We start from the raw sequence: 478,962 nt of genomic DNA, 5'->3' as shown, positions 1-478,962 counted from the left end.
ATATAAGGTATAATAGTAATTCCACGTGTACGAGTCCGTAACTAATAATTAATTCGAAGGAATAGATGAGATCCAGGTTATAAAAATATTAATTGATTTATTATCACGAACGAAAAATGTGGTTCTTCTTTGAACGAAAGGAAAAAGGAAGTCTCGATAAAAATAACAAAAAGGAATAAATAGGGGTTGGTCACTGAACGCCACAAGAGTTCCCCCCTAAAATTACGGAGTAATAAGTACAATAATTACAATTAACACATATTATTATATTGAGCAAATTTAACCCTACGACCAGATCTTGTTGTGATCGTTGGAACCTTATTTTGATCTTTGGTATTGGATTCTGTTCTTCTGGGTATCGATGGTTTCGTTCTTTTATACTTTTTAGTAGATGAATTGTTGAATATGGATGGATCTGGAGCATATTTTGCTGGCTTAAGTCTTTCTATGGATACTACGTCTTGTTTTCCAGATAAATATTCAACTCTGAACGTATGACTATTTCTGGATATGACTTTCGCTGGACCGGTGTAAGGGGCTTCTAAGGGACCTTTGACACGATCTACACGAATCCATACATATTCGGTAGTTAGAATATCTTTTGGAACATATGATAACTTTGAGGAATGACCACCTGATAAATAAAATCAAATTATTAAAATATATTTGTTATATTACCTCTGATATATTGAATGTCCTGGACGAATTACGGTAATTAATGACAAATAACGTTGTTGACGATCTGACTTGGCTAATTTTTGGCTTTTAAATGCTGATTCAAGAGGTTTATGGTCAGTAAAAATTGTCACATTTTGACCTTCAATTAAGTACTTGAAATGTAATACAGATAAATAGGCTCCTAATAACTCGCGATCGAAGGTTGAATATTTAAGTTGAGCTTGACTTATCTTCTTAGAGAAAAATCCAATGGGAGATGGCTTGTCATCTACAATTTGATGAAGAACGGCTCCCACTGCATGATTTGAAGCGTCTGTAATTAAATGAAATATATTACACTTTGGGTTTAGAAAAGGTAAACAACAAATATTATCCAAAGTGTTTTTCATATCCTCAAACGATGATATTTCTTTCTGAGTCCAAACTAAATCCATTTTAACATCTGATAAACGTATTAATTCTGTTAAAGGTAAAACTAAATTAGCAAAATTGGGTATAAGATGCCTATAAAATCCAATCATTCCTAAGAATCGCCTCAATTCTGAAGGGGATACTGGTTTCTTGAATGCTTTGATAACTGACAACTTATTTTTACATGGTATAATTCCATCTGGAGTTATTGTGACTCCAAGAAAATCAATATTTTCTTTTAAAAATTCACATTTATCTTCCGAAACACGCAGTTTAAATTGATTTAAAGTCTTGAGGACAGTTTCTACATGTTGTAAATGTTCTTCTTTAGTTGTACTAAATATCAAAATATCATCTAAATAAGTGAATGTAAATGTGAATTTGCCCAAAATTTTATTCATAAATCTTTGAAACGAAGATCCTGCATTTCTCAAACCAAAAGGCATATAATTAAATTCATACAAACCAAAAGGAGTTGTAATAGCCGTTTTGAGTTTATCTTCTTCATTGACAGGAATATTGTAATAGGCTTGACAAAGGTCGATTTTACTGAATATTTTTGAGCCATGAAGACGAGTAGCAATATCATTCATATGAGGAAGTGGATATTTATCAGGAATTGTTTTAGCATTTAAAGCTCGGTAATCTCCGACCATTCTCCACTCTCCTGGTTGTTTCTTCTTCACAAAATGTAAAGGTGTTGCCCAAGACGAACTAGAGGGTCGAATAATTCCAGCTTCAAGAAGAGAGTTTAATTTCTCCTGACAAATCCTTGTCTTTTCAGGAGAAAGACGACGAAATTTGAATGTACATGAAGGAGAACTTCCAGTATCTATCCGATGATGTACGTCCGGAGGAATATCGATCGGGGCGTTATTAGGACGAGATACTGTTAAATAAGGATATTTCATAAAAATATTTTTAATACAAGACTCAGATGTTTCAAACGTTTGATTGATAGCAAATATGCCATTCTTTGATAAGAGAATACCTGCAGTTAAGTTACCAGTTTTAGGGTCGGACAAAGTTCCATTTTTGCAGTCAATCACAAATTCGTAATGGTGAAGAAAATCAATTCCTATTATAGGATTAGTTACATCAGCTACAACAAAAGTCCATGGATAATTCCTGCGTAATGTTTTAATTCCAATTACACAAGTTAACTCTCCAAATACTTGAATTATTTTTCCATTAGCCGCGACAAGCTTTACAGGTGACGGATTGAGAGAAGTAATCAAAACTTTTGAAATTGGTAATAGTGATATTGTAGCCCCTGTATCGATTAAAATTTCCACCTTTACCAAATTATTGATTTGAGCTGCGACTTTGATAAAGGGCAAGGAGTTCGCCGCTAAACTCACTTGCCTTTCCTGTTTTCCGAACGAATAGGAGAAGAAGGGCGTGATGAAGGCTCTATATTTAAATTCGATCTTGATTTTGGAAATATGCACCATTTCTTACAAGAGCGTGCAGCATGTCCATAAAAGAGATGTGCTCTACATACTTTAGGACGTTGATCTGGATAATATGGAGTCAGAGTCAAAGATTTGAATTCTCGATTATGATCTCTATCTGAAGTAGGTGATGAGTGTGAAATCACCCGGTTAACTGATTTAATATTAATCATTTCATGCAATTGATCAGCCAATTTGCCTAACTGTTCCAAAGAATCTTCAGATCTTGAGACCAAAACAGGCAAAATTTCTGGATGAGCGGCGTTTAAAAATTTATGCTTTACCATATCTTCAGGAATAGAAATCTTCTGAGCTGTTTCGCTTAGAGATTTAAGATATTCTGACGGTTTTCCAATCATCATCGTGCTTCCAATTAATTCGTCGAAAAGTTGACTTTTAGACTTTTCAAAAATGTCAAGAATTTCGGTTTTCAACTTGTCATAGGAGTTGGATGTTCTTGTTTCTTTCCCGACTTTTCGTGCCACGCTGTGAGGGAGTCCTGTTATTGCGTATAAAAATTTTGTCGAGTCAACAGTGATATTATTTAATATAAATTGAGATTCCAAGATGTCGAAAAAAAAAGAAGGATCCTCGATACTAAAATCGGGAGTCCTGATAGCGACTTTAGAAATTGAATTATCTCCACGCTTTTCCTCTGTTACTTCCTTCATAATAATATAATTTTTACAACCTGTTTTCCGCTGCCACCAATATGGATTTTTGAGTATATAAGGTATAATAGTAATTCCACGTGTACGAGTCCGTAACTAATAATTAATTCGAAGGAATAGATGAGATCCAGGTTATAAAAATATTAATTGATTTATTATCACGAACGAAAAATGTGGTTCTTCTTTGAACGAAAGGAAAAAGGAAGTCTCGATAAAAATAACAAAAAGGAATAAATAGGGGTTGGTCACTGAACGCAATGACTTTTTGACCCTGAATTTGACGTAATTAACCAATTTTATATCAATTTTGAGCTCTGAACGACATTTTCAATATACGAAATTGGAAAAGGATTTTTTTATAGATATTTCGCTTCGAAATATAGATTAAATTTATAAACGTCGACAAGCAGATAAATAGCAAAAAGAAACTATTAGGTGTGTTATGTTCTTCTTTTGACTTGGATTATTCTGAGGTATGCAATTTTTGTAGGTATATGTTACGCTTGTATTCACTTTTTGCTCTACAAAAGTCCCATGACTAGTCATTTTTTATTGAATATATGTGCTAAGTGCACTTAATTTACAAATATGCCTATTAGTTGCAATTATTATTTAACTGTTTTGTCTTCTGTTTCATTAGAGTATGTTTAGGCGGTAATAGGATAACTGGCCGAAAATATTTTTTCCGAAGGACAATTTTCTCAAGGATATATATAATATATAAGGTAAATTAATTAGTGGTTGTTGTCTTTTGCAGAGACGGAGAGTTATTAGCACTCGTTATTGGAATTGCTGTTGGGTTATCTAGTTTAGTTTAAGTACTACAATGGTAAAGATTCGAACCAAAGACTACTATTTTATGTTTACATAATTATGATTGGTGGACATAATAAATAAATAAAATATTTTTCCGCAAAAGAACACTCATTTATTTACTTATGAAGCGTTGTTCATGGATTTAGTGGAGTAGGATTTCATAGTTCTAATTTGACTTTTTGCCTGATACTCGAACAAAAATCGAGCTAAATACTCAATGACAAACGATACTGACGATTGGGAAGATTCTATAGGGTAATGAGGTATAGTTCTACCTTTGCCGTTGCTCCATCAAAAAGAGTCGATGAAAAATAGCTATTTATCATTTTGAATTGAATTAAAATATACCTTTATTAAGGTAGGGCAGCAAAACGTTGACTGTTAATTAATGTTTATTTGCTCAAGATCTAGTGATTTTTTTTCTGTTTCTGTCGTTATTTTACATAAGCAAACTACACTAATCATTTAGTCATTTCATAATTATGAGCGAAGTTTTTGTTAAGTTTGGAGGAGAACATAAAGGAGGATCCCACTTAGTCGATTAATTGTCTCGCCAACTACTTCGTTATGGCTCCTAGGACCATCATGGGAGCTATGAAGCACAACTTGGGAGTATTTACTTTCACAAGGAACCCATGCCACCTTTTGACAGAGGGCATGAAAGCCAGGAGGCTTGAGAAGTGCAAGAAAGTCCTCACATTGATCAAGGCAAAAGGGTCGTCAATTGTGAATTTTTTTTTGGATAAGAAGGAGTATAAATACGTAACAGTTCCAAGACTTGAGTTTTGTTCCTTACTGTAAATTGTTGCAATTCTTGAGAATTGTAGGCTTCTTCAGTAACTCAGTGCTATACGGATACCGGAGTATTGATGCATTTATAACGGTACTATACTAATACTAGACCTGATAATTCCCAAATTTCTGGCCTATACCACCCTTCCCGAAAAAAATAATGTATTTTATTTATAAAAAAAAAGAATAAAGATATTGTTATCTTAAAAATGTCCTAAATTTCATAGCAAGTGCTTCACATCTTGTGGGAGAAATAATAAAGTCAAGAATCAAATTAAGTTTATTCAAACAATTTTTAAGAGCCTCAGGTATGTGTAAAGACAGATGTTGGTATAACTTCCTCCAAAACAAATATCCTATATAGGAAAAATAAAGAAAATAATTGTTGCTAAAATAAGATATGTAATACTTGAACATAAAAAAATCTTAAACAAAAATCAAGAAAAGTATAAAATCTTATTATAAATCCAGCCAAATAATTTATAGTCATATTTGCGTCACTTATACTCTTTGTAAAAAAATTTGAGGATGACATACACAAGATTTGTAACTATTGTTGGAAACCTTTACTTGATTGAAGAGACTTTTATTGGTCTAGATATTGTTCTTCAAATAAAATATGTCAACTTGTCATTTATTTAATTTAACTTCTTTAAGAGCTCCTCCAAAGAGTAAATAAGAGTAATTAGTAGACATAAACTGACAACGATTCTTACAAAAAATAGAAATGTTATCCACACTCAATTTTGCAAAAAATAGTAACTAGCTATTAATTTCATTTAATTTTTGCAGGATTTGATGTCAAATAAATATTACAACATATAAAAAACGATTCTTTTAATCCCATGTGATAACAGAACATTAAAATGATGATTTATATATTTGTAAAGAACTTGATTCATTGATTATATGTTTAAATATAAGACTAATTGCTGATAGATCCATGACATGCGTTGCTTTCACAAAAGGTAAAACAAAATAGAACGTAAATTTATATATTTTATGAAGAACTAGCGGAGTTATTAATCGTCGACGAACAAACAAATTTTGCTCCAATAATATGGAAGATAACAACCCAAAAAATCCTTCCGTTTTCATGAGCACATTCATACGTAACGACTCACTCAATACTTAGACATTCTCTCCTCAAGAAAAAGAAATAATAATAACAGATTGGGAAATATTTTTGAATATAATTTGGTGAAACAGAGAATACTTCAACAAGCTAAACCTCATCTAAAATCACATTCATTTTTTTTAAATTTCATAAAAAGTACTTCTTGCTTTTTTTTCTTTTTTCAGTATAAGTGGAACTAAACGCCTGCGAGATTTCATTCATTTTGTAGAGGGATCCCCTCTTATTATTTTCCTTTTTTTTTAATATACTGTATTGGTATATGAATATTGATGGATAATAGGCACAGGGCCGTACGTCAGTATTGCGCTTCGTCCGCTTCAGCAAACCAAAAAAAACAACCTTACTCAACCGTCCACCAATCATATTGGGAAATTTGAGTTCAAAACATGGAAAAACAGTTCCTCGTTGAAAGTTCATTCTAACAACAAAAACACAAACTGTCGATGGAAAAGTGGATCAATTTCCTCACATCAAAGAGAAAAAATACCTCGGTTCTCGGCCATGTTCAGTCTCAACATGCTGAGGAAGTCGTGAAGTGCCGAACTTATTTGAGGTATCTTTTCCAAACTGTTGGGTTCCTCGCAATGCAAGGATTGGCTTTTAGGGGCGATTCCGAAACAAGAGAAAAGTTGACGGAATCTAATGAAAACAATCGAGGAAACTTCTTGGAGCTTTTGTCCCTGCGTTCACAAGACAATCATATTCTCAAAGATAAACTGGAGGCTGAAGTCAAAAAATTTGGTTCAGCTGGGGCAGGTTTTGCCAAATGGACTTCACCTGACATCCAAAATGAGCTGATAGAGATTATAGCATCCAAAGTGACGGAAAATATAATTGAAGATGTCAAGACTTGTGCCGGTGATGATGACTTCTGGTTCTCTGTGATTGTTGATGAGACATCAGATATGTCAAACACGGAGCAGTTCAGTCTGTCACTGGGATATCTGACGAGTGAAGGCATCAAGAAAGAGAGCTTCCTCAAGTTTGTAAAAGTTACCCAGACTGACGGAAAATATTTGTTTGAGAAGCTTCACGAGGCTGTCAAAGATCTCAGCCTTAACCCCGCCCGCACTGTCTGCCTGGCCGCGGACGGTGCCTCCAACATATCCGGCATCAAGAAGGGTCTTGCCACCAGGTGGAAGGAAGCAGCACCACTGTGTGTCTACATCCACTGCTACGCCCATGTCCTCAATCTTGTAGTCAAGGATCTTCTCTCAGATATAACCCTGTTGAGGAATACAATGGGGACAGTACAAATTTTATACAACTTCATTGAAGAGTCACCAAAGAGGTCAGCAATCTACAAGTCGGTGAAGATAACAAGTAAAGATGAGGAGCATGCCAAGGTGATGACCCTGAAGAACCAGTCTGCTACCCGCTGGAGTCTCCACTACGATGCTGTACACGCTGTATCTCTGGGATGGTCAAAATCATGAAGACCCTCATAATAATGAGAAAAATAAAGATACATTGTCGAGTTCAACATCAACTTCTCTGCTCAACAGCATCTTTAGTCACGAATTTCTTTTCGGCATTGAACTGTTGTAGACACTCCTCAGACGCACATCTAGCTTGTCAGATGAACTTCAAGGCAGAAAGGTTGACGTAACAAAGGCCCGGAAACACGTCAACCTAGTGATTAGGACTCTTGAAGATCTTAAGAATGAGAAAATCTTTGAATCAATCTGGAAACTTGCTGAGTTAAAGTCGTCTGAGATGAAATCAGCATTTGACCAGGAGGACTCAATTGATTTGGAATTCAAGGAGGCGAAGATTCCAAGGAGAATAAAGTGGAAAGGAACAACTGAATCCTACTTCCGTGAAACACATTTCGATTTTGCAATCAATAAGATTGTATTAGAGCTTGAGAGCAGATTTGCCACCGACGATACAAACATCACAATGGATGCACTACAGACTTGAACTCGAGCAGCTCCAGTCAGACCATGCAATCTGCCAGCAATTCAAGGTTAATATTATAATGTTTCATTTTGCATTATATGTTTAAAATTTATGTTTCTCTAGGCAGATATTGACACAGAAGACATGGTTTCGTCACAAATTGCTGCGGAGTTAATAAGCTCGGGAGTGTTCCGCCTGATGCCGGAGCTATACAAGGTGATCGTTATCCTGGCATCAATGCCCATCAGCAGCTGTGAGGCAGAGCGGTCATTCTCCTGTCTCAGAAGGCTCAAGAACCACATGAGGACCACCATGGACCAGGAGAGGCTCTCCTCCCTCACCTCTTGAATGGACAGGGTGATGGTGGACAAGGTGCTCCATGAAGACATGGACAGTTTGATTTACACCTTTGCGTCAAGGAAAGAGAGGAAATACTTCTTCTTCTAATCATGATAAAGAACACATGCATTTTTTTCTTCATTTTTTTCAAACACATCACCACGTATACATGCGAGTTAAGAACATCAAGACTTGTGAACATAATTTATTTTCTGTCGATGTAACCGTTTCATGGTATATTATAATCTCGTTCATTATCTTCATCCGTTATTATTTTAAAAATATTTAAGGAGGTTTAAATTGTTTGACTTAATTGTATAGTTCAAAAAATTTCTCTCATTCTTGCACCGTGCATTTTATATTCCATTATACTCCTTCCTTTATGAATAGGTCGGCATTGACTTTCCGTCTAGAGTTTTTCCTTTTCATTTTATTTTTCCCAATGTTTGCCTGAAGAAAATAATGGTCAGACAGTTCATTGGACGATATTCTTGCAAGATTTAATCTATGTTGTAGCATTTGCCCTGTTTAAATATCCCACGTTCACCACTGAAAATCAACCGTTCACCCTTGTAAAGCGGACCGAAAAATCTTCCTGACATACGGCACTGAATAGGCATGTTGAAAAGAGAAACCGAAAATCAAAATGGTAACATTGACAATTTGAAAAAAGTTATGAAGGAGATCAGCTACAATCAGCTGTGAAAAGGGAAAAGGAATAAATTGCAACAATGTCGATCCCCAATTCTACTTTGTGTCTCACAATGACTTACAAATTTAACTCCGTAGAAAATCTTCAAGGTTACTCTCCGTCTTTTATGGGCATATACGAACAATTAAACAGCTTTCGAAAATAATTGGATCTATTAAGGAAAGGAAGTTCACAACTAGGAAATTAAATAGTAATGACAACATCTAAGGGAAAAAAGTTCATTAATCAGATTACCAATTCCAATGAAAAAGTACCCGCTAAAAAATTCACACGATTTACATAACTATAAATAAATCAGAGAGCATTATATACAGGCAATCCGATGACGTCTATTCATACATTCATAAATTATTTTTTTATTTACTCTTTAGTTTAATCAATGTTACTTTTTAAAGACTTTTTCATGACAATTTGCAAGATGTTGCAAAAAAAAAAAAAAGAACAGACATTTCACTCAACTCAGTCAAATTGAATCAACTCACTGAATACTCACATTGTATTTGATGGTCAGATAATGAAATGCCCTCATTTCCTTACTTGAGCATCCTTTTAGATTGAGGGAAATAAGAGTTGATGTTATTTTAAATACCCAGGAGTGCAACTTTGATTTATGAATAAAGATTACATATATTTAGATATAGCTTGAAATCAATGTAATGTTAAAAAAAGAGAAATCTAATGGATATCAAATCGTCGCGTGTACTAATAAAAGTACTTTTTTATTTTATTTTCAACATTAAAAAAAACATTAAATGAAGTGCATATAACCATAAAGTAATGTAGGGTGCGGCAACATAACTTATTTTTTATAATTTGAGGCAATCAGGTTGTACAAGTAGTAGTGGATGGGCGTGGTTGCATTTGATACAAAAAATTCTAAAGTTTTCTCGTAAATAAAGTCAGTCACTTTCAAGCGTTGGAGTAGTGAGGAACGTGGATTTGCCTTCGAAAATAAATAAAGCCAAAAATGATTTGACGACAATAATTTTATAAAATTAAACTAATTGCAATTTTGCTCCTTAGGTTTTATTGGTACAATCTGTAAAGTTAAGTGAATTTATTCCATTGCTTATATACAAAAAACATTTTTTTTCTTTTTTCAATTAATCTTCATAATTTGAAATTTGCAGAACCCTTTGAACTCAATAAATTCCGCAGATAATAATGTAAAAAGCTAAAATGGTGTTGAATTATCAACTTACAATGTTTCTATTTATAAACAATTCTATTGATACTAATACAAATATATTCTATACAAAGGTACATTCTAATATGTAAATATAAGCTTTGCTTTTTTGTGTCATATTACGGACCTTTTTTTTTTTCTTCATATATTATATTTTTTACAAGCAGTTATCACATACAAATAAAGTATATATGAAAAGATTTTTTTTCAATTTATTTGGTCCATAAAATTCATACAAAAAATGCAATACTAGAGGCATACAAGTTAATGAGACTTTTGTTTTGTTTTTGACTTGATGAGTGCCTCTATCCTTGTTTCCAATTTTGAAATAGCTCAGTGCAAATGAGATTCTAGATCAATCAGAAGATTTTGCGATTTGATTTGGATCTCAACCATGCTCGAAAACATTGATTTGCACAGGTACATGGATGGAAATGCAACCAGTAGTGTGAGCACCATCACAGCAACGTAAAGATACGAACCATGCATTGCATATTGGCTAAGAATGCCTTCGGATGTTCTCCGCAAAAACCACATTTGCTGCAAAGTCATAAAAGAGATGGTATTCTCCTGCTTCCTTCGGGAAGTTGTCAATACAAAAGCTCAAGGGATCCACCTTGAACTCCATCATTGCGTTGTCGCTTTTGAAGTCCGGAAAATAATTCTGAAAATCATCCAGCAGCTTATTCACGTTGATGATGGCTCCTTTCTTGAGAACGCCGCTTACGACACCAGCAGTCTCCCTGATTTCCACCAATATTGGAATAACTGTTCCACTGCGGCTAGTCTCCAACTTTCCTCGATTTTTCCAACATTCACAAATCTTAATCCTTAACATACAATATCACCACAACACACACACTAAATAAAATAATTATATAGACGGTTGAGTAATGACTCAATAAATGAAGCTCTCTTACCCAAATGTTGCAACAAGAAGCTACGTAACAGGAGTGAGTTTGCAGGGAGTCGCCATTGCAATTTCAAACCCAACAGTGCTGTGACTTTTACCATAACATGACATATAATACCTGACATATTGATTGTTTTATAAATGTTATTAAAACAATTTGTAGATGGTTGTGATTTGAAATTTGGTTGAAAATTTGGAAAAATTGGTTGAAGTAGAAATTTGTGAAATTTTGAAGCAGTGGTTCTTTTGTCCCAGCAGTCATTCCCCACTCGACAACTCTGCTATGATCCCACCACTGGGAAATTCTACACAGGTTAAGAATCACTACTCTAAAACCTTTCATTGAAAAGTAATTTAAATAGAAACAAGAAAAACGAAAAAATTACTAAGCTTTAAAATATCAAAGTTTGGTGTATGGACAATGAGGAATCTCACTTATCTCATATGGTTCTGGAAAACTACGTACAACAAAACTTTGAATGTTTATTATCACTATGGTACAAAAGTAAAACTTTCCTGATTTATAAAACTTGTTGGATTACTAAAGAAAATGGAAATTATGTTACATCATCATATATTTTTAGGAGATAGCAATCAAAGAAAATAATAAAAATAAAAGACATGTGGAGGCGTTTCAGTATTTATACGGGAAAAAAATCAAATCTTTAGTATGAGAATTTTAACAAATATTTATAAACATATAATTTAAGCACATGGTTAAATTCAGAATATTGGTAATTTCATAATAAACCCTTCAAATAAGGATGGTATTATATTCTACTATCTCAGAGTTTGAAAGTCCGGAAAAAAAAAATCTTATACTACCAGTTCAACTCAAGATTCAAGCCTTAGTTCACATGTCCATGTCCTTTAATTATATATTTTTATCGAGTCCAGTTTTTGATTTATTTAGATTTTATTTAAGTCTATAATTAGAATATAGAGCCTACAGTGTTAAGTATTTTCTTGAGTTGAGTATAAATTAAATTTTAACTCAAGTTGAGCAGAGCGGCATTGCTATCTAGTCCATGTTAAGCCTCAGTATTTGATAATGAAATCAAATTGATTGTTCCAAATATGGACACAAGTCCAAGTCAAATCACAATTTTCCACTTCAATCCCCCCCTATTTTTGGAATTTTAGAATATAATTAGGTAAGTTTTAACCATTATACTAATTATTATCAACCTGCTTTGAAGATTCATGTGAAAAGCGCAGTGGTTATTAAAGTTCCTATTTAATTCTTGAATGTTCTTTGATTTATTAATACATTGAAATATTGCGAGGGGGAACTGGAAATGTGCAACAATATTATTGTCTAGTTATATCTGATAATAATGAACAAAAAAAAACAATAAACAAGTTTTGTTTTATGCCATGTCTCTATGTGTTAAAATATCAAAACAAAAACAAGATTTATTAGAAAAGTGCAGTGTTTGTTAAAGAACCTTGTGAATTTTTGAATGTTCTTTATTTTATTGAGATATTGAAATATTGTGGGGGATTTCTAATAATGCACTTCAATCTTATTGTCATGTTATATCTGAGTGATGAATAAAAACTAAAATCAATGAGTTTTGTTTTAATTCCATGTCTCTAAATGTAAAAATATCGGAGCACCAACGAATATAGCAATGTGTTTGACATTGCCTCCCCTCCTGTTTCAATTTTAAAATACTGCAGAGACCGTTGGCATCTCCATCTGCACTGCTTATAACATTGAAAAGTACATGACAGCTCAATACAGCAAAGAAGAACTAAAATTTATGCATCAACGATATGCCTGACTTCTGGTCTGCCTGCATGTGATCCTCCCAGCCCGGACCTCAATCTTTGCTGTTTAGAGCGTCTTAGAGAAAATTGTCTGCTGCACCTCTCATACCAATTTGAATTGACTCCGAGCAGCCATCATGGCAGTATGGTGGACCATAAACTCATCGAATCTATTCGCCGGCGTGTTGAGGCTGAATTGCTTGTGAAAGAAGATATTGAATAAAAAATATAGCCAAAAATAGTAATTAAACATATCACAAACTCTTTTTGATTTCTCCTTTCTTTCTTCTTCAGATAAAAATCACGTTTTTCGTAATTTATTCATGCTGCTAAAAGTTTTGGATCTCCACTCTATTAAACAAGGGTGACCATAGGTTTTAAACTTTTTATATTTAAATTGAGTGATAGATTGATCGTAGAGAAAAACACTCTAACAAATTATTGTAGAAAATTTAGAAAAAATTATTCAAAATAACTACCTCCTTTATCGACTACTTCCCTTAAAAAAATGAGTCAAATGCTTTACATGCTGCACGCACCATTGATTTAAGAAGTTTCATCAATTTTATCTGAATTGAGAAATGGAAGTCTTCCAAATTTAAATATTGACGAGTTTTTACCTTCAACTCCAGATAACCCTAAACAAAGTAGTCGAGAGGGTTAAAACCTGGACTCGAAGGGGCCGCATAGATTTGTCCCAAAAAAGGATTATTTGCTTAAAGGCACTCTTGGCATTGAACTCTAGTATGTGTTGGAGCTCCATCTAGCTGAAAGGGCACCTTAATCATTTTAGATCAATTGTTTTTAAACCACGGAAGCACCACAGGCTCAAAAAAATGTAGTACTCGTCTTCCTATGGAGGCCCTCCGGAATAAAAAGCAAAGGAAGCTTAACTCCTTTACTTAAAATCCCTGCCCCATCCAAAAAAAGATCAATTATTAACCCTTTTTGGAATTGTTTTTTGCTCTAAGTATACATCTTTTGATGATGAGGACAAGATTCGGTCGTTTTGACCGTTCAATTTTGATCCAGGTCCCATTTCTTCTCATACGAAAGGACAATATTTCCTCTCCACGTGCAAAGTTCTCCGTTTCGTCCGTCCATCTTCTGTGAGATTCTGACCGTAACGAAACTTCAGAAAAACTTTCCTAGGTCCTTATGGATGAATCGATTCATCGAAGTCCTTGGCATGTTGATCTCCTTAGCCATTTATGCCATAGATCTGTTGGTGTTTCTGTATATTTTTATATAACTTTCCAGACGTTATTCGGGTTCCGAGGGAACATTGGGCGCCCACTTCTTGGTTTATCATCAACGTTTCCAGTATTTTAATCTTTTTAACGTTATATTTAACAGAACTGAGACTGATTGAAGGTCTCAAAATCTGATAAATTTGAATGGATGATTTGCCCGTACGATGAAGACTCTCTAATGCTTTTCTTAGATGATGCATCTTGACTAATAAAAATATTTTAAATGGCCCTTTTGTAATATCAGAAGAGAGGGATTAAACTCCAGAGTCCAGGATGAAATTCCTTCCCCAAGAAAGCCTTCAAAGGTGTTAAAATGCCATAATATGTTACCATCTGTATTTTTTTTTTATAAATCGAGATCCATATAAAATTTGAAGAGACTATAACAGTGAAAACCAATTATCCACTCTAAGCAAATAAAATATCAATGGGAGGTACATTAATCTGAATTAATAAATATAGTAAAAAAGCATTATACACGTTATGTTTCTTTTCCTTATTCTTTCTCCTTTCACCTTGACTTTGATCTCGTGCATAAATATAGGATATAGTTAAAATAAATTTATACAATACCATATTCCAAAAAGGCATTAGATGTCGAATATGTAAAATTAATTATACTTATTGTCATAAATATTATTTTCTATATTTATGATGCTCCAATTAACAAATAGCGAGTCATTTTTCATAGGAATTAACTGTTTTTGGAAAAGTTAGTCAATAAAACTGTGATTAAGTGCTTTTATCAAAAATATATAATTATGAAACTTTTATATTTTTATATCCTTTCAATATCCATTTTAGAAAAAGAAAAGAAATGGATAGTTAATAGTACACAAAGAGATTAAACTTGATGATTATGATTCATGGTCGAGTCTTATTAAATAATTTTTTTATGTTCAACTAAATAGTTTGATGGAGTATATATAATATATTAGTAAATTTATTTTTGAAAAAATTTAATATTTTTTAATTAATTTTTTGTGAATAGCTATGGATTTTTAAATTGTTCTCCAAAAAAAAATAATTTTTTTTTTTTTTTTCGAAAGTAATTCATACTTCTGTGTTTCTTAATCATATAATATATTGTACATATTGGTATAGGGAGATATACGTTTGAAATATGTTTTGCACTTTAGTTTTGATAAAATTTGCCAAGTTATAGATTTATATATTGAGGAAACCACCTATAAAATCGGAAAAAGTGTGAATATATCAGGAAATGAAGAGAAAAGTGTTAACCATTAGGTATCTAATTATTTATTGTAATTAACCATACTTTTGTATATACGTTGGATGTTTATTAGGATGCATCTTGATACCCATTCTCTCAAATCCCAAGTGCTTGTGCAAAATATGAGCAAAATTGGATGTGGTCTATAAGAGCCATAAATCACTTATATATTTTATTGAGCCATTTAATACATTCAAAATCTCAACTTTCTTGTTTTTCCCTCAAAATTAGTCATATTTAGTATCAAATTAAAGCCCTTGACGCGAATAATGTAAATTATACAAAATATGTAAAAAAACTACAAAAATTTTACTAAACTTCAATAACAACGTCTTACAATTTTATATTTGGGAGTAGTTTGTAAAATCCTGATGAAGCTCAAAAAGGAAAAGAATAACTACCCAAACAAAAAATTATTTCACTATCTAATTGTATTATAATTTACTTCCTAGTATTTTTCGATAACCCCTTTTATCTGTATATTTTCAATTGTTGCGATGGAATTTACAAAAACTAGATATGCAGGTGCTATCTTTGGTTTAGGAAATACTGTTAAGATTTAAGGTTGAAAATTTAAGCTTTTAGTTATTTACAATAACTTCTTAATTGAATATCTACTAAACTTATCAAACAAATGCGATTGATAATGCTTAAGACTTTATTTTATTTTTTTTGTAAATTTACAAAAAAAACTAAATGAATATGAGATAAAAAATGTATTCAATATACATACAATTATGTACTTAAATACAAAAAAACAATTTTTCTTGTTTGTGTTGTTAACGATTGTTGGATACGTACAATTAATCATCATTATAACTATAAATCGATATTAACAAAATGAGGTAAATAATGAGAGATGATAATCTAAATAGCTTTTTGTTTTTGTACGCAATTAAGGTTAGGAAGTACTTTTTGTGTTCATTGTACGATACAGTTTTTTAAAAAAAAGTCAGTATTCATCGTGTCTTTTTTATATTTTAATTTTTAATTTTTTTTTTGTCGTTAAATTATAACTTATAATGTACAAGGTAGTCCAGATAAATTGGAAAAATCTTTAAAGAATTATAAGTAGACTTCAGATTTGTGAGTGATCACTCAAACAATTCCTCACTTTGCCCATTTTTATTTGTGTGAAATATGCTCATTTTTCTAAACTGGTATTAGATAAATAGAGAAAGTTTGGATTTAGTTTGGATTTCACCAAAACCTTCCAATATTCTTTGATGATATTTTTTGAGGGAGATAAATCCACGTGCTAAATTTTTCTTTCATTAAGATCCCTTTAGAGATATGTATAAGACCCAATCAGGGTTATGAGGGAGCCAGATTATGACAAACGCCAATTAGAGGAAAGGGAAATTTTGCCAAAAATTTACTGTTGAATCTTGCAGCAAGGTAGAAATACTTTTGCGGCAAATTGTGACATCCTGATCCTACCCAGGCCTCATGCTCGACCCTCCCCCAGAGATACTAATTGCATGGGTTCAGGGTCGGGCTATTTGCAGCCCAAAAATCCTGTCTCTAAATGTGAGGACATTTTGTAGACAAAATATCCTTCTTTTTTTTTTGGCCTTTTAGGGTGGTGTAGTGTCTTGTTGGAAGGTTTAATTTCTTCCTTGGAGTACTCCATCCATCCAAGGAATGTAAATAAAAAGTCCAAAACCAGTACGATGGCAAAGTTGGATCCGCACAAGGTCGCCCAGGCCTACAAAAGCTTCTGGTGCCGTGTGGCCGAAGTTATCACCAAATGCAGATCTTGTTATAAATAATTGAATGTCATAAAATCTAGCTTTCAAATAATAATAAAAAAATGGTTCCATCCCATATATGTCATTCGTTATAAGCCTTTAAAGATTTTCCATTTATCTAGACCGCCCTGTAGATCAAGTTATTTCTCATTTATTCAGCAAATATATTAGTTTTTCTTGATTATAAATTATTTGAGTTTTTGTAGATCAAGGTTTTATGGAAGGTAAATAGCTTGAATTGTATTAAAATATACCATGGATGTTGAAATTTGAAAAAAAAGAAACAAAACATGGAAGAAGAAGAATTTATACAAAGGAGCTACAAAGGCACATAAAAAATTAGATTTCTTATAAAATCACAAAGGATTCATCAATTTCTTTAATTTTCCCTTTTTACTATGAAACTTAAATTATAAGCCTCTAGCTTAAGTCTACTCAAATATATTTTTTTTAGAAAAACAACTTTCATATTAAATTAGAAGCCATTGTAAATACCTAAATGTTCCATCTTTATATTTTGCTTCCAAATAACCCAGTGAAAAAAACACATTTATATTGAACAATAGATTTCAATATTTAAATTTATCACTTTAACCACAATTCCAAATATAATACCACAAATAACATCACATTTTAAGTGTTTTTTTATGCAAAAAATTGGAAAACGGATGTTAAAGTGGATATTTTCTTTGGGTAGTAAATGTTTAAATAATTCAATTTATCATTTTGACCGCATTTTGAACGATACCTTATGATACCACATTTTAAGCTTTTTTTTATGCAAAAATTAGAAAATTGATATTAAAGTGTATATTTTGTTTATATACCGCAAAAAAAATGTTAAAATAATTAAATCTATCATTTTGATAGCATTTGGAACTCTAATACCACATTCTAAGCTTTTTTGAATGAAAAAAAAAAAAAAAAATTAATATTAAAGAGAATATTTTTGTAGGATAATGCAGAGATACAAAGTTAAAAAATGGTCCAATTGTTCACCAGTGCAAATAGTACATTAATTTTGAATGTATTTTTAGGAAATTTTCATTTATATGGTCATAATAACATTTATCATTGGGATATTTAAACACCCTAGAAAAGTACTCACTCTGGGATTTGAAGGAAATTTATCAGAGAACCTTAATTAATATACATTTAAAATTATACAATACGGCCATCCTATTTTTTAACTTATTTGATCTAATGAATATGTATTGTTTTTCTTTATTTTTGCACTTTATCTGAGTGAAATGCAACTCAATGCTACTACCACCAACATAAAGTCAAAAAAATTAAAATTAAAAACCCTTAAAATTTATTCATCTCTATTATGCAAATTTTGAGAGGTTAAACGTATTTTTTTTACAATTTTCCTATGAGCAATGTTGTGGAACAAATAATTAACAGGCATTTGCTAAGAAAATCATTGTCCTAGTCACCACCATGAGCACACAATACGAGAAGAGGATTGAGATGCATGGAGATATTGTAAATTGTTTTTCTCGAGGCCCCAGTCTGCTCCCGATGGCATTTTGGGACAATTCTGAGCGGAGTAACCCTGCTATCCTAATCCTCTTCTCGTCCTGGTTGCTCATGTTGGTGACTAGGACAATGTTTTTTCTTAGCAATCGCAAGCTAATTTTGTGTTTTACAACATTGTTCATAAAAAAATTGTAAAAAATGACTATATAAAAATATAAAAAAATTAAGACAGCTTGAGAAAATAGAATAACATTATTCAGGTTGCAAAGAACAACATCAAAACTTCGACAGCAAAAATTGCTTGGCATTTTAACCCTAAATATTTGTACTCCTCTTTTCTTTTCTTTTTAATATGACGTGCTGAGCCAGATAGTACTTTAGTGTCTATGACGCTCTCTGTCTGAGATTGAGCGACAAACGTTCGTTAATTAACATATAATTTTTTTTTCACGAACTCCCCTCTTCCTTGCATTTTTAATATGAACCCATAAATGTTAAAAATAAGGTATCATCAGATAATCAAAAAAATAGATGAACAGAAAAACCTTGGTATATTCATATATACATATTTGTAACTATATACATTTTCATGTAAATAGTGCATGCATTCAAATACATAAAAATTATCAAGCATGAATGCTTACATATTAATTTACAAAATAAACGTTGTATTTGAGATAAATGATATCTGTAGAAGGGACCGGGATAGATGTAATATGGATTTTTCTCCAACATCGAATAATCTACATATACAAAATTAGCATTACAGCCGTATAATATTATGGGGATTCACGATTTTTTTGGTCTACTTTTCATTGGAATATTCAATAAAACTGTTTTTGTTGATTTTTTGAAAGAAAAATATTCTGATGTTTCTGTAATTTGTTTTACAAAATTCAGGGACACTAAGATGATGCCTAAAACAATTCATGTGTTAGCGATACTTAACGATTCGTTATGACTAGATTTTACGCATCGCGCCCTTCACCAAGGGTATCATTACCAAAAAGCATAATGACGACAGCAAGAGCTTTGAGATTAAGCCAAGAAGTGGTGGGCATAGTAAAAAAATGACACCAGACCTTCTTGACTTTTTCCTTCTCAGAGGGCCTCAATGTAGCGCAGACGTGTACCTGGAGATAAGGGAGACATCATATTTCATTAATTGAAAGCAAACTACATCAAGGGCAATACAACTTGGTGAATTTCTGGCCCATATGGTCCTTGTCCTCAACAAATTGCAACTCCTTTACGATAGAACCTCAGACGTCATTAAAAGACTTATTAAAAACAAGATGTACAATATTTTTACAGATATATCGAATACTTAAAGATATAAAAGCACCATTATTACTTATAGCATCATATAGTACGGTACAAAGAGGCCTAAAAATATCTAACTTAGACAAAAAAATAGCATTTTTGCCAAACTAAAATATCCTGTATCACAAAAAGATAGCCTAAAATGCATCAAAAATCCCAATGTCAGTTTTTTGATTGTCCCTCGCAGAAAGGATCTTTGTGGAGGAGGAAAAAATACTCGAACAAGAATTTATTGAGGTTACAAATTGAATTCAAAAGTAAATTCCTAAAATAGCCTTCATATGTTAGAATTTAAGATCAATAATTCAACAAACCTCTACGTGAAAAAATTATATCGAAAAATATAGCACAAAAATTAATTTATCTGCAAGTAAGAGATAATTTTTATTCATGAAAGTTACACTTTGTGTCAAAAACTATAAGATAGAATGGATCTCATTGACACCAAATGAACTGCCGCACAAAACTAAAAGCAATTACTCTGGGTCCCACAAAGTATGACATAGCCCAGAGGTCGGCAACCCCAGCCTGTGGGTCATATTGGCCACGAGTGAATTTTGACCGGCCTGTCATCTTATCATGGACAATCATAGGCATACTAATCCAAAATGACAGTTGAGACCCTTCAGAAATTTCCTACGTTGCATCTGGAGAGTGCAGATAATAGAAGTCAAATATAGATTAAGTGGTAGGGGTCCATTGATCTTAATCGTCTTATAAATCTCCTATTCTTCAATGTGGTTAATAAGGGGGGGGGGGGGGGGGAAGAAAAAAGCAGTTAAAACTTTTAATCTGGTCATTATTTGTTCCCTCGAGTCTTACCTGAGCGATCATAAGCTATGATAACCGCAGAAACCATTTAGAGAGTTGGGCCAGACTTTTAGATTACTTTTGCTAGAAAATAACATTTACACCCAGAAAATCAATTATATATTCAATAACATGGTTTTCCACAAAGAATCTGATACCACAGCTGTTCGGCCTATGCCTTGACACTACATAACTGTTTGGCCCCTACTCACCAAAAGATTTCCGACCCATGATATATCCCATTCGGACATCCTTTCAATCTATTGTTTATCCATCAGTTCAAAGATTGAAAGTGACAAATTCGGAAGGTTTTCGCGGATATTCTCAGAATTTGAAAATTTTGTGGATGACTGGCATTCAAGCTGCATTGAGTTGTTAGCATTGACATCCGTCGATAGAGCTTGCGATGAGGTAACATCTTATCTTAAGAATGCAGAGGGTGTGATGTTTTTTGTTTCTTTTTCATACTGTTCATCAAATAAATTATACTACATATTATAGGATAATATATTTTTTCATGTGACTTATGTTATACTTCAGATATCAGATATTTTTTTTAATAATATTACACTGTCTTTTTGAATTAAAAGTTAGTTCTTAGTTTGTTAATTAATTATATATTGCATAATTTATCTCAAACTTTTAAAATACATATTATTTTATGAGATACATTTCAAAGCGAGTCATTTTGACTCTTGAGACGACAGATGTACACAAAAAGTATTTTAAATGTACCTGGCACCACTACATTCGTGCATATGTTTATAGACAACACAGCAAAAATAAAGAATTAAACATACGAAAAATAAATAATTAAATCGTGAAATGAATAATCTTAATAATTATTAGACATTTTTACTTTGTACTACTTGATTTGGTGCTTAACAGAAAGACACATACTTAAAAGTGCAAATGGAGGTTTTTTTTAAATTGATTCCCGTATAAAGTACAAATGAGAGTGTATCCTTGCATTTTAAATAGATTCTTATCTCCTTTATTTCTAGTACCTGAGCATATACAAATATATACATAAAAGGGTGTTCTGAAAAGTTTCCGATCCAAAAAAAGACACAAGATATTTTTATCTGAATTCTTTAATACTGTAACTCTCATTGTGACTTTCAAAAAATATGTAATTACAGCTTGATATTCAAGTTTGTCCATTTTAAAAAAAGCACTCACATAAACGACGGTTACTTAACAACTGCCCGTCCAAAAGGTCTGAAATTTTGGTGAGTAACTGTCAACAGATATGAGATAGATGAGACCAGCTTTTATTTATGAGTACTGCTGTTATCACATTGAGGTCAGAAACTTTTCAGAGCAGCTTTGTATATTATAATACGTTTAGTATTCTATGAAAAAGTAAACAGATCTTCCGAACTAGCCTTTCGTAGTCTGTTCCTCTATGGGCACCTTTGCCCTTCGATCATTTATTCAAAGAGTTGACCATGGATATCCAAGGATTGAGATGATTTTTACAATTTGGACAAGACCGAATCCCTATGAATGAAGTTCATTGTGTATATACATAAGAAACGAACATGATATTGAATTGTACATAATACGTTGAAAACAGCTATTCTCTATAACTCTTGATTAAAAATCTTCAGAGGTAGGAACCGAACCTTGGATGATTATGAAGCTTTATAAGTGGTTTTATAATATCGGATGAATAATTTATAAGTCGAAGGAACTTGAAAATATCAAATAAATGACTAATATCTTATTATAACACTGACAATACTTGTAAATTGACCTACTTTATACCTATTATTGATTTGTTCTACTAATATAACTTGAAGCCTTAAGCCCATTTGCATTTTCTCTATTGCCATATTTTTCATTGTACTACTATTCTAGTGCATAGTTATTTGAATTAAAAAAGATGTTTTAAACTGTAAAAAAAAGTAAATCCTTTTGAAAGAAACATTCATATACAAAGGATTTTTTTATATTAAAATGAAAGTATCTGAATTTTAAACATTTAAATGCCGTATATATTCACTTAGGAATAAGTGTAAATCTTTATTTTTAATAGACTCATCTTTAGATCGCTAGGTGTAACAAAGAGGTCTTGGAATGAAGGATTATGATTTCATTTAACGTTTATTAGAATTTAAGGGGAATTAATCTTCCATATCAACCAATCACTTGGTATAAAACATAAACAGACTTATAACAATAAACATTGGAACATAAAATCAAAAAACTTTTTTTTTGAAAATAAAATTACAGAAGAAAAATTATATAAAAATATCCAGCCAAAAAATTGGATGTTTATCCATATTTATACAAAGGAATTGTTTTATTTTTTAATTAAATTTATAGCCAGTTTTAAAATATTCAAACATGTTAGTAGAAATAATAACATTTTTAATTCTTGTAGGTTTACTAATTCAATTTTGTTTCTGTTAATAATTTAACTCTCAACAAATGAATTTATAATCCAAATAACAATTCTCGGCCATAAAACTACCGCCTCAGCCGGTAAAAAATTCTTTTAAGTGTGACTATTAAACAATATTCATATGGGATTCGATTGATCAATTATGAGCCCCTAACAATCTTATCAAATATCAATTCAACAAAAGTTAAATTTTGATATGCAATCTTTGATAAAACAGGGGCACCGCTAATCATTAATTGATTAAAAATAAGGTGGACAATATTTTTAACTGATTAAAAATTCTACCCAAGAATCAAATTATAATGATAATAAGCGCTTAGGAAAATAAAAAAACACTGTTCAGTTTTCCAACAACAAAATAACTCGCAAAATCGCATGCTAAAAATGCTTAGGATTTAAAACCAATTTTAAACATACGCTCGTTCCAAAATCTAATCAAAAGTATCATTCATTATTTATGTTAATAGAATGTGCTTCTATTTCCTTTTCTATTAACTACGAGATTTCACTACACACGCTTTTTGTTAAACAATAGTCATCAACTCTTATATTACTGAATGCTCCATTAAAATCTGAACCTTATTAAATTTTAAACTTTGACAAGATACAACACTGCCATACATTTTATTCTATTTTTAAGATTCAAAGCTGTTGTAAGCTCTTTGTGTTGAAGATAAAGATACATTATATGAATTCATTTAGAAAACCAATGTTGAAAAATTCTAAAATTATTTTAAATGTATGTTTATGATTATAACTCAAGTTATCATTGTTTAAAGTTACACATGTCTACTTTTTATTCAGTGGTTCAACGCTTTAAGACGAATATATCCCAAAGTTTAAAAGTATATCATTGTATATCTGAAAATGTGAGCTTTAATTTTTCTAAGAACCTTTCCCAAAAAATCCTCTATATCTTTGTCAATTTGAGATAAGGCCGCCACAATATTTCAAGGATAAAACTAATTTTTGAATGGATGTCATAAGAAGAGGCCATATATTTAGACTGCCCTAGCTGGAAGGGATAGAAAGAAAGAGAGAAAAGGAAAGAGAGGGAAAGAAAGTGGTAGAAAGAAAAATGAGGTGCTAGCAGTTTGAAATGTTAAAATAAGGTATATTGTGTGAGTAGGATCCCGAATTCGAGATCGATGTTCATCAATGAAGAAGTCTGGATGTGCGGTATGGAATTCTTTGTGATCTGTCCTTGGCCCCATGTAATTTATTTGGTGAGGGTCTGCTCCAAGGACTCCGTCGAAAGTTCATCTATTGGAATCCCTTACTCACTACGGGTCTACAACGAGTCATCTTGTTTCTATGGAGTTTGAAATAAAGATAAATAAGTTCATGGATCTATGAAATAAAGACATAATGAATGAATGTCTTAGATGAGGGATGATCATAGTCCTGAAGAAAATTTAATTTTTCCTTTGAATCTTCATTCTATGATTTGTTCCAAATGACTTTGACTATCTGGATGCATCACCACTTATCATTGTTTCAGATATTGATGAATATATGTTGACCTATAACAAATGTGATAATTGTGGATCATTTTGTAAGGTTCAATAGAGCCTTTATGGAGAAAAAAAAACTTTAGCATCGCTAAACAAGGCATTTCTAACTGGTACAAACTGAGGAATTTCTTGCATCACTTTGCCTCCTTTTCTTTCATATTTGAAAAATGACCAATAAATGTTATAAGAAAAATTTGTTGACTATTTATCAATAATTTATCCCGAAATTTTGTACAATGAGATCTCTAAATTTTCATGAGTTATACAAGTTTAATATGAAGTCAATTATTTTTACAGTATTTAGGGTCTACCTTGTGTATTGAACATAAACTTATAGGCCCTAAATATAACATAGTGATAGATAGAACTTGACAATTTTTGTTGCTTGTCTTCTAATCGGATACAGACATTTTATTGATAACTTAAACGATGACAGATTCAATAAAGTAATACATAAGAGGTGATAACGTATTACACAATATCGTTGTAGCGGGGTAGCTCAATGGACAACGTTTTTGGGACAAATTATTCACTTAAACTTAATAGATTCGAATAACAGACTCTCCTAGACAATGAAATATGCCTTAATCTTATGAATATGAACATAAGGATATAATCAGTTCAACTCCACCTGACCAATTAAAGGAATTTAAAAAAATATTTTTATGATAGTTGTTTGCAAAGTAATTTTATTAAAGTAATATATTATTAGCTAAGTGTTACAACCCAACACTACTGGTATGCAAATTTGGACAATCTAGTACATGAGGAAATGATTGAATGTTGGCAAGAATTTATTGGTTGTAACCTTCATTAAAATTTTGTGCGGGGTTATGTTGAACTATATCGATAGTCTGACCGATATCATAATTGCATCTTATCACTTGTATTTATCGTTTTCATTAAAAAAAAGTTGTACTTCTTGGTATTTATAATAACATCAACTCTTTCTTCCTTCAATCTAAAAAGATGTTCATAAGATGCTCAAAGATTTCCTCATGTACTAGATTGTCCAAATTTGCATACCAGTAGTGTTGGGTTGTAACACTTAGCTAATAATATATTACTGTAATAAAATTACTTTGCAAATAACTATCATAAAAATATTTTTATAAGTTCCTTTAATTGGTCAAGTAGAGTTGAACTGATGAAGTATAAGTAATCATTATATTATTGCAAGTTTCGTTAGATCAGCTACAACCAGCTGTAAAAAGAGGGGGGGAGGGAGAAGGATTTGTACAAATACATGTTTAACAACTACTCCGACGTTGATCCTCAATTCTACTCTGAGTCAAGCAAAGGCTTACAATCATAATTCTGTAACAAATCCACATGGTTAATCTCTGTCTTCTATGAGCACATCCAAACGTTCAATCCGATTTTGTAAATAGCTAGTATGTCGTAGGAAGGGAATTAATAGAGTTGAGAAGTTTGTAATAAAATAAGTGTGCGATGAGAGGGTGAAAGCGAATCATATGGTACACATGAATTAAGACCCTTGTTAATTACTGCCTTTTATATGATTTTGGTTGGAGAAAATGAATTACTAGTATCTAGAGAGGAACCTTTTACATTTACATTACTAAAACAATTTACACCAAAGATAGTCGAGAATAATTACTTCAGAGGGAGAAGTTAACATCACGACGATCTATTTAATAACGAGCCAAAAAGAAGAAAGAGCACACGCAACAACTGTTTTTTTTTTTTACTTTTTTAATTATTAGAGGTAGTCATTATCATTAAAAAAACTAAAAATAAAAATGAAATAATAATGGTAGGTGCTCAGAAAAAAATAATTCACTCACCAGGTTGCCAAGTTACAAAAAAAAATGCGAGCTACAAAATGCAACCGATTGGCATCACTTTGTAAAGGATAGAAATGTGCACTGTTATATTGCATATCAATTTCAATTTCTTTTATATATATGCATCCTTTGTAAGGAAGGAAACAATAAAGAAATTAAATTATAGGATTTACATGCAATACATAATATGCAATCAATCTAAAAATCCATATCCGTTATTAATTCAACTTACTTATCATTCTTAATGGGGCTAGTAGGGAAATACATTGAAGAAACGGGAAAATTATTGGTGCATATGATTAAAGCATTAGATAAATTAAATGAGCCTTTATACTTTCCTTTCAGAATTGAAAAAAAAAAAACAGTACTCAACAATCTGATATCATTTTTTTGTATGCTATAATATAATCATACATCTGCTTATTTTATATTAGTTTATTGAACAACCAAATTGGCTTTCAGTTCTGAGACATAAATTATTTACTGTGCAAAAAAATGCTGCATTGGAGAATTTTTAATACTAATATGTTCACTTAAAAATGTGTTTTTATTAATGTGTGCAACAATTTATGTGACAGTCATGAGTATTTAATTTCCACAAGGGAATGAAAAAACTATTTCGATATAGCATGACTCCTCAATTATTTTATGATAGTAGTTATTAGATATAACATGTACCTATCAACAATGGAAACGTTACATGGATACATGAAATTATTTAAAAATGGTATCCATGTCGCTATTGAACTAACATAAAAATATCAACATTCAGGCCGCTAGTAATAAGAGGCAAAAGTAGACAATTTGATACTTAACAGATTGATCTATATTTCAAATACATGTTCATTTCTTGGGGAAACAAATTTTAAAAAATTTCATTTATTTTTTTGTAAAATAACCACGCGTGTCATAATATAAAATAAATATGGTAGCCCTGATTCTAGAGAGACAGCATATCAACTGTCAATGTTTGAGTTTTTGGAGAGAAGAGGGGAGAAGGATCATCAATCTGCAACGAGAGAAGAATCATTGCTAATTCGAAGACCCGTATATCTTGGATCAGTAAATGGATTGATAATCTGCGAAAGCTACATCTTTAAAACAATCTATGAATATCTTTTAATCATCTCCATTTGAAGTCATCAGGATCATTGATTCAAATCGAAATAAGAGTCAATGAGTTTATGAACTCCCTTCCGCATCGTAGTCTTTGTCTAATTTAATTTGTCAAAGTGGCATATTAAGGCCTCATTATTTTCAATTCAAACCCTCTTTTATATTACCTAATTTTTCCTTTTAAGACGAGATATCTCGTATAAAACCCAATAAAGAAATATAAGTACTTCTTTTCCGACTTGACTTGGAAAAAAGAAAGAGATAAAATTAAGTACCAATTTATTGGACTTGTATTGGTTCTTAATATCGACACTTAAGATTTGTATCGTCCAGTCTCTCTTATTGACCCTTGAATAAGTCCAAAATTTTAAAGCACCCTCTACAGCACATAATTTTAACTAATATTATAGCAAAGTATCTCAGTTTACCATTTAATTTAGATTAATAAACTTAAAGTATTTTTAAAACAAGTGAATATTTCGTTTCTATTCTGTATTTAGGCATAATTTGAGCCTAAACTAGACTTACTAAGTTTTTTAACCGTAGTACCCGGCATGGCCTGGAGCTATAACGTGTCAACGAAAAGAAAAACTTTGTTTCAGAAATATAGAATATAATTCTTCAACAAATCCTCAATGTTATCACTTTATTGTTCATGTGCACACTCACACGTAATTACTCAATACAAAGATGATATCTCCTCAAGATTAAAATAATATTTATAACAGCTGTAGAATGAGTTTTTTAAATATTATTTCATGAGTCATGATGTACTTTAGCTCAATAATAAATTTAATCTACAGACACAATCATTTTTTTTAAATTATATAAAAATTAATTATTTTTCTTCTTTTTTAATATAAGATTTCATTTATTTTTTATTTTACACTTCAAAATGGCCCCCATTGACCGCAACCATGGCCTCCACCCTAGGTCTGAGGCTAGAACATACCCTGGTCACATACTCATTCGACATGTTAGCCCACACATCTTCAACAAAGGCCTTTAGAACTTCAACAATTGCATGATGGTTATGGCGAGCCTTTCTCTCCACACTAACCTAGATCCCATAGTCCAAAGGCGAACAATCTGGAGAAAAAGGCGGCAACTTTGACCAAGACCAAAAATCGTCCAAATTCATCTCAAACTACTTTATAGTTTTAGCAGCCTTATGGGTTGGTCCTGAATCTTCTTGACAAACATAACCTCCCAGAGGATAGGTTTGGTCCAGCCAAGGCTTTACGACCTCGTTTATGACCTTCAGATACTCCTCTGTGTTGATTTTGAGAACCTTTTTGGGACCAGTATGGCGACATTACCTTGCCATCCGATCCCACAACACCCAACATCATGACCCCGGCCGGGTGCTTTATCCTATTGATAGGGGGAACCTCTTTAGGACTTGTGGGCAAATAACAATTATTTTGTGCATATCTGGCCTGTTCAACAGTCCAAAACTTGTCATCACTCAAGATGAGCAGAGTGTTAGAATTTTTATTTATCCATTCAGATGTATTTTGCCTTTGGTCACTTTCATTGCCATGATGCCCTTTGTAATGAGCTCTTGATGTCTTCTCTTGTAGATCATGAGCCCTAGGTCCCTTCCTGCAACAATTGCAGTCGTCTTGGACAACCCTGTGGCCTTTCCTAAGTTAGTCATTGATATTTCAGGAATCTCATGGATTCTGGCCTTGATCTTGGCCAACTTAAGTTCTCTCTATTTCCGGACTTGACTATAGCCTTGACTTTATGAATAAAAGTTCTGGAGCACTTCTTCTTGTCCATGATCCTTCAGATTTACAAATTGGCTCCTAGAAGGGCTTCAACTCTTTCCCTCTTTACCTCCATATCCCTAGACTGAAGCTAGATATCAATAAAATTATATAAAAAATCATGTTCTTTCCAGTTCTAAAAGTTGAATTTAAGAATGACCAAACTTTTTTTTTTAAATAATAAAAATATAAAAACTTGATTTCTCTGACTATTTGAACTTAAATGGAGCTTGTGATCATGTTTTAGACAAAAACAGGGACAAATATTCAGCTAAATTCTTGCTTTCTAATATATTAAAGTAACATTACAATTGTAAACTTCATAGAGGAGTACTTCTTAGCCAAAGGCTTAACTAAGACAAAAAAGTAGACCGACTTTGGGCAGGAGTTCCTCATAAACAAACAATTCTACATAAACTTCAAGATCATATTCTAAAAGCTACTTTTATTTTCAGTTAAAAACTTACAAACGTTGAACTTGTAATTCTTATGGTTCTTGCACAAGACGCACATATCCCTCAAGTATACATTTGTACACAATTTGCTCGACTCGCACTGTAGATGCAACCCACCTGAGAGATTTTGTTAATATCTTTCAGGTTGTTATTTCATAGATTAAATATGCCTTTATGTCATACAAAAATCCAAACATATATACATACAGATATACTTTTGCTTTTTTTATATGGATAAAAGATTGATTTGTGGTGACGTCACTGGTAGATTTATGTAATTACGTCATTTATTAAAGATTGTGTGGTGGCGTCCAATTCGGACGCATTCTTAAATCTAAAAAACGGGATGGGATGTAACTTCAAAATTTTATGACCAATATACCCCTAGAACTTTTAATCTCTAATAGTTTCCATATATATCTATATACTTTTTATTATTTTCATGTTCTTTTAAATTTTTATTGATGAGAAATAACTTTATAAATAAGCTTAGAGTAGGGATTTACAAGAAATAATAGATTAATATTTTATTTAGTTTTTGGTAGTAGATGACTTCTTTCTAGAGGTTAACTCAAATGGTTAGAGCAGGTGTGGGAGGTATAAAATGAATTGAGTAAGTTTTTTGGTTAAGGAGAAGTCGGGGAACTCCACATATATTTTTTTATATATAAGATGTAATTAAAAGAAAGAGTTAAAAGCTGCCTTGGGATCCGGACGAATGACTTAATGCCCAGATCTGGATATGCGAGGAATGTTGGTTGTTGAGTTGTCATCAATCTTGACCTTCAGGGTGGCTTTGAAGTCTTCTGTGTAGATTAAGTTCTCACATTCACTTTCTGGAAACTGGTCGTCCCTTTAACTACATTGTCAGCATGCTGAATTTGTGATTCCCTTAATGGCAGCCCTCCAAAAATAGTCAAGGGGTTTCAAGTCGGAGGATGTTAGAGGCCACATTTCCTTGGGCCAGAAATCAGCAAATTTTTGGGTGCAGCACATCATCTGGACGCCAACAATCTTGGTATATTGGATATTGATGATGGTCCTCACATTGATTCTGACGATGGCAGTTATGGCTTTTTGGGCTATATGTGCAACAAGCATGTCGGATACATGCTGCATTTTAACCTTCTGTTCATTTTTTGGTGGCTGATTCAAAACAAAAAACGCATCAAAACAAAAGCGTATTTATGATGCAATCAAATTATCAAAAAAAATAACGCAACATATTTGTCGAAAAATGCATCAAAATACGAATAAATAGACCGGAAAATTTTGCTGATGCAGCCTATACAAAAATAAAATCATGTAGAAATATCATATAATCATCCTATGAAAATAATATATAAACTATATTTTCTTGTCAACTGTCTATTGAACTTCTATTATTCCCCTAAATAAAGTTATGAACGTTGATTGATTGAACTGAAATTCAATTTGCTTAAACTGTAAGTAATTTTCTAATAGTATTTTTGTATTAGTAGAACCAAAATTTGAAATAATTCCCCAGATACCAAAGGTTCTGACTTGGGGTATTTTTTTTCCACCTCTTAGATGAAAGGTTGTGAGATATGATAAAATATCTCTTAGCAACAAACGACATATAAATATAAATTTGAATTACTCATATTTACTCATATATTAATATTCATCTTTTTTTTTGGTATTATAAAATAATTTTGTTAATATTTTTATATATAATGTAAATTGTCCATATTCATATTTGAAAGGCCCTACTTCAAAGAATATTTCAACACTTGTGAATACAGATTTACAAACAAAGGATATATTTAATAAATATGTAGGTTGACATATATTTGTATATTTCTGTCAGAATATATATTTTGTTATTAAAGACACAAGAGTTTTTTTCCATATTTAAATACAGTTTTTCCAGCATATAGGCAGTTTACCACGTTTATCATGCGTCCAAGCGGTTGGGCAGCAAAACGTGGACTGTGAATTAATGCTAATTATCTCATTAATATAGGAAGGTTTAGTAATTATTTTGAAACTCTGGTTTCAGATATTCTCTGTGTACAAACAAATAAAAATAAACATTTCCTCATCATGAGTCAGTAAAAAGCCAAAAGGCATCACATCTAAGATCTCCTAGATGCTGATGTAGAGGGGGCAAGGATTATGAACATTGTGAAGTGCTCCAGTAGCCTCGTTTTGAATGTGGCCAAGATGAAAAATGATAGAAAAGACCTCTTTAGAAGAGCAGAAAGTGGAAGGTACAATTTAAAGTGGGAAACAGAGTTTTTGTCCAGCTCGGAGAAGAAAATCAAGGAGTTTGCCACCAAATCGATGAATTGCCTCGCCAACAACTTCTCCATGGTAGCTAGGATTATCAGAAGAGCCGTGAAGTGTGACTTGGGAATGTCCTTATACACGAGATCCCACGCAATCTTCTGACGGAGTTCATGAAGACCACGTTTACTTGATCTTAATATGTTGTAAACCACTGTTAGAGTTGAATAATAGGTGTAGTAAAGAAAATCCATTATTTTTAAATAACTTTTTTCTCACATTACTATTTATCTCCTTGGCAATCAAAACATTCCTTACATGACGGTCGGAATTGACAATTTTCATTATTATATACACATTTTTGACAATTGGCCTTCCAGAGCGTATTGCATCTTTGACATCAAAATTACTGGAACGCAATCGACGAACCCGAAATTGTGTACGATGGACTGTTAAGGTCTTAAGACCATCAACACTTTTTATATTTTCAGCCACTAACAGGACTTTTCGGCTAAATGGAATGAAAACCGTACAATATGGCTCATTTACTCTTTGCTGGTGTCCAACTTTGACGCAAACTCAAACAATACTCAGTCAAACAGACACAAAATTGTCTATCTACTGTGTTTAGTATGAAATATTATCCTTCTAACGTGATTACTTGTAAACTTACCTCACTTATACAGCATTAGATACACATTCCTAACCCCAACCTTTGTGAAAATAATAGATTTATTTTTACTACACATATTATTTGTTCTAAAAGTAACAAACTTAATTAAAATCTAACAATCATGGAATCAATAGAATGGCGTAGCTCAATAGATAACGCGCTTTGGAGAAATTATTCTATTGAACTCTATGTGTGTAGGTTCGAGCCTGGTCGTTCCTAGAGAAGGAAATATACTTAATTTATAATATTTACAAATAAGATTCCTTGGTTAAATTGAGTAAATGTTGACTTCTATTTAATCAGTGGAACTCCATCTAACCAATAAAAAAAATATTTAAAAAAACATCACATTTGTGAAACATAGCAATGTTTTTTAACATACAATATAATTCATCATTTGTTCGCTCAATATTTTTGAAACTAAAATGAATAAATTAAGCAATGATTACAATTTTTTATCCATATAATATTATATTAAAAATAATTAATCGTGAGTATGGCCACCACAAGGAACAATAACATACTTTCAGAGGATGGCAGAATTTGCAGCAAGTGCTTTTTTTTCTAGATCCCTGACATGACATCCCACTGCTCATTAATAGAGTCCTTTAAAACCTTAATATTTAGGTGTTGGATTATGCAGGGCCTGGGACACTACTTGCTACCAAATATTATAATCCAGGGGATGCAGATCTGGTGATTAGGGGAATTCCACTCAAGCAGTGGAGCTGAACTGTTGTTGTTAGGAGTTATACTTTTTGTACATGTAGAGAAACACTCCCATCCTCTAGAGACACTCCTGATTTCATTATGTGTTCATTAAAATTTAGGTTTTTTGCCATGTGGTTTTGTTTTCTGTTATTTTTATATTTATGTTTATTGAAAAGTTTAATTTAATGAAATTATTTTTTTTTGTTCCGATTGTTGATCTATTGGAGTCGAATATATCTACTGTTAAATGTGTAATAGATAATCTTTTTGGAAATAATATATAGATTGCCTACCTTAGAGTTGAATTCATATCTTTTTTCACCTTCTATCATATTTTTAGAAAAATTTGATAGGGGTTGTTTAAACACAAGTAATTCCAGTTTTACCTCAACAGTGTATAATTTGATGAAATATCATATAAATGCATATATTTGTAAAATTATGACTTCAAAAACTCCAAATCTATCTCTTTCTTTTATTTGAAATGAATGATTCATGAGATATGGAATCATTTATTTGTGAAAATTTTGTAAAAACTCTGGCACACTCCAAATTTCAAATAGGCATACCTTAATAGCCGGATGTTTTATTTCAAAAAATTACCTATTTCCGAAAAATATGAGTAAGCAAAAAAAGTTTTATTTTGGATATTTTTTATATTACCGGATTTTGGGATCATAATATATACAGGAGGTCCCCGCATAAAGTGGTTTCAAATCCGCGGTTTTTGCATAACGTGCTGTTTAAAATTATTCTGCCTCCCCGTATATTACCCTTATATTGCATATTTATTTTATATTATGATAATAAATTATAAAAACTATATATTGAGGTAAGAAATAATTTTTTTATTTGTTGATGATTTGGTGCATACTATGCCTATATATTCATATATAATAAGTGTATAATTTTGTATAAGGGGGAAAGGGGGCCTTTAGGTATTTGATATTTTACCTAGACTTTAAACTTTTGGTTATAACTTATTATACAAGCTTGAATAATTAAATTTATAAGTATTGATATGAACGGATTAGAAATCAATTAAATATCTGATTGAGTGATTAAACTTTAAAATTATTTTTCATGTATCTTATCTAGCATTAGTTTTAAATAATTTTTGATGAATAAAATATTTTCACTCACCTAAACATACTAAAAAAAAAGGCAAAGGAACATACTAAAAAGTGAACTTTAAAAAATAATTTCTCCCATTTTACGGGCTTATGTACGAAAAATATCCGTGTACAACGCACATTTATCTTGCTCCAAAAACTCAAATAAGCTGTAGTTTGTCATTTGATCTTAAATTTGACCTCGTAGATAAAATTGAATTTTGGTTCAATTGGATCCATTTTTTAGTCTGGACATCACTTATAAGAAGTTTGAATATTGAAAAGGTAAAATGTTTAGTTCAGGGATATTTCGACTGTTTTAATTTCAAAATATGAACTTCTAAAAATAAAACCCTCCATACTTCATTAAGTGTTTTTATATTTATGATTTAACAACAGTTTTTGTGGATATTGTACTCCAACAGTGAAATTTTCGCATATTGTGTCAAAAAAAAACTTTGTTACTTTATTTTTACGACACTTATTAATAATAAAAATATTCACATTTTCTTAATCATTTTAATAAAATAAGAGATTAGTTTACATAAATTTGACGATAGAAACTTTTAAAGGATACCTAATGATCCAATTTCTTTCTAAAATATACAAACGTCAAACATAAACAAAAAGCACTTACATTTATTGTATTTATGTACAAACTTTAATTTGTTGACATAGTCGTTAGTACTTAAGTAAAGAAATGATTAACGATCATTGCACTTCATTTGACGATCAATTTAAAAATAGAGGCTTCATCATTTATAATCGATTATAAAACTCTTTATATATATAAACAAATATAAAGAGTTGATACATTAATACTATGAGAAATGACGACCTTATAACCAATGGGCTTTATATCAAATCGGCGTTTAAGTGCGCCAGCGATTTTATTATGATACAATTGACAACAAAGGAACTATTTGTGTTTCTTTTGGAATCTTTTCCAAAAGCTGCAATGATATAGAAAATAAATTAATTAATATTGAAGCTCAAAACGATGAATATTTAAATAGTTACTCACCTTAAAAAACAAGTCCATGATTGTTTGATTTTAATTAAGTTTGTTACTTTTACAACAAATAATATGTGTAGTAAAAATAAATCTATTATTTTCACAAAGGTTGGGGTTAGGAATGTGTATCTAATGCTGTATAAGTGAGGTAAGTTTACAAGTGATCACGTTAGAAGGATAATATTTCTTACTAAACACAGTAGATAGACAATTTTTTGTTTGTTTGACTGAGTATTGTTTGAGTGTGCGTCAAAGTTGGACACCAGCAAAGAGTAAATGAGCCATATCGTACGGTTTTTATTCCATTTAGCCGAAAAGTCCTGTTAGTGGCTGAAAATATAAAAAGTGTTGATGGTCTTAAGACCTTAACAGTCCATCGTACACAATTTCGGGTTCGTCGATTGCGTTCCAGTAATTTTGATGTCAAAGATGCAATACGCTCTGGAAGGCCAATTGTCAAAAATGTGTATATAATAATGAAAATTGTCAATTCCGACCGTCATGTAAGGAATGTTTTGATTGCCAAGGAGATAAACAGTAATGTGAGAAAAAAGTTATTTAAAAATAATGGATTTTCTTTACTACACCTATTATTCAACTCTAACAGTGGTTTACAACATATTAAGATCAAGTAAACGTGGTCTTCATGAACTCCGTCAGAAGATTGCGTGGGATCTCGTGTATAAGGACATTCCCAAGTCACACTTCACAGCTCTTCTGATAATCCTAGCTACCATGGAGAAGTTGTTGGCGAGGCAATTCATCGATTTGGTGGGATACTCCTTGATTTTCTTCTCCGAGCTAGACAAAAACTCTGTTTCCCACTTTAAATTGTACCTTGCAAAAATATAGTTGCCTGATTCCATCTCCAATTTGATTTGGTGGTTGTACGTGAATTTTTTTCTTGAGACCCAAGATGCATTCATATGAGTATTTAGTCTTTGTCCATTTTTAAAGCCATTTGATGAAGTTTCATCCCATTTGTTTTTTTCAAAATTTGTTGATTTTATTAAATATACATAGGGATGTGCATTTTTGTAGGGTGCAAAGAAATGGCGGAAGTGAGATTTATAGTCCTACTTAATTAAAACCCATGTGGACATCCTGCGATATAATCGTGGAAGTATCAAATGTATTACTGCTATAGAGAGGAGAAACTTCCACATTTAAAATCGACTTATCTGTATAATTTAGCATTGCACTTTTCTACAACTGAGAACGAACAAAAAGGGAACAAATATTAAATAAAGTTGATACTGACGGGATAAAATATGGCCTGGAGGATGATTGGTAAATTAAATGTGTTGATCAAATCATAATATATAGCTTTTGTGTGCAAAAGAAAGAATTGTTTTGAATTTAATGCACTACGTACGTATATTTGCGACTAAATTGACCTATTTATAATATTATTTTTTTCTTTGCACTGTATTAAAACTATTATTATTTTGATAAACCTAATAAATTTTAATCAGATTTTAATGGCAATTTATTTTTGGATTTATTTATGTACATAAATGATTTGCAAAATAACAAAAAAAAACATTTAAAATTGCATTAGTGCATATAAAAATATGGTTAAAGTTATATTTAAGTGTATTATTTCTTACTATGCATTTTCAAATTATATATACCAAAAGTTAGATGGAATTAATCATTCAGAGAGAGATGATAACACAACAACGTTGGATTAAAGAATGAACAATTTTATTTTATAGTTTTTTAGGGAGTATTAGTATAAGTCCCTACTAGACTCAAAGTAGAATTGATGATCGAAAACGAAGTAACTTCTTCCTATGTACTTGTTTGATAGGGAGTAGAACCTGTGTATATGTGTGATAATATCAAGGAATAATAATGCAAAAGAATAAAAAGGACGTACAAAAGTTGATCTTTATTTTTTAGCTATTTTTGCTTTATATAGAAGAAAAAGATATTTTTGTTACCATACATTTTACTAATTTTTCTCAAAAATTTCACAAAAACAGGATATGATATTATTGCTTAGAATCTTTAGTATAATTTAAATGTATATTTAACAAAGGTTAATGCAACGGTGAATCCGATATAGCCTCTCAAAGATGACGAAAGATGAAATTGTATTATTGGAAAGAAGTCATATTGATGTTTGTAGGATTAGGTTATTAACCGGCTATCTGAAATAAAGGGCTTACTTTATATTATTGTTGAATTCTTTAATGCCATCATTCTGTTGATTAGTAATATTAATATTATAATGAGTTCCCTATTTTTCTTTCAATTGTTAGATATATATCAAAGATCCGAACTTCAGAACATGGAAATGTAATATTTTACGATGTGGATGTGGAAGAAGGACAAGGAAATAAAAGGTTCCTCGAACAGAGTTTTTTTTTGTTTTCTGTGACCTTTGGATACTTGTGGAAATAAAACTCCTTGTTTTAATTGGCTTAGCCTCAAAGACGATTCTTATCGGCGACTTCAATGCTTAGATATGTCTTCTATTTCTCCATTGAGTGTTGAAGCCTATTTTTGAAGACGTTTTGCTGCCCTGAATAAGGAAGATCAAAAGATTAAATTCCAAATTAGTGGACGAAGAATTTGTCTGACAACTTTTTCTTTCCTTTTGGCTATGGTAAGATATACATTTCAGAGACTATATACTTATTATTTAAAGAATAGGTTCAAACATAAGCATCATAAATTGACTGTAAATCCATATAATGACCAGTACAATCAAAATATAATTAAAAGGAGAGAAGGTATAAAACATTTTATGGATAACCTCATGGTATTTTTTATTCAGAAGAATTGTATCTCATTATGATCTCAAAGGCATACGTTTTCTGTATATTTCTGTAATAAATATAAACAATCATGTTTGTATCAAGGATAAGATCAATATTGCAGTAGACAAACTTTCATTCGTTATTGGAAGTCTGTGTCTCCCGAGTTGAGTATAATGGGAAGGTGCAGCGATGTTTGTCATATTTGTTATGACCATTCTAAGGAATTGGCCTTGTTGTTCAGATAATCTATACAAACCAACCTTTTGGTTGATTGGGCATTGATTATCAATGAAAGTATTAAAGAGCACTTTTACCATCTCCAAACTGAAAGTACAGATTTCAATTCAAGGGTTGAATACGTAAAAAATCTGTTACACTATTAACAATTGACTTTTTTGGGGCTAAATCAATTCCTTATACGTCAATACAATTGGGAAAAACTTATTTTATATCTCTATATAAAGAATCTTTTTGCTACTGAGAATGAAGGACCAATATATATGTATATTTGATTAAGCTGAACAGGTACATTTTTATTTCTAACGTTCTCAGTTTTTATAATCTATTCTAAAATTTATAGGAAACATGTAAGAAAGGGTCAATTGTATAGATTTTTAATCCAATTCTGCTTCTTAAAATTCAATGTGATAATTGCAGTTATGAAAGTTGATATAAGCCTTTAATTTTTTCCACTTTTCAAATTGGATTTTCCTTACCCGAGGCCAGAATCAAAGTTACATTACATTGGCGTTTGTACCATACATAATTATTTGTGGTGCATTGGAGGAAATTTATATTCACTTTCTTGCTGAAAATTATTCAAAGTTTTGACAGGACACCAGCTTCGGTGTTATTAAAACTATTATTATGATCAACATAAAATTGAATGTGTGGAAGATTTAGTGAAAGTAGTCGAAAATACATCTACTAAATTTAGTTTGATATCTTCTAAAAAGAGCGGATGCCAGCTATTTCTGTGGTATAATTGGAAGAAATTTTTAGATAATTATTTCGTTATCCTCAAACGCATAAAAACTTATCATACATTTACCTACACATCGACTTTTCCTGGAGTTGTACATATTAAAAAATGGCCCAATAGAAGACAAACTATTCCTATAAATTTATTAAAACCTGGAATTATGTACTCTGATTTGCCATCATCTATTCCTGAATAATATATTTTGGGAAAAATAAATTATTGGAAGAAAGAATAGAATATACGATTTTGTGTTTCCATCCACTTCTCACCATAACAATTTTGATCCTCCATCAAATTCTTCTTCTACACTATCTTTGAATTTAAGCGAAGATATTTTCTCAATTTTATCTTTACCAACGAATTATTTTCCGTTGTTTCTATGTAATCTACTTATTTTATATTATAAGGCACATCATGTAATTATGATAGCACAAATACAGATTTATATACATCTTTTGATCCGGATTGAGAACATCTAGAGGATTCCGAAAATGATGTGTTTAAATCACGAGGAATAAAAAAGAACTGACTATCTTCTGATGAATCTAATTTGCACCATAAATATTCTAAAAAGATCAAAAAATGTGGATATTGCTTACGTTGCATAAAAAAAACATTACAAAAAACGTGCAAGAAATTTATTTGTACAAAATACAAGTCATAATTTATATAAGGAATTAGAAAATTACTCTTGTTTGATGGTTTTTTATTGCCTATCTCATGCATGCATAATAATTAGTTATGAATAAGAACCCATTATAAAAGAATATGTTTTTATGTATGTTATATAATTAATTATTGCTGTTAATAATTTATCTATATTGAGATGTAAATAAATAATGGTATTGTGTATTTTAGTCTAAATCAATTGAGCTATATAGCTAAAAAGTTGGAAAAAATTGAAATTACAATCCTTATTTCTTACATTCAATTCCATAATACTTTAATTTTGTAAATCGAAACCCAATATGACCACTATTTACTGTTAAAATAAAGCCTAAATATTTAATTAACTAATTGATTATAATAAAATAATTATTTTTTTCAAGCAAACAGTTAAATCAATTTAATAAAGGAATATAATAGTGTATAACAATAGTACATCTTAGTCTGTCAGATAGATATCTTTTTCATTTCTGTTGTTCTTTTTTTTTTTTTACTTTTTTGAATTTTTTTATAATGGATAGTTTTCCCATCAAGAAGTATTGTAAAATAAAAACATGAAATTGTTTCTCATCCAAAGTTTTGGAAAAAAAAGAAGTGTCACACATTGCACAATAACTATCAAAATAAGGAAAAAATTGTCATGATATTTTGGCATCTGCCTTTTGAAGGTTGCTATTTTACAATGCTCATTGATGGGAAAAGATACTGTTCCAGCTAAGCAATTACTTGAAAAGTGTTGTGGGGACTCTGGTCCATAAATGATAATACTAATCATTCAAAAATCCCAATATTAAACGATAAAAAAAAAACACCATATTTTCTTTGTTAAGCCCGGGACTTTCCCGCCCATGTTATGTATAATCTAAGGATGAAAATTGTATAATACATATATCTGCAAATCTAATAAATGAATGCTTTCATAACACATAAGCTAACCCTTCCATGAATATATATATAACGACTTATAATTTATGGGAGATACATGAGTTTGAATGCACTTTGGATATACAAAAGTAATAGAGAAAGTTGTTATTTAATATTAGCAAATGGTCGGATTGTCATGAAATTTTGACAGCTGCATGTTGAAGGTTGTTACTAACTGAAAATTAGGCGAATTAAAAATAATAGCGCCTATAAGTGTGAAACCCAGGACTTTTCAGCCCATGTGTTACTAAAAAACCAACATGAATTCCTAGTATGCCTATTCAATTGTACAATGTACAAGTTATTTCGAAACGTAAATTTGTGTAGTTGAAATAATTGGAGGACATATTCGAAAACTGTTTTTATTTGTAAAAATTGAAGAAATAGTAAGTTGGGGGAAAAGTGATTTCATATTTTTCGCTTTATTTCAATGTTTTATAAGGAGTGTTACAACCATCTAACTTAAGCCAATGATGCCCTGTTTTGTTCGATAACTTGTTGTCAACGAGAATCCAACTTCATTATGCCATTTTCGTAGAATCCCTTGTCCTTATTGGAAAAAAATGTGACAACCAATTTTCACAGGCCTTTATTGAGGACAAATTTGTTCACCCAACCGCATTAACCATACACAAGAACAGATATTAGTCAATTGGTACCAGTTCCGGAATGTAAGGTAGATGCATAAGAACTTCCCGTTCGAGTTTCTGGTGCCAAAGTCTGCTCCCAGGTGTTGTCTTGATGATGTCTTGTTGTGTCCTAATCACCAATGCTGACCGCTTCTGCTCGATTACAAGCTTCAAACGGCCGAGTTGTTTACAGTAGAGGGTAGAATTGAGCGGGGGCGGGGGGAATGTCTCAAACCACTGTTTTGTAATACTAAGTGAAAGATGATGGGCCTCGTATACATCGCCAATTTTCTTGGTAGCTTTTGACGAGTTTTACCTTTTCAGATAATAAAAATATAATTTATTTATTTCAGTCCTCCATACTTAACGCACAATAATTCACGACTGAACCAGCCAAGTGCAATTCTGTCCAGAAGCGTTTGTTGTATACACTCACACCCTTGCAGCACCTTATTGTATGATCCAATATATCCAATAATGAACAAGATATACTTTGTTAAATAAAGGGGCGGGAAATACAAAATTAGTTTTCCCCAACCTAATATAATGTCCAAATAATGTTTAAAGATTGACACTTTCTCGAAATTTTCAAAATAAAATTAAAAAAATATTTTTTATTCTTAAAAATGGGCAATATGACAATTATAGTCTGAAAGTACGGAAGATAAAAATAGAAGTTGGTATGATTGACTTTGAACACTTATTTGGCTAAAAACCAAATAATTTCGGTCCTATTTTTTTTTTAATATCCCATAAATAAATGTTTCCTGCGACCTAAAATTTGATAGAATTAGCAGAAAAGAAATCCTTAAAAAAATTACGTTTGTTTTTAAATCAAAAAAAATTTATTCACCAAGTCAAAAATCCCTTCATTTATTGGAACAGAGACAATTTCATAAAAGCCAAATAAGTCATCCATATAAGTGCTATTTATCTCGGAAGTTCTCTAAGTTTCATTCTGATCAGACCAAATTCCTGGGTTCTTGAGAGCAAGTTTGTTTTTATCGCTTATAAGTTGATTTTTTTCATAAAACTAGATCGGTTCCCCGTGTTTCAAAGTTAAGTTTGTTTGTTTTTCAAATTATAGGTTATCGATTCAAAAATGCACAAAAAAAAAAAAATTATTGGACAACGGAAAAAGGGAGAACGTATATTGAATACGAATTAAAAAAGGGAATTAGGAAGATGATCAGCAGGATTGTCTTTGTGTATATCTTCATTATGGAATTATTCTTTTGTCTATTGACAAGTTTCACCCAATTCTGGAGTTATTCAAATTAATAAATTTTATTAATAAAATAAGTCGAAATAAAATATATAAATACAACTATAATATAATATTATAGTTGTACTAGGACGTATTTATTTACACATTATCCAGAGCGTGTCTTATTTTTGTTCGATTTTATTTGAAATGAAAATACAGGTAGCATTATATAATACATATACCATTTACATGCATTCATTACTATATTATATATCAATAGATGAATCAATGGAACAACAAGTAGTCAATTGCTTTAATGCATTATAGAAGGAGAAACGAATAATAATTAAGAGATTAATGCGAATAGAATTCAAGCCAAGTATGTAAAAATAGTTCATTACTGACATATGCATGTATAAGCCTTTGGAATCATATTTCACACTTTGTTCATGATAACCATAGTGAGTTTTATGTTTGCAATATTGGTAGAGTTGTTAATTCTAAGTATTTTCTAGCGTGTGTTATTTTTCTGTAGTTGATAGCCTGAGCAGTGTTTTATTTTTATTTTCCAAGGCTTTTATTATTATTCTTTCATTCTTTAGGAGACATGAGTGGCATTATTTAACATAGTTCCTTCAGTTAACTATGGACTATGCTACTAATGTTATTTTATTTTTAGATGTTCTTTGTCTGTTTTTATCTTTATTTTGGATTTTTCATGTGTACTGTTAAGTTTCATATTTTGATGAAGCCTTTCTTTTTTTTTTTGCTTGTTTCTTAGAATTAAAAATCTGTTTTTATCTGTAGTCCAGTCGAATGAATTTAACATTATACTTATGTAACATGTACTATGAAACTGTTATTATCTGATTGACTTTGATAATATATTTTCAATTCTTCTATTCAATTAACAATAAGGCAAATACATCAAATATATTTTTATTGATTGTACATTTGATTATAAATAATTGCTTGTCATTCGATTAGTATTGTATTGCAAATCATAATAATTGAATCACATGATACATGTTTATGTATATGTACAAGTTGTGATTTTGTACAAGTTACAACCCAAAAATGAGGTAAATAAATTTTATATGAAGGATTTACAGAACTAGTGATGAGGAAAATACAATAATTGAATATTCCATGGATGATCAATATATTAATGGTGGTATTTTGACTATTTGAATACAAATCATTAAAATATAAGTACTCTCTGGAACATTAGAAAGTTAAAATGTCTACAGTTATATTACATATAAATCAGGGATATCCTTAGAGAGTGGGCTGAAAGGGATGTACTCCTCCCCCCTCACACCCAGTTTAAGGAATTTTTGCTTTAAAAAAGCAAAAAATTGAATATTTGATTTTTAAATTTAATATTTGAAATTTAATTTAGTTTTCTTCCACAAAATTTAATTTTTTTTTCTGAAAAGCTATGGAATTTTAAATTTTTTTCCAAAAAGTTAGTTTCTTAAAGAATAGCTGTGAATTTTTGAAATTTTTCTCAATTGTCAATTAATAGCTGGTAATTAGAATGGCCAATGTTGTGATTAGATCACTCATTTGTAGACGAAGAAATTGTAACATGTACAATTTGTTTGTACAGAACATATTTAAAATATTTTTTAGAATCTTCATTCATGTTTTCAGATACACAAAAATATATTTATAACTTCTCACATCTAATTATAATCTTAACATATATGTATATATGTGAGACATCTTTAACTTCCTTTCAATTAGCATGATTCCATTTTGAGTTGTTGAATAATATGATCTCATATATGTTACTATGCGTTATTCATTAATTCAAATGTCGAAAGAAATGTAAACCTACATATATGAAATAAACATATGTATGATATTCTTCAATTCTTTGTCGTTTCTTAAGCAATTGCATATGTCGCTCATCAACACACAAGCAAGGTAGAACACTTTTTCTTAAAATGAAGACTAGATTATATACATATTTACTCGTTGACGAATAATCCTCTATTTCTATCAACAAGTATTTCTTATTAACCCTTTGGAACCCTGCTAATTGCATATAAAGTAGCCAAAATTGATCGTCACAATAAATAAATAAAAAGATAAATTGATGATTTTATTTGAAAGGGCAAAATTAGGGCCAAAATATGCAGGGTTCGACTGTCACGCTAGCCTGTGGATAGTAAAAACCAGTCCGGCTAGGGCCTGCTGGCCTTTATCTAGCCCAATGGTATACGTGAAGTCGTTCCTTAATCATGTAATACTAGAAACCTGTAAGCGAAGGCTCAAGCACACTCTCTACAAATGGAGTATAAGAACTGAGAAATGACTGGAATGATATAATATAAGTTTTATTAAGCCATTGGTCATACTTCATGATAAAACACCAAATTATAATATTCAAATAGTCGGTTGTACACCTATACTTTAAAAAAAGCCTGTGATGCGCTTGATATTGGAATTAAATAATTTTATTAAAACTGTGATTTATGAATATCACAGATATGATTTTTGTATATACGTAAAAAATTTAACTATTTAAACCTAATAAAGACTTTTTTTTCCATAAAAATATGAAAAATTTACCTTTTGGGCATATGTAATGGCATTGTTGTAATTTCTCATTTATACTGTCCCATATGTAGCGAGACTGTTTGAGTATTAGCTTACAGGTTTCTAGTATTATATGACTTAAATACTGCATTCACAAATAGTTTTTTTTATTCATTCTGACCCTTACCGTCCGTCCAAAGGGAAAGGAAACATTCAAAAAAGCATATGGTAGCTATTTTTCAGTATTTTCATGTTGCCAACTGTTAATTATTACTTAAAGAATAGTGATCAATTATTATATACATTAAATTAATAATCGAACCAATATCTTAGAATAAAATGAAACAAATTCTAAACGAACCCCCTTGATTGATATAAATTAATATAAAAATCCAAATTTCATGTAATAACTTTTTTGAGTTCATAATATGAAGAGTCAGCTGCTCTAAATCATACAAGATAAGTTATGAAAATTAACAAAAACAGCTGAAAGGAAAATATATTAATTGTTTGTTTATTTCAAAAAGCGAACCGTGACAAATTTCGTAATATTTCGCTTCTTGTGCAGTTTTGATATCTTTTTTTAATATAGCTGACATTTCTACGCTCGTCATATTACAAGCTCCGTTTTTATTTTTACTTTTTATTAAATATAAATTTTGTTTCAACAAAAATATATTTATTTCTTTTTTTATACCCACAACTTACCTCATTTTATAATAAAAGTACCTTCATTGTAGTCTTGTACTAGTCTTAAATTATCCAATATTTGTGGTTCTCTTGCCTATTTAACTTTTTGCAGAGGTAGTAATAATAAAAATTTACTTCCCCTATTGACTAACTTTAACGTCCGTCGTGCCCTGAATATAAGACTCTTAAATCAATTAAAGATTCAAAAAATAACTAAAATTATTGGATATCCTATCTCATTCCACAAATTTGAATACAAAGTCTTTAATTCAATTATATTAACTATGATAGTGAAGTCATAATTGGTGGATCAAATATTTCAAGTGCCCTCTATATTGTTAATATACCTGTCTATTATAGCTACAATTTAAATGCTATGGTCAATTATGAAGGCGTCAACTTCTTTTCCACATCATCAGTCATCACTTTATATTTTTTATCTCTTGAGTAAAAATACATTTAAATCTGGATAAAGTTAAATGGATTAGATAAGAGCAAAACTCAGATAAGATCATTTTTTACATAAAATATTTTTATAGGTCATCAACGACTTTGTATTAGAGCAATATTAAAAAGAGTAAATATTAATTTTATCAAATATAGATTCGAAAAATGTCTATAAAGATAGAAAATTCATCGAATTCACATGTATATCGAGTATACGTCTGACATATTCAATTTCTGCTTTATACTGGCCATGCATGACAACTAAAAACATGGACTCTATATGTTTTCTGTTGGGTGAGATTTTCTATAATTTTTTCTCAAATATATTCTCAATGAGTGAGTTTGTAATTTAGATAAAATTATACAAAATGAGGATAAAATATATATTTATTTAGCAAAGTCTATCTGCGTTTATATGTCTATGTACTAAGTAAAGTCCCCTTTGAGTGTAGATACTTGATCTAAGAAATAATTTATGGATGGGATTTGTGTAAGAGTGCAAGTAAAAAGCGGGAGCAAGTCATTTGAAATTACCAAATTAAGATCATTAGTAATATCAGCTGCCTGTTATATGATTTTAAGGGGAGAAAATGAATAACGGCTATTAGGAAGAAAACCTTTTATATTTAAAATATCATTACCGAATTATTATAATCAAATTCATATATTTTTATTTTATTATGCATTTTTAAACCAATTTACACCAAATATAGGAGAGAATTCTTCATTTAGAAGGAGATTTTAACACATCCATAACTTACAAAATATGGAAGAAGAAGGAGAAAAAGCATAAAAATCCACCTTTTGCCTTTTTTTAATGGGTAAACTTAGTTTTTCTTTACAGAGATTTCTTCTATAGTCATATTAAAAGAAAAGAAAAAATGAAGTATATATGTATAGAGTACTTTAGACTCTCAAGACTATAGTACTCTCTGACTCAGTACGTCATATTAAAAAAATTATCAAGTTGTTATAATAATTAATTTAATCTTGAGTCAACTTAAGTATTGAGTAACTACATATGATTGTGGCCTATTCTTCCCATAATAGTTGATAATTGTGTTTAGTAGGGGGACATACAATCACAATAAAGAAAAGTGCAAGGAAAATATGGAACACCATTCAAAGGAAAGTACTCTTGGGAATGACTCATACATTTCGATCGGCACAAACCACAGCAATGGAGACAGTTTTGGGTGTTGTTTCCACTGGACGAAATCAAGATAGAGAACGAAGCATTTCTTCCGTGATACCTGGTAATCTTCCAAAACGTCGTGGGAGTCGGCTCCACAGTGATAAAATACTTAAACAAGTCGGAACAGATCAACCAAATGACATACAAAGTCGAAGTGTATCAAGCTCGGAAGAGAAAGATTGTACAAACCTACACTGGACATCAAAGTCCAGTGCTCTTTTTTAGGTGGCCTTTTTTCAGCCCACCTAAGCAAGTGGAAGGACATAAGCTCCACGTGCAATGTATGTATGGAAGAATTGCAAAGTGCAGACTATCATATCAATAAATCCCCAGCCCTATATTACAAGAGACATCAAACCATGAATGAGGAAAACGAAGACAAGCATATTTCAAAATTTTATGAAATGTAAAAAAATAATTGAACAAAATTTTAATCTAAAATATATTTTAGAATCTGTTCGTTGCCTTATATTTGTACAATTTTATTTTATGGATTATTTCATAATTGTTCACAGCTTAAAATGAGCTAACTATAATTAAATCATAAAACTAGTTATAATGCCACGATGTAGCTCAATGGACAATTCCCTGTGGAGGGATTATTTTTTTAACTCAATGTGCGTAGGTTCATAGGTCCCGTAGAGTAAATATAAGACTATAATGTTTACTTATACTTAATCAATGCAACTCCATTGGTTCAAAAAACAGGAACATTTTTGAAAAAAAAGATTATAGTAAAAGAAGCAGAAACAGTTGGAAAAAAAAACACAGTATATTTTTGCGTCACCTTAGTGACAACAGAATAAACACTGTTGTCAGCTGTCCATGTTTATTTCTTTTTTCCTAATCGTTCTGAATATTGATTGGTTGTATAAGAATTCGCTCCTTCTAAACTGTTAACAGTTCTCAAAAACTCTTAAAAAATTAATTCATAGTTTGGTATAATTGGCAAGTTACGAACTGATTTTGAGCCTTTTTTCTTCTCCTTTTCAAAGAAAAGGGTTATGATACAATAAAATTAACGTCGTGTGAGATGCAATTGTTTATGTAGATATGTATCCAAGCACTGATCAATATAAATAGTAAATATCATTTTTTCAAATAGGATTAATCAATACTATAACCTTATTAAGATATGTATAAGTTGAAGAACCTGAACACGTTTCCGATTTGAGATCTTTTCAAATAACAAAAGTTTACTTAAATGGCCTAATCTACGTCACTTGTACGTCAAAAATTTGACTGTATATGTATTTGATACAGGGATTCAAATAATATTTGTTTGGTAAATTGATATATTTTGTGTCTACATAGTTATGTTCGAACTCATCAGTGATAAAACAATATTTCAACAAATGTATTCTGACTTTTTTAAGACACATCATTCCAGTTAATGACATTTCATTAACAAAAGTAAAATTTTGTTATTTTGAGTACCTTTTTAAGGTAATTCCAAATAAGCACATATTATAAGGCAATGTTGGAGCATTTAATATTAAAAGTTGTGAAAAGTTTAATTTTTCCTTAAAAAATAACATGTTATTATTATTGTATGAATTTCTTTATATTTTTATTATTTGTTATTTTAATGAGTGCAATGAACTTTTAAGTCGACTGCCTCAGTGCTCGTTCAAAGAAATACAATGTGTTTTCTTCAAAATATACATCATATGAGATGAAGTATGAAATTAATTATAATTGCATGGATTTAATAATGAACAATTTCTAAATAAATAAATCAGTCATGCCTAGAACATATCCATCCTTACTGTATCTCACATTTATGTTTGAAAAAAAAAGGAAAAAAGTTTTCAAATCATTTATTAATTGGTCAACTTTAACTAATCAACGGTATTCAGCACACTGATAAGTAAAAAATCAACATCTGACAAAGAAATACATAGATGTTGTTGATGATAAAAAAAGAATAATATCCACCGGTATGTAAAAAAAAACCTGAAGGTCGCCCCAAAGTCACTTCAAAGAAAATATACTGGGTTCGGATGCAAAACGTGTACTGTTAATAAATGCTAATTATGTAGTTAAAGTAGAGAGGTTTTGTGATTTTCCCCTGAATATTCCAAATCTCCTATCCTTTCTGCATAAGTAAACAAAAATAAACATTTATCAAATCTTTCATCATGAGTGAGCAAGAAGCAAAAAGGCAGAGGATCTCAGACCTTCTGGATGCCGAAATTAAGGTGGCAGAGATTATGGACATTGTGAAGTACTCCAGGAGCCTCATTTTCAAGGTGGCCAAGTTGAAAAAGGATGGAAAAGACCTCTCCAGGAAAGACCGAAGTGTGAGACACAACTTGAAAAGGGATTCAGAGTTTCTGGGAGACCTGAAGAAAAAGATCAAGGAGGACCCCACAAATTCCATGAATGGTCTGTCTAACGAGTTTGATGTAGACAAGGTGACAATCACTACAAAAGAAGACTGCCAGATCATATGCCCGCATGCTCTTTTAATTCTATACATATGTTGTTTGGGATTAACCTCCCAATTGGAAGAATGCTTTGGAGGAAAAGAAGATTAGCTGTCATGGAGTTTTATTAAATTAGCTGCGAGCAGCCTTGAAATGAAGTAAATAAACAAAAATCCCACTCCGTATCTCATAATTATTCTAAGTCCAACAAGGACTAACACTTATTCCCTCCGTCATTCACGAGCAAATACATTCGTGGCTTCTTTCATTACAATATTGTCATAGATCTATGGTCAGAGATGTCACGGGTCACAAAAATGAAAAGCAAACAAGCGAAAACTACAAGCTTACTGTTCGCACATCATTATCTTTCTATTACCTCGCAACCTTTCCTCCAAAAAGAAAGCTACAAAATGATTTGGTATTCTTACCAACTATGAAATTGATATCAAATAATTGTTCACCGCTTATTATGAGAGAACTCAACTTATCCATGCTCTGAATCCTATTAAGGGGGGGGGGGAAGTAGAAAATTCGACAGCTGACAACAAAATACACAATACAAAGATAAGGTTCAACAATCATCAATCTTTCAACTTCTCTTTTTTTCTTTTCCTTTCTCATAAAATATTCTTTTTGTTGATAAATAAGAATACTTTTTAACCTATTTGACTTCAAAAAATAAAGGAAATTGTATGTACAGTTATGAATTCTCACGTGATGTTGTTAGCTTTGTATATTTTGATGTACATAATCGATATTATTTAAGGCAAGTTTATCTGTATTTGTATGTATTCTATCTGTAAGTCATTTATGAGTGTAGATACTTGATTTTGGAAATAACAATACAATGGAGCGGTGACGTCATATCTATAAAAAAGACTGTAATACATAAAATATGTCCCGCCGGTATGTAAAAATAAAAGAAACCGAAAATTAACTTTGTGTAACTAACAATTTGAAGAATATTTTGGGGAAGAGCAACGTATCTGTCATAACGTTTTATTACATCACCCACTAGAACATATAGGCTGAAATGACTCTGATGTCGATTCTTAATTCTACTCCGAATCCAACAGGGACTCACTCTTATAACTCCCGATGAGCAAACAATCATTCTTACTATACGTCATTCATGACCACACACACACTAGTGATATATAATTAGATGTTCTGTCTATTGTCTCTGTGTATAGAGTTGTGTAAAAATAGTATGTATGTAAAAATGAATGAAACCTCGCAGGCGTCTAATTATATTAAAAAATAGGAAGTACATTTAATCAAATTTAAAAATAAGAATGTAACTTTAGTTAAGTTTTAACTATTAGCTAAAGTACTACCAGGTTTTTCACATCATATTAAAAAAAATGAGTACTATTTCATTCTTGAGGAGAGAACATCTATCACCTACGTATCGAGTAAGAAACGAGTGAGTCTGCTCTTGAAGAACGTAGAGTAAAACTGATGATTTCGGAGAGTTATCTTACATGTTATTAAAACAAAGTTGATCTGTTCGTCGACATATAACAATCTGTGCAATGACTGGTACTCCACCTGGTAATACATAATGGTTGATATGAGTTATAGTAAAAACAATGAATAACTCACAACTTTATTACAGGAATATAGCATGTACTTAGGGGTCGTCCCTTCCCCATTGGAATTATTCCTGTCTATGTGACCTTACTATATTTTTTTTATTAATCTTGTGTATTTTCACTAATTCCGTTTCTCACGCCACCCCCCCCTCCACTCAATCTCCTTTATTATCTTAAGCCGTTTTATGCATATATACTTTTATATTTGTATTTACCTATACATCTCCTGGCAGTATGACGATGTAAATAAAACATCATACATAGGCTAAGTCTCCTCCACTCAATTCATTCTCTTTCTCTCGGTCACGTACCAACAATTTACTTCCTCTCACGGCTACTCTTAGCCGATATAATAATAAGTTACATTAACTAAGCTCCTCTCATCCCAAATATTCTTAAAATTGGCAAGGTAACGACTTTCATTTATGGCTTCTTTTATTTTTACATAACGGAAGAACGTATTTTATAGATAGAGATGGCTTTTTTGTAATACCGCTAGGAAAAGGTAAAAGTGAGACATACGGTATACCTAAATCAAGACTTTTGTTAATATCAGCTGCCTATTTTAGGATTTTGGAGGGAGAAAAAAAATTACTGCTCTAATGAGGAGAACTTTCTACATTTAAAATAGATTTAGTGCAGGGAAAATATTATAACTATATTTAAATTCATTAAGTATGTTAAAAACGTAGAGGCCCCACTACAAAAAAATTACTATTCGATTAAGTAGCTCTTTTTTATTATTATTTTTCAAAATGGTTTACTATTGCATATATTGTATATGTTTTATATTTTTCGACTTCCGAGTCTCTCTGGTTTATCTGAAGAATATTTGAATATATCTGAGGTAAACAATTGTCTTTTATCAATTAAGTGGCCAAATTTTATCATACTAAATTGAATTGCAATAGTCTTAATGTCAATTCCAAGATAAATTACTTTGTATTAAGGGGTATACATCGTTATGTTTTTTATGAAAATGTTTTGAAATTTGATGGGTCATTTAGTGTTCAAATATAATGAGTAAAAATACTGATAAAAGGTTTTAATTTTTTGCCAAGAAATATTGCTATTGATTTTTTACTAATAAACCTACACATATATTTATTTTAATATGTATTTTTATATCAATTGATACCAAAGATGGACAAAAGTTTTTCTTGTAGAGGGAGATGTTGACACTTATTCAATAATGCACAAAAAAAGAAGAAAGACCACATGCAACAACCGTTTTTCCTTTTCTAATTTATATACATAGTTATTTCTTAATAAACACCCCTTCCATATTTATAGAGTGCATTAGTGCTGGATCGAACAAATAAACAATGAAGAAATCTTAAATTTCCGGATATGGATCCTAATGTTTTTGTAAGAAAATATTATTCTTACTTTAAAAATGGGATATTGAAAATATCAACTTTGTTAATTATGTGGATGAATATTCTACAAATTATTAAAAAAAAACATATAATATTTACAAATACGAATAATTATATGGAACAGCTAATATACGAATACTAATGTGAGTATTTGAAACATTGCGAATATGTGTTGAATACGCAAAAAAAAAAATATTTTGTTGCTTAAAAATCGTCAAGCATCGTCGAGTTGTAATACATAATTACACTTGATATTTTTTATGTTTTTAACATTTACCTCAGAGAGCCTCCATAATAAGTAGTTTCAAGAAGGGAATATCACTCATCAGTACTCGTATGCATAATAGAGCGGTTTGGTTTTCAACTTTTTGTCGAATTTCGTTTATGTGTAGAAAATTTATCTTACGGTATAAAAACGACATATGCAAAAACGCATTGTCCTACGTGGTCATAATTAGGGTAAACATCTCGATCAATTCAAAAAATGAAAATACTTACTCAATATAGATACTAAGAGGGCATTTTTAATTATTTTGCATTAAGTCATTTTGATGTATATTTATTTAAGCTATAAAAAGTGTACAGTATGATAAATGTATCCGTTGATATGTGTAATATAATTTAAATTAATTCAAAAAAGTGATAAAGTCCTTAGGAGCGGGGGTTTTTATTTTAACTGAACCTGATAACAATCGGTTATTGGGTAACACTGATCATAAAAAATACTGAGACGTCATGACGTGAAAATTATTTTTAAAGAAGAGGGTATAAGTATTATTTATATTATCAGTTTTGTTCCAAGAATAATGAAAAGATCAAAGGGATTCGCTGGTTAAGAAAATGCCTCACACACTGAAATTGATTATATCAATGATATCAAAATTCGATTTAAAGTTCAAATACCGTAATATCAAATTGACGGAGCTTGTATATAATATGTTGTTGTAAAAATTTAAACAAATATCATTCATATTAATAACTTGTTGAAGAGTTTGTCAGTGGTTTAATATAGTAGTTGGCTCTTTAAAAATTCCTCTTTGGGTTTTTTATTGACGTAAAAAACTTGCATTGCGTTTTTCTCTGTTTTATCTTTTTTTTTTTAACGTCCAACCTTCTTTTATGTTATTGCCACACATATATGTATATTTGATAAAAGAAATGATAGTGCAGTGGAAATTATGAAATATTTCAGGTGTGTGCATATAACAGGAGCAGTGTTTCGGTTTTATTTTATTATGGGTCGCTTATATATATCATAAAATAAAATTAATGTGAATAGATATTCAGATTTGAATATAAATGAATAAAAACTGGTATGTTAAAATGAATTTTGTTCGTTATTATTTGTGAGCACTCCTTTAGACTAAAGTACTCACCAGTAAAAATGGGATGTGTGTAAAGAAAAATTAAATATAGCGATAAGAAAAGTACACCGGTTGAATGTGTGCTATTTCTTCTTTTAGTCCACTATTTAATCAGTCGTGGTCCGTGGGTGTGTTAATATCTCCCTCCAAATGTAGCCTATCTATAGTGTAAATTGTTTTAAAAATCAATAATAGAATTAAAATACATACATATATATTTTAAATATAATTATTGTATTTGACCTGCACTAATGTTATTTTAAATGTACCATTTTTAATGCAATAGCACCAAATTCTAAGTAATTACAATGAAACAAAATATACAATATCTCGAATATTGTAGCATTTATAAAAAATGTCAACAATAAAGTTAAATGGGTGTTGCATCAGGCATATTTCTGAACCAAAGTATTAGTTATTTGTATATATTTCGTTAGTTTAAACCTTGTAAATGGGGAAAATATTAATTTGCAATTGTTTGATGAAAAAAGTTAAGCTTAACTTCCCTGTAGGAGTAATTCATTTTTACACCCAAAATCATATACCATACAGCTGTGACCTACAAGGGTCTTAATTCAGTAATACCGTATGTCTCGCTCCTGCCCTCTGCTCTTGCTCTTACACAAATTCAATCTCTACTCATCAGGCATCACTAATTTTTTTTTTTTTTTCAAACTCTTATTATTATTCTTAATATATTTAGGAGATATTACGTCATATGAACTTATATTTGTATTATTGTAATTAGTAGTTACCAAGGTTAATAGAAATACAAGGTTATACCATAATGCGTGTACGACTAATGTTTGACTTCCATCACGCATTTCAATATTGGCGTCAAAGTGTATGAGTGGTTGCGTGTTTTATCTCTTGCCCCGCAGTCGGCACGATACATCAAATTGAAAATTTTAGGAATAGTGACGTCATAGACTATGATTGGCTTCGTGTTTTGTCAAATTTTGTCTATTTTTCAAAGTAGTTGGACAATATATTAAATTGAAAATTCTGGCAATCCTGATTACAGCTTGGACTAACCTTGTGATTCTATTAACCTTGGTAGTTAAAACTTACTTGGGAAAGTTATTATTTATATTGTGCAAGCAAAATTTGTCCTATAGATCAGGGATTCTAAACCTTTTTTCAATGATGTAAAGCTTGTAAAATATTTATTCAACCCAATACGCCCTAAGCAACATAATGTATTTTTAGCTTCAGTGACAGGGTCGTCCGCAGAATTATATTTTGAGCTTTGTTTTTTTATCTTTGTTTTAAAGAAATCCAAAAATTAAAATTTATAGAGAAAAAAATTCTATTTTTTTTTTTCAAAAATCCTGAGTTAGTGACAAAAAAAAATTGTGAAAAAACTTTAAAAATCTATAGCTACTTTCAAAAAATCAAATTTTTGGATGAAAAATTTACTTATACAATTTTCTGAAAAAAAAATTTAATCATAAAATTTTTTTTGAAATATTCAATTTTTGGAGAAAAATTTTAAAATCCATAGCTTTTCACGGAAAATTAAATTAAATTTGAAATATTTGAATTTTTTTTATCAAAAAAAATCAAATATTAAATTTTCTATTAAAAAACAAAAATTTCTTAGTTCCGGAAACTACAGCCCTCCAGATTAACCCCCTGCGGACTCCTCTGAGTTATGTACCACTATTATTATTATTCTTTCATTATTATTTCAAAATCTCAAGTACCCCTTGGAGTGCCTCCAAGTACACCAAAGGGGTACGCGTACCCCCATTTGAGAACCAATCTTTTATATTACGCCTAATAACACCAGGCAATGCAGGGCACTACCGATTGTAATAAATAAATTAATGCAAGAAAACTTCAAACTCAAAAACCCATTCTAACTTATATTGGTATTTTTGTCTTTCTCAGTGGCTGGATGTTTGGTGATGTCAACCATTTGTTGAATTACAACATTTATATCATTTAATCATAAAACTGATTAAAATAAGGGTTGTAACGATGCATCAGAATTGGTATCGACAAAAATATGTATTTTATGAAGTATCAGAATTGGATATCAGCTCAACACTGCCGATTCCACCGATACTTATTTATATACAGTATCAAGTAAGAAAATAGTATAGGTTAAGTTAGTTTAATTAACTTTTATACATATTAATTTAAAATTATTTACAACTAATTATATAATAGTAATTATGATTGATATTTATCTATTTTCTTGCCTAAACCTAATCAGTAGAAATTTAAACATTTAAAAAAACTGTTTATGCAATTCCTTTATACGTAATAAAGAAACATTATCGGAATTGTCCATAAATATGGTCTCGGAGTCTGAATCGGTATTGGATTACATTTTGGCATCGGTACATTCCTAATAAAAATATATGAAAAAGTACTTGTCTTTTTTTTTTAAATTCATATAGATAATGTTATATGATTTTTCATCTCTGCTTTAAAAATGTCCCCGATATTCATTAAAAAAATCTGGTAATCTTACCTCGCTGACACAAAAATACCCAGAGTATTTTGCAGTCAACTATCGTTTCACATGATACATCAAGGGCGTATATATTTTTTCTTTTTTTGTAGGAGTGGGCGGGAGAAAAGACTATGGTTTTTTGAATTTTTTTGAAAAAAAATGTAAGAGTGAAATATTTTTGGAAAAATTATCAAAATTTAAATTAATACACCTTTTCCAACAAAATTCAAAGCTATTTCAAAAAAAAATATTTATATTTTAAATTTGCTGGAAAAATTATCATATTTTAAAATTTTTTTCAAAAAATTTACTATTTGAAATTAAATTTTTGTATTTTATTTTAAATTGCACAAAATTACAAAATCACTAGCAATTCTTAAAAAAAAAAAACTTTATGAAAAAAATTTAAATATAATATTTTGGAAAAAAAATTTAAGTATAAAATTTTGGAAAAAAATTTCAAATATTAAATTTTTTGTAAAAAATTTCAAATATTAATTTTTTTGTAGAAAATTTTAAAAACCCGAAGCTATTCACAGAAAATTTAATTTTTTCGAAAAAAAATTGAAAAATTTAATTTAATTTAAAATATTATTATTTGTTTTTAAATAATACTCAATTTATTCAGCATTTTCCTTACTCTTAATGTAATCTTAATTCTTATCCATTTTGTTGTGTGTATGCCTTCACGTGGCCGTCCGCAGGGGGGAGGGCTTGATTTTTCGTTAGATGTCTAATAATTTATTTTCCATGATTTAGGGGATTACAGCCCCCACCCCTCCCTAAGGACGCCACTGCTTTAAGATGTACGACAACATCAACGATGACGTCACATGAAAACAATCTATAATTTGATTCATTAATTAATACAACGCCTACATTCTACCTACTCCTTCAAAGATGAGATTCCAGAAAAATCATAAATAAATGTATTGTAACTATTAGGTATAGAGCTACATAATATAAGGAATAAGAAGAAGTCACACATCAAAAATAAGTTTTCTGTATTACCCCTTCCTATCACTAACGTAAATAATAATCACCGCACTCTCCAGGCGTGCCCGACAAGAGTACTAAATTTTATAATATTTCCCTCAGTGTCTCCCAGCCTTCCCTACAACTTTTTAGACATAAGTTCTACAACATATATTAAGTATATTTACAGTTCTCACTAGTGCAAATCATTTGAATAGCCTTATTCATACATCATGTCCCGAGTTCCTATGACATTAAGAGATGTCTTTTGGCAAGACCCCTTCTTTGAATCCACATGGTCCGACTTCGACAAAATCCGTGAAAACATGATGAAGGAGTCCAATGACTTTTGGAAGGAAGTACCCGAAATGAATACCTTGCAAGCAATTCCTCCTAAACGGAACTGGATGCTCTCTCGTCAATTAAGCAAGGATGGAAATGCCCCAGAATCAATTGAGAAGGTATTTCAGAAATCTGCAAATGCTTCCCGTGATGACACTACTATTCAAGTTCGTGATGATGATAAGAAGTTTGAAATCTCCCTGGATACTCATCTCTATCGTCCTGATGAGCTTAAGGTCAATGTCGAAGAGAATAGAATTCTCTGTGTGGAAGGGAAGCATGAAGTGAAGGAAGATGGAAAGTTTATCTCTTCTCAGTTTTCGAGAAAGTATACCTTACCTGAGGATTGTATCATTGAGGAAGTTGGTTCTAATCTCTCCTCTGATGGTATCCTCATGATCACTGCTCCCAAAAAGCAAAAAGCTATTGAGAAAAAATAGATTATTTATTCTGTTTTATACCTTTGTATCCGTTTCTCTTTTTTGTACTAACCATAAGTATTTAATACCGTAAAATATTTCCAAGCCAAAATATGTATAAACTTATCTATAAATATAATATTATAAAAAAATACAAAACAATCTTGCATCTTCATTTTTACTAAAAAAAGTATTTTTAAATATACTTCTTTATTATTAAAAAACAGCTTATTTGAAGCATTATGGAAACATTCCAAGTCGAGTGTTGGTAGTATGGGATTTGAAGCATAGTATTTTTTCTTTCAACTAGTTAAAAGATATGAAATATAGTAATAGGCTAAAAGTTTTAAATTTGTATCTGTTCATATTTATGTTTACCATTTAATTTGACGAAAACTGGAAGTCAAATAACCCTAAAAATATTAGCGAAATATCAATATTTAGAACAAAAAAATTAAAATTTATTGCGAATATGTGTTTTGTATTTTTATTTTTTTTTAATCACTGAACATCATGGATCCCTCCTAATGTCCAAAATATGGTGAAGTGCTGGCCCCTAAGGGAGTTTAAACTCCACCTCCGTCGCATTTCTAATCATCAAGATTCCATTCTAATATTCTATAATACTTACAGAATCACAGGTTGCACCCAACACCCCCACGTTTCAAAGCATCAAGGACCCCTTCTATGTGCTATAATACACTCCGTCCCATGGGTTGTGCAGGTTCACCACTGGGCCCCGAAACCGATTTAATTTATTTGCCAGCGCCTTACAGAGCATCAAGGCGCTGGCAGGAGTGTATTTTGGGATATTATAAGGGATCCTTGATGCTTAAGGAAGAAATGGCGAAATTATTTCTGAATTGGGCCTAGCAGGTCAAACTTTATATTTTGGTGGTGTTTCTCTCCTAAAGGGAAATGAGGAATTCATCACATCAAAGAGAGTATAGAACATCTCCAAGAAATCTTGGGTGAGAACCATCTTCATTTAGGGCACTCTAAATGGGTCGTGTAAGTGGTCTTCCAGCACAAAAATGAACAAAAACATACAGCCGAGTCAAGAAAGGAGTATCTTAAGAAGAAGTATTTTATGTTCATGGAGTAGTCTCCGGACCTCAATCGCATATAAGATCTTTATCAGTGAGCAAACTTACAAAATTGGCAAAGGATCAAATACTCCACCGAAGCGTTTTGTGAGCAAAACAATAAATATTTATCCATTTTGAGTGTGCATCCACACGAAGCCGGAGTTTCGTTTCACGTAAAACGATATTTTTGAAAACGTCTTCTAGAATGGATGAATCACACAATCTTGTCCTTTTATGGATAAAATAACTTGTGCTAACTACTCGTACTGGTTATAACTTGTATATGAAAATTGTACAATTTAAAACTTAAGTATACAAATTTAGAAGATAAGTTAACTTTTACAAGCCGAATTGCAATCATATTCCCTTTTCTAAAAATAGAATTCCCATTCTCATCAAGATTCGTAACCGGTTTTGATTAATCATATTTATTTTTTGGGTAGATGAAAAACTTTTTGAGTATAATATTTCTATAATACCATTCATTGTAGGATTGCTTGACTATGACGTCACCATTATATAATGTTGCCAGGTCAAACTTGCAACTACATTCTAGCGTGGTTAATGTTCATCCTTGGTTGTTTAAAAGACTTTAAACATAAATAAATAAAAGCATTATTGAAGCCTGCAAAAATTTATTATTTTAGATTTAACATGTAATGTGTAGCTAAGTGTCGGTCCTTATTTATGTGATCCAGTCAAGTCTAAAATTAGTCTAAGATAGATGTAATATGTAAAGGATTTTTCAGTTGGAACACTTCAAAAAAAAAAAAAAAAATCCGATAGGGGAAAAAAACGATGCCATATTTCTTTTCTTCCTTTGACATTTAGAAACTTAATTTGTATTTATTTCGTCATGGAGTGATATACTCTTGATCATCGATTTCAAATTATCCAAATTTATTTTAAAAACTAACACTTCCATACTGATTTTTATCGTAAAACCACCATTGAAGTGATGAAACTCATTTTTGCTGAATGGCTTAGTTAATAAGCAAATATGCGTTGGTCAGGCAGCAAGCAATCTACAGGTACGTCACGAGACATCATTGCATCCCGAAAAAAATACTGTTTGGTATGGATTTCACGCAGGAGGGATCATTGGGCCATATTTTTGGTTGATGATGATATTCGTCACATTACTGTAAATGGAAATCACTATTGCACCATGAGTACTAATTTGAATGCGTTATTTCAAGAAATGGACCCGTTGATTGGCCGCCTCAATTTTACGATTTAACGCCTTTAGTTTATTTTATTTGGAGTCATGTGAAGTCATTGGTCTACACCAAGATTAATAGAAACACAAGGTTATACCATAGCGCGTATAAGAATGATGTTTTACTTCCACCACGCTTTTAATATTGACGTCATAGTAGATGAGTGGTTGCGTGTTGGGTAAAAATCTGTTTTTCATCCCGAGTAGTCGGTATGATATATAAAATTGAAAATTATAGCAATATTGACGTCATAGACCATGAGTGGATGTGTTTTTTGTCAACAGTTTCCTATCTTGCCCAGCAATCGGTGCAATACATCAGATTGAAAATTTTAGCAAGCCCGATTACATGATGGTCTAACCTTGTATTTCTATAAACCTTGGTCTACAATAATAAGCCAGCGACGTTAGTAGAGCTCAGAGAAAGTATCAAACCCAAAATTGCTGCAATATTGGTCAATTTATTAAAAAAATTAGTGGAAAATAGATTCAGCGACTTGACTTCTGTAGACGTGCTTGTGATGGTCATACTAGAAAAATCAATTTTCATACATAAATGTCTATGTTTATAATTTGTACTGAAAAAATAAATTTGGCAAAATTATTATCCGTATGTGTTAATAATAAAAAAAAGTTGAAGCGTTCTTAATGAAACTTAAAAAGTCTTAAGAACATTGCACATATCTTGCAGAATATTTAAAAGGAACATATTACTCCGATATATAATTTATTATATTATATAACAGAATAATTAACACCACAAAAACAATCTTCATTTACGTCACGTGGAATCAATTTTGCCTTCTTTCAGGACAGACTAGAGGTAGTGAAATGGACTGGATGGAACCTTGATTGTGGTCCTAAATAAGGTGCAGCACAATAGTATTTATAAATAATAGGGCAGGAGGCAATTAAAAAAGGTGTTGTGAGAGTCTGTAACTTGTTGTATAAAAAAAAAGCCCGTGTTCCGAAAAATTTTAACAGTACTGATATTATTTTTTATCAAAATATATTATTATTCAGATAGTTGTATTATTTTGCCAAAAGATGGTGTCAATATTTTTAGCTTTTTTTATAAACAAATATAAGTAAACAGCGCTCCTGCACCATTGGTGTATCCATCCAGTACATCATAAGATGATACTTTTAATGAATAAAGTTGTCAAACAAACTTTATTAAGTTTTTTTTAAATATCATTTATTTGTTTGCTTCCCTCTCTGATGATGATAATGATAAAAACTAGTGATGTACCGCGAGCTGAATTTTGCTGCTCGAGTATTTTTGAAGTTATAAAAAAACCACATGAGGAATTACGGGGTATGCTCGTTATTAACTTGAATACTCTTAACTCCCTTGAATACTCATTACTCTCATGGGTATTAAACTTACAATTTTTGCCTAAATGATAATTTTTGAGTGTTAAAGACAAGAGTTCAATAATTTAGGGAGACTACAGGCCCTCTAGTCCACCCCCTGCAGACGCCCTGGCACTACCGAATACTTTTTGCATGTTAACAAATTTGCCAGTCAAAAATCATAATTTATGTATAGGATTATTGAAACTATGTCATTTATAAATTGCTTTTCCACTCTCTAATTATTAATTATAAGATTCACATTTTAATATTCTCAAAAAAAATCAACGAGTTACGAGTAAATACTCGCATTTTAGACAGACGACCCGAGTTTTTGTGGTTTTTTTTTTTTTTTTGTTTACTTCATAAAACTCGAGTACCAATTTACGAGTTTTGCTCGAGACACATCACTAAAAAAAACACTAGTTCTATCTTGATAATGAGAGCATACACTTTTTCTCTTAAAAAACAAAGGTAAATATTTATGACTTGGAAAAAAAGAGGGGAATGCTTGCCTTACATATAATAATATGAATAATAGAAATTACATAGACTGACTTTGTGTATGTATTTGTTGGAAGGTAAATATCATCTCTGCTCCAGCGTTTTTTTAAACTCTCACTCGAATAGGTAGTACTTTCTGAAATTATTATTGAACGTATTTGTATGTATATTTTGCTTAAGGAGTAGTACATATTGCTTTCAGGCACATGTGACATAACATGTATATAGTATATACTTAGGTAAATATGTAACATAACAGTTGTGCGGATTAGAGGAAGAAATAAGTTGAGGCATTATATGCGAATTAGTGTTGGGTTTCTGTCTGACAATCATAGACCGGTCTCAGACCATTATTTTTTTATTGGACGGAACTAACTCGGTCCTTAAAATAAGTTTAGTATGGAACAGCCGTAGCGGAATGTATTTGAAGTGAGGGGTTAAATTATATAATGGTGACGTCATGAGAGGTGCCATGGGCGTGATGATTTTTTATTATTGTAAATGTTAATCAAATAAATAGCTAGACAAAATTTCAACGAATCATCTGATTTAGAAATGGCAAATTAATAAATTGGTTAATTTGTATGACAATAACAGGGGCGTGTACAGGAGGTTGGCTAGAGAGGCTGCCCCTCCCTTTAAATAAAGGATTTAGATTCCCCCTCCCAAATAAAATCCTACGGAATACCCTGGATAACGATACAAACATCACAAAAGTGGGGAGTCAATGACCTTTATCTAATGTGGATCGTTATCAAAAAAAAAATCGTCTGGATCGGTCTCATTTAAAATTCGGTATGGGTTGGTCTGATTTAATAATCGGTCAACACTGGGATTCCATACAATCCTAAAGGAAAAATTAAAGAGGAATACGGGGTAGATGTAACTTACAGTACTGGATGATAGCTACCTTAAGTCAACATAAAACGTATTTTAAAATTGACTTTTTAATTACACGTGTTTGGAACATATTGAACGCTTTTCGATATAAAGGTGGAAGCTTTCTTATAGGGTTCAAAACTTTTATTCAACAGAGTATAACTTTATAGAGGAGGTTTGACGACAAAAGGTCAAGGAACTGTTTTGTTATTTATGTTTTTCTTTTCTTTTAATAACACCCACGACATGATATATTTACTGTCTGTAATATAATATTACTTGCTAAGGATTACCCGGCATTGCTGGGCCTAAGGGGGAAGAGGGAAATCACATTGAAAACGGTCAAATTAATTAAGATTATTAAAAAAATATTCAAACGATACTTCTATATACTACAGATACTAATAATTAGAATATAAATATTTGTTGTTGTCGAAGAAAATCCTGATAATTCTAATTCTTATTCTCTTGGATTCTTGACACTATATCAATCCAGTTAAGTAAGGTATATAGCAACTCCCTCCCCCAAAAAAAAAAAAAAAAAAATTATCTTATTATTGCCTCTTCTAACCTTAACCAACATTTATGCATCTAAAAAATGGTCTAGATGGGAAGTTCATTTTTTATTTACTTAAAAAAAATAGCATTTATAAAAATCTTAAAGATATACAAACCTACAAATATTTTTTTCTAACTTGCAAAAACAAAAAGTTATGAAGAATAATGTTGTCAAAAAAATGACATCCAATAACTGGTTCATGTTTGCAAATATTATAAAAATTATGTAATAAAATGTTCCAGAAATTGAAAATACTCCATTGTAAATATTGAGTCGTCATTTTTTGCGCAAAAAGCATCGTCTTGTGGAATTTTTGCTTAAAACACTGAAAATCGACGTTTGATGAAAAATGGAAAAAAAAGAGAGAAAAAATTGAAAAATTATTTAGATGTTTTAGTTAAACATCAATTTTTATTTGTCAAATTTATATGAAAACGAATTTCCCGACAATTTTCTACAAAATATATTCCATTTACTAATTCCATATTCCATAGAAAGTTCATTTTTTGGCACCTGAAATACACAAAATACCAATTTTCACAGATTTCTTTTTTTAGCCCATAATAAATTTAGAAAACGTAGTCATTTGTATAACTTTTTTCGAAACGCCAATCACTTATAGATAAATAACTCAGCCCCTTATCTAGTCTCCTTGAGCTGGATTTTTTTTTTGGGGTATAGCATAAGTCACCAAAAATCGACACCCCCGTCTAAGCACGTCTGAGCTCAAAAGAGGGACCCATGCAAAATATCAGCCTCCTAGGTTCAATGGTGGGGGAACGTATAAAGGACATCTACCCCCCCACACACACAAACAGACAATCTCTCTTTTATATATATACAGATACCGGGTGTGCGTCACGCAGATAGGTAAGTTTGTCTTTTTATAAAATATATATCCCATCTACTGTCTATAATATAATATTCTAATACGTGATAACTGATAGTATGTCCGCGGATTAGCAAGTATACTTAGCATGTCTATAATAAAATAATACGGCTATAACATAATATTTGGAACAATTTTATAAAATCAACACAACCTCGAATCTTTTTAAGTGTATCGTTATTCACATGGTAATACTATTTTATTATTTCTAATGTAGTTACTATGTATTTCAACAGTGGATCACTTAACATCTGGATAAATTATTCGCTTTTAAAATCACACAACCTCTATACTTAATTTTTTTATGTTTTGATTCCATAAGTTATATATAAATAATATTCTTTTGTCCTCAATTAATTATAGATAAATATTATTTTACACAGAAAGTGATTAATCTTCCAAGACATAAAATATGCCTTCAAATTGTGTCATTCCTTGTTGCTACACTAGTAAAACTCTATAATGATTGAAAGCTCAATGATAATGAAATAAGTACTTTTATGCACGAAGTTCCAACATCAAATATGGAAATTCTTAATAAATGGAAATCAGATAAACCAATAAATTATATGTATGTTAAAAAATACTATATTTTTAGTGATATTTGATGAGTGTTTATATACATGGTAAATCTGTTGATAGCTCTAAATAGTTGTTTATCTCTTTATTTTAAACATGAAGATTTTGAAACAGAAACTAAATGAAAAAATGGGGAACAAAAAGGACGTATCTTAAGAAAAAGTCTCGTACCATCTATATTATTAAAAACAGAAGTGACAATTTAACAAAGAACTAGTATAATGTCATTGGCTGAGTTGAGGTGCTACAGAAAAGTGATGAAATAGAATTAAGGGTGCAAATGTTTTTAAGAGAAGATGATATTTCAAATTTGTGGGAGCTCGAACAAAAATTAGATATCAATTGTGTAGCTTTTTTGAAGACTATGAAGGACGTTACCGAAATATGCAATTATTAGAAGAAACAAATTCAATCAACCCATTTCTGATCTAGCTCAATTAATTTCCTTTAAAAATATCATGTATTTCCGAGCAATACATGATAAGTTTTTCAAATGAAAAAAATAATTATAGAACTGAACAAGAAATAAATTCATTTGTTACTTATAGGTGAATTACTCTATGTGGAGTGATCAATGTAATCATAAACTATTCGAATTAAAGATTAATAGCATTCATATCTAAATATAATGTAATAAATAAATATCCAGGAGTCAAAGTTGAACTTGGTATCACAATCAATTATCAGAATCAATCTGAAATGAAATAAATATCAACCCAACTTCAATATGTGCCGTGTCTTCAGTTTGCGTAGTGGCAATAATAACGATTTGTTGCATTAAAATAGGCAAAACATGGAATAATTTATGTTTAAAATGCTGAATAATCCACACTTAGGTTCTGTATCCATAATATGAGTCTAAAATTCATGAGGTTAAAGGTAAATATTCAAGCAGATATCGTATATATATATATGTACTGGGGAGTAAGATGCATCCTTGATAATAAACTCTTAAAAAATGAACCACAAACATATACTCATCTTTGAAATCAAATCAAGAACACTATTTTCTACACTTTAATGAATTAGAAAAGAGAGATCAAATCCAAATGCAAGAGGTGAGACAGGAATTACTTAATGTCAAGTCATAATAGATGAAAACAGGTTCATCAAGAGACACTCTTCTCCAATAAAAGAGAAATATGTTGATCTACGAAGAAACTGACAATCTAATAATTATTTTATGGATATTCTTCCAAAAAATGTATTTATTTGATGTGTTTTAATAAGAGGTCCTTCGTCCATGTTCACTAATAATTAAATGGTATGCAATTAAATGTTAGATCCTAAAGGAATAAAGGAAATATTGTATTAAATAATAGCTCTTTCCTCGACAGAATTGAATCATACTTGATCATTGCTTTTGAAGGACTCTTTCTAGTCTCACCCCCAAATAATGAAATTTTCTCACAAAATATTTACCCAGACAATCCAGAAAAAAAACAGAAAAAATTTCAAAAATCCATAGTTACTTACAGAAAATCAAAATTGTAATTTTTTTTCAAAAATCCAGATCTATTTACAAACAATTAAATTTTTTGGAAAAAAATATACATAAATTTCGAAAAATAATTTGAATATAATTTTTTTTTCCTCTGCTGTATAATTTGCCAGAATAACGAACATTTTTTTTTTGTTAAAATCAAAAATTCCTTTATTTTTTTTTTTTTTTTTTGGGGGAGCTGCAGCCTCTCCGGACGTTATATGACATTAAATGTGCGGCATACATCATATTTGAACAACTTATCAGGGTTCAGGGTTTGAAAACAATTAAATTTCGAGCTACTGTCTGAAATTGTGTTCTATTGATATACCGAACTAATGTTCGAACTCGATCTAAAAAAAAAAATTAACTAAGACCAAAGCAAAAAAAAAAAAAAATTATGTATTGTACCGAACAACAACGCTATACAATATTTAACATACAATTGTATCTACATTTGTGAGAGTAGGAACGAGCAACGGCTTGCGGTATTAAATGTGTATGTACCTAAAAGCAATTCCTGCTTAAAAAGAAGAAGCTTTTAGATATTTGGAGCAAACATATAGGAAAAAAATACGTCATCATTAAAAAAAAAGTTGTTTATTATGCAAAATGTATGTTAAAACTTGTATTTTGATAAGTAAGTGAAATATTAAAAAAGCCCTTCTATATTCTGAAAATATACGTGTATATGTGACACGTCAACAAGGAAAAAGTATTAAACAGATATCAAGAATATGATATATTTCTAATTGATTATTTTCTTTCATATTTATAAACATTTCATACGACTTGTTTCAGTCTAGTATTACATTATTATTGGAATGAATTTTCGTTTCCTTATCAGTTGTCATTATAATTCAATTCCTGAGTAGTGAATATCCCTTCCTAAATAGATTCAATTATATTCAAAACTTTTTGAATTGAACATTCCTGTGGCTCATAAAAGACGGAGCGTAACCCTGAGGATTTGTTGTAGAGTTATAGTTGTAAGTCTTTGTTGGACTCAAATTAAAATTGGGGAACGACATCGAAGTAATTCTCGCGGATATCTTTGTTTATTTCCATATCACCTTCCTCCCTTGTCACAGCTGATTGAAACTGATCTCCTCCAAGAAAAATCTGAAATTGTCAGGGATACCCCCTGTTGATTTTCTGTTTATGTACAATTTTTATTTTCTAAAGCTGTTCTCGATATACTTTCATTCTTGAGAAGAGAGGATATACGTATAAACGATCAAGTGTAACCACGAATGGGTTCACTCATGAATGACGGAGAGAACGCTGAGTATTTATATGTGTAAGTCTTTGTATAACTCGGAGTATAATTGAGTATCAACATTGTAGTGACTGATGCCTATAACATTGAAAGATAGGGAGTGGGGTTTATGTATATTTCCTTCCTCTCATAGATGCTTGCAGCTGTGACAGCTAAGATGCTCTCCTTCAAAACATTTTTCAAATTGTCAAGTGACCAAGTTAATTTTCGTTTGTCTTTTAAAACTAGAGTAGGGTTGCCCGGCGTTACACGGGACATTAAGAAATTAAAATTAATTATTAACTCTTCTACGTGATATATAACAAAAAGTAAATGCCGTCAAATATTAAGAATTATTCTAATATTGGTTTTATGAGCTTCAGTATACAAATATATAGGCATTCTTCTTTCAACAATAAGGAAGTAGTTGCTTTATTCTGGGTCAGACCCCGAACTTGTAATCTCGCATACGCTTTCCCAAGCATCAAAGAAACCTCCTATTATCCCAAAATACAACCCGGTTCTGAGGTTGTACAGTGAAGTATTGGGCCAAAATGCAGTTTAAACTACACCGGTTCCGTGTTTCTATGCTCCAATTAAGATCATCTAATATGCTGTAATACACCACCGCCCACGTATATGAGATGCTGGTCTCTGAGGCAGGTTAAATTTTTAGTACACCACTTCCCTGAGTATCAAAGAGCCCTTATAATATACAAATTACTCACCATCCCCTAGATCGTACACACAAAGTGCTAAAAAAGTGCTATTTATAGGTTGACATAGCCTTGGAGGCAAAAAAAAAATGTTATCAGAAACGATATTGGATCCTTAAGAACCTTCATAAAAATTCATGCAATTGTTCGGCCGTGACGATAGGGCAAACTTACACACACATAGACATTCACATTTAGTACTCAACATGATAATGGATAGTATTACTTTCATCTATTTCGAGAATACCCTCTCCCCATGTTGTTTCTGTCACGGGTAGAAGGTAAGATTAGTAGTCATTTATTTGAAAAGTGTAAAAACTGTTAATTTTGTCAACAAATTTCAATTATTCTGCTCGTCTTCATTCTTCGGTGTTCTTTTCATCACATGTCGTCTCGTCCTCGATAAAATACATTTTATACATTAGCAAATTATAAGAGTTACATTGGATAGGGTAAACGTATCACAACGTCCTATTAAATTTAATCACGCCATCAGTCATTTTAATTAACAACTATTAATTGATGCTATTATGAGTTACAATCTCGTTTACAAGTGAAAAAAAAATATATATAACTCCCATTTAAAACATTCGTAGGATTATAAGTAGAGTTGTAAAATATATGACCATAGAGGACCCCGTGACTTCTTGTAGTTGCAACATGAAACGTGTTTTCTTCATATATTCCAATGATGTTATCATTATACTTTTATTCTTGAGGAGACGGCATCTATGTATTAAGTAGCTACGTTTGAATGTGCTCTTGAAAGACGGAGAGTAACACCGTAGATTTGATGAAGAGTTTTAACTTATACAAATAAAGCAAAGTTTTTCGGGCTGTCTTATTGATTGTCTAAAAATTAGTGATGGGAAGATTAAAAAAAAAACACACAACTCAATGGCGATTCCGATTCTTTAATATTTGAAATAGTAGTTAAAATACAGTTTTGCTATAAATTTCTAAGAATTACAGTGGATAAAATAAAATAAAGTGATTCCTCTACCCAGCAAACTTTTCCCAAGGCGAGTAATCCAATGGCAAACTTTGGAAAGTAAAGCTATCCCAGATAGTGTCCGGTAAAATGATTGTGCTAAAAAGGTTGTGGTAATATCATTGCGTGGTAATATCGTTGTGTACAGGGAGCGGGGATCAGATTGCCACCTATTTTAAACCTTGATAACTTGAAGACGACATTATCAAATAAAAACCGGTTACCAAATAGGAAAGCTATTCTCGTCAGCTGACGATACGTAGTTCAGTTAGCAGCATGCCGTCATCATATGAGGAGATAAAGAGCTATAAGTGTAACGAGGAGCTTTCGAGGTCCGCCGTAGTCATGGCATTGGTTAATAATGGAGGTGAAATCTCCAATTCAACGATTGCTTCAACCTTAGGAGTGAATTGAGCGTATCCGTATGAAACTAGAGGACACCTGGGATGTTGATGCCACCTTGAAGAGGGCACCCAAGGAGGAGGGCGCCGACAGGAAGGTCAGGGACACCGACTTTGTCGACAAGGTGAAAAAGATGTTTGAGGATGACCCTACCAGGTCCATGAAGGTCATGGCGAGGGATCTGGGCTTCCATAAGAAAACAATAAGGGACTCAGTATCTGAGGTGCAGGAGCTACAAGATACAGGTGGGCCAGATCTTGACCTAAAAGGCAAAGGACAACAGGCTGATGAAGTCAACAAAATTGCTCAACGAGCTCAAACACCCAAAGCAGCCCGGGATGCTGTGGTTTTTTTCTGATGAAAAGAATTTCTGTCAAGATCAGAAGGTCAACAAGCAGAACAACATGTGGATAGCCACCTGCACAAGCCATGTGAGGAAGGTAATGAAGACCAAGTTCCATGCAACGGGCATGGTGTTCGGGGTGGTCAGCAGTGAAGGTCATGTTATGCCTCCCCACATGTTTGAAACGGGTCTAAAGGTCAATACAGAGGTCTACCTGGATGTTATGGAGAAGGTGGTTCTGCCCTGGATCCAAAGGGTGCCCGGAGACAGGCCCTGGGCGTGGCAACACGACTCAGCACCCTGACATGTGTCCAAAATCTCCATGCAGTGGTTAACTGAGAACTGTTATGACGTCGTAATCAAGGATTTGTGGCCTCCTATGTCTCCCGACCTTAATCCTTTGGACTATTTTGTCTGGGGCTATGTCGAGAGACATACCAACAGACATCCCCATAGCACCAAGGCCAGCCTGATGGACTCAATCAAGGAGATATTCGGCAACATAGACAATGAGATGGTCAGAAGAGCCTGCGGCCGGTTCAGAGGCCGTATTTAGGCCGTTATTGATGCCAACAGTGATTATATCGAATGAATGGCTACTCTATACCTATTTGCTCGGCATAGTTTTGATTTTCAATAAAAAAGTTAAAAAATGTATATTTTGTGTTGTTTTTAGTAGAAAAATATTTTGCCGACAATTTGATCCCCGCTCCCTCTACATTATCATTGTGAGAGAAAAGCATTGTGGGTAATATCATTGTGAAGCAGCATGGTTGTGAGTAATTTCATTGCAAGACAATATCATCGAGTGCAATTTTGTTGTAATTTATATTATATTCGGACGATAAAACTATTGAAAAATGAAGAAACGTACCAGGATGGAACCCTTTTAATCTATAAATATAATACACCCTGGCCCAAAGGGTTGTAACTTTGAAGTGATGGACCCAAAGCATTTTAAACTCCACCACCACTGAGTTTCTAAGCACCAAGGAACCCTTCTAATAGGATTTAATACACACTGGACCAAAGGTTGTATAAGTGAACTGCTGAGCCCCGAGGCAAGTTGAATTTACCCATCGCCACTTCCCTGAGCATCAAGACAACCCTTTTACCCGCAGGATTATATTTTGGGGGCTTAATTTTGTCTAGAAATTATTCTAACTTGGAACATATTATTAGGAAAAATTATAAATTTAGTGCATACCATATGACGAATAAGGAAAGATACTGTACTCCTCCATCGCCAGAGTCTAGGCGTGGATTTGAAACCCCAGCCAACCTTAGAGTTACAAACCTAGGAGAATCAATTTTATCGTTTGATTCTGGATCAATGGATGAAAATTAAATAATTATTTATTCAACTAAAAAGAGCATTTAGATACCCTCATTGATTTATGAATGTAACTTTTAAAGTTAGTCCAATAGTTTTTTATAAATGAATTATTTACGGTAGACGCTCTTGTCACGGATACAGTAATTCCATGTGTATATGCACTTATTTCAAACAAAAGCCGTGAGACACACAGTAGATTTTAGGATGGATTAATGAGGAACACATATGGAGTTACATTTAATCCCATCAGTGTATTAGCTGATTTTGAACTAAATACTATATCTACAACTAAGGATGTTTTCCTTTTATCAAAAGTTGGAGGATGTTTTTTTAATTGGTGTCATTCGTTGTGAAGGCAAGTTCAAAAGTCAAATTTATATTGAAAACGAGGATATACTAACTAAATAAAGAGTTTTATTACATTACCTTTCCTACCTTCCGATAGAATTATAAATACTTTTGAGATCCTCACAGAAACATTTCGTGAGGATCTCAAAGTCATTGCCGATTGTTTTGTAGATAATTAAATCGGTGGATATATGGGAAGAACAAGAAGAGAGCCAAATTATCAACCAGCTTCTTGGAAAATATAATTAAAAGAAGGTTTATCTTGAACAAATACCCCCTTAAAGTCTTCACATATGGGTTTCAGTCTTCAATGCAGAGACAGAATCCTTCACTATGGAAGCTTCTCCCAACTATCATTAAGAAGAATTGTTTATTCGAAGTTGCCTTCCAACAAATTATATCAGGATCAGTTCCTTTGCCCCCAAAAATATAAAAAGATAAATGATGCACTAAATAATTTAATTCAAAATAAAAATAATATGCATACTCTTGATTTTTTAGGTGGATGAACGATAAATATAGAAATAAACGTATAATTTGAATATTGAATTTGCTTTAACTTATTTTAATATAATGCATAGGTATAATGCCACAAAAGTAGATGGTAAATATCCCGAGTCGTCGCCTACACAATTGGGGGGGGGCACGTGTAAACAAGTAAATGGAAGAATGAAGGGCTCAAGGAATAAATTGTGTATTATTATTGTCGAGATTTATCGACACACTAAAAAGGTCAAGATGGGTACGTATAAGATGATAAATTGTTATATAAACAAGTTGAAACTAATTCTAATATGCTACGATTTACAAATATCTAAGTAAAAATACATAACACCTGACCATCAGCTATTACTGATCAATATTAGACTTTTAACCATTTAATGTTTTTTTGTTCCAACCATGAAACATACCAACTAAATTCCTAGATGATAATATATTCAACAGGAACGTGTCCAACCGAAAAAACTATGTTGGTAAGTGTGATTAGATATTCGTATGATATTGACATTGCATCACCACACGCACTAAATACTTAATTAGTCAATAAAAAACATTTTAGGGTAAAAGTATTTTTTATATATATAATTCGGAATAAGTGTGACTATAATTCTATAATTCGTATCTTCTATTAAACCAATCAACATAATAGTCAATTAAAGAAAATCATCATGTGGCACAAAAATTTAACTAGCATCCAAGAATAATCAAGATTTGTCAAAAAGTTACTAAATTATTATAAAAATTCTAGAAAGATAATTCCATTTAGGTCTTTTCAAGGTTTCCGATCCATATTCTAAATGAGAATAATCCATAAATTTATACATTAAACATTAATTATAAGGAGATATTATAGTTTAATTTGTCCTTAAATTATTTCTACATTCAATGAAGCTAGCAGTGTGATGAAAGAGTACCCTAAAAGATCCGTCCCAAATGCTGTGAAGCCTTCTCCTAAAAAAACAAAATACAAGTAATATAGTTTGGAATCCAGTCAAAAATGACTCATAAATTAAAGGTTTACTGTCATAACATGAGACAAAAAGTGATTGGATAATGCACATCGTTTTTTAAAAGATCCTACTCCAAGAGGACCCATAGATCGAAGTGTTTGAATGCCATCCCACTCAATATGTTTTGTAAATTCCTTCCTTCAAATAAGCTTACGGAGTTGAGACAAAATCTGATAAGAACCAAACTTATCTAATTTAATTTTGAACACCGCTCTGGTGGTTGATGAGTGATGACGTCTAATAATGAAGTAATTTATTTCATTATATTGAATATATGAAAATGTCGCTGAAATGAAGCTTTCCGAAATGAATACTTGCTTAAATGAATGTTGCTAAGATGACCCTCGCTGAAATAAATGTTGCTTAAATGAATGAAAGCCGTATATGTACCTCTAATCGTTATGGCCACGGGCCAGTCTATATTTATATTAATGTAACAATATTAACATTATTTTTTTAAATCCAAAGTATTCCAATGTAAGACTCTGAGCTCTCTCACATTTTTTTTTGTTTCAATGTAAAGTTTAGTTTTTAGTCTTAGCGATGGTATGAAGCAATTTAAAATATAAATTAATAAAAATATCTAGGATCTATGAAATGCAATTAGGGTAACTTAAAAAAGGGCCTTTTGTTGAAAGTTTTGATGGTTATTTTTTATGATTTACAGGTTCTAGCCGGCGGGCAAAAATATCGATACAATTGTGACTTTCAACCATATGTTCATGATCAGAATTCTTCTTTAGATGAACCTCATTTCAATGTTAAATGTTTCATAGATAATTTCAACATTTTAATCAATTTATTATTTACTTAAAAATCAAAGAACACCTCTCACAAGAGAAACAAATTAAGGATCGACGAAGCACGTAAATCTAAATCCATCGTTGAACCAAAATCATAACAGGACCATGGGCTGTTCTCATTTTTAAAATAAGAACATATATATTAAATAAAGTATTAACTACAAAAATGGCCTTAAAATTCAGCTGTCAATACGTTGTTTCATGGGTATGTTGAAACTGGGTCTTTATATATGCCAGGTGGAAATAGCTATCAGATAAGGGTTTTCTGTAATATAAAGGTTAATCAAAGGGATTTGTAAAAGGATACAATATAAAATAAAACATATTTTAAAGATAATGCATGTGTTCTTTTGATCTTATGTATTATTTTTGAAACATTCCAATAAGTATATGCTCTATGAATATGAATCCAACTTTGTATATGAAGCATCAGGGGCAACCGCAAGGGGGAGGGGGTGGGGAGGAGCTGTATCCCCCCTAAATTTGGAGAAATTTAAAAAAATCACTTCTATGCAAAAAAAATTATACACAAAAATCAATTTAAGGATTTTTTTTGTAAAAAAAAGTTCATTAAGAAGAAAATTTCGATTTTCTTGATAAAAAAATTTTTGTTGTGGAAAAAGCCAGGCCACCCACCCCCTCCCCCAACAAAAAAAAAATCCAACGAACGCCTTTGAGCATGATAGCTGCTATAAATTAAAAATTAACTATTTTTGGAAATAATTTTATATTATTTATCATGTGGAATAGGAAATAGTAATTTTTCATTTAAAAACGCAACTATTACCTTAAGATAAATCACATAACCTCTTAACATAACATTACACAATGAAAATAAACTGTTTATAATTGAATATTTTGTGTACAAGTTTCAATATCTGTTGCAACTTTTATAAGCAAATTGTTCAATTTCTTCGTCTTAAAATGGGTTATTTAATTACAACATTAATTATTATATATTAATTGATAACATTATTTTATTATAACCTATTAAAATTATACGGTTATTATCTAATTATGAGTATTATAACAGATGATATTTGAAAATAAAAAGTGCCATATAATACTTATATTCTAGTAATTTTCATTAAAAGAGTCAAAAATTAAACCACTAATATATTGATCATCCATTGAATGTTTAATAATTGCATTATCTTCATCCAAAGGACTGTAAATTGTTCTATAAAATTAATTAGGCATCTTTTTGGTTTCAACATGTACAATTTGCTTGAAAAAGTTACAGCTTGTACAAAATTGCAACTTGTACACAACGGTGTACGGTAACCATTTCGTGTACCACCGGATCCAACCCACCGTCGATATTTGAAAAAGACTAATCAGAGCCCCTTACAATCCCCCCCCGCCATATTGTATCCGAATGTTGGAGGTGTTAACGGGTAATGCCGGGTCCCAAAGGGATGCAACTTAGTACGAATACTTGGAGAAACAACGAAGAGTCCTTCACCCCCCCCCATTGTACCCCGATTGTTGGGGTGTTTTCGGGTACCACCAGATCCCAAAACGGAATGCAATCCACCACCGATAATTAAGTAACTACTAAGAGTCCCTCAAACCCCCACAATTGTAAACCGAATGTTAGGGTGGTTTCGGGGTTTAGTAATTCTCAATTCTTATTGCCTTAAAATTATAATCTGACGCGTGTTCCTCCTTTAAGTTCGGAGTACAATTGGGGGGGGGGGGTCGTGAGGGGCTCTTAGTAGTTACTTAAGTATCGGCGACACGCTAAAATAACCCCAACATTCGTGGTTCAAAATAACAATTCATAATGTTTTATCCTAAGTTACCTATTACCATACGCAACAAATTGTATATTGCATATAGTACATTTTTAAATATTATAATGTTTGAAAAGATGGTTTTTTTGCCAATAATTTTTAATTTATTAAGTATAAAGATATGATTCAGATAATTTCAGGAAAAAATGGAGAAAAAAACTGCAATGTAATGTTAACAAACGGAAAAAAAGACAATTCTTTGAAGCTGACATAATATCTATTAAATACTAAAAAAAATATTTGTCCGGTAAAATGGTTGCGGACAAAATTGTGTGATACTTTAACATTCAGCGAGACAAAATTGTTGTGATAAATATTATTGCAAAGCAAAATCATTCTAAGAAATATGAGAGTAATTTCATTGCATGACAACATTATCATGTGTAATTTCATTATAATTTATTATGTAATCGGACAATAAATTATTGAATGATGAAGAAACATGTCATGAATGACTCCATTTAATATTAGTTAACATGCCCCTGTCGTCTCTTTCTTGAGCATCAAGGACCCCTTATAATATACCAAAATACATCCCAGTCGGTGACTTGAAGCTCTAAGAGGCGGTGGAGGAGAAACTTAATCTGCCTCGGGGCCGAAGAGGATCCAAAATTGTTTTGTATTTAAAAAAGTAATAACATAATACTTTATACAATATTTTATTTATAAATAAACTAATACATATTTTGGCTCGGAAATATTTTACGGGTTGAAATACTTTTGTTTAGTATAAAAGAAACTGGATATACAGAATAGGTCATCTATTTTTTCTCAATGGCCTGTTGCTTTTTGGGAGCAGTGATCATGAGGATACCATCAGAGGAGAGATTTGAACCTACTTCCTCAACGATACAATCCTTAGGTAAGGTATACTTTCTCGAAAACTGAGTAGAGATAAATCTTCCATCTTCCTTCACTTCATGCTTCCCTTCCACACACAGGAATCTATTCTCATCCACATGGACCTTTAGCTCCTCAGGACGATAGAGATGAGTATCCAGGGAGATTTCAAACTTCTTATCATCATCAAGAACGTGAATAGTAGAGTCATCCCGGGGAGCAGTTGCAGCTTTCTGAAATACTTTCTCAATTGATTCTGGGGCATTTCCATCCTTGCTTAATTGACGAGAGAGCATCCAGTTCCGTTTAGGAGGAATTGCTTGCAAGGTATTCATTTCGGGTACTTCCTTCCAAAAGTCATTGGACTCCTTCATCATGTTTTCACGGATTTTGTCAAAGTCGGACCATGTGGATTCAAAGAAGGGGTCTTGCCAAAAGACATCCCTTAATGTCATAGGAACTCGAGACATGATGTAGGAATTAAACTCTTCAAATGATTTGCACAAATGATAATTATTATGACGCTTTATATATGCTGTAGAAATCGCGTCTAGAAAGTTGGAGGGAAGACTCGATAGAATGTGAGGAAACAATTGAAAATCCAATTTAATACTGTTGCCTGGCGCGCCTGAAGTGTGCGTTGTTAGTGATAGGAAGGTGTAATACATAAAACTTGTTGCTCAAGAGACATGATTCATGTGCTATTACTCCATATTCTTTAAACTAAATAACTCTATACCTAATAGGGATATTTAATCACGAATTTTCTAGAATTGCATCTTTAAAGTAAAGGTTTAAACGTAGTAGTAAAATCCACGTCATGAACAGCTGAAGAATCTCCATACGCTCATCTTATTTTCATAATAATATGTTAATTGTAGATATTAAAAAGAAGAAAAGTAGAAAATCTATTTATCTACATTTATTAATAAATTTAAGTCATTTATGAGTATTTTTCAATCACAATGTATTAAATTATCTATAAATAAAGGATAATCATCATCGTTTTAATAATATGTATATTTTGAGAATATAAAAACCATCAACATAGCGATGAAATCAATGATATATTAAGAATAAGTGGATATTATCCACACAAAAAAGAAATGTTCATGTGAAAAACATAAACTAATAATAAGATATTAATTTGAATATAATAAATATTGAGTTCCAGTTTAAATATTCTTGAGGATAGAGGCAATGATTCACGAGGTCAAAAGTCACTATCACATATCTTGATGTGGAGGGTCATCTGCACAAGGAAAGATTCTTCCATTAAATGAGATGCGATCCACCGAATTAGCCACAAAGAGGCGAGATATAGGTAAAAATATTAGCAACCGAAAAAGACGGTTTGTATCAGCTTCAAAGTTCTAATTTTTTTACCTAACTTGAAGCAGGAATTCTCGGAACTGGACTTGTTTTGTGTAGCATTGCTTGAGCACCCTCAAATATAGATGGAAGTGCATCTTTTTTAAGATACGCGGGAGAAAATTTGTTTGTTCAAATTTATAGTCTACGTGTCTAACATGTTTGCTGCATAATCGTAAATTTGTATTCTGTTCCTAATCTTTCCTAGAAGTATAACAATAGAAACTTTTAGTATTAATAAATTTTTTCAAAGTGAACATAAATGTAATTAAAATTAAAAAAAACCAAGTAAATAGTAATTGTTTGGAAATCATATAAATAAATGATATCTCGGTATAGCCTTGATTTAACTATGAAGGATAGTTTTAATTTTCATAGGTAGCCATTGAAAAAATGTATTGTCTTCTTTTGGATTTCCTGGAGTCACCTAATCTACGCACACTTTGATGAACAGTATGTAGGTATGTTACAAAATGCCAATTTACGGAGAGAAAAAAACTTGCAAAAGGCGTGTGCGAAAGTATAAAAGTGTTTGGAGACTTCCATAGAAATGCTAAATATTCATTACTCAAATGGAGAAAATCAATGTCACGTCATTTATAAATAATGTAGATGAGTTCTTAATCTTTCCCACAGTAAATTTTGTTTTTCAATCCATTACTTCGTTTAATTGCACCATTTGCTGGAAAATTAATTATGTTAAGATACCCTAAAAAGTATTAAATAAAGCGCAATGGATTTAAAAAACATACAATGGACGTTAACACCTTTGTTTATTTAGTATTTTGTAAAGTTTTTAATCAATCTGTTTATGCAAAATACATAAATTGTAACCCGACATTAGCACCTTCAATCTTTATTAATGAGCAAAATGAAAGTACTTTGTCTTAATTTTTAACTTCTCTTTTTTTTTTAATAATCATCATTTATCTGGAGAGGATGGGAAGATATTCATATACTCGAATTTCATATTATACAATTCAATTGGAGGTATTTAAAAGTATCATCGTTTGCACAATACTGTACTCTGTAATTCCTGAATATTTCATTCAATTCTCTTGATGTTTAAGAATATTGTGTTGTTTTATTGAAATATCATATTTTATTAGATCACAAATTTTGGTGTAGGTTTTTGATCAATTGATCATAACGTCCTTAATATTAAAGCTAGACATGATTTTGGTATCAAAATGTCTGCACAGGCTGTGCAGATGAACTACTAGGCCCAAAGCTGGTTAAACTCTACAACCGCTGCGTATCTAAGCATCGAGGACCCTTCTACTTTCCTATAACATACCCTAATCCCAAAATATACCCTGGCCGGTAATTTGATGCACTGGGAGGCTGTGCCAGATAAATTAATACTGCCTCGGGGCCCAGCAATTCACCTACACAATCCGTGGGCCGAGGCATATAAGATGGGTTCCTTGTTGCTCAGAAAAACGGCGGAGTTAAAACTCCCTTGGGATACACCACTTCACATTTACAACTTGAGGATCTAGGTGAATTTTTCGAAATTAGAAGAGATCCATGCTGCTATGGGAAGCGGCTGTAGTGGATTTTTCTTATTCAATAGTTTGATCGCCTGAATACATAATAATTCCACATTATAATATTACCTTGCAATCAAATTACTCACAACCATATTGCTGCCAATGTTATTACTTAAAACAATTTTGTCTCATAGTGGTAATGCCAATGAGTTCCAATATTATCTGTAGATAAATAAATAATAATACCGCGTGATGTTGATATAAAATTACAACTACGACAAATATTTTAGCATTATAATTGTACAACGTTCACGAAATCGAATTTATCTTAAAAAGGATGTTTTCACCACGACAAGTTTCTTGATTGGAGCTTGTCCTCCTCCAGAAAGCTTAGTAACCATTGAGATAGTACAGGTCAAGATTTTACACACACAGGAATCGATTCTTATCCACATGGATATTAAGCTCCTCAGGACGATAGAGATGAGTAACCAGGAAGACTTTTAGGGAATTATTATGCTAGTTTAAAGAAAAATACTATGCTGCAAATCCCGTACTTTTTTGTGTAACTTTTGTCAAATGAGGATGGGAGATTGTTTTGTATTTAAAAAACAAGGAAATCTATTTCTGCGTTTGACAACATTACATTTTTTTCAATATTTTATTTTTAATTAAGTTTATAAATATTTTGGTTTGGAAATACTTATGTTTAGTATAAAAGAAACCAGATATACATAATAGGTAATCTATTTTTTCTCATTGGCCTTTTGTTTTTTGGGAGCAGAGATCATGAGGATACCATCAGAGGAGAGATTCGAACCTACTTCCTCAACGATACAATGTTCAGGTAAGATATACTTCCTCGAAAAGTTAGAAGAGATAAATATTCCGCACCCATCATACACCTACTCTATGTGATAGCAATTCAACAATTATGTATGTTTATTAATTATAATATCTTCGTTGTGGACTACTTCTAATGTAGCTGTGATAAAGAAAAAATGATTTTTTGTAAAGATTTATTTTATGTTTTTTATACTATATTCTATCTTATTATAATTTCAAAATGAATCTATTAAATATCCAATTGAAAATAAGTTTTCTATAATAAATTTGTATAAATATATTATAAGTTAATACATGTTTTGCGACATTAAATACTTTTATTTAGTATAAGAGACCAGATATACTGATGAGGTAATCTATTTTTTCTCAATGGCCTGTTGTTTTTTAGGAGCAGTGATCATGAGGATACCATCAGAGGAGAGATTCGAACCTACTTCCTCAACGATACAATCCTTAGGTAAGGTATACTTTCTCGAAAACTGAGTAGAGATAAATCTTCCATCTTCCTTCACTTCATGCTTCCCTTCCACACACAGGAATCTATTCTTATCCACATGGACCTTAAGCTCCTCAGGACGATAGAGATGAGTATCCAGGGAGATTTCAAACTTCTTATCATCATCAAGAACGTGAATAGTAGAGTCATCCCGGGGAGCAGTTGCAGCTTTCTGAAATACTTTCTCAATTGATTCTGGGGCATTTCCATCCTTGCTTAAATGATGAGAGAGCATCCAGTTCCGTTTATGAGGAATTGCTACTAAGCTGCTCATTTCGGGTACTTCCTTCCAAAAGTCATTGGACTCCTTAATCATGTTTTCACGGATTTTGTCAAAGTCGGACCATGTGGATTCAAAGAAGGGATCTTGCCAAAAGACATCCCTTAATGTCATAGGAACTCGAGACATGTTGTAGGAATTAGGCTCTTCAAATTATTTGCACTAATGAGAATTGTTATGACGCTTTATATATGCCGTAGAAATCGCGTCTAGAAAGTTGGAGGGAAGACTGGAAGGAAAGTGAGGAAACAATTTAATTTGCAATTTAATACTATTACCGGGCGAGCCTGAAGTGTGATGTTTTAGTGATAGGAAGGTGTAACACAGAAAACTTATTCCTCATGTGTAAGGGCTCCATATTCTTTATTCTAAGTAACTCTATACCTAATAGGGACATTTATTGACGAACTTTCTAGAATTGCATCTATGAAGGAGGAGTTAAAGCTTTCAACCAAGTTGCGAAACTCACGTCATCAACAGCTACAGTGAACAAAGATAACTTGAAATACGTTATTCAAGTATTTCACGTTACCTTGCAGTACTCTACTACTTATGGTATTAGTATACTAAACAAAATTAACAAATCAGTAATAAAATGAAAATGGCACAGACACAATACTTTCTAATATAATATCAATGTCAATAATCAATTAATCATCATTACAGTGTATTTTGTTATCAAAGTTATTTATTTTAGAATTCAATGTAATTTTGTTGCTGTCATCATCGAATATGATGATTGAATAAGCTTCTATTGCCTTGTGATTTTACTATTATCTTTAGAGAAATATATATTTTACTAATATTATCATATTGCATTATATAGTTTGTAAAACTGACCAATAATAGTTCTTTGACTAATAATAGCAATGATTTAGAAATCTCTACCCTCTGACAAAAAACTCAACGAAATAGCATTTGCTTGTCCAAAATAAAACCAAATGAATCAATAAGAAGAAAAAAAAAGAAAAAGAAAGAAGGACCCATAAATAGCCAGAGAGTTTAAGTTGAGGATATTCAAATATTCCAATGAAAATCTACAGAAGTTAATTTTTAAAACTTATAGTCATATAACAGTTCCCCATAAATATTTATATGTAATAGAATAATGAATTGCAGACCAAAATATGGAGAAAAGAGTACCATACTATCTTTGAAAGTTTAAAATAATCATCCACTTATTTCCAAAGGCAAAATAGTCTTACGAGTACTAAGGAAATTGTAAGTGGGATTTGAAGTGTTCAAGATGTATAATTAATGGTCCATATTTGTAGCACGAACTCAAACTTTTAAATGAAATTGATATTTGTGATAGAGCCTATTCATTAGTGATTGGCACGTTATGGGCATTACTGACTCTTATCAAGAAAACAGTTTACTTAAAGTAAGTTTTTATTGAAGCGGAGTTGACTTTAGGAGGATTGAACACAAGAGTTTCAATTAATTAAGGATCTGTGGTTGGAGAGTGAGAATTTTTTTTTTTAATAAAAGTATAGGATGATTGATGCAAGATCCAATAACTAAATATATGCAATATCAGAATAACAGACAAAACTATCGAGAAAAGAGAGGTACTTTCTGTATGAGTCTAGAATCATCTTCCACTTATTTTCCTATCACAAAAGAGACTCACAAGTATTAAAAAATCACAAATAAGGCATTAACTTAAAGTATTAATTTTTTTATGTTATAATGTGAAGTTTTTTCTTTAGTTTTAGAGATGATATGAAAAAAATTAAATCATAAATGGGGAAAAAATAGCTTCCAAATAAAATCATTTTTTTTATGATTAGACACATATTTAGGAATTATAATCTACCCAACTCAATAAATAATGTATCTTTCAAATGCTACAATGTAATTCATCAGTTGTTATTAACTTTGATTTAGTTTCAACATTTTTACCAATGCATTATTTAGTGGAAATTCAAAGATCACTTCTCACTAGGGAAAATAATAAGGATCAACGAAGTATGTACATCTAAAATCCATCATTGAACCAAAATCATGAGGACCAGTTCTTATTATATCAGCTTAAAATAAGAACTTATATTCATTAACGTAACGTTGTTATAACAAAATACCCTTAAAACTAAGCTATCAATACGTTATTTAATGGGTGTGTGGAAATTCTTGTCTGATTAGGTTTTTCTGTAAAATAACGATTATTCTAAGGGAATCGTAAAAAGGACCAGTTTTAATAATAAACATATTTGAAACATAATGCATCAGAAAAGGATTTTTTTTTGTTTAAATTTTATGTATATGCTCTATAAATATTAATCAAATTTTACATATGAATTATGTTGGGGCTATAGATTAACCAACAATTTTATGTAGAGTTTCTCATTTAAACACGCAACTATTACCATAAGATAAATCACACAACCTTTTAAATTAATATTATATTATCAAGAATTTGGTGAATCTCTTTTGTATTTTTTAAAATATTATAAGTTTTAAAAGAGAGTTTTTTGACCATTAATTTTTAATTTAAAAAGTAAAAATATATGATTATAATCAGCTTAATTGTATTTCTGATTTTAAGCATATATATATAGTAATGTTGCTTTATAATAAAAATGCTCATTTAAAAATGGTTCAGTAGAGGAAAATCAAAATTTTTTGATTTATCAAATTAATGTTATAATAACTATTAAATAAAAGATTGGAAAGATAGGATATTATTAGTAGATAAGTGAAAATGCGCGCAATTTTAAAGTGTGTAGGGATATAGTTGAACAATTTGCTTGTAAAAGGTAGAATTGGAATATAATTAGTGATGTAAATACTGTGAATTTTTTAGCTTGCCCGTTTTTTAAGAATTGGTACTCTGAGGAATGATTTTTTGATGATGTCTGTGTGTGTATGTCCTTCAATCACGTCCAAAAAAATGGATGGATTCTCCGGAAATTTTTCATGTAGGTTCTTAAGGGTCCTGAAATGGTTCTGATTTTTTTGGGCTTCAGGGACATGGCAGTCTTTAATTTAATTTTTAGCATTTCGCCATTACAACCTAGGGCCAGGGTGTATTTTGTATATTATAAGGGTTCTTTGATGCTAAAGGAAGCGCCAGTGGAAGAATTTATCCTGCCTCAGGAACCAGAAGCTCACAACTCGTGGGTGAATGAAGGGGGGATATTCTGGCATATTATAGTGGGTTCTTGTTGCTTAGAAATGCAGCCACGGTGTAGTTACTCAAAGAAGGGGTGGTAGTGAAATTGAACTTACCTTGGACCAGCAGTTCACCCGCATAACCCATAAGGTGGGGTATATCATAGATTATTTGAAGGATTCCTAGGTACCTAGAAACACGGAGGCAGTAGAATTTAAACTGTATTTTGGCCCAGCACTTCCCCTGAACATTGCACTTTTGTATTGTATTTTGGAATATTAGGAGGTTTTCTTGATGCTCAGGAAATCGGTGGCGACTAAACTTAACGTGACACTGGCCCAGTAATTTACTTAGACGACCCGTGGTATTGAGTAAACTATAGCATATCAGAAGCATTCATTGGTTCCTAGAAACGTAGTGGCGGTATAATATTTACAACCTGAGAGCCGGAGTTTATTTTGGGATATTAGGTGGTTTCGTTGATGCTCAGGGAAGCGGTTGCGAGACTGCAAGTTCGGCGTCTTACCCAGAATAAAGTAATTACTTCCTCATTGCATGAAAGAAGAGTGGATGTATAATGCCTAAATATTAGTATACTTTACTTATACTCATAAAACCAGTATGAGAATAGTTCTTAAAATTTTACAGTCTTTATTTTTTGTTTAATATTAAGGGTAAAAGTTCTTTATTAATTTTAATTTCTTAATGTCCCGGTCAACGCTGGGCAAACCTACTCTAGTTTATATTAATTTAGCATACTTTAAAAAAAAAAGACTACTTTAAGTAAGAGTTATTATTTATAATATGATGATAAAAATATAATATTTGAAGTACAATAATCTCTTGAGTTGAATGAAGCTGAGCAATGTTTCTTTTGTCATAATGATAATAATAATAAATATTTATCCCCTCTAAGCCAGACAAAATTCCTTATCACAACGTTGAAAAATGTAATAACAATTTTAATAATATAAGTAGAAAAATAGTGACCAAATTTGCAAGCTTTTGATAATATTAAAAGGATATTGGACAACATACAGGATAAAATTACTGTTACCTATTAAAAACTCATAATATCATGAAATAAGAATAAAGTGATTCTAAAATATTACTAGATTGAGTCTAAACAGATCTGTCGTCGCAATAAAGATCATTGCTAAATACTTGATCATTTCTCAATTCCATATAAGTTAATTTGTGAATAAACATTAAGTATTACATTTTTAGTTGAAGATGTTATGTTAGCTTTGATAACTAACTGTAGTTGAGTATTTATTTAAACTACTTCTTCTTAAAAATTCAATAAATATTTAAAATATGGAAAAAAACCCATTCAATTTGGGTAGAGAGAAAATTTCGCTTTGAAGCTTTTAACTATACATGCATACAAAATGAATTAAATCGGCGAATAACTTAGGCCTCCTCTTCTAAAAAAATCAAAAAAATTAGATTTATCACTTATATTTCTACTCAAAAGTTATTAAGTGACTTTATTTAATGTCATATAATCCGAGATAGATATCATGATAGATGTGCAGACATAGCAAGTTTTGAGACAATGATTGTGATATACCGGGTGCAGAAACTATCAATCCCGGCCTCTTGGGTAAACGCAAGCAATTAGGGAGCTGATTTTTATTTATTAGTTAAGTTGTTCAAATTTGCACCAGTTTGAAAAAAATGGAATCAATTGACGCATAAGTTGCCCCAAATATTTGGAAAAGGCACGGAGCTCTCCTTGGAATCCGCGCTGGGAGCGACAACAGAACAATTACTGGAGACCAAGGTGAAACCATGGATCGACATGGCTTCCTACGGGAGGCCTTACATGTGGCAGTATGACTCGGATCCGTATCACACCTCCAAAAAAAAGAAAGAAAGAAGTCTCAAATGGCTCCTACACCATTATGAAAGAAATCCATCTCCTCCATTGCAAAACTCTTTTAAATGAGTCTTTTGAACTCTTTTTTGAAACTTTTGGCCCCCATCAGCCCTGATGCCTTCCCCCTTGACTATAACTTTTTGGTGTTGGTGTTATTAAGAGGAGAACCTTCTACATTTAAAATAACAATAGAGTCAGGGAAAATATTATAATTATTTTTTATACATTTTTTAAACAATCAATACCAAAGATAGGCGAGAATGCTTACTTCGGACGGAGAAGTTAACATCCCCATAACATATTAAATATTGAAAAAATAGCAAAAAAAGAAGAAAGAGCAAACGCAACAACTGTTTTTCCTTTTCTAATTTTTAAAAGTAGTTTATTCATTACAAACATGACATTCTACCTGGGGCGTCTGACTTACAAATACGTCTATTTTTTTCCTTTTATTCAACTAGTCACTTGATCTTTCTGTGTGCCGTTAGATAAAAATAACAGTTTTAAAATTATAAAAGGATATTGATCTTACTATTCATCTTTTTCGTATTTATGTTTTTTCTGTCATAAATCGTCGTGGTGACGGCATTTCTTTTTGAAAGATGAATTCCCTACTACTTTTAATACAGGATAAAATAAATATATGTATTTTATCCCCAATTAAATTTTTAAAGAAAGACAGCATTTTCTTTCTATTTGTGTAATTTTAAGTAATAAATACTAATGTTATTTCTGAGATGGGGATATAGAACAATGTTAACTCTCTAATACAAAATACCCTATATATTTTGTTATCAGCTGTCGATTCCATCGCCTGACTTGATACGTCATGTCTATTTCATAATTTATTATTTTTGATAAGTAAACGAAGTAATCCTATATATTATGAAATTTTTTTTGTGTGTGTCTGATTTTTGTCCCGCTTAGAAAAAAAAAAAGATAAAAAAGAATTTATTTCAAAAACGGATACAAACATTTGACATTTAAAATAAAAGTTGTTCATAATTCTGAGTTACGTACCTAGGGCTATGTTTCATTCTGATCAACCCAGATTTCTGGGCTCAAGGGACAAACTTTGTGTCAAAGTTTTTTTAAAGGTATGGATTATCGATTTGAAAATGCACAAAAAAAAAATCCAAATTATTCAACTAGAAGAAAAAGGAGGGAACTTATTATAAATACGAATTAAAAAAGAAAAGAAAGGAAGAAGAGGATTAGCGAGTTAGTCTCAGTATGGTTCTAATTATGGTTGAAGAAGGAATATTTTATATAATAATTGTATTTATTCCAAGAATTACTCTTAATTTTGGTGGCGAGGAGTTTCAATTTTCAGTTATAAGAAAACTGTTCCCAATTAAGTTAGCAATAACAATAAATAAATAACATATCCAAAAATATAAAAAAAACTGCTCTATATTTACCAAAATCAGTACTTCATGTTGGATTTTCAAGAGTGTCAAAAGGGGATGCAAATTTGAATATATTTACATCAAATGGATAGAAAAAGAAAAAAAGAAAAATGTGGTATACAAGAATGTTTTAATATAGAAATTTACGTATTATATATTTATAGTAGATTGTTTTAGTTTAGAATTTTAACATAAACAAACTAAATATTAAAAAATTCTTTTGAAAATTTAATTGGCTATTTTTAAGGTAGGGTGTTCGTCCTAGTAAATTATTAATATAATTATGCTCCATTTCCAAAGGGACAAGAATACATTTATTTATCCTTTGTCGTAGCAAGTGGTACATCAAAATATGAACACTTTGAATTAAATACTTCAACAAGTTCTGTCATGGTGTCCCATTGCCTGCTGACAATGCCTTTGAGCTCCTGGGTGTTTGGGTAACGGACATTGCAGGTACTGTAGTCCAATCCTGGGTGTACTTTGATCTAGTACATGGAAACTTAATTTGAAGGCAATCAATTAATCGAACATAGAATCGACTAAACTATTTGGAAGATCAGCTAAACTTTCTTGTTATTAGATAAATGATATATTTTCCAACTATAAGAAGTCAAAAATCTGCTAGATCTAACCGAAAACCCGCTAGCCTGGGTAGAGTAGATAATGAATTCTATACACATGGAATAATCACGCATGGAGCTTAAGGCGGATTAACACATCCATCGTGCGTATAGACGTGGACGTGTAGATATATCTATCTATCTATGTATGTCATATCTAATGATTATTTATGTGAATAAACTATCAATAATAGTGATTGAAAAAATGACATCAATCATAAATATGTAGATCAATAAAGGTGTTACATATTACAGTCTTCGTAGTCCAAGATTATTAATAGTTATTATAGGGTGTCTTATTTGGTATAAATGCACAATGAATGTATATTTTATAATAATATATTACATACTTGGTATCAAAAAATGTGATTTGAGTAGTAAAAATGAAATGAAATATCAAAACAAACGCGCGTCATACGGGGTACCAAAAGGGAATATTTATTTATTGGTTGTATGTTTGGAACTAAAATACTCATATTATGAGGCAAGTTAGATAAAAGTTGTTAAAGTATTGAAAGAAAATATATGTTTCATCTATAATACTTAATAAAATAAAAATCCTGTTACTTGATTCATATCGATTATTTTAAAGAAACAACATCGAAATTTAATTTTTATCGACATTTTACGTTCATGAATTTATTTCAGAATTTTAATGCTTATTTTCTTGTTTAGAGGAATAAAATGCAAAGTAAAAAATATCCTGTCGTACAAAATTCCCAACTTTTATCATTTTGGTATAGTCTAATATACATGATATCGGGAGAAGAGTTGCTCTCAAGGATACTTCCTTTAATCAACAGCTGTGACGGAGGGTGGGGAAGATAAGGGAATAAACAAGAAAATAGGAAAAAGTTACTCCGACGTCGTTCTCAATTCTACCCGAAGTCCAAAAGGACTTACAGTTAAAACTCCGCTACAAATCCTCAGGATACCTCTCCGTCTTTTATGAACAGACGCAAAATCTCAATCTGGTTTCGTATATATCAATGATATCTTGTATGTAGAAAAAACGTAATTTTCAGAATTAAATAACATTAATAGCAGCTTAGAAAAAGAAAATTCACTCCTACATATACATGTATGTTTCTTATGTACAAAATCAGGGCGTACGCAGGATTGTATTTGGGGGGGTAGAGTTGTTTTTTGGGGGGGATTTTTTGGAAAAATTTCAAAGATTTATAATTTTTTCATTGTTCATGGTCATTTCTTCCTTTAGAAGGGTGACAGGCACAGTCCTTCGTGTCCACCCCCTGCGGATGCCCCTGAAAGTACCCTTGCTCATGAATGACAGAGAGTAATACTGATGATTTGTCAGGAAATTATAAGTATGGAAGAAAATAATATTATCATTATGCTAAAAAAAAAAAAAATCGACAACTATGTTCGTTACCCTAGATTAGCTGTCATAACGTTTAACTAAATGAGCAGCAAACAGCTTTTAGATGAAGGAAGTAAACACAAACCTTACTTTGTATCATGCAATTATATAGGTAGTAAGGACTCCGTTGTTGATACTCAATCCCACCGCGAGTCCAACACTTAAAGCTCTACATAAAATCCTCAATATTGTTTTTTTTTTGATTACTTTATACTTATATTTTCTGTCTTCAAAAATAAAATAATTTTGATAACAACATTGGAAAATAAAAAAGAAAACACATTTTCAGGTTGCAACTAAAAAAAATCATCCCCTCTCCTTCATTATCATATTTATTTTTTCATCTATGATTACTATTGTCGGACTTGATTCCTTGCTAGATACTAAATTGGATTTATGTTATTTTCTTTCCTCTCATAGAACCTTGCAGCTAATTTTAATATATCAAAATATATATTTAATTGATTATAGTTTATAATCCGTAAAATATCTCTGAATAGTTCAAATAAAGAAATAATCATTGTTTACTTTAATAATAAAAATTTCAAAGGAACATTGATTTAAAAATAACACCCGCTTTTAATTAAAGTAGATACTTGAATATCGAATATAAGCTTTATTTTATTAATTACAATCTAATAAACCTTAAATAGGATTAAAAGTACTTTACAAAGTACGCTCTTAAAGTACCACATCTATCATGCGTACTAAAGAAAATCCTATGTTTAATGGGCATATTAAAAATAAGAAACCAAAAATCAATATGGCAAGCCTGACAATTTGAAGAATTTTTTGGAGGAGATTAGTGAGAATATCAGCTGTGACAAGGGAGGAGGGGGGAGAAGGAAATAAAGAATGACATTGCCAAGAATGACTTTGATGTCGATCCCCAATTCTACTCTGAGTCCAATAAGCACTTACTATTATAACTCCACAACAAATCCTCAGGGATATACACCGTCGTTTATGAGCACACACGAATGTTCAATATAGTCTGATATATATTATCATTTAAATAATAATGAAAATCGTGTGCACTTTGGCCTTGTTAAAAAAACAACCAAAAATCAACATGGTAACCTTGACAATTTGTAGAATGTTTTGTAGGAGGGTAGTTAATCTGTCATTTGGTATTTTTAGATCAGCTACAATCAGCTGTAACGTGGGGAGAAGAAAACCATTGAGGACATTTGTAAGAATTACTCCAATGGTGATCTTAAATTCTACTTTGAGTCAACAAGGATATTATAATTCTACTACTAAATCTCAAGGGAACGTCTTTTATGAGGACACGCGAAAGTTCAATCAGGTTTTGAATATAATAGAATGTAGTAGGAATGAAAGTTTACTACTTAGGAGTTAAATGATAATGACAACAGCTGAGATAAAGAAAATTTATTCTTCAGATGACCAATTCCATAAAATCGGGCGAACTAAAAAATACAACGGATTTTCATCACTAAGTACTGCTATATACTTTGTGTACAAGTTATAATTTTATACAAGTTGTAACTTGTACAAAATTGTTGCAACCCAAAAATAACTTTAAATTAAGGATTGACATGAAGCATAAGGATAATGCAATAATTGAATATTCCATGGTTGATTGAGTTATTAATGGTGTAATTTTTGGTTATTTTAATACAATTACTAAAATTTAAGTATGTACTCTGTGGGACATTGGAAAGTTCAAATGTTCACAGTTATATTACTCATAAATACATAATAACCATGTCTTTTTTATAGATCAAAAATGAAAATGATGGTATCAATTATTAGTTGATAATCAGAATGAGTCATATGTTAATTATATAATACACTTTAAAACGAAGAATTAGCAACACGTACACAACATATCGGGCCAACCGTTATTATTTACTCATATCTATTTTGAAAATTTTGAAATGTTAGTAGTAATTTTTTTAACAATGTTCCTATGAGTAATGGGGTAGAATACATAATTAGTTGTCGAGTGCAAAGAAAAACATTTTCCTAGTCGCCATCGTGAGCACACAGTTCAATATGACGATTGAGATTGCAGCGCTCCTTCGCGCTAGATTGTCCTGGAAGGCCATCTAGGAGTAGACTGGGGCATGGAGTTAGACGATTTACTATGTATCCATGCGGTTGAAGTTCGAGGAGAACATCAGATACTCCCCAGGAGCAGGCAGGAAATCCTCCGTCAAATGCCGGAAGTTGGCCATCAAGAATGTTATGTATTGTCTTTTATTTACTTTTAGATCATGACGTAGGGATTTGTTTTAAATAGATAGTAATGTACCTTGTGTTTTACGAGTTGGTATATTTTAATAGTTATATAGTATGTACATCCTTTTAAATGTAATCCCTTATTGAATATATGTTTTAGTGTATGATTGTACCCCCCCAATCCAAAGGTGTTCTTATTGACTTTACTCCGGTCCGTTGCTTCCGTCTGTTGGTGGTGTTCGTAGAACATTACAAAGAAAAAGCTGAATTCCTCAATAGCTGTTATGGCCAGGAAGATGAAAAAGTCCCATCAGTGGTGTCCAGAACTCTAAAAAAAGGCAGGAGAAGATTTTCTGCGACGTATTTTTCACCCCCTGTTTATAAAACACTTTGTGCAAATAAATAGGCAAATAGTAACGGTTGACCTAGTATATGGTATATATTATTCCTCCACCTCTCTTTTTTATTCTTTCGGGTGTTTTGGATCTTCTGGAGTGGGTTTTCATCTCGTCAGACACAACAGATGCAATGGATATATCATCGGAGTTAAAAAAGATTTATCTATTCATGACTGTTGAGAATAGATAGATCTTTATAGGAATAACTCTCCCCCCCCATTATCTACAAGGATTGCCAAATACTAAATAATACATTTTTAGCTTCTTTATATGTAATGCATCATTTATACATTACATGAAACATACTAAAAGCAATAGTCAAATATGTATTTGTTGGCTGTGATGGATATCACGAAACTCTCAAGTCTTTAGCTAAAAACAATATTAATGTCATCTTAGGTCCATATATGATTATATAAAATCTCTAGAGGTTAATAAAATTTAATTGAAAAAGATCTCTTGAGAGACTCATTCACCTACTTTCAAAGAGCTGTTTCAGAATAAATTGTAACAAGATCTAAATTTTAATCAGTCGAACAAAATCCATTGAACCTTAATAATTAGTTAAAATATAGCAACGATGGTGTTCACTGGACAACTGGGTGCTGGAGAGAAGTATTGAAACGAGTATGTGTAAGTTTGATGGCGTTATGTACTTTCGCCTTAAAGCCATTTTGTCTAAATGATATTTCGCCTGAACATATAAATAAATTATGTTTATATGTCTTTATTTTATTTTTTGGTTGAAATTAATGCTTCCCTTGAATTATTTAATTAATGTATGTAATGTTTATTAATATAAAACCATTAAATGGTTCTTTTCTTTTGAGAAAATCATGAAATTATGCCCAAAATTTCAATGCATACATACTATTGAAATCTCATTATGTAATGAATCCGAATAAAATCCGTAATAAAATTACTATAATAATAATAAAAATAATGATTCGAATTTAAAAAGTGCTAATTACTTATCCAATTCTCCAGTTATTAATTTATCATTATTAGATATGATGGGTTATTCATACTGGAAAGTTCTCATGGATTGACATATAAGCATAAAATGAGGCAAGATCATACTTTAATACTTTATCATATTTCAATAGAAAACAACTATGTAGTGCATTTTATATTAATAAACGTTACATATTTTGATTTATAAATTCAAAGGAAGCATTAATTTCAACCAAAAATAAAGAATTACGACGTTTAAACCTTATTTATTTATATATATAAATATATATAGGCAAAATATCCTCGAGGCAAAATATACTAATGCGAAATGGTTTGAGGGAAAATATACCAAGGCAAAATTGTTTCAGCAAAAGTGCAGGACACCAAGCTTGGCAGGCCGGTCGCTCCTGGACAAAGAAATATGTATACGTTAGAATTGTATAAAATATGACTTTATATGTGACTTTTTTCTGGTTGGTAATATGAAGTGTTTTATTAAATTCCAAAGCTGTAATCATTATTGTTTAATCCTTGAAGAGAGAACATCTATATAAAAAATAATCACTAGTGCATATACTCTTGAAAGACGGAGAGTAATAACGAAAACTTTTTGTTTATTTCCTTCGTCTCATAGCAGCTTACAACTGTTCTAATGAACCAACATTTTTAGGATCCCCATGATAACTTTAAGGATTTTTTTACTTACCTAAAATACTCTTCATTTACGTCCCTATGTATAGCTATAATATAACGGGTGATCCATTATAATCTGAACACTTACTAATTCAATAATTACTGAAGGTTAAGTGATTGAAATTAGTTACAAAGCAGAACAAACCTACGCTCTGAAGCTTGCATAAAAATCGAGAAAATGACAATTGAACGGGATCGACAAATTTTCATTCGCACACTCCAAGCAGTTGGGAGTCTCCAGGACCACCGTCTACACCGTCAGCAAGACTATGTCAAAAAATGCCCGTAGGAGTTAAAAAAACAGCCCAGGCCCACCCCCTCAAGTCCCGTAGGGCCCATACAACAGATCTTGGAGTTTCAAACCGGACCGTCCAGAGAGCTATCAAAAAAGTGGGAGGAAAGAGCCTTGTGAGGGTAGAGAGACCATTTTTGAATCCAGCAATGAAAAAAAGCTATCTCCTTTGTTCCAAGACTCTTTTACTCGAATACAAAAGTTTTGACCGTATTCAAATATATATAAATTTAATTGGTCTTAGGACTATTCACCAAAATACATTTGAGGACATTTAGCCAAAAAATTATATTTATTTTATTGATACATGCGGCTGCATATTTTAATTCAATTGAAAATGATGTCATAATAAATATGCATTTTTCCTACTCCTTTTAATTTACAATAGAATTATTCATATAGTTTATCTTAAATTGGTAAATATTATGGTGGTCTTTTGCAAACTAATATAATTTATTATTGATATTTATAGAAACACAACACAGTAGCATATGATTCGAATATAATTCAAATCCTTTAACGTTGTAGGAGTTTAAATACATAAAATAATATGTTACTTTATCTCCAAGGCAACCTTAGCTATTTTCTAATGAATAGCTTCTCCATTTTTAAGATGAATGCCGGGTCCCTGATTTTGTATATCAGTAGGGCTAGATCACTGGCGGCAAATCTGCTATTGATGATCTCTCCCAAAGAATGTAAGAGTAACGATAACGACTTGAAATAATAATGGTAAAAAAAACTAATGCCATAATTAGGGATTATCTACTTCATTTTTCTCTTTTCTTCTACCTTCATTTTTGTTTCAATTTCCTTACTATTCAGCCCGGCAACGCGGGTATCCTCGGGTAGTTGGCTAAGATATGAACTGCTAGTATGTAAAAATCAATGAAATGTCTTACTTATTTTTTGTCATTCTGTTAATTTCTGTCTCTGAGATAAGAATTCTCGCCTATCTTTCGCCTAAATTGATTCAAAAAGAGCATATAAAATAAAAATTTATAAATTTAAATATAAGTTAAAATAATTTTCCTTACACTGGTGCTATTAATAATCTAGAAGAAATTCATTTTCTTCCCCCAAAATCATATAACATGCAGCTGATATTAACAATGGTCATAATTCAGTAATACCATATGCTTTGCTCCTTCCTCCTCCTTCCTTACTCTTACACAAATCCCATTTCTATTTATACTACACATACTCAATTTCATTTTTTGAAGTGACAGCAGGCTCAAAGTTACGAAAATGATAGTACATTAGACAGAAATTCATACATACAGATGAACTATTAACATATATTGAATATCATTCTTCGGCCAAATATCCCAAATTGTCTTTCGATGAATTGTTTCACGAAACTCACTATTTGACAATATAAAATACAAGCTTAACAATTCATGGTTGCTCTCTTATTATCTCGCCCAAAAAAATGTATTACAGCAATACTGATAATTAAATATGACTCTATTTGTAGGAAACCAAGATTTGTAACATTCACTCGAGGATGTTTTGAAAATACATATTTTAACCATTCAAATTTAATGATTACATTTATTAGTCCTACATACATTGCTAGATAAATACTACCTACGGAGAAACATATAAAAAAGGCAAGATTGCGAATATGATATGCTAACATTTGCACTCTAAAATAATGATAAAGAATCAGCATTAAAAGGTTTTTGGTTGAAGTGCTTATACCTATATACAATCAACATACATGAAAGTGTATAAAATAAAAAATGAATATGTATTCCATATATTTTTATTTAGTTATAATGTATCAATACAAATTTCCAGAAAAACATTTTTTTGATTATATTCTTTCAAATCTTATTTCTTTTTATAAAAAATGATGATAGAAAAACAAGACCAAGAAAGTGAGTTACCGACTCAGTGACTCGCTTTTTGAACGGGATAACGAATATTTAATTGTTCTTCGTTTCTTGGTTTTATTTAACACATGGTCACGTAGTATATGTGCTGCTGTTGAGATCACTGTGGCTCCCATAAATATGTATATTACACATGGCCAAAGATCCCTAGCAGAATCATCAGAGGGACGTATTCCACCAAAGCCCACTGTGCTGATACTTAGAAAACTAAAGTAAAATCCGTCACGAAATGTCCAACCCTGAGCGCTTGATACGAGAAGGGATCCAAATACGACATAGCTTAAAATCAGGAGTACAACTCCGAGGATCGGAAGTAGAAGTTGAGGACGACTCCTTTTGCTACTTTGAAAGGACGCATTTGATCGCCCTCTACGACTTCCATTCTCCTCCTGACCACGGAGTGGCGTAAGAGATATCCTCTCTGTGGAATTGGTGGAGTAAAATGGAGTTTGACTCGATGATCGTTTACAACTAGATGTATTTGCCATTATGACGGATCCACTTCGATGGGATCGGAAAAGAATACTGCTTCCACCACTTGGGCCGGATGAATGAGAGTTTTGTCGACGACGAGGTCGACAAATGAATCTTACAGATTGTACAGAGATAAATGTAAGGGCTTGACAAAAGAGTTTTCCACTCGTTGAGAGATAGAGATACATGATGGGTATGCCGATAAGGATGTAAATGACGGTGATTGCACGAGAGAGAGGAGACATGGCCCAATCCATTCCGGATCCTGCAAATAACAGATAAGAATTATAAAAATATTATGTGGGACATAAGCGCATAGTGATAAAAAATGCATTTCTAAATTGGGATGTGACATTTCTATGTCGGAAAAAATGTTTAACAAACTTTGAATGAAAAAAAAAAAAATATATTTGTACATTTATGCAAAGTCTCTTGCTTGATAAGATTTATTTTGACAAAGACTTTCTTGAAATAGATATAAACAGATATGTTGTAAATATATACATTTTGTATGCATTGTGTTATCAACAAAATATGATCTAAATGATACAGTGTGGCCTATATTTAATGTCCCTTTTTTAAAGTTTGAATTAAGCCTTATTCTCGATTTTTGTAAAAGCCATTCGTGAATTTCTGAGGCTCTCAGCTTTTAAATAATATTCATTCAAATCCAGATATAAGAAAATCAGATTTAATAAAAATACGATTATAGTCAACGTTCTCTGGCATAACATTTTTTTAATACATCAACTCGCAGTAAAAAAAAATCCACTCAAGTCAACTTTTCTTCCCTTTTTGGTTATCAACTTTATAGGAATTCATGAGAATGAAAAATTTCCATGAGGATATTTAATTATTCACAATAAAAGATAGGAATGTCCCCATAAACTAGAGATGATGACAATTGAAAAAAATAGTTGTAGCAATTTCAAAAGCCCGTTACACTCTTACAGTTTATAACTGACAGCTTTAGCTGCGCAGGCCAAGGGACATGGAACATTTTTATGTTATTAAGATTATTTTTTATTTTAGAACATAATAAATATTTCGTGGTCCTTGGACCTTGGAGTTAATAGCAAATTCGAATCCGATTTTGGAAACTCAGAAAATATAAGTATAACCAACTTCTTCCAACTCGACTTGACTTCAATCATCAAAATATCGAACTCAAATGAACTTCAGAATACTATCTCGAATGTAGCTCCATTTTTATATGCTTCAGATACAAGAAACATCCAGATTGGAGTAAAGATGTCGATGCACACACATCAAAGACAACGTATTGTTGATTTAATGGTACCGCAGTGGTAAAATTGGAACATTGCCGACATCGTAAGAGCAAATATCTGGACCGTCCAGCTATCAAAAACCCCATAAAAGATGAGATGGAGCATGAAGAGGTTGTCAGTGATTTGAGAGAGGCCAAAATCCTCATAAATTGAAGTTCCATCAAACAGAATCCAACCATTTGAAAGAGAAGAATTGGAAGAAACATGTAAGTTTTGAGGTCAAAAATTTGACTACAGAGATTGGTTTAAGGTTGTGTGTACGGATCCCGAGGTAAATGTTGACAAAAACTCTTATACAGAAACAGGCCATACGATTGAGGTCTATTGTTCACTTTTTTGAACTATATAGACAATTATATCTTTATAAAAGTCCTTAGTCCTTAGTTAGAACTGAAGTCTGCAGTCTCCTCTAGTTCAGTCCTGTATATCAGTCCTAAAACTTATAAAGTTATTTCCTTTGTTTCTTCTTTTTTGAATTTTTTATACTACAGACAGTCCCAAAGACCGAGAATCTTAAGGACTCGTCCTAATACTGGACTTCACCAAATAAATAAGGACTGACAAAGCACTAATGACAGATATTATCAACACGGGATGTTGCTGGCCTGTATCGAACAAAATATCCAAGTCAAGTCATGGTTTTTAGAGACGTTGTTTCGGCCGAAAAAAAGCTCCTTATTTTGGATTATTATGATAACAGCCCGGAAAATAATAAAAAACCTATTATTATTGCCAACTAGAAAAAGCCACTCCTCCTTTTTAGGACATGTTTTATTACAGTGATGTAAAGGCTGTGAATTTTCAAGCTGGCCCGTGTTCCTTTGCAATCGTTATTATTGTTTAATTCCTGAGTAGTAAACATCCTTTCCTAAATAGATTCAATTATATTCATAACCTGATTGAACATTCGTCTGTGTTTTAATAAAAGAGCGTAAACCTAAAAGATTTGTTGCGGAGTTACTTATTGGAGTCAGAGTACACAGATCGACACAGGAGTAATTTTAGCAAATGTCATTATTTATTTCCTCCTCTCCTTTATAATGCCCATCTTTCTTTCTCTTCTCCAAAACATTATCGAATTGTTAGGGTTACTATGTTGATTTTTATTTGGAGTTATACATAGGTGGTGTTGCTGGTCTGTATCAGACAAAATATCCAACTCAAGTCATGGTTTCTAGGGTTATTGATACGGGTAGAGAGAGGATTATAAGTATTAAGCCATTGCGCTACTATCAAATCAGCTATCCCTTGTTTTTTTGTGGTTGAATAGACATATTTACTACAATTGGAACATGTGATGATATATCATTTTAAAGCTGAGAGCCTAAAAAACTCAGTGATACCATTGATTTGTAGAAATTTTCATAAATAAGCCCCCCCCCTCCCTAAAAAATGTATTGACAATAAATGAAACTAAATTGTATGTATTGAATCATGAGAAACATTTTGGGCAGCATAATTGAAAAATTCTTCCTAGCCTTTATATACAAATATGTAAATTTCAACACAAACAATCACCCCATTAAAACCATGTTCATTTCATACTGTATAATTGTCTTCATGCAATCTTCACGGATCATTTAAAATATGTATATATGAGTGGAAAATGCCACAATATCATAAAGAGCTAATAATGAAATGTTCTATACGAATGCTAAAATTCTATTTCATGCTTGTAAAAAAACAAAAACATTACCCCACATCAGACTCTCACAAAAAAAGTGTATTTGTACTACGAAAGAACAGCAATATCTACATATCTCTAAACCGTTTCCTCCTCCTCCTCCCCAACATTAATGAGTGTATATATTAAAACATAATTCATTACTATGCATATTAATAGCATCTCATTTAAACAAGTAATAAAGGATAGACATTTCATTAAAAAAAGAGTATCAATATTCACTCAACCTTTCATTTTTTAAATGTGGGGAGAGTGTTTACATTGAAGTTAATAAAGGTACTCAACAAATTATAATGTGTTGTTACAATATTTTTTTCATAAATAAATGTTGGTAAAACGCAGCCATCAATTTTTAAATGTGAAAGATATGTAAACTCATTTTACCAAATCTTAGATCGATACACCAAAAATTATTCACGTTCATCATCCCGCTGACAATTACGTACAACTTCAAACAGATAGTGCTATTATTTTGGCACTAACTGTTAAAAATGAATAAACTCAAAAAGGAAATATTTGATCAACTTTGCCCTATTGTATATTTGGAATGTGGCTCGAAAAAGTTCATTTTCAAATGATATTCAAAAGAATTGATCCCAATATTCTAAACGATGGCTACAACTTTGATTGAACCATCCAACGTTGTATCATTTAACTCAATTATATCTTTAGTTATAAAATCTTCGGATAAAATAGACTTAAGTAATCTTCATACCTTTTTGTAAATTAAACCTTTATTGTTTATGCTTCAAATAAGTTACTTTGACATAATTTTTTTTAAAGAACTGATGTGATATTACTTTTCAAACAAAAACCTTAAAGTATAGAGGTGTTTTAATATTTAGATTACCTGTTTTCAATATTGGATGAGCGTTTATAAAATATCCTCACCTTTTAAAAAATTAGTATAGAATTTTGCAAAAATAAATTAAATATTGATTTTATTCCAATTCATAAGTTAGATCCTATCGATCAAAATAACCCTTAACGACCAAGGAAGAAAATAAGAGAATTTTCAGAAATGTCAAAAATTTATAGAAATTAAAGTATTCAAAAATTAGATGCAATTTACGACCATATCACATTTGTAACCCGTCGTAGTTCAATGGTTAAAATGTAAAAAAATCGTTGTTGTTTTTTTTGTAAAAAAAATGTACTATTAAGCTTAATATATGGAAAATATTTATTAAATATTTTCCAATGACTATTACAAGTTGTCAGCCCACAAACTAATAACTATTTTTTTACTTATTGTCTCTAGTTATAAACAGTGGCAGTCTGGTTCAACTTTACAATGAGGTAGTGTTGATTTATTCAGCCAGAACTAAATTAGTTGTATTCGTTCACGTTTTGATTTTTAAAATAAAAATCAGGAGACAAAATTTGACTAAACTAGACGCATGAACAAATTGCAAAGAAAGTAACATAATAGACAGTGTTAATAATAGACATTCCTTACAAAATTCATCCCCGGATATTTTGAGACGTTATATGGCTTCTGTTATGTTTTTAAATTAGTTACTTATTTTTTTTGTAAGATTGTAGAGAGAGGGGTCAGAGAAACTTGCCTATTGCTTAAGTAGTTTTGAATTGTGTGAAGAGAAAAGAAAGAAAAAAATGAATTATGAATGTTGATTGATATGAAAGAGTTGGAGTTTTTGGGGAATCTCTTGACCTAAAAGTGGACAAAGCCTTACGAAGTCCTGCATTATTCCAGAATATCGAAAAAAAGTTGAGAAGAATCCCGACCAATAGATGAATGCGCCAAGGTCTACACCAGTATCCCCCACACAAAAGTCTTAGCATCAATCTTCAGTATCATGAAAGACCGACTTAGGATCTACTACAATTTATACGTTTTGTCCTAGTACACAGTACAATATCTCATTGTACATGAAGTATAATATAAATTTTTTTATTCTTTTTCATATAATGGATTAAAAATCCTAATTATATAATTAGAAAAACTAACTATTGACAAAAGAAATAATTATATAATGGATATATTTATTCTCTTTGAATCATTGAGTGTATCATGTATGTACTCATTTTTTTCCATCTAAAATGTATATACTATATGCATATATATTAACATTGAACATACATATATAGGTATCTCATATTGGAATATAGAAAAACTATTGGTTTTGACAAACGTCGTAATCAGATCTATATTTACCGAGGAAAAAAAAAAAAATCTTCTTGAAAGGAATATCGAAAGTTAACATGAATTATAAACGATTTTTATGTATGTAGAATGCAATTAGCAAAAAAACATTTCTGACAGAATTTAACCTCAAGTGACTTCAAGAAAACTTAAAGGCAGTAGATGTGGAAAATCTGTAACGAAATAAAGAAACGGATACAATCACAATTTATTATTATGTTACATATTCTTATAAATAAGCCAATATTTCGTATATAGGTATATTTGAGCCATTTATAGGGATTTTCAAAGAGTTTTACTACTATTTGGAGTATTACAAGCTCTAATTGCGCAACATGTTGAGGTGAAAAAACATCCTTTCTGATGATAAATTATACTTTGTGAATTTGTATAAATATTAAAGCTGTAATATTTGTCGTTTTATAATTTTATATCAATGTTACGTGGCATTTTAAGTAACTCTTCCACTTTAAGATAATAATTGAAATCCTAAAAAAAATAGTTTTGAGTGAAAAATGATAGATTGACTTAGTTTATACAATTCAATATCAAAGTAGATTGACATTAAAATACGACGTGACGTTGATATAAAATTGCAACTACGACAAATATTATAGCCTTATAATTGTACAAAATTCATATGAGTTCATCAAGTCGAATTTAAAAAAAAAATGTTTTTCATCACAACAGGTTGCGTGATTGGAGCTTGTGCTCCTCCACATAGTATCTGTCATGATGTTTTATTATTAAGCAGCTATAAGAGTAAGTAAATGTACACAAATTCCACTCAAACAAGAACATAGGTAGGAATTACTCTGTTGTCGATATTCAATTCAATTTTGACGTTTGGGGGATTCTAATGTTAAGTGGTGTAGTTAAGAGTTATGAATGTGACTGGCCAAAGTTTGGAAATTTTACAAAATAAATATTGCAAGCTTGAGAAAGAGATGGAGTACTTTCACGTAACCTTCTTTTATCATCCCCTAGAAATTGTACCGAGCATTGACCGGAGTTATTAGACATAGTTGATCCGACAAACTTTGCCTTGTTATAAAGATAACTAATCTCTAAAAATGCTTATTGATACTCCATGTTTTTTATGAGCTCACTAACACGTAAGTACTCAATGTTTTTTTTCTCAGGAATGATGTATTATGCATGATGAGCTAGGGAGTACTTTAGTCTCTACAGAGCTACCTGGCTCACTACACCCACTTAATATGCAAAACACTTGCGAGATTTAATTGATATGATTCCATTGTTATTTCTTAGATAAAAAAATATCTATATTTTACACAACAGGGAGCATTTATACAATGCACCCTGTATACACGCTCTATGCTACAAGTAAGCCACCTTCAAGATTTCATTAGATTGACTACAATGTTATTTATTAAATATAAAAACACTGTTTTTCAATTAAACAATAAAATAATACTACATACAGACACACTTTACTTTATTAATAAAGATGTTGAATCATTCATTTTTGATGTCATTTGATATATTTCATGGGTTGTGAAGTAGTGCCTTCATGTTCATTTAAACATATATGAAATGAACACATTTAAGGAGTCCATTTATTAAATTACTTTATACATATTTATGGGAAGGTATACTTTATTCAAGAGGAAAAGGGATTTGAGTCTCATATTTCCTACTTTAGGCAAATGATTATAGGAGTACATTATGGGATATAATACATCACACAGGTAGGGGATATCAACCACCGTATTAGTATAGGCATATACTGAATCTATTCATTGTACAATAAATATTTTAGCAACATTACGTCACAATTAATCAACGTTATATAGTTCTATTCGTCACAAAGTTTTGACATTTTGCCCGTCTCGTCCTAAATCTTGAGAATGCAAAATCATTGCCATTAATGTTGTTTTGGAGGAGGGGGCACCGTATAAGTTTTTCCGGGCGTCATAATTTCTCTTACTCACTCAAAATCGGAGATTGCATAAGGGGAAAGGTGAAATTCAAGCTCCATAACCTTTAAGTAACTTTGCTAAGTGAAGTGAATCATAATATTAGATTAGGATAGTAGTTACAAAAGTGGGGATTGCAGTACAATATGGAGGGACCACGAGATGGTTTACAAAAAGACGAATATAATGGAGTGGCATCAAAGCATATATAATGATAAATGTACATGTTTTTCTAAATCATTTTCTGGATACGCCCCTTATACCATCAAATGTCGTCTGACATGGAGGATGACATTTATCGAAATTTCATGTTACGAAACACTGAAAACAAAATTTTGATTCCAAAAAAGTTGACGAATTCTGGATTTCTGTGATGAATGAGTATCTGCTACTGGCTAAAACAGCTTAACATTTACTTTTACCATTTGGCTCAGCTTATTTATGTGAGAAGACCTTTTTTGTATTAATTTACGTATAAAATAAATACAAGCAACGAGGCGGATTATCTTCGGGCGACTCTATCTAAAATTGAACATAAAACAGAACAGTTTTGCTCATTGCACAGTGCACAATCCACACATTCAGACTTTGATTCGTTTATAAGCCCGTTTGCACATCCCCTGCACGTAATGTTACTTCTCGTGAGTCTTATCTTTGACTTTGTTCACTGTAAAAAGACGATTGATAGTTTAGGAATGATTCCAAGTAGTCCATACATATATCGCTGAGCTTATATTTGCAATATATTCCATTATTTTTTCGTTCTTCTACATAGGTATATAGTAGCAGTAAGGGACCATTAAGTTTTGAAAAGTTAAGGTCACATATAATGTTAACAATCCGATAGTGAACATCCTTTTTGTAACGCAGTTAATGAACGGGGTAAAAAGAAACCCCCAAAATAAAATTTATTTAAAGAAATTATAAACAGTTAAATGATTATAATTATTACCTCATTAAATTTTATTATTTATTCTGTATTAAATAGTTATTTCTAATAAAAAAATTATTTCGAATATAGATTACTTTTTCCTATTTTGTAATTAAATTAGAATAGGTACATAGCGTTTGACGAGGTTGCGTATATTATATAACAATATAATAATAGTCACAAAAAAATAAAAAAATAAAAAAAACAGTTAATTAAATTATCTATTTTGGGGTGTATAATATCCCAGTTTACTAACGTCATAATTGACCATAACTTTTGAACAAATTGAGATACATAACTCAAAGGTATGTTTATTTTTAGGGAAAATAGTATTATGTTTCCCTCTACCGAGTGCCCATTCTAGTTTTTGATATTTTAGTCGTAAAAGTATCAAAATACCGATATCAATTTTTGTACGGGTTGAATTCGAATAAGCTCTTGTTAAATATGAACAATTTTCAACGACTATTGACAATAATTTTTTGAAGTGAAGTATTGGCTTACTAATTTTCGAACTTTATTCAAGATTTAAAAAAAAGAATAATCGTGAGATTAAATAAAGGCTAATAAGTGTATATATTAAAACATTCAAATAATATTTTTTTATACATGAGTTAATAATTGACCAAAATACAACTCCAAGATGACGTCATTGATACTATCAAACCAATCAGACAGATTAGTCCAAGACTCCTTTTGAGTTACTTTTCTATAATGAAAAGTGAGTTTAGTCTCGTACCAATTGTAGGTACTTTTTTGCTGAGTAATAGGAATGTTGCTCTGGTATATACATGAGGTTATTGATGAATCAAACTGCAAGTTAGAAGAAAAACTAAAAGCTGGGATTTAATTAATCCTTCCTTTCTTTTTGACATTGATTTATCAACTTCAAGCCAATGAATATTTATTACCTATAGGAATGTTCTCCTAATGAAAAAAGTCTTATACATAGGGAAACATGGTTATGATCAGAGATGTGAAAAAGTCGAAATCCTAGCGGCTGTAAAAAAACACAAAAAACCCAGTATTTATTTTGCTAAACTGCAATATATTATTGCTCTTATTAATCATTTAAAACATTCCAAGCAAACATGGGACACTCTAGTATTTAATGATCTCTGTGTCTAAATATATATCGTCTCTCACAATTACACAGGGGTTTGTACACATACCTGGATGTTGACCTTATTCATATTTCTAGTTACCGAGTGGTCAATAAAAATCTGAAAACTTTGATTTTTAAACTTCAACAAAATATAATTTATTAATTAACAATAAAAGTTGAACTAAACCAATAATGTGTGTTTGAGCACTCTCAATTTCTAATGTAGCTGCTCTTTGTGATAATGATGGCTTCCATGCGGCGGCGGTGGAAGGCCTGGCAACAACTGCAGATGTAGTCGTCTATCATGGTGTCCCAGTGCTGACTGACAGTGGCTTTGAGGGCCTCTGTGTTTGAATGAAGGACACTGCAAGACTTCACCTTGACATGTACCCAAAAGCTGTAGTCAAGGGGGTATGCATCAGGGATGTAGGGAGGGCCAAAATTATCTAAAAATAGTTCAAAAGAACTCAACAGAGTCTTGATATGGAAGAAATGGGGTTCTTTAAATGCTGGTATCAAAAGTGGCCTCTCCACCCTCACAAGGCTCTTTCCACCCACTTTTTTGGTAGCTTTCTTGACAGTCTGGTGTGAAACTCTAAGATATATTGCATGTACCGTCATGTACTTTCTGTTTGTTTTCCCAAGAGATGCTATTTTTTTAAATACTTTTTTTATGTTGACGGACCACATATTTTGTTATTTGTTAAATATGTTTTTGTATTAAATCCCCACATATTAAGTAAATGTAAGTTTGTGACCCAAAAAAGGATGCAAAAAGTCCCTTCTTAAAAATTAAAAAGAGGTTACTTAGTTTTATAATTCCTTTTCTTATGGTAAATAGAATACAATACTTGTATATAGACAGGAAGATCTGTTACTATAAGGCAAATATTTCCCAGTAAACTAATTGTTATATTTAGTACAAACTAACTATACACAACTTTTTCATTGGGATAATGACACACTGTAACAAGAGTTATCATTGTAAAAACCATATGTTTGTGTCTATGTATAGGGTTAAAGTATAAAATATCGGCAATGCATTATAATAAATAAAATATGGTATTACTATGTCTCCTTATAATAAATACCTATATATGTGTGTTTACCTTTGTGATGATAATTTGTTTGGGAGTAGAATAAAAAAAAACACACACAGATTGTCGTTGAGTTTATTTAATAAAATCATCCCCAAAAAGAATTGAAAAATGCTTTATTTAAAGATATATGGCTTTTACTTTAGAATGGAATCCTAAAACATTAAAATAAGTTCAAATATGCAAATAAAAAAACTATAATTTATAACATACTAGCTGTAGAACCCAGCAAAAGCGTTGCTAGCTTTCATCATTTAGGGAGGGGGGTAGGTTACCCCTAAAATATCAACATCTTAATATAATTATTTATATAAATATGTTTATTAAAATTGCCCATGGCGAAACACATAACATTTTATCCAAATGATTGTTCAGTTTAAAAAAAAAATTAAAAAAAAAATCTTTCTTTCAATTTTCTGCATTTCCAAAAAGTTGAAATCTATATCGATCATTGAGAGTCTCTTTTTCCAACTTTGAATTTTTTGGTTAAACATGGTAGTCTGTTCTAAAAACCAAATGTTGGTTAAATTCAAATTATTTAAATTCAAAGTCTTTTTTTTCCAATAGCATTGCTTTGATTTTTCAAAAAAGCTTCCTAAACATACTTGGTTCCTTCATTGCTTTTGGATAGTCTCAAAATGTTCTTTGGAACTAAAGAACATTTGAAACACAGGCATATTTATTTCTACGGATTCTTTTAAGAATCCAAAATTAATAATGAATCTGTGTATGAAAATAAAGAGGATATTGTTTTTTCTTATTTTCAATTAAACGCTATTCAAGATGGGGGAAAAAATAGATTTATAATTTTTATTTTGTATATCAAGGCTTTTAATCATGAAAGTAAATGAATTTAAAAAAACAACTAAATTGTCTTGCATATTTCAGGAAGTTTCGTGATTTACATGGGTTTAGTTTGAAATAACTTCGTATTTTCAATATTAACTAAAAATTAGGCTTTTTGGTGACAATATTCTACTTCGATCAATTTGTCTTCAGTCTATTTTTCTTCAAATCATTTTACTAGTCCTAAGAAGGCTCCATAGACCGTTTGCATCTCTATCCGGACCGTCCATAACATCAACGAGCCCAATACAGTCCTATATAGCCACAAAGAATTAAAGCTTATGCGGCAACAATATGCCTTACTTCTGCCTACCTCCATTTGACCATTCTTCAGGCCTGACCTCTGCCGACTGAAATTTGAAGTGTGGGGGTATGTAGAAGAGAAATGTCTATCACACTTCTAATCCAAATTTGGATTCGCTCCAAGCTGCCATCTTGACAGCTTGTTACACCATGGACATGGCCTTCATCGTCAAGAGCTGCCAATCTGTTCGCCGTCATATCAAGACTGCTTTTGGATGTGAAGGAGGACATATGTATTGACTAAAAAAAAGTATTTAAACATATCACAAACTTCTCTTGAATGGTCTTTTTTGATTCCATAATAATCTCATTTTTTGTAAGAAATTCGTGCGACTGCATGTTTTGGGTCTGTATTTTAATCAATAGCTCTTTGACAAGGAAAACAGAACCACAGCAGGATGTAATCCAGTCTATTAATTTATAGTACACAAATATGTAATCCCCTATCGACAATTGTTTTTGAGTAGTTGTCGGAGGCATTCCAGACAGTGTGTGGTTTGTCTTAGAGACCCTGCAACTTTCTAAAAAGAATAAATTAAAGAAAATCTTTTTAGGGAACAGGAGGGGGGGTGAGAGGTGAGCAAACAAACAATATATGATGGAGTTTATATTTTTACATTGAACAATAGAAGAATTATGTATTTATTTTTTTCTTTATATATGTTCTAGATAGAGCCATCATCATCGCAGAGTTGTCGAATGTGACGCAGAGTCATTTCCTTACATCTCCTCGAAAGCTCTATGAACCATTCTCATTTCCTTCCTTAATGATCATTATAATAACTCCTAACTCATATTGACAATAATAATAATAATAAAGAAGAAGAAGATATAGATATTAGTCATGTGGAAGTGAATAGACCCCTTCTCAAAAATAAAAAATCCAACGTTGAACAAGAACAAAATACTTTTTACGACGCTCATTAGACATTTCATTAATCGTTCTGTCTTTTTATTATGACTATTTGTGCATTTATATCTGTTTATGGATTCATAAGAAAGTCAAATATTTTATATATCTCGTGTCAGCAATTTATATATATATATATTTACAGAGTAGCACAATTAAAAATGTAGATTTTTAATTAATGTTAATTTTTTCATTAATAAAGGAAGGTTTAGTGATGATTTTTGTTACATTCTAGTTCAATCATCATTTGTGCATAAACAAACAATAATACACATTCCGTCATTTCGTCCCATGAGTAAGCAAAAAACAAAAAGGAAGTGCATCTCAGATCTTCTAGACCTTGAAGTTTAGGTGGCGAGGATTATGGAAATTGGGAAGTGCTCCAGGAGCCTGGTTTTTTAGGTGGCCAAGATGAATAATGGTAGAAAATACCTCTCCAGGAAAGAAAGCAGTGGACAGCACAATTTAAAGACAGAAACCGGAGTTACTGTCGAGCATTGAGAAGAAGATTAAGGAGGACCCTACCAATCGCCTCGCCAACTACTTCTCCGTGCCTTTTACGACCATCAAGAGGGTCATTGGTGTAGTTCTTGCAAATGTCCTTTCTTATTTCCTTCTCCACCTCCTACCTTGTCATAGCTATTTTTTTTTAAATACAAAATTAATACTATCAATAGATAAGTGTCTGAGCTATATTATCATTAATGCAGCCACGTTTGTGGCAATGATGGCTTTCAGATGGCGAAGAAAAGCCTGGCACCTGCTGCAGATGTAGTCCTAGGTTATGGCGTCCCAGTAATGACTGACAGTGGCTTTGAATACCTCGGTATTTTGATGACGGATATTTGTAGGCCTTCCTATTGACATGCATCCAAAAACTGTAGTAGAGGTGTTTGGATCAGGGCTGATGGGGGTCAAAAGTTATAAAGAATTCCAAAGACTAATTCAAAACTCATTCAATAGAGTCTTGGAACAGAGGAAATCGGGTTCTTTCATTGCTGGTATAACAAAATGGCTTCTCCACTTTCAACAGGATCTTTACACCCCCTTTTTGCTAGCATTTTGGACGGTTTGGCGTAAAACCCCAAGATCTCTTGCATAGGCCGTCATGGACTTGAGGGGATTGGCCTGGGCTATTGTCTTTAACCCCTTCCGGATCCAGTTTGAGCTTTTTTACAGAGCCCTTCTTCCTCTCCAACGTTTCAGACTTACTGAAGGCGTAGACGGTTGTCTTAGAAACGGCCATTTGCTTAAAGGGTGCGAATGGAAATTCGTTGATCACGTTCAAGTATAATTTTCTTGAGGTTCTATGTAAGCTAGAGAGCTCATGTTTGTTTTTTTTGTAACTGATTGTTTATGTTTTAATAAAGCGAAATATGAATAAATTTCAATCATTATATTAGTAAGCATTCAGATTCTTATGTAAAACCCTGTATATTACCCGGTGTCGTTCTAGCTTGTACTTTGCATTACTTGTTAAAAGTCTATATAGAATTTAATTCAATAATTCATTAAATAATTTTATAGACAAATGAACTAATTTACATTGCTTAAAAACAGGTTGGGTTCTCAAATGGAGGTGCTATACCACCATCCTTCTAGTGTAAAGTCGATTTAAAAAAAAAATAGAGTAATACTTGAATTCAACACTAACAATCACAATTTTTTTCATTAATATTATATTTTTTTTGTCAAGAGTTGTTTGTTACAGCTTTATATTATTTTCGTAAAAGAAGAGTCAATAAAAACAAAGCAGGGAAAAAGTCTTTATTTTTTTACCAACAAAACCTATTCAATAAAAATAATTATTTTTCTTTCAGTACTTTTTGTGTATATTATTAATAGCTTATTCTCTTATTAATACAAATTATATTATATGCCGGACCAGTTCCCTTTGAGACAAAAGAAAGGAGATTAGAATCCTTACCCCTGACGCTTTCCTTTCATCCCCCCCCCCCTTAAAAATACAGGGAATAACATCACATATTTGTTTTTCTTTTGTTTAGTTACGCATCAGAGGATGCCATAAATTCTTTGAAGCATTTATAGTAAGAAAAGTACTTGAAGACATAAGAAAATTGGAACATATTTGTAATGTAGATATGTATATTCTCAAATATTTTGTAAAAAAAAAAAAAAGAAACATAGTTTTTATTCGGAATTGGCTTCCCCTTTTCCAAAAAGCGAATATTGATATTTTGTTTTAGGTAATTTTCTTATATAAAAAATCAATATAACTATTGTTTAAATTGAAATACCATGTTTTTAAAACTCAGCCAAAAGTATTCTACATGGAATGCGTTAACATAAAAAAAATATTGAACAAAAGTTAAGAAAAGGAAAAAATCCCAATTCATTCTTTAGTTCATATAGCGAGTGGTCCATTAAAATCTAAACACTTTGAATTTTAAACTTCAATAAGATATGTCTAATTTATTAATTAATGATAGAATTTCAACAAAATAATCATATAAATTGATATGGGTCTGAGCTCTCTTAATCAAGTATGTAGCCACTTTTAACGGCAAGTATGACTTGCCGGTGGCGACAGAAGCACTGGCACCCGCTTTGGGTTTGAAAGAGTTTCTCTTTAAAAGAGTGTAAATCTTTTTTTATTGCTGGCGTTAAAATTGGCCTCTCCACTCTCACAGGGCTGTTTACGCCCATTTTTTTTTATATCTCTCTGGACAATCTGGTGTGAAATCTGAGATCTCCTGCAAGGGCCCTCACGGACATGAAGGGATTTATCCTGGGCTATTTTATTTAATTTCTTCAGGGCCCCCAGTCACTTGGTAAAGGTCTGGACTATAGTTTGGAAGCTTAAGAACCTCCCATCCGAGCTCTTAGAGCTTTTGGGGTGTCGTCAAAGATGTGTGGGGCCTGGCATTGTCTGGATGATGTCTTGTTGTCTCCTATTCCCCAATACTGGCCGGTTTTGTTCGATGTTCACAGTAGAGGGCAGAATTGAACAAAAAAAAAAAAAAAAAATGCTCGAACCACTGTTGTGAAAAACGAACCAAAAGTGTATCGGCTCCGAATACAAAACTTATTTTTTTTGGTTGCTTTCGACACGTTTTTACCTTTGAGGTAGTAAAAATTTAAAATATGTCAAATTGCTTTCTTTCAGACCTCCATACATGACGCACGATAATTCAAGACTGAACAGTCCAGGTACAAAACTGTAACAACCCGTTTGTAGTATACATTTTCATCTTTAAAATGCTTCATCTTTTGATCCAATTTGACCAATAATTAACAAGATATATTTAAGCAGTTAAAAAAGGGACGGGAAATACGAAATTACTTTTTCCCCAACCAAATAGACATATTCTTTTAAAAAGTACCTATCAATTATTCATATAAGAAATAAATTCCTTGATCTTGTGAATATTTAAAAACAGAAGTGTTATTTATATTATGGTAAACACCAAATATATGTTTCTCTGAAATTCATAGAACTGTACCACATGAAAAATGAAATATGTGTTTGTATGTGAATTTCCTTGATTCAAAAAAAAGGTTTTTATCTTATTTAAAGTATGGTAATAAATAAAATCGATAATGATTCTGGAAATTCGCAATCAAAGTATCAAATAGTTATAGCTATACTAAAACATGGTGTAACGGCCACCTATTTTAAGCTGGTCAGTGCACTAAGAAAGTCATACACATTTTTAGAATATACTGTAGTTAAAAAATAGGAAATTTAGTTATTGGGATCACAAGCACAAAGTAATCTCTTCTTTAGTTTCCCTTGTCTGACCAGTTACTCCAGGTTTGAATATATTTCAAGTATTGATTCATACTGATTTAGTATTGATTCTTTTTCTTATAGTTATTCAGTGTGTCAAAATCCAACATTAATGATTTTGTTCAATAACTTGTTGCCAACGATAATTCAACAACAAAATGCCCTTCTTATAGATAAAATAAAAAATTGGGCAACTAATTTATTAGGCTTATATTGAGGCCAAATTTGTAGCCCTAAGCGCGTTGGCCATAGGTAGAAACAGCGAGTAGTGACTTGGTACTAGGTCCCACTGTAAAGTGGATGCATAAGAACATCCCATTCGAGCTCAAGGAGCTTCCGGCGAATTTTCAAATATGTATACGGCCTGGCATTGTATTGCTGATGACTTGTTTTGCCCTATTCACAAATGCAGGGTGCTGCTGTTTGATTGCCAGCTACAAACGGTCAAGTTGCTCATAGTAGAGGTAATAATTGAGCCTTTGACCATAGGGGAGGAGCTGATAATAGATTAATCCCTGTCAATCTCGCCAAACACACAGCATCACTTTACTGGCAGTCAATTCTGGCTTGAGCATAGTCTGGGTCCTTCGTTACTTTCGACCACGATCTCTAATGCTAGACATTAACGTAAGTGATCCATTTTCATACCAGTTAAAATTGGTCGATTTCAACGGTTTTTTCCCTTTCAAGTAGTAAAAATGTAAACTATACCAAATTTCTTCCTTTGAGACCTTCATACTTGCACACAATAATTCAAGGCTGAAACGACCAAGCCCAATACTGCCCAAAACTGTTTGCAGTATACACTCACACCTTCACAGCACTTTATCGTATTATCCGATGTGATCAATAATGAACAAGATTTATTTAGTTAAAATAATACGAAAATGCGGGAAATACGAAATTATTTTTTCCTAGCCTAATATATTAAGAAGCGATACAACCCAAGAAAATATGCATTAAACAAATTCTTAAAGCAGGTCACTTTCCTCATATTTATTTGTTTTTTGAAGTTTGGTTTATTGATGAAATATTGAAACTTTATGGAGATAAATAAAATACAACTAAAACAACAAAAAATGAGGTCACCTTTGAAAGGGTTGTCACGTCGATAAATTATGTACTTGTTTGTTTAAAACCTATATATTTACAGAGTCCATTGTAAACAAAGCTCTTCAAAGATAATACATTTTACAATGAAAAAATAATACATTGAAAAAAATGCCAAAAGAAAATATCATTATCAAAATAACAATTATCAGGCAATAATAAAAAAACAAACATTTTTGATATCAGTCTGAAATAGCTTTTCAAAAATTGAATGAACGAAATTCTAAATTATAATTAGTTAATTAGTACAACAGATAATTATTTTCTAGTCATTAACAATGGAGAGATGAAAAGTTGGAAAGACATACAAAAAAATTTGGTTTTGTTATTTTTTTTGCTCGATAAAAAGTAATAATTTCAAGTATTAGTGAGTGGTGCTCGGATTCAAGATTCATAAGCAATGTGGGAGTATGCTCATTTGTATAAAAATTGAGCGAGTGACACCTATATATTTTAAATAATGAGGAATGATGAAGATCGAGTGTAGAATGGGCATGTCACGAAAAAGAAATCAAAAATCAACATGGTAACCCTGACAATTTGAAAAATGTTTCGAAGGACAGAAAGAATAGTGCTCGTGACGTTTCATTAGACCAACTACAATCAGCTGTGAAAAGAGAGGACGGAAAAAATGATATAAAAAATAATATTTGCTAGAATTAATCTGATTTCGATCCCCAATTTTAATCTGAGTCATACAAGGACTTACAGTTATAATTCAGCAACACACCCTCCTTTTACGCTCCGACTTTTATGAACACACACAAAGGTTCAATCAGGCTTTGAATATAATTTAATCTATTTAGGAAATGATGTTCACTACTCATGAATTAAATAATAATGAGAACTGCTTAAGAAAGGAAAATTCCATCTTTTTACTACCTATTAAAAATTGACGGCCAGCTAAAAAACACACGGGATTTACATAATTGATAATGAGTAATTATAATTTAAAGAAACACTTTGTGCATAAAAAAATTTGGAAATTAGTATAAATGAGTGCCCAATTGAGCAAGAGCGTGAGCACGCTCACAAAATGGAAGGTCAGCATAAAATTTTGTATTTACTACCTGGACATTGCTTAATATATTCAAAATATACTGTTTGAACCACGACAGGTCTTTAATTTGGGACATACAATATAAATTTATCAGAGAATCCAAGATATTTTTTTAAAATTTTATTGCAAGCCCCAATTTTTTTTCCTAATACCCCACTAGATCTGTTACCTACTCTATTAATAACCTCCCACAACTCACAGAGATATACCCCTTTTGAATATATGTGTGATCCCTCAACACAAGAGAACGCTTTTTATCAAAATTATGTTTGTATAACATTTGTTTTCTACGACAAAATATCGTCAATTTCTATCCACAAATTAACTTTATTTACTTTTTTATGCGGTGCAAAATGTAATGAAAGTAGTCAAAATTGATTGTCATAATAAAAGAATCAAAAATGTACAAAAGATGCATCTTAATTCAAATAAAGTTTCTACACTAAAGAATAAATTCATAAGTTTCTGAACTCATACCATAAATTTGAATACAAGTCCTTTAATTGACTCAAATATGTTTATAAAATATTTGATGGTCCGTGTATATATGTATAAATTGAGATTAAGCCCTTTTATTTGTTCAAGCTTGTTTTTAAGTTATACAAATAAACCTATTAAATGAGACGAAAAATCTCGACAAAAATAAAACTCATTTTTTTAATTTAATTTTTTAATGGTTGTGGGAATAATTTCAAGAACAAAAGTATGATTATATTGTTACTTAATTAGATTCTAATCCATGGAGAATAACCTTGTGTCTAATTGAAAAAGTAATGGATGGATGTAAAAATACAAACGTAGTTACATATACTAACCATTTTTTTTTTGAGTTATTATTTAATCAGAAAAGCATCAACTTAATTTTTATCTTTTTTGAGGAAAGACCACATTATTTTCATAAACAAATATAAATCTAATTACATTCAATTCCCTTCAGATTCTCCGTAATTTCCTCTGTAAAATTTATTAAACCATGAACAATTAAGTCTTATTACGTTTCCTTACAGATTAATTTGAAGAATCCCTTTTTCAATTTAATTATTCATTTGTATTATCAATTTATTTTGGAGAATTAAGAAAACAAGGTATATAAAATAATTTATAGTATAACCCTTAATAAGAAAAATGTACAGGATGATTCTACAAAATTTTTCTCCCTGTTTTTGCAAATTTTGAACACTTTAAAATTTGAACAATTAGATGAAAGTAACGTCTTTGGATAGTTGACACTTTAAGCTTTTGATGAATGTGCAGTTTGCCTATTCGAACTTAAGATAAAGAAATAAGAGCGCCATTGGCATAATCAAGGATTTACTCTATAGCTCTTTATCAATTTTGCAAAAATCAGATTGTTCTAGTTAGCCTTAGAATAATTAAAACATCGAGGATCAAATCAAAGAGTTTGGGGAAGATGTAAGGGTTGTGGGGTGAAATGAAAGAACAGTTTCTCTATGGTGGAATGGTTTGGATAACTATCGGCTTTCACATCATTTAACCAAGCATCGAATGAAATTTTTCCGACGGAGATATAGTTTTTGACAAAAATACAGCACACATTATACCAATCCAAGAAAAGTCTAAAATTATAATTTCTGCGAATGTAAAAAGCTATAGTTCAAAGTGCTTTTCAATTTTGAACATCTCAAAGCTTCTATTTAATATGAGGAGGGGAGGGGGGTTGGAAGGGGTTAGATGGACTGGCAGGTATTGTTTGGAAAAGCTGAGGGAAGATCCAAAACTTGCCGTAGAACTTAATTACGATTTCATCCCTATTATTTTAAATTACAAGGTTTCATTACGTAATCAAACGACAGCTCAAACAAAAAATGAACAAGTTTTGTTTTATTCCATGTTTCTAAGTGTAAAAATGACGGATCTATGAAAAAAAGGGATAGTGTGTGTGTCAGTGTTAAGAAGGCTGCAGGAGCCGTAAACATCTCCATCTATACATACATCCAAATTCATCAAAAAGTTCAGTAAATCCCCATAAAGAAAAGAAGAACCAAAACTTATGCAGCACCGATAATGTTAAATTCTGGCTTACCTCCATGTAGCCCTCTTGACCCCCTAGACTTTCCAGTTAAAGATGTCTTGTAAAAGATTGTCTGCCAGAGTAATAATCCAAATTTAGATCCGCTCCGAGTTGCCATAATGACAACGTCGTACATTTTGACCACGGTCTTCAGTGTCAAGAGTTTCAATCTATTCGCGGACGTGTCAAGACTGTTATTGCTTGTAAGAAGGACGTATTGAATTAAAAAATATAACTAAATATAGTATTTAATAGCTATGGGAGAATTAATCGGAGAAGGGGTTGTTTTTTTTAGAATCGAATTGAGAAAATAATGTTTAATTTACAATTCCAAACTTATTTGTTACTGGTATTTAACCATTTATGACTTTTGTAGGTTATAAAATTGTTTTATAAAATTAAGGAATTTTTACTTTTTCTTAGAAAATTAAATATTCGAAATTTAATTACATTTTTGAAATTTTTTTCCAAAAAATTTAACTTTCTGTGAATAACTTTGTATTTTTGAATTTTTTCTCCGAAAAATTTTATTTTCGAATTATGAAAAAAAAAAAAAATATTAAAATGATATTTTTGACTTTTTTTCCTTCTTCTGAGAACAACTAAGGATTTTTGAAATATTTTATATTTTGTAAACTCTTGTAGATATTGGAAATTTTTGATGAAGATCTGTAGATTTTTGAAATTTCTACCAAAAATTTAAATTTGTAAGAATAGCCATAGCCAGTTTTTGAAATTTTTTTCAATTAGATTTTATTTTTTTGTGGGTAGTTGTAGATTTATGGAAATTTTTTAAATATCAAAGAGTATATTTGAAATTTAGTTTTTCAAACTTTTTTTCAAAAAAAATTCCAAAAACCAAGTCTCACCTCAATATATATATATATATATATAATCCTGTGAAACCCCTAATAGAAAAATGGATTTTTAACAATTATTTAAAATATTAAAGAATTGGAAGCAGCATCGATATTTTTTTTTTGGGAATCGTCCTATCACTAGTATTTTAACATATCAAAAACTTTTTTGAGTTGTCTATTGTTGATTCCATAAAACTAACATTTCGTAATTTATTCATGCTTCTGCAAGTCTTGGGTGCACAGTCTTTATGTTTGACATTTCATCTACACTATAGAAATGTGTCTCCACTAGAGGCTAAAAAATTGGATAATGGCTTTAGATAAATTTATATATCAACACTATTTATAAAAACTTTTTTTTATATTGATTCAACACCCTTTTTTATTGGAATTTTCCTTCAAAAATGAACAGATAAAATTTAAAAGGCTCACCCTGTAATTTTTTTCCCTTCCGTCTCTTTTGTTGTGTTCTTCAAGAATATTTGGACTAGATCTTGAATGTATGAAAAAAAAAAAAAATACTCGTACAAGAGAAAATAAATATCTTGGAGCGTAAATGATGAATGATCCCTTTTCATAATTCTTCACTCTGATGATATTTGTTTGTATATGTATGAAGAGTTTTCCTTGAATAATTATCTTTACGAATATAAATTTTTGTTTGAGTTTATGCATTAAGGGATCATTGGCATAATTAGACTTTTGACATATAAATAATGCTAGAGTAGGTTTGCCCTGAAGTATCCAGATTCTTAAATAGGTTTGTATCTTTGCACACTTTTTTCATAAGGTTTACAGAAGAAAAAATATTCAAGTTGTACTTTTGTTCGGTCATTTTTCGTATTATTGTCAATAATCATTTGTCATATTCATTTTTTTTCTTCTTCTTTAATCCTTATTTATTTTCTAAACATTACCAAGCACTCTTACATTGCTTATATAAAAAGTATTCTATAGGAAAATTAAAGGCTAAAGTTAAAAAATCAATCAAAGTTGAACTTTTTTTTAAAACAAATCTTTTTAAGTTGTAATGTAAGGCTTATTCTATTTTTTTAACTATAATATAATGTAATTGAAAAAAATTAATGCAAAAAATGTTAGTTTCTTAATAATACCCTTCATTTTAATTGTTTTTGTGTGATTAGACCCATTTGGTAGGAACTGTATTGCACATAACTTAATGAATATTGTATCTGTCGATGGCTAAAATGTTTTTATTGTTATTATTTTTAATTCTCATTTATATAGTCGTTTATTATTCTGAAATATGGCTCTGAATTGAAATTATACTCTACAAATGTGATTCTATATAAAAAGGGCTTGAGTGGCCAAATTCACTACAATTAAAAATATCATTTTCTTGTTCTTTGTCTTAAATAACTATAATACATTTGGGGTTTAGTTGCTTGATATTCAAGAACCTTAATTATGTTGCATAGTGATAATGATAGTGGATGTCAAAACTCCCATTATGAAAAAAGTATTTGGAAATGAGGAAGGGCCCTTTATGGTTTTAAAGTGGCGGTGGTTGTTTTCAAACTTCCTCGAGGCTCCAAGTTTATGATACAGAACTCGTTTACCTGGAGCATAGGTATTCTAAACGGAGCTATTTAAAGTGGTGGTGGTGGTTTTTTACCCCTCTCAAAGTCCCACTCTTATCCTACACAAGTCCAGTATGCCTGGGATGAAATCATTGGAGATGCATATTTTTTAAATAAATATTTTTCTAAGATATAAGCTATGATAATCCTTATCACTATAAACTATTTATAAGTTGTAAGGGTCTGACGTGTTTCATCATTTTTCACCCTAAAAATGGAAATATATGGTGGCGGAAGGCAGCCACCCCGGATGTAGTCCTCTGTCATAGGGTCCAATTGATGGCGGACCGTGTCTTTGAGGGTTTGAATGACATATATTGCAGGCCCTCCTCGGATGAGTACTCCTCTGTAGTAATGGAATACGTCTTGAGATATGAAAAGTTCTTCCCTGAAAAAATAATGTTATAAAATTGAAAAATATATGTTGAGTATTTGGTAATATGCATCCCAAAAAATGGGATCCTTGACATGCACTCAAAAGGTTTACTCAAGGAGGTTAGCATATGGGCTGGAAGGGGCCAAAAGTGTCAAAATAGAATTCAAGTGAACCCAAAAGACATAGTAAAAAGATTCTTCCATGAAGGATAGGTGTTTCTTTCATTACTGGTGTCCAAAGTGGCCTCTCCACCCTCGTCTGATCCGATATTACAAGTAATGAACAAGATGAACTTGTTAAAAAAGAGCGGAGCATACGGAATATCTTTTTTCCCAACTTAATATTTGTTTTATATATTTGATAAATATATTATATAATACCTCTAGTCTCTTTATATTCAATACATATACAACAAATATTAATTTATATACAAAGAAAGCCCTTTTCTCCATTTCCTTAGCAGTACATAATATTTTACTTACATATATTATATGTCTGCGTTATGCTTGTATCAACTTCACAACAAGGGAACTCACCAAGCCCTGCTGTCATTAACTCCAACAATTTTTTCTTCAAAATGTGTAGCTCTATTTATCAAAGAATAATAATAATGGAGCAATTTTTCTTGGAATTATGTACATACAAAGAAAGGGCTGTCTTGTTTGTGTTTGCTTTTTTAAATACAATATTTTTGTTCATACTTTATCCACATGGCCTAAAAAAAGACATAACTCTTACTACAGATATATACTTATATCTATAAACTAGATTGTGTCAAATACAAGCACTTCAAGCAAGTCTCTTGTACTTGCTGACAGTGATTCATATCTTCCCTTAGTAAATAAGTTTTTATATGTAGGTTGCAGAATCTATCTGTGCTGCAAAAAGAATTAAAAGAATAAAACTAGATTTCTAAAGAAGGATGGATTCTGATTTATTTTACTCAATAAAATCACCTCAATTATAGTCTGTATATGAGGAGAAAAGCGGCAACAGGCCTTCGCCTCTTGGTTTCTTGGCAAATCTTGAAATTCCTTCTGATAAGCTTGTTTTTGGTGTTGCAGGGGGTTCATTTGAATTTTCATTTGATCGTGCCCCACACACAAAACAAAATCCATCGGATTCCGACTTTTTAATTATAAGAAACTTAAAAAAATGTTCGAATATTGCATATGGTTTCATAAAACATCCTTTCTACGAATTAATTTTAAATAAAAAAGTTTATTATGTTTGTACGATAAACATTTAAAAATATCATTGAATATATTGGAAGTCAAAATTTCCCTTGTGTCCTAAAACATGCTCAAGTCATTTCCTATATCGATTATTACCATGTTCACCCATTTCTTAAATTCAATTATTAATTTTCTTTTAGTTGTGTTTGTTGTATTAGTCTTTGCATAAAAGTAAGTACTATTTTATTAGATAAAATAGTATTTGGTTACATATATATATATATACACAAATGAGTTAATATACTCAAAGCAATATTTATTTTTACCAAATAAAGTGTATCATAGTCTCATAAATAGCTCGTAATTGGCCATATTATATTGTAAGGAAAATCATTCTGAAAAATAGATTTCCTCAGTGATGAAATTACATATACGTTTTTAGAGAGTGGGCACCAAAAAAACAGTAAGGATGACTGCTGCCCTGCCTTTATGTAGGTTTACTCCAGTCCTGAGCTCAACACCCTAAGCTTTGGAGTTTAGAGCGTATTGGAGAAGTATGACAGCCACAACTCTCATTCAAATTTGGAATCTCACCAAGCTGCTATCATGGCAGTGTGGTACGCCATGAACTCATCCTTCATCATCAAGAGCTGTCAATCTTTTTGCCAGTGTGTGGATAAACTATTCTATCAAGGAGGATATATTAAATAAAATATATAGCTAAATATATTATATAAACATATCACAAATTGGTTATGAGTTGTCTTTTATTGAATCTATTAAAATAATAAATACCTCTCTCTGTATTTATCCCAAACTTTATAAAACTACGTCTATATATATTTAAACTACACTAAATCCGCAAAACTTTTTAGCATGATCCTGTAGCGTCTTGTCAAAATAAATGGAACTTTCGTTATTGTATTCATGTCTTTTTAAAAATATTTGCATAACTTGCAATTTTTAATAAAGATTTTGGAGAATTTATTTAACTTTTCTGCTTCTGAAGCCATTCTTTTGTTTTTCCTTTTCCCCTTTTCAATGTGAGGTATCAGGTCGTTACATTTATTTTTTCACGCAATCTTTCCTCCGAAAAGAAACATAAAAAATGCCCGAAATCATTCGGTAGTTAGCCATATAAGTCAATCATACCAACTGCTATTCGATACTGTATTAATATTTTGCTTAGTAATATTCTATTAAAAGCGTACCTATAAATTTATATTTCTATATGACTTATGTCCAATATAAATACGAGGAGGGATCAGCAAGATATTGTATTCCTGTTGTTTTGGCAACGAAGCATAAGTATAGAATAACTTATTACTTGTTTATTTATTAAAAAGAATACATAATGAAATACCAATGACGCATCTAGCAAAAGATGGAGTCGACAACTGATAACAAAAATACATGGGATATTTTTGTGTTAGCGTGATTACGCTGTAGTATACCTATTGCTGCTTAAGCAAGCTGTTAAAATAAAATAATAAAAATTTAATAGAGATATTTATCAAAAAATATTTTGTAATATTTTAATTATAATTTGAAGAAATAATATTTTGTCGAAATCTTTACTAATATTGTTTAGACTAATTTGTAAGAAGTATGAATCTTTAACGTATTTTTTGAACTCAATCAATAATTTCCAGCGTTTCAATTAATATTTATAAGTGCAAAATGGATGTAATAGTTAGTTTGAGTTAATGTCATAATTATAGTTGAGTAGTTGAAAAAACTACCCTTTAAAAATTAGAAAAAGAAAAATGGATGTTGTGTTTGCTCTTTCTTCTTTTTTATTATTTATTTAATTGATCGTCGTGATGTTAACTTCTCCTCTGAAGTATACACTATTGCCTATATTTGGCTTATATTGTTTTAAAGATTCATAAATTCATAAAATATATAAATTTAATTATAATTACTTTATTTTCCTTGCATTAATGTTATTTTAAATGTAAAAGTTTCTCCTCTTTATAGCAGTAATTCATTTTTCTCCCCCAAATCATATAACATTCAGGTGTACCATATGTCTCGCCCTCGCCTTTTCCCTGCGCTCTTTTTTTCATTAAAAAATACTCAACTCTAATAAAAAACATAAGATTTGTTTTATTTTATGGAAATTGCTTTGAACCAGTTCACTAACTACACATTAAAAAAGGATTTTCACAACATAATGAAGAGTTCGTATAATTAAATAATGTACTGCTCTGACAAAAAGATAGGAGAGATGTCATGTGCAATGTTAGGCATGAAAAAATAAATGTCCGATGCATTTCTTGACAGATAAAAAGCTAGGCCTGCACTTGTTTGTACATATACATATGTTTGCATATAATTTTAATTATAAGTTGTTTTCAATGCCTGTTTATAATAAAGTATTTGTCCAAACCTGAATACATCAATCATATCACATCATAAACTGATATTCATTTACTTATTGGAGTTGAAGCTCTAACGATGAATTGAATGGTCAATTTATATCTGAATATTTTAAAATTTTAAACTTCAACAAGATATAATTTATAATAATAGAATTTCAACAAAATTATTACTTCAAACAGATATTTGTCTGAGCTCACATAATTATCAATTTAGCTTCCATTAACTGCAATGATGGCGGCGGGAGAAGTACTGGCATCTGCTTCCGGTTTAGTCCTCCGTCAAGGCGCCCTAGGGAGGCCTGACAGTGGCTTTGAGAGCCTCGTTGTTTATATAACAGATGTTGCAGGCATTTCCCTCGACATACAAAAGGTTGGCATCAGGAATGTAGAGGGGAAAAAAGTTTCCAGGTTCGCCTTTTTGAAACATCCTTCTTCCTCTCCAACGTTTCTGACTTGCTGACGGCATAGAATGTGGTCTTAGAGACGCCCAACTAATTGGAGTCCGCATATCTAAATTTGTTGATCACATTCAAGTGCCATTTTCTTGACTTGTACGTAAGCTAGAGAGCTCAGGTTTGGTTTATTTGTAACTAATTGTTTATGCTTTAATATATCATAATAGAAATTAATTTTAATCCTTTCAATGAGTTAGTAAGTGTTCAGATTTCAATGGACTACCCGTTACATCTATAGATATTACTTAAAACTCGATACTTATAAGGGGTTCCGAAATTAGTGTAATCTTAAGTATCTAGCTTGTCAAGGTTTCGTGATATCAGGTTTAACTTCTGTGATTCATTTATGCTGAGCCAGTTGATCTCTTTATGTCATAAAAACATTATTTCACCAACATCACCCTCACTGAGGATATCAAGATATGAATTGTCGAGAATGTAGAGCGTGTCCTTCTAAGTGATGTATAAGATGATTATTGTTGAAACTGCCGTTTAGAAAAACACAACACAATCGGCCCATAGATTACATGCAGGTAATGCAGGCTAAAAGTCAAGCCTAATTCAAAGATATATCAATAGAAAATAAATAAAAATCCATTTAAAAAAAGTCTTCTTTTGTAATATGTAAACTCCCATTAATATTTCTTGTATTTATGAATAATAACTAAACACATGTTCCTCCTATCCATGAGGGAATTCCGTTACTGTGTTATGCTGACATATTTTATATTGTTTTTGCCATAGATTATCCTTTATTTATTGGCAAACCGACATAAACATTACCATTTTTAATAACATTTATAGATACAGTTTTGTATGTAAATTTTTAACTATCTGTTTTCGTTTATACAAACAACTTTAAAAGTATTGTTTAAGACCACATTCAACTTTCAATATTAAAAATATTTATATGCAATATAACTTATATTAATATTTGTACAAAATATTTATAATTGAGGCATCATTACAACAGTAACTTTAAAATGACAATGACACACTTAAATAAGTTTAAACGTACTTTATAAAATTCGTAAGTATGAATGATGAAAAATTTAGTAATCAAAGATAAGTGATTTTAAATATTATTACAAAGATCGATTTCACATCTGAAAAAACATAAATTTATAGGATCAATCGATTACTTAATGTAACGACGTAGACATGAAATACTCTGATGTCGATTCTCAATTCTATTCCAATTCAATTCCAACAAGGCCTGACACATACAATTTCCTAACAATTCATTAGAGTTACTCTCTGTCTTTTATAAGCACATGCACTTGTAAAGTTAATTATAGTTAGAGATTTATTCCTCAAAAGTTAAAGAATAATTATATCAGCTTTCAAACATAAAATAGTTTTCATGTTAAAACTACAAAATGTATATGACTCATTTATCGTCATATTTTTAACAACTCAAGTTTTATTCAAAAAAAAAAATATATGTATAATATTTAAAAAAATTGCCAATAGTCATAAAGTAAGTGCTAAATAACTTTGTTTTTTAATTTTTTTTATTGCTATATAAATAATTATAGTATTGTATTCGATTCAAAAAATTGAGTTTGGAGTTTTTAGCTTTATGTTGAATCAAATTTGTGAAAGGACAATACATAATTGAGTTTTGAGATTTTCCGCATACGTACATACTAAAAGTGTTTTCTCCTTTGGGTAAATCATCCTTTCCTTTTACTAAGAATTTTTTTTATTAATCGAGTTTAATTCAAGTCAAATTTTCCAAAAATATTTCGCACGTGCTTAAGTTTTTTTCGGAAAATTGTCGGCTTTAGCTTATTTCTAAGGAACTTATAAATAAGTTAGGTAAGGTTTCATAAAAAAAAATTGTATTCATCAATATGTATACTTCACGAATGTCTAATTAATTCTTATTCAATACTAATCATGGAGAAAATTAGGTAGATAAGCTTGAATATATCATAATCAGTCAAGTTTATTAGTTGTCTTTCATAAATAAAAATAAATCAAGAATATAATAGTTAATATTTATAACTATTCATATTGACATATAGCAATGATTAATAATAGTTATTATTGCTTAATGACTCCCCTTCAAAAACAAAAACAAGAAAAAGAAACAAAACAAACTCTACTGGAATTGTTATTTGTGGAAAATATCTGCAGCAAAAAAATACTTGATTTATACAATTGTACAATGATTTGTGACGTTAGAAATCATGTAAATTAGTTTATGTTCGTGCGAAAATTTCCTTTCATTGTTTGACAAGGTATATTTATATATAAATGGTATATTTTCAATCATTTGTTCAAATTTGCAGACAAATGTCACCAAATAAAGCAATTTGGAAAGACCACCACCAGAGTCTATAAATACCCTACCATTACAATCTTCCCAACATAGATTAGTACATGGTATTTAGATATCCAATTAGGTTCGACTAGAAATGAGTTAATCATACTCTACAAAAGTTACTATTATTTTCTATAAAATCTGCTTTTCAAAATAAAACTAGGTTGAACTCGAATGAGGTATGAACGTTGTTTATTTATGTTAGTTTGTAAACAAAGCGACAGAGAGTAGCGACCTCTTCCAACAAACTAACACAGCTCTCTGAATAATAATGTTTTTAACATAAAAATAGGTGTGTTACTTACATACAGGACCCTGCATGCTCCATTTTTTTCAGCAGATAATATAAACCAAAAGCTACAGACTGCTACCCCACCTTGAAACTAATATATTTTGTATACCTTATTCATGCCCTATTTCTTGCTGTTAAGTAACTGTGAACAATTTCCTAACATTAAATTAATATAGCCACACAGTTGTAGATAATTGACTAACCATCAACTGATTAGAGGCCTTTTGTATTTTCTTTTAATATTCATTTAATAGGATCGATGGAGTTGAACTGATTAAGTATAAATAAACATGATTCCTGGTTGGACTCGGAGTAGTATTGAGGATCGACATCAGCGTAATTATTGTCTATATTATGGTTCGATAAAGAGTGGTATTTCTGTTTATTTCCCTCATCTCAGCCCTTTTGCAGCTAATCTAGTGAAATGTCATAACAGGTAAACTGTTTTACAAATTATCAGGGTGACCACGATCAATTTCCATTTCCATTTTTTAACATACCTGCAAGTCTTATTAGCGTTCTTAATAATTAATACTATTTTGGAAATTCTATTGTAAGATCAAGGAAGGAACACTAATAATTTATAGTAATTCCTTACAGCAGATATGTTGTTCCTTAAAACGGACATATTTTTTGTAGCGTTCTCTCAGTCGTGATTTTTACACTTGCCGGGATTTTGGTCATTTTATCATCCTTATCAATAAACTTTCTTTCAAAAGCTTGGAATAGTGTTGAACATTGAAATGTATAATTGGTTACTTTCATGTAATAAATATCCATTCTAATATATTTGCCAAAAATATAATTGTATATCTACAAATGATTTTTCCCCCTTCGGGACAAACCATCAACAATTATTCACGCTTAGCATATTTTATGTAGAAGTCGATTTATCATATGGATTGCAAAGGAAATAATAGCTTTCTATCTTTAAAAAATCTCTTTATAAGAAGGAATCCCACTGAATTAATTTTGTATGTTTTTGATGTTCGACAATTTATTTACTCATCCAAAAATATAAAAGTAAATTGGAGGTTCATTCCCCCCCTCCCATTTTTTTCCCTGATGAAACCATATCAACCACTAACTACCATTATGTTAACATTAATTCTATAATGTCGTTAGAAAAATAAAGCCCTCGTTATCAAGATTTAACAAAAACAAATATATTAGTCGAGCGTTTTGATCAGGTGTATCAGATAATTCAGTCATTACTTAAGTTGAAAATCCGTTGTGTTCTTTATGGACATTTCAACTAGTGATAAAGTCTTGGTATGACAATCCTAGACCTGTTTGCGACCTTAATATTTTTTTATTACCAAACTAAATTGGTTCATGTTTGGTATGAACCGATTAATCCTATAAAAAATCTGTCAAAATTATAATTTTGTTTTTGCTGTTGGCACATATATGACTTGTAGGAGTTTTTTTGTGTGTTATATAGGAATATTAATGCTATTTTTTCGGAAATCCTTTGTAGAGATGATAGAAATAAAGTATATTACTAATCAAGAAACCCAGAATGAGCATTACTTCAAGCTTCAAACATAAAGCATGCAGGCGTTGTTTAACAACTTTGAACGCTTATGACAGTGTGCATAAACAGATATGACTTTGTTTGTTGCTTTGGTGGCTAGCTAGAAGTAATTCACGTTAGCTAAAAAAACTCCCATCAATCTACAAAGTGGAAATGGAAAAGGCAGAGTGTCCTTGTTATGATATTTACTGGACACTACAATGATGAGATTGAAAACTTCTTAATCCTAGAGAGGTCCTTTTTCTGTAGAGTCAGGAAAGAACTGGAAAAGTCTGGAGGTAATTATGATCAAAAGCAAAGCGTGTTGATCATAAAATATGGATAAAAAAAATTCTGACTTTATTATATCCAGTATTTAGCCTCCAATCCTACCAGACCTCAACCCCATGGACTTTTTGTGTGAGGCAAATGTGAGTGACACATAAACATATCCGCCTGCAACACAAGATTAGAGCTGATGTATAGGATCCAGGAGAAATTCCGGAATCTGTCAAAAGTGACTATCATCAATACCTCCTCCTGTTTACAATGTCGAGTCGAGGCCGTTATTGACGCCAAATGCGATTATATTGAACAACATAATTTACAGATTACATCGCTTTGTAAAAAAAAATTGTTATGTGCTACTCTAATTAAAATTAATTGAACAACATAAATGTTTTATTTATTTATACAAAACATACTTTTTGACAGACTTTTCATTTTTCCTCAAAATAATTAACTAAATTTAGAGTCAGACTTTTATTTTTTTCCTATAAAACTTCAACTTCCCGTAGTTAAGATTTATATCAAACATATTTATTTGTTTAAAAAAGTTTTAAAGTTTCTTTTCAATACCTTAATTCACTTTTGAATATTTTATCCGTGTTTAGCAGAAAGAAGGACAAAATAGGACAAATCAGGAGAAAGCCAGGATTTTCTCAAAAGTTCTAAATTAAATAAATTGTACATTACAAAATGTAAATAATCAATGAGGAGTACAAAACTAGTTTATAAGGTTTTAAGGGGATGAATCAGACATATATCTCGGCTTTGATCAGAATGCAAGTACAAATTTAACCCCTATCAGATATATACAAAAATAAACTTTTGAATCTTTCTCCTCCTCTTCCTCCGTTTTTTCTACCTAGCAACATTTTTTGTATTACACTGTATTATTAAAAATTAGAATGGAAGGGGAGATTACATTAGTCACATAACTTGTCTTGGATTACTGCAATTCAAATGAACAATTTTGAGAATTCAGTCTGTTCAATAATTTTTTAGGTAGTCACATGAAGGTGAGATTGCATTAACCAGTTAATTTTTCTTGGATTGCTGCAATTCAAATGAGCACTTATGATAATTTAATCTGTTCAATAAAACCAAATAGTGACATCGTATAACTAATTTGAGATATTACTTTGGCAATATTTTGAAGTACCTATGGCCCATAAGCATTCTATTAAAGCATTGGATATTACTTAGGATACTAATTTATTTGGAGGTAAATTAATTCTAAATTTGTTTTGTAGTTGGTGTATGTATTAAGCGATCTTCACGTTAGGGAAATTACAGCTAGGTTAGTTTATGGACATGGGGTTAAACAGGGTTTGATTTATTAAGGTTATTATAATAAACTTTTTATTTGTGATGAAAAAAAAAAAAAAAAAATATGAATCATAAATTTGGTTTAGCTACTTGCTGAGAAGATTGTTTACTGTTACTAATTATTTGATGTACCGAACTTTAAGAATTGGTATCTATGCAATTTTTTGGGCTGTTTTCAAAGTATGAGTAACTGTGGAAGTATCATTGTACACAATACCCATTCAGGAGTAATTCTGAAGAACTCAAACTTTGTTTTATCAAACCAGGAGGCCACCACGCAAAATTTATAACATGGGTTGCTTATTTTCTGCGTTTTAATGATAAATATATTTTATTTTTTGGGTATTTTAATTATTGTTCGAGACTAAATTAAGTACTTTTACATTCGATTTAAATAGACAAACATAAGATATAAATAAAATTATTTATTGAAATTTTTAAATTATTTTACAGACAGAAACATGAACTATATACCACCAGCATTTTGTGTCCAAATGCGTTCCCCCATGTGTCCGTGGAAAGGACAGGCTCATAATAGTTCCTAACTACAAAAAAACTCACATATTGTGATGTATTTTTGGACCAAGTGAAATGTTTCTTTTTAGAGCTCTGGAGAAGGTTTGGTTGTCCTTTATTTTATTTTTTACTGTATAGATAGTGACCAGGGACACCCCAACAATGGCTTCAATCTCCTTTGAGTCCTTTTGAGCTTGAATCAGAGTGACAATGATTTTCTGATTTGGTTCCTTTGAATTCGTTTTTCAAGCTATCTCAAGGAAACATGGCGAGAGGAAAGAAATATAGCAGTACTCTATTTTTCACTTTTATCAAACTCAAAAAAGTTCTGTCATATTTTTTAAATTACCATCAAAATATTTTATGTATATTTCCCGACACCCTGCACGTAGGGGGTCCTTCATCCACAAAATTATTACTTTTTCTCATAACAGGGTTATTTTCTTCACATGGTGTATTTTGTTACCTCAACCTCCTAATTGTCAGTTTTTTCCAAATTTAATTTAATCCTCTGCTACTGAGCTGGGATATTAAGACCCAAAGATTTATAAAAATACCTCCTATTCCTTTTAATTGGCATTTTCGTCAAAACATTTTTGATTTCTCCTCAGAAATTAAATCAGATTATTTGCATTTCTTTATTTACCTTGATAGTGCCTGGTGTAGTATTTATTCGTATATTTGGCAATTTTTATTTGATTACATTTAAGTGTATATGTTTTGCTAAAAATCCGTTCCTCTGTTTTTCTTCTGATTTTTTGAATTTTTCTATTTTTTAATTTGAGGTCTGAGACTTACAACAGTAATTATAAGAACATCATATTTTGTGAAATACACACAACCTCATCAAAACAGATCGATACTAACTATTTATAATATATTAGTTGATATTTGCAAGAACAAAGTGGAGACTAGCTTAAAAAATAATACGAAATTTAAATGACACGTGGTTTGTGAATCCCCTCTAAAAGTAATGCATATTTTACGGATTAAAAAGCAAAGGGCTAACAGTTTATATAAATGATTGCACTTATATTAGTGATTCTCCTCACACAAACGTCAGCACACATTTAAAAGAAATGCCAGAGAGGGAAAGGAAATCAGCTTACTATGTAGGTACACGCAATAAACATAAAATGAAAAACTTATTATACATAATGTATGATTTTTTTTTTGTCAGAAGTGTGTATGCTGGTAAAAAATAAACGTTAGTATGTTTTAGTTAAAGAAGGAATAAAAATTATTTTAATAGCCAAAGGATTCAAAGCACATAATGCACTTATACAAACTTTGTAAGTAAGTGTGCAAAATGTGTTCATTAAGAAAAGTTGTTGAAGAAAGAAAGAAAAACTTATATTTTATGTCAATTTCGTAACATTGTTTTCTTAAATGAGTATAAATCAATGTTTTGTAAAAAAAAAAAAAACATTTTATGTAGTAATAAAGGTAAGACCCCTTCTCCTAGCAAAATATACAGGGTGTTCCATTTAAATATGAATAATAAATAAAGTTGAGTGATTTAAAATAGTTTATATTTCGAAATATTACAACATAACCAATTAGTTTCAAACAAAACAAACCTGAGCTCTATAGGTTACGTTACGTGGAGAAAATAGCCCTCGAATGTGAATAACGAATTTCCATTTGTACATTCCAAGCAATTGAGCGCTTACAAGATCATCGTCTACCCCGTCAGCAAGCCAGAAACCTCGGAGAAGAAGAAATGCTCTGTCAAAAAGGACAAACGCAGGAGACCTGGAGGAGTGGAAGAAAACAGTCTAAGTAAATCTACTTAAGTCCATGAAGGCCCTTACAAGAAATTTTAGGATTTAACACCACACTTTCCAGATAGCTATAAAAAAGTAGGTAGAAAGACCCTTGTGAGGGTAGAAAAGCAACTTATGACACAATGAAAGAAGCCTAACTCCTCCGTTGCGAGCCTCTTTTGAGTACTTTTTTTTACACTTTTGGCACCCCTTCAGCCTTGATACCACCTGTCAAAAGGAAAGTCTGCAGTGTCTTTCATCTAAATACAGAAGTCCTCAAAACCATTGTTCGCCAGCACTTGGACGCCAAGACAGAGAACTACATCTGTAGAAGGTGCCAGATCTTGCACCGCCGTCTGGAAGCTGCCATAGTCACTAAGGGGTGACACACACCCATTTATATGATTAATTTTGATGAAATTCTATTGTTAAATATTAAATTATATCTTTTTAAAGTTTAAAAACTCAAAGTGTTCAGATTCTAATGGACCACTCGGTACCAATAGGACAATCTCTTCATAAAGCTGTAAAACAGGCAGATTCTGGAATTCTTCCTGGATCTTCAACATAAACTTGGACTTTGTGTTACAGGAGGATCTATTGGTGTCTTGCTCATCTGTGTCCCACATAAAAAAAAGTCCACAGGTTGAGGTCCGTTCTGCTTGGAGGGCAAACACTAAGATCAAATACTAACATCCAGGTAGAGTGTGGTATAGATCAGAGACTTGCTTTTACCGTTAGACACTTCTAGTTCCTTCCTGAATCTTCAGTCAAAGGACCTGTCCAAGTTGATGAAGTATGCAATCTCAACATTGTCTCGTCCAGCGCGGATTACAACAAGTTCACTTTGCCTTTACCACAATTGTGGAATAAAATTATTAGGAAAAAAAATATATATTGATAAAACTTTGGATTATAATACTATTAATTTATTATGAGCTTCCTAACTAACTGTTTCTTAAAGTGAATTAATTTTTTTATCACAAGGGGAAAAAAGTTGGAGGGAAAATATTAAAATCTTTGTTTGATTGGCGTACTTTTGTTTGAAATATTCTGACGTAGAAACTAGAGAACATGGATCCGTAATTTTTTGTTTCTTGAGAGAAGAAGGAATTACCCTATGGGGATTTTGACATCCAGATTGGTTTTGTTTTGTTAGCAGTCATATGATTTTTGTACAGCCAAACACAGTTTAACTAATAGAAAAGGAGAAACGGTTGGTGCGTGTGCTTTTATTTACTTATTTATGCTATATGCACACACCAGCAATATTTCATAAATTTGTCTATACCGTTATTTCCTAGATCAATATATATTTATGATATACATCATTGAGCACTATATACAGTGACTCGTTTTCATATATTCATACAGAAATAAATACGCGCAAACTTTCCTTCATTAATAAAGATATCACGGCGTAACTTCACTCACACAAAAATTTAAACTGTATTTTGTTGTTAGCTATTAGTGTTCTAAAGCGTTGATTCGTTAAATTATTATTTTTTTAAAACTTATGACGAATTCCCAACAAATTTTGTATAATAATTTTATATTTGGAAAAATTGCCCTACTACCAACTTATTTTTTCCTTGTTTCTTTTCGAATGAAAAGTTGCGTTATACAATTAAGGTAATTATTTCATATAATTTACCAAGATGTATTTAAAGCTGTTTCATGAATATAAGAAGCATTTGTTATTACATTTATTAATAAAATCCGTAAATACAAATGAAAATTAAATGATAAATTAGCTAATTTGATATTATCAATAAATACTGAATTAATTCAATTCATTAATAATTTATTGCTATCTTTTTATTGATTATGTATACTTCAATGTAGACATATGTACATCCTATATCAAAAATAACTTTACAAAACGCATTTCTAAATATAATTCTAAAATAAATAAATATATACTTAAAAATGTCTGCCAAATAATTTTGCACAGTAATTTAGGAAAACATTCTCGTAAGTTATTAATTAATTACACTAATTAATATAATTTTTTAATCTAATTATTTTGATTATACATCTTTAGTGATAATAGATGCTGTAATTTTGAATTTACAATGTAAAAATTACAGATAATTTATATCATAGTTCAGAAATGAAGAATTTATTTTGACAGAGACGAAAATTAAGATTAAAGTTGGGGATTTAGAAAATACAAATCTGTTGGTACGCTAACAAAACTCTCATAAATCAGAATGATAATTTTGACAATTTGAAGTATGTCTTGAAATTATACATTTTCAGTCAGGCCTTTATTCAATTATGAGCAATGGATTGACCAGTAAAGAAAATATTTACTATTGGGGAGATAACATCTAAGTTAAAAGTGCGTCTGCTCATGAAGGCCCGAGAGTCCCACTGATGTTTTGTTGTAAAATTATAAGTATAGATGAAAATAATCTGCCGGAATGCTAAAAGAAAAATTAACATGGCTAACTTGTGTTAGTTGTCATAAAAAAGGGATCTGCGTAAGGAAAAAAAACTAAGTTTAACAATTAGAAAAGGTGATACGTGTTCTTTTGATTCATTTAGTTTATTATTTAATAAGTTGTGGGTATGTTAACATCTACATCTAAAAGAAGAATCATTAGCTATCTTTGGTTTAAATTGATTTAAAAACGCATAATAAAATATATATTATATGAATTTAAATATATTTTTACCATTTTGCATATACTTTTGCTATTTGAAATGTAGAAGGTCTTTTCTTTATAGCATCAATTCATTTTCTTTCCCCGAAATCATATAACAAACAGCTGATACTAACAAGAGTCATCTCCTCAAGCTCTTACTCAAATTTCGTCTCTACACCTGACGTTTCATTAGATTAGCCGTAAGCAGCAGCTTTAAGATGTATGAAATAAACACAAATACCTCTCCGTATGATGCCCGGACAAGGGCAGGAATGACTCATTTTCGATCTTCAATTCTACTCTGAATTGAACAAGTACTTAAACTTATAGTTCATCAACGTTACTTTCCTTTATTCATGAGCACACGCACTCGTGATTATACTCTATACTTATATGTACTCTAGTTAAGAATGCAAGAATAATGATAACAGCGTATGAAAATAAAAAGAGTACTGTTCAAGTTGCCAACAACAACAACAAGAAAACTTGCACACTAAAAAATACTTGGGATGTACAACTGTACAGAGTATAGAACTTGAGGTCAATACCATTGTAATACAAAAATATCCCATACTTTTTAAAATATAAAATATTTCTACAATTATGTTCTACCCATAAAATGGTTGACATAAAATAAAAACAAATGATTTGCATTTATTTTTTATATTAAATTGACTGTTAAACATGGTAAAAGTGACCAAAAATGGTAATTCTGACAATTTGAATAATATTTTAGAGGGGAAAACCTTATTTGTCATGACTTTTCAATAAATTAGTGATGAACAGCTCTTATTAAATGAAAGAAATAAACACAAATTCCTCTACGTATCAAATCAAGATCATAGTCAGGAATTACTACCTTTCGATCTTGAATTCTATTGTTGGGTATGAGCAGGATCCGAGATGAGCATTCTCAGTACCGCCATTTGGGGCTAAGTTGGGCCCTATACCAAGGGACCTATGCCTACTTAAGTAATTGAAAGACGACTTATTTTAGGGCTGAAACTTCAGAGAATACTCATCTCGAAATTCCTACCCCCAATTATTTTTTCATAAAATACTATACCTCATACAATAATAAATACAAATTAATATTTGGTAATTATGAACAAGCTCAGTAAAATAAAATCAACATAGTATACGTATAATTTTTGGGTGGGGCATTTAACAGTATTTAATTATGAGCACCAATTTTTACAACTTTAAATCTTAATATAGGGTTTAAAGGTTGTTTTTGTAATTAAGCCAATTCCAACATGCTTTTATGTATAGCTATGTACAAAACCATATTTATCATATCACAAAACTTTCTCTCTTGCTCCCCCTCCCAGCTTCTGTGCGCGAAAAAAAGAAAGAACAATGTTCAGCCATATTGGAGGATATTATATTCATATATTATACAGGTGTGCGCGTCTAAAACGGAAGACTCCTTTAAATTTTACGCCATGCATATACTCGTAATTTAATTGAGTTGAAACTGATTTATACTTCGAGGCAAGGATCTTAACTAGTTATAAACAAAACTCCAGCAAAATCTAAATAGCAACAGTGAAGCAACAGCCGATAATATGGAAAGACGTCGAGTCGCAATTTTGGAACTTTCCGCGTGGAGAAACACTCCCACTGAAATTGCCAAGGTTCTGAACTGCAGCCGCACCACCGTTTACAGCGTGGTAGCCAAAGGGACTCCTGAGGCGACCACAAGATCTAAGTCTAGGCTTCGAAGGTCGGACGAAATGGTTGCTGCCGTGAAAAAATCTGTCGAGGACAAGAGAGGCAAGGTCACCGTCAGCGGCCTCTCCAGGTAGTTCAACGTCAGCAGAAGGAGCATGGGCCGGCTAGTTAAGAAAGATCTTGGCCTTAAGGTCTACAAGAACCCCTCGTCAACCCCTCAAGCCGTAAAATTTAAAGTAGTGTTCAGTTTTGGACGGGACACCTGTATTGGTGACTAGCCTGCTGGTGAGTTGTGGGACAAACTGCCTCCATTTTTGGGAACACCTTTGAAAATTCCCAACAAGAACAAAACTGGCATGCAAAAAAAATGCCAAGGATCCTACATATTATTGTAAAATATCTCTTAGTTTCTATATTACCCTTTTTCATAAAAATCAATACATTGCACCTAATCAGAAATGAAAGCAAAAGCATAAAATGGTTGAATTCAAACAAAAACAAATGATTTTTACTCAATTTACATTTTTTTTCCATTAAAAATGATCGTCAAGCAAAGGAAAAATAATTAAACAAAAATATCAATTAGAAATTTAATAATTGTTTAAACATAAAAAATGAAATAGATTAATAGTTTCTATTGCAGCATCATTCAAATAAGGAAAATTAGAATGATTATTTTAATTTGAAAAATTAATTTCTTTCAGTGATATAATGCATCCATGAGCAAACACTCGATCAAAGAATACCACAAATACATTTACATACCATCAAAAAGAATAGTAAACAAATACTCCCACTTGTGATTTCAAAAGCTTTGACGTGACAGTTTTTATTGTACTTTTATATTTATTCCAATGAAATTATATCACGTAGTTTTTTTATATAAATTAAATCATATTATGTAAAGGCGTTAGTTCTACATACTACCTGTATTTATGTATGTGTAATTTTAATAAAAGAAATGTATGTGTTTTAAAGTATGAGTTTTTGCGGAGAATCCTTTAATATAATTAAGTATTACATATATAAGAGTGGCCATAAGTTTTCAACCTCTTTTTCAAAAAAAATAAAAAAATAATGGTTCTAATATGATTATTAAACTATCGTTTTTGAATTTCCACTCGAGATAATTTCACACGAAGAAACCGAGGGGGCTTATATTTCGACTATAAGAGGCCACATTGACTTGTCCGAAAATTTAATTACTGCTTTTAAGCCACTACTAACATTGAATACTTGTGTACTTCGGAACTCCTCCTAGTTGAAAGGTGACTTTTGTTGTGTTGTATTAGAAGAATTGCCTTCAAACCAGGCAAGGGCCAAAGGCTCCAAACAAATGAAATGTAATCGGTTTGCTATTAATATTATATATATTTTGACTGATTTCTATAAAAATATTCAAAAATAACAACATTCATATGTCTATCAGCAATAGAATATTCAATTATTGGATTAACTTCATCTCATGTATAGTAAATCCTTTCTTTAAAATTATTCATTTTATTTTTGGTTGCAGATTGTTCAATTTGCTAATACATGCTAGAACTTTTACAAAATCCTTACTTTAATATGCATAAGATCGAATAATACAATAACGAGTTGTGAAGGAATGAGTTTATAATACAAGCGCTTCTTGGATAATATTACGCTTGGGCTGTTCAGTTGTGAATTATCATGCATCGAGTATGGAGGTATCAAAGGAAGAAATTCGTCATATTTTACATTTTTACTAATAGAAAGGAAAAAACCCGCGTCCAAAGCAACTAAAAAAATTTGCCATGTATAAGGGGCCGATACTCTTTAAATTTGCGTTGCACAACAGTGGTTCGAGCAGTTTTTTTCCCGCTCAATTTTTCCCTCTACTGAGAAAAACTCGACTGTTTGAAGCTGGCCATCGTTAGAAAATATCATCAAGACAACACCAGGCCGCACACATATTTGATGACGCACCAGAAGATCAGGAAGCTCAGATGGGAAGTTCTTATGTATCCACCTTCCAGTCCGAACCTGGCACCGAGTGACTACCACCTATTCCTGTCTAGGGTATACGGGATTGGTTGTACAAATTTAGCCTCAATAGAGGCTTGTGATAATTGGTTGTCCGAGTGTTTTGCCAATAGGGACAAATGCTTCTATGAGAAGGATATTATACAGTTGGATTCTCGTTGGCAACAAATTATCAAACAGAATAGGGTATACTTGGATTTAATTGGATGATTGCTACACTTCTTCTTATAAAACATTGAAATTAAGTGAAAAATACGAAATTACTTTTTTCCAAGCTAATATATCATATATTAATAAAAAAGGGATTGTTGAGACGGAGTCATTGACCAAATCCTTTTTCGCTTCCATCTTAATTGATTTTTTTCTAGACTGCTCTGTACTGAAATTGTGTATCTTATCAAATTTAAAATTTCTTTTCTACAGAAGGCAATTTTTTGAAATTATTAAAAAATACAACCCTTTTGAATGTCTATTAAAGTGACTATCTGCACCCCCAAATTTGAACAAGGGAAAGGAACATTTAATTATCCCCACTGTTCATTATATAAATATTTATGTACTTATATTCTATAGCTACAATAAATTTTCATCATTTTGAACAAATGATTAAGATATCTTATTAATTATTATGATGTGATACAACCCATTCAAATTAACTGCGAAAACTTATGTAAATAACATACATGTAACCCTTATTTACAAGCAGAGAATAATTAAGTCTATTATCAGGGGAATTTCATTACATATATTGTACATTTTAGAAATGACATGGCAGTAATGCGTTTGAGTTTGATTTAGGAGTATATAGATATGAATTTTTTTTTTGCTGAGGAAAACAAATTATGTCACAAAAGGCTTTCAATGCAAATTATTGCAAATAACTTTTTTTTCTTTTTTAACGTCACATATGATTTGAACCAATGCATTAAGAATAACTTTACTCCAAAATAAATATTTTGTTAATAACTATATTTATTTTTGTAACTTTTGTTGAAAAATATAGGAACTTAATTGAGGTGAAATCCATAATTGAACTTCTTTGAACGTTTTTTACATTAACATAATGTAACGAAAGTACTAATAGCTTTGATTTAAAGGAGTGATTTTATTAACTTATCGTGGGTGTAGAACTAATGCTCTAATGGATCCGTTTAATGACTGTTTTTTTTTCATGAGGCTATAAATATTTTTGATAAACATTGAAATATTTTATTATAACAACTCAGTCGCCATCTTTGTATAATGATGCCTTCTAGGAGCATTATAGAAATTGAAGGTGCCTCAGTGCCTGTGATATTTCATTTATACTAATGGCCTATGACTAGTCTTTTGTCGACCCTTATTTAGTACTAAAAACTGCAGCCCAGTTCAGTCTTGGTCCTGTACCGTTCAATCTACATTTCAGTTCTAAAACTTATAAAGTTCGGTCCTTGATAACGTTGCTGAACTTTATTTCTTCTTTCACAATGGGAATAAAATAGATGAAGTAAGAGATTTATTTTGATATTTGGAAAATAATGCTAGAATGAACTGTAAACTGTTCAAAAAAAGTGTTAGAAATCATTAAATGACAGGGATCCGTCACCGAAAACAAAAGATTGGCATATCTATCAGACACGTCAATTAAAAGATATATAAATTTTGTAGGCGAAATCTTAAACAAGTAGATTGTTCATTAACATAATGACATTTGGAAAGATCAGAATAAAAATGAGAGGTTGAAAAGAAAGACAAACAGGAAACCAGGACTTATTATAATTTTTTGAGCATGGTTACGAATAACATAATTAAATATTTACTAGTTGAGAAAAAAACAAGACAGCACTTTTTTAATCAAATCGAAAAAAAGAAAAAATGGGCTTGGATTAGATGCTACGGTTAACAATATAGTAAGAACTGGAGAACCCTTTGCTCAATCATCAAGTTTTTAGTTTGAAGTGGATCCAACATTGCATTTACTTTTGTAATGGATTCGAAAACGAAAAAGAGCTGGAAATTATGTATTTTTTTGTTAGATACTTACTTCAAGGAAATACCCTGCAATCTTCTAATGTTAGAACAATTTGATTAAATCATTATTTTCTTCTTAGACGTAGACTTTAAATCTTAAATTTTTTTTGTAATACTTAATCTGTCAAACTCCATCTGACCAAATGAAAGGACCATTAGAAAAATGAATTAACTTAAATATATTTTGATCTAAGAAATAACAATGTAGGGGTATTTATGAAATATTGCGGGCGTGTGCATATAAGATAGAACGTGCATACAGTATGCGCTGCATATAGTGATCTCTGATGTATATCGTATACATATTTTTATTTAAAAAATAACAATGTATTAAGGAAATATTGCAGGCTGTGGATGTAACATTGAGTATGTACTATTTTTTCTGTTTGTTTTTGTCCTCATATATATATCATAATTCAAATGCATGTAAAGTAATGTTAAGATTTGAATAAAAGTTTGTACGTAAAAATGAATAAACTCTTGCATAAGTTTTATATTTAGAAGATAGATAAATTTATTTGTTTGTATTTGTTAGTGAGCGCAGTATTCCTCAGTCATCCATTAAATTTAAAAAAATAATCAAATTTTTATTATTATTCATTTACTTTTTAAGTACAGAACACATCATATGAATTGATAAATATATTAGGTAGTTTTGTGTGAGTGTCCTTAGAAATAACTGATAGTTCAACAAAGGCTTTCTTCTATATTATTAAAGCTAATTTGTTTTAGCCAACGTATAATTACTCGGGGGAACGCTGGGTACTACTGTTAGTTAGCTGTGTGTCTGAACAGACCCACAATCCTTTTTTGTTTTTATACGTGGGCAGTTAACGCAAAAACAAGCTAGTGTTATTTTTCTTAATATTAAGCGATGATTACATATGTACTCTTTGACGAATTATCATCCATTTCTATCCATAAATTATTCCTATTCATCCTGGAGAAACACTGCAAATTGACCCTAAATCAGCCTAAATTGATCGTCACAGTTAAAGATGGATAGATTTTATATTCTTCAATTAAATAAAATTTAATTATTGTTAACATTCTTGGGTATCTTAACTCATCCCACAAATTTGAATACAAAGGCTGTTATTTACTCAAAATGTCAATACAATATTGGTCACTATTTATATGTATATGAAGTAAACAAATAAATGTGGATTTTCTTAATTTTTATTCAAGATTGTTTTTAGGTTGACGTATCAGTTTATTTTTGTACATCACATATACAAAACAGCCAAATATCTCATGGACATATTGAAAAACAAGCATAATATCAGCAACAGCAATTTCGTCAATACATGAGTACAAGGGGGGCTGTGTTAAAATCTAATACATATTTTTTAATTTACTTTCAAAGTCATAAGAAGAAACTCGTAAATGTTGTGATCATTAAATCTTTTTGATCGGTTCAAGCAATAGTTAAATAACATTTTAAGTTTACAAAGAAGAGTTTTAAGGTAATTTAACAGGTCAAAGCTCAATTTCTACTAAATTTTTATTTTAGCGTGTGTACTGGGATGTCCAATTTTGTAGGGGGATTTGTTCAGTTGGTCTTCTGTTGTATTTTTATGACAAAATTATGTTTCTAAAGTGCTAGTCTTCAAAAGGCGTGTTTTCACCTCTATAGCTATTTCAAAAGGACTTTTTTTTCGACAGCATTCTCTATTTGTAAAGGGATTCAAAAGATTACATTATAAAGTTAGGTTTCTGAATTTCAAAAGTTTCAATTTTAAAGTTATGTCGTTGAATTAAAAAAAGTTTAATTAAAGTCGCATTTCTCAAGTGATACATAAAAATATAATCTTATTTATCATTTAGAAGAAAAACAAATTGTAGCTCAACGAAATATTTTATATACTCAAGCAATCAGAACCACTGTAGTTGGCCAATTTTTTTATCTAGAGTGCTAAAAATATGCTCTTGAATGCGAAAAGTTGTTTTAAAATTAAATTTCCTCATTTTCATAAATTAACACCACCCCTAGTATAGGCATATTGATTAATAAGAATATATTTTTTTCATGGGAAATATTCCTTTTACGAAAATTAAAGACAATTTAAAGGATATTCCATTTTCTGAAGCGACAGAGTAGAATAGAGTTATTTCATTGAAATTTTGTTAATGCAAATACTAAATCTACCTATTTGAATACGTTTATATAAATTCCAATGATATAATATCAAATATGTCTCTAAACCATACCGGTAGTTGCATAAATACGCGGACTAATTTTAAAACTTTTATATCTCGAGGTTCCGTGACCGAAAATAAAAAAATCCAGCACAAGTAACTCGGCAAATCTTTTGGCTTTGTTTTTGATTTTCTTACACGCATCAAACAAAGTCGTTTACGAGGAATGACGAGGCCAAACGTCATATGGTTGCCACTCTCCTCCGCGCCAGTAGGTCTGTCAAGGAGATAATCAAGGACACTGGACTATCCAGGACTACTGTGCTCAAGATCCAGAAGCTTGTCTAGAAGGGAAAATATCTGAAAGACCTGCCCATACCCCTGGAATACCTCAGGATTGGCTCGCTGACAACTTGCCATTTTGGAACAAAACCATTTGGCCACCTCAATCACCTGATTTGAATCCCCTTGACGACAGTATGGGGTGGCAAATTGAGAATAAGGCCTGTGCTATCCGCCACCCGAATTTGGGCTCATTGAAGGCCAGTGTCAAGGAGTAATGAGCAGCCATGGAAGACCATAACATCATCAATGTGCGCAAGGCCCTCCGAGGGCACTTGGAGGATGTCATAACAGCTGATGGCGGTTATATTCAGTAATTATATTAAATTTTATACCAGAATCAATTTTCTATTATATAATACTCAAAAAAATACGTCATACGAATTTTATTACACATTTAATTATTTGCCACAAATAGTCCACGTATTTATGCAACTACCAGTATGTATATCTCTTCTTACATCGAAATTCTACTGATACTGGTGATAGGTTAATTAATTTATCGCCTCTTATCAGAGTCTCAGTGATTGTTCGAGATTATTTATGAATATAATTCTCTTATTTGAGTTGCAAATAAATAAACTATATCACTGAACTTTTTCTAACTGTCTTATATAACTTTTGCATGTAATGGGTTAAATATTTATTTTTTAAAGTTTAAGCAGATTATTAGTTCGACCCCGAACATCATCACACTACATTAATTTCAATTTAACTACACTAAACTAGACAGTTTTTCATTATTTCATAAATAAAAAAAAGAATAGTCACGATGAATTTATTTTTCTAAATCCTCATTTGTCAACAAGCCATTTTGATCTTATAGAAGAATGGGGTTTTTTTATACTGAGAAATATAATGGCTTATAGCTTCATAAAAAAATTCTTTGTTTCTTCAGAGGATCTCGCTTTTTATTTTTTCTTGTTTATTTTTTTTTACTCAAAAGTTAACATAAATCTTGATTTATGAAAAAACGAAGTATCCCATCAGCAGAGAGGGAGCAATAATAACATTCATGTAATTTTTTTTGTAGTCTTATAAAGATATAAATTTAAAAAAAATCCTATTTACCCTTATATTCCCTTCTATTTTCAATCTTTGAAATGATAAATATAACCAAAATGACACAGTTTTTTTTGTATTTATGTGGGTCAGTGAAGATTATAACAGCCATAGAATTGTAGGTCATAAGACGTCTGTATAAATGTTTGTTATTCCATATGTATAATGGAAGAAGACTTATATCTTACATAAAATTATATTAGTGTTGTTAAATATGTGTAGATAGGCAATATTTTCATTACTTTTGTGAATAAAGAATTTGATTAGCTCTAAGAATAAGGTGCTTTTATAGATTCAAAACGAAAAGGCCAATGTGTGTCTTTAAAAAAGGTAGATTGTACTTATAATCCTTTTAAGTTGAGGTGCTGAATATTGTAAATAAATAACAAAACCAAAACTGCCTCATAAAGAATAAAGGTGGGTTACCACATCTATCTTGCGTGTATTCGTCTAAGTATATATATATATCTATATAAATGATATCTGGAAAAGATTTGTACTCAAAAAATATCATATATATATTTATATACAGGATGCACAGCTATCTAGGCTGCCACTTTGGGGTGTTTTCTTGGACAAACGCAGGAATTTAGGGAGGTGGTTCTTTTTTATTAAGATATATGGTTAAAACTTGCACCATTTAGGAAATATAGAACCAATTGATGAATTTGTTGGCCCAAATATTTGGAATATTCTCGGAGCCCTCCTTGGAATCTTTGCAGGGAGCGACAATATAATATTTTCTCGAACTCTGGGACGCAGTCAGACATTCATTCGCAAGTTTAGTTGAGAATTGAGGCCTCCAAAGGATTCAGTATCCTGCCACACCTTAATAAAGTATCCAATAGCTTCAAGACAATTTTGACGACTTTATCTTGTCAAACGTTTGGCCTTCAAACTAGCCAGATATAAATCCAATTGATTTTTTTTTGTGTGAGGCACGATCGAATGACAAACCAACCAAACTCCCTGCTACACCAAAGCCAACTTATGAGTAACATCAACAAAAAATTCTACGATTTGCCAAGGGGCCATGGGTGAAGGGCTGCTCGTGACAAAATAAATGTAATATTTACTTTGGTAGCAGCGATATTTAATGTAGAATATAGATTTATTATAGTTCCGTCTACTGATGTTCTGTTCCTATTATTGGTCTACAAAAATTGTCCATTTAAAAAAAAATCCAAATATCTCTTAATCATTTTTGTAGGCACCATTAGCAACAATGATGGCTTCCGGGAGCCGGAAGAAGACCTGGCAAGTTCTGTGGATGTAGTCCTATGAAATAACGTCTTAGGGCTGGGTGTCAATGGGTTTGAGGGCTTGGGTGTTTAAATGACGGAAACAGCAGGCCTTCCTCTCGACATGAACCCAAAAGTTGTAGTCGAGGGGATTGACATCAGGGTAAAGGGGGGCAAAAGTGTCAAAATAGAGTTCAAAATAACTCAAAAAATTCTTGCAACAGATGTTTTGTCATAAAAAGTGTCTTAAATTAAAAAAACAAAAAAAAATCAAAATCTCTTCAATGCATCATTTTTATTTAGATTACAATAATGTCACTCATTTTTTTAATTAAAAGGGTTCGGGAAAATATTTTTCGTTGTGACATTTAATGGTAAAGGAAGGCATATTCATAAATATATCAATTTGATAAATAACTTGTTTTTTAAAAAGAAAAAAAGATTTTTTATTTTATTTACCTATACTTACAGAAATCAATGCATAAAAAGACAGATTGCTAGAAATCATTTTTTCAAATAAAAAGTATACATATAAGTTATGATTTTTTTAAATAGCTTGCAAGTGATTTAATATGTCAAAAGACTCATGAATCATCTATGTATGTATAATTGTAAGCATTTGTTTGCCCTCGTTGGACGAATTATATCATTTACATACAAATATTCAGCTGTCAGAACAAATATATTAATGTATCCAAAAGTTGTTTTGGCATGTAGATAAGTATATATATGAAAATGTGCGTATTTTTTGCAACACATTTCAGGCAACAAATTGTATAGTAATGAAAAAGATATTCCTTCATCGAACTACATTGAGTATTACTCAATAACTAACTAATTATCCTCTATGAATTCCCTCTTCTATATGAACTTACATTGTAAATTCTGCAAACGGAAGAAAATATGATATCATCTGTTTTTAAGCATTGCTAATTATCAAAATTGTCTAACAAATTATTTCAAAATTTTATAAAAAAAGGTTCTATAAACATACCAAATTTTTTATACCAAGTGGATTATTAAATCCTGAGCACTTTGAAGTTTAAACCTCAACAATATATATTTTATTCATCAACAATATAAATATATGTGTGTCTGAGCTCTCTTAATCATTTTTGTAGGCGCCCTTAGCGATAATGATGTCTTCCAGGTGGAGGCAGAAGGCATGGCAAGTTCTGTGGATATAGTCCTATGAAATGACGTCGCAGTGCTGGCTGACAGTGGGTTTGAGGGCCTTGGTGTTTAGATGACGGACACTGCAGACCTTTTGAGTGCATGTCCAGGGGATTGGCATCAGGGCTTAAGGGGGGAAAGTGTCAAAATATAGCTCAAAATAACTCAAAAGATTCTTGTAACAGATGATATATGTTTCCTTCATTGCTAGTGTATAAAATGGCCTTTTAACCCTCACATGGCTCTTTCTACTCACTTTTTTGATAGCTCTCCAGAAGGTCTGGTGTTAAATCGCGAGATCTCTTGCATGGCCCCTCATGAAATTGGGTGGATTTGCCAGGGCTGTTTTCTTTAACTCCTCCGGATCCAGTTTGACCTTTTTCTCTGAATTCTTCTTCCTCCCAAACGTTTTGGACTTACTGACAGTGTAGAAGGTAGCCTTGGATACGCCCAACTGTTTGGAGTGCATGAATAAAAATTTGTCGATAACATGTAAGTGTCATTTCCTCAATTTTAACGTAAGCTGGAGATCTTACGGTTTGTTTTACTTTGTAAGTTATTGCTTATACTTTAATGTATCGAAATATGAATTAATTTTAGTCTCTCAAACTTATTAATTATTGAATTAATAAGTTTTCAGATTTCAACGTACCCCCCAGTGTATATTCTTGGTTTATGCTCTGATCTGACTTATAAAACAGTTTTTTTTTAGCCTTCCTCTCGTACTTGGGGGTCTTTATATTATACGTGGATCCTGTCTTTGATTCTACATCAAAAGTGAATATAGTACTACAATATGAATCCAAAAGATGTATTTTCAAGGGTATAGAAAATCTTAGGGCTTTAGAAATTGAATCAGTTAATGCTAATATAATTACTCTTCATTAACGGAAACCCACCAAAAACTCTCTGTTATATAATGGAAAATATTGGCTTTCCTAAAATGCTTTTGTATCTAACAAGATATGTCAAAAGTTCAGAAGGAAATTGGAGCTGCCGGAGTATTGGGATAACACGATCGCAAACTCTTTGTGTAGACTTGTCGAAGCAAGATAATATTTTTAACACATGATACATCACACTAGAAGGACGATAGTATAGCAGTATAGCATCCCCCTTCATGGACTGTTGGTATAAAAAAGACAGCATCAAACTTTCAAAATTATGGAGACCAATTAATTATCTGTATTGATCAATATAGTTATGGTATTAGAATTATTTTGCATGGAAAAAATAAAAATAATACAGTCTGAGTACAAGTTCGAGCTATTAAAATTGGTGATTATAAAAATATCCCCTGAATTAGCATAGGGATAATTAGAAAGACTATAACTCCGAAACTTTCTTTATGCATAGTATTCACATGTTCAATAAAATATCGTTTTTGAAATGTCTTTGTGGTGGAAAAAAGATATAACACCACTACAAACATAAAATTGTTAAATGTGTGATAATAATTTCTGTTTTCGAAGTATTTGTATTTTCTGTCATTATGTTTTTTGTGACGATATATTTGAGAGCCAAAAAATAAAAGCTGACTTTAAAAAAAATGAACTTTATATTTATCAGAAGGTAAGAACATAGTATTTTGAAACTTTTCTCATTCAAAAATTGTTTCAAACCTACATCAAACATTACAAATATAATTAAAAAGTCGAAGATACTAATGAATGACGAATATCATTTATACTTTAGTCACAAGCAGAGTTAGGTAATAATAGGTATAGACATTATTTTCCGCATTAAATTGTGAATAATAATAACTTTTTGTAATTATATTCCATTAACTAACAAAAAGAAAAGTTCTTATCGTTAAATCATTGGCAAAAACCTGGAAAACTAATAAATAAGTATTTTCCAACTTTTGTTTAAGATTTTTAGGGAGTGTTATATTAAAAAAGTTTTACTTCGAAATGGGATGACAATTATTTTTCCTTTTCTTTCTTTTTCAGATTGATATTGATCAAGAAATCATGGATGATATGCATAGGTATTGTAAATATGATTTTTGTAATCCTTGTGAACGTTTTATAGAAAATATTCTTTTAATCAAAAAGGTTGATTTGATTAGTACAAAAAATTCTAAACATTATTAACTCTCCGTTTGTAAACTAAGATATTAAACACCCCAAAATTTATGAAAATACTCTACCGGTTGAGGACTCAAAAATTAGAATTTTTTTTAGGGCGTTTTCACTTAAACATATTTTTATATTTAGCCATTTTTATGACAAACTTTTGAAGCAAAAGTAATTAATTCAACATTTTTTTCCCTTTTTATTCAATATGTTCCCCTCCATTCGGAATGATGGCTTCAATACGGGAACTAAGGGAATAACTGCTGGTCTTGATTAAGTCTGAAGACAAATTGTTACACTCCTCCGTAATCACGGCCTTCAGGACATATATATTCGGGTGAGTAGTCTTGTTTGTCTTACTCTCCAAGACGCATAAAACCAGCGAAGTCCAGTGGGTTTACATCGGGCGAGGGCAAAAGCCAGAAGTATGCAAGACAGAAGGGAGCCATGCTCTCTTTGAAGAAATGCTGCACCTTCTTGAACGTGTGCCCCAGTCACTGTCTTGGATTAACACATAGTTGTCACTGGGGAACATGCTTTTCAACTATGGTAAGACATGGTACCTTTAGACCTTGTAGTAGAAGTCCGTATTGATTTCCCCGTTGGCCTTGACGAAGAAGGGAGGCATCTTGCTGCTGTCGGACGCCACGACCCGAGGACCATGACCTAAGCTGAATGTTTGGTCCTCAAGGTTCCATGGACTTGAGTTTTTGATTCAGCCAAGAAGGGACCATTTCTCCTATTTAGAACAGCGTCCATTGTGAAGATCTACTTGTTGGAGATCGACTTATACGCAGAGGAGATCGTACAATGTCGCCAAATAAAAAATTGTCACACCTTTAAAACCGAGGATAGATGGCTATGAAGACGATTCTAGTTTTTGAGTCCTCACACCGTACATTTATTTAAACCATCATTTTATCGTCAATATTTTTCAATATGCTTCAGAAAATACTAAATTTGAGTATATGCAATAATTTTTTTATTTGGATAATTGCACTGTTAAAGATGTATTCGTATATTTATCCATTTTTAATCAAAGTTTATAGTTATATGCATGCACACTTTGTATGTAAAGCTTTGGCAGGCTTTTAAAGTTCTTTCTTAAACAGTGGCCAACACTCTATATTATAAATCAAAGTTAACCGACTCCTAATAATTCCTATCAATGCCAGGTAATCCAGCTAGCAAATTATTAAATGGGTAGTGAGAATGTGTACCTGTTTCATCCACCCTCCCTTTAAATTGATCATGAACGACTAAATTTGAGTTGACAAAGTAGACTCAGGTCGACACTATAATAAATTACACAATTAAGTAATACCTATATGACTTGATAAGAAATTTCATCTATGACTCGAACAAAATCGCAAATTTTTTGTAATGAAATCATTTCAACATTAAAAATAATATACATAAAAATAACATTCTAAGACGAATCCTTTTTCCTTCAATGATTTTTACATTAAATTTAATGTCTACACAAATTATATCATGGATAATTAACTACTAATCACCTCAAAAATGTAAAATCGGACTTTACACAGATGTTTGTTTTAGTTAATGATCTATCTATTAACGTACTGTCTTTCTCAATAGATGAGAGATTTGTATTGTATTTAGGTAGTATATGATTTATCAAAAATATTCTTTATTTTAATATTTTCTGTATAAATACAGAAAACATAGATGGAGTAGATATGTTAAATCTTATAATTCTCTTACTCTGCTTTGTTATATGTATAAATATTTGTAATGTGTCAATATATACCATAATCATAATCTTTTTATCACAATTTTACGAGAAAATCTGATATTTTTTGGTTGTTTCATGGAAACAAAAAAAACAATAAAATATTTATAATTAAAGTCACTAAAAATCTCAGTAAAAAAGTTATAAAATTCAAAACCATATACTTAGTCGGAGTTAACTTTGATTAACTATCAACAAAATAGTTGTTCAATTTTGCGGTTTGAATAAATTATTTTTCTGAAATAAATCAAATTGTATTTTGATTCTGTTAGGTGTCCAAAATAATCTATATTTGCTTTGTTATGGAGCAAAAGAGTAAACGTGCCGCCATCATCAACCTTCTCAATGGATGGAATGACACTGACTGCCATTATGTCTGCACTTTAGGTTGGAAGGAGCAACTTCTTTACTGTGAATATTTGTTTTCTGTAAACAGGGAGAACTGATAAGAGTTCAGAACAAAGTAGAAATACAAATGTTGGACTATACAGCTTTTTTAGGCAGTCCGAGAAAAAATATGTGCAAAATCCCGAAATATCCATGAGAAAACATGCTAATGAGCACCAAGTAGGCAGGAGTTCATTGATGAGATTAATAAAAATGAACAAAATTCAAACTCCGCAAGCAACACCTAACATGCTGAAAGAAATAAAAGAACAAAGGCTCTACTCAGTTGTTACGCAATGAATCCGGAGGGGATCGTGATTTTTTTGCAAAATTTTTTTTAAGCTTTCAAAGAATTTAAAAATAAAAATGATGGGATATTGTTCAAGAGTGCCACAAGGATTTACTCAAATATCCTAAACATAAATTACTTTGAATGAAAATAAATCACCCTTTTTAGGATTCCATATGGCCACAAAATAAACCACCAACCCAATTTAAAATTCCTTGCGACAAAAGTTCTTCCCAATTTCAATGTAACATTCCCTGGGATCCAAATCTGCTTTCATCAGGACGGATCCCTAGCTCAAACATCTAAAGTTGTTCAGAACTGTTGTGGAAGAAAACTTTGAGAACTTTTGGGACAGTTCATGTTGACCTCCCTCCTCGCCAAATTTGATTATCTTTGGTTTTTACAAAAGTAAAAGTTGCATTGTCCATATACTATCTTTTTTAAAATTTTTCTTCCGTCAAAACTCCTTCCTTCTCGATTCTTTCACTAATATTAGAATTTGATATGAAATTAACGACATAGCTAAAAAAAATATTTTGTTCTTAATCTACGTTTTATCCTAGACGTATGCCTTAGATTATAAGTTATATTGATTGTGAAGTAGTTTATTTAAAAAATGTTATCAAATCCAATATAATCTTGATAACTTTTCAAATTAAAGTTACTATGTATCAAGTTATTGATTATTGATTTTCCTCTCCTGTCCCGAGTCTTTAAAATCAAACTAAAGCCTCGGCTGAGTATCAATCTTGTATATATGTAGTCTTAATAATTTTTTACTTAAGTTTAAAAAAAAAAAAAAAAAAAAAACCCCAAAAAAATAGACGTAGTAGAGCTTAGAAGTATAACTCTGCATTATAATTATGTTCGTGCTCAAAATTAAAGCAGTTTGTGTGTGTGTTTCTAGTTGCTTGTTTACTTAAAACAACATACATAAACTCATGTTTAGATTTTGAAGTAGATGAAAAAAAATATTTAATATAAAGTGTAGCTATTAGTGTTGAGTCTCGTTTCAAGACATAATTTTTCCACTGGTTCGATCTTAAGTATTTTTTTCTAAACAAATTAGGACTAATTTTTTGGTCCAGACCGTGACCATGGACAGAAATTTAATTGTTTCAAATCGTGGATCGTTTTTTTGGTCTCAATCTATGAAACAATTTTTTGATCTCAATCTACGGACCAATTTTCTTCCTTATCCTAATTTTTGAGCTGTAGGTACAAATATGATTTATGCAACGGATTCAACTTCATATGACGTTATTGTAAGTCGATGTTCTCAATATTGAAACACAACTGACGTCATTAAGAATGTATTTTTAGAATCGATGTAGCCCAAATTTTAAATGAGACTGATCCGGACTGATTTTTTTTCTTGGAAACCATTTAAATCAAGTTCTTCTTTGAGATCAGTCCATACCAAACTTCTTCAAAGGATCGAATTAGTTCAGTCCCTTTAGAATCATAACATTCTCATAACGGTCTAGGATTTTCTGACTCAAATCTATTTCCAAATTAAAGTAAACAAATACGTTATTGGTTGCACACCAGAGATGAGTTTGCACTTGCATTTAAGCCTATTATTTGTTTTTGAATACAAGGACCATGAAAAACTCTGGTAAATATATTGATGCATTCATTCCACATTCAAACATAATACTTAGATAAAGTTTTTTTATTGCATATCATTAAAGGATATTTACCATCTCAACCGAATAATCAATATTTCTTCGTAAATGAATTGTTCTAAATACAATTATAAATGATAATTCATAACATAAATTCATTACATTCTTCCAGAAATGACTAGAAATAATAAAGAAATAAACGGTAAAGTGGTATATTCAAATTTAAATTACAATGAAATATACCTTGCGCACTCAAACACAAACTGTCAAAGATTTCCATCTAATATCGATTAATTAATTGCAGCCATTTATACATTTTTTTTATTTAAATAATTATTATTTAAATTAAAAGAAGTGTTGAAATATGTAAGCAATTTATAATTATATATGGTCTGTATTAATTTTTTTATTATTGAAACTGTTTATTTTATGACGCCTCTAATGATTTAATCAAAATAGTTTGTTGATTGAAATACACGGTAATAAGTTAAAGAATACAAATATAGGTAATTAAGATTTAATTTAAAAATACAAAAAACCCATTCTAGCTTGTATTGCCAGTGGTATTTATACTTTGCATGATAATATAATTCCATCTTTTTATTAAAGTTTAATGATAACGTGAAATCATTTTAATGTATTATTAGTTTTATATACGTATTATAAATGGGTCTATCGGGTCTCAATTGGCTATATTAGTATATATTCTTCGGTCCCAAATATGACATTATAGGTCGAATATGTACTTTATGTATTTTTAGATTTTAATTTTTTTTATAATATTGTGCAACTTATTTTAAATAAATTAAGAGTCCTCAGATATACTCAATGATTTTTTGGTTTCCATGTGTTATCAAAGATAAAAGTGATATAACAAAATTAAACCCTATTAAACATGGTCAATTTTGATCCATAATACCATTGTTGTTTTTTAAATAGAATGATCTGTAGACTAGATTGGCTCTTACTTAAGAAGGTCAATATTTTATTTTATTTCCCTCAACCTCTCTATCGACTTAAAGGAAAAGTTGTCGGCTAGGTTAATGTCATTTTTTCATTCATTGGGAGATAACGATAACAATCAATGCAAAATCAAAAGACTTGACCTTTCACTTAGTATCATAGACGTGCTATTAAGGATATTATTACTCTTCGCCAAATTTTAAACAAAAAGATAAGCCTATCTCTCCCACCTTGGATACTAAATAAAGGCTACCTCTTCCACAGATACGAAACTCTTTGCTCAGAACACCATCTACCGTCCAAAACCAAATATTGACACTTTTAAGCATAGTTTTTATTACAAATCGACTAGTCTTTGAAATTGCTTTCGCAAGGTAAGTGAGGTTGGCCTCAAGTGATTTTTAATTCTGTGACAAATATGGTGATTGAGGTGTGGTGTTGAGTATTATCACTAAGTCCGTTTCTCCCCCCTCTCAATCTTCTTTATTATCTTAAGCAATTTTATATATGTGTACTTTTTACTTGTATTTGCCTATAAATATCCTGGCAAATTAGTCACAACCAGCTGGTATGAGTAAGTAAATAAAGTGTCTCCTTCACGACTTTCACTCTCTCTCTCTCGGTCACGTCACAACAAAAGGATATTCACTAGCGGAGGATGAAGAAGCAAGTGCCAAAATGAAATATTAATTAAATTCCTAAATGTTTTACAAAGCCAAGTCGGATTATGAAGGGAATCAAATAGAAAAATCCCTTGCACAAATACGTTTTCTGCTGAAGACAGTAAAAAAATGTATTTGCAAATTTGGAGGCTTCTCACGCAATTTGTATGGCTGTACAGTAGAATGACCCTAAAAATCAATGTTCTACTTTATTTAGGGGTAAAAATAATAAAATGAAAATAGGACAATCTAATTTCCATATAGTCTATTTGTAGATATAACTTATATCCTTTTTAATAAAATAGGGGGGAAAAAATCAATTTAAATAATTATTGCTTCTAATATATATACATATGCAAAAAAAACCTACTTAAATTTGCATAACGAATTAATTAAATTAGAATACTTCTTTGTTGTTTATGAAGCATGGTAAATAATGATGAAAAGTCATATAACTTTCCACGTACTGCATTGATGTTAAGAAAATTATTATGATATATGGGTGTTCTTCATTTTTTTTCTATACCCATAGAATAGGAAAAAAAGTTACGAAAAAAAAATTGTACTCAAGAATGAAAAAACAGCGTCAACACCACTTACATATATGTATTTATTGCCCACACGCAATATTTGCTTCTTGTAGCATCATGGAATGATATTTTCTTTTACTTTACATATAGTACAATATGTCTTCTCATATTTTGGAAATGGATTTTTTTATTAAAAAATAAATGATTTCACAGAAAGCTAACATAGCAGGAGAATGGGAAAAATTGGGGTTAAACTCGGTCAAAATTGATTTGGTATTATTTGATTTTTAATAGAGTGATCTGGATGGCTATTTCGATCCCAAACGCAATTGAGACCGTATAGTTTTTATTAAAAATAAATTGTATGCCAAAAAAACAATTTAATTGCAAATGGTATGACAATAGTCAATATAACATCAAAATGTAAAAATAAGTTTTTAAATTCGGTTCGAAATCGTTTTTTTATCGATTTGGTCTTGTATTATTTTTTAAAGACCAATCTAAAGCATTATTTCGGTCCAGGCCGTGGGCTTTTTTTTTTAATGGCATGAAAAGACTAATCATAAGATTATAATGTCAAAATTAGTTTTTAAAATCGTTTCAAGATCATTTTTTTATTTGGTGTTATAAGATTGTTTATTGATATTTTGTTTTAAATATTGGACTTTTACTAAAAAAAAAATCGTATTACAAAAACAAAAATAGTAGCAAAATGTAGAGACTAGTATTTAAACTCGGTCTGATATCTTTTTTTTTCAATTCCGTCTTATTTGGTTTTGAAAGACCGATTTGACCGATATTTATCATCCTCGACCGAAATTTTTGTAAGGTGCATGTCAAAATGTGAATCAAAATTTTCCATGAAAAAAAAAAAAAAAAATCACATTAAAAAACGTCATTTTTTCTCTTATAATAAATTTCTTACAAAATGTAAAAAAAATGTGGCATCAGATCAAGAACAATGTTTTTTACTGACGTAGTTTTAAATACTAAAAAGCGTTCCAGGCTATATTTGGATCAAATCAGTTAATATTATATAGATCTCAGACTGGGTTATGATCTCCATTTTCATTACCCAACACTAGTGTAAACCTTATGATTTGAAAAGACATATGTTAAACTTTCTTTTATTTCTTTGATGTTCCTATTCCAAACATTAATTTATGTATGCTTATATCTATTTATGTATGTACGAATATGCAAATGAATTATATATGCAGATCTTATCACGTTGTTTTTTTAAAGAAGGAAACCTAGAGAAAAAAAACAAAAGATTGATTTATCTATTTGTGAATGAAAGTAAACTAGAAGTTAATGCCCATAACGACATCATAATGCATAGAACTGATGGCTAATTGAAGCAGTGTCCTGGATCAAATTTGTTCGTGGGAGAAGTACATTATAACAAATAGTTGCCAGTTTTTTTTTGTTTGACTGGTCACGTAGCTTCAGTGTTATTACAGCAACGTAGAACAGTTAATTCTTAATGGTGCACAACCATTTTTCTGCCAGAAGTCTTCCAAGAAATCCGGAAAAACATGAAGAGCCGAATAATTCTTCATCATAATAATGCAAGTGCTCACACTTCAGATCAAAACTTTTCTGCATGTCAGAGCATCGAAATCATTAATCGCCCATTCAACTAAAATAAATTACGTGGTCAAGCGGTTTTTATCACCAAATGAAGTGACTGATATTTCATGACCTATTTCTTGGAGTTACCTCAATCAAAATGGAAAAAATGGTTGAAATGTATGCAAAGTATATTGATCTTCATGTAGAAAATTTTAAAAAGCTATAAAGCCTATTTCGCTAATAAGTATTATGCTTTTCATTTTTAGGCCAGAAATATATGTAAATAAAAACCTACATAATGTACCTGCAGAAGTTTTGATTATTCTTGGCTTAATCGGAATGTATGGGGCTGTAATGTACTTCTATACATTGTAGGCAGTCTGCATGAGGATGTCATGGGTCTGTTCAACTTTTTTACCACTTCCATTGGCGAGGAGGAGAAGGCACACGCGTTGTCTTTTTTGTTGTTGCTCTGACAATTTACCGACATGAGATAAAATCATAACTTGTTTATTTTTGTTTCAGCTATTGTTTCATTGCGTAAAAAACCTCAAAATACAAATAAGGGAGCATAGAGTCTTAATGAAATGCTATTACAAGTTTTGGGTTCACACTATCTGGGTATAATCAAAAATAACACTAAAACTTCCAAATGCATGAATTACATACATAGAATCACTAAGTAGTTCTTAGTTTTATTTAGCTTTTATGAAAAATGATTTTGTTTTTTCTTTTATTATATTACCAATGGGTTTTTGTTTGTTTGTCTGATATGATCATATAAAAAATACTTTTTTAAATAACTGACAAGTTATTTCGTGAATAATTAAGTTTATGTGAAACCTATTTTCACTTTGTATTAATTGAATAAGGTATAAAAAGAAAAAGAGATTTAACATTTTTAGGGCCTTTTTTTCTATTTGAAGAAATTATTAATTCCTTCAAGGTGAGGAATAAGTTGGGTTTAACAATACCGATACGTTGCCATGGGCTAATAGATAGAGGGAAAGAATTGTATACCTAACTTTTTGATACCTTTTATGTAGCTTTATACATGATTATGTTAGATTTTACTATTTAGTAGAGGAATAAGCTACAAGTCCAAGTCCAGTCTCAAGTATTTTATTTACAAGCCCAATCCTTGAATATTTTTATCGAGTACAATTCGAGTCTTCATATTTATTTGGAGGTAATCTCATGTCCATAATGATAATATAGGGTCTACAGAGTTTAATTTTATCTTGAGTACAGCATAAATTAAGTTTCAAATCCAAGTTAAGTGGCAATTCTCGAGTCGCAGACCCCACCTATGCTATTTAGTTAAAGGTAAACTTTGTAGCGTTGATGACAACATGTCATTGTATCTAAGTATGGAAGTAACGGACGGGAGGAAGAGCTAATAAAGTAGACGATTGGTTGGGCATACAATCATACACTAACTGAAATTTTACAGTTATAACTATTTAAAAGGATGTTGACAAAACTACAATAATTTATTTATTGCGGCAATGTATAATTTAAGGGCGTTGCCGAATCGTACGCAAATTAATTTTAAAGTAAATACTACAGACTGATAAAAATTAAATTTTACGTATACTTGATTGTTTTATTATAGTAGTTTAAATGCAAGACAATAGCTTACACTTTTATATAATTAAGACTAATTTAAAGTATACACTTACTATTCCATTAAATACCTGTAATATCTCCAAAATATATTAATAATAAGGTCATTGTGCATAGTTTCTTCTTAGGGAAGACTAAATTGTGTTTATGAATCCTGGATGTCTTTAATTTTCTCCGAAATTGTTATTCTTAACTTAAACTCTTTGCTTATAAATAGACTTTTGAGCGTTGATTATTTTTATTAGTTTGTTAAAAAACAGTATTATCTCGTCTTATGGCAAAATAATACAACTTCATGAATGATAAAAAAATTTCATTTAAAATATACCATAGGAATGATACTGTGAAGGACTGTGTCAATGTATCTAATCAGGATATATCCCAAATTGAGATATATACTCATTTGCAAGCCTATATACATATATTTTTATACGTAAATTCAAATTCAAAATTGTATTTTGGACGCCAGAAAAATAAATTAAAAAGCGATACACTTTATATATAAAAAACTATCCAATTGTTGATCTAATTTGGAAGAAGGGTCTTGCTATCAGAGCAAAGCGATACCAAGTAAAATTGCTGAAAGGAGTGAATAGGACCATTGAGTAAATATTACGGATGACTTTGGCATGGCACTTGATCTTCCAATGGTTAGTATTTACATCCGCTTAAAATTTTAAACTGGCTGCAATGCATTTTGACTGGTATTCAGTAAAAAAAAAACCTAAAATTTTAAGGAATTTACTCATTTTAAGTTTGTATTAAACAAAAATTACTATGAATAAGGTCAAAACCTCTAAAAAAGTAACTATTAAAAAATTTATTTAAATCAAAAGTTCACATGAATAATTCCTTTTGACATATTATTTGTCTAATATTTTTACATATATGATTGTACTTAACAAAATTTTTTGGACTGAAACATCCATATATATTGGTGATAGATTTTTCTCTTTTATATGTCATAGTATATTGAAAACATCCTCTATCAATAATTTATGATTAAATTTGCAAATCGATTATCTTTATCAATGAGTTGCAATATTGATACAATATATGATTTATATAGTGTTATGATTTTAGGCATTCCATTTTACGTATGAGAAAACAAGTTAGTTATTTTGTAGACATGATTTCATACATTTTAATTTTTTTATTCAGATTATATATTACTTAAACTAATTTGAAATATTCAATAATTTTTTTTTTCCTTTTTTGGGCTATTTATACAAATTACAGGGTGTGCAAGCTGTCTGTGCTGCAAAAATGGTTTTTTTTTTCAAAAGGAATTTTCTTTCGACCAGATATCAGTTGAAAAAAATAAAAGAAATTCTGAAAGTTGGATAGATTTTGATTTATTTTATTCAATAAAATTACCTCTACCCTCAAATTAAATCTCTATACGAACATGAAAATTGAAAGTAAATGTCTACTCTGAAACAATTACCAATTGAAATACTATTGTTACGACGTAAAAATCATTTAAACGTACCCAAAAACTTTCCGATCCCAAAAGTTGGAAGACGCCATACTGAGAAAAATCTCTGGTTTCTACATAATTTAGCATACGCGTAATTGGGTGTATTTTGTCCATATTTAATACCTTTTGTTTTTTTCAATAGTGGGTATCAACGGGTAAATTCTAAAGCAACGTCAATATACCATTTTTCTAATATAGTCAATAATATCCTTAAACTAATAAACAATTGATTTGACAAAAATATTTCTTTAATAATTTTGGTAAATTGTACCGTTACACTTTTTTGAGTATTTAAAAACTTACATTCTGCACTACTCGCTAGACATGTATACTAAACCAATTTGATTTATTTCATCATAACCCTCCGTTTGTGTTTATTTATATATATCATATTATTAAATATTATTTTTTTTAAATTTCTTCCATTTTTATTTACATCTTTTTTGACTATCTTAGTGTAATTATGATGAAATAAAAGACGTTTTATCGATGTCCTAATACTTATTGGTGATTACATTGGCATTGAAAGTGCTGGAAATGTTAAGAAATGTTTTTTTTTGCTATTTACTCAAAACATTTTCTTTAAAAAATAGCTTTAATCCCATTTGTCGTTGAATAGGCATAACAAAAATTGAACAATCTTTTTCAAGGCGTTCCATACAAAAAGAAAAACAAAGTACTTATATTTACCCATAAAAAAATCTAAGTATAAAGTCTAAAAAAATTAAATTAAATTAAGATGTGTATATTAGATATGAAAAAAGAGAGATACTTTAAAAAAATACTTTACAAAGATAAGCCTACAAGTTAAACAGAAAATTATTAACATGTATAAAAAAATTGTTATTATATATTATTAAACCAGGTTTTTTATTATACAAAATAGTGGTACAAAGTGTATTGACACCTTTTTTTGAGGGCTATGTCCTCGATAATTAATTCTACTCTCATACCCCAATTGATTTATGTATTAGGCTTTCAAATTATCTTAATATTTAGGTCTTACAAATGAAAATATAATAGAAGTATAAAATAAGGTAAAAAATGATTTGATGATTCTCACGACATCTTTTTTGTGAGACACACTTCAAAAAGAACTAAAAGGTTTTTTTTCCTTATTATTTAGTAACATTTAGGTGTTTTAAAAAGAATATTATATTTTATTTGAATATTTTTCTTCATAAGGGTATGAAATTATTAGACTGACATATATTTTAAAGCTCTTCTATTGAATATATAAGCAAAGCTGTAATAACTTTAATTTATAAAAGATGACGACATTCCAAGTCATTTTTTTATTCATCTGATATTTTAATTCATACTCAAATATGTGGATCAAAGATTTTTGATTTTTTTAAAATCCGCATAAAATGTCCTTTTTTCTTTGCATTTTGATATAGTGTGTATGTCATATTTGAGTTTACATATAAAGAGATACTCACAGATCGAGTTTTTATAGGGATGTTCACAAAAGTGAGCTTGCTTTATATTTTAACAATCATTTGTTTTTATTTATGAATATTGTTTGTATATTCAAAGACTACAAAATGGAAGACAAAATAATTATTTTGCTTGCTTGCCAGAAGACACCAGCCGAGATTCCCAATGACCTTAGGATCAGCCCGACGGTTGTATACGTTACTAAGAAGCGATTTGAAGTCAAAGGGATAGTGGGAAGAAAGGTAGGAAACGAACAGTAAGAACTAAGGTCATGATTAAGCTTGTCAAAAAATACCTTGCTAGAAATTATAAAGATTATTTGCAGTAGGATCACGAAGATTAATGTGAGCGAGCGAAGTTAAAGGATTATTCAAAATAATTTGGGAGCAAATTAAAAGCAAGGAGGAAGAAACATCTCATTACTATGGCAACAAAGTAGAAGTGGTTGTCTAGGGGCAAGTTTCTTTTAAATGAGTCCGGAAACATGTGGCCTCCCAGCTCGCTCCCGATCTAAATGTTTTAGATTATAAGTAAAGGTAGAGGGAGTCTCACATTCCTGTAAGATCATTTGAGTCCGCCATCAAGGCTGCATCGGCAGACTTGTCGGAGGAATATATCGTAAGGTTAGTGAGCTCTTCAAGAAGAAGGTGGAGTCCCTCATAGAGGCTGAGGTAGGCCATATTGAATAAAAAAATGTCGATTTCAGTTTTAATTCACTGGAAATAAACTTAATTTTGTTCTGACTGTCTTCAATAATAAATTTTAACATAGTGTAAAAAACAATCTATAGTGTAAAATTAAATCTGACTCATGAGATATTATAAAGACAATTTTGAAATTCATTTGTATATTACATAAATGATTCTTACAACAATTTAATACTCATCTTCTAAACAGTAAATTGTTTGTTTGTACGGTTGACTTTTGCATCCTTCTAACGAAAAAACTAATATAAAAAGATTTATAGCTTGATTAGATCTAAAAATTGACATTAAAAGTGTGTTTTTTCTCTTTCAATGTATTTATGTAAGTTTAACGTATTACTATTTGGATATTGAGGCTTTTTCTAAAACACTTACAAATAATTGGATATTTAATTATAAATTAAATTGGATTTTGTAAAAGCATGATGAAAATAAAGATAATTTGTCTGTTTTGATAATGCCCGGGTTACAATAAAGTCATGTATCATGTTTTACTTTTAATTGAGTAGCATTTGTTTCTAAAAAAAACAAAACAAAAAAGAAACAACATATGGAAATTTAAGTATAAATGATTATTACGTAAATATTAATACAATTGTTCAAAAAATGTATAATAATCTTATTTGCTTAGATCTAAAACCATATGATTTACTTTAGTTCAAAAACCAAATTACCATTATCTTTCTAATGTTAACACATCTTCAATTGAATATTTTCTATATCCTTGAATGTAAATAGGAATATATGTTCAAAATTCCTACTGAAAGGATGACCGGAAAATATTTTGAAGATCATAAAAGGAAAAACAGATAATATGTGTTTATTTTATGTGAAAATGAGTTATTTTAACATTTATAAAATCTTTAAAAGTATTAAATACTTTACCCGTCGCTTTTTGTATCCACAAAAAAGTTGTCCAATAAATAAACCCATAAAAATTTTCAAGCCATTAGCTCAGAATAAAAAGTGGTTACATTCTATTTATCATTATTGCAATAATATTATTTGAAAAACGGGAAAATTTGTTTTATCAGGATATTTTATAATTGTATTGGAAAAGTTATGTACTTTTCTTGTTTTCTATTATTTTTTATCTTTTGTGCCTGCTTGTGACTTTTATACTTAGTTTCTATATTGGGATTTTCTTGATTGGTTCATTCCAAGTGTGAAAAAGCTCCGAATGAAAACAAATATTAACTTAGAAATGTTCGTCACTTATTTTGTGAGCTATGCTATAGGTTTATTTTGTGACTTGTAATTTTCCCGTAAACATTTTTACCGAAGGTAATTTTGTCTCTGGGAGATTTTGTGGCATGATATAATCACTCTCTTTTTATATCTTATATAGGGTGATCTATAAGTCTGGGGTCAGCAACTTCAATTTCATATTTCTCCTAGATGCTATATATTTTTTAAAAAGCCCTTGATCTTCATTCGTGAGGTTGTGAAGGTCAATAAACGTGGCTATATGGACAAGTAACAGTCCCAAGTGTTTTGTGAATCCAAGGAAAGTAATGGGCAGGTTCTTACTAATATCAAAACGGAGCACCTTCACATATTGCAAAGTCTGTGCAAAAGTTTGCCAGACCACTTTCGAACACTTTTGGGGCAATGATATGTACCCCCTTCTTTCCCAGATCTTAATTTAATGGACTTCTCCATAAAGTCCATTCTAGAGAGGGAGGTTAGTGTGACTTCCTACCAAAGCGACGATAACTTGAAGGGGGCACTTTTGTGTCCACATGGGACACCTTAAGGAAGGATATCATCCGTACAGCGTGTAAAACAGTTCCAAACGTCTGAAAACTGTTATAGTTGCATATTTTAAAGAAAATTCAACGGTAATTGCAATACTGTAAAAAGAGGTTTCGAGAAATAAATATTTTTGCATTTTCTTAGGTGTTGAAACTGTAGCAAGACTTATAGGTCATCCTGTATGATCGGTTCATTTTATTTAGTCTTTACCTTTGTATCGCCCCAGCTCTGAAAAAAATGGAAAGTTGTAAGGAAATAATGAAGTAATACCAGACAAAGGAGTACCAGGTCTGGGATCATGAGTTTATTTCAAAAGTGCTCATTAACAACTACTACATTACTCATAGTCATGATTTTAGTTGAAGCTCGCAGAAATGTAAGAAAATTCATCTAAAAAGAAACGAATGTTTCAACAGTAAAGACTATAAGTAAAGTCTACAATATACAAACCTCAAAAGGCAGAAATATATCATGCGGCAAAATTTCCAAGAGGCAAAAATATTCGTGGTAAAATTACCTAGAACCGTTTATTTTATACTCATGATGTCATGAGTTATAAATTGAAACTAAGTAACATATGATACTACTTGTATGTCAATCATAATGGTATCACTTCACATCAAGTTTTTCAAGTCTAAAATTTTATTTTTTCAACCCTTAGAGAAATTATATATAAGTTTCAACTGATAGTATGACATAATTCACGACAATAGCTGAACAATTTTCTTTTTCAATGAAAGGTATCTTTAAAATAGAGAAAATTAAATTTCAAGTTCATTTTATAAATAGTAAGATAATGTAAATTGAATAACACCTTACTTACAAGTTAGTGTATCAAAGTTGTGTAAAAATTTAGCAAGGAATAGTTTTATTGCATTTTCAGTAACTTTTTTCTGAAGAAGGGCCAAAGTTATTTGAATAAATTGATAGTAACTATATCATTTTAAACTATTTCTTAATTAATGAGTAAAATATCCAAACTTTATCAAAAAAAAAATAAAAAAAATCTCAGATTAAAAAACGTTACTGCAGACACAACCAAAATACATTTTACTTTTAATTGTTCCTTTCTGTAATCACAGTTTTTCATTGGATAAATGAACTGATTGGAGTGACTATGGATGACTCACAATGGCCAATACATATAGCAACTAATATCACTATTTGGTTCCTGTACCTCCGGTGATTACGACCCTGTTATGTTCGAATAACCATAGTATTTTGATAATTGTTTATAACGTCCATGTCTAAAACCTTGGAAAATATCTCTCTCTATTAATAAATTAACGTTGGACTCCTGAATATATATAATAATATCAACTCCTGCTTCCCTCATTCTGAAAGGATGTCTCATTAGGGGAATTAGGGCAATTCCATATGCAACCATGAGATACAATTTGAGAAATCAGTGAGTTGATGCAATTTGATCGAATTGTGTGAAACATCTCCCCTTTTGCAAAAAAATGTTTATATTGTCGTGAAAAATACTTTAAAAAGTAATATTAATTCAACTTAAGAGACATCTTGGGCGTAAAAATTGCTAAATAATGTATGAAAACACCTCACTGGGTGTAATGTATAGAGTACTTATGACCCGTATACCAATAAAGTATTTTTAAAGAAGGGGTATATAATATGGTTTGAGGAAAGCAGTAGCAAAGTTTCAGACAATGGTGGCGAAAAGGTATTCCTTGGATACCATATCTCAAGAAAAGTGAAACGGGATGCAGTTGGTGAATATAATTCTAAAGGAGTCCTTAGCTGGGAAAAGTTATGAGTGTGCTTATTAGCCATATTGTTTATTCATATTTTATATGAATATTTTTTTTAGCAAGTAATTTTTTTTTGAACATTTCTAGAAATCGACAGAACCTCGAATCTATGAATTGTATTTTTCAAATACAATATTATTCCTGCTGTGGTTTTTTATTTGTTTTAACAGAATTTAATTATTTTATGTGTGTACATTCATGCTTGTATATGCTGTATTATTCTCCCAAAATTATTTACCAATGAAATGGGTGATATGTATATATTAAAAAAATAGATAAAGGGAGGATCGTATGAAATAAATGAAATCTTGCAGGTTTTTAATTCAACTCATATTTAAAAAAAAACATAAAGTGGGAAGAACTTTATTTAATTTTATTAAAATGAAGGTGACTTTATATAAGGTTTAGAAACTAGTGAAAGAGTAATCCCTGGTGCCTTCAATCATAATAATTTTATTTCTCTAAATTTGCGATTATTATTAGTGATGGGACGATTAATTGGAATCCGGAATCGGAATATTGATGTGTTCTCTGGAAACTATTGTTTGATTTGGGATTTCGATTCATATGTACTATTATTTATTAATGATATTTAACTATTTATTATTTTTCTTAGTTACAAAAAGAATATTAAATATATCCGTCAAGGCATAGAAGACGCCCATGTACATTTGTTACTTGAGTCTTTTATTTTATAAATGTTGTAAAAAGATAATTTATGATAAAAATGCTCGCAAACTGAGAAGAAACTAATTCAACTCAAACGAAACGTAAACAAAGCGATCTAAATACATGCAGTCGGTGCAGATATTGTTATTTTAGGGGAATAAGTTTGGTAAAGGGATATCGCCTTTTTAAAATTTTCATTGGAAAAGTTTGCCGGCGGATTACTCGCCGAGCGAAAATTCACATTGGAGAAAGCTCACCGGGCAGAAGAACTGCCTTTTTTTATTTATTATAAATATTTACTACAATTATTCCTATGCTACAACTTTTATATTATTATTATTACAGGCTTTGGTCTATGTAATTAGTTTTTTTAGCCGTTTTGTTCATTTATAGGTAGTAAATATATTTTTAGTAGAAAAAGAAAACAGAGTAGCTCACATGTAAGTACTAGATCAATTACCTTTTCCAATCTATTTCCAAATGTTAAAGGGTGTGAGTGCAAATTTGTTCATTTTGCGACAAATCGATCCATCAAGGATTTTTTTTATTTGGTTATTTGTTTATTTATCTGCCCTACTTCAAACTTAAAAGAACTTTGTTTTTTGATAGTAAAAATAGTATAGTAACTACAAAAATATTGCTGTTTGAAATGTTAGATAATAATTCGCAAATGATTAATAATTTACAATAGGGTATATCATTAATTGTGCAAACCATATCAAGAAACACTGAAAATACTATTGTTCTAGCATAGATGGCGCTATTTTAGAAATTCATCTAAGTTAGTAACAATCTTCCAAAGACAGCTGTCAAAATTTCATGATAATTTGTTGTTTGGTTTATAGTTATTGTGTTACGTGTGACGGTACTTTTGTAATTTCTAAAACAATGGATATAAAGCAATTTTGTTTTTAATTTTACACTGCTGTTTGATTGGAAAAATTACTGTTTAATATAAGCAAATGCCCTATAAAATCTTACAGAAGGCTCCATAAAGCCAATAATAAGTATGAATCAATTTTTCAAGACAACTGTTGATTCCCATATCTGACTTGATACGTCATTACTATTTTGTAACTTATGTTTTTAGACAAGTAAAAGAAGTAATAAGTTATTTTAAACTTAGATTCCGTTTACATGACAGGAATATAAATTCTTGTTGATCCCTCGTCCTATTTATGTATATATATCGGCCATTTTATTATTTCAATATATAAATTTTGCCTATCATATAATCTATTTACAAATCTATAGCTACGCGTTTAATCAATATATCAATTGCGGGTGTCTGTGTCTGGGAAACACGGCCAATCCCATGAATTGATTCATGTAGCATTGTAAGGGTCCAAAAATGGTTCTAGTAACAGTTTTTTTGGCCTTCAAGCTCATAAAATAGCATTTTATGAAAATGTATTTTTTTGACTAACAAACTTTATGTAAAACAAAAGTTTGTTTGCCCACTTAAAAAAAAAAGAAGGAGATTATAAGGCTTTGAGAAGAAAAAAAGAAAGACCATAACATTGTAATTGAGCAAATGACAGTTTAACAGTCGTTGCTTGAATATTTTTTCACCTATAAACCTAATAATCTCCTTAAAAAAAGTGTGGAATGATAGAAATTGGTATACAGCGAGAATAATTCTTATAATTTTATCGTCTTTATTTTTTGTTTTATATGCAGCAAAAGAGTTCAGAATTAATTTTAATTTCCTAATTGTCTTGGGAAACACGAAGCAAATTTACTCTAGAATAATATTATAATATACACAGTATCGAATAAAATACAACGTAGGATTTTAATATTATGAAATTTATACATATTTAATTAATTTTTAAAAATTGTGAAGGAATAATATGGTAATGATAGTTTGGAGTACTTATTTGATAAATAGTAGTTGGTATGATTGACTTATTTGGCTAACCATGAAATGCTTTTGGGCCTTTTTTTGAGGTTACTTTTTGGAATACAGGTTGCGTGATACAACTGACGTGTAAATAGATAATTTAGCACTAAATGTACTCACTTTCAACAAATTTATGCGGATAAAAAAATATTTTGTATGAAAAGAATTATAATCAACGTAAACTGGCTTTGCGTAAATGTTTTTATAAAGAAGAATACATAGATTATACTTTGAAGAAGTAAGGAATGGAAATGACACATTGTTTACTCTGTTGAAGAGATAAAAGGGGGACAAATTGCAAACTGAATCACCACCTATGTACTAAAAAATTTATCTTTTGTATTTTTGATTTATGATATGTTTTTTTTTAAGTTCAATACATATATTTCTTCCAGATATTGCTTTTTTCTAAAAAAAATAGGTTTGTACACATATCTTAAAAATAAATAAATCACATATTTAGGATATGGATTATATGTATCCCATATAACATTATATATATTATATAATATTATATTCTTTTATGAGGAAGCATAATATTGCATAACTACAAATTACGCTCTTAATTTTAAAACTTATTTGTTGAAATCAAACATAGACATTGTAGCAATATAACTTCCTTTTTTATAATTAATAACAATGAAAAAAGTATTTGAGGCGTGGTTTTTTTCTTGAGGTGAGATTTACAGTGTGTGAGATAAAATCGTTGAGTTTTTAATAACGTACTAATAGAGTAAACTTTTTGCAAGAATAAAAAGGAGTACAAAATTGAGGATTTATCACATACTTTTTTATTGGTACATCTTTTTATTTTCCAAATGATTTCCTTGGGCTGCAATAATGGCTTCCAACCTGGCCCTAAAGACGCCACAGGACTTCGTGATGATGGACTCGGACATGGTAACTCACTGCTCTTCAACAGAGGCCTTTATTTTATCCAAATTTTGCAGAGAGGTAGCATAAGCTCTATTCTCGACTACCGTCAAAATGGAATAATCATGGGAGGAATAGTCTGCAAACAGATGCAAACCAACTATGCTATATCCAAGTCCTCTCTTGGCCTGGTTCGCCTTGGTTGTTATTAAAAGCAGTTGTCGAGGTCTTCATACATAAGAAGCCATCGCCAAATCCTTCACAAGCCTCCTCACAGTACAATCACTGACATTGAAAGCCTTCGCATACCCCCTCATGGTCTTGGCCAGACCTCTGTTTATTGCAGTGTCATCTTTCTTCATGATGTCGATTTTCCAGCGTCCACAAATAACAAAGTACCTTTAAAGGCTCTAACCTGAAGTTACCATCCTTTTACTATTATAAACATGACTTCGGCAGCACACTACGATCTTTATGATCTCCTCAACACTTACTTGGGCGTGGAGCAAATTGTCCCTTTGCCTTTTCGACAATTGTTGATTTTTGAAATTTTTTGTGTATTGTTTAGTGAGTGGAATAGTGCCTACTTTTTATAATGCAACATAGTTTTTTAACATATTTTTCCTTAAGTAATCTAGATTGATTTAAAATCAACACCACGATTTTACCTCGTACATTGTAAGTTTTCTTGGGAATAGAGTCAGTTTCTCTCATGGGTTGGAATATTGATGATGGTGCATTTGCCGTCGAAAATAAATATTTCCAAGAAATCGTAAGAGTGTGTACATTTTAAAATTTAAATAATTAAAATTTTGCTCCTGAGTTTTCATTTATGGAATTTATGACAATTAGTTAATTACTTTATTTCGAATATACAAAAAACGATTTTTTCAATTTATTTTCATAATTTGGAATTTGCAAAATCTTTAAACGCAAACAACTCCATACAGAATAATGATAAGCAGCTCAAATTGAAACAAGATTTATTCTGTAAAATCAAAAAAAAAAAAAAGAGACTTTGGGGAACCTCCATTACAAAATTAGCTACAATTTAAAAATAAGATATATTACTTATTTAATAATGCATTTTTTTCCAAAAAAAATAATTACTGCTCTAAAGATTTTTAATGAAAAAATTATTTAAAGAAAAAATTAAAAAAATAAAACCACCGGGTATCAAAATACAGAATTTTGGTTTATTCAACATGGAACATGTCACCAATCTCATATGCTGTTCAAAATTTAGTAAAACAAACACTCTAAATCGGTACTACCATTACGAAACATAAATATATGCAATTTGTATTGGTATTTCGATATTCTTAAAAGTTTTTTTTTACAAAATGTATATGACTAATATTTCGGTAAGGGGAATTCGCACGTACTTACAAGAGTGTTTCATAAATCGAAGGGTTATGTTATAGGTGGTTCAATTAGTTTTTGATTTATTGGTGTTGTACAGGGTTGATCTTATGTAGTGGTACACATTTTATAACTTTTGTGCAAAATCAAGGAGGAGGTCAACAAGACATCTTATCTCTAAACAGAGTAAGCTAAGATGATAGGAAAGAGGAAAGTATACTCTAAAATCTAAATGGAGCTCCGTGTCATATTGCTACTAAGACCCAAGCCTTGCTAAAAGAAAACTTTCCAGATTTTTGGAATCTCAACATGTGGGCGCCCTTCTTTCCAGCTGAGAAGCACTTGGACTACTCTATCTAGGTGTGATTAGAGGAGAGGGTGTGTGCTACTCCTCACAGGAGTTTCCGGTCCCTAGAGGCTTCCATCAAGAAAGAGTTGACCAAGCTCGAGTAAGACTACAACTATTGTTCAATTTTTGAGTAGAAAATATATAAATAAAGAATATGTGAATGAGTAGCAATAAGGATTATTTGTGAGCTGTAAGTGTCAATCCTCGTTGGACTCAGTGTATAATTGAGATGAAGAACTAAATAATTTCTGCCTATATACTTGTTTGATAAAGAGTTCGCCTCTTTCATTACTTTGCTCTTTCATAACTGATTGTAGCTAATATAATAAAAAATAATAATAGCTAATCTGTACTCCTCTAAACCATTTTTTAAATTGTCAGGGTTACCAGTGGACTTTTCAGTTTCATTTTTTACATACCGAAAATCCTAAAGATTTAAAAATCTAAACAGTATCCTAATTCTGCAATCTCCTATTTCATATTAAAAATCCGAATATTTTCTATACATAAATCAAAGTAGTCTTAACTTTTATATTCATAGTTATTTCATTTCGCATTTTTTTCCAAAATTTACCCGCTTTTTTAAACAAGTAATGTTTAAATAAAAATTTGACAAATTTTTTATTTATTTCATTACAAAAAAATATAGAAATAAGCACCTATTCATGGCAAAATACATTTACGAGTATTTGTTACCATTTTAATATGTTGATTGTAAGCATTTTATATTTGTAAAAAAAGAAAGCAAAATTAACATGGTAACTCACGCAACTTGTAGAATGTTTGTAAGCAGAGCAGCTTATTTGTCATATCTCTTCATTAAAATTAGATTCGAACAGCTGTGAGATGAAGAAATAGGTTATGCACTATATTAAGCAAGGACATAGGCAGTTCTCGATCTTCCATTATACTTTATGTCTTCAAAGGACTTATAACTGCACAAAAAATTCTAAGCGTTACTTTCACTTTACAAACACTTTATAATCATAATCTTGTTTTGATTGTTATTTTGGACAGAGGACTGGGGATCAGTCCAATCGATCCCATTCAGTTAACTACCACTAATCCATCCTTAAACTAGGATAAATCGCCATTGAGGGTGTTGTACTTTTTTTGTTATATCAAATTTTTCAGGAATAATTCCAAGGACTGACAGTCCTAAGGACCGGTCTCAAAAACTGACAGTCTTAAGGATAGGTCCCAAGGACTATCAGTTAGTGTTTTGCCCGACCTTATTTATTCATTACAGTCTAGTTCTAGGACCTGGCCTAAAGCTGGACTGGACCAAATAAATAAGGACTGGCATATTAATGATGTGGTTCCTGAGATAGATTTTAGTATCGAAACCAATTTTGGGTACATGTATAAGTTTGCAGCACGTCGTATTACCTCTTTTTATCTCGAAATTGGATACCTTGTAACCCGAAAATTGAAATTAAATTTTTGCAATATTATATTTATAAGGAAGTAACTTCTTAAGCTAGAGTTTTTATTTTTCAAAGCTGTTATCATTATTTTTTCATTCTTTAAAAGATAACGTTTAACTTACATGTTATCTTCTTATTATTTAAAAAAATGTTGTGAGTTTCTCTCTTATGGAGTATGGGAGAGGGGGGTAGGTGAGGGACTTGGAGTCGATCTGTGGACTGATGATGAGGTCAAGATACATGGAACAGTAACCCCCCCCCCGCCCTCCCCCATACTCTACAAGAGACAAAACCACTACTTCTTCCACATAATAAAAGATAGCATTTTATCTTTTCAAGACAAAAAAAAATAATGATAACAATGATAAAAGAAAAATTCATGTTTAGGAAATTATTTCATGCTACTTCGACGTTGTCTTCTCAAAAATGAAAAAATAATAGTAACAGGTTAAAAAATAAAATTCTCATCTCGGTTCAGATTGCCAATAAAAAAAATACTTGCACACTCCCAAATGCTTAGGATTTACAACCCTATCCATAAGTATGAGAACAGTACATTAATAGTCACTTATATTTAAGATTGTATCAAATCAAAAACAGGGATACACGTTTCTTTTAAAATGAGTATTTACTTTATCAACGTTAAATCAATTTTAATCAAAGACGCAGGGGAAAATGTCCGAAATGAGGGTAATTGCCTTTCTAAATACATCTATATGTAGAGTACGTAGCAAAAGTATATTTATTTTTCAAAATATGAAACGAGGGGAGATTTTTGGATTAGAAACGTCATTATCAAATAATACATATGATATCAGAGGGAAAGAGTTAGTCCCCTCTTTCAACAAACTCAACTCCACACAACTCCTCTTCTGTTCATGTGAAAGCATGTTGAAAGTCAATTTTCTTCGGAATCATTTAGATTAATATGGATTAATAAGCTTAAGGGATAAGATGACTCTTATCAATTTTTTGAAGAGCTTTTGAAGTATATAATATATATATGTAAAAGTAAACAATAAATAATAACTTTGTAAAAGAGTCAGTTTAAATAAAGTTAAAATAATAAAAAAAATATTCGAGTAAATTATTTATTTACTACACGGCGTTACCTTTATTATATCACACTACCTTTAATTTAAAAAAAAAAAAAAAAACGGAGTGGGGGGACAATGTCCAGAATCATTTGTTAGTTAGACAATTCTTTTCAACTTTGGAAATATTCTTCAATAATTATAGGGAATGGTAAACAGCTTCAAAATAACGAACTATAGCACTCAACATTCCCAACACTGATTTTGAGGGGGTGAAAAGCGGAAACATTTGACAGCTGATAGGTATATTTTTGTTTTTGCAGAGTAAAACTTGACAACAATGTAAAGAAAAGAAGCTCTGAAAATCGGGCAAAACATATCGTTCTTTTGAGCCCAAAGCTCTTGTTGCAATAAATTGAAATATGGAGAGGTAATCAATAGATAAAACTTAGAGCCATACTTTGTTACTCTGTAGCTAAGTATGGTGCTTTTTCTTTGAAAATACCAAGGATGGAAGGTAACTCCTGGGATCATGATATTTACCTTGTCAAATATAAAGTGTCAGATTCAGTCTATAAGTTTCTACTTTAAAAATAATTGAGGTATGAACGCATTGATCGAGGGAGACCAATGAATTGATTACTATGTTGTCAAATATTTAGTAGATAATTTTGTGCTCGTTTTATTAAAATGTAAGATTGTTTTTAGGTTTATGTGTTGGCTAGGATGTCTAATTTTAAGGTAAAATGCTTATTTAACCTGGTCTAATGCAATTTCTCCCAGCAATTCATTTTATATTATTTTATGTTTCGTACGTATATATAACTACAATGTGTGTTCAAAAGGTAAAGATACTATGTATTTTTTAAGAAATAGCTTTTATTCATCAATATTTATGTAGTCCCCTTTAAATCTATCCACCTCAAATAATCCTCGAAGCACTTTTGTTAAAATCCTTTTTGGTGTAGGCTTGAGCTCTTCCAGCGATGCAAACTTTATCTCCTCAATCGTTACAAATCTTGTCCTTTCATAGGTTTTAGCTTTAGGAACAAGAAAAAGTCACATGGGGCCAAATCCGGTGAATATAGCTTGTACTACTTATAAACTTTTTTATTACTCAGAATAATTTTACCGTATGACACTTTTCAACATTCTAAGTGTTTCGAAGTACTTCATTTTATATTTTATCAAAATATTATCCATGTTTTTCAAAAGCAAAAAATCGCCGAGCCTGCAAAGTACTTCTAACTGTTGAGCCTCTCACAAACAAACTAAACATATTATATAGCTGAAATAATAAATATACGTTCGTGTTAAGTGTACAAGAAATTGAGTACAAAATTTGATGAGTCACCTTACTTTTTGAACACACCTTGTATAATATGAATAAAGATAAAAAAAAGTAAGATAGTGACGACAAACAATTATAGTGGTTAAAAAGAATAAAAATATTGCTTAGGACCAGAAAATTTTAAGTTTTTTTTTTCATATAAAGCATTATGAAGTTTTGCAAAAATATTATAAATTACAAATAAATATATAAATATTAATCAGAGTATTCTTTCAGTGAGTATTGATTTAGGAAAATTTATTTCACATAGTACACCATATAATTAAAGATATAAATTGAAAAAATCAAGTAGCTCAGTCATGCATATATCTAATATACATAAATATATTTTATTCATATCTAGGATACACATCTCGACTTTAATTAATTTCGTTTTCATTGTTCAATTAAGTTCATGTTAAGAATATTTTTATTTATTCAACTTAATCGTTTATGATTAAGTATATATTATAATTATTTTATAACAAGTAGAGACTAGTGTAGGGTTCAATATCACCTAAATCAAGCTCAAGTCTTTAAAAGATAAGGAACCAGGTAAATACATTTTTTGTGTAAAGAAAGTGTTCATCTAATTGCTTTTCTCATGAGTCCGGTATCAAGGTTTTAAAGTGGTTGAGACTCAGATAAGATGAATATTTCATAAATTGATATTTCAGAATCCAAAATGTATATAATAGTTTAAAGAAATGATTCATAATTAAAATGATGTAACTATTAATTTCAAATGTTTTCTGTTTTAAATTTTTTGGGTTTCATTTTTACACAATTCACTAACCACGTTAGTAATATGATGTCCACTAATGAAGGGGTAATGTGTGTTTTCGTTTCGTGTTCTATTAAAAAGTATACATTTTTATTGTTTCTATATCTAATAATAATAAAACAATCTTTATTCCTTTCATGTTTTCAGCTGTCAGAAAATGTTAATTCGAAACTTCTTTTTAAAATATGTAATGTGTAAAAATCAATTTTTTTAAAGACTTTGTTCAATTTTTAATAAATACATTTTTAATAATGGTTTAGAAAGCCAAATCAAAATATAAAGAAAAAATAAAACAAAAAAATCCAGGGAATGTTTAAATATATGAAATTATTTTCTTTTTTCTTGTTTTTAAATAACAAATCATTAATCTTTAAGATGCATATAACATGTACAAGGGTCCACTACTCAAAATAGTAAAAATCCTTTCTTTGATTAAAATAAACAACATTTATTATGAACAACTAAAAATTAAAAGTTAATATATTTCTGTTAAAATATTATTTGTTAATCTTAATAAAAGTTTTATTTAATAACTACAAAAAGTGTGCTACTCTTGATCTCTAACATGTTGTTAATTCGTTTATATATGAAATTAAGTTCTTGTCATTATTTTGGGGGTTTCAATAATAACCTTTTCATATTTTCACTTAATCTCTTATAATTTCTGCCTTAAGAAACTTGCAAAGAATGAATGAATATGTAAGTCTTCAGTTTGAAATCAGTTGCTTACGTAGGGAATTAAAACGTTTAATTTACTCCTAGGAACCCAGTGCCATTTTTGTCCTTCTAATTCAAGGTTAAAATTAAATATAGGTTAATACTTTCAAATACTATGTACTGGAACCTCCAGACAAAGTGGAGAGGGCAAATCCCTGAAAAATAAATAAAAAAATGATGATAAATGTTAGGTGACCAATCGCTCTCATTTCCCGGACATGTTTTTATTTTACGTCCTAATCTTTTATAGATTCACGAAATGTCCTTATTGTTGGTTTAGTACTTGCACTTGCAAAAGTGGACGATTGATAAACTTAATTTAATACTTAATGAATATTTTCTATGAAAATAAAGAATAATATACATATAATATTCCATTGAAAAATATAAATAAATCCAAACAATTTTTTTTCTAAGAAAGTAAACAAGAATCAATAGTTAACCTTCAATTTTACTCATTTCAAAATATTTAGCCTGTTCTCTCTAAAACCGACACTAATTATTTCACAACCTAGTTATATGATAATTATAAATTATCACATAGTAGTGTGGCTTACCACCCCCTCCTTTTGTAGAAACTCAAGTGAGCTATGTAGTTGCAAGTAGAAAGCAAAGAATGTTGAATATTGTTTTTAAATTAACGGGAATTTGGCCGGACATTGAATTCATTTAATGCAATTGGAATTTTGTGATCGGGATTGTGTATTTTTATTATTGGATTCATGTATGGTGCAAATTGTTTAGTTGAAATTATCTTCGTGTAATTGCTTAGTGCAGTGGGCGTTCTTCCTTTATTTTTTAAATAAAATTTTATCTTCCATTCTCCTCTTTTGAGGTGTGGTGGTGGTTGGGAAGAGGGATGGGGGGTTTGGTGGAGGAAACAACAACAGGAAAACTCAATCGTTCGCATATAAAAAGTCAGTGAAGAATATAATTATATCTTACATTAATATGGTTTTTTAATTGTATTATAATTTAAGCGTTAATTAGAGTGTAATAAAGAAAAAAAATGACTAGTGTTTGGGCATAATTTTTTCAGCCATTTGTTGGCATTAATTGACTCATTGACTCTAATTTCTACTATTTTTTTTATGTTTGGCATGCAATTGTAAGCAAATAGATAGTAGTTTTCTTTACTCAGCCTTTTAACACTAACAAGTAGATATCAATAAACAAATGTACTCAAAATATATTCTAGAAAGTGAGAAAGGCTTTTTCTTTTTAAGCACACTTTTTAATTTTCCAAGGTTGCTCTCATTACTATTTAATTCTTTGGAAGGGAATATCGAAGTATAAAGTAATAACTTGTACGTATTAAGTATAAGTCTTTGCTCGAATAATAGAAGAATTAAAAATCAACATTGCAGATATTTCAGGATATATGTCCTTAATTTCAATGTGAAAAACGCAACTTATATGGAATCAAGAAAAAACAGCTTTAAACAAATTTGTGATATATTTAAATATCATATTTAGCTATATTATTTATGTCCTCCTTCACCAGCAATGACAGCTCTTGACGATGAATACCGCGTCCATGCCGTACCGTTCTACCATGATGGGACCTCGGAGGAAATCCAGATTTGGAAAAGAGGTTTGGGGGACATTTGTCTTCAAGACGCCCCAAAAAAGAAAAGCCCATATGAGGTGAGGGTTGAAGGAGAGCCACATTGAAGTAGATCCGAAGTCAGCAATATTCTTGCTCAGAAATCATTATTATTCTTGGCTTTAAGGTGCTGTTAGACTTCTTGATGTTGAAGGGAGTTAGGATAAAGATACCAATGGTCTCTGTAGACTTCTAGGCACTGCCAGTGGCCGCGGAGGAGATTGCACACGGGTCACTTTTTTTTGTAATTGCTTTTGATGGCGTGTTGGAGTAAATCCAAGTTTAGAATAGGGGAGAAGAATTTTTATCAATCTTAGGGTCTATACATACTATTGCAGTTAAAAAGACACATAATGCGACGTCCATTTAAATCAAGCATTCTTTTTTTTGAGTTTTTTTTAAATTACAAAAATATTTACTGACTTTCAATTACTTTTTATCCAGATATTATCATTTATGTGTATAGCTCATTATCATAGCCTATAGTAATTATTCCACAATATATAGTAGTACATGCATATCTTTGTCCAATAGTGCTGTAGTAGGGTGATTTTCTGGTTTGATAAGTATGCTCATACTTTTTTATGTAGATATAAAATGATGTAAAACAGATCCATATCTAATTATAATAACATAAATATAATTATTTCCAGATATGGTCAATTTAATCTATGTATAATACATTGTACTCTGTAAAAACCAAAAAAAAAATCGACAAAACCCTCGAGATACGGATTCCAACTAATTCTATTTATAAAATATATAATAAATAGACGCAGTTAAACATCTTCAATATAATGAAACTTTATATTATACCCATCAGGTAAATACTTTCTTTTATTCATTTATAAGATATTATTTAGTAGATATGAAAGTTGTATGCACTGGAATGCAATTTTTTGATGACTAATGAAAGTTTATAAATAATATTCATAAATTTATAAAACTATAAAATTAAACATATTTTGAAACTTTGTTTCTCACCCCTACAGATAACTTTTAAAATATTAAAGATGTGTGAATGCAGATGTAAAAAAAATACTTTATTGGCAGTTGTTGCTCGTAAAAGTATATATTATATTTTTATTTATATGAGTAGGTATAATTTTTTTTTAAAAGCCCAATGGGCATAGCCTTCATAACATTTTTGTTATTAATATAATAAAAATATTTAAAAGTCCTAATGAAAGATCATTGTCGAAGAAATTTGACAAACCATCCAGTTCATTATCGATTACACCTACTAATTTTGTTGGAATGGGGTTCATGTTGCATCTGCAAGCATATATTATCACCTGCAATTTGCTGATGATGGCCTCCACCTTCAAAGCCATAGGAAGTTTCGGATCCGAAAAATTAACTTATTTCACTCGTAGTGATTGTGGAAAATTGTTCCTTTTTTCTTGCTACAGAATGTTAGTTAATACTCTTTGGTACAAAAAAATTAAATTTATGTGCAAAATTAATTATACAACTTCTCTTATCAAAAGTAACTCCGAACTTTTTAAATTAAATATCTGTGAAACTCTCTGTGGGTGTTTAAGTTGTGAAATACGTATAACAACAGCGTGCTTGATTAATCTAGGTAAAAGTTTCTTTAGTCCTCTCCCAGACCAGAAGTAGTAATTATTGCATGATTATTATTAATAAATTCTAAAGTCAATCAAGCGTTAATGGCAGTGTTCCTCTATTCATTTTCCGTCAGAGATCGAAATTACCTTTAATCATGGTACTTCTAGACCACTGAAAAGGGTTAAAAAAGTATGCCTGTGATAAATTGGGCAAATAAGTGGGTGAATGACTGTTGCATTTTTATATAAAACTTCGAAAGGAGCATTTTCTGGCTGAATGTTCCAAGAAGGTCATTGCTGCTCACATTATTCCTTTAAGATATGCATCATTGATAATAATTCTCGTGATGTGCTTCAAACAACTTTTGTATCACTAAACATTGCTTCTAAAATATTTTTTTTTATATTTAATGTTTCCTTTCGTTAGTAATTATAGAAATATATAAAATAAGGAAATGAATAGGAGCCTCGGTTGTCACTGTAATGAGATGCAGACATTAGATCACGACATCAGGGAGTACAAAAGAATAGAGGAAGTGGTAGGAGTCCGGGCAGAGGGTATTCTCCAAAATATTGGGAGAGCAACAACGCAGCACGAATTACCATATAGTTTCTTGCCAGACAGCCAAAATGTGGCTTTCAGGATAGCGTTCAATAGCTGACAAAGTTTCAGATAATGGCAGGGAAAAAGATATCCCTTGGATGCTATATCCCAAGAAAAGTGCCCTAGGTTGTGGTGGATAAACTTAATTTTAAAGAAGTCCTTAGCTAGGAAAATAAATGAGAGACATGTGGCGTGTGTTTAAGTTGCTAATTTTATATTTGTTTATTTCTACAATTATTTTTTACTAATTAATTTCTAAGAACATTAATTAGAAATCGCCAAAACTTCAAATCTATGAATTGTATTTTCAAATATTTTATTATTCCTAGTGGGGATTTTATTTGTTTTCACGGAATTTAATTATTTTATGTGTGTACTGTATTGATTGTAAATGCTATATTATTCTCCAATAATCATTTGCCAGTGGTATTGGTGTGAAATAAAAATTGGTAGTAAGAATATAATGGCTTGATTTTGTACATATAAAATTCGGCACTAAGAAAATTGTCCGAAAGAAAATTGAACGAGATGGTTTGTAGCTAGCTTTGTACTTACTTAGTTACTAATAACTAAACCTGTGAAATTCTTGAAATTGATTGAAATCTACGAAGTTTTAAGTTAAAGACAATTTTTTTTAAATGTATTTGTTCCCTTTACTTTTATCATTAAAAGACTTATTTTACAATATTAAACCTACAATTGCACAATTTTTTTCTCTTTTGAACAGCGTTTGATTGGAAATAAAAGAGGTTAGTTAAAATTCATATTCATCTTCAACCATTGACAAAAACAAACTAATCTTTGTTTTATTTCACAAATTAATAACAGAGACAAGTTTCACCATTATTATATTTTAAATGCTTACAAAAACGCATAGAATGAAAAAATCTAATAGTATAGAATTGTACTGTTGCTCCAAAGTTATCTTCGTTTAATATTTTCTGGGTTTCAGAAAGGTTGTGGAAGTATTTATGGATATATATTTCCTCAAAACATCTAGATTGTACTAAACGAATTTGGGTTTTTTATATACTATAATACTATATGTGGGATGATTTAAAGGATATATAGGAACTTTGAAGTACCTAGATAAGTGTATAGGAAGCTTTTTGAAAAATCAAGGCAATGCTATTAAAAAAAAAGAGGATTGAAATATAAATTGTAGATAGTTTTATTTTAAATTGCACAACATTTGGTTTCTCTAATGACCTTTTATTATAAAATAGTTTGTTCCAGCTCAGGGAATTTTTTTAGAAAAAAAAATTATATTTTTTTCCAAACAAACATTGGTAACCTTATTTTTGTTATTTTAAAATGGATTACAAACGCCATTTACTTACATAACTTCATTGGGCGTACGTGTTGTCTACTTATTATTGGTTTGCTTACATACTTGGTGATACAGATCCCCACCAATTACTACATCATCGCCATTTAACAGATACTAATTTTTTATTTAAAATTTGCTCAAACTCTATCTTTCTTTTTTTATCAAATTGAATATTATGATTACTGTATATAAATATATCTTTTATAGGGACTTTAGTTCCAAAGATAGTCTGGTTTGTGTTTTTTTCCCCCTATAAGAAAGTATTCAGTTTTCTTTCAACATTTTAAATTATATTAAATTATTTCGAAAACTTAATTTAAATTTTAACAAAATTACAAATTAATTTTTGACTGGTAGAGGACGTAAATATTTGAAAATGAACAAAATTGTAAATAAATAAATGAATTTAATGTAATTGATTGTCAACTTTTCTGTCTTACATTGCATTATAGTTTTTGTTTTTATGATGGAAATTCGAACATTTTTCTTTAATTCTTTTAACGGCAAATATATGCAAAAAACAATTTGATAATGATGTATGTATGTCAATCATAGAAACTACAGTTTGAGCTGGAACGAAGTGGCTCAATAGATATCACGCTCAGGAAATATTTTTGAATGAACACAATGTGCTTAGGTTCGCGTCTTGGTCGTTCCTAGAGAAGTACCAGGTGAGACTTTTTTTTTCATTTTGGACATTTATTGTGAAAAAATGGTTACAAATTTAATTTTCCATGTATGCTACTTCGCTAGACACAAATTTTCACCATCTTTCATGGAATTTATGGATGCCTTTCCAAAAAAATAGTTCTTCTTTGGCTGCAAACCAGCTATCGATACATTTTTTGACTTCAGCGTGAGAATCGAAGCGTAAATCATTGAGTGGTTGGCCCATCGATGCAAATGATAATCGGAAGGGGACAGGCCTGTGAGTAATCCACATGAGCAAGAGGTTCCCAGTTGTAGGATTCAACAAGCTGGCGGGTGGCTATAGAGCAATACAGTGGTGCAGTGTCATCAATGAAAATTACCTTGTGTTGCCTGGCTTCATATTTTCGGCGTTTTTGGCGTATAACACGGTCCAAATTGGTTGCTGGTAGCGATCACCATTAACGGTTTGACCATCATCTTCATCAAACAATGCTTCCGTTTGGTGTCTTCAAACTTTTCCCGTGGCCGGCCGTGCTCTTAATTTCTCAAGTCAAAATAACCACTTGAATTTTTCAAACCACCTGAAGCACTGTGTTCTGCTTAGAACATGTTCACTGTAAGCTGGCACAAGCATTTGATGGAGTTGAAAAGTGTTTTTCTACAAGTGGTAACATCAAATAAATAATGTCCCCACATTGTAGTTTGTTGGCACAAAGTTAGACATTTTTACAATCAAAAAAATTGGGGTGTTGTTGAATGATACTATACAAACAGTTAGTTAAATATTGTTGACACATGTCGAAATAAGCATTTAGATTTTTGGACCGACTTATAATGTCTAACTGGCAACACCTAGGGTCCAATAGCCGAAAGTCTCAATTCATAGGCGCATACCTAGTAAATACAGGATGGACCCTAAATATTTAAAAAAAATATCTATATAACTCATAGAAATGCAAAGATCTCATTGTAAAAATATATATAACAAAATTACTGGTAAATTTATTAACAAAATTTTCTTAAATTATGGATGGGTCATTTTTCAAATACGAGAGAAAAAAAAGTAAAGAGGTATAAGAAATTTATCAGTTTATTGAAGTCTGGTACACATGATTTTTTGTAATGCTTAAGTTTTTTTCCATTGAAGCTCTATCAATCCCACAACATGATCGGATTTTGGTCAATAAAAGGTCTAACTAACCTGTATAATCTATTGGATGCAAAAACTAGAGTCAGTGATGGTATAGATGCCCATCTGGCGTTTTGGTAAGTTACTACTTTCTTTGTACCCTATGGGGACAAAATTAAGAGCATTGATTACGTGAGTACCATCTTGGAGAAAAGTCACCAGCCATGTTTTAATTCCTACTTCAGGTAAAAAATGTATACGAATCAACAGTATCGTACTCACTCACACACGTCTAATATGATGCGAAAGTTGTATGATACTCATTACCGTAGCTTTTAGAGCAACAACTTTAGCCTTCATCCAGTCCAAATTGGAATCTGATGGATTTAAAAATCTGGTTCATTTTGGAGAACAAGGTCTGCAAAAAGCCATTCTAATTTGGATGTACTAAAAGCTTCTGTAATTAGGGAGTATGGAGATAGACAGTGCCAACTTGATGCCTTCCCTAACTGACTCAAGATGGTAGTTTCTTTTTTACTCTGACTTTTTGTGACTATTATTGGTATTTATTACAGAAATCGCACACGAATCCCTTTTTTGTTTTTGCATCGACATTTTACACTCAAGATAAACACAATTTTTTTGTTTGTTTCAGCTGTCGTTTGGTTGCCCTTTTGAAACCTCGTGATGAAAAATAAGGGCAATTATATTGTAATTAAATCCTACTGCATGTTTTGGGTCCCCACTTTGTATCTCTCAATCAAAGTATCATTATCTCCCTTTTTAAAATAAAAACTATACAAAATTGCGAGTTTCTGATTTACTTTCTTACATTTCACGTCAAACTTTTTTATAGGTATGATTTATTATTAAATTCACGCCTTTCAAGTCATTAATTTAATTTTATAGCAATGCACCTTCTTTCTTTTTTTTTTTCATAAATCAATTTTTTTTTATTGATCAAATCCATTATCAAAGTAAAAATATTATTAACCACATTTCCTCTACATTTATTTATTTATGTACAAAGCAAAGTTTTCAATTGTTGGTTCCTTTAATCATTAGTTAAGCACTTAAAATACATTTTTGAAATCAAAGTAAAAATAATAAAAATTCAACTACAGTGTTTTTGTTACAAAACATGCATTAACAAAAAGGTTTCAAAAGTTATATTTGGTTAATGTTTTTTTTTTTTGCATTTTTAAGTCGTTAATTTACAAAAGATTTATGGTTTTCATACTTTACAATGCACACCCCAAAAAGGCACATATGTACCTGATAGAAACTAAAAATGTCCACACTGGCACAATTCTAAACGTTAGATATTGTAAGTGACGGATTTAAAAAAAAAACTCCGATGCCACAAAAATTATCAACACAGATATATAATTACTTCTGTAAAATTGTTTGTTTTATGTATATACTAGTAGATAACTAGTAGATAACTAGTTATAAGAAAAGAGACAGAGAGATGGATGTAGAAAGATATTGAGTAAGAAGAGAAGAGATAGATATAGCGCAATGGACAATAAAGCCTTATTTTGCTCAAAAACAAACCCTTTATGACCTTGTAGGCCCAATATCATAGGAACATTCTTGGTTATTTTATATGTCTACAGGCTAAATTTTAGACTGATCTATAAGATTATTTTTCGATTCCATGTGAGATAACACAAAAATAAAAAATAGACTAACATATTAGATATGGCGATCAAGTGATGCCACTACTACATAGTATCAATAAAATATCAGCTGTCGCCAAACATTTAATATTTTTTAATTCAGCTATGAATGACATCAGAGTGGGGTACAAGACTCAAGTTCTCAGCTTTAATTCTTGCAGGTCAAACTGAATTAATGCTTATTATTGGAGTACCCTGGAAAACAATTTAATTTGTAAAAAAAGGCGATGAAAGATGATTGAAAAATTCAAAAGATAGATGGCAGATGCAAAAATATTTAGTTAATCATTATAGATAAAAATATTAACTTCTCGTAGAAGTTAAAGAAGAAATTGGAGTCAACACGTGCAAGTAGTGAACAAGTCTGGAATGAAATAGACCCAGAGTAGATCCGTAAGTCCTGCATCTCTTTTCATAATAAGATTCCAGCTTTAGTAAAAATAGATAGTAAATAGGGAAATAGTTGACAATATGTTAGTTTTTTTATATATATAATTCATTCCAGGGAGAAAATAAGGTGACCACCTTATAGCCCCGTACTATGTATAGGGCGCATCGCTCTAATAATTTTCTCCCATGTCAAGTTTAAAATTTACAGAAGACCATCACAATTTCATAGCATTTTTACAGGGATTCAATCTTTAATTGTAGGGTAATTTAGAATAGAATAATGTCAATTAACAATTCTTTTTATTCCAAACCATGAAATAAAGTTGGCAGAAGACGTTCTTAATATGGGCGATGTAGCCAAGCACCAAGGACGGTATGACCACCTGCAAATAAAAGTATTTGATTTCATTCATTTCTTTTAGCTTTTGAATTACTCATTTACATGTAAAATACACTTCATTTTCAAAAAGAAAACTATACTTTACGGAAAGATATGACTTGGATGTAAGTCGGTTGGTACAGGAGCTGAACAACTTGCCTGACTTGTCACCATAAACCATAAATTTACTGGAGCAACTGATATTTGTCCAAGAAAGGGAACTTTCTGAAATATTTCAAAATTTCCAAACTTGGTCTGACACTTCCTGCCACTGTTGCTGACGCCAAGAGGAGCTATTCAAAGCTCAAGCTTAGATCAGCTTTAAAAAAACTGCCCAACGTGTCTCTCCATCATCACTATCAATCATACAGCTGCTGAATAGATCTCATAAATAATATAAGCAATTACTTTGCATCAACGAAGAGAAAAAGAATAGGGGCATAATTGAGAGTCTTGCTGTTATGTGTTTGTTATTTCATGTATATTATTGTATAGTATTTGTTTATTGAAGGATTTTTACTATTCAGCAAAATTACATAAATAATGCTACTTTACAATTTTTTTTTGATTATTGGTATTTATTTGTAAGAGTATTTATATTTGTCTTCGTATATGTGTGGCTTTTGTGATTTTTCCCGAAAATATGGTGCAAACTGTTCGGCGCCAGAAAGAAGTAAAGCCTGAACTCATGGTGAAGGTTCTCTCTCCAGACTTTGGAGGCAAAGAGGATTTCGTTCGTATTCTTGGTACTTTTTTATGTCTTTGCACATAATATTGAGACATTGAGCGACTCACTCCATTTGTTAGAGATCCAAGATCAAAATACTACAGTCTCTTACTGTTCTAGAGGCTGCAAAGATACCCGTCCCCAATTTAATGACAAAGTCATCCATAATTTGGGACTTGGAGAAACGGATGAGGGGATTTGGCTAACCATGGAGGATTTAAAAAATGCAAATATAGACTCTTTAACTTTTGTACAGTATATAAAGCTTACAAAAAGACATTTAAAAGTTAAAGAGTATGTAACACCCGAAAAGCTTGGAGATTGGAAGAAAGTGGGTCAAGAGCTCGGATTTCTCTATATAGTATCTGGGCCTTTAGTTAGAAGTTAATACGAAGCTGGTGAATTCTTTAGTAAAAACATAGTTGAGAAAATACAAGAAAGTATTTAAATTTCATAATTTGATGTGTTACTAATAGAACCGTTTAGAGTATAGTGCTTGAGTACCTTTAATCTTTGAATATAATTATATATGATTTAAAAAAAAAGTTATTTTATTATTTAGTTGTTTTGATTATTAGTATTTATTCGAATTACAGGTCCTAATAAATGTGGGGCCTTTGTAATTTTTTCTGTCAATTTTACGTTTAAGGTTGGAAAAGGTAGTTGAGGTTTGCCTAGGTTGTCATAATAGCTGGGTCAGCCACTGCTCAGGTGTAGTGTATAAATAAATAATTTAAAAACTTGTTCAACAACCTCAAATTTATATTAATTTTACTTAATAAAATCGCCTATGGCCTTAACAACAGCATTCAATGTCTTAAGGATAACATTGTAGCTACTCAAAGAAGTTGGCCCATGCCAACTTGATCTCGGTCTTGAGCTGCTTGAGGTTGTTGTAGTAGGTGAAAACAACTTCTTTCTCTATAATGGAGTAGAGTGTAAAGTATTTTAAATTTGAAAAAGAAGGTACAGAAGTAGGAAGCAAGAAAAGTTCACAGGGGTATGAATACATCTTCATGTTATTATAAAAAATTACCTTAATCGTCACTTCTGAAACTGTGCCCTCATAAGCCCTTAAGGCGAATTGAACTTTTGTAGTTTCAGCGAATCTTTATTTTTGTTGCTTTTATAAAATTAAAAAAATCATTCATGGAGATTCAATTTCAAAATATGTCAAATACTCGTAGAGCTATGACCGGGTAAATTGTCGTATCTTTAGAGCGGTAATTTAATTTAAAGTGTGCAGTGATACGATCTAAAAATTTGAATAAAAAAGAGTATTTTTTGTCATTCCAATTTTATGAAATAAGTGTATGTAAATTTATATGATCTTGCATTAAAATAAGCACATTTTATATTTTAAAACGAGTATAAATGTCAATAGACAGAGATGTAAGTATAAATATATATTTAAATAAGCCTTTTTTATATATCCCTAATAATTCCGATTATATTATGTCTTTTCCCCCCTTTAAATTCATAGTGGTATTTGGAAATAAAATAATAATGAAATTACCTATGACGAGATTATTATTTTATTGTTTCAATAAAAGCTTGAATTAAGACGCAAGAAGAAGAGAGGATATTTAGATTTTGTATCAAAGTTATGAGTGTTGCATAATATAATTATAAATAAAATAGAACTTCCATCGAAATTGATAAAATATTTTATTTGATTATAAGAATTATATTGTTAAAACTGAAGCACTAATTAATAATACTATTGAGCTTCCTTTTACTGTTCTGGGGCGAGACTCAAAACTAAGGGTAGCATTTAAATATTATTAAATCCTTGTTATTTCTAATTACGATACTTCATTATTGCCCAACGAAACGACAGTTGAAATAGAAATAAACAATTTTTGTTTTCGCCACATATCTCTAAGTCTAAAATGTTCGTGTAACAATAATTTTCCGCGCTGATGACAGTATCGAGAAACTTGCAGAGCCGATTGACATCTCCATCTGCACGGCCTACAAGATCAATAGGTCCATTACGGCCAAAACAACCAAACTTTCTGCAGCATTAAAATAGTTAATTTCTGGCTTGCCTCCATGTGGTCCTCCTCCAGCCCTGATATCGACTTCCTGGAATTTTGAGTTTAAGGCAACAAATGTTTGTCACACCTCTTATCCAAATTTGGATTCACTCTGATGCAACCATCATGAGAGCAAGGTACTCCATTGACTCTGTATCCATTATCAAGAGTTGCCAATCAGTTTGCCGGGGTGTCAAGGCAGTTATTGCTTGTAAAGGAGGATTAAAACAATATAAAATATAGCTAAGTATAGTTTATAGAAATATCTCACATTGGTTTTAACTTGTTTTTTCTTGATACCGCAATTATAACGTTTTTCTTATTTTGTCATGCTACTGCATGTTTTTGGGGCCCACTCAAGCTTAGAGGGCTCCTAAAAAACTGAAAAAGGATGGCAGTAAGTTAATTGCTCAATTCGAAATCGTCACTGCAATAATTTTAGATTTGATGTCATGCAAGGATTTTTGTAATTTATTTTTAATGACACTCTACATGCCTTTGTGTATTGTCCCGCTGTGGCTATTTTAAAGTCCTTTATAAACATAAATATAAAAGATTACAACATGCCAATACTAATGTTTCCATAAGTATGGTGTTGTACGTGATTTCCAAAAGGAACAGAGGAGTATTATCCGAAAAAACAAGTCTTTTGACGTTGCTTTACTAAACTCTGAAGCCTTAATAGTTAACAGAGTAACAAATAATGCTGTGTTACATCCTCAGGAGTTGATAGCAATTTTTATTGCTGCAGTAGCAAGATATGCTGCACTTTCTGTCTGGAGAAGAAATTAAGTACCTTCCGTCAAGTTCCAGACACTAGTTAAAATTTTTAAAAAAGGATTTTAAAACAATCTGAAATTAAAATTTGAGGCTTGTTTTTTTATTTTCATTAAAATTATCTTTGTTTTATTGTGAATGTCGTTTTTTTTTTAAACTCTGAGAGTATTGATTATTGACAGTTTTACTGACGTATTTTTATAAATCTCAGTGATATTGCGATGTAATCTTGACCTGAAGCTTTAATTTTAAACTCAAATTTTTATTTATGTATATATTTTACGGAACTGCTTCGGTATTTAAGTGTAAGAACGAAAAAAATAAATATATATGAGATATGTAATAAGAGTCCTAATGCACATACCTTGCTAAAAGTATTCATGTTTTGATTATAACCCAAAAAAAATTTACAATTCATTATATTATACAACGGAATAATTCAAGAAAGGAAGCACACCCTGAAAACTGTGAGGAGTGATCGATTTTACCTTCTTTAAGGAATGACAAGTGGAAATAGACTGGATGGTGCCGAACTAAACTTGAGCACTGGTCCTAAAAATGACCGGTACAAGAAAAATTATGAAGTAATATGGTGGTCCATTGAAATCTGAATAATCAGTAATAGCAATTGAAACTAATTCATATTTCCATATATTAAAGCATAAACAATAAGTTACAAAATAAAATAACGTAAAATTACGTACAAGTCGAGGCAATGCCACTTTTTTCCATTGGTGCACTCCAAGAAGTTTTGGCCTCTCCAGTATCATCAACTCAGCGTCAGTAAGTCTAAAGGGAGGAAGGAGGGCTCTGTCAAAAAGGCAAAACTGAATCCAGAGGAGTTAAAGAAAACAGAACAGGCCAATTTCCTCAAGTTTATGAGATCCCATGAAAGAGACCACGGGGTTTCACATCATATTGTCCAAAGACCTATCAAAAAAGTGGGTGGAAAGAGCCTTGTGAGGGTGTAGAGGGTACTACTCACAACAGCAATGACAGAAACCCATCTCCTCCGTTGCAAGACACTTTTGAATGAGTTTTTTTTAGGTCTTTTGAACTCTTTTTTGACAATTTTGGCCCCTCAATAGCCTGATGGCGACCTTCTTGACCATACCTTTTTGGTGTATGTGGAAGGAAATGTCTAGGCCCTCAAATCCACTATCTGTAATTAATGGGACGCCATACCAGAGGACTTCAACTGCAGTGGGTGCAAAGACTTCCACTGCGGGTTGGAAGCCTTCTGTGCCACTAAGGGCGGCTACATTAATGATTAAGAGAACTCAGACACACATCGACTTATAGTATTAATTTTGTTGTAATTCTATCTTTAATTTATAAATTATATCTTGTTAAATTTTAAAATTCAACCTGCTTCGATTTTTATGAACCGCTCGCTATATTTTTAATAATTTCTAAATTCATATTTTAAAGAAACTGTGCATTTAGGTGATAGATTTTGATAGACAGTGAATTTTTGGATGTCAAATTGAAACTAACAAATAACAGGACTTAAATCTCACTATTTTCCTTACTATTATCTAAAAATGGTACTTATTGTTATATAACTTTTTTGTTTAGCCCCCGAAAAGGTCGGTATCCACAATACTGACGTCACAAGAAAATACTTCATAAAAGATACTAAAATATTTATTTTCTATACTATTATCAAATATTCTCTCTCTAAATATTTTAAAAACTAATTTTGAATGAATTTAATTTCCTCTTCTATAAAATGAGTCAAGTATTTGTTGCATTAGAAATATTTTTATATATTTGTCATAGGATATAATGATACCATTATCGTATAAATTGAAGGGTACATATGCATTAGGTGCAAAGGAAGAATTCATCAATCATTGCTAACATAACATATGTTTAAAAGTGGTATTAAATGACATTTTCTTACAATGTACGATTTATGGATTTTTTCAAAACATTTATTTGAGTTGAAACCCCCCCCAAATTAATGCCTTGTGAACCATTTTTTGATACAACCTGGGTCAGTATAAAAACAGTATTGAACAAAATAAAAAGAAGGAGAAAATTTCAATTTTTTTAGAATTTATGAATATATCTATTTTAATATTTCATAGACATATTTGAGTCGATTATATGTTTTGTATTCAAATTTGTGGTATGATTTAAAATACCCCAAAGTGTTAAATAAAGTTTAATATCTATATTTAATATAGTCTTTTACAGATAAAATATATCAGTTCCTTAATTAATTTTCACACCACATTTAGTGCAATTTGCAGGTCCTCCCATGGGTTAATGAGAATAATTTGTTCGAAGAATACAAATGTAATCTACACTCAATTTGAGAAAAATCATAGTAGGTTGCTTTTGTGTTGACACATGTTAAATAAATTTATTTCAAAAATATATATTTTTTTCATAAAACAGAAATAAAAAAAATTGTACATATAATTGTGATACAAAGCTTCAAACCTTTAAGATGATCACATGCTAAATATGTAAATGTAAATTGGCTAGTTATATATTTTATCAATTTTTACCTGTTAATACAAAAGCAAGCTAAAACAGTTTTTCTTAAAGCTCAGTGTAAATACATTTATACTTTGCAATAAATGATTATCCATATCTAAAAACAAACATATACTAACGCTTCGGACTACCCGCAAATTGTACTTAAAATAGCCAAAATGATTACCAAAATAAAGGAATGATAAATTAATAGGCTTTATTTGAAAGGGGCCGTATCTGGCATAAATCTCTTAAAAGATAAAGGTTTGAAACTATGGTGAAAATTCTTGGGTATCTTAACTTGTCCCTCAAACTTGAATATTAAGCCTTTAATTGACTCAAATGTGCCAATATAATATTGGGCTGTATGTACTTATATAGGAAGTAAAATAATAAATTGTGAGTTTCTACTTGCCTTGATTTGTGTTTAAGAATGTTTTTGAGATGACGCACCACGTATATAATAATGAATATTCAATAACTTTATCATCTTTCATAATATTATAAAAGCCATTATAAGATATAAATATGATTATATTATTTAATGGCCTTTATTATGTGAATTTAAGGGGAACGGAGTTGCTATGGAATGGCTCATAAAGCTGATTAAAATTCATTGTTTCTTAGACACAATGGTGGTAATTTATTTTCTAGCAATTGCATCTTTTAATAAATCGTATATATATAATTCACACAACAACTCTTTTTGCAATTTTATTAACAAAAGAATTACAAAATGCAGTAAAGTATCTTATAACGATCTAATTGAAACATATTTTTACCTACACTTTCAAGTCAATTAATATGTATATTCGACACATTTTGTTTTGTCCATTTTTTGACTTATCAAACATTGTTTTAGGTTGAGAGTCTCTATCATTAATGAGCAATGGTATCTTCCACCATCTGTAGCATATTGTACTTTCAACATTAAAAAAAAAGTTTGTTTATAGTCCTAATCCGAATATTGCCAGATATTAATTTGATAGAAATATCTATTAGTGGGTAAAAATATAGAGCAATTAATGGGGTTCCAACTCAAATAACCAAGCAATATATTTTTCACATATTTTCAAGTATATAAAATTTCATTTTTTTGTCATACTAATATTTGTATGTTTTATGTTTTGAATTTTCACATGGGTGGACAACATAATTTTGAAATAATAATATGTCTTAATTTAACAACGGAATTTTTACCTTATTTTTAGGATATGTATATCTAAAAGTTATATACAAAAAAATTATTCACCTCTTAATTTTCTTAATGTCAAATACCATTTTGTAAGCAAACCATAATGTTTTGGATAATAAGATTTAAATATACTAGATCAAAAACATTTTGTATATAGTGTTGGGAGTATATTTTTAATTCTAAAAATAGTACATCATTATATCAACAATTATTTATTGAAATGTCCCCCTTATGCATCCACCATGACCTCCCCATTGGAACCGAATGTCTTGCAAACCTTGATAAACCTAGTCATAAGACATATAAGATCCCTCCTTCTCAACGGAGGCCTTCAAGTAATCAACATTGTACTGGGGATCTTTCCTGGCCTTCCTCCCAACAAAGCCTCAAATTCGATAGGGCCGTAGCGAAAATACGGTAATGAGGGAGGCCAGAAATCTGGTGGGTTTCCTTGCACCAAGATTGAGTTGTTAAGATCTTATGGTCATAAGAAAAGGTCTTCAACTCATTGACTACGTTCCTCAGAGTCCCTGCAATAACTTTAAGGTCATTGGTAAACGATATTTTACTGTTGTTTGTCGAAGCTTTAATTTCCAATGCTATATCGCTCAAGTTTTCACTGACAATCTTGTTTTTCCTCCCCTTCCTGTTCTTCTGGAGGGGCTCAACCCGCTGTTGATAAGCCTCCTGAGCTTGAATACAAGCTCAACAGAGCAATTAACAATGTAAGCAAATTCCTTTATAGAATGATGGGCACGGAGAAGATCTACACCTGTTGCTTTTTTGCTTCCATTGTGGTTTTTATTGAAGTTTTTCAACCAATAATAAAGGGCATTATTTCTTTGTAATCACCCAACATTGATTACAGTTAATAATGTCTTTATAGAGCTCCAATTAGCGTGGTACGATTTGCTTACGGATCTCATGCACGCTGCTCACACATACCAAATTATGAAAAAGTTGTAATAAATTAAACATATCTAGATCAACTGTACACCAATTACAAGAAATATTGTGAAGAAAAATTTGAGTAATTCTCTGTCCATACTTATTTTTAATTAACTATACATTTTTGGAGGAAAATACTTTATGGGAATAAAGCACTTTTGGTCTCTGTCTTCTTAATTTTTTTCCATTAATGTTCATCTCCTTGGCAAACAAAAGATAATCAAAATTTCAGCCAGCTAGCTTGCCTTTTTACCTTTATCGAAGAAAAACAGTAAAATTGGCGTATGTTCTATTTCTTGGTGTCCATCTTTGACACGCCCTCGAACAATACTCATTGAAATAATGATGAAACTTTTTGAATACCTTTTTTTAGTACAAAATCTTACCTTTCTAACGCTTTCAAATGTAAACTGATAGCACATATATCAAGCGATATACTCATTAGTAAAACCATCTTTTGGGAAAATAATACAATTTTTTTACTATACATGGTATTGATCGGAAAAAAATTATTTTTTTAAAAGGGTCACAGGTATGATACACTATTTATTTATAAGAGTAATTTTGATATATTAAATCAAATAGAATTATGAATATTTAAAAATATCCCACTTACACATATCAAAGTAAACACTCCATTTTGACGAAAAAGTAAATTTAGTCTTTGTACGTTGTCATGGTAATATACTTTAAATTCAAGGAAAAACATTTGAAAAATGAGAAGTCCTCATATGTATAGGAATAAATACTTTCTTTGATGAATTTAGGCAATATTTTGGCAAAAAGTTAGAGTTTTTTTTTAATTTGAAGAGGGTTTATATTAGCAAAGTCAATGTAATTAAATTTTCGAAAATAGATATGTTTCTATTTATTTATAGATAAGCAATAAAAAATTGTTCTACCACAAGATAAACATGAAGTAGAAAATTGGGTATTACTGTTGTATACCCCAGACAGTCTTGGATAAATGTATCTAAAGCCTTCTAAGAGGGCATTTAATACAAGAATACTATGTATTAGATATATATTCACAAATGTACATTGAATACCAATATGAGGTACATACTTCGTGTATATTTCAAAACATATGAAAAACCATTTAAAAAAATTTGAAAAATTGTTGCAGGTAGAATAAATAATTTTTTGTCACAGTTTTGTGATTGATGTCTTTAAATTGCTTCGTATATGTATATGTGATGAATAAACAGAAAACCAATTTTTAAAAAAAGTTTAAAATAGAGTACTCAAATTTTGGGGTTATTTGATATATCTAAGAATATAAGCTATTGTTTATAGCTTTCACTTTGATGTATGAAACTAATTTTTTCCCAAATATGGAATTTAAAATATAATTTTTAAAATATTGACAATGATTTTTTGCCACTTTAAGGCATGGAGACAGGAAATATATTTTTATTACGTTTCTGAACAATTCTTTCCTTTAAAATGATAATTTTTTTTAATAATAAAAAATTACTCAAAATTACTTTACAATTAAGTATCAATATAAAAAAAAAGTTATGATAGATTTTTTCTGTCATTGTTGTCCAAACAAGAAAAATTTCATAAAACTTAAGTTATACGAAATGATATTTTTAAAAATAAAGAATAGATTTACGAGTCTCAAAGTGTGTAAAAAAATCCTTTTGTTAATCTTCTAATATATCATATAATATTAAAAACAGTATGTCTAGAAAATAAGTAAAAATGTCAATACCCTACATTCAAAATGTGAAATATACCCTTTTTGAATTTGCTGTTATTAATATAGCTACAAATATTCATATTGAAAGTACTTCATATTTAAAAAAATATATAAAAATACGATATCTTGATCATTCTTGGCAAAAAAAAAAAAAAAAAAGTGTGGATATGAATGGAGATATTAAATATTCAAGCTGGTATTTTATAGCAATGTATCGCACTTCACTTCAATTTGTAATGGATTAAGTGTAACTAGAAAGTCTCGAAAGCATTAGTCATTGATGATTTGATGGAATGGAAAATAACACAAGGAAACAATTATGAGCAAAATTTGAAATAAATGAATTGAAGGCAATTATTGAGTTTATCATCGAGTACAGAATCCAAAACTAATTACATTTTTTCTCTCAGACATCTGAATTCTGAAATATCTGGAATTATAGTAATTTGTGACTATTATCGTTCAGAGTCATTTTTAATCCTTAAAGCAATCCCCAAATTTAAAGTAAGATTAAGAAAACTTATATAACAATGTTTTTTTAGTATTAAGAAGTATTTTTATTGATTCTGTATCTTGTTTTGAACTCGATATATTTTCATTTTTAGGCTGAAAAATGATGAAAAACGACACTTTTCTTTTGCCCCTTTTAACTTATTTGTGATGATGAATATCATAGCTTGTATTATAAAAAATATCCAATGTATAATTAAAACAAAAAGATAAAAGATTTGTTTAAAAAATATGCATCTCCAAGGAATTTTGTACATTGAATATATATTCTACATATAATATGATTAGAGGTTAGGACTCATATAATACATAAAAGTTGTTTGGATCACTATTTTCAGATGATTTGTTATATAAATGTCATTACAAAAACCTTTTGCTTAAATTTACCCTCTTAATAGGGGGGAAAAAATGTCTACCACTATATAAGGTTAACCGTGAATATATATATGGACTTATGTCTGTGTGCTACGTAGACTCTAAAACTAAATGATTTTAGATAAGCTGACCTATGGGGTGTGAGGTTCTTAAGACACTGTGTTGTAAATAAACTAATTTTTATGTTCCATGCTCCAGAGTGCAATTTGAGCATCTCCAAATTCAGTTTAGTTTCTTTAATGCTATACATTTGGCAAATTTTTAACAACGCCTATATTAGTCATATATGACTAAACTATCAGTAATGGGGTTTTTTAGATAAAAAAATAAAGTTGTCATTTCAATAGACCATAAATAAGAAGCAACCAATAGCATAGAAGACAACGTTAGATAAAATTTTTGATTGAACATGCTTTATATTGAACAAATCCCTTTCGGCCTTTATGTTTTCTTTATATCAACTCCCTCAAATTTAAGCATATGAGCACGTATTGAGGGTTGTGCTAAATGAGTATCAATTCATAAATAAGTTGGAAATTCAAAAGAGAAATATCTATCGATAAAGATGTTCACTAGTCTGAACATGCGAAAACCCTTTTAGATAAATATGTTTTTAAATAAAACAAGTTTACAGACATTCATAGTTTTATTTGTTAAAAAAAGTGCCTAGACGAGATCAAGACATGTAGTTACAACCATAATAAGGCGTATGATTTTTCAAAGATGTTATCAGTATTTTCCATTTTTTTTGTGGAAAAATTAAGTGCGTGAGCTCATGAACCGTCATACTGAAGATTTATTGTAGAGTTATAAGAGAAAGTATGTTCGACTAACTAAGGATATAATCGACATCAGAGTAATTTTTGCCCATATATTTGATATATACAGAGTTGGATTTGTGTTGATATCCTTTACTTATACACCTGCTTTCCTCCCAAAAATTCATCGAATTGTCGAAGTGAGTATGTTAATTTTCTGTTTTTCTTTTAAATGTTAGCAGATGGTCATATTCTTTCCAACTTTATATATCCATCTAAATTGTAAATATATTTAATAAACAAAAAAGTTACAAACCAAATAATAAACAATAGGGTAAAAAAAGTTTTATTTTAATGAAAGAAAAAAATAATTGTGAAAATAGTTTGAGAAATTTCATTACCAATTTTTTTTTCAATATTTACTTGTTTGTTATTTTTAATTTATTGAAGAATAATTAATGCAGTACAAAAATTGACATTTAAAAAAAAAAATACCTAAACATCCCCTATGTAAAAATTTCTACATTAATTTATGTACTTGTTACATAAAAGAATGCCATCTCTTGGAATGTTGTATTCGAGAAAAACTTTGTTATTCATTTCTTTTACATGTATAAGATGAATAAAAAAGGGGGAATAACCCATCAGTGATGAAATGACAAAAGGGGGTCTATCTTCCATCATCTAAAATGTACCTACAGAGAAAAACTATTTGTTTTTTATGCATATATATTAAATATCATGTTCTTTTATTCACTTATAAGGAATATGATGAAGAGTAACGAAATATTCATTTATAAGAAATTTTACATAGGAAAATTTGAGTTTGATACTTTTTTAATAAAAATAAACTTTAATTAAAAATATAATCAAAATCAAATATAAAAAATTTTCCATTTTATGTAAGGAAGTTGCATTTTTATATAAAAAATATTAAAATTTCTATGTTTTCAAATATGTTGTGTGTCAACATCAAATCAATTTTGAAAAAATATCAAGAAAAGGAGTAAATCCCTTTTTTATCGAAAATTCGAATTTTATACGAGAGTGATCTGAAAGTTTCCGACCTCAACGTGAAAATGGGAGAACTCGTAAATAAGACCTAGTCACATGTATCTTGCATATCTTAACAGTTACTCACTAAATCTTCAGTCATTTTGAAAGCACAGTTGTTATGTAACAGGCGTTTGTTAATCTACCAGATTCTCCCAGCGAAGTTACAGACGTGACGAGTTACCGAGATGGGAGCATCGCTAGTAGTAGTCTATTGAGTAATAAGGGCACAAAGTTGAAAAAAAATATAGATAGATGTGATTAGCTTTTATTTACAAGTTTGGCCATCTTCACGTTGAGGTCGGAAATCTTTCTGACCACCCTCATATTTGGAGTTGTTAATTTTGAATGAAATAGTCAGAAAATCGTACAAATGACAAGATAGGATCATAAAGAGGAGAAAAATGAACCCATTTTTTACTCTACTCTGCTTTTTATTACGAAATTCACAATATAATCTGTAAAAAAATAAGTGCCAGAAATTTGGGGCCGAATCAATGCAAATATCAACCAATTATGTACATGACTAATGAATATCTACAAAAGTGATTGCTTCCTTTCGAAGATTAGTAAATATCTTTTATTTATTTAAAAAGTACGAAACATTTCTATTTTTCAAATGATAATCATCAATCATATTTTGTTCAAAATCGAATTTTTAACTTTCAAATAAGTAAGTATCTTTTAAAAAGATCTTAGATTTGCAATTTTTCTATTTGTATCTGATGCACTATTTCAACTTTTTGACGAGTATATTTGACTATGCTTACCCTTTCATTAAGCTATAAACAATTTAGATAACTAAAAACTTATTTGTTCCTAAAGGGAATCAATGGAATGGTTTTGAATATGCTGGTATGTGTTAATAAAAAAAACTGAAAAATGAGGTGATAACCCTTTCAATTTGTAGAATGTTACTTAGCTGTCATGATGTTTTATAAGATTAGAGTTTTTATAAGATATGATCAACAATTATGTAATAATAATATAAAAACCAAAAAATAACGTGATAAACCTAACAATTTGTAGAATATACGGGAGAGGAGAAGCTTAGCTATAATGACATTTTATTAGACGTGCTGCAAGTAGCTATGAGAAAGAAAGAAATAAACACAAAGCCTTCTCTGTATACTGGGAGAACTTCGGCAGGAAAAACTCCGACTTCAATCCTGAGTTCATCTCTGTGTCCAAGAGGGACTTATGAAGCAAAAAAATATTTTTACTCTCAGTCATTCGTATATTTTTCTTTCCCATTTAGGAATTTTGATTTTTGACCAGGCGATCACGTCAAACAGATTTTAACTTTGAATTTAAATTTATTTTTCAGGGCTTAACAATTTTTTTCATCAAGGTTATTACACTCAACCCGAATATTACATGTCCAAAAAGGGTTAGACGTATATTTTTTTTTATATTGTAGATTATGTATTCTATGAGCTTTTAAAAAAAGTTATTTAAAATCCCACGGGTAACAACTTTTTCTAGCTTCCCCAGTTGACAAAGAAATTTATTTTGCACTACATGTAATAGACATGTAATGTCTGAAAGAACTTTTGAAAGTGCACAAAAGTATTTCATTTGATACCTTGACTTAATGTTTTTGGTTATTACTTATTTTATAAGCTTCTAAATAAAAAATGTATCTAAATAAATATTGAATAAGTTCCGAATATTTAAATTTAAGCAAATATAAAACTAAGTAATACATAAATAATAATTTAATGAAGTTCTATGATAGGTAGTGGTTGAGTATATATATATATATGTATTTGTGGATGCTACTGTAATGCAATGATATTATTATAAAAAAAACAAAAAAAAATTAGTTAATAAAAAACAAAAAAAAAGTTCACTACTTAGAAATTAAATAATATGGATAGCAGTTTCGGAAAAGAAAATTCACTGCTCAGGTTGGCAACATAAAAAAAAAAAAAAAAAAAAAAAAAAAACCAGCGAGCTCAAAAATGCAGCCGATTAGAATCACTATCTCCATCACTGATAGGACTCGTTTGTTTTCCTAAAAAATTTTTTTTTTTCTCCCAAAAGTTTTGAGAGACATTAAATCAAATAAAAAAATGTTTCCCTTAAAAACAACAATAACATTACAATAATTATCAAAAAAAAAAAAAAAAAAAATGGAAAATGGTTCATTAATTATGAAAATAATATTTAAAATAAATCTTTATAGTTTTGTATCTAGATATTTTGAATTGCTGCAATATTTAACTATTTTCCTCTCATGCAGGTTCAAAAAAAGTTATTTGAACCTAAACAAAATTAGCTAATCAATCAATTTAATTAAGTTAATTACTATATCATTATTTAATACTTTTAAAAGCTTTTATTTTTATTGAGCAGTTGTCTAGCCAGCCTCTCAATAATTGTAATAGAAAAAAAAATCATTGATTTTTGTATAGAAAATGTGTAGACTTATTTTCTTGAAAAAAAGAACAAAAATAGCTGTCATTACATTAACTTTTCTTTAGAACTACTTTAATATTTTCTTAAAAGATCTTTCGTACATTAGTAAATAATGCTGTTTTCTTCTGATAGTGACTCATCTTTAAATACCTGCATAACAGATTCAATAGTAGACCCCAAAGGCTAATATGAGCATAAAATTTTGTTAAATCATGAGTCCTTGTTCAAGATTGTCTTTTGAAAAAGTTGACTTTTAAAGAACAAAAAATGTGTTGGATAACAATATTATTTGAGCTTAATTTAATTGAGGAAAAATGAAAGAAGTGGTTGAGATAATAATGTATAAAAACTTCATTGTTTACTTCATTATATTTCGATTAATTTATTTCTTTTTTTTAAACAATATCCTTCATTTTTACGGAATTTTAAACATTTAAGCACAAAATCTTAATAAATTCCTCCATACAAAAAAATTAAATCAGTTTTGCCGCTGAACTAAATGTTCTAGAACAAAACACTTTTTTTTCAGGAATTCAAGTAATTCCTTTAAATTAAGAGCAAACAAAAATCCAGACTGTTATTTCTTTTTAAACAATACCCTTAAAGTAGTTTTGGTTTTTTTAAACATATAATTTTTCTAAGTATTGGATGATAAGATATAAAATATAAGCACATGTTTAAAATTAACATATAGTTTTGCAAAGAATATACTAAATTATTTATGATTTATTGATATTAATCATTTTCATATGTTGACTCAAAACTACATAATATAACCGAAAATATACTGAATCAATTCAAATCAAATATACTCAAAAACCAGATTTGATAGAATAAATTAATTACAGATTCGTGAGCAATGCGTCAAGTACTAGTACTACTTTGAATTATGTAATTAGAAGTATATTATTTTTTGTTGACTTGAGTTTTTTTAAAAGCAACAGCTGCGGTATTATTTCTCGTCTACCTTCAGCTTGTTTTATAAATGTGTTCGTTAAGGAATGAATTTTCACTTCTCACTTCATTAGTTAGTTTGACTCCTACACAAAAATAAATTTTCTTTATAGGATGATTCTAGATATTTAGTTAGTGATCAGAAAAATAAGGGACTTACACGGCCCTTAAGTAGATAGACTCATTTATATAGAACTTTATAGGAATCATTCGCACTTCACTTTTGTAATAGTCATACACATATATTATGTTAGAGAACAAATAATTTTGTATATTCGGCCCTTTTTGTTTAACTAAGTATATCTTTTTGATTATTCGTAACATTGGATCAACAATATAAGGTGTTGTAAAAGGTGTGAGTGTATATTACAAACACTTTTCGGACAGTATTGCGCTTGACCGTTTCAGTCGTGAATTATCGTGCGTATATATATAGGGGCCGGTACTCTTTTGGTTCCTGTTGCACAACAGTGGTTGGAGCGATATCTTTTTTCCCCTCAAGTTCTTCTGCAAAGAACTCGACCGTCGGAAAGCTGGCGATAGAACAGAAGCAGCCACAATTGGTGAATAGGAGACAGCAAGTCATCATCAAGACAACGCCAGGCAGTACACATCTTAGATGTCGTACCAGAATCTCGGGGAGTATGCATGGGAAGTACAATCTGAACCTGGTCCCAAGTGACTACTACCTGTTCCTGTCTACGGTCAATGCTCTTGGGATTGGCCTCAATAGAGGGCTTTGAAAATTAGTTGTGCGAGTTTTTGCCAGTATGGACCAGGCTTTCTACGAGAAGGGCATCATGAAGTTGGAATATCGTTGGCTATAAGTTATCAAACAGAACAGAAATATATAAGGCAAAAAATACAAAATAAGTTTTTCCCCAAGCCAGTCAATTAATAATATATGTATTAAAAAGAAATACGTTATTGGCAATTGATTTTTTTCGTTTTTTCTCTGTCAATATTTATCTCCTTGGCAATCAAAACACAATTTATTCTTTTACATAACAACATATTTTATAAAAGGAAAAAAAAACAACCATAAATGATGTTGTGATAGATCCATTTTACGTATTTTAATGACGGACAAGTAAGATTGGACTGGATGGGACTGAATTGGACTTGACGATGTTTATCGGTCCTAAATAATAGCAATACAGCACCACGCAATAACCAAGAATAATCGTTTAATATTTGTGCATTGAACAGTATCTACTTATTAAAAAATAGTTTGTTTAGAAGATATATACTTTAAAGTAAGGATTAAAGAGTCACTGATCATTTATTTTCTCGTTGACCTTCTTTTAGAAGTGCCTCATCTTCTTTTCATTCTTCTTGCTATATTTGCATTATCCGCAATATATTCATCTCAATGTTTTAATCTTTTGATATTTCTAAAATACTACAAACAAGATTTTATGTTGAAAAAATGTGCTATTACTTGCAATAAATCATTGAAATAATATAATTTAACAGAATCACAACTAAAAATGAAAGCTAAAATCCTAGGGAGATCTTCAAATGAAGGAACACAATGATTTGCGAATTGGCGGTCCTAGTCACTAGTTGTGACTGATGTAGTATTATGAAGAAGGATGTTTCATTTGTTTTATTTAAGTTATTGTGTTTCTTTAATCAATTATTTATTATTGAACACGTCACTTTTAATCAGCCACCTGTTTTTATCTGATAAAGAAATTTTGTTGTTATATCATCCTATAATATATGCCTACAAATATAAATTCATATTTTAATTAGTACACAGTTTCTATTCTCTAGGTTAATTTGAAATATATCATGTCGTATTCTTTATCTATATTTTTCCACATAGTGTCGTTTTATATATAAAAAGGCGTATAAAATTTGGTAGAAATAAGAAAAATAAAGATAAATATTGATAACTTAAATAAAAATACTATCTTCTGCTTATAATTTTTACATCACCCTGAAAATCAAATCGATAAAAACATTGTTACAATTGATATCATAATTGAATAAAACTGAGTTGAATAAACTTGAGCTTCTATTAGCTCAAATTACTAATTGAAAATCAAAAACTAAGTTAAAGTATTGTAAGAATATTCTCTCAAGAGAAAATATAAATTTTGACATCTTGAAACCCTTCTTTAAAAAAAAAATTGTCTGTGAGGACCGGCCCTTGTTGGTTTGCTATGTCAACTACAATTGCTGAAATAATTTAGTTACTAACTATATCATTTCAGCTGTTGAAATTTTATAATAATATCTTTCAAAGAGACAAGATACATGAAGTTTATAGTAGGAATTGTGTGCTTATAACTTATTATTATACGTTTTATCTATCACTCATTATTTTCTTTGTGTTTATATTCTTCAATTCTGGCTAGGAGTAAGTAAAAAGATAACTAGGACCGACCAATCGTTCCTTTGATCATTTGTGCCGTGGAATTGAGGAAGATTATTAAAATTTTCTGCATCGAGATACACTGTATTCTCATTGAAGATTCCGCAACTGCAGGATTCAGTGTGGGAATATGATCTAATTAAATTTTTTCCTTCTATCTCAAAAAACCAATATAAAACCGTGCAATATATTAACATGCAATACAAAAAAATATCGCAGCAACACTATGAAGTAATCACTTTTCTTTGGGGATTCAGGTAACTTTTTGGAATGACTGCATTAAGCCTTTTAAATAAATTTTTTTGTCTTTTATGTTATTTCTATATATTTACTTTTAAATCATTTTTACAATAATTTCGTTTAGTACTCCTTTTGGGCTTTTGTTTCTATATAATTATAATTATATGTATTGATTGTCTTCCATTTTAGTTGTTGTCTCAACTATATACTAACTTTTTAACCTGACAATATTTTCCCTTCTCGATTTTCCTTGTGATCATTGTGTGTTTTGTTGTGTTCGTTTTTTATTATTAAGTCATATCAGGGATGAATTGTTTATATTAGAAGTCTGAAAAGGAAATTAACTGTAAGCTTTAATGCTTGCTTATGTTGTATATCAATACAAATTTCTTTTTTTGTTTTATTTGTTTATCTGTAGATTTACTTATTTGTGTAGGTATGTATATATGTAATCTGAATGAATAAAGACGTTGCACAGAAAAATTGTTTAAACTTGATTGATATTTTCTGAATTCCTGATAAGTTACAAGCTATAAGTAAAAATTGGTAATGCTCATGTTAAAAAATAAAAAAAACTGTAATAAAAAATTATTGCTCCTGACACATAAACTCACTTTGATATGTATATTTAAGTTGATGAAAGAAAATGTATTTTTCAAACCAATGATTCTTTAATATGAACAACGAATTTAATATGAAAAAAAAGTTGGCAAAAACAATAATATACATGTTTATACCCGAAAATATGTAATTAAAAAAAATCATGTTTCTCAATAGATGAAAAAAACTTTTTTTTTCTTGTTGTACACGTATTTTTGTCACGCCAAAAGGTTATTTTTCTTTTTAATGCTATATTGTTACTTCTTTTTTACTTCAGATATACCTCAGTTCTGATTGATATTTTTTAAATAATACATATATATTATAATTTGAATGTGAATTGAAAGTTAAATATAGAAATTTTCTAAAAATTTGAATTTGATGAATATTTTATATCGTCAGAAACTACACAAAAATAAATAAAACATGGATTTTTTTTTGTAAAGATCGAATACAAACAATTCAACGTTCAACCAATTCTTAAATTTTTGCAAAATGCAAATTTCCTTCCATTTATGCAACAATTCACATTTCATTTGTATTTTTGCTCGTAACTTAGCTAATTTCGTTTGAAAGCATTGTTAAAAATAGTTTTATTTATGTAGAATTTCAATAGTTAATTTCAACACAACCTTTCATTTATTGCGTTTTGAACGTGCCAGAAGAAAAAAAAGATTTTTTGGGTCTTAGTGTCATCGTGGTTCGATCCCACTAAGCAAAATACCGCAATTAGTAGCATCCGATCGCTTTCCTTCTTCACTAAAGATTCAACCGGACTGATCCTAATATATTGTCACAGCATTCAATTGAATTTTGAATCTGTAAATAATACATCAAACAGCTTCATCCTCATCTCAAGGACCAACCATAACATCATAAGATCTTTGAAGCTATGACATCTAAGGGTTATCAAGAAATTAACAATTTTTAAATGCTTTTTAAACGCACTGTAGTTTGAGTCAGAAAAATGGTAATAATTTCGTGAAACTATGAAAAATTAACTTTTTTTTCATTATTATCTATTTATTTATACATTATAATATAGTTCTACAGAGATTATACATTTATTTAAACACATGTGGAACATTATTTTGTTAGATTTATGAGGCGATATCAAACCCGCATCAAATAAATTTTATACAGAGTTATCACTTATATATGAAATAATTTTCCTATAAATTAAAAAGAATATAAATTCTAACAGTATGAGTTTTTAAATATATTATGTAGTTGATTTATTCTTATTTTGTTTCTAACTAAATAAATGCAATATGTCGCGTGGAGATACAAAATAAATTAGAGAAACCTATTTTGGCTTTCCTTAATGCTCCAATTTTTATTTGAATAATAATTCCTTCCTTTTTTTATAATAAATGTTTGCATAAAATATGTTATAGAGAGTTTAAGGAAATGAGGGTCAAAATTTATATGTTGACTGGATAATAACACATGGCTGAAAAGTCCTGAGCTTAACAAAGAAAACATGTTTTCTTCCATGTTAAATTGAACGGAGAAACATTTCTGGAGCGCTCAGCTCCTCATGTTTTTAGATACCAGGTACATAAATGAACCCTACAGAGGTCTTAGAATTGCTCCTGAAAACAGGACAGCTTCCTCGGAAAGAATGCAAAGATTATCAAGGGGAGTCGTTGATATCATTTGCTCTTTTGACAAGTCCCTTAGGCGGGAAATTCTTAACAGAGATCCTTTCTGAGATGTGACAGTCCGGACGAGTGGAGTCGATTTTGCAGGCGAAACAGGAAATTCAGGTAAGCTATTAAACAAAATGACCTTCGAACAATACAATTTTAGGAGTTATGTACTAGTCCAAGACCTGCATGGCCAATACGTATTCAATTGTTTTTACTGAGAACGTCAGATACTAGAAAATCCAGTCAAGCTTTGACATGGAACCCTTTTCTTAAATACCTGGAGAGAAGGGCAGTAAATAACCTTTAAGAAAGGACTTAAGTCTTCTAAAAAATTCCTTACTATCTTCATCAGAAAAATGGGTAGAGTAAAGAATAGTTTTTGGTACTTTAGATGTAAGGGTAAAGTTTTTTTACGGAGATAAACAAAAATGTGGTTTTTGTCGGACCAAGGAGGAGAAGATGGACCATTTTCTTCCTGAATGCAAGAGGCTTTGTCGAATATATAATGCTATCAGCAAACTTTTAAAGGAACATTTTGTTTTTTATATCATGAAGATGGATGATTTTTTAGCCTTTTACTCTTGAAAAATGGAGATGATTATTAATGTAGGTATTACAAAAGGCCCCTCATATCTTGTATGAGAAACGTGCATTTTCAGACTTAAACATGCGTTTTATCCGTTATGAAACTTCCCTTTCGTGTTTTAAAACAGATATTCTATTTATAAACAAACTCTACAATTCAGTATTTTTCTTTTTAATTTTTTTTTTCAGCGTGATAAATACATTTTTGTTTTATTCTATGCATTTGATTAAATTTTAGTGTCTTTTTGTTTTAGTCGACGTATATATATATATGTTATTATTTTTGAATAATTTTCCTTGTCATCTTACTTTAAAATTGAATAATAGATAAGTCTTGATGACCAAGAGAAAAAAATGATTTAATATATAGAAGGTTCATATTAATAAATTCATCTCAGATCAGACGTGCAAAATGAGTTGATTTCGACCATAATATATATAATCAAGGAATACTCTATATTTGAATACTGCACATTCTTTTCTATGAGTAGAATATTTTTAATATGAATAAGGGAATTGTATTAATACAATCGGTTTATGGAATCAAAATAATAATTTATTGATGAAACAATTATAAAAAGCTATCAAAATAAGAATTTATCAAAAATGACTGTTTTCAATACGTTCCCTCTTTGATTTAATAATTATTTTACTAATATAAAAAATTGTGTTAAGTTGGTAAAAAAAAAAGGAAAGAAATAAAGAGTACATGTTACATTTTATTCATGATTAATTATGTTAGAAACATGAAAACTCAAAATTTCAATACATTGTATCACATACAAGATAATATGTTAATCTAAAAAAAACAAAAATATTAATGTGAAAATGAAAAATTTCAAGAAGGGACAACTTTTAAGAATGATTATGTCTATTCATAAATCATATATAACTATTCTTAAATATCAAGTATAATTTGCATGTTGTATCTTACTAAAAAAATACAAAAATACGAACATATTTTAGTTCTTTTTGTTGTATACATAATTATATCCACCATATTCACATATATTTCCACCAATAAATTACATATATGCCAACATAACTCATGGACTAATAAGATTATTATGATGATCCATGGAAGCAATCTGATAGAAATATTGTGCACATAAACACGTTATCAAGTATTAGTGTTGGGATCTGGTTTGAGATCGTTATAATGTTTAGTAGACATACCTTATTCGCTCGTTTAAAAACTTAGCTTACGTAAAAGTACAGAGAATGAGACTAAAAAGTGATCGACGAATTTCCATCTACAAAATCTAATCAGTTTGGCGTCTCTAGGACCACGATGCTGGTCATCAGCAAGTCCGAAATATGGGAGAAGAGGAGGGGTTCTGTCGAAAAGACCAAACTGTACCCAGATGAGTTAACAAAAATGGCTGAAACCAATCCCCTCAAGTCCATGAGATCCCATGCAAGAGATCTCAGGGGGGTACTGTATAGATACCTATAAAAAAATTGGGTGGAAAGAACCAGGTGAGGGTGGAGCAGCCACTTTTGACAACAGCAATATAAGATACCCATCTCTTTCCTTGCAATACACTTTTAAATTACCCTTTTTAGTTATTTTAAACTCTTTTTGACACTTTTGGCCGCCCTACAACCCTGATACCAACCTCTTCAACTATATTTGGGTGCATGTCGAGGAAATGGCATGGAGTGTCCATCATACTAACACCGAGGCCATCAAAGCCACTGTCAGCCAGCACTGGGATGTCATGACAGAGGACTACATCGACAGTGAGTATCAGGGCTTCCCAAAGCCTTCAGAAAGCCATGATTGCCGCTACGGCGGCTACATTAATGATTAAGAGAGCACAGACACACGTCTATTTATAGTATACATTTTGTTGAAATTCCTTTTTTTAATTTATAAATTATATCTTATTAAAGTTTAAAATTCAAAATGCTCCAATTTAAATGAACCACTCCGTATTTAAAAAAAAATCTTATTTTAGGGAGAGAAAATGTCACTTTAGTTAAATTTGTGCATTCAAAATTGAATTTATCCTGGTACTTTGTCTCTTACAAGCAAGACACATATTAAATCACAGAAACCATAAATTTATCTTGACGTTGGGATATGCTGAAACTTGAAAATTATAACATGTAAAGTTCCTATAAATATATTGTATGTACAGGATGCAGAAGTTATCTATACCACCACTTTAGTCCAATTTCTTGGGCTAACGTAGGCACTTAGGCAGTTGATTTTTTTTGTCAGATACCTTGCTCAAACTTGCAGCAGTTGGAAAAAATGGAATTATTATACAATTTCGTTTTCCAAAATATTTGGAACAGTCACGGACCCCTTCTTGGAATCAGCGTCAGGAGCGATAAAATAAAAATTGCTCGAACTCTGGGACTCAGTGAAACGTTAGTTTGCAAGTTTAAGTAAGAGTTTGAGGCCTCTATAGGTTATTTTGAGGTAACTATAATACGGGCTGAGTATCAAATGACTTCAAGAAAATTTTGATGGCTTCATTTTCCAGAACATTTGGTCTCCAAACTCACCAAATCTGAATTGGATGGATTTTGTAGTGTGGGGAGTAATCGAACGACAAATCAACCAAACACCCTGCAACACCAAAGATGATCTTATTAGTTTGAAATAGAAGGAATTCCAGGATTTACCAAGAGACCAAGTTGCTTTACTGGCCCTTTCAACCTCGTATAGAGACTGTCATTGAGGCTGGAGGTAATTTCTATTGAATAAAATAAATTGGACTCTATCAAGCTTTAAGAATCTGCTTTTATTTTTTTAATTTGATAAAAATTGGTGAGAATTAAAAACGTGTTTGAAAAAGTATATCTTATTCGAGGCACAGACAGCTTGTGCGACCTTTACACGCATGATAGATGTGTTTTAACCCCTTTTAAAGTGAAATAATATAGGTGAGACATATGAGCATTTACCATTAGGAAAAATATGTGAACCTTAAATGAACAATATTTCGTCAAAACAACTACAATGTCCCATCACAATGTAATACTTTTTTGGCACAACACAACAACTATATTTGATACATATATATTAATACAAACTTCAATCATGTTAAATACACGCATTAGCAAACAAGGAGACATCGTACTTCTTAATTTATATAAAATACGCTGTATTTCGATTCCTAACCAATATAAATAAAACATACATATTTTTATCTCAAAACCAAGCCGAATTTTGGAAAAAAATCCAGGGTTAAGTAGTCCATTATATTAGTTATTGCTTTACACTCAAATACAAAATGGTTGGATATCTCAACATGTTCCCAGAGAAGAAGCTTTTCTTTTTTTGATAGACCTTGCTGAGTACTACTAAAAGGGAAAGTGCTCGTCATAATTCGATATTTGAACCAATATAAGGAAAAATCAAACCCTACATTCCGGAGGGCCCTCAATTACATCTCTTGGATTGGATTTTAACTTTAGTAGTTGGATCTTTCTCTCAATTATGAAGTGTTTTTTATTGTTTTCTGCCAATTCTTGAACTTTTTGCTCTTCGTTGCTTTCACATAAATAAAGAACTATCTCTCGGCCGTATAACTGTTTATTAAAATCTATTTTGTGCAAATTTCCGTCTTTTTTCCAATTCTTCATTAAACGTGAAAAAGCTGTTTTTATTAAAAAAAAACTCCCCCATAAAATCTAGTTTTCTTTTAATTGATGAATTTGTCATATAGTCAGTGTCTTGCATGCCAATCCATAGGTTCAAGTCACTTCATAATTGATAAAACTTGATTTAGAAATTTTACAATTAAGTCAATTCTTTTCTCACCAAAATACATCCATACGTCAAAACAACTACAATTTTCAATCGCAATGTACTTTTATTGATTCATATTTAAGCACATAATTCATTAATGATATACCCTTCATATAACTCTCTCTATATATATATCCTTTAACTGCTTTTTAAAAACATTAATGTCTATATTATATTCATATGTATACAGAAACAATTAAATCGTACATTTGGCAATTAAGACATTAAATTGTTAAAATAAGGGACACATAAATTTATAACAATTTAAAAAATGGTTGTATTTTGCTTTTCTTTATGTAGGGTCGCTTCATACAGCATTTACAATTAATTTTTGAGGATACTACTATACCTGTTATTTGGGTTTATGTGTGAATAAAATAACACTTTACAAAATATATGTTGTTCTTCAAAATAAAAATAAATATTACATAAAATCTGTTATTCTTTTAAAATAAGTAATTAGTACAGAGTTTCGTGAGAAGCCTAACAAAGGTTGCTATAAGACCCACTTTAGATTGTATATGTACAATATGTAGTTTAAAAAAGCTCGTTTGACCTTTTTTTTTTTTAATAAAACGGCGTTTTAAAAATAAATAAATAAATATATATTTTTTTAAATAAACTTCCAGAAGAAGAAATTTGCACTTAAATTAAAAAAAAACCCGCTATTGAAAATCATTTTTATTTTATAACTCAATTAATGAACAATACCAAAAATAAACCCCAAACATAAAACGTATTTTATTAAAAGATAAACCGTTGAACGATTCTTATAAGTACATTATTTAAATTTTTTATCATTTTTCCAACTATTTCAACCATTTTGCAATCATAAATATCAATTTGAATACTAAAAATACGTGAATGTGTTTAAGAAAAAAATTTATCCATAAATTATTTTTGATTATTTGTCAGTAAAAATCCAGTTGTTTTGTACAGGCTTAATTTCATATGTAATGTTTCTCTCTGGCAAATATGAGAGATTGGAAGTCAATTTCTTCAGAATGGTTATCATTCTATCCGTAAGACGCAAGCCATTCTTTCTGGATAGATATTAATTGGAAGGAAGTTTTTTTATATCAATGACCCATAAAATACTTCTAAGTTCTGCCAAAATTTATTGTAAAAGAAAGAAGCCTATCACATCTTATTTATTATGCAATGGCCAGCTCAATCTCCGAATTTGAGCCCAATAGAGCTATTTTGGAAACACCTAGAAGGAAAAGTTCGGGAAAAGTGCCCCACATGTAAGAATGAGTTGTGCAACGTTTTGAAGAATGCTCAGATTGATACCACACTTGCTGTCTTAAAAAACTAACAACAAGAATGCCAAAAGTCTATAAAACAGTTATAGTGGCAATGAAAGGATTTTTTGATGAAGCTTAAATTTAAGCAAATAAATGTTTTTACACAAATTGAAGCTTACTTCTTCTTCATTTTAATAACTAAATTACTTAGTTACCTGATGATAAAGTCATAGGTAGTTAGAAAAATAAAGGAAATTCTATTTTTTTCCAAACTTTTTCATACCATTGTCTATGTACATACAGCCAAATATGCCATAGATAAACTTGAGTGCCATTTGCAGTGCTTCTAATGACTTAATATGAATAATTTGAAATTGACTATCATTCATAGAAGAATACAAATTTAATCTAGACTCAATTTTGAGAAACATTCTTCAATATTGTTATTGAGTTGATGTATGTTTATAAGCCTCTCCATAAATACAAAATCACGAATCAATGCTAAATATGCAAAATAAATGTGGCAAAAAGTAGAAACAATATTTTTATATTCATTTGTTTTATTTTTACTTTTTTTGCATTGAATTATTGATAAGATACATTTTCTATTTATATCAAAAATTGATTCGTTCAAAAAATTGTTTTTTATGAAGATTTGATAGAATACATTTTATATGTGAAATTAACCAAAAAAATAAATAACACTATAGCTACAGAATACATTTACTACAAAGGGTTTTTGTAATATACATTGCGAAAGAAAAATGACGGTTATTTGGCAATTTTTTTAATATTACAATGTACAACCAATAAGTTAAATTTATTGCAAAAAATAAATAAAATCAGGTCAAGATATAAATCAATAAATTTTCAATTTCCCTTATGATAAAATAACTCGGTTCTTCAATTTATTCATTGCATAAAAATAAGCATAATATATCTGAACTCTTCCTCAAAAAAATCGAATCTTTACCCTTGTAGTATTTTAAATATATTAAATAATTAACAAACCACCAACTTGAATGGAATAGTGCTAATTACTTATCTGCTATCAATTTATTGTCATTCAGCATGAGGGATATATTGGATTGATAGCCACGCACAATATTTGGCAAGATCAGGTATCTTCCCTCAAAGTTGTGGTACATTATGAATGTTTAAAGGTTTGAAATTTTTTTTACACTTTCTTACAGTCAAATGTAGTCAAAGTAAAGAAAAGTTAATATTCTCAAAAATAAATATTTTTAAGTAAAACTATTTTTAATCTCAATACGCAGATTTACTTTATTCACACATGGCTTAAGATAAAAATGAATCTTTTGTGTCTTAATAGATTTTTTATTATAGTTGTTTACCTAGTATAAAATAACTTACTTTATTTTAAGTTACCATAATTAAACAAACAAATTGAGGTAATTTAAAAAAAAAAATTATAAATATTTTAATGATTGCCTATTAAATCAACAACTATACGTTGTGCCTCAAAATAAAAACATTATTGAACAATAACGAAGACAGGGAAAGAATACCAATTTATTTTATACTTTATATAAACATACAGCCAATATTTCATAGATAGATTTTGGGTATTTATAAGCTCAGTATTCTAATTTATAGGATGAGTTAAAATACTCAATAATTGTTTTTATAGTTTAGTTTAGATACCCAAAAATGTTAACTATAGTCTCTAACCTTTATTTGAATTAAGAATAAGATACTTTATAAGCCCAGATTTGGCATTTCAAATATAAAACTATCCAACATGATCACTCTTTTTTATACACAAGAACACCATATACTCAACTAAGTAGAATTTTATTCCTTGATTTCAAATATGGCCTTATTTTTTCTCTGCTAGCTTCCTTGCCTTCAGAAAAGGGCCATATATTTTAGTTAGTTTTAAGGTTCAAATTTGTTTTAAGCCCTTGGCGTTGAAGATAGGGATGCGTTATTTATATATGTTTTAAAGCCTAATGTTGACAAATTCTAAAACCATTTTAAAAATTTCTATGTCTTCCTTATATCTCGAGTTATCTTTGTTTCAAGTTAAAAATAGGTGCTTTTTATTCAGAAGTTCATAGCTTCAAGACGAATAAATTCAAAAAATTTAAAATATTTCATTGGATAGCTGAAAATCTGATCTTTAATTTAAAAAAAAGAGACTTCCCAAAAACGTTCTATATGGTTGTCAATTTGAAATAAGGTCATAATAATATTTCAAGGATAAAAAATAATTTTGAATTAATCTCATAAGAAAAGTTTATAGACATAGTCATTTAGACTATAGGAATACATTTAGGAATCTGTGGTAACAAAATCCCCTCTGAACTGCCACTGGCCAGTTGAATTAGCTATGAGGACTCCCTTGAATGTTTGTCCTTTCGAATCCCTCAATCACTACGGATCAGCAACGAGCCATTTAGTGTCTATGGAGCTTGAAATAAGGATACATGTGATGAATTTACTCAAACTAGATAATTTTAGAGTAAATATAACATGATAAATCTCTTGTTTGAGTTTAATCTTGGATCTATGTTGATGGATGTAGATGTGCTAATGATGTTTTGACTTTCTTTACATGATCAATGTGGAGGTATCTAAGCATCACGGGATATGGCACCCTTGATATGAGATAAAAAAATTCTAGATAACGGCTCTTACTTACAATTGGAATGGCGTGTCCTTCAGTTATGATGCAATTCATGAGCTCAGTGAAAAGGATCTATAGAAATTCATATAGGAAGTGAAAATTCCGATTGTAAGTAAGAGCCGTTATCCAGAGATTTTCCGTGTCCAACTAGGGTGTTTTTATAAAGCTCTTATTTTTCTCTTTTTTATGTGATCAGATTTCAATGGACCACTCGGTAAATATGACGATCCTCTTTTGTTACTTTATTATTTTTATATCGAAGAATACAAATATAATTCAAACTTAATTTTGGCAAAAGTACATCTAGCTTGTTTTTGTGTTGACAAACTATATACTTAAAACTTAAATACCTTAACTAGATGAACAAATTGAGTTAATAAACAAAAACATTTTAATTATTGTCAATTAATCAACCAAACATCAGCATGCAAATATTTTATTTCCATTTTGGATTCATTCGTTTTAACCTAAATAATAAAGTCTAAGTAAGTACTTATTAATTTCAGTTTATTACTTCTGCCAAATGAGATACAATAAATTGGATTTGAGAGAGGTAATTTATTTAATGTAATTAAAAATATATACACTTGGCTCTAATATAAAGTAAATTCTTTTTTTTTTCGATGGGAGATAATTTAATCTTTGATGGGATGTAGTCAAAACGCTATGTTTTCAATGCTGTTGGTAAAATAAATATAAATATATTAAACATACGAACAAGTTCGCGACCCTAAATCTACAATAAATAAAACCAAAATCCCAAATGTAATTATTCACATACAGATAAGTAAAATATATATTAAGCTTTGTTTAAAAAAGAAAAAAGGCCCCAAAAATTGTGAGATACAAGGCCAAATAATATCATGATTCCCAATTGCTCTACTATCCATATTAATAAAACAACTTTTGTCTGTCTATCAGTTGAGGACTCATTTTAAATAATGAGCATGCTGCTAAATCTTAGCCCGTCATATTAAAAAGTAAAGACGAGAACTATAATTCTAACTTTCCATGAGATTTAGCAACAAATATCTGTAAATAAAGTTCAATAGTTTAAATAAATAAAAGAAATAAAGTTTAAAAAGAACAAAAAATGAGTCTACATATTTTTTCAGGATTTAAATCCAAAGTAATTTTAGCGTGACCAGGCAGGTCACCAAATACGCCATGATCTCCAATTGCTCTACTAGATATATTAATCAATCAAAGTTTGTCGGTGATCAACTCATTTTTAACAATGAGCGTATAGCTAAAACTCAGCGTATATACGCTATCGGTGAGTCATTTTTGATCATTTTTTACAGCAGATACTCAATCTAATAAATAAAAATACCATCCAACGTGCGCGGCAAATTTAAAAAAAAGAACATATTTATATAAAAAGTGATATTTAATAATAAATGAACTCTTCCAAGCGTTTAGGTTAACCCATATTATTAGAATGCAAATAATTGATATTTATACATAAATATAGACTTTGCTTTATTAATAATAGATTTGCTACTATGCAGTTGAAAACTTTGAATCAGCTGTTTACAAATACACATTAGTTTATATTTTTTGTGATAGTTATAATGTTTTAAATTTACTAGTGTTGATTTTTTACAAGAGTTATCATAAAAGGAAAATTTAAGGCGATAATTTTGGAACATACCTTTAAGAACAATTTGTGAATAATACCCATGAAAATCAAATTACAATGATTTATATCAAGATTATTTATTTTTTGGAAAATAAGCCGACGAATAACAGAATAGAGATTCATGTATAATATTAATTTATAAAAAATGGTCACGTGTTAAACCTGACGTTGATTTTATAATAACTTGATATCTTTTGAAAAATTATTTACCTTCATTACTCCTACGATTAATTAATTAAACCTCTGTTCAACATACTAATTAAAATATGTTTAAAAAAATTGAATTAATCCATCGGGTTTTAACAATTTGTGACTGTATTGGATTATTTGATAATAAAATATAATCCTATTTTATCCTGATTTAGTTTGTGTATAAACTTCATTTTTATTCTGGGATGTAACAAACAAACTTTTTAAAAAACTTTTTAATATGATTAAAATATGTTTTTATCATTAGCTTGTACTATTATATTTTTGTAAATAACTTTTGAATCTTATATTTTTTAATAATGTACTTATTGAAGTTCGTTAAAATAAATTTACACTTAATTAATTTAGTTTTTAATGTATTCAAATTTATCATCAAATTGTATTTATTTAAGCAGATAATTATGTGTATTTGTAGAATAACATATATTATTTATAATCAAAGTAAAAAAACGTCTTTATAGACCGTACAATACTTTTTAATTAATTCCATTTCTCAAGTTAATTTTAATATGATATTAAATGCTTTTAATTAGATAATTTTGTCATACATTTAAAAAAAAAGTATGACACTTTCATTTTGAAAAAAGGTATTATGACGATATAAATATCAATTGATAGTACTGAGTAGTTGAAAAGTTTTTAAAACGTGTAAAAATAAAGAAAATTTATGGAAATATTTCTTAGTAAGGATATATAAAACTCCATTACTTTTGTGGTGTGTTTGTAAGCTTCAGTTTACAAAAAATTTATGTCTTATGGATTTATAATTACTATTTCAACAAATATTCATGGTTTATTTATTATTAAATGAAAGAAAGAGGCACATAATGACACAACAAAGCAGTTTCTTCAACCATCTATTGTCAAAAACCTTTTCATCAAATCATTATTCAATTCAATAAACGTTTCGAAGTCTATTGGAAGATCTTTACCCTTAAATTTAAGAGCGTAAACTATGTTTCAGACACGTGTATTCAAAAAAATATATTTTAAAATGACGTGCGCTTTGACTCGAAATCCAGATAAATATGCTGACCCGACATTCCACAGATATTTAGGCGTCCCCGAAGAGACAACCTTTACTTTAAAATATAGCAAATAACTGTTCAAGAAATCCTCATGGTTAGTCATTCCTTTTTATGAGGATACTCACACGTTGTTATTCATTACATAGAGGTTATCTTCTCAAGACCAAAATAGTATAAATAATAACTTGAGAAAAAAACTATGATGAAGTCTTGAGATAGGGTGTACTTTTATTATACTCGTTTCTTATGTGCTTAGATAATGAATATCATCCATAGGAATCTGGCTTTTTTCCAGATCGTAAAAATCTTCTAAATCCTTGGATATCTGTTAACTTTTTTCCTGTTCATAATGTAAAGTGACTACCACTAGTAACCGCATTTACCGGTGTAATTAGGCGTTGACTAAATAACTAATTTGTCTCATATAATATAGAAGGTAAATCCCAAAGAAATCGTTAGTGTTACTATCTGTTTTCATGAATATGAATACACATAATTACTCTGCATATAAATCAATTCATATATCTTCTCTCCTCAAGAATAAAAAAAAATAATCATAAGAGTTTGAGGAAAAAAATTATAATGAGATGACTGATGAGTACTCTAGTCTTTAGAACGATGATTTACAACAGGGTGTACTATATACAGTGCACCCTGCAATATGTGATTAATACGACTATATTGTTACTTATTCTATCAAAATACATTAATATAATACGTATTGAAATACTATATACAGCTCACCCGGTAACTTGTGTTCATATATTCATACATACAGACACATAGATATAAAGACGAACTTTGGTTTATTGATATAGATAATAAAAAATAACCTTACTCCCTCCGAACTATTGACTATTATTGTAGTAGTTATTCAATCCAGATGTACAAAAATTTGACCAATGTATTTAACCGAGTATTTATTTCGTATCATTAACACAAAACAAATTTTTATTTATTTTTCAGTTTCTTTATCAAAGTTAGTAGAATTATGCTTAAAAAGTTGTATCATAAATATGAAAGGTTGGTTGATGAATGCTGCATTTTCTATAAGTCCTTGTTGGTTGACAAATTTCAGTTTTTTTTTTTGCAAACTAATTTGAAATAGGTATACATATATATCAGATTTGAGCAAGTAATTTTTGACATATTTTTAACTAAGTATAAATAATATTATAAAATACGCTAAAGAAAGACATCACAGTCTTAATTAATATATGTTTCAAACCCGTCATGTTGAATATATCCACTGCAATACAGGGACGCCTAGATCAATTTACAGGGCATGCAGGTTCTTAAAAATGAAATAATAACAATGTATTTTTAGCTTTTAGCAGTAGAGTAAGTGAGTCCTTTGGTTCCTCTGTAATGACACTTGTCTTTTTTATTTACAAAAAAAAAAAAAACCTCTATTGAAAACACTTAGAAATTTAGTTAAACTTCACTCATATCTTTTTTTTTTTTTTTTTTTTTTGGGGGGGGGGGGGTGTGCTAATTTTTTTTGACAAAAAATAGATATAATTAATTACTAGATTTGGAAAGTGTAGCTCAAGATCCTACGGTCCACCTCTTTTGAACCCCCCTGATATATTAGTTACCAAAATATGAAAATAACATCTTAGCCGTTTCACACCCAGGTGACACCATATTGCGTACTGTGCTTGTTTAAAAAAGAACCACTTTTTTTTGTTTGATATATACAATGTGAACCTACATAAATTTGTTAACGTATGAATATAACCCTTATTCCACATGTGAAAAAAACATTTTCAAGCCATTATATCTTTTTATTTTTGTAGGAAATCATTTTTTAATCAAATACATATAGGAAAAGCCATGTTAATAAAATTGTTTAGTTCTAATGTATAACCCAGAGATATTCTTTGGGACACTGGTACCCCTCTGAGTGGAAGGAAATTTGTTTTTCAGTAGTATGTTAGAGTTATATTCTGCGTAATATCCTTTGTTGTGCTGCTGATATTTAAATACATCCAGTTAAATTGAATATACATACATGATGTTAATAAATGACATTAAAATACTTTTTCAAATTGATGGTAGTCTTAACAACAGCTTTACAATAAACCCGTACGAAATGTGTGTGCATTGTGCAAAAGAAGATAAATAATATAAAACTTTTGTTGACTATATGGTAGAAATTGTTTCTAAAAATATATCCAGTAAAGTTTATCAAGTATTTATTGAAGAAAATGGTTAAAAAAATGGTTTTTATACCAGTTACTAGAGTATTGTATGCAATAATATAATTTATAAATGTTTAGTGAAATAGAGAATGAAATAAAATTACTCAAATACATAATGTTAAACATACAAAACTTGAACTTATATTTTTTCAATGTAAGAAACTCCCTCAACAACCAAAGGGACACGATTGCCCTATATTTTTTCTCAGGCAATGAGGTAAGTTATAATATTTTTTATTAATTCGAATACGCGTAATATTAGTAAAATCTAAAAAAACTAATATTTAATAAGAAATATTTTCAGATACCATGTAGATTTGAAAAGGCTATAGTATAATTTTTTTTACTTTATCCTTGTAAGCTTAGAATTTTGTTTATGATTTACACAACCCCACTGTAGATGTATCAAATTATTATCAAAGGAAATCTTAGGACCCTAATTAAAGAATTACACAGTAATTCTGTTATTTCCTTTTTTTGAATCAGGGGAATGATATTGATGTTATTTTTTTGTGTGGGATATATACTAATAAAGACAATGCTCTATAAATTAGACAAAAAAGTGTAATAAATTGTTTCCTGTCAAGGCCAGTGCATTTTGTATTTATCGATGATTATTTATTTTGATTAAAAAAATGTTACAAATACTACCATGGGGTTTATCTATCTATTGGGGATATTTTTCACGAGTATAAGAGTACATTGAACTTACCTGGGACATTAAGTGGAGGAAATTAGTATTTTATCCTTACCGATTTTTGTTAAGTTTACAGCCTGACAAAGAAAAGTGCGGTTTATTATTTTATTGGTAGATTTAATTTAACAGTGATGTATTTTATATGAATTAAAAAATGCAGTAAAGTCGTCCTTTCCTATTTAACGAAAAAACTACTTAAGGGCATACTGTATCCACTCTCATGCTGGACAGTGATGATGATATTGGATTCATACTATGCATTTTTCTTTCACAACGAGTCGAGTTGACGCCAAAGAGCTCGATTTTGGTCTCATCAACACTTGCTCATCTTTTTGTTCCTTGACAAGTTGTAGGCAGATTTAGTATACATTTATATTGTGTTGGGCAGTCCTTATTTAAGACTGAAGACTGTACTCCCGTCCAGTTCAGTCTCAGACAGGTCTAGCTCAGTCCTATCACTAAAAAAAAAAAAATCTTTCCTTGATGACGTCACTCAACTTTATTTTATGTTAAAAAAAATCAGTTGCAGTAATTTCAGTCCGAAAGTACGGTGCCAAGGACTGAAAGGACTACTTCTAATAATGGACTGGCCCAACTAAATAAGGATTGATACAACACTAAATTTATAGTTTTCCCGTGATATGTCTTTATGTTTTTTTTAAATATTCGGTCTCACACTGTTAAAATAAACATACCAGTATAATTTCAAACTGTTCTTTTCTTTATCAACGGCCAAAATTATTGTTTGTTTATTGACATATTTCCAATACAAATACATATATTAATTAAAAAGGGGAACAGTTAGTTAGGGAAATTTTATGCAGATGAATTGAAGACAATAATCAAATATATAAATGAGTGCAAAATATAGAACTGATCGTGGTTTTTTTCTTAGTCATCTGAATTCTGAAATATCAGGGAATATAGTAAGTCTGTACTGACTTACTATATTCCCTGATATTTCAGAATAGATAGAATTACAGATAGTTAAAAACGCTAATAAAAAATTGATTAGATAAGAAAAAAAACAAGATGTCTTACAAAAAGAAAGTAACTTTTCGTCTAATTGAGATACCAGTATCATAAATACTGGGCGGTCCAGATAAATTGGAAATATCTTTAAAGGTTTAAAAAGAGCAACTAGGTGGGGGAGGACTATATTTTTTTATTATTTAGAAAGCTACATCTTATGATATTCAATTATTCATGATTAAATCTGTCTCTCTTAATAGTGCCGTCCACACAGCACTAGAATCTTTTGCAGGCCTGGACGACCTGGTGCGGATACGGCATTGCTATTCTACTGTGTATGGCTTTACACTTGTAAGTTATATTGCCTAGATTGATAAAGTAGTCCAAGAAATAAATTACACCTTCCAACAAGACAATACAAGGCTTCAAAAGTGCAGGATGTCTTGCCCACAAAATGTTCTCCCTATTGGAGCCCAGATTTTTGGCTTGGAAACTGTTCAGACCTGAACTCATACAATTTCTATCTCCGGGGGATGTTCGAAGATGAAGTTTGTAAAAAGTATCATTTGTCTGTAGAGGCCCTGAATAAGTACATTACCCCTGCAATGGGAAAGCTGAATCTTCAAGAGGTCGTAAGGGGCTGGTGAAGCTTCTGGCGTTATGTGGAGTAGGTTATCAAGAGAGGTGTATCTCTTTATAAATAATTGAGTTCCATTAAATATTTCTTAGAAATAATTTTAAAAAATATGGTTCTACGCCATCTAATTCGTCTGTTATTATCTGGACCACATATGTAGTTGAATAACAATGTAATGAAAGCAAAAAATATTAACTTATTCTGAAGGAATGTACAAATTAATGACAAGTCAATGACATTTTTCCCATTTAATTCTCTTTTACTTGGGGACATTGACTTCCCTGAAGAAAACCCCCTCAAATTTATACCCAAAAGTATTTGTAAGTGCATATGCAAAAAAGCATAAAATGTAAATGTGTATATCTAAAGTCATACGTATCATAAAATGATTATGATCGTTTCATTTTATAGCAAATATTTTTTTGCAAAAAAAGAGAAATAAGAAAAAAAAAAAAAGGAGTTGCTCGTATTTATGTGTATGAAATTTAAATAAACTTCTTTATAGAGCTACATATATTCACAATATTCGTAAGTTATTCGAAAATCCGTATATATTTTTGTTCAGTGTTTCTCAACCTTATTTAATCTGTGAGTCTGTTTTTAATATATTAAGCGTGTTGCCGTTGTTTAACAGTGAATATGTAGCGTCTGAGACTGGTAAGACGCTGTTTGTTACTTTAGCTGCTAGCCAGATATGCTTGGCGTCAATGAAAAAAAAAAAAAAAAATGGAATAGATCAACGAAGTATTTTTTCCACAATCGTGGAAAAGTCAGAGTGTTCTTGTTAAGTTCCTCGCAGGACTAGACAATGTTGATATATCAAACTTCTTACAGACTGAAAGAGTCTGGAGATGGGTATGAATCAACTGCAGAGCGTGCTAATCACAAGAGGAGGTCAAACTGCCAGAAAAATAAGGATTTTATTGCAAATTTACAAATCCTTAATGATTAACCATCCAAATCAATGATGTATTTTGCCAGGTATCTCAGCTGTTCTGACAGGCAGGTCAAGAATTGCGTGGCAGATTATTTGACATACAATTCATAATAGATGCAAAGATCTGAAATTCTGACAAATCAGATAAACTTTGATTTGGTAGTCAGAATGTTTTATAGATTGTAGGACCCAGTGTTTGGCCTCCATGCACAATAGACTTCTTTGTGTGGGGCACAGTTAAGAAAAAACAACAAAATTTCCCCAAACAGTATTAAATACGAGATTATGCCCAGTATCTGGGAGGAATTCCAGAACTTTCCAAAGGAGACTGACATCAAGACCTGCTCCGGTTTCTAAAGTCGATTCCAGGGCGTTATTGGCGCCAAAGACAATTATATTAAACAAAAATTGGTTTTATTACAATATATGGTTAGTGGGGGAGAAAAGGCATTTTAATAATAGGCTGTGTTGTTTGTTGAAAAGAGGTGGCACATTGTGTTATGACTTGATTTTTTCCAACAAAAAATTTAAAAAATCGTTAAAATAGGTTTTTTTTTAAAGATTGTAATTTTATAATATTATATATCAGCATTTACCAATCATTTCCAGTTTTGGAAAGAAAAATGGTTCTGCGATAGGATGACAATATTCTCACTTTTTTAATAAATCTAAGGAGATAAAAGAGAAAAGGAAAAGTTCATTCTGCAGAATAGAGATTAAGAAATCCCTACACCTTTTTCACGACTGTTCTAGAGTGAAGCACATTGTTAGCCTAGCATAAAAACTCTTTGTTGAGTACTTCAAAATATTGAATTAATTTAAAAGAACTGCTAGTGTGCAGTCCATCATCTCTAGACCATTTCACAATTGAGTAGTTCACATTCTTCTTATCCTCTAATTGGTTGTACGCAAACAGATCTCCTATTGGTGTGCACGAGGAGAAAGCGGGAGCGAGAATTATTTTTGTACCATTGCTTAAAGTTTCTTTGTTAATATCAGCGGCATATTATGTTATGATATTGAAGGATAGAAAATGACGCATTCATGCTCTAGAAATGAGAATCTTCTATATTTCAAATAAAATTACATGAAAGTTAGTGTAGTATAACTTTTTTTGAGACATTTCACTAATAATTTTAATTATGTTGCACAAAAGTAGGTAGCAAGCTATAGAATTTTTATTAGAGGTGGATGCTATCGCAATATGTACTTGGGAAAGAATGGCCGAAAAAGAAATAAGAGCACACACAATGCTATTTTTCCTTTTCTAAACAAACAATCAAACAGTTATTTATCCGTACTTTTTGCTCAGCTTTAGTTACTGCATAAGAAAGATTGATTTTCTTTTTGCAAAGCATTTGGCAAAAGTGGATTTCAATGCTAATAAAATTAGTTACATTATGTATGATGCGGTGTAGTTTATAAGCAAAGAATAGCTAAGCTGGTCTTGAGAATCGTTTGGCGTATAATAAACAAACTCCAGATATATTTGGATTCAAGAATGGAAGATTCAAAGGTTTATAATTATTTTTGTTACATATTTTCTTCTGAAGTGTATTGTAAAAAGAAAAAAAATTACAAAATCTGTATTAACTTTTACGTTTCAAATTATTTAAATGTTATTTTTAGAAGAAGAATAAATTTAAAAAAAAAATATATATATAAACCGTATAAATATTTTTATGACTGTGGACTACTGAAGCTAATACAAATGCAAATTTTTATCTTTTAATAACTTTTGCATACTGTATTTGTATACGTCTGTTGATATTTTTCAAACATTTACTGAACAAAGTAGAGACTTTAAGATATTTATTTATATATTTTATTCAATATACATATGCTCCTTCAGAAGTAATAACCAGCTTGACAGCTCTTGCCGATGAAGGTCATGTACTTGTCATACCGCTCTCTTACGAGGGGACTTCGAAGATAATTCAAATTTGGATGAGAGGTGCTTCAGACATTCTTCTCCAAGACGACCCAAGCTGTAAAGTCTAAGTGGTTAAAGTCAGTGCTGGAGGAGGGCTAAAATGAGTCAAGCTCGATTGAGATGTCTATGGTACCTACAACCTTCTCGGCACTATCTTTGGTACGGACGATATTACAACCACGTTCCTTTTTTTGTTGTTGCTCCGGCATTTTTTCATTTACAGACACGAGATATAAACAAAACTAGTTTATTTTTGTTTTAGTTATCGTTTCATTGCGTAATAAAACCTCTTACTTTAACATTAATGAAAGTTTTGAATCCCTACTCTGTATGTATTTAGTTTGGTTTGAAAATAAATAACAGCACAATGCTCAATAACAACAAGGAATTGAAACTCGCTTAAAGCAATATAAAAAAGTTACGTCTCTGCAACATTTTATAAGACTTAATAAATATTACCACATCTTCATATTTATATGTATAATGCAAATTTCATTATTAAATATTTCAAGTTTATTAGAAAAATCGATAAATTTCAATTCTTTTATTTACATAATTAAGGGAATCTTGTTCCTAATCACATTAAGAAGGGCTCATTATGGAACATGTCCTATGCTCATATCTTACATATGTTTATTTGTACTTCGTATAAAAATAGTTCATCAATGACTAATCAATAAAAATTATTGGACAAATAATTGATATTGTTTTATAAAAAAAGATATTATTTATCAAATAATAATACAGTGTGCGTTTGCTTTTGACACCAGTTTTTAACATTTTACAAAACTATACATATATCCAATAAAAGAAATATAGACCCTTCTTCATCAAGAATTTTGAGATAACAATCTCCTAACCCTCATTGACATACTTTTGATGATCTCCTGCATTTGATTGACGAAACTTTTACCATACACGTCTAAACGGTGTTTTCCTACTGTCCTCTTCAAATCAAACTTATCAGGATCACCAGAATTCTAGAGATACTTCGTGCAAACTCTGTAGGGAATGTTGCTGAACTTGAATTTGTATTTTCAGAGTGGAACTCAGTTACCATGGCTCTTCTCTGAGTCTCCTGTATAACCAATTCACAGTTACAGTTCAAATAAAACTATCCTACAAAAACCCAGTGTATCAAAAGTCAGGCATGTACCACAACTTTCAGGGGTAGATAAAGGCTCATTTTCTGCCGATGTCAATAGCAATCACACCTTGTATTTATGAAAGTTGTATTTTTTGGTTTCTACCCTGTGTATGCAATAAGAACAATGGGGTCCTACAGATCGTTGTTTGGTCTTAAGACAAATTTTCACGGTCTCTAATCTTCAAAGCTTTTATCTTAACCCCTTTTAAGTATTGGTCTCAGTTCCACATTTTTAGAAGAACAATTTTTTATGTTATCATAATGGTCATGATGGCTCAAGGTCTTGATCTCATATAAAATGGGTTTGTCACAAAATTAATAACTATTAAATCTTAGAACTTGTATTATATTCAATACATATGCATTGAACTTATTTTATAGCTTTAAGCACCAATTAATATATATTTTTAATGTAGTTTTTTATAATAATGTTTTTATCTTATCTAATATAAAATAGTTTATGATAATCATCCACCTTCGAGAATTGAAATGAATCAACTTATTAACCCATCTTTATTTTATCTTTCAATCATTACACAAAAAAATTATTTTGGATTTTAGAAATTGCAAGAATGCCTTGAATTTAATATTTTTGCTTAAATATGTTGATACAATAATTCTTATTGCAAAAATAAACATAATTTATAGATTTGTTGATAATTCATGATCTCACAAATTAAATTACATCTTTTCCGTATATTATTCAATATTCATCATTCTTTTTTTAAAAGTCAGTTACAGTCCAATATCCACTACTTGTTTTTATTAAAACATCAATGAAAAATAGCCAAAATAAAAAATAATTGATAATAACTGCAAGAATATTTGAAAAAAAGTCAATAAAATGAGATAATAACTGTTATAAATATTGACTTTACTGAGAAAAAAGAGCAAGTAATGAAAAAAAATAATACACACATTTTTTTTTATAAAGCTTGGATTTCCAGAGACATTAAAAAAGTAATAATTATAGATATCACATAATATTTTATTTGATTGAACCTTTTTGAGATTAAAATTACTCAAGATTAAGTATTAAAATCAAAATAATTAACTAGAAAAGGATAACATGTTTTTGTTCTTAAAAAAAATTGAAAATATAAAAACTTTAATTTAAAATAGATTAAATTTAATAATTAAATATTGATCAATTTTTTCCTTGAATATAAATTAAGTTATATAAATATTCGCTTATAAACTAGATTTTCTATATAAAATCAAAAACTATATTGACAATAACATATCAACTACTTACGCTTCAAATAAATTCTTTTGGTTTTTGAAAAGTTTGTAAATTGGGGCTTATGATTTTCCCATCAAAATTCTTTAAAAAAAAGTGTCATTCGGCCTGGACACCAATCTTTTTCAAATTGTGTTATCTTGCATGCATATCAATTAGCAAAATGTTCCCGTCTGTTGTCTTCCCAGGCCTCATTTTGAGTGAAACCCTTAAAACTGATAGACTACTTTATCTAAGTAATAACAATTTTGAAACAAGTGTGACTGTCTAAAGTTCAGCATTTCATAATAAAAAAATAAAATAAATGGTGAGTTCATCTTCTATAGGGTGCACAACCTATCTATGCCGCCACTTCGGTGTGATCTCTTGGAAAAACATAGATACCTAGGCAGCAGGTTTTTTTGTTAGATAGCTTGTTAAATCTTGCACCAGTTGGGAAATAATGGAATCAATTAACAAATTCATTGTCCCAAATATTTGGAAAATGGACAGATCCCTCCTTGCTGGGAAACACAACATAACAATTACTCGAACTCTGGAGACGAATATCCCTGCCCACATAATCATGTTTTGGGGGGTTAGCTCTAATAGCCACGTTAACCCTACTCATGTATTCTTCGAAGGCCTTTTGAGTCAAAATTGATGCCTATCGGACATGCTAGAAAAGAAGGGGAAGTCCTGGATGGACATGGTTGCCAATGTAGAAGGTAGAATGACTCTTTTCTCTGCCCTACCACCAAAACAGTTTTAAATTACTCCAAGAACATTTTGATGGCTACATCTCGCACAACTTTTGGCTTCGAAAATCGCCCAATCTTAATTAGATTGATTTTTTTAGTGTAGGGTACGATCGAACGACATTCCAACAAAACTCCCAGCAAGAATTTTTTTTTTAAAGTTGGATCATGAAAGGGACCAAGTGGTGAAGGCCTTATTGCGCTTTTTACCTCGTATATTGACTTTAATAGAGGCTGGAGGTGACTTTATTACATAAAATAACCAAGACTTTTTAAATCTTTTGGAATCTTGTTTTATTTTTATAATCTGGTGTAGGGTTAGAGTGAAATTTACGTTTGAAAAGAATCCAATTTTTTGGTAGACAAATTGTTGGTCACCCTGTATTTTAATACAGGAAAGTATTTCTTTTTTTTTGTCTATTTGTCGATGTCTATCAATTCCCAGTAATGCTTGTAATTTCGCTAGTTATAATTTATATATGGATTTTTTTTTAGGCTCAAAAATTATTTCATGGTTACGAGAAGGTTATAATTATAAGACTTTTTTTTTAAATATTTGTGAAAAAAATTGTAGCCATTATTACAAAACTTTTTTCCTTCGGATTGTTGCAAGTTTTTATTTCCATGATACCTACCATCTCTACAGGGGTTTCAATTTCGATATAATTTCAAAAAAAATTAGAAAGGCCATTGTAATAAAAATATAAAGATTATACCATCTTCAAAAGGAAGTCCATTTAACGAAATAAGTAGAAATTGATCTATACAAAAAGTAAATTATTTAAATATGCACACAAGTACTAAGAAAGTAGCAAATTTTTTTATGACATTTTCTGAAAAAAGGTCAGTCTAAATTTATTTATTTTATTCTCCTAAAAAAATGTCACTTCACCAAATATGGATATCATATATACGGAAAGGCCACAGCAGAATTTTTATTCTTTTATATAAAAATAAGTGAAACAAAAGTCTACCTCACATATATCTCTACTTCCACTCTACACTCTCGCTGAAACTGGCCCTGCCCATTATAAGCCCTTAAAAGTTTCATTAACATAGTTGAAAATAGTATAAACTTAAACCATGATAAAAAAAAACCGATAATCAACGCGGTCACCCTTACTTTTAGAATAATGTTTAGGGAAGAACAGCTTAGCAGTCATGACATTTCATTGAATTAGCTGCGAGCAGCTACGAGATGAATGAAAATAAATAGAAAACCCCCTTCGTATATAACAAAGATATAAACAGAAACTACTCCGAGGTCGATCCTCAATTCTACTACGAGTCCAACAAGGACTTACACTTAAAATTCCACAAAAAATGGGAGTGTAACTCTTCGTTTTCTTACTCACTAACGATAACTTTATACAGCATCCGAAAATAACAAAAACCTTCACAAATTACCACAACATACATTTATTTTATTCAGAGCTCTTTTACAGTTTATTTGTCACATTTTTTTAATTATCACTTTTAAATAAAAAAATACAACTAAAAACGATATTTTTCCCCAAATTTATCTTTCATTTGACAGAAATATTTAGAAAAAGTTTACTTTGATTATTTGCAGCGTTACTATAGAAACCTTAAAAAATATGATACTTATTTCAAGAGCTTACAATATTAGTCATAAAAAAGTTATTGCTAATTCAAAGGAAAATCCTCTGTGGCAACGGATTTCGCTAATTATTGTAACACAAACACTAAAAAAAGAAAAGATAAAGAACATGAATTTACTGCAGCAATTAGCAATAACATTTAGAAATATATTTACAAGTACAAGTAAAACCATTCATTTTTGTTCTTTGGGGAAAGGATATTGCAAAAATAGGTTCCCTAGTGTTAATCCAAATACTACGAACCATTATCTCTTCTACTTTGAAGTATATACAGTCAGCCTTTTGTCCATTGTGGCTTCGCTGAGAAGCTGCCGCTTTAATAGACGTTACGGCCACACTCTCCAGGACCTCCCTAACCACCCTCATAAACCATATTTCTCATGGAGCACTTCTTTTTTAGGTCAACATCGTAGACTCAATCGAGCCTGTGTGTCCTCATGGATCTAGGGTAACCACAGCCTCTCATCGACACTCCCGGTCCCCTTTCATCCCTTGATCGTATAGTGCACCGATGATTGGACACATTGAGGTCTTTCAGGGCCTTGTTAATGGCCATACAGCTCTTCCCTTAGAAATGAAGCAAAATGATGGCACGTTTCGGGTTCATGATGTCGTCGTTAGAGGCTGAAGGACATGCTTTAGAAAAAAGTTTTATTGAACAAAAAACAAAGATGGAGGTTATTTGGATCATATTCATCAAATAATTTCTAGAAATATATACCTGTATAGGAGAAATATTGAGTTGAATTTGCTATCCTAAAATTCATGGGTCAAGACTATTTTTTTGGAAACTACTCATAATGATGGCATTACTAGAGTTGTAAAAACTATATCATAAAACAAGTGAGTTACTTTTTCCGAAGATATAATCATTATAATTGTAAATTCTAAACATTTTTAGCGTGGTAGTTTTTTTTTCGTTAGCAACCAGTACAGTGTGTTTTAATTTTCATACTTATCTTTATTTTTTCTTGCATAGAGATAATTTAAGTATTTAGTAAATACTAATGCGTGATTTCATGAAGGACAGAGAGTGATACTGAGGGGTTGTTGGGGAATTATAAGCATACATATATGTTTGAGACATAGTCAAGTTAGGGGATCGACTGCAGAGTAATTTCCGGGTATGTCCTTGTTTTATACGTAGTAGGATTTGCGTTTATTTCCTTCATCTCATAGTTACTTGCGCAATGATCTAATAAAACGTAATGAGGAGCTAAGCTACTATCTTTTAAAAAAAAATTCAAACTGTCATGTTTACCATGGTAATTTTTGGTTTCATTTTTTTAATAAAGTGAAAACGCATAGAATTTACAATTCTAGTTACCATGATTATTTAACTATTAAGAGAAAACATTGAGTTATTAAATAATTACAAGTGTATATGCTCATAAAAAAACACCGATAGTAACATTGCTGATTTGTTAAGGAGTTTGTATAGGAAAATTAAAGGATCAACAATGAAATGATTTGGGGATTTATCCTTGCCAGATAAGGAGTAGAATTTGTGTTTGTTGTCTACCTCTCATATTTGCTTCTAGCTAATCTAATGAAAGATCATAACAGCAAAGTAGCTCTCTCTTCAAAAAAATTTCAAAATATTAGGTTGAACATGTAACCTTTTGGTTTCCTTTTTTTTTATCAACCCTTGTTTTCATTATGGTTTCAATTTTCCGTAGAAAACATCCAAGAATAAAGTATTCAGTAGTGTGCGTGCTCATAAAACAAGAATGCCATTAACAATGAAAATTTGGTGAGAAATAATGAGTTGGACTCGGTGTAAAATTGAGGATCGACAGCGTTGTATTTCTTGTCTATGTTATTTGTATTTATAAAGTGGGATTTGTGTATGGTTCATTTTTTTATAGCTCATTTCAGCTAATCTATTAAAATGTCATGACAACAAAGTAGCCCTCCTCTCAAATATATTTTTTAATTGACAGTTACGATGTTAATTTTGGAATTTCCCCTCTCCCACATACAAACTGGTCATATTTTTTATACCCCTAGCCATTAAATCTAATACAAGTATTTAAAACATACACAAGAAAGTTATATCTACATGTATTTATTAAATACCAAGAGAGTATAAGTAGATTCATATGCACATTAAAGTATTAAATAACATGGGATAAATGTTTAATACAGACTTTAAAAATAATTATTTTGTCTTACATTCGAAATACAAAACTTTTTTTGTGAAATGACTTTTTAAGGGTGTAAAAATATTAATATTATATATATATTTAATATGCTAAGCAAAATCATGTCTAAAATTGATTTAGGAAGTCATCCGTATGGGAAGCTGAAACTTCAGACCTTGATATATTTTTTTTTCTTCTCTTAAACAACAATGTTTCCTTTTTAAAGCTATTAACTTATTTCGAATATAAATTGACTGTATATATATTATAAAATCTGTGACCTTAGTTAAAGTATTCTCCATTCAGTGAATTTTAAATAATTATCCTAATCACTTATGTGTTAATTAAAAATCTTTAAGTAATTTATAATTGGGAAGAACAGAAATAAATTTCATATAGCCTAATTATGAGATTATGACGTAACTTCTAAGAAAATAATGAAGGTAGAAACTTGACGTCACAAAGAATCATATTTCAAATGTTGTAAGCAATTACTTAGTTTTATCAATTTATATATACTTATATACATCCCTCCACACTCAAATTAAAACACTTTATTAAGTAATGACTACATTTTCAATAACTTGGATTCCAGTTAAAGATCTAATAATTGTGGTTTTAAGCATTTAAATTTTTGATAGAATTAGGAAACAATACTTTAACCTAATTTACGAAAAACGTGATTTTTATAGAATTAAGAAAAGTCAACTTCAAAAAATTGGAAGCTTTTGACGATGAAGGTTGTGGCCATGTTTGAGGCACTTTTGATAATGAAGAGATAAACAAAAATTACTTCAAAATGACCTTATTTAAAACAAAATTTTATGTGTAAGTCAAAGGTTGACCTTTATTTAATGTAAAAAGAGGATTATGTTTTCTTTTGTTGTATAAATATGTGACATATTCTTACCAAATTTTGTTGGAAATATTAACATAATTGCAATTTTGTATAGCGAAATCATTTCAAGGTCTAAAATGAATATATAAATGACTCCAAAGTGTGATATTTTCCTAGATTCAACCTTCAACTAAAAACAATTTCAGTAAGGAGTGATTGAATAACAAATACAACTTGTTTTGAAACATGAACAACTGTTTGTCTCATTCAAAAGATTCAAATCTAATGTTTTAATCTTCCTAAATTAGTTTGTTCTTCCTTTCTATATACGTATATATTCCAATTTTTTGGGACTCAAGTACTTCATTTACAAAAATCATTTAGGAATTCATGAATTGAATGAATTATTTATGATTACTTTAAGATATTCAGAAAGCAAAATCATTAATTTGGAATAAATTTATGTATTAATGATAATGACAAATGTTCACGCGATCATCAAAAAAAATAAATCTCTAAATTCCTTAAAAAGACTTTAATTAACTTTTTGTTATGATAACATGGAATAAGTTCCTCTTTTTCCTCTATTCGTCGTTAGTTTCTTATGTAAATAATATTGATAAGAATCAGTTTATATGTGTAACTATTGATACTCTATAAAAAATATATAGATTAACGAAAGGCTTTTTAAATATACTGAAAGTGATATAATGAAGGAATAAGAATATTTATAATTATATATACTCTAGATAGTATTTTAAATAAATAAAAAAATTCCATTTAATGTACCTTTAGCCATTTACGAATCATTTTTTGTATTGCAATAAAAAATAAATAAAAATTTTAGACACAATTTTGTATTCTTAGACAAAATTTCCTTATAATCAAAGCAATAATATCGAACCTATTGAGCTTGAAAATCGTGTTGAAAAGGTTGCAATGTGACTTTTCCAAGAAGACCATCATCAAGACTCTCCACTTCTAATAGTTTATCTTGATGATTTGTTGAAATTATTTTTGTTATATTTTAAAATTTATATGTATATATATGCAAGAAAAAACATCTGTGGACACAAAATTACTCGTTTCAGATTCGTTGTAAAAATAACCCCAATGGGAGAAATGAACATTCAAGTAAATCCTCAAATCATATTCTTTTAAAACTAATCCTAGTAGGCAGGAGCATTTCAACAGGGATTTCGTTGATTGTAGGATCTACAGGTATCATATTTTGTAAAAGTTCGTAGTTATTCTTCTTGATTTACATTTACTGGGAATATATTTGATAACTTTAAAATCTATCTTATTTTATTTTTTTAATGTTTCTTTAATTGGTTAGATGGTGTTGCACTGATTAAGTATCAGTAAATATTATAGTATTACAATTACTCTAATATAACCTAGGAATCTTTTGGTGAAATCCATATACATATAGTATATTTATTTCTCTACTAGGAATAACTGGGGTGCGAATTTACTTTGACAATTTATAAGTTTTACCGCGTTTTCATTGTCTTTATCGGTCTATATATCTCTTTTTATCTATAACCTAAAAATAGATGCACTTTTATTAAATACATTCAAATGAAGCTTTATTCATCTATTATTGTGATCACTTTATCTCAAACTTTAAAAATAGTTTTAAAATCTTTCTACATTAGGTTTCGAAATATATTAGAAACAATTCTGAAGGGAGTTACAAAAAATGTAGTTGCTCCAATTCTACTCTATAAATTATCGAGTAGAATAGTTAATGCTCCAGTAAAAACCAAAGCAATATTATATGCCATTTTAAATTGTAAGGCTTTTATCTGAGAGAAACTTAATCTTTTGAAACCTATAAATGTGGTGTAATTAAGAGGGATTGTTATTACTGAAACTGCTCGCTATAGTATTTTCACGATTAAAATTCCAGATGATAATACCTTAATTTGGATTAAATTTCATCACTTCACTCTCAGTAAGAAGCTTGGTGGTTTTGTATAAGATTATTTGTAATTTCAAAAATTCAAAATATTTAGATTGAGATAGTCCTTTGCTTGTTTTTTTTTTCATAAAGTAGAAAGTATGCTCTTTAATTGTTAGTTTTTAAAATTTTATGAACTTGTTTGTTTTTGTCATCGTTTTAACCAAGTGCATTGTAGTTTTTTGATTCTTTTTTTTTTTCCGAAAAGTAATTTCAAAAAATAAAATGGTTATTTATATCCAAGATGAAACTTTTAGAGATAAAATAAGAAAACATGTTTACGAGTATTTAACTAAATAATCCTGTAATTACTGATGGGACGATTAATCGGAATTGGGAATTGGAGAATCATGTTTTTTTTTCTGGAATTGGGAATATCATCATGAAAATAAAATGTAATTTGTGAATCCTACCCTTATTTATTACAAGAATTTAACAATTTATTTTTTCAAAATTTAATTTCCAGTAAATAACAATTTATTTTTTCAAAAATTTAATTTTCAGTAAATAACAATTTATTTTTTCAAAAATTTAATTTTCAGTAAATAACAATTTATTTTTTCAAAAATTTAATTTTCAGTAAATATAATTTATTTTGGATATTTTCCTCCAAAAAATTTAATATTTGAAATTTTTTTTTAAATTGTACATTGAAAATTTAATTTTTGACACTTTTTGCAAAATAATTATAAAACCAAGCCCTCCCCCAATATAATGATGTGAACGCCCCTGATATATAAAAGGGAATTTTTTTAAATATTAAAAAATAGTGTTGTTTTTATGAAATCGGAATCATAATTTTTTTTTTTGGAATCGTCCCATCACTAAATACAATAGATTATTTTTTTAAATTAATTTTAACAACATTATATTGGGCATCAATAAAAAAAATTGTAATTATTATAATTATAACTATACTTTTGATAAACGCTTCTATGATATATTAATTACTTTTAACGAAGTTTAGGTTCTAAAAATGTACGCATTAAGTTTGATGAGGTTGGGTGTGATTTATAGAATGAATACTCATAATACATTTGTAACAATCCGTATGTGTTAAAATGAAATAGAGGGAATCAGAAAAACAAAGGAAACACTTAAAAATAATCAAATTCCCTAAACCTTGATTAAAAATTTCCCGAGATAAAATTGGTTTTTAACACATTTCAAGCAATTTCATATAGTTTCAGGGTTCATAAAATCTCAATTCACCAACGAAAGATTAAAAAAGCTTTCACTCTCAAAAATACCCAAATATACCAAAACCTCAAAGAGGCCACCAACCATATTTTGAATGCAAGGATCAAATTCTACTAAAATAAGTATATTTCCTTCTTTTTTTTACAAAAAAAGTGTGATTTGGTTGAATAGCGTAATTAATCTTTATGCTAAAAGTTAAAATTATTTGTATTATTTTTTTAACTACTTTCTTTTTTGAATATGTAAACAAAAAGGAAAAAAAAATTAAATATTGTAAATTCCTTTGATAGTTTCTCCATGAAAATAATTTTTCCCCCTCATGTCTCAGGACTTAATTAATTTTCTTCATATTCCTTTGCACCATTCAAAACTTTTAAATTAATGATATACATATATGTTCAATTCCGAGCAAATAACTTTGTTTCTATCTAAAGTAAACATTGGAAGGGATTCATAATAAAGTAATTGAAAAAGATAAAGCTTGAACACAAAGGAGTGTGTTTTAAATGTACAGTATTATACTGGGGATATGGAGAAAATAAATTATGATTAAGAAGCTTTAGTTTTTCTACCAGTTAATAACTTTTATTAATGATTAGGACATTACTCGCCATTTGTTAAAGTTATTTGTTAAAGGTGTGGTAAAATAACTTCATTTTTTAAAATGCCTACAATCAATCTGTAAAAGTAGTAGCGGGGTTTGTAGGATGTCATTCTGGGCTAAAGATTCAACAGTTTTCTTAGAAGTAATCTCAGTCGATATCATGTGGTAGAATAGTGAGATACGTGCGTCTGACATCGGAAATCAACATTGTCAACTTTTTGAATGAAGTAATTGCAAATTAACCATTGAGTTTTATTTGTGAGATTTATGGAGATCATTTAATTATTACAATTTCTAATATGCAGGGTTAGGACTCAAAAATTAGATGTCTCTTCGAAGCCTCAGTTCTAAAAGTCTGACAACTTTGTTCTATCAAACTGACAAAAAAGCTACAATTTGATTTTTTTCTTGTTTTTGTGTGATCAAAAATGTCCGAGCAACAAGCAAAACGGCAGAGGGTTGCGATCTCCTCCACGCACAGGTTAATCTCCGACAAGAAGATATTCACAGTGGACGCTGTTCTGATAAGGAGAAATGATCCCTTCTTGACTGAATCAAGAGCTCAGGTCGAGGGAACCTTCAGGACCAAACATCCAGGTCATGGCCCTCGGCGTTGTGGCGTTTCGACGACAGCAAGATGCCTCCCTACTTCTTCAAAGCTAACGATGAAGTCAACACGGACGTCTACTACAAGGTCCTCAGATACCATGGCTTGCCATAGTTGAAGAGCACGTTCCCGAGGGAAAAATATGTGTTTACCTTGGACAGTGCCCAGGAACACATGTCCAAGAAGGTGCAGCATTTCTGCAGGTAGACCATGGCTGCCTTTGCCTGCCAGACTTCCTGCATTCGTCCTTTCCGACGTGAATCTCATATACTTAGCTGTTTGGTGCGTCTTGAAGGGTAAGACGAACAAGACTTATCACCCAAATATCGATGCCCTGAGGGCTATGATCACAGAGGAATGGAACAACTTTTCCTCGGACTCCATCAAGGCCAGCTGAGCTTTTATTCGTCCCCGTATTGAAGCCATCATTTCAAATGGATGGGAACATATAAAATAAAAGGTGTAGAAAACTATTAATTTACCTACTTTTGATTCAAAAGTTTGCCATAAAAATGGAAAAAAACAAAAATATGGAGAAATGAAAATTACTTTTAAAATTTTCGAATTTTTGAGTTCGCACCCTGAACAAAAAAACAAATATTTTTTTAACACGTTTTCAAATTTTCAAAATTCTCAAAAGCAAAACAACTCTACAGATAACGATACTAGAAAGTTAAAATGGATGTCATCAGTTTGTTAAATCCGGCAATTGGACAAAGAATTGTTATCTTTTATTAATGACTTGAGGAGTTACCCAACATTGCTCAGAGTTATTTGATATACTACAAAGTGTAGTAGCATAATTTTCTGTGTTAAAATGTTTCAATCCGATTATAAAAGTAGAAGTGGAGTTCGTATGTTGAAATTTTGGGGTTGTGATTTACTGTCTTCTTAGAAATATTGTCAGTCGCTGTTATGTGTTGGGATAATTAGGAATGTGTGTCTGCCGTCAGAAATCAATATTGCAAAAAAAAAAAATCCCAGAATATTATACAAAATGAGGTAATGTCAATATGTCATTTGAGTTTTATTGTTGCGATTTATGGAAACCAGTTAATTGCTACAATTTGTAATACACAAAAAACGATTTTTTCAACTCGTTTCAATAATTTTAAATTAAAAATTTTAAGCATACAAAATATATATAGATGAAAATGTCAGAGTGTTAAAATTGATGTCATCAGATTTGTTCTTAAACTTCAATTTGTATAAATATAATAATTGTAAACAGATTAATAACGAAAAAACCACTCACAGAAAAGTTATATGAAAGAATAAAAATATCATCATGTCTTAAAATACCAATGTTCGGCTTATTCAACAATAACAACGTCACTTATCTTATATGATTTTCAAAACTCTGTAACACAAAACTTAATATATGTACTTTAGTTATGAAAAATCAATGATATTTTCATTAAACTTATTGTATTGCTTTTTAGAATAAGAAAATTATGTTGCTGCACTCTGTATTATGAAATGATTACTTTTTTCTAGATTATTTTTTAAGCCTATTTTTCTATTAGTCTAATATGAATTAAATGAAAGATGAAATTGTATCAATACAATTGTCTAATAAGTGTCTTAAGGAATTACAATTATTTCTTAAATTCATCCATTTATTTTATGTTATAGAACTAGGCAATATTAAAAGTATTCAGGGCAACTAAGGAGCTAAGCATACTAACGGAGGTGTGTAACAAAGACAATCCATGGGTGTCCACAATATTATTTGTGGGGGGGGGGCTTGGTTTTTTTGTTAAAAAATTTAATTTTTTTTTGGGAAAAAACAGCCCCCCCACTTCCTGCAGACACCTTTGTAATCATATAGGATATCGATTGTTGACATTCTTCTAAATTCAATGCGGTCTATTATATGTTTTCTAAGAAAAACACTGTCCCATAAATTTAGAGACTCCTTAGGGATGAACTTTCATGACATCAGCTACAATCAGCTGTGACAAGGTAGGAAGGAAAAAAGATAAAATGAAGGACCTTTATTAGAATTAGTCCTATAATGATCCCCAATTCTACTCTGAGCCCATCAAGGACATAAAACTATAACTCCACAAAAAATCTTCAGGGATTTTATGAGCACACATAAACGTTCAAACATGTTTTGAATATAATTGAATCTATATTGGAATGGATATTCACTACTCAGGAATTACATAATTATGACAACTGCTAAGGAAAAGAAAATTAATTATTTATAATACAAATTACAAATTAACGGGCCAGCTAAAAAACACACCCGATTTACATCATTGCTGTCCGTCTTTCATGAGCACTTGGACTTGTATATACTTCGATTTTTCCCTTCTAAGAATGAAAGAATAATGACCACAGCTTTGAAAAATAAGAGACTCTGTTCAGATTGACATTAAAAAAAAACAAAAAAACAAAAACACGCTCCGCTTTTTAAGATATATTTTGTACACTTCTGGAGCTGAGATAAATCTTGAAATCGATGGATGATTGATTTAAATGCATTTTAAGTACATGTTTAGCCCCCGACAAGAAGTTATAGGATTTCAAAAAAATAACTATACAGTACAGAATTGCATCAATTACTATTTTTAGACTGGAAATAATAATTGCAGGTGCAAAGTTTGGTTAACCGACTCATAAAAGATCTTTAACAAATTGGAATTGTATAACTGAAGTTAAATTATCATTCTTCATAAGTATATTCAAAATTGAAAAGATTTAGCATGTAGGTGATTGCATTGGTTATCTGGCTTTTAATGTGTATAAGTGTTATTTTTTTTCTTAGAGAAATATTTTAATATTGATTATAATTTGTTCTTTATTCGGTTTGTTTATGTTTTTAGCTATTAGGGTTTGATGTACCTTTATTTTAATTTGATAGAAAATATATATTTTGCTTATGAAAGGAAATAAAAAATAATTAAAAAAAACATGGTTGTTTTGATTCAATTATCTTGTTCATTTCATTACTCCCCCCTCCTCACCCTTCGCTCAGATGGAATATTACCAATTGTCTATCACTAAATAATTTAATATGTACTAAATTAATCCATGTACTTCGGAAATTGAATTTAATATACACCTTAAATATATATATGTATATGTATTTTTTTGGTGTTACCTTCTTATATTCTAAAAAGGTCGAACAGATCAATTTCAAATTTAGCATATAGACGTATAATATAACAAAGCACGTTCAAATTATATTTTTTAGGGTATCTAAGGTAATTAAGAGTATGTTTTTGGAGTTTAAATGAAATTAAAAATTAAAATTCTTCCAGTATTAAATTTTTTGAATTTTTTTTTCAAATATACAATTTAATTTTTAATTTTTTTTCAAAAATCCACAATTATTCATAAAAATTAAATTATTTGGAAAAAAAGTTCATAAATCCTATTATTAAAAAATTAAATTTAAAAAAAAAATTTTTTTTTAAATCCGCAGTTGTTCAAAAAAATAGTTTTTTTTGAAAAAGAATTCTAAAATCCACAGCTGTTCAAAAAAATAGTTTAAAAATCAAATTTCTTTTATTTAGAGAAACATTTTCAAAATTAGATAATTACAAAATTAAATTGATTCTTTGGAAAAAAGTTTCAAATATTAAATATTTGAAAAAAAAAAAAACTTATTTGCGGGAAGAGGAGCTATTTTTTTTATAGCCTAGAGAAGTAATAAATAGTTAAATACCAGTAATGAATAAAGAAGCAAAATTGCAAATTAAATATTTTTTTCCCAATACCTATTCAAGAAAGGACACGATTCTCCGATTTCAATTTCAATTACTTGTCCCTTCACTACTAGGAACGACCCCTTATTCAATTTTTTCACATCACATTTTGTGTTTATGGCTTAGGACATTTCGACTTAAAGCCATCTTGCTGCAAAGATATTTCCCCTGAATTTATGAATAAATACAGTTTATAAACCGTTTTTGTTTATTTTGGGCTGATGTTGATGTTAAAAACAATATATTGTTGTTTGCTGTTGGAAAAATATTGTAACTATGTCCAAGACTACAATACATACTCACTATCGAAATCTCACTATGTGTTGAATTAGAAGAAGAAACAGAGTAAGAAATAAAATGAGTATAATAAGAAAAACAAAGAACAACGACAATGATTCGATTGAAAGAATTGCTGATCATTTCTCCGTTATCAATTAATTAACATTAGACATGAGGGATTATCCACATTGGCAATTTTTTAAAGATTGATGAACAAGCACAATTCCCTCACTATTTCAACAACAATTAACCCTAATACGTTTTGGAGCAATAAACAGTACATATTTTGATTAAAATTTTCAAGAGGAACATCATTTTTTACCTGAAATAAATTTTAATGACATATAAATCTTATTTATTTGTATGTTAAGACAAATTTGTCCTTAGGTAAAACGTTTTTGGCGAATGTACAGGACATCATGTTAGTAAATTTGTTAAAATAAAAAGAATAATCTTCAGTTGGACAAAAGAAAAAAAAAATTAAGAGTAAAAAAGACTGCATATTCCCCTTGCATATGTACTCTTTTTTTTATCTACTGGAGAAAATGCCACAACCAGATGTACATGTAGATGTACTTTACAGTAAGAGAATAATTAATTCGGTAAAATCTACGTTGTTTTCTCCCCTCCCCCTCTTTTAGACTGTGTGTCTTGTTCCTTCTTTGATCTATGAAAATTCTTTGATGAATCATTATGTCTCTTTTTTTTATTTGGTATCAACTTTTCTTTTTTTACATTGTCTTCAGTTTATTGAATGCAAAGTATATATATATATATATTACCAGTAATATATATAATTAGGCATTATATAGATTAACTAGGTTATGTATATAATGCCTGATGGTGTCAGGCAATCTATATAATTAATGAATTTTTTATACTTTTCATGGGTATTCTATGTAATACCTAGGTATTATATTTAATGACCAGCAGCTGTTTAAGCAAAGTATTAAATGTTGACAAGATCGGATTAGAGAACTTTATTATGAATTAGGAATTTGAAATAATAAACCTTAAAAATAGATATTATTTTCAGAAGAAAATAGTAGCAAAACTGAGACTCAAAATGGAAAAGCTGGAATGACAGTAGTTATTATCTTAATCGCAAAAAACTATTATGCCACTATAATGCTACACACACAAACATCTTTCGATTAAAAAATCTTGACAGTGAGAGTTGAACTCAGTATACACAATTGACTTAACCACAATAACTTTTTTGGTATCTTTTAATTTTTTCTGGCAGGGCCCGCATAGTTGAAGAAATAGTTCGACATCATAAAGTGTAATGTTTTGGTATTTTGAGCAAGTTCTTTCAACATTCTGTCTCTTTCACCATGACCAAATGGCCCAATGGGTCTCATCCAGAATTACAAATAACTCAGAGTCTGAGATATATCCTCTGACTTTCTATTTTATATTAATTTGGTCTTATTCCAAAATATCATTATCTCATAATGTTTAAGAAGCCAACATACTCTTGGTGTCTTCCTCATGGCCTTCACTTTTTTCATTTCATCAATTAACATTTGGTATTTAGTTTCAGAAAAAGAAACATTTTTTTGGCAACGCTGGCTCTTACTTGACACAGTTCATGGTAGAAGCATTGTTGCATGTTAGCCTGGAGTTGCTCATACTCTGGCACTTCACTGTCTTCCAACATTTGGACACGAGAAACCACAGGGAAAAAATGTTGAAAAAATACTTTTTCAATAAATGATGGAAATAAATATATTCTGTAAAACCAGATGAAGGGCACAGGAAGTTGTGTTAAACGCAGTCGTAACTCAGATTCAAGCCCGAATGACCTAGGTTGGCCATATAAAGACTTCAACTTGTACGGCAAACCCCCATTCTTACTTTTTCGAATATATTTGGGTCTCAAGATTTGGGGCAAATATTTTTATATTTGATAGTAATCCCCCCCCCCTCTTTTTTCAATTAAAATGAAATAATTCATACCAGCTCGATGTGTATGGTATTGAAATATATTGTTGATTATAGGAAATAAGCTAAAGGCACAAAGCACAAGTAACTACGTACTATGCTTGACTTTGTATTGTTATTTACAGTCTATAACTTATATGTATTATATACTTTTCCAACATGTGAACCCAGCATTATATATAATACCTAGTTAATGTATACATTGTCGTTTATTAGATGGGTTGCCTGAGACCATCAGCCATGATATACATTACCTAGATACTATATATAATCCCAGATTTTCATACTTTGTGGGTAACATATATATGTATAAGTGATATTTGTGTAAAGAAATGTTCACAACTCATTTTCATTTTATAGATAGAATTGTATAAAATATGATCTTTTGATATGTAAAAAAAAAGCAGCCAAAGATGAACGTGGGATTCCTGACAATTAATGAATGTTTTGGAGGAGAGTAGGTAAGCTGTCATGACATTTTATTAGATAGATAAGCTTCAAGCAGTGGTGAGATGAAAGAAATATAACGAAATCTAAAAAAAAAGAAGATATAAAGGTTCTAGAGCTAGCTTTTACAAATAATTATGGAGAAAGAGTTGAGGATTATAATTGCCTGAGAGATGCAATTGAAGGGAACTCTTAGTTTTTGTGCTTCACTGCATATTTTACTATTTTTTCTTTGGAGATAAGACACTCAATCTTCCATTTATCCTGATATTGTGACAACGTTACAATGAGCCAATCCGAGGGAATCAATCTCGACTCAAAGTTCCTCCAGATATCTTTCTCCACCATCAAAATGATTGGGGTAATTTTTATACATTCGATGAATAAATAAAACCAGGTCCATACGTCTTTATGGCAAAAATAACACATTTTATTCATTAGGATCTGCCTAGGACTGGTTTGTAAAGATACAGGACGTTCCTAATCTAAATCTCTACTATTTTTGAGGTGTATCAGTGAATGTATTCTTCCAAATCTGTCTTTCATAAACACACAAACTATTTATTGCTTTACATTTCTATGATTTATTATGTCGGTCCTAATTTTGGACTGAAGACTACAGTCCCGTCCAGTTTAGTCTCGGTCCAGTAAAATTCTTTCCTGCATATCAGTTGTAAAAACTTTTAAAGTTTGGTCTTAATGACGTCACTCACCTTTTTTCTTCTATTTTAAATCTGATCTTGTACTAACAGTCCTATAGAACGAAAGTCCTATCACCCAGTTCGTAAGACATATAGGACCAGGACTATTAAAGAAAAAATATTCATAACAGCTATATAAAATAAAAGTTGTATTCAGATTGCAACAACAAAAAATATTGCATGATTTGTAACTGTTATTTTATACAGCTGCATATATACTAAGCTAATTATATTTAGGTACAGGGAAAGTAATTAAGCTCATATAGAAAGTTTTAATAAAACTAATTACAAATGCATTTAATTATTTTGATTGATGAAAAAAAGCTTTTTGAGAAGGGAGTACTCAATATCAAGTACTCTATAAAATATTATTGTCATACATGTATAGAAAAGTTTGATGACAGAAAATAAAGTTTCAAACAGGTTGATTGAAATGTACATGCATTGAAATTCAAATGAATTACTTATTCTTATTTACAAAGTAGAAATAAAAAAGGATTTTAATGAATTACATTCAAAGAAATCCACTCTTATTCATGCAATGTTATTTTAAAAAGGTTTTATAAAAGTTTATAAATATACCTATATATATAACTATCTATTACCTAGAACATGTACGCCATTGGCTAACTTGTTTTTTCTCCAATGAGTTAAATTCTGACGTATACATATATATATTTTGCAAAATACATAAATTAAAGAATGCACTATTGAGAAGTTCAACTTCAACAACTTCCGACAACACTTTTGTTTCTTAATAAATGCATCAATTAATTTCAATGTTTTTTTAATATTAATTAAATTTTTGTATAACAAACTTTGATAAATGACTTGGATGTTATCAAGTAGGAAAAAAATACCGGGTGGAAACATGAAAACTACACAGTTTAAAATCATAAAATAATTGCGTCATATTTCTAATAGTATTTATATTACAAAAATATTTAATGAGAATGGACACTCGCTAGAGTGTCAAACCTCTACCTAAAATCAAATTGATTTATTTACCTTAAATTGTTTTAAAAATGATCAATTATGCATTTTTACGTTGTGTGTTTCATGTCGGTTCTTACATGCCTGTATCTCAATATGAGACCACTATGAATAGTCAAAGGAATTCACACCTGGGCTGTAGGGTGGTCAATTTTCTTATTTCCAAAAGTTGAGTTCTTGGGCCACATGACATACAGAGTGCACTAAGGCAAATGATTTTTTTTCTTGTTAGAATGCTTATTTAAACATGCACCAGTGGAAAAAAGAAAAAAAAATAAACAATTAGAAAATAGGTTGTACCAAATTTTTGGAAAAGGACAGTGGCCTCCATTGAATCCGCGCTGGGAGCAACAGCTTCACAATTGCTCGAACTCTAGGATTCAGTGAGATGTTCGTTCGTAAGGATAGGAGGGAATTTTATGCATCCGCAGGTGATTCAGCTCCCTGCCACACCTCGAAAAAAAGTCTCAAATTGCTCTAAGACAATTTCGCCAGATCAGAAACGACAAAAAAAACTGAATCCCCTGCAACACCAAAGCTGAACTTATCGAAATGCATCAAGGTTTCAGAATCGGGTTTTATTTTTTTAATCTGATAATTGGTTGGAGATAAAATTGAGTTAAAATAAAAAAAATCTTTTCTGCAATAGATACCTTAAAGTTTATTTTCTCAATGGAAAAATGTATATTACTATACAGGTGATATTTCATAGAAATAATAAACATTCTCCACATTTGAAGTCAGTCACTTTAAATCTCCTGAATTTTAATTTATTTGAGTGCGTAAATTTCAAGTATTCATCCAGAATATGTTTTTATAATATAAAAAAAACTTTGGTATAAATGAGTTTGAAGAAAAAATATGTCACATCTAATAAGATAAATAAAAGTCTCAAATAATAGTTTTATAAGTTTATAGGAAATTAATTGAATGACCATTATTTTTTCTCTGAATTAAAGTAGTTTCCTTAAGATATAAACTCTGAAAATGTATAAATCTTTTAATATCAAATTAGTTAATATTTAAAAAAATTTACGGCTCAACATTTAACAATTGAAATTTTTTCAATGAAATTAAAAAAAATTAAAAGTAATCGATGCTCCAGTTTTTGAGATTTAATAATTTGTTTTTCTTTCATTAAATTTTTATAGCTATGATTGGATTACTCCAAACTCAGATTCTATAGCAGAGTAAAGTGATTTAAAGCATGTTTGTTACTTCCATGGGTTGTTATCTATCCCAAATACTGCAATTATAATTATAATATCTTTTGTATTGTTTTCGTTATTCTCTAGCTAAACTATTTATCAATTTATAGACTATTCACAAAACTTTAGAACCTTTTTGCCAATTAATATTATACATGTGAATAAAGCAGAGTTTAACTGGATGTTTGGGTATTTGCTAATTCCTCATTTTTGAGTGTTACTTCTTGATCTTAGAAATAAAAAAGTAGCAAGAGGCGTGTAGCTGAAGCTCTGCACGTTATAGTTTAAAAAAAACTTAATTTTTCAAAAAAAAAAAAAAAATTTAACGTGCGAGAGTTTTTCTACTATGAGTCATCTGAACAATTTTTATTTTATTTTCTCAATTTCTTATTACTATTATTTCGATCTTTAGTAGAGAAAATCTATTTATAGAGTAACTACGTCCGAGTGTACTGATGAAAAACGTAGAGTAGCACTGATTATTTGTGGGTGAATTATCTCCTATATTTATAAATCAATTTTATTTGTCAATCGACGCCTAATTACTATGGAAAATTATAGATAGTGTTGATTAAGTCTACTCCTTTTCATTCATAGGACCGGTCCTATAAGTCCTTGGGACTTGGCCTTAAGACTGTCGGTACTTCGGAATGTAACTACTTGAGCTGATTAAAAAAATTATATAAAATAAAGTTCCTTGACGTCATCAAGGACGAAATTTTTTCCATTTTAGGAATCATATGGAGGACTGAGACTAAACTGGACTGAGACTGAACTGGACTGAGACTGAAATGGACTGAGATTGAACTGGACTGAGACTGAACTGGACAGGACTGCCGTCTTAATTCTTAAATCACAACATTAATGTAAGGTATTAACTTTAATTTGAAATATTACTAAAACAAAACTTGTCTGCTCGTTAACGCCTGTACGCATTGCCGGGTACAACTGTTAGTATACTATAAGCTTAAATCACATTTAAAAAAAAAAGATTTAAATATATACAAAAATACAAATAAAGTTCTTTTGATTATTTACTTATTATTAAAAACATATTAAATATATATTTATGGTCAAGCTATCGCTTAATCTATTACATAAACTTTAAAAATATATATTTAGCGTCATCAAGTGAAGTACTAACATAATATTTAATATTATTCTCCCTGACTTCAAATCGTCAAAGTCTTCTTGATTTATCGATATATCTAGAATACTATTTTTGTACTATATGATGTTGAAAATATAAATATAATTGTTCGTAACTTTTGTTATTTATACTTATTCAATCATTTGACGTAGAAGGTACAAAATGTAATATTAAAAATGTATTTAATTTGCTCATTATATCTTAAAGCTTATAGTAACTTATTTATCAACTACTATGGGGTAGTAAAGTTATGTATTGTTATAATATTCCTATTATTATTTAAGTGGATAGACACTCATGTTAAGAGTTGCAGGATAGTAACGAGTAATTCAAAAGTTTTTGAATCAATTATACAAAATACACTTTTTAAATACATTTAGTAATTTTAAAAGGAGTAAAGGATTTTTGATTATAAATTGTAATATTAATCAATACAAGATTCAGATACCGCAAAGTTATTATACTTTTTTACCCCATTCAACCAAAAATACTTCATAATGACATCACTTTTTTTTTGTTTGACTGACATCCTATTTAATTTGCAAACATTTGTTTTAAATTTGTTTCTGCACAATGTATGAATAATAAAATTATTTGTTTCAAAACTATACTTTAAGTTGAGTAATATATCTTAAAACAAAATTTATTTCAATTTGCTTTGAATTAATAAACCAATATTGCTATTAAAGATAACTCGAAGAGAAAAAGTTTTTGTATTTTCCATTAAGTACTTTTTCTAACCATTTTTATTTATATATTTGTATTTAATTTACATTTGTGTATTATTAGTACACGGCAAACAGTTACTGTGGAATAATTTCTTATCAAATATAACAGATAAATTAGTATAAAGTTATTGAAATATTAAAATAGAACACATCAGTGATTCATAAAATATGTCCTCGTGGCATGTAAAATAAAATAAACCCAGAATTAAAGGGGCAATCCTGAAAAATTGAAGAATAGTGGAGAGGTGAGCAGCTTAGCTTTTAATACGATTTATTATATAAGATTCAAGCAGCCGTGAAAGGGTGAAAAAAATTCAAATCCCAGTCTTTGTATAGCTAGGACTTATAGGCAAAAATTACTTTGATGTTGAGCCTCTATTCTACTCCAAGTCCAACAAAGATTTACAAGCATAACTCACGATCAAACTTTAATTGTTTCTCTTTGTCTTTTATGAGCACATGTACTAGTTACTAGAGCTGTCAAAAAGTATTAACATCATAAGATATAGCGATACATCATATATATTATACAAAAAAAAAAACTTATATATATGCTTCCATCCCCCTCCTCCTCCTCCGTTTGTTTGCTGCCTAGCAACAGTTTTTTATTTCTTCTTGGATGAACACTTATGAGAATTCAATTTGCTCAATAATAATAAATGGAGATTGCATTAACCAGCTAATTCGTCTTGGATTGCTGCAATTCAAATGAACATTTATGAGAATTTAATCTGTTCAATATAGCCAAATAGTGGCAGTTTTAAGGTTGTAAAATAATTTGACGTATTATTTTGGTAATATTTAGAAGTACCTATGGCTTATAAGCATTCGATTGAAGCATTGGATATTATGCGGGATACTAATTTATTTGGAGGTAAAGTAATTTTAAGTTGTTATGTAGTTGGTGCATGTATTAAGCGATATTTGCTTTAGACAAGTTAGGAGTAGGTTAGTTTATTGACATTGGGTTGAACAGGGTTTAATTTACAAGGATTAATATGATAAACTTTTTATATGTGATTCAAAAAAAGTCAAAATTTATTCATTATACAGTTTGTTTAACTACTATTTTAACACATAGTTACTCGGAGTCGGTAAAATGAAAACTTGCATCCCAAAGAATAGTTAAAGGTGTTGGAATCAGAAGAAAGATAAATCGGACTCAATAAAAACCTTTGAAGTGGCTCATACTTTGAAAGATTCTGCACCATTCAAAGTGAATGGGCTTTTCACTTTTTTTATTTGTTCTTTTATTTTCAACGATGATATTATTTAATTTTCAACACTTTCCTTCAATTATTATGTATATATATTACTTAATAATATAATATTTTAGTTCCTTTTGTTCAAATTTATTAGCTTTAATATATAACATAATTTAGCATTATTATAGTTCATTTTAATTTTTTTAAATCTAATACATCGAGTATTATTAGATTTTTAATTATAATTTGTCTTTACAAATCGATATTAAGTCTACTCTTAATTAAATGAAACAGAATTGATCATAATAATGGATACGTTTTTTATTCACATTGGGTTTTCATTTGCTCGGTTCATGATTACTCAGAATAGGTAAAATGCAAACCCGTCTTGGAAAGAATAGCATAAGAATTTGACTTCGAGTAATCAAACATTGGACTCAAAAAAAACCTTATAAGTTGTACACATCTTGAAAAATTCTGCACCTAGCGCAGTAGAATTGATCTTATTTACTTATTGTCTTTTTTAAATATAGTCAAGGGATCATTAAGATGGAAAAATAGTATAACGGAGAAGTGATAAATGTGAAATCTAATGTTATAATTTTTATGTTATTTGTCTATTCAATCCAGAAAAAAATGAGTTATTTTTTTGTTACATTTTCACTATTTCCTGAACAAAAAAATCCACTTATATTAATACACTCTGATGGAAAACATTTATTTATTATCTGTAATTAATTAATTTCTGTGAAAATACGGGATATTCATTATTGTAATATTATAATATGGTGACAAGCAATTAAGTTATAAAGAAGATGATTCTCGACACAATAAGTTTTAGAATTTCAATGCCATTCAGATATTTTTGTAGAATTGTACATAAATTAAGAAGTTAATTTTTTATCACATAGTCGCTTAACAGTTCCCAAGAACAATTTATACACATAATAAAAGAACAAAATATGATTTGCAGACAAATATATCGAGAAAGAGAGTTTAAGATAGCCTTCCATTTGTTTTCCATCGAAAAAAAAACTTAAAAGTATGATGAAATCAGGAGAGAGACTTGGAGTATTCAGAATGAAAAATTGGTCAAGTAGAAACAACAGCACGAATTCCATCATACGTAAATGAAATTGAAATGAATGTGATAGAGTCTAGTGATTCATATAACTGATATAGCAATATACTGATCAATGAAATATTTAACATAGAGATGGAAATGAAGAAAAATTGACTTAAGGAGGGATGGGCTCAAGAATTTCAATGGAGGACATGTGGACAGAGGATGAAAACTCTCTTTTCTCCTTATTGGGCCTTTGATCCGATTATTATGTCGCTTTATGAACCTCCCGTAGAAGTATGTGATGATGCCATAGAAGGTATGGAGTAATCGATGTATTCTTGAGCATAAAGGCAATAATTCACGAGGAAAGAAGTAACTATGATATACTTTGATGCTAAGGGACATCTGTCCCTTGTATTTAAGGAGATGAGATCCAGTGAGTTTGGCACAAAGAGGCAAGATCCCTTGACTAAGTGTAACTTGAAGCTAAGAGAAGATCTAAGATTAGAAGGCATGTTACAACTGACACGGACAATGGGAAAATATGAATTCATTGGAAGACGAAGAATGTAGATCCATATAACCAAATGCTTCATTGGAAAGATCCATGTAAGCCATCATAAATAAAATGTCTTGACACACAGTTCCAACTTGTCTCTTTCCTCAATTTCCCCTTTTAATAATCCCAATAATTTGAATCAACGCTTCTCCAGTTAATAATTATGACATGACAGCCTATTATATTTATTCAATATCAGTCTACTATTAGATATAAATATAATCAATCATTTACGGTATATCAATAGACAATAATAAAATTCTTACGCGTAGAAATTGTTGGGACAGCGTATTGAATGATACTTCAATCTCTTTCAATATTTGTACAAAATTATGGGCGTGTGAAGTATTGATATATCACAATAATATTAATCAATGCCTAAATATCGTATCATGATACAATCCACGTATTGTTAGAGTCCTACTACTTACTATTGTATACTCATATGTTATGTCTTCAGTAATAAAATAATAATGACAACTACTTTGGAAAATAAATAAAAAAACCTGTTAGATACATCAACATCATGAACGGGTTCGAATTAAGGAGATTTCTTCTTTATGTTGATGCTAAACTACTAGAAACCGAATGAAATAAATGTAGAATCTTTTTGAAAATGTTGCCCTGTGGATGGGGTCTAAGAAAAAGTGGGATCCCAAGAATTACGATTAAATACTCACATTTTATGTACACGAGCCCAAGTTTTTTGTATCATTTTTTGTTTATTTCATAAAACACGAGTACCAATTGACGAGTTTTGCAGGTAGTAAATCACTACTTCAAACTGAATAATTGTTTTGGCAAGTCTATAGGCATTTTAGGTCGTGAACTTTTTTTTTGCAAAAATAATTTGAAGGGAATAGAAGACTACCTCATAAAAAAAAAAGTTAAAATATGAATCAGAATCAGTAAGTTTTAATCATATTTATATGAAAATTTAATAGTGGGCAGAATAGTTCACTTTGGTTTACACATTTTTTTAGTTTCCTTCAATCCCATTTATTAATCGCTGGATTATTTTGTTTAGGGGTATCTAGAGGTTAAGGTAAGAAAATATAATCGCCAAAGATCAAGGAGTTTCTCAAAGACAGGATTAGAAGGGAATATACCAATCTAATAAAATCAGTATATACAATATTCTTATATTTTCTGGATTTGAAATCCCCACCCTGTATGTATGAACAAATAAAAATCAAAGATTCAAATGTTCTCTGATATAGAATAAAGCGTTTATAGGTTAACTAAAGTGTATATGGTTCTAAATCTTCATAAACTTAATTAAATACAACTTTTTTATTGAAGGTTTGAACATTAGATAATATTTTACGCCAAAGTCAAAACGTTATCAAAAATGATACTCTTGTCGTTATAAAGGAAATAGTTTTATCTATATCTATTTTATAATATTTTTTGGCCAAGAAAGGCACATATGTGGAATAATTAACATGGACTAATTCAATTATCCAAAATATGGTATCTTTTTACTCCCAATTAGGTAATTATGTATCCAATCTACATGATGTTGAAGCCTTTTTTATGATGATAGTTGCTTTTTTTATATTTACACATATAGGAAAGAAAGTTTGTCTTTCAAAAAAGTCCATAAAAAGTGAGGGGGACTTTTCAAGTCCAGTTATAAACCATGTTAAAAATGAAATATTTTGTATCCAAATGTAACACAAAAATGACTGCGCTAAACATAAATAAATAAACATCAGAGTTGCTTCACATTTATTTTTCTCGCTGTTTATTTTTTGTAAATGTGTTCTTTGACAAAAGAAAGACAAATTTATTTATATAGATATATATGTTTAAGGAAGCTTAATATCTTTAAATTCAAGATAAGAAGAAATCTACTAATACTTCGTACTATATAACATAAGTTAGGGTTAAATTTATAGCTTTCTCTTTTTGGTTCATGGATATTTACATACAACCAAATATAATGTAGAGTAGACTGTCCCGTTTTCGGGATTATATATTTTTTTTCCATGCACAAAGACCTTTTCTGCTGAATACAATCAAATAATTGACTTTAAGAAAGTTAGAGGTTTATACATTTACATAGTTTTAGTCTGGGATTATTTAGGGCTCTTTCTACCCGTAATTTTTATATTTTTAGTACTTGGTGTATCAGTAAAAAATTTTGAGCACCTTGTTTGAATAATTGAGTGGGTGTAAGATATGGTCAATGATTAGGGGTTTCCCTGTTGTATAAATCATAAAAACAAGATAATTTCTTCCTTTTGTTCAACATATATTACTTGAACTATGGGCGAATTATGATAACTTATGTTTGATAGTAGTGTTATGTGAGTCCTTAAATTTTTGGTCCAGTCCAATTTTAGGGTGGATCATCTCAGTCCTTGGGAATATTTATTAAGCCAGTCGGTAGTAGAACTTATATTGTCAAAGAAGAAATAATGTTCAGTGATTGATATGCAGGTTTTGAACTAGACCGGACCAAGACTGAGCGTACTGAGACTGAGCTGGACGGGAATGTAGTCTTAAGTCCTAAATAAGTATTAACACAATACTATTTGTTGCTACTAGAGACCTTACAATTGTCTATTTCCACGCAGAATTAATCACTCTAAAATTGTCTATTTTTTTATTACCTCCATCATAAAAGTCATTTGTGCAGAGAGTTGCCCGAAAACGGAGCAGTCTAATGTATAGTGTATATTTACAAAACTGAATCTGATTTACATACACATACACATTAGGGGGAGTTAAGGAAATGGTATTCAGGTAAATTTATGTAGTCCTACAACTTGATACACATTTGATTTTATCAAATGATTCTGTATAATAAATTTGATTTAAATCCACGTTGAGGATCAGTCAAGCTACACTGTTTAAACAAAAATATATATTCAGTAATATTTTTTTGTTTGATATTATAATTTATATTTCTACTTATTTACAGCATTTTCTGTTGCATCTTGAGAGTAATATATCTGTGCTGAATTGCAAGGAATATATTTTTACCTCCCCCAAAGAAGTTGAGAGAAGAATATTTTTATTGGTAAAATGTTGTTTGTAATCAGTATTAGTGTAAAAGTAAAATTGATATTGATGAAACTTTGTAAGTAGGTTTCATATGTTAATACTACGACTGCATTGAATTTTGAGAGGTGAAGGTCAAAGTGCAATGTTCATGCAGAGGGTTAAATTGCAGAATCACATCAGTTTGTTTGTAGCCAGAATTAACAAAAAGTTAGAAATCAATTTTGATGTCCCTTTTTAGAAAGGTTTTATATATGCTAGGTATGCGCCTATGAAATAAGACTTTTGGTGTCTAGGTGTCGCCAGTTAGACATTATGAACTGGTTCAAAAATCTAAATGCCTACTTTGACATTTTTCAACTATATTTAATTCATTGTTTGTATAGTTTCATTCAACAACGTACTTTTTTCGCTCGTGAAAATGTCTAATTTTGTGCTTACAAATTACGATGAATAGACATGTTGATTTTCTGTTACCAATTGAAGAAAAACGATTATCAATCCCATCATGCTTGTGGAAGCTTACGGTGGACATACTCTAAGCAGAACACAGTGATTTAGGTGGTTTGAAAAATTCCCAAGTGGTGATTTTGACGTCGTGAGAAATGAAAAGCAAGGCCGGCCACCGTAAAAGTTTGAAGACGCCGAATTGCAAGTATTACTCGATGAAAATGATGTCTAAACGCAAGAAAACCTCCCAAAAACAATTGGATGTTGACCGTCGGACCGTTAGAAATTGTTTAAAAGCAATGGGATTTCTTTAAAAGATAGGTAGATGGGCGCCTCAAGAACTGAATGATAGGCAGCAAGAAAAGCGAAAACCCCCTTGTGAAATACTGCTCGTCCAATACAAAAAGAAGTTGTTTTTGCATCGAATCGTAACTGGCTGTGTGTGTTCTGTGACCAGTGTGGTGTCATATGGTATGACCTTCTACAACCCTGTCAAACCTTTAATGTGATCGCTATCAACAACATTTGGCCGATTTGAACCATTCTATAAGCCAAAAACGCCCTAAATATGAAGCCAGGCAACACAAGGTAAATTTTCTTGATGACAACGCACCACAGCATTGCTTTATAGCCACCTGCCAGCTTGTGGAATCGTAGAACTGGAAACCTCTGGCTCATGCAGCTTACTCACCAGACACGGCGCCTACAGATTATCACTTGTTTGCATCGATGGGCCACGCACTCAATAATTTACGCATCGACTCTCACTCTGAAGCCAAAAAATGGATTGATGGCTGGTTTGCAGCCAAAGACAAACAATTATAAATTGCCTGAAAGATGGGGAGAATGTTTGGCTAACTAAGGCTCATACTTTGAAAATTAAATTTGTAACGATTTTTCACAATAAACGTTCAATAAAAAAAATAATAAAAAAAGGCTCCTTCCATAGGTGCATACCTGGTAAACAATACAACCCCATTAAATTTAAGAGTTCAAGGTCAGAGGTCCACAACACGCTATTTTTTATATTTAAAGCAGGATTACTGATATGGTAACCAATCGATTATGGTGAACCATTTTAAAAAGGCTATTTATCTAAACAGTAAGAAGCAATAAAATTTTATAAGGTCAAGGTCAACGTTTTAAGTAACACAAAAATGTTCAAAAGGCAAAATCGACCATAACTTTTGAACGAATTGAAACATACAACTAAAATTAAATTTAAGGTCATATAAACAAATTGAGATTCGCAATTCAAATAAAAGTAAGAATCTAATTATATGATTGATTTTATTCAATTATCTTTTAGATTTTTTTCGTACTAAATTAATTGACCGGACGTAGCCCAGAGTATAAAACATATGTAGTTTGCTCATGCTATGGTCAAAAATACTTTTTCTTACTCTTTTTTGTTTTTTTCTTCTCTAAACCTTTCAAAAAAGGGTCAAAAATGCATACCAATATGCAGCGAGAATAACTCTTTGAATTTTATGTTTGTTATTTTTTGTTTCATATGAAGTTGGTATTTAAAAAAAATAGTTTTTAGAAAAATGCCATTTAAGGACACCATAGCCTTAAAGGACAATAAAATTGTTACCAGAACCGTCTCCGAAGCCCTTAAAAGCTTCGTGAAATAATTAACAAACTTCATTCATTGGTTTGTCCGTGAATCCCGGGCACACAAAAAGAGAATGGCATTTAATATATGGATTCTAATTATAGAAAAATTAAAAAATCGGCAGTAGTTGGGCAAAAAAGGAATGGGGAAAAAATTATTCTTTTTATAAACACAAATTACTGTCAACAAATTGACATCACTTAATCGTATACCAAATTAGAGATATGAGAATTTTATGGAAATACTTTTCCTTCCAAAGTTTCTACGTAAAGAAATAAACTTTTACTTGATTTTAAAATCGTAACAATGGATCCCATAGCATTTTGTACTTTACTAGCTTTAAGGGTGGATAAACTATAAATCAAGTTAAAATAGAAATAAAAAAAATACTTTTACATATCAAAATGAGTATTCTAAAAAAATATTTTTTATTTTTTTAGGAACTTCACTTGGTTTTAATTTTTATCCATTATTATACATAAACGACCAGAGTATATCTTTATTATGTTATATTATTTTTTATATTGCTAATTTTTTTCTGTTTCCAATGAATGAAAAAAAGAAATATTAGAAACTAAAAATTTGAGAAAATTGAACAAAGGATTTTCTAATAAAATATATCTTTTGTGGATTTTATAATAAATTTCAAAAACAGTTATGGATCAAAATTCAAAATTTGTGGCCTATTTACGATTTTGTACTGCAAAAAATTGTTATGTGGGATATAAACCATTGGTTGCGAAAGAGTTAACGTAAAGTTGGACAAAAATATTTATATAAATGCAACCCTTTAATACAATGAGTTATAATTTTTCATAATTTTATATTTTTGTTACTTCTCAAAAATATATAAAAACTATAAAATCATAGTTGAAAAGCTAATAAAAATGTTTAAAATCTTTTTGATCAAGCAGAATTTTACCCTTTGGTTATGTCACTCAAAAAAAAAAAAAAAAAAAAAAAAAAAAAAAGGTTTGTTAATCCTTCAGTGACAAGGTAACTGATGTAAGAAACTATCAACTATATGTAAAAGCTATTTTGATTTTTTTTTTCAATTCCTTATATCTGAGATCCACAGTTTTCTATTTCTATAAATATACTAGCAAAGGACTACCTGGCGTTGCTCGGGTAAAGGAGGGAAAGGGAGATCACATTAAAAATGGTCAAATTAATTGAAAAAATTTAAAAAAAAATCAGAAAATACTTCTATATACTAATAATTATAATATGAATGTTTCGTTGTTGTTAATTCTCTTGGATTCTTCAGACTATATCAAACCGGTTAAGTAAGGTACAACGTCTCATCATGGCAACTTCCCTCTTCCCCCGCCCGAAAAAAAATAATTACCCTTATTATTGCCTCTTGCAACCTTAGTATTATTATTATGAATATAAAAGAAAAATAATGTGCTATAAACTTCAAATATCATACCAACATATATGCATCTAAAAAAATTATCTAGATGAGAAGTCCATTTTCTATTTACTTCAAAAAAATTCCAAATCGAAATTTGCAAAGTAAATTGAAAAACACTTTTTTGCTCTAATTTTGCACAAAAATTGTTAATAGCATTTGTTGGAATTGTAAAAGAAATATAAGCCTACCAATATTTTTTTCGTACTTGCAAAAACAAAAAAGTTATGAGGAATAATGTTGTCGAAAAAATTACCCTCGATAACTGGTTCATTTTTGCCAATATTGCAAAAATTATGTAACGAAGTATTCTGGAAATTGAAAATATTTCACATTAATGTTAGAATCTTAAGTTTCTTGTTGAAATTATATCGTTTTGTGGCATTTTTTTAAAAATATTGAAAATTGACATTTGATGAAAAAATGAGGGTAAAGAGAGAGAAATTGAAAAATTATTCAGAAAATGACAGTTATTTCAGTTAAACATCAAATTTTATTTGACAAATTTATATGCAAACCAATCTCTAGACAAATTTCTACAAACTTTATTCTGTTTACTAATCCCATATTCTATACGAAGTTCATTTTTTTGCACCTGAAATAAACGAAATTGCAATTTTCACCGATTTCTTTTTTTGCCCATAACTTTATCGATTTTGAATAAATTTAGAAAATGTAGTTATTCGTATAGTTGTTGTTTGACACGCCAATTTCTTTTTGATAAATAACTGAAGTCTCCATGAGCTGCAAAGAACCGTTTTTGTGTTTTGGGCATAGAATAAAAAAAAAAAGAAACACCCCCGTCTTAGCACGTCTGAGCTCAAAAGAGGGGCCCATGCAGAATTTCAGTCCCTTAGGTTTAACGGCTTCGGAACGTAAAGAGGACATCTACACACACACACACTATCTCTTTTTTATATATAGAGATATGTAAATGTTTAAAGGATTTAGATAAGTACTGAAAAAATATTCTTAATACATTTTTTTAAAGAGCAATTCTTAGGATATTTACAATTGGCTAAAAAAGACTATGTATCTAGGTTGGACATAAGGAATTTCACACACTTTTACTAAATAGGTTCCATGATTAAAGATGTTTATCACTGTGATAGAATGATAGAAAGTGTATTTTACTACAGTGTCTTTATTTTTTAGTTTATTATATGTAATTATTTTACATACCAGATCTAACAGAAATTGAAATTACATTCTGACTTCATCAACGACAACAAACTGCATAAAAATCATACATTGAATTGGATAATTATTATATACATATATTTTATATCTAAGAAATAAACAAATTTATTACACTCAATATAACCCCCATTGCCTGTACAGACATTCTCAACTCTCTTCTCAACATCCATTATATAAGCTACAGGTTTCATGGCTCATGTATTGTGTTCTTTAGAGCATCAATATTTGGGTGGTAATGTTAACATTGTTTTTTCTCAATTTGCAGTCAAAAAGCATAATCCAGAGGGCCAAGGCTGCACATCAACTTGCTCAAAAAAAAATTCCATTATTCTCATTCTAAATTCTGAGCAACTTTTATGGTGTAAGCTGGGAAGCTATCAATCTGCTAGTTCCCATTTTGCTCTTAGTGTAAAGGAATAGTAAAATAATTTATATACATTAACTCATCGTTACTCACAGGTTCCATTCACCACAGAGGTCATATTTGTATAAAAATGACTCCTATTAAAATTATTTTCTAAAACGTTTTATTTTACAATTTTATTTTAAAATATCCTATACAAATTTAGTTATATGGGTATTTTAAATCAAATAAATATCATACAAATATCATCAAGGTTATCCAAATCTGTACATTTTTGTACATCTTAGTAAACAATACAAGTACTTTGTATGTATAAGGTGAATTTTTTTGTATATGATACACTAAAGAATGGACAGACAAGCAGAATGATTAAATTCATAAAACTATATTTATCATTCTTTTGGAAACATAGATACGGAATTATCACATAAATTAATGAAATATTGTATATAAGTTTTTTAAATTTGTGATTCTCAAAGAAAACGTGTAATTATTACAATACCTAAAGATTTTTGGAACTCTAAGACTTCATATTTCGATCATTTAAAAAACAAGATCAGCCCTCCTTTATGTAGAACAACCAACTCATATTCAAAAGAACAAAGAAACTGCGTTATAATTGAATATTTCGTTTTCCCTGCTAGCTGCTGATTAGTTATTGGAAAAGAACATTGCACTTAGCTTTTGTTTCTTATTTGTACTAAAGTTTGAGTTAATGAGGCTTTATTTTTGTAAATATTGTAACTTTTATTATTTTTCATATTCTGTAATAGATTTTATGTCTTGAAAATACGTGTAACAGCTTTTAATGTATTTTATGTATGTAGTGATGAAAATTGTGTGTATAATGGGAATGTTAAAAAAGAAAAACAAAAATCAACATGGTAACACGTACAATTTGAAGAATTTTTCGGAGGAAATCAGCAACAATCAGCTGTAACACGGGAGGAAGAGGAGAAGGAAATAAGCAAGAACATTGGAAAACATTTCTCTGATGTCGATCCCTAATTCAAAAGGACTTACAATAATAACTCTACAACAAATCCTCAGGGTTACGTTATGTATTTTATGAGCTCATATGAATGTTCAATCCGGTTTTGAATATATTGTAATCTATTTAGAAAAGGAAGTTCACTACTCAGAAACTCAATAATAATGACAACTGCTAAGGAAAATAAAATGTATTCTTCAGATGTCCGATTCCAAAAATACAGTCCAGCTAAAAAGTTCATAAGATTTACATAACTAATTATATGTTATGATTTGTAGTTATTTAAAAAATAATTTTAGGACAAGAAAATAAAACATAATTTTATTACAATAAAAGTAATAAAATCATGATTGGATGTGAGCAATAAGGGAAGTTTGTCAAATAATCAAATTTAAAAAGTGGTTTAAATGAATTTGATTGGTGTTTTGATCGTTAAAAAAGATTACGCACCACTGTATTATAGAAATCAATCAATATTTAATAGTTTTATCTTATGAATTCCTATTTCCTGTGGATTATTTTTATACAAAAAACCTCATCAATTTATTTTAATAAAGTGTATGAAATGACCCATTTTTAAGTCTATGTAAACTATAATAATATCTCTGGTTAATGAGAATATATTTTAAAAGAGATGTACGGATTTACATAACCTGTAAATGAATATTAAATCTCAATATTTTTATCCTTTAATATAGACATAAGATATCAAATATTAGGTCATCTTGGTAAAATTTGTTTGTGCCATTTTATATACCAACAAACTTTCAAAAAAAAAAAAAAAAAATTAGGTTATTTAGGTGATATTTGTTTGATATAATTTACAAAAGGTTTTGCTAGACTAAGTATTTATTTAATGAGAGATCACTAAAAATAAATCATATTTGTTCATTTTGTTTATACAATCTTTAATGAAATAATCATATTCGCTTTTTGAAAAAACAATTGAATAATATTTCCTAGTTTACAAGAGGGGGAATAAATCCATAAAATTGAAGGGTAATGTATAAAATGTTTTCCAAAATTAATTTAGTAATTCACAAATATTTCTAAAAACCAATCACATCTAGTCTCAACTACAGTTTTCAACCTGACCCTAAGCTAGACAAAGACCTTGATGATGAGCTCCTTGTCCATATTAGCCACTGTCTCAAGAATTTAAGCCTATAAGGAGTCAATAATATTATGTAACGTTTATTGTACTCTTTCTCAAAGACATCCCACACATAGTTGTCCAAGGGGTTTAGACCTGGAAATTAGGAGTCACATTTTTTGGTCCTTTTCCTAAAGGAAGTCTGGTCTGCGTTTTTTTCTTTCAGAACGATCATGAGTCGTCCCTTGCAGGTGTTCCCAGCTCATTTGACTCATTAGTAGCCTTGACAATCTAGTAATCAATTGATTTTTGGCTGCATTGTAAACTCAATGATCTTTTTTGGCGTGTGTCCTGAACGAATTCACACAATAATAACCCCGGGTAGATTTCCGGGGTATGAAGATATTTATGTCTCAATTTGTTCCAGATTTCAAATCCTCACTCTGTAAATGAATATTTGTATAAAAAATATTCCTTATTAAAAGTCTACAAAACAGCACAATAATACCTTATTGATCATTTAATATAAGAAAAAAAAATAGGAGAAAACTTCTTCAAATATTTAAAAGATTAGTCATTTATCTAAAATAATTAATTTTTATACACTAAATGTAATACTATGATGACTATTTTCAGGTAAAAAACTATTTAATAGGACATACGCTTCAGGAGCGATCCGCAACTTCTGATTTTTGATTAATATTAAAACTTTAATTCTTCAATGATGATGGAACGACATTTCATCGTTTGCAAACAATGCACTTAACAAACTTGATCCAGAAAATGAAGAAAGTCAGTTTTTTGTTAATTTTTTATTTATTCTGCCTTATATTTAAATATATTGATTTACTTTACTGTTAAACATTGAAATAATCTGTTAATAAGAAGTTAAATAACTAAATCAAAATTCACAAATATTAAAGTTCTATATTTTATACTAATTTTTTTTTTAGGACTCTTTCCCCCCAATATATGGAAAAAGTACCATATAAGAATCGCCCTAATACATAACATTCTGTATACTAAATCAGTACATGTACATCTTTACATAATTTATGAAACATGTTCATTACATATACAAAAGTGTAGTAGCCATTATAAAATAGTAAATTGTACTAGATATATAGTTAAGTAATTATGCACAGGAAGGACTATTGCAAATATACTGAGTTGAAGATGCTGTGCGGATATTAAATGCATTTTGGATGCTGAAGAGAATAAAAACCAATTAGATGGAGTTTAGTTGATTTTCTACGTTCCTTTTAGTATTATTGAAAGCACACAAATACTGAGAAGAAATTATTAGCTAAATAAATATATATATAGTACGAATCGGTACACACTAGTGTTCTACCGGTAGTTGCATAAATACGCGGACTATTTGTGGCAAATAATTAAATGTGTAATAAAATTCGTATGATGTATTTTTTTGAGAATTATTTAATAGAGAATTTGTTCTGGTATAAAATTTAATATAATTACTGAATATAACCGCCATCAGCTGCTATGACACCCTCCAAGCGCCCGTGGAAGGCCTTGCACACATTAATGATGTAACGGTCTTCCATGGCTGCCCATTGCTCATTGATGCTGGCCTTCAATGAGTCCAAATTCGGGTGGCGGGTAGCACAGGCCTTCTTCTCAATTTACCACAACACACTATAGTCAAGGGGATTCAAATCAGGTGATTGAGGTGGCCAAATGTTTTTGTTCCAAAATGGCATGTTGGCAACGAGCCAATCCTGAGTCATTCCAGAGGTATGGGCAGGTCTTTCAGATCTTTTCCCTCCTTGTCAAGATTCTGGACCTTGAACACGGTAGTCCTGGATAGTACAGTGTCCTTGATTACCTCCTTGACAGTCTTACCGGCGCGGAGGAGAGTAGCAACCATATGACGTTTGGCCTCGTCATTCATCGTAAACGACTTTGTTTGATGCGAGTAAGAAGAGCAAAAACAAAGCCAATAGATTTACCGAGTTACTTTGCTGGAACTTTTTATTTCTGGTCACGGAACCTCAACATATAAGCGTTTAAAAATTTGTCCGTATATTTATGCAACTACCTGTATATCCACAATTCATGCCCTTTCCCCACAAAAAAATACATTATATTTCCCTTGTAGTTAACATGGTCCTAGATGATAATGTTATTTTTTATCGGTAGTACACAACCTTACCCAGAGTAATTAGGGCTCGGCGAAAATACAAATTTTTCTTGAAAAATATAGAAGACAACTCTGGAAGAAATCCTCCGTATTACTCTTTGTTTTTTATGAACACACTCACATGTAAATTGCTAAACAGTTATATCAACTTATAAGACGTGTTCTTTCCTTAAGAATATATATATAATATTAATATATAATAATATTAAAAATATATTATTTATATATTTAAAAAATATTACAAAAATACATATTTATTCTCAAAAAAATAAGTTCTTTTGGAAATATAAATTAAACCCACAGCTGTTCATAAAAATTTTTAAATATTAAATTTTTTTGGAGAAAGATATTATATTTTGTTGCACTTGATGAGACAAAAGATCATCAAGGGAGGTCAATGACGGTAATTCTGATGTGCCCTTTGGACAGACATTTATGTGAGATACCTTACCTTATCGACTTGATTGATATTGAGATTGAAAACGCGAACAATGTAAAGAACATACTATTAATCTTAGTTTATATGTTATTTGGAAAAGATTTGGGCCGTATAAACTTAATGTTTTCATCACTGATGCTAACTCCTATTGTCTCAAAACAGGAGAAGATCTTCGAACAAATTTCCCGGAATTTATTTACATGACATATTTTTAGTATTACCCATCGTATTATGTGATTTACATCAGGCATTGATATTTCTCAAATCAAACTATGTTTATTAAATAACTCATTCAGTGCACCCCATGACTTGTTTTCTGATATACATACATTCAAATAGATAGAGAGATACATTATGCTTCATTAATATAGATTTTGGCCTTATGAGAGGACTTATCGATTTTTTTTTTTTTGAAAAATATTGAAAAAAGAGATTGAAGATTTTGACTTTTTCAACAAGCATTTAACAAAATCAATCACAATATAGTTATAATATATACCATGGACCACTGTATACAGTGCATGTAGTCACTCGTTTCCATATATAAAGACATTTATATATACATAAAGAGATACTTTGCTTCATTAAAATAGATTATCCGTTATTTTTAAAAAATGAATCCAAAATGGTCACCCTTATCATTGTGGGGCAGCATTGCAGGCATGACGTTTTATTTAACTTGCTGCAATCAGCTATGGGACAAAGGAAATAAATAGACATACTACATTTTTATCCATCTATCTGTGGCAGACATTTCAAAAAGTTAAGTTTTATTATGCGATAGTAAAAAAAAAAAATCTGGGTGTACATTTCTTAATGTTAAATGATTTCTTTTTCTCCTTCTTATTTATAATTACATTTTTATGTCTTTTAACCCTCGGAAAAGGTTTATTTATGATATTTCTGTTGTTTTTTATATTATAAACGATATGTGAGGCCTTGCATTTATTAGTTTGTGATAGTTGGAGTGTTTTTGATTTTTAATTGTGGCCAGTTCAACAGTTTATAATGTTGACAAGACTCTCAAGGTCTTATGGATCGGAAACATTTGCACAGAAGACTTATAATCGTTCTGAGAGCAAAAAAATGCACCTCAGACTTCCTGAAGCAAAATGACAAATGTAATGTGGCCTTCTAACTCGGCGTCTTGTAAATGGAGTCAATAAGCAAATAGACAACAATGTTGATATCCTGCAGGCATTTAATCTCGAGACAGTGGGAAATATGGACATAGAGTTCCTCCTCAAGACTTCTTCCAGGTTCAAGGACAGTTTGAAGTCTGTTATTGAATCTGGATGTAGTTGGTTTGAGGTATTGACATAACTATGGGCCCCTACATGTAAAAGGAAAAGTTTGTAAATTGCTGAATTAATTTTGTGAATCATTACCCTTAAATTTTCTAAATTTAAAATCTCCACCCTGTTTATTATGAAAAAAAATAAAAAACTTTTTTTATTTATAAAGTTTGTTTTTTTGTCTTTTGGAAAAATGAACTTATGTTGCCGCGCCCTATATAATAATATATCAGATCAGTTTAAATGAATGTCAAAGACTGCACATTATCTAAAATGACATTCAGAGTATGGATAGATCATCAACATACAAATAGCTAACATCTTTTTTGTGAATAGAGATAGCACAAAATATCGTACCAATAGGAATTATAATGAATTAACAGAATGGGAGCAATATATTTATATGAAGAATTACAGATAGAGGATAATAAAGTCAAAAAACTTCACTGCTTCTCGATGTATAATGTACATTCTTCATACTTATATAAAATTATAATATCAAGTATATTTTAATTGCTTTAAATATGTCATTGAATTCATCTCTCGATTAATTTATATGTATGTATAATTCCTTGCCTATGATTTATCAAATTTAACTTATATTTGACATAAAATATTTTTATAAAATATTTTAACATAGCTGATGAAGTTTTTATACATATTGGTATATGGAAGAATTATATTCTTGCCTATTTTATCTACAAGGAGTGTACATAACTTTTTCAGAGTTGAAAATTGTATTTACCTTTTGAACTGAATTTGGAAATACAAAAATAGATTGAAAATGTTTTGTTTATTTGTTAAATGCATATTCCAAAGAAATATCCTTCATTTTACTTTTGAGGGCAATTGGAATATAATTTAATAAATTTGTGAGCCTTACATTTGAAGCGTGAAAGTTGAATCAACTAAAATACATTTTTATAATTCTTAACATTGAGTTTTCTTTAAAAATATTGTCTCTTTTATAGCCTTGTAGCTAATTAAGAAAAAATGAGCCAATAGTTGTATAACCTTAAGTGTTTTAATAGATCAAATACAATAAATGAAAATTATATTGTATTAGAAAAGGGTAAAAAAAAGTAAAGTTTTATTTAAATTTGACTCAAAAGTACATTGAAGGAACTTTCAAATTCACCACAAAAGCAAATACAATACTTTACTATTGTTTATATGTGGCTTGTCAAGACAAAAGCAAGATATAATTATTTCTCATAAAATTGAACATGGATAAGAATGGATTTTTTCGGAGAATTGTTGACAATTTATATCAACAAATTGTTCTTCTAGACACTTTGAAGGAATTGAAAAATTACACTTGAAAAAGATAAAATTAATCATCGAAATATCAATTGATATCAAAATATATGTTTCGTAAATCAAAAAATGAGTTTATCTTTATTTAAATAGTTTTGGTGTCTTAAAGTATCCCACAAATTTGACCACAAAGTCTATAAATTAAAGGAAATAGGCTTATAAGACTGTTTGGCAAAAATATTTCTGCCGAATGACATTTCGCCTTAAGGCAATTGGCCGGATGTACATTTTACCGTAAGGCAATTTACCAAACAACAATGGTTAATATATTGGTATATGCATGGCATTTTTCAATTCAACTTTAATTTGTCAAAAATGCTATTAGCAATAAAATTAAGATAAATTGATTGATGTTATTTAAAAAAACATATTGGGTCCAATATAAGTATCTTAAAACAAATAATAATATTACAGTATAGATATAACTCTTGGGTATCTTAACTTAATCCCTAAATTTGAATACAAAGCTCTTAATTGACTTAAATAAGTGTATGAAATTTTGAATTGTATGTATGTGTACATAAAGTATACAAATTAATTTCGGTTTTCCATTTTTTTTTTCAAGATTATTTTTATATTGACGACATTATATATTGAAGTATTGTCTTAATTAAATTTTTAGTAAATAACGTGGAATTTTTACAAGCATCATAGAATGGTATTTATATATGGTACTAGGAACATCCCCATGGCGGAATACATAAAGTTTTATCCAATCAGGACTTAAGCTTGTTAAAAGCAAATAAGTTAATTATTAATCTCTAATGAGAGGAATCTTTCTTTGGAGCATGGAAAATTCATGAAATAATGGACGGAGACAAATCATAATTTGTATCCATATCAACAGTTCCAGAGAACAACACTTCTGCAACTTCCAAATTATAGCTTCCAAACATATCGGAGGATTCACTCCCACGTGTGAAAATGAGAGTTCTTAGAAGAAAAAATGGGATTTATAACTACTTTAATAATATTTAGTATAAATTTAATCTTTGCTATAATTGACCAATTATGTAAACATAAACTTATCCTCGTTTTGTCAAAGATTAATGACAAATATGAAGTTTAACCATCCTCTTTTATTTTCAATTAAAAGCTATGGAACAGAGGCAAAAAAATAATTTAATTAGAAGCATAAGTAAATTAAGTCTTTTAATGATCAAAGTAAATTGTCATTAAGTCAAGACTTTGTTGATTTCAATACTTTCGTAGGGCTAGTAATATACTTTGTATGTGTAAATCTAATTAAAAATTAGGTTTTTTACTGACAATATTGCGCCTCGGTCAACTTTCCTCTCAGCAATTTTTCTCTTCAGGCATTATGAATCCTAGTACCGTTATACATATATATGTGTGTAAGTATATTAAATTTGAATACCACTCAATTGATATTAAGTGAACACTTTAGTTAATATATTTGGAAGCAAAGCATGTATCAAGAAGTTCTTTGAAATATAGAAAGAAAAAAAAAACATATAAAAGATTGAAAGAAAACATGTTAGAATGATTTCATTCTTTGAATGTCAATTTCCATAGAATTTAGAACATTATTTTTATAAACTTTTGTCGTACATTATTATTTTTATTTATGAAAAACAAACTTTTTGAAGGAATGTTGTTAATAGAATTGATATTCATAAGAATTTGTAGGATGTAGATATATATGTCAGGTACAAATATATTGAAATGTTTTAAGTGATAAAAGGAATAAAGAGACAACAACAATTGTATTACAAAAGTTGTTGAATGTTATTTAACATTTAGACACGCATTATATTTTATAATAGTTCAATTGTCCTTACCTACTGTTGTGAGAAGTGATACCGAATATAGCATTCCACGTGCAAACGTCCATTCTCTTGTTCTCATTGGACGCAGAATAGGATCTTCAGGACTAGAGCCCTCTGAAATACTTTTGGATTTATCCACAATAGAACGTAGTTCACGCGTTAATTCGTTCGTCAAAATATCCTGAAACAAAATGATTTCCTCAGCTGCTTTTCGAGTCCAATTTTTAGGATAAAGGATGTTCATTTCTTCAGTGACTTTCCATAGCTTTGCAACTGTTTCAATTCTTGCTCTTTCAATAGAGTCTTGAACGTCTTTTGGAATGAGATGTGTAATATTTGGAGGTGACTTGGATTCTGAAGCTATCATGATCCCCTCAGGAGTGTCACCTTGAGCACGAGATGCTCGAAGCTCAACTACCATAAACACAAATCCTCCAAGAGCCGCATAACTTATAGCTAACATAAAAACACCAACAAAACCAGCCAAAAGCCGAGAAGTCTCTCTGCACCACAGTTCACATTCATAGGTTCGCCCCGGAGGATCTGGACTGCAAATGTCTGGTGGTCTTCTCTCCTCTATTTCATCATCTTCAGTGTTTTGTCTCTTGAGAGTTCCGTATCTTGAAGAAGAGGTATCGAGTACATTTCTACTACTGGAGGAAGTGACCACTGCAGCAGCCGCCCTCTCTGCCACACATTGCTTACAGTTGGAATTAAAAGAATCCTCTACATTTGATCCCGTGTTATTAATGGAATAAACAACTCCTGTTGAACATTCTGGGATTCGACACTCATCCAAGATTTGTTGAGGAGGAGAAGCAGTTGAGGCAGGGGAAGGAGTGGAGGAGCATGAATTGTTTTGTTCGGGGAGAGTTGCCAAAGGAGAGCGAAAAATGTGTTGTGTTCGTGAGAGCGTGGCGGTTGTATTTACAGAGCCTATTCCAATAAGGGAATTGGTAGTTGTGGTAGGAGTTCGGAGTGTTGGGAGAACGACATTAGAGGGGGATATCATCTCTGTCATATTTCCTTGGGAGTTCATTCCAAATTTTTGTTGAAGAAAAATACTTTAATTGTACCTTGCTGAAAAAGTTTTCCTTTCGTGTCCTTCCATAATAACTTTACTCAACATCCGGGAATTCTGAAAATAGATAATTTATGTTTCATTTAAGTTTATTTAAATTGGTCTAGTGTCTTAAAAAATAAATAAAAACACTTTAATCATAGCTCTAATCTACCAGTTGCTCTAATATTTAGTAAAACCCCCTATTCTGATACCATGACGTAAAGCTGAAATGGTTAATAAATATTAGTTATAATTTACAACTTTTTTATAATAAATATCATACTTTATTTAAGTTAAAACCAAAACAATCCATACTTTCTTATCAAGTAGAAAGTTAATATTGGACACTCTACTCAGCTTAAAACCCATTTTTCACATACATTTTCCCCCCTAGCGTTCTTATTCACGAATCAACCATTCAATAAATAGATCAAATAATAAAGACATGGCTTATAAATTAGTTAGGATTGTTTACATTATCAAATTCGACTCTTTTTTGCAGTAAAAAATTACTGTATTAATACTGTGCGTTAACGTAGCTAACTATATCCAAAAACTAATGAAACAAATTATTTCTATGAGAAAAAATTTATTTTTGTTTCATAACGATAGTACATATTTAAATTTTTTGTTTAACAAAGTTTTGAAGGTTTTTTTAGATAGGTGACCTCACCAATTGTCCATACACTAAACTCCTGTATTTTAATACCCAGTGATTTTTTTCAATTTTTTGTCTCTTTTAATCAACTTTTAATTGAGAAGGATAATTTTTTTCTATCAAAATATGCAAAATTAAGAATTCTTACATCACACCGGATTCGATGGCACTTATTTTAGCTTCCACACATAATTTTTCATGGAGTTATTGGTGTTAAAATAATTTGAAAATTTCAAAGTATGAAATTGAATTTAAAAAATAAAATTAGTTTATAATTCTTCTATATATCAAATCTAATTGTCTCTGGGTTTATTGTCTTCAATCACGGTCAAACCAATGGATGGATTTTCCTCATCTTTTTCATGTAGATTTTTATGGTTTCAGAAACGGTTATGATAACATTTTTTTTGTTATTCAAGACAATGGCGGCCGTTGAATATATTTTTTTTGCACTTTACAAGTACAAGCCAGGTGTTTTTATGGGTTATTTGATGCTCAGGAAAGCGTTGGAGTGATACTTTAACATGCCTCAAAAACCAGCAGGCCACAAACCATAGCGGGGGTGTATTCGAGCATATTCAAAGGGATTCTTGGTCCTTAGAAATGTGGCGTTGGTGGAGTTTAAACTTCCTTGAGGTACATTACTTTACCTGCACAACCTGAGAACCGGGTTGTATTTTTGGATATTAGGAAGGTTCCTTGATGATCTAAGAAGGGGTTCTGGGAACAAATTGAACTTACTTCGGGCTCAGCAGTTCATTTGGAGAACCTGTGAGCTGGTAAGTATCAAAGAACAATAGAAGGGTTCCTTGGGGCCTAGAAACACGCCTGAAGTAGAGTTTAAACTTTATGTTGACCTAACCTTTCACTTGTACAACTTTTGAGCTGGGGTGTATTTTGTAAGATAAGGTGAGTTTATAAAGGTCAGGGAAGCGGCGGCGAAGAAATTTAACTTAACTGGGGTCCAACAATTCCCCTACTCAACCGGTCGGCTGGGTGTATTATTCCATATCAGAAGGATTCATTTTTGCGTAGAAACATGGCAGTGGTAGATTTCAAGATGTGTTTTCACGCAGTACTTCACCTGCACAACCTGAGAGCCGGCGTGTATTTTGGTATATTAGGAGGTTTCCTTGATGCTCAAGAAAGCAGCTGTGAGATTGCAAGTTTGGTGTATGCCCCAATATAGAACAACTACATACTTTCTCATCGCATGAAAGAAGAATGACCATATAATAGTGTACTTTACCCAGAAAACCAACATGAGAATATTTTTTTAAAACTTTATGGTCTTCATATTTTGTTTAAATTAAGTAGAAGAGTTATTCATTAATTTTAATTTCTTAATGTCCCAGTCAACACTGGGCAAACCTACTCTAATATATCAGAAATTGAAGTAATAAAAACCCAATAGCTAATTTGAAATAAGTTTAATCTGAGAAAAAATATTTGTTCAACCATTTTCTGGCAATATTCAATTATGATGGCAAACACATGTTCTTCAATATTCTAATGTATGATAGCGACTGACTGTATTTCCAAGAAAACTTTGTTTATTCCTCAAGAATGTAACCACTGCTACTACTTGCATCTATAGTTTGATTGCAACACATGATAAATAAGGTTTTTTTCGCATACTTACATTGTTCTGTTTTTGGGGTTAATAAGTCAAAATACTTTTTCTGCTTTTCACTATTATTTGTTTTAGGTTGTAGCCATGTTGCAGCTGTTTCCATTTTCCTCTCATTTCGGATTCAACAAGAAACCAAAATTGGGGAGATGTACTACGTTTTTGGGGCACATGCACCATAATGGTATAATTTACATGGTGTAAAACATAACTTCCTTTTTTTAAATGCTCATAAAGCAAATTAGATCCATTAGAATTTATTTATTTTGGTTTCTAAACAATAGTGCACATATAAAGTTTTGTGTTACATAGTTTTGATAATCATATTAGATAGATGACGTTCCAGATTGTTGTATAAAATGAACTTTGGTATTTTAATACCTCGTGATTCTTTCAAATTTACGTTTCCCTTTAAATAACTTTTTATTAAGAGGTTTTACTAGGATAAATATATTTTGTACAAAAAGGTGCAAGATTTAATTAACAGCATATTGTATTTTATAATTGTGGATAATAAGTGAAATGAATTATTAGTTTTTGGCGATTCTGCAATGGTCTTATAATTGTTGGTTTTTACAAATTGCAGCAATTTAGAATTTTGATTAGCATCGTTTCTGATGGATCGAAAAACTCAGGAACTAAATATCAATTAGTTTAATTTGATTAAATATTCTGTTAAATCAGTTTTAGGGAATATTTACTTTAAACAGCAAACACACTTTTCTCACTACTCTAATTCATGATAGCTATATATTCAAGAAAACTGTAGAATCTGGCCTCCAAAATAAATCTGCACCCACCCCTTTATTACTCCTATAAGCTGATTGGCATGCTTTATTATATATGAAGTTATACTGCCGCACTTTGTATATAGGCATCGGATCTGTTTATGAAAAGGGATTAAATATTGTATTTTTGTATATAAATTGACGAGTACAAAAAGAAATATACAAAATAACTCACAAACAAAAAAATAAAAAGATTTTGTAGCATTAAAAAAATAAACAAAACAAACTATATTTTGTATATTGAATATTCAACAGGAATAGGGATTTATGTAGATCGATATTAACGTTTGTTTCCTTTCTATTAATTCATTTATAAACATCAATAATATTTTTATAGAAATGTCAGCTTTAGGAAATCAATTTTAAAGGGACATCAATACTAAATATCATGGTAAAATATTTGTTTGTAACAGAATGCAAAATGATTTAATAAATACATTATAATACAATGAGCAAGAAATGATAAAAGAAGAATAGAAAACATCAAACGTCAAATTTATTGTATAATAATAATGATATTGGGAAACATTTATTTTTATTAGGAATGTTTTAAGAGATCATTACTTGGAAATGTGAGGATGTATGACAAGAGTTGGAAATCATAAGCACTCTTTGTATGTAAAAAAAGCTACAATAAAAAAATTCCAGGCGAGAATAAAAACCTCTATATTTGGCTGGTTTGACTTAAAATTTTAAAGAAACGCTCAGATTTGATGCAAAAGACAAATATCAATGACGCAATTAATATTAGTTATTGACGAATTCTGGGATTTATTATCAAGTTATATTCTGAACCTAGTAGAGTTTGATCCCCTAAATCCAAATATGACCTTAGTTTTTTCTATCACGTGTAATTCTCGTTATTTTACCTTCTAGTTTTGATTCATTATTTTTTTAATCGTTGCTGCTTGGAGTGAAAGAGATATAAAGATAGCTGGGACCGTCTAATTGGTCTTTAAGACCGTTAAATGGTAACAAAAAAATTGCACAAATAAAAAAGGACTCTTTAAGAGATCATTCATAGGACCAATCAAACGAACTACACAACCTAGTTTGTTTTAATACAAAAAGATAATTGTGGTATAAGAGCAGGGGTTAATAAATTTAAAAAAATTACCCACACGTCATACTTTCTCTTTATATCTCGAAATTGGAGACGGTGACAGCGGAAAGTTGAAATTCAATTATCGCAACCCTTTCAATACTAGGGAAATAACTTTGCGAAGCGAAGAATATATTATGACCACTGCATGAGGAGGAGAGGAACTTGGACTTTTTCGAGAAATTCAGACGATGAGTACTTTGGATGAAAGTAGATGTAAGGTCTCATTATGTGGAGAAGGTTATGAGTTTCTCTCATATCGCGAGGGACTCGGAGTCGATTCATAGAAAAGGGAAACAGGCTGGAGGAGATTACATCGTAGAAATAGTCTTACACAATGAGATGTGATAGCCTCCAGCCTCATCCTCAGTCCACAAATCGAGTTTTAGCCCCTCTCCTCTAACTCCAATAATTTAGTTTTAGCGAAGTTATTTCTTTATTATTAAAAGGTTTTGATAATTGAATTTCAACTTTCTGTTGTCGCTGTCTCCAATTTTGAGGAAGAATGATAAAGTATGACGTACTGGCTACCTTATAAAGTGAACCCAAAAATGTTTTTATCATAATTTAATGCACCTAAAGGGACTGGATGACCTTAAATCAAAATTTACAAAATCTCTGGTTTTGTTTGGACTTTCAAAACGAAAAGGATCTCTCAGAGAGACAACGGCGTGTAAATTAGCGTTGTTTAATTCCAAAGCTTCCAGCAAAATTACCAAATATGAACCCTTCCCTGATGGAGAAATAGGATGATTCCGTAAACATTGGGATGCGAATGTTATTTAGTATTACCCCTTGATGTCAGCATAATTTTTTGACTCTTGAAAAGGCTTCGTAAGTTATTAGAAAGTTTTTAAACAGAAATAGTTTTACCTTGAGAACTATTGGTACTTTTAGTGGAAAATAAATAATTTGTAATCAAAATTAGTGTTTCTTTTCATGTTGTGTGCATGTATGCGTCTTTCTAATTCCATATATTCATAGATTTTATTAAGTTGTTTTTTTCTATATGATATGTGTACCAATGCCAATTGTTTGTATTTTTAGCTGGCCCGATTTTTTTTGGAATTGGTAGTATAAAAAATGATTTTTCTATACCTTAGCATATGTTATTATTATCTAATTCCTAAGTAGTGCATTTTCTTTTTAGTATACTCAATGATATGTTAAACCTAATTTAAGATACATTTGTTCTCATAAAAGACAGAGACTAACCCTTAACATTTGTTGTGGAGTAATAACCATAAGTTCTTTTTGGACTCAGCGTAGAATTGAAGATTGAAATCGGAGTCATTCTTGTCAATATCCTTGAATACTCCCTTTTTTTCTTCTCCCTTGTCACAGCTGATTGTAGCTAACAGTGTTGTATTAGTCCTTATTGATTTGGTTCAGTTCAGTCAATTCCTAGGACTTGCCTTTAAGTTAATCAGTCCTTCAGAGTTTCAGAACAAGAAGTGATAAAAAAACAAGGGAAAAGTTGAGTCACATCATCCAGGACAGAAGTTTATAACTTTCAGGAATGATATGAAGGGCTGAACTGGCAGTCTTCAATCCTCAATCAGGACTGACACAACACTAATTGTAGCTGATCTAACGAAACACCATGACAGCTAACCTGTTCTGCTACAAAATATTCTTCAAATTGTCAGGATTACTATGTTAATTTTCGGTTTATTTTTTTGACATGCTCAAAATACACAGGGTTTTTTATAACTATGTACAATTTTTAGGCTGGTTTTTAGAAAAGGGATAATTTTAAAGTAAAGTGTTTATTTTTTGTTATTTTTCCCACTGATTCTTTCTCCTTCATTGATTTATTTTGCCTTTTGTGCATATAAAATGATCACCTCAATTGAAAAATAAAAAGCAAGCAATGTTTAATTAATACATAAAAGGTTTAATATGGCATGATTCATTGCAATGGGATACGTAAATGTACATTCATTTAAATCTAAGAGCATAAAGTACTTTAAGAAAAGGAGAGAGTAGAGGGACAAAAAACAAAGGATTTTATATCGAATAAAAGAAAGATTTTTTTTCTAATTTTGTTAATATAAAAGAAGCAAAGCCCCTTCGTTTAAAAAAAAAAAATAGATCCCCCATTAAAAGATATGAACTCCAAAGATTTTTATTATTATTTTATTTCTCATTTTCTAATAATGATGTTCATGATACAATGAGGTTAATAGGATATGTATAGATACACATATAAAGAAACGCTAATATTTATTTTATTCAGTTTCTAAACATTTTTCCGATATCTAGGGTCATTTCTTTAAGCCTTAACAAATCTTTATTTTGAGATAAATAGCAGTCATTATTCAACTTTTATATTGTATTATTTGCTATTCTACAATTCTACGTTACGCAATAATTTATATTGATTTCACCAACAAAAAAATTTTAGTTTTGTTTGCGCCTCACCTTGTTTGAAGTTACTTTTATTGAAAAAGTTACTCATCGACTTTGGTAAAGAGGCTTTAAATTGAGAGAGGCAAAGGTCACGCAAAATCGACCATAACTTGCAAATATATATACAAAACTTAAATAAAAATTTTTGAGAGGTGAAGATATAAGGTCAATGTTACACATAAGTCTATTGATTTTTGTCGGATATTTACACTATACTGAGTGGCATCTTTAGTTGTACAGAATCCGATAATACGCCATTCAAAAAGTTTTATCAAACATAAAAGTTTAAATTTTGAATCATCATAATTGTACACTTTTAAAATTTTCTTTTATACAGATTTATTACTTATATCTACCAGATGATCCCCCCTTGTTATTACATCGAATTTTGGTATTTTAATCCCTGCAATTTTTTTTCCTATATTTGGTGTCCCTTTAAATTACTTTTCATTACGGGGTTTAAAAGGAATAACTATTTTATTCTCAAAAATGAAAAAGTTAAAATAATAACTTATATTTTTATATAACAGTGGATGATTGGTTGATTATATAATAAGTTAGTAGCAATTCTGTAAAGATCTTTAAAATGTATGTTTTTCAAGAATAAAACTGGTTCCAGTTACTTGATTTCAATAAACTGCACCTACTTAGAATTGGTACATGACACCAGATATGATGGCATCAATTTTAACTCTCCATGGAGTTATTTACGTTCAAATAATTTGCAAATTTCAAATTAAGAGAATGAATTAGAAAAATCGTGATTTATATATTAGAAATTGTAACATTTTACTAATTATTATGCATTGAAACATTTAACAGATTATTAAAAATCGTTCCTACAAAACTCACAAGCTTAAATACAATTAGTTTAATTTTATAAAATGGTCAGTCAAACCATTTTTTGGCAATATTTTTGTTCGAATGTAAACGTACATTCCTCAGTACTCTAACCTACCGAGTGGTATATTGAAATCTGAACACCTACTAATTCTATAATTAATGAAGAATGAGTGATTGAAATTAATTCATGTATCGATATATATTTGTGGTTTTCATTAGACTGTCCCGATAAAATGGATCGAGAGGCCACTTTTGATACCAGCAATAAAAGAGACCCATCTCCTCCATTGCAAGACTCTTTTCAAATAGTCTTTTTAATTCTTTAGAACCTTATTTGACACTGTTTGTCCCTCTATAGCCCTGATGCCATGACTTAAAACAACATCCCGTGCAGGTTTCAGACCTTCCACACCCCCTGGAATTCATCAATGCCGGCAAGGGCGGCACCATTATCATAGTATTAATTTTGTTGAAATTCCATTGTTCCTCAATAATTTATATCTTATTCAAGTTTAAAATTATAAGTGTTCAGATTTTAATAGACTACTTAGTACGGTAGCAACTGAATATGTATATTCGAAAAAATGAATAGAGTCTGGCCTCTTAAATAAAAAAACAACACTCACTCTGCTAATATATATGAAACAATATCAAGTTTCAACCACAAAAAGAGATTTATGATTTTTAAATTATGCGTTTACAGAACAATTAATTAAGACAATGCAATAATTTAAAATTCTTTAAATGATCGATAGAGATGTAATTTTTTACTATTTCGATAAAAATTACTTTTTAATCACTCTTTTGTTACATATTCAAATGTAGAAAGAGATAAAGCTTTTAAGAGTTCTCTTAAATAGTCACTATTACTTTCAGGAAATGTATTTTTAGATTAGCTTAATACATGATGTCCTATACAAAACACTCTAAGAATTTTCTTTAGATAACTTGCCTGTTTAAAAATAGTCACTTGATTGATAAACGACTAAATATAAGAAAATGATTATTTTAAGTCCTTTTGTAGTGCAAATATCAATGCAAAATTTTACGAATTATTATTTCTATTTTTTTTTTTTGATAATGTTGGATTTTTAAATAATAAAGATTTTAATAAGAAAATACAAAAAATTAGCAGTTAAATCACACCATGAGGGCGATTTTTAAATTTCGTATTTTTTTTAACCTCTGACTTAAGAAAATTAATGAAAATTTTGAGTGAGGGTATTTTTTTTTAGTAAAGCCACGTACTTTCTTTTCTTGGCAACATAAACAGAGCTTTTTTATTTTGTAAGCCTATTGTAATTAATCTTTCATTCTTGAGGAAGGAACATAAATGTATAAAGTGTAACCCAAAATGTTTGTGTTTATGAATGACAGAGAGTAACTTTGATAATTTCTTGTGGAGTTAAAGGTAAGTGTAACTTACGGTTGGAATCAGAGAATAATTGAAGATTGAAAACAGAGTAATTACTACCAATGTTCTTACTTGATATAGAGTTTGTAGTAAGGAAATAAAGTTAGCAAAATTTCATTCTTTTATGTTGTCATCTTTACATAGTACATCCAATTCAACGTTTGAAAGAAGACAAAAGTTCTTTATTTGGTCCAAAATTATTAAAATATAACATTCATCATTATTTTGCAAAAATTATTTATGATGGACATTATTCCAACCTGTTAAAAAAACATTTACAAAGTTTTTTTCTAAAGCTACCCTATGAAGCAAAAATAGAGAATATCACAAGATAACTTTGATTTCTCCATTCCAACAAACGTAGAAAAAGGATGCGCGTTATACGCGTATAGTAAATTTTTCTTAACTGTTTTCTCTTTTTTTGCTACATAGGACATTTAAAAAAACAACTTTGAATTTACTTTTTATTGGTTAAAAAAATGTTTATAAAAATTATGTTTTAAAAATCCCTTTTAAAATTTCATTTTAGTATCGATATACACAAAGTAAAGGGTTTTTGTGTTTTTCATAATTTGACGGATATGTACTACCAAAAGATGACCTCGTAGGACATGCAATTTTTTATAGGTAATTATCATACCCTATGACAACTTTTCCAAAATAGTCGTAATTGAAATTATAAAAATATTGAAAATAAAACTGTTCCATTGTGTATGAGGTGTGTTCAAAAATTAAGGCGACTTTTCGCTTTTACATGCATGGTACATTTGGTATGTTCGATTTTTTTTATGTTAATAGACTCGAAACAAACATATATTTACTGCTTCAACTAGATAACATGTTTACTTTGTTTGTGAGAGGCAAAAGAGTTTGATGTACTTTGTATGATCGGCGATTTTTTGCTATTGAAAAAGATGGATCAAAGAATTTGCATAAAAAAAAAATTTAGTGCTTAAAAACACTTGAAATGTTAACAATGGCATTCGGTAAAACTGTTCGGAATAAAAAAAAAGTTTACAAGTGGTACAAACTCTTCCAAGATGGTCGGTAAGATGCCAATAAGATAAGCAACTAAAAACCGTTCTGGATATTGACCCATAAATTTGTTAAAATCAAATGCCTCAAACGACCACCAAAAACAACACCATAATCATGCCTCAGCCACCGGATTTAGCCCCATTTGACGTTTTCTTGTCCCTAAACCTGAAGATGCCTATGAAAGGACAAAGATTTGCAACAATTGAGGAGATAAGGACTGCATCGCAGTGAGAGCCCAAGCTTATACCGAAAAATACTTATGAGAAGTGCATTTAAGAGCGGAAAAAGCGTTGGCACAAGTGTATTGTATCTGAGGGGGATTATTATGAAGGGGCAATATACATATATATGATTTTAAAAAATATATTTTTTTTCCTAAAATAGAAATTCACCTTAGTTTTTGATTACTCATTGTATATTTCCTTCTTTTCATTGATGTTTGGACCTAATCTTTTGAAACACCATGAGATCAAAGCTGTTCTCCAAAATATTATTTTTCAAACAGTTATGGTTATCGTCTGATTTTTAGTTGTATTTTTTACACATTTCAAAATGGCTTTGAATTCACAACTCCAGCCATCATAGTCATCTGAGCAAAGTTTCATCTCCTCTAAAGCTGCCAATTTGGAGTTTATTTTGAGCATAGAAAGATTGACGAACGAACGAACTAACATTATGTCTTATACAAAGAAAGAAGAAAGAAGTTATAGTCCTTTGATTTTTGTTTTAAATCCTAAAAAATATTAAATTTATGTCCGTAATAAATCATTGATTATGATTTAATGGAACAACATTTTTTTGTAAAAATTATGAATATTTAATCGTATATGTTTTTTTCATTAATTTTTGTTTTCTTTTAAAAACTTTATGTTTGACAATTTACATAATCAATGGCGGCAAGTTATTTCTGGGAGAGAGAAATATTACAATTATAAATAACTTTATATATCTTTCTCAAAAACTTAAAGGTATACTAAGTTTTAAAACTACAAGGGATGGAATGACTATCTTTGCCGCTACTTTGGCAGACTATCTCCGGGAAACACAGGCATTTATGCAAATATTTTTTATCATTAGAATGATTATTTAAACTATCACAAGCCAAAGCCCCTCCTTGGAATCTGCACGGGTAGCGACAACATAACAATTACTCAAACTCTGGGATTTAGGTCAAAGGTCAAAATGACTCTGTCCAGACGCCGTAATTCATGGCCAGAATCCAATAAAGCGTCGCTGATTTGACTATGCGTTCACGAAATCCTTCGTTACTACTAATACAAGATGAGAAAGGGCCCCAGATCTTGACAAAAAAAATCGAAGAAAAAGCTTTTTAATCACTTCCAAAGGCCCATTAACCGCCTCAGGTACCCACTTCATTGAGACACGCTTGATTATAGTGACTAATATTGTCCCCGATATGACAATTCTTTAATAAAGTTTATCAGTTTATAATTCTTATATTGTTACTTAATCAAGTATGGCTACTTTTAGAGCATTTTAAGGCGCTTTCTATGGCTTCATAAGAAGATAAAAATTGACGATAATGCGTGAAAAAATAAAAAAATAATCCTGACTTAATTTTGAAAAATAAAATCATTATAATTTTGTAGTGAAAGACTACAGAATGTCATTTAACCAATTGAGTTTAGTCAGTAGAACTAGAAATATCAGTTAGCCACGAGAATAACTGGTCATAATTCTATATATCGGCTTAGTATTAGTTAGTTTTATTTAAATAAAAATAATATGTTTGTTACTTTCAAATAGTCGAGATCTTTTGATGTTGATGCCATCATCATATGTTTATTGTGATGTAATAAAGAAAAAAGTGTTTAATTTGGCGGTTTTTGCACTTAAATTATAACAGAATGAATAATTGACATATTTTATTTGAAAGGCATATGGGAGACAATATACAGTGTGTGGACTCAAAAAATTGAAATTTTAAAAAGCTGTTTTCATTTTTAAATATTTTTATTTTGTGTCCCCTTTATGGCAAACTTTTGAGGTAAAAGTTGATAATTTAACGACTTTCTACACTTTTTACTCAATATGTTCGCCTCCACTCAGAAGGATGTCTTCAATACGGGAACAAAGAGAAGCACAGCTGGCCTTGTTTTTGTCCATGGATAAGTTGTTCCACTCCTCCGTAATGACACCCTACAGGGCATCAATATTTGGATGAGAAGTCTTGTATTCTACCCCTCCAAGACGCTCCAAACATCAAAGTCCTAGGCGTCCAAGACGGGTGAGGATGAATGCTAGAGGTCTACCTTGGATAAGGCAGCCATTTTCTCTTTGCACATATATTGCTCCTTCTTGGACGTGTGTGCCGGGGTAAGCATATAGTTGTCCTAGGGTAATGTGCTGTTCAAATACGGAAATGAATGGTACCTCAGGACCTTAAAGTAAACGTCCATGTTGATTTTGTCGTTGGCATTGAGGAATTAGGGATGTATCTTTCTCCCCTGGGACGCCACGACGCTGAGCACTATGACCTGAGCTGGATGTTTTGTCCTGAAGATACCTTCGAACTTGGGGTCTTGATTCAGCCAAGAAGCGATCATTTCTCCTTTTCATATCAGCGTCCTGTGAAGATCTTCTTGTCAGAGATCCACTTGTGGGCAGAGGAGGTCGTACACGCTCTGCCATTATGCTTTTTATGGTTTTTGATGGCACAAAACCAAAACAAACATCAAATTGTCAGACTTTTAGAACTGAGGCAGGACAGCTTCGAAGATGATTCTTATTTTTGACTTCTCACCCTGTACATCCCTTCATTCAAAATATATATACTAAACCATAAAGTTCATAAATATCTTAACCCATTCTACAAATTTGAATTCAATGAATGTAATTGACTCAAATATGTATTCTGAATTTTGGACGGTATGTATGTATATATTAATTCAATAAATATATTGAGGTTTACTCATTTTCTTCAAGGTTGTTTTTATGTTAAGGGACCAAATATGCAGGATTGCTTTAATGGTAAGATTCTTTGAAATAGTGATCGGTCAGAAAGCATGACAGTATAATAAATATCTAAAGCTATTGATATAAATATGGTTAGAAATAAGCATTATTTACATTGGAAACCATGCATTATGTACATATTGCATTTATCACATAAAATGTGTTTGCTTAGATTTTTTTATGATTAAATAAATTGCACTTTGATGTCCATGCATTACATAAATTGAGAGCCAACAGATGTGCATTAATATGTACTAGGTTAGTAGGTATAATACCATTCCTTTTATGTTTATGTTTTTTACGAATAATTAAAAAATAAGGATTAAATGACGTCATTTATTGCATGGACCACTTTTTTTTTTGTAAAACAAGTTTAATTTCAAACTGTGTTCTCTTAATGATAAAATTTAAGTATATTTGAATCAGGATTATATTAGAATAAAATACATATTCCCCAAATATACAAAGCAATGTCTCCCCAGGGTCGTGTTTTGGATAAAAACTTTTTCATTTTTATATATCTCTATAGACTCTAAGTACTTTGATCAAAAGAGAAAATCTTTTGTCGACCAATGTAACAAAAATCTGTGTTTTTCTACATATATTATTCATTTCCCTCTACATCAGTTGTGTATACCTCTATCTACCAACGAGGGGGGTTCCAGAAGTACCATCCTGACTAAAAAATAGTGGAAGGTTTTTCTAAAAAATAATATGTTTCAAGTTTGTAGGCCACACGTTGTTTATTATATATTTTACAGCTATCAATAGTGAACGTTGTCAGTTAATTTGTAAAAGTGGAGAAAATTGGTCATTGTTTGTGATATTATTTAAAACGCATCAACCCAACCAATATAAAAACTGAACTAGATTCTAGCCTGGTTGAGTTAGCCCCTTTGCTGAAAAAAATAAAATTTTAACTATCTGAGTTCAAACAAAAAAATGAAGTGTAACTCTTGTTCCGTTTCTAACTCTGGACCAGGTCTTATCCAAATAAAAGTTCGTATGATGGGGCACTCGTAGATCAAGGTGTTACGGTATCTTTGTTTCTACCATTCGTCACAGGTAATATTAATAGCTTCAGACTGAATATCTTAATCTACAACAGCCTTACTATTCCAAACTATCAATCGAAATCCCTTTGTCATCTATTTATATTTATTTATCTATGGTCTAGATCTTTTCGATTCAAAACATGCTTTTTATTGATATCATTTATAATTCTGTATAGAGTAATTTTATAAATGAGTTCCTGATGATGCTACGTGTGTTTTCAGATTGTGAACATCAGTATAATGATATCATGTGAATTTTAAAGTGTGGTATATATGTGCAACTCGTTTAAATCAGATGGGGAGAAAATCAGATTCGGACCAAGATTCAATATTATTTTTGGACAAGTCAATTTAATTTTAACTTAAAAAAAAAGAGTGTAGGTGTCTGAAAGGATACAAGTTATTACATAATAATCCATGGGGGAAAAAAGTAATTTTGTATTTTTTGCTTTATTTCACTGCTTTATAAGAAGTGTTACAATCATCCTAATTAAGCCAAGGTTGCTCAATAACTTGTTGACAATGATAATCCAACTTCATAATGCCCTTCTTGTAGAATCCCTTATCACTAATAGCAAAAAAGTAGGACAACGTATTTTTACAGGCCTCTATTGGCCATAGATAGAAAGAGGTAATATTCCTTTGATGCCAGGTCCGGACTGTATGATGAATGCATAAGAACTTCCCATCTCAGCTCATGAAGCTTCTGGCGCGTCATCAAATATATATGTGACCTGTCGTTGTCTTGATTATCTCTTGTTGTCTCTTATTCCCCAATGTTGGCTGCTTTTGTTCGATCACCTGTTTCAAACGGTTGATTTGTTTACAGTAGAGAGCAAAATTGACCGGGGAAAAATAGCATGCACCACTGTTGTGTAACACAAACCGAAAGATTATCGGCACTATATATATCCCAAATTTTATTGGTCTCTTTCGATGTGCATTTTTTCTCTTTCAAGTAGTAAAAATGTAAAATATGCAGACTTTCTTCCATTGTGGCCTCCATACTCAATGCACAATAATTAACTGAACCGGCTAAGAGTAATACTCTTAAAAGTGTTCATAGTACACATTCACACCTTTACAACGCTATATCGTATGATCCAATGTGATCAATAATGAACAAGATATACAAAACGAAATCACTTTTTCCCGAAACTAATTTGTAAACAATTTCATAAGCTCGAATCCAACACTAATTCGATTCATGTAGGTCTATACAAATTCAAAGTGTTTAAAATATGTGTTTATAATTAATTAATGGAAGTTCAAAATGAAATATAATTATGTTATAAATGAATACAACCAAATTTTACAAAGAGTATTAATGAAGGAACTAAAAAAGAGAAAAGTTTAAAACATAAAGTTTTTTAAGCATGGTTAATATTTTCAACAACACTATCGCGTAAAAGTTTTTGTCATGTTCAGGCATCCAACGTATTATTTTACACATTAATTATTCTTTATTCTATAATGTAAAATTATTCATTAAGAAATCTAATTAAAATTTAGAGACCTTTAAGAAAATTCATTAAACGATCCTCTAATATTAGTAGAGCAGGGGCTTGGAGACTGAAAAAAAGTATCTGAAGTATATATATATTTTTTTTCAATTACTATTTAATAGGGTTATTAACTTTTCGAACTTTGAAAACGCCTTTACAATATAATATTATTTTGTGATATGGACTCTATTGTTAAAACAAGATCATTTTTATTCTCATTTATGATGACTACCTTTTGAATAGGTACTGATTGTGTTTAATAAAAAGGATGATAGAAAAAAAAAAATTAAATATTATTTTTTTGCTCTTGACGCAGAAAGACGAAAATAATACAATATATTTAAAAAAAACTTTTTATTAGTGGGGTCTATAATGTTTTAAATAAAAACGAAACTTAAATCAATTTATTCTTATAGATTAAAAATAATTGTCATATTACTCCAAGAATGAAATATCTCACACTAATTAATAATAATGTTAAAAAAATCCACATAATATACATTAATATAGTTTTAACTGAATTGTGGATCTTTCAAAATACGTTCCATAAAACAGTCATTTATAGTATTACAAATATCCCAATATCTCCCATCTTCAATTTCTAAAATTTTTATTTCCATCCCACTCTAATTTTTATTTGACATTAATTTTGAAACGCCAATCCGAGAATATATACACTATATGAATAAAAATATAATCGGTATGACCAATAATACATAAACACAAATTTTGACTAACCATGCTTGAGGTCTCCAAATCCATACTGAAGATTAAAATGATTCTATAATGGATTATATGGACCCTTAAGATTATTTAACTTTCTTTACGAACGAGAAGAAAAACATTTCCTTACAAATTTAATGACTCCTCCATTAGCCAGACCATTTTCTATTTAATAGTAATCATATTCATAGCTGAACGAGGAGTTATTTGATTTAAATTAAACTCAGTTAGTCTTACGAAAAATTGAAATGTTTTTTACATCATTAAAGAAAATAATAAAGACACAACAAATTTGGTTTATTTACACGTATATATATTTATTGTTTACATCACATATTGGTTTAACATGTTTTATCATGTAATAAGGTTAAAAATAAATACCAATTTGCTAACTTTTATAAATTAATCTCATGGTTTTACATCCTAGGCATTTTGGGTATTTACACAAAAAGAAACCAAAAATTAATATGCTATACCTTACAGTGTTAAAAACCTTACTCTAACAAATTAACAAAATAGTTACAAAGGTTGTAAGAATAAAGTTTTCGATTTATAATAAGGATGCAATTTTCGAAAAAATTTACCAAAGTGAGCAAGTGGACGAAAAATGAACACAAAGTAAACTAGTAAAAAAAGAAATAGGAGCGAAAATAATTCAATCAGGTCAAATATTCTAGCTAAAAAAGAAATAGGAGCGAAAACAATACGAAATAATCTTGATTACTGGAATAATATTTGAGAGAAGAATAGCTTAGTTGTCATGACGTTTAATTAAATTAGCTATGAGAGGGAGGAAGTAAATATTTACATGTCCCACTCCAACTCAAGCAAGTAGGAATTACTCCGTTTTCAGTTCTCAATTCTACCCTGAGTACAAAAAAGCTTATACTTATAACCCCACAGCCAATCTTTAGGGTTATTCTCTGCCATCCTTGAGGAGGGGGGAGAGGGATAGCTATTTCAGTCACCACCAACAAGTACACAAAAAAATGCATAGGAATTGTAACCCTACACAAGGACTGCATCTCTTTTTTACCCCTAACCTGTGCACAGTTCAAGGTATGAAATATTTTTTGAAGAAACTATTAATTGTATTACTCTTTTAATAGCTAAGGTCTCTCCAATAACCGAATCTGACCAAAGGTAGTATTTTTACTATAAAACCATAACACAATCTAAAAGTAATCCTTCAGCAAGAGGTATTTCATAACTTCAATATAACTGATAACCGTCTACTTTCACACTTAGGTTAATCAAAATTGGTTATTTAATCATACATGTGTAGAAAAGACAAAGAAGGTATAGCAACCCCAAGTAATACTAAAGCAGGAAAGGCCATCTAAATTTACACTAATCACTTTCCATATCAAATATCCCTCTAGCAAAAGGTCCTTCAATATGGTATTTCCGCTGAAATATAAATATATATATATGATAATAATTTGTATCATTTAAACCAGTACTTATCAAACTATGGATGAGTTCCATTGAATGGCTCGTAGACACACATCATTCATTGATTAATCCTCCATTATTGTTTATCCAGTTTTGTCATAATGCCTGTACTTATGAAATTTTGGTATTTAATGCAATGATATATAACTATAAAATTTGAGAACCAATCACTTACGGGTACAACTCTAAATTTGTATTTCTAATATTACTCACTTATAATTAAAATTGACGATTTCTTGTAATATATATATATTTATATTCGTAAATAATTAATTTTTTCAGAGTTCCTGTTCACGAACCAGAAACTAAGACATGAGTTATAGCATGAAATAAGCCTTGACTTGAACTCAGAAGCATGCAAATACCCGGATTCTGTTCCATATAGACTTGGATTTGATTTGAACTTGGATAACGTAGACTTGAATACAGCTTTGGTATTAGTAGAAGATTCGAAGTCTGAAGGGCCGTGTTAAATTTCAGAAAGTAATTGTAAAACTTTAAAGTCTGAATAATGGTCAAAAGTAATTATAAAGTTTGCATTATCAAGGAGAACTTTATTGTTTATAACTTTATTTTATTATCCATCTATTTAAAAGACTTTGTATTGTCTTTACATTTGTAAAAATAAAAGATAAGTATGTTGGTATATTCTCATTGAAATTGACTTTTTCAAAATACCCTTAGCAAAAACTCCCAAATACACTAGACGCTGATTACCCCTTCCATAAGGATGAGAAATCTCCATTGTTCATGATTAAAATGTGTGTAGAATGGGATTGTATAAATAAAATCTGCTGACTCCCCACTATAAACTATGACATTGTCAATAAGTAGATGAAATCTTTATAGACTATCGTAAATACATAGAGATATTGTATCCACCATGTTTAATGTACATATTTTATTTAATGAAGAGTAACCAGCAGAGGTTTGTTAGTCATCGATATTTTTATCTTGTTCTACATATATATGTTTGTATACTACAAAAAATGGGGTTTGCATCTTTGATGTGTGCTTACACAACAACCTTTCTCTCGTCTCCTGGATTTTATCACTTTTGGCTGCTTCTTTTAACTACATAGAAAATATCAAATCCAGTGACGATTTGGAAAGTCAACCCCACGCGCATCAAGTAAATGTTGGATTGTGCCAAGCTTTTCCAACAATATTTGTACTAAATGGAAAAACCTTGTTTGGGGTTTGATCTACGAAGCATAAACCGGTCTGAGAACAAATTACATTTGTAATAATTAAAATCACTTTTTATATATGTTTAAACATTACCTTATGACTTTAGAGCAAAATATTGGTCATAATGGTTTTATAAAAGACCCTTAAAGGCATAACCGAAATAAAAGTTCGGTCTTGGATCGAATATCATCACTAAAAAAAAAATTTAAGCATGAATGAACCCAGTGTTTCTGACTTTTTATAACCACGAGAAGAAGAATATAACCGCATATACATTTTCATATATAAAAAATATTTTTTTTTAATGCTCACTAAGCTTTGGTTTCTTAAATTTAAATAAATATCCCTTAACTATAACTTCCACCTCTAATCTTAAGTTCAATTATATATTAGCCTAATTGTTTTTCAGTAAAAAGGGGCTTTATAGATTGGGAGATTGAAACGTTGTTTTAATACGAGGGTTGTTTCAAAAGTCTGAGAGATGGTACTATTGGCGCATATTGAGGGGATGTTTAGTTTGTAGCATCTCAACACACATCAACTTTCATCCAGATCAGTTGAATTATGTCTGCTTAGTAATGTGATGAAAAAAAAAATATTATTGAAAAGGGAGGATCATTTTAATTGCAATCCTATTAGGGGTTTATTATGATTCAAAGCTGTTACTAATGTTCTTCTATTATTGAAGAGAGAACAATAAGTATAACGTATTGCTGGATCAGTCCTATGGACTGATCGCCTTATCAGTCTTTTCCTTCCACCCTTACAATCTTTTTTTATTGGTCAATCTTATCTTTTTTACCATTCAACGGTCCTATGGACTGGTACGTCTGTTTTTTAGTCCTACAATCCTTGTTATCTTTTTATTTTCTTCATTTATAGCTAGAATTGAAGAATATAAGAACAAAGAAAAACAGGTATAATAATACGTTCTAGTCACACATCTCCTACAGGTATCGTTTCTCTTTGACAGAGGAAATGGGTTGATATAACTTTAACGACATGAATGACGTCGTTAGTAGTAACTACGTAATTTCAGCTGTTGCAGTTTTACAAAATACCCATAAGGAACTGTACTAGGAGTGACAAAATTTGAAGGACCGGACTGTAAAGACTGCAGTCTTTTTAGTTTTTCTAGGCCGATCCAACACTAGTATAAAGTAACGACTAGTGTGTCGAAGAATAACACTGAGGAGCTGTTGATGAGTTAGATGAGTAATCCTTTTAGGACTTCGAGTAGAATTGAGTATTAAAATTGGAGTAATTTATGTCTATTTATGCCTTTGTTAAATATTGAGGGGGATTTGGGTTTTATTTCCTTTCTTTAATTGTTGCTTGCAGCTAATCTAATAGAATATTTATGATAGCTAAGTTGCTCCCCTCAAAAACAAACTGTCACTGGTATCATTTTGTTTTTCCTTACCAAAAATACTTACAATTTACAGCTAGCACAATAGCAAAATTACAAAATTCATATGTATCCCACAACGACGCATCAAAATGGAAATAAAAATAATAATCATGTACTCAAATGTGTCTTAACGTTAAGATTATTAAATATATGAATGATAAATATAAATCTTAGCGTTTGCAAATTGAGTATAATACTATAACATTACATCGTATTTGCAAGTTAAGACTCTATTTCATTCAGATTAATACTCTTGGAACATTAATAAAGACAAAAGTAATTTTGATATGAAGTACAATCACTTCTCTTATAATCTGAAATGTGTAAAAATAAATCGGCAATACTTATCCGATTATTTTTTATACAGTTAAAAAGCTTTCTAGGAAATGGAAATGGCCATTAAACATTAGAGTCCTACTTATGATGTAATTAGATTAAATTTGTTAAAAATCTGCTCGCCCAGAAAATATTAGTTTCCGGCTAAAAACTGTTGTTTGCTTTCTTGTAACTCAAATATACACTCATAAACTCTTCCTCCAAAATTATGTAACGCAGAGACGTGATTGATTACATTGAAGGTTAGTGAGTAAACAATAATTATCAAAAGGCTTTGCTTTTCTACATTATTTGAAGTATTTGAAAAAGTTTAACTAGCATTGAAAAAATCTGTACCCAATAAATAAATGAAAGATCAGGACCAGCATAAGTAGTGGTGCTAAGCAGGAGTATTTTTGCATATACATATATAAAAAAGAAACCAATCATCCACATGGTAACCTTGGCAGTTTGAAAAATATTTTGGAGGAAAGCAGCTGCGTTGTCATGACAATTTATTAGATCAACTACAATCAGCTGTGACAAGGGAGGAGGGGAAGAAGGAAATAAACATAGACATGGGTAAGAATGATTCCGATGTCGGTCTTCCATTCTATTCTCAATCCGAAAAGGACTTACAATTATAACTCTGCAACAAATCGTCAATGCTAGTTCATATATGTTTATTTTCTCTTAACTGTGAATATATTTAGTGATTATTTTATAAATATTCTGTTTCCCCAGTCCTTTTTTTTATCAACAGACTATAATAATAATTTAGTCACTTTATCACCATGAGCGAGCAACAAGCAAAAAGGCAGCGCATCTCAGATGCTGGAGTTGATTTGGTGAAGATTACATACATTGTTAAGTGTCCTAGGAGCCTGGTTTTTAAACTGGTCTGATGAAAAAAATGCAAAGGACCTCTCCAGGATGTCAGTAAGTGGAGGGCATAGTTGAAAGAGGGATACGTAGGTCTTGATAAGTTAAGAGAAGAATATATATAGGAAGATCCCATCAAGTTGATCAATCGCCAGGCCAACGACTTCGCTGTGGCTCCTAGGACAATCAGAAGGGCTATAAAGGACCATTGGGATTCGTTTCTTTCGCAAGGATCCCACACCACCCTCTAAAGAAGGGGTATGTAAGCCAGGCAGCTCGAGAGATGCAAGAAAATCCGCACATGGATCAAAGCAAAAGGGTCAATTGTGAAAATGTTCTCGAATAAGAACATTTTGCAGTTCCACAACGATCAGAACGCCCCCTGGCTTGCAGAAACAAAAGAAAAGGTCCAAGGAGTTTACCACACCAAATAACCGCCCAAATAATGATCCTTGGCGTTGTGGTCTCTCATTGAAAGAAAATGCTTTCATTCTTATTCAAGGCTGGACAGAAAATCGGCCAGGAGACCTACTATAAGGTACTTAGTTATACATAATTATCATAGAAAAGTTTTGCAAAAAATTTGTCTACATGTTTTGTTCACGATATTGTTTTGTCTATTATTGAAAATATAAAATTATTGATGTATTTTTAAATCCATCTCTCGAGTCACCGTTTTGCTGCTCTACCTTGTACATTTGACTACATGTATTATAAAATACATTAAACTAAAAAAAAATTCCATTTCTAATTATACCATAAAAATCCATTTTTTAGAGGTTGACTCATAAAAGCTCTTACAAAAAGGGAAAGAATCCACATAGTTGTGACTTTATTACCCTCTACATATATGTTATGTATTCTTTTTTATTTAATAGTTTTACAAAGTATGTAGAGAATGGCAAGTTTAATAGAAGATTATTGAATCATTGACACTCAGCTGTGAGTATAGCATATATAGAAGAGAAAAAACTCCTACTAATTTCACGAAAAGCCCCGCCCTACTCATAAAACATTTTTGTTGTCGTCTCTAATGGAAGGGATTCTGGTTTGAGTGTACAGATGTAAAATATTTATAATAATAGGGTTTTAATAGTTATTACTCATAAGTTATAAAGGAAAAAATTAGATTTATACTTCCAGACATGAACATAACTACCAAGATAGATGTGAGCCAATTTTTTTTAATCATTAAGTACTATTAATTGAGAAGGGACACTCAGAAACAAAAACTCATTATTGTTATAAAACAATAGAATGTGTTTGTAATGTCTGAACAGCTACTTGAAACATGAATCTTTATACATTTATTTTTAAGAGGAAGAGTGGAAAATTCCTTTAGGATCATTTGAAATCAAATTAACTCACGTAAAAAAGATAGTTAAGATCCAACCTCTCAGACTGAGGATTTTGTACGAGGTGACCAGGTAAAGTTGCAATTTATTTTTTATTTTGGCCTAATGACTTGGGTTCAGTTCAATTTAGAAAAACCAACATTTAACAAACATCTCTTTACTATTGTTTAAATTTATTTAGAGATTTTACCATTACGTAGTTTTTTTTTAAATATATTTAAATTAAGAAAGAAAAATTATCCCTAAAACTGGTTTTGCCATGTTATTTAAATATTAAAAAATAACAAGACCGAAGTTTTATTTCGATGTGTGGAAGGGAGTGTAATGCTTCAATATATCAATGGAAAACCTTTCATACATTTCAATAAGGCTATGTGTGATTAAATGATTACCAATATTTAAAAAATATGTCACTCAATTGATAAATTTGACCCATCATATTATACAACTGTCCCTGGAACACGAGGACGGTTGAAAAAACCGGTTTGAGGTAAAAATTAAGACATTTTCTCAGTGGAAACCCCAAACTTACGGTAGCATTTAAATACGATTTTATCCACGGTATATGTACTTAATTACGATGTTTATCTACGCACCTAACGACAGCTTAAGCAAAACAAATTTTTGTTTTGATCCATTTCTTTATGTATAATAATGTAGGAATGAAATGATGCAACGCATGTGTGATCTCCTCTGCGCTACTGTGAGTGCCAAGAAGGCTGCTAAGATCCTTTTCATCCCATCCGGACTTCTTACGACATCAAGAAATTCATTGAGGAAATGAATTGTACATAAAGACCCATACAGCCAAGAATAACCAAAACTTATACATCATCAATATGGGTTACATCTGACCTGCCTTCATGTGTCTCTCTTTCATCCCTGATCTCAGCCTCCACGGCCCTTCTGTTTGGAGTGTCTTGGAAAAGAATGTCTGCCGTGCATCTCTTTAAAATTTGGATTTGCTTCGAGCGGCCATTATGAAAGTGTGGTAGGTCATGAACTCGGCCATCATCCTCAAGAGCTGTCAATCTGTTTGCTGGCGTGTTGAAGATTTTGTTGCACATAGAATAAAGAGTATATATCTAAAGATAGTATTTCAACATCTAAAAATTGGCTATGAGTTTTCTTTTCTTGATGAAATAATAATCACGTTCTTCCAATTTAGTCATGTTACTGTTTTTTTTTACCCCCTCCTCTTCTTTAGACTAGATAATACGATTAAAAACATAAGTAACTAAACCTTTTAAGGAGTTGAATTATTAAATGAAATAATTTTTTTAATGTTATATATACATATATCTTAAAGTCTGGCATTTGATCTTAATTTGAACAAAATTCAATTGGCAAAAATATATATAACATTACTTTTATTTGTTAGATGCAAAATATATTATGTCAAAATTTGGAAAAATATACCTTCTTTTACTTTTATGTAAATTCGATACAACGTATTCCAACTTTAATTTAAAACATTTTTTAACTAATTTGAATAGTTTTAGAAAACTATTTCCAATTAATACATATAATCAGGTTAATCTTCCAAAAAATATTAAAGGGAAAAAGGCTACCAAAGATTTGAAATGATAAAAAAAACATTATTCTACACAATTTCGTTTTTGATCTTAGTTAAGTAAATTATTTAAAAATAAAATAAATTAAAAATAATATTTTTTGTGTCAATGATATCAAGTTGAATAGAAATAAAAGGTTAGGCCATCATTTAATCATGGTTGCTAGAATTTTCTATTTGATGTGCCGTACCGACTGATAGGCAAGACAAACAGATTCTGATGTCATACAAAATAAGAACAGCTTATGAGCACCATATAATAATAGATATTATATGATTAATAGAAATAGTGTTAGCTCTTTGACGTTACTATTAAAAACATTTTGGAAGTCAAACATCAGTGGAAAAAGTCTAATGCTATAACTTTGTATTTCTATTAACCTTGAATTATTTGATTTTTTTCTTTCTCTTCGTCTATCTTCAATCATTCTTATTTGAGACTACTAAAATATTTGATCAAAATCTTTGGTGATGAGTGATAAGGTTTATGTAAATTTATTAATTCATCTAATTTTATCGGATTACTCAATGATGAACCAGCATGCAGGCAACAGAGCCTCATATTTCATAAAAAGCAGAAATTAGTTATCCGTTAGGGAAAAATCTTTCTAAATGCTCGTTTTCAACTGTTTATCGAGCTTGAAATACATTTTTTAAAGAACAAATTGAATGAACGGAGTATGGTTTACAATTTTTACATAATGAGAGACGATACTACTCCAGACACATTTTTAGCACTCGGATCCACTCTCTGTCCTCTAGCTAATTCATTAGGGTAGAACTTAAAGCAACATCAATATAATGAACTACACTACAATCACTTTTTCAATCTTTCTAAGTCATAGTTATTAAAAACCTGGAAGAATTTGAAATTCTAATCCTACAAACAGATTTAATATCATATTCCACTCATAATTATCAAAAATCTTGGAAGAATTTGAAATTTTACTCATACTTAAAGATTTAATATGTTATTTGAATATATTGGCAACTGATTTAGCTAAATTTTAAATTTTGGCCTTTTCTTTCTTATTTAAAAGGTTACGATCATTTACCATACTAAAACAAAGTACAAGGCTGTCCACAATATCGAGACAGAAAAACAATATGTCATATATGAATAATATTGTAAAGACTTCCATTAATGAAGCGTAAATAACTTAAACATTGCACACAAAATCGAACTCAACAGAGAAACTACAGGGTATTAAGATCAAATCGGTGCATTTTTCAAAAATCTTTAAATGGTCTCTGAGGCCACATTTTTCGGCAGATTTATTTGAAAATTGACTTGAATTGTTTATATGAACATTGAAAAAAAAACCACACACCTCCAGCATTGACAAAGTAGTTCCTTGGGACGTTGGTCATTTTCTCTTTGATGGAGACAATCAGAAAGTTCTTGATGCCATTTCATTTTCTATTTTTTCAAGATTCAAAATAGCCTCTCAAAAAAGTATTTCATCGAATAAAAATCCAAACTGCTGAAGACATATTTATTTCCCAGGATGTTAAGAATTTTCGCCAGACCCAAGGCCAATCTCCAGCGATTTGCTAGATTCCAGAAAGTACAATTTTGTTGTTGTTGTGGAAGAATACCGTCGTCACAGCGCAATGATGTTCACCCTCCGTAAATTCAATTTCTTTATATCTGGAGCAGCCTTCACCGTGATTCCCAAAACTTGACTAAAGTTTTTTGATACAACAACGTTTCTACTGGCAATAAAATAGACAACATCAAACAGTTGCATCTTCACAAAATCACTTGCTCATGCATGTGCCGATTTCATCTTAACGCCCTTTACAACCTATGAGTAATTTTGCACACTGTACTTTATAAATATAGGCACAAATAAGTTCTTTTTGCCCCTTATATACTTGTATAAAAAGCAATCAATTTTATTATGAATATTTAGACATCTGAACAATGTGAGTTAATGCATTTTTAACAATACCATGAATAATGATGGAAGACATGCCTATATTCCTAAGGCAGTCTATGCAATCCACGTGGATATAGTTTTTTCAAAAGAATATAGTCACAAGTATGTAGATTAGCTTTATTGAATGTTGATGAATAGTTGAATAGTGAAATGGTTTATATTTTTTTAATCAATAAATTTGATGTATACATTTATTTTATCCAAATTTTAATTTGTTTTTGTCAAAATTGCAATATAGTTAATGCTAATATATTATTATGCTCTTTCAATATACAATGTCCTACACTACAATTAAAACAAACTTTGAATTCATTCATATCTTGTACAAATGCATTGTGACAATTTTTTTAATTTTATTTAATAGCATGGATGTTAATAGGAACTCAATTTTCAATATAACCCCATAGGGCTCAATTGTCTCACGGAGAAACCATTTTACTTCATAAAGAATAATATTAATCATGCATAATTGGATTTTACAGTCAAGTTTTTATTTTAACATCAATGTATTTTTTTTAACATATACAGTTTTGAATCAAAAGAAGTCTTCGTTATCAGGTCTAACTTTTCTTTTTTTTCTTTTCTTTTTAACACTTTTTAAAGGAATTGACGTATAATAAAAAATGTAAAGGTCAAAACTTTATTAGGCCCTATGGTACCATTCGCAACTGTTGGTAATCCTGTTATTTGATCATATTTCAACTTTTACATGCCAATATTCGTTTTTATATGTCAAAACGTTCGTAACCCTGTTATTTCATAAAGAAATGTTTTATTCTTTTATAAATGATTTTATCGTTATTTCTAATTATATGATTTGCACCAACTGCACTCATTTGGATTTTTTGAATTATTGAAGATAAGATGGCACAAATTATAGCACTTTAGCATAACTAAGTCTGGAGTTATTTATGTTCAATTCATTTTGAAAATTTCAATTTAGAAAAACACTTCTTGATGAGTGATCTTGTTTCTCTATCCTGACAACAAACTAAAAATGAAAATAAACAGAAATTTATAGTATTAGTTACTTCAACTCTTGTATGAGCAGTGAGGAAAACTCAACCTTGATTCACTCATACGGGATCTGGATGATGTCAAAGTTTGTTCCTATGGTAGAATATGTCCCTTTTTGCTCCCACCATTATTTTGCTATAATTTACTACAAAATACACCCTGTGCACAAAACCTTCATAGTAAGAAACGCTTGAATTAACTTGCTCCAATGCATTGCCAAAGGAAACAGTTGATTGCAATCTACAGTTCTTAAATTTACTTTATTTTATGTTCATATGTTTTTTTTTTAATAATCAATAGGCTTTGTATATATAATAAATGCAATAAATGACCTCTCAATACGATCATTAATCAATTTTAAGTTTTTATAGTTAACTTTAATAGAATTGAATGCATTAAAGTTTTTTTAATATTTATCGTCATTAACGTGTATATGAATTTAAAAGAAAATGTTTATTTATTTTTTTTTAAATATGTAAAACCGTAATAATTGTATACTTAGAGAACGTGCTACAACCCCCTTGGGGAGGGGGCAATCAGGACATGGTTACCCCACTTTTTGAGAATTTACAATTACCAAGTAGCTAGGATGTCCATATATTACCACATGTCATCATTAATTAGGACATGGTTTTAGGAGGGAAGATAATAGTAAATGTTATGAAATTAAGAATCAAAATTAAACAATAAACTTTTCTCTTTCTTATCTTAAATACAAAAAAAAAAATATTGCAGAAAATATTCATTGTATGTATATTAAATTATGATGACCAATCGTCTTATTATAAATCAACATGTCATCTTTTTATATCCTAAAAACACCCTAAGACACATTAACCTGAACTAATGATGAATTTATATATAAGTTCCCAAGAACTCTAGATAAAAAGTGATCTTTTCTGGAATTTTCTGGTGAAATGAGGAAGTTTGGTTTCCCAAAATATAGCCTATATATATATATAAAATAGAGTATTTGCTAGAGGTGTATAAAATATGAGCTAGAAATATAAACTTTATGGAGGTGTAATTTGAAGATGATTTTTTTATTTTCCATGGTTGTTTTTTTTCAACAATAAATAATCGAAAACCTACGAATAAAGTAATAGCTAGTATGTGTGTTAACACTGAAGGTTTACTCAAGATTTATAGGGGTAAGCCATTGTTACAATCGATGTAGAATTGAAGCTTGACATCGGAGTAATTCCAGTCTATATTTCCATTCTAGATATTGATTAGTATGTGTGTTTGTTTCCTTATAACTACGACTACTTGCAGCTGATTTAAAAAAAGCCATGACAGCTAAACTGCCCTTCTTCCAAACATGCTTCAAATTGTCAGGAATACCTCCTTCATATTGTATACACCACTGGTTATTGGCATTGGTCCTTTTAGGTTCAAAAACAGTTTGTTGCATTGGGTGACTTAGAAGTAACTTAAGCCTTACTAAAACATCAAATCTCTTCAGTTGACTTTTTTCAGTAAAGTAATTTACGATTTACATATTGATAAAGAAGACTCATCAGAATGAGTCCAATCCCACTTATTAAATGTTTGCCATAGAACCGATATCTGCATCACAAAATGATACAATATTGTTTGTATTCCAATGTGCATGGTTTGTCATGATTTTTTCCGAAAGGAATTTGACTTACCCAACATTATTAAAGTGGAAAAAAAAAGAAAAAAGAAAATGCATTTACTATATGCATGTAATTTAGATAAACATAAGTAAATTTATGAAATGTTGATTTGGCAACTTTCAAAGATCACATATTCAAAATGTCGGAAGACATTTCATTTAATGGAAACTACCTATTAATAGTCATGTAAATAATATTATCTGTGCTAAAAAAAACAACCATAAATTAACATGGTCAATCCGACTGTTTTAAGAATATTTGGTAGATATGCAGCTTAAAAATGAAGATAATTAACACAAATTACCAAACAGTTTGCGATATGTATGGAGCAATTACTTTGATGTCAATCTTCCATTCTACTCCGAGTCCATAAAGGACTTAGGACTTACACTTATAACTTTTTATATTCTATATTTTTTGATCGAGGTTACGTGAATCCTGAACATAATTCATATATGTAGTTTGTTGACTTTTTATTCCAACCATCTTGTCTCTTCCTTCCGTTTTAGTATCTTAATTGCAACGACAAAAAACAATCCCCTCTTCCATTGTTTTATTTTTTCATCACTTTTTATTAAAGAGCTACCAAGAAATTTGTTATTTTTTAGACATGGCTTGAAAGCTTGTATGATATCGTCAACTTTTATTACATTATTAAATGTTTTGAAGCCTTAAAATATCGTAATTAATCTCAAATTAAGTCTATATTGCGTAAAATTACGAAATAAAATTGGTTTATTTATTGATGTTCATAATTAGATATATTTTGTTAAGATTCATTTTCATCTACGAGTATGTATGTACAAATCCTTTTTTAGAAGAAAAAATCAACTTAGTAAAAAATTCTACAAAAACTTTTGAAAGATTGTTTACTCTTTTAACATAGTTTTTTGTTTTTTTGACAAAATACCAAATTTTGAAAAATAAACAATCTTCCAAAAGTTTTTAGAGATTTTTCTTATAAATTGATTTATTCTTTCCATTTTTTCATTAAAACAAAAACAAAAAACAAAAAATTCGCAGAGCACACTAAAAGAAGTCTATTCTTTTTACCTGTCAAAATAAAATTAACAATGCAAACGTTGTAGACATCAATAACAACATAGTAAAAAAATATGTTATTTTTGTTTAGACCTCATATATATAAAATAAGGAACTGAATCAATTACTCTTTTTATCATCAATAGAAGAAAAATTTAGATATAATTATGAAAATGGGCTGTAATAATTAGCTCGTCCATTTTTTTTTTTTTTTTTCTACTACATTCAATTATATTCAAAACGTTGTTGAACCTTTGTTAGTGCTGCTCATATAAGACGTTGCAGTTATATTGTTTTGGGATGTTTTAGCAGTCACAAAATACACACGGTTTTCATAACTATTTACAAGAAGGTCCACCCATTCTTATTACACTATGTAGACATACAATATTGTGTAAAGTTTAAATAAAATTTAATTGAGTAAATCCAACAGTTCAATCTGCCTGTTTAATTTTGTCTTTAAAAAAACAACTTTTTTACAAGTTTTTTTTACGTCTTTTTCCCTCTCTAAAATTTATAAATACAAAAAGTAGATAGTTTTTATAAAAATTAATCTTTAGTATCAAATCATATAAATTGTAATACAAAATCAGACAAATAAGTGAGTAACTTCCGTCTCTAATAGATTAATAGACACATTTGGAAGCAAATGCATTTGATAAGGCTTTTAATGCATCTAGAACAACAAAAAAGTTTTGCTTTTTCGCCTTAGTTTATGTCTATTATCTGTATACTTTTTAAGACAGCTCGCAGTAGAGTGTGCCAAAAAAAAAAGTTATTATTAAAAACAACTCCATTTTGAACTCTATACCAAAATTACTATCAGTGAATCCATTTTTTATATATTTTAATACATTGATGCTAATCTTTGAATGACATAATTTTATTAATATCTTTTTGCATATAAAAAAATTAGCAAAACAAGAAAATAATCCCGGCGATAATGTCTTTTATAATTCTTAGTTATTAATTTTTAGTTTTATATAAATAACTTTTTATACTTTTGTGATTAAAAAAAATGATTTATTTTTATAACTTACACTAATGCATTCCAGAAAATTTTTCTTGTCCTTCGAAGAGTTTGAAATTATATAGTAAATTTAAATAAACACGTTTTATGATATCTACATGTTGAGTTTACTATAGATTTTTCTGCTTTCAAGGTTCAAAATAATCTCGATACCCGCAATTAGTGCTATCTCTCGGACTTTGTACGGTCATTTATAGCGATCCTCCTGGTCTGGAATTACTTCGATGTCGATATCTATATCGAGACATACAACGTTACTCTGCATTATCCATGAGCTCTCTCGCTTTATACTTAAATATTTTTTCCTCACAAATTAAGTTATAATGATAAGAGCTCTCGTAAGTCTCGCTCTCGTTTAAAATAATAGTTTTTACCACTCTATTAGTTAAACTATGTAACACAGAAATAGAAAGATGTAGTTTTTCTTAACAATGAGTTAATATTAGGTTTTTTTTAGGGGTATGGGGATTTATTAGAGTTATACTCCTCCAAAAAAATCACGGGGAATTTCATAAAATTAGTTTAGTTTGATTATATATATGACACAGTTCCATCAAAATTAGTTTAATAAACAAACTAAACCAATAAATTGATTTTGCTGATTTTTTTCATGTCAGCTCTTAAAGTTCTAAAGATGGTTAAAGTAACATTTTCTGTTTGACGTGTGCTCAAAAAGTAAGGGGACTTTGTATATTTAAGAAAAATATTTACAAATGCATCAATATTTATGGTGTCCCTTTCAAAGTAATCCCCCTCAGATACAATGCACTATTATCAACGCTTTTTCCAACCATGAAAGCACTTCTCATAAGCACTTTTCAGTATAATCTTGAGCTCTACCAGTGACACAGTCTTTTATCTCCTTATTCGTTGCAAATCTTTGTCCTTTCATAGATTTCTTCAGTTTTGGGAACAAAAAAGTCACATAGGGCCAAATCCGGTGAATATGGTAGCTTAAGAATGATTGGGGTGTTCTTTTTTGCAAAGAAAATGCGATAATTCTTATGATCAAAGCTTATCAGGAACAAAATTCGCTGACAATCTTCTCATACCATAAACGTTCGAAAAAAGTTTATGCACGACCCAACCGATATGTCAATATCTTCAGCTATTTCTCGGATATTGTTTGGACGGTTTTCAAATACAATTTTATTCACTGCTTCAACGTTTTCATCTGTTGTTGACGTGTTTGGGTGTCCAGAGCAAGGCTCGTCATTGGCGTCTTCCCAGCCATCCTGGAAGAGTTTCTACCACTTGTAAACCTTTACCTTTTTTTTTAGGCACAACAGTTTCACCGTATGCCATTGTCAACATTTTAAGTGTCTTGGAGGACTTAATCATATTTCTTACACAAATTTTGATGCAAATTCTTTGATCCATGCGTTTGAATTGCAAAAAATTGCTGAAAACGCTAAATACATCAAACCTTTTTGCCTCTCACAAACAAAATAAACATATTTTATAGCTGTAACATTAAATGGATGTTCATTACGAGTGTACCAACATAAAAAAATTCAAAAATCGAGCATACCAAATGTACCTTACCTGCAAAATTTGAAAATACATCTTACAATTTGAAAACCCATCGTATCTTTGCAAACTTCTCTTGAAATGAGATAACAAAGTTTATTGGAGAAAAAATGAAGAAGGGATAATAAAAAAAAGGATTTTTTTAATTCATAGGAAACTCGAGCGAACGACAGTTCAACGGTCAGTGCTTGAATATTTTTCTTCTCTAAATCTTGTTCTCCAAAGTTCTGATGCAACAGGGTGGTTAGAAGAATCTAATGGATAAATTTACGTTCTTGAAGATAAATGTTGTTTAGAAAAGGGGGGAACGTCTAATAATTGAAGAGTTATAAAAACAAAATGGGTCCCTAAGTTGGAAAAATGAAGAAAAATGGTATACAAGATTAAAAACACGGCTAGTAGCAAAAGGTTATTCACAAAGATATGAGAAAGATTATGATGAAACTTCTAGGACTATAATTTGGTTTGAAATTGTACAATTGCTTTTGGCAATAGCTCCTGGAGAAGGGCATCAAGCAAATTAGCTAGATGTTAAAACTGCTTATCTATACGGTGAAATATCTGAAAAAGTTTATGATGAACAACCTGAGGGGCTCAGTGACCCACAAAACGAACATTTGGTATGTATATTAAACAAGATTTATATGGATTAAAGCAAGCCTTCAGATGTAAGAATTTAACTCTTGGTCAACATCTAAAACAAATTGGTTTTTGAGCAGACAAAAGAAGATCCATGTCTGTGTTGCATATGTAGATTATATGTTACTCCTTGTTGCTGATGACAATTGTTTGACATGAAGAACAAGTTTAACTCTAATTTGTGACTATTGATGGAGAATATTTTCCTGGAAAATATATAGTACAAGATGTGAAAATTTGAAATATATGGATTGGTCAGTCAATTTCTTTTTCTGAGCATACTAGAAATAACTGGATTCGTGGATAGCTAAACGGTGGAAACCCCTGCATCTTTCGAAAAAAATCTGATAAAAAAAAAAGTTTGAAAAGTCAAAAACAAAAGTCGGTTGCGTTATCGACTGTAGAAGCAGAATTTATTACTCTTTTGACTGCATCACAAGAATGAATTTAGATTCCAAACTTATTATACAGAATTAAAATACCTTGTGATAGCACTACAGTGACTTTTGAAGACAATTAGTTGACCATAAGTTGGACTAAGAATCCCCAATACTATGGTACAGCCAAGCATGTTGATTTAAAATATCATTTCATCAAAGAACTAGTGAAGTAAAACAAGATTACACTCGTCTATTGTCGGAGTGGGTGATATTGTAATGAATGGAATGTCTAAAATTATTAAAGCTTGTAAGAACTATTTATTTGAATGTACTGCATTGATATTATCACAATCCAACAAAATCTGAAGTTTATTTTTTTAACTTTTTTTATTAAAAAATCATGAGTAACAAAGCAATTTAAGAAATAAGAGAATTTAAAAAAAAATAATAATATCAATATTTAAAAAAAACACATTGAAGAATTGTGATAAACTCTATATATAACGAAGAAGAAAAAATAACATATATATATCCAGTAAAGTTATTATTCAAGTTTCAAAAAGATAAAAGGAAGATTCATTGAACCTTAAATATTTATCCTTACATATATCATTTGTTTGACTGTTTGAACATTTTTTTAGGGGTGTATTTTGATCTCATAATCATACACATTTTTTTTCAAATTTTCTGTAAAAGAAATGTTAAAAAGATTTTTTTTTGTTATGAACTTATTCTCTCTATGTAACCTTTTATGTCCATTCATAACTGACAATGTTTAACAAATAAGTCATGTATGTTGATTTAAATGAATAATTATATAAATAGTAAGCCTGAATGGTTTTTGAATATATATAAATAATTTTTACTTTAATTAATTTTGATATTTTTTAAATAATATTCTTGTATATCACTATTAATTGATAACTTGCTTTGTAAAACTGCTTTAATTTTATGACAACATGTTTATTCAAAAGAAGTTAAAACAGTTTTTGCATCAGTTTCCCATTTTAAGGTGATATACACAGGGTGGGAAACAAAATAGGTTCCATATTAATCTTCAATGTTTTTATTTTTCTTAAAGTATATATTAAAAAAATCTCTTGTTCCTCTATTCAATTCTGTCACAATCTGTTGTTACTGTGTTTTTCTTTTATGGCAAAATATGGGGTATTTACGGATTTAGTATGTTTTTAATACGTTTTAAATGTTTTAAACGGTTTTTTACGGGTGATTTCCGTAAATATTTTTAAAACAAAAATAAGTTTGATAAAATTGATATAATTTGACAGCCCATTCAGTATTTAACAAAAAATATATAATTTTTGAAACTGCAGAATTTTAAAGCAAAAAAAAAAAAAAATTACAACCTTTTGACCCCATCCTACTCTAATCTAATTGTATGAATCATTTAAATCTGTGCAGAACACAACATAATTGCAAAATTCTCCCCTTTTAAATATTGCAAAAATGTTTGATTTCTTAATATAATTTTCATGCACTTTTATAAAAGCAATAAAGATTTTTTTTATCATAATCTGTTCTCATATTATAATAAATATGTAAATATGTTCAAGAGTGTATTTGATGAACAATCTGAGGATATAAAAAGATGATAAATCCAGATGTTGTAGCTTAAACTTATGATTTTTAAATATATGGTATAAATATATTTATATGCAGTTACAACTCACGTTGCGAGCGTTTTGTGACAGTAGAAAATACTGACACGAGTAAGGATTGATGGATTTTTGAAGCTAATATTGATTCGTCAAAGAATGACCGATTAATGATTTTTTTGTTTTACTATAACCAATTACGTCATCTATTCAAATTTATAAATGTCTAATAATTTATCATCCCTTATCAATTTTTTAATATAATAAGGTGTTTATTTTATTTGTAGCTAGGGGAGCAAACGACCTCAAATTGTATACAAGTTTGAAATTTTTGATAATAAATGATCAAATAACATACTTAACTCAAATTTTAAATTTCTCAAAAATTGTTCTTGTTTTATATTTAATTTTAATGGAACTTGACACAGTGATCACAAAACTTTAATTGGTTCAATTTTTGTGTCAAATTTGATTGCATATCAATTATTTAAAAAGTTTTATTTTTATTTTTTGTAAAGGTTCAAAATATTTTTTAAGTGTGAGAAAAAGTCCACAATGCACATTAAAATAAACACATTTTTTCCAAATTTCTAAGGTAAATTTAAAAATGTGTTAATATTTAATAAAGAATCATCCAATACGGAGAAAATTTAAATATAAACAACCAAAACGGGTAGTCAAATGACTTTCTTATCTTCAAAAATCATAACATTAAAACAACGGAACTAATTTAAAGAGTATATTTCTGGCATTTACAACAAATTGTTTGGCTCTACAAGCTTTGGTTCAACAGCATTTCTTTCTAATTTGTTTACGCATACATTTAGCCAAGTTAAATGTGAAAATCGACAAACTTTGTTCGATTACCGATTATTCTCAAAGCCTCCTTTAATCCGTAAATTTATTCACCTTGATGGTATATCTATCGAGTTGTTTACGTAAGGGATTGATACCAAGTTTATCTTCAAATAATCACTTCAAACAGCAATACTAATCTATTCTGGTAGACTAGTATTGTCACAACCATTCAGCTTTTTATGACTATGAAGTTGTGTTATAACGATATGAACATTTATGTATCGGTATTTAGGTACTTTTATATCCTCTTTAGACTAAAAATAAAAGAGAAAAATATCATTAAGGGGGGTTAACATAAACTTATAAGAGCGATCGCCGAATTTAAAAAAAAAAGTTCCATTAATTAATTAAATTGACTTTACCATTTAAGAATGCAGGGTGACCCATAAGTCTTAGGAGACGTTCAACAGGCAAGAAAGTACATAAATATTTATTTGTAGAAACATCCCTTTACACCATTGCAATTAACGTTAAATTTCCTTAGAAATAAGTGCCAGTTCATTCCACATAGGCACTATTTGCGGCAACTATTAGGGAAGTACTTACAACAGTAACATACCAAAATAAACACGTTGATTGACCATCACACCATCGAGAAAGAAGAAAAAATGAAAAACATATCCACCGGTTACCATATATCATCTACATAATTAGTAAATAATATCGGGTGAATTATCTAGCTCTTCCGGGTTTTTTGGTTTTTTTGTAGTTGGTAACTTGAGGATATAATTTTCTATTCCTAAACTGCTATGATTATTATTTAACTCCTAAGAAGAAACTTCCCTTTCTACTACATTCAATATATCATTGATATACAAAATTTGAGAGCGTCCCTACTCTCCAACAAAACATTCTTGAAAGTGTCAGGATTACCATGTTGAGTGTTAGTTTCTTTTTTTTAACATGACCAAAATGCTCCCAAATAGCACAAAATGTATATTCCCTTCACTAGTACCGACCGTGAATCGAACTAAAATACATTGAGTTCCAGATAATAATTTATCCTATACACGTTGTCTACTAAGCTACATAATTTTATCATAGCGTGGACGAAGAGGCACTTCGGCAGAGGCAGCACGGACAAAGAGGCAATATCCTTTAGGAGCACCACGTCATCCCCATTTGTAAAAAACTGGCCAGTTTCATAGTTTCATGAAGTGGGCTGATATTATGTCAGACAGGAAAAGATGCTTCTCATTTTCGTTCGGGAGGGTGTGAAGATCAACCGACCCATCTACAAGGCCACGTTCACCAACAAGATGCTTCCTTGGATTCAGGAGACATATGGTGAAGACCCTTACATCTTCATACAAGACTCGGAGCCCTCTAAAACTGAACAATGTATGTAGGACTGGTGAAAAACAAATTTAATGACTTTCCAGGAAATAATATGTCACCTCGTAGTAGCCATGATCTGAATCTCATGGACTTTCCTATGTGATCCATCCTTCAGGCCAGGGCTTGTACAAAATACCACCCTACCAAAGACTCTATGAATTGTTCCCTCATCTAGGAATGGGGCAATATCTCTAATGCAGCTATTCATGCTGCCTCTTCCGGAGTGCCTCTTTGTCTACACCATGTAATACGGAAAAAAGAGTGGCAACTTCTAAGAAAAGTTTTTTTTTAATTACTTGAAATTACAATTTTATCATTTTAACTTATGTTTATATGTACTAATTAATCAATTTATATTGAATTTATAAACTAAAATCTTCATTAACTTATTCTTCACTCTTTTTTGTTCTGGTACACCCTACAAGACAAATCTATAGACATGTTGTTAAATTAAATCATTTTTTGCATATAGGTAATGAATAATGTCACTATACCTAAAGGGTGAGGACTCAAAAATTAGAATCCTCTTCAAGGTTGTCTAGCCTCAATTCTAAAAGTATGCAATTTTGTACTTGGCGCCATACGAAAGAACTGATAAAAAGCTTCAATTTGATGTTTCTTTTCTTTTTTGCAATCAAAAATTTCAGAGCACCAAGAAAAACGGCAGAATATCTGCACAACTCGATCTCCGACAAAAAAATCTTCACAATTGACGTTTTCGTCTTGAAGAGCAAGACGAATAAGACTTCTCACCAGAAAGTCGATGCTCTGAAGGCCTAGGTCACCTGTGCTTCTGTTCGTCCCCGTATTGAAGCCATAATTCGAAATGAAGGGCACATATTGAATAAAAAGTGTAAAAAATTATTCAATTACCAACTTTTGCTTCCAAAGTTTGCCATAAAAATGGCACAAAGCAAAAACATGTCCAAGTGAAAACAGCTTTTAAAATTTCCTAATTTTTATACTGCTAAACAGTATTCTTTCTGATAGAAGAGATGAAAGTTGAATAGAATAAATATATATTGAACTTAAATATAAAATAAAATATCGCATATTCAGCTGGATATAGTTTGCAATTTATATGTAAATATGATATATTTAAACATATTTTAAATATATTCCATATAACTACATTTAAATAACAATAAGTCCATTTATATACACTTCTTATAAACATTTAAAATACATATATGTATTTTAAATATGTTTGAACAAAAAAACAATTTATTTTCACTTTGTGGAATAAGTTTTTATATATGTTTCATATAAAAGTACTTCAGTTGACTAACTAAAAAAATAAACAATAAAATTTATAATTGAATTTAAATATAATTTGTATGCAAATTGTTTATAATGTATCTTAACGTTGTATTGAACCTAATTGACAATACATTATATATCCCTTGTGTGAAATTAAATGACAAAATATCTTAGTTTATTTTATCACATGATTACATGCACATTTAAGAGTATCTATATCTTTGTGGATGAAGGGAAAGGAGCTTATATCATCTTGTATGCAGGCTTACATGTTGAGTAGATTTTAGTTAGTTTTTATTTTATTTATAATTGGTTTATAAGTAATTGAGACAATATATTTTGGGGAAGTTTATTAGAAAAGGTACAAGAAAGAAGTGGAAAACTCAAACTAAATTAGTAAAGCTTTCTGCAAAGTGGAGTCAAAGATATGTTTTAATCGATGGAATAGTCTACTTATGTAGGAAAGTACCGTTAACATTAAGAAATCTGCTCAACTGCTCTAGGTTCCAGGTATGCCAATGGTTGAAAACTTTCTTAGAAATGACTCTAAAACTTAGTTTAGATTTTTAATTTTTTCTTGACCTCATTTCAAATAGAATACGAAATAGATCATTTTATAAGGTGTTCTGTATTTTTTACTGGTGGTGACATAAGGCATTTGGCGTCGACAAACAGATACACTTTCTTTTAAAAATAAAGAAGATAACTCTACTAAAAATTATAATTGCTAATCTCCGTTTTTCAAACACACATTCACACACAGTGAATCAATAATTAGATATTCTCTCCTCAAAATTGAAAGATTAATTATATAACAGTTTTATCAAAAAAGTATACATTTTAGAGCAGTGTCTCTTAACCTTGGGGAGTAAATTGAGTGAGTCCTGTATACATTCCATCCTCGCAAAACCAAAAGATCAGTTTAAAGATTTAATTTTTTTTTTAAATATGTCAATTAGAAGGAATTTCTTTAAATTTGAAAACAAAGTCGATTATTTAGTTTACTTTTCAATTAAATTCCTAAATAGCTTTAATTTTTTTTTTTGATGATCTTATCCCACATGGCAAACGATACACAGTGTTTGAGAAGATCTTCACTTTTAATGATCACAAAATATATTTCACAGTTTTTTGACATATCATTGTCTGATCTTGGTTTAAGTCCTTGACAAAAAGTCATCAAATTTCATATTTAAACAAGAATAAAGGAAATTTTAAATATATTAAATTGATTGTTATAAAGTCCTCAAGAAATTAGACTTTAATATATATTCAATCCCATTTATCGTTATCTTCAAAGTTAAGCACTGAAAAAAGCTTTCAAAATTTACAAATAGTCAAAATGGCAAAAAAATATGACCTCTGTTGGAGGAACCAGAATTTGAAATGAAGGATTTCCGTCTCTAATAATGTCAGCCTAATTTAATAACTGGACAGAAAAAGTTTCTGATTTTTCTAACTGGTCTGATAAATATTATTTATAAATTGATGTTCGATGATATATAAACGGAATGCTATTGATTTTTTTATTTATTAATTACACATAAAAATTGAAGAGTGATGTGGAATTGTTGTAATTTCTAAAAGTAAACCTAACACTATAATCATTTTTACATTCTTGCATTTTAAATAACATAATCACTTTCACAATATTCATATGTTACTTAATACTAGAAGCACTGCAAGTGCGTGACCACCAAGGAGTAACAGGGCGTGAAATTAACATCGCAATTAAAATATTCATTTTTCTAAAGCAGTTTATGTGTTTTAACTACACAAACAAATGTTTTCAACCCTTTTCTACATATAACACGCCATTTCTTAATGATTCATTATAATGGCAAATGCTTGTATCATTAAATAATATATTTGTTTAATTAACGAATAAAAGGACGTTAATAAAACGTCCTAGCCCATCTTGGTATAATCATTTTGTCTAAAAATGATTCTATCAATTAATATCAACTACAACGAACAAAATTCAGAGAGGAACGTCTCTTTGACGCTCTTTAGCTTTTAACGCTAACGGATCTGATGGTATAAGAGTTATAAATAATTCTATATACAAAAATTACCAAATGAAAATTTATGTTTAATAAAATGTTACTAATTTATTATTCTTTTTTATTTGAAAAAATCGATAAGCAGATATTTATGCATGAAATAAAATCAGTTTGTATCTTAACACAATAAAAATATGACATTTGCAATCTTCTTAGAAAGCCTATTGAAAATATAACCCTAGTGTTGAGACTTGGTCCAGTAACATTTTTTTTTTTTTCAGTTGGGTCATAAGTGATTTTTTTAAAACTTATTTTTCTGTCTAGACCGTGGTCTTCGACAGTGGATCAATATTTTTTGGTATAATCTATATATTAAATTCGAATGTTTGTTTCTAGGTGTATATGTGTGTTCGGGAATCACGGCCAAACCAATGAATGAATTATGTTGAAATATGGTTTTAATAATAATGGTGGCCTTAAAATAGCATTTACTCTAAACGATTTTTTTTGAAAAATCAACGACTACTTCATATAAAACAAAAAATAAAGACTGTAAAATTCTACGAATTATTCTTGCTGCATGTTGATATGTATCTTTGTACACTTTTTTCAAAGGATATTTTAAGGTTTAGAGAATGTATAATAATACAAAAGATTTTTGAGAAGAATATTAAAGTTGAGTAAAATTGCTCAATTTGAATATTTTTCCATAACTAAACCCTTTCATCTCCTTTAAATACAAGTGTTCAATGATAAATACCAATTCCGAGCTATCTCTGTTTCAACTTCGTATGATGTCATTGTACAATGTTCACTATTTGAAAGCTCATATGACGATACAAACTTTTTATGTGTAAAGTTGGTTTCGACCGAACTTTAAATAAGGCCAATTTTTTGGACTGAAATAGAGCGAATTGCTCCTGTCGACTGATATACACCGAATTGTTCCTTTAGACAGATGTAGACGCCTGGACAGAGGACCATATATGCAACTTTTTATAGGTCTTTCACCTCTGCCTCACACCCAGCATTGGGGATAATGGCGGTTACATTAATGATTAAGAGAGGTCAGACAGACATCTATTTATTGTATTGATTTTTTTGAAATTCTATTGTAAATTAATAAATTATATCTAGTTAAAGTTTAAAATTCTAAGTGTTCAGATTGTAAATGACAACTCGGTAGAATGTGCTGTTGTAAGCTTTTTTTTGGCAGAAAATTTGTATCTAACTAACTATAAGATTAAAACTGTTGAGCCCTGTTTTTTTCTGAAAACAGGTTTTAAGACCATAGCATACGTCTATGTAATCTCAATTGGATAAAAAATTTGAAAAAAATATATAATTTTTTCGCTCTGACATCTTCAAGAAAGGTAGTTTGTCATGCTCATATAACTAAGTTTAAAACAGTTCTACTTGCTACTCCCTCAAACTGAATGATAATTCAATAGCTATCCCCGTTGAAAATATTATAAAAGGCTATATTAATTTATTTAGTCTAATTTGTAATAAGTTTACTCAGTTATAGTTCATTTTTTGTGTTTGTTTTAATAAGAACTATTTTTTCTCTGCTTTGCTTTTAATTTGTTTTTATTGGCTATATTTATTTTTTGTGTACTTTTATTTAATTAGGGCTGTATTCGATAATCGAAGTGCCTCATATGGATTCAATACAAAAATACATAATGTATCAATTCCTTAAATTGTCAACTGAATAAAAATAAAAAGGAAGAAAAACAATTGAAAATATTATATTCAACGTTAATTCTTGAAATGTATTGATCAAATTATATTCTGACACCTTATATTATTGAAATCCGGGTGTTTAAAATCAATTTTACTAGGTGTAATTGTCATTTTTGTACTGAATCTGCCATTTTTTTCATCTTTAGCACTAGAACGACCATGGTGTCATTTTTAATACCATTTTGACTTTCTCTTAAAATATTATTTAATCCAAACCTACCCTTCCTAAAAAAATGTTTGTATTATACATATGCACACTACATTTAGACAAAGTTTCAGACCCATATACTTTTTAATGATCCATAAAACATTTTATGCTACCTCAGCGGACAGTGAAGTTATTTTTGTACTCCTCGATTTTTAATTGATCAAATATGTACTAAGAAAATTCACTCTTTTGATATTTGGTACCAAGTGTATACTTCCATTAGAATTATAATGATCAGAAAAGGCAATAAAACTTTGATGGGATCATTTCTTATACCAACCGTCCACAAAGAGAAAAGCTATACCTCTGTCCTTCAAATGTGTATTCACAAATATTTATTAAGCATAAATTTAAATAGTATGATAAATTTACTACAATAATTTTTGAAATATTTTAGTATACAAATTGACTAGTTTACATTGTTTAAAAAACAATTTTGGATGCCGGCGGTCATCAAAAAGAAAAGATAGACCACTGTCTCTCATCTGATAAAAAAACAGTAATTTACAAAAATAGTATAACGAATCTAAGAATTTTATAAATATGGTTTTTTAAAAGTTTTTCAGCAGAAAATATTATAGTTAATTGTACAAAATTATCCGTAATGTCTAACCTTCCCAAAAAGTATTTTATTTCTCAACACTAGCAAATAGCTAAGCAATGTTAGCTTTGAAAAGTAGCTTATTGTTGTATTGTGTCAGATCCTGTTTATTCGGGTAGGACCGGTCATATTAGTTCCTGGGACTAGTTTTATGACTCTCGGTCCTTCGGACGTGCAGTAGTAGAACAAATTTTTTTTTTTAAAGTAACAAAGTTGAGTGACGTCATCAAGAATGAATCTTTTATAACATTTAGGAATGATATTAAGGATGAACTGAACCGGACAGTAACTAAACAGGCCAGGACTGGAGTCTTCATTCCTAAATAAGAATCCGCACCGTAAAAGATGAAATTATGAATGAGTAATTTTCATATCATATGTCTACTTTTTCGCGCCACCTTTATTTGAAATTCGAAAAAAGATGAAAATCAAACCAGTCTACTGTATAATTAATGTAAGTAACAAAGGTGAGAATAAAAACTTTATATACAAGTTGATCAAATAACTCTGAGCAAACATTATATTATATGTACATATTTATAAACTAAATACTACATTCTATCAGTGCTTATGATTAGTATATCTTCATTAACAGAAGAGTAATTAATGTATTGAAGTCATCAATAAAATATGTATGTATGTTCACTGTTAATATATATCCAGCAGCAGTTAATTAATGGATTCAAATTGTCTTAATCACTCGTAATGAAGATTGAAGACAAGAATGGATATCAAATTAGTTATTATCATGTTACTATATATATATCTAAAAAAGAACGACAAAAAGACAGACAAATTTATACATTTATAAATTTATAAGTTATGTACAGATTTATTAATATGATGTTAAATACATAATGCTATTGAATAAAATGAAAGATGTACATTAGGGGAGTTGTTTTCAAATGGGCCGTACGTACCCCTATGGGTACAATGAGGCACTCCCGGTGGTACCTCAGATTTAAAAATATATGTAGAAGCATCAATTAAAATGTAATTATGAATATAAAATATCAGTGTTTATGCAAATAAATCAGAGAGCACCACCTACAAAAAATAGAAATCCAGTATGCTTAACATTTTGCCTGTATTCTGAAGAATACATCGTAATTGGATTCACTTACAAAAACTCTACCCCTCCCATGGTATTGGCATTTTATGTGAAGAGAAGCTTGCTAACAGTGGAGTGAAGCCAACTAATCTCAAGCGTAATCTCAAGACAAATCCTCACTCTCATATTGGTAGGGACATAGGCTTTTTCAGGAAACAATGCCGAAAGGCTCAAAACATCGATAAAAGCCCTGGATGCCTCATATGCCATATCTCTGCTAATTGCTAAAGCAATACGTCGGTACTGATGTCATTTATGAACAGATACTTTTCTACAAAACTCTCGATGGGAAAACAAAAGGAGAAAATGTTTTTTATGTTCCTAATAACTTTTTCTCTGAAAATGGTCTCAGCTGGAAGCCCTCCTGCAGCATCTGTACGGATGCAGCAGCATTAATGGTGGGTCGCACGAGAGGACTCATCCAGCTTATTAAAGAGGAATAATCCCGACGTGAAGTGGACTCATTGTGGGGTACACAGAAAATGAGCCCTGAGCTACATGACGTTTTAAATGGCATCATCAAAGTGATAAACGATATCAAGTTGAAGCCACTTCATGTACACCTTTTTCACCACCTTTGTGAAAGTATGAGAGCTGAACACTAGGGTGAGAATGAAATCTTTTTTTTTTTTTTGAAAAGTAAATGTTAAAAAGTTAAGAAATGGTTCCTAATTTTCAAAAAATATTTAAAAAAAATTGGAACAGTTTGAAAGATATTTAGAGGTAGCTTAACTTCCCTAAAGTTTTAAAAATTTATAATTTTAAAGAAAAAACTTAATATTTTCTTGAATACTAAACATATATTTCAAATTAAATCTGTTTTGTAAAAAAATTAATTGAGCTTACTAAATTTACTATAAAATTTATTTTATATCTATTTCTACAAAAATAATATTGATATATTCAAAATAACGCTCTATTGAAGTTGATTGAAATTAAGCTCATAACCTTTTGTTATATTTTTTTAGCATATTACAACCCAACTAATTTACTGATAAATATGAAAATTTGTAATTACATTACGTCAATATTGTCAATCGAAATCATATATAAAAATAATATGATAATGGAAGTGGAAGTTTTTTTTGTAGTTGGTATCTAAATATTCGCTTATTTTTATTTTCCAGAGCTGATATCATTATACTTTTATTCTTGATGAAAGAACATATAAGTCTAAAGTTATTAATAGTGCTTGAACAATTTGTTATCATGGCTGGATACTGTGTGGATTTTTTTCATCTTATAGCTACTCACGTCTAATTAAATAAAAAAACCATGACAGTTAATATGTTCTCAATTAAACATTCTTCAAAATGTCCCGGTTTACAATGCCAATTAAGCACACCAGCTGATCATATTATTTTCAACTTTGGTTATATATACAGGGAGCGGGGATCAAATTGTCCCCAAAATATTTTTCTACAAAAAACATCACAAAATATACATTTTTTAACTTTTTTATTGAAAATCAAAACTACGACGAGCATATAGGTATAGAGTAGCCATTCATTCGATATAATCACCATTGGCATCAATAACGGCCTTTGAACCGGCTGCAGGCTCTTCTGACCATATCATTGTCCATGTTGCCGAATACCTCCTTGATGGAGTCCATCATGCTGGCCTTGGTGCTATGGGGATGTCTGTTGGTATGTCTCTCGACATAGCCCCAGACAAAATAGTCAAAAGGATTAAGGTCGTGAGAGTTAGGAGGCCACAAATCCTTGGTTACGACGTCATAATAGTTCTCGGTTAACCACTGCAGGGAGATTTCGGACACATGGCAGAGTGCTGAGTCCTCATGGCAGCCCAGATCCCTCGCTATGACCTTCATGGACCTGGTAGGGTCATTTTCAACCATCTTCTTCACCTTGTCGACAAAGTCAGTGTCCCTGACCTTTCTGTCGGCGCCGTCCTCCTTGGGTGCCCTCTTTATGGTGGCATCAACATCCCAGGTGTCCTTTAGCTTCTTACAGATACGCTGAACAGTCCGTAAATTCACTCCTAAGGTTGAAGCAATTGTTGAATTGGAGATTTCACCTCTATTATTAACCAATGCTATGACTACGGCGGACCTCGAAAGCTCCTTGTTCCACTTATAGCTCTTTATCTCCTCTTATGATGATGACATGATGCTAACTGAACTACGTATCGTCAGCTGACGAGAATAGCTTTCCCATTTGGTAACCGGTTTTTTATTTGATAATGTCGTCTTCAAGTTATCAAGGTTTAAAATAGGCGGCAATTTGATCCCGGCTCCCTGTATAAGTCCTTATTGGAATCAAGTAGAATTAAGGATTGAAGATAGAGTCATTTAGTCGAAGCCCTTGCTTGATTTGGAATGACGCATGTTTTATTTTTAAAAATCCATTTCACAGCTGCTCACAGCATATTTAAAAAGTGTCATTACAGCTAAGCTGCTCTACTCTTCAACATTCTTTAAATTGTCAGATTATATGTTCATTTTAAGATTTTTTTTCGACACACACTGAAAATACTTACAATTTACAGCCTTAACAATAATTAAATCGTTATCTAAAAGTATGTAATAAGAGAACTATAAATGACTTGATTTTCTTCAATGTCTTTTGAAGACTTTTGAGTTTGTTTGCATTGAATGTATACTTAAAATACAACCATTAGTCAATAATAAAAACCATAGTCAAATTAAAAGGTATTGTCACACATATTCCTAATAAAAAAATACTAACTCTAAAACAAAAACATAAATAAGTAATGACCATTATTTTAAAAAGGAGAAGTGAAAATAAAAGAATACACAATGTAGGGGAGACTGGGAACAATTGAAACACTTTTTGTTGTTGACTCAATTAGCCCCAATTTGTTGGTAGGATTTCAGTGAGTAAGGACGGGTTTATCTTGTTTAATGTAACCGCTGTGTTGCATTTAACTCGACTCAGATTTCGATGGTGCTTTTCAGATAGAGTCTCGGGATATTGTCAAGTTTACTTTGTATAAATAGAGTGCTCAAAGTGGGCATTCAAAAGCTTGAATATTTGTGCATGGAATAATGCAATAGGAAGTTGTTTCTATTATGTTGATTTTCGGAAATCGATTTAATGATTAATGAGAACAGTTGGTGGTATTATTATTCAGACGATAAAGCTGAAAATCTTGAATATTTTGAAGGCTAACTACTGCAAAAACATTTTCCAAGAATGTATTCATCAATCCGGAAAGTAAATAAGAGTTTCGAAGACGATCATATACCACCATAGTTCTAAACATAAATGATGCCAACATACAATCTAGAGTTGACAAATGTTGCAAAAGATAAAAATATCGAAGTTGAGTTATAAATTTTAAAAAAATCCACTAAATTAAATTTATTAAATTTCAATCAATGATAGTAGATAATTAAATCATAAGATTTGTATTATTTATCGGCGAAATCGTTCTCATAAAACATTTTAGGGCCCTGTTCTTGCAAACAAAAAAAATTATTTGAAGTGCAATTATACAAAAATTATAAAAAACCTCCACCTAAAAATCATATAAGTTATGTATCCCAATTTGTTACAAAGTTATGATGAATTATATATTTTAAACGTTTTCTGTTACGTCGACCTTGATATTTGACCTTAATTTTCAAAATTTAATGTTCTTTTGATGTGACAATTTATAATCTTCGTACTAATTTTGATCAAAAATTTGATCTGTTACTGTTGTCGTAATTCTAGTGACTAACATCCAAACAAAAAAACAGGGGCAAAAACATAACTTCAGTTCAAATTGTTGGTGGAAGTAATAAAGAGGAATAAATAGTGCAAGGAAAATTGAACTTTTGTTACAACAGTCGTTTTTGTTCTATGATTTACAATATCTCAAATTTGTCTCACTTAGGATTTGCATGGAATAACATCAATTGATAGCAAACAATCAATCATTCAAATGATATTATTTAAAGGAAAAATCATGAGAAACTGAGTACATTTATACAAAAAGTATAATCCTCAAAATAAACTCCTTTTTCCTCTTGAAAACAGTTTTTGTACATAATAAACAATCAAAATCGTCAAAAAGTACTGACATTTTATCACAATTATTTGTATTTATTGTAACATTATGAAGAAAAATAGGAACTTTTCAGCTTAATCGGTCTCCCGTACACATTATAAGCTCTATTTCCCTTGAATAATAAACTTGTAAATGGTTTTTGGTCAAATTACTACATTGTACATATTTATGTAAAGGCGGGATCTAAGGAAAGGCTATGAAAATTTATAGCCATTATTAGAAAATGTATTTTTTTGTATGTACCACATCTTTGTTATTTATCTTAAAGATGGGGGAAAGATGAAGGTATCGTAAATCTTAAGAGAGGTGAAAGTTGGGTAATCTTAAAAAATGATTATGAAAGCAATTATTTGAAAATTATTTCCGGGATTTATATGTAACATTTTGAAAGGAAAAAAAGAAAGAAAGAAATTTGTTATATAGTTTTTTTCACTAACATTACAGATGGCATTAACATCCAGCTCAAAGCAAAGCCATTTTGAAGGTATTAATGTGGATATAATTAGGTTTGAAACGTTTTCAACTATGACTCGAATTCACAATACCGCTAAAATTATTTGGTACTTGGGTAGGGAAAATGTTGTTTTCCATTTAAAAGTACTGCTAAAAATCACATTCCTCCTTCACTATGATATTTGAAAATTTTATATTGGAGAATTTTAGAATAATATAGGCACTTGAAAATTTTAAGATCTCCAGAAATTTTGGGATAAAAAAATAGAGAGATCCTTGCTATATACATATTTATGATACACAAAAAAAAAACGTTGTGCAGTTTCAAGTCTTAAATGGCGTTATTGTTTATAATACTCCATGTAGAGACTGCAGAAGAAAAAAAATGACTCCTTTAGGCACACTTCCGTGGATTACTGGAATTCTATAATAATTGATTGCCTTAAACGTAAATCCAGAATCAAAATTCGTAAAAGAACTCTTGAAAGATTTAATTAATTTATTTTTTTTCTTTGTGATATGTGAATAGTGATAAATTTTAGTATTTGAAATTTTTTCCAAAAACTTTAATATTTGAAATTATTTCCGAAAAAATTAATATTTGAATTTTTTTCCGAAAAATTTAATATTTAAAATTTAATTTATGAAATTTTTTCCTCAAAAATTTATTATTTGAAATATTTAATCCCAAAATTATAATATTGGAAATATTTAACTACAAAATTATAATATTTGAAATGATTTTTAACAAAAATTAAAAAAAAATTTGATAAATGAAATTTAATTATTTCAATTTTTTCGCAAAAAATTTAATATTTGAAATATTCAATCCACAAATGATAATAATTTAGATTATTTTTAACAAAAATTTAATATTTCATAATGAAAAAAAAAAATTAATATATAAAATTTTATTTTTTAAATTTTTTCCCCAAAAATTTAATATTTGAAATATATAATCTTTTAATTTTTATATTTGAAATTGTTTTTTACAAAATCTTAATATTGAAAAATTTCATATATGAAATTTAATTTTCTAAATATTTTTTAAAAATATGTAATTTTTCAAATTTTGAATCAAAAATTTAAGTATTGAATTTTTATTTGTTTTGTCATATTGAACGTTTAAAAAACCCAAATATTTTGTGTCTACACATTTTTACCTTCATTAATATAAGATATTATGAATTTATAAATGCATTTGAGAAACATTTTTGATTTGACACAAAAGTAATCAGAAACTTTCAAATCGAATTCATTTCACGTATCATTTTAATTTATATGAAAATTTGTCATATATATATATATTTAAGTACATTCTTTAAAATAAGTTGATAGCATTATGCAAAATAAAATTATTATATTCGACACGGGTACATACTATTTTATATTTTATGATAAAACGCAGACGCTCAACAAACATTCGAAAAATGTAAATATCTTTTTTTATGAAACAGAATGAATTAATTCAAGGATGAACCATTCTGAAAATGAAATTATCCCTGAATATATTTCCTCCCTTTTAGTCTCTTAATGCAATAATTATTCGATTTTAAATATATATATTTATCCTTTCTCTGTAAAACAAAAATCTAATGTACATATTTGTCAAATAGTTATATATTCATTAAAAAGTATTAAAATATAATAAACAGGCTGGGGAATACTAACTTTCGCTGTAAAGAACAAATGATATACTCCACCTAAAAAAATAATAGTACTTAAATTTATTATTGATCTCCATGAAGTCAACATATAAGAAATTAAAATAGGTTTATTTCAACCCAAAGGAGCAGAAGTTCGCTAAAGGGATTACTCCAATTAATTTTATGGGTCTAAGTGACCAATAGGAAGATTTGTAAAAACCATATTTTTTTTTATGTAAGGACCATAAACTCAAAAGGAAGAGCAACCGTTGGATTATCATTTGGCCCAAAATTGAGAGAAATTACTTTGAAGTTATCGTACTTGAACACATCTTTTAGATGGGGCATAGGGAAAGCTATCTGAGGGTAGAGTTATGGATGCAGTGGTACTGCTCTGGTTCAAGCAGATTACTGGCAACCTTCCCTAGTTGTGATAATTGAACAACTTTTTGGGGGCATGTTGGAGGCAAGTACTACTGGACATCCCAATGATCACAAGATCTCCTCATTATAAACATCAGGAAGGAGTGTGGTAGGTTAGAGAAGAGTAAGATGAAGTTCATCTGCACCAAATTGGGGAAACACGTAGAGAAAATCAATCAAGGTAAAGGAAATAATATTGAATTACAATCAATTTAGTATGTTTACATAAATTATTCAAATATTTTGTATTTGAATGTAAGTTGAAAGTCCTACCCCTGTAAAGGGTTCACCATTATTTAAATTTGCAAAGGAAATATTGAATATATAATCACGAAACCTTACACACTAACACTAAAATATATATTAGTGTACTATAAACCAATATTACTGAGCTAAGAAAGAACAAATTTGAGCCACCAAAAGTACTCAGTGACCAAAAGCAAGACGGGGTGGGGCTAGGCCCTCATGCAAAAATACACGCAAACATTCAGACGCTCTGTTTTAAAGGCATCCAATATAAAAAGTCTGATTCACCCTATATAATCTATTGGATTCAAAAATTAGATTCAGTAATGGTTTTGGTGCACATTACCTTTGTGCACTAGGGGAAAAAAATTAACACGATTCAGTAGGTGTATACTATTTTTTTTGATAAAGTCTCCAGTCATGTCAAACATCTTATATTATGCAAACGTAGTAAATGAGTATACTCATTTACCTAGTTTTTGGAGAAACAATTTTATCCTCCATCCAGTCCGAATTTGAAACAAATGGATTTAGAATCTGGTTCATTTTGGAAGACAGAGTCTGCAAGAAGCACCATCCTAATTTTGATGCACTGAAAGCCACCTTTATTAAGAAGTAGGACACCATTCTCTTGGAGATGGTCCGAGCTTATTGTAATGTCTGGCTTAACAGACTCAAGGCTTTAGTTTCTGCAAAAGAAGATCACTTTGACTTCTATTTAAGCAAAAATACATAAATGTATAATTTTAATCAAATTCTCACACACCTTATGATAAGTTTTTTTATGCAACTGAAATGTTTACGCAAGTTGTGAAAATAAATTCTAATAAAGAGCACTTGATATGAAAATAAATCAATAAATATATAGGCATTGTTGCAGTGCTTATAGAGAAGCATATGTTGAATAAAGTATTATCAAACAAAGTTGGTTGGAAAATGCCTACATGAACATACTTAAAGGTAGCTAAAATGTGCATTGATAATGATATATTTTCATCATAAAGATATCTTTATAATTTTACCAAAAAAAAACTAAAAGCATTTATCTGTCAAGTTTTTAGTTGATAAATGTTGTTCTTTATTAATATAACTTTCCAAATTTATTTATTTATTTTCCTAATGAAATATAATATGCATTTTTATTCATGCAATGAGGTACATTATTTGAGTGGTCAATAGTTTTGAAATGAAAAAGTATGTAGAAGTATTTATGAAATAGATACTTAAAATGTCTAAGGATTACACAAAAATTTCAATTCTGGATATATAAGTCTTTCCAAAACTCACAATGATCATTTTAACGATTTTGGAAGATATTAGTAGGAGGTTCCGATAATTAGATATGACCCAAATAATCAACAAAACAAAGGGATAATTCACATATCTATATTAATAAAGAAAAGTTTGTCTAGATTGATATTTGGATGACATAAACTCATTTTTGATTTAAGAAATAACAATCTTGCATCGAGCATGCGCATATTTTTGATATTACGCACACGCTCGATGCAATATTGTTATTTCATAGCAAGTCTGTTCGCTAACGCCTAATATCTCAAGACAATTCGGGACACTACTTCTAGTTATAAGCAATATAATCATAAGCTATGAAAATGTCTCCAAAAAATAGTATTTTCCTCGGATATTATTGTTTATTTGGTGATTAATGGAACACTTTGGTTATTTAAAATTGGCTGTGATGAATTCACAAAAATAAGAATCTTTGCATTAGTTACAATTTGTTATATTAAAATATCTACAACAAACTATTTCATACTACGATGAATGAACATGCTTATATATTATTCAAAAGTTATGGGCAAAAAGTAACTATTTGTTAAAATAAGATTTAAAACAAAGAATTTATGACAACCTATAAAATAAATTTACGTTTTTCAACAATACAAAAAAGTATGTAAACTACAGGTTTTGCAAAAATTCAAAATCTGTTGTTGCCTTTCTCGAAAGCACTCCTCAGATATTGATAACGAATCATACGATAAAGTGTTGTAAAGATGTTTGTTTATTTTAAAAAACCCGGTTACAATACAGTATTTCGATTGGACCGTTCAGTCTTGAATTATCGTGCGTCGTGTATGGAAGTCTCAAAGAAAGAAAGGGAAAATTGATTGAAAGTAATAATAAAATTTACGATGTATCCGGCGCCAGAAGCTCTATGAGATCGGATGTAAGTTATTATGCATCCATCCTACAGTACGGACCTGGCACGAAGTGAATACCACTTGTTCCTGTCTACAACCAACGCCCTTAGGGGTACAAATTTGGTCTCAATAGAGGCCTCTTAAAATTGGTTGTCCCAGTTGTTGTTTTTTTCAGTGGGGACGAGTGTTTCTACGAGAAGGTTGTTATGAAGTTTTGACTACAAGTTATTAAACAGAATTTTACTCGGCTTAATTTTCTTATAAAATATTGAAATAATGCGAAAAATACGAAATAACTTTTTCCCCAACTTAATTAGTTGGTTTTTTCCAAAGCTGTCATTATTAGTATTAAAGAGAGAAAGAATAATATGAAGCTGTTACTAGTGGGTAAAAGAAAAAGAGTAAGACTGTGAATTTGAGGTGAAGTTATGGGAGTAAGTCCTCACTTGACTCAAAATAAAATTGAGGTTCGACATTTGAGTAATTCCTGCCACTATAATTACATGATAAAGAGGTTTTTTTTTGTTTATTTACTTCATTTCATAGCTGCTCGAAGACGTCATGACGGCTTTGTTGTTCTCCTGGCAAATATTCTTCTAATTGTTAGTATGTAATTGAATTGAGAATCTATAACAGAGTTATTCCAGCCCTTATGATTGATAAATACGAAGTGGGGTTGGTATTTATTTCCTTCATCTCATACTTTAAACAGCAATGTCGATAATAAATTACTATTTCAGGACAAAATAACCAACTAGTGAATTAGAAGGAGATCAAGCAGGGACTTGGCTTCTCACCTGACCCACAGAAGAATAGTTATGTAGCATATCATCCTCAGACAGACAATATATCTGGTATATTAGTAGATAGTCTGCTCGGCCGGAGTGCAAATTGTTTGTACCCAAAGTGGACAAATACACAGATTTGGAACGTGATTTTGTGAGTTTCTGATGTATATAAGTTACAAGTTTCAATACCACAAGGCATTTTAAAATAAGTTATGATCAATAGTAATATAAAATGGAAATAAAGCTCATTCTTATGTTAACAAATCGGCAATATTTTTTTCATTTTTTGCATTTCCTAGCACTCAAAAATTTTACATATTTGTACATTTATCAATATCGGAAATAAATATATGCATAACATTTTAGATTGTTTTGTTTATTTGCAAATATATGCAATGTATATAGTATGTAAATATATTAAAATCTATTGCATGGACGACTTGCGATCCTACTAAATAAAATTGATGCAACATACCGTATGTTTGTGTTATTGGAATTACCGACAATTGAAAAGAAATTGATTTTTTTATATTGTCAATTGGTTATAAATGTGTGATATTATTATTAATGCAAAAAATTTGTGCATTACCTCTAACGTAATTGATATATTATATGTTAGTGATGAAAAAATGAGCTTATAATATAAACCATATTTAGAATTAAAAGATTCTGGCAGATGTTTTATATAATGAATTATAATGCAAATTAGTCAAACAGAAGACTAATATATATAGAACGTTTTGCGTGCCATATTGTTACACTTTTTCATTCCCCCTTACAACACATCCAAATTTCAAGACATATTTTCATTTGATTAAATAAATTATTAGAGTTTTATAGGGAGACATTTAGTATTTTGTTAAAAAGAATACCATTGGTAAGGTGATAATCAATATTATATTTACTTAATTATATACTTAAGTAGACTCAAATGTGCTAGAGTTCCTATGTACTTGGTCAAGTCCTGATTGACACTCATATATACCGAGGTCGTCTCTGTCCCCATAATTATCAAAATAAGACATAAATTTGTTTTTCATCGAGTCCCATTATTTTTGTATTCTATTTCAAATGTATTTATTGGTTATTACATTTTTTTAATAATTAGTTTTATATCATTTGAAGGCTCTTAGTTTCTCTCCTCAATCATTCAAAAATCTTGATGACAGCATTGAAAGTTGCAAAAACTGTCCAACAAAAAAATCCACATACGAGTAAAAGCTTACAACTCTGCGGATCATTAAAAATTGTTTTGTTTGTATTAAATCCCGTTAATGAACATATTCAATTACAGTTTTTATTTTTTATTAAAGTTCGGGGAAATTTTTGAGTAATTAAAAATGCAGAAGTAAGCGTTAAATTAAACTTGTTTTATAACAATTATAATTTTAAAAATGGGGGATTAGCTGATCCACGGAATAATTAAATTAAACAATTAATATTTTAATATGTTCATTACGATGATCCATAATAAGTAGTTTTTTATATGTTTTAGGGCTAAAGAAATGCTTTTAAATCATGGAGAACCCCTTATATTTAAAAAAATGAACAATTTATTTTTCACCAGTAAAATAGAGTATGTTAACAGAGAGTATAGTATAATTGCAATTATGATTTAATTACAATATTTTGATGGCAAATAAAGAAAAAAAAAGAGGTTAATGTATAAATTACTTAGAAATAAATTAAATTGTAAAAAGTATTAATTAAAAGTGTAACCCAATTTAATTTTTTTAAATATATTTATAAAAATCAACCTCAAATCAAACAAATATAATTGATTATTGTATAGAAACCACATTCTTTAAATTTATACAATAATCCTTTGACTGTTTCTACCTAAAGGAATATGTAAATTTAAAACATTAAAACACTTTTTCAATGAGAATAAATAATTTTATGGGAGGTATAAGTTTCAAATTGTCACCTATGTAAAGTATTAAATTTGTTATAAAATAATTGTTTATTTTGAGGTCATGACTAAAGTATATATGTATTCAGTATAACTTTAAACTAATGAACAACTGGATCAATAAATAAATTGATAACAACCTTTATATACAATATTATTCTGAAAAGGAAACTTGTATTCTAAATTCTGTAATGTTTTGATTTATTGTAATTTTCGTTCACGAATAAATTGGTTTTCTGTAGCCATATTTTTTACTTTTGTATACCGATTAGTCAGTAAGATGATTTAAAATACCATATTACATTCTTAATTTATTACTCATAAAGAGAATAAGCTTTTACAAAAATGGTATTATTTTATAAATAGCACTGAAAACTAATAATTCGATAATATTCCAATAGATGAATATTTTTATAAGAAAAAAGATTATTATCTACACGTATAATCGTACCCATTTTTTGTGTAGATATTTTCTTTTTAATGCACTGTGATTAAGAAAACAAAATTTAAAAATTTACAAGTCAATCATACCCTATTTGGTAGGGGTTATATAAGTTCTCATACAAAAAATGAGTGATTCTAAATTTTAAAAGCAATATATATTTTAAGGTATTGCAATACTATATCAATACTTGTGAGTGTATTTGAAAAGTGAAAAATTTGATTCAAGAATTTTAACAAGTTTTATTTTAGAAACTAGAAGAGCTACACTAACTAAACTTTCTACAGATCTTGGTACATATGGTGCTATTTCTAATCCTTACTGTAGGCTCAATAGATATTGATAATGACCTCCATGATATAATAATGTGATTGGATCAGTGGAAGACTTGAAAGCTTCGAGATTTGGTGTCCTTGTCCTGTAGGTACTTGCCTAGACATGCTTTCAGAAATAAAAGTATAGCAGGTTGGCATCTTGCGAGTATAGAGGCTATATTTTGTTTGCCCAGAACGGAAATTTGGTCTCTAAACAAGACTAGGTAACTTTAGCTGTGTGTGCCAATTCACTATTTTGTTGAAGTACCATGTTCAGTATTTGATCCAAAGAATCAACTTATCCATAAAAATGTCACCTTAATCGGAAGTGTTGAACCTGTAGCCTGTTTTGAACCAGATGCCAGTTCATTGGATGCAACAAATCCCAAGCTCATGCGTGCATGGTTGTCATCTGGGTTTAGCCTTCCTCTCAATGTCGATACCGTCATTAATGGGGTTCTGGTAGTGAGAACTGACACAAGACTAGGTACTACACCCAATAAACATCCACGATAAGGAAGACTCCTTACACATTACTTATCAAACAATACTAATATTTTATGACATCATCATGAAAACACTGCTACCTCAATCCACCGACCATTCCCTTTCACATATCAAAATACATTTTTAATGGCCAAAAAAGAAAAAAAAAATCCACGACACTAAATTGAGTTTGTCATTGATATGTAATGCCCTTTTTTTTCTTTTTCTTTTCTTAGCTTAATGGTTATTAAATGCATTTCAAATACATAGATAAGTTTTCTTTATTACTTTTTGGCAGGGAGAGGGATTATGAATGAAAAGAATAGCAGCATATCTTCAAAAGAAAATGACTAAAGATAATAGTCATAATGATACATAAATATAGATTTTCTTACCAGGAATATTTATATGTCACTTCGTTTCTTTTACTGTTTAATACGAAAAGAAACAAAAAAAAAAAACTGGTCGAAATGGGTTAGTATGTAGCTTATTAATTACACTATGCAAAAAAATGAAGACTTTCAACCTCGACAGGTTTGCCCTTTAAAGCTATTTTTTAAATCAAGCTTTTAAGATATAACTATGATTCAGTGCTACATTTCGACATGAAATTACTATATACATTAAAATCAAATAATATAACAAATTGACGCAAACATTGAGGGATTTGAAAAATGAATTATTTCTTACTTTATTTTGATCAACATTAATCGAGAATGTATATAGCAATTCAAAAATGGAGTAAAATAAAGTACCTTTTTTAGCTGATAATATCTTTTTTATTTTTTATTCAAGTGTTTTATATCATAGCTGAAGTTATATAAGCGATCTTTTATTTTTTTAAATGCGATAGAAAAGGTCTATTTTGATTGATACTTGCTCAATTTATTTTTTAATATTTACTAAAAAATTTATTAAAGTTAGTTACTTAGGTTGCTTGAATATATATAGCAATAATTGACTCGCTTATCAGTTTATAACTAACAATGTAATTAATAAGTGGCAGAATAATTTTAAATTATTTTGAATAAAAAGCATCGATAAACTTGTTTTAATCCCCTTCCATTTGAATTATTATTTACATATTTAGCAATAAACTAATAAAAGTTGATAGGGTTTTTAATAATTATTATTCTCTATTTTTACCCATATAAATGTTTTCTCCGCTTTAATTATTAAATTGTAAACTACTCTTTGAGATAAAAAATAATACAAAGAGGACAGTTGCAACAAGTGCGATTTTTTTTTTCTTTTTTTGCTTATTCCTAAATAATATGTTATGTTATTTTACTTCAAATCAAACACGTTTTTAATGTAGAAAAGAGTCTTCAATATGTCATTGAGAGTGAAATTACTGATCTTGGATTGATAATATAATTCTACTATAATATTTTCATTGAAATGTACATGAAAAATAATGAAAAGTTCATTGATTTATTCATCAAAGAATATTTATTAGATTAAAAAGTCTCATTTTTTCAATTTCTAACTCAGATTCCACTTTTTTTTAAATTTTCCTTTTATTGTTCGGATGGAGTTGGACTGATGAAGTATGTAAAAATATTACAGTATTACTTTTACTCTATCTGACACTGGAAGTAAAAAATGACACACACATAGCTTGCATCTTTTCTAAGGACTTAACCTGGTAGTTTCCTTGAAGGATTTTATATATCAGACCCGTACATTCTAATTGATAGAACATACAGTTTTTAAAGTTCCATCGTAACCTTTCGTTCTTGGTAAAACTTGCCGGGCTGCAGAATAATTAATTAGTTTTTTTACTATTTTATTTATTGTTTAAGTCCGGAACGATAATAAAAAAGGGCTTACTACTTTATCTAGAGTTGGCGGGATAAAAAGAAAATATAATGTATATATGCAAGCTACAAAAGATGATTAATTGTGGGAGGTATGTAGTTTTTATTTATTTTGGGCATGATAATTTTTAATTGACTCCTCAAACTTCACGGGCAACAAGCTATTTTGCCTACTACAAATTCTTTGGTAGTAGGCTCTTTTCTTTTGCTCTTTTGTTATTTGCATAAGATTTAATACTTTCATTTTCTCCAAAAAACTGTAAATAAACTGGTGCGAAGTCTAACTGTCAAGTGTTGAACGGTCTGCAGTTAGAAAAAGTTTAGTAACTACTGCTCTTCAGTCCAAAACATTCATTTTTTTTTCTAAGTCTACTTTTAATTCATTTTTATAAAACATAATAGACCAAATTAAGTCAGTTTGTACATTGATAAATTTAGTTGTTAAAAATATGACCTTAAGAGGGAGTAAAACTTTTTGTAGTTGCAACAAAAGTAGTTTTTTTTATATTTCCCGAAGTTGTTATCATACTTGAAGCGAGAACAACTAATAACTAAAGATTTGGGAAGTTTAAAATGTAAGTCTATCTTGACTCAGAGTATATTTTAGGATTAACATCGTAGTATATCTTGTCTGTGCATTTACTAGATATGAAGTGCGACTGTGTTTAATTTCTTCATCTTATATCAGCTTGTAGATAATATCGTCATGACAGCTAAGCTGCTCTCCTTCAAAACATTTATTTTTTCTTAAATACTTCACTATATTCTTTTAAATCACAATTTTACACAATCAACATCATAACTAATATGATTAGGAAGTGATATATAGAATGTGTTTAAATAATTAATTACAATAAAATGAGAGACATAATCTAGTTCCACAACTTTCGTTTATTTATTTTTCTTCTCCCACCTTCAAAGAGGATCAAAAACAAATAAAGTCCCTCCAAAAATTGTCAAAGATAAAGAAGCAGGTCAAGACAAACAAACCTCGCTCCTTGGTTGGATGTTATTTGCCAACAGTGTTATTAACAATTATTATCTGAAAAAATGGTGTGACTCCACCTGAAAAGGAGTCCATGATACTAATCAAGATGGACACGAAGATTTTGATTCCGAGTGGAATAATTAAATTCGTATCTATTGTCGTGTAGAGCACTTCCTGGACCATGGAAACAATGTGGTCTACACAGTGTGGATACACTCATCATATGTAGTAGACGTGACGACAAGCCAATCCAAGCCTGGTGAGTCTCACTCCAAAGTGGCACCATACTACATATGTACTCCACCAATCTCAAGATGGGTAAAACCATTTTGCAAAAGTAAAAATAAAATGAGATGATATTTCCGTCCCTGTCTTACAGAATGAAACACTTTCCATCCTATGGACTCACTCTCGATTTATTGGTAAAAAGTGAGATTGTTGCCAACCTATACCACTATTGACGAGAGTGGCTGAAGGGATTTTTCATAATTACAAATAGGTCTACTTTTTTCAAGTCTCTTTCTAGGTCCAGTATCTTCATTCTTCTCCAAGCTAAAGTAGATTCTTTAAACTGTCAGGATTAATATGTTGATTTTCAGTTAATTTTTTAAGTATAGTGACAGGTCATATTTTCTACAACTCTAATCATGCATATGTAAAAACTACTACAGGTAAGTAGATACCCTTTTAAAAATTGAAGTGGTTAAACACCTCAAGGAAAATACTCGTGTTAGGATTTGAAGGGAAATAAATGCCACGAACCAGTTTCTAAAAGATTGAATTATCCGTAAAAGTTTCAAAGCAATAGCTTCCATTATTACCAAGATATATACGTGGGTGTTACCCAAGGTATTAATTGGGATTTTCAAAGACCCAAAAATATTATTTATATCGAAAAATAGTTTATAGCAGAATGTATTTCAAACACACAATTAACAAAATAATACAACTTTTGAAAGAGGATCACTGACATTTGGGATGGAGAATATATTTCTTGTCAAAGCAGGGATTCAATTTTCCTCTATATTAGACTACCTACCAAATAGATAATAACAACAGTTATGTATATGGCCGTTTACGGCCCATTTCCATGCTTGAACATAACATCTATATGTTAATTAAATTTATTATATTTTATCTCTCATAAATTGAATCTGAATTATAATTTAAGAGAAAAGATTTACATTATAATTCAATGTTCATCGCACAAAAACTTTTTTTCTACACTATATACAACTATTTGTTAAATATACTTTATTATTGAGAAGTATCTAGTACCTTAAGATATCAAAGGCTCTAAATTAAATTATTTTTTAATGTTGTCATTACAAAGCAACCACATGGCAGGAGTTGATAGATAAAAGTTTTATCTTAAAGTTTTATATAAAAAAAAACCTCTTGGTTTCACGAAAAAAGAAGAACAAAAACTGTAAATGACTTTGGACGTCTCTTGAAAAAAGTTTTTGATAATGGATCTCTTTAAAATATGGAATTTGCAGGAAATTAACTCTTTACTTCCTAAGAATTAGTAAATTTATCATTCTTTTTTTTTCTTGGTAAGATTAAGATAATTACAAAGAGTTATTTTAAATTATAAAGTAAATGAAATGTATTTTATTTTTCTACTAATTTTTTTGTACAGATTTTGTTTTATGAGACTTTAGAAGAGAATAATTTATTTCGTTTTTTTTTGTTTTAAGTGTATTAGGCGGATGTTAAAAGTCAAAAGCAATAATATCTTATTATTTCACACATGAATATTATTTTTTAATACGAAGAATAATATCTATCAAACATCTGACGTTTTTTTGGATGATTTCTTTTATGTTTGTCAAAGAGATTTTTTAATATATACTTTCATATAAATTTCCCTCAAAAAAGGATGAATATGCAGCAATTAAAGCATCTTTATAACAAGCAAAAACTACAATCTTAAAAAATATTTGTCTCATATTTGTGTTCATTAATTTTCAGTGAACGAAGGCAAAAATGCATCTTGAAATTTATATTTAAATAAATTCCAAGCAACTAACATAGGGTATTGAAACATACATTATTTGAATAAGGAGTCTTGAAACATTTCTTTTTACGCACTACAATTTTTTGTCAGTTTCGTAGAGTCGTCGAAGAAACATATAGTGATTGATTGGCTCTACGCAGATGTTCCTATTTGTGAGGTGGTCAAGATCAATGAAGTGAACAGATCTACTGTTTTGAGGATTAGGAACGCGTTTGAAGCTGATGACAGCTAAGAACGGAAGCCTGGGAGTAAAGGCCATAAAATAAATTTCATGAGTGCATTGAGAGACAGTATTGATGCAAGTCCTAAAAGAAAACTGCAACTTCGCAAAAATGCACAAGTTTACTAATATTGTGTGAGGTTGCAGATTTGTTTTTGGACTTCACTAATGCCATGAAAGAGATGGCCATCAATAGCTACGTCCTCCAAAAAAACGCCAGCTCACAACATCTATGGTAAGACCAGCAGATTGACCAATACCAAAAAAATCCTAAATTGGATAAAGGGCAACAACACTATCATTAGATATTGTGGCCTCCTTCATCACCAAATCTGACCTAAATTGACTATGGGACTGAGGGCACAATTGAGGCATATGCCTCTACTGTACCCCACAGAAATACTGCTAAGCTTAAGGCCTCTATTGAGCAGGAGTAGATGATCCTGTTTGATGAGTATGTCATCAGATTGCACAAGGCTTTACGACCTCGTGTAAATGCTGTAATTGAGGCTAAATGTGAACATTTTGAATTTTAAGCAACGAAGATGTGTTTTCACTAGTTAGTAAATTTCAAGGTGTTAACCTTAATCACGATTGAGCTCTTGATAGTTTTGTTAAAAAAAAACTATGATGGATTTTTACTCCTGAATACTGTACACAAATTTGTTCATAAATGCGCATTTACTTTTTGTCTCACTTTTAATTATCAAACTGATGAAGACAATGCTTTCGTAAAATATCTCTGTTTTCATTGTCTAAAGTATTGCATTTGCATAGATTAGAAACTCTTGCATTATCAACGAAAATAGTATTTATAATATTATATCAATACAATCATAATTTAAAGAAATAATAATAATGTTTATATGATAGAAGATCAAATTCTTCAAACGTTGAATGATTTTCCTTTAATAGTATTTATATTTAGCTATATGCCTTAAAAATATAGGCACATCAAAGTTAAATATACATTAAGGTATTAAGCTAAAAAATATTAATAATAAAGAAAAATCCTTGGAATATTATTAATTTTGATACAAAAATATATTTGAGTAAAAAGTGGGGAAAATATTTTTATTTCTATCAAATTTCTCTATTTTATAAGCTTTTTTTCATCATACTCGATAGACATTTTTGGCAATTTTTAAGCATATTTAATCCGTCATAAGTTAATAAGAATAAAGAAACACTTTACCATGAAAAAAACGATGATTATAGAAGGGAAACTATTTTAGCACTAGACTCCACAGCGACAATAACTCACTAATTATTTTAAAATGATTAATTTGTTGATAAATTTGTAAAAACTTTATTTAGAATGAGGATATTCACGCATACGAATCAAATTATGAATAAATTTGTTTGAGTTTTTTGATTACCACTCGTTTCTCGTTCGTTCTTGCACGGACGAAACTCTCTGCTGTTCTAACAGGAAAAGAGAAGGAAAGTTTTGGGAAGAAGAAATAAAAAAAAAAATGAAAGGGGGGCCAAAGCGTTTATAGAGAAGAAAAAAGAAAAGAAAATTATTTTCCCTCACCTCCCCCGGTTGGTATATTTATACTATAGATAAAATAATATGCACTAACAAATCTGCGGTTTTTAAAAATATTTATTTCAATTAGATTTTGTGTTAAAAAAGAACCATCATGGCAGTGAGAAAAAGGTTTTATTTACATACATAAATATTATATTTATTTGTACTCAACATATTTGAATAAATCCCCTGAATTTACCTCTCTTATGAGTCTAGAGTTGTATAAAAATGGATGGAACATTTAACAAATAAAAGTATTTATTAATAGACCCCTAATTATTCATCTCTATTCTGAACATTCGAACGTATTGGCATGCAAGGATGGCCATAGTTCATAGTGATATCTCTCAGAAGCTCAATTTATCATATAATTTATGACACACGGCAATTCCGACAATTTTCCCACCCCCTATGATACTAAAGTCATTTTCAGACGCTTAGAACAACCTGAGATATTTTCTTATTTTTAAGTTGAATTCCTTAATCAAATGACGTGAAATCGCACCACTTTGAGCCATTTTGGTGTCATATTAAACTGAATTCTTATGCAGGAACTAGTCGTAGACCTTAAAACAGAAAACATCATCTCTCGTTGACTTTTTCCTTGGGCCCCCTATTCTCTTTTTTCCGTATAAATCTCAAATTAGAGGGGGAATGATGCCAGTGTGAACAACTGTCTTGCTACGGCACATCTTTACGTCAATTGGTACTCGGAATGTCCGTTTGTGTAAATTCACCATTTCAGACCTTTGAACTTCAGAAAATGAAGTTTTTTACTCCAGTTTAAGGAATATCAATTATAGCATTTATATTTGCAAAACCTTCTTCTGCCAGCGTCATAAGGCGATAGCTTGATATACACACTTGTTATATCCAGTGGAGCATGCCACTGAGTATGTTCCACAACCGTTTATTTACGTCAAGAAAACGATTATTATTGAATAAAGTGAAATATTATATGTGGAAAACTTTTCCAAATGAGTGTAATTTATCTTAATACCCGGGAGTTGTAAAAAAATATGACCTATTCGCATATTATATATTTTTTTACTTCACCAGCAGAAAAGTTCTTTTTATTTTATAAAAACTGTTATTATTATTTTGTTATCACCGAAGAGTGAACATCTATGTGCAATGTAATCACTTATGCGTGTCCTCACGAATCACGGAGAGTAACATTGATCCTTTTTTTTGAGTTATAAGGGAATTTTCTTGTTGGACTGAGAGTAGAATTAAGGATCGACATTAAAGTAATAGTCTATGTGAATAAAATTTACGGAGTAGAACTTGTGTGTACTTTTTTTTTTAATATTTGAGAGCTTAACTGCTATCCTCTCCAATATTCTTCAAATTGACGTGGTTCCCATCATAATTTGAAGTGTTTTTTTATCAGCGGTAGGTCATATTTTCCACCATTCGGTTCATAGATCAACGTTTTGTTTATTAAATAACGAATATTTATATTTCTTTGTTAACTAATGTGTAAAATTAAATCAACATTAATAAAACTTATGTAAAAGTGGTTTTTAAGGTTAGTAATTGTTTTTAATGTTTCTGTATCTTGTTCTGAACTCGATGTATTACCATTTTTAGTCTGAAAAATGATAAAAAAATAACACTATACTTCAGACCCATATAACTTATTCATAATACATAGTGATAAGGAATGGCATATCTTATATAATAGAATAATATACAATGTATAGTTTTAAAAAAGATACATTTAAAAAAATATGCATCTCCAAGGATTTTTGTTCCATCATGTATTTTATATGTGAGAACATTTTTCCATAGGTGGAACACTAGTGAATAGTCAACAATAGCATCATATATTATGAGCCAATTTCTATTTCAATTCCACATCTCTATAAATTAAAAAAATTGTTATTCTTCAAATAATATCATCATATTTGGAAATTTTTAGTTATAAACACAATCAAAGAATACCTTTTTTACATGTTCAATCAATATAACCCCCTTTTGCTTAAATGACCAGTTCCAGCCTGTTGCATAACTTTGTACAGAAGTTCTTTTAGGAGCTCAAATTTAGGTTGGCTCAAGAAGTGATGATGGATACCTTCAGTTGGTCCTTTTTCGGTACTGGAATCCCAAAGGCTTCGCCAAATATGTACCCAAAAATACCAAATCGAACGGGGAACTGTTGGGGCTATGGAGAGTCCCAGAGTCTTGTTTTTCAAGTATTTTAATGAGAATTTTGCATCACTTTATTTAATCTAAAGGACGCAAACCCTGGCTAGGAGTTCCCTTGTAGGCGGTAAAGTTTAAGTCTTACTTCACCACGCGGTGCATGGTGTTCTGCCTGATATCATATTCACGAGCAAGGCGATTGACGATTAAGCTGACTCTTTTGCATTCAAGCAATTCTTTTGGGCTCTTGAGTTTTGTTCTGTACCTTGTGGAAAGATTTTGGTGTTCCACTCTCAGTTACCTGGTATATAGTAGAACAGTTTTAGTACGGCAGTTTAGAAATCTCTGATGGTGATTTTCCATGCGCAGACAACTCCAAATTGCAGCTCTACGTTGCTCCATGTTTTTAGTAATGATGTTCATATTTGTTAGTTGACTTTGCTTATTTTTGTTTACAGTTTTTTTTAACAATTGTATACAAAAAGTTGAGTTAAACATCAAATATAACAAATAGGACAAAGTGTTGCATTGTAGACAGAGGTGCCTGTGCTAAACATTGAGAAATTATTATTTTTATAATTTCTTTGATTTACTAATACCAATATATGAATTCTATTGCAGGATGTCCAAAGGCATATTTTTTCCAAATATGGAAAGGAAGTTTTAAATTAATCCTATTAAATACATTGTATGTATACTCACATTAAGGGCAAATGTAATTTATGCATCGATATGCTTAAATATAACTATTCTAATGTGTAAAAAAAATGCATATATACGTCAGAATACATTTATAAATTATCTTTTCTAAAATTTATGTGGACTCGAAACAGTATTCCAGTCCTTGTTTATTTATTAAAGGTAGATTTATACCAAGATATTAAGGTATTAAAATTTACTCCTAAAAATTGTCAAAACATTTTTATGGGATTTACAATAAAATATTATGTTTTCATTTATTTGTAACAAGATAATCACTCAACATTTATTTATCCTTCAAAGTATAATGTTCAATTCAAAATTATGTACCGTATTACGAAACAAAGACCAAATGATCAATATTTGTAAAATGTGGTATTCTTAGTGTTGTTGTTTTTACCACTAGGACCTTGTGTATTACTCCATAACTAACTTAGTGAGCATCTTTGAGTCACAATTTAAACTTACTTAAAAAGATAAATACAGTGAAGGGAAGAAAAAGTTGCATACAGTATAAGACAAGATGAAAAAATAACAATATGGTGAATATGTTTATAGTATCATAAAAAGCACATCTTTTGTGGAAAAATTATTTAACAAAGCCAATGAATTTACTCAAACTAGCAAGTACAGTTTGACACTTTAATTTAACCTGTGAGTATATTTATCAATAGTCATGTAAATCGTGTTAATTTCTTAACTGATTCGTTTTTTTTGGAAGTGGTAGTCTTAAGAAAGAATTTTCTTTTCTATAGCAGTTGACATTATTATTTCATTCCTGAGTAGTGAACTTACTCTCTTACATAGATTAAATTTTATTCAAAACCTAATTTGTGTGTGCTCATAAAAGACGTTACGGAGAGTAACCTTGATAATTTGCTGTGGAGTTATTATTGTAAGTCTTTTAAGTATTTTATCACTTCTAGTTTAAATAAGTTTGTATTAGAAGGCATAATGTAACAATTATACTAATTATCAATACATAGATAGAATACACAATAATGGATTTTCAATTGAGAGTTAATATGTTTTATGATACGTTCGATGGGTATCACAAGGAATTAAACGGATATACAAGGTCGTTCAGGTAAATCCGGATCATCTTTAACTACATCTTGAACAATAAGAAAATCATTTAACTCGGTTACTTCAATTTTAAAATGAGAGATTGAGCGTTATCTTTGAGTTAGTTGCGCAACTTTTCATTGTAAACAAGTATTTACGATGGAGGAGACCCAGAGGAATACCATAATCGAAGTGGCCTGCACAGCATACAGCTCAGTGTATATCAAGATGATGCTCTAGTATTCTATGAGCACACTCTACCACGTAAACGACCGCTGCATGAAGAAGGGACATACCAGAGAAAATCCTATCCCGATTCCTTGCAGGCCTGAAACGGCCGTAAAGGCATCTCCTAGGCCCCAGACTAACGAAAAATGCCTCTTAAGCGAAGCATTATTCTCCAAGACGATAAACACTGACTTGAGGATTAATTCATTTGCCTCTACAAAAGAAATATCCTTACAGACAAAACGAAGGCCACCCGGGCATACCACTGAAGAAAATTGCCGAACGATTTGATGTCCTATGCTAACCAAATCATCCTTTGTTCAGATGAAAAACAAAGGATTGTGGACAGATCCCACAACATCCAGAACGACAGATGGTTGACCACAAAGGTAGTTAATGTACCCACAGTCTTTAAAACATAGTTTCTGGTTAGTATCATTAAGCTTGGAGTCATGTGGAGCAACAAAATGTCATGCCCCATTTTCTTTGATCCAAAAGAGAAGGGGGGCACTGACAGGTACTGTGAACTCCTGTCTGACCAAGTTATACCTTGGATGAAATCTGAGGCTAAAAGTGTCGAGTGCCTGTTTAAAAAAACAATTTTGCCCCTTTTACAAGGCCGGCAAGACCTAATTTTAAAGAAGAGAAAGTGCCATTTTGAGAACCCCATACCTGGCCCTCTAACTCTCCGGATATGAATCCCATGGATTACATATTTCTGGAGGTGTCAGAGCCGAAGGTATCCGCCAATTCATAAAACTGCATCGAACTCCTTAAAAGGTCTTCATCATTAAGTACTGGGACAAAGTTTCCACTGCAGACGTGGTGACGGTCTGCAAATCCTGTAGGCTTCGTATAGTGCAAATTATTGACACCCTTGGCGGGCATATAATTTTTTTTATCCTAATTATGTATCATTAGAACTTGTAAATCAAATTTCAAACCTCTGCTTGCTTTCCCTATTGATCAGGTTGCAGTTAAAGGTTTACCCTAACGACCCTGTACTTCCTGCTTGGAATTATTTATACTCTCAACTATGACTTCATTTAAAACTATAAAAAAGTGCAACTTACAGATTGCAAAATATGGTAATATACTGGAATGATTAGAAAGAGGCAGTTGCAACATTTTTAGTTTCTGAATTAATTATTCAGAGCTGTTTTGATTGAGACACCTCCAAATTTGAAAAAAAGAACAACACTAAGTTTCAGTCACATATTGCTTGAACTTAGATAGAAATGTTAACAGCATAGAAGGGATTTGAATATTTTTTTTTTTTTGTCGAAGGAGAGAGAAGTTTTATATATAAGTTTCAGGATTGAAATAATATAAGGTAGACGGTGTCAATTAAAGATTGTCGGGTTCCAATTTCCCACTATTTTTCATTTCATGCTTGATCTGCTCTTGTTAATCCAAAATATTCAGAAGAAATTATTATTACACTACTGTTTACATTACATTCTCGTCAAAAAATTATTTGAAAAAGTTGTGACAGTTGTTGTAACTTACTGCTGAAAAAGTAAAAATTTCCTTGCATATTTATCTTCTTCCATAGCCATGTATCCACGTTCAGAGGTCAGAGTGGCTGCTGTAGCCAAGGTTCTCGGTGGCTCGACCCAGGAAGCGGTTTTTATTGAACTGGGGGTCAGTTTAAAGTCTGCTTAGAGATTTCATCTTATTAATTCTTAGGAAAAGACGCCAATCCACACGAAAACTGTCAGTAAGGATGCCTGCAAAGTTCCAAGGTGTCTCAAGAGACTGTAAGAAAATATTTAAAGACATCTGTTGGTGCAAAGGCCTATAAGCAGGCTTCCATACCCTGTTGACAAATGAAGAAATGAGGATTTCCTTTGGTAAGAACAAGCTGGGATTGAGTCTGGATGATCGGAATCGTATTTTCTGGTCAGATGAAAGCTTACGACTGCAAAGCGAATGTGTAAGGCCCAAGAAAAATAATGTTGTTCGGTAAAACCATATTCTGAAGCATCCTCTAAAAACTATGATTGGTGATCTTTTGAAGCTCTTGAAGTGAGTGATCATCATGTAGGGTACTACAAGAAGAAGATTGATAGTGACACTTAGATTCTTGAGAAGTTTGCTCTGCTTGCCATGACTCGTTTGAGGTCCAGGGGAACAATTCTGACCCAAAAAGATATTCCATTGCCTTCTGAGGCTATCTTCATACAAGATAATGCTCCATCTCATACTTCAAAATCTACTCAAAAGTGGTGTTCTGAGTATCTATCTGGGAGAGAGACAAACGAATTGGGAACAGTCTGGATTTGAATACAAACGAAAATCTATGAGATCATGAAAGATAAGGGTAACAGTATGCCCCCTTGCACACCAAAGGAGAAGCTAATCAAATCGGTAAAATCTGTATGGGAAATATTGCAACCTAGAGTCTTGGATAATCTTACTACCGACATTCCCAGGAGGAGGATGTAAGTCAGCAAGAAGAAAGGAGGATTCATAGCTTGATTTACCGCCTTTCCATGCTTTGTTGTCAATGAAATACACTGTTTTTTCCAATCTGACAATCTTTGACTTGGCAACCTCTTATTAAATTATATCATTTTATAAAGTATATTATTTTTTGAATTTTTTCCACATACTGAAATATCTAAACCATAATGTGATAAAATTTCCTATTGTTGATTTATGTGTTATTGTATATTTAAAAATTAATACTATATAAATAAAAATCGGAGAAACGGAAGTAATAGATTCTGTCAAAAAATTCAAATTGTTTCGTCGCTGTCAAATAAATTCAAGAAACATTGCAATAACTGAAATCAAGAGAAAGGACAACATCAAATAACGTTAATTATTGTTTGTAATCGTTAACTAGCTAGGATTTTTTTCACAAATTGCATTTGTATACATCTGGTCAAATGTACTGATTTGTTTCCACAGTAATTTGCTTTATCCTATGCCATCATAATGTAAATTGTTCGACTGTAGCATCTTTATGCATCAGAAAAAGGGTCTGTAAAGTTTTTCCCCAGTCTATCGTAATTATTATGTTCTAAATGATACATAGAGTTTTGGAACCAATCTCGATTAAAAAAAAAAAAAGGTTAGGTCATAAGCTTAGGTTAACAATAAAATACAATTTTTAGAATAAGTCAATTAGGCCAACTCCATCGATCATATTATCCATCTATATAATTATACTAATATTATAAATTATATTAATTATTTACAAATTGTTGCTTCAAAATTGTACAGAAAAATGTAAATTTTTCATTATATAGATGCTTATTCTGACCGTATTATAAGAAGTTATTCAACTATATGGACAATGGGTTAAAAAATTATCAAATTATATTAGTTAACAATATTAAACAAGTCTTAAATCATGTTGATTCTTCCTGTAATTTATGGTGTGAAAAGAACTTGAATATTCAAAAATGGAAAAATCTGCTATATCTAAATTTTAAAAATTTATCTAATTTAGTCATTTCGAGTGTCGACTTTGATTAAAAACTTTTGATTTTGTATTATTTGAAAACGTTATTTGATGTTATCACATACTTCCACTTCATTTTGTCATTCTTCGTTATATCAACCTAAACTTTCTAATAAATTTTTGGGATTATGTCAAAAGATTTGAGCCCACCACACTGTTGATTTCTTGGTCTCTTTATATCTAAAATGTAATTCCGATGAAAAAGATTCTCTAACCAAAAATTTTGTCTTCCAATATGGCATCCTCCGCCAGTATTGGTAAAGCGATAGCCGTATACAAAACATTTGGAATGACAAAAGCTTTATAAAGGTCTATTCTTTTTTTAATATTAAAACTGCACCAGCCTTTGATAAAATCGTTTACTCTCGTTTTTAGTTCCAGCAAATGTAATTGTGAAGGACCAGAACCCACCCATTTAATACTTAAAACCGTTATGATTTGATTGATTAAACAATTTGAAATTTTCAAACCCTTTTTCCGGATCCCATAAGCCAATCCTTACTTTTTTTTGTAACGTTGTAAAATAATATAAGACAACTGATATTCTTCTTTGTAATTGAGCTTCAGAGTTCCCTTGTATCATCCTGGTAACATCATCGGCATAAATATCTATAAGATGTTTAATATTTCTAAAACTGACACCAAATCCCAGTTTTTTTTGGTGGTTTTTAGTTGGCGTATTAAATATAGATGAATTAAGTCATAATTAATTATTGAAATAAATTATATATAACCCATGACCAACTCTTAATAGAACCTAGTCATTGTAATCAAATTGTATATTTGTAGCACGTCAACACAAAAGGAAGCTCGAATATATTTTCCTAAAATTGAACATAGAATACATTTTCCAACAAATTATAGTTAGTTTCAATTGACAAATGATTTTGAGAAATCCTTTGGAGGCACCGCTAATTGTATTTAAAGTAGCCAAAATTAACTGCCACATTTATAAAATTAAGAAATTATATTTCTCAGACAATATTGAGCCAAATTAAGTCAAGTAGGTATAACGCAATTTTTAAACTACAACTAACACTCTCGGATATTTCATTCATATCAGAAATTTGAATTCAATGCCTTTAAATGACCATAATATATTTTGAAATATTGCCTGTTATTTTATAAATATAAATGATTAAACCTTTGTATATATGATTAGTGTATTTTTCATAAAAATAAATAGTTTTTTTTTAAAACTAAACCTCGACATGTAGGCGACATTGAAAAAATACAGTGCAGGGAAGATTAATAGAAATACTATTAACCTTGATTGCAACCAATAATGTTACACATATGTATGTATAATCTAAATCAAATGTCCACTCAATGTGAATATCAATACAAAAATTACAGCCAAGAATAAAAAACAAAGCCCGTGAGAATGAGTTTCATTGAGTACAAGATAAATTAAATTATTACTGCGTAAAGGGTCATAGATAATAATTATATACTTTGTAGAGTGGTTAATTCACATTTACCTGAATATTAATATCAGGGGCGTCTGCAGGGGGGAGGCTGTAAGTCCCTTTCAATTTCAAAAATTGCCCCTGAATATGCATAGACGCATTCAACGTTAAAAAAAATGCCGTTCTGTTCATTGAACGCACGTTCCATGGAGCACCATTCCATTTAGCACTCTGTTCACAAGCCTGATAAACCATATAACCATAGTGTTAATCGGTAGAAAAATACTGAACAAGCTCATCACAAAGTAAGGCTAGGGTGGGTCAATAGATATTCTGAGAAAATTTGGATATTTTCGAGTTCTCTTTCAATTTTTTGCATAACTCCAGTATTTACACCAATGCTCACATTGGTTAAGTCCCCTCTGATCGTCATGTCTATTTTATCAAAACCCTTGCCCTTTAAACATATAAATATAAACTTTTCAATTTGTAAAGCGTGTAATTCTTCATTGAAATTACTCACAGGCTCAATAATAAAACTATTGTGATTTTGCTTGATCCTACCCATAAATGACTGCTGACTACCCGTTGCTTCTATCTCCTCATTTGTCATGTCTATTATTTTATCTAAAAGAATACAAGAGTTTGTCTCCTCCTCTCTATACTTCTTCTCAATCACGTCTCTCATCTCTTTCATCAAAGTTCCTGCACTCTTCTAATTTTATTTTTTGCAAATGATTTACGTTAGTGAATAACATTTTATTAAATTAATTCGTGACTTTGTTATTATGTGTGTTAACTAATAAAAAGTCAATGTAAATTATATGGGAAAAATATTTCGTCTACGGATTTATAAAATATTTAAAAGTTAACTTAAATTACCAATTGGGGTCAACTATGACTTTTAAATCTAAACTGTATATAGCAGCATCAAATCGTAAAGTTACTTCACTTAATGTTAAGTTTGAACTCTTCACATTAAGGACAATACATAAACATTCCCGTAATAAGAATTTATATAAATTACATATACATGATATAAAGAAAACCAGTACTGTGAAATATAGAAAAAAATTGAATTTCCTCTAATTTTGAAAGTGAATTAATGTGTCTGAGGGCTATTGTATCTTTTGAAATTTACATTCTTGGAATCTACGTGGAAAAATATATTAAAAAACCACCACTAGTTTTTTATTTTCGAAAAAGGGTAAGTGCAACCCAGCCTATCATATAGGATTCAATGGTGTTTGTCATCAAAATCAGCTCTAACATAATTATTTAGATTCAATTGAGGTTAGTACATTAAAGGTAGACTAAAAAAAAATAACATAACTTTCTAAGTATAAATTTAATTAAGGTCATTTCTAATTTTTAATTATTTTTTTTTCATATATATGTTATGAAAAACAATTCTTCAACTTTTCAATTAGTAGAGGTTTCTTAGAAATTAGGAAAGAGGAGCCCTTGTTTAATCGTTACAATATAATAATTTAACCATTCAAAAGGTTATTTATATTCCTTTGAGATTTGATTTCAATAATAATGTTTTGCACTCTAAATACGAATCTGGAAGTATTTTTTTAGATTTCTTAATATTTTTGTCCTTTAAAAAAAGAAACGTGTGCTTTTAAGTTTTTAATATTAAAAGAAGTTGTTATAAAAAGTATATGGAAACAGGAAAAACTATTGTCCAGAAAGAAAGGTTTTTGATTTTTCATATCTCGAACAAAATTGACTTATCCTTTTAAATCCGAGTTATCCATTGACTACAATATAATGTTAATTCAAAAGATGGACCTTAAAATTTACTGTAACCAGTTAATTCTATTAAGTAACAAAGTCTCATTTAAAAAGATTGACATTGAAAATTTTTGATGTGTTTTTAAATAAAAGTAAACATATTTAAGAGGTATGTTCTTTATTTACTTATATTCGTTTGTAAAAAAAGTGGCGCTTTGTGCCAAAATAATACAAATCCTTGAATGATAGTATTATTTAACAAAAATAATTTAGCACATGTTACTCACATTAAGGGCGCTCTGTTTTGTTTTTTTCTGTAATCCATATTTGGATAAATTTTCTTATTTGTCGCCTCAGGCATTTTCCTTCCGAGAATTTTCTTTCTTGGGCAATTTTCTAATTGTCTAATAAATAATTGTGAAATATTTGTATTCTCGTTGTTGTTCAAGAATCATCGAGTCGATAATTCTTTATAATTTCTGGATATTTGCGTTATCGATTCTTTGGTATATTTAGACAATTTTTTTTATCAACCATTCATTATATATGTTCAATGCAATTAAATAAATATACTTAAATAAACATTATAGCTCAAAGTTATTGCTTCATATAAGAACTTTCAAAAAAATTTATCAAAGAAGCCAGTTGAAAAAAAAGCACAAAATAGCCTCTCATACCCGTAGTGTATTCCAGTGGGGGAAGTTAAGTGTCATTGATTTAATTTTTTTTTTAAATGAAGCACATCGATAATAATAATTTAAAAAAAAGCATCATTAATAAAATACATCCATAATTGTTTTTATATAAAAAATATTATACGTAATCAAAATAAACACTAGCAATCAAGAGTTGGGGTTAAAAAATTTAAAACACAATTTCTGTGATACTTATTGACTCTTTCGTTTACTCATATGCTTCTAATCTTTTAATACTACAAAATGTAAAGTAGTCTGTTTAATGGTTAATATTTATTTTCTAAGTAAAAAACCTTTTTTTTCTAGGACAATCAAATAACTGACTATGGAAAATTTTGAGGCTAGTTATACCCTTTGAATTTGAACAAAAATGGGATTTTTTGGCTACAAATTAGTCATTTTCAAACCACTTCTACTATACTTAATATGATAGTACCAACCAAAAATTGACATTTTATATTTTTGGGAAATTGGTACAGAACTGAAAAAAATATTGTGCACCTTGCCAAACATTATTGCAATGTGCTCAATGATTTATAAATTCCCTGATTTATGAACAATAATGTTCCTCATTAAAGCTTATAAACTAACACCTCAACATGGAATAAAACTTTACTATGTTTATGTTTTCAAATTAAAATGACATATGTTACGCCAAAAATAACAGGAGAGCCTAAATGTTTCCCAAAATCTGCTTCTTGATTGTCCCATCCAGACAAAGTTATATTGCACAGAAAAAAAGTATTAACTCAAAAACGGGACATGAACGCATTAGAGGCTTATCCTTGGGAAAAAATTACTTGATTATGACTCGTTTGCAGTAAATTGTGATAAAATAACGGAAACCGTTATGTTTATTTCTATAAATTTAAAATTTGAGCTCTTAGAAATCCCTATTTTAATTTATCTTACTTTCAATATTCTTTACAATATTAGATAAGGTATACAAGTTGATTGCTTGTAATAAAGTTTAACATGCTCTTCATTAAGGGGTATCACACGTGTTTAGGCATCTCAAAATATTCCATTTGTAAAAATCGTAGACTCTTTGAGAGAACAAATTGGGTAAACTTTTGCAAGAATGAAAAGGAGTACAAAATTGAGGATTTATCACAGACTTCTTTTTTCATACATCTTTTTATTTTCCAAATGATTTCGTTTGACTGCTACCATGGATTCACATTTTACCTAAAAACGCCATAACAGCTCTTTGTGAAGGCCTTGGGCATGGCCGCCACTATGGTGTGATTTTCCAATTTGTACAGCTGTCAGGGACCTGTCAAGGCTCTGACCTGAAGCTACCATGGTATAAATCTTGTAAATAAGAGTTCAGAAGCACTCTATGCTCTACATAATCCCCTCCACGCTCAGTTGGCGTGGAGCAAATCTGAAATCTGATATTTTGTTCTTTAGCTGGAATAGACTTTAATGAAACCTAGGGTTTTAGAATATTGAATCTGTAATCCAGATTGATAGAAAGTTGGTTCTACAATTTTAACTTGCACAAGTTGTAAATCCTTACATTTTAATGATTTTTTCCACAGACCCCTATCCGTATCCCCAATTTTGTCTGGAAGGGGTCTGTAAGAAATTTAAAAAAACTCTTATGAATTTAAATTTTAACGCCTAAGCCCGTGATAGTTCAATTTTTTAGTTCAAGTGATATCCACTCTCACCTAATTCTGCAAGTCTGATTATCGATAGATATATTTTTTCTTATTCTTCTTAAATCCTAAGAAGTAAATAATATCTGCATATAAATACATGGGTAAGTATAAAGTATAGTACCTAATATTTGCACGATGTTGCAAACTAATATTTTGTTATTGTGATATAAACATACTCAAATTAATTAGTAACAGTAAAGTACACTGCATTAACTTTTTCTTGTTAGAACAACTTTATTTTGTGAAACATATCCACATACGTATAATATATAAATAGAATACGGTAAAATTATGTCAGACCAGAGTATATTATTTTGCTAAAAACATACATAAATAGGCATAGAGGTAAATAAAACATATCAGATTCAGGTTCATCATATATATATTTTTTTTACTTCAATTTATTAATAACTATATTTTTTGATAATAATAAGACATGGGCTGAAAAGTCCCAGGCTTAACAAAGAAAAAACGTTTATTTCATCAAAAATTGACTTTCTTTAAATTGTTATAATTTTTTAATCGCTTTATTGAGCGGAGTCCCCATATCTAGTGATACAAATCAAGGGAATGAATTTTCTTTTCCTTAGAAGTTGCCATTATTATTTAATTCCTGACTATTGGAAATCCTTTCAATTATATTCCAAACCTTAATGAACATTCGTATGTGCTCAGGAAAAATGGAGTGTAACCTTGATTATTTGTGGTGGAGTTATAATTTTAAGTCCTTCTTAGACTCAGAGTAAAATTGGGGATCGAAAAAGGATTAATTCTTGCCAATGACTTTGTTTACTTCCTTCTCCCCCTCCTCCCTTGTCACAGCTAATTGTAGTTAATCTCCAACATATTCCTCAAATTGTCAGAGTTACCATGTCGACTTTTTTTTAACATGCCCATTATACCCACGATTTTAATCCTTTCCCCTAACATTTTTCAAGACATTGTTTTGCGTGAACAGTATTTTTCCCATTAAAAAAAGCAGTATAAAATTAGAAAACGATTTTGTTTTTGATCCACTGTTTTGAAGATAACATAAGAATCGTCACAAGTATGTAAATCACTCACAACCTAAAGAACAGATTGGCATGAAATTTTGACTGCTGTGTTTTGAAGGTTGGTAATAACTGAAATGAGGTGACTTAAAAAAAGCACCATCTATGCTTGAGTTCTGTACTTTTCATCCCATGTGTTACATATTGACAAAATTATTTTCAATTTATACTTGACTTGATTAGATTTAATACATTTTGAACGTTTCAAATGTGAGTTATCACTAATTTCACATAATACATTTTTTTAAACCTGTAACAACCCTTAAAAACTTGTATCTAATTAGGACAATTCAATACATTTTCATCTCAATACATTAAAGAGATTGGGCTGCTGCTTTTTTGTTTTGTTTCTTTTCATTAACATATTGGAAAAAAAGCCATCAATTTAAGTTGTGTATTTTTTTTTTCAAACTGAATAAAGAAAAAATTCAATATAATATTAATGTAACATACAATTATCAACTACATCAACAGCTGGTAAAAAACCCCCTGACAAAACAAAAAGAGCAATAAGAAATGGGCAAAAAAAATCAAATCCGTAGACCCGGCTACAGATCTGTAAAGCAAGATACTGTCTGAGTGAACAAGTCGAGAAGAGAATATATCGAGCCATTTCTTATAAATAATTGAATATAAACATTATAGTATAAAACAGTAGAACAACCTTGAACTGTTTATTAACGAAATCCCCTAGTCCTGAGGTCTTTATTATTGAAACCATAGTCTGGTTAAATTTACACAAAAATTTAGTACGTCGACTGTATATTGATTTATTTAATCAGAATTCGAATGAATATTTTTTCAATATATAAGGACTTCATATATAAATTAATAAAAACTTGATGACGTCATTTAATCTTTTACAAAAATAGTTCATTTGCATGTACTAATGCTAAAGGTCGTCATGAAAAAAATTATTAGTTCTCTTCGGAAGGAGTACTCGACCTTTTGCACTTGAAGGCACATTTGTGATTGTAATATTTATGTGTATTCAATATGGTTTTACGTTATATAGCATTTAAACCATTTTTTGATAGTAATATAATATTTAGTGCGTGTTTTGTCAATAGTTTTGACTTTCAAGTAGTAGATTTTGTATAGGAAAAACATAATATTAATTTAGTGCAAGCTTTAATCTAATATTTTGGCCAAAACCAGCTTATAAAACCAATATGTAAATATTTTTGCATGACTTCCATCTAACTCGAAGTATACACATCAATGCCTTATCCTAGTAATAAAGGGACTATATGAAGCTCCGGAACCGTAATCCTTAATGATTGATTTTGAGAAGGCCCTGTTGAATAAGTTTGGCAAAGTTTTCCATGTAAAAAGTATAATTATAAATGACTTCCACTGAAGTAAAACCCATTTAAATACCGAAAAACAGCGCTAAGATACATTTATGTTATAAAATATATATTAGAGCAAAGTTCCCAGGACTAAATTGGGGCAAATCTTCATGTGACCATGATTTACATCTGGGAGCACTATATACAGTGCACTCTCTATACACGTTTGATGCTATATGTACTGACCTGCAAAAGTTCATTAAAAATAACGACTAAGTCGTTATTTTTTAGATCAAAAAGTGTTAATAATTTACATCAGTGAGCAGTATATAAAGTGCACCCAGTGACTTGTTGACATATATTCATAAAGACAGAAAGATAATTCAGAATAATTTTAAAGGACTGATTTGTCTCGGATTTCGTAACATATCTTGATACATTTTCTTTCAATATGCGTAGAAACACAGAGGTAAAATTAAATGAATAAATAATATCGGTTAAACATTGTGCAAAATGTGGAAAATAATGTATATACTTAGAATAACCCTTTTACAAATAAAAATATAAAAAAGTGTATCTACATTTATATTGAAAATTATTTAATTTTCATATCCAGTACAAACATAGTATATAATATTGAATTATTTAACATTCTATAGGTTTTTGTTCATACTGGTAACATCTTCATGATATAATTATTTGTGATGTATGTTATACATATATTTCTGTACCATTTTTAAGATTCTTTAGTTGTTTCTGAAAGGGAATAATATTGTATATAATGTCTCTTGAGGTACGTATTAAAATGCCTTCAAAAGTAAAATGTAGTTCATTTAAACGGTCACAGTTTTCTCTGACCTCATCCCATCCCCCTAAAAACCGCTTTTAATACAAACATACACAAGAGTCATTCTACCTCGTCAGGAAGCTCTTTATCCTTCCTTACGATAATATATCCCCGTCTTCTTTTATTCCGGATCAAAACCGTTGTTCACTTTTATGTAATTTTAATTGTGAAATAGACACCGTGTTTTTGGCCAAAGTGACTACGTGCAATACTTGATTCGTCCAAAAAATTAGATAAATTGTTGTGATGTGATGCTAAGGACCCACTGACTATGACTTCTTTCAAGGAGCATCGTAACCCATGAGCAGCCAAAACTGTCTGAAGTAAGACTTCTTTGAAGAAAAAAAAGAGAATGATCCTGGCTGATTGATAAATTAAATCGCTGACATTATCTACCTAATTGTCCTGTTCAACTTTACATCGTGCCTTGAATGAAAACTTACGGTACTACAAATATGCTATCACCCGAACAAAGGCTTTGATCAAGCTACAAAAGAAGCCTACCATGAAAGATCTTGTCTATTTCTTCTCAAATGAGAAAATTTTATATCCAGCCCAGAACCATAAATTGAGGAACAACAGATGGTTGGCAAAAATTCATTATAACGTCCTTAGGATCATGAAGACTAAGTACCGACAGCAAGATATGGTTCTTGGCGTTACCATCAGTGAAGGTCAAGAGTTGCCACTTCAAGCATGGTCTTAAGGTCAACACAAAGGTCTACATCAATGTTCTGCGCACCAAAGTCTTACCCTGTATCTGTAGAATTATTATCGAACGACTTTGGATCTGGCAGCAAGATCTGATACCCTGTCACACCTGCAAAAGAACACTCAATTATTCTTGATTCTGAAATTGTGGTGTAGGTTCTACCGAGTTCTTGGCCTCATAACTCGCCGGAATTGAACCCCTTAAAATTCAGGGGTAATTCTGAATCGGTTTCCAATGAAGGTCCCCACAGAGCCACAAGATCCTTAAGAGTTGGGATAAGGAGCGCATTCTTGACTTTACCCAGTGGGATGGTCAAGAAGTAAGGTGAAGTTGATGGAGACGTTGTGTACGTACGGTACGAGCAAATATATATATATATATTTTTTTTGACTGAATGTCAAATTTATGTTACAACGTTGATTTTTGTGAAAATTTTAAAAATTTCAAAGCAACATTCACCTTTTTTTTTTCTTTTTTTTTTTGCCTTGCGAAAGTTTTAATGAACAACCCTTTATTACTCAAGTAAGATAATTATATTTATTAAAAAAATTGAAAGATCCTAAGGAGCCCGATCGGAGCCAGTTCATTAGTTAACCTATCGTTAGTGTCAGTAACATTTAAATTCCAAAAATTTGATGACGTCTCGGTAAAGGACTATAAAAAATTGGACATTTTTTAAATTTTAACTTTTGGATGCCTGTGTTTGTTCATTTCAAACTTTTGTGTAGCACATTTTGAAGGGATAATATGGCGCCTCAGAAAAATAGAAACTAAATAAAAAGTATTACATATATTTTTAAAAATTAGTTAAAATATTGCCTGTAATGGGTTAATGTAACAAAATTTGTTTTTGCATATCTGGGGTGGACATATTTTTAACAACTAGTGTGTGTGGCAGAAACTCAGTGCCTCATATATGAAATAAAAATAATGGAAGTACATATTTATTATGTGTGTGAGTTTTTATATTATCGGCAAATTGTACAAAATTTTATTTTTCCATGGAGTTATCATTATTCTTTCATCCTTGAGAAGTGAATATAAATATATTGAGTAACTACGTCAGAGTGCGTGAATGAAAAAAGTAGAGTAACTGACGATTAGTTTGGGAGTTATTTTCGATATTTATAAATCAAATTTATATTATAAAAACAAAATTTGTCGGTTACTAAACCCTTGAAATAACCCCATGCTATATCAAATTATTCATTGATTGTCTTTAAAATTTCACACCCCAAAATGCACTGGGATTGAGTTGACCTGGAGTTACCTATTTTGAATTCAACTCATTATTTTTCATTTAAGTTACATATATATAACTTTATTGGATATGGAAAGATAATTATCAGAGTACATACTTAATAGTGAAAAATCACTAAAATATTATCTCCTAATATTGTTTTCTTTTAGTATTAGTGAATTAATATATTAAAAATAATATGTATATATATTTTTTTATTAAATAAATATAACCATCTGAATACATAATACAAAAGAAAATTAACTCATATAAAACTATTTAAAATGATTAACATAATTAATAATTTGGTAAAAAGCTAGAAGCTATCCATTTAATATAACAGAGAAACATTTACTATAAAAGGGTTACAGTTGAATATAACATTAAAATTTTAGCAAATGTAGCCTCTACTTTTTATTTGACTTTTCCTCCAATAGAGCGAGCGACAAGCCAGTCCGTGGGAGAGAGTTTCTTTTTATACTTTTTTTTAGATGAGATTCTCAACCATTTTTATAATGGGATTCAGCTTCTGACAATAATCAGAGAATTTGAAATAAGATTTTTACTGAGCTTTAACAAAAGAAGCAGATAATGTGTTCTTCGTTTAATTTGTTCGTATAGAGGGAGCGGGTGCAAGTTTATATCGGAACCATTTTTGAGGCAAAGTTGTGTAAGGGTTAGTATAAACGACTTGAGGACATATTTCTTTTGAAATATTACCAGGGTTTCCCAGTCATCTCATTATTTACCTTGCAGATTTATCTTTATTTTTCTTACGATAAATAAATCTTTGATTTTCTTAGGTTCAAATATTCGAATTGCCTTGATAAATGGAACCTGTGGGGCGAACCCTCTGTCAATCCTTTCTGTAGCAGAAACTTCTACTACTGCCCGGAAGACCCAGTGATTGATTCCTCTTTAATCCCTTTACAAGTTAAATGTATACACATATATCATGTCACAAGTTAAAGACTTCATCTTTGTTTAAACGCCATAAATTTAACAAAAACATATATTATGGTATGATATTTTACATGAATGGTTAACGAAATCGTTTAGTTAAGGGATTCCGAATGGCATATGTAACACCTTTAAAACAATCTTGAAACACAAATAGAATCTACAAAGGTAGGTGTTATACTCTTGTCAAGAGTTTACGACTGAACATATGCCCCACTAAAAGTTTGATTTGTTTAACTGACTTTTTTTTGATAAATTGCTTTGACTTACGAGCTCTGCCAAGAAACGAATTAATCTCGTATATCAATGAATTTCTTTGTATTATTTTAGCACTGGAGTATTATAATTTCAACGTCAGCTAAAGGAAAAGAATTGATTGGTTAACTTTTTATTACACCATCAGGGTCTATTAAAGTTAATTATCCTTTCTCTAGTTGGAATTGCCTGTTAATGTAAGAATGTAAAACTCTTTCTGAATGCAAGTGCACACGATAAGACATTTCAGTCTTCCACAATAATATGGATGATCTGATGGTTGCTGTCTCCGAGGTGTGGACCGTCATGGAGGATAACTACGTCAAGAAGACCGGTTCTGCACATCTGCCAATGGGTCAATTTGTAACAAATAAGATATGAAATAAATATAAAAACAACTTATTATTACTCTCATTTAAAGTTGCTTTACCCAGGACAGTATCTTTAGTCAGAAGTTATTTTCCTGAAAAAAAACACACGTGTAATTTCCACGCGTATGGTATGTCTTATTATTCCTGTTGTGTCAGCTGATATCTTCATTACATCGTTCTCATATCTTGTTACTTCCATTTTTTTAATTCTCTGTCAATATAATTGAAGTACTAATTTATTTTTCAATTTATCCGGTTTAAGAGTATTTTTTTACCAATATTTTATTTAATATATGATGATTTAGAAAAAAAAAAAAATATATGAAAAACCATCAAAACATAATGTGTATTTATATGTGGGTACATCTTCCTAAAAACAAAATATATATATGAAATAAGGAAGTTACAATACAAATTTCATCAACGTCTTATTATTGATTTATATAATAAAAATACAAAACAAAGAAATTGGATTGATTATTTATAGAAAAAAAAAATCAAATTAGTGAAGTATTTTAAAATTGGAAATTATTTACCAAAAAATATCAGATTTTCATTTTCCATTATGTCTTTTTTCATAGTACAAATGGAATAAATTTGCACTAAGGATTTTTGATTATCTAAAAAGCAAAAGCCACAAAAATAAAATAACAGATGAATTTCAAAAATAATCAATACTTTTAGTCAACTCATAATATTGAGTAAAAACTGCTTTTGAAAGTTAAAAGATTTCATATTTTTTGAAAAGTCCCTCCAAACTTTTAAATCTTTACAACTCATATCATATGAATTATTAATTATTTTGTGATCACTTAATGTAATTGATTAAAGTTTTTTGACAAAGTTGAACCTGTGAGGAAAATTGTGTAAAAAAAATACTTTATACGAAGAAGTTGAAGGAAGATAGGCTTGTAGTCATACGACTTTATATTGATGGTGTACTTAGAAGCATACTCTGTGATAACAAAAACTATGTTCCAAATATATCTCATCTGGACATGAGGCTCAATTACAAGAACGTTTGGTCTCGATGAATATATAAACTAATAGAGAATAGGGGCATACCGATGCATTTGAATCGGAACTGGTATAAATCAGCCATTTTTGAAGTATAGGGAAAGGTTATCAAAATTGTCATATGAATGAATCTTACAATTTGAGAAATACTTTTTTTTACCAAATTGATTAATCCTGATCTTCTATTTCTACAAAAGGTTGGACGTATAACCATTGGTCTTGTTGATGAGATACCTCCTTCTAACAATACTCTGGAAGGTATCACCACTCTCAAATTTGATCCAACTACTAAGGTTGATGTTGAAGGGTCTTTCAATATGCTACAAATTACTCATACTGATCGAAGGCAAAAATAAATGGAACAAAATCTTCCTAAAATATTGATTTATCGATATAATTTAACAAAATTTATCAATACATTATAGTAAATATAAAAATACACTAATTCATTAAAATTATCCTTATAAAATTTCTTGATTTGGATATGTTGGGTGCTCATTTTCAAAATTGTCACACCTTTTTTTGCTTATTTTGAGCAAAATATCGCTCATAAATCCCATGTCTATTTATGAACATTAAACACGCATTCTTCTTGATAATAATAAATAAGAAATAAAAACAGATATTTTGTTCTCTTTTGTAATCTATGACTCCATTCCAAAAATAATTGGTTGTTAAATACACTACTTAGCCTGTTATTCGATAGATTCATATAAAATTAAATTATTTGAATTTTCCATTTTATGTGTTTTTTATCGTTAAACGTTGATTGAATGTTGAGAAACATTATTTGAAAATATATTATAATTGATAAAAGTTTATAACTGACTCATTGTAGATAAATTTGAATACATTTGATCAATTGTAACCATTTTTTTATTGTTTACTTCTTCTTTATTATAGAATATATTTACTCCTCAAGACAAGCATCTTTTTAGAAAGGGCCCTGAAGAGAGGTCTGTAAAAGTGAATTTCTCATAAATATAGTACTGATTAATAATATAGAATATAATCTTTATTATAATTCATTCTTTTAGTATAGTAAGTTTTCACGGCGTTGCCCGGACCATTAATAAATTAAACATTCATTGGTTTAAAATAATACAAAAAATAAAGACTTCAAAATTTTAGGAGTTATTCCCGCAGCATGTTGGCGTTTGTATATATCTTTAAAATCATTATTTAAGGAGATAGAGTAGTTTTGCCGGGCGTTTCCCGGGACATTAGAACAATTAAATGACCCCCAGCTAGAAGAGATAGAAACAAAGAGAGAAAAGAGATAGAAACAAAGAGAGAAGAGAGAGAAACAAAGAGAGATAAAAGGGAAAAGGATTTGCTCTAAGGACTCCCTTATAATGATATGCGTAAAAACTGTTATATTTTTTAGCTGGCCCGTTAATTTGTAATTGGTAGTAAAAAGAACGAATTTTATTTTCCTGAGTAGTTGTCATTATTATTGAACATCTTTTCCAAAATAGATTAAATTATTTTCAAAAGCGTTTGAACGTTCGGGTGTGCTCATAAAAGACGAGGCGTAACCCAAAGGATTTGTTGCGGAGATATAATTATAAGTCCTTATTGGACTCAGAGTAGAATTGGGGATATACATCGGAGTAATACTAGCAAATATCTTTGTTTAATTCCTTCTCTCGTTCCTCTCTTGTCACATCTGATTGTAGCTGATCTAATGAAACGTCATGAGCATTATTCTTTCTCCCCTCCAAAACGTTCTTCAAATTGTCAAGGTTACCATGTTGATTTTTTTTATTATGCCCATTCCACACTGAGTTTTCATCTTTTGCTTTAAATAAAATAAGTGTGCAAAGATAAATGCCAACAGGCAGTGAGAATAGTCTGTAGACTGTCCCTCAATCTAAGTCCAAAGATCTTCTATAATTAACATCCTGACATGCAGGTGTTGTGGAAGTTGTTGCTTTATTCTGGGTCAGATGCCGGATTCAAAGTCTCGCAGCTACTTCCCTCAGCATCAAGGAAGCCTTTTAATATCAAAAAATAGACACCAGCTCTCAAATTTGTAAAGGTAAAGTACTTGGCCAAAATGTACCTTAAATTCGACCGCCGCCACGATTCTAGGCAACAATAAGTCCTCCTAATATTTTATAATACACTTCAGCCCACGGGTTATCCAGGTGAAATGGTGGGTCCAAGGCAAGTCAAAGTTAGCCACTGCCGCTTCCCTCGTCATCTAGAAATCTTCCTCATATCCCAAAATACAAACAGGCTTTAAGGTTTTACAGGTGAAATGCTGGGCCAAAATACAGTTTAAACTTCACCGCAGCCTTGTTTCTAGGTACAAAGGAACCCTTCCAATATCCTATAGTACATCTAGGCCCACGGATTATGCCGGTGAACTGGTACGCCGGAGGCAATTTCAATTCACCGGTGCTCCTTCCCTTCCCTGAGTATTAAAAAAAACCACATAATATTCCAAAATACTCAGTTTATACAGGTATAATATTAAGGCTCAAAACTATTTGAACAGCACATTTCTAAGCACCAAAAATACCTTCTAGTATGCTATAATACACCCCTGCATGGTGGTGTTGCTCTAACCCCTTGTCTTTTCAACTACTAAAAATGACTAAATATATTGATATATAGTAGACAGAACTCCCTATGAAAATATTTAACATAAAAGGTCAATAAATTACACTAATCCCAATGATGATGTACTAGAAACCCCACCCTATCCTTCAGTTAATATAGTTTCAGAGGTAATTGAACCCAGAAGATACCATTTCCTAATTCAATATACTTCATCAATTAGTACTGTCGCTCATAATTGAAAAGGAAGGGAACTGGACGTCAAAAAAGATACAAGTCAAAATTCGAAAGGTAATCAAATTATTTATATATATATATATATAATGGAACTTTATAAGAGTGCTTTCTAAATTACTAAACTAATAAAACCTTTAAAAAAAACTTAGACTTTTTGACAATAGCCTTTATGAATTTTTGAATTTTGGATCATATGATTTCAAATACATTTCTATTTCTAAATCCGTAGATATCGATAGAAGGTTCATACCTCCGATGATGGCATTTTAATTTTTGAAATAGGAAATAATAATTCATATAAGTACAAACATCTTTCAGGTTACCAATATTCACTTTTTAAAAAAAAGCACTTATCAAGGTTCCAGCAAATTTTAACTACTCAAGTGTATTCTCTCGTAACAACTTTCCAATCTCAATCAAAACTATCGTACATTCTACAGTTCAACCGTGACTCAATTCCCAATAATATTTACCAAAATAGGGCCTATCTTTTGCCAAAGCTATTACTGTAGCAGTTGGCATTTCACTTCCAATAAGCCTTACACTTGATTGAAAAAATGATTTTATAAATTGAGAAAATGTACTTTATAAAAAAGTCATTTAAAATATAGTAAGGAATTTACTTTTTTTTGGGTGTATGTAGAGGAGAAGGCCTGCAGTGTCCGTCATTCAAACACTGATCCCCCTCCCCCAAAAAAAAAAACACACTGTCATCCAGCATTGGGACGCAATGACATAGGACTTCATCCGCAATGTATATTTTCGACTTCCCCCATTGCCTGGAAGCCATCATCGCTGCTAAGGATGGGTAATTTAATGATGAAGAAAGTTCAGACACACATCTATTTATATTATTAATTTTGTTAAAATTGTATTGTTAATATATAAATTATATCCTGTTCAATTTTAAAATTGGAAGTGATATGATTTCAATGGAATACTTAGTATCAAGTAGCTCACCAATTAATTTTGAAATTACACCCTTTGTTAAAATTTAAAATTAATATATTTTTATGTTTGGTCAGATTGAGTAGAATTAATATTAACACATACACAATTTGATAAATATTATATTTTTGATAGTCAATGTTGTTATTTCATTATCAACAAATAAGAATGATTAATTCTTACGTCAGTGAATAATCAAGTATAACTTGACCATAGATATGATAATTTGAAGAAGTCTTAGATGTTATTTTAAATAAATTCATCTGACTAGACATATTGATTAAAAAATAAACACTTATTAGAATTTGCCAACTTAATACTTTATTTTTAAATAATTGAGAATTTCATTATATCTTACATCCTCTGATCCGTCAACATAAAAGAAAGCTAGAATGATTTTTTTTTTCAATATTGACTTTTCATTCGTCAACAATTAATGGTCCTTTTCTATTAATAAATTAATTTGATTAACCCTTTGGTTACACTGAAAATTGCACTTAAAAAAGACAAAATGGAGACGTGTAGCTAAGAGAACGATATCCAATGAATATGATTATTTTTTTGTAACAATCTATTATGGAATGGAGTAAGACAAGAAATGAATCTTTAAATAAGCCTGAGGAAGAACAATCTGACTCTTTAAATAAGCCTGAGGAAGAACAATCTGACTCTTTAGAAAGCTGATAAAAAAATGAAAAAGAAGCTGCTTATACGATGGATGTAGATAAAGTGGATATTGAAGGTTTGCAAAATACTGTGGAAGAGATTTCTTCCAATGTTAATAACAGTGAATAAATAAGTAATCCAATAAAAACAGTTGATAATGACATCCCTTCCACAATTAGCCCCAATACAGATGATTTTAAGGCTATCACTGTTGATGAAACAAATATTGTCTCATGTAGCCACCTTTCATGATTCAAATCGGGAACCAGATAAACAACATTCCTCCGTAAAAGAAACTGAATCATGTAATGAAGGACAAAGTATAAATATTGGTGAAAAAAGTGGCGCAAAAGAACCTTCGAACCCTCCAAAACTCCATCTTTATATAGCAAAAACATATAGGGTGGAATTAATCCAATGTCGATCTCCGTTCTACTCAGAGTCCCACAATGACTTACACTTATAACTCCAGAAGAGCTAACCCTCAGGGTTACTCTTCGTCTTTCATTAGCACAAGCACTAGTCTTGAATTTATACTCTGATGTTCTGTCTTCAATAATTAAAACAACTTCTGAAAATAAAAAGTCCTATAAAGATTGCTGACGAGAAAAAGGAGCTCCTACTTTCTAGGACATGTTTTATGCACATCTATCTATGCTGGTAATCTGCAATAAGAGAACAATGGTGATGGCAGTGATCCCTGTCATCAAAGCTTCCTACATGGGCTTTTCTTTATCATTAACACTCAAGGGGATTTCCATAATTTTCAACTTAAGGTGATTATTGAGTTTGTTTACAAATTAATTCTTAGAGTTGTTTTTATTATTAAATATGTATTCCATGAGAGTTTATTCAGAATAAATACATGATAAGAGTTTAGTGTTACTTAATTTATATTTTATAGATTAGAATGAGTATTCATTGTTGTTTACTTACGGCAGTAACCCCAATAACCGGAGTATTGGGGGTGCCAAAGAGCAGACAAAAATTTTCTTTGATAATATTAAAGATAACTCTGCAAAAAGTTAATCATGTAACACTCTGTTCTTTATGAGCACATTCACATGTAGCTACTTAATACTTAGATATTCTTTAATTAAAAGTAAAATAAAATCCAACAGCTTGAGAAAAAAAAATATGATATGATGATCCTGGTAGTAATTTATCTATTTATTATACCTTATCTAAAGTGACAAAAAAAATTTATACAAAGTACTTCCATTTTCTTAAAATATTAGTAGACCATACACCTCAGAGATTTCATTTATTTTTACATAACCTTTTATACACTACTATACAAATACTGCAGGTGCATCCGATTGGGGGTGGGCTGAAGGGGCTGTAGCACCCTTCCTCAAAAAAATTAAAAGTTTTGCTTCTTCCTAGAATTATTTTAATATTTGAATTTGTTTTCAAAATTTTTTAATTTTGTTCATACTATAGATTTCTGAATTTTTTTCAAAACAAATTATGTTTTGAATTTTTTTTCAAAACAAATTAATTTTTGAATGTTTTTTCAAAACAAATTAATTTTTGATTTTTTTTTGTGTATACGTAAGGATTTTCAAAATCTACTCCCAATAACTTTAGTTTTGAATGAAAATTTTCAAAATTTACTCCCAATAACTTTAGTTTTGAAAGAAAATTTTCAAAATCTACTGTCATTACAAAAAGAAAATTCAAAATATTTGATAATTGATTTTTGAAATTTTTTCTGGAAAAACCTATGAGTTTTTGAAAAAAAAATTCCAAAAAATTTAGTTTTTTGTGAATAACAATGGATTTTTTTTTTTTTTTTTTTTTTTTCGATTTCTTAAAAAAAAAATCACCCCCTCCCCAAAAAAAAAAAATATATATATACATATGTCTATATTATCCTGCACACACGCTTGTGATGTCTTCTTTTCTTAATTTTCAATATGATGCATAGGTTCAATTGTATTATTGTTTCATAGATCAAGCAACTAAAGCCAAAGAACACTTACTTTCTTTATAGATACAGACAGACATTGCTTTATTAATGAACGTATTTTGTTATAATAAAATATTTTACTTAATGGGGGTTACTTCATTTCTTAGTAATCTCTACTTACATCTAATTTTTAACAAAATAACAGTGTTAAAAAATGTATCATCTTAATCCTTGGAAACAAATGTTAAATGTTAATATATTATTAATTCTTAAAATATGTCATGTCCCTATATTTAGATTCCTTCGTGTTGATTTATAATATTAAATTAACTTTCTTCTTTTTTTTTTCTAAATATGAGCAGATATTTACTAGATTTTATGTTTGTAGCTATACCGCCATTAAAATATGTGCCAAAATATATATTTACACTTGCCAAAAGTTCAACAACTATATTTTAATTAATTAGTCTTGCATATTAAAAACAATGCCTTACAGGCATTTTGACTTTTTTTTAAATCAAAAAGTCGTTATCAAAATGTTTTTTTTATTTAATTAATAAACATTTCAATCTCAACCCATATTTAATTTTTACAACATGAAACAAAAAATTATTATGGAGCGTATAATCTACAAAAATTCATTCACGTTTTAAAATTTATGCCAAAGAATGTCAAAATATTGTTGGAGCAAAATTGAACACACTAATAATGAATAAATGTTACTTAAAATTTAGATTTAACTTTATGTTAGTCCAGCCGTATAACTTAACATGAAAGGTAGAATTGGGATTTTCCTACCCTGGTAAAAAATATGTTCTCTTTTAATCATACTACTTATTATTTTCTAAATCTTTAAATTCAGATATATTTTTATTAATCAATGTATATTTAAAATACAATTGAAGTCGTATAAATTACTTTTGATTAAGTTTTTAAAATAATGACCACGTTGCTATGTTTTCCATCCTTAGACTTAGGATTTGTGACCAATCAGTCAAAAACTTGTTCACTCAGACTATTTTTTTTGGAAAAAATGCCCATTTTGCACGTTTTAAGAGAAAATTGCTCATGTTGCTAAACTGGTATGAAATTAATACATAAAATTTGTATTCCAATTAGATTACACAATCCCCTTTGGTGATGCTTAGATGATATTTTTGAGAGGAAAATCCACCTCTTAAAACCTTCCTTCATAAGACTCTTTTTTTTTTTTAGATAAAATTATCTATATAATTTGTTCAGGGTTTTTGATTAGATGATCGGATATGGGAAGGAGCCAGATTTTGACAATAACTAAGCAGAAGAAGGGAAATGTTGCACAATGTAGATTGTCTGATAATTTCCATTGAATCTTGTAATAAAGAAAAAAAACTTTAGCTCAAAATTGTGAAATTATTATCCTTCATTTATGCTAGAGGTTAAATGGATATTCAGTAGTAGTGGTGACTTCTAAATACCACACCAATTACCAATTTGGATGTTGAGCGGTCTTTTAAACTGTTTAAAACTACCAATAATGATGGATAGGAAAAACTAATAGATAAATCTTTCCAAAACCTTGATTTGTCAATATAATATAGCAAAATTTACATATAAATTATGACAAATATAATTAATACAACACTAATTGCTTAAATTTAGACATATAAGGTTGTATTTTTCTTTCAGAAGAAATTGCTGTATTTTGATAATTTAAATGCTCATTTTTCAAAAATTTTATGCTCTTTTTTTGTTCATTTTGACCATAAAAATCGCTCAAAAATTTCAAGTATAACCATCATGTCCATGTTTTTCTTTTCTTTTTTTAACATATTTTCTAATAATCAAAAGAATTAATGGGCTCCTTAATAACCAACCATATTTTTTAATTCACCAGACCTGTAATAAAAAATTAAAAAAAGGTCAATAAATCAAAATATAATTATCTTAATTTCCAAAAATTTAAATGCATCACAAAAATGATAATTTAGGAATTTCAATAAGAATGTATCTCTAACAGCTAATTCGAAAAAAAGTAATCATCTTTTCTGTAAGTCCTGGAGTGCAAAAATCCCATAAGACTAATTTAGAGTAAATTGATGATTAAAATTACATTACAATTTGAACTATGTAGAGTAATAAACATTGACAAATATTTACCTTATTTAAACATAATTTTATTTGACTTGTACGTTTTTTATATTATAGACTGACTCAAATTGTGTAAAAAAGTCAATATTGCTAATGCGTGTTTTGATAAATTAAATGAAAAAATATATTTTAAAAACTAATTACTCTTTCAGTATTTCCGATTGAATTGAGTACAAAGCACATTTTTATGTACAAACTGTAATTTAAATTGACTGCAGTTGAAAATTAGTCTATAACAATTTGATTAATTAATTATCAAATAAATATATATTTATTAACATTGTTATATAAAAATTTAATTTATTTGAAGGTGCTCCTTTCGGAGGTGATTTAATAAGTTGTCTGTATACAATAGTTATCCGCTGTGTTGTATTGATGAATATATTTTTCAAATTTCAACTGGCTCTAAATGTCCAATTATAATATTTGGAAGCTAAAACCTTAAAAAATTTTTTTTGTACAAATACAATATACAGCAGAAAATTCAATTCATTGTTACTGGCTTAATAACTTAGTATTCGAGAAAATAAGAACCAAATTTCAGTTTCCCTCCATTATTTTTAATAGTAATGTTTCATTAGGCAACCAAATAAGGTCTCCAAGTGTAAAAATATCGGAGAAACAACAAAAAAGGCATTGCCTGTATAAACTCCTCTGCACCCCTGTCAGTGACGAGAAGGCTGCAAAACCGTTGGCATGTCCACACGGGGAACCTATAACAACATGAAGTCCATTGCCCCTTACAGTCAAGAAGAATCAATACTTATGCAGCAACTTTTGATCGGTCTTCATGCGGACCTCCTCACGCACTGATCTCAATCTCCTAGACTTGAAAGTGTAAATCATCTTGGAGAAAATGTCTGTCGTACCACGTATACAAATTTGGATGATCTCCGAGCCGCCATCATGGCAATGTGATATGCTACAGCACGGCCTTCATCGTTAAGAACTGCCAATCTGTTCGCAGGTATGTCAAGGCTGTTATTCCTTGTGAAGGGGACAATTAAACTTTTATAAATCTCATACCGGATCGGGCGAAATGGATGTACCACTAATCAACGTGATCAAACTTTTGATTTCGTGTCATCAATGAAAACACCACCGTTATGCACGTAACAAGTTACAGCTTTGAACCTCATCGAACAGGGAGAAAAGGATCAATCGGATGAAGCTAAAGCCTCCCTTGTAATATTTTGTCTTGTTCTTCTCAGATGAGAAACATTTATGTTAAACCAAGAAACATAATTCGAAGAACAATAGATGCTTGGAAAAAAGTCCTTATATTGTCTTTAAGATCATGAGGGCCAGATATCTTCAACAAGTTATGCTTTTGGATGTTGTTAGGAGCAAAAGTTACATTATACGACCTTTCGTCTTCAAGCCGGGAGCATCATAAAAGTCTGACCTTTGATCTGTCAGCAAGACGGGGAAACTTGTACCACCAGCAAAAGAACACTTCATTTCCTTGATTATGAGAATATGATGTACTTCCTGTTGAATTCTTGACCTTCTAACTCGCCATAATTGACCCCTTTAGACTATTTTGTCTGAGGTGATGTTGATTAGGTTTCTTATAAAGGTACCCACATCAATACATGATCCCTGAGAGCTGGGATAAGAAAGGAATTCTAGACTATACCGAGAGGAACGGTCAAGAAGGCAGTGGGATGTTTCCTGGGACGTTGTGAAGGTCTGGTGATTTTATTGATTGGATGTCAAATTTATTTTATAATGTTGGTTTTTGTGAAAATTTTAATAAAATGTCTTAAAAAATAAAGTCACAACAGAGTTGTACTTTTTTTTTACTTGGCTTGAAAAAGTTTAGATAAACTACTCATTTTAATACACAATAAAAACACATATAATTTTTCTTGAAGCCTCGATAATTAATTCAAAATTTTGTTAATAACTAAGAAATTAATGAACAACCATCAAAAAAAAAATGGAACAATTATTAATAAATAGTAGTACCCAATCTGTATATCATATAAAAATGACGAAGGATAATTTTTTTGTAGAGTTAAAGAATAATTAAACTGTAATCAGTATCTACAAAAATTCTATCAATAACAATAAAGTGAGATAACAATAACAGGGATAAAATCGTAATTACATGCTTCTGTAAGTTGTGGGTGTACACTCAGTATTCCTACATCTTTTCGACAATTTGTCCATTGGACACTATGTTCTACTACTTTTCTTATTGTGAGCAGTAAATTTTATTTTTTTTATCCTCACCATAATTGCTTTATTTTATGTCCCTCTAATTGTATCCACAACAAATCTTTTCCTGAAACGTTTCATCGCGAAATCATTAATAAAATATCTTCACCACAGACTGGGATAATTTACGAATGAATAAATTCTGTTTTGGACTGAATTCCTTAGAAGTTGCATTCAAAAAGTTAAAGTAATAAACAAATGCATTATAAAAAAGTAAATTAAAATATTCTTATGTTACATAACTAGTAATTGAATTATGAAAAAGGCAATTCAAATATATACGTTTATTTATAATTAATCTGACATTTAAAATCTTAATTGCATGCGTAAGAAGCCATATCACTCTTTTAAGTACAAGTTTTAAATGCATTATGATAAATGCTGTTTGATACATTAATAATTTGCACCTACTTCAACTTTTGTCAAGCAGAAAATGTGATTATTTTATGTATATATGTTTATTTTTAACTGATCTTTAACTCCAAACTAGAACATGTAGTTAACAAACACATTCATGAAGTCATTTCAGTATATTAAAAGTGTAAAAATTAATGTAGAATAAGATGATTTTTTTGTCTATAGTTATAAAGTATTAATAGTAACAAGAATGTTATTTCAGTAATAACATATGTTCTTGCCAGGCTTCTCTTCGTGCTCATGTTTTCCTTAGAAATATGGCATCCTTGGCCCAGACAAAAGAAACTGTAAGTAGTGAGGCGATACACATATCAATGAAAAAATATTTTTTATTAACAAAAAATATTGTTTTGTTTTTATTTCATACCTCTCAATGTCAGAGCAATAAAAAAAGACAGCGCTTGTGCAATCTTCTTTTCGCTAGTCTTAGTGTTGAAAAGATGGCAGAGACTGTTGGCGTCACTATCCGGACTACTTACCATATCAATTAGACCATTATAGCCCATAGAAAAGCAAAAACTTATGCTGCAACAATATGGCTGACATCGAGCCTGCCTTTATGATTTTTTTGTTAAAAATTGACCCAAAAGTAAGCCTATTTTTACAAAGAAAAATCACATTAAGTGTCCTCCATTTGCGACCAGCACCTTCCCAAATTAATAATATTTAATTAGGGATTAAATAACAATAATAATGGTTGGAGAAGAAGAGAATAAGTCAAGGATGGATAAATTAGTTGTTTATGAGCATTGACTTTAAATTAAATACAGAGTGCGACAGCAAACTTTTCCGCATTATTATAATTTTTTTTCTTTGCACTAATTAATCAATTTTTCAATTATGTGTTGTTTTTCTTGTGCATTGTTTTGATTTGATCAAAATAAAATAAAAAAGGCAAAGAGTTTCGAATCTTCTCGACACGGATGTTATTCAAGTAGAATTTCAGACATTGTCAGCGTGACTGTGAGGACAGTCCAGAACATCATGGTGTCGAAGGAAAATGGAAATTAGTGAAAAGGAAGGCAACAAGTGGAGGAAATGGTTTGAAGCGAGATGAAGCATTTCTCAAGCCCCTGAAGGTCAAGATCAAGGAAGATCCAACAGTATCAATGTGCCGCTTGGCTGATATTTTATTCTTATAATTTAATGTCCAAATTACCGTTGGATGAACAGCGAGGATATCTAGATAACTGTCTTTCTTTGTCTTGTCAGGATAATCTCGAAGAGTTCTGAAATATGGGCGACATTAAAAGTATTGATACTTATTTAGATGCATTTAATAGACATTACCAAGAAAAATACTCTATCATGAATCGGAGTGTTGACTTCAATAAATGTATTCAGTCGAGAGAGGAAATTTATCTGCATTTTTTAATCTAGCAAAATCACTTGCAAAAGAAGTAAAGCTCTAAAATTGCACTATGGAATTCCATTCTGGACTACAAGACAAGAATCTTCAAAAATAAACAGGATATCCGTGAGAAGTGTTTATCAGGGGAATTCGTAGATATCAAATAAGAGACATTAAACATTCAAAGTAATATCAACACGGCAATACGGGGAATAATTATAAACAATATACTTCAACATCAGTGCTAAATTGTCAAAGATGTGGAGGTCAGAGACATAGGCAAAATGTGCAGCAAAAAATAAAATAAAAAATTCTTGCAGTAAAAACCGAGCATTTTGGACCAAAATGTAGAAATAAGAAAAAATTAACGCATCTAAAAATCAAATTTCACAAAATATAGACCTGAGGATGTCAAAATACAAACAATTGGAGTTAATCAAGCGAAATTCAAGAATCTTACTACAACAATTAAAATAACCTCAAAAAGCTATAGTGAAAAGTATGTGGCAAAAGTCTCAAGGCGTCAGATTGGTTCATTGCTCTAAAAATTAGAGGATAAAATACCTTTAAAGTAGAGACGATAATAGAAAATACTCCTTTAATAATATATATATGCAGATCCTAATTGATTCATTCTCCTGTAGGTCTGAACAAAACAATCGTGAGATATATGAAATCACTGGACTTATAACTATATTTCATTTTATTTTTTTATTGTGTATAAGTGATAACAATATTTTAAAGAACATAAAACTAATTCCAGTGCTTTTTCAGGACCAATTATTTGATCAAGATACTGGGGTGGTAAGGGAAAAAGATGCTGCCGTACGTTTTTAGGCCTAGAGAGTTTAGGATCACTTAGCCCTATCACAAAGTAATAAGGTACACTGTCTTGGCTCAAAACCATCGACCCCCACGGCGACTATGCATTGCTGCATACGGCCCAAAAATAACAGAAGTTATGTACCAACAACATGACTACCTTGTGGGCCTCCAACTCCTGGGAGGGGATCCTGTTGACCATTTCTGGTGGGTTGAAACTGAGATTAAGACTAATGCTATCCCTCATCCGAATGTAGTGTCCCTCAAGGCCAGAATTGTGAAAGAGTGGGAAGTATATCCAAAGTATGTAGAGTATCTGAAACGCCTGTAGCACAATCAAGCAACGTATTGAGGCGGTTATAGAAGCATTGAGTGAAAGCATTCCTAATAAATCAATTTTAATTTATAAATTACATTTTTTTCTTTTATTGAGTGTATAGTTATTTGCCTTGAATTTTAAGAATTGTTTTGGGTTAAAAAAGGATTTGTACCTTGTATTATTACCACCACGTGTTCACACTGACTATTTGAAGAATGTTTAGGAAGAGAGCAGTTTAGCATTTCATTAGAAAAACTGCAAGGATGACACTAATGCCATTCTTTATCTTGCCATGATATAGGGATAAATTACTACCTTGTTGATCCTCAATTCAACTCCGAGTCCAAAGAAAACTTACAACTTCCTGAAAAAAGGAATTAGTGTTACCTTCACACACTTGTGAAAACTTTTTACTCAGATGTTCTCTTTTCAAGAAGGGGATAATTGCTTCGGAAAAAAAAATCTCAGGGTGCAACAAAAAATAGTCTAGCGCTCCTCAATTGTCATATTTTTTTACCTATATTGATGTTATCCTTTCTTTTTTTATAGTAAAAGTAAAGAAGTCTATAGCATCGCCATTACTTTTGTCCAATTTTTATTTTTGGGGCTGAATAAATTGTCTACATTGCATGCAATGAAATAAAAGTGGGGAATGTGTCTCCTATTGCTCATGACAGAAATAGCAAGCACTATCCTCTGATCTATACCCAGATACTTCCAAAGTTGCAGTTACAATTCCATATGCGAACCACTTATCTCGTCATGAAAGTATGTTATTCATATAATATCTGCATGGATGTTTCTATTATTAATGTATAAAAGTTGCAATTAACTTTATAAATAAATAAATATTTCAGTTAAAATTGCTTCATTAGAAAAAAAGAACAATAAATAGTTTTATAACGCATTTAAAAAAACGTTATTAAAATCACAATGGCGGAAATGACTAGACAGATAAAACATTTTTTAAAAAGAAGAAAAACAATAACGAAAAAGAAGAATATACAAAAGACAATTTTGATCTAAACAATTCAAACTTTTGAAATTTTGAATAATTTCATACAAAACCATAAAGTATCTTGCTGAAAGTAAAGAAAACAATATTGTCAGATCTTCTGCAAACTACCAAGTTGAGATGTTATAGTGTGAAATTATAATCGTAATAGCGATAAACAGTGATAATCCTTCTTTATTCGCCCACTTTTAAAGGTTTTAAGTTTATCAATGGGGACTTACAATTTAATATAATAACTATATTGCTTTGGTAATTTCTTGGACATTAGTTTTGCTGGTAGATAATCCAAACACTAGAATTAGATTGATTTTTTTATTATTGCAAATTATAATCTAGTATGACTTGTAGGTAAGCCCTATTTTCAAAATTTTACGGCGTCGTTCATGTAAATCTGGACCATGTTTAACAACATCTTGAACAATAGGGAAAGCATTTAACTTGGTTATTTCACTTTTAAAGTGAAATTGTATGTTACATATTAAGTGAGTTATGCAACTTTTAATTCAAAACCAGTAATTACGATGGAGTAGATCAAGTGGAACACCATCATCGAACTGGCTTAAGGGGGACACATCCCAGCGTACATCAAGAAGATACTCGGGTATCCAAAGAGGACATTCTACAACCTTCAGAACCGCTGGAAGGAGGGGGGCATATAATAGACAATCCCACATGTCCTGCAGTGATTAAAAAATATACTCCCAGATTACTCGAATAGATGAAACAGACTGTGAAGGCTTTTACTGGGACTACTAATAACGTTCTTGCATAAAATCAGCTAGTGCAACACTCTCCAGGACCAATTCACACAATTGCATCGACTCATTGGAGGCATCCATCATTAAGTACTGGTACAAAGTCTCCCCCACATAGGTGGTTAAGGCTTCCAAATCCTTTAGGCCTTGTATGGAGAAAATGATTTGCGAAAAATGATTTTTTTCATTGCATTACTGAACTTATTAGAAAAATTTAAACCTTTACTTACTTTCTTTATTGATCAGGATGCAGTTAAAGGTGTTCCGAATTTATCTGAACGACCCTGTTTATTCAGTCTTCTTTGCTTTCAAATGTTTGGATTAAATTATATAAATCTAATTTAATTTTAGTTTCCAAAATTATCATTCCCCGGCTTCAAGATCTTATCAGGAAATGAAATTTTACTTTATGGCTTTGAATGGTTTTTATGAATGAAACTTTCCACAAAATATTGCCTGCAGTTATACTACATATATGTTACGTTGTGATAAATCTAACAATCTGTCCTGTCTACAGATGAGACTAACCCATCGAAGGATCTGTTCTTATCTCTGTCATTTTCAATGAAAGAAGATTTTTAGGTATTCTTAGAAGATTTGTTTTTATGCTTTCAAGGTGGTCGACTACATCAATGACGATGTCACGTGAATAAATGAAATCAGTTTCTTAAGCTACATGGCTATTGTTGACTCATTAATAGGGATATTTTCATTGCTAAGTATTTTTGTTTAAAGTTCAACAGATCCACATGCAAAACACAAATAAGAAATAATAGTTGATAAAACAACATCTACCCAAACTACTTTTTATAATAAGGTAATAGAATATTATTTAGGCTTAGGAATTTACATCTTTCGTGATCTGAGATTTAAGAGGCATACACAAGGTATTTAAATATGCAATGGGAATTTACCTCTATATAGCAATAACAGTCAATGTAGTTGCCGTCAGACAAGTCCATTACACCAATTCCTTTTTTCTGACTTCTGGCAACAAAGATTTTACATTCTCCACAATACAAGTTTTATACAACAGTTTTTAAAATGTCAAATGTTGTCCCTCAAAACTACTATTTGCAACAAAATTGATTTTATAATACGATTTGAAGAGAACTGCTGCAGAATTGCATCGAATACTTGTAGAAAATGAATGTTTTTGATAAATCAAAACAATTTGAGTGGTTTTTAAAAAAAATCAAAATGTTGCAATTCTGACGTCAACATCGGAGAACGAAAAAATTCATCAAAAAATTTAAATACAGCGGATTGCAAGCATTTTTGCGTGGGGAGGACACTAATCGATGACACACTAAGCGCTACCGTCATCAAATGATCTATTTGAAACGAGTTTCGGGTAAAAAACGACAAGAATAAAAAAAGGTAACCTAAAGTGATTATGTACAATCCCAGACAGCAAAAATAGTTAAGGAAACAATTGATATGTTTGGCTTGGAAATACTTTGGCATGCAGCCTGCTTACCAGACTTGGTTGAGTCTGATTACAATCTATTTGTATCGATGGGACACGCACTTACTCACCTGTGATTCACTTCTTAGGAAGATGGGAGAAATTGGCTAATTAGAGCAAGAAAAAAAATTGTACGTAGTATCCACAAATTGTCGAAGAGATGGAAAAAATACTTTAATAAAATATTTTTTTTCCATTTTATTTAAATTAAATATGTAAATCCTATAAGGAATATACAGTTTCATATATACACTATATTATAAAGAAGGTCATTCGGCACTTGAATTCATTAAAACAAATTTCAAAACACTGAACCCTTCAATCATAATGAAACTTTATGTCCTCCAATCTTAATATACAAATCTGAGATATGGAAACCCTCCTATAACTATTTGATTGAATATTTGAAAAATATGGCGATGCTTCTATCATAAAGAAATAACAAAAGCTATCCATGCAAAGTCATATGACTTGGCCTCATCACTCCATACCATGGACGTGCTATTAAAGATATAATTACACTTCACAGAACTTTCCGCAAAAAGATAAACCTATCGCCCCCTCTCGGAATACTAAACCAAGTGTACTTCTTCCATGAAACAAGACTTTTTGATGTCAACACCATCTACTTCCCAAAACCAAATAAAAAAAAATTCATGCATAGTTTTAATGATAGATCGGCTAGTGATTGGAATCCAATGCATCGATAAATTTTTCAAAATAATAATATTAGAATTGTTTTTTCCACTTTCATCTTTTGTTTTCTTAAATCTTAATATTTTTACTGTTATGAAATACATTTATAAATAATAATATTTTTATATTTTATTTGTCGACTATTATACGCTTTTACTATCGCCACTGGTCTAAATAAATAAATAACTATTTATATATTTAAATGATAAAAAATCAATACACAAACCAAAAATATATATTAATTCCACATTTTTTTTATTTCAATTCCCATTTTCATTTAATTGATATCCTATTCTTCAAAATTATCTTTGATTGAGTGTGTTCACGTGAAGAGTAATTCTTCCATAGTGTTATATGCAAAAAGAAATTACAAAATAATTATTTAAAAGTTGAATAAATGCTAATTTAGACTTATCTATGTACATATTTCAATTTGCATTTATCCTTATAGAGTAAATCAAATCCTAATTTAATTACAAAATATTTGTTTAGATTAGTTTTCTATAGAAAATATAGTCATATTACAAATATAATTTCTATAATTGTGTCTATAAGTCATTTCCAATTATAAATTAGTTTTACTCTTACAACAACCAAAATATACATACAAACATGTTGCTTTTTCTCGTAATCTATCCTGATGTATATATACCGGTAGTTGCATAAATACGCAAACTATTTGTGGCAAATAGTTAAATGTGTAATAAAATTCGTATGACGTATTTTTTTTTTGAGAATTTTGTAATAAAGAATTTATTCTGGTATAAATTTAATATAATTACTAAATATAACCGCCATCAAGCGCTATGACACCCTCCAAGCGCCCGCGGAGGGCCTTGCACACATTGATGATGTAATGGTCTTCCATGGCTGCCCATTGCTCATTGACACTGGATTTCAATGAGTCCAAATTCGGGTGGCGGGTAGCACAAACCTTCTTCTCAATTTGCCACCACACACTGTAGTCAAGGGGATTCAAATCAGGTTATTGAAGTGGGCAAATGTTTTTGTTACAAAATGGCATGTTGAGAGCGACCCAATCCTGAGTTATTCCAGAGGTATGGGCAGGTGCCCCATCCTGCTGGAAGATAAAGGGACCATTAGAGATCTTGAGGGCTATGGAAGGACCTTGTTCTTCAAAATAAAATTTCTAAGTAGGCCTCTGGAGGACGTTTGGCCTCGTCTTTCATCGTAAACGACTTTGTTTGATGCAAGTAAGAAAAACAAAAACAAACCCAAAAGATTTACAGAGTTACTTGTACTGGAATTTTTTATTTCCGGTCACGGAACCTCGATATATAAGCGTTTAAAAATCGGTCCGCGTATTTATGCAACTACCGGTAGTTCAAAATACGTATCACAAAAAATGAGATATTATCCAAAATATCCCTATGTACTCTGTATAATAAAATTGTATTTTTAACCACGGAACTCTATGCATATGGAAGGGTCACGATAGATTTTTACGGAACTAAATGGGACCATTGGTAGTAATTTAATAATAATTTCAATATATATTTTTTTTAATACTAGCAGTATTTCCCGGCATTGCCTGGAGTATTTAGGTGTCGACTAAAATACAAATTTTACTAATATAATATAGAGGAGAGCTCCCCCAGAAATCCCCAGTGATACTCACCGTTTTTCATGAGTACAATCACATGTAACTACTCAATACTTATATCAATGTATATGTATTCCCGCCTCAAGTATTACTTTAAAATATTATTTTATTCTTAAAAATGAAATAATAATAATAAGAGATTGAGAATCAAAAAATTAAATCTTGAGATGACTGATGAGTACTTTCATCTTTTCAGCACTCACTAATAAAACAGACACAATTCCTTTTTAAATGCTGTCGTTTATATTGAATTCAAACCTTAACATATACTAAAAATGTACGTAAAAAATGGTATACCTACACAAGGTTAGACCATCGTGCAATCGCGCTTGCTAGAATTTTCAATCTGATGTATTGTAACGAGTGCTGTGAAAGACACACAGATTTGATAAAACACGCAATGATTAATAGTCTATGACATCAATAATCCTAGAATTTTCAATTTAATGTATCGTACCAACTCCTGGACAAGAAAAACAGATTTTGACAAAACTCGTAATCAATTATACACTATGACGTCAATAATAAAAGCGTGGGTAAAGTCAAACATCAGTCGTACACACTTTATTGTATAGCCTTGTATTTCTATTAACCTGGGTACCTATGAACATAACATAAACGTGCTCTTTTTGTTATCCATTGCACACACCTGCAATATTTCATTAATACGATTAAATTATTATTTCTTATATCCAAATATTTATATGATTTATATCAGGGAGCACTACATATCGTACACTCTCATACACGCCTACAATATTTCATTAATATGACTAGATTGTTCTTTCTTAGATCCAAATGTGTTGATTATGAACATTATGGAGCAATATATAAATATAACCCGGTGACTCTTTTTTCAATATTCATACATTCAGACCTATATACTTTTAAAAGACAAACTTTGCTCTATTAATATAGATGAATATATTTCGTTTTAATCTATTGGTCAGCAGTATAAAACTGGCAATTTGTTTGGGGGAGGAGGTCTGACCGAAAATAACGCAAAAGAATAACAAAGAACGTGGATAAAAGTAACGTTAGTCCACATATGAAAAGGGGTCATAATTATGTGAAAAAAAACCTCATGGTGTTCACCATTTTTTGAAATTTACCAAATCTAACATGATCATGAAACCTGAAAAGTGTTCAGTAATGACCTCATAAAAAAAAATTCAGTCCCATCATAAACCGTTGCCCTTCATCCAAAACAAGTTTTACTGCACTAGAAGTAATTCAAAAGGAGGCCCAAATTTAAAAAAAAACAAAAAAACCTAGATAGAAAATATTTTATAATTTTTTTTCATTGCTTTGTATTTTTTTTTGTTAATATGTAGTCGGTTTTGTAAGTTAAAAATCATGAAGTAATTTTTGATGTTAAACAAACAAATATAAATATTTATTAATTTTAAATTGAAATAGCAATTTATATTATTATATTTCTCCAAGAATAAAACTACTTTGTTACTGTTTTTTGATTAGAAACAAATTTTATTCTATAAACTTTTTTATTATTTAGCATAGAAATGAATATATAAATACAAAGCTTTTAGATCTTCGAAGGCTCAGTAAATTAATTTAGTAAATCTGACTTCGGAAAGTTTGTATGCAATTTTGATCTTGAGTGATGTGTGTCACAATTAATTTTTTTGTCTTTTCTCTTAAAAGTGTGCCTGGGATTTCTTTGTTATTGAGGCTATATATCTTTCAACGTGTGAGAATGATACTTTATTGGTTTAAAAGTTTATTTATTCCATTTAAATCATTAGGTATTAAAAATAAAGATATACAAGTAATTTACAAGTTCTCTTTTCAAAATAAATTGTCAAATTGCAGACAGATTCATTATATCAATAATTTATTGATTTAGTGTTAGATTAAACAATGTTTCTTATTTGAAAATGCCTTTGCTTTAACTAATATATATTGTTCGATTGATATCATCATTAAGTTTTCTATTTGCATTTTTTGATTTAAATAAGCTCCCATAATTGTATTCCTTTATTCGTACAACCTTGAATATACTCAAGAAATTATGTACGTTTTGTTGTCGGAGTGTACCATTTTATTTGCACGAATTTTGCTATATTTTGTCTAATATAGAGAGGGTGACTGGAAAATGGACTGATTATTGATGATTTCCCCATTCGGAGTGAAAAAATTGCCTCTCTTGCTGTTATACCGCCTAAGCTCAGCTGATAATCTGGACACTTCGTCCAGAATATTTTTGTATGGGTGTTCGCGATTATTGCATAAATTGTTTGTTTTTTTTTAAATAATTTTCATAACTGTTTTTTTTTTTAAATAATTTTCATTACTGTTTTTTTATTTTATTTAATAAAGGATAATTTTGTTTGTTGGAAGGAAGACCTTAGAAATTTTGAGGTTGCCCCATTGGTAGTAATTGCATAAATAATAACTCAGTTTATTCAGGATTCTTCTACATAAGCTGAATACTTATTCTGTAAGGTCCGCTTTCCATGATTTACTAGGTATGCGCCTATGAAATGAGACTTTCGGCTATTGGACCATAGGTGTCGCCAGTTAGATATAATAAACCGGTCAAAAATCTAAATGCTTATTTCGACTTGTGTCAACAATATTTAATTCATTGTTTGTGTAGTGTCATTCAACAACACACTTTTTCGCTCGTAAAAATGTCTAATTTTGTGCCTACAAACTTCCTATGAGCGAACATGATTGATTTTCTGTTACCAATTAAAGAAAAACGCTTCTCAAGCCCATAAAATGCTTGTGGAAGCTTACGATCGACATGTTCTAAGCAGAACAAAGTGCTTCAGGTGATTTGAAAAATTCCAAAGTTGTGATTTTGATGTGATATATGAAGAGCGCGGTCAGCCACCGAAAAAGGGCCAGTGTGGTGTCACATGTCAACTTGATCAACTTGTAAAATATTCTTGTCTGAGAAGATTTTTACTGTAGAATCATTTGCCTTAATCCATGATTTTTGCTTTCATGACCTCTTTCAGAATGTGGTCTATGAATGAAGAAAATCTCAAGCTGTTCTTCATGGGACACTTGATGGTCCTATAAGTCGTATCCATGACAAAGCATTCTACAACCCACTCAACCCGTTAATGGTGCTTGCTACCAACAACAATTGGCCGATTTGAATCATGCTATACGCCAATGACGCCCAAAATATGAAGCCACGCAGCACAAGGTAATTTTCATAAATGACAACGCACCACTGCATCGCTCTATAGCCACCCACCAGCTTGTTGAATCGTACAATGGGAACCTCTTGCTCATGCAGCTTATTTGCCCGACCTTACGCTTTCCAATTATAACTGGTTTGCATCGATAGGTCATGCACTCAATGATTTACGCTTCGATTCTCACGCTGAAGCCAAAAAAGGGATCGATGGCTACTTTGCAGCAAAAGACAAACATTTTTTGGAGAGGCATCCATAAATTACATGAAAGATGGGGAAAATCTGTGGCTAGCAAAGACGCATACATTGAAAATAAAATTTTGTAACCCTTTTTTTCGCAATAAATGTTCCAAATAATAAAAAAAAAAGTTTCATCACAATGTTTAGGTATTGTTAATACTTACTGTTCCTTCTTCGTCTTCAGTGTGATTTTTTATTATATAATTAGAAATAAAAGGGCTTTACTGGGAGTCACCAGCATTTGTCAGAGTTATTAGACGTCGATTAACTTTTCTATAATAATATTGAGTGTGCTGTCATTGTTTAACATCGAATTTTGAGCGCCTGTGCACGTAGGTCATTATTTGTTGTTTTCTCTACCAGCTAGAAGTGTTTGGAGTCAGTTTCTAAAAATTGCATCGATCAACGAAGTATTTATTCCACAATTGTGGAAAAGGCAGAGTGTCCTTGCTGCAATCCGCAGCGAACGAGACAATTTTAAGGTCGCAAACTTCTTAGATATAAACAAGTCCTATATCTGGAGTGTTAGCAAAGACCAAGAAGAGTCTGGAAGAGATTATTAATCAACAACAAAGTGTTCTGATCACAATGGGATTTCAACTAGACAGATGTCTTAGGATTTTATTACATACATATAAAAAAACCATTTATGATTATCCATCCAAATCAATGATGACCATTGGGCAACAAAATAGTGACTCTTAATTAATATTAATTTTCCCATTCATATAACAAGGTTTAGTAATTTTTTTTCTTCCATAATACACATTTCGTCATCATGAGTGAGCAAAAAGCTAAAAGGGAGCGCATCCCAGATCTCCTAGATAATGATGTTGATGTGGCGAGGATTATAGACATTATGGGGTGCTCCAGGAGCCTGTTTTTCAATACCGCCAAGATGAAGAATATCGGGGAGATCTCTCCAGGAAAGCAAAAGAAGGGCAACAATTTAAAGAGGGATCCTAAATTCGTTGTGAAGAAGATGAAGGGATCTCCATCAAATCGATGAATCGCCTCGCCAACGACTTATCCGTGACTGCTAGGACCATCAGGTGGTCTCTTCATTCATAGACCACGTTCTGAAAGAGGTCATGAAAGCAAAGAGGCCCTAGGTGCAAGATATTCCTATCGTGGGTTAAGGTAAATGATTCTACAGTAAAAATCTTCTCAGACAAGAAGATTTTACAAGTTGATCAAGCTTACAACGCCTGGACGGACAGCTTGTTTGGGTCAACAAATGATGAGGTCTCGGGGGTGTACCACACCATCTAACTGGCATAAACAATGGTCATCAGCATGATGCCACTGATAGAGGAAAGATGCCTCCATTCTTCTTCAAGGCAGGGGATAAAACTGACCATAAAAACCTAATAGAAAGTGCTCTGTTATTCGATATTGCCATAATAAGTCCCAAAAGTTCTACGCTGATAATGTTGCTGAATTCTGGTGCAAGAGATGTGGCACCCTTTATCACAAGATTTGAACCTGCTGGACTATGCTTTGTTGGCACTTTGAAGAGAGAGACCAATAAAACTCCAATCTTAATGTGGGACTAAGGAGTTTGACATCAACTCTTCCAAGGCCGTCTGGCAATGTTTAAGGCTGTGATTGATGTTGAAAATGACCTTAATGAATGACCAAGTTTGCAAATGCCTTGTTTACAGGTTTTGTTACATAAATAATATAATGATTTGAAAAAAATATTGAAGTTCTCTAAAGTAATGTTTAGAGAGAGTTGATTTGATGTATTCTTCTCCAGCATTAATTGCAGCCCGCATCCAAGTTGGGAAGGAGAAGCAGGTGTTTACGAAGAAGTTCCTTCCTATTATTTATGGAAGCACTCAGAGAGTCCTTGTGGAATGAGATGTTCGATTTGTTTTAGATTTAACGTAGTCCCAGGCATCCCATTAAGATCCCCACTCCCGGAAGGACATATTTCCAGTCTTATGAAGTAAAATCAGTGCACTTTCCTGGTCAACTTTTTTACGGCTAATGACGGATCTGGCATTTAAATCTCAATTAAAGCCTCACAAAAAAATTTACATTCCGAACTGGGACTCGGATTCCCGATTTCAAATCTCCATGTTGTTATGGACACAAATTGACTTCACATACCAACGCTGTTCATCTTCTGTAAATTCAATCTTTTTTATATCTGGAGGAGCTGTTGTTAAAATGACCAAATCTTCGTTAAAGTTTGTTGATACAACAACGTTTCTGCCGGAGAAATAAAGAGAGACACCATGAGACTGCTGCATAATACAAAATCGCCGGTGCATGGAAGCGTAAATTCCATCTTAACGTCCTGTACTTATTTACTTAACTATTGATTTATAAATATAAATTATAGTGACTAAATTAAAATCTATACTTAAAGCCAATTTGGTATTTTAATATACAAACAACTTATTTTCTTCAAAGAAATGAGAGTGGTAATGTTTGTATTTTGATCATGATTGTCTAAATTATGCTATAACCCCTTGAAGGCAATTATTTTACTCTTATATTTTTATTAATTAACTTAATATGTTCTATTTATGAAGTTTTTTTTTGTTTAATAAATTACAACAAAATATATGTAGATAATAATTTTATAAAAATGAGCATTAAATATATCACATAAGACTATTGTTATCTAAACAATATATAATGATTTATAAAGAAATTTAATGTTATTAAAACTTTTTAAAGCGGAAATCATTGGCCCAAATGAATGGTTTTACAAGAGACAGAATGTTTTACGTTGAAATGAATCCTTAGTGATTATAAAATTTGTCAATAAAGATGCAATTTTGATCAAATATCAAAAATATGATAAATCCCCAAAGTTCCTTGTACTTCAAAAAATTGAAACCCCCAAGGTGTAGGCTTAATGTTTTAAACTCTGAGATTTGGCGATAACCCAATAAATGTTATCCATTAGCGGCAGTACTCGGCATTCAGCGTAGTTATTAGAAGTAACACAAACTTTCCTTGTAAAAAAATATAGATTTGCATTATTAATATCCAATAAATTATCTGTGTTACTTTCAATATTTCAAGAGCACACTAACACGTAGTTTCTCAAAACTTAAATGTTATTTCCTCCAGAATGAACCAATAATGATAACACCTTCAGAAAATAGAAAAAAAAATTGTTGAGCTGGCTAATACCAACAAAAAGCTTGCACAATAAAAAATATTTAGCAAATACTACTTTAAGTATTAGTGATAGGACGACTAAACGGAATCAAACTCGAGAAAATAATATTTAATTGGTGTTTCCGATTCTTATTTATTAGTAAGCTAGGTAATGAGCAAGAAAAAGGCCCCTCCATAAGTAAAGATTTTTTGCTTTTTACAAGAATATTTAATATTTGAAATTTAATTAAATTTTTCAAATTATTTTCCTAAAAATTTAACTTTCTATGATTCACAATTAGTTTCTTAAACTTTTTTACGAAAAATTTAATATAGAAATTAATTTTTTGTAGAACAGCTGGTGATTTTTAAAATTTTTTTTTACAAAATATCTAATTTTTTTAATTTTTTTCTAAAAAATATCTTATTTTATAAATTTTTTTACACAAAATATCTAATTTTTGCATTTGTTTTTAAAAATATTCTAACCCCTCTTCCTTTAACATATAATCCTGTGGACGCCCTTGATAACAAAATTGTATTTTTTAAAATATTATTTAGCGTATTAAAGAATCGGAATCAGCATCGGTAACTTTTGCTAGAATTGCATCGGAATCGGCATCAATATTTTAATTTATGAACCATCCAATTACAAATAAATATATATAAACCCCTTGTCTTTTATTTTTAATATGATGCACTGGGCTTTAGCTCGACACCCTCGTTACTAAACATGGTCTAATGTTACATTCAATTTTGTATTTCCTTTTCTTTTTTAATAAATATAACATGTTCACGCAACATCTTGTTAAATGTGACATAAAATAGACAAACTTTGTTTATTAATATATATATATATATTAGGGCTGGGACGGTACGCTAAATCCACGGTTTGGTAGGAACTGCAGTAAACCCTTTAGGGTAAGCTGTTTAGTACGTTATTTTGTAAAATGTTTTTTTTTTTTTATAAAATTTCTATAGTTTTTCTTTTTTTTTTGATATTTTATTCTTTAACAATTTATTTTCTGTACAAATAAACTTAACTTCTCTAAAAAAAACATAAGTTGATATTATATGTACACAGGGTATAAAAATCATGAATTTATATTTTTTTTTGCAAACAAAATAAACTTGTCAATATTTTGCGGTAATAAACGAGACAGATTAGCAGTCATAATATCACCAGCTGTCAAAAAAAATACTTTTGCTGGATTGCGAAGTATAGTGAAGCTAACTTGGAAACATTGATACATTTATGTAAATTATCCCTCAACCATACATCTGGATTTTTGTCAACGGGGATATATTTTATCAATTTGTAAGTCATTAACTCTTTTTTGTATGAACAAATGGATTAATTTATTTCTTATATAACAGGATGCTTAAGGAATGAAATCTTACCTCACCATCTTTTTTTATCTGTTTTTGTACCATAAAAAAAGTATGATTTTGTTGGACAGTGTAATTTTAACGTTTGGGGTCACCAATTTAAGGATATTTTTTACTATTCAAAAGGTATATTCTTATTCTCTTAATTATTAGGATTGGTTTCAATTAGTTATTCCTAATCCGTAAACAGGGTGCTACAGGCTGCGTAAAGAATTCGCCACAATTCTTTCATTTTTGGAGACAAAAACGTCACATAAAATTAATAAAAGTATTTAGTAGTACCTTTGAGTATGTTGATAAAAACCTAGCGTAGCACTAAAGTTTTATTTGAGAGTTATTTTCTATAATATTAAAGCAATTCCGGGCAATACTTATAGTATATCTATAAAATTAAATTATATAATTACCATCATAAAGTTTTTAAAATAAAGAATGACAATTTTAAAAATTTTAAAAATATAAAACATATGATTTTTATATTAAATACGATTGAAACTTTGAATTTATAATTGGACATAAAAAGGTTTTTTCTGTTATAAAACAAACAATCCTATCAAATTCAGGTAGTTTTTTGTGTTCGTTTAATAAAAGATAATTATTTGTTTTTGAATTATGAGTTATGAGGGGACTTAAATTATACGAATATTTTCTGTATGTTAGTACCACCATAATTTTCTCAAACACAATAGATAAGCAAAAAAATTCCTGTAGTTTTTCTATTTTTGTTTGTATTGTTAAAGCACTGCTTTCTATATGTGAAAAAAGTAGATGCTCATTTAGATTTATGTATGCTTCCAAGAAATTTTTTCCATAACTTTCACTGGTTCATATTTTATTAGGTATATTTATAATTACAGAGATAATTGCATAGTTAAGCCTTTTTTATTCAAGTAAAAACTATATAAGGGTTTTGGTTTCCCTAAAACTGTTCTTTAATTAGTAAAAAAATTATTATATAATATAGTGTAACACTTATTTTATAATGTTATCTTTTTAGGAAAAAAAATAAAGAGAGAAAGAGCCTTAAATTAGTTGTTCTTTTTTAAGCCAAAAGGCAACTATTTATTCATTTTAAATAATACATTTATAAATCAATGGAAAAATTATTATCATGTTTTGGTAAAAAAAACAAAATAAAGCAGAAACGACGCTAGCATGTTAAATTAAAATTAGGTCAACGACTCAAGAAGAAAAACCGGCAAGGGTAGAGATCTAATAAGTAAATCATATTTTGAAAGAAGGATCTTGAGATATTTTTAACAAATAATTAAAGTAGGGAACACTGATTTTTTACAAAGGAATTCAAGCCAAATAAAGAAATTTATTTTTAAGCCAAGACTGATATACCTCATCACCATGTATTATGAAAAAGTTATCAGGGCCTAAAGATGAGTGTTGTTTTGCAACTTTTTTCAGCCTAAAAATGGAAATATATCCAGTTCTTAACAAGATACAGAATCAATAAGAACAATTTTTAACAAAAAAAAACAAAAAAATACCTTTACATTAGTTTTATTAGTCTTACTTTTCGTTGATAAATTCGATTATTGTCTTCCCTCATCTGTACAAACGTTATCCCAACAGTCATACAAGCACTGTTTTGATTGCCAAGAAGATAAACATTAATGGAGAAAAAAAATCTAGTAAAGATAAGGAATTTCTTTTTTACTACACTTAATATGTAGTCTTTGAATAAATTACCTTCTTTCTTAATTTTTTTCATTTTAAAAGGGGTCATCCACAAATTGTAAGAGTTGATGGTCACTAAAGGCAAGCCTTAATTGACGGTCGGGACGACAAATTTTAAATTTCTTAAAGTATTCGGAAATAAAATATATTATCTATTGTTTGTCACAACAGTCTTTTTCTCTAAAAATTGAAGTAGAAATAAACGCTTTGACATCAAACTTTAACCATGTCATTTAAACTTCGTATCATTTCAAAACTATTCAATCAATTTTTTATTAATAATATATAATAAATATATATTTATATTTTAAAATTAGTTTGAACAAAATAAGTTTGGTGTTTCAAAAAATGTAAATCGTTATTCATTCGGTAAAAATAATTAATTCTTATTTTAATATATGGATTACTTAATCCAAACTTTTTGGATCAGGTTAGTACCATCAATTTTTTTAAATTGCATTTATGATTTAAAGTAATAAAAAAAATATTGAAGCTAAACAATATACTTAATTCTCTATATATGGATTAAAAATTTCTGAATATACGAATAAATCCTCAGTAAGACATTATCAATATAAATAAAAATTTGTGTATTATTGAAATTTATAGTTTTAGGGGAATACTAAAGGAATTGGCGATAATATGTTGATTCAAAGGAATAAAAACCATTTTTAGAAATCTCAGGGAGTATAATATCCCAGCTCACTAACAGAGGTTAAACTTAAAGTTAAATAAAATTTCCTTCTTTGAGTCACTCGTATCTTAAAGTACAACTAAATATTTGGATAAATCGTAAATACAATTTTGATTCAAGCACACAGTATTTATAGAAGTTATTAAGAAATAATAGTTTTTATGAGTAGGAGCTTAATTACACTTACATAAGAGCCTTGATATCGTCCATAAAACAATTATAATATAATACACATTAATACGATCATTTCTTTAATTATGATACTTTACTCTACTTTGAGATATTAATAGTTTGCAATATAAAGGATTAATTAGTAAATTTAAAGGTGAAATGAATAATTACAGTTTCATAAATGGTCAGATGAAACACATTTAACTTATATATAATTTTCACAAAACAGAAATAATTGTTTACCATTATAAATATTACATGTCATTTAAATGTCCCTTAATAACTTGATATTATTCGTATGTATATATATATATATATTTACATCATTCCTAAAATTGTGTTTACAATACGACGTAAGAAGAAGCGTTGCGTGGCAAAGATTAATCAGGCGTTACGAGGTGTCTTCAGACTCATTGAGTTTTGTAAAAACCCTAGTTACGTCAGCTTGACTCTAGAAGCTAAGTGACTCTTTTGTTTTTGTTTGTTTGTTCTTTCATACACAAAAGTATAGTATACATAGTATTATCTACTCTACCAAAAAGATCTGGTGCAACGGTACTGTAGTAGGTATTATGTACAAATGTCACAAATTGGTGATCTTTTTTTTCAAATATGAATCATTCATCACTTATACGGTCAATTAGCTTTTCGGAGTCAATGATTTAATTAGTGTCTGAGAAAAATAAATGTTGTTAATCCGGATTATTATTTGAGGTTACGTGACTGAAATAAGAAGGAGTTTGTTTTTGACTTTGTCTACGTTGCACAAATTGTAAACTCCACAACCAGAGTTAAAGCTTCTCTTGATGGCACTTTGCGACACAACACCTCTTCTTAAGTCGTTTGTAAAGCCATTTTGACTGCAACTCGAAAGCTAATTCATACTTGACACACAAAAAACTTTAATATTTAATTCTTCAAAGTTGAGCATTTGGTAAAAAATAAATATTTTAGCTGGATAAACAATCTTAAAAAAATTGATTCTTTGTTTTTTTACATTTTTTTTTTTTTTACAATATTTGAAAATCAATCGTGCAGCATACTTACAAAATTCAATCTTTTTTGTTTAAAAAAAAAATGTGAAAAAAAACTTTACAAAATGGCTAGAATAGTAATTATACATTGTACAGTGTGCGAGATAAAATCGTAGACATGACTTTTAATCAAACAAGAGTACTTTAGGGTGAATACTGTAAATACTATGTAGGTTGCATTATTAAAATTAAGGACTATTCCGGTTAATAAACGATACAAAAACCTTCAAAAATCAAGATATGTCTGATTATCTCCACACCAAAGTGTGATCATGAAGGTCGTAAGGTTCTCCCAGAGTCCTGTTAAAAAGATTAAAAGCATGGTGGCTTGATAGGTCCCCTGGCAGTTATAGACGCAGAAAAATTGGAATCATGCTGTTCATGAACTCAGTAATAACCAGAACTAGATGATGGGTGTTTAACGTAATGTGCGACCTTGACCTTTCAAAATTTAATGGCCTTCTACTTTTAAAATATAGTCTGAGAAAGAAGAAATGTAAGACAGAGGATTAGTTGTGGAGCTATAATATTAAGTCCTTGTTGGACTCAGAGTAGATTCGTGGATCGACATAGTTATAATTCCTGCCAATGTCATTGGTAGATAAGGAGTGGGGCTTATGTTTATTTCCTATCTGCTCGCAGGTAATTAAATAAAACATCATGTCAACTTTACTCCTCTTCTCACAAACATTATTCAAATTATCAAAGCGTTAATTTTTGGGTTGTTTTAACATAACGCCGGATAATATTATTTTCATCTCAAATGATAACTTTACAATAAATCCTAGGTTTTACTTTATGTCCTTCATACACTAATGAATGCTTTATATTATTCTCTCTTCCAGAAAAAAATAATGAGTATATAAGATTTGGAAAATAAAACACATATATAAATCGTAATTAAAAAAAGCCTTGTCATGTTTCATTATGAAATTATACGACAAATCCATGCATAAAATATTCATACGGTTAATTGTATAAATTCTAAAAGAGTCCCAAATAATTGTAGCAGGAGGAAGAGTTGAAATTAAACTTGGTAGAGAATTTAAAAACAAAAAACATACTGGAAAGTATCTGGATAAATGGACAAAGTTCCTGAGTGTTTTATGAGTACAATGCTGCCTATTTATTTGATACAGATAATATATAATCAAATTTTTAAAAACTTTGTAAATGTACTAGAAAAGGATTGTATATATAAAATATTTTAATTTAAATTGAAAATAATCAAAATATATATGTGAAAAAGATACTTTAGAAACCTAGGCATGTAAGAAAGAGTAACTACTTATATTTTAAAAGTTATCAAAAGCAAACATGAAAAATAAACTGGAGAGTTTATATGTTACAAGTTACCGGATTTTACACGAGATTTTTAATTTCTACCCTTTTTTGCGACCGACACAATATTTCGTCTTAAAATGAAAAATTATCTTATGTAAAAGATATATTTCTCTGAAATATAATTCACTAGTACATATTGAAATGAAAATAACGAATCCTTAATAAGTAAAGTTAACAATTTAAATTAGGCCGAAATCACCAAGAGGAAGGGTGTTCATAAACTTTAGGACCTGAGATGACCATTATAACTTTGATGAAGAGGAAAAAAAGGTATTCATGGATTGTTTTAAAGATGTAACCTTCCCACAGAATCGATTCATTTACTGATGTAAGATCTATGGGTCCTCGAATTTGCAAAGATTCTTCTCTCTCAAAAGATTGATGCCCCCCCCCCGTTCCAAAAATTCAATTATTGACACTTGATATGCAGTTTATTAGGAATCAGGGCAACAATTTAATAAAAGATAAATGTAATTTTTCAGAATTTTTTTCCCAGTAAAATTGACAAGGATTTGAAAATAGATAACTACGTTAAAGGGTTAAAAATGGATTAACTTTTTTAAATACCCATAGAAACTTAAATTATAGAACTAAAGTTTTACATCAAACAATTGTAATGTCAATCCTTCTAAAGTGACAAAATAAAACCGCATGCTAGGACTAAAATTTATAAATATATGGAACAACGAATACCTAGGACGCCATAGAAAATATCATTAGAGACAAAAAAGCATACCATGAAAAATAAAGGAGGACTTGGAACAATAAATAGGGAAACTCTTTTGAAATCAATGGTTAGTCCAGACATATATCATTTTGAGGAGAATCACTGTAGTTTAAAAAAAATGAGTCTTCCTGTACTGTAGGTACATTAAAACATATTAATCGTAGTGTTGTACTTTCAAAAATAAAAATCTAGAGGGCGTCACTAACTCGAAAGCCAACATACAATAGATGAGAGGTGTCCAAACAATTAATGCTGATCGTTGATGAAGTGAAGAGTAACTGGATAAGATAAGTACCTATACACTTATCTAGAACTTTTTATAAGGATAAATATTTTAGTGGTTAAAATAAGACTTATTTTGTGTGATTTTGTTTACAAGTACTATGTAAGTATTAACATTAGGATTTGAAATAAAAGTAAGGAGGGTTTAAAAAAAACTTTTTTGAACAATTTCTATTTTATATATATAAACAGAAGTGTAAGTCTGCCACTATGAAAAAGAGAAAGAAACAGAAAAAAAACTTGGTAATCTTGACAATTTGAAGAATTTTTGAGAGGAAAGCAACTAAGGTAATATTAATAGCTTTAGAAAATGAAAAAAATATGTTTATGGTTTCATCTAAAAAAAAATTGCTCCCTACTTTCTGGGACATATTTTATACACCTATAGTATTGAATAATATTGAATATATTGAAAGACTGTAATTCATGGTAATATGAGCTTATGAAACCCTCTAACATGGTTAAAATTATTATTATCAATACTTATCGGCTTAGTATGTTGATAGTCAGACAGAAAAAGGTTTCATATCAAAATAAATAACATGTTCTATTATAAATATTGCTCAGAAACTCGTTCACATTTTCAAAGAACAAAGTTATCAAATAAAAAAGTATTTTGATAGTTGTGAGAATGTATCACGGATATGCTAAATGTAAATTAGGCTTTGTGTAACAGATTACATAGTGAATAAATAATTAAATTCTAAATATTTTAAATTTGTGAGTTTTTTTAATAGTTTTTATGGTTAATTTTTGTTAAACTGACAAATTAAAACTCATATTTTTTATAATACAAAGGGGATACATCAACATTAAAACAATATTGAACAAAAATTATGAAAAAAGAAAAAGTCTTGGGTTTTGTTTTACGTTTTCCGAGAATGAAAGTCAATATTTCATTTATATATTTGAGACAATTAAAGGCTTTGTCCTCAAATTTGTAGGATGAGTTAAGATAATTAATTATTTTAGCTATTGTTAACACTTTTATAAGATTTAATAGACTTATGTAGGAGTTGGACTTGTTCAGATCATATTAATTATTCATCATAGAACCTTGTATATTTTTTTTTCTTTTAATTTCGTATTAAGCAATGCTCTTTTTTACTGATTTAAAATAAAGATATTTAAATCTTAGCATTTGTGACCCCGGCATGATATCATGCCTCCTAAAAAATATCATTCTGATGGTGAAGACCATGCAAACAATGTCCCTCAGATCGAAAAAAAAGTACATAGCGTAAGAGGGCAGCAACTTAACTCTTGCCGTAGCAGAGGCCGTCATCAGAAATGTCCCTAAAGACCTACAAGTGTACTTGAGAGCACATTCCCATTCAATTGAAGAGTTGAAGCAAATGTGTATTGCAGACAAAGAACATAGCGCTTCACATATTTACACTGTTGAAGACTCATCAGCTTCGCCTCCTATCAAACATATTTTCAAAAAACCTCTTCATGACACGTCCAAATTTACTAAATCTAAGGAGAATAAAGATATCTTCTATTATCATTCTAAATTTGGAATGAACATAACGATCTGTTTAGGAGCTAGTTGCCATTTTTTTGTACTTGTTTCAAAAAACTAAATCGCCCTTTGGTTTCACGGGACCGAGCTTGTAAATAAGCCATCCGACTTCTTTTTCATCAAATACAATTCAAATTTGATTAACTTTCTGGTAGATACAGGAACGCAAGTGACTGTTATTCCATTAAAAATTTAAAAGTCTTGTTCAATAAAAACTTTTCTAATGAAAATTTATTTTGGTACAAAGTGGTCGTCCAATTTTGGGTGCAGATTTTTTTATATAATTGGAGTTGATATTTTCAATAAGAAGTTATACTGAGATGAACTGTGCTTCATTACAGAACTATCAAAGACTCAAAAAATTGAATCTAAATATAATTATGTCTTTGATAATAAATTTTCATCGAAACTTATCCAGCAAACGGAGTTGAAGCCCATATCGAGACGAAAGGTCCTCCTTACTTTGCGAAATCACGCAAGTTAGATGGTGAGAAGTTAAATTTTGTAGGAGACGAAATCTTGAGTTGTTGAAGAAAGGAATCTTACGATCGTCTTCTTCTAATTTTTCTTCCGCTATTCACGTCGTTCCATAACTCAAAGGAAGCTGGCAAATGTGCGCCGACTATCCTCAATTAAATAGGATGACGGACCTTGATCGGTGTCCCCTCCAAAATCGAAGAGATTTGGTGGGTAATCTAAAAAGTATGACTATTTTTAGTTAATTGGATTTACACTGAGCTTATTACCAAATACCCATGAATAGCACTTCTTTAAATAAAACTACAATAATTAAGCAATTTGGTTTATTTATATATTGGAGGATGCCTTTTGGTCTTAAAAATGCTGCTCAGACATCTCGGAGACTCATTGATTCAGTTCTACGAGGAATTCCAAATGTGTATGTGTACTTTAATGATATCCTGGTCGCTTCGGAGTCTATGAATGAGCATTGGAAAACGTTGAAAGTGGCTTTATCAAGACTTAAAACAGTTCCACTTTCCTGAAAAATGTGAGTTTTTGGATGAAATTGGCTCAATATTATCCTCAGTTCATCGAAAGATTGTCTCAATTTGTACCCTGTGATAAAGAAGAATGTAAAGCTTAATTTGGATGCAGAACATGAACACGCCTTTCAAAGTATTAAAGATAGTGTGTCTAAAAGTACTCAACTTGCATTCAGAGATAGTTCATTGCCTTTATCCCTGACGACTGATACATCTGATACAGGGATGGGAGCTGTTCTCGAGCAAACGGTAAATGGACACTGGCAATCTCAAGCTTTTTGGTCTAGGCCTCTTTCAACGACACAACAGAAATATTCTACGTTTGATAGGGAACTATTAAATGTTAAAGAAAACATCAAATATTTTCTATGGGCTTTGGATGGACAAGTTTTTAAAATTTTCACGTACCACAAACGTTTAGTCACTGCAATTGACATTCGCAATCCCTCTTGGACACCAAGACAGTTACGTACTTTTGCATTCATAGCAGAATTCAATTGTGATATCGAACACGTTTCTGGAAAGTTAAATCATACTGCAGACATTCTTTCTAGAAGTATAAATAACTTCACACTAGGCCCAACCTTCATTGAAGATATAATTGAGGATCAAAAGAATCAGGATCCTAATTTACTTAAGTCTGAAATTGAACCTTCTTTTAAATACATTGCAGGAACCCTACTTGCTGGTTTTGGCAATGTTGACGAATTCTGTGAAGCTATGCCATCTCCAGAATTGCGTGAAAGAATCGTACATTATTTACACAAGGACAATCATCCGGGAATCATGGAAACATTAAGGTAGGTTTCACTTTTTTATACTTGGCCTAATTTGCGAGCAAACGTCAGAAACTTCAATAGAGAGTGTTTAGCGTGTCAGAAAACCAAACCTTTCAGTACATCAAAACCAACGTCGTCTTTCGATCCTCCATCTGGAAGACTTTCCTATATTCACGTAGATATAATCTGTCCCTTTCCGCTAATTCAGGTACAGCGCTAATCCTTACCTATTATGGATGGTTTCACAAGGTGGTCAAAAGTGATATCTATTCCAGATATAAACTCCAAGACAATAGTCAATAATTTTTTGAGTGTTAAGTTTTCTAGGTTTGGAGTTCCAGAAACCATTGTATCTGACCGAGGAACACAGTTGACAAGTTCATTATGGATGGGTGTTTGCAGGACACTTGAGATGTCAAGCACGAACACAACCTCGTATCATCCAGAGTCCAACGGACTCATAGAACGTTTCCACAGATCATTTAAGACAGGGCTAGTAGCACGAGTGATGGAAGAAAAAAAAGACTGGATCAATGCACTACCTGTAATTTTAATGGGATTGAGGAATTCAGTACCAATAGACTCGAGTTCTAAACAAATATTCACCTTTTCAATTACTCAGAGGCCGCTCAGGATCCATGGCATTCAATTTCTTTAACGCGTCCACCTTTACGTCGAAAGTTTTTTTAAAACAATGGAGAAAATAACACACGTTCCTCCGAGACACTTTAATAAAGGAGCAATTAACAAAGAATTAAAAAAAAACAATTTTTTTTTTTTTTAATAAATATATAAAAGAGTCTCTTTCTCCAACTTTCTTGGGCCCGTTTAAGGTGATTAAGAGACATGAACGTTATTATAAATTTGACTTTGGATCAAGAACTAACAATGTCTCGATGGATAGACTTCGACCTGCATTTGGAGTTCCAAGTATCCTTCCAGCGTCTCTGAATATAAGATGCACAAGATTTACAACTGGAGAATGATCTATTTGTTTATTTATGAATGTTTTAATGATGAATTTTATTGTGTATTACTAACTAGATGATCTCTTTACTCACACTGTCATCTAGGGGAAGTAGTGTATGAGTTCGACTTGTTTAATTATTCGTTTTAGTGCCTTGTATTCTTTTTTCCTTTTTATTTTGGTATAGAGGAAGGATCATTTTTACTGAGTGGAAATAAAGATATTTAAATCTTAACACACATATAGGTTCCTTATATGGCCCCGTTAAAATAAAATCTTCTAATTTCTCATAGTTTAATTGTAAGGTGAATTGTGGTTACTTTGGGCGTAATTTGTTGCACCTTAAAAGGATTACCGAGAACAATTTATACATAGAAATTGATAATAATTCGTCAATGAATACTCAATTTTGAAAAAAAAAAATCTAGCTAGCTTTTTTGTAGTATACTCAGCTAAACTATTGTAAAAAAATCAATTGAGGAATCTAAACCAGTTTGTCATTAATTCAAGGTTAAATAAATAAATAAAAATTATTAAATTATATTTCCCTACGTCGTGAGGAAAGATTTTTTGTAATTACACATTTAAAAAGTAAGAACATTTTTGACTACAAATATATATTTTTTTTTTTTTAAGTTAGGAAATTTTCTAAGTAATTTTGATCATTATGTCCGGAGATGTTGATGTCTAAAGTTGGTAAAATTGAATAAAACATATTCTAAGTTTAATCAAAGAAGTTATTGATTTTTATATTAAGAATAAAAATAATACGTAAAAGTTATAAATAAAATACAAAAATGTTATTTATTTTGATATAAAAGTATGACTTTCATTCAAACTTGAATAAGCACCCAACTGAGTTGATGAAGTTAACAAAAAATAACTTTTATATTTTATAAATTGGCCTTGAAAACTGGTATTGTTACTACTACAAACTATTTTTTGACATGTTTTGAATCTACATTTTTTCCATTTATATGAATAAATATGTTATTTTTTTTATATTCACAAAAAAAATGTACATGATTGGATCAAAATTGTGAAACTTATTGATGTTGAAATGACAGTCCAATCAAATTTATGCGCTTTATTTCAAAGAAAATATACAATTTTTTAGATGAAAAGTTGAATATATCCGCAACTTTTGAATAGTTTCCTTTATACTTGGATATTTCTTTCTGTAAACTCGACCGGGCGAGAACCTACTCACATTCAGCTCCAAAGAATAATTTCTACCGAGCACGTAGTCCATTGAACTACGTTGCTCCAATTTTTTAATAGCAATACAAAGTTGGTGCCCAAGACGTATTTTTATCATATGTGGATTTGACCTTATATTAAAATTGAAAATACTCAAAAATGTACAACTAAATATATTTATTTTTTCTAATTTATTTAAACTCGGTAATAAACGTCGTTCCAACTCAAGATTCTTGGTTTTTGGAATTTTTGTGAAAAGAAATTCAAATATCCTATTCGCAAAAAATTAAATTTTTTGGAAAAAATTCAAAAATCTAGAGTTATTCAGAGAAAATTAAAATTTTCGACAAAAAATTCAAAAATCTACATTCATTTACAGAAAATTTAATTTTTTGGAAGAAAATTAAAAAAATTAAAGTTAAAATATTAAATTTTGGGCTAAACAATGATAGTTAAAATATTAAATTTTTCGGAAAAAAATTTAAAAAATCCGTAGTTATATATAAAAATTTTAATATTTTCGAAAAAATATCAAAATTAAATTTCAAATATGAAATTTTTTTCAAAAATATAAATACTTATTTACACAAAATTAAATTTTTCGGAAAAAAATTCATAGCAATTTATATAAATTAAATTTTTTGTAAAAAAAATTGAAGAAATTTTGCATATATAAATTTTCTGGAAAAAAAACAAAAATCTCTTAATTTTGAGGGGGAGATACAGCCTCTCCAGCCCTTCCCTTGCAGACGCCCTGATTGTTGAAAGCTTGAGAAATCTTAATTATATAGTATCAATTTTTAATAAAAATTTCCAGACATTTAAGTAGACACATTTTCCATAATATTTGTTGCTTAATCACTGTTGCAATACAAATGTAGAAAAAGTGGTTGTCAAATTTGATTTACAAAAAAACCAACATTACTCATTTGAGTAGAGCCAGACTTTATGACAATGCAGGTTGCGTTAACATAACTTTCTTATTTATATTGGGTGGCAATCAGACTGTTAACATAAATACGGAATAGACGTAATTATATTCAGGAGGTAAGATTTGAAAGTTTTCTTGAAAAAAGAGGCAGTCTATAACATGAATTAAGAAGTTAGGAAAATACGTTTGCCGTTCAAAATAAATAATGGGAAACAATAGATTGAAATGATATTCTATCAAACAAAACTAATTGTAATTTTGCTCTTGACTTTTTATTAGGGATACCGAAAAAAATAAATTAATTCGTAGAATTTCTAATATACAAAAAAATATTTTTTTCCATTCATTTTCATAATTTGAAATTTTCTAAAAACTTTGAATGGAAATAATTATAAAATTAACAATAAAAATGTAATAAATCATTGGGTTCAAAATATAAAAGTTTAATTAATTTAGTGTATGAACAATAGAAGACGTCACTTATCTGACGTGATTACTAAAGCTTAAAACTTAAACTTTAAATGTTAAGGATCATTATCTAAAAAAAAAAGCTTTCCTGATTTGTAAAACTGGTTTTATTGTTTTTCGGAAAAAGGGAGTTATTTTTCTCCACCTAGTATAGTAGTTTATAAAAGAAATTTAATATAGAGTTTCATTTTTTAAATATGAACTATATTCTAAGAAATTGTATATGATTGCATTAAGATAATATGTTTGTAAGTAAATATATTAATAAAATTATTTTATGATTACTCATTCAATAATTTTATATTTAACTCTTTATAAATACATAGTAAAGCCTTATTGTTAAACAATTATATTCTTCAAATATCGACTTTTATTTGGGTTTTTTGTGGGATCAATCATAATTTTATTCCTCCTAACATAAAGATTAACTTTGTATTTTTTGTTTCATTGTCAGTTACCTATGTCTAATATTAATTCTAATAACTTTTATTTTGTAAATCTTTATTCATTCGGTCTAGTCCTATCAGTCCTTGGGATCGGTCCTTTTGATTCTCAGTACTACAACTGATTGTGAATGAAAAAAATAAGCTGAGTTATCAAGGTCCGCCGAACTTAGTCAGCTTTAGGACTGATATGCAGGACTACACTGAACTGGACCGAGACTTACTTGTACATGGTGTGGATATTAGAAGCGGAATACTTAAGGGATAAAGTACATCATCAGAGACTTATAGTTGAGGTACACAACAGTTGGCGGCGTACTATTAAAAGACACTAGCGCCATTAAGCAATCAATCCGAGCCAAAGTTACAGTGAGTCACACCACCTTGCGGATGATACATAACTTTTAGTTTTCTCGTTCCCTATTTGAGTGACTTGAGTGAAATATTTATTCTTTTACAAAAGATCTTACTAATTGTCTTAAAAAAGTATTTCAAAAGTAACATTAACATGTGATTAAAAAAAGATTTACAAAAATTTGGGAAACACATCATCGGATGTACTTTATCTAGTGCTCCTGGATTCATATAGCAGTACAGTATAAAGAAAAAAAAAGAAGTGAAATATACAGGGACCCCTGTATAAAATGAATTAAATCTCCACGCCGTTTATTTCAACTCATACTAAAAAAGAAGAGAAAAAAGTGGTAAGTACTTGCCATAAGATTAAAAAAAATTAACGTGACTTTAGATTAGGCTTATAAACGAGCTAAAGTACTCCATGGCCAATCATATCATATTTTTTTCTTTTTCTCAATCTGTTGTTATTATTTTTTATTCTTGAGGAGAGAATCTTCAAGTATTGAATGTGTTATGGCTATTCTTATCAAAAATAAACGATGTAATACGTTATACAAGGGGTAGGAAACCTTTGAGACATGGAATACCATCAGCAATAATGGTAAAAAACACACAAACTACGGGAATATGTTCCTGTTATGTATTTAATATTTCCTTACATATTCTTAACTTCTTGTATATTCGTCTATGTATTATAAGTACTGTGTTTTACGTATTATAAATAGTCTCGTATTGTGTAAATAAATTAGAGTATAGTTTCTCTCGGTCATCCTGGATCTCTCCACCTTATAAATAAGTTTGTGTCTCTCCCTCGTCAAGACGCAACAGTTCCAATTAACATGTGCCATTGAATTTGCCTCTGCGTCCCAGCATTGGCACGTTTGCCTTAGGTTGCCTTCCCCTACGTTATACTATCTTATGCTCTGTTTCCAAAAGGACAGGAATACAATGTCTTGTTGATCCCTTGTTGTATATTTAATATATATTAGCCATTTTATTATTCACTGAATAATTTTTGGTTATCATATAGAAATAAAAATATGTTGCTATCCTTTTAATAAAATATTCTAAGCAGTATTATAGATCTATCATACAATATCGAATAAAATACTATGTAGGACTTTAATATTACCATTTATAAATACGTAATTTACTTTAAAAATTGTCAAAAAATAATGACAGTAATAGTCTGGGAGCACTTCGAAGATCAATACAGTTGGTATGATTTACTTATTTGGCTAACTACCAGATGATTTATGGCCTTTTCTCTGTTTCTTTTGGAGAAAAGATTTCGTGATTCAATAAATTGAGCTGCGTGTTTTGCTCAGGAAAAAAGGACGTGTTATACCAAGGGTTTGTTGAGATTTTATCTTCTGTATTATTTAAGCAAAATTTGTACTTTAGTCAACGCCAAATAACTCTGAGCAATGCCAGGTACTACCATTAGCTTTTGATATTGCAAACTCTATAACAAACAAAGAAAAATATTCAACTTTTGCAATCTTCAATTAAATATTATAATCATCATGTATTATTAGGATATCAGAACATGACGTCCTTTGCTCATTTAAAAAGAATCATCTTTAACGACTGAAAATCCTTTTCTTACATCGAAGTTATAAATATATGTATAAACAAGAGAGGCTTACGTTCATCTTATCTTGATTCTAGTTAAAATAATAATTTTTGGAGGATACCAATTTAAATAAATTGAGATTAATAAAAGTTGCATTAGACTTGATATTTTCCTTTGGAAAAAGAAAGGGAAAAATATTTAATAAAAATTAATTTCAAATTCGTTAAAAAGTATTATATCATAAATGAAAAAAATAATTGAAGATATTTCATGATTCATCATAATTATTTTTACGTACTAATTTATGTTGTCATCTCATTTCGTCATTATGAAATACACTGCGTCTATGGATTATGATTATAGTCACACATATAAAATCTTTTATTGTGTAATATTTTAGTGACTTAAGCTTTTATAAAAAAAATAACTTTCTCATTGATGATGAATGATTATATAGTAAAGTTGTTCATTTATGACTTATGAGCAGCATTTGATGTAATAATTGGGAGGTTGCGTTGTTATAAATAAATAAAAGTTCCGTAAATATACAAAGAAAATAACATTTATTTATTTAGGTACAATAATATTTAAACATTAAAATCAAATTTAAAATTTCTGAATAACCTTTAATAATGCTTAAATTAGAATCATCAATATCCATTTTCTTTAACTTGATTACAACTGAATAACACAGTATTTATTCGACCTCAGTCGGTTTGTTATATTTTTTATTTGCATGTAAGTATAAAATAATCTTATTTTAGTGGCAAACTTACAAATAGGTATTGATAAGATAGACATTTTCATTAACCAAACCATATTTATGAAAATTACATATATATAATATATTATTTTTCGATCAGAACCATGAAAACTTTTACATTCGGTTTGTGCAAATGATTTTTATATTTAACTAATTTTCTCTCAGTTAAGAAATTCTTTAAATATCTGCTGAAATATTTCAAAACTAATGACAATGATTTGTCAAAAATCAATAATAAAACTAACAAGGATAAAGTTTCAAATATTATCACACGTAAGGGAAAAAAAAAGATACGGATTGAATTACGAAATTGTATATTCTGATAACTGTTTTAAAGTATTGACAAATTGAGGTTAAACTAATCATTGGAAATCATTTATCACAAATATGTGGTGTGTCAACATTAAACGAATCTCTAGAACAAAACTCACGAAAAAAATGATTTTCTTATTCATATATATGTACATACAGGGTGTAAGATAGAGATATAATTACGCATTTGCATATTATTTTTGTGTTAATGATTTAAAGCTGTGACTAATTGAGTTAGATAATCGTTATAAACTTATTCCAAATTCATTAATTTTTAGCAAGAAATAACCCAATTTTTGACAATTTTTAATTTGTAAATATTTGATAGATTTCATCTTGTAAAAAACAAGTTGTTTTATTTTGATGATTTATATCTAAATTTTTACAATGTATTATATATGAAATTTAAATTTAAGATACCCAAGAATTCTTGCGATAGTTAAGAATGTTTGTTTATGAGACTCCAGTTGGACCTTCTAAAATAAAATCTATGTATTTTTCCTTTTTTTTTGGCTACATGGTGATCAACTTTGGCTACTTTAAGTGCAAATTGCGGGACACACAAAATATAACTAAGAATAATCTAGCATTATAAAATGACGATAGTTCCTCGAAGAAAAATCCAAATTGAATTTTGAGAAAAATCATTCTTCATTCATTTTGTGTTACAAGTACACATATATGTACAATAAAGCACAAATCAAGATTTTTTAATGATTGCGAGATGGATATCCAATAGTCCAAAGGTGAAAATCCATTGTAAAATGGCCAGGTTAAAAAAACTGAAAATCCATATGGTAATGGGGACAATTTTAAGAATGTTTAAGGAGAGAAAGAATAATGCTCATGACGTTTCATTATATCAGCTACAATCAGCTGTGACAAGAGAGGAAGGAGAAAAGGATATAAACAATGAAATTTGCTAGTATTACACCGATGTCGTTCTCCAATTCTATTCTGAGAAGAGGACTTATAAGACTCTACAACAAATCCTCAGGGTGATATTCCGTCTATTATGAGCACACATGAACGTTTTAACAGGGTTTGAATATAATTGAATCTGTTTAAGAAAGGTTGTTCACTAATCAGGAATTAAATAATAATAACTGCTAAAGAAAAGAAAATTCCTTTTTTATACTACCAATTACAAATTAACCGATTATGCATAATTTTATATATCTTTTATTGTTTAATAGTACATCATCATTTATATATTAATTCCTTAGCAATATATTAATAGGTATAAGATGTATTCCCAAGGCAGTAAGCACTATATACATGGAGGGTGCACTTTTTTTCAAAAAATACATAAGTTGACATAAACAATAATGAACATACTAAACATGATTGTTTATGTCAACCTATGTTCCAATATTACAAGAACAAGGTTAGGCTACTGAGCAAGCACAGCAGATTTATTAAATAAATCTATTTCTGGTGACGTTATTGGGACGAGTTTTGGCTATTGAAACTACATAAATTTAAAAAGTAAAAGTTTAAATAAATGATATCAATATCATAGAAGTTGTTACTCTATATTTCGTAAGTAATATTTAAGTAAATATAATGCCATAAGTAAATTTTTCAATTTAATAAATTATCAAAGACGAAGGATCAAAATGATGGGCAACAATTCTGGCTTCATCAATATTAAATTTGTATTTTCTTTTACAAGCCAAAATCCAAGCATTTCCTCTTGCAAGGCCCTTCGTGAATCTATTGGAATGAAACAACTCTTGGATTTTTAGAATAATAGCCTTTGCACAGACCCGTATAGTTTTATTTACCTCATTAAATTAAATATATGAAAAATCAAAGATATTATAAAATGCTATTTATTAACATGTGTTACGTATATGTTTAATAATTTATAAAATTTAATAACTTTCTTTTGTCATAATATTTAGTAAAATATGCCTTAAGAAATATCGAGTAACCACAAATTTTTACTTTCAAAATTTATGTAGTATTAATAACCGAGGCTCACCCCAATGACGTCACCAGAAATAGAAAGAGAGATATTTATTTAATACATCTACTGTGCTTGCCGTATGAGATGATAAAGTTAGTCCAAATCACTTGTCTATATTTTCAGCTAAACCCCCACCTGAATGCACTACTCTGACCAGTTAATTTCTTAGTATAAAAATAATAAGTGCATGTCAACGGTTCACAATATATATATATATATTGGTGTAGTTGTAATATTTTCATTTTGTAACACTTGTATACAGTTTTCTTTTTGTACATAGTTCAATTTGATATTTTGCATTGGCTATAGATGTTACATTTTTTAATTATTTATTATATTATTAGAGGTATTTATATTATCTCAAGATATAATAAATGTCTAAGGCAATTAATATATTCAGTTTTATGTAACAGTATAATAGTAAATATATATATTGGCTAATATTTTCTATAGGGCGCCAAATTTAAATTTAAATACAAAAAACAAGAGAAGGGATAATTGTCAAACGTCCTCCATTAGCCTTTTTTTATGTTTCAACTGGCTTTGACTGATGCCCACAAATGAGTAACTAAATCTAACCAACTCGAAGATGAAGAAGCTATAAAAATGACTAGAATTATGTAGGTACTCATAGATTCGCCACTATGAATCTATGTTTAATACAAATTATTTGAATTTAATATTGTAATAATAAATCCTACACGGCTTACTAGGCCCATTGATCATGGTTTGTTTACTACATGACCTTAAAAACGTATGTTTATATCTATGTTTATTAAATAATTATTTGTTAGCAACTTCCCAAATATATGACAGTTTGATTGCATAGTGTTTCTGAGCTTCAGTAAATTAATTACCATGGATTGGAGTTCGCGATGAAAATCTATATGTTAGTGTAATTAGTATATAATACCTTTCCAAAAATAGAGCAAATAAGTAGGTATGTTACAAAATGCCGATTTACAGAGAGAAAAAAACTTGCAGGAGATGTGCACGGAAGTATCAAAGTGTTTCGGGGATCCACATAGAAATGTTGTATTTTCGTTACTTAAATGGGGAAAATCAAATTCATGTCAACTATACTCAATATAAATAAATTGTTAACTTTTCACCCACTCTAAAAAAAATTCAATCCATTGCTTCCTTTAATAAAATTACAAATAGGATGTAATGAATCAAGTAAAAATTATACTGGCCTTAAAACTATTTATTTATCTAGTATCCTGTAAAGTTTCCATTAAATCTGTTCATGAGACGTACATCAATTTCTACCCGAAATTAACACCTTGAACCTTTATTACTGAACAATTTGGAAGTACTTTGTCTTCATTTTCGACTTCTCTTTTTTTTCAATAATTATTTCTGGAGAGGGTTGGAAAATATATAATAGAATTTCCTACACCAAAATGTGTGACGTAATAAAATATGATATTCCAATAAATAACACAACTTTATTGAATATAAAGAGAATTGAATGACATTTGCAGGAATTACAGACTACAGTATTGTGCAAAAGTTGATATTTCCAAATACTTGCCATTGAATTGTTTATGAAATTCGAGTATACAAAACTCTCTATACAAATTAATGATAGATATTTAAGAAAAAAAAGGAGACGTAAAAAATAAGGACAAAGTACTTTTATATTGCGCAGTAATGAAGATTTAAGGGATTGTTGTAGGATAAAAATTTGTACATTTCGCATTAACAAATTAAATAAATACTTGACAAAATACTAGATAAATAAATGTTTTAGCGTCCATTATACTATTTATTTGATCCATTACACTTTATTCGAGTTGACTTATTTTCTAGTGAATTGTGCAATTAAACGAAGCAACAGATTTAAAAAAATTAGATTAAATCAACTACACTTTAGCCACCATCAAAGATTATAATTATACCCATAATCAGGGAAAAAAGATGCAGTAATCTTCAGAAATTTTTTACCCCCCTGCATATATATTTTTTGGATTGCTTCTTTTTATTAGTCCATGACTTGTAAAACGATAGGATTTGTTATCCGATAGGTATCATTTATACCCATATATTTAACCCATAGCTTCCAAATATTTTGGAATGTCGTTTCCACTCCTACAGCTTACAACACTGCATTAATCACAGTAAGGAAAAAGTCCTTATACTGCAAGTCCACCTAAAATATCAACTCATATCCAAGTTCTTTTATATTTTCATCCAATCCTCAGATTTCATTCAAGCTCATTTCAAGTCCATAATTATAATATGGGCACCATAGTGTTAAGGCTTTTCTTGACAGCACAATATATTAGCTTTGGAGTCCAAGTCGAATTGCTTGCAAGATCTAGATATAAAGTCTAGTGTTTGATTAGGAGATCGTCTTCAAAATATGAACTCAACTCCATGTCGAATCGCAAGCCTTGAATCCAAGTTCCCACCTCTGGCAATAATCAACCATTGTATCTTAAATTATACATTTATTATTATACTATTATATATAGAACTAATGGAATGAATGTGTTATTAACACCAATACATATTTGGAGATTAAAAACTCGTCGAAAACAGATTTTTTTTTTGTTAAAGTCCTATGTCACCAAATTGTCCTCGACTTTCATAGACAATGCTCAATACATTCAGTTTTTCCTTTGATAGTGCAACACACAAGCTTTGATTCTATAGCTAGACTCCATTCACCTAATGAAAAAATACTAGTTTATTACTACGAAACAGAAACTCTAATGCAATGTTATAAATTGGAATATAAACCCCAGGTTACAGTTGAGCCTTCCAATATTCTAGGGATAAGTGAATTGAGGTCTTTAATAAAATGTTATTTATAAAGAAGAAAACCAATCCTTCTTTATTTCTTAAAAAAACCCCATAATTTTTTTTTTCCAAATTATAATAAAATATTATTTCGTTTTTTTAAATTATATGTTATTAAATTTGTTAATATATATTAAGGGGGGTGGAGGGGAGAATGAAATGGCTTTTCTGAGATTCCGGAATTGAATTACAAAGACAAAAATGTAAAGAACCACTGACTTACAACAGCATAACTGAGCATGGAGAGTTGTTTACTTATTAGTAGTTTGTTTATATAACCGAGGATATTTATATCATCATTGTTTATTAGTAGTTTGTATTTCCACTTATTTATATATCAGCGCCATCTTGCGGAAATTGATATGTTTTTTTCTCATACAAATTTCAAATACAAATTTTTTTAGAACATTCATAAACATTATAAAATAAAGATATAATTATTTTCATAGTTACAAATGTTATCTGCATCTTTGTAAGGTCAGAGTTAAATACCTGACTTGTTGTATTTATCATAAATTAAATTTTTTAGCAAATATCCATGCTCTTTATATTGGTTGAGGATAATAAGTGTCGTTATACTTTAGACAGAGGAATAAATAAACATCTATAACAACAAATCCGACACACAATCTGGTTTTGACCCGGAAAGTAATTCCAAATTTCTGGGCCTCCAATTCCAGAAATCAAAACATACAGATTTTTTATCAAAAATTGATATTAGTATTATAAATGAAAGGGTAAATTTATAAACGTATTATTAGAGGAAGATGCTTGCAACTACAGTGATCTAAAAGGGAATGATCGTAATTATAAAATAGAAGAAAAGTAGCGACCGTTTTGTTTCAATTCTAATTTTTACTCTGTTAATTTTCTCTTCAAACATCCCTTATCTAGTTATACCACAAATCTGAATCAGTGATTTATTCTAATAATAGTATTATTGTCAAACATATTTAACTCTACTAAAAATTATAATAATATTGATAAAATAAATAATTTATCAATCTTTAATATGCCAATCTAGACTGTACATGATAAAAATATTTAAAATGTTGTAGTATACCTTGAATTATTATTTTTTTTTAAATTGTCTTAGAACTTTTCTCGATCGTGGTTATATGTATCACCTTGAGTGAAAGCTTGTGAGCCAGCTTTAATTTAAGGGTTGACTATTTGTGATATATTTATCTTATATGTGGGCAGAGAAACAAGTAAAAACCAAAATATATGTTTACCTTCATATTAGAATAAATAGTGGTGTTCTATGTAAAATTAACATATTAAAATGTTAACTTAAAAAATATTTACATTTCTACCTATATAAAAAAGTTCTTGACAAATTTATATTTAATTTTTCTTCTTTTTTCTTATTTATATTTTTAAAAGTTGCATTCGTTTAGTAAAAAATTGTCGAATTCTTTTAATTTAATCAAAAGTTAATGCAAAATAGGAAAGGTAACATGTTAAAAATATATATAAAAAAATAGCGCGGTTTGGACCGAAAAATCGGTCTAGAAAAAATCATCTTAGACCGAACTGGAAAAAAAATCGGTGCTGGCCCGAGTCTCAACACTAGTACTCACCATCTTTGAGAGGTTGTTATCAACAAGATTAATGAGTAGAATTCATAACTAAATATATAGTTAATTGTATTTAGAAAAATATTTCTGCAAGGCTGTAGAACTTATAGTTTTTTTTTCATATTGATTAATGAATAATACTCGGCGTAAAAACAAATTAATACATTTCCTTCATTATCTTGATTCATCCATCAATTATCTCAATTTACTACGTAGCATCAGCGCTTTATATCGAACAGTATTATTGTATTTTAGTTCATAATATTATGATCAGGGGTTTACATTCTGAATTTAAATCTTATAAAACGAAAGGATCAAATTCTCAAGAATGAACTCACATTCTATGATTATTTATTGTACATACATGAGTTTCGGTCTGGAAATACTACTACTCAAAAGATTCACAGTTCATATATTTACTAACTTGGATATTAAGCCCAAAATGGGGACAGTTCATGCTTTTGGTTCATTTATGAGATTCTTTGAACGGCATTTATTACCATGCGTAGGGTGGTCAGGGAGAACCTGAGGATGAAGCCTCATTGTCTACAAAGGCGGGCCTCGGCGATGGTATGGGTGGGTGTCACCTCCTGCAGGATGATGATGCCCTTGATCTTTATTCCTGAGTTTGTGAAGGTCAATCAACGTGTTTATCTGGACATGTTAGATTCCAAAGTACTTTCCTGGATCCAGGAACAGTAGTGGAAGGTGTTACTGCTTCCAAAAATATGTGGCACCTTTAAATTCTCCAAAATATGTGCAAGAGTGGTATCAAACAACTTTCAAGCATTTTTGGAGCAAGAACATGGGGACCCTTTTTCCCCAGATCTCAACGTAACGGACAACTCTATTTGGTCAATTCTGGAGATGGCGGTTAGTGTTACTTCCTACCTCAGTGTCGACAACTTGAAGGCTGCCATGGAGTCATCATGGAACAACTTGTCTGAGCCAGCGTATAAAACAGTTCTGAAGCGTCTGAAAGCGGTAGTAGCAGCAAATGGTAGTGGGCATGTGGAATGAAGTGGGACTCTTTTTGAAGTAAATTTCACTCTGATTGCAATGGTGTAAAAAAGATGCTTCAGAAATAAATATTTGTGTACTTTCTTGGCTGTTAGAGTTGTCCTAAGATTTTTACAAAGTTTGATCAAACTTGATCTTACTTTTGCCATAATCTCGATGACTAACATACAAACAGTTATAAAGAAAAATATAACCTCTGTTCAACTTCGTTGGGGAGGTAAGTATTCATTGGTAGGGTGTTATAGGTGTTATATTGCGTATCATTTGTTACCGATTCATAAAGCTTCACCATTTTTACTATTTAAATAATTAAAAACTTTGTCAAATGAATCTTCAATTTCATTACAAGAATTAGAATAAAGGAAGGTATTGTGAAATAATTAAATGCGTTATTTTGTTGGTTGTTGTTTCATTAGTCTGATAATTCTGTACCATTTGCGAACATATGAATGTTTCATTACTTAGGTAGTGTAACATTGCTCAAAGCTTAAAATGATTTCATTTTAGGTCAACCAATCAACGGTCATGGTACTAACTACTGGGATTTTAAATTGTAAACATTTTGAGTATGTAAAATAATGAAACCGAAGATAAAAATGGTAACCCTGACAGTTTGAAGAATGTTTAAGCAGAGATAAACTTAGCTATTATATATATAAGAATGAAATAAACACGAACCCCACTTCAGATCAAGCAAGGACATAGGTGGAATACTCCATTCTCGATCCTCAATTCTACTCTGAATCCAACAGGGACTTACACTTATAAATTCCTAACAAATGACAACAACTAAGAAAATGAAAATTCATTGTTCAGATTACCAATTCCAAAAAGCACAAAAACGGGCAGGTTAAAAAATACACGATTTCCATCTCAACTGTTTGTTAAGTAGAAACATTAAAAAAGAAATAGCTTATATTTTTTCAATTTAAAAGTTTTAACATACATTGATTTTTTTTTGTCAGTTGTTTTAAGGCATTTTAAAATTATTAATTGTAAATAACAATTTACACACTATACAATTCAAATTCTGAAGTTGTAAGTAATTTTATTGGTCCATTGGAACTGATAAAAAAAGAATAAAAAAAGTTCAGTGACGTCATCAAAGAACGTACTGTATAAGTAGTGATGAAAATTCTGTGTACAATGGGGAGGTTAATAAAAAATAAACCGAAAATCAACATGGTAGCCCTGACAATTTGAAAAATGTTTTGGAAAAGGACGCTTTTAATTCATCTGCGCTGATCTCTTGTAATAAGAAACGCACGCCGGTATTAGAAGATGGCCTAGATATTTAGCTCGATTCTTTTAGTATTCATAAAAAGTAATAACTACAATGTTTAGAGACAATTTAGACAATAACTAAGAATTCAAGAGTATGCAGCCTCCATTGCACAGATGATGACTTCATCACTAAGTCGGTCTTTCATTTTTTCATTAAATCTCATAAAATTGTTTTTGATGTAAAAGAGATGGACTAACAGTATATTTACAACTCATAATCAAAGGAGACATATATTTAAGAATTTTCTAACATAAAAATGTCAAAACTTATTGAATTAACTAGTTGTATTAATTTTTATTCAAGTAATTAATTATTATAAAATATTATTCCTCAATTGATCTTTCAATAGTAATGTGATTAATACATAAAGTCGGTAAAGTTGAGTAGGTATAAATACCCACATAGTCTAATGGATTTTGAATGGTATAATCCAATTAGTTGGATTTAGAGCAGGGATCCCACAATATTATCTCAAAATATAACTTTATAATAACTGATTCTTAGATGTGTGTAGTTTTAATAAAATTGTTTTTTTCATTTTATTATTTTTGGTACTGAGAATTTAATTTATAAAGTACCATTGATATGAATTTAAATTAAAATATTTAAAGATCCTGTCTCGGAATCCAGCTATTTGAAAATTTGCGGATCCGAATCATAGGTAAGTATAATTTTTCTCTATATACCAAACCATTCGACTCCGTGTTTAAATACATGTGACACTGTTGACTACCAGCTCAACATCAGCCGTGGTTATTAATTTACAAAGAATTAGATATACCTAATTACTTAAAATTAAATTATTTAGATCTTTTTAAGGTCATGACTGGAGGTATAGAATATTTGACTGATGTTTTCAATTGGTTTCATTTCGGTGCTAAACATAAGAACCTTGTTCATACCAATAAATTAATTGCATTATGAATTCAATATTCAATACAGAATGTTTCTTATTAATATTTGATTCAAACTTATTCTAATTTCAAATGTATTTAACTCCGTGTAAATACATGCAACTTTACTAACTTCCAACTCAATGAAATGTAACTATTACTTACAATTATATTACTTTGATCCTTTTCAGCTCATGGATTGGGGATATGGAAAATGAAGTTTTCTATCTGTTGCAGTTTGGCAACCAACATATGAAAATATAAACATATAAGGGACATAAGTAGAGCTTATGCTCCTCGAGATTGAATTAAAACTTATTGTATGGCGTTTGCTCGTTAATAAAAAATACCTAATGTAGTTTATTGTCATTAATCAATTCTCTCGTCTCACTTGATACATCATGGCTATTTGTGAATTTATATTATTTGATAAATAAACGGAGTAATAAAATTATAATGCTCTGTTTCCAAAAGGACCGCAATATAATTTCTTGTTGACCGTTTGTCGCAATTATTTATATATATTGGGTATTTATATGAAGAATTTTTGTTTATAATTTACAAATTCATATAGGGCTAAGCTTTTTATAAAATAAGCAATAGAATGATTAAGTATTAAAAGTTGTAGATAATTAATTTGAAAAATGATAGTGTAGCAGTACTTCAGAGATAATTCGAAATTGGTATAATTCACTTATTTGGCTAACTATCCACTGCATTTCAGTCTTTTTTTGTTTCTTTTTGAAGAAAAGGTTGCACGATAAATAAAGGAAACGGCCTTAAACCTTAATCCCTCTCTGATGACATTTTTTTCATTAATGAAAAAAAAAAGTAATATCTTTAAAAACTGATATTTTATAGAAACAATATGCTCAAGGAACTTTTGAAGTCAGACATTTAAAATGTCTATAATTTTGAATCATTTAAGCGCGTACATTTCAAGTGTTCATTTTAAATTTATTCAACAAATAAATTTGCTTAGTATAAAGTACATAAATAACATATTTCAATGCATTATGTTATTATTAGTGGTTACATATAATGTGTACACTTATCATTTTTTAGGGTAATTGCTTTATAATTTAAAAGTAATCAAAACTTTCTTTAAAAACTGAATGTTCACTATGTTACACACGACCTCAATTTCCTAAATTATTCAATTATTATTATATATATATATATTTACTTTAATATATATGGATATATCATTACGCTTACAACCAAATGACGAAACAATGGAATATAATTTATGTCTACTCTTTCATATCTACACATATTTTTTTCTCCAATATATTATTCTATGGGAATATTGGCACCTTCCCTGAAAATGAAATCATTTATCAAATAAAAGAATAAATGTTGTATTTTACCTTTTTTTCTTGAAAAATAAAATTCAAAAAATGTAAAAAAAAGCCTATCATTTATATAAGGGGCGGGAAATTTAAATTATATTTCCATGATGTGTACACATTGTACAACCAGAGATGGCAAATACATAATATCTATACTACACACTCTCACTTATCAATAAAAAATAATAAAATAAAAACAAAAGATTTCTAATCTTCAACCTGTAGAAGTCATTTGCTATTTTTGATCCAGTCAGTTGTTGAACATATCCTTCCATGCATATTTAAAACTTAATCATTTTACTCATTGGAAACAACATCATGTTTATATTTTGTGATCCTATTGGACTCCTTCTCTGCCTCAATATCCTATTAACTAGGCCCATCCATTCCACCTCATCCAAATCCCAACTACTTAATCCCCTCAAATTAGATCTACGACAATTTCGCAATAGTAGACAATTTAGTACTATGCAGTCAGATGGAAATGATCCTGCGGATGTGAGCCTCATCGATGCACTTCAAAAGTGGGCGGATGCCTTAGAAACTCAAATATCTCTCACGCATGGTGAGGTTCTAACACTGAGATCCGAAAGTCGAACTGCTCAAGAAGAAATCAGTCAGCTTAAAAGTGAGAACATTCGTCGAGACACTGAGTTGGCTCGTCTACGAATGGAGACAGAGGAAGTTAAAGAAACAGGTAAGGAATTTGCACAGAGACTTAATGTTCTGACATCATCTATGACAAATTACATGAATCGAATTTCATCACAGACAGAAAGACTTTATTTTAACTCCTCTGAACTACGTGATAGGTTGAACTACACCATTACAAATGTAGATATTTTAACCTCAAATACTGATTACGTCAAAAAAAAGTTGACAACACAAGGTGTGGATATCCGTGCTTTGTTAAATCGTTTAGATCGACAGGAATCCTCTGTTCAAAAATTAAATCGCTCTTCCCTGTCCCTTGACTCCTTTTCCACGACTATCGTTAATTTGACCAATACAGTTTATAATGATATAGCCTCTATTAAGGACTCTACCGTAACTAATTTCACTACTTTAGCTGTGGAAATGAATGCTCTTAAACTTGGATTTAGGTCGACCCTATTCAATACCACAAACTCATTAGACAAACGAATATCCGCCTTAAAAGTTGAAATAAATGAGCTAAATATAACGTCTGGAAGACTTCAAAGATATAAAATGGAAACTGACACGAAATTCCTCAGGTTAGAAGGTAAATATGGAAATCTTAAAGATTGGGCAACAGACTATGAGCTACAGATTTCAAATCATGTACAAGCTCGTAATAATTTTTCCAATAATGTACTGAGTGCCCTCAACGACTTTGGATCACACCTATCTGAAAGTCGAGAGGACATACGAAACGTACTGCCTAAGTTAAGTCGATTAAATACCACTTTACTCAACTCTTTAGGAGACTTGGAAAGCCAAATAGTTGATGTTGAGACAAAAGCGGATCTCAAGCTTCAAACAGTACGGCAAGAGGTTTTCAGAAATGCTGGAAATATTGAAAAAATTAACATAAGCCTTGCTCATAATAGTCAGGAGCTATCTCATCAACTCTCCACACTTAATTTTGTTCAAGGTAATATAAAAAATTATAGCCCAAATGAGATACTCTATCAGTTTCGACGAGAAATCCTACAAAATAACACACATTTTCATAATAACTTTTCTCGTATTTGGAACACATTAAATATAGTGGAAAAACGACAAAAGTCCGACTCCAACAAAGTGAGTCATTTGTCTAAAAACCTCGGAAGTTTTGAGGAGTATTACATCAATTTAAAAAGACAAATCTTTCAAAATAGACTCTACATTGTCAATTTTAATGTTTCTCTTAACGATTTAGGATCATTGGGAGCGGATTTGAGATCTGCAACAGAGACGGTCATGTCCAAATCCAATGATTTACAAACCAATTTTAAGAATCTTATGGATGACAATGACAAGATACGGTTGGATTTGTCATCCATTAGAAACAATTCCATGTCCCTGATGATGAGCTTTGATGATCTCACAATAAACGTGTCGAGAATTTCAGGTAATTTGAAAAATTTCAAATATGAATCTAGACTAAGTACAAATAGTATACAAAACGACTTGACTTTCACTAAAAATAAGACCTATGACTGTGAACTTCGACTGAGTGCTCTTTTAAATCATACTCTATCCTATAGAACTTCTTTAATCTCTTTAAGGAAGGATTTTAATCTTACTAAACTATCACAAAAACAACTTCAATCCTCTATCAATTCTAAAATTTCTAAACTCTATGAGATTCATTCAGTACAGACAGAAGAAATAACTAATAAAATATCAAATACTAGGGGTAATTTGACACAATTAGATGACAGTGTTGTAAACAGTTTATCGACTCTTGAAACTAAACTTGAAATACTTAAAAAAGTTTTGTACAATACTGTAGACAGCACAGAGTCGCTCGAAGACATGTTGGAGGACGTTGTTGAGAATTCTGTTCCAAGTTTGAGGAAAGAGTTGGACTCTCTACAAGTACGAGTTAGATCCACTGAGTCAGACACGGAGTCCACGCTATATTCTTTGAAAAGTAATTTAAAAGAAGTTGCCGGTTCCATACCTCATTTGCACTCAAGTCTGGGTAACGTCACCTCAGGGCTAGATATCAGAGTGACAGAGATTGAAAACAGAATCCGAGGATTCTCAATCAAAACACATGAGTCTTATGGCGAACGAATACAAGTGGTGGAAGGGAACGTCACTCTGACTACAGATCGTTTGAAAAGGGTAATTGAGTTTGCTGAGAACATAAAGTCGGAGCTTGATCTACTGGAGATCTCATTGGAAACCTCCCAAAAGGACTTTATAAACAAGCAAAATAGTCTTGGAAACAATTTCTCAGTTTTTAGCATTGATGTTTCTACTTTAAGGAAGTCCACCATTGAGCTTCAGTCGAAAGTAGAGTCCTTAAATTATGTTGATAAGAACTTTAGAGAGGAGTTTTCTAAGCTCTCAAACGAAATCCTAAGTATGAAAAATACAAACTATGATGTCGAAGGAGGTATTAAAACCCTCAAAAAAAGTGCTTCAACTGTAACAACTACACTTGAAGCTATTGATGAAAGTATTAAACGACATGAGCTTGTACAAGGGAATCAGGATAAAAGTATATCGGATTTAAGAACGGATATTTCAAGTCTAAGGGCTGCTTTAACAAGTTTGACGAATACTATTTTCATTCTTAAAGCAAGGTTCTCAAATGAATCACCTTCAAAACATCACTCATCATCTGGTAGTATTCAATCTTTGTAAGTATGAAACTAATATCATTCTAAATATAATTCTAAATCCATGTTTTTTAGGGATGAGGTCTACAGATCCTCTGGGAGTACAAACCTTACTACTCTTACACGAGAAGTACTATTTGTCAAAAATGAACTCTCAAGTGTTATTCGCCGTGACATGAAAGAAGTAAAGTCGGATGTGGTAAATCTCAAATCCATCCTTAATTCAATGGTCAAACAATTCGGAAGCGTAATGGATCCATCTCGATTCTCTTGCTCTGTCACTTCAGATGAAATACGCACAGCTGGAGTAATTACTTACTCTGTTTGTAATGTGAACTCAGACGAAATGATGAACAAAAATAATGGACATGTGACAGTTAAGCAGAGCGGGGATTACTTACTCTCATTTACAGCTAATTTAGTTTCCGTTAATTCCAAAGCTATTTGGTGTGCACTCTATAAGCAGTCTCCTGGATCTGACGGATGGAAAGTACTTGGTAAGTTGTATTATATGAATAATTTTCCAATCCATATACATATTTTGTCAAATATGTATATGACATACAGTAACCATCAAATTAAAAATTTACTAAACGCTCTTGAAATCAATCACTGAATCAAATTAGTATTCTGATTTATATTACATCTACTTAAAATAAAATTATTTTTTGACTAGTCATTCAAAAATACTTTGTCTCACTAATAATAACAATAATATCATAATAATAACATGGGAATTGATTATGAAAATATTATAAACTCCATCCAAACATCATTAAGTGGCAGGGAGGTTCGCAGCTGGTGGGCTGGAGAGGCTGTAGCTCCCCCAACCACAATATCTAAATTGCGAAAAAAAATAATTTTTATGTAATAATATGTAATACACACTCAATTTTGAAAACCAAAAAAAAACCCCTTCCAGCTTGTTTTATTATTGAGGCAGCACAAGTTTACATACATTACCGAGTTTTCAAATGAATAAACTTTTTTAACTTCATTCAGATAATGAAAGCTGAAAAAAATTGTGACTAAATATTTAATAGAGAAGACTCTTCATTATAAGGATTTATCTCCCCCCAAAACTTATTTTAACTAAAGTATATAAACAAAGTAAGCTTGATGAATAGACGTATTCAAAAAGTATATAGAGAAAATATAGAAAAAGAATGTTTAATAAAGCCATTGTTGACTGATAATAAAAATACATAATCAAATATTATTTTTTGAATCTACAGGAATGATCAACAACTTCCAAAGCGATGCAGCCGCCGAAGACGATCGAGACTCTGCGTCTCTTACATTGATATCAAATCTTGAAGCCGGAGATCAAATCTGGGTAGAATGGCGTGGATATGGTGAATCCTTTTTATACTCAAATCCCTATCGACTCATTAGCTTCACGGGTCTGCTCGTTAAAAAAGACTCCTCATAAAAAATAGACTACTAAAATAACATTGAATTAATCAAAATCTACTAGATTTAGATAAATGATAGGGGAAAAAATTATTATCATATTGTATAAATTCATTTCTTTAGTATCTTTTAATAGATTTACGCAGTTCCTGTATGTATATTGTTTTAAAATGTTGTTATTAGTTCTATTAAAAGTAAATATAAAAATGTGATTTAATTTTTTATTTATTGCCATGGGGCAATACATATTTGAACATGCATTTGGTCGTATTTTGCATTTGTAGTCAGAGTTATACATTTCCCGGAATGTCCTTTTACTCAACGTTGATTTTTTTATAGATTGAGTTTATTTTCTGTTATAAAAAATTAGAAATTTCTTAAATGAAAAGAAAATTTGCAGGAAGAGCAATTCTTAACTGTTCTTTTGCTTTATATTTATATAGAGGTATAACATTTAAACTATTTGGAATTTCCATTAAACAGTTAGAAATAGTATTAAGTAAAAAAAATAGATACAAAAACGTGTTTCAAAAAGAAGTAAGTTGACTTTTGACGTATCGATGCCATAAAAATATTCTCATAGAAAATCAAATAACAAAAAAAAATCAAAAAACTATTAGATAAAAAGGAAATGAGAGAGTTGGTTATAAATCACTTTCGCCTCATGCCACGAACGAATTTGTACACCATGGGACTATATTTATAAGTTACAAATAATAAAAAATAAATACGATCATCATTTCACTTTTTTTTTAATTCTCATGCTTTGTGAATTTAATGAACCGCAGAATGATCTGTTCAACCAAAAATTGACCTTTACGGTAAAGATGACAATTAAAATCACGTGCTAATATATATTTTTATAGTGAACTTATTTCGTGATTTATATCTTCCACCCTTCGAGAAATAAATACATAGATACGAAAAGGTGCACAAAATTTTAAGTAATTTACTCCAGCTAACCGTGAGTGTACGTTCAAAGAAATTACGTCACAGATGATTTATAATAATATATGGTAGATTTATTTTACTGGACTTATATTGTTGGATCCGGTGACGTCTTAGGGTTAGAGGCATAGAGAATGGTTAGGGGGTTAATGGGTTGGACTCATCATGGAGCATGATGAATTGGACTCAGAAGCATGATAACTTCGACTTGTAAAAAATATGTGCTATGGACATCTATAAATCTCTATGTAACTAGGATTAGAAAAGGTCAATCCGTATGTTAATAGATATTTGTATGTGTATTAAGTAAATCAGGTGATAATTGTGACCTCAGAACATTATCGTAGACATTTCAGAGAGTTTTTGTGGTTTCAAATTGATGATAGTACTATATGGTAAAGTGATATATTTTATTTCCTTTTTTGTAATGGTTCGTGGCAGATACAAGAAAACAGTCGTAGTGTTTAATTTAATGAGATGTGATCTCCTCTGCCTCATCACAAAGTCCTCGGATGGACTCCAAGTAACTCCTCCCCCACACCGGAATACAAGATAAGAGATACACTCACAAGCACTTCCTCATAATGAGACTTTCAATTTAATTTCATGATCCTCAAAAGTAATAATTGTCTGAATATCACGAAACGGTAAATATGCCTATGATCCTCCTACTCCAATAATATATTTCCTTATATTATACCTAAATACCTTATTATTAAATGCCACGGATAGTTAAATTTTAACTATCCTCTGTTGCTGTCTCCAATTTCGGGACAGAAAGAGAAAATATGACGTATGGAAAGCTTATACAAAGTACTCTAAAGCGAAGTCCAATTCCACCAATCAACGTTGAGAACACTGATTAGGGTAAAAGAAGCGGAAATAGCAGCTGGTTGGAAAAAAAATCAATGTATATTTTGCATGGGTCCCTCTTTTGAGCCCGGACTTGCTAAGACAGGGTTGTCAAATTCGTTGGGGGTCCCATAAGGGGGGCTTATGCTATGCCCAAAAAAAAAAAAACTATTTTTTGCAGCTCATGGAGACTAGAAAGGGGGTTCAGTTATTTATCAAAAAGAGATTGACGTTTCAAACAACAATTATACGAATAACTGCGTTTTCTAAATTTAGTCAAAATCAAAAAAGTTATGGGGAAAAAAAAATCAGTGAAAATAGCTATTTCGTTTATTTCAGGTGCCAAAAAATGAACTTCCATTAAAATTTGGGATTAGTAAATAAAATAAAGTTTGTAGAAATTTGTTGGAGATTGGTTTGCATATAAATTTGCCAAATAAAAATTGACGTTTTATCTGTCATATCTGTCATTTTCTGGATAATTTTTCAATTTTTTCTCTCTTCCCCCCCATTTCTTTATCTAACGTCAGTTTTCAATATTTTTAAAGGAAAATCCACAAAACAATACATTTTTATCGTGTTAAATGTCTCTAAATGTTCTTTGAAGTATTTTCAATTTCTGGAACACTTTGTAACATAATTTTTGCAATATTTGCAAAAATGAACCAGTTATCGAGGGTTATTTTTTCGGCAACATTATTCTTCATAACTTTTTGTTTATGAAAGTACAAAAAAAACATTGGTATGTTTGTGTTTCTTTTACAATTATAATAAATGCTATTAACTATTTTTTTTGCAAAATTAGTGCAAAAACAGTTTTTGCAATTTACTTTGCAAATTTCGATTTTGGACTTTTTTGAAGTAAATCGAAAATGGACTTCTCATCTAGACAATTTTTTAATTGCATATATGTTGTTGGTATGTTATTTGAAGTTTATAACACAATATTTTTTTTTATATTCAAAATAATAATACTAAGGTTTCAAGCATTTTTCTGGGGGGTTGCTATTATGATGAGACGCGGTAAATTACCTTTACCTTACTTAACCGGATTGATATATTCTGAAGAATCCAATAGAAATAGAATTAGAGTTAACAGGATCTTTTTCGACCACAATGAAACATTACATAGATTAATCTGACCATTTTCAATGTGATTTCACTCTCCCTCCTTATCATAAGCAACACTGGGTAATCCTTAGTTAGTACTGTATAAAAGGGATTTAATATTTGATAGGATGGAGGATATAAAGGCTTAATATGAGTAATGTGGAAGGGGTATTGTTATTTCCTCAAAAATCTGGTTTTATTCAATATACAGTTGAATGAAATACGTTTTTTGTGTACAAATTTAGCATACTTTGGCATTGGCATAGAAACATATACATATGTCGGAAATATGATTGCAGTTTTCGTTTCATATGTTAAAAGTTAAAAGTACATTGACATATTCGGAAACGTAAAAACAATATCAGTTGATCAATTATTAATGAATGAGTTTTTTAATTGTGATTCATCATAACTTTTAAAAATAATTTAAAAAACTGGTAAATAATTGAACTTACACCGGATATTTTCTTGTCAGCTGTCTAGTTACTCCTTATTAGTTCTCTGATTGTTAGTTTGTTGAACTCAAATTATTATTTATTATTAAACTGTAAAGAAAGGGGCGTCCACATGAGTGGGCTAGAGAGGCTGTAGCCTCCCCTCCAAATTAAGCAATTTTGTCACTTTACTTGAAAATTTAATATTAAATTTAAAAAAAAAAATTTAATAAAGGAAATTTAAGTTAAATTTTTTCTCAAAAAAATTGATTTTTTGTGAAAAGCTATGGATTTTGGAAAATTTTCTCCAAAAATTGAATATTTTGAAAAAAACTGTGGATTTTTGAATTTTTTGTAAACAACTGTGGATTTTTAAAATTTTCTTCCGAAAAATTTAATTTTTAAAATAATTCTTTAAAAATAGCTTTGGATTTTTGATTTTTTTTCGAAATAATTTAATTTTTTGTGAATAACTGTGGATTTTTAAAATAAAAAAAAGAATGTAATTTTTGTAATTTAATAATTCAAATTTTTTCTAAAAAATTCTAATTTAGGAATTTTTTTCCCCATAAAAATGTCAAAAACCAAGCCTCTTCCAAAAATATAATCCTGCAAGCGCCCCTGAAGGATAATCCTATAGTTGTGAAAAAGTAAATAACTAAAGCTATACAAATACATAATTTCCGGTTTTTTTTTTCCTTCTATATAGGGGAATTTTTGAGAATTAACTAAAAATGTCTATTAAACGTTGATATATTAAAATCAAACAACCTATTTGTAGTCTATTAATGTCCTTTTGATTTAAAAGTAATGTAATTAGTTTACTACCTGTTCCAATCGGGCCTGTTTCTTATTCCTTTTTTTAAGGAAAGGTTGAGTGAATCACATAATATGTGACATATTTACGGACACTACAGTTTTTCTAGAGCTGAAACAAAAACGAATTAAGAAAAATGGAAATGATTTATCACTTCCTGTTAAATTCATAAGTATATATAATCATTCGTCGTGTTCACTTTAGAAAACTGCAGTATCACCTATAATCATGTCAAACACAACGTATGAAAATAAACACACACGATGTAATGACTGTTAATCATGTTGTCAAGTTTTGCTTTGTTTTGTTTCTCCTATTGTCATAGGTGACGTCTTAATATATATAAATATTTGGACTATCATTTAGAGAATGATAATACCATGGATGTAATTTCAAAAAAAAAAGTAGAAGATAAATACTTGTTTTTTTCTTTTTTATCGTTTTCATCTATGTGTATATCCTATCTGTGACCCGTCAAGTTATAAGCAAGATAGAATGATTTTTTTTTTTCAAATTGAGTGCGGATAAAATTTGTATCCATCAACTGTTGATCGTCAATTTCCATATTAAATTATTTTATTTACCAATTTGACGTGTTGCAAATTGCACTTAAAGTAGCAAATCCACTGACGAAGAAAACAAGACATAAAAATAATTAATAACATCTCATATTATGTGATTGAGCATGGCCGAGAAGAAAGGATATCAAGCGAGTTCACATAAATAATTATTGCTAGATATTATAGTCTAAAACGGTAGAAGCATCCTCAACTATCTGTTAACAAAATCCTCGAGTCTTGATTTCATCATTAATGAGCCCATATTCCTGCTAAATTATATTATATCCATAATTTTAGGGTAGACTGTGTCGGTTTTTAGGACAGCCATAGTCGTCAGTGGCATAGCCACCAACCATTCCTACTTTTTTAGTTTTATTCCAGATGGAGGACACCGTCAGATACTTGATATATTACTAGCCAAAGTTTGCCTTTTCATCTATTTGTCAGTGGATTACACATTTTAGAAAACAACCTAATTTAGCCAAAGCTCAGTTCATCATATTAAAGAATAAACGAACATCCCATTTTCTTTTTTATCTATATTAATATAGAAAAGTTTGTCTGTTAAGATATTTGTATGTCCGGATTCCATAGAGTAATTTTTGAGTGCATCCTAGAACTGCTTAGATATTTCATCTAAGAAATAAAAAAGCAGTTGAGCGTGTGCCATCATATTAATAAAGAAAAAATAATATATAATTATAGAGTTCTATAAGAAAAGTATGTAAATAAATGAAATTTTGAAAGAGTTTACGTCGACATGCATTTACTGCAAGTCTATACTTTATAGAATTGAATGAAATATGAGTTGAAGACTCATTTAAAAAAAAAAACATTTAAAAAAAAAAAAATCGAAAATTTAAAATAAACAATATGTATGTGACTTTAGATTAGGTTTAGGAACAACATTTGTTGATATAGCTCAGTTAGGGGGCGATCCAGAGATGGCTCATGAGTTACCACATCATATTATAAAAGAAAAAGAAGTACATATGGTAGGGCCGATTTGGAAAATCGGCTATTTTGCCAAATTTCCGGTTTCATTGTTAGGCAAAATGATTCTGGGTAATTTGATTGTTAAATGATTCTGGGTAATTTGATTGTTAAACAATTCCTTGCAAGCAATTGGATCATTAAGAATTTGACTATGATACAATTTAATAAGTGTGTTCACTTTCATTAAAATTAATATAGTAATCAAACTATTGTATATTAAGAAATAGTCACGAGAGACCCCATTTTATTTTACAAAATATACCACGGCCAATAGATTGTGCATGAGGACAGCTGGACCAGCTAAAGAGGATCAAAACCTATCGCTCCCACTATCTGGAGTATGAAGGATAGTATACTGTAAACCCCAGCTCACGTGCTATGCAACTGAACTACTGGTTCACTAGATGTTCATCTATTTTTGCATACACTTTATTAGAAAATCCTCTGAACCCTCAGGTTGTAGGGGAGCTGCATGAGGGTCATTAAACACCAACAAAGTTTCAAATACTCTTACATACCCTTTTAAGTATAATACCAACAATGGTTCAAGCCCTTGAGTTCTGTAGAAAAACGGGGGTCCTTGATGTTCAGGGAAGTGGCTGTGGTAGTTTATGACCAACCATTTGGACCAGAGACTCACTTGCACAACCTTGGATAGGGATGTACATATGATGGGATATTAGATGGGGTCCTTGATGTTTATAAAAGTGTCGGTGGTGGGGTTTTACTGATCTCGTGTACCATCAGTTCACTTGCATAACCCTTGAGCCGGTTGTATTATATGATATTAGAAGGGGTTCCTTGATGGAAAGTAAAACAGAGGCTGTGGGTGTTGAGCCAGGTATTGAACAAGCAGTTTGCTTGCGCTACTCGTTGGATGAGGTGTATTATTGAATATTATAAGAGGTTTTTGATGCTCATGGAAGTGGGACGGTTGGTTTCGACACACTTTATGGACAAACAGTTCACATGCATAACCAATGGACCGGGGTGTATTATAGTTCGTTAGAAGGAAATGCTGAAAATTGGGTACTTTGAAAATGCCAGATTTTCATATTGTCGTTACACATACATTTATTTAAAATTGTAAATACTTTGTATTCTTTAGCAAGCAAGTTTTGTTCTTTTTGGCAACCTGAATAATGTTTTTTTTTATCTTTTATCATTATTCTTTCATTTTTGAGGAGATAATAACACTTTATCATTGAGTAACTATGTGTGAGTATGCTCATGAGAAAAGGAGAGAAAACACTCAGGATTTGTTTAGGAGTTATCTTATATATTATTAAAGTAAAGTTTGTTTGATGGTCGACCCCTAACTACTCTGAGCAGACCATCTAAACTCAATTATATTAACGCAATACTCAGAAATGTTAATAGTTATTATGGATTGTTTAAAAATAGTAATATTGTGTATGTTTCGTATTTAAAAGAATATATAAATAATTGAACGCTTTCTATGAGGAATTTTCAATTTTGTTCCATTGTAATTTGACATGTTTTTAATAAGCATTGCATTTTTAGTTTTTTTAACAATTTTTTACAATATTTTATAAGATTTTTTTTCTTTACAACATGATATTGAAATTTGAGATTAAAGTATATATTTGTAGCCTTGTCACTTATTTAAAGAGTATTTTGTGTCGTACATCTTCGTGAGACATGGAAAATGACGTCTTGACATAATATTGATGTCATTCATTCTAACTGCCTTCTTGAATTTTCAATATACTAGGTATACTGTATAATAGATTTAGGTTGATTTTCTAAGTTTATTGAAAAAAAGAAATAGTTGTAACAGGTTAAACACATTTATATGAATATATATTTTGTATAGCTAAAATGAACTATTGAACTTTGTATATAACGTCATAAAACAACTCAAAAATAAAAGGTAATATTTAGTAGTGTTGCATTGACTTGTATCGAACTGATTCCTGTCATTAACTCTTTCTGAGCCAATCAGTGGAATTCCAGATTACAAGTTTTTGCAAAAGAGCAATCGTAATATGCACAAACTATTAATTTTGATTCTTAACTTTTTTTAAACTTACAAAAAGAAAATTATATTCGTGAAATTTAATTTTTAAAACGATCTTAAATATATGTTATTAACTCCCTGTTTTCTATAATAATGAAATAAATAAATTCGAGTCTGAAAGAGTCTGATTGACAAAAATAAAAGTAAATACTGGCGTTAATACTCAGTCCAATTTTTTTTTTTTTTTTTTCGGTCTTAAGTGATTTTTCTCAATACCAATAAAGACTGATATACATCAAATTGAAAATTCTAGCCAGCCCGATCACATGTTGGGCTAACCTTGTATTTCCATGAAATGTGCCCTATCCTGATTTATGTGCTATAAAAATATGATTTATAGAACACTTTATAATTCATATCAGGTTATTGTGTCTGTGTTCACAATTTTGAAAAACAACTATTTTGATAAACAATTCATGTAAAAATACCAATCTTGACCATTTTTGTATTAACTAGACTTAATTTATATTTGTTACCGGTGCAAATGAAACTTCTAGTAAATTAGTTTTCAGACCAGAAACCCCCACTATTATTTACATAATACCCAGCATTGTACATAGTTAGTAGGCGAACAGACACATTTTACCTAAAAAATATTGATAAAAAGTACCCAAGAAATCATCAGGGTTACTGACCATTTTTCATGAACACATTTACCCATAGGTACTCAATAAATAAATGTTCTCTTATCAAGAATAAAAGAACAATAAGCAATGCGCTTCAGATATATCATTTTCTTGAACTGAATGTGGGTATATTCGTTAACTGGAATCTGGAATTGAGACTTAATTTTTTTTTTTGCTTCTACAATTTCATACAAAGAATACCCAATTGTGTTAGCCCAAGACTCAGTTTCAATTTTCTCATTTTTTAGTTACTGCAAGATCGTTTAAGTCACTAAAAACTGTAGTATTATATGATTAGTTTGTCTCCTCAGAGGATAGAAGAACCAGATAAAAAATTGTGAAGGACTAGAAAATCATTCCGATAGGTTCATATCATGTCTCAATTGTCTGTCAGTTTTAAATTTTGCTTATAATGAACGGGGTAAATACTAAACAAATTTTATTGAATTATATATGGGTAACTTAGTCTTAAAATTAAATGACTTAAATTTGTAAGCTTTACTAAGTATTAAATTCAATTTAACAATCGTGAAAAACATTATAAATGTTAAAAATAATTTTATGAATAAAGTTTAGATCACTTTTTATAAATTAAGATCAGTAGAAATTAATTTTAGTTTTTAACAAGGTAATATTTGTTGAAACATTAAAAAATAGTTTTTGATAATAATTTACATTAAATATTCATTTTTTATAACGATTTTGTTATCAAATTAGGCCTCATCCATTTTTATGAGGTTGTGTGTAATATATCCAGTAATATATTAAAACCACAAGCACAAGCAAACAAATTAATTATATTTAGCAAACTTTGATTAAAAATTGTCTAGTGCACAAGTGATATTATTACAAAAATAAAAAGTTTCATTAATTCAAACTGGTCATTTTTGGAGCATTCTACAAAGTCATAGGAATAAAATATAGTTTAGATGGAATTAAAAAGAGTTCTAAAAAATTTGAGGTAGAGAATCTCATACATTAACGAAGAGTGCAAATGTCAAATAACATGCAAGGTACTTAAATTCAAATCTTTTCATGCAAAAAAAAGAGTAATTATTTCAGGACGTCAAGAAATGTTTTCAATCGTCACGTTTCGTATTGCTTTGAATCTTAGTTATCTCTAAAATGATGCGTTTATTTAAAGGGCAACAAATTTGGCAGTTTATAATTAATTAGTAAAAGATTTTAGACATGTATATTTCGAGTTGTATAAAATATTACCTAAAACGCTTGCTATATTTTTTGTAGTTGGCAAAATGAACTGTGTGTGTGTTTGAATTTTTTTATTTATTATTCTTTAATGTTAGCAGGAGATAACATCTAAGTATAAAGTGTGGGTTCTCATGAAATATAGAGCTTGAAATTGAGGATTTGTTGCGGTGTGCGACCTCTATTAACTACCAACAAAATTTATTTGGATGGATTCTATCCTAAACTACTCTAGCGATGTTTTCCACATTAATAACAACCGATGCCAAATGTAAGCTGTACTATATAATATGTAAAATATATATCCAATTTATTATGTATTTTTTTATTATAGTAGGGAAACATGGAGAAATTATTTCTGACAACGTTCACGTCTTCGAATTTTCTATACGTGAAGTGTCTAAAAGTGTCATTGTTGATTTGTTTTATGCTCAATATTATTCGTATTGCATTACGAAAATTATTATCTTAGGAACTTTGGATGAATATCTTCTTAAAATAAAAAGAAGCTATGTTTCACATTATACATGGGTCCCAAGGGCGAGTCGTTTTGCACAACTATACATCTCAAAGCATGGGTTGGATGAAGATAAAGCAAAAAAGTTGCACTTTGTCGTCGAGTTCGTCGTAAATTTTTACTTCCGTATGTGGTTCGAAATGAAAGTAAATTCAAATTTTTTACTGGTATAACACAATTAATTCAGAATATAAAAAAAAGAAAAGAAAGATGCACTTTCAAAACAAGTAAAAATTATCGGCCAAAAATTTGTGGAGAAATTTTTTGTAGCATGCTGACTCTGACCATGTTTCACTATCTTTACAATTAAACTCTAAACAAGAAGATAGAAAAATTGGAATATCAAAAATAAGAGATGAAAATGATTTGGGAGATCCATAAACGGCCATACTGTTTACCTAACCATTGCTACTTCAATTATTAATATCCAGAATTGCAACAACGCCACTGAGCCTTTTATCACGTTAGAAGCAAAAAAAAAAATCCGGGGAAGACTCCTCAAGAAGCACACACAATTCCTCAGTTTTCTCCTTAAATTTCACTGAAGTTCTCCTTATTATTTCCAATGTTCTTTTAATTTTAAAAGTATTTGGTGCATTTTCTTCCATTAGCTTTTCAATTTCTTTATTTGTGCGTCAACCGATCTTATTTGTGTACATCTAGATCTTTGGAGTTAGATAACTGGAGATTTTTTGTTTTGTTTGGGACATCATTGGAGTTAGGAGACGAGTCTCTCTTCACCTGGAAGTTCTTCCGTACCTCAAGTTGCACGTTGCCTATGCCCATTATTCTCTTTATTAAAATCTTCTGTGTTCGAGTAGGACTGAAAAATGCACTATGTGTTATCCGATGCTATTTTGAATTGTCTTGAAATAATTATGGGAGCCTTCTATCTAGGTGCATGCGTACCACTTATATATTTATATTCACGAACAGCGTAAGATGTATCTTAAGTAATGCAAAAATCATAATTTATACATAAATATTTCACTCTCGTATCTGCTCGCAAATAAAACGTCATGAGAACTAAGTTACTCTTATGCCAGGCGTTCTGCAAATGGTATGGACTGCCTTTTCATTTGTCATTTTCTTTTTTTTAAAATAACGTTAGTGCTTAGAATTTACACCTCTCATTGTATTTGTGTGCTATATGATAGAAGACAGGATAAAGGAAGATCTTTAATTTTGAAAACCTCATACAACAATAGCCAAGGCACTCGATGTGAAGAAACTTGTGGATGACTTCTTCAGAGACAATAATCTTTCATGGAATATGGTTTCTGCAGTTTTTTCGGACGGAGCTCTCACATTGAATTAGAACAGTGGTTCCCAAACGATTTTAACCCATGCCTCACCAATGCATTTCTGAAATGTTGATGCTCCGGGATATTTGATTTACGATGTTTAAAAATTAACTGTTATTCACGGTAAGGAAGCTTAAAAAACCATTAATTCCATGAAGAGAAAAATATAAAACGATGGAACAGTTAAATAAATAAAGATTCCGAACATATAATAAATAACTGAAATCAGAAGTAGAAATATTTGACTGAAATTTATTACTTCGATCATTTTAATTATTGAACCAATAAAAAAATATAAATTGAGCCTGCTTAAAGATGTAGGTTAGTGAGATCCTTGTGCATCATGTCTACGACAGAGGGATTTTATATCAGGGTCCAATTTAATCAATTTAGTTATCATGTCTCTGCGTTTAGTGATATCCAGTCGATTTTTTTTTTCAATAGCAAACCATTGTCAACACTAAAGCCACATTCAGCTAAATATGAAGACAGAAAGGGTAACAACAATTTCTGTCTCATTACAAAACCATGTCATCTCTCCTTTTATATTATATAAAGTTTTAACTGAATTGTCATTCTGCATTTTCCAAGAGCTCTTCTTGGTACTGCATCAAAACATCAGATATATTCACTAGTATTGGCGGCATCACCCATGCTGGAAATTTAATTCCTTTTAAATCAGAAAATCGTTCTTTAAAATCAGAGGCAATTATTTTCAAATGCTCCACAATGACAAGTACAGCATTATCAGTCACCTCACATTTTTTTAGCCAATGAAACTGGTCAAAAATTTTGTGAGAAATGTTTTCTTGACATACCTCAATAAATGTAACAAAAACAAATATATTTGTCTTTGCAACCACAAGAGTTCTATTTGATCCTTGAAGTTGTTTATGCAACATATTCAATTTCTCAAAATATCTGTCAAAAACTAACAAATGATTTACCATCAACGGTTATGAGGTGGTTCATTCTAGGCTGGTCACTTAAAAAGACACTAAAAATATAATATAAAACCATGAATCTTTTTAAGCAATTCCCCTTTGAAAGCCACCTTACATCAGTGTGAAGTAAAAGTCTCACATACTCTGCATTTTCACAAAATTGCTTGAATAGACGCTCACATTTTGCATTAGCTTTGATAGCATTAATACATTTTATAACTGAGCATAGTACCTCATTAAGAGGAGGAGTAATATTTTTGGCCAGTAAGTTATCTCTATGAATAACACAGTGTACAAGAATCATTTCTAGATTATCATCTTTCATCAATTTAAGGCAGCCTTTTTATTTGCTCATCATAACAGGAGGGCCATCTGCCGCACAAGATATTATTGACGTGTAAGAAATTAGTTAGTTTAACATATATATCAGCAGCAGAAGTGGTGGTTTCTAATGATTTGCTGAATAGCATTTCTTCAGCAAATTCGCCTTTATATATATATATATATTGAATATGCTAATAATACAACTTCCCTGTCTGTCAGGGTAGATTCATCCATTTGCATTGAGAAATTTATAGATTTTAACTTTTCAACAAGTTGTGTTTCAATATCTTCGCTCATTTTATCTATTTTTCTAGTAACAGTATTGTTACTGAGTGGCATTGCTTTAACAACGTTGTCATCTTTTTCCATGACTGTTTAGAGAAATACTGATATTGATGGATTTATTAAATCCTATCCTATAGTATGATTTATTCCACATTTAGCAATGACTAAAGATATCTCATAACTAACATCAAGAGTACAACCGATGCTAACAGTTTGTTTAGTAAACAGAGACTTTATTGTCCATCTGTTTGTAAACTTCTCCTTTAAAGACTTAAAGTAGTTTAAATCTGAATTTACATACCCACTATGTTTCGCCGTCAAATGCAACTCAAGAGGGCCTTGTTTCATTAATTCGTTAGTCAAACATTGTTGGCATAAGATGCAGAAGGGTGAATGATCATCATGTATAGCAGGGATGAATCCAGATTTTAAATACTTTTTTGAATATTGACGAATTTTTATTTTAGTAGCACCACTCATTTGATGCATAGGGCTTGTTACTGAAATAAATAAAATTATTAATTAATTAACAAAGTAGGCTATTCATAGTTATAATTGAATTTACATAATTGCCGAGTTAGATTGGTATATCTATAACAATACAAAAACTCTGATAACGATGTTTCCCAGAATGTTTTACACTTTGTACTTTGTATGTATTATGTTATCGCAGTGATGACGTCACTGCAGAGTAAAATTATGTAGCAATGAAACAAATATTTTACGTAGAGATATATATTAGCCCAATAATTGCACCGAAATTTATTGAAGCCATCCGAACATTTCTCAAATTAAAAAGATAATCACAACTTAAGTTCACATTATCGTTTTTTTCTGTTTATTTATTTATGTGGTTTAGTATAGTAATCTCAAAAAACACTTCCTGCGCATGCCCCACAAAAACATTGCCATGTCCCACTGGCAGGGCGTGCGCCCCAAATTGGGAACCACTGAATTAGATGATTAATATTTATGACATTTTAAAACTTAGCTTGATTACATATCGTTTAGTAATTGGGAACAAAATAATCTTACAGAGTGATTCATTCTAGTAAAAGTACTTATTTCATGTAATCGTAAGCATTTGCCTAGTTTTTATGTGTACTATGACAATTGTCAATGTTAATATTACATAATTTGACTTATTTTTTGAAAATATGAAATGAATTCATTCATGTCGAATGACTTGTTAAGGTAGGACATTGTATATTTATAGAAACAACATTCGTAACATATTTGCTTGCATTATTTTACTCCTTCGTTAGTATTTTTTCAAATCCTAACATGAAAACTTTATTGTGTGTTTTTAACATGTTTACATAAAAAGTCATATTACAAACATTGTTAAAAAGATTTTTTCTTCTAAGATATTTTAGATCAATTTACAAAGTTAGATAAAAAAGAAACCCTTATTTCCTAATTCCATGTTTAATTCTCAAACGATGATATGTTGAATGTTGATACACATGTCTAGAATATTTGGATTATTAGCTTGTGTTTTACAGATAAAAAAGGTTAGATGTCTCTTAGTGTGTTCCACGATTTTATTATTTTGAAAAAAATGGAAAGGTAAAATCTATTTAGGGAAATATTATTTGAAAACTTTTAAAAGATTGTTTAAACTCTAAAATTTCCCCCTAAATTAACTTTTTTATTCCATTTCTTTTCAATAGTAGAAAATAGGGGAAAACATCAAAATACGAATAGTCTTTTTTTTGGTAAAAACAAACAAACTAAAAATGCAAAAAGGATAATATTGTCAATATACAGATTGAGCAAGATATCTATACAACCACTTTTGTGTACTGTTTTGGGCAAACACTGGCAATTAGGTAGTTGATTTAGTTATTAGATAGCTTGTTTAAACCTGTATTACTCAAAAAAAATTAAATAAATTGACAAATTCGTTGTCCTAGATATTTGGAAAATGCACAGATCCCTCCTTGGAATCCGCATCAAGAGAGTAACAACATAACAAATACTCAAACTCTGAGACTCGGTGAGACGTTCTTTTTGCAAGGTTAAGAAGGAATCTGAGGGCTCTATTGGTGATTTTGAGGCATTTAAAGGCGTTGGGGAAGGTTAGCATCGAAGTCCTCCTCATGCCTCCTCTTGTGATCCTCATAAGCCTCATTAGGCAATACTTATGCCTATGTGGACGTGACTAAGGTGAATCCATGGATCGGCATTATTCCCAATGAGAGTTCTTACATGGGGAAACAGGACTTGGCTCCATTAAACATCTCGAAAAATGTATCAAATGGCTCTAAAACAATTTTGACGACTTCAACTCGCCAAACTTGGCTTTTAACTCGCTAAATCCGAATCTGATGGATTTTTTTTGTGTGGGGCACGATCGAAGGACAAACCAACCGAACTCCCTGCAACACCAAAGACAAACTTATCGGTCTCATCAAGAAGGAACTCCAAAATTTACCAAGGGATCATGTGGCAAAAACCTTCTTACTCTAACGGTCTCGTATACCAACATTGGTTCTTAACCATGTTGGAGGTACTGAACCCTCCAAGCTTCATCACTGCATTCCCCAACCCCCATCATAATTGGAAAAATGAAATATTCTTTTTTCAGTTCAGAGGTATATATTTATAAGTGTACTAAATAAACCATACATCAGTTGCAACCAAACACCATTGTGTGTCGAAGAATAAAACCAAAAAACATGTGTTTAACACAAAACATAAGTCAATGAATGTTTTCTGCAAATCAATGTGTCTTTTGCTGTTACCTTTCCGACACAGATTCAGAAATGTGTGGCTTCACCTTGGCAAGTGCCACTCTTATATTGTTTTCGCAACAAAATTAATTCCTTTATTTTGTTTTTATGTCAAGAGCTCCGTCCGAAAGAACTGCAGAAACCATATTCCATAAAAGATTATTGTCTCTGAAGAAGTCATCCACAAGCCTTCACATCGAGTGCCTTGGTTGTTGTTGTAAGAGGTTTTCAAAATTAAAGACCTTCCTTTATCCTGTCTTCTATCAAATAACAAACAAATACAATAAACTGACTTAGATTGGATATGTCAGTAATCTCATGGAGTTGGAGGCTGAATTTTGCAGGTTTTAAAATCAGATCTGCAACTACTTGAGCAAGATAGCAGTGCTCAATGCTTATGTCTTTCATTCTTCCTGCAGATAGTGTCATTTGAAAGAGGAATTCTTGATAAATTTTCTTCAGCAGTTTTTCCAACATGATATTGCAATCTTCAATACAGCTGGTTTTACAAGCAAGTGTTTCACCAATGGTGTCTGGTTTGCCCTGCCTTACAATGAGGTAGGTAATTTCATTCGATGGTGTGAGGATTGGTTTTTCGATGGGTAGAAAGCCGAGAACAAGCAGAGTAGCCTTTTTATCAAATCTTACTCTCTTCACTTTTAATTCAGCAAGTGTTGATTTCTTCTATTTCCCATCTCAATACACCTATAAAAAGTGTTCCTTCAGTTTTGCCGGTGCTAGACTAGAATTACTCACATTTGGCAGTGCAAATCATGCATTGAGGACGCTGACTCCTGTCTCATTCCTTCATACACGTGAATCCATATTGTACGTATTCGTAAGATCACTTTTTATTTTTACTCTACATAGTTTGTAAGAAGAGATTGAAAGATTAAAATATAATACAAACTACCTACAATCACTGCAGCCAAGAATTTACTACTGAGTCCACCAAGTTCCCTGCAGCACAGATATCAAAGGTCGGAAATGTGGTTTGATCACCTGCAGCAAATTATGGATCACTAGAGTGTGACGTAACAAACAACACGAATGGGCTGTATTTGTTTTGTGTAAACAATTTTTACTAAGCAACTAAATATTTGTAATCTAATACGGAGAGGAAACTTTTTTCAATCTCACTGCAGGACAACCTCCGTTGCTTTTTCATGTTGGCATCTCCCCTCTCTACGCGATACAACGCTGTTAAGCACATTCGCACTGAAAGCAGGTACCTCAGTCGATACAGGGTGCTTGTCAAACCCAAGAGGATGTATCATCAAACCACTGAGGTTTGATCGATTCCAGGTTAACAACCACTGTTATAAAGACAATAATTGAGGCTGGATATGATTTTATTTATTAAATTTTATCAGAATCCATCAAACATTCAGAATCTGGTTTCATTTTTTAAATTTGATAACTAGTTGGAGAGAAAATTGCGTTAGAAAAATATGTTTGCGGCATAGATAGTTTGTACAATGTGCACCCTGGACGTTGTGGACATAGGTACCAACATAATAAACTATAAATTTTTGAGTCAAATAATAATTGAATTCGGAATACAAAAACAAGTTTTATAGCCTCCCTTTTTTATCGAAAAGCCTTCGCTGTTTCATCAATTATATCTAGTATATAAAATTGTGTGTATTTTTTGGATACAAAAAATCAACTGAAAATCAACATGGTAGCCCTGACTATTTGAAGAATATTTTGGAGAAGAGCAGCTTAGCTGTCATTATATAGGCTTTGCCAGAGGGGGAGGAGGAAAAAAACATTGACACTGGCAAGAATGACTCAAATGTCGATCCTCAATTATTCTCAGAGTTCAACAAGGACTTACAATTATAACTCCCCAATAAATCCTCAGGGTTACTCTCCGTCTTTTATGAGCACATACAAAAAGCAGACCAGCTAAAAAAATCACACGATTTACATCCCAAATCATATCATATCTTACTTTCATTAAAGTGATAATTGTTGAACAAAAAGAAGGAACGTTATTTTATGTTTAATAAAACAGAGAAACCGTAAATAATTGAGCAGCACATCTCAGAGCTCTTAAATGATTAAAAACAAGGTTTACAATATTTTAACTGATCAACCGAATACAAAAAATATATATAAAGTAACATTTCTTAAACATAACATTATATTAAAAAGTAAATTTGTCTACTCATAAAATTATACATAGGACAGTACAAGATGTATAAAACAACAAATTTATATTTAAAAAAACTATTTTGTCTTTACTAAAATAGCTGTATGACGTCAAAAATTGGCTTAGACACTTTAAATTTTGCAAAAGTTATTTTTTGGATTTATTTTAGCAGAAAAGTTATTTGCGCACAGGGATGAAAATATTTACTTGCAAACAGGTCCATTTTGATCCAAAAATGATCTTATAAAAATTCAAAACTAAAAAAATTTAGCAAAATTTGAGATATTGAAACGTTAAGTACAATGGGTTCGGTTGCCAAACATACAATTTACTCTTTCCTGCAAACATTTATGTCAGTCAGAGCAGATTCTGAAGAGATTTGTTACAGTGAATTTATCTGATCAATTATACTAATCAGGAGTCTATACAAATCTTATTATAGCTTAACCCCTTATCAACAACCAGTAATATAATAGGTAAACTGAAAAGTTTGTAGCTTTGTAGTAAGACATAATTATCTGGCAAAGTTATATTTATTTATGTTCGAGGGCGATACAACAGTTAGAGCAGTCTTATGATGCCATTTCTATTTAGTCTAAAAAAATAAGGTTCCAACTCGAGATGGCCACAGCACCAGCAATATCATGCACCTTCACCAATCTTTTATCCATCACCCTATCATAGATTTTATCAATGATTTCTAGAGAAGCTTTCTCAACAAGGTGTCCAGAACGTTCAGCGTCACCTGTGCCAGTATGGCCACTATGAAAATATTGAAACCACTTCTATAACTTTTTAAGTGAAGGTGCAGAGTCCCCAAAATATTTCTTGTTAGTCTTTTGAGACGCTTTGCCTTTTAGAAAGTAATGTGTAATCAACACACCAAATTATTTTCGTGCATTTTTTGTAAATCACTCCAGTTTCTCGATTCAAATGAATGCAAAGCAAAAAGAAATATACCTATCCGACGGAAAGTTGGTATATATTCTTCTAAAGGATGCTACTAATTTTTGTTTCTGGTTGTGAATCTGTAAAGTTTTTTAAGTTTCCAAACATTATTCAGGATTACCACGTTAATTTTTGACTTGATTTTATTTTTACATACTGTCAAATCATACTTTTTACACCTCTATACATAATACGGATTTTCTTGTCTAAGAACGAAGGTGAATCAAACATACACACATTGATTTTAAGATAATAATTATTTTCGAACGCGTTGTCCACTGAGCTTTGTCGCTCTATGATCGTTTTAACTGTTGTAAACCTTCCCGTCTACTTGGACTGTCGTAATAGTTGACAAGTTCTATTCAAGTGCAGTTTGTGAAAAACCTACGGATTGGTATACTTTTTAAATACATTTAGACAATACTAAAAATATGTATAAATCTTGCAATACATTTTGACGTTTTTAAGTCAAATCAACTCCTTGTAATTGAACAAAAAACCGTAAGCGTTCCTACTTACATATCATAAATAACTTATAAAAAAATAATGCAGGAACATTTTTTTTTAATTTAATTAATCCTCATTATGTAAAAATCTCTTTTCAAGAAATGTTTATGTATAATATATATGTTTTTCCATACACATATTATAGATTTTGAATTATGAGCACTTTCATAATTCATTTCATTTCAAAAAAATTTATGAAAAACAAACTTCATGCTTGACATTTAAAAATAAATATATTTGACATATACTTTTTTTTTTTTCATTTAAAAGAATTCATAATTAACAAAATGCATATGTTTATTTAATAATAACTTAGGTAGTGACGACATATTTTTTGTGTTTCAACAATGAAAGAGTACATTATATTTAATTGGTGAAAGCAATTTGATAAGGTTGTAGATTGTCAACATTAAAACAATGTCGAGTAATAACACAAAAGACAGAAAAACTTACAATTTATTTCTTACTTTCTATATCCAGGGTGTGACCTTTATGAAACAACCGATACCATCTTTTTTAAATAAATTTTTTTATAAGCTAATAGTTCAATTTTAACTAAAACCAATACCAAATGAAAACTGAATAAGAATAAAAAATAATCTATTCAATATAATCCCTTTCGACGTCAATAACGGCCTGGACTCTACCTCAGAAACGGGAGAAGTTCTTGATGACTGTCTCTTTTGGTAAAATTCAGAATTCTTCCTAGATCGTAGAGATCAGCGCCGATTTTGTATTGCAGGTGGATCTCTTGTTGTGTTACTCAACCGCTCCCCTCACAAAAAAAGTCTCAGGGTTGAGGTCCGGTGAGGTTTAAGTCCAAATACTGGGCCCAAACAAAGTCAAAAATCAATTTTGACAACCACGTCAACTTTTTCTTTGTTGTTTAGCATGGAGCAGAGTCATAATCACCTGAAGACTCTTCCTTCCTGAATCTTTAGACAAAAGGTTCAGGAAGTTTTGCAATCACAATATTGTCTTGTCTGGCGCAGATTGCAACAAGGACAATCTGGCTTTTCAACAATTTTTTTGAACTGACGCCAAAGACTTATAGGAAGCCGGCAATTATTTTTAGCTAGTCACCAACCACTTTTTGCTAGCCTTCAAAACAACCTGCAACGTCCTACCTTCCCATGTAAAGCTGTTACATGTGTTCAAATTTGGTTGATAAACAACAGCTGCTCCCTGTACATACAGTCCAATATTTCATAGATACATTTGATTCAATTATAGGCTTTACCAAAAAGTAAAATCTTATTAAACATGTTCTCAAAAGGTGTTGATTGGGGGAACTTCATTTTTTATACTTAGAGACTCCAATAGGAACTGGAGACGGGCATATTTCAATAGTGCAGTTCTTATCAGAGGCAAAAATTGACAGATGCATAATCTTATATATTTTTGATGTAAAGAAAGAACTGGATTTCTATATCTTTGGTATAATAGAACATATGAGGGGTTGCTCATGTCCAAAATGTTCTTTCACTACAGATATTTTACTGAGAGCCAGAAGAGGTGTAGATACACTACTCTAAGAGACTGGAATATCTCTTTTTGCAAATATACCTCCAGATAAACGTATTTCCAATACATGTGATGAGTGTCTTAATATATATTTAGGAGTGAATCTCTATAAAACTTACCTATCCTAACAATGCTATCTAATCATTTAAAGAGTATTTCTACATTTATTTTGGTTTTGTAAATCCTGTTCCGGTAACTTTAGTGTCAAAGACACACAACGTTCTGCAAGCCTAGATGTCAAAAATGTACATAGAATAATGTAAATCACTGTTTTGATTTCTGGGGAGATAAACACCAATGGAAAAAAAGATTAAAAATAATAGATGTATTTTTATTACGATATATATAGGAATTGTTATTTAATTGTTAAATTGTTAATTGTTTAATTTTTATTTGTTTATTTATTGTAATATACAATATATGTTCTATAACGACAATATTAAAAAACTTAGCGTACCCAAGAATTTCAAATAAAGTTTACAACCTTTATTAAACATAAAATACATGTATTAGCCCTGGTATAGTCTGTCTAATGAAATCTGTCAATTTCCCATTTTTTGATTATAGCGATCAACTTTGACTACTTAAAGTACAATTTAAAACAAATCCAAGGGGTTAAAAATAATAATTTGTTGCGATAAATTGACGATAGTCCATGGAAAATATATTCTACACTGAATTTAAAAAAAATCAATATAGCGTGCTTTTGTGTTGATAGCCCACAGTTTATTTAAAAATAGTTTACGCAATAAATGTTATGATATTTTTGTCATACATTTTTTTGCATTATCCAAATAATTGTATTAATGAAACATTACAAAATATTACTATAAGTATTTTTGTGAGAATCTCATAATTTTATATTTCAAATTTTAGTCAAGGCTTGCCACAAGGTCACTTTTTTGCACAGATGATCTGTCAAGTGTCTCTTTTTTTTTTTAATCAATAGATAAATGGCTGTATAAAATATTTGCTGTAAGATTTTTTTACAGCTTTTTAACAAAATAAATAAGTACAATAAATGCTTTGTTTCGACTCTAATTTTCAACAAAAGTCAAGTTTACAATCTAAGTAAAAAAAAATTCCCTGTACAATCTTTTATTTAGCAAATGTCGAATTATGAAATTGTGAGACTTTATAGTTTATTTTTGTTAGATATAAGGATAGCAGTAGAAGATTGGCATGGGCGCTATCGAGTTGTTGTGCCCTCTTTGCGATGGATCCTTTATATGACACTAAAATTTAGAGAGGCCCAAAAAACGAAAAAGAAAAAAATATATTCCTTTAACTCAAATTCTAAAAAAATCAATCATTAAATTCCTTTTTTTTTAATCAATCGCCTAGAGGTGGGAAAGTATATATAAAAGAGAATATTTATTCATAAGTAGATTTAATTTTATATAAGACTCAGGTCCAAAAATTCCCCAAACAAAAACCTAATTTTTTGATACTAATAGACTTTTAAATATGTAGTATCGGTTCACTATAATTTATTCTTTAAAATTCATGGTACTCCTTATTCGTCTAGAAAACCTTTTTTTTTTTGTCTGGGTTTTAGTTGTTATTTAATATTTTTTTTCTTTTCAATGTGAACGAATATAATAAAAAAATACATGAAGTTTAACAATATAAAGTTTAGGGGTGCAGTCTACATAATTTAAAAAGTGTATACTTTTTTAATTTATTTTTGTTGTTCTTCAAATACAATTTTGAATTTAAATCTACAAATGTTATATATATTAAATAGTATTATCCTAGGTAGTTGTTATTTTTTTCAACGCAAAGAAAATTGAGACAGAATTGTTTTGTAAACAACACATTATAAGTAAACAATACTCATACCCAATTCGAAATTAATGTTTGTTCTTTCATAGTAGTATAATCATTATTGCACAAAATTAGGATATTTTTATCTTTTTCAATTTTACATACTTTGTTAACCAATTTGTCAAGTTTAGAACAAGATACCTAAATATTGAACACATTTTTAAAGAATTGGAAACTTTTTTCTCCATTTTTATCGGGTTTTTTAAACGAACTTAAACTTTTTTTCAAATATCGAATGTCTTTAAAATATTATAATTATATTTATGACCATCTCCCTATTTTTTTATAATAATAATAATTTGTTTTCTTTGGGCCTCTCTATAGAATTAACTCATCTGAACGAAGTAAAATGAATCCAATTGACATGTCACCTAAACCTAAATCCAGACTCATTTTGGTATATCTCATGATGACTTTTATTCATCATATGGTGTACACATGGCCATGGAACTCGATATGTCTGGAATAAAGACGATATTTTTCATTTGAGACAATGTTTTTAAAATATCTATAACAATAAGTAAGATTCTTTCTTTTATAATACAGCCAGTAAGATTGTAGAAGTAGTAGATGGTTGGGCGTGGTTTAATTCGGGAGGTGATATATATATTTTTTTTAAATACGGTCTGTGGATATTATGTGTTGGAATTGTGGGTTGTTCGTCGAAAATAAATATTGCCGAATAATGATTTGACATAATTAATTTCAATTTAGCTTTCTATCTTTTATTGGAGCTATTTATGAAAATCAGTTCATTACGTCGATTTCTAATATCCAAAATCAATTTTTAAAATTCTTTTTTTTCTTTTTAAATTTGCAAAATTCATTAAACACAAATAACTCAACAAATCAACATGTTACAGAGATACAATTACTATTATCAAATCCGATGTCACAATTTAAAAAAAAATAAGTATGTTTTGTTCAAATCGAGTACTTGGAATTGGATTTATTCAAGAACAATAAACAACTTAAATACCTTTGTAAAATCGAATATAAATAAATAATTAATCCATTTATCATCCACAATTATAAAATAAGATATATTTTTAATTCAATTTAATTATTTTGTTATAATAAAATTATTCTTCTTTAATCTCTCATTGAAAAGTTAATTAAAGAGAAACAAAAAATGAATAAATAAGCGGGTATTAAAATGAATATATATTTATAGTTTTAATTTTGTTAAATTCTATTGTTGATTAATAAATTAAATCTTGTTGAAGTTAATAATTCCAGGTGGATAAATTTTATGTACCACTCGGAACAATCTAGAGGTAAAAATATTTAAAAGTTCGACACTTGATATTTATTTTCAAACATAACGATATTTTATTTAATCTTAAATTCCCAAATAAATTTGCTAATGAAGAACCTTATAATCAGTTTGAATTCTAATGAGCTTTAAGGAATTATCATAATTTTAATTCTTCATTTTTACAAAAAAGAACAAATATTGTTTGTATAGGATTTATAACTTATTTTGTTTAATAAAGTATTGATGAAGATTAATGAATTAATTATTAATTCCTAAATGTGTCTAAATCATTTTTTGTATGAAATTATTCTTTTCAATTTTCGAAAAATAACAAACAAATTCATCTTGTAAAAACTGTTTTGATATAATAATATATTATTGCTGTTTTTATTTGTAGTCTTCAATTGAGTCTAAGCTCACAAAAGACGTTATTTTGTCTTTTAAGAGAATCTCATAAGAAAATGTTTGTCAATCATGTTTTTAAGCTTCCATTTTTTTAATCTCTTTATCCACTTCAATAAATCTTTTTTAAACAAAACAAAGAACTACTTATGATTGAAGAGGCATCACATTATGAAAAAGACTGTTTCTAAAAATTTTAAGTCTTGAGGTTTGATTAGAACTTGTGTAAACCTCCATTACATGTTGGGAAATTTATCCCCCAAACACAGAAGTATCCTTGTAATATATTTTGCACACCAAATTTTTAGCCCACTTTGGACCAAAATTATCAAACCTCTCAAAGTAAAATGGGATAATAAATACCCCGTGATCTACAAAAATACTTCTTATACTATTGAATCAACCTTTTATTGCTAATATTTTTCAGCATGCTTTTGAAAATTTAAATCAAATTATATGGAATTCTTTCTTTATAGAGATTTATCTCATTTTTTCGTATACACTCATATCCAAATATAGAAAACTCCAATTTTGTATATGAAAAGGTCAGTATATTCCGATTATTTATATCCAAATTTAATAAAACACGAGAGTTTTTTGATACTTATTTAAATGAAAAAAAAATTAAACTCCGTATTTTGAGGCAGCTAGAGTTTGCTTGGATCCCGCTTTTGACAGATCATTGAGGATTTTTAACGTATCTTTCATCGAAAGTGTTTTTGGGGTCATTTATGAGATGTATCCGTATTAATTGAATAGCTTTCTGTATCTAATATTTTGTTCATAGTACTTCAAAAGTTATTGATTATTAAACGTTCAAAAAATATTTTTTATACATTCTTCAAATGTAAAAAGGGAGCTAATAAGTCTTAATTTGTATGGAAACAGTAAATTTAGAAATAATGTATCTTTTACACTGTTTTAACTTGCTAACACAAAAATTTACAGTGTATTTTTTTTTTCTGCTCTCAATGCTTCTACTTTTTTTTCTCTCTTACTCTGTGTTCTGAACAATAATTGGTTAAATTATACTATGTGTTAAGTTCCGAACAATGCAACCATTATTCATTAATAATTCCAAAGTTGGAAATGATACATGCTACCAAATTATTTTGGGGCCTTAAAAATGCTTTTTTTTTTTTTTTTGAGGAAAAGTTGCATCATACCATAAAAGTATCAATATAAAAAAGTAGTGTATCTTATGGGGTTTACTCCTTTCAATTGACATAAATGTCGAAAATAACGGTGGACTTCGTATGAAAATAAAAAGAAGTGTTTTTATCGGAAAGTCTTTTATAGGCTCGTATAAAAGACATTTGCCTATGTTGTCTAAATTCCGAATAAAGCTTGGAGTAATTGAATGTCTTTTGATTATTTAGGTTTATTTATGGTATAAATTTTTATGCACTTTGATTAAATAATTTTTTTTGCATGCAGTTTGATCAAAAATATCGACTCCATATCGTATAACGAGAGTTATGCAAGGTATCTAAATCAGTCGACAATCTGTGGCAGAAAATCACCTACTCTTGAAACTCAATTACCTAATCCTTTTTCTGTTAATTTGTCCACACGCGCCCCTAAATTACAACTCTAGGCTAAAATACAAAACAAATAATATATTAAATATTTGAGAGACTAACCTTTTTTGGACAAATGAAACTACTACAAAAACTAATTATCCTTTCTTCCTGAGAAGGAAAAGGTGTGAGTAAATACTTAAGGTATACTTTTAATCGTATTACGCCTAAAGTAAGAAATATACATCAGATCATACGGATGCTTAACAAATTTTTGTATATCATGATAATGTTGTTCAAGGAACATTTGTCATTTGAATTCATTAATCAAATGATTTTTTGATTAATGGATTTCAAATTATCAATCCAAAAATTATTGAGAAAGTTGTTTATTATTCATTTATGCTATAATTATTATTTCATGGTGCTTTTTCCCCCAATCTATCTATTAATCAAAACTAAAAAAAAAATCATATTAACAAGTTATTTATAATATCTAAGAATAACTCATAAATAAAGGAAAGTAGATAAATATACTCATGTATGAATTTTCGATGAAAATTCTATATAATCATTCACACCCTCAATTTTGTCATATTTATTTTAGGACACCATGTTAGTTTTAATGCATCATAAATTTTTTTGTATGCTATAGAAACATAAAAAAGCCTAAATTCAGTTATAAGTTAGTTAATACATCCGAAAATCCAAAGAAACAAACTGTATTTCACAACCATCAGGACTTCTTTTTAAAAAATGGATTTTCTCCTAAACTAATAATCCAATTTTAATAAAATCAATGCAATATGAAAGCTTAATAATAAAAACTACTATTTATAATAATCACCTTTGGCCTCGACTCTACCTTCAAACGGGAGCAGGTATTGATGACTGTCTCCTTTACCTGACTCCGGAATTCCTTCTGGATCTTGAACATCAGCTCCGAATTTTTCTTGCAGGAGGATATTATGTCAGTGTCCCTCAACTGTTCCACACACAAATAACTTCATGTGGTTGATGTCCAGTGAGCTTGGATGCCAAATAATGGGTCAAACATAGTAAAAAACACTCTGTTGACATATTATTTGCAGTGTGGCATGAAACAGAGTTTTGCCGTCACCTTCAGACTCTTCCAGTTTCTTTATGACTCTCGGGACAAAATACCTGTCCATAATTTATAAGTATGGAATCTCAACATTGTCTCGTCTGAGATAAATTGCAAAAATGACATTCTGCCCTTTCCACGATGTTGGTCTAAATACTTCAATAATCGATGCAATTTTTTAACAGACGCCAAAAAACGTCTGGAAACCCCCGAAACAACAAAAACTGTTTACCTGGGCAGCTGTCGTATGCGCTAGAAATTTTTTGTTACACAACGCTGCAACCTCTATATATATTTTTGCAATAGCTGTCGACAATTGTTGATATCTCAACGCGTTATATTAAAAAGAAATAGGATGTACATACTTCTATTATTAAAGCAAAGTTAATCGACGCCTAATGACTCCAAGTAATGTTGAATTTTCTAGCTTGCCAATTATTAAAACTAAAATTGGGCCTTTTTAATGTTATTTCATACATCTGGATTTTCGCTTTAATTTATTTTCATGTGTAATGCCCTTTTTATTTCAGTTTATTGTTTTACGAAACCCTTATCTTTAAAATATTAAAATAAGCCCATTCAAACATTCGCTTTCAAGTTAAACGTTAAAACCAATAAACTAAATATTCCTTCAATTTTTTTTTTTTTTTGCAGATAGCACAATATACTTTTATTTATTTTTAATAACTAGTGACTCAAATTTGAAAAATTTTAAATTAAATAATATCTTCATAATAAAGTTTTCATTTTTTATCTTTATATATATTTTTTTTTTAAATTTCCTCAGTCTAATAAAAATATATTCAAAATTGTTCATTCTTTTGCTGAGGGCTTAATAATTGAGCCTTATGGAGTTAAAAAATTGACTAAAAATTTAATTTTCTATTCTTTTGTATGAATGGTTGAGTTCTTGTCGTTTAAAATCTGAACTTGAATCTCAATATTTGTTGAGCAATTTTCTTTCCCTTATAAGAACCATATTTTTGTTCCTTGTTTGTTTATTTAGTTAAATGGAAATTGTTTTTTAATCATTATTTATAAAAAATGTGAAATGAGATATTTACTTAAAAAAAATCATTTTATATCATATTATTTGTTGAATAATTTAAGATAAAATATTTAGTCGATGTCTGAAAGTGTTGATTATGCTTTTTTAAATGAGAACGGTAATACATTTCACTATTTTTTATTCAAAAATTAGTAAAAGTTACATGAAACCCTACCAACTTTTATATTTCTATTACTTTTGAGCTACTTCTACAAACTAAAAAAGAGATATTAATTTTTGACAATAAATATGTTAAGGCTTTTTAAAAATGTTTTTTTTCATCCAGCACAATCCTTTATTCAATTTTGTTTATACAATGTATAATTTAGAGCTCATTGAATAGATGATAAAACAGAAACACAAATATAAAAAACAAAACAATAACAATAAAAACATATTCCCACACACCGATGCACATATGTGTGGTGATAACATTAAAGCAAGCTGGGATTTTTTTGATAAAACAGAGAAAAACGTATTATAAGTTTTTTACTTCAATAAAAAACTAAAGAGGATTTTTTTAAAGAGTCAAATATATTATGAAACCCTTGTAAAGTTACCCATAAAGTTATTAACATGATTGATATTTATTTCAATTTTTACATGATCGTATTATAAAGAAGTTCAGTCAGTTTGATTGTGTTGTATTTGAATTTTCAATCGAATTTTGATGTCAAGCATAACATCAATTTCAGTGGGAGAAGCTTGTTCTTAACAGGCTAATCCTTTTATTCTTTTCGTTATTTTCGGAGCGTAAACACTTTTTATTAAAAATAAGTTTAACAACATGACATCTCAGTATCTTTTATGATCATTGTTCCAAATAACCGATTTTTATCAGGTTCTGTTAGACTTAAAAACCGCGGCTTCTAAGGACATTATCACTTTTTTGAATTTAGATAAATTTTAGTACGCATATCAAGTGATACGTCTATCACAGTGTCGTATTATTGAGAAAACATATCTCAGCATGCTTTTATGTTATTGCCACACATATATTTAATTACCAAACAACCTCATAATATAGAGAAAATAATAAAAAAGACCCTTTAGAAAAAAAAAAAAATGACACACAGAAACAAAAGAAGATAAAAAAAAAGGAAATGATATCTCAGGGTATTAGTTAAATTTCAAAAAAAATATTGCCAATTGTTTATGATATTCAAACTCACTAAGAGCAACTTTACTATTTCAGGAGAAGGGTAAACATTCTTATATCGTGGCATGGAAATCAATGCTTGGAGTCGAATAATTACTTTAGGGCCACACAAAAGTGTTTCGCTGGTTCCCTCAAAACCGTATAGGAGTTTGTGTGAAGAGGGTCTTCTCCTAACCCTCTCACCTATCCCGTTCTCAATGGCTTCCATGATTTTTCAAATGCTATATATATGTATTTCTTAGTTACCCCATTTTTGAAGAGTTGGAAACCTGAAGAATGAATTTTCTTTTCCAATACTAATATCAATATGATTTAATTCCTGACAAGTGAACTTTTTTCTAATACATAAAAGCTATCATTGATGTTGACGAACCCGGATTAAACATTTGTTGCAAAGTTATAACTGTGAACCTTGTTAGACACAGAGTAAAATTCAAGACGATACCGGGATCATTCTTGTATAAGTTCTTGTTTATTTTTTTCATTCCTTTTGTGACAGCGGTTTGTAGCTGATATAATGGAACGTCATGACTCTCCTTCACCACATTTATTTGGAAAATTAAGTCATTAGGTTTTATATTATATAACTATTTATGCCTCCTATAAAAACCAAATTCGTTAAATGCATTTACCAAATAGTACATTTTTTTTCGGGAAATATATCTCAAATCAAGCGCTGAACTGGGGTATCAGGTTTGTATTGTATAATAAAGTTTATAATAAAGAATATATAATTATTTTATTAAACTAAAAGATTTTATAACGTAATAATAATGTTGATATAAACAAGTATTTATAGCTATTAATCTAAATTATTGTTATAATTGTATTTGTTAAAAGTAAATAATATGTTTCAAGACTTGAAGGAATGCATAATGCATGGCAGATGGGATTGTTAGAGCCACATGTCATGGTTTCACAGTGAATATACTCATAGTTAAAACTCGTTATCCTTGCCAACAAATTTTGAGCCTCTGTTTGTTTGCTTGTTTGTTGATCACTAAAATTAAGGAGAAAGTAAGAGATCATTTTTGATATAACTCGGTAAGAAGATTATATATGTTCATAGTTAGAGGACTTTAAATTTTGAAGGGTCAAGATCAAAGGTCAATACGTTAAAAACAAATAATTGACAATAATTTTGTAAAATATTAAGGAACATACCTTAAATTGGTGTCATTATAAAGGTTTTATAAGACTTCTTCAGATAGCAAAAAAGTCCAAGGTCAAGATGAAAGGTAATTGTAAAAAATGAATATTTCATTTTTAAAAACTCACAAATTCCCAGATTTATTCACATTGTAGATGGTGCTTTTTCGTTAAATCAACCTTATTTTCAGTTAGTATCAATCATCAAAAGACAGCTGTCAAAATTTATTGACAATTTATTCATTAATTTGTGAATTATTGTGCAAAATGACACGCTATATTTGTTATTTCCAAAATATTGGTTCAAAGACAAGTTTTTTTTTGTAATTTTACACTAATTTTTGTTGGGTAAAAATACTGTTCAAGCTAATCAATGACTTGACAAGTGTTATGGGGACTCCGCGCCATAGAGCAAATAAATAAATAAAAATATTAATAATTTAAAAAAACCAATTTCGAACAAAAAAACGTGATTTCTTTGTAAAACGCGGGATTTTTCAGTCTATGTGTTATGTTTTCGCGCTGTTTAAAATTATTAGCAAGACTATCATTTAATCATATTTACAAAAAAAAAAAAAAAAACTTGCTCAAGCAGTTGATTATTTTTCTTTCTTATTTTAATGTAGATTAAAATTTTATTTGCTTTATACTTCTTATTTCCATTTACTAAATTCTGAATTTGAAAAGGCATAAATAAAGGAAATGAGCGTTGCATTTAATATTAATCTTATATAACTTTGTTTGGTGTTGTATTTACAGTCTATCATTTGCAGCCATTCAACATGAATAGTGCATACATTTAATTTAATATTTATTAAATTTTTGGCATTTGTATGGAGACATACAAATATATTGCATTTACTTTACTTTCATCAGATAAAAAGTAAATCATGAAGTTGAACTTTCAAAATGAATAAAGAATAATTAATTTTTTTACTTATTCCAAATAGGTCAGCCAGTCATGAAAGAAAAAAGAGGTGGAGAAGGGGCATCCGCAAAGAAATTTTTTGCTGAGTCCTTTTATGTTGAAAAATATATATATTTTTTAAATAATCTTAAATACATGAATGTACAATTTCAACAAGAAAAAAAAAAATGTTATAGTAATTGTAAAAACCTTCAATTTTTAATATAAATGAAAGATTCATTACTTCTTACCAATTTAGAGAATCACAAAAAACTATCCATCAGTTTTTTGCTGATTTTGCGTGTATTATATAGAACCATGCTTCAATAACATAATTTTGTAGGTATCAGAGTACTCTGTAGTCCTCACATTTCAAAAAGAAGAATCCTTTTAAGCTAAAAAGCTAACAAAATTCACTAAACTACCGTTAATTATTGCTAAATATCTAAATAAATCCTACAAATGGCAATAATAATATAAATAACGAATTGCATACAACAAGATTGAATGTTTCAGGAGCATATTGATAACTATTGCGGATCCAAGGAAAAAGACACCTTATTATAAATCTGGGGTTGTATAATATCCCACTTCATTAACAGAGGATTATGTATAATTTCTTCCTTCCCTAGGTACGACTGAGACGCAGACCTATGCGCATTAAGTTCAAGAAAATAATTTCTCCCGAGCGGGTTGTCCATTGAGCTTCGTCATTCCATAATTAATTATTTCTAATAATAATTACTACTCGTGATGTCAGTGAAAAAAATCTATAGGGTGTTTCAATGATGTCATAAATTGCATCATAATTGTAGGAAATGCTCTCCTGGGGGCTCAAGGTTGATATTTTTACTAACAAAAAGAGAGAACTTTCTAATAAATCTAGATTAAACTCCATAAAATATATTAATTAAATTATTTATCCCAAAATATATTTTATGGGAAACAAAAAAAAATCTTTAAAAAACACATTGTAGGATAAAAAACTAGAAATTTTGTGTTATAAATGTCATTTTATGTTTTTCAGGGTCGAAGGAATCAGAAATCCACCATTTCAACTCAAGTGCAATAAAAGAGAACAAATTTGTTTTGAAGTGATTGATAACATATTTTTCTTTCTATAAAATAAGTTGGAATTCAAACTTGTGCACACTGATTTCAGGTGAATAGCTTTTCCTGAACTGGTGTGCAAAATAATTTGTATCACTCAAAGACCCAACGAAAGCTGACTGCAAATTTTAAATTAAAACCGAGTATAACCTTTCCCAGATTGATATTTTTAATACTCACTTCCATCCCCTCGATCACTTTTGCTAATTGACCAGCCACGTTAGTTTCGTTGTACTGATTGGTATTTGGGTTAATGTTATGCATGTGAAGGATATTAGGTTTAGTGTGTCGAAGAGCGAAATTATCATCCTAAAACTTTTAACAATAGATGGTTGATCTCAGTCTTAGTTTTGGTAGAAATATGACAGATCTTTGAGCTGGATCCGATATACCTGGGTACAATATTAGTTAAGTTGTCTTATCTAAAAACATCTGAAACCCAACCCGGCTTCTGGTACTTGAACTTTTACGGGTCATACGATCCAAGGGATTTTCCAGATCTTAAAAAGCTTATATAAATATTTTCTGAATCCCTAATCATAGTTTAAATAAACAAAGATTCTGTCCATATCGAACATACGCTCTTTCCATATTGAGTATTGAGCAGTTGAATTCCGTGGTTAATCTCAAATGTCGTTATTTTCATTGTCTTACATACTTTTTCCCACGAAGAGAAACTCAAAAAAGTTTTAAAAATCTTTTTTTTTTTTGAACTATGTAACTATTGTTCAATGTTTTTTTTTAGAGTAGTATTACTCACAGTTTAAAAGAAGGTAATTATAATTCGACTAATCAACGCTCAAAACATGATTAGGAGAAAAAAAGCATAAGTAACTACAGCTGACTACAAAACATACTGTATTTTTTTGTGCTATGCACATAAACACTCAAATGTACGTTGTATTTGGTTGACAGCTCTCTAAGTTTCTTCTTCTTTTCCTCAAATCAGTTTCTTAACATGGATTGATTGGATACGAATTAGTTCTGATTGATAATAATTAATAAGTACGTTCTAATAGTTATCAGTAAAATTGTAACCTTAATCCTGATTCTATTTTATTTAAGTATGAACTTCGAGTAAAAGGGTCATAAAATTCGAGACATTTATCCATCTATTTTTAGTTTCGGATCTGGATCCCAAAGTATGTGTACCGAAGTTCACCCGAGTTTTTAGGTTTAAAGATCCAAACTTATAAGTCTTCGGACTGTCCAATCTCCATTCCTTTTGTGCACCTTGAGACCTCCCCCCAAAGTTGGGAATCACTCGATGCAAACTTGAAGTTTTGCAGTGAAAGTCTTTATTACCAATGTGCAGTGTATGGATGCTCTCCACCGCCTTGAGTATCTGAGTAAAGTATTAACTATAGACGACATAATAAGTTAAATTATAAAAAGGCTGTAAAAGTGTATACTACAATCCTTCAGGAAACATACTATATAATTGCTATATATGGACGTCATGATACACAATAAATCAATTTATAATGTTCATTGGAGCACAAGTTATTATGAAATTTGTAGTAATTGATGCTGTTTTACCTACTCCATCTTTATAGAGCCGAAAAAGTATAACATATTAAGTAATCAATTGATGTATCTCATAGAATGAATCATCAATAGGGGTTTTTATAGTTTTCTAACATGAAGCAGTAGTATTCATTTCCTTTCATTGCAAAGAATACTCATCAATAAATGTTCAATATAGAGATGGTATCATGATGATATAGAAAAAGTATAAAAATAGACCCTTGATTTATAAGTAATACCTTTATCCTCTATTATGGGTAAATAGATTGACCCTAGCCTATCTAATTTTTGAATAAACTCATCAAAATGAATGAGTATTTAACTCACTATTCTACTATAGAAAAAAAGTATATATACATGGTTGTAGATGATATGACTACCACTATGTTAAAAAATTCCCAAAATATACAATATACGATGAAAACTCAAAAGTACATCGTACATTTTGTAGCATTTTTGAAAAAGGAGAACTACATAACTAAATGCCTCTTTCGGCAAACATATGTAGGATACCTAATCAAAATTATTTTATACGGTTAGTACGTTTATATCTTGGAGAATAGGAATAAAATCAGTATGCATATGTTTGATGAAAAAAGTCATATTTGAAGAGGTCGAAAGACTTTTAACTTATAACTCTGTATCAAATCTTCAGTTTTATTTTTCGTCTGACACTAACTAGTAACATTTTACTTATTGTGTTTAATTTCTAAAATAATGCTAATTGCTTTATAAAATAAAAAAAAATCAATCTCTTAAGGTAGCTAATACAAAAAACGCTTTCTCTTATGTTATCATATTATTTCCATCTATCTACATTACCAATATTACCTTCTATTAAATAAATCCACACTGTTACTATCTGTCATTTATGAGCACAATCATTAGTGATTAATTTACATTTTGATGTTCTATCATCAAGAATAAAAGAGTAATTATAATAGTCTTGTAAAAATTAAAAAACTTTTTATATTGCAACTACAAAACTATTCATACATCATATTATAACAACTATTATAATGTCCGTAGTTTGTGGAAGTCTTTTTTTACTTTCCTACGTAATGAATTCTTTTAAAATTTTTAAATCCAGTTAAAGTAATTAATTTCGTGCATAGAATATTTCATTCAATGATATCATCATTTCAAACAAAAAAAAGTAATTTTGTTATTTATGAAATGTCATTTTATGAAAAATAAATTTAAATATATATATTTTCAAGTAGGTGCCTATCTACATAGTTTTATTGCTTTGGTCTTTATTTAAAAGAATTACATTAAATATTCAAAAATTATCTGTAGGTAATTTTACATTGGAATCCCTTTTGTATTCAATTTTGTTTGTTTTTTTATAAATTCCATAAACTAACTGCATAACTTCATATAAATATGTTTTAGAAAATAAATAAATAATCATAGAAAAAAAAAAAAAAGTGTGACCACTTATTTTGAAATAGAAGTTCCTTTTAAAATATCACACATCGTCGAATAGAACAACTAAATTGAGCCAATTAAACATTTGGACGAAACTTTAAAACTTCCATACTCCTTGAAAGTAAATAATCAAGAAAATTGTTAAAATTAGTCCTATAAACGCCTTTGCTGGTCGTGTATATCGTCAATTTATTTTTTATTTGTTCCATTTAACTTTCCTCAAATATTATTCTTGCTTATATTTGAGTCATTTTTATAAATACAAATATATTTCGACCAATTCCCTCTTCTTATGTGATTCTAAGTGAGTGGAACAAGATCCATAACTCATTCTAGCCTTAAAATAAAAAATAAAAAGCTATAAAACACAAGCCTGAAAAACAATTATTTTTCCTTTCAAAAATGACATTTTTAAAATATTAGTTATAGTTTTATTTTTTATTCTCTCTATAGAGCAGAGTCCCCATAAACACTTTTCAAGAAATTACTTATCTTGAATGGTATTTTTTAGCATCAGTACAGTGTAAAATTAAAACAAAAAATTGTTTTCTATCCATTGTTTCGGATATAACAAAATTAGCCTCAAACATAGTACAATAACTGACAAATTAAAGAACATGCCATTTTGACAGCAGTATTTTGAAGGTGAATACTAACTGAAAATGAGATGAATTAGAAAATAGCGCCATCTACAGTAATAAAAAGGGTTTTACAATGTATGACAAGGACGTTCCTATCTTTGGTAGATCATTTGATAGACGCTATTATTATATTTTCAGTGCCTAATGCAATGTTGACCAATTATAGAGCATACGATGAGGGTATATTTCTAATTGCAGAGTCTCTAGTTTGGCTTGATATAATTTAACAGTTTTTCCTTTCTTACTACCAGATGATTTATTATTTTGTGAAAAATATTTATGTTAGAAAAGTCTTCTTTTTTTTTGTACTAGATTTATGTTTTTTGGTTTTGCCTGAAGTCTCTTGGTCATCATAAATTCAATATCCAGTACGTTTTTGGTTGCATATAGTGCCACAACAAAATCCTTGTCCTCTCTCATTTTCTCCATCCATGATATGTTATCATTAATTACACTGTCCAACAATAAAAATGGCACAAAAACAGTATATGCTCAATTTTATAGGATTTGATTCCCTAATTCCAAATATGCCCTAATTTTTTCTCTCAGATGCTTGTGGCCTTCAGAAAAAGACCATACATTTATTATTATTTTTAAGGTTCAAAGCTGTTTTAAGCCCTCGGTGTTGAAGAAAAGGATAAATTATGTATATATGTTTTAAGGGCGCATGTTAAAAAAATATAAAACCGTCTTTAAAATGTCTGCATCCTACTTATAACTCAAGCTTCTTTTTTTTTTTGTTTAAAGTGTAAAATATTTGTTTTTTATTCAGGAGCTTCAAGAGGAATAAACTCAAAAAGTTTAAAAGTATCCCATTGTATAGCTAAAAGTATGAACTTTAACTTAAAACAAGGAGCCTGCACAAAACGCTGTATATCGTTGTCAATTGGAGATAAGGCACGACAATATTTCAAGTATAAAACTCATTTTGGAGTTGATCTCATAATAAAAGTCAATACATGGGTTGCCCGAGCTAGAAAAGATAGAAACAAAGAGAGAAAGAAAGAAAAAATAGGAGGATAAATTTAAAAAATATGAAATGCAATCCATCCTGAGAGTGTATAATTTCAAATTCGGTATGAGTGTTCATCAATGGAGAAGAATGCATGTGCAAAAGGAATCCCTCCTGAACTGTAGGCCAGTAGAATTTCCACCGAGGACTCCCTTTATGTCCGTCTTTTGGAATCACTCACTCACTAAGGGCATGCAACAAGTCATCTAGTTTCTATGGGCCTTGAAATGAGAATGCCTGAAATCAAGTTATAATTTATGGATGTCTATTTTTGGGATCTTCATTATCTACAATAAAAAGTTATGTTTTGTAATATTCATTACATTATTTGCAGAAAAGACTTTATTTATTTTGATGTATCACCTGAGTTGCAGATATTAATTAATATATTTTTAACAATTGACAAATGTGTCATGGTGGAACGTTTCATGGCATTAAAGATATATTATACCATTTCTTATAATATTAAGCCTCATGTCTTAACTTGTATAAATAAATCCAGAAGAAAACGACTCTTTGGGTTCCAGCGAAAATGTTCCACTGATACAGAATTTACTCTTTTCCAAAGTCTACAGAAAATTTTATTTTTCAGAAACCTGCATAATGAAATAAAACAATTTCTTATTTACTTTTAAGTATATTTGTTTAATATAGGTAATTCCTCTACAGATTGTTTTATTACATTTTTTGATTAATTTCATCAATACTGTTAAGGTTAAAATTAATGTATTGTATTCATTTAGTCTATCGTAATAACCAATTGCATCTTTGTTTTTGTGGAATATTCGTGTCAAGGCAGTTCTGCAAGTCAGTTTTTTCTGAGATGAATGTAGTGAAGAATAAATATAGTACTACATTCACTCATGAGCACTTACATCATATAATAAGGATTGTCACAATCAGTCTGGATGTGAATTTTAAAGCGAGCAAATTACAGTCATTAGACTTATGATATGTAAATATATTCAAACGTCAATGAATAATCCCGTTTACATTATTTACAATCCAATTATATTAAAAACAATTAGTATGGCCCCTACGATGATTTCTTAATCTCATTTTGCCTCAGAATTTAGAGAACCTTGACATAAACCTTACTGTCTATCAAAGATTTATCCCTGTATTACCTAGTTATATTATATATTATTGAAAAGATGTTATTATTATTAGAAGTTATATATTCTTCTTTCTGTGTTGAAGATTAAGATAAACCATTACAATAGAAAGAATAATAAATTTTTTCGAATATCCGATATTTCCATATGGTATCAATGGATCTAAGTTATACAATTTCCTTGTGTTCTTTAAAATGTTCCCTGCAATCTGACCCACATATGGATCAAACTATGTTTTACTAGTCTGTGATATGCATTATTTTTTTTTTTTTTTGCTGCAATTTTTCTGTAACAACACCTTTCATATAAATAAAGTATTTTGACACAAAATCTAAGTTATGATTAAAAAATTAAAATAGGTCAACATAGCTGTTTTTCATTCAAAAATATAATAATAACGTAGAAAACATTAATTAGAGCCTGAATACGTTGTTTCTTTAATCGTTTCACTCAACCATTCTTCTGCAGAAAAAAATATAGATTATTCAAAATCAGTTGGTAGTTAGCAAATTCTTCCCTATTATGAAATTAATAATAAATTTTCACAGTTTAAAAGAAGTAATTTGAATCAACTGGAAAGTGTTAATAATACTAATTTATTGATATAAAATTGAAAAATAATTTGTTGAAGAATTTAAACATAATTCACTTTTAATTTTAAGAAAGATAACTCCATGTTACTATGTGTTGACAACGCATTAAAAATTAAAGTATTACCGATAATAGTAATTTTAATAAATCTTTTTTGAGTTGTGGGAATTTAGCAAAAATTAAAAGAATTATAAATCAATCATTTATACATTTAAAAAATAAATGGAAATTATATCTACAAAAAGCTTTTTCACAATAAAGTTTTATACAAGCTAAATATTTATAGGGCAAATTCATATTTTGATTTAAATTTTCAAGTATATAATACAGGGAACATAAATTCAAAAGTATGTTTACTTATTTGACTTAAGCAAAAAAATTAAATAATACATTTTTAAATTTATAGCCTTAAATAATGTTTAGAAAAAAGTTACAAAGTAATTTACATTCCAAAAGGAATCTAAAAGGTTGAATATAAACGAAACTGAATTTTTTAAATTTCTAAATCAATTCTCATTCTATTCCAAATTTAATTTTGAAATATATTCGTACACAACGTCCAAAACTATTGCATTATTTGTTTTTCACAGATAAAAAGTCTTTTAGTGTGCTCTGTCATTTTCTACTATTGATAAAAAAATGGAAAGAAAGAAATAATTTATAGTAGAATTCTTTAAAAACTTTCCTATAGTTTATTTATTTTTCACAAAATATTATTTTATAAAAAAACAAAAACTATTTTTTGAAGAATGAACAATTTTTCAAAAGTTGTCAAAGAATTTTCCTCTAAATTGATTTTTTCCTTTAATTTCTTAATAACATAAAATTGTGAAAAACACCAAACACATCTTATATTTTGCCTGTCAAAAAATAAACTAATAATACAAAATGGCTGATGTTGTCACTTTACGCCGTGGACATTTGTACCAAAATAATAAACAAATAAGTATGTGAATTAAATTAGATTTGAATTTGAAATTAAAACATTTTTTTTTTTAATCAGAGTAGTCTTAGGTGTTGTAAAAAAATCATTTGTTTTAGATAGATTTATTTATATATTTCTTCCATTTATGAATATCTCCTTAGCATTCAAAACAGTGCTTACATGATTGATGTACTCGACGATATCCAGTATTTTATGCATATCTTCGAAAATTGGCCTTAAACAGCGTACTGCATCTTTGACATCAAAATTATCGTAAAAGAATCGATAAATCCTATTTTCGCTTTGCTGTTGTCCATCTTTGACGTGCCCTCAAAGGATACTGAGTCAAACAATTACATAACTATGTTATTTTTAGACAACATTTCATGTATCTAACGACATCTAAAGTAACCGTTTGTATTTATACAACGTGAAATACACATTACTTAAGCCACCTATTAGAATTATAGATGATCTCTCTTTATCAACCTATTATATAAAAATACTTGTGTAATACTTTTAAAATTTGTCCATCAAATTGTTACTTAAACATATTTTTCTACTACCCTTTATTTGAAGGGAAATATTATGATATTTTTCTCATTATTTTGTTTATATTTGCAAAATAAATTTTAATTTACAAAAACTCCTTTAATCTAAAAAGAGATTAATCTTGGGAATAAATAAGAAACCTTCTTCTATAAAGTCATATTTAAATAATTATTTAAGAGCAACAAATAAAACAACATACGAAAATATACAAAGATTTTATGATTAAATTTTAGTATATAGTAGTAACTTATTAATTAAAAAACAGTAAATTTTTATATTTGGTTGCCTTTTAGTTTTTGTTTATTTAACACTCTCAGTTTAAGGCATTTTAAAAAATGGACAGTATATATATATTTTTGTCCTGAAAAGTGGCAGGAAAAAGTATTCAACCAGGTGTTTAAGGGTCAACAAGGTCCGAGGCTAACAAATAAAACGAATTTTATTTTTCAAAATTCGAATTTAATTTGCAAGATAATTTCCTTCAAGAGTGATAAAATCAGTCCAGAGCTTCTCTATGATTTCGATACCTTTTTTATAGTACAACTTGTCAAGTCCCTCAAAATAGGCTTCATTTTTGGAAATTACCTCATCGTTCGATCAATATCTTTTTCCCTGGCGCATTTTTTTAAGTTCTGTAAAGAGTCATTAGTAGCTTGGGGCCAGATCTGGAGAATACTCTGGGTGCAGCAGAAATTCGAAGAACAATTCGTGTATTTTGGCCATTGTTTTTACAGACTTGTGACACGGTGACTTGATGAAATAACACTTTTTTTTCTTCATTTGGACCCTTTTTCCTCAATTTCTTCCTTCAAACGCAACAATAATACCATATAATATTTGCTATTAATGGTTCTTCCTTTTTCAAGGTAGTCGATGAACAAAATACTTTGAGCATCCCAAAATACAGAGGTTAAACCCTTACCAGCTGACCTATGCGTTTTTGCTCACTTTGGACCGCTTTCTCCAGAAACTGTCCACTCAGCGGACAATCGATTTGACTCTGGTGTGTAGCAAGGGATCCAAGTTTTATCCATTGTCACATAACACATAAAAAATCCTTTTTAATCCGGTTAAACTGCTCGCAACAGGTCTTGAAACCATCGACACGTTGTTGCTTTTGGTTCACTATTTGGAAATCAGCTTTCTCATAGACAAAAGATCATGCAAAATGGTGAAAACGCTTCCTTTTGGTATCTTTAATACGTCAGGTATATCATGCAACTTCATTTTAAGGCTTATTAAAATCATTTTGTGGACTTTTTTGATATTTTCAGGTATAATCACCTCATTTGAACGTCCAGAGTGTTCAGCATCACTTTTGCATGCTCATCCACGTTTGAAGTGAGCAAATCAACGTTCCACTGTTACTTTCGATGGAACAGAGCACAGATAATCCAAATTTTTCACTGTAACCGTATTTTTCCCCATCAAAAAGCAAAGTTTGATTAAAAAACGAAATTCAGTCTTTTCATATTTTTCGAAATAAAAAAAGTAGCGTCACTTTGAGCACTGTAATTTGTAAACAAATGATCAAATTATCTTAAAATTTTGAACATGACGTACTGACCCACCGAGTAGTTAGGCGCCTACGAGTCCCTAAATCAAAAAAATATAACTTGTTATAATTTAAAATGAGCCTCTGGGTAATAATTTACGAAAATGTCATTTTCGAACAAAAAACTCCTAACTTAGAACTGAAGACTACAGTCCTATCCAGTTCAGTCTCTGTCCGGTTCAGTTCAGTCCCTGTCCAGTCCAGTTCATTCCTGCCTATTAATCCTAAAAACTTATAAATTTTGGTTCTTGATGACGTCATTCAGCATTATTACTATTGTTTTAAACCAGTCCTAGGGATCAGTCCTTAGCATCAATAAGAATGTTCGTACAACTGGAACGGACCGAATAAATAAGGATTGAAATATCACTAGCATCAAATCTTCAGTATTTACTCTTCGTCTTTCTTGTACTGAAGATTATTTTATACTTATTCTTCTTTCTTTAAGAATAAATGAATAAGGAAAAAAACATGGATAATGAAAACATAAATTAGGTGGCAACTATTAAATGACCCTCTTCTATTAAAATATTTTTTTGTCGTTAGAATGTCCTAAATAAATGAAATTAAAATTACCTGGCTGTTATATGTCTTTGTATGGACAATCATTGGGTACATATTTTTATAATTGCCTAGGAGGCGATGTTAGGGTTAAAAAATTGTTACTTTTTTATATGTTCGGTTCATTTGTTAACCCTCCGTTAGCAAAAATTCTTTTTTTTCACATAGTTAATGAACTTGGGTAAAACGTTAATCCCAATATAAAACTAATTTTATTTCTTGCTACACAATTGAATTCTGCTAAATAATCATAACAACAATAGATTAGGGTATCAACAAGATATAATTGGTGATTATTATATTTTCATTTTTCATAAAAACTGCTGTCAAATATTATTTACTTTTCACAAAAGTTTAATAATAAAAATGTACTTTTTAAATATGATGAGATTGAGTGTGATATATTAAACAATAGCTTATTTACTTTTGTAGCAACATGTATACTTTAAATTTAAAAAAAAAGGAAATAGACAAAGCAAAAAAACGAGCTAAAAGTGTTCAAATTAATTAAACTCACCAAACTTTCGTTAAAAATTGCGAATAGTTCCAATAAAATACATTTTACAACAACAAAAAATAGTATTTATTATGACAGATGTTTCAGGAGCATATAAATGCTGTTTCTAATATTAAACAGATTTAACGAAATTTTATCAAATTTGGGGAGAAGAAAATCCCAGTTCACTAACAAAGAGTTAAGAATATTATACTCCTTGCTATCAATAATTTGAAAGGGTCTAAGGGGTGCTACTTCATGATTTGCAATTTCACTGTTTTATCAAACATAACACAAGATAAAGTTCCTCCCTTTTGTTCAAAAAATATAAAAAGTTTTTTTTTCTTTTTGAAGTAATAATGAAAGTAAAAAGATACAGCATTTTCTGACATGGGAGGTTGAGTGTAATTAATTCATGATTATTTTTGACGGACAAAATTTTGATAAAAAAAAATTGAGCTTAGAAAAGGAAAAATAGTTGGTGCTTTTATTCTTTTTAGTTTATTTTTTAGCTTGCTCTAAATGATACATTTCTGAACTTTTGATAATTTTTTTTTCAAAATATATATAAAAATACTAATATTTATAGTTTTTATATAACTTAGAATATTTCCCACTCTCAGAATTTTCAGTACTAGATGTTGGTTAAATTTTGATAAACTAGGGACTTGTATCACGTCAAAAATGACCTGAGAGGCCTCAAACATTGGTAAGGTCAATTTTTTGATTTTCCCAGAAGAAAAAAATATTTGTGCAAGAGAAAAAAAAGGGAATCAATTGACATTTGTTGGCCCAAATAATTAGAAAATGTATGGAACCTTTCTGCGACTAAGTGAGACGTTCGTTCGCTAGGTTAGTAGACAGTTTGAGCCCTCTAAAGGTGATTTTGTGGTAACCACAATGCTGGCTGAGGTAAAATGTTGATGTGACGGTTTGCAGACTCAGGAAATCTTGTCCACAATAAGCAAATCGGTCTCATGATTAACAGTGATGCCTACTTGGACGTGCTGGAGTCTAATGTGAAGCCCTGGATTAATATGGTTGCTGATAGGAGGCCTTACATATGGTTGCAGGATTCGCTTCCCTGCCATATTTCGAATACAAATAGTCTCAAAGGACTCCAAGACCATTTTGACGATTTTATCTCGCCGTACTTTTGGCCTCCAAACTCGCTGGATCTGAACCCGATTAATTTTTTTTTTGTAACGGGAGCAATTGAACGACAAAGCAACTGATACCCTTGCAACACCAAAGATAAACGTATGAGTAGGATGAAAAAGGCATTACAGGAGTTTGTCAAGCGACCAAGTGGATAAGACTTGCTTGTACTTTCGGTCTTATATATGGCCTTTAAAAACTCTAGGGTGAATTTATTCAATAAAATAAATCAGAATCCATCAAGCTATCAGAATCTGATTTTTTTCTAAATGTAATAACTGGTTGGAGAAAAAATTGCATTTCAAAAAAAAAAATCTTTTCGCAAATAAGATAGCTTGTACACCCAGTACAGCTTTATTATGAGCCAATTTATATATTTTCTAGCTCAATTTTTTAGTAATGAGGAGATGAAAACAATGAATACATTTTTTAACAAAATGTTGTGCACTATGTTAAAAAAAATATAATTTTAATAATTAAGCAATATTTCATCATTTTCGTGCAACAATGAATTACGTGTCCATTTATTGTATATTTTCTTACACCTTCCAAATAGTTATAGCTCATGAAAAAACCTCATTTTTCCAAAACATTTTCATTTTTTGTCTATCCTATTTGTCCTATTTTTTTAAGACTTCTTATGAAAATTAGAATATGATTAATATTGAATTCATATTTTTTACTTTTGCCAAATGATTGTACCCATGTTGGGAGAAGTGAAGGACGTAAGAGGGTGACACTTTGGAATGAGACTCACTCTGTTGGATTGGTTTGTCTCCACGTCTCCTACATATGGTGAGTGTCTCAAAATAGAGAACATTGTTTCCAAAGTCCAGGAAGTGTTCTATGCGGCAAAGCATCCGACTGAAATAATTCCACTCAGAATCCAAAGCTACCTTTCCACTTTGATTAATATCATGGACTCCTTTTCAGAAGGAGACGCATCATTAGACGTACAATATTTTTTAATAACACTTTTGACAAATGACCTCCAACCAAGGTGTGTTGTTTGTTTGTCTTGACCTGCTTCTTTATCTTTGATAATTTTTAGAGGGAATTTATTTGTTTTTGATCCTCTTTGAAGGGAGGAGAAGAAAAATAAATAAATGTAAGTTGTGAAACTATATTATTGAAATCATTTTATCGTAATTAATTATTTAAATACATTCTATGGATCATTTCCAAGTCATATTATTAATATTGATAGTGTAAAATTGTGATTCTAAAGAATATAATAAAGTATTTAATATTAAAAAAAAAGTTTTTAAATATATCTTTTGAGTACCTTAACTTATCTTAAAATTTTTAATGCAAAACTTATAATTTTAGTAAAACATGCATGCCATTGCAAATATTGAGCATTACTTATATATATTTTAAAAAAGAAGATTTGTTATATTTTTCTTCCCGATTGTTTTTAATCCATTAAAAAAACTTTAAAATCACAAACTGTGGGCCTGGAACAAAAGTGTTGCATGTGACATTTAGTAATTATTTATTTTAATATATATTAAAGTATGTTTTCCGGTGTTTCCTAAGACTTTAAAAAATAAAAATTAATCCTGAGCTCTTCTGCCTTATATAACAGTAAAATGATGAATTATTTTTGCTGCATGCTATGTTTATTTACACTCTTTTACTTTAAAGAAAATGTTCGTTCAACTTTCATATTATTGTCAAAAATCCTTTATTTTAAGTATCTATTCTTAGTTATCTTCTCTAAACCATATAATATTATTTAAAAAAGTGTGTAAAGATATATAGCAACATGTAGAAAAAATTTGTTTTAAATTTTACTGTGTTTTTGTTTTGTTTCTATAAAATAGTGGCTTGTTAGTCAAAAACTTAGTTTTTAGAAAAAATGCTATTTTAAGGTGGCCATAGCCGTAAAGGCCAAAAAAAATGTTACTAGAACCATCTTTGGAGCCTTAAAAATCTAAATGAGTAATTTCAGTAAAATCCATATATTTGTTTTGCTGTGAATGTTTGTAGGTTTTTGTTGTAAAATATTGAATTATTTTATAATAAGTTAATACTTGTATAGGAACATTAATGTAGCTTTCTAAACCATATAAAAAGGTGGATAATTACAAATTTTCTGTGTTTTTATTTTGAGTTTTACAATAAGTTTCCTCTACTATAGGGATATTCAATTACTAATTTAATTTGACCAAATTTTCAAACCAAAGTCTTAGCTTTTAAGATAATTTAGTTATACATATGAAACATTCCAACAAAAAAGTTGTTTTTTTTAAACTGAAGGTCTAACGATATATATTTTGAATGAGCTCTGATATAGGGCATTCATAAGTTGTTCCTCGGTTCCTAATTGAATATACCTTTTCTACTAAATCTACTAAATCGATATTAATGAAATAAGTTAACTGGATCATTAATACAATCTGAAAAAAAAACCCTATTTAAAAAAAAAAATAACCCAACTCAACAAAACAAATTTTATAATATTCCTATTTTGTTCTAGTAGTAATTGACAAGCTGAATACGAATCTATATTTAGTTTTTTCGTATAAAATCGGTTTTCAACTTTTTTTTTATTTGAATCTTTTATTTATTTATATTGATTTTATACATTTATACCTTATGTAGTCTTTACTGGTTATACACACCCCATGTCTTAAATATTTATTATAAAATAGTGAATTTATTTTATATTTAAGATAAATTCATTTTTTTTAAACTTCAAGTTCATACATAATTTTTTTATTTCATAAATATTATTTTTTAACCAAAAGGACTTGGGTGTCCCTATTGTCCTGAAGGGTAAAATATGTTAGGGATAACTATATTTATTAATTACGTTATGATGGTAGAGAGTTTGTAACAAATGTAGAAAAAATCTTGGCCATTCTTGGAATTAACCTCATCATGTCACAGATTAAGCTTCCTATTCGAAATAATTTTATATCGTCTTAGGACAGAGCTGAGACCAAGTCAAGTCACGAGTCATCTTAGTTCAAGTCAGACTCGAGTTGCAAGTCATTTTAGTTCAAGTCAGATTCGAGTTCCAAGTCAGACTTGAGTCGCAAGTCATTTTTTTCAAGTCAGACTTGAGTCACAAGTAATTATCGATTCATTTTGTTTTAAGACTCGAAACTTACTTGATGACATCATACTTTTCAAAGGAGAAGAGGAATTAGTCTCTTTCTAACTCTGTCTCTCACTCTGTGATCTACTTGTGTAAGTCAGCCCAATGATGGTGGATCCTACTTTTCATACTTCATACACCTTCTTTTCATTCCCACTTCAGTCTATTAGGATATTTGGTATTCTTTAATACGATTGATCCTTTATTTTCTATAAGGAAAAAGAGAGTGAGAAACAGACACACGGTACACATAATAAATTAGAAAGAGAAACCTCGGTATGTTGTCAGTTCTCTTCCTTAGTAATATTAATAAATGTCAAAATATAATATCCGTGCTTTCAACTCGGTCTTGGGATGGAATATAACATATCCAGTTCGGCAAAATAATTACATCAATTCCATGGATATCTCCAATCAATAATATCCAAGCCAGGGAGAATAAGAAGCGTATCGTAAACCCCTACTACTTTTGGTACAACGACAATAAGGATTGTTTGGATGGATCTTTTTCGAAAAACATCCGGATATGTAGATCTGAGTTGAATTCATATGTGTTCGTGATATTTGGATATCCAAGATGTTCTGGGATCTCATCTCTTTAGAAAAGATTGCTGTGACTGACTCGGTGGATGTCATATCATTTAATGGAAGTATCAGTCATTGTGCAGATGCCCTTTATTGTCCAAGTCTGATACTTCATCATCCATTGGTTCAAATACACATCCGTCGCTCTAGATCTTGTAAGTTGTATGGAATCATTGTATACTTCTATAAGATCTAAGGATATCCTTGATCAAGATCAATAATACTAGAATAAAATGTTAAGTGAGGAACAAAGCGACTTATCATCCATCCTCTGCATCTCTTTCATTGAAAACCCTTTCAAGTCTACTCTATTTTGTCTCTTAATATTTAAAAAAAACTCTTTCATTGATTTAAGTCCTTAATTGCCATTGATGTACATAACAAATAAACAACTCATATATATAAAACCGAGCCTATTTATAAGGCTGTATTAGTTCTGTTATTTTATAAACTTTATCCTCTCTTTCGATTCCTGAACTAGGAGCTAATGTGGTCTTCTTTTCTAGATATCTTCATCAGCAAACCAGCAAAACATATTCAACTCTCCTATTACCTACACATATTCTTAAATAACTCATGGGAACTTTTACGTGATAAATATGTTACTAAATTATCTTATAACGTAAGTAGACTTATATTTGAAAATATGAATTTCGTTGAAATATTTCAAAAGTTAGTGAGTCGTATATTTTTCTTTTCTAAACTTGTGTATACATACATTAACATTATATATAATTTAATCCCTTCAAGTCACAAGTAATTTATCCTCAAGTCTAATCCGAGTCAGAAGTCATTCTTTCCCCAAGTCCAAGTCAAGTCACGAGTCATTTTAGCTCAAGTCCGACTCGAGTAACAAGTCGTTAAATTAATGACTCGAGTCTGATTCAAGTCCATGTCATGTGACTCGAGTCCACAGCTCTGTCTCGGGGTATCAAAAATATAATTACCAAAACTCAATTTATGTCCCTTCTTCACAACCTTCACCTTTGAATCATATAAATTAGGCAAAGCTTAGAAATTAAAAGCAATTATTAAGCATTTATATGACGCATTTCAATTTGCCCTGTCCAATGCTCCAGAGAAGTCAACTGACGTAAATATTACTATACTCAATGATTTTTTTTTACAAGCAATATATGAAGAATAACCCATAAAGTGGGGATTCAAATAGTGAATAGTCAGTTTTCCCCAAATAGCAAATGTATTTCTTGAAAATGGATTATATGGTAATAATAAGAATGAAAAATACTTTTTAGTATAAAATATTTTTTTCATATTTTTACCATTGAGGACAATGGGGACACAGGAGTCCTCAAATATATCTTGAAACTTAGATATGCAATCTTTGCGAGTTTTTTATATCCCATTGAGTAAAAAAAACATATCAAAAAGTTGAATAAGATATCGCCGGGGACCTTATGGTCCCAAAAATGTAAAGCATAAAAGGGTTTAATGATCACAACATTTGTATTTTTTGGAAAAAATAGGCTCGAGACAAAAAAAAAGAGATTTTAGGCAAAAAAATAGAATAACAAAAATACGCATTCATGAGTGGAAAAGTAAATTTGAGGATAGGGGGTTTTTTTTTCTTTTTTTTTCTTGAGAGCTTAAAAGATCCTTTTGCATCCTATAAGTTTGCCTAAAATTGAATTTGCGCATTATTATTATTTATGCTGAAAATAAGTTCATTTGACGAATAAACAGTTGAGAAACCGAGAGAGTTTTTTATTTCTAACACAAGTCTTAAAATATATTGGTTTTTATCCTTTAAATTGTATTATCTCAGGATTTGAGAATTACATATCAAATACAGGGTAGGGCAGCAAAACGTGGACTCGAAAGATGGACTTAGAAATACATCAGTAAGTTTATATTTTCTATAATAGGTAAAAAAAATTATGTTAACAAAACATGTAGCTAAGGTCTTTGAAAACTTTTTTCACTCAATATAGCCCCCTTCATTATCAATCAAAGTCTTTAAACGTCGCCTGAAGGCCATGCCAGAGTATATGAGAAACTCTTCTGACAGGTTGTACCCCTCCATGAACTATGGAGGACTTCAGTGAGTCCACATTTGTGTTAAGGTCCTGTTGGTTTCCTTCTCCAAAGTGACCCGTATAGAAAAGCCAAGTGGGTTCAAATCTGGTGAGGAAGGTGCCATATCTCTTCGGACCTGAATCAAGCCTTGTTATCTGCCCAGAACTTTTGGCACCTGGCAGACGTGTGAAAAAAAAGCAACTTTTATTGATTTTTTTCACACTCAACGTTGACACAAACTTGTCAATAAATAATAATATTCAAAAATTAAGAATCGAAATCTATCCAAAAAAAAAAAATAACAAATTTTACAAGAAAAAAAATCCTTCAAGATTCGCAATCAGCTATTCTACTATAATCGAATATGTAATTTAAAAGGATCTATAATAAAGTAAAATTTTCTTGACTTGTGTTATTCACATACATTGATCTGAAGTCATTTTATAAACGGTAAGACTCATAGTGCAGAGATGATAAATAGGCTCACAAAATTTAATTGAGATTTGAATATAGGTCTGCAAGTTTAGTAAGACATATTTTTGTTAATTTGCTATTGCGATAAATTCTATGACACACATTATACATGTCATCTCAATTCATACAAATAATTATATAATATACCAGCAAGTTCAATGTAACACAAATTAAAAAAACCAGAATATTTAAAAAATCTTTTAAAGACATCTTAGTATTCCTGACAAGATATGATGTTATACATCTGACTAAATAAAGAGTGGAGACTAAAAGTTTACAGAGTTTTGAATATTATTCTTGAATACTTTATACATTTAAAATGTTAATGTAACTCTTAACCACTACATTTAGCATTGAAATCTCAGTTGGAGTGTGACCCACGCAAAGTAAAGTTCTGACTTTGTTAAAATGTAGATTCCCATTATAAATATGAATTTTCCCTGTTTAATAACTACTGAGTGGTACATTAAAATTTGTATTATTAATTTAACAAAATATACTTTATTTATCAAAAATAAAATTTCAACAAAATTAATATTGTGAATAAATGTTTGTCTGAGCTCTCTTAATCATTAATGTAACCGTCCTTAGCATCAATGATGGCTTCCAAGGGTAGTAGAAGGCCTGACACCCGCTGCAGATGTAGTCCTCTGTCATGCCGTCCCAGTGCTGGCTGACAGTGGACTTGAGGGGATTGTGTATTGATGACAGACACTGCAGTCCTTCTTCTTTACATGCACCCAAAAGGTGTAGTCAAGGGGGTCGGCATCAGGGCTGGGGGGGGGGCTAGGGGAAATTAAAAGACACATTCAGAAGAGTCTTGATAATTTTAATATTAGATTACAATACTAATACTAATACAGAACACTAGTAAACAATCAATCAATTTATCATTTATAATTTGTTAAAATTCAATAGTAATCAATTGATAAAATCATTTTGCTTTGTTCAAATCAAAATGAAACTAAATGATTTATCCAAAAATTTGAAATAGCATTGGTTATTTGAAAATATGTGTTAGCATTTAAAAATGACTTACGTGCTTTTGTCACATCAACAAACTGAAATATAATAATACAAAATAAGTATATTATTGCAACCTCATACTCAAATAAAACCAATTCTATAAAATGACCTATATGAGTTCTGGAAAGACTTAGAGTGAAGCTAAGCTATTTTGTACCAGATGGTCCATTGAAAGCTATACACTTACTAATTCAAGAATGAATAAAGGTTGAGCAAATAAAACAAACCTGAGCTCTTTATCCTATATATAAGTAGAGAAAATGACACTTTAACGTGATCAAAAAAATTTCATACTCGCAGTTCAAGCAGTTAGGCCTCTCCAGGACCATCATCTACACCGTCAGCATGTTTGAAAAGTTAGAGAGGAAGAATGGCTCTGTCAAAAAAACAAAAGGGGACCCGGAGGAGTTAAGGGAAACAGAAAAGGGCAATCCCCTTAATTCCATGAGGTTTCATGCAAGGGGTCACACCAGACTGTCTATAGAGCTATCAAAAAAGTGGGTGGAAAGAGCCTTGTGAGGATGGAAACTTCTTACACCGACATAGGAAAAAAAACCATCTCCACCAGTAAATTCAAAAAGAAATGTAGACGATGTTTTAGCTATATATGTTAAGATATGTGCTAATTAAAAAAAACATTACCATGCACATATACGTATATTTTTTTCATAAAATTAATTCATTTAGTTATTTTTGCAAACTTCACAAGAATTTATTAGGAATAATTAAAATTGAAACTTTTTTAGAGTAAATATTGCATTAAATAACTTTAATCTGAAATGTATTTATGTAAAATACACATTACAATTACAAGTAATCTTTAATCATTTCAAAATACTTCAACTAGAAAAAAGGTTTATAGAACCAATATTTATAAAAATTATAAACGATAATAATAAAAAACCTCAATAGACAAATTTCAACACTCTACTGTTTTACATATATATGGACAAGTTCTCCATTCTCATGAAAACTGTCCATCATTGATATTAATCTCTTGCCCATCTTTCACATCTGTTCAGTATAGAAATAAACATAGTTACGTATATTTTTGGGGGACCTACATTTTATTTCAAACAGTGCTTGCGCAAGCCTTTATTGCTTCTTAAACCATTGGAAAATCTTTATAATTTTTTTTAATAGCAGCAGAGATTCATTATATGATAATATAGATATTTTTTATAAATATAATTTTTTAAATGACCCATTCCAAAAAAAAAAAAAATTACAATCATATGGAAACTTTTGAGCGTCAAATAGGTCGGGGGGGGGGAGGTCTGGGAGGATACCCCGAAAATATATTTATGTACAGTCATTTCTATTGTCTATTGTCATTTTTGTCCTTCTTGATGGAGTCTTTGAACCATTTCTGTCAACTTGACCGCCTCTATTGGAGTGTAACCTGCACGAATAATAGTTGATTCCGCTGTGAGGACTTTTCTCGTCCAATTTCAAAAATTCAAAAAGGAGCAGTTGCTTAAGATAAATGTATATCTAAACCATTACAGGCAGTTCCAATGTCCTCACACATAATATTCCAAACCAATGCAATACAATTGGGTAAGTTTCAAGTTTCCACCCGGTATATAAAATTAATTGAGGTTTAGTAAATTTAATTAATCTTTTTATTTCCTATTAAATTCTTGTAATTTTTATTTTTGCAATGTAAGACTAGGATGTACAATGGTAGCCACAAAGATGTAACTCTAGGATTTGACATATAAGACACTTGACTATTTAGAGTTCAAATTCAAATTGAATATATTTTATTCTCCGATATAACATTATACATACATTGAAAGATATAATCATCGCATACGTTATGACTCTGAAATATATTGTCTATCAAGAATAAATATACAAAACGGGAACTATAAGTAGAAAATACTCTTGTTATTGACATCCTAATATTATTTTAGGAATACTCTATATGAAATGTAATGTTATTCAGACAATGCATATGTACATTTTATTCATACGTCTAACTAATATGTTTAACATTAAATATATCATATGTTGCCAAATTCAAATGTCATATAATAGTTTCGTACTTTCGTCCAAAAGTTGATATTAAAGGTATTATTTTACAATACATGTAACCTCATCCAAACTGATGTGTACTACTTTGATTCCCAAGATTTGCATTAATCGATAAATAAGATTTTGTTTTTTTGTTTTTTGCTTTAAAAAGGATGTTTTCCAGCGAAAAGTTTTATCTGAAAAGTTTCCAATTAAACGGTTAAACTACGTCAAAGGAATATAATGCTTAACTACGCTTACTTGGGTGCATCAAGGGCAGAAAAAGATTCATGGATTTTGTTACCCATTCTCTCAAATGTAAGACTTGCTTCCACGAGTGTTTGAAAAATGAGATAAATCAGAGCTGGTCTATAAGGGGCACCAAGGACTTATATACTTTATTGAGCCATATAATTTATACAAAATCTCAATTTACTTGGTTTTTGTAGAAAACTAGTAATATTTGAAATCAAGTTAAATCTCTTGCCGTAACTAATCAAACATACTTTAAAACAATGCAACAATAAAAAAATAGTATATATTATGTCCATTCAAAAAATCATAATTACAAGCATAGTTAATTTTTTTTTTTTTTAATTTAATATATTTATATTCTTTTTTAATAATTTTCTACGACTTGCAAAACATTTCGAAAGTGTCTTTGGGTTTTAAAAGCTGATGAAAATTCGAATAAGAATTATATTGCTTGCTTAAAAGGGTCATTTACGGCATTGATACTGTTAATAGTTAATTTTGTTTCCTGAAAATATTCATTTTTTTGCAATATGCTAATTTTTTAAATTTTTATGCATGAAAAACAGTGTTGTATCATTTTATGTTTGTTTTTGTCTTGAATTCATATTTTTTACCTGGTTAAAAAGTATATATCAAATAAATACTTTTATGAAATTATAAAGGAATTATAAGTAATTGAAACACAAAAGATGATCTTAAAAAAAAGTTAAAGTCTAGAAACTTTCAATATACAAAGCATACGAGTAAAGTACTGAAATTTTAATGACTCATGTTACGTAACCGTAAGGTATCCAAAAATAAGCTTGCCATTCAATATGAAGAGACGAAAAACAAAAATAACATTTGTTTCCTATTCTTTTCAAAAGTAGCTGTCAAAGTTTTATACGTTATGTTTAGCAATGGTTTGAGTAATTTATTGTGAGTTATATTTTACAGAGTACAAAAAAGAAAGAAAGAAAAATGACAAAACTGTCTCACTCACTCAAACAGGCTGTTGAAACTGTAAAACGAGTTATGTAAACTGTTTTTATTTTTTAGCTGGCATGTCTTTTTTAAAATTGGTAATCTGAGGAATTAATTTTCTTTTCCTGTCATTATTATTTAACTCCGGAGTGGTGAACATCCTTTTCTACCACATTCAATTATATTACAAACCTCATTTAAATTTTGTTTGTAGTCATAAAAGACGGAACGTAAGTCTGAGGATTTTTTGCAGAGTTATGTATGTCCTTGTTGGGCTCCGAGTAAAATTGAGGATTGACAATAGAGTAATTCTTGCCAATGTCTATTGTTTTTTTCTTTCTCCCACTCCTCCCTCTTTACAGCTGATTGTTGATGACTTAATGAAACGTCATGCCAGCTAATCTGTTGTCCTTTCAATTTTTTGGGTTGTTATGTTGATTTTCATTTTTTTAATGCCAAAATTTTCATATCTATTTTAAATTTTACTAAACTTTGTGTCGTGTCAACAATATATATCAGATATAATTTTTTATTCTCTTAAAAAGTAAAAATATACCGCTGAAACATTCTGGAATTGTTTCAAAACTGTAGCTGAGGACTTTTTCAGCTTTTCATTTTTATAATTTTATCATTGTTAACTGAATCTTTGTAATGAAACAGATGAGAAAAGTAGAAACGAACATGTTTCCATTATTATTTTCAATATTGCAGAAGAGGGAGAGACTCATCAGGAGAAAAATCAAGAAAAACCAGAGGCACAACCCTTCTGTCTTTTTATCTCCAACGTCTCCAAAAGCTGGGTCGGAATAAACTAGACAGGAGAAAAAGTGATAAATTATTATAGAAATTAGTAATGAGAAACCAGTTCATCAATTTAAGGAATAAATGTTAGAGGTATCGTATTGCAACGTCTAAAATCTTTACAAACAAACCTACAGAAATGACGGTTGTTAAGTGATGCTCGTTTTGTAAGGACCTCATCGAATCCTTCTTCAATTAGTTCTATGTTTGTGTTAAAGGTGAACTCTGAGGAAAATTGTGTTAAAAAAATTAAGGTAGAATATGGCTTTGCTATTGAGAAGGAAGATTGGATAATTGCCATGCTCCCCACGACTCTGATCCAGCTAAAATCAAACTCTTTTATTAATAAAAAATAATTTTAAAATATTGTTAAACCGAAAAACAGGGTCAGTCCTAATCTGTTTCTATTTGAGAACACATATTTTTTACATCTGGTAGCTCTTCGTAGATCTATTGGTATTTCTCCAAATAGCGAGAATGAACTGTTTCAAGTTTCAATTTTAGTACTCTCCACAAACATTCTGTCTTTTGTAGAGGAAGTGTCGCTTCCCGTGACTGATAAAGCTACAGGGAAACTAATACTTTCCTCGGTTGATATTGAAGATTCCCTTTCATCATAATTTTGTATACGGAGAAAATTTTCCTACATCCAGAGGAGAGTGTGCTGTTGAAGGCTTTATTAACAAATAATCTGTCCCATCAGAGGCTGTATGGCTTCACAAGGATATTTTTGATAATATTTGTGAACGATTCTGATTCTTTATTATATATGACGGAATTACATAAACAAATAAAAAAAACATTTTTTTTATGTTTTTTAACTAGAAAAAGTTAATTTTTATTTATTAGGAATACGCGAGAAAATACATATATTTATAAATTATAATTCGTTTTAAATAATTTTAAAATTAAATTATCTCCGTACTCAGAAGCCAATTTATTTCTTGTTAGGTCAAATATTCCTTGCACAATTAAATAGTCTTTACATTTCAATGGATGAAGGTAGACATGATAAGTATTTACTAAAAACATCCAAGTATATCTTTGTTTTTATAAAATATGTGTAATATAAGTAAAAATTATCAACCTATTGAATATTAATTTGTATTAATCTAACTGAAATTAAATTGTGTGAGAACTTGTGAGCTTAAATACCATGGTTTCTTCTAAAAATATTCAAGAATATGATTTTGTCTGTATGGATATAAAAAAAATCCTCCCTAAGGTAATTGATGGTTGATTCTTACTCCCATTGCGTAAAGCCGGATTATGATGCCAGGATTTCAAATTTTGAACTTTTATAATAATTGGATATCTTATGTTAATTTACAACATAAAAACAACTTTTTCACATTGAGGAAATGTGCTTGAATATTACGCCCAATGCGTAAGACCTGACAGCCATGATGTTGGGAACAACTTGTGCAAGAGATAATCAATAATTAATATTGGTTTTGTTTTCACACAATTCTGACACCCACAGAGAGACAGTCTTAGTGAGTCACGTCCCAAATTACATTAAGAGATGTATTTAGAATGTGCATAAGTTTTAATTTATCTATGCATGAGATTCTGTACTCAAAATATTATTATGTATCTCTGAAATTGGTGTAATATTATTTATCAACCATACTAACTTTAATTACCGTTTACATATTTATTTAACGGCAAAGTATGACACTGAATCTTAAAGATATCCTTAGAATGTGAATTTTTTTTTTAAGATTCTAAAGGGAAAATATAGATCTGTTAAATTTTTTTTAGATCATTTTCATGTTTATAGTTTACAATAACAATAATAAACGTGATTTCAAACCAAAAACATGTCATGCCCTGAATTTTTTGATACAAGTATATTATTACTGCACTTTTTATAAGTTAAAATAAAAAAAAAGCCTAATCGTCAATTCTTTTTATTGTTGGATCATTTAAAATAATTTAAATTTATAATTTTTCAATAAGTATGCATTGATATCGGTAGAATTGACAGTGCTAAGCCTGTTCCAATGTATCAGTAAGTTCCTATTACTTACATATTAGTCTATTTTTAAAATGATTATTTGAATTTAATTAAGTATAACAAATATGTGTCTATATAATTATGGAGAAATAAACATTAAACTTTAAAACAACCTATTTTATCACTTATGTAAATAGTGGATACTAGAATGACAGTTTCAGATTGAACTATTATGATTCTCAAGTTACTTCTTTTATTGAAAGTTTTCTGTACATAGGAAAAAATGAACTGATTTAAATTGAACTTACATGGTTTTTAAAAATGTATAACATTTTACAAGTTATGGGTATAATTTTATATTGTGTCATGAACTGAATTTTAATGTGCCTTATGCAATACAAATAACAAATGTAGTAATGAAGTTAATGTTAAATTGTGCATGGAGATAAAAGCTATTAAATAGTGAAACGAAAAGATCTTTATTAATACTTAAAGACTGTAATATGTTGTATATCATTACTAAATTAGTATATAAGTTCGTATCGAAAGAATATTTTTCTATGCTTCATATATTTGAAACCTCCCTTGATTTACTTTATCTTCCTAAAGTGAAAATCAATCAAAAAATGCGAAAAGAATAAATGATAGAATGTAGCTTTGGAATATTTGAGGAAGAAGAATAAAATAACTAAATATAAGAAATGAATAGTTAGCTCCACCTCACATTCTGAACTTATTTTTAATCTGAAGTCAATCAAAATGAAATCAGATGTGGTAAGTATCAAAGAGAGATTTATTCAATATACATATATTTAAGAACATTGTTAAAAATTAAAATCAGTGTTTTTGATTATTTTGAGTCAACAATGGCCTCTCTTCAAAAATATTTCAAGTCCCCCGGCAGCCTTAAAATGACCACTTTAAACACGTTAGAATAGTCTAAGGAATTCTTTTTTATGTGATTTTGGTCATGTAAATAATAAAATGGCATTAAAAAAGTGATTTGTGTTTTATCTGGACTGGACTACTGCTTTGAGGTTGATCCATTTACGGGTCACATCATTCAGGCACTTAGCATAAGGGAAGAGGGTTTATGGAAAAACCCTGAGCTTTTTGACAATGTCCAAGGGGTTATGACCACTGCAGATCAAAGTTGAAATCTCCAAACTTTTGCTTCTATCTTGGTCCAAAAGTGTTTTATAACTGTTTTCAAGATATTGTTTGAAAGATACTACCAACAGTTTTTTATAAATAGGCCCAATTTTATGATTAAAAATCTTTACATCATTAAAAAATACAGTTAAAGGGGTCGCGGAGGATTTATTTGCTACTCAGTACAGAATAAAGGAGATAAATTAGGAATTTATGCTAAACAAAACCCACATGAACAAGAAAATAAACAATTTTTAAAAAAGGATATCCAAAACCCCAGAAAAGTAACTAAGATCTAAAAATTGTTTTTCGGAAGTAATGGCTTTTAGTAATTTTAAACATTAGTTGGTTTTTTTATAAAAAGATTTAATACAAAAAATTACTTCAGCTTTTTTTAACAAAAATAGTAAATTTTGTTGATCTTTTTTCTATGAGACCGATTTCTTTGTAGATTTGATTTAATAAATTCATGCATTGGTCGATGAAAAATTAAATTATTTTCTTTTGTTTAACTCTTAGTCATTTAAGAAGAAGGTTACTAATTAATTTGGATGATACATTGTAGGAAGATTATAATGCTAATAATACTACCCCATTAAGTTTTAAGAGATCAAGGTCGCTTTGAACGTTACATATCGATTTTGTTGTAACTTTGGAGAAAGTTTATACTATATGTTAACAGTAAGAGAACGTTAAATTTAGATAAGTGAAGGTCAAAATCCAAGGACACACAAAATATAAAAAATGGATCATAACTTTTAACAAATTGAGATACAAAACTCAAATTAATTTTTGAGGGTTCAAAGATTTTGGGATCGACAGAGTGCACACTCTCATATGTTTTTAAATATTTCATAGTCTAAAATATGTTCTATAAGTGATAATTCAGTTAGGTTACCACATCTGTCATTAATGGATCTGCAATTTATTTCTATGAACGTTGCAGGTTATAAAATGAAAATTTTAACAACTCTTTCTGTCAAATTAAAAGACTTAAACTTATATTGTCTAGGAAAAATGTATGCCTTTAATGCTTAGCTTTATTAGACATAAAACCCTAAAATATGTTATTAAATCATTATACAATCTTATTTACCTTCGGGTAGACAAAAATTAATCAATACAATGTAAAGAATGAGATTTTTTTCTTCAATTTTCCTTTTTGTCTTGTTTCTAATCAATATGAAAAAGTATTAATTAGGTATTTTTAGAGATTTTCAGTCAATATTGTATTGATTTAATTCAAATATCTATGTTTATCAAAAGCATTCAATGCAGATGTTTTGTCTTTTTTTATTTTTAAAGCCAATTCATAATATTCATGAATGTTTATACGATATTTGTAATAAAAATATAATCTATGATCCTTTCAACATGACGCCGCCCTCAATTATGATGCAATTTATGACGTTAGTGAAAACTTTTTTCTTCTCCTAGCGCTTTTCTTTTTTTCTGTTAAAGTTGTATATTTCGTCATTCATGTTGTCCCTTATTTGTATAATAAAAGATTTTTTATATCGTTGTTCCTTTGTGGTATGCTTATAACTTTGTGATATTTACACCATTTAAGATGTTAATTTTTATCTTGTAAATATTAAAATAATTTTACGCCTTTTGTGTTTTTTATTTTAAAATGAGATGTCTAAATGTGGTTACATAAAGGAATAATATATATATAAATTTTAAACCCTACTTACCATGAGCGGCACCCTATTTCTTATTATCAGATGTAATCGTCCCCACATATTGGTTGAAACATAAAAAGTTATAGCGTCATAGAGTACAAAAATCCAAGGTTGTAAATGTCGGATATAAAACTATTCCGATGTTACATAGTATCTAAAAAAATATCTGCTCTCAGGTAACATTCATTATTTTATAATTGAGCTTACACAAGACTCAAGATCATAACTTTAATTCATGCGGTCCACACTTCAACTGAGATTTCTAAGCTAAATGGTGTAGTTAAGAATACCGTTTATTATATAAAAAAGAAATTGGATGATCATGGGAGCATGGAAGGGAAGTATGATCGAAGCAAGTAGATTATTATCAATGCCGATAATATATTTACTCCGTTGAAATTAGCCACAACAATTTTAGGGTAATATTGAAGGGAAAGATAGCAATGATAGAAAGTCATCCAATAAGTATTTGCTAAAATTATCAATTACTGGAATAATTTAGTTTATTTTACAAATGCTCAAAAAAAAATTCACATGGTAAATGTGCTCTCGGAGGCTTCATTGCAAACATCGATCTCAAAGACGGATGGGCTGGTGATGTAATCCCCTTCCTTGAAACACATCAACAAAATCATACTAATAATTACAAAAGTCAATACATCAACAAAATCATACTAATAATTACAAAAGTTTTATTTTTCCTCTCCTCTACCTGTTTAACAATATCCAGGATTCCTAGAAGCCTTGAATATTTTGCATAGAAAAAGAACTAAATATTTTGGAGAAGTGGGGGGGGGGGATAATTTTTTTTTCTTTACAGATATACTCAATGTATCAACTTGTTGCATAGTCCTCCTTTCTGCTTAGGATAGGAGGTATAAGGTATTGTTTATGTTTTATCTATGACTAAGTAAGTTATCATATATTTAAGTTGTTGTTTTTTTTTAAAAGAAACGATCATCAGTTCTGTGTTTTTAAGTATTTTGTTCGTTATATTCAAAAGTATGTTATATTTAAAAGTGTTGAAAAATATAAATAAAAGAAATACTTCGAGAAGTCAACGTGGCTACACAATAGCTCAGATGCTAATCCATTTGGGTTTTTTTCTGATTGCATGTTGAGATAAAGACATGTCATGGAAGTTTAAAGTAAATAAAAGAAGTTATTCACCAGCTCTGGATTAAAATATATTTGGACTACAACTGAAAGCCCTCCATCTCTTTTTTTATATGATTACTGCCATAAAAGAGCCGATGGTGACAGTATTTAATTGTAAAATAGGTGACATTTACTTTGTAAAAAAGGATATTTTTGTACCATATAATATAAGAAATATATAAAGCATTCAGGTACAGGGTGCGACCTCCATTTATCAACCACCACGATTTATTTTTTAAATAAATTTTTCTTCGCCTTTTCCCGGGTGTAGAAAAAGTACTGAGACCTGCCTCAAAAAAGTCAATAAAATACTTATAATTGATCAGTATGATGTTGTATATAGAAAATTTAATTAAATAATATTTTTTTCTATAACAATTCACATTAATTATGAGTATGGGCATGATCAGCCTCAATGATAGCTCCAACCTTCTATGGACCCCCTTGCACGCATAGGCAGCGTAGTCCTTTTTCATGATCCTCTACTGCTGGTTAAAAGTGGTCTTCTGGGCATCAATATTCGGGTTGCGGACTTTGAAGGCCTTTTTCTCAATTTGCCACCAAATGGAGTCATCCAGTGGATTCAGATGTTGACTCTTAGGGAGCCAAAGATTCTTGTACTTGTTGCTACCCATCCACACTTGTACAAAATTAGTAGGATGGGCTGGAGCCCCATCCTGCTGAAATACGTACGTGGCCTTGTGGGACTTCTGCATGGTCCTGATGATCTATGGGGCCAAATTTTACTTCAATACCATCCAATAGTAGGCTACAAGTTACCTGTATCCTACATAAAACCAAATTGGAGGCATTTTTGGTCCAGTTGATGCCGAAACACCAACATTATCACAGAGGCCCGATGTTTGGTCTTCACGACTGACCTGCTGTTGTTGTCAGCCTTGTCAAAGTATACCCCCCGATCATTTTAGTTGTTGTAGATGGGCTCAACGGTTAAGGTCTTTTCATCAGAGAAAAAAATTACCCAGTTGGTGTTGTACTTTAGATCATCCAAGAGTTGTTGATATATCTAAAGACAGAGTTCTTTTTGACGTTGGGACAGGAGTGGCCTTTAAACTATTTTAAGTAACCTTCCTCTAGTTTTGTGGATGGCCTTGTTCACAGTAGACCAATGCACCTTCTTCTTCTTGGCGTACCGATGTTGGAGATGTTCCACCTGGTGCGGACTAAATTTCCTATGATGGATCTTCTTGCCTCCATCGCCACATATACAGAATTTCGGTATACAGCCTGTACATCAATCAAAGGCTTAAAATCTAAGCTATTCGAAAATAATAAGAACTTTAAGGTTTAATCAACAACACCTATTCAATAACTGTATTTTTAGAAGTTATCATTATTTTTTCTACACGTAGAATCTAATTTTAATAAAAAACACTCACAATGATATTGAATAAAAAACACAATTTAACTACATAATATAATCGTCTTTGGTGCCAATAATGGCTTCTACTCGTCCTTGGAAACAGGAGCAGGTCTTAATGACAGTCTCATGTTGCCGATTCCGAAATTCTTCCTGCATTATGGATATCAACTTGGATTTGGTGCTGCAGGAGGATCTGTTGTTTTGTCGGTAAACTACGCCCAACTAAAAGAAATCCACGTGGTTAAGGTCCAGTGAGCTTGTTTGGCCAACACTGGGTACAAAAAAGTAATAAAAAAATACCTTGCCGGTTTGACCTAATTCTTTGGATCAAAAAGCTTAGCTGTTGATTCTTAATGACCTCCAGACTCTTACAGTTCCCTTCTATCTCTCAAGACAAAGGGCCTGTTCAGGATTAAGAAGTTTTTAAACATAGTATTGTCTAGTACGGTGTGGATCGCAAAAGAACATTATGCTTTTTCCAAGATTGTGGAAAAAATACTTCGTTGATCGTTACCATTTTTTGTCAAATTGACCCCAAACACTTCCGACTAGACGTTGATGCAAGAAACAACGTCTTACCTGTGCATTCGCTCAAAAGTCGTTGATAAATAACGACCGAATGCTTCATAACATACATACTGTGGGAATTTTTAATATCCACCCAGATACACAAAAAGTTAAACAGCATGATCATATTTACGCAAATATATAACATATGGAAAGGTTAGTCGTTGTAAATTTATTATGCATTATAATTTTTGATTGAATAATTATGTTTCTAATGATGAAATTACTCTAAACATCCATTACAATGATGAAAAGCATCCATTAAATGGGTCTGTTGTGTGCAATCAAGTATTTGCAGATAATTTACCGAAGTACTGTCATTAACATATTTAGTAAGAAAAGGAGGGAGGGAAAGAACAATAAAATATTAAAATATACAGGGTGCGGAAGCTAACTTTTCCGGACAACAAAAGCAAATTTATTTATTGTTATTTCTTTAATTGGTCAGACGATGATGACGGTCCTCTGATGAAGTAAACATTATTGTACTCCATTACCTACATCTGACGTAGAAATATAATTTGATGTCCACATACATACAGTATTTTTTCTTCTCCAGGAACAACCAGGTGCACGAACCTACGCACATTGAGTTAAAGAGAATAATTAATACCAAACGTGTCGTCCATTGAGCTATGTCGTTCCATACAAACTTTTTGGTTCAAAAATTTATAAAAAAAAATTTTTTTTACAAATTGATTGGTAAATTCTAGAGGCTGTACTAGCAAAACTCCAATTCTTGGAGCACTGGACGTCCTTTCCTACTTTTTGGGATAATGGATATTCTTGGTTTTTTTTTTTTTAAATAAAAATTTCTTTACATCTGCTTAACAGTTTTCTATTTTTGAAAAAAAAAATGGAAAGAAAAGATCAATTTATGTGAAAATTTAGAATTTTTTGAAAGATTGTTTATTCTTTGTAATTTTACAATTATTAAAAGTTAACTATTTTACAAGAATATACCATCTTCAAATAATTTGTAATATATTTTCCATAAAAATATTTTTTTGTTTCATTTTTTCAATATTAGAAAATCAAAGAACACGCCATGTGACACATTTTTATCCGTCAAAAATAAAAGAACTTTGCAAAAAAGCTGATATTGTCCCTGACGTTGTGAACATGTGCATCAAAAAAATAAATATGGGATTTGAAGGAGAATTGAATTGAAAGGAAACAATGACTTATTTTTTATCGGAAGAATACTATTGAGAAAAAAATAAATAGAAGGTTCAATGTGTATCGTCTTGTCGATCCTTGAATATATTTGTCTTAACATTATGTACTTTTTTAATATACTATGCAGTCCAGAGTATACTTTAGATTGTCACTCCCTTTTCCCCGTTGGTTGGGTCACATCCCTGTGCCTTAGCTCTTTTACTGTTAAGCCCCTGTATTTTAGTTAAACTATATTATATACTCTTTTTAAATTATACGACGTCCAGAGTCACCTTTTTTCATAAATTTATTTGGTTCCATTAGGTTGGCAATGAGCCTGTATTAATATATTCATAATAATATTTTTGTTTAATGTTCTTTTAGTAGGTTCGATGGAGTTGCACAGATTAAGTAGAAGTAAATATTATAGTATTACATTTACTCCAACTGACCTAGGAATCTTATGGTGAAATCCATATAAATAAAGTATATTTATTTCTTTAAAAATCCCCTAGGCGCGAACGTACACACATTTAGTTCAAGAGAATAACTTCTCCCGAGCGTGTTATCCATGAGCTACGACGATTCTTAGATAAGAACACAACACGAAGATTCAAACTTCACTACTTGTCTTACTCAGGCAGACAAAAAATAAACATTATGATGTCAAAAAGTTTACACCAGCTGTTGTATTTGGAGATATGTTATAATCTGAAGGAAAAAAATTGAATTAAATTTTACTTGACTCATAATTTTAATTTTATTTACTAAAAGATATATTAAGTATATTAAGTTGATGACTGTTTTGTCATTATTATACAAAAAAAAATGGTAGCCAGAATAAAAAAGAAGGAAGAGTCAAATTATTGACTAGTATTTAACTAGCAGACGTTCTTTTTAAAATATTGTTGGTATCTTTATTTATTTTTTAACTCCTCTAAAAACTCCAATTTTGAATTAAATAGCGAGTATATCTTTACATTTGTATTTTTTAAATTTCTAAGTTGAGAAATTATTTATTTATTTACAAAAAATAAAACATATATGTGATGAGGAACTTGACTCTATTTTTAATATATTAATATTTAATTTTTTTAATACATGGTCATCAAGTTGTACATGAAGTAGTAAGGTGGGCATTGTTTCAATCTAGAGGGACTATTTTCGGGTATATATAGTAAGTTGATATTTTGTTAGAGTAGTAAAAAATCTGTTTATGTAGTCGAAATTAAATATTGGAAAAAATAATTGAACCAAATATTTTTTTATTATATTAAAATAATTCCAATTTAGCTTTTGAATGTTTATAAATGCGATCCATGAAAATCAGTAAATAGTTTAAATTTTTAATATACGTAAAAACGATATCTTTCAGTTCATTTTCATAATTTGATATTTGCAAAATAATTTCAATTCAAATAGCTCCACTGATAATGATACTAGAGAGCTACAATTCGTACCATCAGGTCATACAAAAAAAACTCTAAATAGGTTCGACCAGTTGACATCCTGTAATTGGAATTGTTCTTATTCTGGACAACTAACATTTTTAAGTTATTTTCATAATCGTCAAAATTTAATTACTTAATCAAAATCACAACTCTAAATACAATTTTTGATGAAAATAATTATCTTTTCAAAACTAAAACGACGAGCGTTTCATTTTTGATACCCGTTTGGGATTGAATAAAATATTGTGTGACACTTTTTAGTTGCACTATATTTGTTCATAAGTTCTTAAATTTTCATAATTCATTTTATTAAACACAAAAAACAAATTTGGAAATTAAAATAAGTCATCGTTTTGTTGATATAGTGAACAGACGTGGGTATCATATTTGATATCCAATCATTTCTTAAAATCTTTGTGTTCTACAATTGTATGTGAACATGCTCAAACAAGTTCCGACATGAATTAACAACTCTAAAAAGGAATCGTGTACCTTCATTGATAAAAAAATAGATTTTGCTGAACGATCCATTCTGATTCCAACTGTTTTTGTGGATGGATATCCAAGAACAAATTATCCATTTAAGAAATAAGACATAATCTTGAGTGAAAATTATACTCTGAGGATTTCGAATTGGAGCAAAATAAAAAATATGTCCAGCACTTTAATCAAGTTTTTCTGACTCTGATGAGTATTATAAAATTTTTGACAATTCTTGCGGTAAGTAATTTTGTTGAATACTCATATTAGTTTTGTCTGATGCATTGTATTCATTTACAACTAATTGGTTTATTTAACACTTCAAGACATACCAGAATGCAATCAAGTGACTCAACTTCCGCCTTCTAAGAAGTATCAATCAACCAACCTATTATAAGAGTAAATCTATGTCGGCAAATATAACAAAATCTAGCACAAACAAATAGTAATAGAGAGAGTTCAGTCTGTCTTAGCCAAGAAAACATTTTGAAGGAAGCCCCAGATCCATCATCATG

At 30.1% G+C, this 478,962-nt stretch overlaps 5 protein-coding genes, 1 long non-coding RNA gene and 1 pseudogene across 11 annotated transcripts; 4 read left to right on the top strand and 3 right to left on the bottom strand.

The window, feature by feature from the left end:
• The first annotated feature begins 57,851 nt into the window (after window positions 1-57,851).
• Window positions 57,852-58,661, top strand: LOC121128033 (uncharacterized). Its single transcript, XM_040723606.2, has one exon. The coding sequence runs from the start codon at window positions 57,972-57,974 to the stop codon at window positions 58,518-58,520; it is 549 nt and encodes a 182-aa protein (XP_040579540.1). The 5' UTR covers window positions 57,852-57,971; the 3' UTR covers window positions 58,521-58,661.
• A 6,392-nt stretch (window positions 58,662-65,053) lies between these two features.
• On the top strand, window positions 65,054-65,644 carry LOC121128558 (uncharacterized). The gene is made up of 2 exons (XR_005868191.2): window positions 65,054-65,181; window positions 65,377-65,644. It is a non-coding gene; the product is annotated as an uncharacterized lncRNA (long non-coding RNA).
• Window positions 65,645-77,202: 11,558 nt separating this feature from the next.
• LOC121128312 (heat shock protein Hsp-16.1/Hsp-16.11) lies at window positions 77,203-77,986 on the bottom strand. Its single transcript, XM_040723898.2, has one exon. It carries the CDS (start codon window positions 77,867-77,869, stop codon window positions 77,321-77,323), a length of 549 nt encoding a protein of 182 aa, XP_040579832.1. The 5' UTR covers window positions 77,870-77,986; the 3' UTR covers window positions 77,203-77,320.
• A 3,385-nt stretch (window positions 77,987-81,371) lies between these two features.
• LOC121128449 (heat shock protein hsp-16.2) lies at window positions 81,372-82,243 on the bottom strand. Its single transcript, XM_040724034.2, has one exon. The coding sequence runs from the start codon at window positions 82,012-82,014 to the stop codon at window positions 81,466-81,468; it is 549 nt and encodes a 182-aa protein (XP_040579968.1). The 5' UTR covers window positions 82,015-82,243; the 3' UTR covers window positions 81,372-81,465.
• A 14,349-nt stretch (window positions 82,244-96,592) lies between these two features.
• Window positions 96,593-332,368, bottom strand: LOC121128379 (uncharacterized). Its single transcript, XM_040723960.2, has 3 exons — window positions 332,136-332,368; window positions 267,645-268,770; window positions 96,593-97,477 (listed from the first exon to the last, which is right to left on the bottom strand). Exons 2-3 carry the CDS (start codon window positions 268,669-268,671, stop codon window positions 96,729-96,731), a joined length of 1,776 nt encoding a protein of 591 aa, XP_040579894.2. The 5' UTR covers window positions 268,672-268,770; window positions 332,136-332,368; the 3' UTR covers window positions 96,593-96,728.
• LOC121128378 (uncharacterized) lies at window positions 185,693-186,224 on the top strand (annotated as a pseudogene).
• A 75,423-nt stretch (window positions 332,369-407,791) lies between the features above and the next one.
• On the top strand, window positions 407,792-412,505 carry LOC121128299 (uncharacterized). Of its 6 annotated transcripts, XM_071892927.1 has the most exons (7): window positions 407,792-408,286; window positions 408,659-408,832; window positions 409,034-409,204; window positions 409,472-409,663; window positions 410,048-410,906; window positions 410,961-411,382; window positions 412,121-412,505. In XM_071892927.1, the coding sequence occupies exons 1-7, from the start codon at window positions 407,908-407,910 to the stop codon at window positions 412,315-412,317; spliced, it is 2,394 nt and encodes a 797-aa protein (XP_071749028.1). In that variant the 5' UTR covers window positions 407,792-407,907; the 3' UTR covers window positions 412,318-412,505. The 6 variants fall into 6 exon arrangements, with proteins under 6 accessions (XP_071749028.1, XP_040579819.1, XP_040579817.1 ...); XM_040723885.2 differs by having other exon boundaries at window positions 407,852-408,286; window positions 408,659-410,906; XM_040723883.2 differs by having other exon boundaries at window positions 407,852-408,832; window positions 409,034-410,906.
• Window positions 412,506-478,962: the final 66,457 nt, after the last annotated feature.

Source organism: Lepeophtheirus salmonis, chromosome 13 (genome assembly GCF_016086655.4).
Source record: "Lepeophtheirus salmonis chromosome 13, UVic_Lsal_1.4, whole genome shotgun sequence".
In the NCBI taxonomy this organism is placed as follows: Eukaryota; Metazoa; Arthropoda; class Copepoda; order Siphonostomatoida; family Caligidae; genus Lepeophtheirus; species Lepeophtheirus salmonis.
The sequence above is the reverse complement of the archived record's forward strand: the minus strand, read 5'-3'. Positions and strand labels throughout refer to the sequence as shown.

Bases quoted from the DNA above. Each gene is read 5' to 3' on its own strand.
- LOC121128312 (XM_040723898.2), bottom strand. From the start codon at position 77,869: ATGTCTCGAGTTCCTATGACATTAAGGGATGTCTTTTGGCAAGACCCC.
- LOC121128033 (XM_040723606.2), top strand. From the start codon at position 57,972: ATGTCCCGAGTTCCTATGACATTAAGAGATGTCTTTTGGCAAGACCCC.
- LOC121128449 (XM_040724034.2), bottom strand. From the start codon at position 82,014: ATGTCTCGAGTTCCTATGACATTAAGGGATGTCTTTTGGCAAGATCCC.
- LOC121128379 (XM_040723960.2), bottom strand. From the start codon at position 268,671: ATGAACTCCCAAGGAAATATGACAGAGATGATATCCCCCTCTAATGTC. The intron at 97,478-267,644 runs GTAAGGACAATT...TGTTATTTGCAG, and splicing joins ATCACTTCTCACAACAGTAG to GATCCGGAATGGATTGGGCC.
- LOC121128299 (XM_040723882.2), top strand. From the start codon at position 407,908: ATGTTTATATTTTGTGATCCTATTGGACTCCTTCTCTGCCTCAATATC. The intron at 410,907-410,960 runs GTAAGTATGAAA...CATGTTTTTTAG, and splicing joins TCTGGTAGTATTCAATCTTT to GGATGAGGTCTACAGATCCT. The intron at 411,383-412,120 runs GTAAGTTGTATT...TTGAATCTACAG, and splicing joins TGACGGATGGAAAGTACTTG to GAATGATCAACAACTTCCAA.